The 535,975-nt window shown below is 43.3% G+C and overlaps 1 protein-coding gene and 1 long non-coding RNA gene across 5 annotated transcripts; both read left to right on the top strand.

The window, feature by feature from the left end:
• Nucleotides 1–111,179: 111,179 nt before the first annotated feature.
• On the top strand, nucleotides 111,180–141,483 carry LOC125173080 (uncharacterized). Its single transcript, XR_007154916.1, has 3 exons — nucleotides 111,180–111,400; nucleotides 113,629–113,797; nucleotides 140,740–141,483. It is a non-coding gene; the product is annotated as an uncharacterized LOC125173080 (long non-coding RNA).
• Nucleotides 141,484–153,249: 11,766 nt separating this feature from the next.
• On the top strand, nucleotides 153,250–423,429 carry ABCC4 (ATP binding cassette subfamily C member 4). 4 transcript variants are annotated; one of them, XM_047871800.1, is made up of 33 exons: nucleotides 153,253–153,409; nucleotides 159,383–159,411; nucleotides 159,960–160,645; nucleotides 206,383–206,493; nucleotides 207,062–207,182; nucleotides 217,813–218,037; nucleotides 242,217–242,306; nucleotides 243,595–243,758; nucleotides 245,122–245,247; nucleotides 246,457–246,706; nucleotides 257,690–257,791; nucleotides 261,442–261,531; nucleotides 262,876–263,067; nucleotides 273,986–274,080; nucleotides 274,335–274,421; nucleotides 279,692–279,788; nucleotides 282,986–283,195; nucleotides 285,039–285,179; nucleotides 285,804–285,841; nucleotides 286,231–286,325; nucleotides 288,120–288,266; nucleotides 331,535–331,614; nucleotides 362,743–362,893; nucleotides 369,234–369,353; nucleotides 370,635–370,745; nucleotides 371,958–372,058; nucleotides 373,601–373,792; nucleotides 382,176–382,331; nucleotides 391,971–392,060; nucleotides 399,995–400,167; nucleotides 400,599–400,704; nucleotides 409,547–409,681; nucleotides 421,628–423,429. In XM_047871800.1, exons 3-33 carry the CDS (start codon nucleotides 160,068–160,070, stop codon nucleotides 421,733–421,735), a joined length of 4,482 nt encoding a protein of 1,493 aa, XP_047727756.1. In that variant the 5' UTR covers nucleotides 153,253–153,409; nucleotides 159,383–159,411; nucleotides 159,960–160,067; the 3' UTR covers nucleotides 421,736–423,429. The 4 variants fall into 4 exon arrangements, with proteins under 4 accessions (XP_047727766.1, XP_047727783.1, XP_047727756.1 ...); XM_047871810.1 differs by having other exon boundaries at nucleotides 153,250–153,409; nucleotides 159,383–160,645; XM_047871820.1 differs by lacking the exon at nucleotides 370,635–370,745 and having other exon boundaries at nucleotides 159,383–160,645.
• Nucleotides 423,430–535,975: the final 112,546 nt, after the last annotated feature.

Below are 535,975 nucleotides of genomic sequence, written 5' to 3'. Positions count from 1 at the left end.
GAGAAGACATTAATGCCGATACTAAGATAGTAAAATAGCATGTCTGTGTTCTATTTCCTTCCGTTTTCCCTAAGACTCTCTGTTTATCTTAATGCTCTACACTAATTCTATGATACTTGTAATCTCCTTAGCATGAAAGCTACAGAGTGATAGGAATACTATGGGGATGAACACTCATGCTTATCACTGCATCACTAATTGTGTGTGTGTGTGTGTGTGTGTGTGTGTGTGTGATTTTTCTGCAAATTATAAGGGTGTTTTGTTTTGGCATTTGGTATCCTCTGAGGCTGCACTGTATCAGAATGTTTCAGTGGGCCTATTACAAGTGGGTGGCATGTATCTTATGAATTTGTTTTTCCTGCATTCATTTAAAATGCATTCATTCCCAATTCTTTTTATTTTTTTAATGTTTCTTTATTTTTGAGGTGGGGGGGACAGAGAGGGAGACACAGAATCTGAAGCAGGCTCCAGGCTCTGAGCTGTCAGCACAGAGCCCCACATGGGGCTTGAACCCACAAACCGTGATATCATGACCTGAGCTGAAGTTGGACGCTTAACCAACTGAGCCACCCAAATGCCCCGATGCGTTCCCAATTCTAAGGTATCTTAGGGCCATCTAGATTCCACTTGAGACCCCAGAGGGGTAAGGTTTGGCCCCCGGCAGCTCATGGCTGTCTTGGTGAATACTTCAGCCCGGAACTACTCTCACTCTGGGATGCTGGAACCTTCCAGTGCTTGCAGATGGATTGGTTGTATTTTGCTAGTCAATAACCATCTTATGAGTACTATTAAAACCTACCCACTGAGACTAGGCAGCAAGTAAATCAGTATGTTTTGGTTAAGTTGGGGTTTTTTGTCTGAGGTGGAGCTTCCTCATTTGTAACATGAAGTAGTTATTCTGGATGGCATCTAAAACCACTTTCAACTCAAAGTCTCTGAGTCAGATTCCTCATGAACTTGACCAGTGACACACCAAATCGGCAAGGAGAGAAGAGAGGCAAGAGTTTTCCTTTGCTGTCCTCCTTGCTTTCTTTTATTTTTAAGTTTTTGTTTGTTTGTTTGTTTGTTTTTTGAAAGACAGACAGAGGGAACACAAGTGAGGGAGGGGCAGAGAGAAGGACAGAATCCCAAGCATGCTTTGCACCATCAGCACAGAGCCCTATGTGTGGCCCGAACCCAGGAATTCTGAGATCATGACCTGAAGCCAAGATCAAGAGTTGAACACTTAACCCACTGAGCCACTCAGGTATACCCCCTCTGCTTTCTTTTCTACCCCCATTTTCTGCCATTGCTCTCCCTCCTTCGCTATATTGAAAGGGCTGTTATATGTATGGGCATGGGGATGCATGAAGATAATGTTTCTAAAATCTCTGTGTAATTTTATTTTCAACTCTTATTTTTGTTTATTAGAAACATGTGATAAAGCAGAGTAGTTCAATTTGCTTATGAAGCAGGGTGATGTAGGAGACAGAGGGCAGACGAGGAAATAGGCAAGAGAAACAAAGTGCTCAGTAGAGTGCCCACAAAGAAGAGAGAAACCAGGAAGCAAGAGCAGGATTAGTCCGAGGGAAAGAACTGGGATGGGGGAATGTCCAAAGAGAAGTGAGGCAAAAGTGAGAAATATAACTAGAGAGCAGTTGAAGGTAAGAGGGGGTGGACAGCTACATGACAGAGTAAGGGAAACAGACTTGGGGGGGGGGGCTGAGCGACCATTAAACATCGGCCAAGAAGAGCAAGATAGAGGTGAAAAAGGAGATGGCAGGGTATGAGGGAGAGTGGAGAATTGTGTCCACAGCCCTCACCTTCCCGCACGAGTGTAAGGGCAGGAAGCAGAACATTCCAGTGACTGCTACACACAAAGAGACTTTCCCCTCTCCCTGGTTCTCAGAATAGAGCTGGGTGAGAATTTATTCCAAAGTACTCAGGAGCACCATGTCTGCCATTTGGCTCACATCATTGGAAACATTACTGGAAGCTTACAATGAATTCGTTAAGAGTCCAAGATGCAAATTCTGACAGAAACACACCCATAAGCAAATGATTACTGATGATTTCTTTCAAAAGGTAGACTTTCTCCTGTTTTTATCTACTAAAACTTACATGAGTACCTTTCAGGGACCAGTTAGCAGTCAAAGTACTTCACCCATTTAAGAACAACCCGAAGGAATGGGTACTGTCTTCGTTCTATTGTAGAGATCGAGGAAACCAAACCATAGAGAGGTGAAGTAACTTGCCCTAGGACATGGTAGAAGTCGGGTTTCAACTTAGCCCGCAGAGTCCCAGAGTCACGCTCCTTTGTACTTTGTTGCCTTCTACCAACACAGTCTGCGTAGTTACGTAGTCAGTCAATAACCACTGGGTATACAACCAAACGTAGACACAAAATGAATTAAAACAATTCTAGATCATTTGTATTTATCTTCATTTTTCAGGGTAATGGCTTTAATAATCAGAAGTATTTAAACAGGATACCTAATTTCCTTATTTGATTTCATTGTGTGATTAAGTCTTGTAACGGATGAACTGAAGTTCATGAATATGCTGTTTAACAATGTCCCAGGCAATGATTCATTGTTATCACAGTTGGTGTCTGGAATACTTCTCTTAAAGGTGTGTGTGTGTGTGTGTGTGTGTGTGTGTGTGTGTGTAGATGTATAAATATATGTGCATATGTATGTGTATACACACATTATAAAAAGTTCATTAGAGTGCTGTTAATTCTGTCTTCTCCATGCTTTGGGTCCTGTGCTATCCTCAGCCAGTTAGCATTTGATGAGTACCCACCCTCCTCCCTTACTATCCTGAACTGGTGTTTGCTGGTGTGTGGTATTACCTCGCTATGGACTGTCTTTTCTTTATTTTGTTTTCTGATGAAGTCTTGACCCATATTAGCTAACAAAGGGTGTGCTACGATAAAACAAAGGAGAAGTGTCCCATTCAGATGTAAAATGCAAGCTTTTTCTTTTTCTTTTTCATTAGGTACTGTTGGGTTGTTTTTGGAAGAGCTGTATCGCATGACATGACCATAGCAGGGTGGAATGGTTCTTGTTCTTTCAAGTCCTAACAATACTTGTTTTATCTGACTATATAATTATTATATTACTTTAAAACCCAAGGTTATCCATCTCCAGAGTTCATGTTCTTATTTTATTTAATATTCCAGTCATTCAAATTCTGAGGGCATTCAAAGATGCGTTTTGTTTTGTTTTGTTTTTTTAAACTTTTTTTTAATGTTTACTTATTTTTGAGAGGGAGAGAGAGAGAGAGAGAGACAGAGTATGAGTGGGGAGGGGCAAAGAGAGAGGGAGACACAGAATCTGAAACAGGCTCCAGGCTCTGAGCTGTCAGCACAGAGCCCGACGCGGGGCTCAAACCCACAGACCACGAGATCATGACCTGAGCCGAAGCCAGACACTTAACTGACTGAGCCACCCAGGCGCCCCAAAGATACGTTTTTAAAGATGAAAAATACAAATACTAAAAAGTTCCAGGGGTGCCTGGCGGGCTCAGTCAGAAAAGCATGCAACTCTTGATCTTAGGGTCCTAAGTTCAAGCCCCACGTTGAGTTTAGAGATTACTTAAATAAATAAAACTTAAAAAAAAAAAGTTCTAGACATTACTACATCCACAGTTAAAAGACAGGTCATTATTTGAATATTTTGAGGTCCATTACTATTTATGTTCTCCACTGACCTCCTCTTATCTGGTTATGAGAGAAAAATAGGGGTGTAGGAAGAGAGATCTTAGAGAGGCAAGTGTGTGTGTGTGTCAAAGAAATAAAGAGACAGAAGCTAAAGGGAAACAAGAGTGACATATAATAACAAAGGAAGATGTTTTCTCTTTAAAATTTTTTTAACGTTTATTAATTTTTGAGAGAGGGAGAGAGAGCAAGAGCGGGGGAGGGGCAGAGAGAGAGGGAGACACAGAATCTGAAGCAGGCTGCAGGCTGTGAGCTGTCAGCACAGAGCCCGATGCTGGGCTCAAACCCACAGACTGTGAGATCATGACCTGAGCCGAAGTTGGACACTTAACCGACTGAGTCACCAGGGTGCCCCAAGATGTTTTCTCTTTAAAACATTGATTGGGAATGAAAGTGATAAAGGTAGGAGATAGTGAAGAGAATGTTCAGTATGAGCTTATATATATGTGGGGCTTGAGGAGAGAGGCAGGACCACTGACCAACTTCTGCTTCACTGTGTTGCTTTAGCCCTCTTTTACTCTCAAATATAGATATAGATATAGATATAGATATAGATATAGATATAGATATATAGCATTGGAAATTTAATGTATCTGAAGAGCGATAGTTCATGTTTGGGAGATGAGGAAAAGGTAGAACACAATGACTGAATTAAGCATTAGTGTCATGTTAGCACAACCCATTTCTTCTTTATTTTTTTCCTTCAGAACTGATGGTCCAAGTGTTAGAAAACAAACTTGTAATCAGAATCTCCTCTACACCGAATATTATGTTTTATTTGCTAGGTGTGCCCAAAATGCACGTTTTCTTGGCCATTAATCTTTGTGTTCCATTTCCTCTACTCCACCCTTGAAGGCATCCCCACTGGCCACAGAGCTTGTTGGAGGCGCCTTGAGGAAGTGATTGAGAAAACAGAGGTGGTCAGAAACCGCTGAACATCACTGAAACCTGGGAGGAATGACCAATTATTTTGGGAATAGTGGCCTGAAAAAGCTACAGTGAGATGGTCATTTTGACATATGGGGAGTCAAAGGATTGGAGAAGCCAGTGTAAGTTAGGACTCATTGCCATGAGATGTTCACACAGCCCATATGGTTCACTCACTTTTTGCTTTCATTTTGAGAACAGCATTATTCATTCACTGAAGCAATTCAAAATAGACTCATTGGGTGCCTATTATGCTCCAGGCATCCTCCCCCACATTGTAGATATGGTGAACAAAATGAACTAAATCTCCACCCAAACAGAGCTTAAATTCTACTGGAAGAGGCAAGAATGAGGAAAGAGAAATGTTTAGTATATCGGATGTCATATGCTGGGGAGAAAAAATTTAAACCACTGGGGAGTTGGGGGTGTTATACCAAGTGTGAGGGTAGGTAAGGGGGAGGTTGGTTTTAAAATTTTAGTTAGGTGGCCAGAGGAGCCCTCCCTGAGAAGATGACTTCTGGGTAGAGACCTGAAGGAAATGAGGGAGTTAGCCATGTGGCCAGTTTTCTGCAGGGCATTCCCAGAGCAGGGAGCACATCTGCCTTGTCTGGGCAACATTGGAGAGGCCAGTGTGGCTGCAGCAGAGAGAGTGAAGGGGAACGTAGTGGGAGATGGGGACGGAGAGAGGGAATGGGGTCTGTGTGTGTGATCCTGTATGTCCATGTGTGCACCCGAGTGTCTGTGTGTTTCTGAGTGTCTCTATGTGTAGTTAATCTGTTTGTGTGTTCTTGCGTCTCTGTGGGTCTCTGTGTGTGCCCATGCATCTTTGTGTGTGTCTTTGTGAGTGTGTACATGTGGGGGGCTGTATATAAGTCTCAGCAGCTTGTGGAGGGCTCCGTAAGTCCCAACAACAACTTTGGCTTTTATTCTGGCTGCAATGGGGAGACACTGGCAGGTTCCGTGAGAAGAAGAGGTATCCAGGTTAGGTTGGATCACTCAGAGTAGGAAGGTCAGTGTAAGAAACAGGATGCCAGTTGGGAGGCAAGTGCAACAATCCAGCTGAATGATGGCAGTGGCTTTAATGAGTCTGGTACAAGAGCAGTGGTGAGAGATGGTCAGATTTTGCATTTTTGGTTCTCTTTTGAAGGTAGAGCTGACAAGAGTCACAAATGACTGGCTGTGAAGTATGAGTAAAAGAGAAGAGCAGAGGAAGACATCAGGGTTTTGGCCTCAGCCAAAGGGGGGAGTTGTTTCCTAAATTGAGGAAAGCTCTAGAAAACAGGTTCAGGGGTGAAAAGGAGAATTCAGTTTCTTTTTGTTGTTTGTTTGTTTGTTTGTTTGTTTTGAGAGATAGAACAAGAACAAGTGGGAGAGAGGCAGGCAGGCTCTGCACCATCAGCACAGAGCCCTATTCCGGGCTTAAACTCATGAACTGTGAGATCATGACCACAGCAGAAAGCAAGAGTCAGACACTTAACCAACTGAGCCACGCAGTCGCCCCAAGAGTCCGGTTTCACACATCTTGAGTTAGGTTTCCCAGTAGACATCCAGAAGGAGGACCCAGGCAGGCAATTGTATCTACAAGTCCAGAGTTGAGGGCAGAGCCTCAGGCTTAAAAAGTACACTTTGGAGTCATCTGTGGTTAGGTGGCATTTAAGCCGTGAGACTAGCCAGTCTCTCAGACTGAAAGTAGATGGGAAAGAGATATTCTAGGAGTTGAGGATGAAACAACAAAAGAGATTGGGAAGGCACAGCCATCTATGTCAGAGAAAAACAAGTCTGGAAGCCATGTGAAGAAAATTTTTTTAAGGAGGAGGAGGTAGAGTGATTGATGGTGTCACATGTGGCTGAGGGGACAAGCTGAAGGAAGACTGAAGAATGAAGTCCATGGTGGTCCTTGACGGGAGCGGGTCTATGGAGAGGGTGGGGCACACACCAGATGGGAGTGGGGTCAGTGGAGAATGGGAGGTAAAACTGGGGGCAGGAAGTGTGAACAGCTCCTTAAAGAGAGGAGAGAAATGGTGTGGAGACTGGAAGGAAAGTGAATCATGAAAGGTGTTTTGTTTTTTTATTTAACTTTTTATTTTTTAAGATGAGAGAAATAATCACCTCCTGCTGTGTTCCTTTGTGTAAGTTCAGGAAAGGTGCCCTTTCCTCTGTACGGCAGCTTGGAGAGCAGACTATGGGCACAGGGTCCCAGGCCATATGCAGCCCCGCCTCACAACTGCTGTTGTCACCACCCCCTTCCCCAGTGTATTGTCACCTGGTTAAATTCTTTAAGAAAATAGTTCAGATGCAGATTTTACATCTATATTTATATCTATCTGACTTTGTACTAAAACACATTAGTTTGATATCATTTAAAAACAATGGCACACACATTTTATAGTTCTAGAATATGAGAGTTAGAAAGTACTTTAAAAATATTTAATTCAACATTTTATAGATAAGGAAATCAGAATCCCTAAGTGACTTCTTAATATATGTTAAGTTGTAAAGTGAATATTGCAGTACTGTACCAATTGCAATGACATTTTGTGTATGTTACTCTTCAAAAATGGTAAATTTGAAGAACTACCCGATTTCAGTGCAGAAGAAAAATCTGAATTACAAGCAAGTTTTGACTATTTAGAAGTTGAAAACTGTTCTCCTCAAGGATATATCTGTGCTGACAAACTATTTATGAGTATATCACCAGGAGGTTTATGTTTCAGGTTAATGCAAAGTCATCTTTATAAATGACTTTTGAATAGTAACATCAAAAGGAAGGAAGTAACAATGAAGTTGTATACCGATAATATGGTAGACAGATAATAGACACACCTTTTCTTCGTGGTTCAAAGCAATAGCTGTTTCTATGTTTGATTTAGGGTTTGTAAAGAATTAATAAAAAGATCTAAAGAACAAGGCTGATGTCATGTTTTGCCTGTGATTATTACAAACTGCCACACCTCTAGGACCTGGGACATAAATCTTCCTGACAAACAAATATGCCCTAAGTCAACGACTTCCCCACTGTGCAATTCATGCACATATGTGATTCTATAGAGTTAAGCAATGTTTTGTCTTGCAATCAAAACATTATGTGAAAGATTATATTGTAGTTTTTTGACATGGTGAATAAAGCAGCCAATGAAATTTGGTTAAGCAACCTGATCATTTATTTGTTAGTTTCTAGATTTTATATACCATAGAGGAGAAAAGCGAATAATAAAATTCCATTATCTCATGTTAATTTCCAGATGAGATAGATAGGATCAAATAAGTCAAAGCACAGATGTTATTAAGCTGTATATACAGTATAATGGGCATTTGATAGTCATTGAATTTAATTTATCAGTCAAAAAGGACAGCTTATAATGTTGGACGGAATGTTAAGCATACTCTCAAAAACTATCTGTAATTGTCTAATTTTAATCCTTTCAAGTAAATAATCTTTAAATGAAGGGAAAGTCATATTCTTTCAAATTATAATCTTGCAACAAATATAGGGCCTTAGTTTATACTTCAAATGATCAAATTAATCCTCAAATAATTGTTCTTTTTGTCTCTTAAAACACATTTGTATATACATTTATAAATAATATATTTGTCACTAAATGATTTTTCTACAGATGGTTTGGCATCACACAATAGGAATTCAGGAACACACAGTATGTTTTTTCATTAGTTTGTTCTGCTGTCTTTGGTTTTGTTTTAGTAGTCTCTGTACAATCTCTGTACTCAACATGGTGCTTGCATGCACAACCCCAAGATCAAGAGTCACATGCTTGGGGCGCCTGGCTGGGTCAGTCCCCAGTGTAACTGGGGGACTCTTCATTTCAAGGTTCTAAGTTCAAGCCCCACGTTGAGCGTAGAGATTACTTAAAAATTAAAAAATCTTAAAGAAAAAAAGAATGGTGTGCTCTACTGACTGAGCCCCCCAGACACCCCTGTTTTGCTCTGTTTGTAAGCAGAGTTGACTATAATCCATCCAGAATTGCTACTTGGCAACTTGATGCATAGATTAGGATCACCAGTTTCTTACATCCTTTTTCCTAACAGCCAATTAATTTTGACTTTCAAGACACTGTGTTTCACTGGGTTAGGCAAAACCAAGCTCAACTCTAAGTAGCACACATCTCCACAAGCCTACCTGTTTAAAATGGTGCTGCTCTTGTCTCTTCACCGCCTGGAAAGCTTTGGCTGACTCTCAGAGCAGGAGAGTTCTCAAAAGGGTAGATATTAGACCCCCATATATATATACTAATGTTTGCCTTACCTACTCACTGAACAAATGTGAATGGGGGACTTTAGTGATTATGACTTTTTTTTTAACTATGGTTATGACTATGAGCCTTACTTTTTTTGTTCAGTTTATTTATTTTGGGGTGCCTGGGTGGCTTAGTTAAGCATCCGACTTCGGCTCCGGTCATGATCTTGCAGTTCACAAGTTTAAGCCCCGTGTTGGCTCTGTGTGCTGACAGCTCAGAGCCTGCTTCAGATTCTGTATCTCCCTCTCTCTCTGCCCCTCCCCTGCACACACTCTGTCTCTCTGTCTCTCTCTCTCTCTCTCTCTCTCTCTCTCTCAAAAATAAATAAACATAAAAATTTTTTTAATTGCATAGGAGAATACTATTTCCTCCTACCCTTCAAAAAACGTCAACAAAGGGAAAACGAGAAGGCATGGGAGAGTCAAAGGAGAAGAGAAATGGAGAAAGAACGGTTCAAAAGAGCAAAAGTAGCTAGAGTGTGGTGCAGCTGTGGTCCATATCGGGAACCAGCAGGAGAGTTACAGTCGCTGAGAAATCTTCCTTACCACTCCAGACATTTACACTTCAATCTCAAATTTTGCTTACTTTTTGTTCATTCTTACCCCAGCTCCCTCCTACTTATGGTCACGTGCTTATATTTGCCTCTTAATTGGGAGCAAAGAACAGTAGCCTACAGCCTGGTCATTCCAAATTCCTCCTTGTCTCAAGTGTTAGGAAGGAAAGGCAGATCTATTCCAGGGCACTGGTAACAATATTTACTCTCATGTCTAGAATTAAGCAATCTGTAGAAGGTCCCACAGCAGGTTAATGCTGGAACCAGGTTTATCATGCACAGCTGCTGAGTTCTCATTGTGTGCATGGGTCATGGGGCCGTGGGGCCACCAGGCTGTTCCACACGGTGTTCCAAATCTCATACTTGTCAACTTCAAGGAACTTCCTACGCCCGTGGTTGGAAACAAGCTTGATTAAACATAACACATTCAAAAAAGCCTCACTACCATAACTTTCAAACTTTAAAAGGACTGAATACCTATTTCAGTTCATATATATATATATATATATATAAACATTTTTATTTATTTTTGAGAGACAGAAACAGAGCACTAGCAGAGGAGGGGCAGAGAGAGAAGGAGACACAGAATCCGAAGCAGACTCCAGGCTCTGAGCTGTCAGCACGGAGTCCAACGCGGGGCTCCAACCCACCAACCATGAGATCATGACCTGAGCTAAAATTGGATGCGTAACTGACTGAGCCACCCAGGCACCCCTCTTTCAGTTCTAAGCAAAAAGTGTCATAGGTAGTAAACTGATATTATCAGTGTCATGGAAAGAAGGAATATTCCAACAAACACGAAATTTTACTCAATTACTCAAGCTCTTAAGTTAGAGGTGTGGCCATATATTTACAGGTAACAAAGGGAGCTGACTTTAAGAATTAATATCATTTCGCATTCTGAAGCACTAGCCAGAACCTGATTTTTGTTTAGCTTTTTCTGATATTTTCAAGTATGCCATGTGTTTCTTATCTAATCCAGACTAACACCTGAGAAGTAGTCTTTTGTAACTTAATATATATCCTGCTAGATTTCAGTGGTAGACCATTCTTTAAGGTAAATGTTTGTTAAAGGATCAAGATTATCCTTTGAAAGATGAATAAGAACCAAAAGAATCATAAGCATTTGAGCTCAAAATAATGCACATCTTCTTATGTTCACAATATTCCTTAAAAAAAAAAAAGGGAATGTGCAAGTGTTGTCATGACAATATTCTGGAAAGGTAGAAAATATAACTTCAATAAGAAATTAAGCCATCTCATAGTTGGCTTTTATTACCCATTTACCTTTATATATTATTAAAGCTCTTTTATAATGCAACAGTCTTCTCACTGCATATTTCTGACTGAAAAATTTTTTAATTTTTATTATAAATCAGATTCATTTTCTAAACAAATCGATTTTGGTATGTGAGTTTTACACCAGTGAAGGTGGCAAGCCTTTTAAAGTCATGTACCAACTGGAAAAAGGTCATTTCAGAGAAGATATACTGAAACAATGCCATATCCCCAAATGCCTCTATGTAAATACTGGACGCAAAAACAGATTCAAAATCCAATCCTATCACCAGTCTCCTCAGTCTCTCTTCTCTGTTGTTGTTGCAGCGTTTGTGTCTTTGACACCTTCACACCCTCCACCTTCACATAGCTGTCCTTAAACGATTTTTGGTGGTTGGTTGATCCGGTTTCTATTACTGAAGAGCAAGAGAAAGTTTCAGGAATGTAACAAAATTTGGCATCATCCAACAAGTAGAGTATTTAAAAAGCACCTCCTTGATGGAGTCTACAGGAATGAAATCTAAGGGGGTGAGGGGTGTTACCATATGGGGTACAACAGAACGAGGGTGTAGGCTGTGGCATGGGCAAAGGAAAGGAGTCATGGGCCCTCCCAAACACAGAAAAGAAAATGTGGTCTGAGCCAGGCCTTAGAGAAGATGAAATTAGATCTTATAGTCATGAAAGGAAGAATCTGGACAAGATGCAGAATGGGAATCTCTGGGTGAACACACACATTGGCCTTCCCATTGGATGGTGTACATAATGAAGGAAGTTTTGGCTAGACACAAGCAGAAGTCAATGTGATATATCAAATTGTAACACTTCATGATCCTATAAGAAGGGTAGGTATGAGCACTTGTTGGTAATTCTTAGAAATTGTTTGGCAATGGGTCTTAGGTATGTAATTAAATGAAAACTGGAAATTATGTTTGGTTCTTATTGTCATGTGGGTTCCTTATCCACATGAAGTTCTTCTTGGCAATGTCATTGTAGAGTGGTCCATAAATAAGGACCATGAATTTCATTTTGCTCTCATTTAGTGCTACTTGTGTGTTGCCACTGGAGGATGTGGTTGTTTGGGATCCTAGTTAATAGTCCTCAGTGTCTAATCAATTCACAAATAACGTTTCAGTGATTCTCTACTCATAGTTTGTTTCATTTTGAGGGCTAGAAGCCAATCAAAATGGTGTTGTTTCCCCCACATAAGTGTTCATTGTTACAAGCACCAGCAAATTACCAGTTAGATACTATATCTAGGGAAGCCAGTTATAGAAGCAAAAGTAAGCTAATACATGCATAGAATTTTCGGATTTGGAAGTGCCATCTGTGGAGTGAGGTTCTGTCTTAATATGTATATCTGAAGTACAGAATTTGGTCAAGTGGATTTCTGTTAAGTAAAAGGTACCAATAGTATATTACTACTATTGAAAAAATGACTTCCTTGGAGCACTTGGCTGGCTCAGTCTGTAGAGCATGAGACTCTTCATCTCAGGATCATGAGTTTGAGCCCCACATTGGGAGTAGAGATTATTTAATAATAATAATACTAACAATAATAATAATAATAATAATAATAAAATGCAAGAAAGAAAAAATGACTTCCCCTTTGCATTTTTTTTGATTTCCATAACTTGTATTTAGGAAGCCCACCAGAACTTTAGCACACCTTTGTCATATCATTTCCCTGAGAAAACATATGCAAATCATGGTGAGATTCAACCTAAAGGAAGACCAGAATTCACATTATCCCCCTCTATTCACCAGTCATAAGGCTTCTTGTATCTGAGAACAGCTGTACATACTGGGTGTTTAAAAAATGAACAATTCCTGGAGCACCTGGATGGCTCAGTCGGTTAAGCGTCTGACTCTTGATTTCAGCTCAGGTCATGATCTCATGGTTCATGGGTTCAAGCCCTGCATGCAGCTCTGTGCTGACAGTGTGGAGCCTGCTTGAGATTCTCTCTCTCTCCTCTCTGTCTCTCTCTCTCTCTCTGTCTCTCTCTCTCTCTCTCTGTCTCTCTCTGCCCCTCCCCGGCTCATGCACCCCCCCCCCAAATAAAATAAATAAACTCAAAAAAATGAACAATTCCAACTGTGATCAAAGCAAAACAAGACAAAAAAATACCCCCAATTAGCTATTAACCACCCACACACAGGTCTGAACTATACTACTTCTCTAGTGATTCTTTCAGCCATAGTAGAATGGAAATACACCCTAAAATTAGAAGATTGTAAACAAACTGGGTTTTTGAAATCCCATTTAATGTTTAATTTTAAAATGTCTATCTTAATTTGATTTGGCTACCCAAAATAGAAAAATGTTGGCTTCAACTTAGTCTGGCTCTTCTCTGAAACTACCCTAAAGACGCAAAGAGCTCTTAATTAGCACTCACACAATGGGACTTAATTCATAGGCATATGCCACAGAAATAATGTTTCTGCATTAAATTACAGCAGCTGTGAAATCTGTTACCAGGAGTCAGCGAATTTTGTAAAATACTGTACTATATTTCCTGAGAAATTTGCGCCCTCTTTTGGATAAAAATTGTCAAGACATTTAAATGTGAACTTTTAAAAAATGTAGTCAATGGCTTAAAAATAAACACAGTTTTGTTTTAAAGACCGTGGGAAAGGAGGAGAAAGAACAGATGTTAAAGACATTGTGGAGACAATATTAACAGAGCTTCAAGGTCAAGATTTTGCCACTGCAAGGCAAAAACGGCTATGTGAAGGACCCAGCATTAGGAATCTATCGTTTTCTTTTAAATCAAAATGTGTTAGGAATTTTTGCCCTGTGTTAAATTACAAAGCAATGTTTCTTAGGGCTAGTCTTCTCTAGAAAACAGTGGTAAGCATCCACCTTCCTCTTAAGACTATAATTTTTGTATGGATAGGGACAAATTGTCCCTTGGGTGGTCTTTCTGCCTGGATGAAGCAGATCTCAAGGAGATGTTTCTTGCAGATGTAGGGAAATACACAAATATATTTAAAGATACCTTGGGGAACATTTTGAAAATTTTCTTCATTTTTCTTTTTCATCCAAGCATCTCGGTAGAGTTGTCTATCATCATGATCTCTTTCTCCACCATCCCATTGACCTCTCAAGCCAATGCTACCTTTCTCACTCGAGTGAAACATCACAAGCAAGGTGACAAGTGGCTCCATGTGATGGGATTTAGTAGACATCTCCCTTTCCTTATCTTGCATCTTGTTTGACCTTTCTGTACCTTTTGACACAGAGGCCCAGTGGTTCCTCCTTTGTGAAATACTTTCTTCTTTGGTTTCTACAAGTCTGTTCTCACTTCTGTTTCTCTGTCTGTCCATGGTTCTTTGTCTATCTCCTGCTTACTGGGTGCCATCCCCAGCATTCTGTGCTTGGCACTTACCCCTTTTCACATCACACCCTTTCTCTGGGCAAACTAATGGCTCCAAAACAGAATTCCCTGACCCAGTCCCAATTTCCGGTCCCTGCTGGACACCTTCTCCTTTTGTTGGGGAGCTTATAGATACTGCAAACTCAGTCTGTCCAAAATCAAACCTCTCATCTCTAACTCAGCTTTCCTTTGCTTCCTCCTCCCCCTTCTTCCTTCTGTATTCTCTGTCCTTACGAAACACCAACTCTCTCCAGCAAGTCTTGATTCGTTATGAATCATGTTGGGGCCCTCACGTCCTCTGTACTCCGCATCACCCCATCTGGCTGACTCTATCCCTGAACCATCCCTTGAATCATTCTCCCCTCTCCACGCCCACATTACTCTTCCTGATTCAGGCCTTCATCACTTCATTGACTATCACGATGGCCTCCTGACTGGTCTCCCTGCCTGTAGCCTCACCCCTCTAAGCCATATGACTCCCAGGTGACTTTTCTAAAAGATAGATCTGATTGTGTCTTGTCCCATTTTAAAGCCCTTTACTGGTTCTCCAGAACCCACAGTGTGAAATCTGTGTACTTTTATCATAACATAAAACATATCCCAGAATCTGCTGCCCATCTTCTGACACACCTGACCTTGGAACACTTGGCCGGGATCGTACCAAAACCACTTCACAGTGTTCCTCTGCCAAGATTGTCTTTTTTTTCTTCATCAGTCTGGAGAATTGCTTTTCATTAACTTTTTAAACAAACTCTTTCCTCCTCAACAGGCCAGGTGTGAGGGCTACTCTCCCATTCTTCCTGGCAGCATGCTTCCATTGTTGCATCAACCACACAGAAGTGGAGTTTTTACCTATTTTTCCACTGTCCTAAGAGATATTTGGGAGTCAACACAGAATCTGATTCATCCTTATTGTAGTTTTTGTTATAACCATATTGGCTACCATTTATTGAATGCCAGGAGGAAAAAAATGAGGTTTGGAGATATTAAGTGAACTGTTCAAAGCCATATGTATCCAGTTGGTTGCAGAGTTGTGACTTAATCTTGGGGTTTTTAGGTCTAAAATCTGTGCTCCTTTTGAAATAATGCACTATAAATTGGAGGTTTCTTGGTAATATTGCTAATACCAATAATAAGTATTGTAACTACTACTGTGAATCAAGAATTCTACTAAATGCTTTATACAATGATCAGTTTCTGGAGAATTGAGAATTTATTTTGTTTCACTTCAACAGTTTGATATAAATAGTTCTTAAAAAAATTTTACTAAAGACATTCATAAATTTGACAGGAGTATAGTTAAACAGGTGGACCAAATGACCTCAAATCTCCTTTCCAGCCCAAGATTCCTTGATTCTACAAACATTTTTCTTCTTTTGACTTAAAAAAAAAGTCTTTTCATAAATTTATTTTCTTAACAAGCTGTCCTAGCCATAGTTCATATGGTTATAATAATGTGGAGATTTTTTTCTTTCCTATTGCGAGAAAACACACACACACACACACACACACACACACACACACCCCAAACCCAACAACAGTTCCTATGTGTTTTCCTGTGTAACCTCCTATATAATTGATGCTGTGAATTGCTAGGGATATGATTGGAATTAAACAGGAAATACAGCTTATTTGTCACAGAGTTTAAAACCTAGCAGAGATTGCACATTACTCAAATGATCCCTTCAATGACCCTATAATTAGGAACAGAGTCAAATGCTCACGAATAAAGGACTACTGTACTCTGAAGCTATATAACAAAGAACCTGACCTGTCCTCTATGTCAGGAAGAATGCCCCTGAGGAAGTAAGCTAGGTCTGAGGCTTGGTGAACGAAGCAGGATACTCAGGAGGGGTATAGGAGGAAAGCCTTGCAGATACAGCCAGCAGGCTGTGTAGGGATCTGAGGTAAGAGGCAGTCAGAGGGGGGTGAGTGTGGAAGGAGGTGTCATGCTGAGGCTAGCCATCAGCACTGCTGGGCCCCGGGTACTTAGCCTTCATTTGGATTGTCTATAGACCTGAACTTTGACCCATTCTTCGGGGTTGCCCAAAGACAGCGTGGCGCCCCTACAAGTAAGATCTAGATCTCCCATATCTTTGTATCTCACAGGGTATACAGATCGGGAATGCTCAATGAATGCTTCTTAATTTACTTGACCTAAGTAAGGTTCTTCCCTTCTACCTCCTTCTACCTCTATTACTAGAAGATACTCAAAAATACCAACCTGATTTATTTTTTAATGGCTTGAACAAATTAGTCATTCATTTTCCATAAAATAGTCTGAGCAGAAAGCAATTCTGCAAATCAGTCTTAGGGACATGGTGTATGTAAAGATCACTAGAAAACTAATTCTTTCTCTTAAAAATCTACTTTCTTTTTATCCACATTTTCTTAAGAGAAGGTATAAATATATAGTAACATTGAAAGAATTGTATAGTGAACACCCATTGCTATGGATTGAATTGTATCCCCACCAAATGTGCTGAAGCCCTAACCTTCAGTGTGACTATATTTGGAGAAAGGGCTTTTAGGCGGTAATTAAGGTTCAAAGAGGTCATAAGGGTGGGCCCTAATCTGATAGAATTAGTGACCTTATAAGAAGAGGAAAAGCAATCTCTCTCTCTGCCATGTGAGCACACAGTGAGATGGTAGCTGTCTGCAACCCAAGGAGAGAGCCCTCAGACACTGACCTAGCTGGTCTGATCTTGGACTTCTAGTCTCCAGAACAGTAAGAAAATACATTTTGGTTGCTTAAGTCACCTAGTCTATAGTATTTCATTACAGCAGCCCAGGCTGACTAATATACCTGTACATTGGACCCACCATCTAGATGCTACATTGACATTTTACTTGCTTCTCTCCCTATGGTTATTGCTTTTTATGACCTGTTTGAAATAACTGCCTACCCCCAAGTCATGAAAATGTGCCCCTATAATTTCCTCTCAAACTTTATGGTTTTAGCTTTTATATTTAAGCCTATGATCTGCCCCTAATTAATGTTATGTTTGGTGTGAGTTAGGGGTCACGGCTCATTTTTCCATAGACTCTCCAGTTATTTTAGCACCATTTGTGTAAATTCCCCTTATGTTGCTTTGGTGCCTCCGCTGAAAATCAAATGCTTGTGTAAGTGCAGGTCTATTTATCTATCTTTAAACATATGTCAGTACAGGGGGCACCTGGGTAGCTCAGTAGGCTGGGCATCTGACTTCAGCCCAGGTCATGATCTCACAGTTTGTGGGTTCGAGGCCCATGTCAGGCTCTGTGCTGACAGCTCAGAGCGTGGAGCCTGCTTCAGATTCTGTGTCTCCCTCTATCTCTGACCCTCCCCTGCTCATGTGCTCGCTTGCTCTCTCTCTCTCTCTCAAAAATGAATAAACATTAAAAAAAAATTTTTAATGTCAGTACAGAGCAATCAACATCCAGAAGTTTCTTTCTTAAAGATCATCTCCTTATTTAACCTTTACACACCATAATATGGGTAAGAATTTCATAAGGAGGATATAATAATAATAAATGCTAATAACATATTGGAAAAAATGAGAACTTGTAACTTTAAAGTAGGAATCAACTTCTCTCTCTTTCAAGGACTTTACATTCATATTGATCATTGAATACATTAAAATCCTTATTTGAAAAGGAAGGGGGCCTTTATTTTTTTTTTCAATATATGAAATTTATTGTCAAATTGGTTTCCATACAACACCCAGTGCTCATCCCAAAAGGGGCCCTACTCAATACCCATCACCCACCCTCCCCTCCCTCCCACCCCCCATCAACCCTCAGTTTGTTCTCAGTTTTTAGGAGTCTCTTATGCTTTGGCTCTCTCCCACTCTAACCTCTTTTTTTTTTCCTTCCTCTCCCCCATGGGTTTCTGTTAAGTTTCTCAGGATCCACATAAGAATGAAAACATATGGTATCTGTCTTTCTCTGTATGGCTTATTTCACTTAGCGTAACACTCTCCAGTTCCATCCACGTTGCTACAAAGGGCCATATTTCATTCTTTCTCATTGCCATGTAGTACTCCATTGTGTATATAAACCACAATTTCTTTATCCATTCATCAGTTGATGGACATTTAGGCTCTTTTCATAATTTGGCTATTGTTGAGAGTGCTGCTATAAACATTGGGGTACAAGTGCCCCTATGCATCAGTATTCCTGTATCCCTTGGGTAAATTCCTAGCAGTGCTATTGCTGGTCATAGGGTAGGTCTATTTTTAATTTTCTGAGGAACATCCACACTGTTTTCCAGAGTGGCTGCACCAATTTGCATTCCCACCAACAGTGCAAGAGGGTTCCCATTTCTCCACATCCTCTCCAGCATCTATAGTCTCCTGATTTGTTCATTTTGGCCACTCTGACTGGCGTGAGGTGATATCTGAGTGTGGTTTTGATTTGTATTTGGAAGGGGGCCTTTAAAGTGCAAAATAAAGAATGATGTTACTACCATTAAATCCTAATTTGAGGTTCACCATATTTTAATAAAGATGACCCAAGAGGAGTCTAAAGTAGTTGAATAGCAAGGGGTATTTCTAAGACTTCGGTATACGAACTTAGACAAGTGATTTTCCTTTCTTTCTTTCTTTCTTTCTTTCTTTCTTTCTTTCTTTCTGTAAGCAGAAAGAAAGAAAGAAAAGTATGAAAGAAAAAAAAGAAAACTATGGGAACAGATGTTAACTAGATTTGTTGTGATGATTTCGCCCTTGAACAGTGCAGGAATTTGAGGTGCCAACTCCTGTGCAGTCAAATTGACTTATAACTTTTCTTTAAATTTATTTATTTATTTTGAGAGAACATGTGCACATGAGGGGGACGGGCAGAGAGAGAGGGAGAGAGAGAATCCCAAGCAGGCTCCTCACTGTCAGCACAGAGCCCCAGGCAGGGCTCAAACTCATGAACCGTGAGATCAGGACCTGAGCCAAAATCAAGAGTCAGACACTTAACCAAATGAGCCACCCAGGTGTCCCAAAAATCTGCTTATAACTTTTGATTCCTGAAAATCAGGATAGCCTACTGTTGACAGGAAGCCTTATTGATAACATAACAGTCAATTAACATATATTTTGTATGTTATATCTATTATATACTATATTCTTACAAAGTAAGCTTAAGAAAGAAAATGTTATTAAGAGAATCATAAGGGAGAGAAAATACATTTACATTACTATACTGTATTCATCGAAAAAATCTGCATATATGTGAACGTACATGGTTTAAATCCGTGTTGTTCAAGGATCAACTGTATATACAAATACTGAATCATTACGTTGTATACCTGAAACTAGTATAATGTTATGTGTCGGTTATAACTCCATGGGAAAAGAAGAAAGGAAGAAAAAAATAAAGAAGAAAATAAAGGGGCACTTGAGTGGCTTAATCAGTTAAGCATCTGACTTCAGCTCAGGTCATGATCTTGTGCTTCGTAGGTTCAATTCCCGTGCCGGGCTCTGTGCTGACAGCTTAGAGCCTGGAGCCTGTTTCAGATTCTGTGTCTCCCTCTCTCTCTCTCTCTGCCCCTCCCCTGTATGCACTCTGTCTCTGTCACTAAAAATAAATAAATGTTAAAAAAAAATTTTAATAAAAAAAGAAGAAAATAAAGTAGTTTTTAGACTGTTCCTATTACAACAGGGTGTTGTAAAGGTTAGTGAGATTCAGGGAAACACTTTAGTAAAACATACAGATAAAACAGTCCAAAAATATATGGTATGAGATAATTGATAAACACAAGGTGTTTTCCTTGAACATATGTGTAGTGGGTATTCCTCTTTGTGTAAAAACATACCAGCATATTAACATTCTGCTTTATGCAATTTGGGGTTTGGTCTCTGCACTAATGAAGGTAGAGAGAAACAAACTGCTCCTTTAGATTGAATACACTCAGGCAGGTGAGAGGAACAATGGATGTCAGTCTTTCTTCGCAGCCTCCCCTAAGCTTGCCAACCCAGGTGAATTTGCCTGCCCTGGACTCCGGTAATTCAATAGCCTCTTTCCTTCCGGTAGGGATTGCCTGGCCACTTACAGCCTACCATGAGTCTTTGTCTCATGCCACTCACAAATGTTGTGGTTTAAACACAAAGAATTTTAACATCCTTCACATCCCAAAATAAACAGCAGCTCTGGAAATGTCATAGGGCTTTCACTGCACAGGAAATGGATTTAAATAATTCGTGGGGCATTGTGCAAACTTTCTGATGCTCTCTCTTCCCTCCAGTTTCAAGAATAAAGAAGTATGAGTGTTTGGAGATGTGAACCAAGAAATGAACTTTCTAGTTGTGTTGGTGTGCATTAAAAATCGTTCTATGAATGATCGGGGCGCCTAGGTGGCACAGTCGGTTAAGCGTCTGACTTCAACCAGGTCACGATCTCGCGGTCCGTGAGTTCGAGCCCCGCGTCGGGCTCTAGGCTGATGGCTCAGAGCCTGGAGCCTGTTTCCGATTCTGTGTCTCCCTCTCTCTCTGCCCCTCCCCCGTTCATGCTCTCTCTCTGTCCCAAAAATAAATAAATGTTGAAAAAAAAATTTTTTTTAATCATTCTATGAATGATTAATTTAAGTATAATAAATGCAGTGTTTTAAATAATAAAAGTGACCCTCCATAACAATCTTATTGGTTTGACTATAGGATAATTTACAATATTTTCCTCACTATAATTATTAAAAGCAGCATCAGATGATCAGATCTAATAAGCTAGTTTTGAGGGAGAGAAATCTTCTGCTAAACCAAGAAATATAAACAAATAATAAATAGAACAATATTGAAACAAATAATAGAAAGACAGAATCCAAGTTGTATCTCTTATTTGTATATCAACCCTGGGTGTCTGACTAGGGATTTTTGTACATTTCATGCAGAGAAGTAGGCAAAGAAAAAAGGTTAGCAGTGTCCTACAAAAGACTTTTGGGGAGTGGAAAAGGACCACTCGAGCATGAATGCTGCCTCATGAAGCCAAAAGTAATAAGAGTTACAGGAAAGTCAGGTGACTAAATTATTCCAGCCTGGAGGCAGGCTCACCTAAAAGCTAAGAACTCCACGAGAAGGACTAGTTCCCTATGCCCTTGACAATATCAAAAAAATAACATGTTAATAAGGCTAATGGCTCTTAACAATTCCTTTCAAGCCCTGTTTTCTATGTAACATGGCACATTCTTTGGAAAGAAGCGTGTTTATTCACTTCAATTAGTTGGAAATCTCACTTGCCAGGGAAGAAATATTTCAGGAGCTCTGGGGAAAACATTCCTAATCATTGGAAAAGAAAGTAGTACTGACTTACTGGGTGAAAAAGTACATCGGTACATAAAGCAAGAAGAGATTTTAAGAGCTTCTGTTGAATTTTCCTCTCCTGATTATTTTGACTTTGTTTTTCAGTTTAGAAATGTACATATAATAGCATGGGTCTCTACGATCATAGTCACACAAAAATATATGTTAGAAAAAAAAACTAGGTGTGGGCAGTAATATTTCACTGACCCAACCAGTTCCACATTAAAAAAAATAAAATCTTTGTTTCCAGCTTTGTTTCAAAAAGAAACAAAGCATCCCATTGGCCATCAATCAGTCATGTATGTTGGCACCTTTTCTAATTCTCTGTAAAGAAACATTTCCTGCTATGTTCAAGCTCTAGAGATCAGTTTGTGTGGTGTCTTAATGACCTAGCTAATTCCTCTCTTTAACTCAGTGTTACCAACTTGTTGAATGAAACTGTATTTTTCTTGCCAACTACCCAGTTAATAAAATGGCCCATTAACGCAGTCCAATCTCACTGACTGATTTTGCTGTGGTGTCTGTTCTTGTTCCTGCTCCCACAAACACCACACTTGACTGGTGGGGACACGCTCCCTTTCCTTAGAGCTAGCTTCTTCATGCAATTTGCCTGTCAGTCCTTTGGGGGCAAGAAAATCATCATATTTATTTCTATTTGATCTTATTCATTACCAATATCTTATTTCATCTAGGCCTTGGCTTCCTTTAGCTGATATCCTTTCTCTTTCTTTCTTTCTTTCTTTCTTTCTTTCTTTCTTTCTTTTTCTTATACTGTATTTGAAAACCAAGAAATATTTGACACCAGAATGTTTGACTCACTTGAATATAATGGCATTATAGAGATATAGTCACACAGGAGAAGAAAAAGGATTTTGAACAAAGCTTGCCAGTAAGTACTTCATATGGCCCCCAAACACACGTTTAGATCATGGTACTTGATCATAGAATCAGAAAATCTCCATGTTGCCACCAAACTTGGAGGTCGGTAGCTCAGCATACATCCAGCTCAACTGTAGTTGATGAGCAAAAAGCTTTCCCTTACAAATGCCACATTCCTCCTAGAGTGAATAGCTGTAACTGTTTATGGATGAGGATGTGCTTTCCCTTTGGATACATAGAATTGCACATGGCCATAGGGTGATAATACACTGGCCACAGATTGGCTGTGTTCGATTAGCACTTGAAATGAGAAGTTAGACTTCTGGGTAAAAATGGTAGACATACATATTTACATTTGCTTCCTCCTGAAACTCCACTAAAAAAAAAACAGTAAACAGACCTAAAAACAAAAAACAAAAAACAAAACACTATTGCATAGGGACGCCTGGCTGGCTCAGTCGGTTAAGCATCCAACTCTTGATTTCGGCTCAGGTCATGATCTCACAGTTTGTGTGTTCGAACCATGCATCGGGGGCTGTGCTGACAATACAGAGCCTGCTTGGGATTTTCTCTCTCCCTCTCTCTCTGCCCCTCCCCTGCTCATACTCTTGTTCTCTCTCAAAATAAATAAACATAAAAAACACTATTGCATAAAACCATCAAGAGCAAAAAGTGGGGGTAGAGGAAACAAGAACATAAAACTTTGGAATCTGGAAGTAAGATTCACAAATGACAAGTTGCCTAACAGAAATAAGAAGATTGAATCCTAAACTGGCAGTGAGGAAAGCCAAAAACAACCCAAATTATATTGTAGAACTGCCACAATTAGAAGGTCCCAGGCATATTTGAAAAGAGACAGAAGTGGGACTAAAAACAGCAGGAGTGACTGAAAGTCTACTTAGAAGAAATGTGACACACATAGTTGCTACTCAACCCTGCCCAATGGGGCAAATGCAAATGGGGTATGAGATAGTACAGGTACACAAAGCTAGACACAAGTTGTCTAGCCAATTTTCATTAAGTTATTCTACAGTCAGCAACAACCCAAGAATCTCAGTTGCTTTCAACAATATAGGTTTATTTCTTGCTCACATTACATATCACTTTAGATTAAGAAAACAACTCACAGTATCAAAGAAAATATTTGCAAATCTGGTAAGAGTCCAGTATCTAGAATATATTCAGAGCTCTTACAACTCAATAATAAAAGGACAAATAACCCAATTTGGAAATGTATAAAGGATTTAAATGGATATTTCTCCAAAGAAGATACATGGCCAATGAACCCATGAAATGATGCCCAATACCATTAATCATTAGGAAAATACAAACCAAAACCAGAATGAGATACCATTTCATACCCACTGAAATGATTTTAATAAAAAAAAAAACAGAAACAAAAAAACAAAAGCAAGTGTTGGTGAGATGTGGAGAAGTTATAACTCTCATACCTTGCTGTTCAGAAAGTAAAATGATGCAGCCACTGTATAAAATAATATGGCAGTTCCCTGAAAAGTTAACCATAGAATTACTGTATGACCCCAAAGTTCTTCTGTTAGGTATATCTACCCAAGAGCACAGAAAACATATATTCATACAAAAACTTGTATACAAATGCTCTTAGCAACATTATTCATAATGGCCAAATGGTGACTACAACCCAAATCTCCACCCGCTGATGAATGCATAAACACCATGTGGTACTGGGAAATTGGGAAGAAATGAAATTGTTGTTATTCACAGATGACATATAGCTGTCTGTATAGAAAATCCAAGAGAATCTACAGATAAATTATTAATATTAATAGGAGAGCGGGACACCTGGCTGTCTCAGTCGGTGGAGCATGCAACTCTTGATCTTGGGGTTGTGAGTTCAAGCCCCATGTTGGGTATAGAGATTACTTAATAAATAAATAAATAAATAAATAAATAAATAAATAAATAGTCTTTTTTAAAAAATAGGAGAGTTTAACAAGTTTGTTGAATCCAAACATACAAAAATTAAATTTCTATGTAAATGTAGCCAACAGCTAAAAAATTGTTTCCATTAAAAAAAAAAAGAATTAAAAATATCAAAGAACCAGAAATAAATTTTAAGAGAGATGTTCAAGATCTTTAGGTGGAGAGCCTTAAAATATTATTGAATGAAATTAAGGAAGATTAAAATAAAACAATGCATTATCAGCCCTGCTCTCACTTTATGTGGGACCCGGGGCAAGAACACAAATAGAGGCCTGCGTGTCCTACACCTAAATATTTAAAAGTGCCGGAACACAGCCCTTAGCTCACAGCCCCCACTTACCCCACTTCTCCTTCCACGCCTGGCTCCATCTTAACTTTACCAGGAGGAGACTCTCATGTGCATATGTGGATGCACCAGTCCACACATTCAAGCTCCACCTGTACACCTGTGTCCCTTGACAACCACTTGACTACCCCTTAGCCAATCCTCAGGAATAAGGATCTGCGCTCATGGATTTCTGCCTTGACGAGAGCACACTAGGGAAGAGGCTGTGCAGGTTCTGGAAGTGGGTTAAAGCCACTGGGCAGGAAATTCCAGGATCTTGACACCCAGATTACAGTCTAGGAGGGAGTGACAGCTCTGAGTGACATATCCCATCGACCCAGTAGACTGTATCTCATGGGAAAGGGGTACAATCCACAGAAGGCCTGAGATTGGTGTCCATGGCAGAGGCCCCACTCACTTGAGTCTGAGGATTATGTTTATTCATATGTCGTGTTCATTAATTGGAAGACTCAATATTATAATGATGGCAGTTCTTCCTAATTGTTTGATAATTCAGTGCTGTCCCCAATAAAAATTCCAACAGGTTGTTGTGGAACCCGACAAGTTGATTCTAAAATTTATATGGTAATGCGAAAGTCCCAAATAGCTGATATACTCTTAAAGAAGCCCTAAGTTGCGACTCCTTACTCTACTATATAAAATACTCATTACAGACACAAATACAAATATAAATGCAGGAATTCAGACACAGTTGTTTTAGACAAATAGTCCAAAAGGAAAGAATGCAGAGCACTAAAATAGTCCTGCACTGATAGATGGATAGATAGATAGATAGATAGATAGATAGATAGATGATAGACAGATTTTTGATTCTAAAAAGCAAATCTTTCAATAAATCTGTAAATGCTGCTGGGGGCAACAAGACATCCATATGGAAAAAAATGAACTAACTCTCCATATCACATGACACACATAAACCAGTTCCAAGTGGATTGTGTACTTTATGTGAATGGCAAAATAATCCAGACTATGAGATGTTCTATAAGAGAAACGGCTTGATGTCTTCAACAAGTAAATGCCATTAAAAAAAAAAAAAAAAAAAAAAAAAAAAGCAGAGGAAACTACTACAAGCTCAAAAAAAACTTTTAGAGAAATATCAAGCAGTTTGTGGACCCTGCTGTGTATGAAAATGGCATTATGGTAATGCAAAAAATAAAGTCTTAAAAGGCTAAAATAAGTAGCATGAGTCTGTGTACTTGTATTGAATTGTAAGCCCAAACTGGGTCAAAATGATTCCAAAAGACCTTCCCTCCCGGCTTTTCCAATTCTTCAGAAGCCTGAGGCTAACCTGCAGCACCCAGCCCCCTCCTTTGGAGAGGAAGGTGTCTTACAAAATAAGAGGAACTTTGTGGCTGATAGTTCTTGAGGAATCAGTCTTTCATGTTTGAGCTTAAATGCTTGCGTAGTTTGGGAAGCTTGAAATTCTAATGTTTACTACTGAGATTAAAGGAAATCTTTGGAGATGTGGATGCCAGTGGAACAGAATTCTCTACATTGCATAAAGTAATAGCAGTTGGCTGAAGCCTTTATATCCACTCAGTTTGAAAAGTTTCTTATGGACCCCTAGCACTGAGAGGTCAAGATGGCCGCACACTGGCTTTAAGCCCAAGTAAGTACTGTGGTGTAACCAATCAAGGCAGGGATAGTGTGTTCAGATTCCATAATGCGAATGATTCTAGGTTTCTTATTTTTGGTTTATTTATTTTGAAAGAGAGAGTGGGAGTGCACGCACACGAGTGGGGGAGGGGCAGAGAGAGAGGGAGAGAGAGAATCCCCGGCTGGCTCCATGCTCAGTGCTGAGCCCCATGCAGGGCCCAATCCCACGACCCCAAGATCACAACCTGAGCCAACATCAAGAGTCAGACGCTTAACTGACTGAGCCACCAAGTACCCCTAGGTTTCTTACTTTTTAATGATGGACAATGGAGTTTAAATCCCAAGGCCATTTCTGAGGCACTAAAATAAGTTTATTTTGAAATTTAGAAAAATAATGTTGCACTTTAATATATAAACTATGACCACAAAATTATTTCTACGCCTAGCGTTCTTTAAGTAGCTGTATGATTAAGTAAGGAGGTACACCCTTTGGAATTTTAACCTTAATAAAAACTTTAAAGCTTTAAAATAAAAATTCTAATGCCAGTGTTAGAAATGTTTTTGCCAATTCTATAAGATAAGAGAAACTAAAAGCCAATTACTGAAATAAGAAAATGTACTAATACTGGATGTTCTCTATATGTCAGGCACTGTGTTAGGTACTTTATGTACATTATCGAATTTGATTCTCAAAACAATCCTGTGAGGTAAATGTCATCCCCACTTTACAGATGAAGAAACCGAGAGGAAACATTGCAACCACGACTTCGATCCAGGCAGCTCTCTTTGGCTACAACACCCACAATTCCTTCTATCGTGCTAATGTTTTCATCATTGCAGAAATACTTTAATGAAACTCTGATTTCAGGTAAGATTAATTTTTATGATGATTTCTAATGGTGATGGTCATCTTCTTCCTCCCTATTTTAAAATGCACAAAAATGAATTTTGTTATTGTGGGGTCATTTGCTATGAAATATGTATTTAAATATTAAAAGTTGCTTAAATTATATCAAATGTAGCATATATGTAATGTATGGGAAATCTATTTTAATATAGAACTTTTGCATAAAGTTGATGTACGTGGGCTGAAAGCTTTTACTATTAATCTAAAAAGATTAACCTTGTATCATTTCTGATTTTGTTAACATGGTGGTGTCTATCAGGCACCATTTGGATGCACTCATTTGAGCACGTGAAGGTATGTTCATCTACATGCATGTACTTACACTATATCCCTCAAGCCACATCGAAGGAAAACGCAAAGTCATAATTATAAGAGCAACTCTTTCTTTGCACTTTAGATTTTCATATGCTTTTCATATCTGATTTGCATTTACTCTCTCTTTACTTCCCATCTTAATGTTGAACTTCTCTCCTCCCTTTCCTCTTCACCTCGACCCTGAGATGCTCAGAACATTTTGCAGCACCTTATCTCAATTTATATTTAATGACACTGCCTCCCATTAACCTCTTCATTTGATGACTTAAAACTCATTCATGTACCTCCAACAAAGAATTGCCCCTTATGACAGGCTGGTATGCTGGCAAGAGATACGAACTAAAAGCAAGAAACGTGGTAGCCTGAGTTAGCAGCTTATTTCTGCCCCTCACTACTATACAGCCCCAGGCAAATTTCCGCGCCTCTCCAGCCTCCATTTTCACATTAATGAAATAGAGATAATACCGCCCTTGTTTCTCTCTGGGGCTATTATGAAGTTTGGTGTGATAAATTCCAACATGCTTGGGGCGCCTGGGTGGCGCAGTCGGTTGAGCGTCCGACTTCAGCCAGGTCACGATCTCACGGTCCCTGAGTTCGAGCCCCGCGTCAGGCTCTGGGCTGATGGCTCAGAGCCTGGAGCCTGTTTCCGATTCTGTGTCTGCCTCTCTCTCTGCCCCTCCCCCGTTCATGCTCTGTCTCTCTCTGTCCCAAAAATAAATAAAAACGTAAAACTTTAAAAAAAAAAAAAATTCCAACATGCTTAACAGCTAACTACAGTGAAGATTGTCACACCAATCCTCCCTCTTCTTAAAAAACTAACAGACCCCAGAGACACCTGGGTGGCTCAGTTGGTTGAGCCTCCAACTTCAGCTCAGGTCATGAGCTCGCAGTTAGGGAGTTTGAGTCGCCATCAGGCTTGCTGCTATCAGCCTGTCAGCGCAGAGCCCACTTTGGATTTTCCGTCCTCCTCTCTCTGCCTCTCCCTGCTTGCACTCTCTTAAAAATAAATAAACATTTAAAAAAACAAGCAAACAAACCCCAACAGACCCCAGACTTTGATGTTCTTGCCTAAAGCATGAAGCCTGGATGCATGGCTGCAACAATCATCTTGTGACCAGACACGAGAGAAAGGCCCAGAGTCACAGAGACCTTGCTTCGGTCTTCTCAAGCCCCTGGACCAGCCCTGGGCTACCAACCTTCAGATTTCTTGTTCGGTGAGAGAAAAATAACTCTCCTGACATCCTAGCCTCTAATGAGCTTTTGCTATGTGCCAAGCCCCTGACATGCATTATACTCTCTAACCCCCAGGACAGCCCTTCTACAGGAAACTGAGGTGCAGAGAGATTAACCAGTTTACCCAATGTCACATGGCCCTACTGATGGCTGTCACGTACTCAGGAAGGCCTCAACAATTGATTCAGTTATTTTATTATTGTCAGAAATATGATACAAGATCACACCCTAAACAAAAATATTTTTCTCATGACCAACATCTACCGACAGTTTCACAGCTCTGGTCACATTAGTATTGTTGAGTTTCCTAGGGTCCATTCAGGAGCTACTGTCTTAGAGCAGTCATCCGGAAGTTGTCCTTTCTAAAATCAGATGTCCCCTGGATGGAATTCTTTTTTCCTTAATGGCTGCAATTGGTAAGTGCAGGTTTTGTTAATGTTCTCAAGTAAATAACCCTGATGTGATCTAAGACGGAACTTTGGGACACAGCTCACCAACGTTTCCGGGTGTTAGAGTATATCAGAACTGTTTGAGTAAAATCTCAAAAGCCCTGCCCCCAAGGATTCTCTGTGAGGATGTGATAGTGATAAAGACAAGGATTTCTAAACATTTACTGAGCAAAATATGTGCTAGGTGCGTAGCAGTACATAAAGCCTTGAACATGTTATTTTTAATATTGGATCTATTAGTACTGTCTAAATATCCAAGCTAATGATTCCAATAGCCAATATCTTCCCAGAAATGATTAGTACAGCTAACCACTTGAATGCATACATGCATTTTATCCTCACAACAACTCTGTGATGGGTAATATAATCATCTCCACTTTTCAGATGAGGAAACCAAGGCCAAGGAAATGTTAAGTTCCTTGTCCCACAATTCTTAGATGCTAATAAGTGACAGAAAAGGAATTTGAACCCTAGGAATATGTCCTAACAAGAGAATATTCATTGATTATCAAGCATACACTCGATTTCTTAGTTGGTAACACAGAATAGCTACCCTTTAGAGTCGCATCAGAAAACCCTCATTGCATGCTGTAAAGTGTGGTGTCAACATGTTCTTTGAGAGTCTACTGGAGAGTATGAAGTGCATCCGTATTCTTGGCTCAAGCCGACGGTGTCATTTGAGACTACCTTGCTTTGGTTCCCTTTCGAATTGACTTGACTGTGCTTTGTCATTTTGCAATTGACCTGCTTTGAGGGATGGTACAAAAAAGTTTTCTAAAATTTTGTGTTTACTGCAATGATCTTAGTGGAAGTGTTTTCTGTTCCATCACACAATGTCATTACATGAATGAAGGGCAAATAATCCAACACAAACAGGCTAAAGCAAAATTGGAAATTATTGGCTTATGGAATTTAGAAGTCTGGATGTAGTTCAAGGACTGCTTGATCCATGGTCAAGTGATGTCAGCAGGATTTACTTTTCTCATTCTGTGTCTTTATCTTGACCCCATCCTCTCAGATAAGCTCTGCTCTTGAGGTCTCTAAATAGCAGGAGCAGCTCCAGCATTCACGCCTTTTCGTGTACAAGTTCAGAATCTTTCCCAGAAGTCCAGGTGATCTGATTAGCCGTGCCTGGGTCATGTGCTTATCTCTGAACCAATCCTGGGGGCCAGGCGGATGCAATGCATTCACCAGGCTTGTGTGAGTCACGTATTCCATCCCTGCTTGAGACGGAAGGATGGAGTCAAATCCACAAGATACACACAGATCAGGATGAGTAGCAGATGACCCCCAGAAGAAAATTGTTGTTTAGTTATCAGGCAAGAATAGCTGGACACCACACAGCAAAATTAGCCTACTCCACCACAGTCCACTTTCTACATCTGTGAGAGAAATTCTGCTTGATTTTATTTTATGGGCACTGTGACCAATGTACCTGATTGTGTTTCCCACACGGTAGGGAGGCCGGCTGCCATATCTGCTGACCCACCCACATTAACTGTAAAAGACCTGTGATAGGCAGTAGCTTTATTTCATTTTCCTAATATGATCTTCTCCTTATATTTCTTGCCTCATTTACTCATGTTTTCTTTTATATTGGGTACATTATTATAAGCTGCTTGAAAATTCTTTTGGAAAAAAGAAGGACATAAAGCCTTAAAGATGTTGTTTTTAATACTGGATCTATTAATACTGTCTAAATATCCAAGCTAAAGACTACAGTAGCCAATATCTTCCCAGAAGCTATTAATATGGTTCCTATTTATAATTCTACCAGAAAAAATAGAACATATTTTAGTATTATTTTTTTATTTTAGAGAGAGAGATTGAGAGAGCACACGAGTGGGGTAGAGGAAGAAGAAGAGGTAGAGAAAGAGCAGGGGAGCAGAGGGAGAGAGAATCTCAAGCAGGCTCCATGCTCAGTGAGGAGCTCAATCCCATGACCCTGGGATCATGACCTGAGCCAAAATCACAGATGCTTGACCGACTGAGTCACCCAGGCACCCCTAGGACATATTTTTAGTTTCTACCTAGACCACTTATTCTTTCTTGTCTCACTGGCAATTTTCCATCCAGCTTTTAAGATTCAGTTTATCAACTTTTCTTCCTTGATTGCACCCTTCTCCCCTCTCCAGATGCCTAAGGCCAGTAGGTTTTCATCCCATCTCATTGTTTCTTCTCAGAAGAGCTCCCGGAGGACAAGTGCTGTATCTCCAGCCCCTGGCACAGTGCAGGAGTAAGTGCTCAGTAAAATCCATGCAAGAAAGGAAAAAATGTGGGAAGGAAGGAAGGAAGAAAGGAAGGAAGGAAGTAGGCAGGCAGGAAGGAAGAATGGCTTCCTCACAAGTGACTCTGGGTAAATATTGCCTATGGTTAGTGCATATGGTTAGTCATGTATCTGGCAGGAAGGAACCTCTCCTCTCACCGTAAGTCCTGATTAACTTCTTAATTTATACAGTACAGTATTCATAAGTATGAAGACTGTAAGAAGATAGGATCCTCTCATCGCCCTTCTGTGAACACAAAGACCAGAAGTCTTCTGTAAGCTGCTGAGCAAGTTTTGTGACCACCCCAGACAAGTCCTTGGGAATGGCAGAGGGACCCAGAATCTTTGCAAAGTATTTGTTTGCCTAATAACAGGGGCTTTAAGGGTTTTTGGAAATTGGTTTTCTTTGGGAAATCACTTAAAGTTTCCCATTTCCTTGTAAATATTTTTAGTAAAAACATTATCCTCTTGGATTTCAGAGGAAGTTTTTTAAAAAAAAGAAAGCTTGAAGGCATCACAAAGTAATGTGCTCTTAAAACATGGCCACGTATTTGAAGGTATGTCCTCTTTAGTCTGAATGCAAACCTCTGGTCAGCACAAGCCTTCTCTGCGGATCCTCTCTGCCTCAAGCTATAATCTTCAAAGTTCTCTAGAGGATTGCACTTGCACATTGTTTCCTATAGTATAAAATACCGTTTAGTCGGCCCGAAGATTTAGAATGTAACGATACTGTACAATTTTCATGGCTCCGCACCACCTGATACACACGACAAATGTTTTATTACGGTGAAGCTCTAGTACTTTCCCGCTGTTTAGTCAGTATACATTTATCGCAGTTATTTATTTGGATAGTTTAACACCTATTATTTTGAAATTACAAAACGTCTTCATTTTTTAAAAACTTTTAAAAAACAAGCCAGCTTGGGACACCTGCCAATTTCCCCCATTGGACAGTTCGGGTTTTTTTAGATTTATTTTGATTGAAGTATACGTGACATACCATACAGTATTATACTAATTTCAGGTGTACAACATAGTGATTCGATAATACATTACAAAACGTTCACCGTGTTGTGCAGTTACCATCTGTCACGACAAAAACTTCTTCTAGTAGTTAGTAAGAATGCACCGATCTGTCAGAAAAGTCCCTAGTATTTCTGAAAGGAAAAGCCTTATAAAAACACCACTACAAAATCTTTCCCCAGATAGCCTGCCAAACCCTTCTTACCCAATACAAAAAAGAACAAAAACAAACTCCAGGCTCTCCTTCACCTGTTTTTCTTCTAGGGAGTTGAATATTTAAAAATGGGTCAAATAGGGGCGCCTGGGTGGCGCAGTCGGTTAAGCGTCCGACTTCAGCCAGGTCACGATCTCGCGGTCCGTGAGTTCGAGCCCCGCGTCGGGCTCTGGGCTGATGGCTCAGAGCCTGGAGCCTGTTTCCGATTCTGTGTCTCCCTCTCTCTCGGCCCCTCCCCTGTTCATGCTCTGTCTCTCTCTGTCCCAAAAATAAATAAACGTTGAAAAAAAAAAATTTTTTTTTAAATAAAAATAAAAATGGGTCAAATAGCAATATGGGACCCACTGTCTGCGTTATGGCTGCTAAGGAAACAAGAATTAAGTCGCCAAATAAATCCCTTTGGTTATTGGGGCAAGGAGCTCAACATCATTTTCACAAGTAAGTCTTGTCACCGTGGGGATTTTATAGCACCTCGTTAGTGCTTATATTTCAAAGAAAAAGAAAGAACTGAGTTTCTCTCAGAAAAGAGAAAGGAACGTGTGCTTTTAAATTAATCCGGAGCCAAATAGGCCCAAGTTCAGTGGAGGACTAGAAAGGGACTCTGTCCTCAAGCCAGCGGAGGTCCAAGGTTTCAGCAGGTGGCGCTGTTTCCCCTGGGTGGGTGGTCCGGAAGGGGGCGCGGAGGAGCCGGGACCACCTCTTCCGGGATGCATCCAGTCCAAAGGAGGAGGCTTGTTGACATAATAGAGAAGGCAAACTCTGAGGTGAACCCAAGGCTTCTCAAATACTACAGCTCCTCTTCCTTAGGGACGCTGACTCATAGCCTCACCTCACGCAATGGAGAGACTTTCATGCCACAAAACGTAGTCATCCCTTTCTTGTGTGTAACCTTTTTCTTTCTTGAAAAATACTATGATGGGTGCAAGCTAGAGCTCCTCCTTCACAGTGTGTCTCCAGCCAGTCTACTCCTTCTGCCTCCGGGCCACCCCTGCGTGAGTCCACATGACATCACTTCACATCTCAGACACCTCGATGGCCTCCACACTTGCCCTATGGCCTTACAGTTCACCCTCCGCACAGTAGCCGGGGGGGGGGGCTTCCTAACATTAAAATCATCATGTCACACACATCCCTTGCCCCCTCAAACCCTTCAGTGTCCTTCCAAAGGACACCAGAATGCTGTGCCTTGACTTACAAAGCCCGGTATCCTGTGACCCATGGCTCATGTTGGCCTCTGTTCCCCTCACTTGTTCTTCTCTAGCCACCCTCATCTGCTGACAATTTGTAGAAGACCCTTCAGGTCACCTGCCTTATGGCCTTTGTGCTTCTTGAAACTTTGAAGCATTTAACTTGACTCTTCTACAACTTTTGAGTTTCCATTTAAATGTTATCTCCATAGACCGGGCACCTTCTACCACTCTACATAAAAAGAACCCAGTCCGGCGTCTGGGTGGCTCAGTCAGTTGAGCCTCTGACTCTTGATTTTGGCTCAGGTCATGATCCCAGGGTTGTGGAATCGAGCACTGCATTGGGCTCCACGCTGAGCATGGAGCCTCTATCTTTCTCACTCTCGCCCTCTCCCCGACTAATGCTCTTTCTCTGTCTTTCTAAAATAAAAAAACCAAACCAAAAAACCCCACCCAGTTCCTCTACCCCATTATCTGTGGGGGGCTGGTAGATGTTTAACCACTGCCTTTGAGGGCAGGGAGAGAATACCTGATTGCTAGTGTTTGACGATTTTTGTGGTGTAAATATACTACACAGCTGAGTTGAAGCTACCAACGTGAAGTTCAACGTGAAGCAGGCAAAATTTCTGAAACGTAGCAATCTGCTCTTGAGAGGTGACGTGCGCTGGCTCCAGCGTCCCAGTGCATTATTGTGTATCACACGTGACTGCTTGTTTCCTTTATGGCACCCGTGAAAAGCACGAATAGTGTGTTTGTTTATACATTTACTGTTTTGTTTGTCTCAAAAGCTCATAGACAGAGATTGGAATGTAAGGTCTATGAGGGAGGGTCTCTCTCAACCCTAGCCCCATTCTTATTCGGTCTAGTAAGTTTTCAAAACATATTTATGAGTTGAGGCACCTGGCTGGCTCAGTTGGAAAAACTGACTTTTGATCTTTGGTCGTGAGTTCGAGACCCACATTGGGTATAGAGATTACTCAAATAAATTTTAAAAAACTGAAAAAATATATTTATGAGTTAATGGTAAGAGCTCGTTCCACATACAAGGGTTTTATTTTTCAAAGACTTTTTCTTTTCTTAGGTTTCCTATATTAACAAAAAAAATTTATTTCCTGATTTCAGGGGGAAAACCTCTTATTTGCTGTTTTTAAAATCCATAAGGCCAATAAAAAGATAGGATGTTGCCTAAGGAGAGGGCACAGAAGGAGAAAGAGCTGGAAGGGATGTCGGATGGTATGAAGTAGAACGAATTTATAGTTGAACTCCTTCAGTGAAATGATTTTTAGCCTTAATGTTATCAGAAAATAAGCCTACAGGGGCGCCTGGGTGGCGCAGTCGGTTAAGCGTCCGACTTCAGCCAGGTCACGATCTCGCGGTCCGGGAGTTCGAGCCCCGCGTCAGGCTCTGGGCTGATGGCTCAGAGCCTGGAGCCTGTTTCCGATTCTGTGTCTCCCTCTCTCTCTGACCCTCCCCCGTTCATGCTCTGTCTCTCTCTGTCCCAAAAATAAATAAACGTTGAAAAAAAAATTAAAAAAAAAAAAAAAAGAAAAGAAGCCTACCTTCGGTATAGAGTAAGCCCTGCTTTTTGTTATGTAAAATATAAATTTCTCATTCACCACTGTGTACCCACTGCCTAGCACAGTGCCCGGCAGAGAGTGGGAGTGGGTACCCAAATATATATATATCTTTTTTTTTAATGGTTATCTATTTTGAGAGAAAGAGAGAGAGAGAGAGTCAGAGTGTGAGCTGGGGAGGGGCAGAGAGAGAGAGAGGGAGACACAGAATCTAATTCCTAACTGTCAGCACAGAGCCCGACGTGGGGCTAGAACTCACAAACTGTGAGATCACGACCTGAGCCGAAGCCAGACACTTAACGGACTGAGCCACCCAGGCGCCCCTCAAATATTTATTGAGTAATGAATAATGTAGAACCTCCTGACTTTGGATTATAAGGACCATTCTACAATGGTGGGAAAATTCAAAATTCAAGTTAATAAAACATTTATTGAGTATCAGGTATTGGTAAAAACAAACAAACAAACAAACAAAGCCAACAACTTTATGTGCAGGAAGTTAGAGTTTCTGTATTCTGGTTCAGTCCGGTCTCCCAGGTCAGCCGTAGGGACATGAAGCCCAGGGCACAGGGCACCACCTCCCAGCTCACCCGAAAGCACAGGCAGTGGAGGTGGCAGGGAGGAGATGGCACCAGGTATCTGGGAGTAGATGGCACCAGGCGGTAGCTGCCCTGCACCTCTGGGAAATTTCCAGGACAGCATCCTGTGTGGGAGAAATGAAGTGATTGTCCTTGGGTGCAGTCGCCTACCTCAAAGGGAGTGAAAACATTCCCTAGGTCTTCATTCGCCCATCTCTCTCCCTCCGAGCCTTGTGATGGGTTGACCCAACATATTTTTCCCACGTACATGAAAGCAAGTAGGAGGAAAGAGAGGGAGACAGGGAGGAAGGAAGAAAATCTTTACATGAAATGCCTTTTCCTAGTTATGCTACTGGCCTGGGTTTGAACAGCCCTGAGAGGAGGGTCCTCAGCTCTTTCTCTCACCCATGCCTCCTGCAGAAAACCCCTGCACAAAGAAATGCTTTTCTGTGAAGCCAGTTCCTTTTGCATCACCCAAGTTTCTCAACACTTGTTTCTGTTAATAAACAGACGTAGGTTTGAAAGATCACCTTGTTTGGGGCGTCTTTTTTCTTTCCTTTTAGTTCTCTGCCATTCTATTGTAGGCTTTGCTTTTTTCACCCAAAGAAAATCCCACAATAGCTTGGACAAATGATACTAATCTGTATTTATAGTATCTTATTTTACTTAATGCTGTTTTGGGTTCTTCCGGCTGACTGACTTTCAGATATATGAAAAGATTGGACGAGGTTCTGGCAAAACTGGTTGTCAAATGCTAAATCTTGTAGATGTTCCAAGAATCTCTGAGTTTTAAAAAGTGAACCCTGCAGTGCAAAATGCTTTATTTTCTATAAAATTCTTATGCTTGACAAATACATCATATTCATAGGGTACTTTTACTTTAGAGTTTGACTACGGTTTTTTGGCTGACACAGCCTTTCCAATGTCCTGAAAGATTTCTTATTTTTCTTGTTTTATATTTGAAGGCCAGAAGTTTGAATAACTTGCCTCAGATTGCAAAGCAGTCAGTCATAGAGGTACATCTCCAACGAACTGGCATATCTTATCACGTAAATTTCCTAGCAACATAATTTATGAGTTTATCAATATTGAAAGATTTCTTGACTGTGCAGACTTTTTGCTTGATTATAAACATAGTTAAATTTTCATAGTATATAACAGATAATATACACCCATTTTATTATCAAGCCGTAAAAATTTTTTAAATGCAGGGCGTAGTAAAGATTACGACAGAGCACATCAGGGAAGGGCTTAACAAATAAGCAGGCAGTCAAATGTTCCAGAATCAATTGTGTGTAGAGATAAGATCCTTACCCTTAAGAAGTCTACCACCAACCCGGGAAGACAGAAAACAAACATTCTCTAATCAATGCTAACACAAAGAATTAGACTTCTAGAGGGGCGCCTGGGTGGCTCAGGTGGTTAAGCATCTGACTCTTGATTTTGGCTCAGGTCAGGATCTCAAGATTTGTGAGATCGAGCCTGAGCTCTGCACTGATAGAGCAGAGCCTTGCTTGTGAGTCTCTCTCTCTCCCCCAATCTCTCTCTCTCCCCCTTCTCTGCCTGTCTCTTTCCCCCTTCTCTCTCTGTCCCTTTCCCACTGGACGCATGTGCACTCTTTCTCTCTCAAAATAAATAAATAAGAACATTAAAAAAAAAAAAAAAGAAGAAGAATGAGACTCCTGGAGCAAAATACAAAGTTCTGCAAACTGGCAAAGTGAGGAAGGAATTCACACGCGTTAATGTTTGTTCAGAGAGGGCAGGACAACCACAGAAGGCTTCTAAAGAGGTCTAGTGTTCTGTTAGGTTGGTAGACAGGGAATATGGAAGATTGGCCGAAGCCAAACTCAAAGGTAGAAATTTCCAAACTTCATCCCTTGAGAGACATCTTCAGTTGTAAGCCAGACTATCCATTTTCATTCCAGCCTTCCTCCCAAGGGCAGTGGAAGGACCATCACCACATTCAACGTGACCCTCCATTTCAGCAGTGGTGTGCCAGAGCCCTCTGCAAAGGCTTTCCCACTGCTCAAATTTTAGAGATTTTGAGAGGCCATTGACAACGTGTCTACGTAGTTTGCAATGTTCCCAGGTGGGACTATTTACACCACAGAAATGGCAGACTCTATAAATCAGCCCCCTGATTTATAAGCCATGCATGGCTTATGGTCAAAGAACCATCATGGTGGTTGTGTGTGAGGAAGAGAAAGGAGATCAACATGAGTGGGTAGAAAAAAGGAATAAGGAGGAAGAGGCAGAGCAACAAAGACAAGGTGGCAGGAAACCACCAATGACTTTCTAGAAGGTTGAGTGCATGACCTAGGAACCAACAGGAGAGAGGTGTGCCTCCAGAGGAGTGGGACCACTTACTTTACATCTTTAGGTGAGGGCAGAGTTGCTTGAGCTTTGTATTATAGGAGAGCTCAATTAGGGTTTCTTTTGGGGCAACTGGGTGGCTCAGTCAGTTAAGCCCTGACTTTGGCTCAGGTCATGATCTCGTGGTTCATGAGTTCTAGCCCCACATCGAGCTTTGTACTGACAGCACGGAGCCTGGAGCCTGCTTCAGATTCTGTGTCTCCCTCTCTCTCTGCTCCTCCCCAGCTCGCACTTTGTGTGTCTCTCTCAAAAATAAGTGAACATTTAAAAAAAAATTTTTTTAAGATTTCTTTCAAAAATCTGGCAATATTCTGCCTAACTCCTAACATGTTTATGAAGCTAAAATTATTGTGGCTTTGCCATGTGGCCTGACCACCTGTTTCTCTGTCATTGGAGCAGAGTCTGAACAATTCTTTTTTTTTTTTTTTAATTTTTTTTTTCAACGTTTATTTATTTTTGGGACAGAGAGAGAGCATGAACGGGGGAGGGGCAGAGAGAGAGGGAGACACAGAATCGGAAACAGGCTCCAGGCTCTGAGCCATCAGCCCAGAGCCTGACGCGGGGCTCGAACTCCCGGACCGCAAGATCGTGACCTGGCTGAAGTTGGACGCTTAACCGACTGCGCCACCCAGGCGCCCCGAGTCTGAACAATTCTTACAGAATTTTGGCCCTGCCCATAGACACTCCTGCTGCTTACCTCTGAAGTAAGGTGGCCATGATTTCATTACACTCAATTTTCATGCAAGGATGTCACCTGTGTCCCTGTGGCCTGATTCCTGTGGAGTATATACATCCAGACTTGACTGGCCACACGGTTTGGCGGACCTTCATACACTTGCTGCCGCTGGGCAGACCTAGCCCACCCAATACCACATTCATGATCTCTCCCCCAAAGCTTCTACCCTCTCCTACATTCCAAACTTGCTTATTATCCTCTAAGTCGTTATCCAAAATAAAACCTTGGGTGTCATCTCTGGCTTCTCTGTCTCCCTCACTGCCCACATCTAAGCAGCCAACGTATTATCATTAACACCTGTTCTCCACTGCGACTACCACCGTCTTATGCCAAGTTCTCATCTGTTTTTCCCTGGAATCCCACAAAAACGTCCTAATTATCTGGGGTCTGTGCCTTTAGCCTCCATGTCCTCCAACCTATGCTCCACAGTAGAGTCGCATGTAGAAAGCCCAAGTCTGATCGTGTCCCATTTCCCCATTCCTTCAAAAGTTTTCTAGAATTTTCACAATAAAGTTCAAGCTCCTCACATCAGCTCACAAAGCCTCATGAAACCAGGCTTGTTTACTCCTCCAGTCTCAACATTCCTCTCAACTCCCTCACAGCCACCCTTCCATCCGGCTCTCCAGATAGTCAGCTACACCGTGCTGTGCCACACCCCAGTGCATTTGCACGGTCCGTGCCTTCAGCCTGGAATTGCCACCGGACTCCCCTAGTCTCTGCACCTACTTCATGATTTCACTAACTCCTACTCATCCTTCAAATACAGCTCAAAATCACCACTAAAAAGAAACTGTCCATGACACCCAGATTGATCCAGGGGTCTCCCTCTCTGGGCTCTTGCCTCCTATGGCACCTGAGTACATACACAGTCGGGTACCTGTCTGCTTTTCTTATTACTTGGCAAGAACCATGTCCTCTTTGGCCTTGTGTCCCCTTTGCCTAACATTTAGTTGATGTTTGAGACATGTTTGCATAACTGTTTGTCCTGGACTTGATTTTCCTTGTAGCTGGGGCAGGTGGCTTGAGTACAGGCGTTGCATATGAGGCAGGAGGAATACAGTATGGGGAGTGATATGTACTTGACTTTATTGTGTGGTACCACAATGTAAGGGGTGGGAAGACAAAGATGATATGTTTCATGGTGATCGTCTTTCAATAATACTGATGCAGAGAAGAGATTGAGAGTGATGGTAAGGCTGGACGTAGCCACAAGGACATTAATGGTGGCCTCGGGCCAGGTAGCTTCAGAGGGGTAATATGAAAGGCAGCGGGGAATAGGAAGTGGGGACAAGGCTGAACCTTTGTTAGTTTGGGGGATGCCGGACACTTGACATACATAACCTCAAGTCATTCTCACAACCACTCTTGAAATAGGTTTATCTTTTATTTTTTAATTTTTTTTAACGTTTATTCATTTTTTGATAGAGACAGAAAATGAGTGGGGGAGGGGCAGAGAGAAAGACACAGAATCCAAAGCAGGCTCCAGGCTCTGAACTGACAGCACAGAGCCCTATGCGGGGCTCGTACTCACGGACCGTGAGATCATGACCTGAGCTGAAGTCAGATGCTTAACCGACTGAGCCACCCAGGCACCCCTAAATAGGTTTATCTTTAAGAAACTAAAAATATCGCCAACAAGGAAGCTGAAACTCAGAGGTCCAAATGCCAGATGCTGAGCCCTACCTTCTCAATGGTTGATGTGGATTCAAACCCAGTTCATTCCCTTGAAAGACCACATACCTCCCCTGTACCACACTGTTCTTACTGACATAGAAAAGGATGTAGGAATAAAGGAGGTGGAAAGTAACGAGACTCGACCCCACCCTTCCCTCAAGTAATAAATGTTTATCCATGGAAGGTGGCTGGAAATTAGGATAAGAGCTAAAATTCATATCTGGATTGATGGAGCATTTTTTTCCCAATGGAGAAACTTGGGTGTTTTCAAAGGCAAACACACCTTCCTATGCCTCTTTTTAATGCTCATGGAAAGTGGCGTTCACGGGTCGAACTAACGCTGTGTTGAGGCTTTGCGAGCACATGTGACGGGATAGCACCAGGTTCCCAGGGCCCATGGGGAGAAAATAAAGAGCAGAGTACCTGTCTCTGTCCACACCTGCCCCCATCCCCCATGGCCTGCTGAAAAACTCCATTTCAGCTCTATTGCCCCCAGACTCTACTCCACACATCAGTGTAAGAGGAGGGCTGGGAGATAAAAGGGAGGTCACCTTTGGGGGGCTGCTGAGTATGTGGTATAGCAACCCTCCTTTTCCTTCACCTCCCTTTTGGGGAGAGAGGGGATTTGACCTGGTTTCTCCAGCAATCTTTCTTTTTTTTTACACTTTATTTTTGAGAGACAGGAAGAGACAGAGTGCAGCTGGGGAGGGGCAGAGAGACAGGGAGACACAGAATTGGAAGCAGGCTCCAGGCTCTGAGCTGTCAGCACAGAGCCAGACGCAGGGCTAGAACCCATGAACTATGAGATCATGACCTGAGCCAAAGTCAGAGGCTTAACCAACTGAGCTACCCAGGCGCCCCTCTCCAGCGATCTTCTTACAAGATTAGTGGAACCTAGCCTGTGCCTCTTATCAAGATCAGACAGATGACCATCTCTTCCCAGAATGATGCTGGGCACCAGCGCTGCTGGGTGTGGAGGGACGGTGGCCCTGGGAGAGTGTCACCGCAGCTGCCTACTGTGCCAAAGAAGTGTGAGTTTCCCCGGCCAGCTGGCCAGCTCGTAAGAAAACAGTGTTTCCTGCCTCGGAAGAGATAAAACGTTCACTTTAGCAAGATGTTCTTGTTCCTAGATAGGATAGCAAAGAAATCAGCTACTGGGGATAATGCACTGGCCTTGGCCCACTGACCCTTGTCCCTTCCAACAGGACCAGGTCCACCTTCCCCTTTATGGAGCAAGAGGGGCTGAAACTGGAGAGGCGGGGGTTTACAGGCACCAGGTGGGTTGAGAAGGCAGAACTTCCCGGGAGGCATCGTGATCTCATGGTTTGTAAGTTTGAGCCCTGCACGATGCAGAGCCTGCTTGGGATTCTCTCCTCTCTTCTTCTCTCTCTGGTCCTCCCCCCATTGTTCTCTCTTTCTCTCTCTCTCTCTCAAAATAAATAAAGTTTAAAAAAAAAAGTACTTCCCCAGGGGGCAGAGGGAGTGGAATCTCCAGAAGAGAGGGGCAGCAGACGTGATGTCAAACCTGAGATGTCAGAAATAAGGAGTGCCTCGGTGGCTCAGTCAGTTAAGCATCCGACTCTTGATCTCAGCTCAGGTCTTGATCTCAGGGTCATGAGTTCAAGCCCTGCATTAGGTGGGGCTTGAAGCCTACTTAAAAGAAAGGCAAACAGAGTAACACAAGAAAGACTGGGTGAGAGAGAGAAGCATCCATGGTGGGGAACACCTCCCTTCTGGAGGCCTGAGGCTTCAAGGGTGAAAGTCTACCTTTTATTCTTCCTGCCCTGACTGGGCTTGCTTGCCCTTTTGAGATCTGCCTGGCTCTTCTGAAGAAAACTCTATCCTAGTTCTTGTATGTCTGGAAAGGTAAGGTTAATGTGGCAGAAGGGACTTGGCAAGGACAGAGATGATCCTATCATTTTGCCGGGCTCAACACGCACACGCGCGCACACACACACACATACACACACACCAGCAGCAGCTACAGGGACCCCTTAGGCTGGCTAACAGCAGAGGACACCCTTTGAAATACCAGGCAGTGAGGCTGAATTCCCCAGGCACACCCTACCAAGGATTAACTCATCCCCTTTTTAACACCTAGCCTTGCCACAAGCAAAGTTACTGATGCCTCCATTGTATTTCATTCAAGCATTCACACAGGTCAACCTCCCTTTGCAAACATGTGCTTTGCCCACTGCCTCATTAGTGCATGAAATGTGTTGTGGCAGTAATCTGACAGACAGCTGAGAGCTTTTGAATGGTATTTGAATGGCTGCTGCCAACAGCCATCTTGGCTTCTCTCAAGGAGCCAAAAATATCCTTCAGATAAGCCGCAAAGAGACTGTGGCCTGGGCGGGAACCAAAATCAACCAAAGACCGTGGCCCTTGCATATATTTCTATGCATCTAAGGAATAAATGAACCATGTGGCCGTAACAATGCCTACATTTTCAAACTCATGGGTTATGCTAAATTTCCAGAGAAACGGATCCAGGAAATCCAATTTTACGTTTTTAATACCTTGAAATTGACGAGAATTTCCAATGTAATAATATTCAACAGTGATTTACATAGAGAAACAAATGGACGTTTTTAAAGAATGGGTAAAGGTCACATCATATTCTGGTAATCATGATTAGTGTTCCTTGTAGAGGATTAGTGGGAAAATTAAAAATAGATGTAGACAGAATGTTCTTTCTCTCCTGCCTTTAAGTGTGCCCGTATATAGTTTTCCATATCTTAACAAAATACACACTTCACTCTATTTCCCTTTCTGATAATGCCCCTAATGCCCCGACAGATTAGGCTCTGTTTAACTAGTCTCCCCTGAGGGCAGGCTCCGTCAAGAGGAACTAAGTGTTCTGGTGTATTTCAAAATGGTTTCTTTCCCCTTCCCCCTCCTAGAAGCAAGAGGGGATTTCTTTCTCTCCAACATGTACCGTGGGAATGTGGTTGAGCTCCTGGAGATGAATCTCACAAAATTCAGAGGTTATGACTGGGCCCTACTGGAGTTTTTAATTTTCAGATTTGTCTGCACTGAGACTCCAGCAATTTCTCAGTGATAGTTCTGGTTTTCGTCCCTGAGTACCAGCTCCCAAAGCAGTTTCTGCTCATTGAGTAGTGTGCTCTGGTAAGCTAGCACTCCCTGCATTGGCCTGCCTGTCTCTCCAGTCTTGGAGGGCACAGGATTTGCCCTGTGTAATCTTGTCTCTTATGGATCCAAGAAAAGTTGTTGAGTTTTCAATCTGTTCACCTTTTTACTTGTTATTAGAGTGGAGTGGTGACTTCCGAGCTCCTTACCTGTGAACTGGAAAGGAGAAGTCCTCTACTCCCCTCTGTCACTATGTCTCTCTCCTTTGGTTGACATGCTTCTTCAGGAATCCTCTTTCATTACTTTGCTGGTTTTCTTGACAACCTTTCTCCACTTCAAATGGTTTCCTAATTTCCAAATCCAGAGTGTATTTGAACATGTACTTTTTCCTGTAATTCCATGAAGCATCCATAACCACTCCTTTTTACAGCATCCTTTCCTTTGGCCTTATATGGAAATACATTCTTCAGAATTTGGTGTCTGGATGTTTATTAAAGCCTCTTAACTCCCAACATAGGCCACTTCCTGTGGTTTAGTCTTTGGCCTTCTATTTTTCTTCCTTTATATTCTCCCTTTTGGTGAACAGATCCACCCCCTATGGCTTCTATTATCACGTTTATGCAAATCTACATATTCAGCTCTGACTTCTGTCCTGAGATTAACATCTTTAGCTGCATACTGGAGATCTCCAGTGAAGAAATATCCAAGATACAGACCCAATACAAGTTTCATCTGTGAGCCCATTTCTTCTGACCTGGACAGGAAGTATTTCAACAAGTTCAACCACACCACAGGGTGGGCCTCACAAGAAACCAGTATGTTTGAATGAGCATTGGAAATCCATGAGACTGTGAGTTTTACCTCCCACCCTTTCAATCATGTATATGACTATGTCCGTTGGAAAGAGTGGAGGCTCCAGAAACATCATCTTTGTTGAGAGACCCCTTTTACTGAGTAGAATGCATTGGGAGAGTATGCATCTCCCTGACCTAAAACGTCCCACACTATGAGCATTGAGGCAAATTTCTAGAGAAAGAAACCACCCCCTGGGGCTTCTCAGACATGAGTGGAGGGAGCTCCCAGAATATGAGACTGTCTGTAATCCAGCAGGTGAGAGGACAGAACATCAAGATTTGAAATATTACTGTATTTATACTCTCAGAGTGATGATTTTTTTAAGCTCCTTTTTCTCAATGAATTGCAGGCAACTGCCCAAGCTGGGAACCTAGGAGTTGAGTTAAACTTGTCCCTTTTCTTCATCTCTGAAATCTAGTGAGTACCATGTAAACCCATCCTTTATAACTTGTGTGGAAGAAAAATACTATAGCACAAAGGATGCAGGAGAGGGGACTACTCTTATAAAATTCTTACATTAGGTGATATAAATTCAAAGTAGACTGTAATAAGTTATGTATGTGTAATGTACTGTAATCCCTAGAACAACTATTAAAAAAAAAACACCAAGAAGTATAGCTAAAAAGTCAATAGAGCTGATAGAATAGAATACTTAAATCTGGGGCACCTGGGTTGCTCAGTCAGTTAAGCATCTGACTCTTGATTTTGGCTCAGGTCATGATCTGAAGGTTGTGAGATTGAGCCCAGTGTTGGGCTCCACACTGAACATGGAGCCTGCTTGGGATTCTCTCTCTCCTCTCTTTCTGCCCCTCCCCCACTCTTTCTTTCTCTCAAAAAAATAATAGAATACTAAAATCTATTCAAGTAACTAAAAAGGAGACAGGAAAGGAAGAACAAAAAATAGAACAAAGAGAGAAAACTCCAGCAAGATGCAGACTTACACCCAACTATATCAGTGATTACATTAAATGTAAATGGAACAACCATTTCAATTAAAGGCAGAGGTTATTAGACTGGACTTAAAAAAAAAACAAAAACAAAAAAACAAAAAACAAACAAGACCCTGGGGCACCTGGATGGCTCAATTGGTTAAGAATCTGACTTCAGGGGCGCCTGGGTGGCGCAGTCGGTTAAGCGTCCGACTTCAGCCAGGTCACGATCTCGCGGTCCTTGAGTTCGAGCCCCGCGTCAGGCTCTGGGCTGATGGCTCAGAGCCTGGAGCCTGTTTCCAATTCTGTGTCTCCTTCTCTCTCTGCCCCTCCCCCGTTCATGCTCTGTCTCTCTCTGTCCCAAAAATAAATAAACGTTGAAAAAAAAAATTAAAAAAAAAAAAAAGAATCTGACTTCAGCTCAGTTCATGATCTCATGGTTCCTGAGTTTGAGCCCCACATCAGGCTCTGTGCTGACAGCTCAGAGCCTAGAGCCTGCTTTGGATTCTGTGTCTCCCTCTGTCTATGCCTCTCCCCCTCTCATGCTCTCTCTCTCTCTCTCAAAAATAAATATTAAAAAATATTTTTAAAAAAACAATACCCAATTATATGTTGCTTATGAGAGATGCACTTTACATATAAATACACAGACAAGTTGAAAGTACAAATATGGAAAAAGATACCCATGCAAACTCTAATCATAAGAAAACTAGGGTAACTATATTGATTTCAGACAAAGAAGGCTTCAAGACAAAGGGAATTACTAGAGATGATTAGAGTCATCTCATAATGATGAAAGGTCAATTCCTCAAGAAGACCAAGTAAATCTGCCCTTGATAGTATCTGCCTTACATGCTACCTCCTCTCTACTTCATCTTATCTCTTGGCTCAGTTTGGTTCTCCTGGTTCCTTAGCAGGATGATGTCTCTCTCCTACTCTAACCCATCCTGGCTGCAAGTGCATTTTTTAAAATAAAAATAAGATCAGTCCTTTAATCAAAAACCTCTAATGGTCACTAGCTGGGTAAAGTCCAAATTCCTTCCTTAGCCTGTTATAGTTGTCCCAACCCAACTATCCAGCTTTGTCTCCCATTGATCATCATTCAACCTTCGCCCCATTCACAGCAAAAACTCCTGTTCCAGAACACACGATGCTTCCCTCAGTGCATCTGTCAAAGATCCTCCACTTGCCAAGATCCCCTCCTTTCATTTCCTCCACACATCAATTAGGCATCCTTTTGTACTTGGCTATAAACTGTACCTGAACTAGCTCCTGTCATTCTCCCTGTCCTCCCTCTCTCACTGTATCCCAGCCACCCTGGCCTCAAATGCTCCATACTTAGTCCATTTTAAGGTCTTTGTATTTGCTGTTCCCTCTTCAAGGCATGCTCTTCTCTTTGCTCACTGCATGGTAACCCCTTTGATCCATGCAGGTTGCTCCTCACAGAGTCTTTAGGGAAAGACAAGAACATCTTTGGAACATTTTCTACTCTGACTCTACTAAAGGACTATGTAAGTAATGAGGATCTGGGGATTGGCACCGTGCATCCAGTGAGATTTCAATAAAACATTAATGGGCTGGGGGTGGGGGGAGGCACCAACAATGCCAGGCAATGAGAGCTGAATTGTGAGCTCCAAAGACATACTTGCTTCAGACCATGATTCTGACCTTTTAAGTCCTTGCTTGGGAAGACATCCCGATCTCAGGATCCCCAACAAAGAATCCCTGATTTAGATTGTAAAATTTTCTCTTAGTTGGCTTTAAAAAATCAGCTTGCATTCTGTTTTTTCTCTTTGTGTGTGTTTTAAAACATATTCAAGTCCAATATCTTCTCAATTTAAACTCAGCATCTTTTTAATTCTCTTAAGACATCCCTTCCCTCTCTTCTTTGATTTTTCTCTTGGACTCTCCCCCACTAGTATTCATTCAGTGGCCTGTTTTCTTTTGAGAGAAAAATGTTTGGCAGCTTGCTCTTTGGCTGCAAAAATGTTGAACAGGTTTTGAGCACTTGGGTTTCCTGGCTGGCACAAATCCCTTGCCTTATTACATAAAGGAATCCCTGCACCCTTGAAACTCCAGGGGAACACAGTGTTGGAGCCTCCCGGTTTGAGGGTTATTGGATAAGGTGCTTGTGGACGTGTAATTGCTGTGCTCAAAGACAACACGAATGGCAGTGTTACTCACCACGAGCACCACTGTGGCAAGCAGGCCTGCTGTCCTCATTGTGTGTCCTTTGCAGACTCACAGCTCCACTTCCTGCCAGGGCTGTGGCGGTTGGCGTGGAGCCTTGGCACCGAGGTCGGCAGCCCCTTCTCCCTTACACGCAGCCACACCACTTCCACATTCCTGGCACACATTTGCAACGTCCCCTCTCGCAATTTCTTCAGCCCTGCATTGCCCTCTAGGAGCCTGCGACCTAAAAGAGAGGCTTGCCCCTGACCCAGCTGTAAAATCCAATATTCACCCTAAACTGAAATTAAATATTGCCTTATAATAAGTGTTATTCATTATTAATCATGCTTACTAATAGTCAGTACAATAAATGGTTTAATGATACAATTCATTGTCAGTAATAACATTTCACAATTGTACCTAACCTTTTGGAATGCTTACTCTGTGCTGCACTCTCTTGCTATGTTTCAACTCCTTGAACCCTCACAACAACCCTGGGGGCTATGCACCATTATTATCCCCATTTTATCACATCAGACGATGAAACTGTGGCAAGCAGAGATGGAGAAACTCATCCAAAGTCCCACAGCTAGGGCACAGAGCTGAGCTTGAAACCGGGTTGTCTGATTCCCCGACTCAGGCAGTCTGACTCCAGAGCCTGCACTGGAGTAAGTGTCCCAGGGTTTGTTCCATACAACACACTACAGACAACACAATGAGACAGATGGAGGATGTTACGGACAGAATGTTGAAGCCCTAACCCCAGTGTGACGGTACTTGGAGACAGAGCCAAGGGGAGCAGTTGGGTTTAGATGAGGCTTGCTTCCTCCCTCTGCCAGGTGAGGACACAGTGAGAAGACAAGGTCTGCAGGCCACAACGTGGGCTTCACCAGGAGCCCAAACTGCTGGCACCTTGACTTTGGACTTCCCAGCTTCCAGAACCGCGGGAAGTAAATGTTACAGCTGTTTAAACCAGTCTGTGGTATTTTGTTGTAGCAACCTGAGCTGACTAATATAGGGGAGGGTGTTCCTTAATCAAATCAATTTGGAAAATGCTCAATATTTACTCACTATCTGAGAGGACTCACAATGTCTATTAGAAAATCAAAGGCTCTGGAAAGTCCTGCATTAAAGAAAGCTCTTTAAATTTGTTAAAGCAGAGGTGCCTGAGTGGCTCAGTCAGTTAAGCATCTGACTTCAGCTCCAGTCATGATCTCACAGTTAGTGGGTTCGAGCCCCACCTTAGGCTCTGTGTTGACAGCTTGGAGACTGGAGCCTGATCCAGATTCTGTGTGTCCCTCTTTCTCTGCCCCTCCCCTGTTCATGCTTTGTCTCTCTCTGTCTCTCAAAAATAAATAAATCTTAAAAAGATAATAAAAATAAGTAAGTTTGTTAAACCCATTGCTTCCCAAACTTTTTGAAGTGTGGAAATTCCCCATGTATGAATTATTTACAGAACATACTTGGAAGGTGTTCCTGGGCTGAATGCCTCGGGTAGGATTGTGTGCTTGTTTCCAGGTGGAATGTAACTGCCCGGTGAAGTCAGAAGCTTATGTAGGGAAAGGTTTGGTAGCTGAGACCAAGAGGGGAGATGCGATACAGGCAGAGCCTGAGAAACGCAGGGCAGAGGACTGCAGCCAAGAGGCAGTGAGTGGCCCTGCAGGGGGGAGAAGAGCCCAGATATTCCAGAACATCCGGGAGGGTAAGTGGGAAGATCTACTACAAGGAACTTGTTCTCAGGGTAAATCTGGCGAGAACTAACTTCCAAGAGCGAAGTTAGGGCCTATCCTGGACAGAGGATTTGACTTTAAGAGCAGAAAGGCCATTATGGTATTGTGTAAATTTGAATATAGGAGAATAGGATATACAAATAAATCGCAGAGTTATTGTATCATCTGCCAGAAACGGCCATATGTGATACCCACTAGAAATTTAACACAGGCTGATGTCCTAACATGTCTTAATTTCTATCTAGGGAATTACAAGATGAGACCTCAAATAAAAGACCCAGCTGGGCAAGAAAATAAGAAGGTCTTGCTTGGCCACAAAAGTGGCCATTTATAGTATCCAATAGATGTTCTTGCTGAAGATATTGAAAGGACAGAAAGGGGGAGGATTAATAGCATCATATGGGGGGTGCCTGGGTGGCTCAGTCAGTTAATCGTCTGACCCTTGGTTTCGGTTCAGATCATGATCTCGTGGTTGTTGAGTTTGAGCCCCGCATTGGCTTTGTGTTGACGATGCAGAGCTTGCATCGTCTACTCTCTCTCTCTCTCTCTCTCTCTCTCTTTCTCTCTCAAAATTTAAAAAAAAAGGCACAATTCAGGGTTTGTGTCCTTAAAATGAAATATTAATCATAATTGAGCAGTTAGATCTTTTTAACAGTTTAAGCTTCTCACAGGGTGGTGGGGGGAGGAAGAAGGGAGATCACCGGCAGAATGATGGCAAATGTCAACAGAAAACAATCAAATTGCTATATGATCGCATAGGAAGATTTCATGTCTGCTGTTAGCTGAGGGGGCCTTATGCATTCCATCCAAATCTCACATCCTGATTCCTTGTTGTTCAGAACATGCTAGAGGAAGTTTGGAAAAGAAACTGTTTTGTTCAGAGGTTGGCACACTTAGTACAATTCAGGCAGTTCATTTGTAATGAGTATTCAACACACAGATCAATTGTGCAAACAGATTCAATTTGCTATTTTCTTAAACAGAAGAACATACAAACATAAGTGGCCTCGATGATTTAACGCTGAAAATGTTGACATAGTAGAGATAAACCTCAACGTTGAGCAAAGGGCTTCCCATACTCTCTTCGTTGAAAACAAATTGAAAATTTGTTTGACATCAATAATTTTTCCTCGGAATTGGGATGTATTGAGGTTGAACACGTTACACGGAGCAAACAGCCTATTTTCAATTTTTTGTGTTCATATATATATTCACCTGTAATTGCAAATTGCATACAAATGATGTTTTCTCTTGTGCAAATGCCAAGGGAAGTCAGCAAATGTCGTGATTATTAGTGCCATCTACTGGTGAAATGTAGTATGACCACATGTACCGGGTCTGAGACGCAGAGTTACTATGGGGGATGAGGAGTCAAGTAAAAGGACAGATGGGACAGGGATTCTGTATTTGAGAATGATGGTGGCTATGGAGTGCCTGAGTGGCTCAGTCAGTAGAGCATCTGACTTCTGCTCAGATCGTAATCTCGCAGTTCACGAGTTCAAGCCCCACGTCAGGCTCTCTGCTGTCAGAGCAGAGCCTGCTTTGGGTCCTCTGTTCCCTTCTCTCTCTGCCCCTCCCCTGCAAACTTTTGCTGTCTCTTTCTCTCTCTCTCTCAAATAAGTAAATAAATATTTTTAAAAAGAGTGGTGGTGGTTATTATGCTAAGTGAAATAAGTCAGAGAAAAACAAATACCATATGATTTCATTCATATGTGGAATTTAAGAAACAAAACAGATGAACATATGGGAAGTGGGTGGAGAGAAGAGAAAGAAACCACAGGAGACAGTTTGTTCTCTGTACAAACTGAGGGCTGCTGGAGGGAGCTGGATGAGGGATAGACTAGTTGGGGGATGGCTACTAAGGAGGGCACTTGTTGTGATGAGCACTGGGTGTTGTACTAAGTGATGGATCACTGAATTCTACTCCTGAAACCAACATTGCACTGTTAACTGAGTAAAACAACATTTTTAAATGGCGGTGAACCTATCTTTATGAGACAATTAGAAATTCCAATATTTAAAAGGTATCTGACTGTTAAATAATTATTGCTGATTATTTTTAGGTGTGATGTTGGTGTTGGGGTTACGTTACAACATCCTTATCTTTTAGAGATTTGGGGCCAAGTCTGACCCACTATCTGTTTCTGTTTGGCCTATGAGCTAAGAATAGTTTTTATATTTTGGGCTGAAAGAATCAAAAGAAGAATGCTTTGTGTCGTAGGCAAATTACATGAAATTCAAATTTCAGTGCCCATAAGTATGGTTTTATTGGAACATGACCCTGCTCATTCATTTACGTTTTGTCTGGGCCTGGCTGCTTTGTGCTTTGCCAGAAGAGCTGAGGATTTGCACAGAGTCCGTGTAGCTCACAAATCTGAAAGATTGACCCCCTAGCCCTGTACAGAGAAACCTTGCCCACACTGCCCTAGAGCTGCCCTGTTCTAAGTGTGGCCTGTAAACCAAGCATCACTGGCTTTGCCCGGAGGCTGTTAGAAACACAGAATTTTGGTCTGTGCCCCAGACCTACTGATTCCAAATCTTCAGATCCCAGGTGATTCCTCCTCACATTAAAATTTGAGGAGCACAGGGGCACCCGGGGGGCTCAGCCGGTTAAGCATCTGGCTCTTGATTTCGGCTCAGGTCACGTTCTCACAGATCGTAGAATCCAGCCCCACGCCAGGCTCTGTGCTGACGGCTCAGAGCCTGCTAGGGATTCTCTCTCTCCCTCTCTCTCTGATTCTCAATCTCTCAAAATAAATAAACAAACTTAAAAAAAAAGGTGAGGAGCATTGGTTTAGATGGCTCTGCTTACCTCATCCTCTGGTCGCACCGTCCCAAGGGTGCAGCAGCCGGTGGGGACATGCGGCTGTCTACCTGGAGCTCCCCGCCCCCATCTAGGTCATGCCCTGAGGACCTAGAACCCTAGAATTCCTGCCTCCAGAGCTAAAGCAGACCGTCTCCGCAGGGTCCATCTCCTAGCCGGTCAGGGGGTCAAGATAAGCTGTTTATGGGGTGGGAAGAAGGTGGCTTGGGCTTGGATGTGAAGCAGGGTGTCCTGTGGCTTGAGTAGCAGATTCTACAGGGCACAGAAAGGGTCAGTCAGAACCAGAGGTGGGAAGAGAAAGGGGGGGGGGTGCTAGGGGCTAGGGTCAGCTCCCCCTGTGCTGTCAACCTTCCGGCTGGGAACTCCAGACTGCAGGAATCCCAGCCTGCCAGGTACTTGTGAAGGTATATTTCACCATTTGGGAGCTTGATTCCTAACTTCTAAATACTTAAACATATAGTATGGGCCTTCATTTCTGCTCTTGATGTGGGGCCCACCAATCTTACTGGCATGTGTGTTGCATGCTCTCAGAGTAAGCTCTGAGAACCACCCGCATCAGAATCCACAGGGTTCGGAATTTTCAAAAATGCAGACTCCCAGGCCCCACTTGTGAGTCCCCTGAATCAGAGTCTTTGGGGCTGGAGCCTAGGAGTCTGCATTCCAACCAGCTCCCCCTGGTGATTCTGACCCACACCAGAGCTGCAGAAGCACTCGCAGTGAGGACCAAGTGGAGAAGCAGGAAGCTTCAGGGGAGAAAAGAAGGGGGAAGCCAGGTCAAAGGGAGACGCTCTTCCTAATACGGCCTGATCCTCCCCACCCCAGAGTCGGCTGCAGGGAGAGGCTTTCTGCCAGAACAGGGCAAGGGTGTCCCCCCGCCAAATGGGGGGCTCCCAGGGGCTGCCCTGCAGAGGGAAGTACAGGAGTTCACGCATCATAGGGAGAAAAAGGAGCTGCAGGTGCCTGGAGGGACCCTCTGAACTCAAATGGGGTTCAGGCTGAAGCCACAGTGCAAATCTTTGGGCAAGCGAGACGTCCGGGGTCCCCCCTCCAGGCAGGGGACATGGGAGCAGCTGGGACCGATGGTGTAGTCCTACCGGCATGGGTTCAGAGTCTGCATCTGCCACATGCAAGGTGTATGGCCTAGAGCAGTTTACTGACACTCCATGGGCTTGCTTCCTTGTCCATAAGATGGGGATCCTAACACCTGCCAGGCTTGGGTTTGTATTAAATGTGATAATTCAGCAAAGACATGTCCTTGCCACACAGAGATGGATAAGGGCTGGCTGTGCTTTAGTAGAAGAATGTTACCTTATACCTCCGGGCTTCCTGATGCTTGATGTCATAGGCACTTGCCACTGGCTGATAAGGTGAATTTCCCTAAACCCCAAGCACAGGAAGCCACTTAGGCTCCAGTCACAGCCCTGTGTCAGACCAGTGCTTGGCCAGAGACACAGAACTCCCATGGGGCACCTGAGTGTCTCAGTCGGTTGGGTGTCTGATTTCAGCTGGCTCAGATCATGATCCCATGGTTCATGAGTTCGAGCCCCGCGTTGGGTCCTCTGCTGTCAGCGTGGGTCCTCTGTGCCCCCTCTCCCTGCCCTTCCCCCTGCTCACACTCTCTCTCGCTCAAAAATAAAAAACAAACGAAACAAAACAGAAAAAGAACTCCCTGGGGCGCCTGGGTGGCTCAGTCGGTTTAGCATCTGACTTCAGCTCAGGTCATGATCTCATGGTTCATGAGTTCAAGCCCGGAATCGGGCTTACTGCTGTCAGCACAGAGCTCGCTTCGGATCCTCCACCCACCCACCCCCCCCCCCGCCCCTCCCCTCCTCACGCTCTCTCTCCCAAAAATAAATAAACACTAAAAACAACAACAACAACAACAACAACAAGGAATGAAGCCTCATTTAAAAAAAAAGAACTCCCTGAGCTTTCCTGTGAAGAAGCAACTCTTGAAGTCACTGTCCAGCTGCTCCCTGGGCACAATTCCTAGGATTTCCCACCCATCGACAGCACACCCATCGACAGCTTTCGGGTTTGTCAGGAACGCAGGATTTGTAGGAAACCGGAGACAGCGGTGTCATACTAGAAAACCGCCACTAGGGGGAAGCAGAATCCACACATCCGTGTGAGGAGCGTGAAAAGGTGTGGCGCGCGGACCCGGAAGGGCACAGGAAGGGCAGGAGGGGTCCAGGTCCTAACCTCCTCTCCCCTTGCCACGCATCCCACCCTCCAAACACCTAAACAGGAGCTGCTGGTCCTGCACTGGAAGCACCTGACCACTGTGTACCGTTGCCTCATCCAGGTATAGTCCATTGTATCTTAAATAGGGCGAAGGGCGCAGTTGTTCACAAGCTTAGCTGCAAATTTGAATCACCTGGGGAGCTCTGTAAAATCCCCGCGCTGAGTTTTGGTCTCCATGAAGTCAGAATCTCTGGGGTGCGGAGGCAGGAATCAACACTTTTTATTTATTTCTTTATGTTAAATCTTAGGGTCTTCATCTTTATTTACTTTTATTCTTTTTAATGTTTTATTTATTTTTGAGAGAGTGCAAGTGGGGGAGGGGCAGCGAGAGAGAGTGACAGAGGAACCAAAGCTCTGTGCTGACAGCAACAAGTCCAATGTGGGGCTCAAACACACGAACCGTGAGATCATGACCTGAGCCAAAGTCAGATGCTCAACCAACTGAGACACCCAGGCACCCCCTTTTTTTTGGTTTGTTTTCTAAGTAGACTCCACGCCCAATTTGGGACTTGAACTCCCAACCCTGAGAGCAAGAGTCACATGCTCTACCAACTGAGCCAGCCAGGGGCCCCAGGAATCAATACTTTTCAAAATACCACAGGCGATTCCATACTGCAGCCAAGTTTGAGAACCATGGTTGTAGACAAAAGATCTCATTTCTTCCCAAATGGCAACTGGCTTTCATTGCCAGGTGCCACCTCCAAGAAGCCTCCATAAGTAACCACACATTCTTCTCCTCCCTCCATCTGTCCACGGGTCTATAATTGGTGCCAGCGCTGTTCCTATTTGGATGTGCATACAGATCACCCCGGGATATTGTTAATATGCAGATTCCGATTCAACAGGTCCAGATGGGGCTGAGATTCTACACGTCTAACTACGCTCCCAGGTGCTGCCCCGCTGCTAGTCCATGGACTACAAGTAGCAGGGTTTATGGGATAGCAGCCTCTTCCGCAAAGGCAAATCCGATCAGGTCTCACCCCTGCTCAGTTAACCAACTGAGCCCCACCCAGGTCCCCCTCTTCTTACATTCTTAATTTTCAAACATTCTGTCAACCCCCCACCAAAAAGCCAAAAAACAAAACCAAGCTTGTAAATACAGAGAACAGTTTGGTGTTTGACAAAGGTGAGGGGTGGGTGAAATGGGTGAAGTGGGTCGAAAGGTACAAATTTCCAGTCAAAAGATACAGAAATTCTAGGGATGTAATGTTTAATATGGTGACTGTAATTAACAATACCATATTGTATATTTGAAAGTTACTAAGAGAGTAGATCTTAGAAATTCTTACCACAAAAAAAAATTGTAACTGTGATGGTATATGTTAATTACACTAATTGTGGTGATCATTTCATAATATATACAAATATCAAATTATGTTTTATACCAGAAACACATATACGTCAATTATATCTCAAGTTTTAAAAATAAGCATTCTATCAAAGGAATTAGAACCCTATTGCCTTAGATTTACCATATTACCTGTAGTAATAAGTATCCTATTCTTTTAAAATTTAGTCTGGGGGCACCTGGGAGGTTCAGTTCGTGAAGAATCCAACTCTTGATTTCAGCTCAGGTCATGGTCTCATAGTTTGTGAGTTTGAGCCCCTCATCAGGCTCTGTGCTGCCAGTGTGGAGCCTGCTTGGAATTCTCTCTCTCTCTCTCTCTCTCTCTCTCTCTGCCCCTCCCCTTCTTGCAGGCATGCTCACTCTCTCTCAAAATTAAAAAAAAAAAAAATTTTAATTTGGTCTAAAGGAATTGATGTAGGGTTTTTTTTTAGCCTTTAATTTTTTGTCTGTTCATTCCTTTTTTTTTTTTTTTTTTTTTTTTGAGAGAAAGCATGAGAGTGGAGGAGAGGGGCAAAAGGAAAGGAAGACACAGAGAGAATCACACAGGGCTTGATCCCACAATCCTGGGATCATGACCCGAGCCAAACTCAAGAGTCAAACACTCTACTGACTAAACCACGCGGGTACCCTTTATCTCTTGATGCTTGGATATATTTGTTGTGGTTAACATTTGGTGTTTTAAAAAGAATATTATTTTTTTAGCTCCTTACTAAGAGAGCCACTGGTTATCAATGTTTTTCTTCCATGACCTAGTACCATGCCTGGCACCCTAGTAGGCGCTCAACAAATGTTGAGTTTTGACTACTCAGTGAAAAATTCTGATATGCAATTTAAGAAGCTGGGAAAGAGCTCTTTTAGTACTGAAGAATATATCCACAGGTCAAGTTGGAAATATTGTGGACACTTTGAGAGAGTTCTGTGAAAAGCCCCTCCTCATCTGGTGTCTGTTTTCCTCCCTTGCTTCATTTCAAGACATTATCTCTCTCTAGCCTACACTCCAACAGTTCTTAACCTCTTTCAGATCCTCAAATTCACCAAAGTCTCTTTTGTTCTGGACTTTTGGACCAGCCTTTCCCCTGCCTGGCAGCTCCTTTCCCCTTTTTATTGACTCTTCCTCCTCCTTCAGGGGGAAAGTGAAATACCCTTTGACCAGCAAATCTCCTCCTCCTCCATGAGATTAGGACCTTCCCCTTCCCTGATCTCCCCCTCATCGACTTTCCTGTATCTGTTCCTTTCTCCTCTTCCTTTCTCTGTTAGCCTGGAAGAGCACCAATGGAGTCTCCTTCTTGGGCCCCCAGCACCTGTCTCAGAGCACAAAGCAGGGGCTCAAGTATTTGTTGGATGACTTTGAAAACACACAGGCTGTAGGCGGATAACTTTCCAAGTCCACTGGCTTCTCTTTTATCCTTGGGCTAAGAACTTAGATGCTAATCGACCTCAGATGAGAGGAGGGTTTCAGAAGAAGAGACAAGTATATGATTTAAACAGAAGACATCTGGAGAAAGAAGGAAGAAAAGAACTTGGCATTTCAGGAAGTGTACAGACAATGGAAAGTTGCTGTGATTCCCATAGAGCCTCTCCTTTCATTGTGAAGAGGGGTCCCTTGTATGAAAGTGGCACTGAGACTTTCCCCAAAGGGCTCATTCTGGCTTGTTCTCTGAAATGTTGTGTCTGTGGGCAAGGCTGTATATAGAACTGAAGTTGGAGGGAAACATAGATTGTGTGTCTTTGTAGAAATGGTTGGCTTCTCTCTGCCACAAGCAAGCCACTGTCATTGGGACATCACACAAATTACAGAATAAAATCTCTCACCCAATCTCAGGGTTGGAAAGGACACTGGATATCACTGTATCCCCTCCTCTGACCTCTGCAGGAATTCCCTAATTCCCTCTGTAGATCTCTGATAACAATTCACAGCCTTCTGTCCATGGCAGCTAGCTCCATGTTGGATTCTAATTGTTGGAAAATCCTCTTGAGCTCAGTGCTTTGTATGTAGTCATGGTATTGAGTTAGATAAACAAACACAAAGGAAAATTTATAATCAGGACAATAGAAATTATGTTAAAGTAATGTTTCTTGGTAAAAGATTGTGGGAAAATTGTCTTAAATGTTTGAAATAGTCTCCAGTCATCACATTGTACCAGATACAGGTTCTCTTTGATTTATTACCTGGACAAGTCAAAAAGCAAAAACAAAACAAAAAGTAGGGGCATGTGGGTGGCTCAGTTGGTTAAGCATTGGCCTTCAGCTCAGGTCATGATCTCACAGTTTGTGAGTTCGAACCCCACATCGGGCTCTGTGCTGACAGCTTAGAGCCTTGAGCCTGCTTTGGATTCTGTCTCTCTCTCTCTCTCTCTGCCTCTTCTCTGCTGGTGTTCTGTCTCTTTCTCTCTCAAAATAAACATTAAAAAATAAAAAATAAGCAAAAACAAAAGTAGACAATAAAGGCTGTCTTACTACGTACTCAGAACCAACTCCTAAATATTTACCAAATGACTGAGCAAATTCTCATAAACACTTATTATCTTGAGTCTTGAGATTAAACTTTCAGAATGGACCTCCTTTGCTTGTGGCAAGAATGACCATATCCTTCAGCACTGACCTGGGAGAACAAGGGAGCAGGGCGCAGTGACGTGGAATGGAGATGGCAGATGGTTTCTGTCCCTGCCCTGCCACTAACCAGCTGTGCCATGTAGGCAAATTACATGTTAGACTCTGATGGATCTTAGTTTCCTCCTCTGCAAACAGAGGTAATTCAATCAGATGACCTGTAAGGTTCAGTAGCCAACCCTCCTTGGTTCTAGGACTTTGCCCTTTCCGCCTAAAGACCAAAGCCTCATGAGTGAAATGAACTCTCAGGGTAATTGATCATTAGCAAGAGTCTAACTCCTAATAAATGGAGATGGTTAAGTTAAAGCAATTATGGTAAATGTAACTATGTACATACCCTTCCCTGAATTAGCAGAAACTTGAGTTAATAGTTGGCTACATCATTAAGCTCATAACCTCTCATTTCTACCTTCAATGTTGGCCAACATTCCCCAGCTGTCAGTTGAATCTAGACTTTTTAAATGTTTCTATTTTTAAACCACAGTAATTAGACCATACAGTCCTGGTAGGATATATACCAAGAGGAAAAAAAAGAAACACCCCGAACTGCAAAGAAATCTCAAATGATTGTCAGTAATTACTTTTTAACATGATTTCCCCCTTGATATTATGATATTTCCTGATAGTCAGGTACAGTTATTATGAAACAATAATATATTTAGTAGCTAAGGAAATTAAGTATTTTTTTAAATTAGGAACCAAGATTTTCAGTGCAAGAAAAAAATATATAAATATAGGATCAAAATCCTGTATCCTAAATTTAAATTAGAAATATTAGTGAGGAAAAAAAGAAATATTATTAAGAATAAGTATGTTTTTTGGTTAAAAAAATTCTTTTTAGGGGTGCCTGGGTGGCTTCGTAGGTTGAGCATCTGACTTGATTTCGGCTCAGGTCATGATCTCATAGTTTGTGAATTCGACCCGGGAATTGGGCTAGCGCTGACAGTGCAGAGCCTGCTTTGGATCCTCTCTCCACTTCTCTCTCTGCCCCCTCCCCGATGTGTGTGCACACACTCTCTGTCTCTGTCTCAAAATAAATAAATAAAATTCTTTTTAGCTCTGCCTGTTGAAAAGGCCTTGACACCTTGACTAACTGATAGCAATGAGCACCCTTAGCCCCCAGAGTGTGCTTTCTAAACACCATTTCCCGCTAAAAGGAACAGAGCTCCTTGGAGAAATGGCTGATTAATTTGGGTTCAGGGATGAACTTGGAACATCTTGTCAAAGCAGCAAGCAAGGAAGTTACCAAAGACTACAGAATCATGCCCAAAAGGCTTAGGAACCAAGTTGAAGAGCTCATAGGCTAGAGATTATACAATTTCAGCACCAGAAACAATAACAACTGCGAAGGATTGAAACGCATTGAATATGTTAAAAATCTGTGAATTCATACAATTACAGCGCACACACACACACACACACACACACACACACATACACCTTTGAAGGAAACTAGGAATCCAACTCATTATTTTAAAAACTAGGGGGGTCACCTGGCCGGTACAATCAGTGGAACGTGTGATTCCTTCATTAAAAAAAAATTTTTTTAATGTTTATTTATTTTTGAGAGAGAGAGAGAGAGCACGAGCAGGGGAGGGGCAGAAAGAGAGGGAAACATAGACTCTGAAGCAGGCTCTAGGCTCTGAGCTGTCAGCACAGAGCCCAATGTGGGGCTCGAACCCACAAACGCAAGATCATGACCTGAGCCAAAGTCCAGTGCTTAATTGACTGAGCCACCCTGGCACCCCTGGAGCATGTGATTCTTGATCTCAGGGTCATGAGCTCAAGGCCCATATTGGGTATAGAGATTACTTAATAAAAACAAACAAAAATTTTAAGGGTATACTTAAATAAATAGATAGATAAATAAATAAATAAATAGATAGATAGATAGATAAAAAAATAAATAGAAGTGTAAAAAACTGGGGGGGGGGTAGGCAAAATAATTGCTTGATTCTTTCTTCTACAGAACTATACTAAAGTTGTTATACAAGGTAACCAAACAGTTTATGAAGTAAATTTCTTCTTTTAGAAGAATTTAAGTTAATACATGCAGAGGGATACTACAATTGGAATATCACTATTTTGCAACCTCTAGTGAAATAATGGATTAAGGCAAATGGTTATAGGAATTACATCCCCACAGAGAGATAATCAACAACAAAAAAAGAGTATAGGACATTCTACAGGCTTGTAGAAATTATTGCTCTTCAATAAATAACTTGCATAAAAAAGAAAGAGGGATGGGGAACCTATGATTAAAAGAGATTTAAGAGACATCAACTCAGTGCAATATACGGGCCTTATTTGGATCCTGATTTGGACAAACTAACTGTAAAAAAAAAACCTAATTTATGAGAGAATCAGAGATATTCAGAATATTGCCTGGATATTTGATGGAGTTATGGAAATACCATAAATGTGAAGGGTACAATGGTGTTTACGAGCCTATACTTTTAAAAGTCCTTATTTTTTCAGATAAAGACTAAAATATTTATGGATAAAATAATTTCGATATTATTTCGATATTGACACTTAAAACTAATTCAGCTGGGGTTGGAGTAAGACTGAGGGGCACACGGAATATTAAGGCACCAGTCAAAACCTATTCCTTTTTGTCTATTATGAATATATTTCTATTTGCTCCTAAACCATATGATTTTAGCTCTCTTCCTCTATCTCATGGGGAGGGTTCCCATTTAAGCCATATTTATTTAGTGGTAGTGATTTTTTTTATTTTTTTTTTAATGTTTTTATTTATTTTTGAAGGAGAGAGACAGGACATGAGTGGAGGAGGAGCAGACAGAGAGGGAGACAGAATCTGAAGCAGGCTCCAGGCTCTGTGCTGTCAGCTCAGAGCCTGGAGCCTGCTTCGGATTCTGTGTCTCATTCTCTCTCTGCCCCTCCCCCACTTGTGTTCTGCCTGTCTCTGTCTCTCAAAAATAAATAAATAAATGTAAAAAAATAAAAAAAAAAACTAAAACCAAAAACAAAAAAGAAAAATAAGTAAAATCATGACTCTCATGCAAATATTAAAAGGCCATCATTCTTTATTATTTTTATAATTTTTTTTTAGTTTATTTATTTATTTTGAGAGCAAGAGAAAGAAAGAGAGTATGAGTGGAGGGGCAGAGAGAGGGAAAGAGAATCCCAAGAAGGCTCCTCACAGTTGGCACAGAGCTGGACCTGGGGCTCCGACTCACAATTGTGAGATTATGACGAGTTGAAATCAAGAGTGGGTCACTTAACCAACTGAGCCACCCAGGTGCCCCATGAGTTTTTTATTATTAATTATTATTAATTTATGAAGGAATCAGTAAAACATTACACCCGGTTTTTATAGTCTCTACCTGACAAGATTCTTTTGTATTGCCTTGAGCAGGGATTGTTTGCATTGCCATGAACAGGAATCCCTTGTATGACTATTTCTACAAGTTAACTTCTACCTTTCTGGAGTTGTAAAATAGCCTAGGAAAGACAAGGGCTTTCACCTCCGTAGGGTACCACAGTCCTGCAAAGGATCATAATCCAACATTCCCCCGAAAAGATATTTGGTAACCCTCCTGCCCTTTCTACACCCTTCACAGTTGTTCCCTCAGTTGTGATCATTTACGAAGGCCTCCCACCGCATCCCTGTCCCTTTATCCTTCCCCCCCAACCCACAAGACATCCTAGGCATGGGTAAATGCTTTCTGTGTATATTTTGGACACCATGAAAATGTGGAGAGCTTGTGACCATTTTACAGGGATGTGGAGGAAAAAAAGACCCAACCTGGTAAGCGAGTTTAAATCCCACATGTATAGTGTTTTATAAAGAGTGGATTCTTCTGTTCTGTATCGCACAGAAGGACACAGTGCTCAAGCATTTGCGCTGTGACAGGAATGGTTCACTTTGATTTAAAAAGCAAGTTACCGGGGCGCCTGGGTGGCTCAGTCGGTTAAGTGTCCGACTTCGGCTCAGGTCGTGATCTCACGTTTCATGAGTTCAAGCCCTGCATCGGGCTCTGTGCTGACAGCTCAGAGCCTGGAGCCTGCTTTGGATTCTGGGTCTCCCCCTCTCTCTGCCCCTCCCCTGCTTGTGCTCTCTCTGACTCTCAAAAAATGAATAAATGTTTAAAAAAAATCTTTTTTAAAGCAAGTTTCCTTCAGGAATTTGGCTTAGGAAGTTGACATTGTTTCATTTCAGAGTTTTTTTTTTTTCCTGGAATAGTTCAGACCTCCCAGGGAAAGCTGGGCTTCATAAACCATTAGTAGGTCAGGAAAACAGTCGTGCAAACAACACGGAGACATAGGGTCCGAGCATGGAAAGAACGCGAAGGTAGAATTCTGGAGATTTGACCATAAAACAAGAAAAGCCAAAAAAATTTGGAGAGTAAATGGGGATCAATGATAAGGAAAAAAAGTAAAGTGATCTTTGGCATAAATAAGGGCCTTCAGTAGAGTCCTTCCCTTTACTTGTGGAATGGTAAAGAAAAGAGGTACTGGATTATCGTAGCTGATTTTTTTTTTCACTCAAGGTCATGCTATTATTACTTGAAAAGAGCAAAGAATACAAAACATCAAGAAAGGAAAGGAGATGAATGGAGGTCACTGCTAAATGTTCTTCCAACTGTGACATATTGCACTGATGGCTCCAACTCATCGCTTCTTATAACCAAGCCCTTGGACACCCTTATTTTGCAGTGTCTTCCGTCACAATGAGGATTGTATTTCTCCATCCCGTCACTCTAAGTTCAGCCATATGACTTGCTTTGGCCAAGAGGATGTCAGAAGATATGACATAAGAAGAGGCTTACAAAACCACTTGCCAGCTTGTTCCTTTCCGCTTTCGCTATGAAAAAGGTACGCCCAGATGAGCCGCCCAGTTGTAGGGGATGGAGAGGTAGAGCAAAACCAAATTACTCTAACCAGTCCCACCTAAGATCAGCCAACCCCCATCAGACCCCCAGAGGAGTAAATGAGATCCCCAGCTGAGATCAGCAGAGCCACCCAACTGAGCCCAGCTCAGACTGACTAAACATCACAGGCGCAGGAAATGAATATTTATGGCTATTCGCCAAGAGGACCTATGGGTGTTTGTTACCTAGTGATTTTCTGCCCATGCTAATTCATATGCCAACCCATTTTTATCAGACCCTTATGAGATGAGAGAGATCTCTGTGCATACTCGTACATTAATGGCTGGTTCGTTTCAGGGAGTCTGGCTTCCCACGAGGCCACCAGGAGGGAAAAGGGTCAGATACTATAACTACAAATCCAGGCTATGTTTCCTATTTGGGAGGGATTTTTATTTGGAAACCATTCAAATTCGAGGCTAGTAGTGGCATTTCCAGGAAAACTGAGGGCCAAAAAATGATATCTGTTAGCTGGGAGGAATCAAGGTAATTTCTACCTGCAGAGTATTTGAAGCTTGAATAGAATAGAACAAACAGTGGTAGCAACAGGAAATGCCCCTATGTGCTTGGCCAAGTAGAAGGTCAAACAGACAACCAAGGCTCTCCTATCAGTTATCAAGAATGTGCAGAGGGGAACCTGGCTGGCTCAGTCAGCAGAGCATGTGACTCTTGATCTCGGGCTCATGAGTTCGAGCCCCACACTGGGGGTACAGATTACATAAAATATTAAAAAATAAAATCTTTGGAAAAAAGAACATGCAAAGCACAGAACCCCAGACAACTTTGCTTTGGTCTTCCCTGAGCCGCACACCTGGCCTTTTAAAGAAAGAGGATCCATTTGCATCCAAAACTAACTCCACATTGTAGAAGATGGTTGTTTCATCAGAAGCAGATTTTGTTAAATTTATGAAACTCTAAGGATTTAATTTAGCTCAACAACTGGTTTTTGAGCCCCTATTTATGGGGGAAGCCAGAGTCATCTCCAGAGATGTGGAGGTGACCAGGCATCAGACCTGCCATCCTCTTCCAGGTTTAAGATACTGTCCTCAAGTAGATAAATGCATGGATAACAACAATAGAGCCAGATACAAGATGGGCACAATAAAATGCTACTGGGAGACAGAGGAGAGGTTGGAGGGCATGGCAACACAAGGGAGGCTAGAAAGGAAGTGTTTTTGTGGGGGAACGTGAGGAGTTTGGTTGGGGACCTGCTGTTCACAGCCTGGTAGCATCTAGGGTCTCTGCGTGTCTTACCTGCGTGTACATCAGCTCCATCGTTATTCTCCCTTCCGTTTCAACCTTGCCTTCAAATTTAAGACTTTTAGACAGATGTAAAAGATAGGAAAGGAGAGCTGGCGGAACCTAAAAATAAATTGGGTTTCAAAAAGTAAGGCGAATGTGTAGAGATGGCTAGCGGATCTACTAGCTGTGCAGATAGCAAGATGTGTGGCTTATATTTAAAGGATGTGAGGGGTGCCTGGGTGGCGCAGTCGGTTAAGCGTCCGACTTCAGCCAGGTCACGATCTCGCGGTCCGTGAGTTCGAGCCCCGCGTCGGGCTCTGGGCCGATGGCTCGGAGCCTGGAGCCTGTTTCCGATTCTGTGTCTCCCTCTCTCTCTGCCCCTCCCCCGTTCATGCTCTGTCTCTCTCTGTCCCAAAAATAAAAAACGTTGAAAAAAAAAAAACTTTAAAGGATGTGAAATTAAAGTTTAACCCCAGGTGACACAAACTTTTATTGCTTCTAACATCATGTTAAATAAAAGTCACCTCTGGCTTGTTCGCACCTGTCTCCGACCGTTTGGCCTGACACCGTCCTTCTTGCTGCGTCAGATGGCATCTGTTTTCAGTATCAAACTGGAGACTTTCTGCTAAGTCATCTCCAAGCCCAACTTCACTGGCACAATATGTTGCTTCATAAATTAAATTAAAGTCGCAGGATGTTTTGGATTAGAGGGATCTTCCTTCAACCAGACCCGAGGTTAGTAAGAGAGTGTGACCTGTCTGGGCTAGAATTCCCTCATCCAAAACATCCAGAATATTTCACTGGATTAATTTGCAACTCACTGGGAGATTTTTGGTCCAATTTGCTAGAGATTTTCTGTCTGTTTCCATTTCTCTTTTCAATTCAGGTCAATATGCATTTATTCAGCTCTCTTATTGAAAATGATATGAAAAGTATTACTGAGTCAAAAGAATAAAGAAAACAGCAGATAAAATGCAAGGGAAGGAAGAAAAGTAATGAGTGAATAAATAAGTTCATTCATGAATAAAGAATTTATTCATGAATAAATAAATTCATTCATCCAACAAATGAACTTACAGAGCCCTTATTTTTGCCACGCTCTGAGCTAGGGAAGTACTGTGCAATATAGGGAGAAATATAAGTTACTGTTTCTTTTCTTCAGGAGCTTAGAATTTGGTTTTTTATTAAAAAATTTACCATTAGTTTAAATTCAACTTATATTGGTGTTTAATCTAATCAAAAACTTCACAAAGAAATAAATATGAACAATTTCCTTGCACCTTTGAGAAGATGTTGAACATTCTTTGTGGGGGAAGTCTAACACTGCACCCCAGGATAGGACATGTGTGTTTTGGTTGGATTGGATTCCATGGCCGCTAGCCAGTAGGCTATAGGAAGAGAATTTTTAAGACATATTTTTCCATTAGGGGCTATAGGAAATAATCCTTAGTACAGTATATCAGGTGTACGTTTTCCTTTGAGCAATGCTGTCAGCCCATGTGGCTTTAGGAGGAATTACCTTTAGCAAAAACTAATAGACAAGTAGAACCAAATGTTCCTATAGTTCTGAAACATATTGAGAAAAATCTGCATTTCACCCATCTATGGCCCAACCTTGCTTCTTGTTTCTCAAACAATAGTTCTTCAAGATTCAATGAAACAAAGTATGGAAAGCAACAGAAATGCCATGGTGCAGTGTTCCTGAAAAGGTTAAGGTAGCTAAGGCCACTAAACATTCACACAGAAAGGATGATTATGACACTGATGGCATTTTGGGGGCTGTTCCACTGTCCCCATGTCTTAGTTCCAAGTGCTGTAATGAAGTACCACGGACAGGGTGGATTATCAATGGAAATTTATTTCTGACTGTTCCAAAAGCTGGAAGTCTGAGATCAGGGTACCACACGGGCAGGTCTGCTGAGAGATCGCTTCCTGGTTGCTGACCTCTCACTGTACCCTCACATGGAGGAGAACAAAGAGCTCCTGGCTCATAAGGGTACTAATCCCTTCAAATCCTTTCACTAATCACCTTCCAAAGGTCCCGTCTCCTAATACTATCACGTTGGGGGTCAGAAGTCAACATAAGAATTTCAGGGTGAGGGGACACAAACATTCAGACCATTGCACCCTCCTCATGTCCTCTTGCTCACACTGGAACCTGAGCTCCATGAGGACAAAGACCTTTGTCTTGTTTTCTGCTGTGTCTCCAGTGCCCAGAACAATAGGTAGCACATAGTAGGGGCTCAATAAATATTGTACAATGAATGAGTGAGCAGATTAATGTTTCTCCTGCCCTGGCTAAGACAAATGTTGGATCCGAAGCTAAAGACCAAGAAAAGAGAACTTCCTTGCTTCATCCGTGCCCCTTGTGCTGTCTGACTTCCCTCTGCTGTACTTCATCCATCCACCCAGCGCTTTGCGCTGAACCTGCCTCATTTTCCTGGTGCTCTGCTACCTGTTGGAGTTATAAAAACGAAAAGAATAAGGCACAAGCCCTCAAGGAGAACGCAACCTCCGTTCTAAGAGAGGACCCTGAGGAAAGGTGAGAAGAGAAGGGAACTGATACATCCCAAATGTGAAACATAGGACTAGCAGGGTTTCTGGGTAAGAAGGAATCCAAGAGAACAATGGAAAGTGAGGTGAATTGTGATTGGACAAAGGTAAACTGTCCATCATTGAAAAGATCAAGGAATGAGGAGGTCTAATATGTCCTGGATCCCAGGAGTCCAGGACCATGATCAAGACTGAGTTCCAAGCTGCAAGAAGCTAACATGTAGCAGGAGAAACGAAGCAGAGGTACTGGTGATAGTGAGACAAAGTAGTGTGAAACCGGAGCCATAGGAAAAGTGCTGTCACCTGTGAGACAGATCCAAAGGAGGAAGCATATTTTCTCTGGCTGGCTTCCATGTTGTCATATTGTACCTGCTATGTGTAAGATGGTAAAGGGAAAACAAAGGCAATGAGGCTGGAGCCTGTCCTGCGGGTTCTAAGTCTAGGGGAGATACAGTACGTTCCTCCGTAACCTGCCATATACTGAGGCTGGCTTCCCCGGCTCATACCAGCTCTTGAGAGCCAATTGTTAAATTTTCAGGAACTTTGCATGCCCATTTTTAAACGCAGCCTTTAAAAAAGATTGGCGCACCTGGGTGGTTCAGTTGGCTGAGCATCCAACTCTTGATTTTGACTCAGATCATGATCCCAGGGTCGTGGTATCGAGTCCTGAGTTGGGCTCCATGCTGAGCACGGAACCTGCTCTAGATTCTCTCTCTGTCTCTCTGTCTCTGTCTCTGTCTCTGTCTCTCTCCTTCTGGCCCTTTCCCCCACCCACATGCTCTCTCTCTCTCTCTAATAAAATAAAATAAAATAGTATGTAAAGTTACAATGAAATAAGTTATCTTGAAGACAAAGGTAATAAATACTCAAAACACATCACTTCCTAAATCATTCTCTATGCTCTGGAGGCTTTCAGGTCTATTACATCCACACGACTTTGTGCCAGTGCATGTATCTTCCCAACTCTGTGTTCAAGAACATCACGTGGGTAGCTTGACATTGCCATTTTAGGAGTATTTACACCATTTACACCACAGAGATTGGCAAGTGCTGCAAACCTAGACTTAGTTCGATGTTTTCATTTTCTTGTCTTAAGAAAATGATAGAGAAAGTGTTTCAAATGCAGATCAGACTTCAAAATGTAACATGTCTACAGTCACTGCATTGTGGATAGCACAAAAAATGGTGGAAATATTCCTCCAATATTCAAATTCATTATCAAATACAGCAAAGAAGGGAAAGCCTGGGGGAGGGGCGCCAGTTCCCTAGGAGATCACAGGCTTCATGGAGGGGAGGCCCAAGGCAGAGAAAATCAAGGGACCCGTGTCCTTGGAGGCCCTTGGCTTTACTTGCCCATTTGGTCCCTAGGGAGAGAAGGGAGGCAGCTTTCTAATAGTAATGAGGCCACTGCCTGAGCCCGTTCCTGTGGCCTGTTTCCTGGGAACCAGGTGGAACACAGGCTCAGAAAACCACAAAAAGATGTATGAAGACAGGGTAAGCCCAGGAATCATCGAAGCCTCCAGAAATGGGAATATTCAACTTCTTTTGTGGCTCCAGAGTCCAGGCAGTACAGAACAAACTGTAGAGAAGGCAGGAAAGTCCCACTAGCAGAAAAAAATCAACAAGCCAGGGATTTCTGTAAAATGACTTTTTTTTTTAACTGGACTTGCAGGCTTGAAATTCAAACTTGATTATGAAGGGGGGATGGAATTAGGTACCACACTGCCCCCAAAATATCCCTTTGCATTTAAAAATCACATACTGTAGGCACACAGAGCTGGATAGCACTCTTTGCTATCAGTGTCTATTCAGATCCACAAGTTTTCACTGGACCAAGTTTTCTGAAAGGAACTGGGACCCTGACAGCCTCTCTACATCTTCCTTTCATACACACACAAACACACACACACACACACACACACACACACACACACACTGCCCTCTACTACCATCACTGAGCCCCCAAGATGGGGCCAGACTGCAAAAAGGGCAACAGTTTCCTTCCCAGCCTGCAGTCAACCCCCAAAAAGGGTGGGGAGAGGGAGAAGAGCCTAAGGCCATGACCTGGTCCCAGCATCAGGCTTCTTTAAATTGTTAGAGAGGATTGCAGGGTCCTGACCCAACGTGGCCCCAACATGAGCCATCTCCTGACTTCGCCATCCTGGCTGTGGGTGTATTTTGTGAGAAACATGTACCCAGAGGTGAATTGAAATTGCTACCAGTCTTGGGATCCTTGGGACAGTCTACCTGAAATTAACACAGGGAGGGAGGAGAGAAGGAGACAGAGTAGATACAGGGACATGCGAGGCCAGCAGTGGTGGGAATATGACCTTGAGGGAGAAAAGATGGCAGGAGAATTCTAAGTGTGAGGAGCTTATGCACAGCTGTGTCGTGGGGAGAGGGAAGCAGGGGTCTCTCTAGAAGCCACAACTGCATAGAAAACATAGGAAAACAGCAGGTAGGAGATGAGGAGATGATTACAAGCATCACCAGGGAAGCTCCAAAATATTGAGAGCAGGACCCCTGAAAAAGTCTGATTTCTGCCTGGAGTGCACTTGAATTGGGGCACAAATGTACGACGATAGCCTTGGTCCCCACACACTGGTACAGTGGAGAGCATCACTTTTACATACAGGAAAAACAAAATAAAAGTCATGAGATATAAGAGAGGTTAAAAGGTAATAAATAAATACATGCTGATTAAAGGGCGAGTCAAGATTTATAAATAGGAAGAGAAGACCTGTGAATTAAGTTCGTAATAAAAGAGAATCACAAATACTTTACGAAACTAAGGAAATACAGCAGAGTGGCAGGATGTGTGTGGGGTTGGGGAACCGGGTAACTAAGAGAAAATCCTGACAGAAAAAAAAATTCCAGGAAGGAAATAGCTTATTGTTAGAAAATGATTTTCCACTCCTCATCTCCACCGTGTGAGTTAAAATAAAGTAAGACACGTAAAAGCGGGACTATTTCCAAAGCAATCATCCTCAGACCTGTTTTGTAATACAGATAACCCAGCCGGTACCCAGCTATCTCGAGAAGGTTAGGGCTTGTAATTTAGGCTCTGCTGTCAGTGAATGGCACTTTCTGTTTACCCTGCACTTTCTACCAATTGCTCATAACGTGCAGAAACTTGAACCCTCACAGAAATGGCCATGCGATCCCGCCAGTCTTCAGAATCCAGCAGATGAGGAGCTGGAGAGGTCTTTTTTCTGCTGACCGTGGCCACGCGTGGCTGCGTGATTCATGGACAAGACCCACAGCCACATCCATATCTCCCAGCCATTAACTACCAAGAGGCGGACTCAGCCCAGAACCACTCACAGTATAGAAAATCCTCAGAGAGTGAGTCTGTTCAAATAATTAGAATAATCAGAGTCATTTTGATCTCATTCTGATTTCTCAGTTCACCTTTCAAATGCAGGCTGTTTTCGATGGCCCAAAGAGAACATTGTGAATGGTGCCTGAGATTTCTCCTAATGTTAACATCTGAATGAGAGGACCATATGTGATCTTACAGCGAAGGAAAACAAAATCAGGGAGAAGGGTAGGGATCACGGAAATGTCCCAAATGCCAGAAATGCCATTGGTAAGCTTGGTAGCAAACCCCAGGTAAATTCTAGAATAGATAATTAAAGAGATGGTTTGCTCTTAGTAAAGAAAGAAGGTCCTGTCAGGAACCAGCATGATTCCTAAGAGCAAGAAGCACCCAATTGGACACTCCCTTTTGATGAGGGTGGTTACTGGGTTCCTAAGACGCCTCACAACTTCTAGCACACCATGCTTTGGGACAGGAAGCAGAGACACGGGCCTGGTAGACCCCCAGATAGGCTCAGTGATGGCACTGAGGATGGCGGCCAGCCCCTGTGGTCCTATCCTTGCAACCATTCATTCAACCCAACCAAAAATTCACTAACTCAGCATGCACCTTCAGAGCATGGATTTTATGCAGGGCACTCTTCCAGGCAAGGGATAGAAAGACTTTGTTCAACCTCTGTTTTCACAGGGTTTATAATCGAGTGGTGGCAAAAAACAAGTACACAAGTAACCACAATACAAGCCAGAGAAACAAAATCACAATAAGGAAAGTACCCAATGCCATGGGGGGGCGGGGGCGGGGGGGGGGAGCAGATGGAGACAAAGGTCCCTTCTGGTTAGAAGATTAAAAAGCCTTTGCATGAGAGGTGGAATCTGAGGTAGAGGTTGAAGGGAGAGAGACGTGAGGGATGACGAAGAAAGGCATTTGCCCCAAATAGCGTGAGCAGAGGCACAGACTAGGAAAAAGATTAAGCACAAGGCCAGTCTGGTTGCAGCAGGGAGACTAGAAAGTCAGCACCGGGGGTGCCTGGGTGGCTCAGTCGGTTGAGCATCCGACTTCAGCTCAGGTCACGATCTCGCGGTTCGTGGGTTCGAGCCCCGCATCAGGCTCTGGGCTGATGGCTCAGAGCCTGGAGCCTGCTTCTGATTCTGTGTCTCCCTCTCTCTCTGCCCCTCCCCCACTCATGCTCTGTCTCTCTCTGTCTCAAAAATAAATAAACATTAAAAAAAGTTTTTTTAATTAAAATAAATAAATAAATAAATAAATAAATAAATAAATAAATAAATAAATAAATAAAGTCAGCACCGTCGTGGTGTGTTCCTTTTGCTGGGAATTATCCAGGGCGCATCCTCGGTGGATGGACAATGGACTGGGTTCAGGAGTCACAGTCTGACATTTGAATCCTGCCCGGGACACCACCTTAGCCATGAAACTGAGCCACTTATGTGACTTCCCTAAACTCTAGTTACCTCACCTATAGAACAGATGTGACTGTAGTGCCCACCTCAGATGGTCACTCTGGGAATTAAATGAGACGCTATGTAAAGTGGGGTCTGGCACGGAGTAAGTGCTCCCTAAATGCAATGAATAAAGGCCAAAATTAAATGGGAAAGTCTCCCTTTGCAAGTTTGACCTGGCGAATTTTAGAGCAAGTAGAAGAGCAGAAAAACCTTTTTTTTTTTTTGATGTTTATTTATTTTTGAGAGAGAGAGAGAGACAGCAAGCAGGGGAGGAGCAGAGAGAGAGGGAGACACAGAATCTGAAGCAGGCTCCAGGTTCTGAGCTGTCAGCAAGAGCCTGATGCGGGGCTCAAACCCCCAGTGGTGAGATCATGACCTGAGCAGAAGTCAGACACTTAACCGACTGAGCCACCCAGGTGCCTTGAAAAATCTGTCTTTCTAATATCTGGTCCCAATCTAGTTCAGCAGGGAGCACCCGGAGACTGAGCCCAGGTAGGCAATTGGCTGAACCAGAGACAAGGCAAACCTCCCAACCGGGAGAAGAGGAGGGTGTGGTGGGCAGATCCTGCAGGATTAGGCAAGTGACTGGATATGGGGTCTGAAGAAGCCCAGGCAGGCATTACGTGACTCCAGGTTTCTAGCCTAGGTGACCAGCTGAGTGGTGGTTTCATCCAAACAAGCAGGAAAGTCAGGAGGGGGTTGTGGGGAGGAGACAAAGAAAATAGCATGGAATTCCGAAGAGGGAAGGCTTGGTGAAAGCCTGGAGTCAGCAGTTTGAAAGAAGCAAGGGCGGGGCGCCTGGGTGGCTCCAAGGGTTGAGCCTCCAACTTCCATTCAGGTCATGATCTTCTGGTTCGTGAGTTTGAGCCCTGCGTCGGGCTCTGTGCTGACAGTTCAGGGCCTGGAGCCCGCTTCGGATTCTGTGTCTCCCTCTCTCTGCCCCTCCCCCACTCATGCTCCGTCTCTCTGAAAAATAAATGAAAGAAAGAGAAGAAATATGTGCAGCCATCTGGAATTCTGGGGCAGGAGTGGGGAAGGGTAGGAGTAAACCCACAGAGACCACAGGGAATATGCTGCAGGTTTTTAGATGATGCTAAGCTGGGAAAGTAGCTAACGAAAAGACCAAATTTCATGATTTAAGGCAGTCTTAAAAGACTAGAATTGTGGTTTGGAGCAAACAACAATAATGGCTAACTCATATATATATCAACTCATTTAACCTTTCTCCTAGGGAAAATATTATTAACCTCATTTTAAAGATAAGGAAACTGAAAGAGGTTAAGTAACTAGACCAAGGTCACGCAGCTAGTAATGACAGGCCTGGGATTTGAACAGGAAGTCAGGTTTCAAGGTCCCTACTCTGAAAGGAAGGAGAGGAGGGAGGGAGATAGAAAGGAGGAAGGTGGGAAGAAAGGAAGGAAGGAAGATAAGAAAAGGAAAAGAAAGGAGGGAGGGAGGAAACTGATCATTATGGAGGATTCACAACGTGCCAGGCCCCAAATTTCACCTGTACTTAGCAAGCTAGGAGACCCAGAAGGAGGTAAGGTGATTAAAAGTACATCTAGTAGACAAAGAGGACAGTGTGGTGGAGACTGTACTCCAGGGCTGTGAGAGGCATCGAGGATGAGGCCAGAAGCCAAGTTTCCTCTGCTGACCCCTGCTTCAGTGTGAATTTCTTCCTATTCTGGTGCTGACGAGCAGCGATCTTCAACTTCCGGTCCAGTGGTTCCACATTTCTAACTGTTCGCGAAAACCTCGGTCTCGGAGTCTGTCTTTTGGCTCCTCTGGGTATTGCGTGCGATACGTGCGAGGTTCTGCACTGGTGGGTGGTTGTGTGTGGTTCGACGTGGAACCTGAATGGTTGGTGTCTGTGTGTGTGTGTGTGGTACCCACACGGTGAATGTGAGCCTGTGTGCATGTGTGTGGAATGTGTAAGTGTGTCTGCATGGTGAGAGTGGTACGGCTGTATAGTTGGCTGAAGAACCAGCTGGGTCCACATGTGCATGTCCACATGGCACGAACATGCTAGCATGAATCTGCTGTATAATTCTAGTGGGATTGGACCACAAACTGGATGGCTCACCACCCTGGGCAAAGGCAGACCCCCACCTCCACCCTGCCCCCACCACTCCCAGGAAGGATTAACGAAGGCACCAGAAGCAGAAGCAGAAAGAGGGGGACAGAGCAGAGGCCATTATACTGAGCCCACAAGGACCTCGGCGCCCCCTACAGGATAGAGTTGGAGCTACAGCTGGAATAGGAAGTTTCAAGGCAAAAGCGCTACCTTCTCTCAGGCTCAAACTTGTTCCCAGTCCTAACTAGGACTGTTGTTCCCAGTCCTAACTTGAATCTGGGATAGAGGTTGTCAGTAGGATAACACAGGTATTTTCCCATGTTATAATACAATATAATATAATACAATATATAATATTGTATGTATAATATATATTATATATTATATATTACATATACATATATAATATTGTATATATAATAATAATACAATATAATATAATATTAATAATATAATATAATAATATAATACAAATGGATTCCAGATAATTCTATAATAGTGTCCACTGGTCCCTCTTTGTGGCTCCACCTCCTATCAAAGCCACAACCGACTGTTGGCACTTCCATTTGTCACCTAGGCTTTGTATTTCTGCTTCACCCTTTCCCACCTGCTTCTCCTTTTCCCCCAAATGCTCACAGCTTGGAGATATCCCCCGGTAGTTCTTCCCGAGGCACAGGGTGGCAGGAGAGCGTGTTCTGGTGAGGGAGCAGAAGCAGGAGGCAGATCAGTTGAGTTCAGAGAAGGCAATGGGTCAGGGCTGAGTGGGCAAGCAGGCTGGAATTATCGTGCAGGACAGTAATAAGACAGGTCTGGCCTGGAACCCAAACATTAGCCGGCAGAACGAAACGAGGGGTCTGAAGTCCAGGTTCAAACAGGAGGGAGAGTGGGCATCAGCTGATCTCCGGGAACTGGGAGGCTGAGCAAAGCAGTAAGCACATGGAGCCAGGGCACAGGGCCAAGGAAGGATCTCGATATAGCAGAGAATCAGTTTGGTAGGGACATTTATAGGAATCCTATTGAGCGGGCTGAAACCCTCAGATAAAACTGGCTCAGTGTTTGCTGGTGGGTTAAATGAAAACATCTGGCTGTAGTTAGATAGAAAATAGCCTTCATTCCCTCTGCCCCACTTGCCAAAAGTCCACATTTTGTGTTCTGGAGAGAATCAGTCTCCCAAGAGGATGGCTGGTCTGGTTTTTATACATGGGCTATATTTGGTACATATGAACCAAAAATATTGAGCCAAAGAAATTTAAAGGTAAGACTTGTCCTGGATGGCCCAGTTGGTTAAGCGTGGGACTTCACTTCAGGTTGTGATCTCACGGTTTGTGAGTTCGAGCCCCAGGGCCCCACATCGGGCTTTCTGCTGTCAGTGTGGAGCCTGCCTCAGATCTGTCTCCCTCCCTCTGCCTCTCCCCCTCTTGCACGCACTCTCTCTCCCTCTCTCTCACAAAAGTAAATAAACATTAAAAAAAAAAAGGCAAGACTTGTCCTGTCAAATCTCCAGTCCCCATCATTTAGCTTTATGCTTAAATTTAGGAGTCATTCCTTCCCTGGCAAGGGTTAGGTGGCATCCCTTGGATTTGCTTAGGACCTTTTAAAATATCAATATAGGGGTGCCTGGGTGGCTCAGTCAGTTGGGCATCCGACTTCGGCTCAGGTCATGATCTCATGGTTTGTGAGTTCCAGCCCTGCATTGGGCTCTGTGCTGACAGCTCAGAGCCTGAAGCCTGCCGGATTCTGTGTCTCCCTCTCTCTGTGCCCCCCCCCCCAACTCATGCTCGCTTGCTCTCTTTCTCTCTCTCTCTCTCAAAAATAAATGAATATTAAAAAAAAATTTTAAGAGTCTGTAAAATATCAATATAGATGGGGAATTACATATTCATTATTTTAATTCTAACATATAAATACATTGGTTCAAATATAATAACATTAATATAACATATATATTAGAACATTTACTACTTTAACTGGTGTTCCCTTCTAGGGCAAAGACAAAGCCTTTTTATTGCTATGTTCTCAAGTGCCCAGCACAAACCCCAACAGTTGTCCAAAAATATTTAAGTCAACATCAAATCAGGAAAATTGATGTTTAAATATCTCTTTCTCTTTTGACATGTTCACGGAATCTCAGATCTCAAACTGGAAATGACTATTCTACCTTCCCAGCCAGTGCAGGAATTATTTCTACCAACATTTTAGCAGAGAATCGTCAGCCTCCCCTGGATCCTTCTAGCCAGTTCTTTGTGGGACAACCTATTCTATTGTTGGGCAGCTCCAGTAGAAGTTTCTTCTTTGTAGAGCCCCTACATCTGATTCCAAAGCAAAGTTTACCCAGTAGTAATACTTGTCTCTTTCCCACTCCCCCTCCTCGACCATATTCTCCCCCCCCCTTTTTTTCCAGGTTAGACCATTGCCATTGTGAATTTATTTCATGAACCCTCATCCTCCAACTCATTGTCCTCTAGAGTCAATGAATGTGATTTATGTCCAGATCCTTTAAAATATGGTGCCCAAGACCAGCACAAGACAACGGAACTACAAAATATGGGGTAATACTATTACCCTCCTAACTCTGATATTCTTATGTGACTCCCTGAGGTTGCATTAAGCTTTCGACCTGCTCTGCAGCAGCTTTCTCTGTCACCGCTCATCATATCTCCAGACAGGAGTGCTCAGGGGCGTCCTTAATGCGACTCACCCCTCATGAGCCACCACATTGCTAAGTTTTATCACTTCTACCCCTAAGTATCTTGCTTGTCTGTTCCCACTGCTGCCCCCTTGGTTCAGGTTCTAATACGAAATACGGCACGATCTTTCTAGAATGCAGGCCCTATCCGGTATTCTCTGTTTGAAATGTCTCAATAGCTCTCCAGCCTCTCCGAGACAAAGTCTACATTTCTTCAGGGAGCTTAAAGGTTCCTTGGCAAGCTCCCCTTCTGCGATACCTGCAGGCTGACTTTTCACGTCCCTCCCCCTCCCCACCCCCCTTCCTGCTCACAGTTCCCTGAGGCACTTGGTTCCTTCCGGCTCTGAGGCCTTTGCTTTCTGTGTCTGACGCTGTTCTAAACGCTCTCCACAAGTTAACTCACTTAATCCTCATCACCAGCCTCTGAAGGAAGGGATATGGTTCCCATTTTACAGATGGCGAGCTCAGGGGTCCAGCGTTTTGCCTGGAGTCGTGCAGTTAATAAATTGTAGAGCTGGAGGAGTCCCATAGCCTGAAATGCACGCCCTGTCTCTCTCCTTGGCAAACTTCTACCCATCTTTCAAGCCGGATCAAGCACTCGTTCTTCTGGGAAGTCTGCCTCCCCCCTGAACTTTACCATCAGATCTCACTTCTCATTCTGAGCTAATTGTCAGCTACACGGTTGTCAGCACCTCCACTGAGGATGTCCTTTTCCTCACTGAGTCCCCAGACCTATATTGTGTGCCAAGGACTCTAATGAACGAACGCTTTGGTGAAGGCACTTATTAGTGAATAAATAAATTAACTATTTACCGGGTTCCTTTGTAGTTGTAATATGGCATCATGGCAATTTGCCAAATTGTCAACCTTTGGTAATCAATTTTCCTGTAATACATACAAAAATCTGGCCAAAGCCCAGTTGTAAACCAGCTGGTTCCTGGCAGCTTCATTATCCCAGGTTCATTTAAGAGCAACAGAGTTACGAAGCACCCTGGGATCACCTAAAAGTGCGCAGCAGCAGGACGTTTTGAAATTACTAACGCCACCATACCGTTTGCCCCGAAAGCGTCCTTTGTGTCTTTTAGGAAGAGAACGAACGAGTAACGGAATCCGTGCGGAGGAGACACGGTAGAGCTGACTTGTCGCATGTGTGGTCAGAGGGGTCGTGGGCAGAGAGAAGAGCAGTGAACCCTGTGAAAAACCTGAACCCTTTCCACAAGAAATACCAGGAGAAAACCAGCGCCGAAAACCAGGCAAGCACGCAAAGCCCGAAGGAGAAGCGAAATGGGAAAGCACTGGCCTCGCTGATCTACCTCTGCAAACACCCCGGGAGCTGCTATCATACGATATTGATTGCGTGTTCTTAGTTACTGCATTCTCAGTGCTCTGGTGGCTAGAGCCTCACGTGACCGCTGGGGGAGACACTGCCCTTCGGGGCTTACCTAGGCTCACGATCTAGAGCACCTTTCGTATGCAAATCAACAAAGCCAAGGCCCACTCCCCCAACGACCTCAATTCTCAAGCTTTCACGCTGCAAGCCTCTGTCTCTACCCTAATCAACCCAGGGGCCAGGTACAGACAATTTAGGACGGCCCCTACGCCCCAGAGCCCGCGGAGATCTTTCAGGCCAGCCAATCCGGAACTCGTTTAACCCGATTCCTCTGCTCCGCTCGCTCCCTCCCGGCAAAACCGTAGCGCCGGCGTCTGCCAGGCTTCTCTCTCACTCCGGCCTCCCGACAGGCTCTGGAGCGTCCCTACTGGTCCAGTGTGGGGAGCCATGCCTCCTGCCTCTAGGGGTCTGTGAGTATAAAAACTTCTTCCTTCACGACAGCATTTTGTGTCCGCGTGTCTTACCATCCCTGATTAAAGCAAATTTCAGGGATGCCTGGGTGGCTCGGTAGGTTAAGCGTCCAACTTCATTCAGTTCAGGTCGTGGTTTGTGAGATCCAGCCCCACATGGGGCTCTGTGCTGACAGCGTGGAGCCTGCCTGGGTTTCTTTCTCCCTTTCTCTCTGTCCCTCCCCTACCTGTGCTCACTCTGTCTCTCTCGCTCAATAAATAAATAAACTTTAAAAAAAAGAAAAAAAAGGAGGGGGGAAACAAAGTGAATTTAAATGACTTACACAAGGTCACACAAAAAATTAGTGGCAGAACTGGGACTTAAACACAAGTTTGGGGGCTAGTACCAAATGCTGAACGTTTCCCCTCAAAATCTGTGGATGACCATGCAAAGTTATAAATATGCTCCCCTGTGAGCCTCAGTTACCTTGCCCATAAAATGGGGGCCGTGGAATACTATCTTTTGGATAAAAGTAATCATGTCTGTGAAAGAGCTTTGTGAAATGTGAATATGACTCAAATCAATGTATTATACCGTCACAAAGTTTTTCCCAGCTAGCAACGCCTGAGTAAAGCTTTGTCCTTTCTTGGCTGCCCAACGTGTGAACACAGCACTGCTTCCCTAAATGGAGCACGAAGTGGATCTTTTCTTCCCATTTCAGACAGATGTGGCACATGACTGCCGTGACACACAGGCTCACATCTGCAGTCAGAACCTGACTTCCCAATACAGCGTGGAATCACCTTATGAGGCCTAGCGAATCCCAAGCATAAACGGTGTGACTCTGATGAGCGCTGTAACCTTTGCATGATTATAAATGTGACACAGGGATGAGAGGCATCCTTCTGTTAGGCTTTGGATTCCAGGAAGCAGCTACTGTGGTCTGGCCAGAAGCAAGTTGATGGAACAGAAGGAACGGTCACCTCCCAACAGTTGAGATGTGAGCTTCACGGCACTGAAAGACCTGGTCACAGTAACGAGCGCTCCCCTCCATGGTGAGTGTCTCCGTCTGGCATCGTATAAGGCACTTTGCCTATGTTATCTTGTTTACACACCATCTAACAGGTAAGAAAACTGAAGCACAGAGAGATTCAGACCCTTAGTAAGTGGCGAGTCCATTAGACTCCAGGACCAAGCTCTAAACAGGATTTCTCAAACTTTTAATGTGCATCGGAGACACCCGGAGATGTTGTTAAAATGCAGATTTTGATTCAGTAGGTCTGTGGTAGAGCCCGAGATTCTGAATTTCTAGCAAGCTCCCAAGCGATACAGATGCTGCCGGTCTGAGGACCATACGTTACGAAGCGAGGCTCTAAATCATTATGTGTCTCGAAAAATGCGTCTTGCGTCTCGTCATAAAAAACGCTCATGGCTCTTCTTTTAAGCACTTCCCTGGGGCCTTCTCCCTTGGCCAGAGCTTGGTGACAGGAGATGCCCTCTCCATCTATTAAATGTTACAATTTAGCTCCGTGAACAATTTCTTCTTCCATTTGTTTGGTCCACGAAACTTTAGTGAGTGCCTGCTAGGAGCCAGCCACTGTGGTGGGTACCGAGGATACCAGGATAAATAACGTAAGGTCCTGGCCTCCAAGAGACTGGTAATGGAGACAAGCCATCCTGACAATCTCTGGGGCTTCCGGGAAGGAGCACGCAGCACCCAGATGCAGAATTCCAAGTCCAACCGTGGCTGCTTTAGCTCCAGTGCCACCTTCACCATGACGCGGGCACGTGTCAGCCCCATGCATGGCATTCTCTCGACATAGAGACAATTTTATGGTGGCTCATCCTGTCCAGATTCTGCGGTGAGAATATAATTCACCTACCTTGGGGCAGCACACATAAAAAATTATGCCATTTTTTGTCGGGACAAAAGCATGTTGAATGTTTCTTTGGCAGTTTTCACCCCCAAAATAAGCCTAAGACAAAACTTGGAGTTTTTCTTCTTCTTCTTTGTTTTTTTTTAAGTTTATTTATTTGGGGCACCCAGGTGGCTGAGTTGGTTAAGCGTCTGACTTCAGCTCATATCATGATCTCTCAGTTTGTGAGTTCAAGCCCTGCATCCAGCTCTCTGCTGTCAGTGTGGAGCCTGCCTTGGATCCTCTGACTCCCTCTCTATCTCTCTGCCCCCTCCCCTACTTATGGGCAGGAGCACACTCACGTGTATGCTCTCTCTCAAAACAAATAAATATTTTAAAAATTACATTAATTTACGTATTTTGAGAGGGAGATGGGAGGGAGGGGCAGAGAGAGAGAGAGAGAGAGAGAGAGAGAGAGAGAGAATCCCAAGCAGGCTTTCTGCTGTCAGCACAGTGCCCAACTTGAGGCTCGAACTCACAAACCGTGAGATCACGACCTGAGCTAAAGTTAGAGGCTTAACTGACTGAGCCACCCAGGTGCCTCTAGATTTACTTACTGTTATTTAACGTTTATTTATTTTTGGGACAGAGAGAGACAGAGCATGAACGGGTGAGGGGCAGAGAGAGAGGGAGACACAGAATTGGAAACAGGCTCCAGGCTCTGAGCCATCAGCCCAGAGCCCCACGCGGGGCTCAAACTCACGGACCGCGAGATCGTGACCTGGCTGAAGTCGGACGCCCAACCGACTGCGCCACCCAGGTGCCCCACTTACTGTTATTTAATCATAGACTAAGACACACATTTCAGCGAGCAAGAAATCTCTTATGACATCAGATGGCTCCCAGCTGTTCCCCATATAGTGAATAAACACCCACAGAAAACTCCTTTTCTCTAGCAAATGCCATTCCTTTGCCCCCATTCTTATGGCATGGCTGGTAAGGGGAGAGAGAGAGAGACGGAGGCGGCAGAAAGTGAGGAGAGAAAGAAGCTTCGTACTCCTGTAGGCAGCCAGCATCACTTGACGGCCAGCGTCCAGAATAGTGTTTGGTTTCGTTCCAGTGAAATCCTGGCACCTTTACTTTGCTTGTTACTCATAAGGTCATTTAAGGTCATTAAACCTATCTCCACCCAGATGCAGATAAGATTCTAAACAGTCAGGAACACAGGAAGCCAGCTAAGATAATAGATAAGGGGAGAAAAAGAAGGGCTAATCTCTGGAGCAGTTATGTTCCAGGAGCCTTTTATAGCTGTAATTCTTCGGTGAACTGCAACGTGGTGAAGCATCACAAAGCCCTGGAATTGAACTTCAGGTTGAAGGATACTTCAAGGGACTGTTGGAGTCCAGCTCTCTCAATTTACAGAAAGGAAATTTATGAATGAGACAGATTCATTTGCAAAGTCAAGGTCTGGCGACTGGTTAATAAAAAAGAATTTGAAGTTTGGTCTGCTGAATTGCAATTCAGTGATCTTCCTTATTGTTGCCTGAGTACATGTCCTCAATCACTCAATTCACGACACTCTGGCCTTCCTCCAGGAGTACAATTTTGCCCTCATCAGGAACCATCTATCTCATTCATAATTTTGTTCATTCAGCCATGTTGCAAATATCTGTCCAGAGCCCAGTGTGTGCCAGGAACATAAGGAGAGCCTAACAGTCTAGTCTTTGAGGTAACCCCCACCAGGCAGCTTCAGTCCCTCCCCTTAGCAGTGCTCTCTGGACCCAGCCTTCCCCGTCAGAAAGGACTGCTTCCCTCTCTATGAGCAATGCCCTGTTTTCACAGTTAAAATATCCTTATTAACGGTGACAGGAGAGAAAATCAAAACATGACAGAACAAGAGACATAGCCTGTGGTGGATATTGCCCCCAGAGAAAGTGACGTGCTTTGGGGATTGAGTCAAGGAGCTCCCAGGCTGTGATGAGGACTGAATTACAAGGATCCGTAGGGTGTGTTTCTGAAATCCACCCCACAGAACTGCAGTTGAAGAGGGCCTCTGTTTTTCTCAATACTGTAAATGCTCCCTGTCCAGAGAGGGTGCTGGCTCACATCAAGTCTCTAAAGGCTGTAGTCACTAGTCCTCTGAATGGGTCCCTGAAAACCTGCAGCTCTTGAGACAGCGGAGAGTGTTAGCAACAACAAGGTACGACTCTGGCAATGAAGTTATGTAACCAGCAAGGCAAAAAGTAAACAAACAGAAACCCTGGCAGCTCAGAAAGTTTTTTTCTTTTTCTTTCTCAAGGGAGGCTTAATCTGACCTAAGTCTAAGCAGATTTGTCTCAAATTGACACAGCAGGGCTTCAATAGTTTGTTATTTTAAAATGTGATATACTCATTTTCATTTCTCATTGGCTTCTGAGTTCTTGTCTCAATTTGGAATTACTGGGATGTCCGAGAGCCTACTGGCAGAGAGGCTTTCCCGACACCCCTGTTGTTGTGTTTTCAAAGAGGAGCAAAGGAAAAGCAACCAGTATCGTCAGCAATGATTCCATGTGAATAAGGAAATCCAAATGTGAGTCCCCATTTCCTTTGGAAACATGAATCAGTGTTCCTGACTTTGAAAATAGATTTCTGTAGCAACTTGTTTATTTTATAAAGATTTTTATTCAGGAGGAAGAAAGGGGAGAGAGAATGTTAAATTAATTTTACATGTTCTAATCAAAGCACTGTCAGTGGGCCAGATTTTTCAAAATACCTCTCATGTGCAGGGTACACAGCAGATCTAGAATACATTATCTTTAACATAAAAAGCCAAATCAGGGGGACAAAATTTAAAAATTGTTTTATGTTTATTTTTGAGAGAGAGACAGAGTGCAAGCAGGGGAGGAGCAGAAAGTGGGGGAGACACAGAATCCGAAGCAGGATCCAGGCTCTGAGCTGTCAGCACAGAGCCTGATGCAGGGTTCGAACCCATGAACCGCAAGATCATGACCTGAACTGAAGTCAGATGCTTAACCCACTAAGCCGCCCAGGTGCCCCAGGGTGATAAAATTTTAAGGGGGGGGGGGGGGAGGGAGATTATTTAGACCACCATGAACTACATAGTAACTATAACTTCTCACTCCATGTTTTCTAAGATGCATTTGGAGAAGTAGCTATTGAAGTCACACAGAAATCTACCATGATTCTTTAGCCCACTTTGGAACTAAGGTTAAATGTTAATTTTTCAAAATAACTGGGTTTTGTTAAGGAATATAGAATGAGGGATAATAAGACAAAATATTTTTTTAAAAAGATGAACCCACTAGGGGTGCCTGGCTGGCTCAATCAATAGAGCATATGACTCTTGATCTCAGGGTTGTGGGTTCGAGCCCCATGTTGGGTGTAGAGATTACATAAAAATTAAATCTTTAAAAAAAATCCTGAGGTGTCTGGGAGGCTCAGTCAGTTAAGTACCTGACTCTTGATTTTGGCTCAGGTCATGATCTCATCTGTACTGGGCATGGAGCCTACTTTGAAATTCTTTCTCTCTCTTCCTCTGCCCCTCTCCACCACTTGCTCTCTCTCTCTCTAAGAAAGTTTTTTTCCTTCAAAAACAATGAACCCCCCCAAAAATAAATAAAATACAAAAATAATAAATTTTAAAAAAGAACCCAAGAAAGATCAAAGAAATACACTTACCCACACAATATCTTGTCTGCTTGCTGCCCAAGATGGCAGTGGGCCAAAGGGGGCCATAGAGAAGGAAGAACCACAGAGATGTGCAGAATGACGCTAATGGTCTCCACCACACTCTTCCTCTCTCTTACAGTTTCCCCCTTGTTCCTAACAAAGCCTTCCATAGGAGAGGGAACGATTCTGAAGTATCTCAAAGTAAGTTTGTAAGTTGGGACTGAAAAGAAATATACCATTGATTCTTCAAATGGGTGCTTGAGAAAGTTCATTATTTGAGGGCCTACGTGGGCTATCCGAGCTTGAACATTTCCCTTGTCATTAGAAGTCTCCTGGATTTAACTAAGTATTCTCTCTTTATCCTTTGGCACACACTGTGCACTAATGACGGGGGTACTTGACACAAAATCCCATAAAATATTATGCTTTAGTAACTTCCTAGTTAAAATTTTATTTTCTTTACTGAGGCCAAGGTACAGTTTTGCCATTTAGTTGTGGAAAGACTACATTTTAAAAAATACCAGGGGTGGGGTGCCTGGTTGGCTCAGTTCGTTGAGCGTCCAACTCCGGCTCAGGTCATGATCTCACACTCCATGAGTTCGAGCCCCACGTCAGGCTCTGTGCTAATAGCTCAGAGCCTGGAGCCTGCTTCAGATTCTGTGTCTCCCTCTCTCTCTGCCCCTCCCCTGCTCATGCTCTGTCTCTCTGTGTCTCAAAAAAATAAATAAAAACATTAAAAAAATTTTTTTAAATACCAGGGGCAATTTTTTAACATAATAAACCCACAACTTATGGCAGATTTGCAAAGGCATCAAATCACGAGGCAGATAGTGATTCTTGTGATGACATAAGAGCAGGTAGTTATCTCCCCGGAGGTATCCCGAGGTATGGAAATGCCTTCCAAGAAAAAAATGTCCCTAAGATACAGATACTTGTAATAGAGTTTCTAACATGCATAACGATGAAAGCTTGCTTGCATGTTTTAAAAAAAGTAAAACCAAGCAACAAAAAGGCAGTTTATGGGCATTTTCTTTCACGTAACTACTTTTTAAATTCTTCTTGCTCTGCTATTTTATCATTAAATATGATTTAAAAAAAAAATAGAACCCCTCTGTAAACAAAATTCTTTTTTCACTCAGCACTGTCCTCCTTGTCATATGCTTTTACCCCCTTGAATATGTACAGGTGTATACATATATATGTGTGTGCATGTACTTCATACTCAGATGGCCTGGGGAAGTATAGGAATTGGGAATAATCTATGAATTACTGACAGCATGTGTGGATGTATATATGTGTGTCTGTAGATGTATAATGTATGTATACACACCTGTCTGGAAAAGATTCCTCCATGATGTGAGGCAAATTGAAACTACCTTTTAAATCACTTTTGGGGGCACCTGGATGGCTCATTGGGTTAAGTGTCCGACTCTTGTTTCGGCCGAGGTCATGGTCTCACGATTTCGAGAGTTCGAGCCCCAAGTCAGGCTCTGCGCTGGCAGGGTGGAGCCTGCTTGAGATTCTCTGCCTCCCTGTCTCCCTGCCCCTCCCCTGACCTGTGCTGTCTCTGTCTCTCTCAAAACAAAATAAAAATTAAAATAAATAAAATAGTCATTTCTGCCCTGTCCCTTGGAGTCTATCATTTGCACTGGGTATTTGTAAAAGATTCATGACATTATTAACCTCCCTTTGTCATATAAAATACATGATTTAATTCTTTCAGCCCACGTTCATATACCTCATCCATCCTAGGCAATTTTTTTTAGGATTTTATTTTTAAGTAATCGCGGCACCCAACATGGGGCTGGACCCCACAACCCCAAGGTCAAGAATCACATGCTCCACCCACTGAGCCAGCCGGGCGCCCCATCCTAGGTAATCCTTGACACTTTCACGAGCACTCAGTCTTTACAGAGTTAACAGCCAACTGTATGCAGCTGCTTCGGCACAGTGAGGGGAAAAGCGACATTTTACTTCCACCCCGAGCAAAGCCATTATATTTACCTTCTACTTTGAAGATAGTAAAGTGTGGTCGGCAATGGAAAGAACCCAACGCGTTACCTGCGCAGTTCATCCACAGACCCTGGTAAACCCAAGTGGCGGTTATCACCGATGATGCTCGGGTGGTCACTTTCCATTCATTGGACGCGGTGGCCGCGACAAGAGCTCCAAACCCTCCGACGCCAAACACCAGAGCTGAGATCTGCGCCCTGGACATGTCGCTCTGTCTTCTCCAGTGACACAGTCCAGACAGAACGCTTTGGTGGGCTAGGCATGCAGCGGGTGACTAGCGCTCGGACAGGTGTTATGGCAGGTTAACGCGGGTAGGGAACAGCATTTCATGCTCGGATGGCCTGCGGAAGGACCGGAATTCAGGATAGAGTCTGGTTCACCGATGGCATTTTAAAGATAGCTTGAGATGATCTTTCTAATTTCCTACACGGAGATTTACTAAAAAATTTTAGATGGATTTTAAAGGTTTTGATTTCGCAGATATTTTTTTCCTGGCACCATAGTTAATGCTTAATTTTCTGTTAGCCTGAAGCTTAACGAACCGTGCACCGAGCAGATATTACAAAGTACAAATTATACAGTAACAGTTAAGGCTTATTTGACCAATTGCTTTAGTCTCGCATGCTTCTGAATCTTTATAGAAATGGAATCATATGGCAGGTATTCTTCGGTAACTTACTTTTTCACAGAACGTTATGTTCGTGAGATTCATCTATGTTCAAGAATGTAGTTGGCGGAAATATAGTACTTCATTAAGTGAATATACTACAATTTATTTATCCATGTTCCTGGAGATGAACATTTGTGTTGTTTCTTCCTCACCCCCACCGCCTCCCCCTCAATAACAGTGGGAACAGCTGTAAATATTCTCATGCATTTCTTTTTGTGCACCTGCTGCAAGAGCTTCTCCAGGGTAATCTTAGAAACAGAACTGCTAGGAAGCAGGAAATAAGTAGGAACTAATCTTCAACCTTATTGACAATACTAAGTTGCTGTACTGAGTAGTTCTAGTTGTTTACCATCCTACAACCAGTGGGTGAATCCTCATTGGCTCACTTCATGACATGTGGCATTGGGGTGTTTCAGAATTGCTGGGTTTTGTTTGCTTTTTTGGGGGGGGGGAGTGGGGGGGTTGGCCACTCTGATGAGTGTAAAGCTCTCCCGTTATGATAACTAACTTGTATTTCCTGATTACTAATGAAGCTGAGCATATTTTCACATATTTATTGGTTCATTGTGTTTTTGTCTACAGATATTTGTAGCTTTTGCTCATTTTATCCGTTGAGTTGCTTGACTTGTTATAATTTATTTTTAGTTCTATATACATCCTGGATAGCAATCATTTGTTGGTTATTTACGTTGTAAATATCTTCTCCCAGTTTGTGGTTTGTCTTTATTCGGATATTTGATAAAGACTCTTGATTTTAGCATGCTTAAATTTACCAAGCATTTACACAAATCATTTTACTAAATGATTTGTGCTTTGAGATCTTGATTAAGAAGTCTCCCTCAGGGGCATCTGGGTGTCTCAGTTGGTTAAGCTTCCGACTCTCCATGAGCTCAAGCCCCCCATCAGGCTCTGTGCCGACAGCTCCGAGCCTGCTTGGGAGTCTCCCTCTGTCCCTCTCTCTGCCCCTGTCCAGTTCACAACTCTCTCTGTCTCTCTCAAAATAAATTTTAAAAAAACTTTTAAAAAATATTAAAAAAAAAAAAGAAATCTCCCTCAGAAATAGTAAATACGTTACCTTTTAATCCTATTTCAAAGTTTTAGCTTTTACATTTAAGTTCTTAAATCATCTAGAACTGATTTTTCAGGGCAGCTGGGTGGCTCAGTTGATTAAGTATCTGACTCTTGACCTCAGCTCAGGTCTTGATCTCAGGGTTGTGAATTCGAGCCCCTTGTTGGGCTCTGTGCTGGACATGAAACCTACTTAAAAAAAAATGGGGCACCTGGGTAGCTCAGTCAGTTGAGTTCCTGCTACTGATTTCAGCTCAGGTAATGATCTCACAGTTTTGTGAGTTCAAGCCCCATGTGGGGCTCTGTGCTGCCTGCTTGGAATTCAGTCTCTCCCTCTCTCTCTCTCTCTCTCTCTCTCTCTCTCTCTCTCTCTGCTCCTCCCCCACTTGAGCTGTCTCTGTCTCTCTCAAAAAAAGTAATTAAGCTTAAACTGGAATTTATTTTTCTGTTTTATGATTTGGGATCTATTTCATTTTTCAACATGGAAACCAAATTTTTCTGTCCCTACTAAATGGCCTCTGGTTTCCCTATTGATTTGCAATGTCACTTCTGTCATATCAGATGTAAATATTTACATGGTCTGTTTATGGACTCTCATAATCTGTTACATTTATCTGCTTGTCTGTTCCTGCACCCATATAATACTGGCTTAATTACTCTAATTTATAAATATTTCTTGAGATCTTGTTGATGTCTCATTTTTTGCTCTTGTTATCAAGAGTATCTGAGACTTTTTTTTTTTTAGCTCTTTGCTGTTCCTTACATATTTTAGAATAGACTTATGAAGTTATACACATATACATACCTACTGGGATGTTTATTGGGAAGAAAGTAAATAACTTTATAAAGTTGAGCCTTCCAATGAGTATTGTATATCTCTTCATTTAACCCTTCTTTAATGTCTTTCATAAAGTTGAATATTTTAAGTAAATCTTGTTACATTTTTTGCCTGATTTATTTTTTTTAAGATTTTCTTTCTTTCTTTTTTAAATGTTTATTTTTGAGAGAGAGAGAGAGAGCACAAGCACGGGAGGGGCAGAGAGAGAGGGAGACACAGAATCTGAAGCAGGCTCCAGGCTCCAAGCTGTCAGCACAGAGCCTGATGCAGGGCACGAACCCATGAAGTAAGAGATCATGACCTGAGCCGAAGTCGGACGCTTAACCAACTGAGCCATCCAGGCGCCCCAAGATTTTATTTTTACGTAATCTCTACACCTAACATGGAGCTCAAACCTACAACCCTGAGATCAAGAGCCACATGCTCCATTGATTGAACCAGCCAGGTACCCCATGCTAGATTTATTCTTAAACTTAAGACTCATTCTAGCATCTTTTTGTCTAACATATTTTATCCGATTTCCTTCTTGTATATACAGTGTTAGGGGTACCAACCCCCACGCAGTCAAAAATCCACATATAACTTTTGATCCCCCAAAACATACCTACTGTTGACCAGAAGCCTTACTCATAAACAGTTGATTAATACATATTTTATATACTATATGTATCATGTTCTGTATTCTTATAATAAAGTAAGCTAGAGAAAAGAAAATGTTATTAGTAAAATCATGAGGAAGAGAAAATACATTTACAATACTGTACTCTATTTATCAAAAAAATCCACATGTAAGCAGATGTGCTTGGTTCAAACCCTTATTCAAAGGTTTTTGAACATTTCGTTTTTCTTCTTTTTTGCATTTTTTAAAGTTTTTTCCCACATTTCAATTTTTCCACTTATTAAATTAGAAGTTGCACATTATTTGGGTTGTTTAATAGTTACTCTAGAAATTTTAATGCATATTTAACTTAATAAATAAAATCGATCATTGTCTTTATTCTCCTTATGAATAATATAAGGACCTTAAGATGTTTTAACATTAATATAACTCCTCTTCTGGCCTATGTTATTACTTTATTTCTATGTCATTTGATTTTTTTAGTCCCATGAATTAGAGTTTTATCTCCCCAGATGTTAGCCCGCACTTGCCATTATTACTACATACTGTCATTTTTCTTTTTTTGCTCACTATTCCATTTTGCCTCTCAAACCTTCCTTGTAAGTTTATTATTTTTCTTCTTCCTAAGGTCTATCCTTGTGAAGTTTCTCTAGTGAAGGACTGTTGGTAGTTACCTGTCTTAGTTTTTGTTTGCCAGATAATAATATATTTCTTCTGTGCTTGCTTTTGGTAGATAGTTTTTTGGGGGGTATACGGTTATAAGTTGACAATTGTTTCCACTCGTCACTTTGAAGATATAATTCTACTTCCATCTGACTTCCAGTGTTGTAGAGAAATCAAGAACTAGATTTATCATTTCTTTATAGATTAGTCCGTGCTTTGTGTTTGACTGATTTTAAGATTCTCTTTGGTTTTGGCAGTTTCGATTTGACTTTCTAAGTATGGATTATTTTTGGTAATCTCCTTTGGGATTTACTGAACTTCTTGAATCTAATCATTCATATCTGTCATCAATTCTGGAAAACTCTTAGTCCCTTCCCTCTAGAGATGTTACCTCTTCCCTATTCTTTCTTTATCTCCTTCTAGAACTCTGATAAGATCTATTTTTTTGTTCTGTTTGTCCTATTTCTTAACTTCTTTTTAATATTTTTAACCACTTTATCTCTCCATGCTGTATACTAGGTTTTTAAAAGATATATGTACTAACTTATTAATTTTCTCTTCAGCTGTGTGTAATCTGCTAGTATCCATCCAGAGGTTCTAATTTCTAATACTATACTTTAAAAAAAAATGTCTAGAGTTTCTGTGTTATCCTTTTCTGTATCTTCCTATTTCTTGTTTTCTAATCTCTTATTCTTTAGTCATAATTCAAGTGCCCTATTTTGTTTTTTAAGTATTAAAGATACTTAATTTATATTCTATATCTCATTACTCTCATATCTGTAGTTTTTGCCAATTGGATTGATTTTTTTTTTTTTTTTACTGACCCTCTCATAGTTTTTTGCTAAAACATGTGCTTTGTCATATATCTGGGTATAAAAAAAATTCTGTGCATTGTTTACTATGAAATTAGTATTATATTTTAAGGTAAACAAAAGAATTTATACTGCTTGGTAAACTATTTGCTCATAAATTTAAAAGTTTTCTTTATGTCATTTAACGTAAAGTAATGGACCAATAAACCTATGAAAGATGCTTTCTTTAAACAAAACAAACAAAAAACACATGTGCTTTGTGATTTGGGATTATAAGCTCGTGTTCCTGGCAACTTTCTCATGAAAATGTTTTGAGGCCTGAGTTGGACATTTGTTCTCCCAGATAGAATTTATATTTGCTTCTTCCTGTTTTTTAGGTGAGCTATCAACCCAGGACTATTTTTTTTAATGTTTATTTATTTTTGAGAGAGAGAGAGAGGCAGAGAGAGAATCCCAGGCAGGCTCCATGCTGTCAGCGCAGAGCCCAACGCAAGGCTCAAACCCACAAACCAGGAGATCATGACCTGAGCTAAAATAAAGAGTCAAAAGCTTAACTGACTGAGCCACCCAGGTGTCCTGTGAGTACAGATATTGAATTAATTAAAAAAAAATTTTTTTAATGTTTATTTTAGAGAGAAAGAAAGAGACAGAGCAGGAACAGGGGACAGGCAGAGAGAAAGGGAGACAAAATCCGAAGCCGGCTCCAGGCTCTGAGCTGTCAACACAGAGCCCAGCATGGTGCTAGAACCCACGGACCTCGAGATCATGACCTGAGTCTAAGTTGGCCGCCCAAGGACTGAGCCACCCAGGCGCCCCAGACTGCTTTACACTAAATTATCATCTTTTACTAGCCATTCAAAGCGTGAATTCTAGTGCCACACCCAAGTGAGTGTCAACTTGTGGTTAGGAATTCTCAGGTAACTTCCTTTTGTCCCCATCCTCAAATGCAAGGTTGAGACAGGACATTCCTTTACCATCACCCAGGGGACAGTGATGGCGATGGTGGCAGAGGTGGTGAAGCACTGCCTTTTAATTTTGCCCACTGCAGTCATTACTTTGGGGCGGGAACAACTTCAGAGTCCTCTGATCCAGTCTCCAGTGTTGCCTGGCACTAGGACCCCCTGTTATGGCCAATTTGGAACTAAAATCTCGGTGACCAGGGATCCCTCAGGGTAGCCACTGGCTTCAAAGCTGGCTTACCTTTCTATATTTGTGTTTTCTCTTCATTTCTTCGCCTCTAAAGATTTCCTTTGCTTTTTCACTAGCTCAGGTGTGCATTTAAAAATATTTTTCAAGGGGCGCCTGCATGGCTCAGTCAGTTAAGCATCCATCTCTGGATTTCGGCTCAGGTCATGATCTCAGGTGCGTGGGTTTGAGCCCTTCGTTGGTCTCTGCACTAACAGTGTGAAGCTTGCTTGGGATTCTTCTCTCTCTCGCTCTCTGTCTTTCCCCCACTCGTGCTCTCTGTCTCTGTCTCTCTCTCTCTCTTTCAAAATAAAAATAAATAAACTTCAATTAAAAAATATTTTTGGATTAAAAAAAATTTTTAAGTTTATTTATTTTGAGAGAGAGAGAGAGAGTATGGGGGAAGGGGGAGGTGCAGAGAGAGAGAGGAAGAGAGAGAATTCCAAGCAGGCTCCGCACTTGTCAGCACAGAGCCCGACACTGGACCCAAACTCACAAACCATGAATTCATGACTTGAGCCAAAACCAAGAGTCAGACGCTTAACCAACCAAGTCACCCAGGTACCCCTTGAATGTTTTCTTTTTCTGTTTTTTCTTTTTCTTTTTTTTTTTTTAGAGAGAGCATGAGTAAGGGAGAAGCAGAGAGAAAGGGAGACACAGAATCTGAAGAAGGCTCCAGGCTGTCAGCACAGAGCCTGATGTGGGGTTTGAACCCACAAACCACAAGATCATGACCTGAGCCGAAGTCGGATGCTAAACTCTATCACCTGAGCCAGCCAGGTGCCCCTCCATTTTTTTGTACTGACTGTAGGTGTTTTGTTTCAGGAAGGTTATATAGGATACCTAATCCACTCTATGCCAGAAATAAAAGTGGCCAAATGTAATAAAGTAAACACTTATGTTTAAAAATATCCCTAAAAATCAAATAACCTGGGACACCTGTCTGGCTCAGGTGATAGAACATGAGACTTTTGATTTCAGAGTCGTGAATTTGAGCTCCACGTTGGGCATAGAAATTACCTCTAACACCATCAACTGATGATTGGATAAAGAAATTGTGGTTTATATACACAATGGAGTACTACGTGGCAATGAGAAAGAATGAAATATGGCCCTTTGTAGCAACGTGGATGGAACTGGAGAGTGTGATGCTAAGTGAAATAAGCCATACAGAGAAAGACAGATACCATATGTTTTCACTCTTATGTGGATCCTGAGAAACTTAACAAAAATCCATGGGGGAGGGGAAGGAAAAAAAAAGAGGTTAGAGTGGAAGAGAGCCAAAGCATAAGAGAGTCTTAAAAACTGAGAACAAACTGAGGGTTGATGGGGGGTGGGAGGGAGGGGAGGGTGGGTGATGGGTATTGAGGAGGGCCCCTTTTGGGATGAGCACTGGGTGTTGTATGGAAACCAATTTGACAGTAAATTTCATATATTGAAAGAAAAAAAAAAAGAAGTTACCTCTAACAAATCAAATAACCTATCAGGAAGTAACAATAAGTGAATCTCTCCCAAATGAGGAGAATCCTGGAAGTTCAGATTTGTGCAGATTTTGCTGTGCTACCTAGTCTCAATTCCTATTTAGATTCTTTTGGAAATTAGTTGCATGTTTTTAGTGGAAAGAGCTCTCTCTCTCAAAAAAAAAATAGTCCAATAAACTTCTTTTTCAGTACATTATATTTTTCTTCATCACACTGTGAGTTAAATTCCCAGAAAAGGTATGCCTGATTCTACATTTAAGATGAAAATCCTGCAATTTAAAATGAAAAACCACCCAAAAACACTCCACCTATTTTCTTGTATCATTAAAATAAGATTTTATGGGTGCCTGGGTGGCTTAGTCAGTTAAACACTTGACTTTGGCTCAGGTCATGATCTTGCAGTTTGTGAGTTCGAGCCCCAAGTCGGGCTCTCTGCTGTCCACACAAAGCCTGCTTCAGATCCTCTGCCCCCCACTCTCTGCCCTTCCCCTGTTTGTGCTCTCTCTCTCTGTCTCTCTCAAAATAAATAAACTTAAATAAAATAAATATAATAAGATTTCAACTGATTTCTTAAAACTCTTTTGCCAATATCTTGACTCCAGGGCTTAATTAGGACACTATAAAACATTCTTCCAATAACTAGCAATAAAAATTAAATAATTCTGTCTATAAATAGTTATTTGTCTCTTACTTTGCCAGAATTTTGTGCACTTTGATTTCTTTTCAGATGTAAATACATTTTAAAGTCTCCTTTTTGGCATAAAGATTTACAGGATTAGAATCTGAGAAACAAACAAACAAAAAAGAGACATACCACTTGGGTTAGTCTGCAAGTGTTTTGAGTTTACCTTCCTCTGGGGAGAAAAGAAGAAATTATTTCTCTGGAAGAATTCAACCAAATTTTGTTCACTATCCCATTGTCAAAGTTACTAAGAGACACCAAACTTTAAATGTTTTTTTGATCATGTGTAAAGCTTCCTGGAATTGGAAGCATAATTGCAGGTAGAGGTAGGGGGAAGAGTCCACTGTAATTAACCATAGAAAAATAAAAAGAACTAAGCCTGCAAAGACAGACATATGAGAAAAATCCTGTTTAAATCACAAAACACCTAGAGGACTGTCAAGGTGTTGTGAACACAGCTGTGATTGAAGGGGGGGGTGGTGGAATCTGTGAGCTCTTACAGACTAATAAATTTATATCACAAATACCTCCTTTCTAAGTTGGTTTGAGGATTATGACATTATACATGTAGAGCACAGAGAAAGTGCTAAATATACATCATTTATTGCTGTTATGATTCTTCCTAGAAAAATGAAGATCCTGAGATTAGAGACACCAACCAATCCTTCTGGTTTGCCCAGTCCTTCTACGTTTTAGCCCTGAATGCCCCGGGTCCCTCGGACACTCTCAGCGTTGGAGAAACAAATCGTTCCAGGTTTTCAGCTTTTATTGGGGTGGAGGAGGGTGGAGGAAACTTAATGAATTTTCATTTTTCAAAATCAAACAGTATCTCCTGTCACGGGCTCAGCATATTTCCTGTTCCTACCCTCCTTCCTCTCACACTGCCACCTGCCTGCAAAAGGAAGTAAATTCTTGCCGGAAGAGACTGGTCTGCGCACCTGGACCTGAAGAGGGCGGGACCGCGTGTTCTCCGCGCCTTGCGACAGTCACCAGCAGAAGGCAGGCTTCCGAACACCCTGCTCGCGGTCCCTCCCGCTGAATCACACGCGGTTTCTGCCTCCCATCAGCTTTTAGTACCTTGCTCTAACAAGCTAAGATGTGCAGATTCTTTTTCTCCTTCCTTCCTTCTTCCCTCCCTTCCTTCCTCCTCTTTTCTGTCTCTCCTAACTTCATCTTGTGTGTGTGTGTGTGTGTGTGTGTGTGTGTGTGTGCGTGTGTGTGCGTGCGCGCGCGCACTCCCTTTCATTTCTGATTTTAGGTGCAGAAGGTTGGGTTAGTTCTACACCTCATTCCTGATCTAACATCTTCTCTGCCCTGTATGAAGCTGCTCTCTTAATTTGTTCTTTTGAAATCCCCATTCCCCCTTCATATAACACGGGAGTCTCTGTGTGTCCCTGCGTCCCCGCCAACACTTAGCATTATGCAACCTCTACATTTTTGGCAGATTAGTGGGTATAAAGTGATACCACTGCTTCAATTTGCATTTGTCTGGAAACTTGAATTTGAGCATCACTTCACATGCTTTTAACCTTTTAGTTTTTCCTCTTCTGACTTTGCCCATTTTTCCTTTAGGATTCCTATATGATTTGCAGGCATTTCTTTTATACTCTGAAGAGTAGCCCCTTACCAGTATTACACATTTCCTGTCTCTTCCCCCAACCTGGCATCCTTTCATTTGTCCGTGGTGTCCTTCCTGAGACCATCAGCCTCACAACTTTAATGGGATCACGTTCCTCTGTATTCCGTGCTTTTCAAGTTCTGCTTAGAGTCCTTCATTGCCCTAGAATAGCAAGATGTCCCCCTGTGTATTCTTTTGCAGTTCATAATCTCTGGTGCACAATTCTGAAATCTAGTTTTCCAGACTTTCACAAACCTGGCGCCGTGTCCATCAGCTAGAAACGGATGGCACACTCACACGGGATAATTTGAGAGGACTTTAATAAGGGACTTTAGGGGTGCCTGGGTGGCTCAGTCGGTTAAGCGTCCGACTTCGGCTCAGGTCATGATCTCACGGTCCGTGAGTTCGAGCCCCGCGTCGGGCTCTGTGCTGACAGCTCAGAGCCTGGAGCCTGTTTCAGATTCTGTGTCTCCCTCTCTCTCTGCCCCTCCCCTGTTCATGCTCTGTCTCTCTCTGTCTCAAAAATAAACATTAAAAATAATTTTAAAAAAATAAGGGACTTTATTTAAAGTGTAGAACGGGGTTCTCAACCTCAGCACTATTGACGTTTTGGGCCAAACAATAATTCTACTTTGTGAGGAGCTGTCCTGTGCCTTGTAGGATGTTCAGCAGCAGCCCTGCTCTCTGCAACGCCTGTAGTATGCCCACACCAACAGTCCCGACAACCCAGAGTGTGCCCAGACATTGGCGTGTTGCTCCCAGACAGGGACAATGGTGTAGACGGCCCAGGTGAGACAGTACGGTGCCATGGTCACAAGAGGCAAGGGGAAGGGCATGATTCCTGGAATCAGGTGAGAGGTGTTGTGGAGAAGGCCACCTTACCAAAACTAGGTCCTTCGGTGGGAAGACGAGCCAGAGCTGGCCTGAGAAACCCCACCCTTCCCTTCTCTTCTTTCTGCCAGAGGGTAGGGGAACCTGTGGTGAGGTCCAGAGAGACTACCTCCCAGGCAGAGAGCAAGGTGGAGAAGGCAAAAAGGTAGATTTGGATACTCAGCCCAGCAAAGTGCTGCTGGAACCAAGCTGAGTCTACTTTAGTCTTTACATGATTTACTACAGAAATACTGAAGTGTCTGACTGTGGGATGCTACCCGAGATCCCGTTGGAGGTATTATGTAATATGTATGGTATATATACCATCTTGCCCTTTTAAATCTGAAAAGGTTTGAATTCCAAAGCACATCTGGCTACATGCATTTCAAATATGTAACTATGGAAATGCACCTTTCACCCACAGGTGAAGTGTATCTGGAGTCTGTCATTTCGTGATTCAAGGTAAGGATCTGGTTTTATTTGTTTCCATGTAACGAGCCCATCCCCTCCTCCACCTGCTAAACAATCCAAGCTTTTCTCATTATCATTGTGACTTTCATCCCGTATTAAGTTCTCGTGTAAGCACATGGTCCTATGTCTCTATTCCAATTTACTGGTCCGTTTGTGTATTCTTCTACTAGTAATAGAAACTATCCCATATTTATTACTTCCATGTCTACATATATCCTAATATCTGGTAGGAAAGTCCTCTCTTTCTGCTTTTTTTAATAGTAAATAATTTTTATTGTTAGTTTTATCAGAAAGATTTTGTATATGAATATCATTTTTAGAAGACAGTAAGGACGTGGTTTTTTATGATTTTTTTTTTTTTTGAGAGAGAGTGTAAGCAGGGGAGAAGGGCAGAGGGAGAAAGAGAAAATCTTAAACAGGCTCCACACTCATCCTGGAGCCCAATGTGGGGCTTGATCCCCCAAACGGCATCATGACCTGAGCTGAAATTAAGAGTCGGACACTCAACCAACTGAGCCACTTAGGTGCCCCAGGACATGGTGGTTTTGATAGAAATTTTATTAAAGCCAGACATCATATTTTTTTCCCAGAAGGAACATTTTTAAAAAGCTACCTTTGGGGCGCCTGGGTGGCGCAGTCGGTTAAGCGTCCGACTTCAGCCAGGTCACGATCTCGCGGTCCGTGAGTTCGAGCCCCGTGTCAGGCTCTGGGCTGATGGCTCGGAGCCTGGAGCCTGTTTCCGATTCTGTGTCTCCCTCTCTCTCTGCCCCTCCCTCGTTCATGCTCTGTCTCTCTCTGTCCCAAAAATAAATAAAAAACGTTGAAAAAAAATTAAAAAAAAAAAAAGCTACCTTCAACAAAGCGTCTTTGAGCACATCAGTTCTGTTAAAGAATGGTAAATCATATATTATAAAAAGTCTTTGATACGAGAGGCCCATGGGTGTCTCAGTCAGTTAAGCGTCTGACTTCAGCTCAGGTAATGGTCTCACAGTTCGTGGGTTCGGGCCCCACAATGGGCTTTGCTCTGACAAGGTGGAGCCTGCTTGGGATTCTCTCTCTCCCTCCCTCTCTCTCTCCCCTCCCCTACTTGCATGTGCTCTCTGTCTCTTCCACAAAAGAAATACATAGATATTTTTTAAAAGTCTTTGATACGAAACACACAAGCTAATACCTTACATTTTTCAATCTTCAGATGAAACCTATTGCTTCAGTTTCTAGAGACATAAAATTGCTTTAAATTAGAGCAGATCAAACATCACATACCTCTGTGTGAGGCCCACAAGTTCTGCTTAAGTGAAAGCAGGCTTAAGAGACCTGAAAACTAAAGCAGTGTAAATCCTTGACTAGATCCTGAACTGGACTGACTTTTTTTTAAGGCTGCACATGACACGTCATTGGAATAATCCAGAAAATCTATAGATTGGCTATATAGACACCATTAGTGTAGCAATGATATGTTCCTCAGGTGTGAGAGTGCCACTGTGATAATGTAAGAAAATGTCCTTGTTCTTAGGTGGACAGACATACTTAGGGGGCACCTGTGTGGCTCGGTCGACTCTTGGTTTCAGCTCAGGTCATGTTCTCACTAGTTCATGGGATAGAGTCCCACATTGGGCTCTGTGCTGACGGCGAGGAGCCTGCTTGGGATTCTCTCTCTCCCTCTCTGCCCCCCCCCCCCACCCACTCACACACGCACTCTCTCTCTCTCTCAAAATAAATAAATAAACATTTAAAAAAAAAGAAGTATTTAGGAATAAGGTTGAGGCATCAGCAGCTTACTTTCCAATGGTTCTGAAAAATAAGCACATAAAGCAAATCAAGTATATAAAGCAAGATGTCAGTGTTTGGTGAATACGGATGAAGGTGTCCGGCCTGAAGGTTGTTTGTGTCATAATTTCAACTTCTCTGGCTTGAAAATTTCCAAACTAAAATGCTGGGGGAGAAGAAATAGGAAATCATAGAAACATTAACAGTGCATATGGAGGGGCGCCTGGCTGGCTCAGTCATGCGATTCTTGATCTCAGGATTATAAATCCGAGCCCCACATTGGATGTAGCGATTACTTAAAATATTTAAAAACAAAACAAAACAAAACAACAACGCAAATTGAGAACTGCGTGTGTGAAGGCATCCATCGCCTCAGTGACAAAGTAGTCAGTTTTCCTAGACGTGAGCAAAGACTACATTCTGTGACTATGGGTGGGTGTCCTTCTGCCCCGAGAGGAACAGAGTGCTGTGCAGATTGATTCTCTTTACTTCCTTCAGGTCTATCCCACCCCCATCCCCTCCTCAGTGTTACTCTCTGGAGCCCGGGCGGAACAGGCCTGTATCAGCCAGGACTCCCCCCAGCTCTCAGGTCTTCACAGGGAAGAAACCCAAGTTCCACAACCACCGCCCCCCCCCCCCAAGGCTGCCTCAGTGGCCTAAACATCCCTGCCTTCCCCTTTGAAGATTGATTTCACGGGGCGCCTGGGTGGCTCGGTTGGTTAAGTGTCTGACTTTAGTTCAGGTCATCATCTCCTGGTTTGTGAGTTTGAGCCCCAAATCAGGGTCTGCACTGTCAGCTTGGGGTTCTCTCTCCACTTCTCTCTCTTCCCCTCCCCCACTTGCACATGCTTGCTTGCTCTCTCTCTCTCTTTCTCAAAATAGATAAACTTAAAAAAAAAAACAACTCACTTTCACACCTAATTTCTTCAAGAAAGCTCTCAAAACTATCTAAACTTTGATTCGGGTGGACTTTTGTTTTCCTACATCCATTTTAGAGTAAGCTTATCAATTCTTCACAACATCATAGTGCAATGAAATTTTACTGTTTTTAGGCAGCAGTAAGATAAAGGGAACTATGCAAATGAAAGAAAGTGGATCTCTAGACATATACTTTCATTCTTAGGTCTTGAAATACCTGGAAAAAATTATTCTCTACTGGGACTTAGGGAAAAATCAATCTCTTAAACCCTTTGCTTAAGATTTCACTGCTATCAGGGGCGTCTGGGTGGCTCAGTCGGTTAAGCGTCCAACTTCGGTTCAGGTCATGATCTCACGGTTTGTGAGTTCAAGCCCCGCATCAGGCTCTGTGCTGACAGCTTGGAGTCTGCTTCAGATTTTGTGTCTCCCTCTCTCTCTGCCCCTCCCCAACTTGTGCTCTGTCTCTCTCTGTCTCTCAAAAAATAAATAAATCTTTTTAAAAATTTTTAAAGAAAAAAAAAAGATCTCACTGCTATCAGATATTCTTAAGAAGCCTGATTGAGAAATAGTGATATGTTGACAATGGGCAGATACGAGGAGATAAAGAGATGTGTCCATGTTCCTATGTATCCCTTAGTGAAACTCATCATGAACAAAAACTGTCTTTCTTGCTCTGTGTCACTGAAAATTATCTAAAATCAGGAAGTAGATGTCCCATATCTAGCTCTCTGATATTACACTAATGTAATCACAAGTGATGATTCTAGTTTTATTGCAGGAAATTATAAAATGTATCGACTTGCCAAATGTGTTTTCACTTGGCCACCCTTGTTCTTAAGTGGCTTTCAAGCAAGTATAATGGACTCTTGCTAGGTGGTAAGGTGAACGGTGGTCTGCTAAAGCAAGCAGTGCTGGGAGAAATTAACAACGCAACCCGCTCTGGGATTGTGGTGGTTACATCAGAAAAGTGTTACTGAATTATTTGTCCCTTTATTCGATAAGTCTGATGCACAGTATTACACTCAGAAAGAGCCAGATTTATAAATCGGAGCTGAGTTTTCCAAACAGCCAAGTCCTTCCCACTTTCACATTGGTCAGATGCTACCATATATAGTGGAATCAAACTGCTTGATTTGGCTTTTACCCAGGGTAGAAAGACTCAGGCCTTTCTCGTGTAAATAAACAAACAAAATTAGGAGTTGTCATAAAGTCGGGGAAGAGCCTTTGTTAGGCCCAGACAAGCATGAGCTGTGCTGGTTCTCTTGATGTTCGATGTCGCTCAAATCTGTCCTTGAATGCACAGTATGGAGACCCTGTGGGGACATTCCCCCTGCACATCCCTGGGTTGGGGGGGAAGGGCCAGAGCGGCACTGAGTCAGGCTTCCCACCCCAGACCACAGCGTTAACACAAACACCCTGAAACTTCAAAGGAGGCAGAACATGAAACCGGGAACAGCCTCCCCTTCAGCTCCTAACTGAACTGCAACGACGAAGATGGGCCACAGCAGGGATGGTGCCTAAAACAGCCCGAAGCACAGCGAACCCCAGTCCTTGTGCACATACAGCGCACCTTTCCTTCTCTTCATTGTGAAATAGAACACACGTTCAGGACAGGACCTAAAACACAGCTCAGGATCGCGAGTGGCTAACGGGTTGCGTAGGGTTGTCCCAGCGGCCCCGTTCAGAGAACCGATCTGCTCTAACGCTCACTAACTTCAGCACTTCCTTCTACAAGTCTAGCTCCAAACTGTTCCTTGCGGACATCAGTTACCTGGCCCAGGTGTCTCACTCTTTGTCTATATGGGCCTGGTAGTAACTTTTTTTTTTTTTTAGCAGCACCTTCTGGACCTCTGTCCTTCTTCATTGTCATTGGTTAACACATCACTGGACCTTCTTGACTTCGGGCTGACACCCCCCAAGTCACCCCAGTAGTATCCAAGCCTGGTGAGACCACTCCAGAATCCTATACAGCGTCTACACCTCCCCGCACCGGTGGAGAAATGGTGTGAGTTACGGCATGCATTGTGTCAGCCTGCTGGCTCACAGAAAACCTCCCGAACTTCCCCCGAGAAACTTTCTGGCTTCTTTAGGAAGATTAAAGATCTTTCAAAGAAAATGCCTATGCCACTTCAATATTTCCTACCACTTGACAGCTCCTTCCAGAAATGAATCCTCATCTCTGGACTCCTTGTCAAAAACCTCATCCTCTCCCCACACATATTTCTGAACTAATATGGATTTGAGTAAATTCTAGACAGGATTCTGGATGATGATTTCATAACCATATGATCATCTGGTGTTGGAACTGCCTTCTCTTGGTTATTCTGTAGTGAATCAACTCTCAACCTGGAATTTAAAAATAGAATTCTATGTCACACGGAGACGGTCCCATTGTCAAGCCAGGTACAGCAATGCACTGTGAGAAAGAGGCTTGGGGTCACTGGGGCAAAGAGGGGAAAATGACACGTGCAACCAGGTCAACGTCTGCTTCTATAATGGCACCCATGCCAGGCGGTAACAGAAAGGAGCAGGACACTGTGGTGGCAAGGAAGGCGCAGGGGCTGTGGAAATGGCAGAGCTGGGCTGGACTCCCACTAGCCAGTGCGATCTTGGGCAAGTTCATATATTTTTAACTTTTAAAGAAAATTGTAGGGGTGCCTGGATGGCTCAGTCGGTTAAGCGTCCGACTTCAGCTCAGATCATGGTCTTATGGTCGTGGGATCAAGCCCCGCATCAGGCTTTGTGCTGACAGTGTGGAGACTGCTTGGGATTCTCTCTCTCTCTCTCTCTCTCTCTCTCTCTCTCTCTCTCTCTCTCCCTCTCTCTCTCTGTCTCTCTGCCTCTCATTCGCACTCTCTGTCTCTCAAAATAAATAAATAGGGGCGCCTGGGTGGCTTAGTCAGTTAAGCGTCTGACTCCGCCTCAGGTCATGATTTTGTGGTTCATGAGCTTGAGCCCCGAGTTGGGTTCTGTGCTGACAGCTGGGAGCCTGGAGCCTGCTTCAGATTCTGTGTCTCCCTCTCTCTCTGTCCCTCCCCCACTCACACTCTGTCTCTGTCTCTCTCTCTCTCAAAAATAAATAAACATTAAAAAAAAATTTTAATTGTAATAAAATATAGGTTACGTAAAATTTCCCATCTAGCCATTTTTGAGTGTACTGTTCTGCGGCATTAAGTACTTTCCCATCGGCAAAATCACTAACTAATCTTCCCGAACGGAAACTCGGCACCCATGAAACAATAACTGCCCTGCCTTCCAGCTCCTGGCAACCGGCATTCTACCTTCTGGTTTGAATTTGACTTCTCTTGTCACCTCCTACAAGGGAAAATATGCTACAGTCGTCCTGGCGTGACTGGCTTGTTTCGCCGAGCATAATGTCCTCAAGGTTCATCCATGCTGTAGCGCGAGTCCGAGTCTCCTTCCTGTTTAAGGCTGAGTAATATTCCATTGTGTGGACATAACTCATTTTGCTTACCCATTCACCCGTCGATGCGCGCTTGGGCTGCTTCTGTGTTTTAGCCACTGTGGATAATATTGCTACAAACGTGAACGTACGTCTGCTGGATCCCTGCTTTCGATTCTCCTGGCTATGTACCTCGTGGTGGGATTTCTGGAGCATAGAGTAGTGCCACGCTTCATTGTTGGAGGATATTTTTAGCTTACTATTAAAGTGGGATGTACAGGGGCGCTTGGATGGCTCGGTCGGTTAAGCGTCCGACTTTGGCTCGGGTCATGATCTCGCGGTCCCTGAGTTTGAGCCCCGCGTCGGGCTCTGTGCTGACAGCTCAGAGCCTGGAGCCTGTTTCAGATTCTGTGTCTCTCTCTCTCTGACCCTCCCCCGTTCATGCTCTGTCTCTCTCTGTCTAAAAAATAAATAAACGTTTAAAAAAAAATTTAAAGTGGGATGTACAATTAGGAAATGAGCAGACAGGTCTGTGTTGACCTGTCGCCACTGAGCACCAGGGGGCCCACAGGCACCACCTGTCCTGCTCTTGCGGCTTCTGCCCCACATCACTAATCCCCACTCGCCCAACTTTGGGCAACACGAACTAATTTTGTTATCAGAATTATTTAGGGTGCCTGGGTGGCTCAGTCGGTTAAGTGTCCAACTTCAGCTCAGGTCATGATCTCACGGTCAGTGAGTTCAAGCCCCGAGTCGGGCTCTGTGCTGACAGCTCAGAGCCTGGAGCCTGCTTCGGATTCTGTGTCTCCCTGTCTTCCTGCCCCTTCCCTGCTCACACTCTTTTTCGTATCAAAAACAAACAAAAATATTTAAAAATTTTTTTAAAAACCTATTTAAGCTTTGTAGAATGGGGACGAAACTACGATCTTCTCAGGGCAGTTGAGGTGATTCCTCGGAGTGCCTACTTTGTACAGGGCACGATGCACAAGACAGATAAAATCCCTCCCGGGGTGTAATTCATGTGTGCTTGAAAAGCAAGCATGGCACCTGGCACGTAACTGATACCCAATAATCGCCTGCCGTCTCCCCTCCCCACCGTGCCCCAGGTCAGTCCTGTCATCCCAGCAGCCTCATCTTTATCCTCCGTCTTCAAATTGCACCCTATCCGGCCGGTAGATCAGAGACCCCACTAGGGTCCAATGAGCACAGAGAGGCCTGGGCAAACCTCTCATCTGATAAGCATGCAAGTCCCACACCAGCCGCCACCTGTGCGCAGGTACCTGGTTTGTGCGTGGCCCTGCCCCAGGGATGTGCAAGAGCTTTGTACTTCTTCCTGGGAGGGTCTTCTCTTTCAAACCCTGCCGAGCAGCTTTCTGGTGCCCCTGGGGGCTGACAACAGGGCCGAGAAAGCACTGGGTCAACTCTCATTTGCAGGAAAATTTGTTTGACCTCTGCAGACAGAACCTGCTGGCCCCTGGCACGTGGCAGAGTTCGGGGTGAGCCGGCAGACACAGCCCCAGGAACTCGGGGACTGCGATACGAGGCAGGGGCACCACAGGTGACAGCCATGTCTCTTTGGCGTGAAAAATACATTTTTTAGTAACTTGGGAGAAAATGTAGATTTCTAAACTGCTAGCTGGGAGGCCCAGAACGATTTTCTTTTCTAAAACTTGCCAGATGTGTAGCAGGACCCACTTGAGTCCAAGTTGTGATTTAGGTTGTGATTTTTGCCTTTGCCAAGTTCCCAGCCCGATGATGGCCATTTTCTCTTTACCCTTCCCTTTCTCCTTAGCGGTTTTCCCCTCCTCCTTCTGCCTAACCCAAGCCACTCTCTGCTCTCCGGAGGGGACCTGTTATCATCTGGAGGTTAGTGTGGATTTAAGTCTGTGTGTGCCCTTCCCAGGATAATTGTTTTTAAGTTTATTGATTTATTTTTGAGAGAGAGAAAGAGAGCAGGGGAGGGGCAGAGGGAGAGGAAGGGAGAGGGAGAGAGAGGATCTCAAGCAGGCTCCACGCTGTCGGTGGAGAGCCCGACGAGGGGCTCAAATTCACCAACTGTGAGATCATGAACTGTGCCAAAACCAAGAGTCAGAGGCTTAACCTACTGAACCGTCCCGGGATAAATATCTTTAAGCTCACTGACTGATGTTTTAAAGCTGCCCCCCCGCCCCCCTTAACTCCATCACTCTGAATAAAAAGTGCAGCTACCAAGTAAACACAGCTTCAGGACAGTCCTGGCCTCTTTTCCCAACACATTGTTATCCTTTAGCCCCTCCTATATAGAAATTCTGGCGCCCCAACTATTCAGCCCTTACCTGTACTTGTCGTGTAATTACCTGAGTGTGATGTTAGCCTCCAAGAGCACCTCTGAGGCGAGCTACCCCAGGACCCATAAAACAGAAAGACTCAGAGGCCGAAGGTGCACAGGCCTTAGGACAGGGTATAAAGGGGATATATGGACCACACTGCCTGAATCCTGGATCACACAAAGTTCTCCACAGAGGGTGTCTCTCCCTCGATGTCTCTCTCTCTCTGTCTCTTTCTCTTGCATCAGCCTCCTGGCAGCATAGACGTGAGGACAAGTGTTTCAGCTGGAGCAAGGGGCCCATGGCAGACAGCAGGTGCAAGGGACCCCCTACACCACCTGCTAGATCAGAGACACGGGCATGCACACCTGACCACAGCTGGAGCTCGCCAGCCGGCCTGCTGAACCGCTCGGCACTCTGTCTCCCTTTCTTGGGCAGCACACGTATGGGGCCAGAATGAAGCTCTACTGGGCATCACCAGTGTGTGATTGATGTAAACATGACAGCTTACAGCAAGCCTGGAAACTTGATCTTTCTGTATTTCTGTCTGTGATGAATATTAATTGTTCTGCTCTATATTCTTTTTATTCTACCTACCTTCAGCATGGCTTTCAGACTGCCAATTGACTTACTAGCTATATTTACTATGTCTTCTTAGTTCTGTTTATCTTGTCATGAGTGGCTTTCTTACAAACTATCTATACTTAACACAGGAGTTTTCTCCTGTCTGTTTCCTTGTCTTCTACAGCAGAAGTGCCAATTGCCAAATAATTCGGCAAACGCACGTTACAATGCTTGACAGACAGGCTTTGGTCTCTATCAGAGAAATTCCCAGCGTTCACAGTCATGTACCAGGAGCTTGGGGAGAACAGAGCACCTTCAGATTTTCCTGAAATCACATCCCCAGGCAGGGAATTCAGTCAGACTTCCACAGAAGAGTCATGGACCACTCTTTGGTGTGCAAGTAAGGGTGAGCAGATATGTAACTGGGTTTTGAAATTGCTGTCTTATGTTTGAAATTTATTGAAATTGGGAATATACGTACATAGGGAGGTCTGTTCTCACAATGCTATATATTCTTGGGAAAAACACTATCGCACTACCTTGTACATGATTGTACTTGTGTGTCCTTGAACATGTCAGGAAAAGACGCATCAGTATTATGTTAATAATAAAATGTTCCCGGGGTGCCTGGGTGGCTCAGTCGGTTCTGAGTGTCCGACTTCAGCTCAGGTCATGGTCTTGGGGTTCATGAGTTTGAGCCCCACATCAGGCTCTGACAGCTTGGAGCCTGGAGCCTGCTTCAGATTCTGTGTCTCCCTCTCTCTCTTCCCTTCCCCTGCTCATGCTCTGTCTCTGTCTCTCAAAGATAAATAAACATTAAAATAATAATAATAATAATTTTAAAATGCCCCTAGCCACATTTTTGCTCCTTGTATCCCAACTTTTCTATTTCTATTGGCTTGTGTACTTCTTATTCCTGCCTATAAGTCCAGTTAACACAGGAACATAAATTATCTGATCAGATTCATATCGATGTTACTCTGTTTAAAGAAAAGGGGGGGAGGGGAACAGCTAGAGAGCTCTGCTGTCACCCAGACATAAAGGACTAAGTGTCCTTAATAGATGGAACATTGATCCCCACAGTTGTCCCATCTGGCCACGAGATGGCGCCATGCACCAGTAAGACACCACAGCTGCTGCTGGGCCCGGCGGTTCTGCAGGCTCGGGTGGGCTGCAGAAAGGTATGACGGGGTGGGGACCCTGAGAAGGGACACCGACAGGACAATGACCCTGAGGAAGTGAATGAAGGCTGAGAACGTGGAGGTAGTGTAGAACAGATGTTAAGAATGCAGACTTTGGGATCAAATAGCTGACTTTTCAACCCCAGTTCTGCCACCTCCCTAGCCTGGTAGCCTTGGGCATTTTAGTCTTCTCATCGAGAAGATAAGATCTGCTGGCAGGGTGCCTGGCTGGCTCAGTCGGTAGAGGATGCCAGGCTTGATCTCAGGGTCGTGAATTTGAGCCCTATGTTGGGGGTAGAAATTACTAGAAAAAAAAAAAAAAACACCAATGAGACTTTGCATCCGTAAAAATGTGTCTTTTTAATGGTCATTTTAAAATTCTTTTAAAACTGCGTGTAGTTGGCACACAGTGTTACAGCAGTTTCCTGTGTATACAACATAGTGATTCAACCTCTCTGTGTTGTGCTGAGCTCACAAGCACAGCTACCATCGGTCATCCCACATCTCTACCAGTCTCACCGATGATAATTCCTGTGCGGTGCCTTTCATCCCCGTGACTTACCCATTCCATACTCCGAGGCCTGTAGCTCCCCCTCCCCAACAGCCATCAGTTTGTCCTCCGTATTTATAGGTCTGATGCAGCTCCACAAAGGGCTTTTCACTCCATTTTCTCTAATACTTCTCATTTTGTAGAAAGGGGAAATTGAAAGCCTGATCCATTGAACTGACTCATCCACAGCTAGTTCATAAAGCCCCTGAAATGTACCCCCTCTTCTCCGTTCTCTGTCAGCAACGCCGCTGGAGCCAAGTATTGCCAAGGTGAAGTGCTCGTTCTCCAGAAAGTGCCCGCTGTTGCTGAGACCAGGTTCTGCTCTCCTCTCCCCAACCAAAAGACCACTGACTAACGCTTATTAAAGAGAATCAGGCGGTGTTGAAGGGGGGGTGTTTCAGGTTATCAGTTTAATGGTTTATTTATTTTGAAGAAGAGGAAGGAAGAGGAGAGAGAAAAGGAAGTTCATGAGTCAGACCCAGTTTGTACACTGCTTTTTCTTTCTTCTCTTTCTTTCTTTATAAATGCACATAAAAACAAAAAAGCAATTGGCTTCACAGCATGGATCATTTATAGGTCCCTTTCATATTTTAAAATTAACTTTTAAATGTTTTAGTTTCATTAACAACTGAACAGTATCACAGGCTGTAATAATGATCAGAAATAGGGACTCATAAGAAAAACTAATAAGAGCTATGATTTGGTTGGCGTTCAGATATGTGATTCGTTTTGAATGAAAGCTATGGTTTCATTTGTGTGGTTTACTTTCCTTCAAAAATAAAAAGGTAACAATTTTTTAGTAGTTTTTTTAAATTTTTTAATCTTTATTTTTGAGAGAGAGAGACAGAGTGCGACCAGGGGAGGGACAGAGAGGGAGGGAGATGCAGAATCTGAAGCAGGCTCCAGGCTCCCAGATGTCAGCACAGAGCCTGACATAGGGCTTGAACTCATGGACCTCGAGATCATGACCTGAGCTGACGTCAGACACTTAACTGACTGAGCCACCCAGGTGCCCCAAAAGGTAACAATTTTTATATTTCAAGATGCTTATTGACTCAATTGTAAATGCCACAGTGCCAGACTGCTTGACACTTTTCTTTTTTTAAATTTTTTTCTTAACATTTATTTATTTTTGAGACAGAGAGAGATAGAACATGAACGGGGGAGGGCCAGAGAGAGGGAGACACAGAATCTGAAACAGGCTCCAGGCTCTGAGCTGTCAGCACAGAGCCGACATGGGGCTCGGGCTCACAGACCGCGAGATCATGACCTGAGCCGAAGTCGGCCACTTAACCAACTGAGCCACCCAGGCGCCCCTGCTTGACACTTTTCTTATCTGCCTGGTGGAGGCATCATCCCCCAGGGTACTCTGGGTTTCATTTGAAAATTACCTGGCAGATGGTGGATGATGAGAACTCCATTCTGTAGTTTGCCTTAGGTCCTGGGGGATACCAGAGACAGAACCCCAAGATCCCTGCTGGGGTGGGAGTGGGTCCCCCCCCAGATCACCTGGAAAAACCTGGAACTGCTTCCTCTCCCTTCCAATCCAGCACACCCAGAATGCCCCTCTTCAAGAGTTGGTCCGATGAAAACTATACCTGTAATGCACAGCTGTGTTGATATGTCTTGTGTGTGTTCGTGTGTTCAAAATGTTTTACAGGAACTTGCCTAGGGATTATTGAATAAAGCACAACAGTGTTTAATCCTTCCTTCCTTCCTTCCTTCAAATCACAAATTCCAAATAGTGACGTTGTAAACCCTTCAAATTCTGGCCAAAACAAATCTCTCAGGGTTTTCAAAATCCTCTTTCACTAATAGTGAAACAAGGCTTTCTTGAGAAGGTTCTTGTAATTCTGTGGGCACAAAATGATGACAGCCTAGACTGTGTGGTGGTGAAAGAGAGAGACAGAGTCAAGAGGTAGTTTTTAGGTAGAAACTTTGGGGCTTGGAAATGGGCTAGAGGTGACAGAGGAGAGAAGAAAGTGTCGAGAATAATTACAGCACTTTTGGAGTGTGTATCTCGACCTGTGAAAGTGACATGACATGAGGGAGAAGGGCAGAGAACAAGTTTTGGAAGGGAGGTCAAGGACTCAGATTTGGACCTAAGAAGCTTGAAAAGCCTGGGCTGCGTCCCAGGGGGCAGGTCAAGTGATCAGTGGGATATAAATGTGTGGAGCTCAGAAAAGAAGTCAGTCAGTCACCTTCTGAAGAGGGTGTCTAGAAAGATAAGGGAAAACCAGGAGGTGTCTTGTCACAGGAGCGTGGAGAAGAGAGTGTTTCAGTGAACCCTGTGGGCAAAGGCATCGAGTGCCCTGAAGACACCAACATATGAGGACTGAAAAACATCCACTGGGTTTCGAACATGGAGATCCCTGGTGATCTCCGCACATGTGAGCTGTGTGGCATTATGGAGGTGAAGGCACATGGAGGTGGGTTAGTGAATGACTAAGTGTTAGAAGAGTAAAAAGAGTTAAGGATAGACAATTTTTTGAAAATGCTTTTCTGGAAAAAGAAGTAGACATAAGGCAGTGACCACAGGAGCTGAGGGCTTAAAAGAGTTTGTTTTTATTTGTTAATTGAAATATAATGGCCATAGAGCACCGTATTAGTTTAAGGTAGGCAACAAAATGAGTCGATACATGTATGTATTGCAAAATGGCCACCACAATAGGTCTAGTCAACCTGCATCACCACTCATAGGTACAAATCATTTCTCTCGCCATGAGAACTTTTAAGATCTACTCTCTTCACAACCTTCACATATACAACACAGTATTGTTAACCGCGGTATTAAGCATAATACTTTACGTCCCGGGATTTATCTATCTCACAACTGGAAGTTTCTACCTTTTGATCCCCTTCATCCATTTTGCCCACCCCACCCTCTGCCTTGGGCAAGAATTCTCTGTATCTATGAATTCAGTTTAGATTCCACATATACGTGAGATCCTACAGTATTTGTCTTTCTCTGTCTGGCTTATTTCACTTAGCATAATGTCCTCAAGGGCCATGTTTTTGTTTCTAAGATGAGAAAGTTCTGCATGTTCGTGTCCTGATGGGAATGATTCAGGAACAAGGAAGAATTTGATGATGCAGAAGAGAGATTCGGGGAAAAGAACAGAAGCCAAATTTTGAGAAGGCGGGAAGGGATGAGGTTCACACTGGGCACATTCGTGGAGCCACTGGCCTTTGTCGGGGAACCTAGACAAGGGGTCTGACCTGAGCTGGTTTGGGTGTGCACAACTGAGTTCCCTCTTACCACAAAAGGATGGCCATAAAGAAATGACACAGGGTCAAGGTTAGCCAGACCCTCCCACCCGCCACCATCCACCGCACCCACCTGCTACACAGCCTCACAAGGTTAGGATGAAAGACATAGGTATTTACTGGGCAAAGAGTGAATAACCTAGTTCACGCAGCAGGTTCTGTGAGCTCAGTCCCCTCCCCGTTCTCTGACACTGTACGATTGGTAGGCTGTATTTTTGTCTCTCTTCCTAGCTACTGGTGCAGCAAGCTCAGGCTTGGCCAAATGGTTTGTTTTGGCGAATGAAAAGCGAGTGGAAGTGATAGGTGCTGCTTCGTTTAAGATCTTTCCCTTGGTTCCACCGTCATTCTTTGCCTCCTGTCCTGAGACCAGTATATCCCAGAGAGGACTGCTTGACGGCCTTGTGGAATGAAGACCAGAACCTCAGCCGGCCTGCAGCCCATCTTCCATAAGCCTTGATCATGGTAAGCCACTGAAAGTCAGGAAATTGTAACCACAGCATCAACTAGCTAAGGCTTACCAATACATAGGAATTCCAACCTACATATTGCAATTCTACGAAGAATTCACTTGGGCCACTTTGCCAAGGCAACATTCTGTGCCTTTCCTTCGGTATGGTTGGACATAGGAAGCCACATACAGGCCCCATCTGTAAGAGCTTCAGGCTGGAGGCTTCGGTAGATACTTTTCCTGTGTTCATATAAGGCAGGAAGATGTGCACGGGGTGGGGGAGGGGCAAGGCTCCAGCTATTTTAGCTGATCCACACAGATCAGATACCTTCAACGTCTCCGAGAAGTAACAACTTTCTAAAGCCATCACTATAATTAAGAGCCCAATAAAAACCTGTTTCTTGACATCCAACGTATTAATAAATGAAGAGTGAGTTCTAGACTAAGACAGGGAAAATTTCAAGATTTGTTGTGGCCATCCCTGGAGTTTGGCCCTTTCTAATATAATGCTGGACACCACAGACTGGGCCTCCCTTCCTTCCCCGCTTCCTTCCTCTCTCTTTCTTTTCTTTTCTTTTCTTTCTTTTCTTTCTTTCTTTCTTTCTTTCTTTCTTTCTTTCTTTCTTTCTTTCTCTCTTAGTCTGTAACCCTTTATCAGCAACAGAAATAGGAGGTTTTTGTTATACAACACAGGTAGTAATTGATAATACTACAAATTTATTATAGGTTGACACAGATCAATTTAAAAATGTAATTTCTTGGGACACCTGGGTGGCTCAGTCGGTTAAGTGTCAGAATCTTGACTTCAGCTCAGGTCATGATCTCACAGTTTGTGAGTTTGAGCCCCACATAGGAGTCTGGGCTGACAGCATGGAACCTGCTTGAGATTCTCTCCCTCTCTCTGTGTCCCTCCCATGCTTGTGCTCTCTCTCAAAATAAACTTTAAATAAATAAATAAATGAAATAAAAAGACGATGTAATTTCTTGGGGTACCTGGCTGGCTCAGTCAGTAGAGTATGAGACTCTTGATTTCAGGATTCTGGGTTCAAGCCTCACATTAGGTTTAGAGATTATTTAAAAATAAAATATTTAAAAAATAAGAATAAAATGCCATTTCTTTTTTTTTAATGCTTGTTTATTTTTGAGAGAGAGAGAGAGCACGAGTGGGGGGAGGGACAGGGAGAGAGGAAGACACAGAATCTGAAGCAGGCTCCAGGTTCTGAGCTGTCAGCACAGAGCCCGTCGCAGGGCTCGAACTCACGAGCCATGAGATCATGACCTGAGCCGAAGTCGGATGCTTAACTGACTGAGCCACCCAGGCGCCCCTAATCAGAGTGTTAGTGTGTTTTACATTTAGTGTAAATATTGATGTGACTGGGTTTCAGCATTTCACTTTGCTATTTATTTATTTATTTAATTTTATCTGTGTTTTGTTTTTTCCATTACTGCCTTTTTTTTTTTTTTTTTTGGTGGGGGGCGGTTATCAGATATTTTTCAATTTTTTTTTTATTAAAATTTTTTTAACGTTTATTTATTTTTAAGACAGAGAGAGAGAGCATGAACGGGGGAGAGGCAGAGAGAGAGGGAGACACAGAACTGGAAGCAGGCTCCAGGCTCCGAGCCATCGGCCCAGAGCCCGACGCGGGGCTCAAACTCACGGACCGCGAGATCGTGACCTGAGCTGAAGTTGGACGCTCAACCGACTGAGCCACCCAGGCGCCCCTTCAATTTTTTTTTTAATGTTTATTTATTTTTGAGAGAGAGAGAGAGAGAGAGAGTGCGCGCACAAGTGGGGGAGGGGCAGAGAGAGGGGGAGACACAGAATCCAAATCATGCTGCAAGCTCTGAGCTGTCAGCACAGAGCCCGACGCGGGGCTCGAACTCACGGACTGTGAGATCTTGACCTGAGCTGAAGTCGGACGCTTAACAGACTGAGCCACACAGGTACCCCAAAATGCCATTTCTTTACCTGGAGGCAGGACATGTGATAAGGAAGATTTCCTCCCTCAGAATTTCTCTGGAGGCATGGTGACCAGGGTCCCTTTCTGTCACCCCCAGTTCTGATGCTTTGCGGCTCCCTCTCCACCCGGTTTCTACTGTTGCAGCGATGCTTCCAGACCCTCCCTACCCACCTTCTTTTCCTTGCCCTTCTCTCAGTTATGCCTTTTTATCTTCAACTCTCTTGTTTCTCTCCGTCTTGAAAAGAATAAACCTCTAAATTGACAGATTTATCTGTTGTTAGCACAACTGGATGAAAGTGGAGGAAAGGAGAAAGCCCAGAAAAAGTCAAATGGATGGTGGAAGAATCTGTGTGCGTTCACGCTCCAGCATGGGTGGACCTTGAGGACATGTGCCGAGTGAAATAAGCCAGACACAAAAGGACAAATACTGTAGGATTCCACCTACATGAGGTACGCCGAGTGGTCAAATTCATAGAGCCAGAAAGGAGAAGGGTGGTCCCCAGGGGCTGGGGGACAGGGGATGAGTGGTTGGATGTATAGTTCAGTTTGCAACCTGAAAGGCATTCTGGAGATTGGTTGTACATCAGTGTGAATGAACTTAACACTACTGAGCTGCACAGGAAATGGGTAAGATGGTAAATTTTATGTTATGTGTATTTTACCACAAGGGACAGGAAGGAAAGAAGGAAGGAAGGAAGGAAGAAAGAAAGGAAAGAAGGAAGGAAGGAAGGAAGGAAGGAAGAAAGAGAGGAAAGAAGGAAGGAAGAAAAGAAGGAAGGGAAGGAGGGAGGAAGGAAGGAAGAAAGAAAAGGAAGGAAGAGGGAGAGAGAAAGGAAAGAAGGAAAAAATGAAGGATGGAAGAAAGGAAGGAAGGAAAGAAGGGAGGGAGGGAAGGAGGAAGGAAGAGAAAGAAAGGAAGGAAGGAAGGAAGGAATAAATCTGTGGAGGCTTTCCAGAAAGCCCAGATAGAATAATTCACAGATGGTGGAGAAAACACCAAACAGTGGGAAGACAAAAGCTATAGGCCCGTTCTGTCACACAGATGACTTTTTCATCCTGGTAAACTCCTGATCCTGAGTTTACCCAGTTCAACACTAGGAGACCCACAAAGCCAATTCTATGCACCTGAAGACCAGCATTAAAACCCAAATGTATGTTAAAGAAACTGTTGAGAGCACTAGCACTTTTCTTGTGCGTGTGTGCGTGTGTGCGTGTGCGTGTGCATGCGCCCGTGCAAAAACATCCTTTTTTCTTTTCTTTCAAATCAGGAAAACCTTCCAAGCCATAAAACAAAGAACAGGTAATTAAGAACTGATGTTGTTAACAAGCTGCTTCTGTTTTCATTCATAATAAGAGAGCTTTCAATTTCCCCATGGAAGAAAGGTCTTGATTTCAATGATAAACCCAGAACATGAAAAGGATGGAATTAATTGAAGCCCCTTTGGCTTTTGCCCAAGTTGGCTCGGGGAAAATCTGGCAAGGTATAGGGACATCTCTCAGAGAACTCAGATTAGACAGAGCCATGGGGGAGCGCCCTGGGGAAGTGGATCAAATAAATTAAGAACTTGCCCTGGAGGTCACAGGAGAACCTGTCAGAAACACCGTGGGTAGCTGAAGCACAATGCCTCCCAGACCTGGGGGAAAGAGACTCCCCACACCTCGCTGAGGGCCATGCCCAACTTCTGGGATCATCACTGTGCACGCATTTGTAACCACGGTTTCCCAGCACAGACGTAGAGAATACTTCACTCCCCTTCCCAGAAGAGCAGAACTGAGGGCAAGAGAAGGCTCACCGTGGGGCACCTGGGTGGCTCACTTGGTTAAGCATCAGACTTTGGCTCAGGTCATGATTTCATGGTTCGTGAGTTCAGTCCCTGCGTTGGGCTCTGTACTGACAGCTCAGAGCCTGGAGCCTGCTTCGGATTCTGTGTCCCTTCTTTCTCTGCCCCTGTCCCACTCACACTCTGTCTCTGTCTCTCAAAAAATAAATAAATGTTAAAAAAAAAAAAAAAAAAAAAAAAAGAAGGCTCACTGTGTCTACGTAACCAGCCTCTTGAGTTTTGAGTGAGCCCATGACAGATAGGGAAGATCATGAAGTGTCTGAGTGTCCTCTGGACCCCAAGCCAGCCTTCCCCCTGCCCTCCCCTCCCCCATCTCAACCACTTCTATTCCTGTCCACCCTTGTATCTGCCCTTGGCCTTTCCCCCTTAACTCCACTCAGGTCTCCTAGAGTTCTGTCTCCGAGCTGAAATCTTTCTTTTCTTTTCTTTTTTTTAAAGATTTTATTTTCAAGTAATCTCTATGCCCAATGTGGGGCTCAGACTCAATCCGGAGATCAAGAGTTGTGTGTTCCCCCAACAGAGCCAGCCAGGTGCCCCAGAGCTGAAATCTTTCATTTTTTAAAAAAAAAAATTTTAGGGGCGCCTGGGTGGCGCAGTCGGTTGAGCGTCCGACTTCAGCCAGGTCACGATCTCGCGGTCTGTGAGTTCGAGCCCCGCGTCGGGCTCTGGGCTGATGGCTCGGAGCCTGGAGCCTGTTTCCGATTCTGTGTCTCCCTCTCTCTCTGCCCCTCCCCCATTCATGCTCTGTCTCTCTCTGTCCCAAAAATAAATAAACGTTGGAAAAAAAAAATTTATAAAAAAAAAATTTTAATCTTTTTAATGTTTGTTTATTTTTGAGAGAAAGAGACTGAGGGAGAGAGAGTGAATGAGCAGGGGAGAGGCAGAGAGAGAGAGGGAGACACAGAATCCGAAGCAGACTCCAGGCTCTGAGCTGTCAGCACAGAGCCCGAGGTGGGGCTCGAACTCATAGACCGCGAGATCGTGACCTGAGCCGAAGTTGGACGCTTGACTGATTGAGAGACCCAGGCGCCCCAGAAATCTTTCTTAAGCCAACTTATATGTTGCTTAAAGCATATCCCTTGATATTCAGGCGGCTTGAAGTCAGGACAGGGAGGTGATGTGAGCATGGAAATATGACAAGAGTCTGAGGTACTGATCTGTCACTTCTCCCAGCTTTTTTTTTTGTTTTTTTTTTTGTTTTTTTTGTTTTTTTTTCCAACGTTTATTTATTTTTGGGACAGAGAGAGACAGAGCATGAACGGGGGAGGGGCAGAGAGAGAGGGAGACACAGAATCGGAAACAGGCTCCAGGCTCTGAGCCATCAGCCCAGAGCCCGACGCGGGGCTCGAACTCACGGACCACGAGATCGTGACCTGGCTGAAGTCGGACGCTCAACCGACTGCGCCACCCAGGCGCCCCTTCTCCCAGCTTTTAAACCAGGGTGTATAGGGCAAAGGTAGACATCGTGGCATTTTCACCAGAACCGGCCTCCCGACAACTGTGACAAGTAGAGCGAGTTGCCTACAGGGGGGGCCCGTGGCCTCCGTCCCACCGCTGCAGGCCTCCGCACGTCCGTACCTCTCTTCAAACTTATTTTTAATTTTTAACTTCAGATGTTGGGTGGAAAGCTATCTGATTAGGTTACTGCATCATGATGACAAAAGGAGTGGTATCAAGATAAGACCACAGCTATTTATCCCGTGTTTCAAAGGGAACAAATGAATCATTCCACAAACTCCCATCGTGTAAAATTCCAAAGTGCATTATTGAACCGACGGCTTCTAAAGATTTAGAAAAGGAAGCAATGATCATTGGCGCAACCTCTTAGGTTCAATAAATAAAGAAATGTAATGCCAAATTAAATACATTTGCTCATAAAGGCTCATGGGTTAGAAGAAAACTGTAGTGAGATTCTTTTAAGACTTTAGCAAGCATCTGACAAAGTTTCTCAAGATATTCTTGAGAATATAGTGCAAAATATCTATATTCAGCTTCAGGATGACTAGGTATTAGATGGTAAGGTGATTATGAAGTGTGATAATGGTATGGTGATTATCTTTTTTTTTTATTTCTTTTTTTTTGTTTATTTCTGAGAGCGAGAGAGACAAATTGTGAGGGAGGGGCAGAGAGAGAGAGGGAGACACAGAATCCGAAGGAGGCTCCAGGCTCAGAGCTGTCAGCACAGAGCCCCACGAGGGGTTCTAACTCACGAACCATGAAATCATGACCTGAGCCAAAGTCCCATGCTTAACCGACAGTGACCCAGGTGCTCTGATGATTATCTTTTTAAAAAGTCGTTATCTCTTAGAGATATGTACTGGAATGTCTGAAATTCCAGTGGGTGAAATTATATTTTGTCTGGGGGTTGTGTTAAATGCCAGAGGCACCTCCAATAAAAGTACAGAGTGTAATAAAACAAGGTGGACAAAACATTAGTTCACTGTACTCTTCTCTCTACTTTTGGGTATGTTTGAAATTTCCCGAAATGAAAACTTTAAACACTTACCACGATAGAATATGAAAAATGTTTGTTGGATAGAAAAGAAAGAGTTGAATAAATTTCCTAAGCTTTCAAATTGTAATATAATTATGTCCCTACCCATAATTCTAAAACGTTGGACAATCTTATCGATCTGTGTTGCTTCTTGGATCCCACATCTTCATTTTGGATCTGTTTTATTTTTCTTATCAAAGTATATTTGTAATATATTCAGGGAATAGGAAGCCCTCTCTGAATCAAAGTGTTTTAAAGTGCTATTCAGGAAGAAAATAGACATATTTGATGGAAGTGGTGGTAATGAGATTTCTTATCTAGTTCCTGATCTTGAAGAGATATTTTCTAATATCTAACAGTATATAAATTTAATACAGGTTTTTCGTGGGTTCCCTTTAATAGGTTAAGAGATTTCCCTTTCTAATTGTAGTTTACCTTTTTGGGTAGAGTAGGGAGACTTAATTGTGCATTGGTATTGAATGATTTTATAATCTATCGATATAGTTATGTAGATTTTCTCCTCATATCTGTTATTATTTGCTGGTATTAAACCATCTTTGGATTGTTAACGTAAACTTATCATATACTACTAAAATATATTGTTGACTTTCATTTGCATTAAATTGTTTTATCGTATTCTGATTTTACACATCCTTTTTCAATCTCAAACTTAAAGTTTTTTGCCTTCTTTCTTTTTCTGTTTTTTTGTTGTTGTTGTTGTTTGTTTATTGATCTTTCCAGGCCTTTATCTATGCTGTTATCCTTTTCAAAGAGCCTGCTTGGGTCTCTTGGTGTATGTCTTCGGGGTGATTGCTTTGAAATGTATTTTAATTTTACTGCATCATGGTCAACAAAAGTTTTCTATATGTTATTAATTCTTTTAATCATTTTTCAGCTTAATAAATTCATAAAAGTGACAACTATATACTTAATAAAAAAATAAGGTTTTCTTGGAACATCCAAAAACCTAAACAAAATCCCACTCAAAAATAAATTCATAAAAATGTTTCATATGCACTTAATAATTCTCTGTTTGCTGGGCACAGAGTTCTACATATCTGTTAGATCAAGCTTGATCAAAATTTCTAAGGAGGATGTGTTAAGGTCTCTAATTACAAGTGTGGATTTATCAGATGATTTTTTGATTCTACATAATTTTGACTTATTTTATTTTATTTTATTTTATTTTTATTTTATTTTATGAGAGAGAGAAGGAGAGAAAGCATGTGACAGTAGCAGAGAGGGGCAGTGGGAGAGAGAGAGATTCCTAAGCAGGCTCCGTGCTCAGCTCAATCCCACAACCCTGGGATCACGACCTGAACCGAAATCAAGAGTCAGATGCTCAACCAAGTGAGCCGCTCAGGTGCCCCAAGATTTTATTTTTAAGTAATCTCCACACCCAATGTGGGGCTCTCACTCACAACCCTGAGATCAAGAGTTGCAGGCTCTACCGACTGAGCTAGCCAGGTGCCCTCCCCATACTTCTGATTTATATATTTGATGCTAAATCATTAGATGTGTACAAATTCAGGATTGTTTTAGCATTCTGTGATTTAAAAAAAAAATCCTGTTAATATGACCCTCTTTATCCTTTTATCTTCTGCTAGTATATTAGCTTGGGCTGCCATAACAAAATACTATTGACTGGGGGCTTCAACAACAGAAGTATATTTTCTCTCACTTCTAGAGGCCAGAAGTCTGAGATCAGAGGGCCAGCATGGTTGGGTTCTGGTAAATATTCTTCTTTTCTTGCAAACAGCTGCCTTCTTGTTATGTGTTCACATGGCCTTTACTCACATGTGCTCACAGAGATAGGGGGAGAGCTCTGTTCCCTTTCTCTCTTCTTTTTTTTTTGTTTTTTAATTTTTTTAATGTTTATATTTATTTTTGAGAGAGAGAGAGAGCTAACAGGGGAGGGGCAGGGAGAGAGGGAGATGGAAGAGAGAGAGTCCCAAGCAGGTGCCACACTGTCAGCACAGAGCCCAATGTGGGGCTTGAACCTGTGAAGTGTGAGATCATGACCTGAGCTGAAATCGAGTCGGACACTTAAAGAACTGAGCCACCAATTCAGCCCCCTCTCCCTCTTCGTATAAGAACACTAATCCTATGGGATTCAGACCCTCCCTTACAATCTGATTTACAAATACAGTCATGTGGGAGGCAGGGCTTAAACATAGGAATTTGGTGAGGATGCAAACGTTTAGTCCATAATGTTTAATATTGTTACCCCAACTTTATTTGGGGGAATGATTTCTTGGGATATCATTTTCCTTTTAAAAAATTTTTTAAATGTTTATTTATTTTTAATTTTTATTTAATTTATTTTTTTAATTTACATATAAGTTAGCATATAGTGCAACAATGATTTCAGGAGTAGATTCCTTAATGCCCCTTACCCATTTAGCCCATCCCCCCTCCCACAACCCCTCCAGTAACCCTCAGTTTGTTCTCCATATTTAAGAGTCTCATGTTTTTGTCTCCCTCCCTGTTTTTATATTATTTTTGCTTCCCTTCCCTTATGTTCATCTGTTTTGTATCCTAAAGTCCTCATATGAATGAAGTCACATGATATTTGTCTTTCTCTGGCTAATTTTGCTTAGCATAATACCTTCTAGTTCCATCCACGTAGTTGCAAATGGCAAGATTTCATTCTTTTTGATTGCTGAGTAATACTCCATTGTGTGTGTGTGTGTGTGTGTGTGTGTGTGTGTGTGTGTGTGCGTGTATACCACATCTCCTTTATCCATTCATCCATTAATGGACATTTGGGCCCTTTCCATACTTTGGCTATTGTTGATAGTGCTGCTGTAAACATTGGGGTGCATGTGCCCTTTCGAAACGGCATACCTGTATCCCTTGGATAAATACCTAGTAGTGCAATTGCTGGATCATAGGGTAGTTCTATTTTTAACTTTTTGAGGACCCTCCATACTGTTTTCCAGAGCGGCTGCACCAGTTTGCATTCCCACCCACAGTGCAAAAGAGATTGTCTTTTTCTGCATCCTTGCCAACATCTGTTGCCTGAGTTGTCAGTGTTAGCCATTCTGACAGGTGTGAGGTGGGATCTCATTGTGGTTTTGATTTGTGTTTCCCTGATGATGAGTGATGTTGAGCATCTTTTCATGTGTCGGTTGGCCATCTGGATGTCTTCTTTGGAGAAGTGTCTATTCATGTCTTTTGCCCATTTCTTCACGGGATGATTTGTTTTTTGGGTGTTGAGTTTGATAAGTTCTTTATAGATTCATTTTCCTTTACTTTAAACCTTTGATTTCATTATGTTTGGGGTGGATTTCTCATCAATAGCATATATTTAGCTGGTGTTTCTTGCCCAATCTGAAAATCCCTTTTATGATTGATAAATGTAACAATATAATACATATATTATGCACACAATCAGTAAAAAACATTACACTTACACATTCTATTGTCATTTTTTATCCTGCTTGAGACAGAGGTTCCTACTTTTCTTCAGTTCTGGGCAATTCTCAGTCAATTTCTATAGAAAATTCCCAGTTTACCTAGATTCTCCCTTACTTCCCCTCTCGTTTCACACATTTTACCCTCCACTTTTCTCTCTTTTATTTATGTAGACCATACCTCCAGCGTGGGGCTCGAACTCAGGACCCTGATGTCAAGAGTTGCATGTTCTACTGATAGAGTCGTCCGCCCCCATCCTCCATTTCTCTTAATCATGCTTCATGTGTCCCATCTCTTCATTTCTTTGTGCTATCATCTGGATGGTTTCCAATTTCTCTTTCAAGTTACTGATCCACTTTTCAGCTATGTCTACACTGCTGTTAAATCTGATAATTATGATTTTACAAATCGTAATGGCCTCCAGTGGAGGTGCTTTCTCTGTGGGAGTTCCATGTGTCACGGTTTGTAAAAGTTGTCCTATCTAGCAGTTTTAAGTTTGCTTCTGCCAGGTCCAGTGTAGAGTGGAGGGGGTGTGTCAGTGCCTCCAGTCAGGGTCTCCCTTTCCTACCCTCCCTGCCTGGCTCTCTCTCTTTTCTTTCTCCCCTAATGCCTGAGTTCTGGATTTGTAGAAGTCAGAACCCAGTTGGGAAAACAGAAAATCAAAACAGTTTAAAACTCATATATTAGGGGGTACCTGGGTGGCTCCGTCGGTTAAGCATCTGACTTAGGCTCAGGTCATGATCTCACAGTTGGTGAGTTCGAGCCCCACGTTGGGCTCTGTGCTGACAGTGCAGAGCCTGCTTGGGATTCTTTGTCTCCCTCTCTCTCTGCCCCTCCCCCACTCATGCTCTCTCTCACTCTCTCCCTCAAAAATAAATAAGCATTTTTTAAAAACATCATATTTTAAACAGAGGGGACTTAATACAGAGAACGGATGACTGAGACATAGGAAGTCTGAAAACAAAATGGAGATGCTGAGGTCACCCCAAGATTAATTACTGCAGGAAACAGTTTAAATCTTGGGCTGAGGGAACAAAATGGAAGAGGTAGGGTCACCAGAGCTCAAAGCCTAAAAGAGGGGCATTACAGGCTGCTGTTCAGACTCCTCAGGAGACATTTCATAGATTGGAGGGAGAAGGGGAGTTGCCAGGGGGTAAGAGGAGGGGAGAATGGGAGTAGGGTTTTGATGGACACAGAGTTCCAGTTTGGGAAGATAAAAAAGTTCTGGAGATGGATGGTGGTGATGGGTGCACAACAACATACTTAATACCACAGAATTGTATGCCTAAAAGTGGCTGAAATCAATAAATCCTAATCACTGTTACTAGAGGAAAAAAAAAGTCCTGTTTACCAAAATGTTTTTGCTAAATCATCCTTAGCTTTGGATTTTCTTTTTTCTTTCTTTCTTTCTTTCTTTCTTTCTTTCTTTCTTTCTTTCTTTTAAATTCATTTTGAGAGAGAAAGCGAGAGAGACAGCACGAGCAGGGGAGAGGCAGAGAGAGAGGAAGAGAATCCTAAGCAGGCTCCACATTGTCAGTGCAGAGCCTGATGCAGGGCTTGAACCCACAAACCATGAGATCATGACCTGAGCTGAAATCAAGAGTTGGACACTTCGCCGACTGAGCCACCGAGGGGGCCCTTACCTTTGGATTTTCAAAGAGAAACACGAAGTAGATTTTGGTGGAGTGGCCTCTTTTTTGGAACTGCTCACTCCATTTGATTCTGCAGCTGCCAAATGTTAAGAAATAGGAGGTTAACTACTCCCCCCTACAACGTCGCTACTAAATTTTAATGAGTGCTGACTTCCAGTGGAACTCTGCCACATGCAGGGTCACTTGTTAGACAAACATTTGTGAGCAAGCAAGCATAGAAACAGTTCACCTAAGCTGTCCTGTCAGCTCCATGGAGCCCCAGCTCTCTGTCTTTGCAGGTTCTCTGACTGCCCCTTGACTAAAAGGTTGACCCAAGACAGATACAACAGCTTAGAGGCAAGAGTTAGTTAACCCACCGACAGTCAAAATTCCTGAAATCGTGGCTGGACACACAGAACCATCTCAGGAGAATGGCAGGAAAAGATGAGATGAGATGAGATGAAATGTCCTCCTCAAGAGGTGAGGCAAGGAAAAAGGGGCAAATTCCTCCCTGCTGTCTTTTGTTTTATTCGGTCTCTTAGAGGATTGAGTTCACCCACACTGGGGAACACAGTATACTTTCCTGAGCCCACCCATTGAGACATTAATTTCATCCAGTGTGTAATCTGGGTACCTCCAGGCCAGTCAAGTTGAAATCATATGGGGAGATAGGATGATCTACATATGTTTCAATACTGATGACATCAACTTGATCACAGCTTCCTCCACTATAAATTTACTATTTTCCCATTGAACTTCGTACGGGTCTTGTGGGGATATACTTGGAGGCCGTGTAAATATCCTATTTCTGATCATATTTGTGCTACTAAGTTTAGCACTTATTTTTGCCTGCAACTATTATTACTGTGATTTGCCACGTGGTGATTTTCTAATGTCTGCCATCCTTTCCACGCTTATTAATTAGAATCTACCGTAATAAAGGGTCTTCTGCTCACTTCTCAATGGGAGGGGGTAGGACTGTGTTCCAGGGGCTGGTTGGGTTGCTGGTGGTGATGATTCATGCTCACCTTTGTCTAGGAGAGAAATCAGAGGTTGATGAAAAGGCACTGGCCTTCTGACCCTGCAGAGAAGAATTGGTTTTCAGGTTTTCATATTGTCCTCTACATTTTTATATGATTGCACCACCATGGATTTAATGATGACACTTCCATAGCAGAATAGACCATGCACCACTGACGACTGAATGAGGGTAGGGTACAAATGAAACGAACATTGCACATTCAATTTTCCCTGCGTGTTAGAAGCAAAGAAAGGACACACTTCTCAAGCTCAGCATGAATGAAACGATGACCTTTATGAACTCTGATAGCTTTAGATAATCTAACAAAGCCTTTTCATTGGACTTGGCTAGAAGCGCAGGAGGTGCCTTTGACTCAAGAACAAAACTGCGATTTGAAAGGGATTTTGGCTTCTATTTTTTCCTTCATGGGAGTAGAAAACACAACCTTTCCTCTCTTACAGAAAACTGCACTATGGGTAGAAAAATAATGGTAGGATCTTTTATTGGATGAATTCAAGTGTTTTAGGGTTGGGGACTCACCATCCCTCACAATACTTCCTTGCAGGCAGACAAAGGATAGAGAATCATTAGTCTTTGTGTAAAAACCAAGGGGAAGGAGGACACTGGTAATAAAAAATTAAAAAAAATAAAAAAAATAAAAAAACCAAGCTGGTCTCTGCAGAAAGGCGGGCTGATGACTAGACATCAGACAATCGCAGCCCTCACCGGTGAGGCGTGCAGGTGACTTCTACAACTCCGCTCCAGAGCATCATTTCTCAGTCTGCTATCCAAATCTCTGGACTTCCCTCATTCAAAAGCAAGCCCAGAAATACCCTGCTTGGCTGATCCCCAATTAATTCCTCGAAGAGACGTTGGCCCTTTGTGGACATTGCATCAGCAAACTACAAAGGAGTGAACGGTAGCTAGCTCTATAGTCCACGTGTTATCTTTCTGCCATCTGACTATGAGTATTTCCCAACACAAACAAGATCGGATTCTTTGTCTAGAGCAAGTGGAATGTCGAAGGAAGGAAGCAGGGAGAGGAGCTGAGGACTGGACCATCGTGATGGGTTTGTCCACCCAAACATCCTTGTCTTTCAAATCCCATCTGCCTATCCCAGCCCCGTGTCTCCCACCCAAGTCCCAGCAATGAACATTTCTCTCCTGCACGGCAGCAATAGTGGCCACAGGAGCCCTGCATTCATTCCTTGTGTTTCTCAAATGGCGGTGATTTGGCCCTCCGGGGACATCTGGCAAAGTCTGGACACATTTTTGGTTGTCACAACTTGAGGGAAGGGTGCTACTGGCACCCAGTGAGTAGAGTAGAGGTCAGAGATGCTGCTAAACATTCTGCAACATACAGGACAGGACCCCCACCAAAAAGAATTACCTAGTCCAAAATATAAATAGTGCTGAGGTTGAGAAACCCTATTTCTAGCCCCTTGCAATACCTCACATATATACCCACGCTCGCTCTTTCTTTCTTTCTTTCTTTCTTTCTTTCTTTCTTTTTCAGATAAACTCTACCCCAGTGTAGGGCTCCACCTCATGACTCTGAGATCAAGAGTCACATGCTGTACTGACTAAGCCAGCCAGATACCTGACCATGCTTTTTCTTGAAAAAGCAAATCAGGTCATGCTTAAAAATTCTCAGTGCCTTCCCATTATTCTTAATATGAAGATTAAAAAAGAAAATTCTTAGCTCCTTGAATTGCTGATCTGGCACCCACTTGCCCTCTTTTCTTGTATCCTGTTCAGTAGCCAAACTGATTTTATCCCCACCCACCGCTGTTTTTTTTTTCTAGAAAGCACCATTGGCTCAGTGGTGATCAGGTGACATTCGGCATCACGTACTACGTGGATTGCAAGACGTCACTCGTTTATCAAGTTAAAATTTGTTAGAAAGGTTTACTCGTCTTGCAGAACACTTGCAGAGCAAGTTACTTGCAGTCCAAGGTTTCACTGTACTTCCTCCTACCTCAAGGGGTCTCGTACATGTTCTTCCCTCCCTCCTATGAACCAATCCCCTACTTTTACCTACTTAGTACATTCTTGTAATCCTTTAGAAGACCTCAACTCAAAGGTTACTGCATCAGAGAACCCGTCTCTGAGCACCATGCTGTGAAGTAGCCCGAGATGAAAGTCCACAGGGTGAGAGAAACCTGGCCATCCGTCTCTTCCAGCCATCCTGGCTCAGGCTACAATGTAAGGGGTGCCATCTTGGCCTCTGGCCATCTGCAGGTGTATGGGTGAGCCCAAGTGAAGCCAGCAACAAAACTGCCTAATCAACCCTGACAATTGTACTAAACAAAACAAACAAACAAACAAACCAACGAGTAACCATTATTTTAAAACACAGATGTCTTGGGGTGATTTGTTATGTAGTAATAGATAACTGAGTCATTCCTACCAAAATTCTTGAGTTGTACACTAAAGAGAGCTCCCTGATATTGTGTGGAATTTTCCCTTCACCTCTGTGCTCTGTCACCCTTCATGGAACTGTTGGTCCACACTGGAGTTTCTGAGTCATGGTCCACTTGAAAGATTGATGTTCTGTTCCCAGCAGGTCAGTGAGTAGAGGGGGGAGATTGTTTCTCCCTTCCCATTTCACCATCTTGTCCTCTTAGCCTCCCTAAAACTGCAACACTACACTGGGAGGGGACCTTCTAATTCTGTTAACTCAAAAGTTAGAATAAGTTCAAGAGTATTTCAGTGCAGGAGAGGAACGGCTAAAGTTTTTCACCACTTGTCTTTCCCCAAAGTATAAAATGGAAATTATTTAATCCAGCCATTCACCAAAGGTCCCTTGGTGGTAACTTCCAGTGCCAACACTGTTCTCCTTACTCTTGAGTTTTTGTTGAGGGCCCTTCTTCAGTTCTCTTCATGTGACTCTCTACCCATCTCCTTCGGGAAACCATCCTCATAGAGACACCTCATCGTCACCTAAATAGATTTACACTCCCCTAGCTAGTAGTGCAAGTATTAAGTCTAAACCACTCAGTCTAGGGTGGTGGGACATTTTTCAGGCCACAGGTCAGTGGCATAGGGGTGTCTGAGAGAGAAAATGCTCTGATGTCATTGGCTTTTGGGTTTAGTGTGAGTATCGGTATCCATCCAGGACGATGGATTTCCTTCAAGAATCCCACCTCTGAGAGGTTTGTGAGTGTCTGTTTCTTTAACTCTTTGATTTGAAAGAACGAGTTGGTCTATAAAACTCACCTAGCTTTTATCAGGAGGTGAGGCACAAATTTCTGAGGGTAGACATCACTCCTCAATGAAACAATGCAGACTACACTCATATTTAAGAAACAAATAATTTCCTTAACTAACCCAGTATTTCTCCCTTATAGCTAGGTCTCTAGGAAATAGCACACCTTATTGCTGGGCGAAGAGGGTTCAATTTCTTCCTGTTCCACCACAGCATGGCCTGCTAGGCTATTAAAGGGACACTTTACCTTTAATGATTATTACCTTTGTTACCCCTGAAGGCAATCCTAATGAAGAGAAACAGACTAATTCCTTTTCTTATCCCAGAAGGTCTCATATAGGGAAGGTGTTGATATAATATTTTTGGTTTTTAGTTAGTTAGTTAGTTTCCTGAAATGAGTGATAATCCATGTGTCCTTCTTTTGAGGAAGAAGATTGGATATTAGTTAAATGGAGGGGACAGAGCCTAGACATTAGGGTGCATAGAGAACCAGGTGGGCTTCTAGGTGATGGGCTAAGATGGCATCATCAACAAGGCAACAGCGTCTCTGTGTTTATAATGTGGAGGATGAAGAACAGAGGTGATAGATCTAACCTAACTGTAAATCAGATTATCTGGATTTAAGAAGAGCTCATTTATCTTCTAAAGAGCATTTATTATCTAAAGAGCTATCTTTATCTGTTGCTGTTCCTTAAATGTTACCAAAGTCTTATTTCAGCTTTCCAGGGCAGATGCTTTTTGGGGAGCCTGGGTGGCTCAGTCAGTTAAACGTCTGACTCTTGGCTCTCAGCTCAGGTCACAATCTCATGTTTCGTGAGTCCGAGCCCCGCATTGGGCTCTGTACTGACAGTATGGATCCTGCTTGGGATTCTCTCTCTCTCTCTCTGTCCTGTCCCTGCTCTCTCTCTCTCTCTCTCTCTCTCTCAAAATAAATAGGTATAAATAAATAAATAAATAAATAAATAAATAAATAAAATTTACATTGTTTTTTAAATCGACTCTGTTATGGATTTCAAAGGAAGGATGTAACTGGGTCTTCATCCACTCCCCAGGTGGACAATTTATGCTTCATCTTCTTCTATCTCACTCTCTTCTCCTGGCTAACAGACCCCTGTAAGCCTGCTGCCTCGCCCTTGCTGATTTTTCTAGACCCAAGCTGGAAATGACTTACTCATAACACACGCTGATGGCACGGGATTCTCCTTGGCCAAGCTGGCAGCTCACTGGCTCATATCAGGAGGCGAGGCACGAGCCACACTCAGATGGGTTCTACCCCCTCACTCTCCCCTCTCCCTGGAGGTGTGGAGGTGGTGACAGTTGGTGACAGGGATCTCCAACTCTCTGCCTCTAGTTCCCAAGCGTTTGCTCTGGGTTTTAGTCTCTCCCATGGAGAAACACTTGATTGGCTGTTCTTGCAAACTACACTGTTCATGCCAGCACCAGTGCCCTTCAAACTCAAAACTCAAGAATTCCATTCTCTTGTTCCTTTTTGCACTTGGTGTGGCCTTCTATTTCTTCCATGCCAAGCGGTGAAGGAGGAAGAGCAACGCGATACCAAGGGCATTATGGGGACACAGAGATGACATCGTGCTATTGTGTGAAGGCGCCTTTCCTTCCAGTAATACGGGGAAGTTCCTAACACTGGCCGTTCCCATCGGTGCTCAAGAAGACAAGAGAGATTAGACAGATGAGCGTGTGACCCACAAGATCAGACAACAGGCCCTGAGAACCTCAGAAGCTGTTCAAGGAAGCAGAAGATCCCATCAGAAACTGTTGAAGGGGAAGAGGAATCCTCTGATAAAACAACACGCACATAATAGGGAAGTGGTAAGAAGCTGTCTCACAGTGTTTAGCCCACAAAGGGCTTTAACATCCACCTTGGCCCTGTGTGAGCTGGTAGGCACAATATGGACGTCAGCCGTTGTGTCCCGGCAGGCTGCAAGCCGAGGAAACAAACAAAAACAGAAGCTATTCTGGAGTTTTCCTCTCCCACCTAGCAGCAAAAGTGACAAAGCTCTGAATTGCCATGGAAACCTAAATCAGCTTTACACAAATGCTGGCCCCTGGCCTGATTTCTGGAGATCAAGTAAACAAAGGTTTTCTTTATCAGATAAAGTTCCCAGATTCCTGTGCTAATAAGTACTATTCATCTTAAGAAAGAGACTGATAACTACAGAGACCAAAGTTTTTATTTAATATATTCTAAACAAAATAAGACATCCTCGTAGCAAGAGGAAAACTTAATAGCCACTGTTTTAATTTTGGAGAGTTTTTAAAATCTCAATTGAAATAATGATTAAAGATAGATAAAATGCCACCTACCCTATATGGCCCATGAACCGGCAACTTTAACATCACTTGGGAGAGGACGAGAAATGCTGATTCTTAGGCCCCAACCCAGACCTACTAAATCAGAATTAACATTTTAACAAGAGTCCCAGGTGATTTGTGTAAACATGAAAAGTTTGTAAGGCACGGATCTGTGCCACTTTAAAATTATTATAGATAATAAAGGCGCATATTTGTTCGCGACGACAGATTGGAGTCTTTAGAACAATGTGATTAATATGTCAAGATAATATTTATTTCATAGAAGATGCAGGTTGCTTGTAACTATGACAAAATGATTCCCCTAAAATCTTGCCTAACTCAGATGTTCAAGATAAACATTTGCTTTGAGTTCAGAATCATTGATGTGCTGGAAAAATTAGCAAAACCAAGTTGAAGACGATGTTAGCCTTACTCTGTGTGAGGGCTAGACGCACTCAAACAAAGCAAACGTCTCATGGCCACTGTCTGCGCCACTCACTTTCATGTGTCGTTGCCCACGGGAGGACTTAGCTGTTACCACAAGTTCAAAACAAAGACCAAGGACAGTCCATAAACACCAGGTCAGCACACTCTGCATGCTAGTGGGCATTGCTCTCTTTTTATGCAGCTGTCTTGAGTCCAAACCCACCCAGCATGGCCCACTTAAACTAAGTCTTCGAACACCTTCCACGGAAGCAATAGTCAGTGGTTGATACAGAGAACATGGAGGTAGTCGTGTTTAGACATTATGCGGACGTTTGTTTTGAGCGGAAATCTGGTTTGGAAATTACTCATCCTGGTGAATGAATTAGATTTTGGACCCAATTCCGTTGTCACAGTGGAAAGAGGAGGAATCTGCAGACCCATGACCTTGCTCCTACGACATATGCTGGCATCCTTGTCCTTTAAGCCACAGTCCATCCCATAATCATCTCTAGGCACCTGCGTGCTTTAAGATGCCCTAAGCCTGCTACGGGTTCATGTGGCTTTTCCACGTGGGTATTTCTTGGGGCGCCTGGATGGCTCAGTCAGTTAAGCGTCCGACTTCAGTTCAGGTCATGATCTCACAGTTCGTGAGTTCGAGCCTTGCATCAGGCTCTGTGCTGATAGCACAGAGCCTGGAGCCTCCTTTGAGTTCTGTATTTCCCTCTGTCTCTGGCCCTCTCCTGCTCTCTCTCTCTCTCTCTCTCTCTCTCTCTCAAAAACAAATAAACATTAAAAAAAATTCCATACAGGTATTTCTTCACGCCTGTCTGGTTGCCTCCTACTCTTATGAAGCTCAGTGAAGATTACCTAAGAATGGCTGGTCAAGACTGCAGGCCATAATACTTAGGTATGAGCGGCCGTAAGAATGGCTGGTCAAGACTGCAGGCCATAATACTTAGGTATGAGCGGCCGTGGTCAGTAGAGACCTCTATCCTGTTCTGTTAGTATGTTATCTTTAGTCTACGTACACTGTAACATGTTCCTCCATAGCATCCGAACACTGACAAATACACAGATTCATCACATCCCCGAATGACCTGTACGTAGGCCGGTGCGACCACATCCTTGCTGAGGACTCATTGTGGCACCCGCAGCCTGGCTTTATTATGAAATAGGAAAAGCTGGTCTCTGGCCACTGTGGGACCCTCTCTTTCAGTATGGAATCTCCCCATCTTGCCTTCGAAGAGAGATCCCCTGAGGCCACCACAAAGAGAGAGAGAGAGAGAGTGAGAGTGAGAGAGGCATTACAAACCACAGAGAAGAAGTTGTCTTGCTCAGTGTACATAGGTTACTCTTTCCTTTGCAGGATTTAAAACAAAACTGCCTTGAAAGCAGAATGGAAGCTTCTGAGTTCAGCTCTGTGTTATCCAAGCAAGAAAGTTAAAGTTCGGGGCGCCTGGGTGGCTCAGTCGGTTGAGCGTCCGACTTCAGCTTGGGTCATGATCTCACAGTCTGTGAGTTCGAGCCCCGCATCGGGCTCTGTGCTGACAGCTCAGAGCCCGGGGCCTGTTTCAGATTCTGTGTCTCCCTCTCTGTGCCCCTCCCCCACTCTGTCTCTCTATCTCCCCAAAATAAATAAACTTAAAAAAAAAAAATCATTACAGGACTCAAAGACCTATTTGCTATACAATTTCATAATTAAGAGACACTAGTGACCTGACTTTTCCATGAAAAGGAGATAATTTCAAGGTAAACAGTCTTACTCCCAGAACAATGGCGCCTACTCATATATCTAAGTAGTAGCTTTGCCCTGTGGGGCCAAGCCTCCATCCGAAACCACTGACAGAGAGTGCCAGTAATCTGGAAGGACATTTAGAAGGAATACAAATCCTTTAAATCAAATAGGGTCTGTCTGGAAGAAAAGTTCTGCAAAGAAATCCGAAGGACTTGAAGAAAAAATGTGCTTAAAGATAAGACAAAACAGAAAAAGCACTCAAAGTGAGTTGGCATCTCAGAGAAGAAAAGGCAAAAAACTATGCTAAGATAATTAAAATAGTTCGGTGACAGCAAAGTCATGAAACAGTGGACTCTAATTATGGACAACAATGCATGAAGGAATTTAGTAAATGACAAAGACAGCAATTCAGACTCTTGAAGAAACATTCTTCAATAAATGGTGTGGCAGTAACAAGCTAACTGAGAATTCAATACATTTGATACAAATTCACACTGAAAAGGTATATGTGGATCAAAGATTTACACATTTTTAAAATGAATCTATAAAAATCTTAGAAATAAACATAGATTATTTCTTTCTAATAATCTTGGCTTAGAGAAGACTTTCTTAAAAAGGCATTAACCCGGACACCACAGAGAATAAGACTGTTGAAATGGATTCAGTAGAAGTAAAAGTTTGCTGCAGGGGGAAAGGAAGGGAACCATTTCCTTGGCCTTCAAGGTCTTCCAGCTGGACTAAATTAAATTTACATGAGACAGATTATCAGGAGAAAGAAACCCAAAGTTTTATGTGCACACAGAGGCCCGATAATCAAACTGAGGCCTAAAGAAATGGCCAGGCAGGCAGTTTTTATACTTTTTATACAAAAAGACAATAGATCTGTGGGGAATTGACAGGATGAGAAAACTTAGCTTCAATTAGAAGGAATTCTAAACAGAGTTTTGCTGGGGTAGTAAATTAGGAAAAAGTAATAAGGATTGTCTTCACAGCCTGCTTGGCTCTAAATTTCCCATCTCTGGTGATAAGGATGTCTCTTGACCTCCTGATAACAGGGAGGGCATCTTTCACACGGGAGGTTTATTTCCTGCTTTGGGGGGGGGGGGACCCGGGAGGGTCTGAATGTCCCTCCTGCACAGTCTCTTCAGCAACTTTTATTTAAAATAGGTGCACCTGAGGCACCTGGGTTATTCAATCCATTAAGCGACAGACTCCTAATCTCGGCTCAGGTCGTGGTGATCTCCTGTTTCATGAGATCGAGCCTCGCATTGGACTCTGTGCTGACAGTGTGGACCTGGCTTGGGTTTCTCTCCCTCTCTTCTGCCCCTTACCAGCTGGCTCTTTCTCTCTCTCTCTCTCTCTCTCTCTCTCTCTCTCAAAAATAAAAAAATTCAAACATTAAAAAAAAAGAGGTACGATACTAGCAACCCTACTGAAAATTTAACAAAAGATCCAGAAGATCCTTCATAGGGGGAAAATGCAACTTGCTTATGACCCAGAGAAAAGATGCTCACCCTTGCTCATAATTAGGGAAATGCAAATCAAAACAACAGTGAGGTACAATTTTTCATCTCACAGAGTATAAAAGATCAAAAAATGTATAGTGTTGGCTAGAGTGTGGACATAAGGACCTTTGTAAATCTTGGCGAAGGTTTCTGAAAACAGAAATCTATCAAAATTTTAATGGATGTGTGTTTCAGCACAACTTTGTACTGCAGGGACACATCCTAAAGATAGAGTCATGCATGGGTGTCGGTATCTGAAGAGAGATGTTATCACAAAACTGGTTGTGGTTAAATTCATGTGGGGCATTAACACAGTGGAGATCTGCCTCTAGGTGCTGATATAGAAGGCTGTCCATGAAATGAGAAAAGCATCAGGGAGAATAGTGTTTTCATATGGGCTATTCGTGAAAGACCAGAACCGCGAGCATATGTCACTCAGGTGTGTTTGTGAACAAAGCGAGTCACAGCACTGAACAGCTGCTGCCTCTGCAGAGGGTGACTGGGGGCTAGGGTGGGGGGAAAACTTACCCTTCCTTCCTTAATAGTTTTGTTTTTGGTTTTGGTTGCCCTCAGAATATCTAAAGTGAGCAGTCTCTTTAATTTAGAAAGGATTGGGAACGTGTTATTCTGTGACCCTCTTATAGCGACTATCCAGATAAAATATATTTTGATCATGACTTCATAAAAGGTGTGAGTGGAGGGGACTGGGGTGGGTGAGGTGGGGTGGAGTAGGACACACGCCGAGAATACAAAGGAATTTGGAACAACTATTTTGTTGTAAAATAGAGATACCTGTTGTAACACCTGTTGTAAAACCAGGTACCTGTTACAGACACCAGATTGCTCAGGATAAGTACAGTGTATCTGTAGCCCACAAGATTTGATATGTAATATTTCCATTTTTATTCAAATCTTATTTTAGGGATGAAATATATTTTGTATAATGTGACTATGCTTTCTTTTTTTTAATTAATTAATTTATTTTGAGAGAGAGAGAGAGAGAGAGAGTATGCACGGGAGGGGCAGAGAGAGAGGGAGAGAGAGAGAGAATCCCAAGCAGGCTCACGGTGTCAGCACAGAGCCAGGTGCAGGACTCGAACTCAGGAACCATGAAATCATGACCTGAGCCGAGATCCAGAGTCAGATGCTTAACAGACTGAGCCATCCAGGAGCCCTGGTAAATCCATTTTAACTTATTATGATAACTGATGTATTTGGACTTATTTCAACCATCGTATTTTTTTTTTACTATATTTTCCGAACTTTCCATGATGGGTAGATATTAGGTTTAGGGTGAAAAGATTGGCTAGTAAATTAAAATCATTTTTATTTAAATAATAGAACTGATGACGATGGTGACGAACAAGACCATTCCCGTTGGCCGCCCTTCCTTCCATCCTGTCCAAAGAGCACTGAAGTCGGCTAGCGTGTGTGTGCCCCCTCGCCAGTCCCTCGAGTGAGCTTTCCTTTCATGTCCACAAATGGCAATGTCCTCACCTGGCCCTTGACTCCTCAGGGTGTGGGAGGAAAGGGGAGGGTTAAGTGTTGGTGTGTGCCTCCCTGAACACTTAGGGCCTTATCCTGCCATTGAGGCTCCTAGGATATCAGCAGGATGTGGCCCCAAGGTTTTTCCTCTCTGGGCTTCCCCAAACAGAAAATACCGTCCTTTGTCTAGACAGTACTTTGATGGATCGTAGATACAATCATTTTAAAACTTTATCTGAACTAGATGAAAATGTCCTGCAGCCACTTAAAATTTAATTTGTGGAGGTAATGTTTGTTCACTCTTGGTTCCTAGCCTAGATGGAATTTGGCCTCCAATACCTTTTGAAGTGCTTAGTCTGAATTTAATTTTGAAGTGCCCTTTATTTTTTGTAAATTCTTGGTACTGTTTGCAGTGCGTTTCCATGTTGGTCTGTGTCTCTGTTTAATGGAGTTAAAAAAATTTGTTTTAATTTATTACTTTTTAAATGTTTATTACTTTGTTTTTGAGAGATGGAGACAGAGTGTGAGTGGGGGAGGGACATAGAGAGAGAGGGAGACACAGAATCCGAAGCAGGCTCCAGGCTCCTGGCTGTCAGCACAGAGCCTAACGTGGGGCTTGAACCCACAAACCGTGAGATCATGACCCGAGCTGAAGCTGGATGCTTAACTGACTGAGGCACCCAGGTGCCCCCATTTTTTCAAAGAAATTAAGCCCAGGACCTAAAAGTAAACTGAAGCAAAGGGCAGCAACCGCTTTATATTGTTTTAGAATAATACACAGCTCTGTCCAGGGCTGTTTTTTTTTTTTAATTATTATTATTTTTTAATAAGAGAGGAGACTTCTTTTTTTTTAATTTTTTAAATGTTTACTTATTTTGAGAGAGAGAGAGAGACATAGTGTGAGTGGGGGAAGGGCAGAGACAGAGGTGGAGAGAGAGAGAATCCCAGGCAGGCTCCATGCTGTCAGCACAGAGCTCCATGTGGGGCTTGAACTCAAAAAAGCGTGAGATCATGACCTGAGCCAAGATCAAGAGTTGGATGCTTAACCGACTGAGCCACCCAGGTGCCCCTATCCAGGGCTGTTTTAAAATCTTATTAAATTCTGGACAAGACCAGCTATATAATTTGTAGAACCCAGTGCAAAATGAAAATGTGGGGTTCACTGCTCAAAAATTAAGACTCTCAAAATGACAACAACAGAGCATTATACAATTTCGGGGCCCTCCAAACATGGGACCCTGTACACAGGTTGCACGCCCACAGAGTCAGTGTTGGCCCTGGATATTTTGCTGGATCCCACCTGAGATTAGATCACATATCAAAATGCACTCACATCCTACATAAAGTATGTTTTTTGTTGGAATCATTTTTGAAAGGATTTTGCTTTGTAGTTATGGGGCTACAAATAACTCATTTATTTTCTGATCAGCTCTGAGACCTCTCGCCATAGATATATCTACAAATAGTGTATATGTTTAGGAATTCCTATGCAGTAAGAAAATGAGGCCATTCAAATCAGTTTCAATAACAAAACATTTATAAATACTAAAACTGGCAGGTGCCTGGCTAACTCAGTCAGTGGAGCACACTACTCTTGATCTTGGGGTTGTGAGTTCGAGTCCCACGTTAGGGGTAGAGATTACTTTCAACAAATCTTAATTGACAATGAATGGTGTTGTCACAGATTATGTTGTATACATATTTAATTAAATAATTATAAATCTCAATATTATAGCTTTCTTTTGAAATTTTGAAGCTGATAATTATTTTGTGCACCCAAATATTGGCATAGGCCCTTGAAACACTCAAAATTCCATGTGCTATGACCAGAGCATGTAATGGGGGAAAATAGTGCCAAGCACCCCTGTTCCTATTCTGATATGTCCCTTCATGAGAGCAGGCCAGTCCCCCTCCCTAGTACATCTCTGTCTCTATCTCTGTCTCTGTCTCTGTCTCTGTCTCTCTCTCTCTCTCTCTCTCTCACACACACACACACACACACACACACACACACACACGCATGCACACTGAAGCTCGGTGATCAAACACTTGAGACTTCAAGGCTCTGTTTGGTGCAGAGGACATTTAGGGCCTGTTGTCTTCTGCTTCCCTAAACTTAGAACTGAGTATCTTGGAAAGGTCTAGGAAGGCTCTGAGTGAAGAAAATTTTGCTTTTATTCTATGTTAGAAAGTTATGGGACTGAAATCTTTTTGCCATTTAACAGACTTAAATGAATGTGAAAAAGCACCATATGGATACATGTGGACAGCCCGCCTTTGCTCAGGGGGTACCCTTGTCATCAGTCGGTGCCACTATAATCTCATCCAGACCCGACTTGGGGAGTAAGGACAACACCAATGCTATTGTCCCCTGGCTTCTAGACAGATATGGGCAGCATCAATGGAAACCATATGGTAGACTAGAAAAAGTATGGCTGTGAAGCCAAAGGGATATGTTTTTAAGTTCAAACTTGGCTTCTTTATTTGGTTTCCATGATTAGGTTGCCCTCGTAGAGAATGTTTCCTTACTTTCCTTACTCGTAAAATGGAGATACTAAAATGTGCTTCACAAGACTGTTGCAAAGATTAAAAATTATATACATGTAAATACATGTATATGTGTGTATCTATATATGAACACACACTCAGGAGGTTTGGCCCCAAGGCACTAAATCAATAGTTTCTACTATCGCTGTTAAAATTTTATTATCATTAATCACATAGAGCATGAAATTATGGCCACCTCCCTTAAAAGGAAAAAAGAGCTCTGTAGAGAATTTTAAACTTCTTATATTATCCCTGTAAAATTAGATTATTAATGTGTCAGTACAATCCAAACTCAGTCATGTGTCTTGACTGACACTTTTCTGGTCTATATTCAACATTTGTTGTATGCCCTGATGCAGTCTTCAAGTCTCATCCATGTTGTTGCATGCGTTGGAATTTTCTTCCTTTTTAAGGCTGATTAGTATTCCATTGTCTGTTTCCACACTTTGTTATTCATTCCAAAAATAACACTTTCAAGTGCACTTACTTTCTTCCTATAAATATTGACTTATATTCAGATGGGTTTCGTAGATGGGGAAAAAAACCCAAAGTTACTTGTTTCCTTCTTGTGTTGATACCCATGTATTAGTTTTTTTTTTTTTTTTGAAGGGCTGAAAATTGAACCAACAGGATTCTTTTTCCCTTATCTCCTGAAGATTAGTTTACTTTTTACATGTGAGTAGAGTAGTGAGTGTATGTATTCAGCAAATACTGCTGATAGGTAAATAAAAGCTGTTGCTCTGTGAGTGTGACAGAAGTAGCTTATTCCTTATTCGACTCTAGGTAATTATGCAACGTGTGGCATTTTTAGCCCTGGAGGTTCAAATAGACTTTCACGTTGTGTGTTCTTGGCCTGGGCAATTTTTGAAAAACCATGTCTTGCTGGACAAGTTGCTTTTTCTGCCGTTCTCATCGTTACGTCTGTGCTCTGAGCTTTGGAGAGCACAGCATTCCAATCGTTCAACCCAGCACGTTTCTGCTGACCCCATTTCAACCTGCCCGAGGCAACTGTCGCTTCTACAGCCCGTCTTCAGATGCGTCCAGCTTTGTGGTTCTGAATTTCAGCAAGCACATCAGAGACGATGACACAGCGACCATTCCGACCATTCCTTAACTTTCTGTTTCTGACTCTAAAATAATCGGTGGGGGGGGCGCCTGGGTGGCTTGGTCGGTTAAGCGTCCAACTTTGGCTCAGGTCATGATCTCGAGGTCTGTGAGTTCCAGCACCGCGTGGGGCTCTGTGCTGATGGCTCAGAGCCTGAGCCTGTTTCAGATTCTGTGTCTCCCTCTCTCTCTGCTCCTCCCCTGTTCATGCTCTGTCTCTCTCTGTCTCAAAAATAAATAAACGTTAAAAAATTAAAAAAAAATAAAATTAAATTAAAATTAAAAAAAATAAAATAATCGGTGAGGATGGAGAGGGAGGCAGCTGATGGGCTATGGGGGGTTGATATTTGGGTTCAAATCTTATTTTTTTTTTTTTCTCCATTGTGGAGACTTGACTTCACCGTTCTTTCAACTTGTCTGAACTTTATTATCTGTAAAGAAAGAATAATCAGACCTCACAGTAGTCTTGCGAGGACTTAGATGATAAAAGGGTAGTACAGTTACACATTCAATGAACGGTAGCTGTTGTTTCATTCGTGAATGAAAAATATCATGCTTTGCCAAGCAATTGTCTTATATGATGTAACATTTGGTCTGAAGCATAATTCTAGATGATTCTAAATTTCTTGGAAGCTTGGATTTTTAGTGTGTTTTTCATGTGGATATTGGTATATCTGCTACTAGTTGCTCAGAAAGCTGACGTGGTGACGGTTTTATTTACTAACCAGGTTTTGCTCTTTCAAGGCTGACTTCCAAAATTCGCGAAACCTCTGCTAATCTGTAGATGATACTAACAGCACTTTTTTTTTTTAATTTTTTTTAACGTTTATTTCTTTTTGAGACAGAGAGAGACAGAGCATGAACGGGGGAGGGGCAGAGAGAGAGGGAGACACAGAATCCGAAACAGGCTCCAGGCTCTGAGCCATCAGCCCAGAGCCCGACGCGGGGCTCGAACTCACAGACCATGAGATCATGACCTGAGCTGAAGTCAGACGCCTAACGGACTGACCCACCTGGACGTCCCTAACAGCACTTCTTAAATAAATTTTTTTTCTTGGCGGGGGCACCCGGATGGCCCATTTGGTTAAGTTTCTGACTCTCGGTTTCGCTCAGGTCTCACGATCTCAAGGTTTCGTGAGTTCAAGTCCCACATCGGGCTCTGCGCTGCCAGTGAGCAGGGAAAGGGGTAACGTTAGGCAGGGAAATATAAGGGGCCTTCAGGGAGGCAGCTGCAGCTGCAAGTAGGGGGCTGAGGAATCCTCAGCGGCAGCAGAGTTTGGGGAAGAAGAGGAGACGATAAATGTGTTCCGGACCTGCCTGAGCTAGGTGTCATGTGTGAAGTCTCACGAACTTTCTGATGAGGTCCCAATAAAAAGTCAGGGACAGAAATCCTCAGCAGCTACCCAGTGGGGACCCCTCTCACTCTTGAAAGCTTTATCCTTTCCCTCAATAAACTCGATCGCTTTGCTCACTTTCTGTCGTCAGCGAGATTCATTCTTCGACTCCGTGAGACCAGGACCAGCCTCTCTCCCACCCTTCTGTTAACACCAGCGCAGAGCCTGCTGGGGATCCCCCCCCCCTCCCCACTCACACTGTTTCTGTCTCTCTCAAAAGAAACTTTTTTAAAAATTAAAAAAAAATTTTTTTCCCTTGGGGCACCTGGGTGGCTCAGTTGGTTAAGTATCAGACTTTGGCTCAGGTCATGATCTCAGAGTTTGTGAGTTCAAGCCCCACATCCGGCTCACTGCTGTCAGCCTGTCAGCGCAGAGCCTGCTTTGATCCTCTGTCCGCCTCTCTCTCTGCCCCTCCCCCGCTCTCCCTTTTCTCTCTCTCTCTCTCTCTCTCAAAAAATAAATAAAACATTTAAAAAATGTTTTTTTCTTGCGGGTAAAAAGATTTGTTTTAGTTTTTAATCACCCATAATTCCACAATATAGAAATAATTACTGTTATCATTATGTAATATTTTCTTCTGATGCATTCATCTCATTATATGATTATTTTCTGTTGTCTTAGTTTGGGTCCCTAAAACAAACTCTAAGACAGGAATTTGAATGTAAAGAAGTTTTTTGGGAGGTGAGCCCAGGAAGCAATGGTAATTGAGTGCCAAGTGACACAGGAAAGGGAATGAAGACGCGCTATCAAGCACGTTTCCGGTATGGGCTACTGGCGCATAATCCTGCTGGGGAACTTTAGGAGACAGTGTGGGACACAAACCTGGGCATTGCGGGTATTTGTTGTGAAAATTAATGCAAGGGAACTTCATTTAGGGTGGAGTTGGAAGGCCGAGGGAGCGCGCGTGCCCTACCATTCCTTGCCAATGGCAGACCCAACAGAAGAGACCCACCTTGCACTGGTACTATTTTATTGCCCCAACAGGAGGGGGAAAGACTTTCCTCCTCCCCCAGCAACAGCCCAGCCAATGAGAAACTGTCACAACTCAGCCAATGAGAAGCTTCTATACTTCTCCCAGTTCACTCCAGTAGACTTTTGGTTTGCAACAACTCCTCCCAACTCTCCCCCACCCCCTTTCCTCTGTAGGAGAGCTTTCCTCTCCTTTGCTCTGGGGACTTGCTTTCTAGTATGCTTGAACCTGGCGTTAATTCTCTGCTCTTCCTACAGGAACCCATTTTTTTGCTGGTAAAATAATTGGCAGTTTTCTTTTTAAGGTTAACATTACTTGGTGATGAGAGGTGGGATCCAGAGAAGACCCCCAGCAACTTCGGAGGTGAGCCAAATAGGTGGCGCCCCCCACAGATCTAGTTGGGTTCACGCTCTTTCGCCAACCCCGGAGTCGGAGGGTATGTCCTCGCCTGAATTTCGAGCTCCGTTCTTTGTATTAGAGCCGTCCAAACTTTATGTGAGATCTGTTTTAAGGCTTGTTCTCTCGAAGAGGACTGATTTGGCCTTCAGTCGGACTCCTTTTTGCCATTGGATTGTTCCTGTTGGAATTGTGCCAGTTTGAACTGCGTTGGCCTTTGGTCCAATTCTTGTTTTAGGATCAACCTCTGCCTGTTGGAACTGTCCTACTCTTGTTTGGAACTGGACGGTTCCTCCTGGATCGATGCAGGACTTTGGTCTGATTCCTTCTGGAACCAGGCTGTTCCTGTCGAAATCGTGCTGTTTAGGAATTTTTCTCTTTGATCTAGAGAAAAACCTCCAAGAAATGGGATCCCAGTCATCAAAATATTTTGAGCCCACGTCCCTCCACACCCTCACTCCGGCGTCTGGTTTGATGTTTAAAAACTATGTGGCTTCACATACACATTTATAACTAAATAGACTGACTTAACCAAAAATAATTTAGAACTTCAGTGGCCATTATGGGGAACTTTTGCTCTCCCAAACTTGTTTTACTCAAAATTAAATTGGAAAGATGCAGCTTCTAGGGGGGAAAAACTGAGATGCCTACCTAAAAAAAAATTTTTAATGTTTGTTTATTTATGAGAGAGACAGAGCATGAGTGGGGGAGGGGCAGAGAGAAAGGGAGACACAGAATTTGAAGCAGGGTCCGGGCTCTGAGCTGTCCACACAGAGCCCAACGGCTGGAACTCATGAACCCTGAGATCTGGACCTGAGTTGAAGTCCCATGTTTGACCAGCTGAGCCACCCAGGCACCCCTGGGATGCCTATTTTAAATGGTTCCTTGAGGCTTCCAAATATTTTCAAATATTCTAAGTTTGTCTCCCTGCAAAATACTCTTGCTAAGTTAACTTAGACAAACAATTGAAAGGAGTCAAAGTGGTTTCTAGACCTCTTTCCCCTGCTCCCCTATCTTCTTTGTCTGCAATCACTTTGTGGTCATGCCTGCCTCTGTGTCATTTTCCTCTGTTGTCTCTGCCGAACTTCCCCTTTTCCTTTGTACCTCTCCCACCCCCCTCTCCTTTACCTACTTAAAACTGCCTCTTTGAAGTTAAGTCTCCTGAGGATCTAAAGAAACCCCAAATTTGTTATGTTCCCTGGACTAAGACCAAGTTAAGATCCATAGTTAGAGAGTTGTTGTTTTTTTTAATATGTGAAATTTATTGTCAAATTGGTTTCCATACAACACCCAGTGCTCATCCCAAAAGATGCCCTCTTCAATGCCCATCACCCACCCTCCCCTCCCTCCCACCCCCCATCAGCCCTCAGTTTGTTCTCGGTTTTTGAGTTAGAGAGTTTTCTAAAGTAACTGAGGAATCCCATAAATTTGCTGAAGACTTTAGCATAGTTGTTTAAATTTAGCAACTGGCTTCTCAAGATTCATGTTAATTAGTCCACATGCTTGTTGGTGAGGGCCAGACCAAATATTGGATGAAACTAGCCCAGTGGGAACAACCTGAAAGGGATTTAGAGAAACAGACTCCTAACTTTTGGCAGGATGCTAGAATGCTTGCTGGAAATCTCCACTAAGCAATTACAGTAGCTTTTCCTAAGCCTGTTGATTAGAACAAAATTCAGGCTGACACACAAAACCCTGATGAACACATTCATGACTGATAATCGACTCCAAGTTGTCTCCTAAGAAAGTTCAGGTCTTCCTTTAGAGGTTGAATCCACCAGGCAGCATTTAACTCTGTTTATTAATGGACTCAACCCAGATCTTTCTCCTTTAGTTAAAAGGACCAGGTTGGAATGGGAAACTGTTCACTAAACATTTAGTTAATTTGGCAAACCAGCTCCCTCACATCCAAATGAAACAACAACAACAACAACAAAAACCCATCTAGTGCCTGCTGTCGCTGGAAAGAGGCAGGGCATTGGTAAAAAGATTATTACAAATGTAAGTACTCTAGGCACCTTCAGTTTTCCACTGAGTCCAGTGTGTTTCTAATGCCCAGTATCTGGGCTCTGAGGAGCTTCAAGGCCTCTTCCCAATCCTCCCCTCTAACTGGCCCCAAGAAACTACTCCGGATTGGGAATGACTCTCGAGCCACACTCCATGCCCAACCCTACCGCTATAAAGCAGCCCCTGCCTTGGAGTTACTGAAACAGTTCACATAGCAGGGGTCTCAAACCTCAATGGATTTCTGTCTGAACCTGTTCCCTTTTGTCTGGCTCTTTGAGAGTTACACACCCTTATCCTTGTAGTTCCTCTGCCTCTATTCATTTATCGGGCTAAGATTTCTTAGAAAAGAATCATGCTGGAATTTTCTTTTCCCCAAAGGGGGAATAATGCTAAAATTCGATCATAATCATCAAAATAACCAACTAGGTAAATTAAATGGTCCTTTGACATCTTTTATTTCCATTTTTAAAAGATATTTTGTTTATTTTAAAGTTTATTTATTTATTTTGAGAGAGAGAGAGAGAGAAAGTGTGTGTTTGTGTGTGTGTGTGTGTGTGTGTGCGCGCGCGCACACGCGCACGCACAAGTGAGGGAGGGGTGGAGAGCCAGAATCCCAAGCAGGCTCCACACTGTCAGTACAGAGCCCAATGCGGGTTTGATCTCACAAGGTGTGAGATCATGACCTAAGCCAAAATCAATAGTTGGGCCCAACCGACTGAGCCACCCAGGCACCCCTAAAGATTTTATTTTTAAGTCATCTCTATACCCAATGTGGGGCTCAAACACAACTCTTAAATCAAGAGTCACATGCTCTACTGACTGAGCCAGCCAGGTGCCCCTATTTGTTCCATTTTTGACGGCTCTATAGCCGAGCCCAGAGACACTGATTATTTGTTCCTATTGGAACAGGTGCCATCCTCATTGTGGCAAAATCTTCCACCGATATTTCCCCACCAATATTGACTATCATTTTGTCAGTAGACCAATAGTTTATCCTGAAGATAAAGATTTACCAGAATTGAAGCCGGTGACATCTGACAAGACCACTTCCCCAAGACGTCCAGACCAGGCCTGTATACTTTTTTTCTCACTGTTGCTTCTTTCTCTCTCTCTCTTGTGGGAAGACAGTGCCTCTGTCGGCATTTCCCAAGCCCTTGTGAAAGGGGGAAACCTTCTGATTATGGCCTTTAAGAAATAGCCTCCTCGTGATCCTGGGACAAATTAATTTTTCACTTGCTTTTTCTGAAGGGTTAGAAGGTCCAGAATTCACAAAAGTCTTCTTTCATTCGAACTGTTAACTCACTTTGGATTCTTATCCAAATTCATGGTCTCTGAATTTGCAACCCTACAGGCTGTATTATCAATAACATTTTTAGTTCCAAACAGTTATTTTGAGATAACAATACTGCTTTAAGATGTCTTTGACATTTTAAGATGTTCTGCTCTTTTGCAAAAAGTTCATCAGCTGTTGCTTCCCATTTATACCTGGACTGCTTCTCCCCAGATGGACTTATGTTCTTCCTTCAGTGTTGTCTTGCAGTATTCACTATTATGCTTTCATGGCTGCTTTAAGCAGAGACTTCCAGGAGGCATGCATGACTATGGTTTGCCTTCAGAGGGAGAATTTTTCTGCCCTGTCAGAATAAATACTTCAGTTGGCTACTTTCAGCCCTAGAGTCTTGTTTTAGAACCATCCGTCATACAATTTGGAATTATGCTACTTCTTCTGTTTTTACATATAATTACTTAAGTTTTGTATTTTGTCATCAAACTTGTAAAAAAATGTACCCTATAAGGGGATGCTGGCTCAACACTTAGAGATGATCTCAAACTCTTATGACCTTGAGAAGATCTAGACGTTAGATGGGAAGTGCCTGAGAGTTCCTCCCTCCAACCCTTCCTTGTTATTCAAATGTGGCCTTAAGTGGTTTCCAACAGCTATGGACTTTGACATAGGACAGGAAAACCAGGAAAGGTCCTTCCTGGCACTGAGGGACAAAACCACTAAATATAAAGAACTTGACTACGATTAGACAGGCGTTCAAAGAAAGATCTTGATTAAAAGAGGGAAATGTGAACATTAATAAAAGGAAATTTTGTTTAGAAATGGAGTTGGGAGGACAGGCAAGGGGAGTGCGCATGCCCTATCACTCCTTGTTCATAGCCGACCCCACGGGATGAGACCCACCTTGCACTGGATACTATTTTACTACCCCTTCAGGAGGAAAAAAGGTTTTCCTCTTCCCTTGGCAACAGTCCAGCCAATGAGAAACTGTCACAGATCAGCCAATGAGAAGCCACTGTACTTCTAATTCCCAGTTTACCCTAATGGACTTTTCCCGTCTAACAGCCCCTCCCCACTTCCCGTTTTTTTCTCTAAACTTTTTCTCCTTTGTTTGGGGGACTTGCCTGCGGTTTTGCTGTAGCTTGCTTGTCCCGGGTTGCAACTCTCTGCTATTCCCAAATAAACTCTTCCCCCCCCCCCCCCCCCCCCGGGGAAATAACTGGCAGTTTTATTTTTAAGGTTAACATCGCATACCAGCTCCTATCGGCCTATTGATTGAAGGCTTCTGGGGAAGAGAGCAGAGGGAGACATGAATCCCCTGGCATTCCTGGCCTGCCTTGTACTTGGGCAGAGCAGACGGTGGTGTTGGAGAAAGCCCTCCGACAGAGCTGCAGGAAGTCAGGCCCAAGGCTGAAGGGCAGGTGCTGGCAGCATCCACCACACCATGGTATTAAAGACCGGCTGTAGAATAGTCTAGATGCTGGATGAATGCCTTCTCAGGGATTACACTCCTGTGATTATTTCTTTTCTGTTCCTCCTAAAGGTAAAATTTCTCAAAGGAGTTCTGGATAATCATTGTCTCCATACCTTCTCATGCCTTTCCTTCTTCAGTACGTTTTTATAGGGTTTCTATCGCCCTCTCTTTGAAATACTGCTTTAATTTACCCAAAACCCCAAATCTCATCATTACTCTTCTGTCTTCAATTTACTAGCCTTTCAGAAGCATGGGATGCAGACTTTCCTTCTAGAAACACTCCCTTTGTGTCTGTGACTACATTTTTGCCCCCATCTGTCTCCTTGGGTGGGTTCTCTATCTGGAAATGTTGGAGAGCCTCAGGGCTCGGTCTTTGGCTTCTCTCGCTTTGTTAATTTTTGGGGTTGTTCTCATCTTATTTCGTTAACAAACATTCTTAAGTAAATCTAGCAAATGTCAACATTAAAAAAGTTTTCTTTTTATGTTTTTATTTTATTTTTGAGAGAGAGACAGAGACAGAGACAGAGTGTGAGTGGGGGAGGGGCAGAGAGAGAGGGAGACAACAGAATCCAAAGCAGGCTCCAGGCTCTGAGCTGTCAGCACAGAGCCTGGCGTGGGGCTCGAACCCACAAACCCGTGAGATCATGACCTGAGCTGAAGTCAGATGCTTAACCGACTGAGCCACCCAGGAGCCCCCAGATGTCAACATTTCATATAATCTTGGGATATGTGTACATTTTTAAAGTAACATTTTGGGGATTATTTTTAGTATTCTTGAAATATTTTATATTTAAAGAGGAAACAGGGGTGCCTGGGTGACTCAGTTGGTTAAGCGTCCAACTCTTGATTTGGGCTCAGGTCATGATCTCACAGTGTGTGGGATCAAGCCCCATGTCAGGCTCTGTGCATGTTGTCAGCATGGAGCCTGCTTGAGATTTTCTCTCTCCCTCTCTCTCTCTCTCCCTCCCCTGCTTGCATGTGTGCTCTCACTGCTCTAGCTCTCTCAAAATACATAAACAAACAAACAAACATTTAAAAAAATCAGAGGAAACTTATACAAATTGTTTAGGAACACGTAAACCATTTGTAAACCAAAGCACATGATGACATTCACTTCTCCAGCTGTCATTCCTTTTTTTTTTTTATGTTTATTTTTGAATACAGACAGAGCATGAGTGGGGGAGGGGCAGAGAGGGAGGGAGACACAGAATCCAAAGCAGGCTCCAGGCTCTGAGTTGTCAGCACGGAGCCCCATGCGGGGCTCGAACTCACAAATCGCGAGATCATGACTTGAGCCAAAGTCAGACACTCAACCGACTGAGCCACCCAGGCTCCCCTTCCAGCTGTCATTCTTCAGGCAATTTCATCTCACAGAGGACAACTGAAGACAAGAGGCACCTAAATTGCCAAAGTTATATGCCCGAACTAATAATTATTCCCAGGAGAGATCCTCAGATCCTTACTTCAAGCCTATTAAACTGTACCTTAAAAATAGTGAAAAGTGAAATATTATTAGAAACAGGAGAAGGAATAAAAATATAAGAAAAACAGACATGAAACTTTAAAGAGTTAAATGGCCATTATTAAGTATATGTAAGGAAATCCATAAACCCCTATCCCTGTGTTTCATTACGCCTTAAGAGTACTGTATCAAATGGCATAATAATATATGCTGGTAATGAGACCAAATAATAACAGTTGTCATTCCGTTTTGCATACCTTAGGGGTAGAAGAGCATTAGCAATACAGTTTAGAAAAGTGCCCTTCAAAATTAACATTTTTTTGTTTTAATATTGAAACCTGATGGACTTCATTTCTGTCATCCACCTTATAATAAAAGCCTTAACCCAAAGATGTGACTCCAAGAATGGGAATCACAGACACAGATTGGAAACCCTGTGAAGGCATGAAACATGCATTTCAGTTAGATGCAGTTTGCTGCTTTCATACAAACAGCTTCCCCCAGAGTGCAATTGAAAAACTTAATGTTTATTTATTTTTGAGAGAGAGAGACAGAGTGTGAGTGGGGGAGATCAGAGAACTAGGAAGACACAGAATCCAAAGCAGGCTCCAGGCTCTGAGCTGTCTGCACAGAGCCCAACACGGGGCTGAACTCAGGAACCATGAGATCATGACCTGAGCTGAAGTGGGTCGCGCCACCACAGCGCAATTGAAAGTAGAATAACCAGAGGGGATGAGAGGAAGTCTCTTGTTAGAAAACAAAAAAGAATTCCAAAATTTCTTTATGTATTGAAAGTACTCCAGCTTTTTTTAAAAAAATATATGAAACTTATTGTCAAATTGGTTTCCATACAACTCCAGCTTTTTTAAAATCCCTGAATGTCCTACAATGTATCTGAATATCCAAAATAATGACTGAACATTAAAAATACGCAGTGCAAATTAATTTCACAAATGTGTTTCTTCAAATTCTATTTCTCTTAGTTTAACTGAAGCCATATTTAACAAACAGAAAAAAAATTAATGAAGAGAAAACAGACCCACTGATTTAAATCGCCAAGGGTTGGGAAGGAGATTATAATGATAACTTCGGTAGTATTTCATAAATTATTATTTTTTAAATTTTTTTTAACATTTATTTATTTTTGAGACAGAGAGAGACAGAGCATGAATGGGGGAGGGGCAGAGAGAGAGGGAGACACAGAATCGGAAACAGGCTCCAGGCTCTGAGCCATCAGCCCAGAGCCCGACGCGGAGCTCGAACTCACGGACCGCGAGATCGTGACCTGGCTGAAGTCGGACGCTTAACCGACTGCGCCACCCAGGCGCCCCTTTTTTTTTTCTTTTTTTTTTTTTTTTAACGTTTTTATTTATTTTTGGGACACAGAGAGACAGAGCATGAACGGGGGAGGGGCAGAGAGAGAGGGAGACACAGAATCGGAAACAGGCTCCAGGCTCTGAGCCATCAGCCCAGAGCCCAACGCAGGGCTCGAACTCACACACAGCGAGATCGTGACCTGAGCTGAAGTCAGACGCTTAACTGACTGAGCCACCCAGGCGCCCTCATAAATTATTTTTAAAAAATTGACAGGAGAAAGGCTATGTCTGGCTTTCTAATTTTCTTTTTTTTTTTAAGTTTATTTACTTATTTTGAGAGAGAGAGAGCGAGCATGGGGGAGGGGCAGAGAGAGAGAGAGAGATTGAGAGAGAGAATCCCAAGCAGATTCGGTACTGGTAGCACAGAGCCCAATGCAGGGCTCAGTCTCGTGAACTGTGAGATCATGACCTGAGCTGAAATCAATCATCAGACACTTAACCAACTGAGCCACCCAATTTTCTCGATTGAGTCAAGGAAAGCTGTATCTCAATCAGATGATGTATAAGTCTGTGAATTTCTCTAAGGGATCATTGGGATACTTTATTAATGTGGAATATTAATCTATAAATTATAAAAAAAAACCTCTCCATTTCCTCTATTTACCCTTCACCTTTTAGATATATAATCTTCACCAGTATTTTATCAGTATTTCATAGACTTTTTCTTTTCTTTTTTTGAGCAGAAGGTACAGAGATTTCCTGTATGCCCCCTGCTGCCTGCACATCCATAGATTCCCCCCCCCCCCAAACATCCCGAAGTAGAGTGGGTCCATTTGTTACAATTGATTAAACTACACTGAGGCAGTATGATCAGGCAACGTCTACAGTTTATAAGAGGGTTGATTCTTGGTGTTGTGAATTCTATGGGTTTGGACAATTCTGTAATGATGTCTCTATCGTTATGGTGTCATACAGAGCATTTTCACTGTGCTCCACCTATTCACCCCTCCCCCACCCATCCCCCCACCCTCTGCTCACCACCGATTTTTTTTACTATTTCCATAGTTAACCTTTTTGAGAATGTCATGTAGGTAGACTCATATAGTATGTAGCCTTTGCAAATTGGCTTCTTTAACTTAGTAACGTGCATTTAAGTTTCTTCCATGTCGTTTCATAGCTTGGTAGCTCATTCCTTTTTAGTGCTAAATAATATTCCATTGTCTGGATGTACCACAGTTGATTTATCCATTCGCTTATTGAAGGACATCTTGGTTGCTTCCAAGTTTGGGCAGTTATGAATAAAGCTGCTGTAAGTATTACACAAATTAAAAAAAAAAAGTCTTGTCCTTCAGAATTGCTCAACCAGTTTCTTTCCAATATGTATCCAGACCAAACTGAAGAAGCACCTCCCCTGGTCCACTTCATGCTCTCTCCATCTTTGCCTTAATTGCATTATTGCGAGTTGATGTTTGCATATTAATTTTCTTATTTATTTATTTAAAACAATTCAGGAAAATATAATAAAACACTCAAATGGATCTGTAAACAAGTGCTTTATTTATAGTGCATAACCGGTTGTTTTACAGAAATGAAACAAGTTGGTAGGCAGAGATGGATGGTGACCTTGATATTCAGTTGCTGGATGAAAGTCTGAATTTGAAATAAGAAAAGTGATGGTGTTAGGGTAGCAGAGTAAAGGTTGAGTTTCCATAGGACACACAGATGTGTGCTAGAAAGAGCCTGCCTGTCTGTTTTGATTGACAAGTAAAGACTTAAGTAGTCTGGCTGTTGAAAAATGAAAAATTACACACAGACACCCCAGTTGGTGAAACTTCTGGTCCAGAATTTGGTCTCAGTTTAGAGACAGTGGTATCACTTACTGGGTACTAGCAAGCTGAAACACATCGTGTGACTCTGAACTTTGCATAGATACATGACATGGGGTTAAATGTGTCCTTACAGACCAGCTCATTTGAAGAGGTGACATATCAGCTTTCTTAGCAGAGCTTTGGGCTGAAGGCCAGCTGCCCTTTTTCACTTGTTTCTTATCCAAAACTACTGTCTTATCTTGTTTCCTCCTTCTTGTAGACTGTGGGTAGTGGTAAAATACACATTACCAGGAAGAATCTGGTGAAACCCACTGCAGGAAGTAAACAAAAAACCAAAAAACCAAAAATCCACCTTAGTCACCAGGGCTCAGGCACAGTCAAATGGTCAAATGTTAGGAATCCAGAAAGAATCTACAATTGAGTCAATAAAAGGTATTAGCCATTAGTGAAATGAAAATGAATCAATATACAAGTCAAATAGCTGGCTGGTCCTGAGTCCATAGATGAGGTGATAGCATGTGGTTACCACAAAAGAGAAGTAAAGGATGAGAAACAGGTAGAGTATAACCCTCTCTGCTATAGTCCCTCACCACTTCTCTGCTGCTTTTATCCCTACTCCTAAGATACACCTTTTGTGGGTGCCTGGCTGGCTCAGTTAGAAAAGTATCGACTCTTTTTTTTTTTTTTTTTAATGTTTATTCATTTTTGAGAGAGAGAGAGAGAGAGCAGGGAAGGGGCAGAGACAGGGGAGACACAGAATCCAAAGCAGACTCCAGGCTCTGAGGTGTCAGTACAGAGCCTCATGTGGGGCTCTAACTAACTGGCTGTGAGATCATGACCTGAGCCAAAGTGGGATGCCCAACCAACTGAGCCACCCAGGCGCCCTAAAAAGTGTGTGACTCTTGTTCTTAGGGTTGTGAGTTTAAACCCAACGTTAGGTGTAGAGATTACTTAAACATAAAAATTGCTTAAAAATAAAATCTTAAAAAAAAAAAAAGGCCTTTTGAAAGTTCTGCTTCCATTCTGGTCATGATTCCAAGCTCTCAATACCATTTTATTGGTTCCCCTTGCATGATTGTCCCTTCCCTTACTCCTTCCATGCTGTTTCTTTACATAGATCTGAATCTCTGACCTACATTATTTTCCTTCTCTCTAAAGAACTTCTTTTAATATTTTTTTGCAAGGCAGGTCTACTGGCAAAATAATCCCCCGATTTTTGTTTTTCTGGGAAAGTCTGTATTTTTTCTTCACTCCCAAAAGATCATTGCGCAGGGTATAGAACTCTAGGTTGTTGTTGTTGTTGTTTCCCTCTGCACTTAAAATTTTCACTCCACTCTCTTGTGTGGTTTCTGAGGAGAAGTTGGACGTAACTCTGATCTTTGTTTCTTTTATAGGCAAGGCCTTGTTAAGGTTTGAGTGTTCTGGCATATTTCAAAATGGTTCCTTTCCCCTCCCCCCTGCAGGAAGCCTCTCTGATACCAACTGTGCGAACTTGATAAAGCTCTGGGAAGTAAATGTCACGATATTGTGGGCATCCCTCCGTGACTGGGTTCCCCCAGACTTTTTAACTTTCAGACTTGTTCACACTGAGCCTCCAGCAATTCATCAGCTACAGTTCAGCTGGTCCCTCCAGGCCAGGAGTCCTGGGGTTCCAGGATTCACCTGTCTGCCTCCTCACTCTTGGGAAAAGTGGTTGACTGTGAGTCCTTCTCTCTCTTACAGACCCGGGAGGAGTTCTCTTTGTAATTTTTTTTTTTTTAAAGCTACACTCTCACCCTAAGTTACACTATATAATGCCATGGATTTTTAATTTTGGAATTTTTGGTGTTTTGCTCCCAGATTTACACAGGCTGGCTCCTTGTTTCAGTTCAAGCCTATCTTCTGAGTAGCATTCCTCACTAGGTAACTTAAATCAGCTGGCCAGCACCTTTAAGCACTCCCTTTCACATCCTGTTTTCCTACATCGTCCTCACCAAACCTGAAATTATCTTGTTCGCTCATTTACTTACTTACTGTCTTTTATAGTTTACTGTCTATTTCCCACTATTGACCCTCAGCGTTTTGAAGGGAATCTGATGTATGGTAGGTGTTCAAAAAGTACTTGTTTAAAAGTGAGTCATGATTTACTTAAACATTCTGCCTTTGCTGGGCTTTTAGCTGTTTCTAAATCCTATTAGAAGAAGCACTGCTCTGATAAACATATTTATACATAAAGAAATCTGTACATAAATTATCATCTGTACTTTCCATTTATTTGTTTGTTTGTTTATTTATTTATATTTGAGAGAGAAAGAGAGAGAGAGAGAGAGAAAGAATCTTAAGCTTTTCACATTCAGTGAAAAGCCCAAAGTGGGACTCAATCCCACAACCCTGGAATGATGACCTGAGCCAAAATCAAGAGTCACTGCTTAACCAACTGAGTTACTCAGGCGCCCCAGTACTTTTTCCCTTAATAAGCCTATAAATGGAATTCCTATAAGTAGAATTACTGAATCAAGAGGATTAATATCTTTAAGGATCTCAAATGTATCTCAAATGTAAGTATTGGCAAATGTTTTCTAAAAAGGCCATTTTAGGGGTGCCTGGGTGGCTTAGCTGGTTAAGCATCAGATTTCAGCTCAGGTCGTGATCTCACAGTTCATGAATTCAAACCCTGCATTGTCAGTACAGAGCCTGCTTCTGATCCTCTGTCTCCCTCTCTCTCTGCCCTCCTCAGCTTTGCATGTTCTCTCTCTCTCTCTCAAAAATAAACATTAAAATTTTTTTTTAATTTTTTAAAAATAAAAAAAAAGAAAAGAAAAAGGCTATTCTAATTTACCTTTTGCCAGTAGTATACTACATACAGTGCCTCTTATGTTTTGCCTTCGTTAACATGGGGTACATTGTTTTTTTTAAAAAATCTTTGCTAATTTGAAAAATAAAAAACCTTTGCTAGTTTGATAGGTGAGAACAGATGTATTTACATATTTATATTTATTATTTGTATAATTTTGGCATAAGTTACTTTTTACCCATTCTTTTTCTAGATTGCAAGGCTGGAAGTAGGGATTTCATCTTTTTAGGTGTATCTTTTTCTGAAGACATCTTGATCAACTTTTAGCAGTTTCTGGACAACGAATCTCGATAATGGATTGGTTTTCCAAACGACTGAAAGCAAAATAACTTGAACTTTCAATATTATTATCACATCTTAAAGGAAGACCAGGTAAAATATATTGAACCAGGCTTTGTGAATGTTTTAACTGTTTAACTCTTTACGATAGCATCATAACGTAGAAATGACTAAGATCCAATGGGAAGTGACACAAGTACTTCACTACTATTAAGGAAGTTCTGAAACCTAAGGATGACCTCTTTTTATGAACTAGAGCATGTTCAAGGTCACTTGTATAGTAACACAAATCTTATTTGCTTGCTTTCTTGAGTGGGAAAGAAATTAGTGGTGTTCGAGCCTATCCATTGATTACAGCAATGCTGTTCACAGAAATATACGCTGAGGGGGCACCTGGGTGGCTCAGTCTGTTAAGTGTCTGACTTCGGCTCAGGTCATGATCTCACAGTTTGCGGTTTTGAGCCCTGCTTTGAGCTCTGTGCTGACAGTGGACAGATGATAGCTTGGAGCCTGGAGCCTGCTTCAGATCCTGTGTCTCCTCTCTCTGCCTCTCCTCTACTCGCGCTCTCTCATTCTCTCTCAAAACTAAATAGACATTCAAGGGAAAAAAAAAGAATATATTTAAAGAAATATACAGTGAAGCCACAGCTGTAATTTTATGTTTTTTAGTAGTCACTTTAAAAAGGAACATGTGAAGTTGAAATCAATATTAGCAAGATATTTTTAAGCCAGTGTGTCCAAAATACTACCATTACAATATGTAATCAATGTAAAAAGTCACTGAGACATTAACATATATTTTTGTATTGTGTTTGAAATCCAGTGTGTGTTTTTCACCCTTATAGCATATCTCAATTTGGACCACATGCATTTTAAGTCTTCAAAATCCTCATGTGAATAGTGTTGCTCCTTTGAACAACCCAGAGTTTATAGTACTTGTTAGGATTTTGGGGGTGCAAGACGATGAATAGAATTTTCAGTAATAGGAAGGATATTTCCTTCCCATTTGTCTTCATTTGGGTTCTCATAGTAGTACACCGAGATGAGGATTTGAGTGGATGTAGTTTATTTTGGAAGTGATCCCAGGACAACATTTGCAGGGAGTGGAGAAGTGAGACAGAGAAAGGAAGGAAGAAACAAAGGGTGTATTAGCTTGCAAGTTACTGCTTAGGCAGCTGGGCTCCATCCTGCTGGGGAGCACTGGGAGACAATTATTGTAGCCGTAGACAAGGAGATTGGGCATTCATCTACAGCTCCCCATCACTGGTTGAGGGTTGATTACAGGCTTTTGGCTTGCCTTGCGTATGGGCCCAATGTCCTTCCATAGCCAGAAAAAGACCCTTAAGCAGGGAGTTGCAAGTATGCAGTTAGCTGCTATAGACCTGGAGATGGGCACAGAGGATATGAACTGGAGAGTCCTAGGTCCTGCTATGGAACGTCACACAATCTAAGTAGGGATCCTCTCAGCTTCAGGATCCGCAGAGATCTGTTACCACCAAGACTCTCTCTTGTATTACTCATCTTGTTCTTATGTATCCTTCCTTCCTGGAACCATTCTTGGTACAGTAGGTGTTTACTAAATAGTTGTTGATTACATGACTTTCCATTGGGTACCTGCTTTATTCTTTCAGGCTGCTCCGCATACATGGGAGACATGGCCACCAGCAGTTATGGGTCATATCTTTACAACTCCCTGATCAGAAAGGAAAGGGAGGTTTTCTCTTTGTAGCTCCAGCAAAAATAAATTCTCAAGAAAGAAAGCCAGTTGGCTGGCTTGGGCCATGAGCCTGTTTCTGGGCCTGCCCCTCTGGCCATGGCCGTGGCCCCTCTGGCCATTGGCTGCTACATTTGAGTCGGTGCCCATCCCTAAGGATATGGAGGTGAAGACTTACTAGAAGGTGTACTGATGGAGCATTTGTGCTCAACCCATTGGAGTACGTTTAAATTGTGAATGCCATTTGTTCCATATGTCTTGGGAGAAAAATGTTTGAAGAATAGCACTGTCTTAGCTGAACCAGCTTAGTACTGCATTATTAGCTCTTATACCTACTGCAAATTTAACACGTGATGCTTTGAATATTTGAGAGGGATCCTGAAGACCATCTAGTAATTTATAGCTTGTAAAGGCACAATATTCATCATGTCTCTGAGGTTTGGGAATAAATCAGGTATAAAAAGATTGAATGTCTCCCTAGATGTTTGCTCTTTGCTCCTCACTAGTCAATGACTGACTTCATTCACGCAGCATATTTTCAGTGTTCATGACTGTTATAGCAAATGTCAATGTCATTCCTTTTAATAAAATGCCAGATAATATTTCATTGGATGTAAGACCACATTCTATTTATCCATTCACCAGTGGGTGAGTTGATGGACACTTGGTTCTCACTCCTCCCAACCCCAACACACACCTTTTGGCTTTTATGAGTAGTGCTGCTATGACACTTTTTTTTTTAAGTTTATTTATTTATTTTTGAGAGAGAGAATGAGCAGGGGAGGGGCAGAGAGAGAAGGGGAAGAGGACCCGAAGTGGGCCCTGTGCTGATAGCAGAGAGCCCAATGTGGGGCTCCAACTACAAACTGCAAGATCATGACCTGGGCTGAAGTTGGACGCTTAACCGACTGAGTCACTCAGGTGCCCCTGACATTTGTGTCTAAGTTTTTATTTATTTTTACTTTTAAGATTTTTAGTTTTATGTAATCTCTATACCCAGTGTTGGACTTGAACTTACAACTTCTTGAGATCAAGAATTGTTGGGGCGCCTGGGTGGCGCAGTCGGTTAAGCGTCCGACTTCAGCCAGGTCACGATCTCGCGGTCCGTGAGTTCGAGCCCCGCGTCAGGCTCTGGGCTGATGGCTCGGAGCCTGGAGCCTGCTTCCGATTCTGTGTCTCCCTCTCTCTCTGCCCCTCCCGCGTTCATGCTCTGTCTCTCTCTGTCCCAAAAATAAATAAATGTTGAAAAAAAAAAAAAAAAAAAAAGAATTGTATGCTTTACCGACTGAGCCAGCAGGTGCCCCTGTGTCTAAGTTTTTATTGTGCAGACATGTTTTCATTTATCTTACGTAGACAGTGCTGGGGTATGTCGTTGAAAAGACATGACCATCAGTTGACCCATGAGCTGCACCCCAGCCATTGGAGTCTCCTCACCCCCTTCCTTGTCCTTGGAATGTGGGCTCCCACTCCCAGAGGCTGTCCCAAGGACACAGCCTTGAGATAGTGATGTGGTATTGAGAGAATCTGCATGTTATATGTGTCTGAACCTAGTTAAGGCCTCTTCACAGATTTAAGATTTGACTGGTGGGTGTGGGGATCCATTTTTCTTGCTGCCACTCAAGACAAGCTGTATAAAAGTTCACTTTGTTTATGAACACTGCCACCTACCAACTGGAATGGGCTGCCTCTGTCTTCAGTCTCTCCCTGCCCTCCAAGTACAGGGGACAGTTTCAGGTTACACCAGGGGAGCTCTTGGGATGGCTCCAAACCAACAGATACCAGGGGTGGACTTTCTGGGTAAGGTGGTAATTTTGTGGCTGTACCATGTTACGTCCCTGCCAGCAATTTGATTGCTCCACGGCCTGTCCGACACTTACTGCCTATGTAGTTACAGTACTGAACTATTTATTTAAGATCAGTGAACATGTGGGATGCCTGGGTGGCTCAGTCATGATCTGGTGGTTCGTGGGTTCGAGCCCCACATTGGGCTCTGTGCTGACAGCTCAGAGCCTGGAGCCTACTTCAGATTCTGTGTCTCCCGCTCTCTCTGCCCCTCCCCTGCTTACACTTCTGTCTCTCTCTCAAAAATAAATAAACATTAAAAAATATTAAAAAAAATCAGTAAACATGTGCAGGTAGAGCTTTGCATGCTCTGTGCCTGGCCTCGTGGTCATATACTTAAAAGGCATTCACTAAGCATTTGTTAAATGAATGAAAAAAAAAAACCTTTTATTTATATGTTGCCTTAGGTTTTACAAAGTACAGTTATGAGTTGTGAGGCTCACAATAACTCTGTAGGAAGCAGGAAGAGGGGGGCATATTGATTCCCATTTTAGACCTGGGGAAAAGAAGGGTCAGGAAGTTTAGGTAATAAGTGAAAAGTCTGTACGCCTGGTCCCCTGGTTCCAAATCTAGTCTTCTCCGTATAATTTAACACTGGTTCTCATAATCCTTCTAAATACCATATTAGTTCATGTACAGGAAATAACGGTAAGAGGTTTCAAAAGATCTTAGTTTAAAAAAAAAAAGGACTCAGCAGAAGCTGAAGGGACAGAGTGTTTTCGGCAGTTTGTAACCAGCTAACTATGATTCTGGGAGTTGTAGGGCTGGAGAGTGGCCTGGGGCAGAGTGACAAGGGAAGTCACTTGACTTCTAACTTTAGAGAGCATGGCCTTCATCTTGACTCAGACCTGCTGGCTGAGCATTTAGGCTGGAAAATGTAGGGAGTTTCAAGAACTATAATCAGGGGAGGGCTAATTATTTAGGTTTATAGATTGCATTATCTGAGAAAGAGCTAACACAGAAAGGGAATAATTGAATAATTATAGTTTTCTTATAATATTCAGACCTAAATGTCTTCCTTTTTATAATGGAAATTATCAAACATACATGAAATATCAAGGAGATAGTATAATAAACTCCCATCACCCATCAATTAAACATGGTCAACATTTTGCTATTCTTACACATTTGACTTATAAAAAAATGAAAATAGTAAGGTTTTCTTTTTGTTTTGAAGTACTTATTTATTTTGAGACAGAGAGAGAGCACAGAGAGGAGAGGGGCAGAGAGAGAAGGAGAGAGAAGGAGAGAGAGGAGAGAGGAGAGAGGAGAGAGAATCCCAAGCAAGCTCTGCACTGACAGGGGCTTGAACTCATGAATGGAGATCATGACCTGAGCGGAAATCAAGAGTCGGACACTTAACTGAGCCACCCAGCTACCCCAAGGCTTTCTTTAAAAGTCATTTCTCTCCTGCTTTACTGAGGTATGAGTGACAATCAAAAAATTGTATAGAAGGTGTACAACTGAGACTTGGTATACATCTACATTATGAAATATTTACAACCAAGCCAATCAACATGTCCATCACCTCACATCTTTTTAAGTCGAGAGAGACAGAGACAGTGTGAGCAGGGGAGGGGCTGAGAGAGAAGAGAGAGAGAGAATCCCAAGCAGGCTCTGAGATGCTAGCTGCTGAGCCTGACAAGGGGCTCGAACCCATGAACTGTGAGATCATGACGAGCTGAAACCAAGAGTCGGATGCTTAACTGATGGAGCCACCCAGGTAACCCCTCCCATCACCTCACATCTTAACCATTTTTCTTTTTTTCCTAAGTTAAGAGCACCCAAGATTTGCTCTCTCAGCAAATTTCAAGAACACAGTATACTTGACAGAATAGTATTGTCAATTATAGTCACATTGGTCTACACCAGTTTTCCAACATTTTTCATATTGCATAACTGACATTAAAAGTCATTTTTTATTCAAGTATAATTAACACTGGTATTGTATTAGTTTCAGGTGTATATAACGATTCAACAATTCCATACATTACTCAGCGCTCATCATGGTTAAGTATATATATTTTTTTAATATTTTATTTTTGAGAGAGACAGAGCACGAGCGGGGGAGGGGCAGAGAGAGAGGGAGATCCAGAATCTGAAGCGAGCTCCAGGCTCCGAGCTGTCAGCACAGAGTCCGACACCGGGCTCGAACTCACTGACTGTGAGATCATGACCTGAGCCGAAGTTGGAGGCTTAACCGGCTGAGTCACCCAGGTGCCTGGCAAGTGTACTCTTAATCCCCTTCACTTATTTCACCCACTTGCCTCCCCTCTGGCAACCAAAGCCATTATCGATAACACCATTTTAGCCAAGGTAAATGGGAAATTATTAAAAAGTAAAGTGATCTTGGGGCACTTGGCTGGCTCAGTCAGTAGAGCTTGCAACTCTTGATCTCCTGTGGTGTATTTGAGTCCCACCTTGGGGGTAGAGTTTACTTAATTAAAAAAAAAAAAAGTGATCTTGCTGTAAGTATTTTGAACTGAAACCTTTGCTTTTTCTTCAATTAGGGTTGAAGGGAAGAGAAGCTGCTGAGCTGGTAAGATGGCCACACAACAACCAAAGACTTAGGAGTGGGAGTCCCAGGTTTTGTTCATCAGGTCCTGCAATCATTTATTCATCCCACCAGCCTATTTGGGCACTTTTCACGCACACTGACCATCACTAGTGGGGCAGCCCATGCTGGACTCTGACTTGAGTCCAAATTGGGTTTCATCATTTATGGACGATGTATAAGTTCTGTCCTTTAGTCTTATCTTTCTCATCTGGAAAACAGGGATAATAAATAACAACACCTTCTTGAATCTGGCCTTGTTAAAGTTAGAAGGGAGTCAAGGCCCCCCTGCAGTGCAACTAACCAGTGTTCTGTAACATGTTCCCTTGGCTACTTTTACTCTGCTGGGCTCCCAGGGCATGATGAATGAAATCATAAAGCCGGCTCTCTCCTCCCTACCGGCCTTTCTCAATCTCAGAGGGCAGCAAAAAGCTGCCAAGAGCTCCTTCGTGCAATGCAACAGGTGAGATGGGAAAAGCTTGCCCCCAATGACAGCATGCATTCATCTTCAATCCTCTATTACCTTTCTTTAGGTCTTGCAGCTCTACAAAGATAATCTGTGCTAAATCCTGCTGTTGTCTGAGGTCAAACGTTTGGCTCGCAGGCTGGACCACCTGCCCTAGCACCCTTGTTTGGTCCTGATGAGGGCAGCCAGCCCAGAAGGCAGGCGAAAGCGGTCCCGCAGCTCTCAAAGCAGCAGCCCAGGGGGCGTTTCCGAGCCGCGGGGGCGGGCAGAGCCGGCGCCTCCCCTCGCCACCCTCAGCAGGGTGCCGGGGCTGGGAGCCCGAACTTATGCAAAGTTTGCATCCAGGTTTGAGCACGTGGGCGCCTCCGCGCAGGGCCCTACGGGCCGCGAGCTCGGCCTACCCGCCTTCATCCAACGGCATCGCCTCGCACCTGCTCGGGGTACGGGCAGCGTGGTCTCCGCCGCCCCCGTCCCGCCGCCTCGCACGCGGCGCACGGCTCCGGTCTCCCGGCGGCAGCAGCTGCGCGGCCCGAGGGTGGGGGCGGGAACGGGGCGGGCCGCCGGCGCTCTGCTCCCGGAAGCGGGTGGTTCTTGGGCTCCCGCCGTGAGGACCCGCGCGGCACAGGAGCTCAGGCATCCTCGCCCGCGTCTCCGGGAGAAGCACGACTCCGCCAGCAAGATGCTGCCCGTGTACCCGGACGTGAAGCCCAACCCGCTGCAGGAGGCGAACCTCTGCTCGCGCGTATTCTTCTGGTGAGCGCCCCGCCCGAGCTGCGACATCGCGCCGCCGCCGCGCGCCTGCCTGTCGCTGCCGGCGCCTTCTGGGGCTGGAGGGCAGAGGGTCGCGGCGTGGGAGCTCTTGCAGCCGGCGACGGGAGCACGCGGCTTCCAGCCGCCCGTGGGGCCGCCCCACGCCGGCCGCGTGGTCCCCTTCTGCGCCCCGGCGCCCAGGGCGGGCGGGAACAGGGCCGGAGAGGGGTTCTGGGGACCAGGGGATCCCTGCCTTGGTGCTCGCGGCTCTGCCAGCCTCCAGTGCCTGGGAGCAGCAGCAGCAGCAGCAGCAGCAGCAGCAGCAGCAGCAGTGACCGCGGCCGCAGGAGTCGGAGCAGGAGCTGGGGAGGGGGAGAGCCGAAGCTGCCCGGGGAGAATTACTGCCCAGTGGGAGAACCGACTAGACCCTTCCCCCCTTAGCCCACTTCCCCTGTGCCGCTCAGGGATTCGCACTTCTCATGAACTAAAGCTGCACCTTTTTCTTCCTAAGCAAGCAGCTTGTGAACAGCTTCCTTTATCTAAACTTAACCGCAGTTTAATTAGTGCCCTGGACCATTGCCATCTCCCCCACGGCGTCCCCACCTCTTCCGATATTCCTTCTGTGACACTGAGCTGCAACTCCACCGGGCTCCCTTGTGTGTTTGTGACCATGTCTCTCTCTTCCCCTTCCTCTGTTCCTGTGTGTCTCACACCGTGTCCTGGTATCTAGTTGTGGCATATTTCATGTGGGTAAAATAACAGCTTTTTTATTTAATAAATGGGAACACTGCTCTTTAACACGTTTTTATCCTGGCCACACAGAGCCACAACTGGAGCATGTCTTTGAACAGCCGCTTTCCTTATTGCAATTTTTTCCATTTCCACCTTTGAGGACCGCTCTGGAGATGGGGTCCTTGAAGCCTGTGGTCTCTGGATCTCTAGCCTTTGTAGAAGTGATCCGTGGTCTTAATGCAGGTAGTCTTGTCCAGGCGCCCTATGGACCTAAAATTATTGGAGGGTCCCTGAGCTGGGAGAAAACACAGGGGTGAAAAACGGCTTAGAGAGGTGAAGCTCTTGGCTAGTTTTCCATGTCGTAGCTGGGACTACTAACTAGGTGGGCCTGAACCTTTGGACTTAAATTGCATTTGCATTAGACTTTTGTTTCTTGACCCCAAACTAACCTGAAGGCTCTAATCTTACCCACATTCTGATAATTTACTCTTTTAAATGGGGTAAGCCTAGGAGATCCCAAGGGGGTGAGTACACCTACGTTTGTTTTGATTGGTGTATTCACTTTGTGTGGGAACATCTCTTGGCCCTTTGGCCCCTCTGAAGGAAAGAGGACTATGGGTAGAAGAAGGAATTTGGATGTGGGTATCGTCAACAGTGGTGAAGCAGGCAAATGTCTCCTTAACTTCAGGCAGGGCAAGGAATTCTGAAGCACTTTCTATTTGTGGATTTTTCACATGAAAATGGGAAGATGAGGATTTTGGATGAAGCTATTTCCAGCTTCCTTACTGCAGGGGAAGGAGTGCTTCTCTCTGTTTTACACCTGACAGTCCTGAAGCAGAGGTGAAGTTGCTTGGGATCACACAGCTATTTAGATGTAGAGCAGGATCCCAAAGCAGGCAGTCTGGCTCCTGAACCTGTGTTTGTAACCGCTGTACTGAGCTGCTTCTGTTTGGACACTTGTTCTTTTTTTTTTTTTTTAACGTTTATTTATTTTTGAGACAGAGAGAGAGCATGAACGGGGGAGGGTCAGAGAGGGAGACACAGAATCTGGAACAGGCTCCAGGCTCTGAGCCATCAGCACAGAGCCTGACGCAGGGCTTGAACTCACGGACTGCGAGATCATGACCTCAGCCCAAGTCGGCCACTTAACCGACTGAGCCACCCAGGCGCCCTGGGACACTTGCTCTTAAATACGTGGAGAAGGCTAGTCCATACACACTTTTGGTCTTGCAGGCCGGAGTTTCTTAAAGTTACTGCTGTTGGAGATGAGATGGTGCTTGTGAAAGCTATCACCATGCTTTAGGGCACCTGTCCTCAAAGCCAGGCTCTTAACGCCTTTAGCATCTGCATCACCTGGGAGCTTGTTAGGGATGCAAATTCTCCAGCCCCCATTTCAGACCAGTTCTGTAAATTATGTAGAAACTCTGGGGGGGGGGGGGTTTGAAACAGGTGCTGTAGGTGATGCTGATGGAAGGTTGAGCCTGGCTCGATGCTTGATGCCACCGCCCCCAGTGGCATTGTTATTCCAGTTTTAAAAAAGGGTTGTGCAAATCTTTTGAGGTCAGATTGACCATGATTGCTATCCTACGTTGGTTTATTTACCTTCTGCAATTCTAGGGCTTAAAAAAAATTTTTTTAAGTGTTTATTTAACTTTGTGAAAGAGAGAGATCATGAGCGAGAAGGAGCAGGGAGAGAGGGGGATACAATCCGAAGCAGTCTCCAGGCAGGCTTCAGGCTCTGAGCTGTCAGCACAGAGACTGACGCGGGGCTCAAACTCACGTGAGATCATGACCTGAGCCAAAGTCTGATGGTCAACCAATTGAGCCACCCAGGTGCCCCTGCAGTTTTAGAGGTTTTAAAGTCGGAGGCCACCTTAGTGATTTCCATGTGCACCCTTCTGGCTGCAGGTGGGAAAGCTGAAATGAGCCCAGTTAGGGAGTACTGCCTGGAAATAAGGCCCAACTTGTAGAGAAAAGCCCTAGTTTTCAGCTTCTCATTGGATATTTGCTTTTCTTAAATTTCATCTGCTTTCTAAACTTGTGAACTGGTAGCTGTCTATCCAAATGATGCTGATAACTAGCTTTACTGACTTCTATACAAATGGCCTTACTGGGGTTTTGGTGTTTTCACAGTACACTTTGGGGTTAGAGTCTAGGGGTCGTACGTTTGTGGCTATTGGCAGTTGTTGTGGATTTTTGTTTTATTTAAACAATTTTTAAAAAATATTTATTTTTAAATGAGAGAGAGTGTGCATGCAAGTAGGGGAGGGGCAGAGACAAAGGGAGACCCAGAATCTGAAACAGGCTCCAGGCTCTGAGCTGTTAGCACAGAGCCTGACGTGGGGCTCCAACCCACAAGCCGTGAGATCATGACGTGAGCCGAAGTTGGACCCTTAACTGACTGAGCCACCCAGGTGCCCCTGTTCTATTTTTTAAGTAGGCTCTGTGCCCACCCAGTGTGAGGCTTGAACTCACAACCCTGAGATCAAGAGTTGCATGCCCTACAGACTGAACCAGCTAGGCATCCCTGTTATGAATTTTTCAAAAGAATATATATATATTTTTCTGTTCTTGTAAGAAATTTAAAACTACAGAAAAAGAAAGGAATATGGATGGTTTATTTTACAGAGAGTGTAAGTGGGGGGGGGGAGGGGGAGAGAGAATCTTAAGCAGGCTCCTCCATAGTCAACATGGAGCCCAACTTGAGGCCCCATCCCATGAGCCTTTTGACCATGACCTGAACTGAAATTAAGGGTCCAATACCCAACTGACCGAGCCTCCCAGGTGCCCCTGGATGATTTGTTTTTATTAGCCAAGTATATCTGCTGATGTTTTGGTTGTGTTTTCGTCTTCCTCCTAAAACTCTTGTGCATGTGTCTTTTCTACAAAACCAAGTAGTCCCGTTCCCCTCCCCCCCGCCCAATAGTTTTGGATCCTGATTCTTTAATTTCCAATGGTTAACATTTATATATGGGCTTAAATCGTCAAAACAGTGTATTTAATAATTGTGGTTTATTCAGTCTTTCACTTGTGTCGAGTACAGTTTATTTCTGATTATGATGCAATGCACGTCCATGTATCTTTGTGCGTCTTTCCTTTTTCTCTACTCCCCGAAGTAGAGTAAGTGGTGAAAGGCAAAATGATTTCCCGGTTTTTTGGACCAGTTGACCCTCAATATCGGCTTGTGTGCATGTTTCATTGTCAACTTTAAGTACCTGAATTAAGGTGCTTAAAAGGTTAAAAATACCAAAGTTTTAATTTGAATTTGATTCATATAGATGGAGCTTTTTTAAAATATCTTTGAATTTGTGTTACATTTTTTCCCGTGAGGCATTTATACTTTTTGAAATAACTTATAATAGTGCTTATCATATTTTTTCAGATTTTCATTTGTCTCAATTTAGATCAGAGTTTTTTTTTTTTTTCCAAATAATCTCTACACCCATTGTGGGGCTCAAACTCACAACCCGGAGATGAAGAGTTACCTGCTGAACTGCCTGAGCCAGCCAGGCACCCCTCCCCTACATAAATTTATGTGTCATTAATCGGGCTTTTCTTTCTGGTTTTTCTTTTTTTTTTTTTCTTTCTTTCTGGTTTTTCCTGTTGCTTCTGTAATAGATCTTTTTTAGATTCCGGCATCGTCTAAATCTCCATAAGCATTTTCTTTCTAATGCTAAAGGCAGCTAGAATTTCCTTTTGTATTTGGTGTAAGAGAGGCCCCATTTTTCCCCAGACAGCCCATTTTCTCATCATGGTTTATTGAATAATTCTTCCTCTTTTCCCATTATTGGAAGTAAATGGTGTGGTGTATCCAGCTGGGCACTAGATCGTCCTGTCCCTCAAGACTCCCTGGACATGTCCCCGGCTCCCCCGCTGCACAGCATCCCTGGGGGTGTGCTCTGCATTTATCCATCCACCCTCCTGCCTGTGGTTAGCAGCTCAGACCTGTCCCCAGAGAATGGGGTTGAGGAGGGTTTGGGCCACCGGAGAATGGCTTACATTCTCACTCCCCTGACACTGGCACAGTCGGTGAACTGTCATCTTGCAAAGTGAATACTGTTTTGGAGATTGCCACTGGTGCCAGGGTAGACTCTCTGGAGACTTCTCAGAGAAGGCTGAGGATGCGAGGGAAGTGCAGATAATGCTGAGTGCTGTAATGGTTTCTAGAGGTTGGCTGCATTGGGCCCTCAGTGATTGGGAATGCAGACGTGTCATGTATTCATTTAGTTTAGTTTCTTTCCAAACAGTGGCTGTGGTGTACATTATTAGGTAGCTGATAGTATTTTATTTTTTTTTAAGAGAGAGCATGAGTGGGGTAGGGAGGCAGAGAGAGAGAGAGGATCTGATTTTTTAAAAAAATATAATTTATTGTTAAATTGGCTTACATACAACACCCAGTGCTCATCCCAACAAGTGCCCTCCTCAATGCTCATCACCCATTTCCCCTCTCTCCCCCCCCATCCACCCTCAGATTGTTCTCTGTACTTAAGAGATTTGCCACCTTGTGATTTGCCACCCTCCCTCTCTGTTTGTAACTACTTTTTTTCCCTTCCCTTCCTCCATGGTCTTCTGTTAAGTTTCTCAAGATGTACATATGAGTGAAAACAGAAGGATACTGTCTTTGATTTATTTCACTTTGCATAATACCCTCCAGTTTCATCTACGCAGTTGCAAATGGCAGGACTTCATTCTTTCTCATTGCCAGGTAGTATTCCATTGTATGTATAAACCACATCTTCTTTATCCACTCATCAGTTGATGGACATTTAGGCTCTTTCCATAGTTTGGCTATTGTTGAAAGCGCTGCTATGAACATTGGGGTGCATGTGCCCCTGTGAATCAGAACTCCTGTATCCTTTGGATAAATTCCTAGTAGTGCTGTTGCTGGGTTGTAGGGTAGTTCTATTTTAAATTTTTGAGGAACCTCCACACTGTTTTCCAGAGAGCTGCACCAGTTTGCATTCCCACCAACAGTGCAAGAGGGTTCCCGTTTCTACGCATTCTCGCCAACATCTGTTGTTGCCTGAGTTGTTAATGTTAGCCATTCTGACACGTGTGAGGTGTTATCTCAGCGTGGTTTTGATTTGTATTTCCCTGATGAGGAGTGACGTTTAGCATCTTTTCATGTGTCTGTTGGCCATCTGGATGTCTTCTTTGGAGAAGTGTCTATTCATGTCTTCTGCCCATTTCTTCACTGGATTATTTGTTTTTCGGGTGTTGAGTTTGGTAAGTGCTCTATTGATTTTGGATACTAACCCTTTATCTGATATGTCATTTGCAAATATCTTTTCCCATTCTGTCTGCCTTTTAGTTTTGTTAATTATTTCCTTTGCAGGGCAGAAGCTTTTTATCTTGATGAGGTCCCAATAGTTCATTTTTGCTTTTAATTCCCTTGCCTTTGTCGAGTAAGAAATTGCCTTACGCGAGTAAGAAATTGTCTTACGCGAGTAAGAAATTGCTGAGGTCAAAGAGGTGGTTGCCTGCTTTCTCCTCTAGGGTTTTGATGGTTTCCTGTCTCACATTCAGGTCCATTATCCATTTTGAGTTTATTTTTGTGAATGGTATAAGAAAGTGGTCCAGTTTCATTCTTCTGCATGTTTTGCTGACCAGTTCTCCCATCACCAACTGTCTTTTTTCCATTGGATACTCTTTCCTGCTTTGTCAAAGATTAGTTGGCCATACATTTGTGGGTCCAATTCTGGGTTCTCTATTCTATTCCATTGGTCTATGTGTCTGTTTTTGAGCCAATACCATGCCGTCTTGATGATTACAGCTTTGTAGTAGAGGCTAAAGTGTGGGATTGCGATGCCTCGGGCTTTGGTTTTCTTCTTCAATTATTTTGGCTATTTGTGTCTTTTGTGGTTCCATACAAATTTTAGGATTGTTTGTTCTAGCTTTGAGAAGAATGTTGGTGCAATTTTGATTGGGATTACATTGAACGTGTAGATTGCTTTGGGTATTATTGACATTGTAACGATATTCTTCCGAGCATGGGAAGTTTTTCCATTTCTTTGTGTCTACTTCAGTTTCCTTCATAAGCTTTCTATAGTTTTCAGCATACAGATTTTTTACATTATTTGGTTAGGTTTATTCCTAGGTATTTTATAGTTCTTGGTGCAATTGTAAATGGGATCAGTTTCTTTATTTCTCTTTTGCTTCATTACTGCTGTATAGAAATGCAACTGATTTATGTACATTCATTTTTGTACCCTGTGACTTTGCTGAATTTATGTATCAGTTCTAGGAGTCTTTTGGTGGAGTCTATGGGTTTTTCCATGTAGAGTATCCTGTCTGCGAAAAGTGAAAGTTTGACTTCTTTGCCAGTTTTGATGCCTTTTATTTCATTTTGTTGTCTGATTGCTGATGCTAGGCAGGACTTCCAACACTGTTAAACAACAGTGGTGAGAGCGGACATCCCTGTCATGGTGTCCCTGATCTCACGGGGAAAGCTCTCACTTTTTCCTCACTGAGGATGATATTAGCTGTGGGCTTTTCATAAATTGCTTTTATGATGTTTAAGTATGTTCCTTCTATCCCGACTTTCTTGAGGGTTTTTATTAAGAAAGGATGTTGTATTTTGTAAAATGCTTTTTCTGCATCGATTGACAGGATCATATGGTTCTTTTTTTTTTTTTTTTTTTTTTAACTTTTACTTATTTTTGAGACAGAGAGACAGAGCATGAACCGGGGAGGGTCAGAGAGAGGCAGACACAGAATCTGAAACAGGCTCCAGGCTCTGAGCTGTCAGCATAGAGCCTGACGCGGGGCTTGAACTCACGGACTGCGAGATCATGACCTGAGCTGAAGTCGGCCGCTTAACCAACTGAGCCACCCAGGCACCCCTCTTTTCTTTTATTAATATGATGTATCACATTGATTTGTGAATGTTGAACCAGCCCTGCAGCCCAGGAATGAATCCCACTTGATCATGGTGAATAATTCTTTTTCTATGCTGGTGAACTCGATTTGTTAGTATCTTATTGAGAATTTTTGCATCCATATTCATCAGGGATATTGGCCTGTAGTTCTCTTTTTTTGTTGGGTCTCTGTCTGGTTTAGGAATCAAAGTAATGCTGGCTTCATAGAATGAGTCTGGAAGTTTTCCTTCCCTTTCTGTTTTTTTGGAATAGCTTGAGAAGGATAGGTATTATCTCTGCTTTAAATGTCTGGTAGAAGGGGCGCCTGGGTGGCTCAGTCGGTTGGGTGTCCGACTTCGGCTCAGGTCACAATCTCGCGGTCCGTGGGTTCGAGCCCCGCGTCGGGCTCTGGGCTGGTGGCTCGGAGCCTGGAGTCTGCTTCCGATTCTGTGTCTCCCTCTCTCTCTGCCCCTCCCCCGTTCATGCTCTGTCTCTGTCTCAAAAATAAAAATAAAGGTTAAAAAAAAATTTTTTTTTTAATGTCTGGTAGAATTCACCAGGGAAGCCATCTGGTCCAGGACTCTTTATTTGTTGGGAGATTTTTGATAACTGATTCAATTTCTTCACTGGTTGTGGTCTGTTCAAATTTTCTATTTCTTTCTGTTTGAGATTTGGTAGTGTGTGGCTGTCTAGGAATTTATCCATTTCTTCCAAGTTGTCCAGTTTGTTGGCATCTAATTTTTCATAGTATTCTCTGATAATTGCTTGTATTTCTGAGGGATTGGTTGTGATAAATCCATTTTCATTCGTGATTTTGGGTCCTCAGGAGAGAGAGAATTTCAAGCAGTCTCCATGCTTAGCACGGAGCCCACTGCATACCTCAATCCCAAGACCCTGGGATCATGACCTGAGCCAAAATCAAGAGTCAGACACTTAACCTACTGAGCCACCCAGGCACCCCCCAGAGATGTTTCATTTTAAACTAGGGCTTTGCACCAGTTTCAAGATGCCCCCCACTTTTTTTTAAAGATTAAAAAAAATGTTTACTTTTGAGAGAGCAGGCACAAGCAGGGGAAGGGGCAGAGAAAGGGAGGTCAGAGGATCCAAAACCAGTTCCCTGCAGAGAGTCCGATGAGGGGGCTTGAACTCAAAAACTATGAGATCATGACTTGAGCTGACATCAGATGCTTAACCAACTATGCTACCCAGGCACCCCTGAAGGTTTTTTTTTTTTTTTTTTTTTTTTTAAAGTACACTCTACACCTAACATGGGGCTCAAACCCACAACTTGGAGATCATGAGGTGCACGCTCTTCTGACTGAGCCTGTTTGGCATGCTCCCAAAATGCCTCTTAATGTTAATCTTCCGTTGTTTGTTACCAGAAATCCAGATGTTACTGATGGAGGCTGGGTTAGCTTTCCAGGGCCCTTTTTCTGGCCTCAGCCTGTTTGTGTCTTCAGCATTTAGTTTGAGGAGTTTTGGCAAATTTGTACAATAACTACAGCCTGAAGCAAAACACCCTTATTGAAATTTACTAAGCCCCTGCAGTGAAATAAACAGTGTAACAAAATTTACTAAGTTTATCTCCTATAGCTTAAACTTAATTTTTTTGGGGTCTTTATCCCTATAGTTTCTGCATCTGCTCAACATGAAAGGGGTTAACTAGTGTTCATTCAGCTAATTTGCCTTTCTGAGTCCTCCAGGGGATCCCCTCCCTCCTTGCACATCTCCCAGGCTGCACCTGCTCTGTGGGGTGTGGAACCCAGGGTCCTTGTGTGCAACATGAGCCTTTATCCTAAATCTTAACCTGTAACTTTTCAGTGGAGCCAGGACACCCTGTCTGATACCAGGAGAATGTCTCTGGGCAGAGGGGGGGTGTTCTTTGTGTGAGCTCTGAGCCTGTGCAAGTATTTTCAATGTTTCTATGCTGATGAATTGTGCAGAAGTGGTTGGCAGTGATGCAGTGGGAAGGTCTAGGCTTTGGAATGGACCCAGCACTTATCTCTGGCCCTGCAAGTTCTTTGTGACTGCATGTAAATGAATATCTGAGCCTTAAGATTGGAAGACAGGGATGATTGTTAATGCAGGTCACCTAGAAGTCACCTAGTCCAGAGTTAAAGCCTCAGGTTGTTATGGCCAGGGGGCTCCTAAAGACTGGAATATAAGTTTTAGATCCACTTAAAGATTGACCCAATTATTTTTATTTTAAAAATATTCTTGGGGCGCCTGGGTGGCGCAGTCGGTTAAGCGTCCGACTTCAGCCAGGTCACGATCTCGCGGTCCGTGAGTTCGAGCCCCGCGTCGGGCTCTGGGCTGACGGCTCAGAGCCTGGAGCCTGTTTCCGATTCTGTGTCTCCCTCTCTCTCTGCCCCTCCCCCGTTCATGCTCTGTCTCTCTCTGTCCCAAAAATAAATAAACGTTGAAAAAAAAAAAAAAAAAGTATAAAAAAAAAATATTCTTGATTTCTATATGCATCGTGGGGCTTGAATTTGTAATCTCAGGATCAAGAGTTGCATGCTCTACCGACTGAGCCAGCCAGGTGCCCCAAAGATTGATACACCCAAAGAGATTAATCCTTTTAAGATCTCTTTATATATATTATGTACATACAGTGACACAACCAAAAGTGTAAGTTAGAGAGTAAGATGAATGTTTTTTAGAAGTTAAAACTCACGTTATCTATTTCAGCAGTATTTTATGAGATGCCCGTAAAAATACAAATGAGGAACCTTCCCTCTCTCTAGGTATTCTGGTTCTGGTTGGTGTGGGTGGGACTTGGGGATCTACATTTTAAGTTCCTGCTGGGCACTTGGGGGGGGGGTAGGGGATGCTTAGTCCTCCTGAGATGGGTCCATTTAGATAACAATACAGATCGTAACTAACACTTATTGAATGCTTCCTGTGGGCTCAGAATTTTTTGCTCACTCGTTTACATTTAATGTCCCTGTTAACCCTCAATTGTATAAGACCGTGAATATGTCATACTGGAGGAAATCCAGGCCCAGAGGGGTTATGTAACTTGTCTGGTACCTGTATCGAGGAGGAGGGGGAAGTCACTGCCCCAACTGGTACCCTGCCCACAGTCCACAGCACACACAGTGGCCGCCCGTTCTCAGGCTCCTGTCTCTGTCTGCCTGCCTTTAGCTCCGACAGGTTAACACTGGTTGACCAAAGAAATAAATGAGTATGCTGACTATCCAGCAGATATTTAAAAGTCATGTTAGTGAGTGAGTTTGCTCTTCACAGATGTTTGTATGTGAAACACATTTTCCTACCCTGTCTCCATCATGCCGTCTCCTGAATTGCCATGTGTTTTCTTGTCCATCCAGTTATTAAGACATGAATCTGTCCTTTTTTTTTTTTTTTAATTTTTTAAATGTTTATTTTTGAGAGAGAGTGTGTGAGTAGGGGAGGGGCAGAGAGAGAGAGAGGAAGACACAGAATCTGAAGCAGGCTCCAGGATCTGAACTGTCAGCACAGAGCCCAAAGCAGGGCTCGAACTCATGAGCAGCGAGATCATGACCTGAGCCGAAGTTGGACGCTTAGCTGACTGAGCTGACTGAGCCACCCAGGGGCCCAGAACCTGTCTGTTCTCAAGGACTTTGTCTTCTGACATCAAATCCCATTGATTCAACTTTAGACATGCCCTTTGAGTCCTTCATTCAGCAAGTGCTTCCTGAATGTGAGTGTGTGAGAGCCCAAGGGAAGGCGGACACCTCTGAGCCTGTATCCCTCTCCTGTTCCAGCCTCAGCTCATGCTCTTGGCTTTTCTTCCTCCCAGCGGATCTTCCTACTTCCAGTCTTTATCCTAAAACAAATCCCTGCCATCCTCCTGCTTAAAAACCTCTGCTACTCCTTACTGCTTTCAAGAACAGTTCTTAAGAGTGGCATTTAGAATTCTTCAGAACCTGCTTTTTGAGTCTCCTCTTCAACAATTTCTCACTATGAGACTTTTCGGATGAGGTGAGGCAGATTTTGTAACTATTCTGCCTGTGCAGGTCCCCCAGAGCCAGGATTGGGGTCCTGACTGAAGAGAGGCAGCTGGCTCTCAGTGAACCCCTGGGTTCACAACCAGGGTTGTGGGAGCGGATGGGGGAGAGCAAGGCTGAAGCCTGTGTGGCTTTCTCAGCACCATTGCCCAAGGCACATTTATACAGCACTGAGCCCTGATCCTGGTTACAGTGGAACAGCGCCCCATCTGAAGCTAAAAGTGCCTGGGGATAAATCTGACTCTACAACTCCCCTGACCATGGGCAAATAAAGTGGGAATAATCGTTGTCCGCATCCCATAGGGTTGTTGAGAGTATGAAATGAACCAGACACTGGTAAACAGAATGGTGTCTGGCTGATAGTGAGCAGTGAATACATATGAAAAGGTAGCTATGTTACCTTAGCATTTGTAACCTAACATTTTTGTTTGTGTATTGCCGTACTTTATTTCCTAGATAGAGAATCAATGTAAATTTCAGAATCTCATTCCTTACCCAAGGAACATAATCTTGGGCTTGGGGGGAGAGCTGTTGGCATCCTGAGATCGGAATTTTTTAACAGTATTCTGGGTGACTCAGATGCTTAAGGTTTGGGAACCACTTTTCTGAACTCTTTCTCAGCCCTTAAAATCCATCTCTGTTTGAGAGCACAGTGGGAGGCCAGGGGTACTGATTCAGCCCCTTTGTGGTTTAGGTAATTCGTTCAGCCAACATTTGAGTGCCTTTCTCGTTGCTGCATTCAAATCCATAAAAATAACATTCCTGTTCTCAAAGCGCTCACACAGTCTTGTCTGTTTAATTCTGTAAATAGTGCTAGTTGCTGAACAAAACAAGCCCCAAATCTTAGTAATTTAGTTAAAAAACAAAACAAGCCACACTTAATCTCATGTTTATAGTCTGTTTGGGGTTGGTGGCAGTGGGGAACCACACTGTACATTTGTTCAGTCGCTGGACTTTTCATGTCTTGTGGCTTGGTCCTTGGGTGCTCTCCATTGAGTCCTCTTTATTCAGCTGGAAAGAAGTTGTATGTGGCTGGTTTCTGTGTTCGTGGCGTGGAAGTGACCTACGTCATTTATGCTCACATTTTGTGGGCCAGGTGTCAGTCACCTGGTCACCTCTGACCATAAGGTGGACTGGGAAGTGTGATCCATGTGTCTAATCACAACACGTCAGGCGTGCGCTGTTGTAGGGCAGAGTTGTGCTCCCATGGTAGCGGTTGCGTTAGGAAGGTGGGCGTGTGTGGGACACAGATTTGTGGAAAAGGGGTAGTGTGTCCTGAGAACATCGAGAAGTGTTGTTGGATGCCCCTCAGTCATCTTGCCCCTCCCTGCTACCTCGTAGTGTTTGATACAGTCATTCAAGACCACGTTCCTCCCCTTTTACATCTTAGCCAACCAACTTTCATACTTACCTCTTCTCCCCAGTCTTGTACTGCATGGACTTAGCTTCTCATTCCATTTCCTGGTTCCGTGGCCACTTCTCTCCTGGCCTCTTCATGGGGCTAGTTTCTGTCTGCTCTTTTTCCCCAAGCTAGCTCTTGTCTGCCCTACTTCCAATGTCAGGGAATTACACGGTTGGACAGTAGAGTTCTTCACTCATACTCAGTACAGGAATCCCTTCCAGACATTGCGCAGTGGGTAGTGTCTCTTATGCCTTCATATTGAAATACCAGAAATGTTGTATTAAGCCAGTTTTCTTTTGGGCAGTTTCTAGCCATCTGTATCTTTGTGTGTGTGTGTGTGTGTGTGTGTGTGTGTGTGTGTGAGAGAGAGAGAGAGAGAGAGAGAGAGAGAGAGAGAGAGAACACAGCACATTGACTCCCCCCCTCACATGATGGCCTTGTGGTATTCAAAGACCACTGTCATGGACCCATTAAATATTTCAGAGAATTGTCTCTAGTTCCTAGGATGCCTTTAAATGGCAGGGTTTTCAGACCCTCTTCCATCTGGTCGAACTGAATGTGCCTTGGTTTATCAATGTCTTTATATTAATGTGGCTTCTAGAACTAGACCTACTATTCTAGGTTTGCTCTGGCCAGAGGTAGTATTTTAACACTTTGACAATTTAACAAATATTTTTGAGTGCTTACTACACTCTAGGTAATGTTCCAGACTAGGGGTTGGCAAACTGTGACCTGTAGGTCACATCCAGCCTAGTGTCTGTTTTTGTAAATAAAGTTTTATTGAAATGAGGCTATGCTCATTCATTTGTATATTGTCTGTGGACTACAACAGTGGAGTCAAGTAGTTGCAACAGAGACTGTATGACCTGCAAAGCCTAAAATATCTATTTCTTTATTCCTGTTCTATCTGTTTCTAGCCATAATTATGATCTAGTTCTTTATAGAAAATGTTTGCCTGTCCATGGTCCAAATTTTCAGGATCTAACAGTGAACAAGATAGGTAACAGTCCCTGCCTTCACTTGACTTAAATTCTAGTGAGAGAACAAATAATAAACAAGATAAATAGGTAAAACATAGTAGGTTGTAGGTGCTAAGAAGAAAAAATGAGGCAGGGAAAAGGGTCAGGAGTATGTATATGGGAAAGAGAGGTGGCAGTTTTAGCCAGGGTGGCAAGGGACAGCTTCACAGAGAAGTCCTGCACATTCTGGGGGAGTAGCCAGTGCAAGAGAGGAGGTCTGGAGGGCTCTGTTGGCCATTGGAGGTCTTTGGCTTTCCTTGGAGTGAAGTGGGGACTGCTGGAGAGTTTTGAGAAGAGACACGACATGGTCTGCTCAGGATTTAGTAAGATTATTCTGGCTGCTGTATTGAGAATAGACTGAAGAGCGCCATGGGCAGAAGCAGGGAGACCGGCAGGAGATTCCATGGTGGTTCAGGCAAGAGGTGAAAGTGGCTTTGACCAGGAGGATGGTGGGAGTGGCGGTGGTGTGGAGTTGGATTCAGGGAAGAGCTTATTTGAAGGTAGAGCTGGGCATCTTGGATATTAGGCTGTGGAACTTGAGAGGAAGAGACAGGCAGCGTTGCCTCTGGGTTCAGCCTGAGCACCTGGAAGGATGGAGTCGTCATGAAATGAGCTGCTGAAGGCTGCAGGAGGACCTGTTGGAGAAGAGCAGGAGTTTGGTTTTGATTATGTTAAGTTTGAGATGCCTGCTGCACACTTAAGTAGAGAGGTTGAGTAGGCAATTGGTCATGAGTCGGGGCTCAAAGGAAGAAGTCTGGGCTGGAGGTGAAATTTCGGTATTGTGAGCAGTGTGTGCAGCTGGGATATATTGGACACATGGTCAACTGACGTCAGAGTCCCTGGGACTTATCCACATGCAAACCTCTGTTGTATCTCTGTTTAAGTTTATTTTGTTGACGTCAGAGTTCAGCATCTCATTGTTGTCAGTTGGAAGTTCTTTGAAAACTTTTGTAGTCTGAATGGCAGAAAGGGCAAGTCTTGGAACAGTCCTATGGGTTGTGGCTGATCCACTGATGAACACTGGGGAGTAGATTAAGTTGGCCACAGTTGTTGGGGGAGGTCATGTTATCTGTCTTATGGGAGTCCAGAGGTATTGTATCTACTGGGTAGTCATTATGAAATCCTACAAAAAAGGAATTGAGGTTAGGTTGGCATGATTTCCCATTTTGTTAAAAAAAAATTATTTTAATAAAGTTTTTAGAAAGCGTGTGAGCAAGGAGAGGGACAGAGACAATCTTAAACAGGCTCCATACTCAGCACGGAGCCCAATGAGGGGCTCAATCCCACAACCCTGGGATGATGACCTGAGCCAAAATCAGAGTCGGATGCTCAACCCACTGGGCTACCCAGGTGTCCCATGCATGATTTCCTCTTAGGCTGGCTCTTGTGAGGTCTTGCTTAAATGTACTTACAGATGCCTCCTTCAAGATTGTTGATGTGTATTATTTCTATTAAGCTTGCTAGTTCTCTTGTGTCGTAAGTTCTTACTAGTTAATACATAGCAGTATCTCAACCCTCACAAAAAATGAATTGCCTGGGCCCTCTGTAGGTAAACTTGAATTATCTCTGGAGGTGGAACCCAGGCATCAGTATTTCAAAAATATTCCCTGTGAGTTTCTGATGGACACTGACTGATTAACAGTTTCCCAACGTCCCAGTTTCAAGGACCACTGACTGATTAACAGTTTCCCAAAGATCAGTCACCTTTCTGTGCATATTTCCATTTTTCTGGTCAAGGGTCCTGAACTGCTCTCATCCTCAAAGCATGAGATCCTTTGCTGCAGGTTCCTCTCAGAGCACGAGAACTGGTACCATAGGGTGTATTTTCAACCCCACGTGGACTCAGCAAGTGATTGGGGAGGAAGGGGGCTTGGTATATGGAAGTCTTAGAGATACTCAGTTCTTAGATCTTTATCTAACTCCTTGTTGAAGCTGGCCGTGTCCTCCTTTTGCCCAGACAGGACATCCGGGAGCTTGGAATTGAGTCAGGTCTGACTGTTTCCAGAGCACGAGCTTCCGCCTCCACGTTGCTGTGTTTATTTTTTCCTCCTGGTCAGACAAGGATGCCTGGATTGATTGAGTTTAGGAGGGTAATTGAGTGGCTATCCCACATTTGTCAATTAAAAGCCTGTGAATATAAAACTGCCCACTTAGGCGCCTGGGTGGCTCAGTTGAGTGTCCAACTTCAGGTCAGGTCATGATCTGACGGCTCCTGAGTTCCAGCCCTGTGTTGGGCTCTGTGCTGAGAGCTTAGAGCCTGGAGCCTGCTTCAGATTCTGTGTCTCCTCTCTCTCTCTCTCTCTCTCTCTCTCCCTCCCTCCCTCCCTCCCTCCCTCCCTCCCTCCCTCCCTCTCCACCACTTGCTCTTTTTAAAAAAATTTTTTTTTTTTAAAACTACCCACCTAATGAATTTTATTTGCAGATGTTTATTGGTACATTCTATTGGTCAGAAGGTGACTGAGATTGTATGATAAGCCCAATTGACCACCTCTTTTAAAGTCTTCTATTGAAGCCATTCTTCACCAAGTGGCCCGTGTGTGTTTCTGTCTGTCCTGAATGTAAGAATTTGTAGAAGGGAGATTTATTGATGGCCTAAAATTTTAGGCTGGGCCTTCTCAGTGTCACAGAACCAAATGTGGTATTTATGAGAACTCTGAGTGTTCATTATATGCTATTTGTTCACCTGTAAAACAGATAAATGTATTTTTATTTTTAATTAGTTAATTTTAAAGTTTATTTTGAGAGAGAGGGAAAGAGCAGGAGTAGGGGGAGGCAGTTGTGGCGGGGGGGCAGAGAGAGGGAGAGAGGGAATGAATGAATCTGAAGCAGGTTCTGTACTATCAGCGCAAAGCCCAATGCTGGGCTTGAGCTTCTAAAACGTGAGATCATGACCTGAGCTGAAATCAAGAGTCAGATGCTTAACAGACTGAGCTGAGCCACCCAGGTTCCCCTCCCACCCCCCACCCCCCCAGCCCTGACTCCCATTTTAAGTGAATTTTCCGTTATTCGGTTTCCCAGGAGAGAGCATCAGACTAGAGCCGGAGGACCTGGGTGCTAGTCCGTGATCGTGTACTTATTAGTTGTGTGACCTTTGGCAAGACACATAATCATTTCAGGCTTCAGTATTCTCTTCTACAAATTGGGAAAATTAAACTTAATCTCGGTATGTTCTCGAAGTTATGTTTTAAGTATAATAAACGAATAGAATTCTCTACACTTATTTTTCATCCCCACTTGTAGTCTGGCAGGGCAAGTCAGCAGGGAGGTGTTGTGGAAGTGGTGTCGTGTGTAATGTCCATCTCCGCTGCATGGAGAAGTGACCTGTTCCCAACTGCTCCGCAGAGATTAAGATCTATTAAAAAAAAAGCCACAAAGGAGAATATAATTTATACCCAGAACTGGGCAACTAGCTGTGGAAGCACTTTGAAAATTATCAGGTGAGGGGCACCTGGGTGGCTCAGTCTGTTCAGTGTCTGACTTTGGCTCAGGTCGTGATCTCACTGTTCTTGAGTTCGAGCCCCACATCAGACTCTGTGCTGACAGTTCAGAGCCTGGAGACTGCTTTGGATTCTGTGTCTCCCTCTCTCTGCCTCTCTCCTGCTCATGCATTCTCTCTCTCTCTCTCTCTCAAAAAAATAAAAACATTAAAAAAAGAAAGAAAATTATAAGGTGGTGGTAACTACATCCACCAGAAGTCTTCTAGAAAGCAGTTTCACAGCAGAGCAAAGTGGTTGAAACTGCTCAAGTCCTAGCTTCTGGCACCTGCCTTTCCGTTAATGGTGCCAACACCCTGATCTTGGACTCCAACACTGCAGAGCTGTGAGAGACTACATTTTTGTTGTTTAAGTCACCCTGGCTGTGGTATTTTGTTGGGGAGCCCAAGCCGACCGAGGCACCCCACATGCCCCACGGAGATCTTGGTTGGAGTTAGTGCCCCTGGTTGTCATTGATCAGAGCTGTTTTGTTTTGTGGTCATTTGTGCGTTATTACACTGAGTCATTAAGGATTCTGACCCCGCAGCCTTAACCTTCTACTTGACCTGCTTATTATAGACCTGACTCCCAAATTTTGATTCGAATTCAGGTAAAAATCCCCGAAACTTTTCAGACTTGGTGGCCATCCCCTTCAGCCCTTCAGAGTACCTTACTCAGGAGGAGAAGGAGTTCTGTCCCTGGACAGGCAGGCGGGCGTTCCAAGGACCATTCCTTCTCTTGACGTTAGATCACTCACTACTGTTGCTGTTAGTGCCCCAGAACCAGGTTTGTGCATCCGGTGAAGGGCCGTCTAGTGTAAGTTAGGTTCTTTAAGGCGGTGAGATAACTCAGCCTTGTGCTCTGAACTTTCTCTCTTACGTCTACATGCAAATTTAACCAAATGGTTTTGCTTCTGGGAAAGCCCCATGCAAGTCCTTCATGTATCCAGTATTAATGTTGGGTAACAGATGGCCCGGTTCGCTGGCAAACCCGGAAGCCTCTTGCCTCTCCCCCTTTTGAATATGATGCATTGGTCATCTCTGCTAGGAGCCGCTCAGAAAGTGAATTGAAGTCTTGCAGGGAAATTCTTTGCGGCTGCCTCATCTGCACGGTTCCTCGCGAGGGCGGGATTCCTTTCCTGTAAGGGGGAGGCACCGGCTCTGAGAAGCTTCCAGGAAGGATGAGGTGCAGCAGGAAGGAATCCCACAGAGCAGCCGACTCACACGCGCTTTTGAAGAGGGAATGAATCGCCTTTGGCTTCTCGGAAGCCGCATCCCCCCCAGGGCAGGGCAGAGCCGAGCGAGCAGCAGCAGCGCAGCGTGGCTACTAAACGTCAGGCCGCGGGGAAGGTGGTGCGTGAGGGGGCGGGGCTCGCCTCGGTCAGATGAAACTCGGACTGGAAAATTTGAGGTGAACTGGAGGCAGGCCAACATGAGCTAGCCCTGGGTCACGCAGACAGAAGGTCTGGTTCAAAGCCATTACGCGGTTTCCTCTCTCACAGCAAATTCCTGGCAAGAATTTCAGGCGAGAGGTGGACGTGAGCGCGGCGTCCTGTGTGCTGAGGGGCCGCCCGCACCAAGCCGGGTGGACACTGTAAAGACGAGGGAGGCCGGCGCGTTCTTCCAGGACCCTCGCCCCCGGGCGGGCGGCCGCGTGGCCGCAGCTCCTCCCCGTGGCTCCTGGGGAGCTGGTGGCGGCTGGGGGTCCCATGCCACGCTTCCTGCCCGTTCTGTGCTCCCTTCCTCCTCCCGCCCCGTGTTCCCGCCCGTCTCATGCTCTCTGGAACCATCTCTGCTCCCTCTGCCCCCTCGCATGCTCAGCCCCGTTTACTGGTTTCCACGGAAATCCATCGGCAGTGGGGTTTGGGGATTTTTGGAGATGGAGGTGGAGGAGTATTGGGTGGGCTTTGCCCCGTTCCCCTCCATGTTCTCCCAGTTCCCTTCCCTCTCTGATGTCCCCCCCATCGTGGGCACAGCCCTTCTGATCACTCCAGGACTTTGAGCAGTTTTCCATCTTACTGTGTCAGTTCCTGCAGAGCTACCTCAACCGTGATAACGTTTGCCTCCAGCCGAGGAAACAGGCGCAGAGGTTGAATTTTTCGCCCAGGGTAACGTGACTTAGTGAATGGAGCGGTCGGGGCTGTGTGGCCAGTTTCAGCGGCAGAAGTCACATGCAGAGGTCCTTGGAAGGCAGAAGAGGGAGAGTTGCATTCAGGCGTGGGTTAGCATCAGGAGCTGGTGTGGTGCAGGAACGCCTTCTGGGGACAGGTGGTGCTTGTAAAACTGCATCGTGTTTTAGTTTGTGCAGAAATTCTCCTTCCTGTCCTTAAATCCCTAAAAGAAGCGCACCTCCAGAAGCATATTGCATTACAGACAATGACTTCTTTCCCTGGGCTTAGCGATCCCGTGTGGATATTCAGGCCCTGCCTTGACTTCAGACGTGGCCCCTGGCTCCTAATGGATTTTATCAGCCTTGGGTCCGATTGTAGAGAAAAGGGTTTGTGTTCTTTGTTATCCGGGTCTCCTAATAGGCCACCATCCTATGTGTTATTCTGGCATCTTTGTTCTTTAAGGATGTACATGGTTTGGTGTGCCAGCCTTTCTCCAACCCCCGCCCTGGCCACAAAAGGAAAAGAAACCCTACTTTGATTGGGTAGGAAATCAGATTAATAATAACATTTTTTGATTGCCTGATGTCCTAGAGCTGTCGCCAGTCTCTGTTGTTAATTTTTCTTTTCACCTGTACCATGTGGTTCTAACTCTTGGTTTGCCCAGGACAGCCCTGGTTTACATCCTTTATCACACTGTCATTGTTAACAGCACTTCCTTTTACTCTTCAGAGGGTCTTAGATCGGGTGATAAATAATATCGCTTTAACTGAGCTGAAGTTCATATTCCATAAAATATGCCCCTCGCCCCGCCATGGAACTTGGGCAGCACATGTGGTCAAGGGTGATGCCAATATTTGCTAAACTTTTACGAGGAGTAATCGCTAATCAAAACCTATGATCACCCCCACCTAAGCGGGTACCCTTGGACCTGTGACCTGTGCTTTATGCGGAAGAATGACGGCTGTGAAAGTTAACAGGGAGAGCGTGTGGTCCTGGAGGCGACCCTTCACAGACCAGGCTGCAGGAGCGTTGACAGGAACGTCTCATGGGTGGTCCAGTTCGTGCGGGCTGGAGGGACAATACCCAAAGGGGTCTCCCAGGGTGTATGTGAGTCCAGCCGTTGTAGTCAAGCACTTAGCTTCGCAGTGTGAGACAGAGCAAGCTGGACAGGAGGCGGTGACCAGGGGTCTGTGCTGAGCTGTCTGGGAACCAGGAAAGTCCCCCAAGGTGACACAGACCTTCACTGTCATGGCTGGCTTGGCTGATCACCTGGTTCCAGAACTTTTGGGTGGGCTGATGCCTGAGGGGCCCTACACTTGGGGTCTGCGGAGCTGATGGAGGCTGAGAAGTGGTGCGTTTGTACTTCACCATGGCCAATTAACTGTGTGTGCTCTTGGCCAGATCCAGTCCGAGCCAGTTTCTGTATTCATCGATGGAACATACTGCTTACTAGTAACTCTGTAGGTGGACAGGAGGGGTCCTGAAGCCCAGCCACCGCTCCCAGATTCCCTCATTCACTCCCTTCTCCAGGACACTATAGGACAATCTTTTCTGACCTCTGCTCAATTAGAGGCAAATGCTTAGTGTTTCGCCCTTTTTCTGTAAGTGCCTTAGACCTTAGGGCTTCCTACTTGCTGTTCTTTTTGCTTGGAACACGCTGACCCTGCTCTCATCCTTGGGGTCTTGGTCCACGCCTGGCCTCTGAGAGCCCGGCCTCCTCTCCCTAGCCAGCCTAGCCATCCCGTCCTCAGCCACATACATCTCTTTGCTTTATTTTCTGTCTGATCATGGTCATTGTTCTGAACCTCCCTTAGTTTGGTTGTCCCCTGCTTCCCTTCCTGAGTGTGAGCTCTGTAGAAGATGCTATCTGTGGTCTAGAATCTAGAAAAGTGCTTGTCCCATGGTGGACCGACATGGGGCTTGAACCCACTAACCATGAGATTGTGACCTGAGCTGAAGTCAGACGCTTAACCTGTTGAGCCACCCAGGCGCTCCCCCCGCCCCGCCTTTTTAATTAATAAAGTTGTCGCACACGTGCTGTGCTTTGAGAGTGTTGGAGGGCTGCTTCTGCAGGGATGAGGGAGGAAGATGTCATTTGGCTCTGGCCTCTCTGGAGGGAGAAAGGTGCCTCTTCTCTGCTCCTGGGTTACACAGTTGGGTGCTCACTGTTGTTCTCCACTCTTGCAGGGCGTATGTGGGAGGAGTGGTCTGTCTTCCCTCTGAGTCCCCTTCCTCCTGATGAAGTGCCGGTGACCTTCATGGAGGGATGAGGAGCAGAGGGGCTTGCTAGAGGGACTCGGATTTGCCTGGGAACGGCATTCAGATGGCTGGGGTTGATTTAGGACGGGGGACAGAGGACGGATGGGAACCAGGGGTGACAGGCCGTGTGTAAAGTATCTCCGTGTGGTATTCCCTTCACTTACTGACTAAACCCGCTTGTGTTGTTTTCAGTTGCCTTTTTTTTTTCCCACCACTGAATTTTTGTGGTTATAGGAAACGTTTTTCAAAGCGAATGGGAGGAGATCCTAAGATTATTAAGAAAGCTGTTTTAGCATGTCCTGAGATTCCCTATGGAGTTTTCCCTCTTCTGCTTCCTATGGAGTAAGCCCTTTAACAGACCGTGTACAGAGGCTTTTCAAAGGATATTTTTGTTCTTTCTGAATACGCAGCTATTCAAGCTGAGGGTTGGTATGTTTGTAGTTGACCTAATGTTTCAAAGAATGAACTAGTTTAGCTGGAATTTTCCTAAAAGCTGTCCCATTGACATAGTATTGCCTAAATAGAAAAGTGTATGATTTATAATTAGCTTTTCCCCCCTTAACTCTGAATAACAGGCGGAGAGGTTCTTACATTTTAACTTGGTGTTATCGTTTTTGGACAGCTGTTCTCCATGTTGTGTATAAAATACGGTACACACCGGTCTTCTTTTTTCTGGTCCAATTGTTTTTGCTTGTCAGAAGTGGCCAACGCATTCCGTATTCCAGGTCTGGGATCACTGCCGAGAGCATAAACCGATGCCTAGAAGAGAGATGGAAGGGGATAGTCCTGGAGGACTGATTTGGTGTGGAAGAGCGGTTTCAAGTTCAGGGCCAGCCCGAGCAAGCAAGCACCCGGAGACTTTTTGATCACACCTTCACTTCTGCCTCGGGGCTGCGAGAGCCTTGTATGTTTTGTTTGTGGACTTTAAGCAATCTGTTATTACCTTGTGGATAATTACCAGAAATATGAAATTATATGTGTTTATTAACCTTTGCCTTTTCTCCTAAATCTAGGGTGGGGACATTATAAAAATTAAAGGAAAAACTAGGTTCTACTATGTTAATTTGTTATTGTGTTTACTTGAAGTAAAATCTTAGCTGTGTAACCACCTGCCCACACTTCGTACCGTTTGCCAAAAAATAATTTTGGATTGTACGGCAACCCAGGCAAGGGGCTGACGTCTCCATCAGTGTTCCACTGGGGCCTTAAATAACAAAACTCGTTTTGCTGTGTGATGATCTAGAGAGAAATTTGATGGCCAGGCCAGAGGAGAAGGGAGCTTGGGCAGAAATAATAGCCCAAGCAGACACGTTAATAAAATCCTGGCATCAGCTGGAAAAAGCCTGGAGAGAACAAGAGGGTCTGTGGTGCTAAACCAAGTTCTAGGCCCCCGTTCACTCAGTAGAACAGAAGGACACGCACCAAATACTACCTCTGGATGTGTTGCCTTTAATTTTAACTTTTTGTATTTTTACTGATCTACTTCTTCAGGGAATTGAAGGCATGACTTTGCCTGATAGGTGGGCCTGAAGAGTCATGACCCCAAGGGAGGGGACAGGCACAAAAGGAAGCAATAACGAGGGATGCCATTCAGGACTTCACACCCGAGCCAAGCTGACAGAGCTTCTGCGAGGCTGGGCAAGCTGGAGCTGCCCCTGAAATTAGGCCCGGGATCCTTGAAGGCTGAAAGAGTCACCAGGAAAAGAAAATGTTTAAGGACCATAACACCACATGCTGTTTGGAGACTTCAGGAGAAAAAAAAATGTTGGGAAGTTTTTGGGGAGATTTCCAAATCTAAATGACTTTTGAATTAGAGAAAACTGATGGCAGTAGATACTTCTTCCTGCAGTTTTTGGGCTAAATATCTGCCTTTCTTTTTTTGAAAGCAGAAAATCAATGAGTTCACACATTGGGTGTATGTGTGTTATTTCTGGGTTAAGTGGAAGGTGTGTAGATTTGTCTAGCATGTGCTGTTCGCTATACCAGGCACTTGGGAGGAAGTGAAAAAAGTAGAAACAACCTGTGGCCTGGTGGGGCTTCTTGTCAACTCCGAGTAGAGGGGATTGCTCTTGGAGCTCATGTTTGCTTATGGAATTTGTGGAATTTCAAGAGAGGCTGGGCCGGGCGCTGCCTGTGAAACGTTTGTCTGAGGCACACGAACGTGGAAAACCTTGTGAGTGTATTTCACCACAAACACCTGATGTGCCCCCTGCTAACGTTCTTCTCAGCTGAACCCTAAGAGCATCTCCCCCAAGGAAGCTCCCTCAGGTGTGTCCTTGACGTTAACCAGCCTGTGCTCTTTGAGTGCGGTCAGTAATTTAGATTTCTCAGCAGTTCAGATTCGAATGGCTTTTTCTTAGTGGGCAGAGCTTGCTTGGAACTCTTGGGTGGATGGGAGCTTCTTGGCTGTGGGGCATGTTTTCCAGGATTTTGGCTAATGGCGATGGAGGGCAGACAGAGTCCTGTTCCCCTCCTGCAGGTTCGTGCGAAGCCACACCATGCGTAGGCCCGCTGTCTGTCCTGTAAAAAGAAAAGGATGGATAATAAACAAATGAACGAACAAACATTTAAAAAAAAATAGAAAAACAACCTAAAGTTTTTGTTAAATATTTTGAGAGAGGGAGAAAGAGCATGCGTGAGGAGGGGAGGGGCAGAGAGGGAGAGAGAGAATCCCAAGCTGACAGCACAGAGCCTGTTGCGGGGCTCGATCTCACGACCGAGATCATGAGCTGAGCCAAAATCAAGAGTTGGATGCTGAACCGACGGGGCCACTCAGGTGGCCCAAAGTTAAGTAAGCTTGAACTTCAACGCAAGACAGTCCCACTGCATTCCAGAGCGTCTCAAAGTATCGTTGGGGGTTACTACCAAGTTCTCATCTGCTTCCTGCAAATCCAGGACAAATAGTGGTATTCCAAGGGCTAAGGTGATACAAATATTTGCCGAGGTTTTATAGGCAAACCATTTGTTGATCATCGCTGTGGCCTCGGGGAGTAAACAGTCTCCGTGGGGATTTCTTTCTCAAGAACAGCGTGGCTGGTGGAGGGACTGTGAACCCAGGGCCCCCATGTGACCTTTGTGCTCTCTCCTCCTAGGCCAGCTGCCACGGTTTCCGTGCGGCGGCAGTGACCGTCTTTGCCAATCTCACTGTTGACAGCCCCGTCCTCTGACTCAGGGTGGCAGGTACTGTTGTTGATAGAAGCCGGCCAGCCCGTATCACATTGCACACACTAATGTAATCTGTCTGCAGTTGTCTTGGCATTCATTTGTGAGCTGTGCTTTAAGACTGGAGTTAATCATAGGTCTGAGTTGAACTTTGTCACAGGTCAGGAGAGGCAGGCCAGCTGGCTGTTTTCTCGGTTGGGGCTTTTATGCTGTGTCTGCCACTGCTCATGATTTGATCACCGTCTCTGAGGCATCGGAAAGGAGAGCCTCTCCTGCGGGGGGCTCTGCCTAGGACCCTCACTCCTGCAAATGTGGTCCGCAAGCCAGGCCCATTGCCAGCACCTGGTGCTTGGAAATGCAGAGTCTCAGGCCGGGCCCCAGATTTAGCGAATCAGAATTCGCATCTTAACAGATCCCACGCGATGCACCTGCGTGGACATAGGCCGGGCTCCTGTCGGTTGAAGCTGGGTTGCTACGTCCTCCAGGTTTGGGTGGGTGGGAAGAGGGGGAGCGTGGAGAGGTGTGTACAGTTTTAAGGCCTGAGCCCTGCACGTGAGTGGCACGCATTCCCTCCTCTCCGGTGCCACATGGTTGCACCTAACTGTAAGAGGAGGCTAGGAAATAGAGTCAGACCCTGAGCAGGGAATAAGGGGAGAGGGGGAGAGACTCCCAAATGGGCCAGGGAGTGGATTAGGTGGGCTGTGCTGTGGGTGTGGTTCATTGCTCAGCAGATGCCCATCTGTGCTTCCACTGCTCCTTTTCTAGGGCTTTTTCTTTCTTTCCCTTTGTTTTATAAAAGTTTATAGGTAAACTTTTTAAAAGCTTATTTACTTTGAGAGAGAGCGCACGAGTGGGTAGGTAGGGGCAGAGGGAGCAGGAGAGAGAATTCCAAGCAGGCGCCGTGCTGTCAGTGCAGAGCCCGATGTGGGGCTCAAACTCCCTGACCGTGAGATCACGACACGAGCCAAGGTCAAGAGTCGGGCACTTAACCGACTGAGCCACCCAGGCGCCCCTCTAGTGCTTTTTCTTTCCTTTCTTTTCCATGCCTTAAATTTGTTTGAGAGCATGGAGGAGAGGGGCAGAAGAAGAGAGAGAGAAAATCTTAAGCAGGCTCCGTGGTCAGCAGGGAGCCCGACTCGGGGCTCAATCCCATGACCCTGGGATCATGAGCCAAAATCAAGAGTCGGACCCTCAACCCACTAAGCCACTCAGGTGCCTCTCTAGTACTTTTTCTTTTAATATTTTTATTTTACTTATTTTCTGAGTGAGAAAGTGCGCCAGCATGCGCTAGCTGGGGAGGGGTGGGGGGAGAGAATCCCAAGCACTGACAGTGCAGAGCCTTATGTGGGGCTCAAACTCATGAACCGTGAGATGATGGCCTGAGCTGAAATCAGGAGTTGGATGCCTAACCCATTACGTCACCCAGTGCTCTTCTAGTGCTTTTTCTTAGATCACTAGATTAATTAAACTATTTAAAAAGTATATTTACTGATGATTAGAGAAAAACAATACTAATTTGGTTCCTAACTAAAATTACATTGATTTAATAGTTGGATGACTCACTTTTATAGAGAAAATACCCAACATCTAGGACCCACACAGATGGGATTTTCCTCTCGTTTCCCTCTCTCCCTCTTTTTTATGATGGAGAATGGCCAGCATATTTTACAGTAGAGGGAACAGTGTAATGAACCCCTGAGTACCATCTATGAGTGTCTGCAGTTTTCAGCTCATGGCCAGTCTTGCCCCTGTTCTGTTCTTGACCTGGATGTTTGTGTCTTTTTTTTTTTTTTTTTTTTTTTTTTTGGTAAGGCTGATGTGTGAACAATTGTGTTATGAGCTGAATTGTGTGCCCCCAGAACTCATGTTGGAACCCCAGTGCCTAGTACCTCAGAAAGTGATGGTATTTAGAGAAGGGGCTTTTAAAGAGGTGATTAAAATGAAGACAGTAGGGTGGGTCCTAATCCAATCTGACTGGTGTCCTTAGAAGAAGAGAAAATTTGGACACACGTAGATGGTGCCTGTACACAGAGGAAAGGCCGTGTGAGGATACAAAGGAGGCCACCTGCAAGCCAATGAGAGAGGCTTCGGAGGAAATTAACTCTTCCAGCACCTTGATCTTGGACGTGTAGCCTCCAGAGCTGTGTGAGAAAGTAAATTTCTGTTGTGTAAGCCATCTTGTCCGTGGTGTTTTGTTATGCAGCCACAGCAGCCTTATATGAATAGTGTTGCTGTTTCTTTTTTCTTTCTTTTTTTTTTTTAAAGGGAAGGTAGCAAAACCTGCTTTTCTTAATAGGTCACTGTAAGCATTCCTTATGTGATTTTCACAAGTATTTCTAGGAAATGGTCAATATATGATTATATGTAACATACACTGTTAAGTTATCCATTGTACCTCTCATTTAACGTCAGTTTTTTAAGCTTATGTCATAAAAGAGGCACGGAATATTACACAAAATAAAGGCATTGCTTAGGGAATTATAAGGTTAGCCTCCTTGCAACTACCACCTAAGTTCCAGAATAAGATTTTGCCAGCTTTTCTTTCCCACCTGTCCCCATATCCTGTCCCAGTCACAAGCCCTTTCTGTCCCTCAAAAAGAACTAAAAGTTGCCTTCAAACTCTCCATGGTATTTTAAAAATCTTAATAGGCATATATTTTTTTGTCATAATTTTTTTATATTTATATATATTTTTTAATTTAATTTTTAATTTTTAAAAATTTACATCTAAATTAGTTAGCATATAGTGCAATAATGATTTCAGGAGTAGATTCCTTAGTGCCCCTTACCCACTTAGCCCATCCCCCATCCCACAACCCCTCCAGTAACCCTCAGTTCTCCATATTTATGAGTCTCTTCTGTTTTGTCCCCCTTCCTGTTTTTATAGTATTTTTGTTTCCCTTCCCTTATGTTCATCTGTTTTGTGTGAAGTCATATGATTTTTGTCTTTCTCTGACTAATTTCACTTAGCATAATACCCTCCAGTTCCATCCATGTAGTTGCAAATGGCAAGATTTCATTCTTTTTGATTGCCGAGTAATACTCCATTGTGTGTGTGTGCGTGCGCGCGCATACACACACACACACCCCACATCATCTTTATCCATTCATCCACCGATGGACATTTGGGCCCTTTCCCTACTTTGGCTGTTGTCAATAGTGCTACTATAAACATGGGGGTGCATGTGTCCCTTTGAAACAGCACACCTGTATCCCGTGGGTAGGTGCCTAGTAGTGCAGTTGCTGGGTCTAGGGTAGTTCTATTTGTAGTTTTTTTTGAGGGCCCTCCATACTGTTTTCCAGAGTGGCTGCACCAGCTTGCATTCCCATCTTTTGTCGTAATTTTTAAAAAGATTTTCTTTTTGAGTAATCTCTACATGCAGCGTGGGGATCGAACTCACAACAATCCCCGACCCGAGAAAAAGAGTCGCATACTCTACCAACTAAGCCAGCCGGGTGTCCCTGCTTTGTCTTACAAAAACAAACAAACAAAATTATTGTTTTGAGGAGGTAGGGGGAGAGGGGGAGAGAGAGACAATCCAAGCAGGCTCAGTGCTGTCAGCGCAGAGCCCCACATGGGGCTCGGTCTCATGAACCATGAGATCATGACCTGAGCGGAAAGCAAGAGCCAGACGCTGAGCTGACTGAGCCACCCAGGTGCCCAAATTCTTTGGATTCTTTAATTCTGAACCATATAATCATTCTTCATGAAAATACATATTCAACACCTTCTCTGCCCCAGGCACTAGCCTGGGCACTGGGGAGAGAAAGTAATGGGCTTCTTTCACAGGATTTAAAGCTCAGTTTTGTGGAGTAAATTTCTAAAAGTTTAAAAAAAAAAAAAAAAAAGGATGGTTGGAGGCAAAGGATACTCTGGCTTTGTAGGTTTAGTCACATATTCCTGAATTGTTTTAAAGAAAAATTGGATCAGTTTGAGATATTACAGTCTTGTAAGTGTGTCTGTTAACTCATAGCCCAGCCAATATTGGAATGAACCCCCCCCCCCATATATATATTAGAACATACATATAAAAATTGGGTCTGGCCTGGTACCTTCAATTTATTCTAATTGTGACTCTCGGCAAGGCTGATGGTTTCCCAGCATGATTTACTGCTGGGTTTTCTGAGCATGTTGGCTGCTTATCTGCAGCAGTGAGGTCGGGTCAGGTTTTCTCCTCAAAGGTGCCCCTGACTTGAATCCTACCTTCTTCGTGGTGGCGTGGCAAAGCCCAGGTGCTCACCTTCCCTCCACCAAGAGTTCTTTCTCCTCATGCATGTTGCTGCTGTCACTTTGCATAGCTGTCTGGAGCCTTAGCCTAGTTCTACCTTGAGCCAGTGGGCAGTAGTGACATGAACTGACAGGAACACCAGGGCCTGGTGTCCTCATTCAGTAGCTGGTCTGCTGGGCGGTGTCCACAATCCCTGCTCTCTGCTCTTCCCTCAGACATCTATCTAGTGTTCCTTTCTGGGTTTCCTTGGGCCAGGTTCCCCAGAAGCCTGGGATTTTGGTCCTAGTTCAGTCATTTAACTGACCTTGATGTTTGATGTCTTAGGCCGGGTTTTCTCTCTGGGGCTCACGGGCTGCACCAGATTTTCTAAGGTGTGTTCTCTAACACCCTGTGATTAAAGAATCATTTACCACCCACCTTCATATGACTCTCTTGTCTGGAAGCATAATTAAATCTCCATGCAACTCAGACCAAACCAGTGAGGAGAGCTTGTTTAAAATGCAGATTGTCTGGGCACCTGGGTGGCTCAGTTGGTTAAGCGTGCGACTCTTGGTTTCGGCTCGGGTTATGATCTCATGGTCTGTGAGATCGAGTCCTGCATCGGGCTCCACACTGATAGCACGGATCCTGCTTGGGATTCTGCCCCCACCTCTTCTCTCTCTGCCCCTCCCCCTGCTCACGCGTGCAAGCTTGCTCTCAAACTTAATAAAATGCAGATTCTCCGTTTCTGCCTCAGATCTTGGGAAACAGAACCCCAGTGAGTGGGGTCTGAGTTTATTTTTAATAGCTTCTCAGGTGATTTCATTGTAGGTTAAATGTGGCAACTGCGTCCTAGAATTAGAGCATGTGGTCACAAGGCAAAGGGAGGGAGCTTTTACCATATTTTCCTGGTCTTTGCTTCCGGCAGAAGTGTTCACAGTGACAGTGATGGGCTGGTGGGCACCAGGTCTGGCACTATAGTTTTGTATTAACTGAGGTGAGGACGAGGAGACCATGGGGGAAAGAGGCAGAGTGGAGGGGCCAGTGGGGAGCTGACCTTGAGGCCAGAAGGAGCTAAGGAGGTGGTGTCCTGAGACGGGAGCATCTGGTCTTGAGCTCTGGGGAGAGTGTCCCCTGCACAGAAGCTGGCCCCAACGACCTGGAATTCAGGCAGACCTCACAAGTGAAGGGTGCAACCCTCCATAAGACTGCCCAATTTTCAGACACCTCTCTTCAGTTGCAGGTTCGCGGGATCCCCAGGCCGCCTTCATTTCTGACCCAACTGGCTACAAAGTCTGTTCCCCAAACCCACTTAGGCTCAGTAATTTGCTACAACATGCAACTCAGGAAAGGGCTGTACTTACAGTGCCAGATTTATTATAGCAAACGGATACAAATTGGAACCAAAGGGAGGGTGAGGTTTGGGACGGTCCCAGACTTGAAGCGTTCTTATCTTATCCCTGTGGAGTCGGGACGTGTCACTCTTCATTTCATCAGTGTGTGACAGTATTCAGAATACTGCCAACCAGGGAAGTTCCCCCAAGCTTTGGTGTCAGAATTCCTGTTGTGGTTCGATCATGTGGGCATCATCAGTAGACTCACTGATGATGCTATTGATTTCCATCTCCAGCCTCCTCTCACAGGGATTGGGCTGGTGTCCTGTCACTTATAGGCTCAACCCTCTGGTCACGTGGTTGGTCCTTGGAGCTTTGCTAGTTCCTATCCTGAGTCATCTGTTAGCATAAATTCTTTTGGGGCCACCATGAGTCACCCTTGTTAGCATAAACCATCAGGGCCCATACTCTTGTTGCTTATAAAATTCCGGGGATTTAGAGGAGCCAGGACAAAGTCCAGGAACTGGGGACAAGTGCCAGCCAAAGTCTTTTTTCCACCCAGCTTTGAGGCATAATTGACAAAACTGTAAGGTATTTAAAGAGTACAGTGTGTTGATTTAATATATGCATACGTTGTGAGAGGAATCTCCCACCCTTTAGTTAATTAACACATCCATCGCCTCATAATTACACCTCCTCCCCCCCCCCACCCTTGTTTTAGGGAGAGCATTTGAGTCCTCTCCTGGCAAATTTCCGTGATACGGTACGGTGTTATCAACCATAGTCGCCACGTTACACATTAGAGCCCCAGCCCTTACTTATTTCATAGCTGCAAGTATGTACCCTTTTTCTAGTCTCTTTATTCCCCCTCCACCCCCTCACCCACACTTCTGTTTCAGTGACTTCAACTTTGTTTTAGATTCTATATACAAGTCTCTGTGACTTATTTCATGTAGCGTAATGCCCTCCACGCTCATCCATGTTGTCACAAATAACAGGATTTCCTTTTTTAAAAAGGTTGAATAACATTTCATTGTGTGTGTGTATACATAACACGTTTATATATGTACACACAACACCACATCTGACGTGAATACTGTGGTGAACGTGGGAGTCCAGATTTCTCTTTGAGGTAATGATGTCATTTCCTTTAGGTACAGAGGTGGGATTGCTAGACCAAGGGGTGCCTGCATCCTTAGTTTCTTGAGGATACTCTTTTTCTAGAGTGGCGATACCAGTTTATGGCCCTACCAGTGGTGTATGAGGGTTCCTTTTCCTCCACATTCTCTCCAACACCTGTTACCTCTTTTTTTTTTTTTTTGTCTCTTTGATAGTGGCCATGCTAATAGGTGTGAGGCAATACCTCGTGGTTTTGATTTGCATTTCCCTGATGATGAATGATGTTGGCCATCTTTTCATGTACGAATGAATCTATTGGCCATCTGTATGTCTTCAGTAGAAAAAATGTCTGTTCAGATCCTTGGCTCATCTTTTATTTACTTAATGTTTTTATTTATTTTTGAGCAGGCATGAGTGGGGGAGGGGCAGAGAGAGAGGGAGACACAGTATCTGAAGCAGGCTCCAGGTGCCGAGCCATTAGCACAGAGCCCAGTGCAGGGCTCGAACCCATGAGCTGTGAGATCATGACCTGAGCTGAAGTCGGACTCTTAACCGACTGAGCCATTCAGGCACCCCTCCTCTGCTCATTTAAAAAAAAAATATTTTGGGGGCGCCTGGGTGGCACGGTCGGTTAAGCGTCCGACTTCGGCTCAGGTCACAATCTCACTGTTTGTGAGTTGGAGCCCCGCATGGGGCTCTGTGCTGACACTCAGAGCCTGGAGCCTGCTTCAGATTCTGTGTCTCCCTCTCTCTCTCTCTCTCTCTCTCTCTTTCTCCCCCTTCCCCGCTCATGCTCTCTCAAAAATAAATGTTAAAAATTAAAAAAGAATTTTTAAGTAATCTCTATATCCAACACGGACTCGAGCCCATAACCCCCAGATCAAAAGTTGCATGTTCCACCGACTAAGCCAGCCAGGCACCCCCTTCTGCTAATTTTTCAATCAAATTATTTCTTTGCTGTTGAGTTGTAGGAGTTCTTTATATATATTGTATGTTAAACCCTTGTCAGATATGTGATTTGTAAATATTTCCTCCCATTCAGTAGGTTGCCTTTTCATTTTGTTGATGATTTCCTTTGCTGTGTGGAAACTTTTTTTTTTTCTTTATTGAAGTGTAGTTGACATACAGTATTCTTAGTTTCAGGTGTACAACATAGTGATTCAGTATTTATATACATTAGGAAGTGATCCAAGTGACCAAGATAAATTTATTCAAGTGACTAAGATTTATCCAAATGACTAAGATAAATTTATCTACCATCTGTCACCATACAAAGTTGTCATATGTTATTAGCTATATCTCCTATAGTATACATTGTGTCCCTGTGTCTTACTTTATGACTGGAAGTTTATACCCTTTTATCCCCTTCCCCTACTTTGCCCATACTCTCATCCCCTCCACTCTGGCAGCAACCATCTGGTTCTCTGTAGCTGTGAGTCTGTTTTGTCTTGTTTTATTTTAGAGAGCACGGTAGAAGGGGAGAGGGGCAGAGGGAGAGAGAGAATCTCAAGCAGGCTTAGTGCAGAGCCTGAAGTGGGGCTGATCCCAAGACCCTGGGATCATGACCTGAGCTGAAATCAAGAATTGCTGCTCAACTGGCTGAGCCACCCAGGCTGTTTGTGTTTGAGATTCCATGTATATGTGAAATCCTACAGTATTTATCTTTCTCTGACTTATTTCACTTAGCGTAATACCTTCTAAGTCCATCCATCCATGTTATTGCAAAAGAAGCTAAACTAAGACGTTTTGATATAGTCCCACTTGTGTGTTTTTGCTTTGTAAAATTTTCTTTTTTAACATTTATTTTTGAGAGAGGGAGACTGAGCATGAGTGGGGGAGGGGCAGAGAGAGAGAGGGATACACAGAATCTGAAGCAGGCTCCAGGCTCTGAGCTGTCAGCACAGAGCCCGATGCGGGGCTCGAACTCACAAACCGTGAGATCATGACCTGAGCCAAAAGTTGGATGCTTAACCCACTGAGTCACCCAGGCACCCCGTTGTGTTTTTGCTTTGTTGCCTTTGCTTTTGGTATCAAATCCAAAGTATTGCTAACACCAGCATCAGGGATTACTGTCTATGTTTTCTTCAGGGAGTTTTCTGATTTCAGGTCTTAAAAGTTCATCTTCAATCCATTTGAGTTAATTTTTGTGTATAGTGTAAGGTAGTGGTCTAGTTTCATTCTTTTGCATGTGGCTGTCCGGTTTCCCAACACCCCTTATTGAGGAGACCATCCTCTCCCCATTGTATATTCTTGCCTCCTTTGTCATAAATTAATTGACCATATATGTGTGGGTTTATTTTGGGGCTCTCTCTTCTGTTTATGTGTGTATGTGTTTTTATGCCCATACCATACTGTTTTGATTACTGTAGCTTTGTAATAATGTATTTTGAAGTTAGAGAGAGTGATGTCTCCTGTTTTGTTTTTCTTAAGATTGCTTTAGCAACCAGGGGGTCTTTTGTAGTTCCATACAAATCTTAGAATTATTTGTTCTGGGGTACCTGGGTGGCTCAGTTGGTTGAGCGTCTGATTCTGGCTCAGGTCATGATCTCATGGCTCTGTGCTGGCAGCTCAGAACCTGGAGCCTGCTTCGGATTCTGTGTCTCCCTCTCTCTCTGCCCCTCCCCTGCTCACACTCTGTGTCTTTCTCTCTCTCTCAAAAAGAAATAAACATTAAAAAAATTTAAAGTTAATTACTAATCTCTAAAAACTTTCTGACCACTGAGTCTTTGAAGTGATTATCTTCAATAACTTATCAGCAGAAGTCACTCCCATCCACAGTATCATTAGAATACAGCATTGCAGTTGATTTTTGTTTATGTATTACACATCTTACAACTTGCCCTTAGTACCTTTGTGTTGGACTTTCTAATTTTGTAAAACTATATAAAAATCTTATTTTTCTCTGTCTGCTTCCCCACCGCTCCACCTTTGATAGCTGTTAGCCAGTATGGGATGAGCCATCCCTTTCTAGTATCTTCCTTTAAAGGGAATAAATTTAGTGTGTTTTGCTAGAAAGCAGAGTTGCTCACAGATGTAGTTTTTTACATATTTAATAAATATATTATAGAATTGTAAAATATATTTTAGAATATGTTACTGCTATAGTAATTTTAAGGAATTCAGAATAATTGGACACAGAGATGCTTCAGTTTATATTAAATAGGGTATTAAAAAGTTTTTTTAAAGAGTGGTGTGAGTTGCAATGTTTTTCTCTTGTTTTGATAAATTAGTAATAGGATATTGAATTTTATCTATTAAAAATTTTAATGTTTATTTATTTTTTGAGAGGCAAAGAAAGACAGTATGAGCGGGGAAAGGACAGAGAGAGAGGGAGACACAGAATCGGAAGCAGGCTCCAGGCTCCGAGCTGTCAGCACAGAGCCCGATGTGGGGCTTGAACCCACAAACTGTGAGATCATGACCTGAGCTGAAGTCGGATGCTTAACTGACTGAGCCACCCAGGTGCCCCATAGGATATTGAATTTTAAACTCTGATTTCTGATCATGTGGTTTATCTTTATGGGGGAGTGGCAGTCCCAGAGTTAGGACCAAGCCATGGGAAGTGACATCTGTTAGCTACAGGGGAATAAGGCTGGGAGGGGGACCAGGATCTAGTTTACTTGCATGAAGGAATGTGGCTCATTGCACTGTCTTGATGTTTCTCGCAAATCCAATTCCTGATTGCTTTCCTTGCCTTCCAAAGTCTGTCATCTACAAAGTGGCTTGAAAACTGTATTGGGCGCCTGGAGGGTGAGCTCAGTTGAATAAGTGTCTGACACTTCGTTTCAGCTCGGGTCATGATCTCACGTTTGTTGAGTATGAGCCCCAAGTCAGGCTCTGGGCTGAGTGGCAGAGCCTGCTTGGGATTCTCTCTCCCTCTCTCTGGCTTCCCCACTTGCTCACATTCTCTCTCTCTCTCTCTCTCTCTCTCTCTCTCTCTCTCTCTCTTTCCCCCTCTCTCAAATACACTTTAAACAAAACAAAAACCTTGTACTCTTTCTGTTTTACAGGATAAAAGATAATGTTCAAATTCTTACATTTGGAGGATAAGACCTTTGGATAGTTACCCATTACCACACCAAATCCCATGTGGTTTTGAACCTGCTGTCCCTAGGCAATATGTCTTTGCATGTCTGGTTTTGTTTTTCTGGAAAATCCCTCTTTCTCCCTGCTCTCCTCAGTGGGCTCCAAATGATTCTTCTGAACTTGACCCCAGCTTTGTCTCTTCTTCGTAGCCCTCCCTAACCTCCTTTGAGGCCCCCCGGGTGCATACGCTTTCCACTCTCCATTGTGCAGATGGCTCCTTGGACTGACCAGTGACCAGAATTGGCAGGGTTTGGGCGGCCTTTTGAAAAGCTGCTAGTGGCTTCTAACTTGGCTTACTCTGATTCAGTCATTGGATGGAGCTTCGATATCTTTTGGTCTTGGGTTTAAAATGCTCCAGGCCAAGACTGGGATTTTACTCTTTAGCCAGGGTTGGGACGGTTGGGACTGGTGATATAAGGACCACACAAGAGCTTCCCAGTGGTTATGCCAAACACACTGTACAGCACAGTCTTTTTATTATTACTATTTTTTAATAAAAATATTATTTTTATTTCTTATGTATTTTGAGAGACCATGTGCGTGTGCACGTGCAATAGGGGAGGGGCAGAGAGAGGGGGGGAGAGAGAATATCTGAAGCAAGCTCCACACGGTCAGTACTCAGGGTTCAAACCCTCTTCCCGTGAGATCATGACCTGAGCTGAAATCAAGAGTCAGACACTTAGCTGACTCAGTACCCAGATGCCCCTGTATGAAACATTCTTAAACTTGGACATCCTGGAAGAGTTGGTAAGGCACAGAGTTGTGACACTCACTGTAGAGTTTGTGATGCATAGTTCTGGGGTCTGGATTTCCAACAAGTTAGGGGATGCTGATGCCGCTGGTCTGGGGATCTCACTTTGAGAATCTTTGCTGTACAAAAGATCGGTCCTTGGCGCGTGGGGTGTTGATCTCTTATCCCTATGGAGACCCTGCAGAAAGCCAAGAAGCTGATCTTCTTATAGCTCATGACCACCCCTGCCATGTCCTGCTGTCATTCTTCAATATAAATCCCTCATCGGAGTGTGAGTTCCTGGAGGAAATTTGGACCAATGAGTATGAAATGGGTTTATACTGTTACCCTTGTTTCGGTGGCTAAGGGACGACTACGAGTGGCCTGTGGGTACTCTCTGGGGCCAACATTTGAAGGAACGTTATATGGCTTTTCTAGAAACACAAAAAGCTTGGGACAGTGGTTCTGGCCCAGGGGATTTTGCCATCCAGGCAACGTCTGGAGATGTTTTTGGTTGTCACAACCTGGGGTGGGGAGATGCTACTGGCATCTTGAGGGTAGAGTCCCAGGGATGCTGCTCATCAGCCCCCTGTGACTAAAGCATCCAGCCCAAGATGTCAGGAGTGCTGAGCATACGAACCCTTGCTTTTAGTGGAAGGGTGTTCAAATAATGTAGGGTGGGTCTTTTTTTTAAAACATTTTTAAAGTTAGTTTATTTTGAGAGAGAGATAGCACAAGTGGGGGAGGGGCAGAGAGCGAGGGGGAGAGAGAGAATCCCAACCAGGCTCCATGCTGTCAGCGCAGAGCCTGATACAGGATTTGAACCCATGAAACTGAAATCATGACCTGAACCAAAACCAAGAGTGGGACGCTGAACCGACTGAGCCACCCAGGTGCCCAAGGTAGGGTGGGTCTTACTGTGAGATATGTGTGCCTCTCATTTGTCCCTCCTCCCAGTCCCTGCTCTGGGGTGTCCTTGACCCTGACCACTCCACTTCCTTCCACCCCCTGTTCCCCCCCCCCCCCCCCCCCCCCCCAGCTCTGTCCAGGTTGGGCCACAGGAGTTTCCAGTGACAGGTTGGCAGAATCTCCAGGGCAAATTAGCCAATGATTAATAATTAGCCACAGGTAGAAGTACTTTAAAATACATTCTTTCAACAATAAATGACTTATTTGAGTGGGGTTAGGGCATTCGTTGATGATTTACTGACCTCAAATGACCTGCACATTCCCCCTTCTCCTACAAGAGCTTAGCCAGGGTCCTAAGAATGTTCTTTGCCCCCACTTTTCAACCAGGGGAGAGTTTTGAGTGACTGACTCCCTATGTGCCAGGCACAGGGAACACCACAGAAGGACTGTCTTGCCCTCATGGAGCTCTTGCTCTAGAGGGGGGAGAGAGAGATCCACAAAATAAGTGGATTTTTTTTTCTCTCTCAACAAATAGATTGTAGTAAGTAGGTAAAGAAGGTTAGAAGAGGGAAATAAAGGAGGAAATCGTATGTGTTTGATTTTTTAAGAGAAGGTAGCCTAGGTTTTGCGGTGGAGGTGGCTGTTAGTTTAGGACCTTCTCTCTCTGGAGGAGAGAAGGCACAGCCATGGGAGAAAATGGGGAACAACATTTGTTCTTAGCAAAGGGAACAGCAAACAAGACCTGGGAACCACTGAGGCCGGTGCTGGAACACCGAACAGGGATGGGGGTGGGGGACTAGGCTGGAGATGGGGCTGGTGATCCAGGAGGGACCCGGTCATGCATGCCACCTCGTTAGGAAGGAGGTTAGGTGTAATTCTGCTGCGGCAGAACAGCATAGCCTTGTGTTTTTAAGAAATCATTCTGGCGTTTCTGTAGAAAGACAGGGAAACCAAGAGTGCAAGCAGGCAGGTGAGTTAGCAGGCTGCTGCAGCCCCGAGACCCAGTGGGGGGAGCAGAGGTGCCAAAAGTGGATGGGGTCAGGAGGTAGCAGCTACGGGAGTAGTTGATGGGTTGGCTGAGGGGCAGGGAGGCATCCAGTGACTACCGGGCTTCAGGTTTGAATGGTGGGCTCTTGTTTTGGAGGTTGATATTTACAGAGATGGGGAAGAATGGTTTTGGCGGCGAAATCAGGAGTTCCACTGTGGACGTTAAAGGGAGCTGCCTCTTTGGCATCTGAGAGGAGATGACAAGTGGGCACTTAGCCCTGGGAGTCTGGGGTTTGGTGGGAGAGGTCTGACTGCCGGCAGGTGGATGGTATTGGAAGGCAGGGGGTGGGTTGCTGTCCCCTAGGGAAAGCACAAGGCTGCACTCCAGGGAGTGGCTTGCAGAGTAAGAGGATGGCAGGTGCACAGTCACAGGCACCGATGAGCATGGTGGGGGTCTGGAAGCCCATCTTTGTATTCATCAGAAGATTGAGAGGAAGGTTCCAGAAGAGATGAGAACCAGAATGTGAATGGCTGGGGTTTGGGGTGCTGTTTGTATTGGGTTTGGAAGCCACTTCCGGTGATGCAGGGAGTTGGGGTGAAGGGAAGCCCTGGAAGAATGACAGTGACAGAGAATGTTGTAGGTGCAGCAGTGATAGCAGGTGCCAGGGGTGTTTACGGCTAGGAGGCATGGACCGGGTATGAGGCTAGAAAACAGAACTGGGATCCTGAAGGGCCACCCTGAGGCTGCGGGAAAGTTGTGTCCGAGGGGCCAGCCAGGGGTGTGCTAAGAGCAAGGAGCTGAGGGCCCAGGAGAGTTTGCTGGAGAGTTTACAGGAGAGTTTCCTATGGAGGGCTGGGAGGGAGGGTTGGGGACGGCGGTCAGACTGCTGGTGGCAACTTGGAAGGAAGAACTTCCTTTATGGGGATAAAGTGTCCTCCTTTATGAGGGATGAGGCTTAACAGTTTGGAAGAGAGCATTTGATAAAACGGGCACTCATGGCCAGATCTTCACAGAAGAGTCCGCATCAGGCGCTCTTGGGCTCAGAGGGGATCTTGGGTGATGACTCACTCCTCCGTCTAGTGGTAGCCGTGCTGGCTATACTAACTAGATAGGGTATCACCTGCTGGTTGTCTCCTTGCTGGTTCCAAACAATGGTGATTTAATCCCTTTAAGACCTTGTGAGTTGACCAGCAGGAATAGGATCTTACTCATGATTCTTCTCACTTCCTGAATTGAACGCAATATTTTTTTTAAAGAAGGGGATTAGGACAGTAATCCATGCATGATGGTTATATAGTCTCTGTGTTGGTGATGGTGCGGGGACAAGGGACACAATAAAGAGATATGGATTAGCTGGTGGGAGTGGAGGAAAATAGGAAGGACAGCTGTGAGCCCTGGAAGCCCCAAAGTCGAGGTCAGGGCCCACAATATGGGCCCTGGGGTGGAGGGAACTGGGGTAGTGACCCATTTTGAGATAGCTCACCTGCAGGGTAGGTGTTCCTGTATTGCACTGGCTGGATTCTTGCACTGGATGGATTCCTGGGACATCTTTGCCCAGGCACCATGACATACCAGGCTCTGTGCTTGGGAGTGAGTCCAAGTGGTGTGTGAGTCGTCATTGCCCTGAAGGGCTGATGGTCTGGTGGACTGGAGGAAAACCCACCGCTGTGTTCAGTGCTGTGCAGGAGGTAGGAAGAAGAGAGTAAGCTGTGGAGGGAAGGATTGTTGGGGTGGAGCTGGGTTGCTGGACGGCTCAATCCCCAGTGGTCTGGAATTGTTGGCTAAATGTCCCCGGGGAGAAAAGATAAGTCGACATTCAGAGGTCTGTTGTCTCAGGTCTCTGTGTCCAGTCCTTACTTAAGTACACTTGCCATCAGATGGAAAAGCAAGCTTTTGGCCTTTTCTGGTGTCCACGGGGCCCAGCCTGGCTTTTTGGGATTTGGGCATTGGGAGGGCTGTAGTGAAAGAAAAAAGTTTGCTTAATTAACTTCATCTAAGTTATTAGAGCCTTTTTAAGGGGGCTCAAATGTGATTAAGAGCTGTGTCATCATAACTGCTGGTATTTGGTGTGTTTTTTTTAAGAGGGTAGATTTCGTGTTATTTTTATTTACTTATTTAATTTAAATTCAAATTAGTTGACATAGTATAGTGTTGGTTTCAGGAGTAGAATTTAGTGATTCATCACCAGTGCTCATCCCCACAAGTGCCTTCTTTAATGCCCATCTCCCATCTAGCCCCTCCCCGCCGCTAACCTCCCCTCCAGCAACCCTCAGTTTGTTCTCTGTAATTAAGAGTCTCTTATGGTTTGTTTCCCTCTGCTTTTTTTAAAAAAATATTTTAATATTAATTATATATAATATATATAATTATACATTATATATATTATATAAATATTTAAATCAATTTTTAAATTTATTTTTGAGAGAGAGACCAAGTGTGAGTGGGGGAACAGACAGAGAGAGGGAGGCACGGAATCTGAAGCAGCGTCCAGGCTCTGAGCTGTCAGCACAGAAACTGAGCCAGAACCGGGAAATCGTGACCTGAGCCAAAGTCAGACACTTAACTGACTGAGCCACGCAGGTGCCCCTCCCTCTCTGTTTTTATCTGATTTTTCCTTTCCTTCCCCTATGTTCATCTGTTTTGTTTCTTAAATTCCACATAGAAGTGAAATCATCCAGTATCTGTCTTTATCTGACTGACTTATTTCACTTAGCCTAATACGCTCGTTCCATCCATGTCGTTGCAAATGGCGAGACTTCACTCTTTGATGGCAGAGCAGTATTCCAATGTATGTATACACCACATCTTCTTTATCCATTCGTCTGTCAATGGACATTTGGGCTCTCTCCATAGTTTGGCTGTTGTTGACAGCACTGATAAAAACATCAGAGTGCATGTGCCCCTTCGAATCCCTACTTTTGTATCCTTTGGATAAATATCTAGTAGTGCAGTTGCTAGCTGGTTAGTTAGTAGGTAGTTCTATTTTAACTTTTTGAGGCACCTCTATAGGGTTTTCCAGAGTGGCTGCATGTTGGGTGGGTGTTTGTGGTATTGAAAGAAACCCCGGCTGACGCCCTCAGCAGCCTTGGGAGGTGTTCTCCCTGTTTCCCAGAGGCCAGTACTGAGAGATTGTGTGGCTAATTCAAGGTCATACCACCAGAAAGTTAGCAAAGTCTGGAGTTCCTCCAGTGGTACACCTAGCAGAATTTTTTTCTCATTAAATTAAAAAAAAATTGTGGTAGAATACATGTAACGTAAAGTTTGCCATCTTTTTATCTTTTTAAATATTTATTTATTTGAGAGAGAGCGATAGAACCTGAGTCGGGAGAGGGGCAGAGGGAGAGGGAGAGAGAATCCCAAGCAGGCTCTGTGCTGTCAGCATGGAGCCCAATGTGGGGCTTGAACCATGAACTGTGAGATCACGAGCTGAGCCGAAGTCGGAAGCTTAACCGACTGAGCCACCCGGACACCGCCCCACCCCCCTCACCATTTTAAGTGTACAGTTCAGTCGTGTTAAATGCATTCACACTGTTACGTAACAGTTTTCATCTTGCATTGGTGTTTCGTCAAGTGCAAGCTTCCAGTTTCCCCTTCCTCCCCCAGCCCCCCGGCAACCACAGTTCTTTCTGTCTCTCCATATCTGACGACTCTAAGTACCTCCTATAAGTGGAATCGTAATATTTGTCCCTTATGACCCCACCATTTTACATTTCCACCGCTCTGCGCCAGGGTTCCAGTTTCTCCATGTTCTCACCCAACTTGATATTTATTTTCTGACAGTAGCCCTGCTGATATGTGTGAGCTGACGTCTCATGTGGTTTTGATGTCCATTTTCCTAATGAAAAGCATCTTTTTCTCTTCAAAACCAGAATTTTAAAGAGGGCCTTTCAGGGCAGGGTGTCCTCATTTGGGTAAGTTCCACTGCTAATTGCATGAGCGTTTTCTACAGGGAATAAATGACCCAGTATGTTTTAAGCTGTTTGGTGGTTAAAGCTCACAGATCTGTACTTTTCTCTTGGAAGGAAATTGAGACACTGAGATACTAGGTGACTGGCAAAGGGTCGTGGAGGTGCTGTATTTGTAGAATTGGAGCAGGGGGCAGTCTGGGACCGGAATCCAGCCTTCCAGCTCCTGAACTGGGCTTCTTTGGAGGTACCAGGCTACCAGGGTTAGCAAAATCTGAAGGTCGGTTTCTCTTTTTTGCTTCACGATTCATAGACATTCATTTATTCAACAACAAATTCTGGAGCACCTCTGTGGTATCCAGTATCGTGCTAGGGATAAAGGAATGAGTAAGAGAAGTAGAATCTCTACTTTCACAGGCTATTATTGTCTGGCCTCAGAAATTTCCTTACCCTGGTGAATCGGTGAAATGGTGTTCATTGTTAGGCCGTCTCTGCATATTAATTATTGTCATCTAAATAATACATAATGGATTTGCAGAGGTTTTTTTTCTTTTAATCTTTAAAAAAATTTTTTTAAGTTTATTTTGGGAGAGACAGAGCGAGCAGGGGAGGGGCAGAGAGAGGGGTTGAGAGAGATTCCAAGCAAGCTCCTCACTGTCCAGCGCAGAGCCCAATGTGGGGCTCGAACTCACGAACTGTGAGATCATGACCTGAGTCAAAGTCGGACACTTAACTGATTGAGCCACCCAGGAGCCTATGTATAGGTTTTTTTTTTTTGATCCTCTGTACAGTTATTATTTTTTTGTTTCATAATTAGTAATTTGTAGAGATCATTTGGAATTATACAAGTACCGTGTTCCACATCAGACTTTCACCCATGAGTTTTAACTTCATTGGTAATTTCTTAACTCCATGGTTCCTTCTATATTTGCATTCTAGAATGCAAGAGCTTTCTCTTCTCTTGTGTTTCTGTGGCAGTAAGGATTCACGGATTCTTCTGTTACTTAATGATTTGACTCCTCGCCATTTATTACGTGATGCCGGGAGCATCCCAGATTTGTCTGGTGAGAGCCCTTTGTGCAGTCTCCTCTGTGTTTTGGACGCATCTTCGTGATTCCTTGAGTGTAAGGTGTTGTGGGCTCATCTCAAGCTTTCTCTGCCTGTTCTGTGCTCGTGTCAGCCTGTGAAGGGAGGTGCCCTTGTCAGGAAAGCCTGGGACACCGCTCACCTGGGCTCTGCTACTTTTGCGACAGCCCCGCGGGCATTGTCCCTTTTGCAGCCGGTGTTGTGGTCCGACCAGCCCGTGTGATTCTCGTGGTTGCAAGACGAGTCTCAGCGATAACCATCAGGGAACTTTAGAAATGACAAAGTTTATTACCCATAGGTTCTAGAGAGTGCACGGCATGCCTGGGCGTGCACACACTTGGATTTGGGGTTCTGCCTCTACAGAGGTTGGGTAGGGTGCCTGGGGTTTTGCAAGTTCACTCTTTCTTGGTGAACTGAGAACATAAGTGGGAATGAAGGCATGGGAAAAGCCAGCGGTCAGAGATGGTCAGTTATCTCTGTCATCCTGAGTTTTCTTTACAAAAGAAATTTTTTTTAATGTTCATTTTTGAGAGAGAGAGAGAGAGAGAGAGAGGCACAGCACGAGCAGGGGAGGGGCAGAGAGAGGGAGACACAGAACTGGAGCAGGCTCCAAGCTCTGAGCTGCCAGCACAGAGCCTGATGTGGGGCTCGAACTCATGAACTGTGAGATCTTCTTGACCTGAGCCGAAGTTGGACGCTTGACCGACTGAGCCACCCAGGCACCCCTAATCCTGAGTTTTCTTACAAGAAGAGGGAACTTTATGGGTGGTGTAATGTGGCTCTTCATCCAGTGTGGCTGTCTTTATTTGAGATGGAATGACTTGCAGTGAATGCCTCAGCAATTGGAAGCTTAATGCCAGGCACTTAACATGACAATTAGAAAAGCTAATCGACAGGTGCTTCCGCATATTGCCCCAACCTGGAAATGAGACATTTCTTCTAGGAGACCTGGTTTCTTTAGGGAAGAAAGATACTGAAAAACCAGGATCTGGGTGCAGGAGGCCAAAAGGCATAAACTTCTAGTTATGAAGTAAGTCAGTCCTGGGGATGTAATGTATGGCATGGTGACTATAGTTAATAATTCTGTATTACGTATTTGGAAGTTGCTAAGAGAGTAGATCTTAAAAGTTCTCATCATAAGAAAAACTATTTTTGTTTTTCTTTATGTAAAAGAAAAAAATAAAATCCAGAATTTGGGCTCTGGGATGCTTTTTGCTGCTGGTGTGTCAGTGTTCCCAGGGCCTCTCAGTGGATGTGTGTGTGTGCGTGTGTGTGTGTGTGCGTGCATTTATTTTCCCCTCCACGTCTCTATATTTAAAATGTACGCTTTCAGGGGCGCCTGGGTGGCTCAGTCAGTTAAGCGTCCAACTCTTAATTTTTTGGCTCAGATCATGATCTCACAGTTGCTGAGTTTGAGCCCTGCACTGGGCTGTCTGCTGTCAGCCCAGAGCCTGCTTCATATCCTCTCTTGTCCCCTGCCCTCCCCACTTTGCCCCTACTCATGTTCATGTCCTCTCTCTCTCTCTCAAAATTAAATAGACATTTTTTAAATGTTTATTTATTTTTGAGACAGAGAGAGACACAGCATGAGCAGGGAAGGGGCAGAGAGAGGGGGGACACAGAATCCGAAGCAGGCTCTGGGCTCTGAGCTGTCAGCACAGAGACCGACGCGGGGCTCGAACTCACGTACTATGAGATCATGACCTGAGCCGAAGTCGGACGCTTAACTGACTGAGCCACCCAGGCGCCTCTAAATAGACATTAAAAAAAATGTTTAATAAAATGCAAACTTTCAAAAAATTTGAAGTATAGTTGTCACAGGATATTACTTTAGTTTCAGGTGTACAGGTTATGCTGTGCTCACCACAAGCTTGGCTACCATCTGTCACCATACATCACTATGACAACACCACTGACTGGGAGCGCCTGGCTGGCGGAGTGGGTAGAGCATGCAATTCTTGACATCGGGGTTGTGAGTTTGAGCCCCACGATGGGTGTAGAGATTACTTAAAAATAAAATCCTAGTAAAAAACTCAACAACACCATTAACTACATTCCCGATGGCTGTGCCTTTCATCTGTGTGACTTCCTCATTCTGTAACTGGAAGCCTGAACCTCCAACCCCACCTTTTGCACAGCCCCCTCCCTTCCGGCAACATCAGTTTGTTTTCTGTATTTATGGGTCTGTTCCTGCTCTGCTTTTTGTTTGTTCATTTTGTTTCTAGATTTCACATGTAAGTGAAATCGTACGGTATTTGTCTTTTGGAGCCCCCCCCCCTTTTTTTTTAACAAACCCCATGAATGTAAGTTCTAATGAGACAGATGTGTAATTTGGATCTGTGTCAATCTTCTTTTCTCTTAATTTTTAACAGGTGGCTGAACCCCTTGTTTAAAATTGGTCACAAACGGAGGTTGGAAGAAGATGATATGTATCCGGTGCTTCCAGAAGATCGCTCAAAGCATCTTGGAGAGGAGTTGCAAGGGTAAGCCATGGGCAGGAATGAGCCGGGTGAGGAGGAATGAGAATTTCTAAGTGTGTGTCTCCTGGTTTGGGATGGGTCTGGCTTGAGCTTCCTTTCCTAATGCGGTACACTCACCTCCCCTCAGGCTGTGCCTGGGCTTAGCCTACTTTGGTGGCTGGGGAAAGCATATGTTTCCTGTGCATTTGTGGGGTGGCAGTTGCCAGCAGCAGAGGCCCTGGATGCCAGGATCTGTCCCGGAGACGGTATCACTGGAGGAGGCTGTCTGGACTCAGGTCTGCCTTACTGGCTTGCTCATGGTGCTGTAAATCCAGCAGCTCTTGGCCGTGAGTTGTTTCCTGAGACTGGAACTTTCTCCCTCAAGGCATGTTTTTCTGGTGCTTCAGGTTCCGCACCACACATCTTTTAGGAGCCCTGCACACGTTTAGCAGTGCCAGTGAAGCAGCCACAGAGTGCCCTATGATAAACAGAATGTCCTGTAAACACGTAGCTTTTGATTTGTCCGCCCCACCCCTGTTCGGCCCTGTAGCCGGGTGTGTGGTTTCTCACTGTTCTTTTGTTTCTCTTGCAGGTACTGGGATAAAGAAGTTTTGAGAGCCGAGAAAGATGCACGGAAGCCTTCCTTAACGAAAGCGATCATAAAGTGTTACTGGAAATCCTACTTAGTTTTGGGAATTTTTACGCTAATGGAGGTAAAACTTCTACACACAGTGTGTTGTTTTCCAGTGTGTGCGGATGGGTACACAGATGGCAGCATTGCTGGGGACAGGGGCAGGTGGATTACGGTCTGACGATAAAACATGTCTGGGAAACATGATGTAGCTCAGCGGTCGTGTTCATCTTCAGAATGGGCAGATACTTAAATGGGCCTCCGGCGGGGGCGGGGTGATACTGTTTTTCTTCTAACCAATCGAAATGCAGTGTTGCGGAAGGCTGGTGCTCTGAAGTTTCATGGCATGTTGGGATATTGCTGGTGCGTGGGAAGGGTTAGAAATGCTAACAGTGATCCTTGACCCAAAGAAGACTCTACAACCTCAAGGAATATGCGTGCTCTCGTTTGGAGGAATTCACTTTGGATAGAGCCCGGAGTAACACAAAGCGTTTTACAGGTGCTCAGCGAATAGCAGCTAATTTGACCCGGCCAAATCTGATGAATGCTTTCCCAAGAAGCAAGTTTCCCAAGAAGGTATTACTGCCTCCCCCTTCCAGGGGAGCAGAGCCCCGGGGCTCTGTGTGGAGGGTGGAGCCGGCCAGAGCTCCCGAGAATACATGTCTCTCCGGGCTGTTTGCAGAAGGACATGTACTATGAGCCAAAACCCCGTCTGTGGAGGAATTCTGGAGGATTCACACACGACCCATTCTGGTTTCCTGTCCCCGGCTACTGGGGAGGATTGGTGGTTGGAAGGAGGAGCTTTGGTAGCCCGGCACTGCAGTGCGCGTAGGAGTGATGTGCGGAGGCAAAGCAAAGGCAGAAAGTCATCAGGTCCTTGACCTCCGTTACCCTGAAGCGCCTCCGTCCAGATCCTCCAGTAAGACCGTGTTCTCCTGGACACAGTGTCGGTGAGCCTGTGCCTGTTCTGGGCTGCAGCCTGCTGGAAGCATGCTGCAAACCCACCTGGGTGGCTCATGCTCTTTGGTACCTCAGTACTGCCTTAGGGACGTTGGTGGCCCTGTGAGTGTATGTGGGTCGAAGGGATAGAAGTTGTGGTTGCTGGGAAAAGGTTGTTTTATTTTATTAAAAAAATTTTTTTTAATGTTTATTTATTTATGAGAGAGAGAGAGACAGAGCATGAGCAGGGGAGGGGTAGAGAGAGAATATGAAGCAGGCTCCAGGCTCTGAGCTGTCAGCATAGAGCCTAACATGGGACTCGAACTCACAAACTGTGAGATCATGACCTGAGCTGAAGTCGGATGATTGACCGACTCAGCCACCCAGGCACCCCGGGAAAAGGTTGTTTTAGATGGAGAAGGGCGCTGACTTGTCCTGAGTGCTGGGCGTGAGATGGGTGGGCTGGTTGGTGTGTATGGGGGAGGGGCAGCTCCCATGTAAAAGGCTCTGTCGTATTGAAGGGTAGTGGGTGTAGGTAGGTGATCTCTGTCCTGTGTAACTGGAGGAAACCACAGGGTCTGTCAGCTGACAGGGGACTGGATGGCCCTGGGAGATTGATGACAAAGGCGGGTTGGCTGGAGGGTGGGGACAAGTATATTGGGCACCCATCACCACCTAGATACTGCTGTGGCTTGTCAAGGGCAGGGCGGAGATGCAAAGCAGTGGGACTGACAGGGTGGGGGGGGCGGTTGATGGGAGAGGGTACAGGAGCTCCTCGGGCAGCCCCAGCTTGTCACTGACCTGTGGACAGGGGTCCCAGTGATGGTGTTTCCATGTGGTCACAGCAAGTCTCAGTTTGAAATACACAGGGTGACAGGTTGGTGTTGCCGTGGCCGGTGTGTATGCAGGATTTCCTCATCAGATATGGGTGCTGACCTCGCAGAGCATCGAGCTCATGGATTCTGCTTGGTGGGGAGTCCCGCAGCCTCGACGTGGGCCCCGTGTCTGGGTGGGGGTGGGCAGGCACGTGTGTCCTTGGACCTTGGGGCCGGACGGCGTCCCGGAGCAGCCTTCCTCTGCTGCCCCCGGTTCTGTACTTTCCCTTGGTGACAAGTCCTGAAGACGAGGGATCAGAAGGGTGGCCCTTGTGGCTGGGTTTGGACCGTGCTCTGGCTTTCCTCACTGTAGCACACTGCGGCCGTCTTGGGGTGGGTCGCTAAGCCCCACACAGTGACTGGAACCCATCTCAACATGAGCTGCATCTTTGCTGTGTTTGGGAGAAGAGGTATGAGGTGCAGAGGCCGGGCTTCCCCCTGAGAGGATAGGCCCCACTCTGGTGCAGGGAGCACTGATTACTGAGTCGTTGAGCCTGGGAATACCTACTGCTGGGAGAGCTGGGGGTGCTGGGATGGGGGGCTAGATGAGGGTGCAGCTGGTGAGAGTGCCGGCCTCTTTTAGGACATTGGTTATCGGGGAGTGGAGTCTGGCAAACATGGGGCTCATACCCGGTAGTAGTCGTGGCAGTGGTGGTGGAGGGGGTGGGAGGGCTCTTACCCGGTAGTAGTAGTCACGTTGGTGGAGGTGGTGGTAGGGCTCATAGCCGGTAGTAGTCGTGGTGGTGGTGGGAGGGGCTCATACCCAGTAGTAGTCATGGCGGCGGTGGCGGCACTGGTGGTTGCTCAGCCTCAGTAGCGGGATTGCTAGTGTCAGCAGCAACAGCAGGACTCACACTCAGTAGTAGCAGCAGCAGTACTGTTACTGGTAGTATTACTGGTGTTACAGCAGGAGTGGTGAGACTCCCACCCAGGCGCGTTAGCAGCAGCCGCAGAAGCTCATACTCTGTAGCAGAAGTTTTCTCACTGGTGGTATTGCTCCTCTTGGTGGCAGCCGAGCCGTAGAGCCTCCCACTCAGCAGTAGTAGTAGTAGTAGCGGTGGAGGCTCATACTTGGTGGAAACGGCAGCAACAGTAGTTCATACTCAGAGGGAGTCGTACCACCAGGAGCAGTTTCCGCAGGGACCCACACTCGGTGGTAAGCTGGCTCTGGTAGCAGCATGGGAATGACAAGGACTTGAAACTGTCAGCAACTGCTACAAGCACTTTACACGGAACGTTACTTTCATTCTTGTAGCCAGCTCCGACACGGTGGCGAGTATTACTGTTTTCCCCACTGTAGGGCAGAGGACGCACAGCGCCAGGTAGTTCTGTGGTGTGCCCGGTGTCCCACAAAGCATAAAGGACGGAGCCGAGACTCAGTCGTGGGTGCTGTAACTTACGAAACCTGACCGTCTGGACGACTGAAAGCTCATCCGGTGTCGGGAAGGCTTGTTCAGAGGACTTCGACTTCAGGGTCTCAGATGCACGCATCTTGAACCTGCCTTAGGCTGTAAAAGGCTAAAAACTCCCTGGATAGAAAACGAGATTAGGGGTTGGGTAGAGCTCAGGTGACAGTGTCCCCTGGGAGCCGGAAGTGGCTAGGGTGCCGACACTGGCAGTAGCAGCATGGTGTCTTCAGATCAACCAGGAGCCCTTTAGAAAGCCACCTCTACTCTTTACTGTCCCTAAGTGGATGAGGGTGTGGTTGCCCTGTGCCTAAGTCGTAAACATCCATCTACACTCTTGTTTTGCTTTGCTTTGCTCCCCTCGCCTCCCCTCGCCTTCCCCTCCCTTTCCCCCTCCTCCCCTCTCCTTTTTTCTTCTCTTTTCAAGTTTATTTACTTATTTTGAGAGTGTGTGACCAGGAGAAAGGCAGAGAGAGAGAGAGAGAGAGAGAGAAAATCCAAAGTAGACTCCACACTATCAACTCAGAGCCCAATGCGGGGCTCAAACCCACAAACCGTGAGATCATGACCTGAGCCGAAATTGAGAGTCAGACGCTTAACCAACTGAGCCTCCCAGGCGCCCCACATCCATCTACGTTCTTGAGACACCATTCTAGATGAGCTCCTGGAGACCGGCCAGCGGGAAGACTGGAGCCTCAGAGGGCACTTGGATGATCTGAGCAGAGGCCGAGTTCTCTGTTGTTACCAGCAGGTACACCTGGCTCCCTGCTGAGAGATGGTGTCTCTGGGAGCCTCCGAGTGGGTGTGCATTGGTGAGAATGAGAACCCCGGTCAGTCCCTGGTGTGCGAGCGTGTTCCCACGCGTAGGGTGTGCAGCCGGCCCAAGGTAGCGCAGTGACCGTCTGGGGTGGACTCCGTGCCGGCAGCAGACACGTCAGGTGTGGAGTGGACCTGGGCTGCCGCCTGGAGGGTGCTTGCTCCTTCGTGCTGTGATGAGGCCTGTATCTTGGCGGTTTCCCGTATACAATGAGACGGTGGGCTCCGAGCCCGGTGACTAGCTCGCTTCTCACTTCATGTCTTTAAGAGAACATGCGCCAGAGCCCTTACTCCTGTGGCGGGAAGCTCAGGCAGCTCCCGGTGTTAGAGCTCAACCGGAAGTAAACCTTGAGTTCTTTTCTGACAGCGAAAGGAGCCTGAAATCCAACACACATGACCCTTGTTTTCCTAGACTTGCCTGTTGACACACTGCTGTTCTGGAGAAGTTCGAAATGAGTTTTGATGGTGGAGCTACTAAGGATCTGTTACATTTCAAAATCACTTTCAGGTGCTATTTTGGGTTTTCCGTGACTAAAGGTAGTTACTCAGTTAGTTTGATAGGATGAATGTTAGTTTATTATTTTTATTTTTTTACTGTTTATTTTTGAGAGACAGAGACAGACAAAGCGCAAGCGAGGGAGGTGCAGAGAGAGAGGAGGGACACGGTATCCGAAGCAGGCCCCAGGCTCTGAACTGTCAGCACAGCGCATCCCGAACCCACAGCCCGCGAGATCATGACCTGAGCCGAAGTCATACACTTCACTGAGCCACCCAGGTGCCCCGGCATGTTAGTTTGATAATAAACTCTATGAAGCAGCTTCTTGTTTTGTGATCTTCTGTGCTGCTTGTTGCTCTTTGTATTTTAGGTCGTGGAAGATCTGAACTCAACCATAGGATTTTTGGAAGAGCTTGAGGCTTGCTGATTATCCATGGTTTCTAAGCGGTGCAGGGTTCCCAGCCAAAGCGTGGGCAGGGCCTTCCCCGGGCACTACCGGCAGCACCAGCGGGGAGAGGCAGGGCGTTCGATGCAGGCTAGGGTGAGGCTTTTGAGGTTGGATTTCACAGGAGCGAGAATCTCCGTCCCATGATGATTTAGGAATGATTGTAATGCTTGCAGAAACCGGCTCCGTGCTGATGTTGAACACAGCATTCTTGTAGGCCAACGCAAACTCGAATGGAACAGCCAGCGAGTTCCCGGCCCGCCTGGTGCCTGTGTGCACCTCCATGGGGACGTGGTGGGGACCGACCAAGTCTCCTTCTGCCCAGAGGAGGAGCCTGAAGCCTCCTCGGGAGCAGGCCTCAGACAGTAGCAGGGACTGCCTCCCCATGCCACCCGGGGCCTTTGCTGTGAGAGGCGCGGTCACTGCCTGTTGTGTTGGTTGGGAGGCCGCACATTGCCGGTGTGCTCCCAGTGCCCCTGCCCTGACAGGGGAAGGGTGCCCGGGGGTTAGGTCTGCTACGTGGGATGCTTGGAAATAGCCCCAGGCGGCTGCCGGCGTTGGCCAAGGCCACTTGTGCTGATTGTGTGTGGTCCAGGTGGAGGCTGTAGGGAGGTGAACATTTGCCTAAATCTTCAGGCTGGAACTCAGCTGATGGGCAAGAAGTAAACAAAATCCTTGGAATTCCCCAGTGTGGTTTATACCCCAACTTAGGGCTGATTCCAGGAGAGCTGCTCCTGGGTTTTTGCATTTATTTTTTTTAACATTTTTTTAAGTTTTTTTATTTTGAGAGAGAGAGAGAGCATAAGCAAGGGAGGGGCAGAGAGAGAGAGGGAGGGAGAGAGAGAATCCCAAGCAGGCTTCACACTGTCAGCGTGGAGCCCGACTCAGGGCTCGAACTCATGCACTGTGAGATCATGACCTGAGCTGAAATCAAGAGTCAGAGGCTTAACCGACTGAGCCACCCAGGCACCCCAGGGCCTTTGCATTTATGTCCTAACTGATTCTTCCAAGAGCCCCTCGCCTCTGCTCAACCCAGGGGGCTGAGGAGTGGCTGTTGGTAGCTGACACGGTGGGTCATGAATGACCATTAAGGACTGCTTGGCGAAGGCGAGGTGAGGAAGCGGACAGGAGACCTGCTGGGTGCACCTGCTGTGTACCCGCTGCCGGGTCTTGGGTGTGTAGTGTTGTTAGTATCCACAGTGATGACCGACCCCGAGTCATAAATAAAGGTGATGCTTCTCATGCGTTTTCTTTAAGATGTCAGGCAAGTAGGTGACTGGTTACCAAAAAAATTTTTTAATGTTTATTTAGTTTTGAGAGAGAAAGAGAGGCAGAGACAGTGTGAGCAGGGGAGGGGCAGAGAGGGAGACACAGAATCTGAAGGAGGCTCCAGGCTCCGAGCTGTCAGCACAGAGCCTGACTCGGAGCTTGAACTCACGAGTGGAGAGATCATGACCTGAGCTGAAGTTGGACGCTTAACTGACTGAGCCACCAGGTGCCCCTAAGTGACTTGTGAGTTCCAGCCTGGCGTCGGGCTCTGTGCTGACAGCTCAGAGCCTGGAACCTGCTTCGGATTCTGTGTCTCCCTCTCTCTCTGCCCCTCCCCTACTCATGCTCTGTCTCTGTTTTTCAAAAGTGAATAAATGTTAAAAAAAAAAAAATTAAAAAAAAAGTTTCACTCACTTGGACTCCTTGTTCTCCATTGTCGTTTGTAAGCAGCAATGGATTTTCCAAGCCTGTGTGAAACTAGCCTTTGCCACTAAGAATAGAATAAGTCTCAGGGCACCTGGGTGGCTTAGTCATTTGAGTGTCTGACTTCGGCATAGGTCATTATCTCAGTTTGTCAGTTCAAGCCCGGCATCAGGCTTTGCACTGACAGCATGGAGCCTGCCTGGGATTCTCATATTCTCTCTCTCTCTCTCTCTCTCTCTCTCTCTCTCTCTCTCTCTCTCTCTGCCTCTCTCCTGCTTGTGTATATGCTCTTTCTCTCTCAAAAAGTAAACAACAAGAATAGAATAGGACTCTATTCTACAGGACTTCTCTGTAATAAGGGTGATCTTAGTTTATACTTAGTTTATGCTGGTTTTTGGGCACTTTGAGCAGTTGTATCTCATTTAGTTGTGCCTGGATTCCTCTGAAGTAGACAAGGCAGGTGTTTCTATGCATCAGGGTACAGGGACCCAGGAGGGCATGGATGGAGTTAGGGTCATGTGATGTGCAAAATGGCTGACCTGGTTTCTGAAGCAAAGCGTTCTGATCGCCAGGCTGGTGGTCTTTGCATTCTGTCCTGACGCCTTCTCCTGCCAGAGCCCCCACCGACAGTGGTCGGAGAGTCAAGAGTAGGTAGGTATGTGGGTTTTGTTTTCTTTGTCTTTTTTTCCCATGACAACAGTTATGTGCTCCTCTGTCAACTGCTCCATATACTTTTTGTTCCCCCTTTCTTTAAGAACACTTCAAGAATACAAACATAGAATATGATTGAAGGGTAACAGAATATGCCACCCCAGAATATGCCTCTTTGGCATACAGATTATTTTTGAGAAGCATCAGACAGGAGAGGAGAAGCCCTGAAGACAGAGTAGAAGTTACCCTTGTGTAACAGACAGTTACATTTATGAAGGAAATCTACGTCTGTAAGGGTGTCTCCCTCTTTGTGCCAGAAGACAAGACTGGCTCTAAATCACAAGACAGTCTTGTCAATGGAGAAGTCTTTTTTTTTTTTTTTAATTAATTAATTCATTCATTCATTCATTCATTCGGAGAGAGAATGGGAGCACAGGTAGAGAAGGGGCAGAGAGAGGGAGGGAGAGAGAGAGAATCCCAAGCAGGCTCTGCACTGCCAGTCCAGAGCCCGATGGGGGGCTCAAACCCACAAACCATGAAATCCTGACCTGAGCTGAAGCTGGATCCTTAACTGACTGAGCCACCCAGGTGCCTTTGCTTAAACAATTTTTTTTTTTAAATTTTTTTTTTTTCAACTTTTATTTATTTTTGGGACAGAGAGACACAGAGCATGAGCAGGGGAGGGGCAGAGAGAGAGGGAGACACAGAATCGGAAACAGGCTCCAGGCTCTGAGCCATCAGCCCAGAGCCTGATGCGGGGCTCGAACTCAACAGACCGTGAGATCGTGACCTGGCTGAAGTCGGACGCTTAACCGACTGCGCCACCCAGGCGCCCCTGCTTAAACAATTTTTGATGTTGCTCCTGCTACCTAGAAAGTTTTTATTTGGTTAGTTCAAGTTTGAGAATATATATTTTACCAGTTTTATTTCTTTTAAAATTTTTTTTTTTCAACGTTTATTTATTTTTTGGGACAGAGAGACAGAGCATGAACGGGGGAGGGGCAGAGAGAGAGGGAGACACAGAATCGGAAACAGGCTCCAGGCTCTGAGCCATCAGCCCAGAGCCCGACGTGGGGCTCGAACTCATGGACTGCAAGATCGTGACCTGGCTGAAGTCGGACGCTTAACCGACTGCACCACCCAGGTGCCCCACCAGTTTTATTTCTTAAGTTGTTGAGGGAGAGGATGTGTGGGAAGGCGTGGGCCATGAGCGGGCCTTACTCATTAGTGAGCCCATTGGTTGGCTGGATTATTAAGTACTATCAGAAAAATCCAGGTGCTTAGGTGGCAGTGACCTGCCTTTATACTCTTTTTGCTGGATCTGTTGCATCTGTCAGTTTTGTCTCTGATGGGTGACTCCGATTATATTTTCCTTTATCCACACCCATGTTAGGCTCAAATGGAGAGCTGGGGAACAGACAACAGTGACTCCCAGACACGATCCTCCATTTTAGGAACGTTTGGGATGGCGGGTGTTTACCCCTTGGCTGCCGGTGGTCGGCTCCAGGGTGTGTGCTGCCCGCCAGGGCTGGGACTATCCATATGTACAGTTTGGAGTTTTTGCTTTACTGTGTAAGCCTCCAGATTTTCATCTCTGTAATCACCTAAATGGTCTGTTTTATGGCCCGTTGTGTTTGGGCTGCTTTCTTAAACTCTTGATGCTTCTTGGGATGAATGATTGAGCATGCTGGAAACGTATCAGTGAGCCTTTGTGTTCTTGAGATCTGATTGTCGTCTTTAATAAACAGCATTTCCTTGTAGAAGAGAACTGTCATGATGTCATGAAAGGCAAGGCTGTCGGTGAAGCCTGAGAACATGCGTGTGCATGTGTGTGCGGTGTTGGGGTTTAATGGCACGCCCATGTGATGGATGGGAACATCTTTCTATAAATATCCTGAAGGGGTGCTAGTTGGTAGGGAAGAAAATGCATTTTAGTTTTGTTTTGGGATTTGTTTTTTTTGGGTTCCCTTGCCCTTTTGTGCCATGGGTTCCTCGCTTGGGACAGATGGGAAGAAAACCTGTTGGTTATTTGCCATGTCTGGGTTAATAAGGAGAGATTGCTTGAGGGGAAATGCTTGTTTCAAAGTCTAGTGCTTGAAGTATTTCCAAGCGTTTGGCATTAGAGGAAATGATGTTGAGGGCCTGTGTGTTTACTTTTGGTGATGTGATGTGGGCTTGCATTGAGTGTTTGATGTTCTTTGATGCCAGGGGAAGGTACCTCATAAGAATGGAAGTAAGGGCACCTGGGTGGCTCAGTTAAGCATCCGACTTCAGCTCAGGTCATCTCACGGTTTGTGAGTTTGAGCCCCATATTGGTCTCACTGCTGTCAACGCAGAGCCTGCTTCGGATCCTCTGTCTCCCCCTTTCTCTGCCCCTCTCCCACTCTCTCAAAAGTAAAAGAAACATTAAAAAAAAAGAGTGGAAGTAGGTTGTGGGGTGAAGCGGCCATCTGGCAGGGAGGGGCAACTTCTGCTGTTTCTTTGCCTTTTAGTTTTAGGGAGAAGAATTGCTTTCCCAAAGTCTTAGGAAGGAAGCCCCAGTGCCTCCTCCCTCATTGGTGTAGAATTTTAATTTTTTGCCTCGGGGAGTAAAATAGATGATCGTAAAAATTCTTCAAAACTGGCACCTGCCACGTGTGGCTGATAGAGAACCACTGATGGCATTCTTTTGAGTTTGGCTTGTGCTGTGTTAAACTCCTGACTCCAGGAGGCAGTGCTCAGCATCACCCCTGCTATGGAGAGCCTGGGAACCTCTCAAGCCTGGTCCTTTTTCTTCCTCCAACAGAAGTTGGAGAATGGACTCCGTTCTCCGGACCTACCGACATGTGGAGTTTGGGTTGGGAAAGATCGGAGGGTTCCCTCTTTGGGGTGTGTTTGGTTGCAAGGGTGTGCCTCCCACAAGTGAGCCATTCTTGGCTTTGCTTTGGGCTGGGACGTTGAGAGTGCAGGTGAAATCGGTGGGCACGCTGTGAGCTGGGGCTGCCACATGTATGCACATCCCTTACTCTTTTTTTTTTTTTTTTTTTTTTTTTTTTGCTACTCTTTTCCTTATTCATTATAGGCCAAGACTTATTTGATAGTTTGCCAAATGCATTCTAAAACAGTGGTTGTAACATTTATGGAGCATCCACAGTGTACCCAAGCACAATGTACTAAAGCTTTATTGCCTTTGCACTTCAAATTTTGGCTTAAGTTTAAACTATTACTGGCCTGTCTTAAAGAAGAAAATAGTTCTGTTTTGCTTTGAGGTTAGTGACGAATGTAGTACTTTGTTAAAGTGCTTTTTTTTTTTTTTTTTTTTTTTTTACATGTTAGCAATAAAAGCAAAGCTCGTGTTACGAAAAACTGGTATGACCTGTATTTCCAATGAAGGCTTTTTTCTTTCCTTTCAGGAAGGCACCAAAGTAATCCAGCCCATATTTTTGGGGAAAATTATTAATTATTTCGAAGACCATGATCCTGCTGATTCTGTGGCTTTGCCCGAAGCCTACGTCTATGCCACGGTACTGACCGCCTGCACGCTCGTTCTGGCCATACTGCACCACTTATACTTCTATCATGTCCAGTGCGCTGGCATGAGGCTAAGAGTTGCCATGTGCCATATGATTTATCGGAAGGTAAGTGTCATTTGGTATCATGTGTACCTCACCTGAAGCATCTTGTTGTGGGGGGGCGCCTGGGTGCCTCGGTCGGTCAGGTGTCTGACTCTTGATTTCAGCTCAGGTCATGATCTCATGGTTGTGAGGTCAAGTCCCACGTCGGGCTTCAGTGTGAAGTCCGCTTATGATTCTCTCCCTCTTCCTCTGCCCCTCCCCCACTGGCTCTCTTTCTCTCGGGGGGGGGGGGGGAGAAACATAAAATATTTTGGGAAAGTTTGTACATTAAAATTTTTGTATATAGCATCATTTCAATATCAGAGAAGCTTGGTACTTATATCAGGCTAGTGTGTGTGTGTGTGTGTGTGTGTGTGTGTGTGTGTGTGTGTGTGTGTGTGTTTTCCTTTAAGTGAACTTTACTGATATATAATGAAAGTTTTCTATTGGGATCATATCAGGGCTGCCTTTGATAACAGGGCTGCAGGCTGTTGCAAAATACTCTATTTGTAACGGAGTCTAATTCAAAAGTATCTTAATTAATTAAAAAGAATCTAATTAAAAAGTATCAAAAATAAGTATCAGATTGATTTAGGCATGAACAATGTCCAGTGTTTTCACACCCTAAATCTCCTAGTTGTATGTATGGAAATGCTGTTCATTAAAACTTTTATTTACATCAGAATTGTATTTTACGAGTGACCTTCTGTGAAACTGGATCTGTAAAATTGAAGCTGAGAGAAAAGATTCTATTTGAGACCGGGAATAATTAAAAAAAAAATTTTTTTTTTTAACGTTTATTTATTTTTGAGACAGAGAGAGACAGAGCATGAATGGGGGAGGGTCAGAGAGAGGGAGACACAGAATCTGAAACAGGCTCCAGGCTCTGAGCTGTCAGCACAGAACCCGACGCGGGGCTCGAACTCACGAACTGTGAGATCATGACCTGAGCTGAAGTCAGACGCTTAACCAACTGAGCCACCCAGGCGCCCCGAGACAGGGAATAATTTTTTAAATGAACCATTTAATCATGTTCCATCTAATTTTGTTAATTAAAGAAAAACATAAATAGAATCTATGCCAAGCACATTCACTATGTTCCATAGTTGTGGTTGTTTTTAATAGTATTAAAGAAAGTAGTTGGATGTTTGGGATGAAACTTTAAATTTTACACTGTTTTTAGTAATTTTGGAGAGAACTTACAGTTTCGTGTGCTTTATGTTGCTTTCCATTCAAATTATTTATGCAGTATTTTCTTCTCCTTTAGTGTAGCAGTTTTAATGACAGGACCTGATTTGATGTGTTCAGTGTTTTTGTATGCAGAAAATGCCATAATCTTCACTATTATGAAGGGAGTGAGGATGTCAGGTGTTTTTACAAAGGAGCTGCCACAGACATACCAGTGACAAGAGCTCAAGGGCTTTGCACAAATTTGATCCTGGATATATCTTTGCCTTGGGCTTTAAAAACAAAACCACAGGGGCACCTGGGGTGGCTCAGTGGGTGGAGCATCAGCATCTCTGACCTCTGCTTAGGTTAAGTCAAGCCATGATCTTGCGGTTGGTGAGTTCGAGCCCCACATTGGGCTCGCTGCTGTCAGCCTGTCCACACAGCCCACTACAGATCCTCTGTCCTCTTCTCTCTGCCCCTCCCCTGCTTGCGTTCTCTCAAAAATAAGTACGAAAAAATAAAAACACAAACACCTCATTTTAACTGTATTGTATACGTGAAATTTGCTAAGAGAGTAGATCTTAAGTGTTCCCACCACACACACACGCGCACGTGCGCACACACACGCACACACACAATGATAACCGAAGTGATGGATATGTTACAAAATATGTTACAAAATATGTACAAAATATGACATTGTACACCCTAAATATATACAATTTTGTTTGAAGTTTTTGAGGTTGAAGTAATCTCTACACCCAACATGGGACTCGAACTTATGACCCCAAAATCAAGACCCTCATGTTCTTCCAACTGAGCCAGCCAGGCACCCCAATATATATAATTTATATTAAGTCCTTATTGAAAGATAAAACCAAACCGTTTAAAATATTGCTTCTTGGGGGCACTTGGGTGGCTCAGCCGGTTAAGTGTCCAACTCTTGATTTTTGGCTCAGGTCATGATCTCATCACGTTGGGTTGCGTGATCGCGCCCCATGTAGGCCCCTGTGCTGAGCATGGAGCCTGCTTGGGATTCTCTCTCTCCCTCTTCCTCTGTCCCTCCCCCGCTTGCTCTCTCCATCTCTCAAAGTAAATAAATAAACATTTAAAAAATATTGCTTCTTGAGGCACCTGGGTGGCTCAGTCGGTTGAGTGTCCCAACTTCGGCTCAGGTCATGATCTCACAGTTCATGAGTTCAAGCCCCGCATCGGGCTCTGTGCTGACAGCTCAGAGCCTGGAGCCTGCTTCGGATTCTGTGTCTCCCTCTCTCTCTGCCCCTAACCCACTCACATTCTGTTTCTGTCTCTCTCAAAAATAAATAAACATTTAAAAAAAACTAAAAAAAAAATATTGCTTCTTTTACCTAGTTGTTGCTTATTTAGAGCTTCTGTTTCTTGTGAATACTTTCCTTGGCAAAACGCAAGATGTCTCCTCCACGTTCTTCCTTTGAGCAGAGTCTTATTAATCTTGGAATTGTGTGAATCTCAGAGGCTTCTTACTGCCCGTGTTATGACATGTAAACTCCGGATCCTCTTCTGTGACCTGGAAATGGTAGTAGTGCTTGTATGCTCTAGTCAAGGGGTCTTTGCTCTAGTCAAGCGGTCTTCGTTGCTGTCCCCCCGCCCCCTCCCCCCCCCCCATTACTCCATTGTAGTCCATTGTACCATTTAGGAGAAGAATAGTCCGATTTCTCTGTAAATCAGCTAGATTTTTGTTTTTCCAGGTCATGCTTATTAGCTTCCATAAATAAATAGGAAATTCCACTAGGGCTCTACCGTGAAAACCTTAAACATGGAAGTCAGGTTTGAGGTGATATTTCAGTCCAACAGAGCTCTGCTGCACAGGTTAGTTGTCGTTCACCTGTTTTTCTTCCTCTTCTCACTAACTTTGGAAGGTTACCTTTGGGAAATCTGATCTGACCTGGCACATTTGCTTACCTGGATGTAAACATCTCTCAAAGGTGTTAATTTGCTGGCTTGATTATCCTAAAAGGATTGTCCCCTTACAAAGAGGGTTAAACCAGTAGGCGTAACCTGAAATTCCAGAAAGGTGGGAAACACCAATTTCTAGAATCCTGCTAGGGGAAGACATAGACATTTCAGCAGCTCTGAAAGCCCTCTGTGAACATTTGTGCCTTAGGCTCAGGCCCCACCTCCTGATCCCCGTCCTGGGAGAACACCAGGTTGGGTGTTGTCACTAGAGTGGCTATAGTTTATAATAGTGAAGGGTGTCGAGGGATGTATCGTATATATAAATGACTTGTCATTTGTCTACCTTTGCACAGCTTTGGTACAATTACTCTTTAGGAGCTTTGAGATTTTTTTTTTTTTTTTTTAAGATTTTATTTTTAAGCAATCTCTACATCCAGTGTGGGGCTCAAATTCACAACCCCCGAGATCAAGAGTTGTATGAGCTCAGGAGCAGGCATTGATTGATTGTGGTAAAATATGCATGACATAAAAACTTCCCATTTTAGCTCTTTATGTGACATTAAGTACATTCACATTGTTGTGTGGCCGTCCCCACTATTCATCTCCAGAACTTATCTTCCCAGACTGAAATTCTGTACACACTAAACACTGAACTCCCCAGGCCCCTCCCCCACAGCCATCACCTTTTTACTTCCTGTCCCTAACCCTAACCCCTGGTCTAGGTACCTAGGTAAGTGGATTCATGCAGTATTTGTCATCTTGTGTCTGGCTTATGTCAGATAGAGTAATGTCTTCAAGGTTTATCCGTATTGTCAGAATTTTACTCCTTTTTAAGGCTGGATACTATTCCATTGTATGGATGTACCACATTTTGTTTCCCCATTCATCTGTCAGCATTTGGGAGATTTGTCTCCATCTCTTGGTGATTGTGGATACTGCTGCTGTGAACGTGGGTCTACAAATACCTCTTCAAGTCTGTACTGGCAGTTCCTTCGGGTACATTCCCAAAAGTGGAATTGCTGGGCTATAGGCTTAATCTTTTTGAGGAACTGCCATGCTCTCTTCTGCGGTGGCCGCATCATTTTACGTTCCCACTTGATCATTGATTTTTCTCTTAAATTTGATTAAATTAAGAGGAGTTTTTATGAACTATGACATGTTGCTTGGATTAGTGTTTCCAGTTGGTGGTCTGTAGAAACAGCCCATGGTGGTCTGTTGAGGTTCCTCAAATTTCTAGGGCATTTTTTTCAGAACTTTGTAGCAAGTCATGGGATTGTGCAACACAGGCTGTGTTTTTGTAAAGTCACCAGATTGGCGTGAAGAACACAGGTTCCTCACCTTAGTGGTGTTTTGAACATTATACTTCATCATTTTAGAAAGTCCCTGCCAGTCACGAGTCATTTTCCCAGCATGGATTGCTATTACCTCTATGGTGGGACTAGTGGTTTACTTACCGTCTTTGTTCTTGGCCAAGACACAGAAAAGCAGGACATGTCCAGCTTCAAATATCAAGGGGCTGCTTCCTCAGCTGAGAACACAGGAGGGTAGGTGCCAGGCTGGGGAGAGGATGGTACCTTCAGACGAGGTGTGCACGGATCAGAGGACAGTCTCCAGCCCCGCCACTAGTGGGGATGGATCTCTCATTTGCCAGCCTGACCTTGGCTTCAGGCCCAGGTTGAAGTGAGCCTGAATGTTATAGGTCTGTAGTCCTGGGGTGGGCAGGATGGGAGTCTCAGTAATCAAGACGGTCTTGGCCTGTGGTACAGAGAGTTTCTTGTATTGCAAAATGCATATGGCACAGAGGTTTTTACTGAAGATCTTTAGTCCGATTGGCTCTGGGTTTCTTGACTTTGTGTCCCTGTTGGTGGTTGGTTTGCTCTGAATGCCGGGTAAAGCCAGAGCTGGCACTTTTTGAGTTCATGGATGTTGTTTTTTGCTACTTGCTTCCTGGTGCAGACTTCTTACAGAATTGGATCGGTTTGACCATATTTCTTCTTTTTTTTTTTTTTTTTTTTTTTTTTTTTTTTTTTTCAACGTTTATTTATTTTTTGGGACAGAGAGAGACAGAGCATGAACGGGGGAGGGGCGGAGAGAGAGGGAGACACAGAATCGGAAACAGGCTCCAGGCTCTGAGCCATCAGCCCAGAGCCTGACGCGGGGCTCGAACTCACGGACCGCGAGATCGTGACCTGGCTGAAGTCGGACGCTTAACCGACTGCGCCACCCAGGCGCCCCTGACCATATTTCTTCTTGTGGCTAAAGTCTTGTCTTCACTTTTTTAGTTACCCCAAAGGATGATTTGTGAGAGAGTATTTTTCTTCGTTTGAACTTCTAGAATGAGCTGATTCCCTGCAAATATCCTAGTTTCCTTTTATCCTCTATTGTGGATCTGTCTTGCCAGAATTTATATACAGTCAATCCTCATTATTCACAGACCCCGTAGTTTGCAAATTTGCCTACTTGCTAAAATTTATATGTAATCCCCAAATCAGTACTCAAAGCTCTTTCATGGTCATTTGTGGGTATGCACACAGTTGGTAAAATTTTGAGTCACTAGCTGTCATACTGTAAATAAGTACCTTTTCACAGTCTATTTATATTTAGTGCCTGTTTTCTGCACTTTTGTCCTTTTTGTTGGTGATTTTGCTGTTTAACATCGCCTCACATAGAGTGTGGAAGTGCTGTCTAGTGTTCCTGAGCACATGAAGGCTGTGATGTGCCTTGTGGAGAAAATGTGGCACATACTACAGGAAAATGCCTGTCTTAGATAAGCTTGGTTCAGGTATGAGTTGTGCTTTTGGCGTGAGTCCAATGTTAATGAGTCCACAACGGACAGTAAATACGGTGTCATTAAACAGAAACACACAACATATGGTTTTGTGTGTATTGATGATAAAAATGTTATCAAAAGCTGGCAGGAACCCAAGTCTGTGTTTTCCCAGGAGCAATTAGTATTCACCAACTCATGGTCACAGTGACTTTATAGCACACACCTACCACGGATAAGGAGAGTGAACTACTGACATTTATGCAGTGCATCTCACGGGAGGGACATCTGTAGAGCAATCTTCTATGTAGAGAAATAATTTTACTTACCCCAAGTGTATTTTTAGTCATTTAAGTGGTATAGCTGTGTTTTTAGAATTCTGTAATTTGGAGAAAAAGACATGCTTCTTGTATCTATACTACTTAGATCACATAGTCTTTCTCAGTGGACTCTTCCCCTTTCTTCTGATCTTTTCCCTTAAGACCCTCTTCTCTTGACCATTTTACTTCTTCTTTCTAGACCCTTCTCCAGCTCAGCTGTATTGTAAGATCAGCAGTCAGGACATCAGGCATACTTTATTATAGACTCTGAGAAGGAAGTAGAAGGGGACCGGCCAGGAGGCAGAGTCAGCTTGCTGACTTCTCCTGAACAGAGTCTGCAAGAAATGGAGCTGGAGTTAAAAAACAAAAACCCTGTGCAGCAGAGTGTACTGGTTGTGAGAAGGGAAGGGTCCACCCCACCTGTTCACCTCCCCCTGAATTCACTCTCTACACTGTGCAAAGTTAGTCGGCATGTCAGCCACATGGTGTCATGTCCATAGTTCTCAGACAGAACTTTGTTTTGTTTTTACTTAAAGCTAATTTTGCTTCAGTATAGACACCCTGCGTTTTGCTTTATATTTAGGCTGGATAATACGAGATTGCAGATATTCAACTGTTGAGGGCTTAATAAACAGCAATTTCATGTGGCTCAATCCAGTAGTTTGCCTATTAGTCTGTGGTTACATTTTCTTTCTGAAAATGTCTAGGGGCTAGCGTCCTGAGAATACGGTCATAGTGAAACTGCAGTATTAATGGAAATAGAGCATTCCTAAGAAGTATATTTGGTTGGAATTTCTGTTTCTCTTTGTAACCTTCTGACAAAATTAGAATGAGGTAGTAATGCATCTTACATTGTTTAACACTTTAAAATCTTTTAAACATATTTCCCTCTCCATTTTCCCCCTTGGATATAAACTTGAGTTGGACCTGTGCATTTTGTGAAAGAAAAGTTCATCTCTAGGGGCGATTTGTCAGTGTTGTAGTTGGCTAGGGAAGAGCAGTGTATCCTCACCAAGACTTGGTATTGTCAGTATTTTTAATTTTAGTTATTCATGGGTATGTGTAATAGTATCTCATTATGGTTTTGGTCTTCACTTCATTGTTGAGTAATGATGCTCAGTATCTTTTTATGTGCTTCTTTGCTGTTCGTGAATCTTCTCTGTGAAGTATCTATGCAAGCGTTTGCCCCTTCTCTTTTATAGTGGGGTTTTCGTCTTGATGAATTGTGTGAGTTCTGTATATGCAGGAGGCTAGTCGTTTGCCAGATGTATAAATTGCCAACATTTTCTTTCAACCTGTGGCTTGCTTTTTTATTTACCTAATAATATCTTTTAAGGAATGGAAAGTTTTTGATGAAATCCTGTTTATCAGTTTTTGTGTTTTGTTTTTTTTTTATGGTTATCATTGCTTATATTCTGTCTGAGAAACCTTTGTGTTTTATTCTGGGTGTTTTATGGTTTTAGATTTAGATTTTGGTTTGCATTCATAGTGTATTAATTTTTATATATAATGTAAGGCAGGGGTTGAAGTTTATTTAATTTTGATATAAATATTTAGTTTCTGCCCAATTTATTGAAAAAATTACCCTTTGGCCTTTTGAATTTAATTGGAAACTTTGTCAAAGATTAAATGACTATATGTGAATCTGTTTCTGGATTCTTATTCTATTCTGTTGATTTATAGGTCTGTCCTTTCTCCAAAATGAAATTCTCTTGATTACTGTAGCTTTATAATACATCTTGAAATCAAGTAGTGTAAGCCCCCATCTTGTTCTACTTTGGTTACTTTGGTTATTCTAAGTCTTGTGTTTTCATAGAGGTTTTAGAGTCAAAAGATGCTATTTGGATATACATTGGAATTGCACCAAATTTTGTAGATCATTTAGAGAGAATGGGTGTCTAAATATTAGTTTTCCAAAACATGAGTGTGGTATATCTCTTTAAAATTTTTTTAAAAAATGTGTATTATTTATTTTTGAGAGAGAGAGAGAGAGAAGGACAGAGTATGAGCAGGGGAGGGGCAGAGAAAGAGGGAGACACAGAATCTCAAGCAGGGGCTCCAACTCACAAACTCTGAGATCATGACCTGAGCCAAAGTCGAATGCTTAACCAACTGGGCCACCCAGACGCCTTGGTATATCTCTTTATTTAGATGTTCTTTAACTTCTTTTGACCATATCTTATAGTTGTCAGTATTGAGGTCTTTAGATCCTTCATTTAATTTATTCCTTAGTATTTTATGGTTTTTTTTTGGGTATTATAAATGGTATTTTTAATTTTCATTTTCCACTTCTTATATAGAAGTACAACTGACTACACACACACACACACACAAACACACACACACACATTTTTTGCTTTGTTTCCTGAGACCTTGCTAAGCCCCATTTAATTGTAAATTTTTGGGTAGATTGATTAGGATGTCTATATAGATAATTATGTTGTCTTTGAATAGAGACAATGAGAGCAAGAGATTAAACATTCTCAACTGTGGGAGGTTGTCCATTTTCCTCTTTAGTCATGAAGTTTCTGCATCCTGACTTTTGAAGTCTCTCTTTAGCTTTGTTGGCATTTCAAATTGAGTTGTAATTAATTAACCTTCACCACCATACACTGTTGTTACTTATGCTTTAAATATTCATTTCTTCAGAATTTAAAAGAAAAGGAACTATCATTTTTATTTATCTGTCTAATTACCATTCTACTGCTTTTTGTTCCTTCACTGCCAAGTTTCTATTTGGTAGGATTTCTTTTCCACCTGAAAAAAAAACATCCTTTAAGCATTTCTTAAGAATAGGTCTACAAGTGATGAATTCTCAGTTTTTGTTTATCTAAAAATCTGTTTTTCTCCCTTGTTTCTGAAGGATATGCTGGCTGGATATTGTATTCTGGATTGATAGTTCTTTTATCCCTTTTAAGTATGTTAAGGGTATTGTTCATTGTCATCCGGCCTCCAGGCCTCCATTGTTTCTGATAGGAGTCATTCCTCTTTTGTGTCTTTGTTTTCCTCCTTGTTTCTGTTTTCTCTGGCAGGCTTTAACATTTTATTTTATTTTTTAATTGATTTTTCAGGAGAGTGCTACCTAGGTGTAATTTTCTTTGTATTTATGCCTCTTGGGGTTTGCTGAGCATTTTGATCTTTAATGTGGTTCTTTTTTTTAAAAAGTTGAGAAATATTTGGTGATTATATCTTTTTTTTTTTTAAGTTTATTTATTTTGAGAGAGAAAGTGTGAGTGGGGGAGGAGCAGAGAGAGGAGATAGAGAATCCCACGCAGGCTCTATACTGTCAGTGCAGAGCCCGATTTGGGGCTTGAACTCACAAACCATGAGATCATGACGTGAGCCAAAGTTGGATGCTTAACCAACTGAGCTACCCAGGTGCCCCAAGGCCATTATATCTTTTAAAATACTCTCCTCCTCCTCTTTTTTTTTTAAATATTTTATTGTTTTTGAAAGAGAGAGAGAGTGTGAGGACAAGCAGGGGAGGAGCAGAGAGAGAGAGAGAGAGAGAGAGACACACACACAGAACCTGAAGCAGGCTTCAGGCTCCGAGCTGTCAGCGCAGAGCCTGATGTGGGGCTTGAACTCACAAACCATGAGATCATGACCCGACCTGAAGTTGGACACTTAACTGACTTAAGTCAGGCACCCCTAAAATATTCTCTTCTGATCTGTTCTCATTTTTTTCTCTTTCTTTTTAATTTTTCTCTCTGTTCTTCAGATTGGGTAGTTTTCTATTGATCAACCTGACTACTTTTTCTTTTATCTTCAAACTGTTACTAAGCCCAGTTTTTTTTTTTCCCTTCCAGTTTTGTACTTTTCAGTTACAGAACGTCCACTTAGCTCTTTTTTAGAGTTTGTGTTTTTCTGTGGAGAATCTGTTTATTCCTATTTCTTTTCAATTCTTTGAACATACTTCCCTTCAACTCTTTTTTTTTTTAATTTTTTTTTTTTCAACGTTTATTTATTTTTGGGACAGAGAGAGACTGAGCATGAACGGGGGAGGGGCAGAGAGAGAGGGAGACACAGAATCGGAAACAGGCTCCAGGCTCTGAGCCATCAGCCCAGAGCCCGACGCGGGGCTCGAACTCACGGACCGCGAGATCGTGACCTGGCTGAAGTCGGATGCTTAACCGACTGCGCCACCCAGGCACCCCCCCTTTTTTTTTTTTTAAATTTTTTTTTCTTTTTTTTTTTTTTTCCCTTCAACTCTTTAAACATAAAATTTTAAAAAATCCAATGCCTGGGTCAACTTGGGTTTGTTTTTATTCTTATTTATATATTTTGCTTTTTATTATGAAGACTGCTTTGCTTCTTCCTGTGGGTTACATTTTCCTGTTTTGTTTGTTTGTTTGTTTATTTTATTTTTTGCATGTCTAAGACTTAAGATTTATTGGACATCATGAATGCTACGGTATAAGTCTACATTCTGATAGTCTTTGAGAATGTTGAATTTTGCATTAATAGGTCACTTAGTGGCTGATCTCTTTGAACTTGGGTAGGCTTGATTTATGCTTTGTTAAGCTTACATTTTTGGAAATTCTATGGTGTTTTCTCTTAAGCGTCTCCAAGTTGGTGGGTCTCAACCTTCAAGCTCTGTGTCCTTTGTGGGTCCTTGTTAGGCCTCTGTATCTTTTCTTTCTTTCTTTCTTTCTTCCTTCCTTCCTTCCTTCCTTCCTTCCTTTCTTTTTTTTTTTTTTTTTTGCCTCTGTATCTTTTCTAGGATGAGTCTAGAGCAAGTCTGTTTTGTGGAAGAGATTCTCAACTTCACTACTGCATTTAGGGCTGTGTAATTTTTTATTGGGTGGGGAATGAAGGGAAGCTCATGTGTGTAGGATGTTGAACAGGAACTGTGGCCTCTACCCACTTGATGTCAGCAGCATCTTTCTAGTTGTAACAGCTAGTAAGGTCTTCAGACGTTGCCAGATGCCCCCTGGGGGCAGGGGATTAGGACCAAAATTGCCCCAGTTGAGAATCACTGCTCCAGAGTGGTCTTTAATTCTGAGACCTGTTCTTTCTGGTGTGTCAGCTGCGTACCAGCCTTGTTCATGATACGAAGGTTTCTCCACTCTGGCTGGGCAAGAACTCCAGTGCCCTAACTTGACCTTTGAGTATCCGTGTTCTGCTTGCTATTCTTTGCATCAGCTCTCTGGCGACCTGGGCCTTTGTAGCCCATCCCTCAGCTAAGGCCTTCCAGCAGCACCCCTTCCTCGCCCTGCCCCAGGACTTTGGGGACCCTTTCATTGATCCTCGAAGAATCTGACCTCTGACTCCTCAGCTCAGTGGGGCTGCTGCACTGTTGGACTTGAGCTCACTGCCACGGTTGAAAAATGGTCTCCCGGCTGAGAGCCAAGACAACGGTAGTGTTTACCTCTTGAGTGTTTCTTCTCTCAGGGATCAGTCTTGCACCGCCTGTTATCTGGAGCCTGGAAACATAATTTTGCCCAGTCATGTAGCTGCGTATGGCAGAGGTGGGGGCTGGTCCCCTATCAGTTACTCAGCCATTTGTCAGAGCAGCTGTCTGCTCACGGCTTTTAATAGCTGGATGTTTATGGGCCTTGCAGCTGGGAGCTGTGTGAACACTGCAGGGCACGGTTAGGATCCCCTGGACGACATACCTGTTCAGCTTCCTTGCCGAGCAGATCAAGGGTGAGGCAGACATATGCTAGGCTGCGGGTCACTAAATTCTGTTATGAGTCATCTTTGTGCTTAACAAAAAACTCTCCAACTTGGGCTTAACCCCAGACCTACTCCCTCAGGATTAAGAGAAGCCCTGGAAATCTGTATATTTAATCTGCGCCCCAGGGATTCTTACCATTAGGAAAATTGAGGAATCATTGTACTCCAGAAGGTGAAGGAAACGAGGGGCAGGGCAGCAGGGGCAGGGCAGGGCAGCGCAGAGGTAGATGGCCCGGGGGTGGGGTGGGCGAGGCAGGGGGAGCCTCTTGGCACGTGAACAGGCAGCATGAATGTCTCCATTCCTTTCCCCGGGATTTATGCTAAAAACAGGACTTGATACTTAAGTTTTAAAAATCCAGTTTAATTTTTAAATTTTGATGTTGGTTGGGGCGTCTGGGTGGCTCAGTTCATGAAGTGTCCAGCTGTAGCTCAGGTCATGATCTCACAGCTCTTAAGTTCATGCCCTGCGTCGGGCTCTGTTCTGACAGCTTGGAGCCTGGAACCTGCTTCAGATTCTGTGTCTGCCCCTCCCTCCCTCACTCACGTGCTCTCTCTTTCTCTCTCAAAAATAAATAAATGTTAAAAAAAGTTACCAAAAGATTTTTTTGTGTTGTTCTGAAAATGTTTTTATTTCTTTGTTATTTTAAGGTATTTCTGTAGGTTTAGAGTTTTGGTTTTAGACCACGTTTTTCCCAGGTATTCAAAGGTAATCACTTTTGATTGATTGATTTTTTTATTTTTAAGTAATCTCTGTACCCAAGGTGGGCTTGAACTCACAACCCTGAGATCAAGAGTCACATGCTCTGCGGGGCACCTGGGTGGCTCAGTTAAGCTTTCGACTCTTGGTTTCAGCTCAGGTCATGATCTCACAGTTCGTGGGTTTGAGCCCCACGTCTGGCTCTGTGCTGACAGTTCAGAGCCTGCTTAGGATTGTCTCTCTACCCCTCCTCCCCCCCCCCCCCCAAATAAATAAATAAAGTTAAAAGAGTCACATGCTCTAATGACTGAGCCAGCTAGTGCCCCTCATTTTGTTTTTTATTTCTTATTTTTTATCTTTATGCTTTACTTATTTTTGGGGGGGTGGAGAGAGGCAGAGAGAGAGAGGGAGACACAGAATCTGAGACAGCCTCCAGGCTCTGGCTGTCAGGGCAGAGCCCAACGCAGGGCTTGAACTCACGATCCGTGAGATCATGACCTGAGCCAAAGTGCGATGCTTAACCAACTGAGCCACCCAGGCACCCCTCATTTTGGTTTTTAAATGTTTAGTTGTGGTCAAATACACATGACTTAAAATCGACCACATTTACCATTTTTGAGTGTATAAGTCAGTGGCCTTAAGTACATTCACATCCTTGTGCAGACATCACCACTGTCCACCTCCGGAACTCTTTTCTTCTTGTAAAACTGAAACTCCGTACCCATTAGATCAGTTTCTCATTTCCCTCCCCCCAGCCCCTGGCAACCACCATTCTACTTCCTGTCTCCAGGAAACAGACTGCTTAGGTACCTCATGTGAGTGGAATCGTGCAGGATGGGTCCATGAGTGACTGGCTTATTTCACTTAACACAATGTCTTCAAGGTTAACATCATTTTTTTTTTTTGAACAGGTGCAAGTCCTATATTTACTCAGTGTTCATTGAAACAATGACAGTTCACCCTGATCCTCAGCAGTGGTGATAAACTTTCAGTTGCCTGTGGAGGAAAAGGAAGGCATTTCAAAGAAGACTGTACCCCTCTCTGGTTCCCTGTGCAGAGCAAGCAGCTCTGTCTTGGTTATGTGTTGAAGACCTTGTCTCCTCCCTTCTCCTCCCTCTGGGACTCATTAGTTGAAGTGACCGGGTTATTGTCTTTGGTATCTCTGAGACTTAGCAGCCGTTGGTACCTGGCTGCTATTGGTTACACCCCTTGCCAGTGAGTAGGAGAGTGTGGAATTGGGTTGAGAGTGTGATGGGTTGCTTTGTGAGGGAGCATTTTCTTGCTCTGTGCACTTTTCCATTAGTCGCTTTGCGTGTACTGGTGATAGATAACAAGGCATTGCTGCTTTTAGTAAGTTTGGTTTTCAAAATGTATGCTGTGAAAGTCATGATTTAGACCGTATCTCCTCTCATCTTTCTCCTGCACGGATTGACTCCCTTCCTGAAAGCTTCGAGCATGGTGTTTACAAGTGAATGAGTAATACAACTAGTTTTGTGACCTTACAGAAGTGTGCAGTGTTGCTTAGGTGTGCTGTATATCCAACTTCCTTAAGCTCTGTACTTTGATAAATATAAAACATTAGAGAAAAGGAAAATCCCGTTTGTAAAACACTCTCATTTTGACGGTAAAATTATGCACCATGGATGAGTTCGTAGAGGGCATATCACTTCCCTCCTGTACTTTTGGTCTGAAGGAAGGCACATGATGAGCAAAATTTAGAAGCTTCTTTATAGACAAAAGAGTTCTAATTCTAAGTATAGTTGCCATAAAAGACTTAGCATATGGGGGCGCCCGGGTGGCTCAGTCAGTTAAGCGTCTGACTTGGGCTCGGGCCATGATCTTGTGGTTCGTGGGTTCGAGCCCCACCTCGGGCTCTGTGCTGACAGCTCAGAGCCTGGAGCCTGCTTCGGATTCTGTGCCTCCCTCTCTCTCTGCTTCTCCCCTGCTCATGCTCTCTCTCTCTCTCTCTCAGAAATAAATGAACATTAAAAACGAATTAAAAAAAAAAGAGACCTAGTGTGTCGCCTCACGTATAAATTTTTAAGACTAAGCATGCCACTTTTCAGAAGATAGTCTATGCTCACATTTTTTGTTATAATTTTTAGAAACAGAAAAGTGTATTAAAAGATATTTTTAAAAGTTGATAGAATTTTTTTTCTTCTCTTGGGAATGTACTTCATTTTTATTTTCTCATTAAGATAGTCTCTCCTCTAACCCTAAAGTGCCTGTTTGTAACTGTGTGTGTGTGTGTGTGTGCGTGCGTGTGTGTGTGTGTGTGTTTGCTTTCCTTTCTCTCCTAGTTACTGGGTTTTTCATGCTCACCGTATTGTTACTTCTTCCTGCTGCCCCACCAGCTCACCTTTGGCACAACTCTTTGTGCTGCTTGTCTCTCTCTTCTCCTCTCTTGTTTAGGAAACCAGTCACATGGGGCTTCTCTTTCAAAGCAAGAAATTGGTGATGGAAGGGTGTGAGCTGGGGGGAGTCTTTCATTATCTGGGGACGTGACCTCACTTTGAACACACTACCATAATTAATATAGCCTTACACATTCGGGGACTCATGACCATTAGGGGTGATGAAGTCAGGGAATGTGGAGTCGGTCTGACCTCAGAGCAAATATCCCAGGCCCCCAAGTGGTTCTTGGGTTCCACAGTGGGGCCCTTGTGCTCAGGTCTTGTGAAGTCTGTACGTGTCTTTCTGGCCTCTGGACTCCAGTAGGTCACCATGGTCGAATGAAAAAGAAAAGGCCAGTGGAGCTAAAAGAAAGCTAAATGCCAAGGCTTGCCGAGAGCTTTCTGTGTAGGTGAGCTGGTATGTGTGCCAGCCATGGAAAACCAGGCAGGAAGAGAAATAAAAGGCAGTGGAGCTCTCAGATTATAGACAGCAGCAGCTTGTTGATTTTGTGTACACTTTGGTTTCCATTTCCTTGAATCTGTTTTCTTCTACAGAACCCCATGGGTTCATGGGGACGGAGAATATTAGGCTATCCCTGGGTCCTCCTCTCAGAAATGGAGTTTAATCTCTAGATTATGTCATCATGAAAGTCGGTGGGGCAGTATACTAAGCAACTCCAGGAAACAATATTGGAAAAACACAGGCAACTTTCTGCTCCAGATGAGCTCAGCATACTCCTCGCACTAGCTTGTTGTGATACCCAGTGTACCTGGAAACCGCATCACCTGGTAGGTTCAGCTCTGCCCAAGGGCCACGAACCAGGAAGTAAACCCCAAATACGACAGAGGTGATACAAGTACTTGATTTTTTGTTCTGCAGTTCCTTTAGGTTCCTCCTCAGAGCCAATTTACTGTGATTTTTCCTTAAAACATTACAAAGCTGTATCCTAGTTTGGAAAGAGTGGTAGGTACTGGTGAGATGGTCCACTGAAGGGAAGCCTGGCAGCGGGGAACAGAACGGATTTGTGACGTATGCAAAACTCCAAAGGCTTGGCCATTTGGGGCGGTCGGTTGGAAGAGTGTCCTCTACACGTACTGAGGATTATTGACGTTGGGTAGGAGTCAAGTTGGTGATGAGGAATCTGCATCATGAGGAGGTGAACTACAGTTTCTGCTTTGAAGGACAATTAGAGAAGCGATAGTTAGATGTCCATACTTGGGTTTTGTGTTTCTTTTGTACTGATGAATATAATTGAGAAGGAAGAAACTGTATTTTTCACATGAATGACGAATATTACTTGATTTACTATGTTTTTTTTTTATTTTTTATTTTTAGTTTTTAAATTTGCTTGAGAGAGAGGGAGAGAGAGGGAGAGAATCCCAAGCAGGCTCCATGCTGTCAGTGCAGAGCCTGATACAGGGTTGGAACCCATGAAGTGTGAGATTGTGATTTGAGCTGAAATTAAGAGTCACATGCTCAACCGACTGAGCTACCCAGGCACACGCTTGCTCCATCCTTCCTCCCTTCCCTTCCCTCCCTTGCTTCCCTTGTTTCCCTTGCTTCCCTTCCTTCCTTCCTTCCTTTCAAGTATTTATTTATTTATTTTGGGGGGAGAGAGAGAGAGAGAGAGAGAGAGAGACAGCATAAGCAGGGGGTGAGGGGCAGAGAGAGAGGGGAACAAAGGATCTGAAGCAGGCTCTGCACACACAGCACAGAGCCCAATTTGAGTCTCGAACTCAGGAACAGTGAGATCATGACCTGAGCTGAAGGCAGATGCTTAACTGACTGAGCCACCCAGGCACCCCACCCCTTGACTTATTTTTAAAAAATTGATGAAAATTAATGTTCTCGCCCAGATTATACGGTTGTCTTACACTCCAGATGTATTTTCACGCCCACCCAGGGAAGGAACCAGCTGTAAACGGATGCGTGCTCACATGTAGTTTGTATTCCGCAGTTGGCAGTGTTGTTTCTAATGGCCACACATATTCTAGCATAACCTGTAGTTAGATGGTTTTCCAGTTGTTTATATTAACAGATGTAGTGACCAAACCAATTAGATGGTTTTCCAGTTGTTTATATTAACAGATGTCAGTGAATGTGACCAAAGTGAAACCTTTGGAGACATCCTTAATTTTTCAGGGTATATACATCTCAAGGCTTTTGAATGCCAGATTTCCTTGCAGAGTTGGTAACTCTTTACAGTCTCTCTGGTGAAATGAGATGGCCCCACACCCTTGACAAAGATTGGATGTTCTGGTTATTATTATTTTTTTTGTCTTTGCCACACTTCCAGTTTCTAGATGAAAAATTATACTGCTCTGTTCTTTTAATTTACATGTCTGAGTCAGAATGAATTTGAGTATTTGCAAATTTTCATTAGCCATTTGTTTCCCATAGTGAATTTCCTGCACATATTCCTTGTCTCCCTTTTTTAAATTGGTAGACTTTTATAATTCTTAATGATAGTAGGTGTTCTTGATTTATTATGATACTATTCTTGGGTCCAGAAGATAGACTGAAACTGCATATACTGATTGTGGTTTCTTTTGTTTGCCTTCTATTGCTCTTATGGTGGAACTATTTTGTTTTCACAAGGGAAACAAATTTAACCAAATAGTATCCTCTTATAACCTGTCAACTTAAGGAAATGTGGAACCAAAACATTAGCAGAATGGTGACGCATTAGTACGCATTAATTTGTACATTGTTTTTCTCTACACCGGATATGAACTGTTTTTAAACTATAATGCATACAATTTATCAGAAACAAACTTCAGTTTTCTACATTACGAAGAAGAGTGGTAATTTTGCTTCATTAGAAGAAAAAATACAGTGTTCTCTGTGAGGCATGAATATGCTCAGCTTATTTTCTCATCTGCAAAATAAGGGATAATTTTTCCTTTGTAAGGTTGTTTCCTTTTTTTTTTTTTTTTTTTTTTTTTTTTTTTTTTTTTTTTTGAGAGAGGGTGCAAGTGAGCGAGGGACAGAGAGAGAGAGAATCCCAGGAGGGGCAGACAGAGAGAGAGAAGTGGGGCTTACTCAGGTGCCCAAGATCATTTTCTATTCAATTGTCTGGGTTATAGTAGGTGCTCATTAAAAGGTGGCTGTTTTTATGATGCTGCTGATTGTAAATGAATATGACAGGGTCTGTGCACTCAGTGAGTCGATAGTTCCAGGGCGGGGGGTGGGGGGGCAACACACAGATCTTTGATTACACTAGATGCTCTTCTGGAGGTATGAACAGAGGGGTGTGTGTGTGTGTGTGTGTGTGTGTGTGTGTCTGTGTGTGTGTGTGTGTTCCTGTTTCTTTGGTCTCAGTCAGAATCTTTGATCATCAATTTTATACCTTTCTTTCTTTTAGTGTAAAACATTTAAAGCTAGAAGTTTCCTCTAAGGCTTGCTTACCTGTATCTTTACAGGTTATAATGTGGTATATTTTCACTTTCATTTATTTAAAAATAATTCTGATTTCTCTTATGGGGTCTCCTTTGCCACATAGCTATTTAGAAATATGTTGTTAATTCTCAAATATTTGGGGTTTTTAGAGCTATCTTAGTGATTTCTAATTTAATTTTTTTGATATTGGAGAACATTCTGCGGAACATTTTTGTGTTTAGACATTTATTGAGATTTATATACCAGCCCCGGCATATAGGGTCTATGTTGAGAAATATCCAACGTGTACTTGAGAAAACTGTCCTGCAATTGTTGGGTGTGGTGTTCCACAAACGTCAGTTAGGTTAAGGTGGTTACTAGTGTTGTTCACATCTTCTGTAGCCTTACTCTTTTTTTTTTTTTGGTCTACTTTTATCAGTTACTGAGAAAGGAATGTTGAGATCTATGATTGTGTGTTTTCTGATTTTTCCCTGTAGTTCTGTTTTTGTCTCATATATGTTGAAACTATAATTTGATCCATACACATTTAGGTGTGGTGAATTGACTTTATCATTATGATATGTTCCTTTTAAACACTTTTTTTTTTTTTAATTTTTTTTTCAACGTTTATTTATTTTTGGGACAGAGAGAGACAGAGCATGAACGGGGGAGGGGCAGAGAGAGAGGGAGACACAGACTCGGAAACAGGCTCCAGGCTCCGAGCCATCAGCCCAGAGCCCGACGCGGGGCTCGAACTCACAGACCGCGAGATCGTGACCTGGCTGAAGTCGGACGCTTAACCGACTGCGCCACCCAGGCGCCCCTGATATGTTCCTTTTAATCTCTGGTCATATTCCTTGTCTCAAAGTCTGTGTTGTCTTATATTAATAGAGCCACACCGCATTCATTGTACCCGTTGTTTGCATGGCATATCTTTTTTATCCTTTTCACTTTCAACCTGTTCGTATATTTAAAGTATATCTCCCTTATATAGCAACTTAGGTCGGTCCTTTATTAATCTGTTGTGACAATTTCTGGCTTTTAATTTTTTTGTTTTTAACGTTTATTCCTTTTTTTTTTTTTTTTTTTTTTTTTGAGAGACAGAGAGCATGAGTCGGGGGGAGGAGCAGAGAGAGAGGGAGTCACAGAATTGTAAGCAGGCTCCAGGCTCTGAGTGGTCAGCACAGAGCCCGACGCGGGGCCTGAACTCACAAACCGTGAGATCACGACCTGAGCTGAAGTCCGACGCTTAACTGACTGAGCCACCCAGGTGCCCCTCATCAGATATATTTTAGTATTCCATTTTGATTCCTTTATTGGCTTTTTAGCAGTATCTCTTGTGTTTTTAGTGTTGACTTAGGGATTCAAATAGGCTTCTTAGCTTGTCACTGTCTGTATAGTCCTACTGTTGGACTACTTTACTTAAAATGTAAGAAACATGCAAGCATAAAACTCTGCTACTCTTCCGCATTCACTGTGCTATTGGTGTGAATGTATTTCACCTCTACGTATACCATGGAGTGTTACCATTTTTTGCTTTAAGCAGCCAGTTGTCTTTCAAATAAATTGAAAGGAGATTTTTAATCTTTTATGTCTACCTGCCTTTTTGCCAGTTTGGTTTCTCTTTATTCCTTACGGTACATCTGAGTTTTTGTCTGTTTGGCACCAGTTCCCTTTAGCTTGAAGACTTTCTTTTATAATGTCTTAAAGTTTCGTTTGGCTGGTGATAAATTCTCAGACTTTATTTGAAGATGTCTTAATTTCACTGTCATCGTTTGAAGTACATCTGTGTTGCCTATAGAATTCAGTTATTGTTTCCAGTCTGTTAGCTCTCGATAGATGTTCCACTGTTTGTGTCCATTGTTGCGGATGTCGGCATCACTTGATTGTTTCTGTGTGTGTAATGTGTTATTTTTCTTGGCTCCTTTCATGACTTTGTCTTACTTTCTGGTTTTTAGCAGTTTGTGATGTGCCTAGGGAAAAGTCCTTTTTTTTTTTTTTTTTTTTTTTTTTTAATGCTTCTTGGGGTTTGCTAAGATTCTTACGTATGAAAATGAATATTTTCTACCAGACTTGGAAAAATTTCAGCCATTATTCCTTCAAATATTGTTTTCTTCCCAGGGTGCCTGGGTGGCTCAATTGGTTAAGTGTCTGACTATTGATTTTGGCTCAGGTCACGATCTCACAGTTTGGGAGTTTGAGCCCTGCATCTGGCTCTACACTGTCAGTGTGGAGCCTGCTTGGGATTCTCTCTGTCTCCCTCTCTCTCTGCCCCTCCCCTGCTCTCTCTCTTTGAAAACAAAAAAATTAATAAACTTAAAAAATTTTTTTTTCTTCCCTATTTTGTCATCCTCTTCCAGAACTGCCAATTACATGTGTTTCATTCCTTATTATTGCCCCACTGAACCTTCAAGCTTTTTTTTTTTCTTCAATTTCTTTCTGTCTTTTCTTCTATTTTTCAGATTGTAATCTAAAAGGGTTGATGAATCTGGGAAGAGATCAGTGGAAATTTTCTGGTACTAAAATTGTCTAGTGAATGTTTCATATTGCTCCTTTTTATTTATTTATTTATTTATTTATTTATTTATTTAACATTTATTTATTTTTGAGACAGAGAGAGACAGAGCATGAACAGGGGAGGGGCAGAGAGAGAGAGGGAGACACAGAATCTGAAACAGGCTCCAGGCTCTGAGCTGTCAGCACAGAGCCTGATGCGGGGCTCGAACTCATGGACTGTGAGATCGTGACCTGAGCTGAAGTCGGACGCTTAACCGACTGAGCCACCCAGGCGCCCCTGAAGTCGGATTCTTAACCGACCAAGCCACCCAGGCGCCCCCATATTGCTCCTTTTGATAGTGCTCATTTCTCTCCTAAAATTACCCATTCTAATTCCCTTGTTATAACCAGGTTTTCCTTTAAGTTCTTGGATATAATTTATAAAGTTGTTTTCTAGTTCTCATCTCTAATTCCTAAATCTGGATCATGTCAGGCTCTATTTCCATTGCCTGTGTTCTTTCTCCTTGATAATGGGTCACTTTTTCTTCTTTGCCTGTATAATAACTATTTACTGTGTTGGATACTGTGGGGGATAACATGATAGGAAGTTTTGACTAAAGAGTATTGATTGAGCTTTTTTCTTCTAAGCGATTCCTGACAGGTCAGTCCTGTCAGGAGTGGATCTCTCTATCTACCTGTGTAACTATCCACCTTCCTACTCTAGGTACCTGTGTATCCGTCTAAAATGGTGTTTCCATTTTAGATGAAGTCCAGGTACGTGGCTCTTACTCTAGAGTATGATCTTTAAAGGCATGGCCCTCCTGGTGTCTAAATGGAGTATTTGAGGTGCTTATGAAGATCGTTTTATTCTGGTTGGGCAGAAACTCTGTGACCCCCGGCATGACCTCTGGAGTCTCTGTTGAGCCCACAGCTACCCCCCGCTCCTCTGCTAAATCCCTACAGAAACTTCTGGGGCCTACCCTTCTGCCACCTGGCTTGCAAATTCCAGACGTTTCTGCAACCTGAAACAGCTGCCTCTTCCTCCTTGGCACAGGGAAACTACAGTTCTGCTGGCAAATGCCCCCAGGCAGGAAGCCGGCTGTCCCGGGGCTCTGCTCTGGTGTTTCCCTTCTCTCGGCGCACAGGGTCCTGTGGCGCCCGTGGTTCCTGCCTGAAACAGTGGCCTCCTATGTTCCGTCCAGTTTCTTAGATTTATGGGCGGGGGCGAGGGTGGGGGGGGTGGGGGCGGGAGTCCGGGACCAACCATTCTTTCAGGGGTGGAGGCAGCCTCCACCCAAGCAGTTTGCTTGGAAGGTGTGTCTTCCTCATTACCAACATTAATGACACTCCACTGTTTTTTTTGTCCTAGTCAGAGTGTGACTGCTTTTCTTTGGACAGATGATTAATTTCTGTGTTGGCTGCAGCGTTGTCCTTAACTTATGTGTGCTTTTGTTCCGGAGCCAGCCTTTGGTCTGTTACTGTACCTGGTCACAGACATAACTGAATGACAAGTTGTCCTGATGGCCCGCTGAGAAGAGCTTGGTCTTTTGCACAAATTGTCATCTGTACCCTCTTACCTGTGGTCCTCATTGTCAGTGACAGTCTGTCCGTGATGATTCTAATTGGGCACAGTAGTCTTGAGAAGTTTTGAAAACGATCAGTCAAAAAAAGTTTTTTTTAACGTTTACTTATTTTTGAGAGACAGAGCGTGAGTAGAGGAGGGGCAGAGAGAGAGAGGGAGACACAGAATCCAAAGCAGGCTCTAGGCTCCAGGCTCCGAGCTGTCAGCATAGAGCCCAACCTGGGGCTCGAACTCACGAGCTGTGAGATCATGACCTGAGCTGAAGTTGGATGTGTAACCGGCTGAGCCACCCAGGCTCCCCAAAAATGATCAGTTTTAGAATCAGTTTTATGTGCTATTGACTTACACCTGGGGCTCGAACTCACGAGCTGTGAGATCATGACCTGAGCTGAAGTTGGATGTGTAACCGGCTGAGCCACCCAGGCTCCCCAAAAATGATCAGTTTTAGAATCAGTTTTATGTGCTATTGACTTACTTTAATTGTTAAAATTAGTTATCCTGTATCTACTTCCATAGTGTATCTTCTACATGAGGGATTCACATGTATTTGTATGTAAAATTGGCTTTAAAAATACTTTCAAATGAGCCTTCGATAATTAAGGCACCGAGGTTTATTTCTTCCTGTAGGGGCGTTTCTTTCTTTTTTCTTTATAGTTGGGGGGGGGGGGCTGTATTTTTTGTGACTGATGTACTTATATTTATGTAACACTTTTTATTTTCCAAAGTGTCTTCCCTTATATCTGGCCCTTCCTTTCCATTCACATTCACACAGCCCTAGCACACCGTCTTTTTACCCTTGCCTGGACCATCAGTGGTTCCTAATCCTCCCTTCTTATAAGAGTCTCCTGGCCAGTGACTTCTACAGCTGAATCTTCCTGGAGTTGCGTTTCTTGCTCTAATGTAAAAAGACATTTCCTGCTCCATTCTGTTTTCCAGACATTAGCTGCTTTCCATTCTACTTTTCTAGCCGGATTTCAGGTACTCTTTACTCAGCTGCTTCTACATTTCTCTTCCCTGACTGCATGCTGTTCCTTCCAGTCACAGTGTTCTTCCCTTCTCTCCATAGTTTCTCCTCCCCATTGTCCAGGGTCTGTCCTGCCCACAGTGTCACTCAGTGGAAACTGTCGCCAGTTCCCTGTGCTGCTGTCGTTACTGTCCATTTCACGCTTGAATTACTGGTGCTTGTCCATATCACGTCCTATCTCTAAACAGGGAACACGCCTCCTCAGTCACCCTATCTACTGGAGCACTTGGTGTCCTCCACGTAGTGGATAAAGAGTATCTGGCATCCCACTCATAGGGACCCTGGGGTCTGTCCAGGCAGCATCTGGGCTTATTTACATTTCCAGAACCAGGAGACTTAAGACCCAGACGTTGCATGCAGAATTAAGGACTGGTTCCAGATTTCTAGCTAGTCCGTCTCCTAATTTCTGTCCTTAGATAGCCTCTTCACTCTCATAGAATGTGGCTCAAAATTACTTTAGTTGACTCCTGAGGACATATCCTTGTATAGAAGGATACAAGTTTGGGGCTTGTCCAAACTCATCAAAACTGGTCTGGGGGAGTTGGCTTCTGCCTCCGTTGCTCTCGTTGATCCTCCAAGGACGTGGCTGCCACATTAGTCGAAGGCTGACCCCAGGTCCCTAGAGCCCTGCTGTCACAGGTCATCCTGCTCTCCCGACGTCACGCAAGACCCCATACAAATACACTCCATGTTCCTAGTTCTCTGAGTATGGCTTAGTATCACTGTAGGAGTGTAATTCTCCATTCCTGTCTCTGTGCCAGGCACTTCGCCTTAGTAACAAGGCCATGGGAAAGACTACTACCGGCCAGATCGTCAATCTGCTGTCCAATGACGTGAACAAGTTTGACCAGGTAAGCTGCCCCTGAAGGGGCCTCTTTCCTTCCCACCCCTTACTCGGTTTAACTTACTGGAGTTTCTGGTGCCGGTTTTGGGTGTAGGCCAGACTTCTGTTGGGGACAAAGACGAGGATACTTTTTATCCGCGTCTCATTTCTTCTGTGTGCAACTTAGCTATGATAATATGTGTGGTCCGGCAGGTAAGAGTTCTGTTTGCTTAATGTGTTTACAGCATACTTACTTGAAGACTTCATAAGCAGACAGCAGTGTTCTCGTCCTGCTTGGTTAAAGGGTTCTAATAGTCCTTCAGGAGTGGGGCTTCTGAGCACACTGTGTTGGTATTGCTGAATTGTCTTCCTCCATCTCTGGATGTTGACCTTCTGCTGGACAGGGATTGTTCTGGGCCTTCTAGAGTGCTTGCTACATAGGAAGTCTTTGATTAAAAAATGCCACATGGGTGATCCCTAGCCAGAAACAAACTGTTCTTCTGTATCCCACCGTGTTGCATTTACATTTACCTTATGAATGTATCACACTTTCTGGGGCATCGTAGCTGCTGGTTGAATCTATATGGCACTAGACCACTTCTCTTTCAATTATGCATTCATCAAACATGAACTAAGGTTCCTATTCAGTTTCAGGGATGAATAAGGCTTAGTTTCTGCCCTGGGAAAGCACAGCCTATCAGAGAGAGAAATGAGCAAGTAATTACTAGACAGCATGGTAGGTACCATAATACAGGTTTTTGTGAGGTCCTGGGGAGCCCAAGGGAGGTGGGGCTGAATTTTGTAGTAGAGGAAATTTGGGGGAACCCTGGGCCCATGCGTGGGGTAGACAGAATTGAAATCTTCCTTCTTTTTTTGGTTTAATTTTTAATGTTTATTTATTTTGAGAGAGAGAGTGTGCACGTGCGTGTATACAAGTGGGGGAGGGGCAGAGAGGAGGAGAGAGAATCCCAAGCAGGCTCTGCACCATCAGAGCAGAGCCTGACACGGGGCTCAAACTCGCGAACTGCGAGATGATGATCTGAGCTGAGATTAAGAGTTGGACGCTTAATGGACTGAGCCACCGGGGCGCCCCTTGAGATCTTCCTTCTAGTACTGGTGGTCGTGTTCTCCCTGGATGTCCCTGAAGCCTTCCCTGTGTCCTGGAACAGCTTCATCTGGGGCGGATACTTGGGATCTTGGGATACTGTGATCATTTCTGTGTAGGTTCCTGACTGTTCTTTGAGAGCAGATTGTTTCTGTCCTCACTGGTTTTGTGTTTCTGTAGTCCTAAGAAAGCTTTGTCTTTTTCTTTTAAGGTGACCATATTCTTACACTTTCTGTGGGTAGGGCCACTGCAGGCCATAGCAGTGACTGCCTTGCTCTGGATGGAAATAGGAATATCCTGTCTGGCCGGGATGGCAGTTCTAATTATTCTTCTGCCCTTGCAAAGCTGCATCGGGAAGTTGTTTTCATCACTCCGGTAAGAGAAACACTGGTTCAAAAAATAGGTAATATGTATTTGTTAATATCCATGGTCTGCTCCATGCTTTTTTTTTTTTTTTTTTTTTTTAAGTTTATTTTGAGAGTGAGAGAGTATGAGAGAGCAGTGGAAGGGGCAGAGAGAGAGGCAGAGAGAATCTCAAGCAGGCTCTGTGCTGTCAGCACAGAGCCCGACTCGGGGCTCGATCTCAGGAACTGTGAGATCATGACCTGAGCCAAGATCAGGAGTTGGATGCTTAATCAGCTGAGCTACCCAGGCACCCCTGGCCCCTGCTTTTGTTCAAAAGCCAAACAAATGTCTTCTGTGATCTCTCCTTTGTGTTGGCTGTTCAGGCTTGGCCAGTGGAGGCTCCAGCTTTAGGCTGGAAAGGTGAAGACATCCACTGGCTCCTCCTGGCCAGCTTTTTGGGCACCGTGCCTTGTAAGTAGTGTCTTCAAGCAAAATTTACATATGATGATGTTATCTAAACATGTATTAAATAATGCGACAATTTAAATGTCTATTTAGAGGCCCAGTTCTGGCTGCGTATATTTTTGTTACGCTTGTGTTAGAGCTGTTTCCAGGTGTGTATATGTGTGCCTTGTTTATAATTCAGCGTGTCCACTAAATTTTATAAGCTCCCCAAGGGCAACGCCAACCTCAGTTATATCTTTATACGTCCCACAGTCCCAGCAGCATACATGATAGAAAAGTGGCTGGTGATGCAGAGCTTACTGGGGGTGAAGCAGGTGCCAGAGGACTGGGAGAGGGTCATGGTCAAGGTTGTCAGGTGGATGATGATGAGCTATTTGAAGCGCATTGAGTTCTTCTGTGTCTTTACTGGTGGTGTTTTCTCTATTTGAAATTTTCTTTCCCCTCTTAGCCATGGAGATATATTCTTTATCCTTTGGGTCCTGTTCCAAAACTGCTGGGACTCTGAAGCTTTTCTTGCTCTCCCCCTCGCCCAGTAGAATCAACAGCTCTTTCTTTTCTGCTCTGAAGCACTTTGTTACCATGTTATTATACTGCAGCCAACTGTATTATTGTTGTTAGATTCAGGCGCCTTTCTGCCTTCCCTACCCACTCATGACTTCCCAGAACAGATGGTTTGTATCTGACTCTCTCTGATGTCTTCCTTAGCCAATGTTGTAAGTTCTCCAAAAGACTTCTTGAATTGGGATGAATTGTTGACTTCCTAACTGAAGTTTTTTTCCATTTGTATTTTGAGTAGGAACTGCCTCTGCTGTCTGGGCAGAGTTGCTGTAGGGAAGCATTTGATCCCTGGTCTCTGACTGTGCCAGCTGCTGATAAGCAAAGTGGGGCTGTGATGGCTGTTATTCATCTCTCACGTCTGTCCCCTTAGGAATAAGACTGCGACTTTCACAGACGTCAGGATCAGGACCATGAATGAAGTTATCACTGGCATAAGAATAATAAAAATGTATGCTTGGGAAAAGTCATTTGCAGACCTTGTCACCAGTTTGAGAAGGTAAAGTTTCTGTGTATTTCACATCACGTTTCTATACTTTTCGATCTCCTGCTTTCACCGAATTGTTTGACAAGTCTCAATGAAGTTTTCACATTAAAATGTGAATTTAGGGGCACCTGGGTGGCTCAGTCGGTTAAGTGTCCGACTTCTGCTCAGGTCACAATCTCACGGCTTGTGAGTTCGAGCCCCACGTTGGGCTCTGTGCTGACAGCTCAGAGCCTGGAGCCTGCTTTGGATTTTGTGTCTCCCTTTCTTTCTGCCCCTCCCCCTCTCGCACTCTGTGTCTCTCTCAAAAATAAACATTAAAAAATATATTTTTTTTAAATGTGAACTTAAATACTATACACCCCACCCTGTGCTTCTGCTACTCCAAAAACAAAATTTCAAATGTCTCTTAATACCCCAGATCCCAAACCAGCCATGATGGTAGTATTTGCAAATATGACATTTACACTGACGCTATAATTTGTGCGAATGTAGCACAAATAGGAAAATTATAGAGATTGGGCCAAACTGTCAGAATCAATATGATTCATTCCAGACAGAGACACAGATCCATGGAAACACTGGTCCTTTTTGTGTGGCTTTACGTTTGTAGAATGTTTTTCAGTCTGTGAGTTAAATATTGGATCAGTTGTGTGCCCCCCGCCCACGGCCCCTCTCTGACAGCCCTGTGCTTCTGTTCCCTCTTGCACTTACTTCGTAGGCACGTCTTCCTCTGCTTCGAGTGCACGCAGCTTCGTTCTTCCCTGGCCCCCACCAAGCCCGACCAACCTGGCTCGTCCCCCCAGGTTCCACTCGCACGCGTCCGGCCCCGACTCCACTGTTCTGAGGGAGGCACCTCTTCTCTGTGCACTCACGGGGCCTGCACTCACTGTTTCTGTCCAGTGCACACATTTTGGGTTGCTTAGTCTCTTCTCCTTATGAGTTCATGAGTTCCCGGAGAGGACAGGCTGTGTCTGTCATCAGCAAGGTGCCCAGCACAGGACTTGTAGTCACGCGTGCTTGTTGAGTGAATGTTCAACCTGGTCTGATCGACCCAGAATGTTAACGTGCGACATTACGCCTCCGTTTAGTTAAGGTGGGCGGAGTGGTTCTGAGCGTGTGGTCCTTATGGTGGAGCCTGGAAAGGGGCCACGGGCAACAGGCGTTTGAACAGACGACGTGGACGTTGATGCTTCCTTCAAACCTATATCCTCTCTTTTCCAGGAAGGAAATTTCCAAGATTCTGAGAAGTTCCTACCTCAGAGGAATGAATTTGGCGTCATTTTTCGTTGCAAGCAAAAACATCGTTTTTGTGACTTTCACCACCTACGTGCTTCTTGGACACGTGATCACAGCCAGCCATGTGTTCGTGGCAGTGACACTATATGGGGCCGTGCGGTTGACGGTCACCCTTTTTTTCCCTGCGGCCATTGAGAAGGTGTCAGAGGCGGTTGTCAGCATCCGAAGGATCAAGGTTTGGCAACAAATAACCTTGTTTTTTAAAAAAAAAATTTTTTTTAACGTTTATTTATCTTGGAGGGAGGGAGGGAGAGAGAGAGCGCGTGACAGAGAGAGCGTGAGAAGGGTAGGGGCAGAGACTGAGGGAGACCCAGAATCCAAAGCAGGCTCCAGGCTCCCAGCTGTCAGCACAGAGCCCGACCTCACAAACTGCGAGATCATGACCTGAGCCCAAGTAGGTCGCTCAACCGACTGAGCCACCAGGCGCCCCAATGACAAATAACCTTTTTAAGTTGTAGGTGGATTTTAAGCATAACACCTGATTTCATTTTTTTTTTTTTTAATTTTTATTATTTAAGTTTTGTTTTGAGAGAGAGTGCAAGTCGGGGGGAGGGGCAGAGAGAGAGAGAGAGAGAGAGAGAGAGAGGGAGAGAGAGAGAGAGAAAATCCCAAGCAGGCTTCACCTTGCTGTCCATGCAGAGCCCGACAGGGGGTTGGAACTCATGAACATTGAGATCATGACCTGAGTCGAAATCAGGAGTTGGATGCTAACCCGACCGAGCTACCCAGGTGCCCCGAAACACCTGCTTTTAATTTGGTGTCCTCATGCTGTGGTTTAATTCTCAGCAGCCAAGCCCGTAGTCATTCCAGAATGTTGTACGTGTTCCCCTCCCTGTCTTCTTGGGGGTGTGCCCTACAGAGAACTAAGTGGCTGATCATTCATGGGGGCAGTGATAGCAGTGGCACAGGGCCTTTGATCACCTGCAGGGTGATGAAGATGTCTGAGGCAGGAGGAAAACGAACAGATCTCCTCTCTTGTGCCAACTCAAATGATTCAGTAGCGACAGTATGCAGTTTTGGGGGAAGAAGATTCCTCTCTAGGTCAGGAAGGAAGGAGCTTGCAGAAGGGCCCTGGCTCCTTGGGTGGGGAGATGGCCTCAGCCTCACCGTTACTTCTCCCTGATTGAAGATGGGTTCTATCCCCCATGGATGCCTGCCTTGTGGTCTCTGAGTAAGTCTTTGGACCTCCACCTTTTGTCCCCTGTCCCCCTGTTTACTTGTTTTCCTGCCTCAGCCCATCTCTGGGAAGGTCTTTCAAATATGTCCCCTGCTTCCTACACCCCTTCCCCCCCCCCCCCCCCCCAATACCGCTGCCTCCTTTTCCTAATTAGCTGTCCCTACGTTGCCCGGGCAAATAATATCGCCAAGATGCAGGCCGACGCAGTGGGTGCTCAGGTGTTTGTGTGTTTATAAATAGGTCTAAAATGAAGATAAATACGCTCTGCTGACGGGACCTAGGCACGAACTTGAGTGCCTGGGCTTTACGAAAAACCTAGTTTGTTTTGTTCCTGTTCCTCCACAGTGATGGACGTGTAGTAGTATGTTCCTACTGAAGTTCTATGGCTCTGCGTGTGCCTTTTTTTTCTTTTTTTTAGTTTTATCATAAAAGCTGAGATTTTTTTTTTATGATGAATTAAAAAAAATTTTTTTTAATGTTTATTTTTGAGAGAGGGAGACAGCGTGGGCAGGGGAGGGGCAGAGAGAGAGGAAGACACAGAATCCAAAGCAGGCTCCAGGCTCTGAGCTGTCAGCACAGAGCCCAATGCAGGGCTTGAACCCACAAACTGTGAGATCATGACCTGAGCTGAAGTTGGACGCTTAACCAACTGAGCCACCCAGAAGCCCCAAAGCTGAGATTTTTTATCATGAAATTTCTGTCCTGTAAAAAAATATTACTCATGAGAGAGATCAGTCTTAGAGGGCCAGTTCTGGTCCCCAAGGTTGTCATGCTTCCTCCCAGGGGCTTCCAACAACTTTGTTAAAGTTGTGGCCCATGCATTTCAATAAAATTTCTGTTTTGTAGCGTTTGCATCTTGAAAGAGCACATCTAGGAAGATACTTTGGCCACAGTGATGTTCTAAGCATACCTAGAACCTTTCCAGATGCCAGCTTCCCATGCACATTTTGCTGTCATTTTGTGACTGTCGCTGCTGCAGCCAGCGCTTAGTGAGGTCCAGGCACATTGTCTCGGGTCATCCTGACAGCAGTTCGTGAGCACTAGTGTCCCCACTTGACCGGTAAGGACACCGTTCCTGCAGCAAGTGAACCAGTGTGCCCATCCTCACACAGCTTGCACACGATGCACTAGGATTCTTCCCAGACCCTGGTTTCTTACCCCTTGTTACGTCACCTCCACTGCCTTCCTAGGACCTTCCGGCACGAGTATTTCCTCACGTGTAGTTTTCATCATCCAGTCTCATTCTGAAGAGACCTGCAGGGGTTCCTGCAGAATCAAAATTTTAAGCTCTGGGTTTAAGCTCAACTGGCCCGTGTTTCCCAGCGCAGGACCCTCCATTCTGGCCCCGGATGTGGGGGAGGGGAAGGGCTTATCTCTGTGATGCACCACATTCATATGCGCTTTGGGGTTTTTGCCCATGCTGTTCATCTCAGGGGGTTGCCTTTTTTTCTGTTCTTGATTTAGGTAAATGCTGCTGAGTCCCCCAGCCCCCGCAATCTTCCTCCAGCACTTTTTCTCATGCTGACCTCAGGGTTCCATATTAAAAAAATTTTTTTTAAGTTTATTCATTTTGAGAGAGAGAGAGAGAGACAGATTGAGAGAGAGACAGAGAGAGAGAGAGAAAGAGAGCAAGAGAGCAAGAGAGTGAGCAGAGAAGGGGCAGAGGGAGAGAGAGAGAATCCCAAGCCCCAGCGTGGGGCTCTATCCCATGAGCCCGGGATTATGACCTGAGCCGAAATCAAGAGTCAGGTGCTCAACTGACTGAGTCACCCAGGCTCCCCAAGCTTCCATATATATGTGCAAGGCCAGTACCACACCGTTCAGCATCATGGCATGTGGCTGGTTCTGACTCGACAGGACTATACTAAGTCCCCTGACAGCAGATGATATCTGATAGTTCTTTTGCATAGTGGCTGGCCCATGTTGGGCATCTACTGGGCCTCAGATAAATACTGAATTAGTGGAAGCAACACTAATTCAGAGTCAGTGTAGACTCTGCTGGCCTGGCTTCTGGCCTGGGCTATTAGGTCTTATAGATAGTTAGAAGCATCCGTCTTCTTTGGTTAAAAACATTAGTTTTACTGGCCATTGTGTAATAAAGGAAGATGAAAACCATGTGGCTTTATGCGAAAGTGCATCTTGAATCCAAAGGCAATCTAGAGACAGAATGCTCTCTTTGAAGGTCAGTCTTTTCTTTCCTCTTAAGGTCTTCAACTGATTGGGTGAGGCCTACCTACCATCATGGAGGGATAATCTGCTTTAAAGCCCACTGATTTAAGTGTCAGTCTCATCTGAAAGGTACTTTCACTGTAACATCCAGACGTGTTTGAGCAAATGACTGTGGCTTAGCCATGTTGACCCATAAAATTAACCATCACACCCACTGGAATCTCCCATCTCCTCCTTCGAACTCCCCGGATGTGACTTTGTCCTCACTTCCCACATGTGTGGGATGGATGTATTCTCCTCCCTGATCTCCAGGCTTCTGAAGACAGGCGCGGTGCCTTGTCCATCTTTGCATTCCTCACTGCACATGCTCAGGAGATGTGTCACTGTATTCTCCACGTCTGTGAGATGCTGCAGGCATCCAGCAGTTGAGCGTTGTTTTGTGATACATAAAATCACATAGCATGAAAGGGATCTTGCAGAAGGTTTTGAGGGAGTTGTATCCAAATATTTGGGTGGGACTTTTGATTGCTTTTCTGCTAAAATGCAGCTGAACTGTGTCTGAGGCTGGAAATTCTTCCCATGGAGATGTGTCCAGTAGCATCAAAGGTATGACTTGCTGAGAACTTTGAATTTTCCTGGGTCTGACTTTGTCAAGCCCCTTTGTGTCCTGATGAAGCATCTTTGATTTGGGCTGAAAGCCCAAGTCTTCTCTCCTCTGTATAAAGTTTCTGGCAGAAAGGTGGGCCTAGGGATTTAGAGTTTGTTGAGCAGAAGTTGTTTTCAGTAGAGGTGGGACCAGTGGCCGAGTAGGTTGGTGAGAAAGGGGTGGTTAGCATGGCAAACTGCTTCATGGTGGCTTTGAAGTAATTATTGAAGTATCTTTTTTTCTTTTAGATCTTAGACTTTTTTCCAACCCATATGGTTTCTATAACCCCTTAAGAAATTTAGATCTCAAGTACATCAGAATCACCTGGAGGGCTTATGAAAAGTAACTCATGATAGTTTGGGGACTCTGAGTCTCTGGGTCATGCAGGGCCCGAGGTATCTGTGTCCTAGGCAAGTGTGCCTGTGTTACCTGAAAACATGCCACACGTGGGAAACGTTGCCCCAGCTGCTGGAAAAAGCACACAAAGCCAGAATGTGCTTAGCAAAATGTAAAAGATGTCAGGGTCATGTTAAGACTAAAATCAGTGGACGGGAGAAACTAACACCTGTCTTGGTTTGTGCTAGACTTTTGGGGGGCCCATTTAGAATTCCTTCAGTCACCCCACAAAGTAACTGAGCGCCTACCTCAAGCCTGGAGCTGTGCTAGATGTGTATATACAATGATAAGCAAATGCACAGAAGGCTTGCCTGCTTAGAATTTCTGAAGCATCGAGAGGGAGTTAATAAATGCTCACACAATGACATTCACTGTTAATGTGTGTTTCGTGTCATCAGTCAGTCTTTGGAAGAAAAAGTCTGATGGGATGCCTGGGTGACTCAGTCGGTTAAGTGTCCAACTTCAGCTCAGGTCATGATCTCATGGTCCATGGGTTTGAGCCCCATGTCGGACTCTGTGCTGACAGTTCAGAGCCTGGACGGAGCCTGCTTCTGATTCTGTGTGTCTGTCTCCCCCTCCCCTGCTCATGCTCTATCTCTCAAGAATAAATAAACATTAAATTTTTTTTTCTTTTTTTAAGAAAAAGGCTGAGGTCCTATGAGGTGCTTTGTAGACACCGCTGTAATTTTGGAGGTGGGACTTCCTGGGAAGGCTGAAGGAGTTCCGTGGAGAGTTACATGTGTGTGTGTGTGGGGGGGGGGGTGGGGGAGATAGGAGGCTGATACTCTGCATTTTTGGGGGGATAGTTATGTGGCAGAAGGTCTTATTAGAAAGCGCTTGGTGCAGCAGAAGGAGATCCATGTATTTGACGATGAGGGCGCAGAGAGAGGCCTGAGCAGGGGGCAGAGCACCTTATAGACCACAGGAAGGTTTTTTGCTTTTTCAGAGCTCACTCTGGCTGCAGCCCAGGGACCGGATCTGAGGAGGTCGAGGTGGGGATCTAGTGTAGAGCAGGAAGTGTTCAGAGGCTAATGCAGTCCAGGAACTGGGTGATGTGGTTTGGATTAGGCTGAACTAGACGCAGTGAGATTTGAGAGCCACTCAGGAGCACGTACCCGACACAGGTAATAGGCAGTGAATATAATGGACTGATCCAATGTTCACTCCTCTTTCCTTCCCTGCCTCTCACGTGTTTTGTGCAGTGAGAGGTAAAAATGGCAGCAGGCGAGGAAGAAAAGATGCGCTGAGGACACTCACCAGGTAGTTAGGACTAGGCGAGGTTTGGCTCGTAGAGGGTCAGAAGCTTGGGAGGCGCCCAGAAGTTTGCTGTGACACTGTCTCCTGCAGCCTGGGACTCAGATGATGTTTGGGAGTCCCAGAGGTAAATGCAGCACACCTCTCCACCTTGAAGGTGGCGCTGGGATCCCCAGACCTGGCGTAAAGCCAAACGTGGGCTGTAGAGTGTATGTCTTCTCTTCCACACACACTTGTCAATTTCCTTTTTTTCCACGTACTGAAAATGAAGGATTTACTACGAAGTTATAGGCCCAAGAAGTTCCTTCTATTTTTCTTTTAGTGACATTGAACGAGTCCAATAGGATTATAAAAGATCTTGTCTTAACTTCAAAGCAGTGAAAGTCTTAACGATGTCTACACCCAGTAAAGTGAGGTTATAGTGTTCACAAAGCTGCTTACGTTTTTGCCTAGCAGCCACTGTGAAGTCAATCTTGTTGGCTTGAGTTCTGACGGCTGATGCTTTCCCGCATGACCTGTTCTGGGTATGCACTTCATGGCTTTAATGGCAATTTAATGTCAGCTTTTTCATCAGCCTGAGCACTTGAGAAAAATCCAGCCAGCACATCTGGCACCTTTATAAGCCGTTCATGTGTTGAATGGAGCCTCATTTAACCACCGGGAGACTGTGACTCCTTTCTCCACTCAGACCTATTATTTACAGACAAATGCTCAATAGATTTACTTCCTCACTGTGTGCATAGTTTCTCTTTTCTTTCTTTCCTTGAAGGTGCAGAATTTCTATTCTAATATGCACATACTGAATTTTGAATTTTATGTCTTGGTAATATGCTTAAGCTAAAATTTGAGTTTTATTCTGTCTAGACAAGATTTATGACACCTACAGCCTTCTGCTTGTTGCCATCTTAACTCATACTGTGTAAGACTGTAGTGATCTAGTCAGTGATTAGATTCACTCGAACCAGCCGTAGAGTCGGGTTCTTTAGGGGTTATCATGACATGCTGACCCTTTGCTAGCCTCAGTGTGGGGTTTGAGTTGGGCTGTTCGTTAAGTGCGTGAACGGCATAGTCTTCTCCCTCGCCATGACTTAATATCCCTTTGGGGATTCAGAAGTAGGGTGGGCAGTGCCAGCTAGGGCCCTTGTGAGCTGGTTCCCAGGAGGATTAGCATTTGAGATGGGTTGGGAAGGAAGGGTTGGTTCAGTACTCAGAGTATCAAGGCGGAGGGCACTTGGGGAGTGTGAACTTAGGTGCTCATGGGTCACTGAAGGGTTTTAAGCATGGTGGATGTTCTCAGAGGTGTTTCAGTGAGATCATGAGGGAGTGTGGGGAGCCTAGGTGGCTCAGCTGGTTAAGCAACTGACTTCGGCTCAGGCCATGATCTCCTGGTTCATGAGTTAAAGCCCCACGTCAGGGACTCTGCTGTCAGTGTGGAGCCTGCTTCGGATCCTCTGTCCCCTTCTCTCTGCCTTTGGCCCACTTACGCTCTCTCACTCTCTTAAAAATGAATAAACGTTAAAAAAAAATAGGAAGTGGTGTTAGGTTTGACAGTGTTGGGGATGCTGGGGAAGGAATCGGGAGGGTATAGGGAGACAGCAAAAAATTGTGTCGGTGTTGTAAACGATTGGTGGTGAGATTCCGAAATTACGTTGTTTCAAGAGGAATGAAGAATTGGAGGGATCGGAATTGTTGCAGAATAGACAAGAGTTGCTGTCTGGATGACTGTGGGGGAGCTGGTGTGGAAGAGAAATCATGGCCATGCTGGGTTTAAAGCCTGCAAAGGAAGGAGTCCTCAGACCATCGTCTGTCCATTCTGCTTCCCTGTTAGACACGGGCATGGGGCAGAGAGGAAGGTTCTCAGCGAGCCTGGACGAGTGGAAGCATCTGTGAGCAGACCTTGCCTCCCGCAGGCTGGGTCTTTGAGAGAAATGCACAGGAACACGTTTTCCTTTTCCTGCACAGAAGAAACTTTGCATATTCAGCTTTAACCACATTTGTAGCTTTGCAGCAAGATAGACAAGATTTTAATGACTTAAAGAGTGTTTATGGTTTTTAGAGTAGCAGTTGACTTCTGTGTTCTCCTGAAACATTTTCACATGCTTATTTCAGTTGCTTCCTATGTTGGTTAGGATGAGGTTTGCCCGTGGGTCCTAGAATACCCATGTTAAAGCTGCTTGTACAGGTAGTTCATTTTTCTTTCCTGAGCAAACCTTCGTGAGGTTGTGTGTCGGTTTGCTAGCGCTGGGGCCGCAAAGTTGCCACAAACTAGGTGGCTCAGAGCGACAGGAATGTGTTGTTTCACGGTTCTGGAGCCAGAAGTCTGAAATCAGGGTGTCCTCAGGGTCGTGATCCCTCTGAAACCTATAAGGGAGAATCCTTCCTTGCCTTCTCTAGTTTCTCGTGTGGCTGGCACACCTTGCGTTTCTTGGCTTGTGGTTGCCATCACTGTAATCTCTGTCTTGGCTGTTTCCTACCTGTATGTATCTCTCTTCCTCCTCCTCTTTCCCTCTCCCTCCTCTCCGCGTCCTTCTCCTCCTCTTCCCCACTCCTCCCCACTCCTCCCCACTCCTCCTCCCCTCCTCTTTGCCTCTTTCCCTCTCCCTCCTCCCCTCCTCTCCACCTCTTCCTCCTCCTTCTCCTCCTTTTCCTTCTCCTCTTTTCCTCTTCCCCCTCCCTCCTCCCCTCCTCTCCTCCCTATTCCTCCTCCTCCTCCTCCCCACTCCTCCTCCTCCTCCTCCTCCTCTTTGCCTCTTTCCCTCTCCCTCCTCCCCTCCTCTCCACCTCCTTATCCTCCTCTTTTGCTCTTCCCCCTCCTTCCTCCCCTCTTCTCCTCCTCCTTCTCCTCCTCCTCCCCACTCCTCCTCCTCCTCCCCACTCCTCCTCCTCTTTTCCTCTTCCCTTCCCCCTCCTTCCTCCCCTCTCCTCCCCACTCCTCCTCCTCTCCTCCTCCTCTTTGCCTCTTTCCCTCTCCCTCCTCCCCTCCTCTCCACCTCCTTCTCCTCCTCCTCTTTTGCTCTTCCCCCTCCTTCCTCCCCTCTTCTCCTCCTCCTTCTCCTCCTCCTCCCCACTCCTCCTCCTCCCCACTCCTCCTCTTCTTTTCCTCTTCCCTTCCCCCTCCTTCCTCCCCTCTTCTCCGCCTCCTCCTCCCCATTCCTCCTCCTCCTCCTCCCCACTCCTCCTCCCCCTCCCCACTCCTCCTCCCCACTCCTCCTCCTCCTCCCTACTCCTCCTCCTCTTTTCCTCTTCCCTTCTCCCTCCTTCCCTCCCCACTCCTCCTCCTCCCCACTCCTCCTCCTCCTCCTTCTCCTTTTTTCCTCTTCCCCTCTCCCTCCTCCCCTCATCTCTGCCTCCTTCTCCTCCTCCTCCCCACTCCTCCTCCTTCTCCTCTTTGCCTCTTCCCCTCTCCCTCCTCCCCTCATCTCTGCCTCCTTCTCCTCCTCCTCCCCACTCCTCCTCCTCCTCCCCTCTTTCTCCTCTTGTTTTCCTTTAAAGATTTTATTTCTGAGTAATCTCTGTGCCCAATGTGGGACTCAAACTCACAGCCCCAAGACTGAGAGCTGCACGCTCCACTGACTGAGCCAGCCAGGCGCCCCATTGTGTCTTCTTATAAGGACACCAGTCATATTGGATTTAGGGGTCACCCTACTCCAGTATGACCTCACCTGAATCAGCCACATCTTCAATGACCCTATTTGCAAATAAAGTCACATAATTGAGGTAACTGGGGTTATGACTTCATCCTGTCTTTCTGGGAGGGCACGATTCACCCCATAAGAAGTTCCATGGCTAGTATGCTGTTCTGTGGCTTTAGAGGCCCAGACGCTTTCCTTCTTGCTTGTGGCCTTGCCCAGAGAGTCATGGGCCAGAGAGGCTTTTTTTTCCAGGAAGCAACCTTATTCCTGCCGGCACTGCTCAGTTGGGTTCGTACCCGAAGAACTGAGCCCCGAACGCCGTGTGGCATAGTTTTTCATACATTTTTTACTTCTTTGTCTCTCATATGTAGTAACATACAAACATGTAGTCTGATTAAGTGGTCTCATGTTACAAGGTCGTGAGGGATGTGGTCACATATGCATATAACCAGGTTGCCTTGAGGGTTTGTTTTTTTTTTTCTTTTCTCTTTTTTCTTCTTTTCCAAGGGAGGGGACCCTACCACAGCTTTGGCTAAGCTGCCGACTTCCAAGGCCCAAGCCATTGGGTGGAGGAAGGTTCCTGGGCATGATCACTTTCCACTGGCCTAAACTTAATCACCTGACTCTGCATAGCTCTGTGGGAGGCTGGGAAGAGGGGTCCCTTTCCCAGGCTGCCATGCCCTAAAAGCCAGGAGTTTGTTTCCACAGAAGAACGAGAGCAAGTTTTGAGGGCCGTTAACAGTTGCTGCCACACATTCAAAGTTTTGGGGGTAGAGGGGTATTGGTTGTTCATTCTGTTTGTACCAGTGTAGCTTTTCCCGTTGAATTATGTCTAGCATTTGCAGAGCAAAACCGAGTTTTCCTGTATATGTGATTGTGTTAGGTTTGTAATGGTTAGCATGACTTGGTTCGATTCAAATTGCACCACCTTGCTGCTATCTGGTGTGGACAAGAGCAGGAAGCGTGGAAAAATACCTTCTCCTGCTGTCGAGAGGGTATTTGCTAAGGAGAAAAGACAAGTGATTATGAAGAGATGCTTGTAAAAAATATATATATATATATATATATATATATATATATATATATATATATATATATTTATTTATTTAAGTAGGCTTCATGCCCAGCGTGGAGCCCAACATGGGGCTTGAACTCATGACCCTGAGATCAGGACCTGAGCTGAGATCAAGAGTCAGATGCTTAACCAACCCGGCGCCCCTAAAATTTTTTTTTTTTTTTTTAGAATGATGACAAGTGATAGCTCATGACAGGAAGGATGCATTGCTGTGATGCTTATGGGGGGAAAAGCAAAGTGTACCCAAGTGCCCAGGGAAAGGGCAAAACAAAGAAATGGACAGAACCACGTTTTTCATTCAGAGTCTCTCTGCCACTGGTTCTGTGTTCCCAGCCTGTCCTTTTGCATCAACTCGATTTCTGAAGGTCTGGGGGTGGCCTTCGTCTGGGTGCCCAGCGTCTCACGTGGTGCTTGGCACATGGTGGGATTAGATAAATATTTATGTAATCATTTCCTACCAACTCCCATGTTTATTGTTAGTAACACAGGAGTAAAACCGTGACAATGTCCAGGTTCTAAATGTGTTCGCTGCTCGTAACTATATTTTCTCTTGAGGGAAGAATCCGTATACTTGTTGAGAAGGTTACAGAGTTAGCTTTGTGAACTCAGAGTGTGTGTGTGTGTGTGTGTACTATATTATATAATTACATAGTACATACTGTGTTCTGATATGAGTCCCCCTTGTAAATACAGTTGGTAAAATGATACAGAGGCTGCGTAAAATGCTACGTTGCAAATTCCAGGAAAGCAATTATTCTTGCTTATGCTTTGTTCCTACAGTTCAACCAGCCTTTTTCCTTCTTCTGCAGAACTTTCTGTTACTTGACGAGGTACCACAGCGTACTCCTCAGCCGCCATCAGACGGTAAAATGATCGTGCATGTGCAAGACTTCACTGCCTTTTGGGATAAGGTGACAAATCCTCCCTTGCAAGATCACAACTGGTAAAAGACAACCGGGGATGTAGATTTAATAGAGAATTTTGATTTTTTTTTTTTTTACACACCATATAAAATGTGACTTCCATTGTTTCCTTGAAAGTATATTATAAACATTCTCAAAATCAGGAATAAGGTTTGTAGTTAATGGGGATTAAGTATAAAATCAGCTCAAGGCATATGACATGTTCTTTGTCCCATTGTTAGGAGAACTTTCCAAGTATGATCACATTGTTTTCGGTGATAAGTTTGCAATGTCCCCATTTACAGGAGACAAGTGATACGGTCCGGAACGGGTTAGCTAACACGTACATCACAAGCTGTTACAGAAGAGAGACTGGGAAATCAGTGTACGTTTTTTACCCTGACGCTATCAGACCATCTCCTTACATATGGAGTGAGGCCCATGACGTGGCTATTTCCTGTAGGGTAGTGTGACGGCTCCTGTTCTAAGCTTCTGGAAGGTGCTGGCTACTTTGGGGGCTGGCAGGGGCAGGGAGGAGGCAGCTGGTGAGCACAGTAAGTGCCAGTGATTTCCCAGCTTCAGGGTTCTGTGTGGGAAGCTGACAGGTAGGACAGGTGAGGTCACGAAGGTTTTCTGACACTTGGTTGATTTAGGACATTTAGGCAAATGGGAAAAACCCTTCCTACCTTACTGCAGCGGATTCCCTCCTGCTTGGTAATTCTCCACTGGTGCACTTGAAGCACTTCTAGAAAGCTCTGTTCCAGTTCCCTTCTGTGAGTGCTGGGGAGTTAGGTAGTGCACTGAGGTAGTTACCACACACCCTGTATGATGACCCATCACCACCTTTCTTTTGTACGAACCGTGCAACACTAAAATGAGCACTTTTGTTCTTCTTCCCAGAACTTAATCACTTGTTCCCAGACTTTTCCTGCAGCTTTTGCGTTGTAGCACAGAACACCCCCATCCTGTTGTCCTGCCCTTGTCTGGGGAAGGACTGTGCCTCTCACTGGGGGTGATTAGGGGCCCTAGGGTGAGGGAGGGGCACAGACTTTGGGGATTTGGGAAGGAAGCTAAGGCCACCGGGCTGGGAGGCAGAAGGATGTGGGTTTTCGAACCACCTACTAGACAGCTGGGTGGGTAGGTGGGCAAAGGTCTTCACCCCCACCTGGTTTCATTCATGAAAGGAATGCACTCGGTTTCAGTGTCTGAGCTTGGAAGTGTATGGTCCGGTGGGAGCCTCTAAATCGCCGCGGGGCAGGGGTTTTCATCCTGTGGTTCACTGCTATGTCCCCAGGGCCTACCCCACGGCTGGGCTGGCTGGGCTGGCGCATTGCATCAGCCTCTACTGAGCCCCAGGGCAAGGGGGCCTGAGCACCCCTGAACTGTCACATGCTGCCCCCTTCTGGTCACGCTCGAGCAATGCCTGACCCTGGAGCCCGGGCCAGGAAGCAGCAACTTGTCTGGCGCTAACAGGAAGCTCTGAGGTGCAGGGAACGGGAAGCCAGTGTCGTTCTGTGGCTTCTTACTTTGTAGATGTAACTGAGTTAAAAAAAAAAAAAAATGTAGTCAAGTAGGAGCTAGTTCGTTGTTAGACATGAAGAGAGGAGTGGAAAAGCTTAAAAAAATGTTTCTATGTATTGAAATCCACCTTAATGACAGTTTTTATAATTCTATAGAATCTGGGGCTGGTTTTTTTGGTGTGCATGCGTGCTTAAATGTAATTATCCTGGTTTTAGTATGTACCCATTTTATGGCCAATTATTCCAGAGAAGGTTTTCATTTTGAAGATCACACAGACCTTTTATTTCTCCTGCTGTGCCTTTAGCCTTTCTGCCTTGTGTTAACTGTGTGTACACATTCCCAGCGTAGAGAGAGGTCACACAGCAACCCAGCTCTGCACCTGTGCATGGGAAAGTTCGCTCAGCTGCTTTTGGCTATCCGTGGCTTGGATTCTTCCTCCCATCATCCCTTGTAGTTGAACTTGCAGGGAATGTTCTGAACAGAAGCTCTGTACGTTTCTCTGCCCTTCACGTATCTATCTGGAGGTTTGTCTTTGAGGAACCCTTTTTTAGAAATGTAGAAGGTAGCAGTGCCTTAGATCAACTCACAGTCAGTTTCCTGTGATCGTGGGAGGACATTCCCCCAACTGTGTTTGCAGAACACTAACCCCTTACAAGCCTTCTTCAGAAAGGGTTTGGGACTCACACACATTCACGAGATCCTCAGTCCTGGGGCCATGCATGGTCAGGACTCCCAGAAGCATCCCACGGGGAAATGAGGCGGAGATTGTAACAGTGGGAACGAAGCCCACAGTGTCAGCACAGGAGCTCAACACAGGGCTCGAACCATGAGATCATGACCTGAGCCAAAACCAAGAGTCAGACGTTTAACTGACTGAACCACCCAGGCGCCCCATTTATTGAGAGTTTTCTTAACACTAAATCTCCTTATTGTAGAATTTATAGAATGTTTAGGAATACAACTTCTGATTAGCATGATTTTTGCTTTATCCTTTTCCGTTGTGTTGGATTCTGTGCTGTAGTGCACGCCTCCATGTTTTGTTTTTTTTTGTTTTGTTTTTTTTTTTTTTTTTACAGTAAAAGTACTTTGTTGTACCTGTTTACTAGGACAGGTAATGCATGGTACAGGTAGAAGACAGACTATTTCTCTGGTCCGTGATACCATATACTAACTTACTTGTTATTTTTGTTGGTGTTAAATTTGAGCTCTGATTACAGCCTTGACCACCACGCACAGGAGCCTTTTTGCCAAGAGTGATCTTACAATGCCAAGTGCCTTCTTGCTTTGTGAGCATTACTCAGATTCCTTCCTTATTAAATGAGAATGGAGAGGTTACGGGAGATTTCCAGTTACTTAGCAGCAAAGGGCCTGGCATGCCGTGTACTTATACTGCCACCTTGTGGGGGTTAATGGAATAGACGATTAAAACGAAGGGTCATAATGTAAAACTTGAAAACTTCCCATACTGAATATTCTGTTAACTGTATTCTTTTAATATTAGTGTGCACCAAGAAGTTTTCATTTCAGAAGGGTGCCTTATCATTTCTACAACTTAAATTCCGTGGGTGTCTAGAACTGGGTTCACATGCAAATCTGCTAAGAGAACAGGCCTTCAGAAAAGCAGCTAAGCCCCAAAGAACTATAGTTGAGGGGTGCCTGGGTGGCTCAGTCGGTTGAGCATCCAACTTTTGATTTTGGTTCAGGTGATGATCTCACAGTGTGTGAGATCAAGCCCTGGGTTGGGCTCTGCGCTGACAGTGTGGAGCCTGCTTGGGATTCTCTGTCCCTTTCTCTCTCTGCCCCTCCCCCCTTTGCACTCTCTCTCAAAGTAAATAAACATTAAAACATATATGTATATATATATTTATATTTTTATATTTGTATTGTATTTATTTTTATATTTATATATGTGTATGTATGAATGTATGTGTGTGTATATATATGTATATACATATACACACATGTATATGTAGAGAGAGAGAGTGTGAAACGGACTCCAGCACATGGTATCTTCAGATAGGAAGGGGGAGAGATGTGGGTTATGTTCACATATCAGTGACTATTACAGTATTTTCTTTTGGAGGTAATTTGTGTTACTTTATTGAAATGTGCCTATTTTTGTGAACTTGAATTTGTAGGCATCAGAAACCCCAACCCTACAAGGCCTTTCCTTTACGGTCAGACCCGGGGAATTGTTAGCTGTGGTCGGACCTGTGGGAGCAGGAAAGGTAAGTCATAGTGCCTTTTGACAGCTCGCTGCCATGCCACGTCCCATATTAAATTCTTGGGGTTGGGCTGTGTGTAACACAAGTTTGACTGGGTATATCCAGAATGGCATTTCTCAAAATGTGTTCCATGGAGCATTGGTTCTGCAAGAAGGTCGCACGGCCGCATCAATCTGGATCGTGTGCTTGTGTTTTTCTTGGTGCTTCAAGTGGCACAGTTTGGAAATGCTTATCTGGAAGATGGATGTCTCCGTGAAGGAAATTCCTTACGTGACTGCTATTCGGGATGGAATGACTAAGAAAACGGATTCTTCTTTTTGTCAGAGCAAATTCTACAGGAGGTCTTGGGGTTGTAAAAGGCTCTTCTGGGAAGCTTTAAACATTTCCTTATGTGGCTTACCCAAGTCACGTCCGTGCACAGTGGTGAACGTATGGCCACGTGCATGGCACTGTGCTAAGAGCAAAAGACACGGATGTAAGAAGGCTCGGGCTGATTGCCCTCTAGAAACACCCAGGTCCTGGGGCAAGACAGGTACGCGAAAGGATGATTTCGGCTCAGTTCTGAGCATTCTGTTAGTGGTAGGCACAGAGCCACCACGTCCGTATGTCGTGAAAGACTTGAAGGAGGTGTGTGTGTGCACTTAGCCCTGTGCATCTGAAACAATAGAATAGGGAATGCTACGTGTAGGATGAATAAATGATCGAGCCGTCATTTGATGGGTTTTTGCTTTTTGGTAACCTGACCCCCTTCAGAGTCCCTTTAATCTTTCCTGACGCATCGGATAGATTATTTACACACAGCTTTTCAGAAACGAGGATAGCCGGATGCAGGACCACCTGCAAACCTCAGACAGAGGAAGTGTGTATTATGCCAGCCTCCCCTGTTGGGAATGGCCAGCAGTCTGTCTTTGAGCACAGCATTTCATTTGGGGGGAAACGCGCTCGGGCAGAGCAGGCTGGTATCCTCTGTTTTGTTAGCATTCAAATTTGATTTTAAATTTGTAAAAAATACGTATTTATTTTTGGGAGAGGGGAAGAGAGGATACCCTGCGGGTTCTGCGCTGACAGGCTGACAGCAGTGAGCCTGACGCGGGACTCGAACTCACGGACTGTGAGATCATGACCTGAGCCGGAGTCAGCCGCTTAACTGACTGGGCCACCCAGGTGCCCTCCGAGCATTCACATTTATTATTGCACCTTCCAGGGCTGTACTTGAGTCTGTTTTAAGTGGAAGCGCTCTGATGTGTATCAGACCCCGGGGCTGGGGGAGGCGGGATTGGGAATAGCAGCGGCTTGTCTGTGCCCAGTGCTGCTGGCACACACTTGCTTGTTTCCAATCTGTTTCAGTCGTCGCTGTTAAGTGCCCTGCTGGGGGAGCTGCCCCGGAGCCAGGGGCTGGTCAGCGTGCACGGAAGAATCGCCTATGTTTCTCAGCAGCCCTGGGTGTTTGCAGGAACTGTGAGGAGTAATATTTTATTTGGGAAGAAGTATGAAAAGGAACGATACGAGAAAGTCATAAAGGCTTGCGCTTTGAGAAAGGTAAGGACTTTTGAATTACACACGTTTGAATTTCAAGTAATAATAGTGTTGATTGAAATGACAAGGTTGAGTTCCTTTTTTTGAAAGCTCTTTGGACATTATTTAATACTTCAAGCTGGTCTTGTGGGCAGACGCACCACATGTAACTGCACAGAGGCACTGCTGTTTTAATCCTGATGTCATGAGGATCACAGGATGCTTCTCTTGTTTTGTGAAGTTTTATTCACTTTGCACTTTTTAAATGGACAGTTATAAAAAAAAAACGAGTAGCGTAAAGAGCCCTCATGTACCCATCCCCCAGCTTTAACCATGCTCTGCTGGGGGAGGAGGAGTAAGGCTGACCATTCCCCCTGCCCTCTGCCAGCCTCACCCACACCCCGAATTATTCTGATGCAGAACGTAGCCCTCCTGTAGTTCGTCTGCACGTGTTTCCTTCATTATCTCTAAAAGATAAGAAGTCCTCTGAAAAGAAACCATGTTATCACCCTTGAAAAGTGACCACAGGTCCTTAATATCATCACTGCCCTAGTCCACGTGTACATTTCGTTAATTATCTCAGCAGGAAACCTGGTCAGCCATTGGTTTGAGTCAGACCCCACATCAGGTCTGTACTTTGCTCTTGGCTGATTTATATCTGGGGTCCCTTTCAGTCTCTAGGTTTCCTCTCCACTTGATTTTTAACTTGCGATTTATTATTTTAAGAAAAGGAAATGTTTTCAAATTTATTTTGAATACTACATCATTGTTTTTGCAGAAAATGGCGAGATGAAATGTTGAACTGTACTTGGGATTTAAATAAAATTGATGAATGAATGATAAAAACTGAACTTACTTGATAGGACAGTATAATTTAGCAAAAAGGAAAACAAAACGGTCCATAGTGATAAATATTACGTGACTCCCTTTGGGTTATAAAAATCAGTGGATAATGGCGATAAAGGGCTCTCCCTGGGGTCTGCTCGATGCAGGCTGGACATCCGACTGTTCTTTTATACTGTGTGGAAAAGGCCAGGACAGACTTTTAAAGGTATGGAATTGAAGGCTCCCAGCCAGTGTAGTGAGGAAATAGTAATTTTGCTTGAACAATGGCTTGACCATGATAGATTTTATCAGGCGAGTAGCATTTTATGATGTGGACAAAACATAATTGCTTGTTTAATGGGCTTCTATTTCTTTCCCCTGGGTCATTGTTAATGAGAGATTATGTGTTTTCAGAAATGACATCAGGTTAGCAGTGGTGAGCGAGATTTTTGTTCAATGGTGTATACTGTGTAAGGAGAGGGAGAAAGCAGTGGTGATAACTGCCATTTATTTGGAGTCCACGCGCTAATCACTCTTTTGCCTGTCGTGCGTGCGCACACACACCCATCTGCCCACCCACCCACCCACGCACACACACATACCAGTTTTTAATCTTTTACCAGTGCTTTTGATGGCATGCACCACCCTCATTTTATAGTTGCTAGAACTGAGGCTTATAGAGATGAAACAATTCATGTAAACATCTGTAGCTCAAGTTCAGATTTTTCATGACCCCAGATTCCATGCTTCAAGTTCAGATTTTTCATGACCCCAGATTCCATGCTTCAAGTTCAGATTTTTCATGACCCCAGATTCCCTGCTTCAAGTTCAGATTTTTCATGACCCCAGATTCCATGCTTCACGGGGCCATGACGCCTCCCAGCAGAGGGAGTTTATAAGGAAGAGCGATTTTTAAAGTTGGGTAATTGACTGTACTGACAGTACTGACACCGGTGAGAAGCCAGATGCCGAGAGGCAGTGGCCCCAGTAGCCCACCTGCAAGCCTGGTGGGCGAGGGTAGGACGTTAGCTCCGCTCCAGGAATGGTGTTGTGGAGCATTTAGAAAAATGGGGATGATGTAGCAATTAACATCCAGAGCTGGATTCGAGGACGTCAACTTTGAGCATACAACAGGCATGTACACAGAGTAGCAACAGTTAATTCAGATATAACTGGAGAAGTTCCTTAGGCAGACGGTCATCAAGTACTTGTGGACGTGGCATGTGATACCACGAGGGTGAGTCTCCTCAACGCGATGACTGCTGGGAACGAGGGGCCGAAGAGGCCACCATGTGGTCCACGTACCTTGACGTTGTGCACGTGTGAAGATTACAACCCTAACTGGGTACCAGGAGCTGAAGTTTTCCTTCTCATGTTTACACCACTGCCTTTTCAGCTCATAAACTACTAGACAACCTTGTTCGACATAACTACTATTTAATTTAATTTATATTTTATATATTTTATTTATTTATTTATTTATTTATTTATTTATTTATTTATTTATTTATTTTGAGAGAGAGACAGAGAGAGAGAGAGAGAAAGAGAGAATGCACGTGCAAGTTATCAAAGGGCAGAGAGAGGGAGAGGGAAAGAGGAGCGGGGCTCACCTGGGCTCTGGCTCACCCAAAGCAGAGTTCATGCTCACCCAGTGTGGGTCTCGAACTCAGGAACCATGAGATCATGACCTGAGCTGAACGAAGTCAGATATTTAACCGATTGAGCCACCTAGGTGCCCAATGTAACTACCCTTTAAATGATTTAAATAGAGGTGCTGTGAGTGTCCAGGAAGAAGAATTTTTAAGAGTAATAGGAAAGTACTGAAATTCTGTGTGGCCAAGAACATTCAGACAGATACGTATGTGCTCCAATCAGGAACAGCGTTTTCACATAAGATAGAAAAGGAAAAGTTTTTGCCTTAACTTGCCTCCTTCAACACTGAGCCAGTTGTAAATGCTATGTTTAACTCTTGGCCCCTAACACGATAAATTATATTCCGTTGCCACAGAGGCTGGGAGAGCATTCCTGAAAACAGGGGCATTAAACTTATTTTAGCCCAAATAGATGTCACTTATTATAATGAGTAAGTTATGTGATATATTTTTTTAAATGGGACAATTGAAGAAGGTGGGGTGTGGAGTATGCAATGAACAGAACACAGGCATTTTCTTTTCACCTTCCTCAAGCCTAACTCCTGATGCTCCAAGCAGATTCCGAAGAGCCAGGCCAGTGTTTGCCTGTTTCTTTGCACAGCCTTGCTTTTCTGGTCTGGTGATAGCTCAGCCCTGCCTTTCTACTCCCCACATTTGACCATCCCTGGAGAAAAGCACGTGTTGGGACAGTGGCTGCCATTCAGCGTTTTCCCCAGGGACTGATGCCTTTGCCACCGCCACATGGGACGACTGGACCAGTGTGTGGGCCATCTCTGGGGCACGTGGACTCTGGCGGGAAGGGCCCCTGCAAGGCGGGCTGTGCTGCGATTCTTGTATTCATGGTTCCATGTTGATAAACACGGACGGTTACCTATTCTGAGTGACACAGCATGTGGGGTCAGGGCCCCTTGTGCTCCTTCCCTCCTGGACAGAAAAGGAGGCCCGGCGTGGAGATGTAGTGAAGGGTGGAGTCCTGGCCCCAGCCTTGTCACTTCAGACACATCCTGTTACCTGTCTGGGCTTCTCCCGTCTGCTCCAAGTGACGACAGTGGGTCTGAAGATTTCCAAGAAGTTTGGCTGCAGTTCTGAAATGCCATCTATGACTCTGTTTAGTGATTGGTAAGGGCTTTAGGAAACCACAGAACCACCTGATGAGTTACGAGATCTTTTGCTTTTCTCCTCTTGGAACCCAGGTGTCAACGGATGGGCATAAGATGGCTACAGAGAGTTGTGGCGTCCTGGAATTATGTTGCCCGTAGATACAAAGACTGCATGTGTAGTAGAAAGGCCTTGGCCTTTGGAGAGAGACAGTCTCGAGAATTAACTTGGGATGTTAGTCCATTTCCTTATTAAATGGTGGGCATATGGGACTTCTGTTGAGACTAAGCAGACATGCCGGGTTTTTGAAAAATGGTAGCTATTGTTACAATTATAGTCCTTTTCTCTAAATTCGTATATACATATAAATATAATAGAGATTTCTCCTTACAGCCTCCCCTAAATCTGGAGGGAAAACAAAACAAAAAAGGGCAACATTTCTTATGTTATGTGTATATTACAACTAGATGTGTTACACTAGATCTAATTGAAGTTTACTTAAGTCGTTGAGCAGATAATATTTCTGAAATAAAATAGGAGGATATGAAGTAATCACATTTAGCAACATCCATTTAGACTGATGACATACTCAGAGCGACACGGTAGCAAGTTACAGAGTATAGTTTAGGGAACAGCTGGTTAAGTCCAAGGCCCTGGAGGCAGACAGTTGTGGATTGAGTCTCAGTCTATTTACCAGCTCTGTGATTCGGGTTACAAAGCTTGAGTTTCTTCGTCTATGAAATGGAGATGATCAACCTCATGTGGTATTTTTTTTAGGACGAAATGCAGTAACTTTCTTTTTTTTTTTTTAATTTTTTTTTTTTTTAATTTTTTTTTTTTTTTTTCAACGTTTATTTATTTTGGGGACAGAGAGAGACAGAGCATGAACGGGGAAGGGGCAGAGAGAGAGAGGGAGACACAGAATCGGAAACAGGCTCCAGGCTCCGAGCCATCAGCCCAGAGCCCGACGCGGGGCTCGAACTCACGGACCGCGAGATCGTGACCTGGCTGAAGTCGGACGCTTAACCGACTGCGCCACCCAGGCGCCCCTGCAGTAACTTTCTTAAAGCACCTGATTGCTAGGGACGTAACAAGCATTCTATAAATGTTAGAATAGTGTTGAAGAGATACTGCCTCTTAATTAATAAAAGAGCAGCCAGTTTTGTGTAGAATCACCTCTATAAAATGACATGTTACAAAAGAAGGTATTTGAGTATATAACTTCCATTATTTGAGGTGATATTTGTTATAGGTGCTCTAACGTAGTATGTTACATAAACCACCAACAAAGATAGTGTCTAACAGAAGATAAGCAATGTATCACATGACATTTGTCTGGCTATTTTACATTGGAAGACTTTTTAGCATTTTTGGGTAATACATACTTGAAGGTGTAATATTGATAAATTCAAGTTTAGTATTTTCTCACATAGGTTACTCGAATTTATAAGCCTCTCTGGGGTGCTCACAGGCTTACAGTTTCTTCTATTTACTACATTTCTGCCAGCTTGGACATTTTCTTTTCTGATAACATTGACGGTTGTAAAATGATTATTGTTTTATCTTTAGTTTTTCATCTCTCACTTGAGATAGATTTTACCTATGACATAGGAAATAAATAAGTACAAAAGGGATCTATAAGGCTAATCAAAATACAGAGACTAAGTTTATCGATACTTGTGTGTGTATAGAGAAGTCTTCAAGTCTTAATTTTGATATTATAAGTATACTTTTTATTTTAAATATACTTTAAAAAATGTCTGTTTATTTTTGAGAGATAAAGAGCACAAGGAGGGAAGAGGCAGGGAGAGAGACAGAGAGACAGAGAGTCCAAAGGAGGCTTGGAGCTGTCAGCACAGAGCCCGACGAGGGGCTCGAACTCATGAACTGTGAGATCATGACCTGAGCCGAAGTCAGACGCTTAACCAACTGAGCCACCCAGGTGCCCTTAAATATACTTTTAAATATATTTTTCAGTAAGCACTTGGGGCAGCTTGATGAGGAAGGAAGAGTAAAAGGCTATGAATAGAGACAAACTTCATTCAGATTCCATCCATTCCATTTAACAGCTGGCAGTCCTCAGACTGTTATGTAACCTCATCTCAGTTTCCCCATCTGTGAAGTGGGGCTAATTCTTTGCAGCTTGTGAGGATTAGAGATAATCACTGTCAGACAACTGGGCACCAGGCTTGGTGCATAAATCTTACCCTCTAGGAGCTGGGGAGATAAACCGTGCATGCGTGTACAAATTATGAAGCAGAATATGGTGGGCCCTTCCTGAGAAATCAAGGTCTTGGGAGTATAGTAGAAAAAGGGTGAGTTCTGATTCAGGAAGCTCGAGGATGGTGGGGGAGCCGACAGGCCACGATAGGAAGGCCAATCATGGGAGAAATGTTAGGAACAAAGCCTCGGAACTCAGGCTGTTTGACTCCTCCTTTGCCCCCCCAGGCCTCGAGTCTGGCTCTTCTAGACTGTCAACAGTCTGCTCAGTGGTATTTCTACTGAAGTCTCCACCATTGCCAGAGGGCACTCAACACAGGTTTTGGGCCTGGTGGCATCAACCCAGCATCGCTGTTTCTTGGCTTTCCTCTGGTCTTGTATGTGTGCTTTTTAGTGAAAACCATTACAGAGGAAAGAGTTGGTTAAATGTCACTGTGATGTAACTAACATTAGAATATCTTCTTCTCACTGGGAGATTGGGAGAATTTGAAATATTATGCTCAACTCAGGCTTTTCTCCTTTAACTGAAACAGAAAAATTATGGTTCGAAAATTAGCCTGACTCAGATTTCACTTCATATTCTTTGAAATGTTGTCCCCACTCCCCTCCCCCATCTCCCCTCCCCCATCTCCCCATCTGATGCTTGTCCATAGTTTGCAGAGTCAACAACACACTCAAAAATCCTACTACCGGGCTCAGAGAGCATCCGTTCCGTATTCCCTAACTGTGCTAAGTGAAAGGGTGGATTTTAAGTGCCTTCTCTAGAAAATGGCTAAGATTGCTCTGCCACAGTCTGGTGCTATTTTAGAAGGAAAACAAAGCAATATAAAATCAAGGCATAAAAACCTAAGAACACTTTGCAAGGACTGTCAACAGTGACTTGGAGGCCAAGTAAACTGTGTGGGTGGGTGGAGGCTGGGAGCCTATCTCAAAATGGCCCATTGTTTTTAATGGAAAGCCAAAAGCAAGCGATGGTGTTGACTTCTGAGCCCAGCAAAAAAAACCCCATGTGAAATAGTGGATTTTCATGATTGAGTAGTTGCTGCCTTTCATTTACTGTAATCCACTTAGGCTCTGAGCATGCAGGGAATTCCGGGAGTCTTTGTATGCTGTCAGGGAACGGGTTAGGATGGTGTGCTCTCTCTCCCTTCTCCTTTTGGTGGTGTGCTTGGCATGTTGTGATTCACCCTGAGGGGGCCCACTGTTGGTTTGATCAGAAAATCTGTATCAGCCACGAATAGCAGGTCATGATGATTTGTGTCCTTTTCCTATGTATAGAAGGTGTTTGTCCACGGTTTTGATTGTCACGGCATCCTTGAGCTTAGCCATTCTTGTCTCTCCAGCACATCTTGTAGAAGAGGAAAAAGAGGCTTAGGGAGATCAGTGGACATGCTTGTCATGGACATTCCAGCATGCCGCTTGCTTTCTCCCAGGTTTGCCAAAGTTAGAGACGAAGAGATGAGGGTTTATCCGTAGAAAGTGTTGCTGTGTATCCTAAGTCTATGCTTGAGAGGTGTGGTAGGTAACCAGCAAACTCCCCCACACTCTGCTTGTCGATGCTAGGACCTGTTTAGTGACAATTATAAGCCATCTAAATAAAGGTTTCTAATACAAGGTAATTAAACCTGTTACCCTGTCCTTTAGGGGATGTTCTTATTACTCCCTTTTTTTTCTCCAGGTACTATGATTGGTTCATTTCTTTCTTTCTTTTTTTTTTTTTAAATATAATTTATTGACAAATTGGTTTCCATACAACATCCAGTGCTCATCCCAACAGTGCCCTCCTCAGTGCCCATCACCCACCTTCCCCTCTTTCCCAACCCCCATCAACCCTCAGTTTGTTCTCAGTATCCAAGAGTCTCCTATGGTTTGCCTCCCTCCCTCTTTGTAACTTTTTTTTCCCCCTTTCCCCTCCCTCATGGTCTTCTGTTAAGTTTCTCAAGATCCACCTATGAGTGAAAACATGTGTCTTTCTCTGACTTATTTCACTTAGCATAATACCTTCCAGTTCCATCCATGTTGCTGCAAATGGCTGGATTTCATTCTTTCTCATTGCCAAGTAGTATTCCATTGTGTATATAAACCACAACCTCTTTATCCATTCATCAGTTGATGGACATTTAGGCTCTTTCCATAATTTGGCTATTGTTGAAAGTGCTGCTATAAACATTGGGGTACATATGCCCCTATGCTTCAGCACTGCTGTATCCCTTGGGCAAATTCCCAATGGTGCTATTGCTGGGTTGTAGGGTAGATCTATTTTTAATTTGTTGAGGAACCTCCACACTGTTTTCCAGAGAGGCTGCACCAGTTGGCATTCCCACCAACAGTGCGAGAGGGTTCCCGTTTCTCCACCAGCATCTGTAGTCTCCTGACTTGTTCATTTTAGCCACTCTGACTGGTGTGAGGTGATATCTGAGTGTGGTTTTGATTTGTATTTCCTTGATGAGGAGTGACGTTGAGCATCTTTTCATGTGCCTGTTGGCCATCTGTATGTCTTCTTTAGAGAAGTGTCTATTCATGTTTTCTGCCCATTTCTTCACTGGATTATTTGTTTTTTGGGTGTAGAGTTTGGTGATCTCTTTATAGATTTTGGATACTAGCCCTTTGTCCGATATGTCATTTGCAAACATCTTTTCCCATTCTGTCTGCCTTTTAGTTTTGTTAATTATTTCCTTTGCAGGGCAGAAGCTTTTTATCTTGATGAGGTCCCAATAGTTCATTTTTGCTTTTAACTCCCTTGGGAGATGTGTTGAGTAAGAAATTGCTGCGGCTGAAGTCAAAGAGGTTTTCCCTTGCTTTCTCCTCTAGGGTTTTGATGGTTTCCTGTCTCACATTCAGGTCCTTTATCCATTTTGAGTTTATTTCTTAAATAATATTCATATATAACTTGATAGATTCCCAGATCTTCACATGAAAGCATGAAGCTTCTTCTTAGCTTTGAGTTCCACCTGGCTTGTGTGGAACAAGCATCTACTTAATTCAGCTGATCACCTCGGTGTCTCTTGAACACTTCCCTTTTGTTTTTCCTTTCCAGACCACTCTTCTCGTTTCTTGTACAGATCTCGTGAGTCACTCTATCACCATGCCTTAAATGTGAGGACAAGGGGGCCGCCTGGGTGGCTCATTCGGTTAAGTGTCCGACTCTTGGTTTCGGCTCAGGTCATGATCTCACAGTTTGTGAGACTGAGCCCCGCGTCAGGCTCTGTGCTGTCAGCATTTTTAAAGCGAATAAACCTAAAAAAAAATGTGACGGGGTGCCTGGGTGGTTCAGTTGTTTAAGTGTCCCAACTTCAGCTCAGGTCATGATCTCATGGTTCACGGGTTCAAGCCCTCCACTGGGCTCTGTGCTGACAGCGGGAAGCCTGCTTGGGATTCTCTCTCCTATCTCTGTCCTTCCCCTGCTTATGGTCTCTCTCTCTCTAAATAAACAAACAAACAAACAAACTTAAGTAGAAGACAAGGGTCAGGTGTTAACCTTCTCTGAGGGTGGGAGGCTGAGGTCGAGATCAGCAAACTGGCTGGTTAAGACACACTTGTTCTTTTAGGGGTGCCTGGGTGGCTCAGTCAACTAAGTGTCCGACTTTGGCTCAGGTCATGATCTTATGGTTCATGAGTCTGAGCCCTGTGTCAGGTTCTGTGCTGACAGCTCAGAGCCTGGAGCTTTCTTCAGATTCTGTGTCTCCCTCTTTCTCTGCCCCTCCCCTGTTCATACTCTCTCTCAAAAATAAGTAAACATTAGGGGCGCCTGGGTGGCGCAGTCGGTTAAGCGTCCGACTTCAGCCAGGTCACGATCTCGCAGTCCGTGAGTTCGAGCCCCGCGTCAGGCTCTGGGCTGATGGCTCAGAGCCTGGAGCCTGTTTCCGATTCTGTGTCTCCCTCTCTCTCTGCCCCTTCCCCGTTCGTGCTCTGTCTCTCTCTGTCCCAAAAATAAATAAATGTTGAAAAAAAAATTTTTTTTAAAAATAAAAAAAAGTAAACATTAAACAAATTAAAAAAAAACCCACACTTGTTCTTTGATAAAGGAAGTCCCATGGCTTTCCAAGTCATGTGTGTGCCACCAGCTTGCACAAGTAGCCCTTGGCACAGACCTCCAGACTTGCACGTCCAGCTGCAACCTGATGTCCTCCGTAGGCATCTTGGCTTGCCCATAACCACGATCTCAAGTTGCATCTGCTGTCTTGCCCAGCTCAGTAGCCGGTGAGGCAGTTCTTCCCCTTTCTCACGTGGAGGACGATACATCGCTCCTCTTCTGCCACCACGACCCCACCCCTTCATCAACAGGTGTTACAGGCTCGACCTTTGAAATTTGCCTGGAACCTGACCACTGCTCTCCATTTCTGCTGTTCTCACTCTGGTTCCAGCCACAGCCTGCTCTCACCTACGTTCTTGCAGAACCCTCCTGATGTGTACCCTGCCTTCACCGGATGCCCATACCATCTCTTTTCCACAGAGAGGCAAGAGGGATTTCTCAAAAACCTAAGCCAGGTCATGTCCTCCTCCCCATTTCACTGGGAGTGAAACATGCCCCCCGCCCCCTTACCTCTGCCCTTGCTCTCCCCATTCTTTTCTCACTCTGTCTAGCTCTGCTGGCCTGCCTGCTAGTCCCTCCAACACCTTGGGCACCCATCTGCCCCATGGCCTTTGCGCTTGCTTGTTCCTGCACATGGACTGCTTTTCAGTTTCTGCAGGTGCACTTATCTGTGAAAGCCCCTCTGATCAGAGACCTTCCTGACCCCCATGTAGGATGCACTTCCCCTGCCCCTCTCCCCCTGAGCCGCCTTCCTTTTTCTTCTTAGGACTTACACTCATGCTAATTTTTCATATTGTCAGTCTCCCTCCACGGAAACTCAAGGGACTGTCTTCCTACAACCAAATTCATTGTGCCCAGAACAATGCCAGACATACAGTCGATGTTCAATAAAACATCTGTTAAAATGGTGAAATGCATAATACTGTGGGGAAAAGCTGCCGAATGAAAACAAAAAGCTCTGAGTTTGTTGGAAAGGTTCAGGGTTACAATTCTGTCTCTTTGAAATATCATCTATTGTAGTTGATCCCATACGCGTATGAAGAACCGGTGCTGAAAGTCTAGGACGACAGGAGGATATATTTTACATCGTTTTCTTCTTTGTGTCTCCGTGCAGGATTTGCAGCTTTTGGAGGACGGAGATCTGACCGTGATAGGCGATCGGGGAGCCACACTGAGCGGGGGGCAGAAGGCCCGGGTCAACCTCGCGAGGTAATCGCGGTTCGGTTGCCCTCCCGCGCCAGCGCTGTGTGCGGCTCCCAGGGCGCCTCACCCGAAACCACCTGCGGCTGCGCAGAGTGGGGGGGGGGGGGGCGCAGTGGGAAGCACGAATCTCGCGTTATTACGGCGGCTCTCCGCGTGAACGCGACCCGAGTTGTTGCTGAACGCCGTGGGGCCTTGGAGAGGAGGGGGTGGGGTTAGGGGTGTGGGGCGTTCTCCCTGCTGATGGCGCTTTATGTTTCTAGAGCGGTGTACCAGGACGCAGACGTCTACCTCCTGGACGATCCTCTCAGCGCCGTGGATGCAGAAGTGGGCAGGCACTTGTTTGAACTGTGAGTTTGCCTGCTCCGGTCACTTCTGCTAAGAACCGCGTGGGGTTTGGGGAAGAGGGCTCGGGAAAGCCTGGACGCCTCGGTAGACTCCGCTGCTGCTGCTCTGGCGGCCGTCTTTCTCCTCCCTTCCCTCCACAGACGATCCGTTTTAGAGACATTTTCGGGGCACAAGGGGGAAGATGCAGACGGTGCTTACTGCGTCGGGGGCGGGGTGGTGAGTGGAGAACAGGCTTTAGGGGGTTAAGAAATAGATGGCAGATTTCCCCTTGCTACTTGTAGGTGATAAACAAGACATTGTTGGTGGAATAAGGAGGATGCTGGACGGTTTTCTGAATTGAAGAATGGGACTCGGTAACGTGGTGCTTGGCTGCCAGGTTCTTTTCCTTCATCATTTTTGTTGATGGCACATTTAGAAGTGCAGTTTGCTGGTTTGTGCTAGTTATCCCGTAGGTTAGGAAGTACTTGGTAAAGTCTAGAATAGTTTAAGAATGACTTATCCCGTATCACAGGATGGTTTCAATAATTGAGTGTTGCTTCATGGATTCTTAAAATTAATAGGTAAGGGCCCCCACATGTAGGGGTAACTTGAGTTTGAAACTAGATACCCAGAATCTAGCTTATCTCCTGGCTCTCACTTTGTGTTTCGGGAATTGGTTTTCATCGGCTCTTGCTCAGTCGTGAAACCACTGATGTAAGTACTGGAAGCTAACATACGTGACTGATGCTTCCTGTGGACTGAGTGTAGACTGGTGTATGCAGAAGCATCGTGAGCTCACTCTTGCTAAAACGGCATCCAGATCTACCCCACAGTTAGCTTACTGTTATTAAAGCCGGTGAGCACTTTCAAGTGCATTTCCTGAAGCCCTAATGTGTGCACGGAAGTAGAGGTTCTTGCAAATGATGTTGAAAGTCCAGACCAGGGTGTCGGCCCCTTCGTTTCTCCTGAGACCTCTCTCCGTGGCTGGCTGATGGCCGCCCCCTTGCTGTGTCCTCACACGGCCCCTCCTCTGTGCACGTGCACCCACGGTGTCTTTCTCCTTATGTCCTAATCTCTTCTAAGGACACCAGTCAGATTGGATAAGGACCTGTCATCAAGGCCTCATTTTCACTTAATTACCCCTTGAAGGCCCTGTCACCAAATTCTAAAGTATTGCGGGCTTAAGGCATCAACATGTGAATTTTGGGGAGGACACAGTTCATTTACAAAAAGTCCCAAGTAGCAAAGTAAAGAGATTCTAGCAGAGAGAGCAGTGTGAGGCAGTTCTGGGTTCTGGATACGAGGAGCTGGGACTCCGTGTCCCCTGAGTGTGGGTTCCTGTCATTTCTCCCCTAGAGCGTGTATGTACCAAGTGTTTCGTTTTGGGATGATGACAAGTTCTGGAGATGGGTGGTGGTGATGGTTGCACAACGGTGTGAGTGTCCGTAATGCTGCTGAGCTCTATGCTTAAAGATGGTTAAAATCGTAGATCTTCTATTTATTTTACTGTAATTAAAGAAAAAAAGAAGCATGGCAGCATTGAATTTTTCAGAATGCAGAGAGCCGAGCAGCTGATACCTGACATGGCCTCCAGCTCTTTGATCTGACCTCCTTGCCCATCCCTTCCTGATCGCCACTGGATGAATTTTCCCTTAGGGAAGTGCCTTGTGGCTTGTTAGTGAGTTCGGTGACAGAGATTCCAACCCCCTCCCTCAGTGGCATCAGGAGTAGCCCAGCCTCCCTGTCCCCAGTGCCCCCCCACCCCCGGGCTCACAAATGTGTCTCCCCAACCTGGGCGGGGGGCGGGTATTGCGCACAAGCTCTCTATCGCTGTAAGAACAGTTTCCGCTGGCCATTGAGTTTGTGTCACTTGGGAGGGGAGAAGATGACCTTCTAATTGCCAAGTATCAGTGTGCTTATCACAGAAACTCTCCCAGGTTCTTCTTTGAACCCAGGAGGTATTTATAAAGTCCTCTCGCACCTTTCGGGTTTAACGGCTTTGGATATACACTTGATAGAAGCAAGCTGGTTAAAATTGTTGTTTGCTAATCAGAACCACGTTCTTTGGGGAAACTTAGGGCAGGGAGCACGAATGCAATTTAGGAAATCACTCAGCAGCAGCTAGAGAATGTTCTCAACGAGCTAGAAAATTGGACTGAACAATATACTATGAAAGATGGCGGTTGTGTTGAAGCTCAGAGATGTGAAGTGTTTTGTATTAAAAGTGAATGAGTTACACTTCTACTTGCCATTAGCAGTTTACTTCGGTCGTGAATATATATCCAAGGTTATTAAGGTTTGCGAGTCTTACAACTATATGCTGTAAACATCGACGTGGATTCTATCACATGTGGAAGGTTGGAGGCCCTCGGGTGAACAGAAGCGTGTGTAACCTGTTGGAGCGGTGGATCCTGTCTTATTTTAGAGAGCCCCATATCCCTAGACCCTCACTTCTGCGTAATCAGTTCGAGTCTGTCCTAACTGGATCTGCCCCACTACTGCCTACTCTGTTCACCTTTGCCGCCTCAGGCCTCCACAGACCCCCTTCATGCTCAGGGCGCAGCTCAGCATCCTCAAGTGTCGAAAAATATTCTTTGCAGTCTGACCCATTTGCATTTCCAGCACTTCCTCACGCAAACTCCCTACTCCAGCCACGTTGGCTCTCGTGCAGTGTCCTGAATGAGCTGTGTCCCTTCCTCCTATCTGCCTGTCTGTACAGATCCTGTTCCTTCTGTCCGGGAGCCTAGGGGCCAGTGTGCCAGGACAAAGAAGATGCCGCTGCCACCTTTCCCTCCCGTTTCTCCAGGGGGTGGCCTGTGCCCTTTCATCTTCCCACAGCCCTCAGTGGGCTGTACTTGAGCACTGATGAGTCCCCCCTACCCCTGACTCACTGTGAATGCACGAAGGCACCTTTGTGCAGCAGGTTTCTCTCCCAGAGCCGCTGCACCTGCTGTACCTTCTTCCAGGAATGTTTCCCCCAGATATGCTCATGGTCCGTGTGTCCCCTACATCCAAGATTGCAGCCCTCACCTTGCTTTTTCCTCATAGCATACATCACGACCCAAGAGTGCACTTTCTGTATTTATTTAATGTGCCTCCCTCTTCACAGTGTTGTCTGTTTTCTTGACCTGTAGATGTCCTTGGCACTTAGAGTGCCTGGTACCTCAACAGAAGTCTGTCGATTGAATGAATGAGGGTAGTGACTGTCTTATTTGTATCCCCTCTACCACAGTACATGTGCCCTCTTAACACAGCCCTTATACAGGATAAAGGTTAAATAACTTGTTACTGATCCTTCATTTTTTTTTTTTTTTAATGGCATGGCTTGGAAATTTTTACTGTTAAAAATTTGGCGAGTATTTTCCTAGAGATTTTGATTAAAAAACATAATTTAGAAAAATTTAGAGCCATCACCTGATAACATCATTGTAATTCTCTTTATTTTTCTTTATTTTATTAAAAAAAAATTTTTTTTTAACGTTTATTTATTTTTGGGACAGAGAGAGACAGAGCATGAATGGGGGAGGGGCAGAGAGAGAGGGAGACACACAGAATCGGAAGCAGGCTCCAGGCTCTGAGCCATCAGCCCAGAGCCTGACGCGGGGCTCGAACTCACGGATCGCAAGATCGTTACCTGAGGTGAAGTTGGACGCTTAACCGACTGAGCCACCCAGGCGCCCCTGTAATTCTCTTTATATTTCCTCGTGTTTGGTGGAATGTTAGGAAGAAAACATTTTAAAAGTTTTGCATTGGCCCATCTTGGACGCAGCAACCCATCAGATGTTGTGGTTAACATCTGTCTTCAGGGATTGCCAGCAGGGAATTTTGAATTAAGAAGTAACAGTTCCCTTAAACACGCTAAGCCTGAAGAGGGGTTTACTCGCTCAGGAAACTTAGGAATAAAAGCCACACCAAGACCTTTCAAAAGGGAAACATTAATCCTCCTGGATGTAAAGAATGGAATAATAGTATATATACCTACATCCTGGGGTCTTGCTTCTGATCTCAGGTCCAGTCTCAGAAGTGTCCCCTGAGGACTTTTCTGTCCTGAGTCCAAACCAAAGGGCCACTTGTGGGTTAGGGTAGGTGGAGAATGGACCTAACATTGACTGAGTGGATTAGTGTTCTTAGAACATACCTATGGGTTGTCATCGGCCTTATTTTGAGATGAAGGAACTGAGGTTCAGAGAGAGGTCTGTTAGCTCATCTGACATCGCCAGGCTAGTAAGAGGGATTTGAACTGCAGTCTGGGTGCCTGCAGAACTCTTGATCTGACCTACATCAGCAGGTTGAGTTGGGGCCCACGTTCCTGAGATTTGCTGTGCAAGGGGCTCTGTCACCCAGAGCATATGCCTAGGGCCCTGCCTCTGGTCAGATGGCCCCGTCTCAGGCTATGTGCTGACCTGGACAGGTTGTGGACCATGGTGGGGTGCAGGCTGGAGTGCAGTTCCTAGGGGTGTGCATTTAAAACGAGGAGCACTTTGAGGAGTTACTGTAAAAAACCTACTTGAGTGCTGATGGGGCTCTTGGCTAAGAGGACTGGTGTGTCCTTTGAGCTGTTGAATGATTTCCACTATGATTTCGGCCCCTTGGATTCTCTTCTTTGGTATTCATATTCAGAAGGTTTTCAGTCCAACTGAAAGATGGTTTAGTGTTCTGGATGGGACTGTGGGGATATTGTAAACACTAATTGAGGACATGCCAGTCTTTGTTTTCTAATAGTATTTAGGAAGTGTGTCTAGAAAGTGTCTAGAAAATGCACTTTGGGAAGAAGGTTACTGAGAATTTAAGATTTTTTTTTTTTTTTGGTTAATATTACATCATAAATCAATTACCTAGCAAACTAAGAAAAATGTACATTTTTGTTTAACTTAGATCCCTCCTTCACCCAGTCATACACAGGGATGAAACACTAGTATTTTCATTCAGTCTGGTTTTGGAATCTCACTATTGCTCAATTGTGTTTTCACCATGAAATATATAAATAATTGTTAAGCTGAGTTTTAGGGGGGAAAAATGTTAGTTAGCTCTTGGCGTCTCCTTCACTGGACTGCTTTTTGGAATTTCTTAGCAGAACTAGACTCAAGTTGGTGGATAAATTCGAGGACCTCGTTAGGTTCCCAGTGATTTACATTTGTATTTGATTTGTATCTGTATTTATATTGGTTTTTAAACTACAAATCTTTGACTAGTGTGTTGTCTTTGTCTCTATGTGTTTTGAAAATGTGTGTTTTTCAATTTGGAGCACCCCCATTAACGTGGTTTTTGCTTACTGTACCTTTTATATTTATAGGTGTATTTGTCAAACCTTGCACGAGAAGATCACAGTCTTAGTGACTCATCAGTTGCAGTACCTAAAAGCTGCAAGTCAGATTCTGATATTGAAAGATGTAAGTAATTTCTAGACATCTGTGGGACTTGCTAGCACTCAGGTGTGTTGAAGGTGAGACTTCCCAGCAGGTCTCTTCTCAGGTTTGTGCCAAACTCCCTCTCCTTCCTTCGTTTTGTACCCTGTCCTGCCCAGAGCTGGTATTCCTGCTTTTAGGCATGAATCCAGACATGTAGAAATGGAACTGTTCTGCTCTAGGCCATATTACTCTAAATATATAAAATTGGTGCCTCAGAGTTCTAAATTATAACTGTTCTAGTAAAATTGCTTGGGATAGTGATGCTGTTTTACTTAGAACTTTTGTTTTCCTCTTCTTCCGCGTAAATCAAAGCGTATTATTTGAAAATTAGGGAGACTGAGACATACTCGTTTCTATTTGTCTTCTGCAGTTTACCCAAAGAGCGTCTTCCATTAGTGACAGAAGCGTGGTTGGAAAGCTGAGCGCCCCTGGTCGAGACATGCATTCCTGCGTGTAGCCAGTTGCTAGTCTCCTGGCATAGGGTCCTATGTGTGCCCCATATGTGTGAGAGCTGGGGCGGTGATAAGTAAAAGTCCCTGCCATCGTGGGGCTTCCATTCTTGTGGGGACAGGGGTAATGTGTGGGGCAGGGGGTGGCGCATACCATGACTGCCTCCCCAGGGAGCTGGTGCCTCAGGGGACCTAAGTGACATGAAGGTGCTGGCCGTGCAGTCACCTGGAGGAGGGGGGTTGAGGCAGGGGGTCCAGCGGCGGGGTCCTAAGGAAGGAACTGACCTCGCATGTTGTAAGAATGTCTGGAAGACCCGTGTGTCTGAGGCACTGTGGGCGAGAGAGTGTGAGGGAGGTGGGCTCAGAGCAGTGGGCGGCTGGCCCGGAAGTGGGTTGGGAGCCATTGGATAGATCAGAGCAGAGGGGTGATGTGGTCTGATGCATGGTTTTAAAAGATCCCTCTTGGGGCACCTGGGTGGCTCATTTGGCTAAGTGACTTTGGCTCGGGTCATGATCTCACAGTTCGTGAGTTCAAGCTTTGCATCAGGTTCTGTGCTGACTGCTCAGAGCCTGGAGCCTGCTTCAGATTCTGTGTCTCCCTCTCTCTCTGCCCCACACCTGCTTGCACTCTTTCTCTCTGTCTCTCAAAAATGAATAAAGGTTAAAATAATTTTTAAAAGACCTCTCTTGATGTTTGCTGGAGGGGCAACAGCAGAAGCAATTAGAAGTCTCAGTAAAGTTCAGAAGATGGAATCATGGGCTCAGATTAGTGTATCAGTTTCTGGAGCTGCCATAACAAATTACCACACACTTCATGGATTAAGTAACAGAAGTCTATCATCATCACCCTTCTGGAGCCTACCAGTCCAAAATCAAGGTGCTGGCAGGGCCATGCTCTTGTGAAGGCTCTTGTGGGGAATCCTTCATCACCTCTTCCAGCCACTGGTGTTAGCCAGCTGTCCTTGGTGTTCTCAGCTTGCCACTGCAACACCGTGGTCTCTGCCTCTCTTGTCACATGGTGTTCACCACGTCTGAGTCTTTCCTCTTAATAGGACGTCGGTCATACTGGATTTGGGGTCCACCCTACTCCAGCATGACTTCAGCTTGATCACATCTACAAAGATCCTATTCAAAATTAGGTCACATTCGTAGGTATCGTGTTTGGGCCTTGAATGTGTCTTTCTGGTGGAGCCATCATTCAACCCCCAAGAGCTAGCATGGGTCCCAGGGTGGGGGTTACTGAGAATTTTCCAGGCTTAGTAGTTGTTTGATGTTTCACTCCTTGGCTTGTTTACCTCTGAGCCTCGGCACCTCGGTCATGAACCCTGGTCTGCTCCAGCTGGCCCTTGCTCAGATCCTCACGACATCAGATGAAATTCTGCCCTAAGAAAGATGACGAGAGTGCAGAGTGTCTGCCTCTTGGGAGCAGTTACCTGTGTCAACTCCTGCAGTCCTCTGGGAATAGGACGCTCTGATTCCCCGAACTGGAAAACATTTAGTTTCATGTGCAGAGGGGATGATGGAGTCAGGTAAAATCCCAGCGTTGGCGGGGTTATGAATATAGAACCAACAGCCTATTTAGCCAGAATCTGGATGTTTCGGGGTCCCCTTACTGTTTTTTTCTGAAGACATTACTTCCAACTTTACTACTGTCAGAGCAAACCATTTGTCCACCAGTGAGCTCCGCTGGGTGAGTTGTTTATTTTTATTTATTTATTTAAAAAAAAAATTTTTTTTTTTTTACCGTTTATTTATTTTTGAGACAGAGAGAGAGCATGAACGGGGGAGGGTCAGAGAGAGAGGGAGACACAGAATCCGAAACAGGCTCCAGGCTCTGAGCAGTCAGCACAGAGCCCGACGCGGGCTCGAACTCACAGTGAGATCGTGACCTGAGCTGAAGTCGGACGCTTAACTGACTGAGCCACCCAGGCGCCCCTGAGTTGTTTATTTTTGAGAGACCAAGCGTGAGTGGTGGAGGGGCAGAGAGAGGGAGACACAGAATCCGAAGCAAGCTCCAGGTTCCCAGCTGTCAGCACAGAGCCTGATGTGGAGCTCGAACCTGTGAACTGTGAGATCGTGACCTGAGCCAAAGTCGGATGCTTAACCAACTGAGCCACCTAGGCACCGCTGTCCTATATAAATTTTAGGATTGTTTGTTATAGCTCTGTGAAGAATGCTGGTGTTATTTTGATCTTTTTGCTGCTTTAAATGCCTGTGGTAGTTACACTTTTTTTTCCTGTTGTTGTTAAAGTTTATTTACTTAATTTTGAGAGGGAGAGGGAGAGAGAGACAGAGACAGAGAGTGTGTGTGTGTGTGTGTGTGAGTGTGTGTGTGAGTGGGGGAGTGGCAGAGAGAGAAGGAGAGAGAGAATCCCAAGCAGGCTCTGTGCTCATAGAGTGGAGCCAGATGCGGGCTTGATTGTGCACAGACTGTGAGATCATGACCTGGGCCGAAATCAAGAGTCTGATGCTTAACCGACTGAGCCACCCAGGCACCCCGAGTTACACATTTCTTATATGACCCCCAGCACCTACCATAGGATTTGACTGAGAACGGAATGCTCCATTCTGTGTCCAGTTGAATTGAATGAGATGTGTTAACCAGAATTCACCTAAAGATAATTTTCTTAGGAAAATTGTAATGTGAGACCAGTTAAGTATTTTTGATTAGCATTAGTTTAATGTTATCAAATGTAAATGAACCATCAAATTCTTTTATTTTTATTTTAGGGCAAAATGGTGCAGAAGGGGACTTACACTGAGTTTCTGAAATCTGGGGTGGATTTCGGTTCTCTTTTAAAGAAGGAAAATGAGGAGGCTGACCAGAGTCCAGCTCCAGGATCTCCCGCTCTGAAGAATCGGAGCTTCTCGGAGTCTTCTCTTTGGTCTCAGCAGTCTTCCAGGCCCTCACTGAAAGATGGCCGTCCAGAGGGCCAGAATGTGAGTTTTCCTCTTGCAGCACGGCCTGGTTGTGTCTGCTCTTGTGTCCTCATGCATCTTGAGTCTGCTCCGTCCCTGACACCTTCATTTGTCCCAGAGTAGATTCTGAGGTTCCAAGGCCTTGTTGCATGTAATGGGTAGAATTAATGTAGAATGAAGGGAGCAAGCCTGATTAGGGTTCTCCTTTGGGTGTTGGATGGAGGAGGAGCTTGCGGGGCTCAGTAGTGGGTGGACTGCTATAAATTCCTGGGGGTCGGTGGCTCATGCTGCTGGTAGGGCTCTTGAATTTACCATAGGTAAATCTTCCTTGCTCTGGAGGCCCCAGGCTACCCTTTTGCATCCAGACATTTAATTTGAAGTCTCCTCCAACTGAGTCCTGCTGTGGTCCATGTTAAGTCAGCTACTTTTCCTATGTGGTGGAATGTTCTGCTGCTGCATGTGACCTTTGGTATTATTTTGCCCCATTGTCCGATGGTTGGTGAGAGGCCAGAAGTAGCATGTGTGAAGGGTCTGGCACATAGCAGACACTTTAGAGTTAGCTCCCATCTTCCTTTCTTACACAAGTTCAAGAACCACATCTTATCCATCTTTGAAACCATAGAGGCCAGCATACAGCCAAGGACATCTTTTTTTTTTTTTTTTTTTTACATTTTATTTATTTTAATTTTTAATTTTATTTATTTTTTTAACTTTACATCCAAATTAGTTAGCATATAGTGCAACAATGATTTCAGGAGTAGATTCTTTAGTGCCCCTGACCCATTTAGCCCATCCCCCTTCCCACAACCCCTCCAGTAACCCTCAGTTTGTTCTCCATATTTATGAATCTCTTCTGTTTTGTCCCCCTCCCTGTTTTTGTATTAGTTTTGTTTCCCTTCCCTTATGTTCATCTGTTTTGTCTCTTAACGTCATCATATGAGTAAAATCATGATTTTTGTCTTTCCCTGACTCACTAATTTCACTTAGTATAATATCCTCTAGTTTGATCCACGTAGTTGCAAGTGGCAAGATTTCATTCTTTTTGATTGCCGAGTAATATTCCATTGTATATGTATACCACATCTTCTTTATCCATTCATCCATCGATGGACATTTGCAGCCAAGGACATCTTTGGCTTATGTGAGTCTACAATGCATTCTCAGTTCTCCGGATAGAAGTGCAGAAATATACTAGATCTCCCTTAAAAATATGCACAGGTAGTCCTCAATGTCCAAACTCTCACAGTCCAAATCTAGGGACCTGGATGATTCTGGTAAGGGTTTGGATTAGTCCCTCACATTCCAGACTGAAGAATAATCTTTGAAATTCAGGAACCAAAAAAATTCAGACCACGTGTTATCCATTGCTGTCCAAACTCTCCCTCTTGTTGTTTGAACTCCGTTTACTGTATTTGGATAATATTTTGAGCTCCTACTATGTTTTATGTTCCCATCATTTAGTGGCACAAATAATCTACAGAGATATCCGTATCATTTTGTATATTACCGTGGAATAAGCTTCTGCATTTATACTTGAATTGGGTATGTTGTACACGTGCTGGAAATGGTTATGTTCTGCTTCAAACAAAATCACGCAGTAGTGAGTAACCTCGTACAAACAGTATTTCCTTTTTGCGGATACATTCCTAGAAGTGGGATGGCTGGGCCGAAGGGTGAACGCATATGTGGTTCATCTAGATACTTCTATACCCTTCTCTGCAGGACTTGTACTATTTTGCACTCTCGGTGTGTAAGATGTGTCTGTTTTCTCATGGCTTTGCCAGCGGAGCACACCATTGACCTTTCAAAGTTTTGGGAGTATGGTGTTAAGGTTCATCTCTCGCTGCTTTTTTCCCCTTGCCAGACTGAGAATCTACAGGTTACAGTGTCAGAGGAGAGGCGCTCAGAAGGAAAAGTTGGTCTTAAGGCCTACAAGAGTTACCTCACAGCCGGTGCTCACTGGTTCATCATCATTTTCCTTATTCTACTAAACATCGCTGCTCAGGTAAGTAAGGACATTCATTTTGTCTTGTGGCCTCAGCTTGATGTTTACAGTGTGACTTCTACTGTATATATTTACGCCACTGTTACCGTATCACTCAGTCCACTTGGATTTGCATTGAAACATGCTATCTTGGGGAACAAAATAACTTGATGTTTACTGTGTTGTGTGTGCTCTTAGAGAGCTTCTAGAAGAAGAAGGATGTGTTTCAAATATTTATTTATTTATTTTTTTTTAATGTTTATTTTTGAGAGGGAGAGAGACCGAGCATGAGTGGGTGAGGGGCAGAGAGAGAGAGGGAGACACAGAATCCGAAGCAGGCCCCAGGCTCAGAGCTGTCAGCACAGAGCCTGATGCAGGGCTTGAACCCATGAGCCATGAGATCATGACCTGAGCCAAAGTCGGACGCTTAACCTACTGACCCACCCAGGCGCCCCTCTTTCAAAGATTTTAAAATGTAACATGCACTTACTTGAGGTGTTGTTACCTGGGATGTGGGGTTTGGCTCAGACCTGAGCTGAAAGAATCGTGTCTGATTTCCAGAGCCTTTCAACGTTCCTTTTGGGGGAGTGAGAGAGTTGAGGTGCTAGGCGATGCTTGATATTTATGTTTATTTCTTCGTGCTAGGTTGCCTACGTTCTCCAGGACTGGTGGCTCTCCTATTGGTGAGTTGTTTCCGGTCTGATATGAGGTGCCCCCAAATTGGCAGGCAGCCTCTCTTTCCCACAGAGTCGGGTTTGTTGGGCCTCCTGTCCTAATCCTCCCTTAGTTTCCCTAGAGCAAAAGAGACATTGAAGTTCTTGCTGGTGGAGTGTGACCCTCCCCCGGTCTCTTCCCACATCTGACCCTCAGTGTCTATACACAGACAGTTCTGAGAACTGAAAGTGTCACGATGCAAGTTGAATTTGTATAAAGAGGATGTACATGGGGCCCTGCATGCTTGGGATCCTTTCCAGCATAAAACATGTCTCCCAAATTGAGGTTAATTTTTTTCTTTTTGTAGTCATCTAAATTCTGTCAATAGCTTAATATTTTTTTCCCCCCTTTTTCACAGGACAAATGAACAAAGTGCCCTGAATGTCACGGTAAATGGAAAAGAAAATGTCACTGAGAAGCTCGATCTTCACTGGTACTTAGGAATTTATTCAGGTAAAGTTTAATCATTCAGTTTATTATCCGGAGTCTGAGGTGCTTACAATGAGCCTGTGTGAGTAACTAGGGCTTCCAGGAGTAATTCAGTAATGTCTTAACAGATTAAGAGTCTGAGTCGCATTTACTCTGTGAATTAATTAGAATAATTATTTTTAAAATCTACCAGAAGAAAGAGGTTGAATGAAGACTCTTAATTTGCTCTGTACTGGATTTTGGAAGTTAAACCAGGATTGAGCATTCAGAAAATCAGCCACTGGAAATATGTGGCTATTGTCTATTCTAATAGGTTGCTTTAGCTAAATCTTATATCATTATTTGGATGGGCAAGGGGATTAGAAACGGATCCCCACCCTGTGCTTCGGATTGTTCCAATTCTGTCTGAATAAACCCTGGCTTTTATTGAACTTGGATGAAATCCTCTGGCAGCGAGGTTCCCCCACATAAAAGCATTATTCCCTCACAGGTATGCAAAGCTCCCTTCCCTGTCCTGCTCATCTCCTGGGCCTCACTAATGACTTAAGAGAGAAGCTGAGCAGGGAAAAATCCAGTGTCTGGGAATTAGGATTCCTTCTCTCTCGTACCTTGAGATCACAATGTTATCGCGTCCCCAACTGTGTGATTAATTTAACATTTGGCTTGCCAGACTAATATTAACACAGCGCTCTGCTTTCACAAGAGTGCTTAGAATATATGTGGCATTACATACTTTTTAAAGGAAATCCTCATCTGAAATTTTAAATATTCTTGCCGGAAACGCTCATACAAGCTTTCCGCAAAGATAGAGCGAGCGATCTTTGTGAAAACCTACTCACTGAAGTGTGGTTATTTATTTCGTTGATCACTTGCTAAAGAACCCTGAATACATGAGCTGTTTCCCTTCCACACGGGTGGGCTGTGAGAGGCCCGGTGGCGGGGAGGGGGAGGGAGGAGCTGTTCTGCTGCACAGCCAGGCAGGATGGGGGCCTCAGGAAAACGCCTCTGGATGGCAGTTAGGACTCTGAGCAGCTTTCAGAGTGGAGACAACAGTGATGTGTCATGTGAGGGGTAAAAATGGACTTGATGGAGTATTACTCACAGAAGTTATCTCCCAACTCTCTTTAGCATGGGGAGTTCAGGAGATGATAGGAAAATGATGTTGATTTTTATGCCCATCATAGGTACTCATTTATGCCATTGACAAAAATCTATAATTTAAATCAGTTGTGTTCATTTAAAAAGGCTTTGTGTTTGTATAAAATGCTTGGTGTTGGAGATTAGTTGCTCACCGAGGTTATTTCATGCTAATGTATAATTTGTATTTTCTTGCACTTCCGTTGAGAGATTTTCTACTTGCAACTTAATATGGTATTTTCATATTCTTTAAAGCCACTTGGGCATTTTCTACAAGGAAATGGCACATCATTTCCCTTGTTCCCTGTTAATTCACATGCTGGTGTGAGAGCATACCGAAGTTTTAGATTATGAGATGTGTAAATACAGTAGCAAAACTTGAAATGTGGAGAAGGGAAGATCAACGAGTTTTTGTAATTATCTTTTTCTTCTTTGGTTTTAATAGAACTTGTAATTGAATCAGGAAAGCCTAGTATGAAATTATCATTTACACCTGATTTTCTTTTACATTTCCTATTTAATGAGAGAAAAGTAAATGATATACTTCTTTATAAAAGTATCTTGCAAATGCATTGCACTCTTACAGAAGCCACATGTCTTTTGACACAGAACTGCCATGCTATGGCTTGGCCAAAGAAAAGGTGGGGATGTTGTGCTCTGAGTGATGTTTCTTTATTTCAGGTTTAACTGTGGCTACTGTGCTTTTTGGCATAGCGAGATCTCTGTTGGTATTCTACGTCCTTGTTAATTCCTCACAAGCTTTGCACAACAAAATGTTTGAGTCCATTTTGAGAGCTCCAGTGTTGTTCTTTGACAGAAACCCAATAGGTAAGTCAGACACCAGGTTTCTTTGTAAATCTGCCTCGTTGACACCATTTGTGTCTGATCACGTTTCAGCATTGAGAATGGAGGAGACGCTTGGAAGAAATCACTGTGTGTGTTGATTCATTGTCCACAAAAAGCTTCACTGACAGTTTTCTACTACCTGACAAAATCTGAATGTGGGGTGCATACGAGCTTCTTTCTTTCTTTTTTAGTTTTTTTTAAATGTTTATTTGTTTTTGGGAGAGAGAGAGAGAGAGAGAGAGAGGCTGAGTGCTAGTGGGGGAGGGGCAGAGAGCGAGGGAGACACAGAATCTGAAGCAGGCTCCAGGCTCTGAGCTGTCAGCACAGAGCCCGATGTGGGGCTCGAACTCTTGAATCTGGAGATCATGATCTGAGCTGAAGTCAGACGCTTAACTGACTGAGCCACCTAGGCACCCCAGGTGCATGCAAGCTTCTATTCCGATTTACGTGCGTGTGGAAAATAAACAGGTTTAGGAATCTGTTTGTTGTGGGGCATATGAAACACCCTTCGTTGGATGCAGGAGCGTTTAAATGTTGTTGACCAGTTGCCAGAACATTGACTGCATCGTGTGGCATTAAACTAGGTCATCCTGGACTTGAAGGTATACCTAAAATTGTAATGAAAAATTAATTAAAACCCAAGATTGAAGTGTACACATCCTCTTCGATAGAAGCTCCTCACTCTAGCTTTAAAGTGGACTTTTGTTTCCATAATTGGAGGCTTTGTGGCACGTCGCACATAAGTTCCTCAACGTGAGCACACCTGGAGGGTGTCTGAGTGGTTGATGCCCCACCCTGAGGTCTTTGACATGTCTTGCTGCTGGGGGTGGCCTCCTGACCTGGGTCCCCAGGAAGAGTTTGTTCATCAACACGTGCTCCCACCGTTCAGGCCTAGGGCGGCTTGGTTGATGCAGGAGAGGATTGAGGGGACCCATCCAGGCAGGGAGGGAGGCTGGAGAGAGCACAGGAGTAGGCTTGGCCTGGCTGTTAGCTAGCCGTGTGACCCAGGCCACAGGTGTACATATCGCTGGGCAGGTGACTCTCAAAGCGGGATGTTGTCGTGGTTAGAAGTGTGGACTGTGGATCTGGCTGCCTGGGCTCACACCTGTGCTAGCTGATCATAGTAGCTGGTTATGGTTCTGTGAGTACTCAGGTGCTAGTTACTTAATTTCTCTGTGCCTCAGCATTCTTAGCTGTAGAATGGGGATACTCTTTGTACCTCCCTTATCCAGGCAGTGTGGGAATAAAGCAGATCGGTACATTCACACAGGCTAGAGCAGTGCTTGGCCCGTGGTCAGCACCTAATGACTCTTGGCCACAGTGACGCATGGCGTCTCGGAACTTCCTCACCTGTGAAATGGAAATGCCAGCTGCCCTTCCTGCTTCACAAGGCTGTCGTGAGGATTAAATAAGACTGTTCAGGAAAGCATTTGGGGCTGTTTATTCAGCACGTTTGTTTAGCGCAGGCCGGGTGCAGAGCACAGGAACGGTGATCTGAAGAGGCCCCAACTCATCTGTAGTCTTGTTACAGCCGCGGTCAGGAGACTGGAGGGCGCACGCATCTGACAGCCGGGAAGTTGCCGCACTTTGCCAGTTAATTTGAAAACTGTGGTCATAAAGTTGAGAGCATTAAGTGGGACTGCGTTTCTGTTATCACAGCCTCTGAATGCTCATGGCCACAGTTAACCAGGTTCTTCCTGTTCAAGACCTGTAGGCTTCTCCATATGCTGATTTATTTATTATTCAAGGATTTGGGACCGAGTCTAAATCTTCAAGGTCGCTAATCTTAGAGCCACACACTAGTGTTTATCTTGCTCTCCCCCTCCTGGATCTGTTAACAGGGCTTCTTTTCCTTCAAGAAAATAGAAACCCAAATAAGCACTCCAAAGACAGGCCCAGTTTGTCCAGAATGTTCAGAGGGCATGAATTATTTACTGTTTTTAGTGATAGATTAAAAAAAAATTTTTTTTAATTAGAAAAGTATTTTAAGTGGTAGATTTTAAATTTCCATTTGGATATCATTTTTATAGTTTTTAAACCAATGGGAAGAACACACCAAAGCTGTGCTTCATAGGGAACATCATGGATCGTATCTATATTTTAATGGTTCTATGATATTAAAAAAGCAATTCCCCTCTATAGTAGAAGGGTAGGCATACTTCATTTTTTTTAAAGTTTATTGAGAGAGAGAGAGAGGGAGGGAGGGAGGGAGGGAGGTGAGGGGCAGAGAGAGAGGGAGAGAGAGAATCCCAAGCAGGCTCTCACTGTCAGCTCAGAGCCCAACACAAGGCTCAAACTCCTGAACCGTGAGATCATGACCTGAGCCAAGACCAAGAGTCAGACATTCAACCAACTGAGTGAGCCAGGCACCCCTAGGCAGGCTTGATTTTTAAGTTAAACATCTGTGCCCAGTGATCCCACTCCGAGTTACAGAGTGCCCTCCGAGCAGCATGGAGAATCCAGGAAGCATATCATTCTCTTCTCAGTACTTAGTTATCCAGAGCACCTTCTCAGGGAGATGTCAGTAAGTTTCCTAAGAGTTCGTGGTCCTGACAGCATCTCGGAGTTTGGAAAAGAGGGGATGGGTGTAGTCTCCCGCAAGTGAGGCCCGGGGTGGCAACGGCATCTGCACACACTACAGCCTGGCTTGGATTTGCAGATGTCTGCCAGGGTTCTCTTCTGTAGCCACCTTCAGTTCCCGCTTGTGCTGGAATATTCCCAGTGAACCCAATCCAGATTGTGGAAGTCTCTTTTTACATTTGTTCGTGGGTGTTTCCACCCCAGATGGGCCGATTCCCTTTTCCTGCTTCTCCCATTTTGTTAATCAGTGGGAGATCCTTTGACCTTGTGCAGAGAACCAGGCCTTTGGTGAAGGGTCCTGAAACACTGGCTGCCCCTTGCCCTGGCCCAAAAGTCCCAGGTTCTCTGACTTGGATTTAGGGAGAAGGACAAGGTGAACCCGGACAGTGCATGTTCCTTCTTGCTGGCTAAGTCTCTCTGGCTGCTCTTTAAGCACTCCAGAGCTCTGGTTTTTAAGAAGGCGCCGTCTTTCCAGGCTTCACGACTAAGTTTCTCTTCATTTTGAACCCATGTATGGTTGCACGGAGTTAACTTATTTGCTTATATAATGCAGTACTGTTTTACCCACTGATTTTTTTCATAACCCAATCAGTCTTAAACTGGGTAAAATTTCAGTCAGCTAAGCGTGTTGTCTTAGAAGGGCAAAAAGCTACTTTTCTTTTCCTCTTTTTTCCTTCCTTTATTTTTATCCTTCCCTTCTCAGTGTATTTTGGTGACCGTATTGTGCGTCTGTTAAAGGGCTGCACGTTTTCAGCTGTCCCGGCATTTTCCGCACATTCTGATTGCAACAACTTGAGTTGAGGAGCACCTGTTTAGATGTGGTCTGTGTGTGTTCCTGTACTGAGGGCCACACCTGCCTCTTCCATGATCAACATTTGTCTTCTGTCCTTTCTGTTCTATCAGATCTTAACGCGCAGGGAATACAGGGAAGCAATTCAGAAATTAGAAGATTATGTCTATATTCAGCATAAACCATGTTTTCCTGAATTTGTTTTATTTTTTACGTCTGGCACAAGAGGGCAGCATGATCTATATTATTTCAGGGATATACTGTAAGGGCACCTTATTGCAAAAACCTATTTTTTTTTTTTAATTTAAAGCTTAGAAATTCCATTTTTTTATAGCTGGAGTCTTGTGTTTTATAGTATTAGTGCAGAATTTTAAATCATTGCTGTAGTTTATTATGTTTGAGACATTAGATTCTTTATTAAAGAATTATTCACAGTGTTGTCCCAGAATATCTGGCGTTTCACACAAGGTTATGTGGATTTCTAAACTGGAATAGTACTTGGAATGGGTAGCCGCTGACATCTTGACTGGGTATATTTTAATCCCTGTGGGCAGAATATGGCTGCCTGTATGACCGGAGTCAAACATGAGTTTAGGGGAAAATATGACCAGGCAGTTTCTTCAGTTCCCTTCCACGCGAGCAGAATGGGTAGAGGTTATCTAGAATTTCACCCTTCACTTTGGAAACAAGATGAGTGGATAGTTGTTCTGTTTCTTCATGCCTAATAATAGTGACCTAACAATTGGCTGAATGAACTGACTGTAATGGATTCCAGATAAATAATTTGTTTATTTGCTTTCAGTGTGTTAATTCGGCTTTAAGAAAGTGGGCCACCGATGTCAGGAGATACTGGTGTTTGTTTATTCTCTCAGGAAAGTGCAAAGTTAATACTGGGTTGTGGCCTTTGTGTTCACCTCACGTGACTGGTTATCCTGCAGTGGTGTGTGTGTGTTCACTTATTTAGGCATCCGGTATAAGATAAGTACAAATGCATATCGTTATTTTTTCCTTACAGATTAAGTTAGGGCCAGAGTACTATAAAAGGAGAAAAGCAAATGGACTAACCTCTTTTGTCAATTTTATTTTTTTCCGATGGAAGTTTCTTGTGCTCATTAACGTATGGAACTGAGAGACATATTTGTGTACCCCCCAATCAAAAATCTGGAATTGCTCAAAGGGATAGGATTTCTTTTCTTTTTTTTCCCTTAATGTTTATTATTTGAGAAAGAGACAGAGGGCAAGCAGGAGAGAGGCAGAGAGAGAGGGACACACAGAATCGGAAGCAGACTTCAGGTTCCGAGCTGGTCAGCGCAGAGCCCCACGTAGGGCTCAAACCCACAGACCGTGAGATAATGACCTGAGCTGAAGTCGGCTGCCTAACCGACTGAGCCACCCAGGCACCCCAAAGGGTTAGGATTTCTAATTTGCCCACATGTAGATGACTTCGCACATCTAAACTCCTGAATTGGGATATGCGTGAGTAAGGAGCTGAGGGTTGTGGAGCAGGAGGCTGGGAGAGGTTTGAACTATTGTTTTGTTTCTTCAACCTTGAAAGGGACTCCTCAGCATCCCTTACACGTTGTTCATAAATAACTTGTGGAGAAGTAAAAAGTGAACTGAAAGCACCACGGTGAGCTTTTTGGACTGTCAGAAAAACTTGCTGTACTGTTTATAAAATCAGTTGTCACAGTACTGCTGCCTTGCTAGAAAAAAGAGTCATCAGTAGAGAAGAAAGATAATTGTAGGGATATCTCTCTGTTTATCCAGTTCAAATGACCACTGGAGTTAGTGCTAAATGCATATTTTTAACAAGTATAATATCTCAGCACCGTCAAAATTACCTCGACGATAATAGGCCTGTGAAATTATAGCTATGTAAGTTAGGAGGGGAGGTGGCTCTGCTTAGCACAGACTCATCTGTGCCTGTCCACACAAGTGATTCTGCTGAGCAGGTAGCATGTTAGAACAGGAAACACTGGTCCTAAAACTTCTGATTTATGGTAGGTGTTGTTTTGACACAGCATCGAGACGATTTACAAGGCAAGACTTCGTGTTAAAATATTTTACCGGTGTCCTCATTCGTCACCGACATAAATATTCAGGAGTGATGCTGGAAAATTGGGAATGTGCCCATTCATGCCAAATCACTGGCTGTGTTTCCTTTCAAGTGAGATCTGTTGTGTGGATATGGTTAAAAGAAACTATGGTTTTTCTTTCTTGAGAGCAGATGAGCTGTAAGAAATTGGGAGTAAGAATAACATCCATCCTGACAGCTTTCATGTATTCATCTTGCTTAGGTTGCTTTTAATTCTGGCTTAAGTCCTACAGGCTTGTGTTTTTTGTTGTTTTTTTTTTCCCTTTCCTTGCTTGGTGCACATTGTAGAGAACATATTTATATGTACATTAGTTAAAGAGGCTTTTTGTGTTCAAAGGAAGAAGTTAGTCATCATCAGAAAAAGCTTTGTTGCAAAACAGAAACACACATTTCCCCTTTCTTTTTTCCTTGTTAATAATAACAAATGCAAGTGACTATAAAGGGAATAACACAAAAGATTGCATCAATCATAGTGATTCTCAATAGCTACATATAAATATTGTTTTTTCAGGTTTGAATGAAGCAGCTAATAGTTTGAAGTAGGTGTGGTAATTAAATCCTGTCAGGTTGTCACACATTAAAAATAATGTTTTTTCACATAACAATGGTTATATGTACTTAAGCTCTTATCATGGTGATATTAAGTCATATTTTATGGGAGTTGCTCATTTACTGCTAATAGTATCATAAAAGCCTTTGTTACGAGTTTAAATAGTTACATAGTTACATATATTTGATTACTATTGTTATTTTGTCAGTAATCTCTATAAGGGTGATTATTATAGCTCTTGTCCAGAGCTGGTAAATATTGCACCATTTTGGTATACATTTTTAATCTACTAGAATGTTCTGATTACTCTTATTCCTGGTTTTTCTCTGTAATAATCCTACATGGAAATACTGACAACTTAGTAACCGAGAAAGCACTGTTTGTGGTTGTCCAATAAAATGTTAATAAGATAAGATTCGGGAAGCTTGTGCCTTGTTCAAAGTGGTAGTCATGTAATATCTCAGGAATTTCTAAGTACGACATTTAACTTGTGTTCTTTCATTTCCTAATAGAGTACATATTAAGTGATATATGTATCTTAATATGTAAGTTCTCCACTTCACTCTTAATATTTGTGGCTATGATAATACCCCTCAACTCTCGGTTTTTATTGATTTCATATTTGTCGTCTCAACCTTAGCCAACTTGGAGCTAGGCAGTCTTTGGTAATGAGGACTTCACTAGTGTGTCCCACTGTCTGGTGTGAGTGTGCCCAGTAATTTGGCATTACCTTATGGGGTGTGTGATTTACAGTAATTCAGATTACTGTTATTTAAAGCCCCCCCCCCATCACACACAGATAATTACTTCAACTTTGTAGCTCTTTGTGACAGTTAGAAAATGCATCAAAGTATCTTTATGACACAGTTTATTGCTTTTGTACAACCATTTCAAACTGGAATAGTATTTCTGGGTCAGATTTCACACAACTAAATATTGATCAGCATATAGAAAGCATAGTCTTCTGACATGGGGTGGGAGTAGATAGAAATTTGCTGGGTTGAAATCCCCTATGGTTTTGCAAACGGTTAGTTGTTTCCCCTCAACCATTTGATTTTGGAGCTCTCTTAACGATGCTGTGGTGTGAACTTTGATTTTCATCTTCATCTTCTGTTATCATTTCTTCCCTAACCCCCTTATTTTAAACATTATTATTTATTTTGACATGAAGAAAATGGAAAAAAAAAAACCAAACCCTGATGTTTACACTATTGAGCCTGTGACATTTTCGTTCATATAAGTTTAAAATTTGGTTATGTTTTAAACCACATTTCTATAGTACTTGTCCCAATTGTGGTTAAATTATAATTTAGGTAATTATGTGTTGACTGCCTGTCTCTTCTCTTAGCCTTGGGCTCTCAGACCTCATGGAGCATATCTGTTATGTTATTGCAAAAGCCTCTGAAGCCAGGATGGGACACTTTGTAGCTGATTAGTATTTGTTGGCTCCACAGAAGAGGGGATGGTTTCAGGAGTGTATTTGCATCTCTCTGTGCCACGCCCTTTAAGAACAATGCAACTTGAGAGTGTTGACATAGAATTAGAGCCTTTTTGTCTTTGCGCTCAGTGTTCACGTTAAATTGAACCCTTCCCTATTTATTTTCCAAAGTAGAGTTTGCAATAGATTATTTATGGTAGTCTTTGTTTCTGGTATGTGATGGCATGAAGAGGAAACCATATACATTGGTTCTTTGGAAGCTGTGGTTCATGGAGCTACACTCTACAAAGTTCCAATTTCTGTTACTTACCAGTCAGGGAAAGGAAACCGTCAAATACCCAGTGCATTTCCTTGGGGTTTAGTTGTGCATTGAAGAAAAATGTTAGAACTTACATGGGTTAAATATTTGGTACTTGATACTTTTACCTTATAAACTACATGTTCTTTTTTATTTTTTTATTTTTTTAAATTTTTTTTTTTCAACGTTTATTTATTTTTGGGACAGAGAGAGACAGAGCATGAACGGGGGAGGGGCAGAGAGAGAGGGAGACGCAGAATCGGAAACAGGCTCCAGGCTCTGAGCCATCAGCCCAGAGCCCGACGCGGGGCTCGAACTCACGGACCGCGAGATCGTGACCTGGCTGAAGTCGGACGCTTAACCGACTGCGCCACCCAGGCGCCCCAATAAACTACATGTTCTTAAGAGGTAAAGAAAAATAATTCATTTTATTTACTTATTATTTTTTTTTATTTAGAGAGAGCTCAAGTGGGGAGGGTAGGTAGGGGGAGTGGAGAGAGAGAGAATCCCAAGCAGGCCCTGCACGCACTGTCAGTGCACAGAGCCCAGTGTAGGGCTCAAACTGATGAACTGTGAGATCATGACCTGACCTGAAGTCGGATGCTTAACCGACTGAGCCACCCAGGCACCCGCGAATTCATTTATTTTAAAACATCAGTGGACGTTTTAAACTGTTACTGAGTGGGGAGTTGAGATGTAGGTTGAGATGTGGCAAAGACCTTGTTCTGCTGCCATGTAGCTTTGGAGTAGCTATGACGGTCCCTTCACTCCTGGCCTCAGGTTTCACAGGTGAAAAGAGGGAGGCCTTTTCACTCCTCAGGCATTTTTACTGGTCCTCTCCTGGTTGTAAGTTGTGGTCCCCAAGCACTGGGACAAAAAGCCCCTGTTTTCAAGGCATTTGCAAACTGAAATATCTGCAGACAGTGGATTGTTTGTAAAACAAAACAAAAAAACCCATCCAGTATCAGTATTCGATGATTCCATGTAGAAAAGATAGAGACTCAGAGATTTAATGTAGCTGTAGGGCAGGTATCTCAATTCACATGTACACACAACATGCATACACGTAGCCCAGGGGTATATTTCTTTTTCATAAACTGTTTTGTTGGAATTTCAGGACAGATTGTTTCAAAATGAAATCATACCAGTTGGAGGGTGAGAGCAATTTAGGAAACAAAAGAAAGCGATGTATTTGAGGTAATGACCTCTAAGCTTATAGCAAACCCTGCCCGGCATCTAAGCAGGCTCTTGATGATACTCACCTATCCTGACCCGTCAGGAACCATCCGGGTGTCAGAGCTCATCTCCACAAAGTGCGTCAGGGAAAGAAGGAAGTCGTCCTTTAATGAGTATCTACACATAACTTCTCTTTGGACTTTTAGAAGTGTGTTACAAAGCTTGGACTGTGGGTAGGACATAAGCAACGGCAGCTTTCTCCCTGAGAACGTTGTCATGACATGAGCCATGATCTGTTGGGTATTCTCATTCTTGGTAACCAGGATCATCCTTTTAGAAATTTCCCTCTCATTTAGGTGGACACTCTTTAACATCTAGAAAAAAGACAGCAAGGTCCAAAGGTTCAAGGACACTTTGAATGGAAGTTCATCTAAACACCATGGTTAAATGGAAAGCTGTCAGAAAATCAAGGTCTTTGCTGGAAATATTTTCCTTTTATTTCTTTTCTACATTTGCATTTTAATAGATTGTATCATGTGGGGAAATACTTCAACCTCTTGAAAACCTGGAAAGTCTATTTTGGACTTGTTAGGTGTTTAAAAATCTTCATCCAGACGTTATTCCAAATATAGTCGTGCTCTCTGTGATGGGAAAATCCTGCCTCCAGGTTCGCTGTTGGTTGAAGAATGCTGTAGAGCACTGTGTTGGTAAAAACATCAGCAGAAACCAGTGTGTCAGCTTAAGTCCCTGATTTTAGGATGTTTAAGTCAATACTTAGTTAATGATCTTGATTTGTCTGTAAACTTTATGTGGAGGTTTCGGGAAGTGTTCTTTTGGTTCAGTGACTGTGGTCTCATTCTTTACTCTGTTTGAGGCATAGAATCAAAAGGTATAGAAATTTTGAGAGTGTCTAAGAAAAACAGTGTACCTGCTTCTTTTTTATAATTTTAATTCCTGTACAGTTGACATACAGTGGTGTTATATTAGTTTCAGGTGTACAATATAGTGAGCACCTACTTCTTTTTGTTGTGCATTAACATTTGAACAGGTACCACAGTGTATGTGGTTTTGTTCTTAAATATATTTTCTCACATACATAATTCCATATGTCTAGATCACAGCGGTGCTTTGCAACTAAGAATCAGGGATTAATTTTTTTCATTACCTTTAAATATCTAAAAGTAGATTAAGAAGGAAATGGTTGTTTTCTTGTATGTAGTCATTTCTTTTAGAATTTTTTTTTTTTCTTCCTTTAGTGTCAGAATGGCCTGGGCTCATTAAATTAATTTCCTCTGGGAGAACTATAAATTTGTTAATTTTAACTTTTTGGAGAATAAGATGGTAGTAACATCTTAAAATTATATCTCATGCTAACGTAAATCTCTATACTCTCCCTCTTAGGATAAAAATGAAAAGGGAGTCAAATGTAGTTGAATGAGTTCTATCAGTAAACTGTATTGTAGACAGAAGTGTTTGTTTTTGGTGCTGGCTTTGAAATGTTGGTCTTGACTTATACTCCTGTATATAAAAGGAAAATAAACCCCTGTTTCAAGGTGATGAGTAATCAGTGTTACTAGAAAATTGTTCTTCAAGATTAAACAGTTGTTGACATAAATAGCCAGAGTAATAAAAGGCAACACCTGTGTAACCCAGACAGTGGTTATCGTACAATCAGGTAAGCTGTTTATTAACGAATTGTCAAGTCTTTAGAGCAGGTGAATAGATTTGTTATACGTTAGGGAATTCTAAAAATTGAATGAAGAGGCTTGAATCCTTGATGCCAAGTGTTCTGACCACTCACATCTTCTTTCACAAAGGAGACATGACAGGAAGGTAATGCTTAAATGATCCGGCCTTCAGGTATGTGTTCTTGTCTTGGTTCTTGCTCTGTCAGACTAGCTAAATTTTCTAGATGAGGTTAGGGTTTGAAATTTTAGGTGACAAAGTGAGTATCTTGTAGGTTTTGGATAAACATGGAGTACTTCTTTAAACATAGCCCATCTTTTCTTTCCCCGGAATTCTTAGGTCCCTTTTTAATTTGATGTCAGATGTGAGAGAACTTTGGTTGTCATCAGTAGGTATTTTACAGTGTTAATGGTCAGAGAGTGGAATGGAGGTCAAGGTGCTGGGATGTCCCAGTTCTGTTGGGAGCAGAGCTTTGGAGTAGCTGAGCCAGTCGTCATCTCACTGCTACATCAAGGTCCTCTTGACTGAAACACGATTGCCTTAAGCAGCACTGATGACGGGTGGGGTGGGTGTGCATGTTGAGAGAGAGACCTCTCTTCAGCTAGATTGTCACATCAGAATAAGGTTCATATTATTGGATTCCCTTAAAGAGATGAAAAATTTTTAATTTGAAAAATGACCAGCAAATAAAGTGACCTTGAATTTGACCAATGTGAATGGATTTCTTGTATTTCCCAGTAGTGGTTTTGAATCAAAGTGTGATTCTGGCTCCATGGTAAAGAGAACAGACTTTGGAATCATCCTTCCTGAATGTGAATCCAAGCTCTGCCACCGACAGACCTTGACTGAGTTACTTAATCTCTGTCGGCTTCAACTCTGTACACTGGGGATGGTAGTATAGTGGGAGAAAGAAGCTTTTTTATGTGTGTGAGAACTAAGAGGTTCCATATATGTGAAGCATTTAAAACAGTGCCTACCATATGGTGGACATTGATTTTTGACTCTTTAAGTGACATGTTGAAATTTTAGGGGTTTTCGCCTCTTTTTTTTAATGTATTTTTTAAACGTTTGTTTATTTTTGAGAGGGAGGGAGACAGAGCAGAGGTGGGGGGAGGAGCAGAGAGAGAGGGAGACCCAGAATCTGAAGCAGGCTTTGGGCTCTGAGCTGTCAGCACAGAACCCAATGCAGGACTTGAACTCATGAACGCAAGATCATGACCTGAGCTGAAGTCGGGGGCTCAACCAACTGAGCCACCCAGGTACCCCATTGCCTCTTTTTTTTTTTTTAAACAAAATCCAAATACATATGCTAATTTGGATAAAACAGTGGGGTGTGGGAAAGGGAGGGTATGTTTTCCCAGATGTAAGGAAAAATAGGTAAGTGACCAAGACCAACAAGCCACAAAACAACATCATGTTTTTTTGTTGGCTTGTGTTTGTTGTTGTTTTCATCGGGGCCTAGCTCCACTCCGGAGTTCATTTTAATTTAATTTGGTTTCACAAGGAGAGCTCAATTTTGCATGTAAGTACCAAACATCTGGTTTACTTTTTGTTTAAAAATGATATGGTTGAAGTTTATTACAGAAGTCTATTGTGTAATTAAGGAAAGACAGTTTGAAATTTATAAAATAAGTCCTACTTAAATGCAGCATTGGAATCATTCCAGGGAAGTGGGTATACTTCTTGGGAGTAGCAGGAACTTACTATTTTTAAAAATGCTATAACTGGTCAAAATGTAGAGCTTCTATGTATTCACCTTTTTTCCAAAAAGCATGCAAAATGACAAATTTCACAAGCGAAAGTTAAAGTTGACCCAAGGCAGTTTTAGATTGTCAAGCCTTCACATTTTATTCATGGGATGTTTTTAGAGACATTTTGTGGTTTGTTCACTGCAGTTAATTCTGGGAAGTCCTTCTGCATTTCTATCAGATGGACATTCTACTTCAGAACTTGCACAAAATACAGTTAAAGCAGCTTGGGAAGAAAAGGAGATTCCTGGGTGGTTCTTACAAACTATCGATTATATTTTTAAAGCAGTTAAGGGAATAATAAGTCCACAGAACAAATACAGCTCTTCTATATATACTGCCCAGGTAGCGTTAGTCAACTGATCATTTAAATGCCAGAAATTTCTGGCTGGCTATAACAGCACTGAGGTATATGAAGGAATAGTTTGGGGTGGAGAGACCCAAGTGAAGATAGAGTGCTTATTCGTTTAACACCTGTTTGCCAGGTAGCTGTGTTAGTAGTCAGGCAGGGATCACCTAACTAGTTCTGAGTCTTAGTGTTCAGCCTCAGTGATGTCTGAGAGGCCCTCAGTGCCGAAATGCAATGGTTCTGTCTTCCTGCAGAACTCACTTACAAATATCTTGATAAAAAAGAGAATTAGAAGTAGGTTGTAAAGACTGATAGGATTTTTATGACTCTAGTTTTCGTACACCCTCGAATGTTTTAGGGATCTGTTCCATGGTAGAGGTTTCATCTGTTGGCAGTTATAATCTAGTTCCTTCGGGATCAGCCCGAATTATGGTAAATTTGGAATATTTCCCTATGTCTTCTCATTTTCTTTTTTTTTTTTTTAAATTTTTTTTCAACTTTTTTTATTTATTTTTGGGACAGAGAGAGACAGAGCATGAATGGGGGAGGGGCAGAGAGAGAGGGAGACACAGAATCGGAAACAGGCTCCAGGCTCCGAGCCATCAGCCCAGAGCCTGACGCGGGGCTCGAACTCACGGACCGCGAGATCGTGACCTGGCTGAAGTCGGACGCTTAACCGACTGCGCCACCCAGGCGCCCCTCATTTTCTAGCAACATTGTAAATTTGTTTGATAACTTAAACTACCAAAAGACTGTCCCTTCCGTCATCTCATGTCACCTTCAGTAGCCACAAAACAACGAGAAACCTCCACTCTCTGGCTCCTCTGAAGCTTGTACCCTGTATTCCCTTGCCTTCTTGTTCACTCCCGTTGTTATCGTCCTCATTGGTTATCATGTGGAAACCGTAGAGTTACGATGCCTGTAAATGAAAATTAAGAACCAGATTGTTCTAATCGTTAACCAGCACGCAGATTTTAATCAGCATAGAGATTATAACTAAACATGTATTGAGCACCTCTGTATGCCAGTGTGCTGGGAATTTTACATAAGGGAACCAGACACTGTATCCTGAACTCCCCACGGGTATTTTCTAAAGATATGTCGTCCATTCCTACGCATTGTATTTTACACAGTAATGGTGGCTCTTCAGGTCAAGGTGAAATTGTTTAGCATAGTATTTCCTATGAAATGGATGTGGACATCATACTAATCAGAAACCTTTTTAAAATTGCAGAAAATTTGCATGACCTGGACAGTGCATCACATAATACGGGTGGTATAAGGTATAGGCAATCAGTGGATATATGTGTTTGTATTGATACAAAATTCGAATTTAAGTTACAAATATGAGAATACGAAATACTTCAAAATTTGTGGTCTTTGGCCTCCTCCTTCTGTGTTTATTCAGCTTTTATGTGCACTTCCTTGCTTTTATCAGTTTGCAGAAAATGAATTAGTTCCAAAATGGGATGGGATTGGGTGGGTGGATGGATCTTTGATCTGTAGGGAAAGTTACTGTTTCTGAAAACCAGATAATCACTTTAACCTTTTCTTGTGGCCCTAAAGTTTTAAGAGACTTTCACCGGTGCCTTCTCATGACGTACTGTTTATGTTTTTTGGAGACCTGTTTGGCATATAGCATTGCAACACATACAGCATATTGAGGTGATACATTTATAGTGCAGTATGATTGCTGTTGTGGCATTAGCCAACAGCTCTGTCGTCACATGATGATGATTTCTTCTTGTGTCGGGAATAATTAAGGTGTAGTCTCTTAGTAGATTTACTGTTTATAGTATACTTTTGTTGTCTGTAATCACTGTGTATTCCGTCTCACCCTGAAACAACATCTCTTTCACGCCCCTAGCCCCTGGTAGCCACCATTTTACTCACTGCTTTTATGAGTTCAGCATTTTTAGACTCCACATATCAGAGATGTCATAGAGTATTTGTCTTTCTCTGTCTGGCTTATCTCACTTGGCAGGATGTCCTCAAGGTCCATTCGTGTCGTTGCAAATGGCAGGATTTCCTTTTTTCTCATGGCTGAATAGTATTCATGTGTGTGTGTGTGTGTGTGTGTGTGTGAGAGAGAGAGAGAGAGAGAGAGAGAGAGAGAGATCTTCATCGTTGAGAGACAGGTTATTTCCAAACTTTGACTGTTGTGAATAAGGCTGGCATGAGATAGGAGTGCAGATATCCCTACAACAACCTGCTTCATCTCTGTCATGACTGTAAAGTTTTTGTAATTTTATAGCTGATCCCATGTTATGGAAAGGTTAGCTCTGAAGTTTATAGTATTTATGTTTACTGATATTTATAGTTATAGTATTGATATTGTAAGAGACAGTGTGGGATCATGGGATTGTAGTGAGCTCTTCTTTGGCATTGGGGTTCTTAGGGGGAGTGAAAACAACATAGCACTTGATAAGAGCTCTTTTTAATAAAACGAGTCAGAGATAAAGAGTGTTAGTTCTCAAATCCTGTGAGATTGGATGTACTGCTAACCATTCCAAGATGTCTGCAATCATTTGCATGAAGACATTAACTACCTTGATGTAGGCTATATTGGAAATGAAGTTCAGTGTATAGTAGGGCTCGTATTGACTATGAGTGGGAAAATAGTATGGTTGGAGGTGTTAGTCATTTAGTCATTTAGTGGACGGAGCGGAGATCTGGGAAGTTTCCTGAGGAGAACCACAGCAAAATGACTTCGGTATTGTAGGAATCCCATCCAGCTATCCTATAGATATAAAGAAGCCCGGGGGTGTGGGGTGAAATAGAAGAATGGATAAATTCCTCTGTTGGTCTCTTTCATACAAACCATGCTGCCAGTGTCTGTGGTTCAGTAGCAGACTTGTCTTGGGTTTAGAGCTTAGTTAATAGCAGCCTGGAGCCACAGATGTATCAATCCCAATGAATTGCACTTAAAAACATTTTATTTGGGGTGCCTGGGTGGCCCAGTTGGTTAAGCATCCAACTTCAGCTCAGGTGTTTGATCTTGCCGTTTGTGAGTTCGAGCCCCGCATTGGGCTCTGTGCTGACAACTCAGAGCCTGGAGCCTGCTCCAGATTCTGTCTCCTCTCTTTGCCCCTCCTCTGCTCATGCTGTGTCTGTCTGTCTCCCTATCAAAAATAAATAAACATTAAAAAAAATAAGATCCACATTTTAATTACTCATTCAGGCTTTGGTACACAGTTCATTTTTCAGATTCCCCTCCATTCACAAGTCACGGTAGTGGGAAAGGGAGAGATTCTTCCATCATCTCTTATGGCCTGTATCTTTTTTTTTTTAATGTTTATTTTTGAGAGAGAGAGGAAACAGTGTGAGCTGCCAAGGGGTAGAGAGAGAGGGAGACACGGAATCCGAAGCAGGTTCCAGCCTCTGAGCTGTCAGCACAGAGCCTGATTCGGGACTCGAATTCATGAACCATGAGATCATGACCTGAGCCGAAGTTGGATGCCTAACTGACTGAGCCACCCAGGTGCCCGGTATCTTTTTTTTTTTTAAATGTTTATTTTGAGAGAGGGAGAGACAGCGTGAGTGGGGGAGGGGCAGAGAGAGAGAGGGAGACCCAGAATCAAAAACAGGCTCCAGGCTCTGAGCTGTCAGCACAGAGCCTGATGCGGGGCTCGAACTCACGGGAGATCGTGACCTGAGCCGAAGTCTGACACTTAACAGACTGAGCCACCCAGGTGCTGCCACTGGCACCCCCCGTATCTTAATTTTTTTGCAGTAACGTAGAATTTTTGCTTTCTTACTTGCTTGTTCTCCACAGAAGTTAAATGACATTTAGAAATTTGCAGGAAAATAGTGTCCAGGAAATCTTACTACTTAGTCTTTAAATGGCTTAATGTTTATAGAGAAGTAGTTTTTTGTGCTCATTCACTTTATCACAAATCGTGTAAGGACAGGATCTAATCCTAATTTTAGCCATCTTTTGGGCTTTTGTTGTTGTTGTAAATTTAGGTGTATGATGTTAACTCGTCACTGTTTCCTTTGCTTCTGGGTGAACCTGTTTCCATTGTCTTTTATGTTTTGATAGTCTTTTTAAAAAGTCAGAAATGTGGGAATCGTTTTCCTGAATAAAGTCTGCCATTTGCCTTTGGGGGTGTGGCTGGCTCTCTGGACGATTGGACCAGCTTCTCCTTTGTTGAGTTTCAGTAACACAAGGTTGTGGCCTCTTTACTCCCGTCTTTGCCTGTAAGGTTCTTTTCATATATTGGCTAAAACATATTAAGGTTTGTTTATCGAAATGTCAGTCTCCCCCCATCACCACCCTGTATAGAGCGCACTTTGGTCAGAAGCGGTGGTATATGGAGCTCTGTATTCATGGTACGTCCTGTGTTCTCTCTCTTTGTACTTCACTTGAGAGGAGTCTTACATTCTTTGACTTCTGAACTTTTTTGTTTTCCTTGCTGGGTTTGAGGACAAATGCGAGGCAAAAGTGCCTGGCTGATAAAGAATGTATCTGGACAGAATGTGAGGCAAAGTGAAACCTAGGTGAAAGTGAACTGACCTAGAAAGTCCAAGCGTCAGGAGTAATGTGTTTTGATGTGAGAAAAGAAAAATGCTACATTGGACTCTCTCCCCCATTCATGTTTCGATGACATCTCACGCATGTGATAGCTCGACCTGTTCAGCCTTGAGCTGCTTGCTGCCTCCAGGTCATAGTGTCTTGGTAAATTAAAGCTCTCTTACCCCTTTCTGATGAAAATATTAGCAATTTCAGGTTTGTGACTAGTGGATCTATTCAGCTCGAAGGAAACCTTTCAGTGATGAGCAACATGACTTTTCATCTGAGGCCCGTGGAGTCTGTGGCTGCCAGAGAGATTGGGATCCTGGAGTGATTTTGCTTCATTACAAGCCTGTACAGATACTATTTAATGCAAGCAAGTTTCGAATGCTGGTAAGGAACACAGTTAAGGTCATGGTCTGAAAGGACTTTGATGTCCTGCAGAAGCCTGATTTTCTCCTAATATGCATGAAAAACTTGTGCAGTATAGCTCTTAGGAGATGAATATTTGTTCGTGTAGGTTACAATAGCACACGTACCTGGAGAGTGAGGAGAATGGCGGGCGGAATATGCATTTGCAGGGAAAAGGGGGGACGAACTAGTATGCAAAAATTAGCCGTGGAAATCCATAAATAGCAGGCCAAGAATATTCTGCAAATGTGTCAGCTGGGTTTTACCAGGAACAATGGACAGATACCAGATCCTGCCCAGAAAGAATTTCTGATTTTCTTAAAAGTTAAATGATTTCCTTACAGATTTCAGACCCTCTTCAAGCCTTTTCCTCTTCTATAGAAATTCCTGTTGTCTCCTTAGTTCCTAGATGTTTAAAGTACATATGAAAGGCTATTATTCTGAGTGTGTCTTAACTGTCCACAAACTACCCTGTGCAGTCTGTGGTAGCCTGGATTACTAAGATGGTTTGCAGTTCATTTTATTTACACGTGCAGGAGAGAAGTTTTAATTCTGTATGAGGTTTTTATACATGTGGCAAATTCCTCGGGCAGCCTATAGCTGGCCATTAGACTATCTGTGTCGCTTCTCGTTTGGAGGCTATAGAAGATGCATGGACTGCCCTGGCCTCTGAGGGAGACTGAACAGAGATAATCCCTCCCGGATGTTGGGGCAACGGTGGAGCATAGTGGGCATATCCATTATGTGTGCTGGTGGGATGTGCCGGGCTGGTGATGATGTGTTACAGTTTTAGGGGTTGACATCCTGCAAGGGAGACACTTGGGAAGGAGAACCCCGAGGCAAGGCTGAGGACGTGGGACCGTTCCGAGTGGAGTCAGGAGAGATGGGGCCTGGAGACAGCGAGACAACACTCAGAATCCAGTTTTGGTGGTGGATCATAGAACAGATGAGAATGGGCGTTTCTAGTGCCTCTAGGCCAGGAGGTCAGCCTGGAGGCCATGAAAAGTTTCCATCTGTGTTGCTGCCAGCTTCTTGCCAAGGATGCCATGGCACTTAGGGAAGCACGTGTTGGTGTAGATGTGATTAACCTCCCAGATACTCAGCACCAGGATCTCTTCCTGTGGAGCAGCTGCCGTGATGGGGAGCTGTATGGGTACGAACTGAGTGGGGAGATGAATTCAGTGTGGCCCTGCCTGCTCGAGGGTCCTGAAGGTGCAAAGAAGAGAGTTAGAATGCAGAGCAGGATGAATTCTTCTGTTACTTGGTGAGTTGAGACAATATCCAAAGACCCGGCCTGTCTCACGGTAGAGGCAGACTAGAATCATACAGATGTGCGTGTTGTTTCGAAGCGCTCACTGCCCCGTCAGCTTGGGGGGGCTATGGGAGCTGGAAGGATTCTTGATCACCTCCCACACTGGTAGCCCTCATACTTTTGTCACAGGGCCATGCTTCTGGGTTGTAGCTGCCACAGGAGTTTAAACACGCTTGTTATTTTGGACTTGACCAGTGGTTATTTTTTCCCCCTACCTTTTATTGGCATTTGCCTTTGGTGGCCTCTTTTATCATTGCTTTGAGTGGTTGGTGCCAGCTTGTCTCACCATTGGCTTCTGTTCTTGGAATGAGGGTCTCTTGTTTCCAAACAGGGCAAATACTGAAAATGCTGCTTTCTGAACACATTCACTTAACCTTCTACCTGTCTGTTGAGGAACACTTACTGAGCCCTTATCGCAAGTCAGGCATGGTGTCACCAAAAGTTATGTGTCCCCTGCTAGACTCCTGTGCCAGTAGCCACATTAGTGTGGCTGTGATTGGCCCTGTGGAAGAGGAGGCCCCAGGTGGACTTGGCGAGTGTCCAGGGTGACCTGAACACGGAGGCGGGACCGGGGGCGGAGTGTGTCTGCAGGCACTGGCTGGAGAATGAGGCAGACTTATCCAGAAGCGGGAATCGGGAATAGTTGGGGGCGGGGGTGGGCGGCTGGAAACCAGCAAGGAAGCCTGACTGGCGGGTGTGGAGTGAGCGTGGGCTAGAGTGACGGTTCGGCTCAGCAGTACCAGGCCAGGGTTGAGTCGTGCCAGGCGCGCGGAGTGTTTTTAACCCCATCTCGAGAGCAATAGGCAGTTTTTCTGTTGGGTACAATGCCTGATGGCGTGCATCTCCATGCTTGGCAAAGCTCTGTCTCGCGGGGGACCTTGTGATGGGGTAGGGCAGGATATTCTCGGGATTTTTCTTGTAACTTTGAAGGTATTTTAACATGTCCCAATTTTTGTTCCTGAGTCCTGGTTCACATTTCAACCGCATGGTTTGTGCTGTTTGATTTATTTGGTTATAACTTAATTGTGTCGGGTATAACCACTGTAAATCCTGTCTTCTCACTACTAGAGTTCATAGTGCCTCGTGAAGATGTGCAAACTAACATTTGCTGCTCTGCCTTTGACCCAGGAAACTATCGCGTGATGACTTCGGATCTGAACTTGGGTACACTAACGACAGATTAGCATATTGCCTACATTTATTTTTATGGTTAGAAAGAATGACTAATCTATCATAGATACTTACCTACCAGGGGTTATTTAAAAAGTGAATTGCAGTAGAGTTTTGGTTCTGGAATGGCACTTTGTTGAGGAGGAAGCTACACAACATTAGCAGCTCCACTTTCCATGTGACCTGTAGACTTAAGCTTTTCTTAAAGTTGTATTCTTGTCAGAGAGGGTTTATTCTGAGGAAAGGATAGGACATTTTTCTGTAAAAGTAAAAATGGGGGCGCCTGGGTGGCGCAGTCGGTTAAGCGTCCGACTTCAGCCAGGTCACGATCTCGCGGTCCGTGAGTTCGAGCCCCGCGTCAGGCTCTGGGCTGATGATGGCTCGGAGCCTGGAGCCTGTTTCCGATTCTGTGTCTCCCTCTCTCTCTGCCCCTCCCCCGTTCATGCTCTGTCTCTCTCTGTCCCAAAAATAAATAAACGTTGAAAAAAAAAAAAAAAAAGTAAAAATGCTGTTCAGTGGTGTTCCCCCCCATCCTTCCCTGAAAAAAATAAAACTTTATAGTGCTTAATCAGGTTTCCAGATGTTTGTATGTATTTATTTATTTGGATATTTATAGTGTTTTCTGTCAAGCAGTTTGCCTCCCTGGGTGCATTCCAGAAATTTTAAAAACATACATGGCAAAGCCACAAAGATCAAAGACCTGTGTCTTATGAACTCTTTACAGCACTTCAGGCCAGTCCCTAGAATGATTTATATTAAAAGAATTGAGTAAGAGCTGTTACCAGCCACATCTTGTTGTGAGGAATGTTTCAGATGGGGACCCAAGAACCTGGTGAGGAACCCGTCCAAATTGGGGTTCTTCATTCTCTCCTGAGTCCAGGGGGCATCTGTCTGAGACCCTCCAACAGTACAGGGACTTCGGTTAGCTCACTGGGGCATCTCTGTCTGGTCTCTTGTATTTCCACATCTTAAACATGGGGATGTTTTGAATATTATTGTATATTAATGGATGTTAATGAATATTATTCTATGTAGAATTTTTAAAGCTGCCGTTAAAAGTATGGGTTTCATTTTCTATATTTTTAAAGTACGTACTATCTACCATCTAAATGGAAAACAGCAAGACTTCTTGTCGTAACCCACTAATGCCGCTGTGACTGATATCTCTGAAAGGAAGGGCCTTCAGCAGCTGAGGCCTGACAGAGAAGCACCCGGAGGCATGACCATGCAGAGGCATTCTTGTCTTCTGAGGAAGAAAGTCTCAAACAGCGGTGGCCTTCTTTGATGGAGTTCTTACCTGGAAGTCGGAAGGATCATGGATTTGGTTTATCCAATCATTGATTAACGTTATAAAAGTAATTGGTAGCTGATCTCGTGCCTCACCTTCTCACTGCACATCTCCCCTTCTGGCGGGGAGTCACGGTGGTGGGGGGTAGGGGGAGGGGGATAGGTGTGTCAAGTGGCAGCTTTGAAGAGAAAGTCTTTCTTACCTTCGGGCCTATCCTGAGTGCTGCATGCAGCCTTCTCCCCAGAGCAGACCATGCAAAGGATAGTCGAGAGCCTCTTACCCTCCGCTGCTGGCCCAGCTCTGGGTTTCACCCGCCCAGAAGGATGCAGTCCTTTCCGCACTAGGCCGGGAACCTTTCTGCAATAGCAGCGCGCAGTTCTGGTGACGGATGGTGCTGACCCTGTGAGGTGATGTCGGGTTGGGCATTGGGCAGGCTTGCTCCTGGGCACCCCCTGTGACTCCGTCTCCGGGTGTGTGCTTCTCCACCCCTCTTCTCCCCCGGGCATGTCGACCACCCTGAGGTTTGAGAGTCGAAAGGACTTTCACTCGGGGTAGGTGAATTGAGCCCGAAGGCCTGCAGGATTCTCTGTCGTCTCCAAGTTAGCGTATTTGGTGAAGAACCTTTTGCTTTTAGTTTGAGGCTGGATCCCCTCTGAGGAATCCTGCCTTGTAATCAGTGACTTTAACAGTATGACTTGGCTTAGGTCCCCGATGCTACCAGTTCATGCTGGGAAAACTTCAGAAATGCTACCGTCTGCCCAAACCATAGTTACCGAGGCATTTTTGTTTTCTAATTTGAGATCTCCTTTCTCAATAATAAAAGCCTTACTGTGCCTGAAGTATTTACAACAATTACTGAGCCGTTTTTCCACTTAATGGATGTTGTGTTAAATTACATCTTGAAAAGTCACAATATACCGGCATTTATTTTTATTTTTTAAAATTTAAAAATGTTATTTTTAAGTAATCTCTACACCCAGCGTGGGGCTCGAACTCACAACCCCAAGATCAAGAGTCACACACTCGGGGCGCCTGGGTGGCTCAGTCGGTTAAGCCTCCGACTTCGGCTCAGGTCATGATCTCGCGGTCCGTGAGTTCAAGCCCCGCGTCGGGCTCTGTGCTGACAGCTCAGAGCCTGGAGCCTGTTTCAGATTCTGTGTCTCCCTCTCTCTGACCCTCCCCCGTTCATGCTCTGTCTCTCTCTGTCTCAAAAATAAACGTTAAAAAAAAAAATTTAAAAAAAAAAAGAGTCACACACTCTAGCAACTGAGCCAGCCAGACACCCCTTGATGAGCCGACATTGAAGTACATTTTGCTAAATGTATTTTAAAACACAGGTTGATTATTTAACTAGAGATGGAAGCTGCTTTCATGACCTAGTGTTCAAAAATCTTTGAATTCTGAAAAATAGTGGGATATTTTTTAAACCTAGCCTTTGTCTTTTTTTAAATTTTTTTTTTAAGAGAGAGCAAGCATGCAAGTGGAGGGGCAGAAGGGAGAGAGAGAATGAATGAATGAATGAATGAATGAATGAATGAATGAATAAATGACTGTCTATCTGAAGCAGGCTCCGTGTCTAGCATGGAGCCTAATGCGGGGCTCGATCTCCCCAACTGTGAGATCATGACCTGAGCTGAAATTAAGAGTCGGATGTTTAACCGGCTGAGCCACCCAAGCACCCCAAACATAGCTTTTGTCTTTTTTATCTATGAGGTAAGTAGTGCCTTCAGGCTTCCATTTACCCTCCCATCTCTGCCATTATACATGGTGGGTATGGATAGTTGTTATGCCTAATAAATGAAAAAAACTGAATTGTATATAATTGTCAAAATATTTTTTCTTTCTAACACATGTTTAGAGTGCTAGTAACATCTTGATTTTCTGTATGAGAATTACAGCTGTTACTAGGATTTTACATGATACTGAAATGTAGGGTTCAGGAAAAGAAACCTGGTTGGGTTTGTGAAATTATAATTTCTGTGCTCCCCATTTACTATTTCTGATTCTGACATTATTGTTCTCTTTTACTTTGGATCATATGCGCAACATGGAAGCCATGTAAAATGGTGTAATGTTCAGAGTCACGTTGGTGGTGATTGCTAAGTGGTGAGAGAAGAATGTGAACAAATCCCGAGTTCCTTGATCTGATCTCCAGTAACTTCTAAGCCTTATTCAGAGGCTTTTAAACAGTTGCTGCATGAGGGAGAAGATATTTAGCTAATTTTTTTATTGTGATAAAAAACAAATTAGCTAATGATGTTACTTACTGCCTTTTAAAAATACGCATTACAACTGATGCCCTGGGGACACCTGGGTGGCTAAATTGGCTGAGCGTTTGACTCTTGATTTTGGCTCCCGTCATGATCCCAGCATTGTGGGATCGAACTCTGCATTGATTGGATCAAACCCTCTGCTCTGCGAGGAGCCAGCTTAAGATCCTCCCTTCTTCTGCCCTTCACCAGCACACCTGTGCGCACGCTGTCTCTTTAAAATAAAAAAACAAAACAAGCTGAGGCCATGTGATGTCTTCCATGCAGTGAACCTCTGGGGACAAGAGTCTCTATCCTGGATTAGTCATTTAGGTCCTGTATCCCATCCTGTCCATCAGTTTCGACATAACCGGACCGATGACACATATGTAAAACCTTGGATTGGGAGTCACTTATTGTAACTTGTTCTGCAAGTGTTCCACAAGACGAGCAAACACTTCCAATAAATTTTAACTTGATAAACGAGTGATGTCTTGCACTATGAGTAGTATGTGATGACAGATGTCACATGATCACAACTGAGCCACTGCTTGAAATTTGCTTTGATATACGAGTGCTTTGGATTACAGGCATGTTTCAGGAACGAATTATGCTTGCAAACAGGTTTTAGGGTATTCTGAAAGAGAGGCCCAAGCATCCCGGGAGCAATCCTTGTGTGGCGGTCCCTTTGGCATTTGGTGCTGCTTCCTCCCCTCTCCAGCCCCTGCCTTTGCTTGGAGAGGGTCCTTTCCCCTCTTCTGGCCCACTAAGCTTCGAGGCTCTTTTCCATCATTTAAATGATTCTCAGGATCACACTTCCCTCAATATGTGTTTGTGGTTACTCTTCCCTGGAATGTTTTGTGGTATTTTTCTTCTTTAAACTCAGGACTAGCCCATCACCACCTTTCTGGATCCAGTGATGTATTCGTCTTTGCTTTTCATTCCAAAAGACACGTGCCCCGGAAGTGCAGAGAATACACACAGTTCACCCTTGTCTTTCATTCAGATCCACTTTTGTTTTATTTTGGTGTTTCCCCTTAGCTTCCTGTTCTTAGGTTATATAAGCTCACAAAAGGCAAAGGCTATTAGCGCTTCTCAGAGGCTCTTAATACTGCCTTTGGGTGTTGTTGACCAATCTGGGTCCTGTTTAGGGTTCTGAGGGGGCTGTCCTTGACTGGAAATTGTAGAGAATGGCAGGTTTTGAGGGACTCCTACTTGTGCTGATTTAGCCACGTCATCCAGTGGGGCTGAACTTTATTTATATTTGACTTTTTGCATCTTGGATGTTTTCTCATGGTGTTGGGAATGGACAAGATGGGGGCACCAAGAATATTTATTTGTGTAACATACTTTTTGAGAAAGGTAAATGCTGTAGTGTTTTCTAAAGGTCACCTGGTGCTTTGTGGACTAAAACATTAACACACTCTACGCGCTCTCCTCTCCTTCATCCTGAGGTGGGTGGCATTCGTGACTGTTGGGCACCACTCTGCCACCAGCAGGCAGCCTCTCCCTTTGCTCATGTCCACCCTGTGCAACTTCACCCTGCTCTCCTCCCCCTGCGGAGAGCAGGTTCTCCCGTGTTGGGGTCTGGGTGGGACCAGGAGGCTTCTGCATATGTCTCTCGTTTCCTCACCAGGGTCTTGACCGAAGTGGCTGCCACCACAGGTGTCTCCTCTTTGGCCCTGGTGCACTGGTGCTAAGTGTGCATAACCATTCTACCAAGGTCACCAGGAGTAGATGAGTGTGACAGAGAGAATGGATTCTGTGGGAAGGATAGCCCTCCAGTTGAATCCTTTTTTTTTTTTTAATTAAAAAAAAATTGTAAAATATACATAAAATCGACCATCTTAACCATTTTTTAAAAAATTGGCCAGCCAGTTTTTAGTCTGTATATTTTTTAATACGTATATTTTTTTTACTTTTGAGAGAAAACGCACATGCGAGTGGGGGAGGGGCAGAGACAGAGGGGGACAGAGGATCTGAAGTGGGCTCCACGCTGACAGCAGCCAGCCCGGTGTGGGGCTTGAGCTGATGAACTGTGAGATCATGACCGGAGCTGAAGCCAGAGGCTCAACCGACTGAGCTACCCAGGCGCCCCTACCATCTTAACGATTTTAAAGTGCACATTCAGTGACATTAAGTGCATTCATATTGTTGTACTGTGTCACCACCATCCATCTCCAAAATTTTTTCATCTTTCCTAACTGAAACTCTGTCCCCATTAAAGAGTAACTCCCCACGCGCACGCCCTTGCCTGTGACAACCACCGTTCTGTCTGTTAATGTGATTATTCTAGATACCACATATGAGTAGAATCATATAGCATACCTTCTTTTGTGACTGGTTTATTTCATGTAGCATAATATCCTCAAGGTTCATCTATGTTGCAGCATGTGTCAGAATGTCCTTTCTGTAGGCTGAATAACATTCCTGTGTATATACGTGTATGTGTGTGTGCCGCATTGTGTGCTTATTCATCCATTGATGACCACTAGGAACTGCTTCTGTCTCTGGCGATCGTGAATAATGCTGCTATGAACATGAGAGTACAAGTATTTCTTTAAGACCTTGTTTTCGGTCCTTTTGGGTGTATCTCCAGAAGTGGAATTACTGGATCATATGGTAGTTCTGTTCAGTTTCTTTAGGAGCTACCATAGTGTTTTCCACAGCGGCTGCATCATTTCACATTCCCACCCAGCAGTGCAAGGGCTCCAGTTTTTCCACATCCTCACCAGCATTTGTTGTTTTATCTTTTTGGTGTGTGTGTGTGTGCGCGCACGCGCGTGTGTGTGTGTTTGCTTGTTTGTTTGTTTTGTTGTTCAGTAGCCATCCCAATGGGTGTGAGGTGGTCAGACCCTTTATCTTCTTGAGTAAATCATAGGAGGTGGCTTTGGGCACCAGTGTAGCAAGTGCCAGGTCCCCTGGAACAGTTGGGTAGCACATTCCCAAAAGCAGGCTGGCCATGCGGGTCCCTCGTGCGGCTTCTGTGCTCAGAGTGCAGGCTTCTTTGTTACTAGTCTCCTCCTGTTGCCTTTTCTTGGCACTCTTCCTCCTTTTTAATCCTACACTTGAAAATTAGATCAAACGCGAACCGTGTTTAGATTTATTTACAGTTTCTTAACTCCTTTCCTGTTTTCCTTTTGACAGGCCTGGCATAAGAAGTCTTTTTCAAGTAGTAAATTAATTTAGGTGGCAAGCACCCTACCTGAATTTTGTTACATGCTGGCAGTTTAGATAAATGGATATTATAATCTCAGCACATTTCTGCCCAACGCTACTGTGCCGATTTGCAAGAGTCTACAAAAGTGATAATATTCTGTCAGTTTGGGGCCTAGAAGAAGAAGGAGGAAAAAAACAGGTCATATTTTCTTATTTGTATTTATAGGATGCCTGTGGGGAAGCTGGAAATGCCATGTCGCAGTTTACATGCCTAAATACACACGAAGAAAGATAAGGAACTCAAAGACGTTTCTTTGTAGGTAGACGAGAAGAGAGAGGGTCCAGATCAGTGACTGTCAGCCGTGTTGCAGATACATCCTCTGTTGCGACCAAAGGTTCCCCCCCCCCCCTTAAACTTACCATTTCCTTGAAGAATAGTCTATTTTTAATGACTTCATTGATTTGACGATTGGGTTACAATGTACTTTATTTACTGCTGAAATGTTTCATTCCCGTCAGCACTTAATGTGAATAAATCTACTTTTTGGCACCACTTTGATAGACTGTAAAACTGCTTATATTTGCAGGAAAATTTGTTTTGCCATGGTACGTTTACGTACAGATGCAGTTTGCCTTCCCCCTCACCCCGCAAATCATTCTGTGTCACAGCTGAGCTGAGAAGTAGACACACGCGGGACTCTTTATCATTGTGTGCTATATCTGAGCAGCATAGAACAAATTTTGCGTTTCACGTCAGAGGGATCACAAAAATAGGTTTAATTTTCATAATTAAAGTCAGTTTTTTAATACTTTATTTTTTTGCTACTGTGTTAAGACTGCATATTTTGATTTATAGTTTATGTATTTACTGAAGCACTATATAGCGTATCCTGCATTCACTGTTATAGTCTGCATATGAATTTAATATTTTATATCCAACAAGACCCTGTAAAAGTGGATCTTTATTTCCTATTGCCCAGTTTATGAGCAAAGTTGAAATACATTTTGCTAATAAGTTTTCCATGATGTTGCTTAACTTTTTCATGAAAACCATGTCATGTATATTTAGCTTTGATTCATTATAATAAATGCAACAGCGGGGGTGGGGAGAAGAGGATGTAGATCTTCAAAAAAATTTTATTTTGTGAAACATTACTTTGGAAAGTAAGATGTAGTATATATTCTGTTCTTAAAGAGAAATGTAGTTAATGTTCTAATTTCTTAAATCTTTCAAATGCTTGGTAAAACGAGTGATGACCCAGCATTTAACAAAGCCAGTCTAGGAAACTCCTCTCTGAAGACAGACAAATAGAATCATCGACAGTATCTGCAATATAACACCATAAAGCCCATTTTCAGCCAACTCGGCGATCTCTAATTCAGATCTGAATCAACAATGAAGGGCAAAAATCATGCATTTTAAAAACAGCAGCATTAGTGAGACTACGGAAGCACTTGTAATGCTAGTGTAGGCAAAAACCAGCCTACAGAGCTATGTCGTTTTTCTTGATAGTCTCCTTAGGAAGAAATGAACTTGCAGGAAGGTAATAGAGTCCCTCTGAGAAAACGTGATGAGAAGTCTTTGGGAATTATCAACCAAACTTAAAACGGACCTCGGTTTCCACGGGCAGTTGTGTTATAAAGGGATGTTTAATTTAAAGGAACCGAGTTGATAAGGTAGGTGGTGCAGGAAACCAAAAATGTTGACCGCGTTTTTGCTGGCCAGACAAATTGTGTGGATCGAGGGTTTTTATTGCGGGCAGTCGTCTGCCGCTAGCGAAATGGCCAATGCTGGCCTTTCCTTGGGGCTGGAAGGTAGGTTCTGAGTCTGCTGTTCTTTTCCCTGCTTCTCTGCTTCCCAGAGGGGTGGTCAAATGTCCAGCTCTCTCCTTTTTCCCTCGGGAAAAAAAGAGTTGCCTAGCTAGCGTGCTGGGACCCCAGGGCTCACGTGCCCATGTGCCTGGGAGCGGCCGCGCACAGTCTGAATCATGCACTTGAGCAGCGTGCTAAGTGAGGAAGGAAAGAATATCACGCACAGAGGGTTGATGTCTTTTTATGGGAGAACAAAAGAGTTTCGATTCTTTCACTTCTGATTCAGCCTGGCCATTGTGTGGCAGAGGGGGTTTAATGAATCATTGTTTAACTAAGCTCCTGCCAAGTATTTGACCATTAAATAGCCTCTAGTGTGTATAGAGTTCTTCTCTGACAGACTCTTATTTGACTGTGATTAATTGGCATTGAATTGTTATTTAATTACACCTCTGCAGAAATCTAAGAACAGTTTGTGTTCTGATTAAGTTATTTGATGTAAAAACACACACGGTGCTGTGGAAGTCAGCTCCGTCCTTTCTGCCCCTTGTTGCTGACAGGCCAACTCCTGGGGCTGCTCTCAAAGCCCATGGAATGTCCCTCAGTATCAAAAATCCAAGTAGAGTCTGGGTTTTAATTTTTCTCTTAATATATCAAAGTGTTTTGGGAAGCCCAGACTTTATAGTGTAAGTCTGGAAAGCTTTTCTTTTATGTTAACATTCTTTATGAGTTTCTTACTGACCTATGTTAGACATGTTAAGCAGGTGTATTGACTTCCTCAGTTCACAGTTACAGTGTTCGTCCCATGGACACGCATGAGATGTCCAGGGGAGAAGACCTCCAGCTGGATGATTGCCAGTGAAGAGGGGAGGGAGAGAAAAGACAGCAGTGGCAGGTTCTGGTTTGGGCGTGTCTGTCCTTGGGGAGGAGCTGACAGCAAGAGAGGGGATAAAGTGACCATTGTGGGGAAATAGAGTTTGGAGAGGTGAGAACCTCAAAATACAAGGGTGGTGGTTGTATTTGGGGAATGAGCGGGAATGTAAAGAGATGGATATTACAGGGAAAAATAATTCCACCCCAGCGTACATGCATATTTCAAAGAGAGGGTTATTAGAATGTGAGATGCTACAGAAAAGTCCAGAAGAATGAGGATTGGGGGTAACTGGTTATTGGTTTTAGGGACCGGATGGATGACTGGTTTATACCAGTGTCCTTCTGAACAGGACAGAAGCTGGATAGGAAGGGGGAAGGTACTTGGATAGGTCTCAGTTCCACGTGCAAAAAAGACAGTTGTGCGGCTGAGAGGTAGCATGTACCCTAAGCTTTTTGTAACTGGCCAGACAGTAGAATTATAACACTTAGAGCCTTACTTCCAGCTCTGACAACTTTTTCTGAATTGTTAAAAGATGTAATAAAGTAGCTGAAAATGATTCCTTTCCCTTTTTTTTAATGGTTTCCCTCCTTCCTTTTTTCCTTCCCTCCCCTCCCTCTCCTCCCTTTCCTCTTAATTTTTTTCTTTTTCTTTTCTTTTTTTTTTTTTTTAAGACAAAGGTCCATTTACCTTCAACACAGCCCAGCCAGTTTTGTGTAACACCTGTTGGTGGTTCCCGGATATTAAAATGATGTGCCGCAGAGGAGACTTGGGTGTTGGTTGATCTGTCTCCAGCACACCTTCAGTTACTTTACATAGGGTGGGGAGTGGGAGGGCCCATTGTCTTCAAGTTTAGTCACGTTCTCACACCAGACGTTTTGCTGTCCTATTTTTGAGCATTACGTATAACTGGTATGTGTGCTGGAGATGGGAAGAGTTGATTTTGCATGTTGAAGGGTAATTTCCAGTCAGGGTTTTCTCAGCTCTTGGATCTCACACTTGCCTTTGTGGAAGAGGGGCTTCTTTGCCAAGGTGAATGCTTCATGAACAGGTATTGCTATCACCACCTCTGTGGAAACACATCCCAGGGGTGAGACTGCTCCACGTTTTTACCACACACACCCCCCCCCCCCCCGCCCCCCCAGTGCTCATGCCTCTGGAAACAGTAAGTAGACACTATGCACCCAGCCTTGAACGACAGGGTACCCTGGGCCAGGAAAAAAATCCTTCCTGGAGACAGAGTCGTGCGTTCCTATGGCAGGAGAAGTCAAGTGATTGGTGGTTTCCTGTTTTCTTAGAATCAGAGGTTCCTGACTGAGCCACTTAACTCCATGGCCCTTTCACTTCCTATAGTTCATGCTTTAGCAATCTTCTGAAATCACGCAGATCTTTTGAGTGGGCACTTTCCAGTGGAAAGGGCTTCATAGCTTTCATCAGACCCATGGTGTTTCAGGTTCCCTGTCTGAGAGATTTTTCTACCTGTTGCTGTCCAATGGTCTGTACATCGCTGACCATATGTGGGCTGTGAGGCCACACTTCTGCGTGATGTATGTGTGAGGTCTGGGGTGAAGGAGTTAGCCTGATCTATTTTCCAACGTTTTGCTTCTCAATACTTAAGATGTGTAAAATAATGATTACTTACCGTGCAAAGCATTTCTGGATACTGCAACAAAATTGTTTCCCGGGGCAGTTTGTGAGGTATATCACGCCTTCAAGGTTAATTTCCTAACCATATTTCTCCACATAAATCTCAGTAGGCGGTTTGACTTGCCCCAGGGCCACACAACCGGTTAAGGTTTGGGATGGGGTGGATCTCAAACCCCTGGACTTTCCTGATCAGTCCTGTGTTTTATTAGACTCGGTGTCCTCATTCCATTTTCTCGTTCATTTGCTCCCTTGTTAGTCTTTTCATTCAGCTTACAGTAACTTATGTAATTTAATTTTGAGGTGGAGTTATTTTAAATGATTTACTTTAATTATGGTTAGCCAAGAGAGAATTCCTGGAACTCTTTTAATCGGGACTGATATTCAAAGTGTTTCGCATGTAGTAGAGCAGGCGTTAGCCAGTCAGGATGAGCCTGGTTTGGTCATCACACTTTATACTGGCCCTGCCTGTAACTTTATGGGTTCATCCTTATCAGTAGATGCTTAGTAGAGCTTTCGAACGTGTCCAGTAAAGTAACTCCATGTCATTGATATGTTGCCTTGAACTGTCTGGATCTCTGTCACCCTGGGCACGAGTCCTGGCTTGCCTACCTTAGAGCTGAGTGTCCTTGAGTTAATTTCTTTCTGTCTCATCTGTAAAATAGGGACTGTATCTTGCATATGGTTTTGAGATGATGTGTATGGCGTGCTTCACAGTTTCCAGCACTTACTTGGTGCCCAGGTGGTGGTAGTGGGTGGTGGCATTCTAGAAACTAAGCATAGATGAACCAAAACAACCACAGGAGGAAATCCTGACTACATCTCTGATGTGTAGCACAAGGCTCTGGGATGAGTCAGTGTGGGGGGTTGTCTGTGCATAAAGAGCCTGGAACAGAATTGGTCCCGGGACATCTTCTGTAGCACTCATCAGACATTTTCCCAGCCTGGGCTGGATATGTAAGGCGTCCCTCCATCCTGACTCCACTTCTTCCCTGTGTCAGCACTTCTTCCTTACAGTCGTGGCTTTGAAGAGGCCCTGATGAAAGAGAGCATTTAGATCTTTCTGACCACAGGGAATTTTCACTGCAGCTTCCCCAACATCTGGATTTTCCCACTCCTGGCACCCAGGCGCTCTCCTATCTCCGCACACCTTAGGTCATGCTCTTCCTATCAACTAGGCAAATATTTGTCTTCCTTTTGCCTGTCCCACCTCTTAGTCCTCACACATGTCATTCCCCCTACCTGGACGAACTCCATTCTCCATCAACCCCTTCTCTGCCCTCCTTCCATGTTGTCGGGCGGTGACTCCACCATGAAAACTTGTCAGGCTGACCCTGTAACTCACATCATCTGGTGACACCCTGTGCTGCTGCCTTCTGCATGCTCCCTGCTCTCTGGGTGTGTGCTCACGGCGTTCTTGGTCACTGCAGACACCACACTCATGTCTGTGTGTCCTGTTAACCTGCTTCCAAGTTAGATTTTAAAATGCCCCGAGAGACACCAAACAGGTTTTAAACCTAAGTGGCAAGCAGTGAGTAGGGGTTAAAGATATTTTCCTTGGTTGGCTACCAGCGGGTAGGGTACAGAGCAAGAATGTGGTGACCTGGAGGCAGACTTGAAGGTGTGTATAGAAAACAGATGGTAATACTGCCCTTGGTCTCGAAGACAGTGGGATTTTATAAGTCATCTTGTTTGGACAGTCCACCTGCTGTCTTCCAGGGAAAAGAGATGAGAACAATCCCATTAGGCAAAGAAAGAACACACCCATCCTTTTGAAACTCATTCCCCCCCGTCTGTCAAGTGATGTAATGGAACCTTGAAATTTTTAATTTCAACTAATTTTAACTATTTTTAATGTCTTAATTATATGACAAGGCAGGTGACCACTGGACTTTGGCAATGCAGCGTGGTTATTCTAGAAAGGCACATTTTTATACTTAAAAAAAAATAGGTTTGTTTTTGAGAGAGAGAGCATGCATGAATCGGGGAACTGAAGCAGGCTCTGTGCTGACAGCGGGGCAACAGAAGCAGGGCTAAAACTCAAGAACCGTGAGGTTATGACCTAAGTAGAAAGGCATGTTTTTATATCACTAGAGGAGAACTTGAGATCCCTAGTTGATTTACTGCAGTCCTGATTCTGTCTCAACTCCCAGGAGATTTAAAAATCCCAGAACATTAGGTGACAGGCAACCACCAGGCAGACTGGTATATCCCTTAGGTTTATATACCTTTGGCTTTTCCCTAGTCTTTTTTTTTTTTTTAATATTTATTTATTTTGAGAGAGAGACAGAGAGCTGAGGAGGGGCAGAGAGAGGGAGAGAGAGAATCCCAAGCAGGTTCCATGCTGTCAGCACAGAGCCCAGTACTGGACTTGATCTCACAAACCATGAGATCTTGACCTGAGCTGAAACCAAGAGTCAGATGTTTGACTGAGTCACCCAGTGCCCCTTTCCCTGACTCTTTCAACTGCTGCCACTAGAGCGAGCAGGAGACACGCCTTGGACCTGCTCCCAGGACCTCAGTTCATCTTTTCCTGGCATGTAAGCAAGTACTCAGGGAGGGCAGAGGAAAGCCAGCAACTAGAGGTGCATTTATCCGGTATTTGCTGTGACGAGGACGAAGGGCCCTCTGAGGGGCTATCCATAGGGAACAGTAGGCTTCTCCCTCGGTGTGGGGTTAAAGTCACCCTCTCAGGCACCTCTTGGGTGCCTCATTCAGTGCCTTAAGAAGATGCTGTGAGTTAAGGATGCACCTTTTGAAGGCTGCCATTCACATTAAATGCCGCCTCTTGTGTGATTTTACCTTTGAGCTCTTAGGGGAAATTCCTGGCTTTATAGAAATTCCATAAGCTGAGGCCACGGACAGGCCAGCACTTTTTCCTTGGGGCCTTCCCGTACCTGTGCCTTGTGTCCCCTCTGCTGTGTGCATGTTCCTTCCGCCCTTCCTACCTGCTCTCCTCCACCTGCTTCCTCGGCCTCACGTGACGTTCGTCTGCTCCACAGCCATCCCTCTTTCTTCTCTGTCAGCTGCCCCCCACCCACCTCTGTGGACTGCGTCCCCTTCCCCTCTTCCACCTCTGAGACACTGGGTTCCTTCACTTTCTAGTGCTTTCCTGGTGTCAGCGTTGGCTCCTGTAAATTGCTGTACCCAAAACTCGTTCTGCAAGTGGAAATTTCAGACACCCTTTGAAGGAGCACAGACAAATTGGTTCAACAGCGGCACAAGGAAAGTGACAAGTATGACAAAGCAGACACTTCGTGTTGCAACATAAATTTCCCCAGATGGGAAAACACTGCCAAAAAAGACTGTGTGAAATATCGAGCACTTGAAATAAAGAGACGGAAATTTGAAAACAAACCGTTTGTTACTTATAGCAGAAGGACTTGTTTTATGTATCCATTCAGAATATGTTCAAGCACTTTGTATGTGCTAGGCATCAGTCAGGCCCCGGGGAAACAGCAGTGAATAAAACAGAACCCCCTGTCATAAGGATGCCTGTGTTCTAATTTAATTTGTGTGAATAGAAAAAGAGACAAATGGTTTTTAGCTCTTGAAGGTAAAGAAGGGAATTTAGGGGCGCCTGGGGGGGGGAGCTCTGTCAGTTAAGTGTCTGGCTCTTGATTTCAGCTCAGGTCGTGATCTCTCAGTTTGTGGGATCAGGCCCCAGGTTGGGTTCTGCGCTGACAGCATGGAGCTTGCTTGGGATTCTCTCCTTTTCTGCCCTCTCTCTGCCCCTCCTCTGATCACAGGCGCACACACACTCCCTTTCTCTCTCAAAATAAAAAATGAACATCTAAAAAAGGAATTTAAAAGGGCAGTAATTACGCTTGTAAAGGTGACAAGGTTATCATGCAGGTTCTTGAGACAGAAGGAACTTTCCAGATTCTTCCTTGTTATTCAGAGAGTGATCCGTGGGCCAGCAGCACCAGCATCACCCGGGAGCTATTAGAAACACAGGATGTCAGGCAGCACCCGTAGCTCTTGAGAATCTACATTTTGACCGGGTCTGTGGGAGATGCGTGTACAGATTAAAGTTTGGGGAGCATTGTTCTGATGAGTGTTGGGCTGTTTCTGATCTGATGCCACTCAGAGACTCATCCGCTCTCAACGTCCTGGTGAGTTTGCTGACGTGTTCATAGCTCAAAGAAGACAAGAGCATCAGTATGATCCCTCATGACCAAAGCACACCTCTGATTGTGTCCCTTGATTGACATGCAGGAAGAGGCCACTGAGTGGGTTCCAGGTCTCACCATCTGTCTTTAGTGTGAGCTGCTTTCCTGACCTTTATTTTATACATTTGTTTATGTTTTTGTGTAAGAGTCCGTCTTTAAAAAAGAAAAAAGGTTGGAAAGTCACTGGGTTTATGGCATTTTATTAGCAAATCCCGTTTGGGCACCCGCCGGGCACTTGACATTTTGTTATATAGGTCGTGTGTGAAATGTGGTTTCTGTTTACAGAGGGTGTATAGCCTAGCTGTGAATGTAGGACTAATATACTTGAAAAACAGTTAGACCGCTGAATGGATTTATGAGATATTCCGAGAATATCCCCAGACTCTAGAGGGAATCTGGAAGCAAGCTGGAATAGTCTCTCATCAAATAAAGTGTCAGAAAAACTGTGCCTTAGACCGTGAAAATTGCTTATGTCTTTGCTGAGGGCGTATTGAGTGCTATTTCAGGCCCTGCTCGGTTGCGGGGTCGCCGCAGTCCTCGTCGCTAAAAGTAAGAGTGGAGGTCAGAGGCAGGCTCTGTACAGCAGCAAAATGTATCGGCTGAAAGCTCTGTAATCTAGAACCATGGTGTGCGGGGGGTGCAGGAGTGTGTCTCAGGTAACCTCAAGCAGCCCCAGAAGACAGCGCCGTGTTTAGAAACCGTCAAACGACCGACGTTCAGAATGTTTATTCTGGGTTGTCAAGAAAAGAGTATTTTATGCTCTGTATCTTTTGTTTGCAAAGACAGAAAATCTGTAGTTCACGTGAAAGAGGTCCTGCTAAAATGATTACAATAAATAAAGCGTTTGTTACCTAAAAGGGTAAGTAGGAATTTGAACATTAAACTTTACAAAATCTATCATTTCCCTAATTTTAGTAAGCAAATCTCTCATTGGACCTATGGTGACAGTTCTAGTCAGGGCGCTTGGGATGACAGGGACGGGGTCCACCCAAGTTCAAAAGTGTGATTGCAAGGAAGCAGGCATCCCACGGAGCCGAAGCAGGGCCCACTTTCCCAGGAGCTGGGCCCTTTGTCTTGGGGCTCCTGCATGTACCCAGGCCCCTCGGCTTGGGTGAGGAGTCTGTCCCACTTTCCTGCTTCTCTCTCTGGCCTCGAGGTTCTCAGCTAGTCAGTGGCTCAGTCACCCCATGCCCCTTGGGTCTGTTAACTGTGGCCAGGCCGGTGGCGGGTTCCTGAGAGGGTGGCCCAGGTCTCCTGAGCCTGTCCGATAAAGATGGAGGAGGTCGAGTGACCGGCACATGTCTAGGAGCTGCGTTTGTCAGCAAGGGTTTCATGGAGGAGAAAGGGCTGAGAAATTTGGATGGATGGGACTGAGCAAGGAGGGAGGGCCTTCTTGGCGGGTGAGTGGGAGAGAGGGAAGGCCGCCATGAGAGCAAGAATGCAGCTGGGTGTGAGGGATGGGAGGCCAGGAGGGTTCCTCTCTTCTGTCCCTTCTTGCATCACTGTTCCTCAAAGCTTTGACAGATTGGATTTGCCAGATAAGAAAATTGAGGATCTCCATCGGACTATTTTAAATGCAAAGTTAGGTCCTGCTAGTAATTTAGGTGAGGTAGAGATAAGTCAAAATGACTTAAAAGTTTTCACGCTGGTGTTTGGGCAGAAGTCTAAGGCAAATTTGGAAAAGTTGGACGTGGGGATTTGTGGGTCAACCTCAAAGGCTTCTGTTCAGTTTAGATGTGTCAAATTTAAGATGTTTTGTAGGACACCCAAGTGCCCCAAGGAAGCCCTGGAAGATCAGGAGTGGAGATAAGATTTGATATGCACAAGCAAACAGGAAGTCATTAGAAGGAAAGTGAGTAGAGTTTAGGAAGAGAACCAGGAAAAGAGAAAGGTGGTCCATGGCTGTGTCCTTAGAAAAAAGTAGACTTTGTCATGTCTCCTTTTTCTGATGTGTGGAAATCCCAGGATGGCTTGGCAGGAACACCTGCCCCTTATGAAATATCACTGTGTCACCCTGAGCAAGGCTGGACCGCGGGTCCTCCTCTCTGTCACAAGGAGCTTCATCTGTAGGGATTTGAACGTCTCTGTTAGCTTCAAAACCCTTTCTTCAAAGGCCGCCCCTGTCTGTGTGTCCAGATGATGGAAGGGAGCCTGTTTAGGGGCAGCTTGGGGAAGGGTGGGGTGTCTGGAGCTGAGTGAGGTTGGCTTCTGCCTCCTCTGCCACCTCCTTCTTCCAGGCACCTCTGTGCAATCTCAGACTCTTGACAAGACGTGGTTTGGAAATTACTAGCCCTGGTGACCTTTCGTGCCTCCTAAAAGCTGTAAAATCCCCTGTTGATAACGCGGACAACACCCTGCCACATCACAATTGAGAGGGCACCTTCACAAGCGCAGTCTTGTTTATCCTGTGGTGCGGTGGAGGCAAGTATTCTCATCTCCTGTTCACAGATGAGGGGTCGTGTGTAAGCGGGCACCGCAGGACTTGCTTAAAGACCGGTGGCTACCGGGTGTCAGAGGACAAGCAAGCACTTTGCGTGTTTCCCGAGGACGGTTTCTTGATTCCTGCTGCGCTTCAGGCCATTCCTGCAGCAGCCGCCATGTTGACGACCTGTTCTGACACCAGAGGTGATGGAAACACTGAGTTCCCAAACTTCCTTAGTTCCCACTCCTGTTCTTGTGCTTGTCTCGGCTGCACTGGTTTGTGCAGAATGATGCAGAAAGTCCATGCTCGTCCTGCTCCCTCATGCCGCACACAAGTTTTCAGCCCGGGGACCGTCTCTGGGCTCCACCGAACGCTCGTCTCCACCCCATCGCGATGCGTTGTACCTGCCAGGTACGGGTCCGTTCTCTCTGCCCTTTTGGAGAGACCGTGGCCTCTCTTGGCCACAGGCTGCTTGCAGGCGCTAGCTCCCCCTTCTCACCGGCCAGCGGTTCTGCTTGTCCTCCCCACCCTGCCCTCTGCGCTCCACCACACTCATAAGCCGGCCCAGACCCAGCGCTCCTCGTTTCTGACTCCGCAGGGCTATTCAACCAGTGGCCGCTTTTTATCCAAATAATTAGGTTCTAGAGTTTTCCATGAAGCTACACATGAGCACTGGAAAGAAGTTCCAAATACCCAAGAGCTCCTCATGAAACACATCTACTTTCACCCTTTAGGTCAGGTGTGGCATGGCCTGATGGGGCCGTCTGTGCCAATGTTCATGACCACTTCGGTGCCAAAGAATACAGATCAGAAGAAAGGAACTACTGAGGCACCTGGGTGGCTCAGTTGGTTAACCATCCTGACTCCTGGTTTTGGCTCAGGTCACGATCTCGCAGTTTGTGGGTTTGAGCCCCACATCGAGCTCTTTGCTGTTAGTTCAGAGCCTGCTTCAGATCTTCTGTCTCCCTCTCTCTCAGCCTCTCCTTCACACAATCTCTCTGTCTCTCTCAAAAATAAACAAACATTAAAAAAAAAAAAAAGAGGGAACTACTGACATACTGTGTAGCATGGATGGACCCAGAAATGTTGGGCTCAGTAAAAGAATTCAGACACAAGAGACAACATACTGTATGATTCCATTTGTATGAAATGTCCCAAAAAGGCAAATTTATAGAGAAAGAAAGAAGATTAGCTGTTGCTTGAGGCTAGGAGTGGGAACAGGAAGTCATTGTAAATGGCATGAGGGATCTTACTAGGGGAACAGAAATGTTTTCAAGCTAATCTTTGGCGATGGTTGTATTTCTCAGTAACATTACTTAAATTCATTGAATTGTATTCCTGAAACGGGTGAATATTATATGATGTAAAATATACACCTCAATAAATCTCAATATTTTATGATACCTAAACATGCCTTCTTTTTTTGTTTAAAAAAATAAAAAGAAGTGCCTGTGTGGTTCAGTCATTTAAGCATCCGACTTCAGCTCGGGTCATGATCTCACAGTTCGCTCGGAGCCTGGAGCCTGCTTCAGATTCTGTGTCTCCCTCCCTCTTGCCCTGCCCTCCTTCCGCTCATGCTGTCTGTCTCTCAAAAATAAATATTAAAAAGAATGAAAAAGAACACATGAAAAGAATAGGGCCCACATTAGACCTGGGAGCTTCAAAGTTTCACATTATAGTTTGGTTATAAGGAGGCTGAGGTATCCTGGGTATGACAGAGATGTCAGAACTCCACTGACTAATAGGTGGTTGACTCCACTTCAGACTGTAGAGTCCATTCTTAAAATAAGATCGCTAAAAATTTGTATTTGGACAAGTTTGATGACCTCTTTCCTGAGCTCCTGTCTTATGGACAGAACAGTTAGGAGGACCCTGGTTGGTTCTCTGGTGGTGTGGACTTCAAGGGAGGTCTCTGCCCACCCTGCCCTTTGTTCCCAGCCTTTCTCTCCACTCCCCAACTTACTTCCTTACACAAGTCATACATAGTTACTGTAGAAAAAGAGCACTGATAAAAAAAATTTAAATTGCACATAATACATTAAACACTTGTTTCAGACTTACTGTTCAGATTCCTACGTCTCACTGGCTGAATAACCCACATTGAACATATTTGATGCATTTTTTATTCACTCCCTGGAAATGGAATTTCTAGGTCATAAGGGATCCATTCTTTAAAGAAAAAATTTTTTTTAATGTTTATTTTATTTTTGAGAGAGAGAGAGAGAGTACAAGCAGGGGAGGGGCAGAGACAGAGGGAGACACAGATTCTGAAGTAGGCTCCATCCAGGCTCTGAGCTGTCAGCACAGAGCCTCACGTTGGGCTTGAACCCACAAACCGCGAGATCATGACCTGAGCCAAAGTCAAATGTCTCACCGACAGAGCCACCCAGGCAAGGGATGCACTCTTAAAGTTGTTCATACATACTGCCCGGTTGTTCCCCCGAATTTACCTGTGCAATGTGGATTTTCATTATATGTGAGTCTAAAATGCGATCTGGCCACCAGAATGGACTGTGCTTGTTGGCCTCAAGATAGGTTATTTATCCTGTGCAGAGTAGGGAAAATGGTGTTATGAGTCTGCCCCAAGGTAATCAAATGATGCCTGAGCTATTGATTTTAATCACGGGCACAAGGCATTCACTGAGACCGGCCATCTGAGTCTGGGCAGGACACGATGGCCAAGATGGGACACTGTGCTGTATAAGGGCTGATTGAGGCACCGGGGACTCACTCTGGAAAGGATATGAGTAACTTTCTTCGAGCATTTGAAGGGCTGTCATGTCAAGAGAAATTAGATTCATTCCATGTGGTTCTAAGAGCAGAATAAGCAGAGGGTTGCATGTTCTAGGAAGGCAAGAGTTGGTTTAATGTAAGAAAGCCCTGCCTAACAGAACAGAATCTGAAAATGGATTGGGCTCCCCTTCCTTATCATGAATCCCCCTTCCCTCTACATCCCTGGACATGTTCCAGCAGGCCAGATGCCATTTGGATGCAGAGGCATGGCATGTGTGTGAAGGGAATTCATCATACGGATTTGATTTGGGGACCTTTGAGAAAAGTTTAGAACTATGAGGCCATGAACTTGAAATCACAGCTCTGACTGTAACAGTCTATGGCAGGGCCAGATGAAATAGTCTGCAAACACCATTCATCCCATTAATTGTTTCTTGGAGCAAGGAAGTAATTTATTGACTCTTCTAATCTCACATTTTCTGGACTCTGCCTCCTGGTGAATGAGAGTTTAGGGTTTTGACAGTCTTTGACATCTAGTTCAGTTCACTTACTGTAGTAGCTGTGTTGGGAGAGTTGGTTTTTCTCAGTTGTTTGTGTTCTCCTTGTATTTTATGCTGTGCGCCAATCTGGTTCTCTCAGACCCTAAGACTCCTGCTTCTGGTAGAAGGTAAAGAGGATGATTTTCACATATCATTCATCTCTGTTGCTTTTTCATCTTAAAAACAACAACAACTTGAGTATTGGTTTCAGTATTTAAAAAAAAAAATTTTTTTTTTTAACGTTTATTTTTGAGACAGAGACAGAGCATGAACAGGGGAGGGGCAGAGAGAGAGGGAGACAAAGAATCTGAAACAGGCTCCAGGCTCTGAGCCATCAGCACAGAGCCCGACGCGGGGCTCGAACTCACGGACCTTGAGATCGTGACCTGAGCCGAAGCCGGACGCTCAACCGACTGAGCCACCCAGGCGCCCCATTGGTTTCAGTATTTTTTAAGCTGAACCATACTTTTGCAGTGTTCTGAGTCCTGACTATGTTGAAAAGCGGTACTTTTCCTTTGAAGAAATGACCAGTGTTTTAAACTGTGTCTTTTAGCGTTTTTAGATGCATGTTTTTCTTATCTTGGTATTGATACTTTGGGAAGTTAAAAAGTAACTAGGTAGTTCACAAAATCTGTAAGAATATGTGGGAAATTGCCTGTCTAATTTTAATGTTTCTAAAGCACAACTGGTCAAACAACCACTTAACCTTTGGCCCCTCAAAGTGTAGTCTGGAGAGCAGCAGCAAGGGCGTTCCCCTGACCCCGCCAAGTGAGCTAGAAACACAGAATCTTCAGCTCCAGCCTGAAGCTACTGAATGTGCATTTTAACATTCAGTACTGACAGTACCTGGTTGTCAGACTTTCTCAGGAGACTAGCTGCAGATCCTGTGGGTAACAGCAATTCTCTTACCTTGGTGTTTGGTTTTGAGCACCTGATAATGTACCTGGCATTGCGACTAGGTTCTTTCACGTGCATGAGCCCATTTAATCCTCAGAATCACCCTCTCAAGGAGGTATTATTAGAGGCTCAGAAAAGCTGTCACCCAGCCTACCAAAAGTGTCACTATAAGAAGCTGTTTTCTGGAGTCTGTATTTCTCCTACACCTGAGTCAGGAAAATGGAGGCCTGGGAGTGTCACGGTGGCCTAGTGAAGCCTTCAGTTGTTCCAGCTCTTTGCTTGAGTGACCCTGGGCTTCCCTGCTTCCTGGCAGTGGAGGCTCGGCTGCCAGCCTCTGGCCCTTCAGCGTCCAGTTGTAGCTTAGTATGAAGGGCCCGGAGGAAGTCACTTCTGACACATCTCCCCTGCTGGCTGGCTTCCTGAAGCCTCCAGTACAAAAGAAGTTCAGGGACCTAGACAAACGCATTTCTCAGGAATTGCTTACACCAAAATAGGCTGTGTGTGTGTGTGTGTGTGTGTGTATGTGTGTGTGTGTGTGTGTGTGTAGCTTCCATTTCTTTAAAATCTTATTTAAAAGACTAGATATTTATTGAAAGTTTGTTGTCACATTCCAGTTCTCAAGCCTTTAGGATGTCCTGTTCTCATGGATTCTGAGAAGGGATATACAATGAGTAATAAGAAACCACCTTTAATCATTAAGTAATATTTCTTCTTTCCTGCCTATGTTCCTCTGGTTGTGTTGGAAATCTAAGAATGAGTCTGTGTCACACTTGGTGTACCGCAGAAAAAAGCGACTTATAATCCTAGTAGAAAACTCACAACTGGGGAATGGCAGGATTCCAACATTTGCCAAAATGTGAGATGCTGTGAACCATCCTGAGGGGGGGAAAAAGAGAGGTTATAATTACATCTGTTTAAAAAATACCACTTAGCAAAATTCTGATTACTAAAGCAAAATTAGTATAACAATTGGGGGTCAGTTTATGTATTTTGCAATTGTTTATTTACCAACTCAGCCCCCGAATGGGCATCCTAGATGGCATCTAAAAGGAGGGAATGTTCTAAAATCCACCAACCCTTCCCTGTACCGCTGTAACGTTTTTTTCACCTCCATTTTATCAAAAGTCGGCCAAATTTCAACTCCCTGCCCACTGCCGTTGGTGGTATTTTTGTTTCTCTTTGGGTATCATCCTGTTTTCTTTTTCTTCACCACTGACATCGGCTTATTTCGTATGAACGCGTGATACATTAAATACATATACGTTTTAAATGTTTTGACTTGTCTGTGAATCGTTTCTCTTAAAGGGCCGGCCTGGGGAAGTGAGTAATGTCTCGCGTCCTGTTGTTGTAGGAGGGATTTTGAACCGCTTCTCCAAAGACATCGGGCACATGGACGACTTGCTGCCCCTGACGTTTCTGGACTTCATTCAGGTAATGCTGGCAGTGACACCAAGTTCTCGCATGGGAACTGCAGTTCCTGTTCTTTGCAGTCCTTTCCTTGGGGGCCGTGGGTGGGCCCTTCGGCCTGACGAAGTCGCGTTATCTTCGTAAAGGCCGTGGCGGTAAGAGGAAGGTGTGGTCTGATTCGGAGGCCAAGTTCACATGAGTAATACCCCGGGTGTAGGAGCGGCTACAGAGTCATGTCAAGGTGGGTTCGAAGCAGCTACAAGCTTGGTAAGCGGCTCTCCGTCTGCCTTCCAGGCATCTGGCATGGATCTCACTCGACCGTGAACACATTTCATAATATAGAAACAGTCACCTCGCACGGAAAGATAGCCTAGATTAACTAAATTATGCATTGTGTTACCACAAAGGACAAATATTTACTGCACCGTTTTTGGGGGATAAAACCAGGTGTGGTTACTGACAAAGAAAAGATTAGTAATAATAAGGTGAAAATGATACTTCGTTAGCAAGGACAATAGAGAGCAGTTATTGTAGATACAAAGCCTTTAAAGGCAAGTACATTTAAGCCAATAATTTGAGTACAGGATCAGAGTCATCTCAGAAAATGTCTTTCTTGTTTTTCTAGGCAGCTTTTCTTTCACATGCTGATTGTGCTAAGTCTTAAGGTGTGTATGTATATGTGTGTGTTTTAAACCCAGCAATCCTGCAAATACCTTCTCTACAGCATTTGTTTTGTCTGTGAACTTGAGGTTCTGAAGAAGTATGTTGGGTCATCTCATGCCTCATCTGCTTGCTCAGTATTGCTGCACACATGGGATGCTTTTCCTGCTGTTTAATTCTGTCTACTTTTCAGTGATTCAGGCCAGGGGACTTTCTTCTTCATTTCCAAGGGTTTTGTTTTTTGTTTTTTGTTTTTTGTTTTTTTTAAATGAAGTGCATTTATCAACAACTGCATGCACATTTTCTAAAATCGCTGCTGCTGTTGCTAATATTTCATGACCTTGTGTTTCACTCTCCTCAGTGGTCTAATCATGAACTCATTGTCTAAGGCCAGGAAGTAGAAATGCTACCACTGAGGTCTGCAATTATCGCTTCATCCTGATGGTTCCTCCTCCCCCCAACTGTCCCCCCTTCCCCACACTTTTTTTTCAATGCCCAGATACGCTTCCAATCAAAACTTAGGGATTTTTCTGGAGCCATTGTTATAAAAGGAGCCAGAATTACTTAATTTGGAAAATTAGCTATGTCATAAAAATCAGTAATAGGCCCGAAATGACCACAGGCATTTCTGTGAGTCACAGGGGAAATGGAGCAATGAATATCTGCCTGCAAACAGTGTAGCCAACGAGGAAAGACGTGCGCTGTTACTGGCGTGAAGAAAGGAGACTCCGAGGCAGAGTACTTTTACTGCGAAGATCTCTGATTTTTCCTTCCCTCTTCTGCAAGCTTATTGTATAGATGTGCCCTGCTGGGTTTTGCTGTGTAATTTATCCCCAAGAAGCAATCTTTCACTAAAACAGAGTCACATTTTGACAGAGATTGTTTATTGCTTTGAGAAGATCTGGGGAAAGATTCTGTTTCTTTGCAAGTGCAAGTTAGGCAGAGGCCGAGTTTGTAAAAGTGGGCTGTCCCACTGCGTGCTCAGCACATAGTTGGTCCTCATAATTAGAGTCACCCACCTCTTTCTGAATGATGTATGGAGACACAGGGATCGATGCCATCTGAGTTCATTATAAAACATTCTGAGCAGCCTCAGAAAATTCTAATCTCGTTGTACTTCTCTTTAACCAGAGAGACAAGGGCCTTTTTATTATCTGCTCACTTAATCTTGGTGAGACTTATCCTGGTGGAATACCAGTAGTCCCGATTAGCTGATTTCTTGACTCTAATAGCAGAGGTAAATCTCGATGTTATTGTCTCCAAGAAAGGAGTTTTGTCTAAAGGATAACTCAGTTATCAATTATGATAAAGATCTATTGTCACTTGTTTTGTTTGCAGGTGTCTTTAATAAGGCTTCCCATAATCCCTTCAGGAAGAAATATTTTCTCCTTTTAAAAATAGTATTAGCTAAATATAAAAGCTCTGATCCCTGCCATTGTTGTTGATTCTTTGAGGGACATTTCCCAACATTCATTGTTTAAATGGTTGTCAGGAGGAATCAAGGGAAACTTCATAAACAATGCAGTAACTGGTTCATCTTACTTTGTGTGCAGAGGCCTTTCTCCAAAGGATTTGCATGCGATGAGCAGACTTTTGACTGAGGTATCACTAGGATCATTTTGAAGTATTTGGGCCCTTTGCTATATTAGCAAGCGAAGATTTTTTTTTTTTTATTAAAGCCACAAAAATGAATTTAACCTGCCCTCAAATAAAGGCCAACAAAAATCAAAATGTAAATTGATTACTTTTTTTTTTTTTAAGTTGGTTAGGACTCCGTAAGGATGAAAACAACCCAGTGGTGTTCTGAGACTCTTAATGGAATCATGTAAAGTTAAAATAAACACTATTAGGGTAAGCACATAGAATGAAAACTAATTTTCCAAATCAAATACATTATATTCAATTCATTTTCCCCAATCAACCAAATGTTTAAAACCTGTTAGTTATAACAGCAATCTTCTGGAAATTAATTAGAAGCCTATTAGCTCTGCTAGCTGAGCCGAATGAAGAGGGTTGCTTGTTACATTTCTAAATAGGCTCCTGAATTAAAGCAAAGCAAGGTCAAAATGACAATCAGTTTGACTCACCTCGTGGCGTTGCTTAAGTAGTTTATCTGGTTTTTGTTTGGCCTTTCTCAGGTGGGTGAGAGTTTTTTAAAGGAAATTTTACCTATGTTGACTCAGTCCTCTGAGAAATTTAAAAGTTTTAAGTATTAGGGAAAACATACAGGTTATCACGAATATTACCTGTGTGAACAAGCGGCACCTTCCCAATTGCATGGGAATCTAAAAGGGAAACAACTTTCAGACCTCTTTAGAAACTCTTCTAAAGAGTGTCGTTAGCCTCTTTCGGAACTGAGATACTAGAAGGTTGCCTTGTTGCCTTTGTTTCTGATGTCAGTAGCAGAATCAGCTCCTGGCATCAGGAAGCCCGCCCCGTTTTCATGTCTCACATCTGGTTCTTTGGGTAAAAATGTTCTGACTCTGGCAGCCCCGGGGAAGCTCACCGAAGCTCACAGATCCTGAGTCTTTCCGAATGTAACAGGTGAGTTTAATTGAAACGGTTGAGTTTTAAAAGGACTGGGAATTTCCTTGTCAAGAAGTTCCCCTTGGTATTATCTTGCAGGAGATGTGGGCCTTCCCAGTCTGCATATCCTCTACATCAGGTATTCCCGAGCCAGAAAGAACTTGGCAGGATTTACATAGTAACGAATAGAACGCAAACTGAAATCTAAAACTGAGATACCTTCCTGAATAGGGAGTTAAGCTTTCCACTTATCAGAATATTCAGATTAAGACTGTCTTGTGCAGTGTGTGTGTGTGTTTCTCCCTTACTAAAGATACATATATGATCATGCATTTTTTGGAGAGTTAAAATCAAATCGATATAGACATAATGTGATTACAGTTATCCATGTGAGCTTTTTAATCCCTATTACGCATGTTTGATTGCTTTTTCTGTAAGACAATGATAGTTTTGTTGGTTTTGTAAGCAAGAGTTCAGAAATGTGAACCATTGGGTTAGAACTTCATTGTTTTTCCAGTGGAGTCTGATGCTGAGAAACTGGGGAGAGACGGGAGAACAGAACCTTCCATTTGAGCTGTGGTGGCTGGAGTCAGTAATACTCTGTAGAAGCAGGTCAGAAATCAGGGGCAGATTTTATTACCCCTGAGATAAGACAATTCTGTTTAAAACCTGAGTACATTTGCTGACCAGGTAGAGCTTATTTTCCTAACTTTGTACCTTGGACTTCAACAAAAGATTTATATTTGTGTAAATATTTGTAGGGTTTTGTTTGTTTTTTTATTTTTTGTTTTATTTTGTTTGGATAGTTAGCTGTTCCTAACCCAGCTCGTGGGAGACTGTGACACCTTGGGTTTTGAAATTGTATGTCATTTCCTCTTGTCCTGTGTTAGAGTGGGGCTCCTGTGCGGGATTTGGGAGCCCGAACTGACCTGGGCACGGAACGGTAGTGAATGAAGAAAGTTCGATTGTCAACCTTCTATTTTGGAAGGCTGGGCCAGAAGTGAGAGAAATTTCTGAGTACATTGTAGGAAATAAATGATTCCTACAATCCAAAATAACAGCAGTCTGCAGGTTACCTCAGGGTTGCCCTGGGCTTATCAGATAAGTTAGCCAATGGCTGGCAGGGCACATCTGGCTTACCAGTGTTGTTCAGACACGTTTTGTTTATTCGCTTTCATGAAAATTGTAACAGCTTTGAGTATTAACGATATTTTTAAAACCAAGTAATCTATCAAGCCAGATATAGTTCTTCACATGTTAAAACTAAATGTCTTTACAAAAATAGGGATCAAAATACAAATAGCGTCAAGATCTTCATCTAGACCTCAAACATGACAAATCAATGATGAATAAGACTTTGGCCTTCAAAACGTGATGTATTTGGGTAAACAAAAGCATAGAGGTAGTGATTAAAATGTCCATTTTTGAGTGTTTGGCTGACTTCCTAATGCCATAGCACAAATACCAGCAGCATAAATCTAGTCTTTAATTTTCTTTCTTCTTTCTTTCCTTTTTTTTATTAGAGAATGCAAACTGGAGGCAGGGCAGAGGGATGGAATGAGAGAGAGAGAGAGAGAGAGGGAGAGAATCTTAGGCAGGCTCCACACTCAGCACAGAGCCTGATGTAGGGCTCAGTCCCATGACCTTGGGATCATGACTTGAGCTGAAATCAAGAGTTGGATGCTCAACTGACTGAGCCACCCAGGTGCCCCTAGTCTTTAATTTTCTTAAAACAATGATTAATTAATAAAGGTACCAAGAAAATATGTAATATTTTTAATATTCTAATAACATTTAAGTTTTAATTAATGACAAATTAATTTTTAATGATTTTGAATACACAGGTGTAATATTTGTGCACATTTGTTTTGTGAACATATGTGCAACTAGATACATAATGGAGAATCTTGACTGTCCCAAAAGGGAAACATTGTTTCTTACTATGTGTCTGTGGTGTGCAGATTTGTAATTCTACCATATTTTCTCTTTCCTGTAACATGGCTTCTTTTTTGTTCTCTCCACCCCATCTTTTATTGAGCTCCTACCATGTGCTGACAGAGATGGAATCTGTGTCTGCCTTCATTTGGCCAGCACTTCCCATGTTCAACATGCCATGCACCTGCTGGGCTTGGTTGTGGAGCTGAATGACATTTAATTCCTGTCCTCCAGGGTCACCTGGTGGCTTAGTTAAACGTCCAATTTCGGCTCAGGTCATGACCTCACGGTTCGTGAGTTCAAACCCCACATCATGCTCTCTGCTGTGAACATGGAGCCCACTTCAGATCCTCTGTCCCCCTCTCCCTTTGCCCCCCTCCCCCTCCCCCACACCCCCCCCCCCCCCCCCCGCTTGCTCACTCTTGCTCTCTCTCAAAAATAAAACTTCAAAAAAAAAAAAAAACCGTTTAATTCCTGTCTTCCATGAGGCACATTCTCTTGGGAGAGACTGAAGGTCAGCAGTTACAATGCTGTGTGACCTTATAAAAGGAGGGAGACTGTGTAGGAGAGAGCATAAAGCTCTAGTGTGAGACCAGTCTGATTTCCAGTCCTTGTCTGCAATTTTCAGTTCACTTATCTTAGGAAGAGTTCTGGGACATCCAGGTGGGGGCATCCTGCAGGTAGTTGGGGGTGTGAGCCTGGTGTTTAAGACCTGGCATGAGCATAGAGCCTGTGTATTCTTTGAGCAGGTCATTGATGGGTGGGTGGGGGGGTGGTGGTGGTGGATAAGATTGCCCAGAGAGAGTGAAGCATTTTTAGGGGCCAAGACCAGAACCTTACGGAAACCTTAATACTTAAAGAGAAAGGCAGAGAAGAGAAGGCAGACAGACAAGACACAGAATGAACAGTGAGGGAGAAAGGAAAATTGGTGCTGGAAAGCCAAAAGAAGACAGGTGTGTTCAGTGCAAAGGAGGAGGTGAGGAAGCAGAAAGCAGTCAGTTGGATTTGACGATTAGGAGTCCAAGGAGCAGCTGGAGAAGGTTCAGGATAGAAGGAGGCCAGATTGCAAAGGCTGTAAGTCAGAGGAGAGGAAGTTGACATTAAGAGCAAGCTGTTTTTGAAGGAGTTTGCTCAGTGTTGCTAGGTTGTTTGGGTTTTATGGCTTATGTAGGTGCTTTGGCGGGTAGTGTATCTCTTCATCCCAACATTCCCCCCCCCCCCCATCCCACTGATAACCAGGGGTTAGAGTCGAGGTCTTGAGATACAGAGGCGAGTAGGCGTGAGGCCCTGCCCTCATGGCTCTCCTCCAGCCCTCCCCAACCCCCACCCCCAGGAGAGGGAGCTGTCCAAAAATTCATCTTTGGCTGAGTTTGGAATGCTAATTTTGCCGAGTGCCTCAGAGGAAGTCCTGGGAAGCAAGCTGTTAGGTCCAGGAGCTCACCTGAGCTTTCAGGAAGTGACCCTCCATCAGAGAGGAAGAGGCTCCTGTGGGTGGTGGAGCAGGAAATGCTTCTGGAAGTGAGTGCCCATGTGGGACCTGAGCCTGAGCTCAGGAAGAGATAGGAGCTGGAAGGCAGTTGCTTAGCTTTGTTTGAAAGGATAAAAAGTTAGTGCCAAGGGTGTTTGACTCCTTTCTGACAGTTCTGTTCATCCTTGGTATATTTGATAAGCCTTGAGAGATACTTAATCATTTTAATAACTTCTATTACTTTAAAGTGTTTATTCTGTATCCTTTTCCTCAGCTAGTTCCTTCTCACTCCCTTAAATAAGATCTTAATTTAACATTTCGTAGTTATAAAAAAGACCCATCTTTGATTATTTGTTTTCTTCTGTCTTTGCCTCATGAATATGCCTCATGAATACTGTGATACATAGATTAACCTGCCCGTGGTCTTCTGAGATAAGCAGATACCTTTGTTCTTTGCTTTCAGATGCCAGTGTATTTGCTTATTTCAGAACTTCACGTATTTTCTTCTCTGAACCAGAGACTCAAATATGTCATAGAAGGGTAAGACTCTTCAAGGGATAACTGGATTTCATTTTCCTCTAAGAGGGGCCATGCCCAACGTGGGAACAGGGGTTTACACCCTTTCCTTACACCGCAGTGCTGTCTCGGAATATATATCTGAATAGGTTTGTTTTGCTTTGTTTGCTGGTGATTTGTATGACAGTGGAGCTCAGGCCTAGAGAGTACGATTCCCATCTCCTAGGTATTAAGTTTAATCTCTCTACAACTCCTGGAAGGGAATTCTACATGCCTGCCAGGAGGACTATTGATGCTCTTCTATGTGTTACATATACACCTTGGATGCAACCTCAAATAGACCCGTCTTCATGCTTCACGGACCATCAAAAGTCTATTCTTCCTATTAGCGAAGTTTTCCTTGGGCACTTTGTTCTGCAATAAAACTATCCCTATCCCCTCTGAAGACGCTGGGATCCTCGAACCGTGGCCGAGTGCAGTGCTGAGCAAATTGCATTACGACCTCACTTCCACTCGGTCAGTTAGTACTTCCTGTGTACCAGGCACTTTTCTAGGCACTGGTGTGTAGAGGAGTGAATTGGGCATTGGATTCCAGGAGTTTACATTCCAGTGCAAAAGACAGATGGTAAACAGTTAAGTTTATAAGGCAATTATAATAATCTCCTAGTGCATTAAGGAATGGGAGGTCTTTGCAGGTGACTTCCGGGAGTGTTGGGACATGGTGAGCAAGGAAGTGGTGATGTTTGAGTTTGGAAAATATGAAGGAAACAGCCATGCAGAAAAGACCTGGAAGCAGATGGGCAGAGTGTGTGCTCAGGAAAAGAAACATGTGCAGATGCTCAAGATGGGAGCAAAGTGGCATGTTCCCAGGTAAAGAGAAAGCCAGGCCGTGAACAGAGTGGAGACGTAGGCAAGAGGGCGCTTGAGACCTAGGCAGAACTGGACTCCATAGGTTAAGAGGTTCGGGTTCTCTTCTGGATGCAACGGGAAACCACTGGAGTATTACAAACAGAGGAGGGACATCATGCTCATACTTCAAAATTGAAAAAAATGTATATTTGATACTAATCATGAGGCTCAAATATTTTTCTAATGTTTTAAGTCATCAAAATCTGCATAATCCCTTAAAGGCAAGGCTCTAAGGCTGTATTTCATGGTATTCTCTCACGCTCAGCACAGCTTCAGGAACTGAGGCAGATCAGCACTTCGTATTTCATTCAAGTCATGAAAACTGTATTGAGTCATTCCCCAAATAGGAAAGTGGTTCTCTGCAGTCAGCGTGGACCTCTTATCCTTCCAGCAGCCTACCCTTTTTAGGGCAGTGGCTCTCAAGCACCAGGTTGCCCCTAGCTGAGGTAACATGGAAAAAAGAAAAAGGATGGTGTAGCTTTCCTCCCCACCCTGCAAAGCTGAATTTTCTGTTTTTCTCTTTCGGACATCTTGTTTTTTAAATATAGTCGAGTGGCTCTTAGCCAGAAGGTGTAAAGTCAGTACAAAAGGTGATAGGTAGTCCAAATGACCTGGAAATAACATTAATCCTAGCTAATGTTTAGAGACTCCTTCCTGGGTGCCCAAACTTGTTTCAGATCTTTTATTTGTATAATCTCTCATCTTTCTGGCAACTCCATGAGTTATGTACAGTTATTGTGCTGTTCTCACAGATGAGGGAAATGAGGCCCAGAGAAGTTACATAATTCGCCCAGGATCACACATCTAGTAAGCGATCACTTTGAGGCTTTTATTTTTATATTATTGAGTTATACTCGTTTATGTTCATGAAGGAGAAGCAGAGTTCCCCTTTCTATGTTTTGATCACATCAGACTCTTCTCAATGAGGGAGATTCCAGGTAGAATCTCTAATAATAATTAAATTATTTGTCATCTGGTGCCTATGCTGCCTCTTCAACAAAAGTCGTAAAAGTGCTCATGTAATGTGATCTCATGGTATTTGAGATATAAATCTTTTGAAATTGTGGTGCTGGCCTTCTCTCTCTCTCTCTCTCTCTCTCTCTCTTCTGTCTTTAGCACGTGTGAACAAGAGCCAGAGAGAATCTTAAGCAGGCTCCACTCTCTGTGTGGAGTCTGACACGGAGCTCGATCCCATGACCCTGGGATCATGACCTGAGCTGAAATCAAGAGTTAGATGCTCAACCAACTGAGCCGCTCAGGCGCCCCTCTTTTTTCTTTAGAATTAAAGATGGACAAATCACTTTCCTCCTTCATGAATGCTTTTTCAAATTTTTGCTGGTCGTAAAATCCAGACTGAGAGCTGCTATTTTCAAGAACTTTATTCCTTAGCTAACGATAAACCTGATTTCAAATACAAGTATAGGAGAAGTTGTGACTGTGTTTTAGGTGTGAGCATCATGAAGTAGAAGATACAATATTTACACATATTTTAATGCACATTTGTTTGGGTTGTGATATACGTAGCTCTGGAGTACTGTTATGTAAACCAGGAAAAGTAATCGGCTGTGATGAAAACAAAGGAGCATTTCTTAAGATTTTGTTGAAAAATAGAAGCTTAACTTTACATTAAAACAGTGAACAACAGGTGATTTTATACTGCGCTAGTACTAGGGGTTAGAAATACATTCCTTATAGACAATGACACAAATCTAAAGTTAAAAGTTTAGTTGTTAAATTTAAACACTAGAAGTGTATACACTGAACGTAATAAGTTTATCATTTATATGTAAAAAATAAATACTTTATAGTTAATTTAACCAAATGTCCAAGTAGCAAATTTACATTTTGAATACTTAAGGATCTAAACTCTCAATTTTAAGATTTGATAATGGAGGCAATAGCATTCTCTTCTGTGAAGATACGAGTTCTGGTCTACTTGATTTTAGGCAACAGAGCTTGTCTATGCTTTATCCGGTGTGTGTACGTGTGTAAATATAAACGCACATATACCCTCAAGGAGCAGTCACGTTATTGATTTGCAACCCTTTCAAATCAAGTAGCTGGATGTACATCTTAAACTGTAAGGCAAGGAAAATAATGTTTGTGGTTGTAACAGAGGGTTTTATGTAGGGCTCTCTGTGAATCATGGTCTGCAGTTTAAGGGAACCTGGAAAACTTGTCTGAGGAATTCATATTTGAACCTGTGAACCCTTGGCCCCATCCAAGGTCTTTGAGCAGGAAAGTGGCCGCTCACCATGTAATTCTAAGGGCGACAAGGACATCTTTCTCCTTTGAACATGTTATTCCCATTTGGTGGATTTTACTGAAAATCAACAAGGGTGATAATGTGGTTCGTGTTGTTGCATGTGCTGGGAGGTTGCCTGTGAATTGTGCCCTTGGCTACTTCCTGGAAAGGATCTTAATGTTTCAGATTTCGGTCTCCTTTTTGTGGTCTTTTGCAAAAGGCTTTGTGGCAGAAGGCTTCCTCCTCCTCCCGCCTTGCTGGTTCCAGCCAGCATCTGTACTGGCGTCTCAGGACGGGGCAGCGGGCGACCTTGTTCCATGCCGGCCTTCCGTGAGGCTTCCCTGGGCTTCTGGCTCTGCTTCTCCCATTTCAGTTCAGTGCACTGGGATGCCAGGGCCCCAGGTTTCCTGGAAGCCTGACGGTGTTACATGATCTGATTTATTCTATGAGGCTTTCTCCTTTCGGGAGAATTACGGATGAAGTTAGCAAAACACGCATTGAGTGAAGCTGGAAAGTTAAGACGTTAACTCTAAACCTGTCCTTGAACCTCCGGAAGTAAATACTAGTCTTTAGTCATTTTTTAATTTCTTCGCTAAGGAATGCTGTAGAAAGGATGGCAGAGTCAGCCACCGTTCTTGGTGTTCAATCCATTCCTCTTTTTCTCCGATTCCTGCATTTCATGCTCCTCTCCATCCCGCTGTAGGATGAGCTTCTAGTGGCTGTCTCTGGGGTACGCACTCTCTCCGCTCCATTCTTTGGCCTTCTCTTTTGCCAGAGTCTGTTGTGATTCTTCCTAGACTTGTTCCTGTTCCTTACCCATGTTGTCATCTCATAATGACAGTACTTATTGTGTGAACTGATAAGTAGGAATGCCAAGTGGAGTGCTTTGGGAAGGCTTAATAAAAGGCTCTGCTTAAAAAAAAATGGCTTTAAGTAATTAGGTATGGATGAGACAAGTGACTGCGGGGGAGGGCGTTGGAGAAATACAGGCGGAATCTGTGCTGAGAGCCTCACAAAGTGTCTTCGAAGTCCTAGGTGATGCATTATGGGCGTGAGTTTTGTAAGAAAGACCTTGAGACACTCCAACACCAGATCTGTACATGCTCTTATTTTTTTTTTAATTTTTTTTAATTTTTTTAATATTTATTTTTGAGAGAGACAGCACGAGCAGGGGAGGGGCAGAGAGAGAAGGAGACACAGAATCCGAAGCAGGCTCCAGGCTCTGAGCTGTCAGCACAGAGCCCCATGCGGGGCTTGAACCCACGAACCGTGAGATCATGACCTGAGCTGAAGTCGGACGCTTAACCGACTGAGCCACCCAGGCGCCCCTGTACATGCTTTTAAATTAAACCAAAACTTTAAGATTTTGTATTATTTATTTCTGAATTGGCCAACTATTAGTTCAGATTGTAGTAGTTAGGACCTCTCTGTAACCCTGCCTGGGAAAGTTGGGGATGGCTTCCCGGTGATCCTGAGCCTCATGTAGGGGAGAAGCCAGTGATCCCTGAGCCTCATGTAGGGAAGAAGCAGGCACCAACGACAGGAAGTCCAAGAGAGCCTAGGAAGTTTGCAAGGACACCATAATGTGAAGTTTGAGATCGGGCATCAGAAGGGATAAAGATGGATAGGTATAGAGGAGGCAGATCACAGGGAGACTCATGTCTCCAGTGCAGGGATTTGGATTTGGAATGTTGGTAGAAAGCCATGGAGAGGGAAGAAGACACCACAAGAATAGTGGGTTTGGCCAAGTTTCTATTTGGGATCCAGGTAGTGATGCCAAGTGTGGCTGGTGAAAACCCTTTGATTTTTTTTTTTTTTTTAACATTTATTCATTTTTTGAGCGATAGAGCATAAGCGGGGGGGGGGGGGGGGGGAGAGACAAAGTGCAAGTAGGGGAGGAGCAGAAAGAGAGGGAGACACAGAATCCAAAGCAGGCTCCAGGCTCTGAGCTGTCAGCACAGAGCCCGATGTAGAGCTCGAACTCACGAACTGGGTGATTATGACCTGAGCTGAAGTTGGACACTTACCGACTGAGCCACCCAGGCACCCTAAAACCCTTTGATTCTGATTAGTGGGTCCACACTGTGGAAGAGTCCCGGCCTCAGAGATGTCATTCATAAGCCCATATCCCAGCAGAGAGCAGTCATGGGTTTGTGTGTCATTATGTATGCCAGCTCTTATAGCTACCAGGTATGTTGCCTGTCCGGTCAGATTATGGTGGATGGCCAAGTCGGAGCCACTCGCAGTTCCAAAGGAAGAAGGAAGGCAGCATAAAAAAACAGACCTCTGTATCTGTTTAGTGTGATCCTACCTGAGATTGTAAGAACCCTGCAAATGTTTTTTTTGCCAGTGCTCTTGGTTCTGTAGGAAACGCTTTGGGGCACCTGGGTGGCTCAGTATTAAGCACCCACCTTTGACTCACGTTGTGATCTCATGGTTCATGGGTTCGAGCCCTGTGTCGGGCTCTGTGCTGACAGCTCAGAGCCTGGAGCTTGCTTCAGATTCTGTCTCTTCTTCTCTCTGCCCCCCCCCTCCCCCCCACCCTGCCCCGCCCCGGCCCACAAATAAACATTAAAAAAAAAAGAAAAAGAAAATATTCATGTTTTAATGGTGTGAGGGTTGAGCGTGCTTCTGTAAATTTTTTTTATAGATTCAAAAATTTTTTCTCAATGTTTATTTAATTTTTTTTAATTTTTTTTTTAAACGTTTATTTATTTTTGAGACAGAGAGAGATAGAGCATGAACGGGGGAGGGTCAGAGAGAGAGGGAGGCACAGAATCTGAAACAGGCTCCAGGCTCTGAGCAGTCAGCACAGAGCCCGACGCGGGGCTCGAACTCACATACCACGAGATCGTGACCTGAGCCGAAGTCGGACACTTAACCGACTGAGCCACCCAGGCGCCCCTCAATGTTTATTTTTGAGAAAGCGAGTGTGAGTGGGGCTCAAATTCATGAACAGTGAGATCACTACCTGAACTTAAGTTGGACACTTAACCACCTGAGCCACCCAGGCTTTTTGAGAGAGCACGAGCGGGGGAGGGGCGGAAGAGGAGGAGACACAATCTGAAGTAGGCTCCAGGCTCTGTCATCAGAACCTGGCACTGGGCTCGAACTCTCGAACCGTGAGATCATGACCCAGCCGAAGTCGAACATTTAACCGATTCAGCCACCCATGTGCCCCGAGTGTGCTCCTGTAAATGTGATTATGTGTTCATGGGCATCACTTACAATGTAACTAACTAGCTTTAAAATGTCGTGGAGGGGGTTACGGTGGGAGCCCTCCCAATCCCCGCAGTCTGCCTTTCTGAGTTTGATCCCTGCTCTGCCTCTTCCCGTTCTGCCTCACAGAGCCACACATTCTTTATCTGTAGGAGAGAGAAAAATGGCACACTTCATAAGGGTTGTTGTGAAGACAAAATTAAATCATTTTAATAAAATTCTTAGCATAACATCTGCATGTTAAGTATTGCATAATAGGTAGTTATTTTTAAAGCACTACAGACCTTTTTAAGTGGGAGGAAGAGTTTGGTAATAGCATTATATTGCATCAAAGGAACTGTCACCGAGTTGTCAGGCCCATAAATAACCACCACATGAGTTTTTTCACAGATATTCTAAGTTTGATATCCCTGAAAGTTTTTAATAGATATTTTTACATGTAGACTCACAGGATCAAATTCTGTTACTTTCAGAATAGACTGTGAAGCACTGAATATTTCATAGTAACGAACTTAATGCAGTTTTTGAAACTCTCAGATAATATTTGAGTAAGGAGTCTCATTTATTTAGAGTTCTTGACATTAACAATTATCACCTCCCAGAAGTCTTCCTACTAGCGAAGCAAGTGAAAACAAAGGTAGGACGTGGAAGTTTTAGGCATTTTTGTCTTTTTTTTTTTTTTTTTAAACGTGGGACTCGTTGAGCATGTGAACTTGCACACAGCTGCCCTCAGCAAAATGCCGTAATTTATTGAGGAAAACTGAATTGCAAAGCCTTTCTTCCCCACACACCCCTCATCCAAAAAAAAGAAAAAAAAATCAACAGCTTGACTGAGCTTAAGTAACTGACTTTTCATATCCTTTCATGGAGCACAAAGGGCTAATCCTGAGGCTACTTGAGCCACCAATGCAGACAGTGGTGGGGACCACCATGGAACGTGTCATTCCCTCCTCACCACACACAAAACACATTGACTGCGGCTTTATGAAGTGAAAATGCCCGAGAAAAAAGAAAATGTGAAGGAGGTGTCCACAGTCATTTCTTTCCAGAGGGGGAGCAGGAATGAAAAAGCTGCCGCATCTGGGTATTGAGAACAAAGCGAGCCGAAGACTTGGGGACAATAGGTTGGGTCGCTGGCTTTTATAGAAGCAAAAGAGTGGAACTGCCTTTACTTGTCTCAGTACCACTGACCCTTGCATTGCATTGTGCGGAGATGTCAGGGAAAGTGTGTAGAAAGCATTCCAGCCTCTTTCAGCAAACAATGACTTTGTCATTTTGAGATTTCTATGGTGTGTTGACCCCTTCTCCCCACTCCCGCCCTCAAATCCCATTGGACAAAGGAGATTGTTAGTTAGGCCACCTTGCCCTCATTTAGAAGATCTCTGTTTTACCGACTCTTTAAAAGTAAACCCATCCATTTTAACTGATGCACACAGTTGCTTTCACGCTTTTAAAATCAACGAAAAGCGTTTTAGCCAGAGCCGTTGGAAGGTTGGAATATCCCGTGAAAATACCAGGCCCAGAGATAATGATTCATGCAAACGGCCAAGTTAAAGTGGGTTTCCTTGCTAATAGGAGGGAGAATTGGTGATATGAGTTACTGGAAATATTTACAAACACTTGACCCTTGGGGTTGTGAGATCAGGGTGGTAGGATTCACACAAGCCCACTCATATGATTCCTTTACCTGTCTTTTTTTAATGAAAGACAAGACGGTTGGTTTCCCCCCCACCGCCCAACACGATGGTTAGCACAATTAGAAAAGCAGCACCGTCAACATCAGAGTAGTGACAGTTAATCACCGGGGACCCTCCCAGGCTGGCAACCAGTGTTCCAATTTGTCTGTCCCAGCATGTGTGCTCCAATGATAATGTTTGTAGTTTAACAAGAAGCTAATTAAGACCTAAAAAAAAAAATAATAAACATCTCATTTTTATCAAGCATGGTGGTACTGTGCAGAGCATAGACCTTTACATTATGGCGTTATTGGATGACGTCCATTGCAAAACAGTGGCCACTCACGGGGCTTTCTCGCCTTGCCACCTTGCACTGTTAGGGATGATTAAATGGACAGTCGTTGCTAGGGAGAGGAAAATGGCTAAATATTTACTTAGTTGGAGGACCTTTAGAGTCCCCATAGGCTGTTCTTAGTTACATTCACTCAGTTCTAGCTACTTCAGGAGTTTTCTTTATAAGATGAGCAAGAAAGGGACAGGCTGGAGAACTTCAGTTTTAGTAAAATTTCACACTTGCCATTTTATGTATGGATTTCTTTCTCAAATCTGATGTGGAACCTGATAATTATAATTTATACTGTCTTCTGCTTGTGAGTTTCATGACTCACTTGTCTCTTGGAGCTCTTTCTTTTGGGTTCTTTGATTTAGTGTTCTTTGATCGTCATTGGCATTGAGTCACGAAGCAGATAAGAACATCTCTGGCATCGGTGCTAAGGGGCAGCCCTCTATGGCAGATATGCCAGACGTGGTTCAGGAGCCATGCTTTGTCTGAGGCCTGCAGGCTGGTTACCATTACCCCTCACAGGTGCCCCCCTCCCCTCCCGCCACAGCGCACCCAAGGAGATCACCATGTGCCATTGTGGCTGTGTATTTACATGTTGCCAACACCTGCCTGAGCATGACCAAAGGAATGGGAGAGGAATTGTGGTGTCATGATCTTCTATTTAGCCTGTTGATATTTTTATTGAGGTACAGTTTACATACAATAAACTAGGGTTTGGTTTGTGGTGGTTTTTTTTTTTTTTTGGTAGTTTGGTGAATTTTGATAATTGTATATCTCTGTGACGATTAACCAAAACAAGATGTTGTGGAGCGTTCTCATCACCTCAGAAAGTCTCTCTTGTCCTTTGTCATTCATTTCCACACCCCACACCTTTCCCAGATTTCCAGTGACATAGAATCAGTATTTTTATTTTGGGGGCTACTTATGTATAAATGGAATCAATGTAGTATATGTTTTTCTGTGGCTGTTGCCTTTTTTTTTTCAGCATCTTTTTGGGGATTCATCCAGTTGCATGTTGAATGATTCATTTTTTCCCCTGCGTGATATTCCATTGAGTGAAGATTTCACAATTTCTGTGGCCCCTACTTGATGAACACTTGGGTTGTTGAGTTTTTAGCAGTGAAACTTCTTGCACACGTGTTGATGTAGACATGTGTTTTCATTTATTTTAGATCAAATACCTAGAAATGAAATTGCTAGGTCATAAGGTAGGTGTATATTAACTTTAAAAAATTTTAAAGGTTTTCAAGATACTTGCAACATGTACCCACCAGCAGTATGGAGGTTCTAGCTGGTCCATCTTTACAACAGTTACTATTATCAGTCTTTTTGGTTTTAGCCCTTCTAGCAGAGATTGGTCTCATTGGGGTTTGAATTTGTATTTCCCTGATGCTTAATGACACCGAGCTCCTTTTCATGCATGCTAATTGGCCATTCAGATATCTTCTTTTTGTGAAATATTGGTTCAGATCACTTGCTGATTTTTAAACTTAAACAAAAATTTTATTGTTGATTTAAAGGAGTTTAATATTTAATTTTTTTAGTGTTTATTTGTTTTTGAGAGACAGAGACAGAGCGTGAGCAGGGGAGGGGCAGAGAGAGAGAGAGAGAGAGAGAGAGAGAGACAGACAGAATCTGAAACAGGCTCCAGACTTCAGGCTGTACAAAGCCTGATGCAGGGCTCGAACCCATGAACTGTGAGATCATGACCTGAGCCAAAGTCGGATGCCTAGCCAACTGAGGCACCCAGATGCCCGTATATGTATATATTTCTTAATACTAGTTTTTAAAAATAATCCTAGTTTAATTCTCGGCCTTTGTGAATCTTTTCTTACAGTCTGTGGCTTGCCTCTTTTTTAATGAAGAGCAAGTTTTAATTTTGTTGAAGTGAAATGTTTGCTTCCCCCCTCATCTCTTGTAGTCCATGTTTTTTGTGTCCTAAGAAGTCTTTGTGGGATGTGAAGATACTCACTTGTTCTACCTCTTAAAAAATTGAGCCATTTCTATTAACTTTTTGTATGGAATGCAGTTGATTGTTGTTGTTGTTATTTTCCCCAGTTATTCCATTCACATTTGTTAAAGACTTTTTGTGCATTTGACTGCCTTGGCACCTTGGTTAAAAATCTTTTTGACTATATGTGAGCAAGTCTGTGTCTATTTTGTTCCACTGATCTGTTTATCTGTCTTCACACCCACATGGTGGTTGTGGTTATTGTGCATTTCGGTAAGACTTGAAACTTAGTAACTTTGTACTGCTTTGTCAAGATTGTGTTGATCATACCAGATCCTTTACTTGACTATGTACGTTTTAGAAGCCTTTCAATTTGTTTTTTATAAAAGCCTGCTGGGATTTTGATATTACCTTTTAGCTGTAGATCGATTTGAGAAGTCGGTGATTCTTAACTGTATTGCATCTTTCAGTTATGAATGTGATCTACCTCTCCACTTATTCAGGTCTTCTTTAACTTTAGAAGTATTTTGTAGTTTTTTGTATAAACATTTTGCACTCCTTTGGTTAAATACATTCCCTGAGTATTTAATGTTTTTTTACATCTACTTATGAGATTGTTTTTAATATCATTTTCCACTTGCTTGTTTCTAGTATACAGAAATAAAGTTGATTTATGTATATTGACCTTGTGTCATTGAACTTGTGAACTCATTTTGCAGTTGCTGGAGTTGGTGGGTTTTTTTTGTTGTTGTTGTTGTTCTGTAGAATTTTCTACATACACAATCTTGTCAGCTGTTCGTAATGATAGTTTTATCTCTTTATTTACAATATAAGACTTGTATTATCTTTTCTTAACTTAGAGGGTTAGAGCTTCCAGTACAGTGTTGAATAGAAGTGATGAGAGGGGTACCTGGGTGGCTCAGTCAGTTAAGCATTCGACTTTGGCTCAGGTCATGATCTCATGGTCCTTGAGTTTGAGCCCCACGTCAGGTTCTATGCTGACAAGCTCAGAGCCTGGGGCCTGCTTCGGATTCTGTCTCCCTCTCTCTCTGCCCCCTTCCCTGATTACATTCTGTCTCTTTCAAAAATAAACAAACATTTGAAAAAATTTAAAAACAAGAAATGATGAGACAAGATATACTCTTGGGGCACGCTCAGTGGGTTGAACCTCCAGCTCGTGATTTCAGCTCAGGTCATGATCTCACGGTTCTGGGATTGAGCCCACGTTGGGCTGAGCGCTGTCACCATGGAGCCGGCTTAGAATTCTCCCTCTCTCTCTGTCCCTCCCCCCGCTCGTGCTCTCTGTCTCTCTGTCTCTCTCTCAAAATAAATAAACATTTAAAAAAGGTATTCTCATACTCTTAAAGCAAAATCCTTCAATATTTTTCCATTAAAAATAATGTTAATTGCAATTTGGGGGTTAGATATCTGGATCAAATTTAATTTTTTTTAAATTCTGGATTTGGTGAGAATTTTTACTTTTTTATCAAGAACAGGTGTTGAATATTGACAAATATTTTTTCTACATCTCTTCAGATATATGATTATTCACCTTTTACTCTTTTAACAGGATATATTATACTGATTGATATTTGCAGGTCAAATTAACCTTGTATTCCTGGAATAAATTCCACTTGGTCATGTGGTCACATTTTTTTTTTTTTTAATGTATCACTACTGTGGATTTGTTGATACTTTGTCAAGAATTTTTTATCTGTTCATGAAGGATACTGGCCAATAATTTGCTTTTTCCCAAAATATTTTGTCAGCCTTTGGTATCAGAGTTACGCTGGCCATGTAAAAAGAAATGGGAAGTATTTAATAGTCAGTTTTGGGTATCTGCTTGTCTAGGCTACTGTCCCCAGTTATTCAGTCAAAAAGTAATCTGAGTGTTGCTGTGTATGTATTTTGTGGATGTGATTGGAATCCGTAATCAGTTGACTTTAAGGAAGATTATTGTAGTTAATCTGTGTGGGCCTGATTTAGTTGAAAGGTTGCAGGAGCCAAGGCTTCCCCAAAGAAAAAGAAATTCTACCTGTGGATAACACCATCTTCTACCCAAGAGTTCCAACCTGCCTTTCTAACCACCTGTCCCGTGGATTTTGGGCTTGCCTACACCAGTTTGATTGTGACATTATTATCCTTTTTATATTGTTAGATTGAGTTTATTGGTATGTTGTTTAGTGTTCTCCTTCTTTTAATGTCTTTTTGTAGTTTTTATATCATAATGATACTGGAATCATTCTGTGGAAGAATTTGGCATAACTTCTTTGCACAATCTTCTTGTGAAGCCATCTGGGCTTAAAACTTCTGTGTACAGTTTTAAAATTATGGATTCAAATTTTTAAATTGATACAGAATTCTTCGGATTTTCTATTTCTTCTTACGTCAGTCTTTGTATATCAGTTTTCAACCAATTTGTTCTCTGCATTAAAATTTTTAGATGTTTGGGGCGCCTGGGTGGCCCAGTCAGTTAAACGTCTGACTTTGGCTCTCAAGAAGAAACGTCTGTCTGTCTGTCTGTCTGTCTCTCTCTCTCTCTCTCTCTCTCAAAAATAAATAAGCATTAAAAAACATTAGAAAATTTTTAAATGTTTGTCATATGCTCTTTTTAGTGCCCGGGCTGTGTTATCCCCTTTTAATTCATGGTAATGGTAGTTTTTCCTCTCTTTTGATCAGTCTTGGTAGGAGTTTATTAATTTCATTTGTGCTTTGAAAGAATCAAGCTTTGGGTTTGTTGATTTTTCTCCTTGGAAGTTGGTTTTCTGTCTCATTAATGTTTACTATTCTTTTCATTCTTTCTATATACTTCAGTTTAATATGGTTTTTTTAAGATGTGTTTTTAAACCCTTGACTTTTAACCTTTCTTCCTTTTTTTCTTTTTTTTTTAAATTTTTTTTTCCAACGTTTTTATTTTATTTTTGGGACAGAGAGAGACAGAACATGAATGGGGGAGGGGCAGAGAGAGAGGGAGACAGAATCGGAAACAGGCTCCAGGCTCCGAGCCATCAGCCCAGAGCCTGACGCGGGGCTCAAACTCACGGACCGCGAGATTGTGACCTGGCTGAAGTCGGACGCTTAACCGACTGCGCCACCCAGGCGCCCCATCTTTAATGAGGCTTTATGTTTTTAGAGCAGTTTCAGGTTCACAGCAAATTATAAGAGGGAGGTAGAGATTTCCCATGTATCCCCTGTAGTCCTTCTTTAAAAAAAAAAATTTTAAAGTAAAAATGTATTTCTAAACACAGCTTTAGTTGCAGACCTCAAATTTTAATACTTTCTAATTTTATTGTAATTTCTTTGAACTAGATATTAGAGAAGTATATTACTAAATTTCCAAATGTTTAGTGATTTTCTGGTTACCTTTTGGGTATGAGTTTTTGTTTTGTTTTTTTGTTAAATCCACTTAGGTCAAAATGTATTCTGTATAATTTCTGGCCCTTGAAGTTTGTTGATATTTGCTTTATAGCATAGAACATATATTCAGTTGAAAAGGATGTATTGTGCAGCTATTGGCTGCAGTATTTTACATTTCTTAATTAGATCAAGTTTGTTCACGTTTTCATAGCTTCTGTATTTTTATTTTTATCTTCTGATCTATCAGTTATTGAGATAAGTGGGTTAAAATTCCCCCACTGTGATTATGGATTTGTCTGTTTCTCCTGGGTTCTTTCAGATTTTGCTTTCTACATTTTGGAGCTGTGTTATTAAGTTTATATACATTTAGATTTTTTTAATGTCTTATAGATAAATTGGTCAATTCTTCTTTTGAAATGTTTTCCTTTATTTTTAGGAACGCTTCCTAACTTAAAAATTCCTGTTTAGTGTGGTATAGATAGTCCAACTTTCTTTGGGTTAGTGTTTTTCATAGGGTACCCTTTTCCAACCTTGTCTTTCTTCCTTTATTTTTAAGGTATGCCTTCTTTTAAATTTTATTTTTTATCTTTTAAAATTTACATCCAAATTAGCTAGTATATAGTGAAGCAATGATTTCAGTAGATTCCTTAATGCCCCTTACCCATTTAGCCCATCCCCCCTCCCACAACCCCTCCAGCAACCCTCTGTTTGTTCTTCATATTTATGAGTCTCTTCTGTTTTGTCCCCCTCCCTGTTTTTATATTAATTTTGTTTCCCTTCCCTTATGTTCATCTGTTTTGTTTCTTAAAGTCCTCATATGATGAAGTCATATGATTTTTGTCTTTCTCTGATTAATTTCACTTAGCATAGTATCCTCCAGTTCCATCCACGTAGTTGCAGATGGCAAGATTTCATTCTTTTTGATTGCCGTGTAATACTCCATTGTGTGTGTGTGTGTGTGTGTGTGTGTGTGTGTGTGTGTGTGTGTGTGTACACACCCCCCACATCCTCTTTATCCATTCATCCATCGATGGACATTTGGGCCCTTTCCCTACTTTGGCTATTGTTGATAGTGCTGCTGTAAACATGGGGGTGCATGTGTCCCTTCAAAACAGCACACCTGTATTCCATGGATAAATGCCTAGTAGTGCAGTTGCTGGGTCGTAGGGTAGTTCTATTTTTAGTTTTTTGAGGAACCTCCATACTGTTTTCCAGAATGGCTGCACCAGCTTGCATTCCCATAAGGTGTGCCTTTTAAAAGTAGCATATGGGTGGACTCCAGCCTTGAATTTCAAAATAAGCTCTAACACTGAGAAAAGGTGAAAGGGAAGCTATTGATCCGTGAGATATGCTGAACATAAAAAAAAAAAAAGGGAATAAGAGTCGTGTCTCCCTAATGATTTCTGTTGTATTGGCTAACAAATTGTAAGCCTAATACCACCATGCACTCTTCAAGTGGAGTTAGCAACGACTCAGGAGTAAGGGCTAACTGAAGGATACACACTTCCCAGAGCTAGATTGGATATAAAAAGATCCGAGGACAACAAATGGAGGGTGGAAAGAGTGATTAGTAGATCTCAAGGAAAGGACAAGTTTCGAAAAGTTTAATCTTTTAAAAAAAATTTTTTTTAATGTTTGTTTACTTTTGAGAGAGAAAGAGACAGAGCATGAGCAGGGGAGGGGCAGAGAGAGAGGGAGACACAGAATCCGAAGCAGGCTCCAGGCTCTGAGCTGTCGACACACAGCCCGACGCAGGGCGTGAACTCACAAATTGTGAGATCATGACCTGAGCCGAAGTCGGACGCTTAACCGACTGAGCCACCCAGGCTCCCCTGAAAAGTTTAATCTTAAAGAGAGTTTGTTTAGATATTTTCGTATAAATAAGACACACCAACATCCCATAAAGTTCTGATATAACAGAGCCAAATGAGTTGGGTGAAGTCAAGAGACAGGTGACAAAGGAGGGATCTGGGAGCCAGAGCTGATGTCTGAACTCCCTGAAGCATGCAAGTTGCCATATCAGCATGTCACTTATACCTGCAGACTTAATACTAACCGTAGGTCAGTATTGAGGTTTAGGAGCTTACCTTTAAGAGCTTTCCATATTTTTCCCTTTGCTTTTATTTATCCTGTAATTGAAGAGTAACGAGTATGTGATGGGAATTACATTTTAGTTCTTAATACTTTGAGTTTTGTATAGCCTGTTCAAAATTTTACTGCCTCCACAAGAATCTTGTATTAGCCAGCAGCACAATCTATGTGATAGTCATTTCATTGAAAGGTTTTTTTTTTTTTATCTCATACGTTTCCAGAATAAATAGGTAGAAGAATCTCTCCTACACCCACATCAGTAAACAGCTTACTGATTAAAAACTAGGCATCATTTTTTTTCCTCTCTCTAAATCAGAAGAAAATCTTGCCGTGTTTTCTTGCCAAGAAGTGAATCTTGCTTTGTTTATTGCACGTAAGCCCTATCTTCTGCAAAATCAGTAATCGTTTAAGGCAATCTGGACGATTTGTACTTATCAGAACTTGGAACAGAATTTTTAAGAGTCTGACTGACAGCAGAATTCAAAGCTTTGAAATTCCTTTGAGGTGTGAGTAGTTTTAATGATCCTGATTTTATTTTTTAATACTGTAAACAAGTAATAAAAGTACTGTCTACTGACTAAGTGGCCTTATGATTAAATACACATTTCACTTTGTGCCTAAGAGAAGTCTGAGCACAAGCAAGAGTTCAAATAAGAATGGGGTGAGCCAGAAGTATGGATGACATATTTATTTGCATAAAATAAGAAGAATACATTTTTACTGTTGTTTATAGAAAACATGTTCCTTGGCACAAGCTTCACAAAGACGAGCAGGAACAGAATCCCATTGAATTAAGTTTAAAGGAAATTGTGGGTAGATACCTAGGAGTTCCTACAGGGCTGTAAGCATTTGGGTAGTTAAATGTCAAACAGACAAACCAGTCCTCTATTTAATACTGCTTGTGAAAGAAATATGCTAAAATCTGTAAGATTAGGGATACAGTATTAATTCTAGAGGAAAACATGACCTGGGGAAATGCTTTGTTTTCACCACCTTCCCAATATACATATGTGGCATGTAGAATAATCTCATTTAGGGTCTTTGGGTTTTGTGTATTTATTAAAGTTAAATTTGGCTTTTTCCTTCCTTCCCCCAAATCAGTTTGCTTTCTGGGCTTAGACTTCATCTTACGAATCTTTTTTATTTAAACAGTATTTCTTAAATCAACATGTGTTTTGTGTGTTCTATTAGCAAACATTTTTAGGACCTTTTTACTGATCAGCTCTGCTCTGTGCACCGAGCAGGTTTTTATTTCCATAGGAGCTGGGAATCTAGGACTGAGCACCTCCTGGGGGAGACCAGCTACAACCACAAGAAACCCAACCAAACTAGAAAATGCAAATGAAAGAGAAAACATAAAATAGGAATACATTTAGGTATAAATTTTTTGAAGGATGAATCTTTATATGAGATGCTGTATCATTCAGAGATTGTAGGCTTGGGGACACAGTGACTCTGAATTACCTAACTTAGGGCAAATCACTAAACTTCTCTGAGCATCAGTGAGCATCAGCTTCATTCTTTAAATTTTTTAATATTTATTTATTTTTGAGAAAGAGAGAGAGAGAGGAAGAGACTGAGCATGCCCCTGGGAGGGGCAGAGAGATAGGGGGATAAGAATCCAAAGCAGGCTCCAGGCTCTGAACTGTCAGCACAGAGCCCGATGTGGGGCTCGAACTCACGAACCACAAGGTCATGACCTGAGCCGAAGTCAAACGCTCAACTGACTGAGCCACCCAGGCGCCCCACATGAGCTTCATTCTTTGTGTGTGGAGGTGATAATCCCTCCCACTCAGATTGAAAGTGAGGATGGAATTACTGAAGAGGTGGGACACAAGGCAGCCCTCACGAGATGTTATCCACTATTGGTATGGGGGAGGGGGGCAGTTGTACCTGTCTTTGGTTGTGAACAAGATACAGAGATTTTCTTCAGTGTAATGAGGGAATTTGCCATAGGCACTAGCAACCAAGCAATGACATTTTTCTCAAGATTTGTAACTGGGCAGTTTTTCAAACAAAGCAGTTAACATTTTCCGTAAGAATTATTTTATTTTATGGCTTCCATAAACCATGTTAACAATTCATTTAGATACCCCTGTGGTTTAATCAGAAAGAATGGCTCACAGGACAGCTTCCTTTGTAAGGGAGAGAGGTGCTCATCCTTTCTGTAAGTGATGGTTACAGGGCCCTCCTGGCATCTGAGCTAGCATGCGTGCTTGCCAGGAAGGCCAACCTGGAGTGGATACAGCTGAATTTCCTGGGATTCACTAGTGCACAAAATGTAGCTTTTGTATTTCCCTTGATATCGACACCAGTTCATGATGCATGAAATAGAAAATGTCACGATGGACTTCTTTGTCCGTATTGAATAATCTGGCGTTTGCTTTGGTGGTGTTGATTCAGAGGCCCAGCACAGTTTTCCTTACTCTCCCAGAAGTGCCAAGCAATTTCAGGGCAGGAAGTCTTCACTAAGAAGTGAGGCTTGGGGTGCCTGGGTGGCTCAGTTGGTCGAGCGTCCGACTTTGGCTCAGGTCATGATCTCGCAGTCCCTGAGTTTGAGCCCGGTGTCGGGCTCTGTGTTGACAGCTTGGAGCCTGGAACCTGCTTCGGATTCTGTGTCTCCCTCTCTTTCTGCCCCTCCCCCCACTCATGCTCTGTCTCTGTGTCATAAATAAACATTAAAAAAAAAAAAAAAGAAGTGAGTCTTGAAACACCAAAAGAATCCAGAATAAGAAAAGAAACATCTCAAAAAATGTTGAGTTGCTTCCATTATCCTGAGGTTATCAGTCTTTGGGAGACCCTCAGGTGGGGTGAAAAAGGAGAGGACAGAAAATGTAGTAGGCATGAGATTTATCAGTCATCTTATATTCAAACAAAATAGGCCTCAGATATGATGGCTAAAGAAGAGCCACAGCCACTTTGGTATATGTGACATCATTACCACATCCAGGAAACAATAACACTTACTCTGGTGTCCCTGGATAGTCCTAAGCTGTGCCAGTGGTTAGAGTGAGACACGTCTCAGGCTCCAGCTTCATGATATTTTTAAGACACTTTAGGCCCATAAATCTGTCAACGCACTGTTCCTTCTCTTCTGGCTGCTGGCATCTAGAGCATACTGAAAGGTAATAATAATGGTACTTAGGGTTTCTTTTTGTTAAGCATGGACTGCTAAGCACTTTATATAATTATCTCACTTAATTCCTCCTACCTTCCGTCATCTTTTTGTGGTAGTGGGTAGCCCAGTTTTCACTAAGACAAAATGGTGGGCTGTGTTCCCTTTCCTGTTAATATTAGAGAGGGTTGGTCTTGGACCCTGTTGGATAGCACGGTGCTAGGCTAATGCTATTGTCCTCCAGGTCTGGATCGACGTTCTCTGTAAGCTGCAGAATTACTCCCAATTAAGCAAAATCAACATGTTCTCTCAAGTGAAGGACTTTTATTCAAGGATTGTTTGCATTTGTTCACGTGGGTTGATAGATTTTGGATTGACTTCCTAACAAGTATGTTCCAGGTGGGATGCAAGCATATCAAAAAAACGATTACCCTTAGATCTTGGGTGTCAAGGCTTGGGTCAGGTGCTTCTGGGTCAACATGTTTCTTGCTGTATATTTATATCATTGTCTCTTTGTGCCTTAGTGCAACAGAGGTACAGAAGCGCTGGCCGTGGGGGTGGGTCATCCAATATAGGTTTGGAATCCAATCATTTGGACAGAATTGTGTACATACTTTGGAATTCCTGAGAATGTGGAAGGAAGAAATGAGACTGGCTTTAAGGAGGGGATGGGTGTTTGTTTTGCACCAGCATCTTCTGTGTCCCCTTTTGGAATGTTAGCTTTTTTGCTTACTGTTTTGTCCTTGCCAACTTCCATAAAGAGTTTGCTGGCATGGGCACCTGGCTGGCTCAGTTGGTAGAGCATGTGACTCTTGATCTTGGGCATTTGAGTTTGAGCGCCATGTTGGGCAGAGAGATTACTTTAAAAAAAAAAAGAGAGAGAGTTTTCTGGCAGTAAAAGATTCACATGTGTATATACATGAATACATATAAATGTAAAATCAAACATTGTGTATGTTTTTACAGTACAGTATAACATCTAATTCACTGTGGGGCAGGCCATAACATGACCTGCAAGTAGAAATAAAACTCTTATAGAAAGCCTTTTTGAATTACTTCAGAATTTGGGGACATCAAATGTGAAAGCCCTAACCTAACCTGGGAGTTTCTGAGAGCATCAGTTACAGGTCTTTAATGAGCGCCAAGAAGATGGCTCCAGCAGAGCCCCGTGTTTGGAGCTTACCTCTGCTGCCCAGGTAATCTGCCGGGCCGGCTTAGCCACAGAAGGCCCCCACCTTAGGGAGAGCCGGGTAGTTAAAACTGGTGAATATTGTTCAATCAAGTGATGTTAGTCTGCTCAAAAATTGTGAATTTGAATATTTTCATAACCTTTCAGATTTTTTTTTTCTTGACAACTAACAGTGGTAAGCCTAGTGATCACTTAAGGCCAGACATAGAAGGGTCTAAAAGGACCCTTCCTCTTGGCTTCCTAATTAGTATAGAAGAGTGGGATGCATCAGTTAACCCAGTAGCTGTGAGAAATTGGCCAGCTGTAGATGTAAAAGGAGAGAGGTGCACAGCCTGCTTTCTCTACTTACTATTGGACTTTGTTCCTTCAGAATTCCATGCCTCTTCACCCTGGGTCTTGTATGGACACCGCAGTAGAGACTGGGGGAAACAGAACGCTTGGGTCTACATCAAAATAATGCAGTTTTGATTCACTGGGGCTCCTGCCCACAGATTCACAGTTCTAGAAGTTTCCTCCTTCCTCCACTCTTCTCCTGCCTGCACGAAGCACCTTTCACAGGCACCATTCCTGGCTTTCTCCATCACACAGTAACTTCCCGGGAGAACTTGGGACCACCACTTAACCTGCCAGCTTTCACAATCCTTATCTGTAAATGGAAATGACAGTTCCTTCTTTGCTCATTCACAAGCTGGTTGTGATGAAGCTCTGAGAAAACTGACTTGGAATAACTGTGAGATGATAACATGTGTCTCCCTCAGGCATTGCCCTGCTAATCCTTCCCTTGGAGATGCGCCCGGGGCCCGCTGCCCTGGCTGGCACAGTGGGGAAGGCACTGGGCAGGCGCCTTCTGAGAGGACACGGAACAACCTATGTTAATGTGGGCAGGCACTTTGACCTTTGCAGCCCGACTTCCTCTTGGGCAGTATTTCCATCAGCTGTGATTACTACTGCAAGTTATTCATTGCCGCTCTTTCTGTTTGTTAAACCAGCCTGTGAAATTTGGTTGTAAGTTGAAGAACCTTCCGGAAACTATTCATGTATTCTTCCCTGTATTTCCACAGCCCCCTGTGCCTCGTGCATATAGTCCTGGGTTTGTATCCACCTGAATTCACAAACTTTGGAGTTCACATGCCATGTGAATGTACCCATTCCCACCATTCAATGAGCCCACTGTCCTAGCAGGCAGATGCAAAAGTATGTTGATTGCACTCATGTCACCTGAAGTTGTACACCATGATACCATTTTTTTCCTGATAAAGGTGGATACGTAAATCAGCATCATCCAGGTGACTTGGGTTTCTATTCTGCCTGCTCTTTTTAGCCCAGTATCATTTCCCAACATAAAATCACCTCACAAGATGAGGTCATGATTGAACATTCATAGAACTCGGTATACGCTACCTGTGTACAGCCCATACCTGACACAGGGCACTTGTGTTGTTATCATCATTAGCCTTTGAGATAGATATTTTAAATATCCTAATGATAGAAAATTTCCTATCCAGATGATAAAATTGATTGTTGTTCTGGCAGTAAAACAATTTTTGTCATATTTTTTATTTGAAATATTTATTTTAGAAACAGGATAGCCTGGCCTGTAAAAATGGGAGCATCAAGACAGCCTGATCCTTTTTTAAATCGAAGTATGGTTGACACACAATGTACGCAATGACACTCTTGTATGCAACATAGTGATTCTACCACTCTTCGTAACACTGTGCTCACGGCGTGTGTGGCTGCCATCTGTCCGCATGCAACACAATTTAGTAACAATACCATTCCCTATGCTCTACCTTTCATCTGACTTATTCGTCCCATAACTGGAAGCCTGTATCTCCCACTCCCCTTCACCCAATTTGCTCATCCCTCACCCCCCTTCCCTTTGGCAACCATCAGTTCTGCAGTTATGGGTCTGTTTCTGCTTTTTGTTTGTTTTGTTTTTAGATTCCATATGTAAGTGAAATCATATGGTATTTGTTTCTCTCTGACTTTATTTCCCTTAGCGTAATGCCCTCTGGGTTCATCCATGTTGTCGCAAATGGCACGATCTTGGTCTTTTTTATTCAGTTATCTGTTGATGGATGTGTGGGTTGCTTCCATATTGTGGCTGTCGTAAATAATGCTGCAGTAAACATAGGGCTGCGCATATCTTCTCGAATTAGTGTTTTTCTTTTCTGTGGGTAAATACCCAGTAGTGATAGATATTTATTTATTTATTTATTTATTTATTTATTTATTTATTTATTAAAAAAATTTTTTTTAATGTTTATTTTTGAGACAGAGAGAGCGCATGAACGGGGGAGGGTCAGAGAGAGAGGGAGACACAGAATCTGAAACAGGCTCTAGGCTCTGAGCTGTCAGCACAGAGCCTGACGTGGGACTCGAACTCACCGACCGCGAAATCATGACCTGAGCTGAAGTCGGATGTTTTAACCGACTAAGCCACCCAGGCGCCCCAATACCCAGTAGTGATATTTCTGAATCACGTGGTATTTCTATTGTTAATTTTTCCAGAACGTGCATACTGTTTTCCACAGTGGCTGTACCAATTTACATTCCCACCAATGGTGCATGAGAGTTCCCTTTTCTCCACATGCTCACCAACACTTGTTATTTCTTGTCTTATTGATACTAGCCATTCTGTGGCAGAAGATGATCTCTCATTGTGGATTTTGATTTGCATTTCCCTGATGATGAGTGATGTCAGGCATCTTTTCATGTGTCTGTTGGCCCAGATAATAAAACTTAAAAAAAGATTTTGGACTTTGTGTTTCCTTATTTTTAAAACTCTTCATAAGATTTCTAAGAAATCTCAGAGGGGCGCCTGGGTGGCGCAGTCGGTTAAACGTCCGACTTCAGCCAGGTCACGATCTCGCGGTCCGTGAGTTCGAGCCCCGCGTCAGGCTCTGGGCTGATGGCTCAGAGCCTGGAGCCCGTTTCAGATTCTGTGTCTCCCTCTCTCTCTGCCCCTCCCCCGTTCATGCTCTGTCTCTCTCTGTCCCAAAAATAAATAAATGTTGGAAAAAAAAAAAAAAAAAGAAATCTCAGAAATTTGTTTCCCTTCTTTTGTCCTTTTTTAGGCACACTGATAAACTCTGAAATTCCTTAAGTAAGGTCTTTAGAGGAAAAAATTAAAGACAAATTAGGGGGCTCAAATAAGTCAAGAATTTTTTTCCGGAAGGATAAAAAGTTGGCATTACATTGAGGGCAAGCTTAAATATATCATGATGGCTAATGATGTAGGCTTCTATGACTAATGCTTTGCAGTCTTGATCAAGTTGCTTTTCCTCTGCCTGTGCTTCAGGGTCTCCATGTGGAAAGGGAGATAATACTAGTATTGGATAGGGCCATTCTGAGGATTAAATGAGTTACTACACGCAAAGTACTTAATGGGTAGCACTGTACACAGTGAGCACTCGGTAAATGTTAACTGGATAGAAAGCCAAGAAAGAGGAATCCTCACTTTCAAAGGCAAATACTTAAATTTCTCCCTCCCTTTCTGACCACTGAATTTGTAATTAGCCACTTCTTTATCCCTACATGTATAGTTGAATCTTCCGAATTTCTCATCTATGATTTCTGCTTGTTGATTTCCCTGGTAATATCCACTGACTCATGATAGTTTGGGATTCAAGTCTTCTTCTCTCTGAGTCTCAAACTTTCTCATCTGTTAAATAGGGAAGATTATAATGTCTATCTCTTAGGGCTACTGAGTGTATCAAAAGAACTAATATCTGGAAAATTCTTATTGTCTTTGGTACATCACAATTAGGTGTATAAATATCATCAGGACCACTTGTAAAATTCTATTATATCTTTGGAAACCATGCCCTGCCATTCCAACAAGTCTTTGGAAGAAAGGAGTTGAATCCTAACAAAACAACCCTTTAAAGTCTATGTTGGAAGAGAATTCTTGGTAAGAAGGCCTTTTTATCACTTTTCCCTATTTCAGACATTTCTGCAAGTCTGTGGTGTGGTGGCTGTTGCAGTGGTGGTGATTCCTTGGATCGCGATACTTCTGATTCCCTTTGGCATCATTTTCTTTGTTCTTCGGCGATATTTCTTAGAAACATCGAGGGATGTCAAACGCCTGGAATCTACAAGTGAGTACAGAGGTTCTCAGGTTGCACTGGCGATGTGGGCTCACTTCCATTTATGCTGTAATTAAGGAGACCCCTGAAATTGTGCAGACTCTCTCTTCCAGAATTTTTTCCAAGCTCATGTTACATAATCGAATATTATGGCCACCATGAGTCAGAGAAGCCCTTAGGGCACATGGAGCTAGTGGCCTGCCAGGCCCAGCTTTGCAGGGTAGCACAAGGAAGAAACAGAGGATATACGTGTAGTGACGCTCCACTGGAACGTGAGCACTGTGAGGACAGGGGCCATTTCTGTCTTACTCATGACATGCTTCCTAACATAGAGCAGGCACTCAGGTAATTTTTTTTAAGAAATATTTCATGTTGGAAATATTTTGGAAATACAGAAGGAAAATAACGGAATTTGTCTTTCCTTGAAGGTTCTGGAAATGACAAAGAAAGGGAAAGATTAGGGAAAGGAGCAGATGTGTCGGGAAATATACTCCTATGTCAGAAGTGATACATTTGAAAAACAGATTACTGTCACATACTCAAAAAATGGCAAATAAGGTACAGCTGGTAAATATTTTGTAAAGATAAACAATTGTGTTCAGTGTTACTCTTTATTATCACCAGTGTTTGCTGTCATGCCACACTGTTTGAAGCTACCCCCCCCCCCCTCCCCCCCCCCCCGCTCAGGCTGTTCCTATAAATGGATCCTGGATGTAATTCCCTTAGGAGGACCCAGGCGAGGGTTCTGTTCAGTATGCATTTAGTTTGTTCTCCATTCAGCTTCCTGGTTTTGGAATAATGGGAAAACATGGGTAGTCACAGAAGATGAAATAGTTCAGAGCTTATCTCATTAATGCACAAAAGTATGTCGTTATTAGTAAGACAAATCATAAGGAGAGTAGATTGTTATATTTAAAAAAAGAAAGAAGGAATAAAGGTGGTAGCCAAAACATAAAGAAGTAAGATATTTGTATCAGAAACTGCAACCCTGTGGATAGTTACTGCAAATTAATACCAGCTTAGCTTCCTGCAAGCCAGACTAAGAAGAGAAACCTATTGGGTCTCATGGTTGTCTGGAAAAATACAAGTTCATTGGGACAGAGAGATTTTTTTTGTTATGGCATGTGTGTGTGTATTTCTTGTTTTTTTTTTTTTAAATTTAATTTTTTTTTTTTTAATTAGGGAGAGAGAGAGACACACACACACACACAGAGTGCAAGTAGGGGAGGGGCAGAGAGAGAGGGAGACACAGAATCTGAAGCAAGCTCCAGGCTCCTAGCTGTCTGCACAGAGCCTGACATAGGGCTTGAACCCACGAGTGGTGAGATCATGAGATCATGACCTGAGCCAAAGTTGGGCGCTTAACTGACTGAGCCACCCAGGTGCCCCATGTGTTTCTTTTTTTTTTTTTTAATTTTTTTAAGAGTTTATTTTTGAGAGAGACACACACACACACAGCATGAGTGGGGGAGGGGCGGAGTGAGAGAGGGAGACACAGAATCCGTAACAGGTTCCAGGTTCTGAGCTGCAGCACGGAGCCCAATGCAGGGTTCAAACTTGGGAATGGCAAGATCATGACCTAGGCTGAAGTTGGATGCTCAACCAACTGAGCCACCCAGGTGCCCCCCATTTGTTTCTTTTTTAATTATATATTTTTGAGAGACATTTGTCATTAGCATTTGCATAAAGGATAATGGGCATCGATTTTATAAGACCTATAGGAAAACTTCTCAGTCGTCAGAGAACCAGCTGACCTCCTGTGAGGTGTGGTTTTGTGAGGCATTGCCTTGGGGCGGCAGGCATTGTAGTCCCAACATGTGGGCCGTCCTGTCTCTCAACAGGTTACTGTGGCGGAGCTTGGAGAAGGCGGAGGAATAAAGGATGAACTCCAGCCCGTCTTTTATGGAGACAACAAGGCTCCAGACATTTTATAAGTGGAGGCCGCTCATGAAATGGAGTCTGTCGACTTCAGTCAGTCTTGTTGCAAAGGAGGTCTCTGGTTTATTTAAACGAGGTCTCTGGAAGAAGGTGGAGATTTTTGTCTGGACAAGGGCCATTCCCCATCCATGCGGAAATGGAGAGGAGGAAGGGGACCTCGTGAGGCTTTTTTCAAGAAACAGTATAGGATTTTCCCAGTGCTTAATCTGGAGATTTTGAGAACTTTCGCATGACCCCTAGGGTATTTGGGAATATTGTGAACATTCCTGCACCCCAGTAGGCTGTGACAATACTTTAAATACAGATATTCCTTCTTCCTCACTCCCAGATAACCAAATGTGGTGGTCAGTTGATTAGAACTGTTTGTTGTCACCTGTCTGGTTTGTGGGTCTGTGCCATAAATAGCAGTTCTATTGTTTTCTCTAAGCAGTGATAGTATTTCTTGAGGCCATTGCTGGAGCCACCAGGAAAAAGGAGGACAAAAAGAGGATACCTGATTGCTCTGGCTATATAAATCTGCTTCATCCTTGTGCTTTGAAAGGACTCTGAAGGTCCTGAGGATTATTTTCAGATCCTATTGCCTAGCTGCCTCTGAAACCTCAGGCTGGCATTTAAACTACCTTACTGACAAATACGCAGTTGATTGTAATGAGTTTCCATTTTTGCAAAAGTGAGCATGGTAGCATCGTTCAGGCAAATCAGGATCTGCTTGATCGGTTAGCAATGTCTGAGTTATGCAGCCACGTCCAAATTCCATGTGTAAGGGTACTGTGATCAATTAGCAGTGTCTGCCATGGGCATCGCTGGGGAGAGTTAAATGTGTGCCACGTGTTTCAGACCATTGACTGACTCTCGATTCTGCTGTTGTAAGTTCTCATGATGGATTTCCAGGGACTGTTCAACTGAAGGTGCTTAATCTGTATGATAATGGATAAGGCTATTGGATAATCACTAAGTTTGATTTTGGGGTTTTCTTTCTTTCTTTCTTTCTTTCTTTCTTTCTTTCTTTCTTCCTTCCTTCCTTCCTTCCTTCCTTCCTTCCTTCTTTCTTCCTTTCCTCTTTCCTTTCCTCTTTCCTTTCCTTTTTTCTTTCCTTTCCTTTTTCCTTTCCTTTTTCCTTTCCTTTCCTTTCCTCTTTCCTTTCCTCTTTCTTTCCTTTCCTCTTTCCTTTCCTTTCCTCTTTCCTTTCCTTTTTCCTTTCCTTTCCTTTCCTTCTTCTTCTTCTTCTTCTTCTTCTTCTTCTTCTTCTTCTTCTTCTAATGTTTGTTTTTGAGAGAGAGGGAGAGAGAGAATCCCAAGTAGGCTCTACGCTTCTCAGCACAGAGCCTGATGCGGGGCTTGAACTCACAAACTGTGAGATCATGACCTGAGCCAAAATCAAACACCAGACACTTAACCATCTGAGCCACCCAGGTGCCCTGATTTTGGGGTTTTCTAATCGTAAACTACAAAGTCTGGAGAAAACTGCATTTAGTCACACATTGGCATCTTTAACCTGATTATTTTCTGTCTGAGACACTGTGGCAGTGATTAAAAGCACAGCCTCGGGAATAAGAGTTTGGTCTGACCCCCCAGTTCTACCACTTGGGTTAATTTACTTCATCTTGGCCAGTGCTCTTAATCCTTCTGCCTGTTTTTCCCTCTAAGATATAGCAACACCTGCCCTGTGGGACTCTTGCAAGGGTCTTGTGAGTTGATGCCTGTAAAGTGTTTCCTGGCCACTCGGAAAGGTGCTAGAACCTTGAACGTGAGGGAATTAAGGACATAACAACCAGCAGGCCTCACATAATGTAAATGATAAGCCATAGCATGGCTGTCAGGTCCTTGAAGCAGCTACTGCCTTCTCCCTCTTGGGGAGGGGTCTGTCCCAAAGAGTCCTCAGGGTCATGGGACACACAGTCGTCAGTCTTGTGTCCACTTTGTGAAATGTAGGGTTGCATTTGCCTGTGACTGCTGGCTAACACCATGGGTGCTATAGGGATCTACTTCAGGATAGCTAGCTCGATCCTTGTGGGGGAAAAGGCATTACATTGGGCAAGAGAACATACCAGAGCCTTGGCACTCTGTTTCCCTCTGTGCCAGTTAATTTTCTTTGCAGATCCTCCAACTCACTCATCCTAGCATCCCACTCAGTCCTAAGTAGGGTGTGAGAGAGACAGGATAGCTTTTCTCAGGGGCAGATTCCTGCTGTACCCCTGGAACTCTTGGATATGAAGTAAAGTTAGTGGTGGGGTCTCTGGGTTCACTGATTTTCAAAGCTGGACGACCCCTGATTTCTAAAGTCAACCCCACTCTGAAACCCTGCCAGAGAAAATCAACTGCAACCTTGATCTCCTGACAAGGGACGCGGGTGGGGGTGGCCATGCTGAAGCATTTCATTCAAGGACTCTCCCTGAGTCAGCAGCCACATCTCCTTCCTTCTTAGAAACGTTCTCTGTGATGAAACTGTTTATATCACACTGTTTGCTCAAGAAATAAGAACATGGTTCTAGTGAGTTCTTGGTGTTTCCTGGAGCTGGACTGTAAGTACTTTCTTGATAGGAACTCTGGAACTTTGCTGAGTCATCCCGGGAAGCACCCTGTTTCCACATTGACCACGTCTTGGGGGACAGACTGGGACATGTGCTGAGAAGTGCAAAAAAGGCCTATTCGGAGCTTGCAGCCTTTCTTCTTTGGGGCGTGAACTCAGTCCCCTTATGTTCATATTACTGCCTTAAAAGTACAAACTTAAAGGAAGGTAAAATGAATAAAGGCTAAAGATGACTCAGTATAAATGAAGGGAGAGAGTGGTGTGGGTGCTAGATCACAAACATAACAACTGGACGGTCAAAACCACCACCGAATCACTTAAGGCTCTTTGCCGGAAGTAGATACAGGGGGAAATGTTAGGTCATGCCTCGGTTCAGAGAAGGTCTTTTTCCTTAAAGGAGCATCGCAGGCACGGGCCCCTAACAGTTAATGTCCTCAGTCAGTATCTCAGGAAAGAGGTCCGCAGTGGAGGAGGTGGACAGCAGGCCCACAGCCCAGGGCGTCCCATCTTTGCTGAGCCCCACTGTCTTTTGTGGGGAAGCCTTCCTCCTCCTTGCTTGAGGAGCTGTGGACACTAAGCTCCAAGAGGAGGTTCTGTGTCTGCACATTTGTGCCCAGCATCCCTGTCCCCCATACATGCGGTGCCCATGTGACTGAACTGTCACACACACACAGGCGTTCAGATGCCAGGCTAAGGATCAGTCTCTGAAATAAGTTTGAGTTTTTCTCTGAATTGTTTCTGTCCGTCATTTTATAAAACTTCTGTAGCGTCTCAGGAGATAAGTGATCTGCCCTTCCCCTGAACACCCAGGTGTTTTCCCAACAAGTCTTCTCTAGGAGATGCGCAGGTAATAAAGTGATAAGTCAAGTATTACCTGCTGATACAGCACAAATTGTTACTCATCCCAGACAGAGGCCACAGACTCACAGTCCTGCCCTTGACAACAGCTGGTCATGGCCTTATTTATGGTGGGGGATGCAAGCCGGACGTGACCATCCCTGCCCAACACCTCCCTGGTGGGCAGGAGCCAGCCCCTGGTGCTGACACACAGGGTGCTCTTAGAGGAGATGGCAGGGAAACAGATGGCTGGTCATGTGACCTCAGGCCCCAAACCAGCATGAAGTTACTCAAAAGAGAATGGCCACTAAGTCCATGGTCAGGTTCTGAAAGAGTTATGTCACTGTCACGCAGTGACCTCCACAGGCCAGGTGTCCAGCAGGGGAGTTGCCTCCAGCCAAAGTCAAAGCTATTCAAAGACCCCGTGGCTGCACAGGCCCCGTGGGTGCAAGGGCACTGCAATACCTGCGTTCTCCGTCACCCAGAAAGAGATTCTTGACGCAGGAGCAGGACTGGCTGTTCACCGAACTTCTCACCAACCTGTTACCATTTCAGGGACATACTGACTAGATCCCAGTCCTTAATAGTCACAGGTGGAGCAAACCATGATTCTGTGTGGTGAGAACTGTAGCAGAATTCAGTGTAAGAACGTTAGCGACTCAAAAATTCCTGAACAGAATTTCCTCTCAGAAGGCTGTCAGGGAAGAGTTCTGGAGGAAGGCCACATTGGAGGAGGACCTTGGACAAATGAGTTAGCAAAGAAAGAATTTAGTTATTTAAATCTAGCCATGATTTGAATTTTGTCAAAGATAGGTTTGAAGAGAAACTTGTGTTTTCGGGTCGTTAAAGGGAAGCGCAGTGTGACCAGGAGTTTGAGGGCTGACGTGTTTGTTCCCTCTCCAGGAAGGGCATCGTCCCTTCTCCCCCGGGCAGCCCGTCCAGAAGCTCTGGGTGTGCCATTAACTGGGATGTGTGGCCACACAGCATGAGAGGCAGGTGCTCTCCTCAGTCCGGCCTCACCGACTTTCTGTCTGTCTGCCTCCCCAGCACGGAGCCCGGTGTTTTCCCACTTATCGTCGTCTCTCCAGGGACTTTGGACCATCCGGGCATATGAAGCTGAAGAGAGGTTCCAGGAACTGTTTGACGCACACCAGGATTTGCATTCAGGTCTGTGAGTTTCTGGAAATGGTTTCAAAGAACGGGATATGCCCCCTCTCTTGGCCTTGCTGGGCAGCACCTCTCTGTCTGTCTCACCACTGGCCCAGCCCCACATCCTTCCTCAGCATGTCTTTGTCCTCTCCCCTGGGCCATGACTCTTCTCAGAATCCCCTGTGTGTTCCCCCTTCCCTGTGTCACACCACTGCTTCCCCCATCCCCGCTACCCCCAGTGACTTGCATTGTCCTTCCATCACTTTCTGTCCTTTTAGGGCAGGGGTCAATGGACTTTTTTTTGTTAAGGGTCCAGATAGGAAACGTTTTAGGCTTTGTGTACCATGTTATCTATTGTAGCAATTCAGTGTTGCTATTGTAACAGGAACACACAGCCGAACATAGTATATCAGCAAATGACCATAGCTGTGTTCAAATAAAACTTTATTTACAAAAACAGGTGGTGGGCCATGTTTGGCCTACAGGCTGTAGTTTGCCAACTCTTATTTTGAGAGCATTCAGGGTGACAGAAGTTGCTGAGGAAATCAGTTTCCTGATTGTCAGATTTGCTACCTACTTGATGTGGGAACTTTTAGCAAGATGATCCTTGAGATACTGGCTCCTAAGTAATAAACACTGTGTGCAGGACCCCATAGTAAGTATGGAAAGTACTGGAAACAAAGTGGAGGTTTTGCTGTCTGTTATCAGCTGGGAACAGTAAACCACATGAGAGGATAAGCTTCATGTTGAGCCTGGCACTCTAAGAAACGTACTGATGAGCCCGTTTTTCCGAAGTTTTTATTATCCTATTTCTACTTATAACCTCTGAGTTGAATTTTCCTTTTCTTTTTTTTAAAGTTTATTTTAATTTATAGAGTGAGCAAGTGTGAGTGGGGGTGGGGCAGAGAGAGAGGGAGAGAGAATCCCAAGCAGGCTCCACACTGTCAGTACAGACCATACTGTGGGCTCAGTTCCACGAACCAGGAGATCGTGACCTGAGCTGAGATCAAGAGTTGGATGCCTTAACTAATGACTGAGCCACCCAAGTGCCCCTCGGTTGAATTTTTCAATGCATGCCTCCCATAAAGCCACTGTACCAATTCCTGCCTGTACTGTACATTGCTTTGTGTCAGAAGTTGGCTTTCTGGAACCTTCTGGTTCCTTAGGTGTGCAGCTTTGATCTCCATGTTGTGTAAAATTCTCGTGTAGCTCAACCAGGCAAAGTGTTCTCCCGCATTCAAGGTAATTAACATGGTTTTTTGACTTACTCATTTTGCTTATTATGCTTCGCAAACCCAGAGGCATGGTTCTTGTTTCTGACTACGTCCCGATGGTTCGCCGTGCGTCTGGATGCCATCTGCGCCATCTTTGTCATTGTCGTTGCCTTTGGGTCCCTGATTCTGGCAAAAAGTAAGTACAGATGTGAATAACTATTTGTGGTATGATTACAATTTATAGCTGCGTTTACAGTTATTAAATTAAACCTTACCACCTTGTCCAATACCATATACTGTCTTGTTCTAACGGATCGCATTAAAGCATTCGCGGTGTGTCGGGCTGGGTGTGATTCTGCTGTGTGGTCTGTGTAGAGTGTTTATTTGGACCCTGATGAGTTTCTTTTATCTTTGCATAGGTTGGGGACCATGTGAGTGTAGCAGCTAACTTTTTGTACTTTCCTGGGGAAGTGTCTGGAGAATATGGAGAGAACCAAGTTTTCTGTTAAGTGTTTTGTCCAGCTTAGGGCTTTAGGTTTTAACTTGAGAGCTGGGATCTCTTGGGCATACAAGCCTGGTACAGTGGGTTGAGAAAGCCATTCAGCAGGAGAGAATGCTATGCTCCCCACCAGGTGGGCACCACATGAGCAAGTGTTGGTGTGCAGGGGGTGAATTCGCTACCCCTGACTATTCCATTGTGACAGCACTGAATCACAGTATTAATAATGGAACAGTGAGAGTAGTATTTTAGATTTCAAGGCTGGCTCTCAGAACCCATTGCCTTGTTTTTAGTGGTTTCTAACTGTGGTCGCATTGGATGTAGAAAGTGAAATTACGTAATGATTCTTGAAACAGTAATGCCAAAAGTCTGAATAATGACATTGTTTGTCACCTATGCAATACTGTCAGGTGTTTGTCAGTCCTGTTGGAGTTCATAAACTCACTTAACAGTCTTTCTGAATTTATAGTGTTGTTTTTTTTTTTTTTAATTGTCTTATGGTCTTAGTCATCAGATAGTAAAAGTATAACTATTACTATCATCATGTGTCAAGTATTTACGTATTACAAAGGAGTCGTTTTGGTAGAGTGAGAGGAGGACCTGTACTTGGGATTAAGAATGGGACTGATTTGGGGCGCCTGGGTGGCGCAGTCGGTTACGCGTCCGACTTCAGCTCAGGTCACGATCTTGCGGTCTGTGAGTTCGAGCCCCGCGTCAGGCTCTGGGCTGATGGCTCAGAGCCTGGAGCCTGCTTCCGATTCTGTGTCTCCTTCTCTCTCTGCCCCTCCCCCCTTCATGCTCTGTCTCTCTCTGTCTCAAAAATAAATAAAAACGTTAAAAAAAATTTTAATAAAAAGAAAAAAAAAAAGAATGGGACTGATTTGATTCCCCTTCTCCTTCCTATTTTAGCTCTAGATGCCGGGCAGGTTGGCCTGGCGTTGTCCTACGCCCTGACACTCATGGGGATGTTCCAGTGGTGCGTCAGGCAGAGCGCCGAAGTGGAGAATATGGTAATGTTTATCTTTACGTTCTTAGCCTTTTCAAGTCTCCCTGCCATTAAAGGGCATGAAAGCACTTCTTATGTAAAATATTAAAACTGTTATTTTTACATCGGAGCTAACCAAGTTTTTCAGATCCTTCTTCCATCTGTTTAAAGTTAGTGTAAAATAAAATATACACATCTTTTCCTCAGTCTTCTGTGTGCTATGTCAGCGGGTTTTAGATTCACCGCAAGCTGTCTTCAAATGTAATAAATGTTCTCTCTGTAGGAGGGAGGTTCTGAAGTCCTGGAGAGGATATAAGCTAATTTCTTAGAGGCCTATTTATTTTTGCTTCTTAATGGGTAATTCCTCATTCCTGATAAAAGAATTCAGTATTTTGAGGTGGTTCGTTTAATGAATAGGTATCTCCCCTTGTGTGCCTACCCTCCCTCTGCCTCATTTTAGCATTTATTCTTGTATGTTGTTGAGCACCTGAATTTGCTGATGTCCCTTCTTTCTGGTAGGGTAAGCTCCTTCTCAGAGTATGCTAGGCAAAGGTGTCGAGATGGTTGTTCAGGAGGCCTTAGTAAGTAAATTCTTTCCTCTTTGGAATAGTTGCACCTTCTCCTGAAGGGAAATGAGAAGAGAAATGAAAGAGAAATCTTTCCAGAGTGCTCTTCTAACAGAGTAGAAAGTGACTGATCATGAAAATGAGATTTAAAAAAAAAAATTTATTTATTTATTGTGAGAGAGAGAGAGAGAGAGAGAGAGCATGAGTAGGGGAAGCGCAGAGAGAGAGGGAGAGAGAGAATCCCAAGCAGGCTCCGTGGTGGCAGCCTAGAGCCTGACACGGGGCTCGAACTCATGAACTGTGAGACCGTGACCTGAGCCAAAATCAAGAGTCGGACGCTCAACTGACTGAACCACCCAGGCATCCCTAAAATGAGTTTGATGGGGGCGCCTGGGTGGCTCAGTTGGTTGAACGCCCAACTTTTGATTTCGGCTCAGGTGTCAATGATCCCAGGGTCAAGGGATCGAGACCCATGTTGGGCTCTGAACTCAGTGTGGAGCCTGCTTAATATTGTATCCCTCTCTCAGCTTGTTCGTTCTCCCTCTCCCTCCCTCCCTCTCTCTCTCTCTCTCTCTCTCTCTCTTTCTCAAAAAAAAAAAGTTTTTTTTTTTTTTTGATGACTTAGGCAGTTCAACTCCCCTAAAACAGATGGCTCTTCTGTAGCAAGATTGCAGATGGTTGGCCACAAGTGTTCCTTTCTTTGACAAAATCCTTGGTTTTTTTGTTCAGGTGTGAAAAGTGGAAAAATAAAATCTCAGGATTTACTTCTCTAATTCTTGTAGTTTTAATGTAATGCTGAAGGAAGTAGCCATAAGTGAAAGTGTTACAAGACTATGAACAGGTGTGTAAATTGCATCAGTCCTCATCAGATGCCTTCTTTGGGGGTATTGACACCTGAGATATACTTAACTAGCTAGTATCAAAGAGCATTTCATTTTACAGTCTCTTAACATGGATGAGAACCTCCCTTCCTAACCCATGTGATGTTCTGTGTCTTTCAGATGATTTCAGTAGAAAGGGTGATTGAATATACAGACCTTGAGAAAGAAGCCCCTTGGGAATATCAGAACCACCCTCCACCGACCTGGCCCCAAGAAGGCATGATTGTCTTTGATAATGTTAACTTCACATACAGTTTAGACGGGCCTCTGGTGTTGAAGCACGTGACAGCGCTCATTAAACCAAGGGAGAAGGTTTGTTGAAACCATCTTGCCTCTTGACAATTTCAGTTACAGATTTAACCCTTCATCCACCTGCAGGCTTTCTGGTCACGCGTCAGGGGGACTCCTTGTGTCTCTGTGGATATAAATTAGACCGGATGATATTACTGGTAAATCTTGCCTGGAAACTGACCACGGAACGGGGATGCCAGCATTACTTTGCCTCGTGTTGTGAGCTGCCTCATGGTGCTTGGTGGGCTGAGCCAGGACACTCTCTGAAATCTGATTCTTCGTGCCTGAGACTTGGGAGCTCCTTGTCACTCACACTTCAGTTTCTGGTTCCCACCTATTCTTACTGCTTTGTATTTCTCACATCCTCCTCTTCCTTCCCGTGGTGGTCTCTGTTTACAGCCCTCCATCCCTGTCCCTTTCCAGACTTGCCCTCCTATAACCAACCCCCCCATCCTTCTGCCCATAGAGTGCTTCTTTCCCACACACGGATCTGATCCCTACGGGGCCCCCAGTAGCTCCCAGCCTGGACAAGCTGCTGCTGGAGCCGTATCGAGGCCCAGGTCCACTGGAGCTGGGGCTGCATGCCAGCTCTCAGCCACCAGAGAAGAGCCCAGAATCTGTGACCCGGTCAGGGCTCAAGAGCCAGAGCCCCTAGCGGGAGGCAGTAAAGGGCTCAGAGACTTGCTCGAAGTTGATGAAAGGCAACCCAAAGGGACAAGGGATGATACACGGAGGACAGACTTGCCAGCGTCTAAGTCTGCCAGCAGCGAGACTTGGGTCCCTCGTCCCAGACCAGATTGGGCTCTTGAAGAAGCAGTGAAACCAGAATAGACAAGGCCATAGGAAGCTCTTTCCCCACCTACCTCTACAGCCTCAACTCCTCACACGAGCAGTGCCCCCAAATGAGTACTGTGTAGGTTTTTCCATTGCACCCTGTCCCCAGCATGTGCACACTGCCCCTCTGTCTCAAGAGACCCTTCCCTTCTGTCACTTGGCTGGTGAAAGTCTCATTTTCAGTCACTTCTAATGCATCTGCCTCTGTGAGACCCTCAGTTCTTCCACAACATCTTACATATGGTTTTTAAAATGTTTATTATTTTGAGAGCGCATGCGGACAGGGGAGGGGCAGAGAGAGAGGGAGACAGAGAATCCCAAGCAGGCTCTGCGCCGTCAGCACGAAGCCTGACTCGGGGCTTGAACTCAGAAACCGTGAGATCATGACCTGAGCTGAAATAAAGAGTCGATGCTCAACCGGCTGAGCCACCTAGGCGCCCCTGAAGATCACGGGCATAGCACACCTGACTTTCTAGCAGCATTATGGATGCCTGGAGTGGAAGCACTGCACGTTCTTCATCAGTGGATGGGTGGATAAGCAAATGTGGTCCGTCCACACAGTGGGGTATTCCAGCCTTAACAAGGAAGCAAATTCTGACACGGCAAGAACGTCGAGGACATTATGCTAAATGAAATCAGCTCGAGGGCAAAATAGGACAGAGCCTGTGATGCGAGATTCCTAGCCTGCTCCGATCCACAGACACAAACAGTAGAGAGATGGGTGCCAGGGGCTTCGGGGGCAGTCAGTGGGCAGTTAGTGTCTCATGGTGACAGAGTTTGAGTTTTGCAAGGCAAGAAGGATTCTGGAGATTGCACGACCGTGTGAATGTATGTAACACCCCTGAAGTGTACACCTAAGAAATGGGCTGGTAAATTTTGTGTTCTGTGCATTTTACCACAAAAACATAAAATTAAAGCATAAAAGGTAGCACTTGCAGCCTGCTGTGCCACTTGGGGTCTGTATCTCACAGTACCCTGAGGCTGCTTCAGGCCAGGGAGCATCCTATTTTCATCTTTGTTCCCCCAGAAAACGGCATCCTGCAGGGCACACAGTGGGTGCTGAGGGTCTGCTGGCTGGGACGGGAGGGAGTAACGTGCAGGTGTGAAGCAACCAGTATCAAAAACATACTTCCCAGCCAGCTCCTGCAAGCGACCCCGCACCTAGATGTGTTAGATATCTGAAGAACTATTCTTTCAAGCTCCTTCTACCACAGACCCGTTGAGTGGACTGTAGCCATAATGTGATGATTATACCCTTGCGACACGGAAGAAGAAATGTTGAACTTAATGCCCAAATGATACCCAGGGAGCAGCTGTAGTAAATCACATGGCAAAAGCTGGCTCCTGATTATTTCCAGCCTGAATGCAGGTGAGGAGAGGGCTGCTGTGCCGAGAAACAGTAACTGTAGCTCTTGATGAAGTTCTGTCCCTGTGAGCACCGTCAGGGATGTTTGCTGGCTCACAGCGTGTCCATCAGATGGCATGTTCTAAACATAATTCTGTTAATCTGCATGCATCTTAAATTTCTCTTGAAGCCATAAATTATGAATCACCTAAGAAACTGTAGTACAACTTAGAAACATAACAGATTTGTATTTTTTGGTCTTTACCCCCAAATCATAGGATTCTCTGAGATTCTCAATGTTGGGGGTAGGGATCGAATTTGGAGATAGTTGCAATAATGCCAATAACTTTTGTGTCTTGGTCCACTGGTGGTGTCGCCTTCAGCTCCGTTTATGTCATTGGTGATCATATCCAGGCTGCAGAGTCACGAAGTGACTTCACTGCCTGTGTAGGTCCCAGGTCTCATTTCCTCCCCACCCACCCCAGCATTTAGGGACACCACTGCCCCCGTCCTTTGGGGTTGCGTTTGATCGGGAGAGGCTGTTGTGGGGTCGACGATGTGGGAATGTGCCAACACAGCAGAAGCAGTGCTTTATTCTGCCAGCTTTTTCCTCTACTGTCCAGATTCCCCGGAGTTCTAATAAACAGGAAAATGTAATAGGTAGTAAACAGGTTTCTAATTAATGGAAGAAATAACAAGTAAAAATAAAGAGCCCAAATGAGGTAAATAGCACCCGAGGCTTCCTGGTTAGATTCTAAACACTGGCTGCATTTTTCATTTAGATGATTTTGTGGTTGATTTGATCATTTTAAAGAGTACTGGGCCATTTTAAAGCATTTTCCAGCTCTAGAAGTAGATTGATTTTGGTTTGTTTTTTTTTTTTTCTTGCTCAGACCTATTACTTGGATAATACATTTTTACAGATGTGTACTAGACCTTGCTATAACGTGCAAAAATATTAGTTTCCTACATTTTCTTCTTTTTTACATAATATTTTTTCAAGAACCCCTCCCCTCACTCCAGCTTGCCTCCCTTCCCCTGCTGACTTCTTAATTCCTTGCTATCCAGGCTGTGGTACCTGTGTCACCTGGGAGCTTCTTGGAAATGCTGACTTTCAGGCCCACCCAGACCTCTTGTCTCTGAATTGCCTTGGAACAAGGCACCACCCTGGTAAAGTCCTCTCTCCCACAGGCAGTTGTGGATGACTCTAACTCATGATTTCTAGGAAATATCCTTTGACAGTTTGAAATTGGGCTCATGAATTATCCCACCCCCTGTGACTGAGCATGACACTCTAGAAAGTTCTATGCTACCACCCTGCTGATTTATTTACTTTTCTATTCTGCAAGTCATGAATTTACATTAGAATTTAATTCTCTATGACTCCAGGTTTAAGCATGCATTTGCCTTTTCAGTGTAGTCTGGCTGCCTCATAGACAACATTCCTTTTTCTCTGTGGCTTCCCCATATCCTCCTACAGGGATTTGGGTCTAGAGTCGGAGACAGCCCAGTGTAGCAATATATCTAAGGCCCTTTCACCACCCAGTGGGATGAAAAATTAGCCTCACTGCCCCAAGCAGGACACTAGGTCTGTCTGGCCTGTTGGCCAGGTGCTCTGTGTTCTTCTCCTAGCTTCAGCCGTAGGTGCCTGTTCTTCCTGTTGACAAGTAGCCCACCTGACCACAGGTACCACCTCTTTGCTCAGAGCTGTGGGCTCTTTTGTCCACTCACCACAGTATATTCCCCTGTATCCACTTCATGCTCTAAATATCAGGTGATGGGATCTGTGGGGTAGGCCAGTTCCTTGCTGGCAGCCACACCTCTCCCCACTTTCTTCGGGCCAGGCAGAGGGACATAACGAGGTGCCAGGCCATCCACGTGATGAAGAGGCCATCAGCAGAATGGACAAGGAACAGGCAGAAATGGGTTTGAGTCTGTCCTGCCCTGTTTGGACTCTGTTACTTCAGGCAGGCTAATTAACCTTACTAAGCCTCTGTCTTCTCTTTTGCAAAATGAAAGTCATAGGTCCTCTAGGGTTGTGCGCCTCCAACAAGATGAGACGCCCAGCACCAAAACCAGCACAAAACAAATGCTCGGACGACGATCGTGTAGAATGGCCATAACCAGTTTTGATGTGTAAGTTGTTGTCTGCAACAACTGAAAATGAGGGCATGGCCATTTGAGTTAGTATTTATGGTTATAGGATCTGTTTGCCACGTCTGTCTTCTCTGTCCGGCTTATCCTGTACCTCAACACTATGGCGATAGATTTTCCATAAGTTTCTCCATCCTGACTTAAACACCTCAATTCTGTACAAAATGCCCATTTGGCACAGGACACCACATGCAATACAAAGAATACAAAGCTGAATCCGTTTCAGATCCCAGTAGAAGAAAGTCCAGTAGAAGAAAGGAGGTTGTATAAAAATGGCTACTAAATAAGCTAGAAGGCGGTCAGAGTTTTTATTGAAGTTTAGAAAAAGATGACCTACCTCTTCTGGGTGGGAGGACCCCACATGAAGGAACAGGAGGAGCATTTCTGAGGTATTAGGCACTTGAGGTAGACTTGGTGACATGTGGGTAGGATCTCAGCAGGTGGAAAGCATGGGAAGGGCGTCCGGGCTGGTGGGACCAGCGTAAGCAGAGGCGTGATGCCTTGATCCAGCGAGTGAAGAGCATTTGAGGGAATGAATTACCAGGTGTGTAGCACACACTCTCACGTTTCATCTTCACGACCTTCCGGGTCACCCCAAGGGAGCCAACTCGTGGAGGTTAAGGACAGAGAGTCAGTTGGAACACTCCCGTAGAAGGGACTTCCTGGGACCGCATGACAGGCAGGGAGCTGCCCTGTAGAAGCTCATTCTGAGAGGAGGGCACCCGTGATCCACGGTGGGAAGAGGCAGGGGAGAGGGAGCCAGTAGCCACCCTGTTCCCTTAGCAGGTCGTAATGGCGAAAGTGAGTCTGCTGTTTGGAATCAGACTGATGTGGATTAAAACAAAGCTGTCATGCCCAGGTGCGTGAATGCACAGAGAAAACAGGTGGGGGCCAAAACTGGTGTCCTGTTTCTGGAGGGTAGTTTGGCAGTACTTGACAGCCTCCTTTGAAAGTGCTTATACCTGTTTCTCAGCAATTCCACATCTGAGAGTTTATCTCCAGGAAGTAATTAGGGCTGTTTTCAGAGATTTGGCTTCAAGGATATTTAACACAGAGTTACTACTTACAATCGCAAAATATTGGACACAGCCTGAATGTCCCCAAATGGAGGGTTTGTTAAATAAATGATCTCATATACGGTAATATTATATGGCCATTAAAATATTTTCTTAAAATACTAAGTGAAAACAGATTACTACAATATGTTCACATTAATCTCATTTTGTGTAAATATACGAGCTTGTATCTTAACATATGCATACACTTAATTCCAGACAGAAAATACATCCTCTAAAGAATGGTTTTAAATCAAAGTGTTAGGGTTATGACTAGTATTTATTAAGTTTCTGCATTCATTTGCACTGATTATGGTCAAGAAAAGAGTTTTGTTTTCTAAAAGGTAATGCAGAGGTCCCTGGGTAGCTCAGTCAGTTGAATGTCCGACCCTCGATTTTGGCTCAGGTCATGATCCCAAGGTCCTGGGATCGAGCCCCACATCTGGCGCCTGGAGCCTCCTTAAGATTCTCCCTCTCTCTCTCCTTCTGCCCCTCTCCCCTGCTCGCGTGCACGCTCTCTCTCAAAAAAACTAAATCAAGGTAACACAGCCTTGCACTCAGGTCAGGGACTGAATCATAAAACATTGTGGAGGTAGCATCTTTAGGGCTTGATACCATGCAGGACTAGGAGAAAGCTGGAAAAGGAAGGTGAATGTGTTGAGCCCATGAGCCCAGGAAAGAAGTCATGAGATTAAAATGGAGAAGTTGGAAAAAGCAGCTATTTTGAGTGGGAAATTGTGTGTTAATCATGTTGCATTTGATCTAGAAGAGATCTCCGTTGAGAACACGGAGAAATACACAGAAGCCATGTTATGTCTAGACTAGTATACTAGGACCTACCCATGTGTAGAAAATGACTCCTCTGTGAAATACAGATTAGGACCTACCGTAAGGTACAAAATGGCTATAAAGATTATAAAATTTGGTGAAGCCACTTTCCTTGTGTTTATCTCTTATTTGATCTAGAAAGAGAACTTGATCTAGATTTGATCTAGAAATGTCTAACGTGCTGATGTGGTTGTCAGGAACCAGCCTCAGCCTAGTTGGGAAAACATATGGGGATAGTTGCAAATCAGCTAAAATAAGAGTATCTTCAAGTATTTCTTTGGTTTTGAGAATGTAAACTAACTGATATTGGTGATATTCTCCGTGGGAAATTTCCTTTTATGTAATACACCTCTTATGTAATACAACCTCTTGGTGAACTGTGAAAGACACAGGCTATGGTTTTGATGACTGGAGAGTAGAGGGAAATAGCCAGAACCAGGTTTTCTTTGAATTTCCTGTTTGTTTTTACCCTCACTTGAGTTTGGAGACCACAGACCTGTGGTTGTGGGCAGGCCTCTGCCCCCCTCTCATATCCCAGCCCTTTACCAAAAGTCTACAAATGTTCCAGTTTGCACAGATGGATCAGTTTTAGTTGTGATGATAGCACGGGAACATCCACACGTTCTCAGAGACACAATTCTTGCCTGTATCTTGATACCTGTTGATTTACATTTGAGAACACGGAGAAATACACAGAAGCACACAGAAGCCATGTATGTCTAGACTAGTATACTAGGACCTACCCATGTTCAGAAAATGACCCATCTGTGAAATATAAACTAGGACCTACTGTAAGGTATAAAGTGGCTATGAAGATTATAAAATTTGGTGAAGCCACTTTTCCTAACGTTTATCTCTATAAAAGTAGACTCGCTCTTGAAATGCCATCAGTGATCGTTGTGTAAGTTAAGCTTTAAAACTTGGGAAGTACTCAAATGAGATAATATGTAAAGTTCCCAGCATAGAATCAGTGCTCAGAAAGTTATTCTCTGTTGAAAGTTGTGAGTTTTAAAAATTTACAAATGTTTGAAAGCCTGTCCTGTGCCCTTCATTGATTCCAGGTACCTGGATGAGATGATATCATCTCTTGGGAAGCTCCCACCAGGGAATTTGTAGTTGGGCAAGCTCTTTGGTTTAAAAAAAAAAAAAAAAAAAAAAAAGAAGCAAAAAAAAACAAAAAAAACAAAAAAACACAACAGTTTCGGCATATAGGTTTAAATGCACACAGCTGAAAACAAATTTTGTGCAATACAGTTTCGTTCCTGACTGGCATTTTGCCTGCTTTATATTGATTCTTTGATCTTATTGTCAGTGTATTTAATTTCCTTGTGCTTTGGTTCTAATAACCAGACTGATACTGGACACGTATTTTTCCCAAGGGGGTAATTGTGAGTATTAATTACTTTGTAAAATGCCTTTTGAACTGGTCAGATGAAAGGCCCCATATAAATAGCAAATGTTATTTGTGTTGTTGTTGTTGATGATGATCTCATTATGGGTATTTCAGCTACTGGCTACTGTTTTTTAAGACACTGAGACTTGCATTTTAAAATGTTAAGATGTTTCCTTTTGAGACAGAATGTAATCAGGTGTTTAATAGCCAGAAATGATTTGGTTGTTCTACCAAAGAATAATTATATCACCTCTTATGTAATAGAATTCTGGGAAAATGATTACCTGTTTATGTATTGCTTCTGACTTGTTGACAAACTAAAATTATCCAAGAAATTCTCAAGGTTCAAAATAACCAGACACTAGGAATAAAGCTAATTTTGAAACTTACTTATCAACCACTTAGTAGATTGCTGGGTTTTCACTGCTGGCAGGCTGATTGTGCTATTTTTAACTTTTCTTTAGACCAATGGATCTCAACCAGGGGCAGTTCCCCCACCCACCGAAGGGACACAAGGGACATTTGTTAATGTCTGACATTTTCGGTTGCCACAATCGGGAGGTGCTTTTGGTATCTAGTAGATAGAGCGCAGGGATAGCGACAGACATTTTACAATGTACAGGACAGCTCTCTACAACAAAGAATAATCCAGCCCAAAATGTCAACAGTGCCAAAGTTGAGAAACTCTTGGACTACATTCAATATAGAACTTCCTTAATCTGTCTTCAACAACCAGAGTTTCTCCTGATACATTGTGTTTTGTGACTTCTTAATCCCTCCTGGATCTCTTTACAGGTTGGCATTGTGGGAAGAACAGGAGCTGGAAAAAGTTCCCTCATCTCGGCCCTTTTTAGATTGTCAGAACCAGAAGGTAAAATTTGGATTGATAAGATCTTGACAACTGAAATTGGGCTCCATGACTTAAGGAAGAAAATGTCCATCATACCTCAGGTATACAAGTCAGAGCATCCTCACATGTCCTTTTTATAAGAGAACCTAAGTTTAATTGCTTTTACTTTTATTCCTTTTTTTTTTTTTAAGTTGAAGGATTGATCCTTTTGCCCCAATAGAACATATTTTTAACAGCAAGTATTTTCATCGGATACCAGGTTTTGTTTTTGGGCGCGTGCACGTGCATGTGTGTGTGATTTAATAACTTACCCGGTGAAATGTCTGGACTCTAACTTCCCCAAGTACCCCAGAGTTATCCACTGATAACCACATGATTCTGAAAAGAAAATGATGAATGATAGGTTTAGCTCCTGAGAGGCTTCTGTAGGGAAATGTGGATTTTAAATGTTTTAGTGGTAGACTTTTGCTGTAGGAAATGTAACTTCTCAAAGGTAATTCTCTCCATGGAGGGCTTTCTGTGAAACTGGTGGGCTTTGAGAATTACTGTGTATATGGATGCTTTGGGGAGACTTAGAATCTAGCCATTAGTAAATGATTGTAACCAGGAAGCAGTAGAGAATAGTGAGAAAAATACAGGACAAGGAATCCCATGTCTCTGGACCTCAGGTTTCTCTCCCACAAAAGGCATCTCCTGGAGCCGTTGTGAGGACTGGGTCAGTAGCTGTGGAGTGCTGCTCGCAGACCCAGGACCTGGCTGCTGTGATGATGGAGGGTGCAATTGACCATCTCTTTCTGGGCTTTGATTCTGTTCCCTTATTCTGCTTCTTAATAGAAGTATGACTTTCAGGAAATGTTTTAGTGATTGGATAATGCACAGTAGAAGCACCTTTCATTCCTTGTGGTCCATCATTTCAGTTTCAGTAAAAACTCAGAAGGTATTGGGAGCCTGGGTGGCTCAGTCAGTTGAGCATCTGACTTTGGCTCAGGTCACTATCTTGCCATCAGCGTGTTTGAGCCCTGCATCAGGCTCTGTGCTGACAGCTTGGAGCCTGCTTCAGATTCTGTGTCTCCCTCTCTCTCTCTCTCTCTGCCCCTCCCCTACTCATGCATGTGCACGCACACTCTCTTTCTCTCAAACATTAAAAAATTTTTTTTTTAAATCAGGATACTCCTTTCAGAACCACAATGAGATGCCATCTCATCCCCAATAGTCACTACTATCAATAAAACGGAAAACACTGGGGCACCTGGCTGGCTCAGTAGAGCATGTGACTCTTAATCTTGGGGTCATATGTTCAAGCTCCACCTTGGGTATAGAGACTACTTAAAAAAAAAAAAAAAAGAAAGGGAGGGAGGGAGAGAGGGAGGGAAGGGAAAGAAAACACCAAGTGCTTGGAAGTTAGTGGGAGAGTTTGAACCCTTGTTCATTGCCTGTGTGGGTATAAAATGAGGCCACTGTGGGAAACAACAGAGTTTCCTTAAAAATACAAAAATAGGATCACATAGGAATGATCATATAGAATGATCTCATCCTATTACCAACTCCACCTCTGATTTTGTAGCCAAAATCATCGAAAACAAATTCTAAGAGGTACTTGTACACCCATATTCATAGTAGTGGTATTCATAAGAGCGAAACTGTGTAAGTGGTCCAGATGTCCTTAGGTAGGTGAGTGGAGAAAGTGTGGTGTGTTCACACAGTGGACTATTATCCGGCCTGCAAAAGGAAGGAAATTCTGACATGAGCTAAGGCATAGATGAACTTTGACATTGTGCCAAGTGAAAGAAACCAGTCACAAAAGGACAAATACCCTAGGATTCCACTCCCATGAAGTACTTAAGCAGTCAGTTTCCTGGAGACAGGAAGTAGAATGGTGGTCGCCAGGGGCTAGAGGGAGGGATGGAGAGTTAGTGTTTAATGGGTACAGAGTTTGGAATTATAAAGAAGAATTGTGGACCTACACAGTGATGTGAATGCATTTTAATACCACCGAATTGGTCACTTAAAAATGATTAAAGTGGTAAATTTTGTGTTATGTGTACTTTAGCACAATTAAAAAATTTTTAATAACTCTCCTATCCCTGATGCTTCTATGCTTTTTCTTTTTTTTTAATTGAAGAATAATTGGCATACAGTATTAGATTCAGGTGTATAACACTGTGACTCGGTACTTACATACATTATGAAATGGTCCTCACGGTACATCTGGTGACCTTTTTTCCACCTGTCACCTTGTCATCATCTTCATCTATTTTATCCATTCGGAAAAAAGAAATTTGTTTTTTAAAATATCCCTTTCAGGAAAAATGGAAAGAAATTTGCAGCACTTTCAACCCCTATATTTAAAGATTTCCTCTGGCTGTTAGATTCATGACTTCGTGACTACAGTAGAAAGTAAATGAGTTGAAATTCCCAAGTTTTGTATTTCGGTTGTACCTATCTCTGAAATGGGCCAGACGAGATTAGTGAGCAGAAACAATGGGCGTGCCTGTAAAGTACTTTCATGTCCTTGGATGAAAGGACCTAGGAACACGTCCCGTGTTATTTTTAATGCTTCTTAATAAGAAATGGTTGTATGCTTGTGTACATAAAAGAACTGTATAAATAAAGAAATAACGTTGGATGTTTCTTGGCTCTGCCAGTAATGTTTTGGAAGCACATCTGAGCAAAGACTAAATACACCTTGACATCACCACAGGTTTTGGTCCTCTTCCATAACTTCCCACCCTACTTTGGAGCATGCTGTAGGTGCATACTCTGGAGAGCATGCTTACAAAACAGTACTAAGCTTTGTACCCATGGAGATAATGATCACCAACCATTGTAAACACACAACCTTTCATTTTTCACTTTGTGTGCCTTTGTCTCTAAGGGGCAATGTTTGTTAATTAAAGAGAGTCTAGAGAGACCATGTAATGTGTAAAGGGTCCCAGGGTATCTTCTAGGAGGCAGCCAGGATAGAATCTTTAAGATCACATGACCCACATTTTTATTCCGGCCCAGTCTCAGGACTGTGTGAGTGACCCTGATGACATCACTTGGCCTCCGAGCTCCAGTGTCCTCGTCCTTAAGCCAGGTCTAGTAATTGATGCTTCACAGATTTGTCATGAAGATTTAACCGGATGAGAAAACGTCTGTGGCCCAATGCCTTGCTCTTAGAAATGCTTAGGAAATAGTAACTATTTTTACTAAGGATCAGGGCACTAGTCTTTTGGGTGTTCTGGTTACTTACGTAAGAGTAAGTAACAGGTTCTGGAAGGACTTTGCTCTTTAATTTCTATTTATGTTTTTGTGATCCTTGGTGATTTCCTTTACATCTGTTGCTTATCACACAAACCAGATTATTTCTGTAAACTTAAAAGAGTGAAACAAAAGTGTGCACAATAAGAATTCGAGGGTAAAGTCTAACAGAAACCTATCAGCGTTCTTCTCGCAAGGAGCAAGAGAGAACATCACTTTGTTTTCTGGCCTCCCTCCCACCTGCTCTTTCCCGACCACCGCTCTCTACCCCACTGATACGCTGCAGTGCCCCCTGAAGACCCTGGCATCCTTTCTCCACTCCCCCCACATGCTCGCTTTTTTCTAGCTCTTCCGGAGGCTGTGTCTCCAATTTCTGTTGCTCCTGTGCTTGTTTTAATCCCAGATGAGTTACACAAGTGTGAATAACTCCTAATATTTGTGGAATCCTTCACATATTTGAGCCTCTTTCCCTACTGTCTCCGCCTTCATCCTCACAATTACATGGTTATCTTCATCTGACCCATTTAAAAATTGAGGCACAATGAGTTTAACCCACTTTACGAGCATGTGGCAGAGCCAGGGTTCCTGTTTATGTCAGGGATGTTCTCGGGCAGGTAACCGCTCCTCCAGGGACCAGAGCACATTGGTGACTGCAGTCCCCCCTACAACTGCTGTGTATCACAATTCCGCGGGCACACCCATGCAGACACAAATATTCCACAAAACACGATTACTCTTAGTGCTCTGCACTCTACTTGCTATTATATCCATTCTGTTCTAGTTCATAGAAAAGACAAAATGGTCATGAGGCACAGAATTGATTTCATGATCCGTTGGCTGCACCTGCAGTTTGAAAACCACATTCCCTCACTGTTCCCTGCTTGGCTGGGCTCCTGATACATGTTAGCCCCATACCTCGAGCCCTGGTGGTGGTCCTGATTCTCACAGCAGCCCTACAGGGTTAGCCCTGTTTTCCAGTGAGGAAACAAAGGCTGCTGGATACAGTTAACTCAAGGCACACTCAGCACTAAAAGAAAATCAATTTAGGAAAAGGGGTTAATTCCCTTACGTGTCATGGGCTAGCGTCAGGAGAAGATACTCGAAATCTTACCTTGCTAGAGCTGAGAGCCCTCTCTCTTGACAGTGTGACTGGCTGCAGAGGTGGGAACAGCTGTTGGCCTGGTCCCTTAAAGGACGACTTCCACCACTCTTTCCACCAAAATGAATAGGAAACCGTTTCCTTGTGTCTCAACACCCTGATTTAGGGAACTAGGGAGTTTGGAGCTGTCTCTGCAGAGCAGAATGAAGGCATGTTGCTTGGAGTTCCCGGTTTAGGTGAGCCAGGTCGGCGCCCTGTTCCCTGGCTCTGTCTCGCTGTGATTCTGGCTGCAGCGGTAAGCTTCCGTGGCGGCCCCGCGCTGCCAGGCTCGTCTCAGTCACTGCTGACCACGCCATCAGAGATCAGAACTGGGAGAGGTGTGATAGCAGCCAGGGCCGTCGTGGGAACGGGAGGCAAGGGAGCGGTGGGGATAGTTGGGGGCCAGTCCCGCAGGGAACTTGGGAAAACACTGTATTCTTTGAATGTACTCCTTGATTTGTACAATTTATGGAGGAAGTAAAACATGAAAGTGCTTTCTAAATAATTTTACAAACAGAATGGGTAGCCAAAATGGACACTTCGTGTGCGCTCCTTTGCGTCTTTAAATAGTTAAACGCATTCCCCAAAGAGAATAGCAAGATGAGATTATATTTAGGGAATAACTTACTTATCTGAAAGGATCTGGAAAAACGGATTTCAAAACTTTTTTGGATGGATTCTCTACATCTAAGGCCCCTTTCCTTTTGGCACCAAGAAAATGTTTTCAGTTGAAAAGTGATTCCATGCAAATTCATTATTTACGATTGCACCCCAAGGGTTGGCACAGATCAACAGCTATCATCTTCATCGTGATTAAACAGATTTGCTTTCTATATTTAATAGACTTTTTAAAATCAAAGCAAAACCTAGATATTTTTTAAGCAGTCCACTGTGCTCCTTTGGTATTTCTATTCCCTGGGTTATCCTCAGTGGGTTGGAAAAGGCTAAGCGAAGCTGTCTCTTTAAGACTTCTTCGTTATTACCTGGTTTTCTTTTCTCTCTTTTTTTTTTTTTCTTCCCTTGTTGAGAACAAAACTCAGAGAGAGAGAAGAGGTGGGTATGCTGTTACTAGTAAAGAAATACAACTGGATTCTAGCCTAATGGAGTCGGCCTTTTGTTTCTGACACTGAAGTCTTCATTAAAGCCCTTGGAACTGCTCCCCAGAGCTCCTGACCTTTCTGTATCGAAAGAGGACTTTACACGACTTAAATTCTTTTTCCTTTGTTGGCAAACAATGTTCTTTTCTTCTGAATATGGATGATGATCGGTTCATTCAGGGGCTACAGGATTTAAAAAAAAAAAAAAGAAAAAAAAAAGGAAATCAAGATTTAAAGCTACTTCAGGTGATTGTCTCATTCTTGCAACTGGGAGACGAGCTGCCCTTAATAAAGGTCCTCGGCTCAGAAATGAAAATGTAGCTGTCAGGACGCATGGAACCAGCAGCCGCTCTGGGGGATATATTTTAGTAGAGGGCGGTTTCCTGGTTGGGGGCTGGAGTGATTAGGGTACAGTAAAGTGTTGTGCTTTCTCTGCCTGGTTTGTAACCACTTGTATGGTTTTTGTCTTGGACCAGGGTCGTTTTAAGCTTCTGAAGGTTAGTGGGTAGGGTTTCTTTTTGGGATAATGAGAGGTTTGTCTTCCAGTAGCATACACAAAAGGGCTAACAAGACCGTGGTTCTCAGTCTCCCCGTTGTGTTGAGGGATTATCAATTTACTACGCCAAATGCTTTGATTCAGAGGTGGCCATTTTGGGTCACATGGCTGATACGAACTTGTGGTATGTTTGTAACAAAGGAAAAAATTGCTGAACATGGCACAAAAGATAAAAAGAAAAAAAAAGTCAACTTGAAACTGATAAAAAAAAAAAAACAACAACAACCAGGTTTGATACTAATGTTTCAGTTAAAATATTACCCCAAACAAAAACATTGGTTTACCTAACCATAGCATGCCAGCTAACTCTTATTAAATGAGGTTTAATTGTGTACCTTCAGAAAAATATATACTTAGGCTAATATATTTAGTGTATATGTTTACATGAAGGTTGTATGTCCTGCCATAAATCTCTGCACTGAAATGTTCTGCCTGCAAACATTTTTTACAACACTTATTCATTATAAGATTAGTTTATTAACTTAAGTTGCTTGGAGGTGGGTACTTTAAATAATAGTATCTATCAGAAATGATAATTAATTTGACCCTTATCTGCTCTTGCAGTGTGTGTCTCCTGTGAATACTTTTATCACCTTTTGAAGATAATATAGTGGTTTCTTACTTGGCAAGTGGATAAAAGCGGAATAGATAGAAACCAAAACGAGCACCATGCATAAAGCACACAGGCATGGTAAAACAGACACTGTTAACAAATTGCCTGCTGCTTTTAAAGAAAAAGGCAGCTTCATTCAGCTAATCTTTTAATAAATCATTCTCTTCATTCAAGTTTTGATTGAAATTGTGCTCATTTTGAAATACATCTTTGGCATGTCATAGCAAAAAAATATTCTAGTTTACTGAACTACTTTGTTCTAATAGCTGCTAACTAAACATGAGCAGTCGCCTACTGTATCCCTTTAGGTTGACTGTATGGATTTAAGTGGGGACCCTTCTTGCATTGGGAAATGCTGAAAATGTAACTTTTTCTATTTATGATAGCAGTGACTTGCTGATAATTAGCAGGGCCTCCTTAAGGCGTACAGATAGCTGAGGTCTCTGTCTAAAACTCAGCATAAAGTTGCTGCAGGCTCAGCATCAGAGTGAGCAACTTAGATCTCGGCAACAAATCCCACATTAGTGCCCCAGTCTTTGGAGAGATGGATCCATTTCAGGAACTTTCCCAAAGAGAAAAAGGTGAAGGGGGTGACGAGAGGGACCCTTCCTGTTAATGAAGTAGGCGATCGAACTTTAAACGTGTGCTCCTGTGCCTGTCCTGTTGAACCACCCAAACCGTGGCTCCCAAATGGGCAGATACAGGGCCTTTTCATCGTTTCACAAAGGAAGAAAGGTCTGTCTTTTAACAACAAGGCAGTTTTTTGGTAGGTGAGCTTAGGTGACACTTCCATAGAGTGTACTTTGAAAGCCTGGTGGACACTTTTTCCTCGACTTCTTACCGGATGTGCATTTGCGCTGTGACAGGCACATGAAGGCCAACAGGTCATGTAAACCTGGATAGGCTCGTGGTTGCTATGAGCAGAGACCACCTCCCACTTCTTTCACTGGCTTGAAGCCCATCCCTTAGCCTGTTCTCTTTCAGCCCCTTCATCTCCTTAACCACCAGTCCTCAGAGTCTCTCAGCTTGGGCCCCAGAGTGGATACTGCCCATGGTTCAGAGCCTTGGCGGGACGGGGCAGAGCATCAGGAAGTGAGGAGGGTTGGGTAGCAGCCCTCCCCCATTTGGCCCTGTCGTTTTTATAAACCTCAGAGAATCAGCTGGAGGAGGAGACGCATTGGCCTTGATGGACTCTTTGAGTTGATAATTACAAAGTAAGATCAAGTAGAATCTGAAGAATTTCTGAAGTAGGATGAATGAAGAATTTAAAATCCCAAATAGAATGATGATTATTCCCCTGACAAGGAACTCTTACTGTTGCTTAAATTGTTGTTCAGTCTTTGGTCCTAAGTTCGGTAGTTTTAGGGTAGACTATTTATTTATTTATGACGGTGAAAATTTTCTTTTATGAAGCTTTGCATATAAAATCGTGCCCCAAAATTAAAATAGTAGAAAGATAAAATAAGTATTGCAGTGGATAATAGGAAAAAGGGTGCTGTATTGGGTTGAATTGTGGTTCCTCCAAAGATATGTCCAAGTCCTAACCCCTGGTACCGTGGTCTTTGGAGGTGTAATTAAGTGAAGGATCTCAAGATTGACTGGGTGATGCGTATATCCCGTGATAAGTGTCCTTGTAAGAAGAGGAGAAAAACACAGATGCAGCAGGGAGAAGGTTTATGAGAAAGTTAAGGGTGACTTTTAACTGGGGTCTTGGGATCGTGCAGTTCAGTAATTTATTTTTGAAACATTGAATGACCAGTGATTTTTCAGTGCTTTTGGGGCATTTTGGCCACTTACTTTATAAAAATGATGTGTCCTTTTTAAATGTCTTTCAATATTTGGAATTTGCCTTCAGGCATGCACATTTTTTGGTGGCACACGTCTCTGTCTTCTGCATCCATTTGTCCCTCCTCAGTCTTAAAATTGAGACCATAGGAAAAGATGGTCCAGGAGGCTCTCTGAGTGTCATTCTTCTTCGCGGCTTGAGAAAAGTTTACCTTCTTAGTCCTCTCAGGCTTTTGAGAAGAGAGGAGGAATAGTCCAGCCCCAAGGTCAGGCAAGATTTGAGGCTGGCGATTCCCTCGAGCCGTGCTTGGATGCCAGTGGAAGAGTCCAATCATCTCTGATTCCCCCATCTGTGTGCATCTCGGTGCTGTACCACCTCTAGTGTCTGCTGTCCGTGTTCTTACGGCCTGGGTTATCAGAGCCTTCCAGAAGAAAACGTTAATGGCCTACCTAAGGTTATGCACCAGATTCTCTCCTGAAACCCAGAAGGAGGCATATATTGCAAGAGTAATTTAATTGTGGCTCCTCCTGAAGCACATGAATAGGAAGAGCTATTTAAATTAAAATCATTTTATTATGACGCACGTCACAATGGGTTTCAGGTTATCCTCCCCTTGCAGTTAATAACGAGGTTCTGTGAGGCATGTAATCCTGATGCACAGACAAGATAATGTGGGGATTAGCTGATGCAAAACCATAGGCATCTCCTCGAGAATAAAGGCGCCACTGGGCCCATTAGTTTACATTCTCTTTGGACAAAAAACAGGATGTCCCCTTTGCACATGGGGACAGATTCCCAATCCAAGAAAACTCTTCTACCGAAGGAGGAAATATCCTGGCTTCTTCATCAGTGCAAATGGGAACATACTTGAGAGTTTGCTTTGAGTCACAAAGGTCAACTAAACGTCCTGTTGGTGTTTTCCAGTGTCACACCAGGATTGATAATAAACTCACCTCTCTTGATGTAAAGCCCCTCAAATCCTTGTTTTTCCTGTTTAAGCAGATATTACTAGGAAAGCATTTTCAAAAACCAAACCTTCATTTCTCTTCTTCACTTTCTTCTTATAATACGACACACTTCAGCAGTTTCTTCTGTTAGTGTTCAGTGGTCCGAAAGACACTGGGGGTCAAACTTTGTAGGATGGAAAATTAATAGATACACTATTTTGTAAACAGGCATCTGCAACCTTCGTGTTAACGATTATAGTGAATTCTGGGTTTTATATTTTAATTCTGTTTTGGAATTTAGCATCGAAATAAAATGAAAAGAGGCTACAGTAATAACATTCACTATTCTGGAATATTTAGGAACCTGTTTTATTCACTGGAACAATGAGGAAAAATCTGGATCCCTTTAATGAACATACGGACGAGGAACTGTGGAATGCCTTAACAGAGGTAACTTATAAAATGCAATTATTTTAAACTCGTTACCATCAGTATATATGTACGTACTTCTGGAACATTGCAGGTAGTTACTGGGAACTTAACTGGTTTAACTGACTGTCGACCACCCAGGAGAACATTGATGATGTGGATATACTTAAAATGTATGTATTGATGATGATGCGAACCAAAAATGAAGTGTCTCATGTTTTCACGGTTAACTTTCTTCCTAGAATGCAAAGCAACTAGATACGTATCTTACTTGTCTTCAGCAAAGCTTGAGGTTATATTTATGGATTCAAGTTTTGGTGGCCAGTTAGCCTGCAACGTATATTTCACTTCTCTGTTCTTAGGGGGCACCCACTAAATAGAGACAATCCTAGTTTTTCATTATTAACTGAAAGATAAATGAGCTCATCCTAATGAAATGCTTTGAAGTTTTATAAGAAAGTGTTTGTAAAGGTAAATAATACAGCTAGAATGTGTAATAATTATTTTTGACAAATGTGTCATTTTAATGCTACTGAGTAAATGTAGGTAACAGGACCCCGGAACTTTTGCTAAGTTTTTATACTGATATATTCATCTCTAGAAGATTTTCTATTACTTGTGCAGTGTTTCCATTTGGACCATCTCTTTGAAATTCCCTGCCCTTGCATGGAAGGGCATAGAAGGATATCAGCTGTTAAGATGCTGTTGGTTTGTATATTTTAACACTAATCGTTCTGTGTATTTGCCCTCATTCTGCAATTGATTCCAAGCTCCCAGAAGTCAGAAACCACATCATACTTCCAAATCTTGGACTTCTAATCCCTCATGGGACCTAGCTTAGTCTTTTGCTTTTAAAAAGTCAGCCCTTAAGGGGCACCTGGGTGGTTCCGTCAGTTCAGTGTCCAACTCTTGATTTTGGCTCAGGTCACGATCTCACAACTATGTGCCGACACCGTGGAGCCTGCTTGAGATTCTCTCTCCCTTTCACTCTGCTCCTTTCCTGTTCTGTCCCTCTCTCTCAAAAATAAATAAACAAACATTTAAAAAGTACCTAATAAATAGGTACTAAATATTTGATCTTTTCTTTTTGGGAACGTGTGGCTTGTTTCTTTTTAAAAAAAATCTCTCACAGATCCCAGTGACTGATCACTCACATTGTGGTTGTTTTGCCTCAGTGTGTTTGTCATTTAGTGTCACCCTTCCAGGGAACACTCTGAAATCTTTCAGTTTATAGGTGCGCTGTGACTGTGAGCGGGGAGAGTTGGAAGCTCGACGGTTTCCTGCCAGTAATTCTGGTTTCTGAAGGCATGTCAGTGCTGAGTCTTTACACACCCACCCTGCTTTCCAGTAACTGAAGGGATTTTATTTCCCTAAATTGGGCCGAATACTTCACCTTGTCCTTCCTACTTGAAAGCACTTGATCTCTGATTTCAGTTAAGTTTGTGAGTCTTTCTCCAGTGAAATTCTAGAAGAGGAGGTGTGTAGAGCAACAGTCAGCCATCAAACCTAGGGAAAAATAGGACGATCCACTGCTCTTGAACTCCTGTGATAAACTCAATGGTGTAATTGTGGCACACCTCAATAAAACAGGAATTACTGGCAAATCATTTTTCTCTTTGTTTCAGAGCTTGAGATCTCTCCTCATAGATTCCCAGATAGTAAAATTACTCTAGAAACACATTGTCCCAGGACCATGAAGAAATGTTAATTAGGAGACAAACCATATAAAATCTTAGAACTTTGATCATCACTTGTATTTCATCTTCTTTCTTCTGCCAAAATTAAAATAAAATTTAGTAGCCTGCTAGAATTCTAAAAGTGATGTGTTGCAAGTGGTAATGGTAAGATTTACCTTTATTTTCAACTGCATTTGGAACTTCCTATAAATAGGAATAAACATGATGGTTTAACAAAGTGAAGTGAGTGGTTTTCGTGTGTTGCTTATGCAGCTGACCTCATTGCTTCGGCGCTACCTCTCAGAGTGAGAAGTCATGGAACATGTACCTGATGAAGGCACCAAAACATAAACCTTGCTTATTTGGGGAGTAATGATAAGTGATTTTTTTTTCTTTTCCTCTTTGACTTTTCTGAATTCTCCAGATTTTCTCTCATGCACCTTATTGCTTTTATCATCTGGATCATACTCCTGGCAGATGAAATGCAATAGACCTTTCACAGTCATTGTAAGGGTTTCATGAGCCTGCTCAGGGAGGTTGGGATCATTCTGTAGTAGGTCAGGGACTCTTCACCTGGATTCCTTAGAATCTCCAGGCCTTTACACTATGGAATAAGAATCTTCCCTAAAAATTGTACCCATGGTGTAGTGTATGTGCATTTACCTGGAGAGACGCCATACAGAGGATTCAGCATACAAGTCTAGTGCCATTCAGATTCTTCTGGATTTATCCTATTCAGTCTACCCATCGTCTCCGTGGCTTGCTGCGTCCCTTTACATCTGAACCTGAGCATCATAACCAGTCCTGCTCTTTAACAGATGGCAGGAGACCTGGTATCTTTGGCAGCTCCCTATAAGGTGGACTGAACACCCTGGTCAGCTGGTCTACAAGTGATGCCAAACTGGAAACTGGAACCCAAGTTCACAGGGTCGGCTTGAGAGCCAGTAAGAGAGCACTACTATTTTCTCTTCTTTAAGAACTTGAATTAAAAGGAAAAGATGCTTTTTTTTTTTTTTAAAGTCTTCTTAGCTGTGTTTTCTCCTCCTCTCTGGATGAGTTGGGTGTTCAGAAGGGAGACAGTTGGCCATCTCATCCAGGCTCTTTTTTCATATATTGACAAATAGCCATAAACCAAAGAAAGTTCATTAGAAATTAGTAGCGGTAAGGGCACTTGCAAAGCACCAGCAGTTCCTAAATATAAGTAATGACTAGAAATGAAGCAGTTTATTAGTCAAGGGGCAAAAGATCATACCAGATAAAACTCAGAAATTCAGCGGTATGTTACTTCTTTAAAAAAAAACAAAACAGCTTTAATACTGGGATATGTGACCAAGAATATGGTACGTTGGGGCACCTGGATGGCTCATTTGGTTAAGCATCCATCTCTTGATTTCGACTCGGGTCATGATCTCACGGTTCATGGGTTCAAGCCCTGCATCAGGTTCTTCGTTGATGGTGTGGAGCCTGCTTGGCATTCTGTCTCCCTCTCTCTCTGCCCCTCCCCTGCTCACGCTGTCTCTCTCTCTCTCTCTCTGTCTTTCTCTTTCAAAATAAATGAACAAACATTAAAAAAATTTTGTTTTAAAGAATATGGTACATCATGTCAGAACTGTGGAGAAACCATCTAGTTACATTCAACACTGATGGTATCTCTATTAGAATACAGGTACATCTCATTACACAGGAAGCCAAGACCAAGAACTCTGAGCATCAGCAGTGTATACATGGGGAAATGTAATTCAGCTCTTGCTTTCCTGACATGTTGCATTTGCAGTTTCCCCTGGGCCATGTATTTTGGTCAATGGGCTCCCCCTTTACTTCATTTACTCTTGGCTTTGTTCTAGCAAAAGCCCTTGTCCACCTGTTGATTGCATTTCAGTGTCTCTCTTCTCTTTCTAGCCCGCATCAGCCTTTCTTCTTTGAAAAGTCAGAAAGTTCCACGGAACGTGGAGATCATTGGACATCTGTGTTAACCTCCTGTGAGGGTGCTGGCACCTGGTGGATTCAGTACACGTAGTATATGATGATGGAAATGGGTGTCTTATAAATTCAGTTTATTATTTTCAATTTTGCTGTAATTAATTATTTTCCTAAGCTTAAAAATCTGAAGTACTCTCTACTAAGTCATTTTGAATACCATTATTTGACCTGTTTTCCTTAAACTATAATTTTTTTAATTAAATGCTTTGTACATTTTAAAATATTTCTTAATATTTATTTTTGAGAGAGAGAGAGAGAGAGAGAGAGACAGAGCATGAGTAAAGGAGAGGCAGAGAGAGAGGGAGACACAGAATCCGAAGCAGGCTCCAGGCTCTGAGTTGTCAATACAGAGCCTGACGTGAGGCTTGAACTCATAAAAACTGTGAGATCATGACCTGAGCCGAAGTTGGATGCTTAACCAACTGAGCCACCCAAGCGCCCCATATGCTTTGTACGTTTTAAAGTACAACATTATGATATCTTGAAGGTACATAGCTGTAAAGAATACATTTCTTTTACAGTGACATTTAGTAAGAAAATAGTATTGTATAGATAATCTATATGGATGTATTTTCCAATTTTTATTAAGAACACATGTCACAAAATGGGATACACTTGTGGCTTCTTTCACACATCCAACAAGTACCCTTCAAGACTTTTTAGAGAGGCATCCTTATAGATTCTAGAACCCCTCCAGTCATTAAAAGAGACAGTAACTCTCTTGGAGTAAATCTCAGGGAGAAGATGGAAAATAAAGCCAATGCATATGTAATCAAGCTTCTGTGCTGATATAGGTGAAGAAGAAAAATAAAGCAGAACATGAAGGGATGGATGGTAACTGACCACATTATGGATAGATGATACCTATTGATCTCTTAGTTTGTATCAAACACTGTTGGAAACCCTACACATACTGACTCATTTTATATTCCAACGTTAGAAGGTAGACACCTTTGGAATTATTACAGTTTTATTTAAAGGTCAAGAAGTTAAGATAGAGAAAGTTCAGGAACTTGCCCAGTTGGCAGTACTCATGCCTAGGCAGTCTGGCTTCAAGGTCCCAATTTTTTATTTAAAAAATTTCAGGGGCACCTGGGTGGCTCAGGTCATGACGTCACAGTTCATGAGATCGAGCCCCATGTCACTGACAGCACAGAGCCTGCTTGAGATTCTCTTTCTCAAAAATAAACAAACTTCCCCACTCGTGTGCGCACTCTCTCTCAATAACCTTTAAAATAAAATAAAAAATGTTAAATCGCAAGAAAGTAGAAGTAATAGTATCATGAACACACATGTACCCTTCACCTAGATTCACTGGTTAATATATTGCCACATTTGCTTCCTCTTTTCTGCAGTCTCTGTGGTGCTCAACTGCTGGAAAACAAATTGCAGAAATTTTCATTATAAGTTGCAATTCACCCTTAGATACATAAATATATACCTTATAAGATTAAGGACATCCTCCTACATAATCCTTATCTCACTCAAATGGAACGGTAATATTCTATCAGATAGGTTTTCAGATTCTCCAGTTGTAACTCCCACTTCCTGTGTTCTGCCTCTCTCACCTTTTTCTCGGTTCTAGTACTTAATTATAACTTGACTGTGTGAAAACACTACAGAGGGCCTTCATGTTTGTATCATTCTTATAATCAACCCTGATTCATAAATGAAGAAATGTGTGTCTCAGAAAAGCCTGTTTTCTGGGAAACCTGTTTATTCTTCTTCAGGCAGATATGGGCAACCCAAAAGAGGATCAAAAACCAGACTAGTGGTGAGCTGTCATCTGAGTCAGGAGCAAGCATGAGGTTCTTTCTTCAAAGTCAGGCTTATACAAGTATTACAAAAGTCAGCTCAGAAGGCAGAGCTGATAAAAGCCTTGGTCAGTTCCATCACCTGGGCTATAGATTGATGAATGGGTGTCATAAAAAGAATCACCCATGAGCCCTCCTACTTGTAGTGGAAGAGGTTGACTAAAGGGACATCTTCCACTTCGTAATTCTCAGTGCAAGGACTGGCCCCCACCACCCAGATCTTCCTCTTTAGATTTTATGTACCTTTCATGCTAATGCTGGGTACCAATACTGTATTTAATCCTAACTCACATTGCCCATTTCTGGGGATTGGACTTTGATCGAAAGCACAATAATCCCATTCACAGAAGTACTTTCAGCATTTAGGATGTTGTAAAAACACTGCTCACTCACCCTTGTGTTTTGTCATTTGACATTATAGTTCTGTGTCCCTGCTTATTGGCCATCACCCTTTCATCCGTTGGTCTCTTAATTTGAAACGTATTTACTCTCTGTTCTTTAACTCCCTAGTGGAGCCTGAGTTTGGTCTTGTTAAAATTTTCCCAAATGAGTATTCATTGAGCTGAGCTCTACCACTGTGTGGTTTCAGTTTATCTTTGGTGTTTAAAAATAAAAGTTTGTTTTTTGGAACTTACAGTTTTATGAAGATAGATTAATATAAGCACTATCTAAACTCATAGTCTGGGGGAAATAAGATGTGATGTTGTGCCCTATTTTTCATGAGTTTTCATTCACTGCAAAACATTTACGAGATTGAAGTAAATAAACTTGACTGGTCTAGCAGAATGGATTAAATTTGGGAAAGAGCCATCCCCCAAATAGGTTCCAGATTTGCTAATATATGAGCTGTGGTTTGCCATTGTTTGAATTTTTTTTTTAACTTTAAAACCTTCCAAAATGGTAAAGTACTGACAAGATTATACCTTTAGAGAACCTTGCTTCTTGCAATAATTAAAATTTTTTTTCTTCTCTTTAGTGTACTAACTCCTATACAAAATGTATTTTGGGAAGCTTGACTCAACCGTAACAATCCTTTTAACTTTTTTAAATGATTTTTTTTAACGTTTATTTATTTTTGAGACAGAGAGAGACAGAGCATGAATGGGGGAGGGTCAGAGAGAGGGAGACACAGAATCCAAAACAGGCTCCAGGCTCTGAGCTGTCAGCACAGAGCCTGACGCGGGGCTCGAACTCACGGACCATGAGATCATGACCTGAGCCGAAGTCGGCCACTTAACCAACTGAGCCACCCAGGCGCCCCCTTTTAACTTTTTTAAATGTTTAGACTACATTGAGAAAAATGGCTTCATTTTTTGAGCGATTTCCTTAATTAATCCCAAGGGGGAGGTTCCTCGTGGGCATCATGTGGCAGGGATGGGGGACACTGAGATGATTTCTTTTCACGAACTTTATTGAGAAATAATTTTATATGCCAGAAAATCCCCTCATTATAAGTATGATTCAGTGATTTTGGTAAATTTGTAGTTAATCATCATAGCAATCCAGTGTTAGGCCATTTCTGTCACCATCCCAAAATTCCCTCTTCTCTGTTTACAGTTAACCCTCTGCCCCAAGCAACCACTGTTTTTTGCTTTTTGTCTTTGTAAATTCTTTGTTACCTTTTATCTAAAAATTATGAAGGAACATTATTAATTATTCCATATTTTACTTTTCTTTGAGAATAGCATTATTTAACATAGTACATATTTCTCAATGCATGAACAGATGATGCCTGCTGATGGCAACAGAGAAGAGTCTTGATTCCCATTAAGCTTGTGCTCCTGGGGCACCTGAGTGGCTCAGTCGGTTGGGCTTCTGACTCTTGGTTTCAGCACAGGTCATGATCTCACAGTTTGTGAGTTTGAACCCCACTCCAGGCTCTGTGTTGACAGTAGGAAGCCTGCTTGGGATTCTCTCTGTCTCTGCTCCTCTCTCTGTCTCTACCCTGCTTGCGGGTTCTCTCTCTCTCTCTCAAAATAAATAAACCTAAATTTTTTAAAAAATAAAACAAAATAATTAAAAATAAACAGGGGCACCTGGGTGGCTCAGACAGTTAGCATCCAACTTCAGCTCAGGTCATGATCTCACAGTCTGCGAGTTCGAGCCCCGTGTCGGGCTCTGTGCTGACAGCACAGAGCCTGGAGCCTGCTTTAGATTCTGTGTCTCCCTCTCTTTCTGCTCCTCCCCTGCTCATGCTCTGTCTCTCTCTGTCTCAAAAATAAATAAAAACATTAAAAAAAAATTTTTTTAAATAAAATAAAAGAAATAAAAAAATCCATGTGCTCCTAAGTCAGAGAATAGTTCTGGCCTGAGTTGACACAACCATCTTTAAGTAGACAGTAATTAGAAGTAACTCTCCCATTCACGTGACTGGACATACAAGATGTGTCAGAAGAACTAGAACTTCAGAGCTCTTGTGTCTAGTGGGCTTGTCTATGTCAGTACTACTTTGTTTAGAAAGAAGTCCTTCTTTCTGCATCCACAGGTGCAGCTTAAAGAATGCATCGAAGATCTTCCTGGCAAATTGGACACCCAATTAGCAGAATCAGGATCGAACTTCAGTGTCGGACAGAGGCAGTTGGTGTGCCTCGCGAGAGCCATCCTCAGGAAAAATCGAATATTGATCATTGATGAAGCAACGGCGAATGTGGATGTGAGGTACAGAACTGGGGCCCATGAACCTTGGAATCCAAACTTTAAATGTGGTAAATGGGAAACATTTAATGATGCTGAGAAATGTTTCCAGGTACTCTCTTTGTCCCAAAGGTATCATTGGTAATGTTAATTTTGGAAAGCAGGAAGAAACCAAAAAGAAGTTATACGGTGATAACGATATTATTAGGCATCCTAAGACAGCTAGATTTCCTCAGTGCTACTCTTGATAGTTTCAAGCAAGTGGAGGGAAGCATATTTAACATCGTCATATGCAAAACAGGAAACTTCTGAATAGGTTTTCTTATACTCAGTTTTTTAAGAACTATCTCATGTTTTTGATTTTTAAAAACATTATGAATATGTCATGATTGTTTTAGGGCTTAAGTCTGCTTCTCCTATCTTTACTGAACTAAATCCAACTTTTTTGGTTCCAGAACTGACGAGTTAATACAAAAAAAAATCCGTGAGAAATTTGCCCAGTGCACTGTGCTGACCATTGCACACAGGTTGAACACCATTATTGACAGCGACAAGATAATGGTAAGACCCTCACCTGTGACTTTCCAGTTTTTTCCATTTATGTTCAGTTTTTCAGCTTAACCTTCCTTATACAACCTGATAGAAACCTCTGATAAGTTCCTTTTTTGTTAATTTTTCCTCTCATTCCTGATAGTGACTCAGGTACTTAACTATACCTTCAGAATGTGCTATTAAATAAACTAATGATTTCATATTTGCGTATTAAAAGTTTATTTGAATTGTCCTTTTCCTTTAAGATGGCCAACCATGAAAATCTTTCAAATTCAAGATCTGGCCTCTTCTTACAGAGGGGTAAAATAGTACTTCTGACCATGTCACAGTTGTTTCAGTATTTTGGATTCTCTTAATCAAAAAGTTACTGTTTCATTTAGGCTGCCAGGATGTTATTGGGTAACTTGCAGAATTTCTTGTCTGTCAGGATATTTACAAGATGCACTGACGAAGGGGAGTCTATGAAGGGAGAAGCCGTAGTCAGAAACACAAAGTATTTCAACAGAAAGGATTTAATGTAGGAATTGGAAGGCTGGAAAAGTGGAAGAGAAAAACTGGGATAATGATTTTAGGAAGCAGGTACTGAGCCCCAAGACAGATCTCTAGACCTGAGAACTCAGAGGAAAGACCCTGAAGACTCATGCTCAGACCTCCAAGGAGAGTCACTGCCCAGCCGCTGGTTACATTTGTGAGGGACTACAGTGAGACTAGTTCTCAATGTGTGTTCTAATGGAAGAAGGGGGGTGGTGCCAGGTCCCGGGCCCCAGGTGATGTTGCAGGAGCAACATAGGCCATGGCGACCATTTGCTCTGTGTCTCACCTTCAACACCCCCTTCCCCAAGTGCCCCCTGCTGGTGGAACCCAACAGAGCACCAGCCGGCCAAAGCTCTCTGGAATGTGGTTTGCAGAAAGCAAATGAGCTGAGAGTGTAGAAAAAATGGTGGGTCTGGGGCTGAGACTAGGTGACCAAGCAGCAGGTCTCTTACACAGCACAGCCAGGGACTACACACAAGGCAGGCTTCAAGCTTTGGTCTCTGGAAATCTGTCCAGTATCTGCCAGGTTTGATTGGCTTTTTCTTTCTTAGTAATTCAGTCCTTCCTTCCTTTTCTTTTTTCCTCCCTCCCTTTTCTCTCACCCTATCCTCCTATATTTTTTCTTCTCTTTTCCCTCTTTTGCTTGCTCAGTTTCAGTTATCTTAGGATGTGGTTTTATGAAATGATAAGGAGGCCATGCCTCAAAGGAAAACCCTTTGGCTACAAATAAGCCCAAGGAATGCACGTATTATTTTCAGGGTAATTCCCAGTCCATGGCAACAGGCTGATTTTCACCTGTGTCATGGATGCTGACTGTTGTTACCAGACACGACAGTATCCGGTGGTGCTTTGATTAGTGGTGAGAAAGTAAATAAAGAAGGCCTACACAGCGTGTGAGAGGCAACAGATAGGGTAAACCAGGTTTTTGATGATCTGCACTAAACAGGTTAGTAATCAGTAATAAGCAGTAATATCCAAGCTTCCTTATGTCCAGTGAAAACAGAGCTGTCCCTTTTGACTCTTTGGGCAGTTTCTGGAATATTCCCTCCCACCCCGTTTCACATGCATTGTCAGACGGGATCATCAGTGGGGGCAGTGAGAAGATAACCGGACTCTCCACAGTGAAGCGGTGCCTTCAACCTTGGCGCTCCCCAGGCCTAAACATGTGCAGGAATGAGCTCCGACGAGGTTGACGACAGGAGCTGGGTGTTCCCAACCAAAGGGATGCTGTAGGCTTCAGGCAGCATGGCTGGTGTGGACTAGGACACCTAGAACTAGGAAGCAAGCCACTCCAGCAGACTTTTGTGAGTGACCATGTGACATTCCATGATGGCAGGACAGTGACTCTTAGATTCCAGAAACGTTGTGTGGCATTGGTAGCATCCTTATTCCTTCCTTTTGAATGGAAACTGGAAAAATAACCTTTGATTTCTACTTGCTACCTGTCACTTTGTTCTTGTCTCTCGGCTTTGTATTTCACAGATTGTCCCCAGAAGCCTCCTTTTTCCGCAGTAAGTGAATGATGCTAGAATTTTCCCTGTTTGCAGTGCTTTGCCAGGCTTTGGTTGCAGTGGCAGAAAGCTGGCTTGATCTCCAGCTTAGTGAAGAGCACCTTCACATCAAACCTTTGCTCCTAAATGTACCATATAGATTTATTCCGAGGTTTTGGTATTACAACATTTTGGTGGTAGTAGTTTCTTTTTACCATCTCATTCTTAGAAGTACTGCCACCTTGGAATGCGGGATCGTTTAGGGAAACAGCAGAGAAGGACAGAATTTGACAGACTCGTCAGCTGATCATTCCTAAATCTTGTTTTTGGTCATTCCTAAGCCTTACCCATTTGCATTACCCATCAGCATTTGACCCACACATGTGAGCTTGAGTATCCCCTTAACCAGTGCGCCTTATTGCCGTTAGCAAAGTATGTCTGTGTGTTTAATGCTTCCCGTATGAGTATCTCCTGATAAATTTCAAGAAGCTCAGATTTTTCTCTCTGGGCCAGGGGTCTTTGTCCAAATCCTTAATGTTGTTTTGCAAAGCAGTTTACAGCCCCTCCCGTCCTTTCGAACCTGGCCCTGCTGTGTTCTCTTTCTTTCCTTAAAGAGAGAGTTAAAATCGCTTATTAAAACTGTCGGTTGTCTTTTGGTTCAGCTGGATGTTGGTGGCTTAGACTAAGGCGCCAGCAGTGGAAATGGTGAGATGGTTGGATTAAGGGCAGATAAACGACGGTGTGATGGGCGGAGCCTGGGGTGTGAGGGAAGGGGCCTGAGATTTGGAGGAGCTGGGGAGACTGAGGGAGAAGTCAGTTTGGAGACAGGAAGCACAGGGTTCCTTTTAGAGTCCGTGACCATTGCTGGGAAGGACCTTACTTTCCATGGTGGGCTCTGCGTGTTCCTGTGGGGCTGCTGCTCCCACTCCCAGCTCCAGTGATGAGGGACCTTCAGTCCAGGCACCCCAACCCCCCCCCCCCCCCCCCCTGCCGCTGAGAGCTCGTCAGGGACATCACAGGCAGGTGAACTTGGCCACCTGCTTACATCTTGGTCAGAGCTGGTTTTGGTTTGCTGACTCCTTTGACAGGGAATGGCAGGATCAGACCTCAGGGGATCCAAGTGGCACGCATTCCCTAGTTCATCGTCGGGGAATCGTCCTCTGTGTTCCATCCACTCCAGGGAGAAGCTTTCTGTTTTATTCTAGAACTTTTGATTACTAGTTGGCCTTTTAGTCTAGCAAAACACCATAAATAATGTTCCTTCTTGAACCTTTGATTTTTGGAGCAATCTTTTTTTTTTCTTGCTGGCTTTAGAAATACCCATTTCCTTTCCAAAAGCAAGTGATCATCTGTTCTGTTATTCTGAAAGCTTTAGGGACATAAAGAAGAGTCACTCAGCGGCAAGGCCTCCTGCTCCAGAGGGTGGCGGTCGCTCACGGAGGGGCTGGGGAAGTGACGGATGCTAATGAAGGGCATAACCACAGCCTTGTCATCGTAAAGTCGTGTAATTGCACGCGCTCACGGTGTAATAATTACATTTTGTTGCACTGGTGAATACTTCTGCACAAAGACGTATGGATATGGTTTTGTTTACTGTAAGTAAATCAAACAAAAGGCTTGTTGGGAAACAACTGTGACCTAATTAATAGCTTTGTTTATGTGTTGGCTCTCCAAAGGGATTTACCCAGTTTTGGTTCATTAAGCGCCATTAATGTGTTAGGCTTAGAATTCTATTTTACAAAGATGTTCTCTCAATTTTAACTTTATTAAACATGATGTAGTCATAATGACAGCTAATTTAATCTTCCTCATTTGCTCAGTTGCCACAAAACAGTGGAGCAAGACAGACAAATTAGAAATCCTCTTTCTCCTAATACTCACCACTGTCTCTGCGTTAAAGACAGCTCTTCCCTGTAGTTTTAGGATTAGCTGGTTACTTGTGACCTGCTGTCTCTTCAGCCAGTGGCACAGCGTTTTGCTCTCGTCTCTGTGTCCCCTCAGTCCTCACTGCACCCCCGGATTCTCCCTGGCAGCAGCAGCGAAGGAAACACCGGCAGACATACAGCTGGTGTAACAACACTGCGTCTCTGCTCAGCATTTTCACTCCCAGGACTTAGGGGGTCTGGAGAAGGAGAGCCGGGGCTGAGACACCCAGATTCTACCTCTCTGCTTATGAGCCACCTTACAGTTTTCTAATCTTTACCTCTCATCCTAAACTCAAGCCTCTTTTCAGTAGAGTTTTCCCCAGAGAAATCAAACCCACACACTGCTGTCCCATACCCACCTGGGAGAGCACAAACACACCTCAGAGCTACCTGGAGTTTTATTTAAATTCAATTTTTCACCTTCATGGAACTTTTGATAAGCCTGTATCTCAGAACGTCACAGAAGAGAAAAGCTCCTTAAAAAAAATACACCAGGATATTTCCACTCATGTTTTCAGAGGGAAAAATAACTAACATGAAGGTTGAAAGCACAATCCGGAAGAAGAAATACTTTGGGAAAGGAGGTCTGTGCTTCCATACAATAGCAGGAATTTGGGGAGCCGCTGTGGCAGTCGCTGTGACCTGGTCTTCATCTTCCCCAAGTCACAATGACTGACCATTTCAAGACCTAAGAAAGGGTTTTGAGTAACACTTGCCACCGTATCTTATCACAGAACCTCACAGCCATCCACCTTACCGGTGAGGGACCCAACCCAACTCCCAAGCTTGGAGAACTGTCCCTATGCCCCTTTGTCTCCAGGCCACCTAAAGCAGATGTCTGAAACTCAGATCTTCCCACTCTGCTTGCTGTTAAGTGGGATCTGCCTCTGTTGCTTATTGCCGATCGAAAACTTCCAGGCATCTCTTTCCTGTTGTCAGGTTTCTTCCAACCTGTCCTGCACACCCCCTCCACACCCGCCTCTCCCTGCAGCCACCCCACCATCACTGATACAACATCCTGGTGTTTAAAATGGATTAGATTATTTTGCAATGGGTCCATTTAATTTTTATATCTAGGACAGCTCCCTGCCATATCTGCAGATACACAGGCCTGATAAGCACATCTTCATGGAGTTTATGTAACTGACTGACTCATCCAATATAATGGATTTTTCCTTAACCAGCGAGAGTGCGCAAGTGATTTGAGGTTGGCGTTCCTGGAGAGATCCTGGCACCATAGGATTGCTCTCACACCAGTTTGAATGTGTGGTTTCATTTGTAGTTTAACTTGGGTTATAGGGGGCGCAGCGGGAGATCACAGGAGCCTTTTCTTACAGTTATGGAAGATGTTAAAGATAAAAACTCAAAATTATACCTGTTTTTCTGTACATAAAGAAAATTTGGAGGGGCACCTGTGTGGCTCAGTCGGTTAAGCGTCCGACTCTTGATTTTGGCTCAGGTCATGATCTCAAGGTTCATGAGATCTCCTGAGGTCTAGCCCCGTGTTGGGCTCTGCGCTGACAGTGTGGAGCCAGCTTGGAATTCTCTGTCTCCTTCTCTCCCTGTCCCTCCCCTGCTTGTGTGTGAGCATGTGTGTGCTTGCTCGCTGTCTCAAACTAAATAAACATTTTTTAAAAATTGGAGTTGCTTTGTGTGCAGTTATCATAAAAGACCTGGAATCTTTGCTCAAACCAGTAAATGTAAAGGCAAAATGTGTACAGTTCTGTTCCAGGACTTTCCTCAGTCTGCGCCCCGAGGGGCTCTGTAGCGCCTGGCCTGAGTCCTGGCGGCTCCACACTCTTGTTTCTGCCAGTGCTTTTTTTTTTTGTTCTTGCAGTATAGACACTTGCAGTCTTTCTTCTCTCTCTTAGTACAGGCTCCCGAATGTCAGGGGCTGTGGCTTAACTCTCTTGTGCCTCTTCCCCAGCATCTGTCATGATGACACGAATGCACTTAAGTATGCAATAAATGTTTGCTGAACAAATTCAGGAATTAATGAAAGTTTACTTATTTTCCTCAAATGTGTTTTTGCCATATATTACTTGTTCTTTATTAATCCTGAAAGTTTAATAAAATTGGTTTTCTTTTTCTGTGAGTGTCTACCAGGCACACAGTAAATAATGTGAGCCCCAAGTATAATAAAAATGCAGTGGGGAATGTTTACATTTATAGGCATATTTTCTTAAGTTATACAAAGTTAATGTAAGGTATTATACATATAGAAAGGTATCTTAGAAAATTGAATTTAGGGGCGCCTGGGTGGCTCAGTCGGTTAAGCATCCAATTTCAGCTCTGGTCATGATCTCACAGCTCGTGAGTTCAAGCCCCACACTGGGGGTCTGTGCCGACAGCTCAGAGCCTGGAGCCTGCTTCAGATTCTGTGTCTGTCTATCCACCCCTCCCACATTTGTGCATGCGCACTCTCTCTCTCTCTCTCTCTGTCTCAAACATTAGGGGAAAAAAAAATTGAAGTTAAAATTTTCATCTCCCTTATATTGTATCTGATAATAAATAATCTAAATGTCTTTCTCTGGGAATGCACATGGAAAGAATAGGGGTTCGGACCTATGTTTGAACCCCACTTTTGCCATCTACTGATTCCGTAGCCTCAGCTAAGTTACTTAACACTTCTGCACCCTCAGTCTTCATCTCTGGTTGTGAATTTCTGGACAGAATGTATCTTGCTCATCTTTGAATCTCCTATTCTTAAAACAGTGCTTTGATATTAGGTGTCAGTATTTCCTGGATGGATGGATGGGAGAATGGAGGTTAAGAAGGAAAAAATGATAAATAGGTGGTGGGTGGAAGGGAGGGAGGGAGGGAGGAAGGGAGGAAGGACATTATGTACCCTGTGTACCTTGAGAATTAACAGCAATGTCTACAAAGCATGTAGTACAATGAGTGTTCAATCCACAGCTATTTTCTTCTTTTCCAAATTCAAAAGACCACTATTTTAGTTACGAGGTGACTTTCTAAAATATTATCTTAAGGTAGTCATTCTTTGTTAAATTGCATTTATATTTAATACTCATAAGGCTCAAAGTATTTTGACCAAAATAAATCTTTTGGTCATTTATATTGTTAACTCTATTGCTTTTTAAGAGCATTAATTTTTTTCTGGCTCTGCCTTTTCAGACACTGGTCAGTTCTGAGAACTGCTCATCTAGTGGCATTTGTGTGTTTTCAGACGGTAGGAGAGAAAATGGAAAAATGTGCTGTTCATTCAAATTTGAGTAAAGTAGGAAGTTGGGCAAGGACGAAATATCAGTAAATAGTTCCATTCCATTAAAAATTACATACAGTCTTGATAGTTGGAGAACTCCTTTTCCACCAGCTCTGGTGATTTTTAAAAGTTGTTGCTTTTGCAGAATATCAGGTTCTTCATTGTATGAAGTAATTTGATTCGCTTATTTACTTAGTCTTCAGCATGAGAGAAACCTGTATTTTAAAATTGGTTTTTTTCTTCTTCTTCAACATCAGGAGGAGTGGCTATGCTCTGTAATGCTATGCTTAAGTAAAATTACACATTTGGGGCATCTAAATTGGATGCCAAATTATAGGACGTTTTAATTATTATGTGGATGTGACAGATTCAATTATTCTTGAACTCTTTTGAGAAAGCTGCCCTTAGCAGTGATTCACAGTAGTAAACAAAAGATTAACAGGAAAATGCCCGTTATGAGACTTAATAAATGTTTCCGATTAAATACCACGGGACAGAATTAACTGCAATACCTAGATGTGGACAAACAGCCTGTGTCCGGCTTAAGAGTTTCAGCATATTCCCTTAAGATAAATTTACTCTAAATACAGCCTAAATGAAGAACTAAGTACCACTTAACATCAGAACTGTTTTCCTAGGTACATCATCTGGGCCAATGGTTTCAGACTCTTTTCTTCCCTCCCAAACCATTAACCAGAGCTACTAATAAGTAGAAATGCAAAGTTAAGAGCCCCTTCCTCTCCCTTTCAATTTCCAATTAGTGGACATATTAATGAGCAATAAAATGGCTTGAAAGGCAGGCAGCCGAAGAAAGAGAGAAAAGGAAGCAGGAAAGATACTTGTGCAAACAGATACTCAGATCCTCTACAATTGAGATTGGGCTGCCCCCGTGTGCTGTGCAGGCCATGATCGCTGGAATTTGGAGCTCAATTTCTTAATTACTTCTTTAGTCTTATCCAGAGAGAAAATTGGATTTCTAGAGATTTCTTCTGTGCAGAGCAATTATGCTAAAGCTGCTTAGGGAGCAGCTCTTTTAGCCAGCCTTTCACTCCCAGAATAATAAGCTCCCACCAAAGCCAACTTCAGGATGCACCTTAATCTCACTGACGGGTATTTTGTCCCCTCTTACCAGCTGACATATTCCAGGACCCTAAAGAAATTCCAGAAGCATTTACTCCTTTTCCAGATATTGCTCAGATTCTGTCAGACCAGCTTAGCAGCTAATTTGCTCTCAGATCACTGCCATCTGGCCTGGATGACATCACCCTACTTTTTCATAAATTGAGTTTGATTTTCCTAAATCAAGAAATTTCCCAACTCTGAATGTATGTATAAATAACCCTCAAAGCTCAGAGTCTGAGAGCTAAAAGCACTAATAACAACCCCAAAAGCCTTTGGCAGAATATAAAACGCCACAGGACTGCTGAGTGCCCATAATCATAGTCTAAAACTTTCATTTTCTTCCTTTCCTATAACATTATAATAATAAAAGGTCGGGCTAGGCCTTTGTCTGCCTAGTAAAACAGGGTAATCAAACCGTTTAAACACCAGGCAGGCCTACCACCCAAATGGATTCTCTCTATTCTCCTTCTCCGGCCCCTTTCCGAAATATTGTCTGGCTTATAATATGTTACTGCAAAACATTGTGTGCTAATGGGTTTCTTTCTGCTGATTAACAGGTTTTGGATTCAGGAAGACTGAAAGAATATGATGAACCGTATGTTTTGCTGCAGAATGAAGAGAGCCTGTTTTACAAGATGGTGCAGCAGCTGGGCCAGGCAGAAGCCGCTGCCCTCATCGAAACAGCAAAACAGGTAAGCGGGCCGAGAGGAGCGGTAATTAAAGCTCATCTCAGCCCTTCACTCCTCGCAATCTGGCACGAGGGGTGCTCTAACAAGCACCCTGTGCCCTTCTCAATTATAAGCCTTCGGAGACAACGCTTCACGACTGGGTCTTAACAACACGTCCCAGGTTGAAGTCAGGTCTGCTGAGAATGGGCAGAATCGGTGGGGGAGTGGGGGTGCCGCAGGTGCGCATGCTCGCGTGCACAGGCACGTGGGGGCGCTGCGGGGCGCAAGCACCTGTGCCCAAGAGGAGCGAGAGATCTGATTCTAGAGAGATGTCACATGTTGAACTCCATGCTTTCAGATTCTCATGTGGCACAGAACTTCCACATTTTGCAGGCCCGTTACATTTCATTCTAATCGGCGCTCACATTTGAGTTGCAAATACGGTCAAGGCACATCCAGGAAATTTTGAGAGTTTGAGAAAAAAAGAATGTGGGATGTTGTCCATTGGGTCTAGAAATATCTAGCAGGGAAATGTGTAGGTTGCTTTTCTGTTTTATAATTTGCAAAGAAAACCACATGATACGCTTCTTGCCCAGGTTTCTCCCTAATTCGTGGTGGTTTAGAAGAAGGCCTAGTTACCCCCTTGTGCTTCCTCTGCCTTCTAGATGATGAAACAGTCATTGGGATGATCAAGAATCTATGTTACCTTGGGGCGCCAGGCTCATGCTCACTCTCCCAAAAATAAACATTAAAATTAAAAAAAAAAAAAAGAATCTCTGCCACCTTAATGCTATAGTCTGAGTGGTGCTTGGAGATGTACAAAGCATTTTCACAGAGATGATGTGTGTGCAAGTACTAAGCACTGTACATGGTGCTGATGTTCAGTGAATAACATTCAGAGTCGGGGGTGGGAGGGAGGGGAGGGTGGGTGAAGGGTATTGAAGAGGGCATCTTTTGGGATGAGCACTGGGTGTTGTATGGAAACCAATTTGACAATAAATTTCATATATTAAAAAATAAATTAAAAAAAAACATTCAGATTATCTGGTATCTTTCCAATAAGTAATGTATTTTCTCATTCTACACGTGTGATGTGAAAACTGCGGCCTGGCTTAAGGAACTTAGCCAATGTCCTGCAGCCACCTGTAACTCTTTCTGATACAAGGTGGGAGTTGGCTTGATGGAAGGAAGAAAGGGAAGTCAGGTGTTCTTGCCCCTTGAGGTGTGTGGTTGGGATGGCATGGGATCAGTAGTCTTGAAGCTCCCCATCAGAACTGTTTCTCCCTGGGCATTATAATAATAGGTGCATTTTTCTGTTCATCCTTTTCTGCATTTCCCAGATTTTCACTGCAAGAGAAAATTACTTGTGTAATGTCTTAAGTATCTATTAAAGACAACAGGAGAAAATCTGTCCCAGTATCTAACAGCCCTTGTGTGTGAGAAATTTATCCAAAACACAGCTTAAGTTCTCTTCTGTCACTGTTTCGTCTCATCCCTCCAACTCAGAAATAAAGAGCTATCACTGCCACTGTTCGTAGAACATTTCTTCAAATGCTGCTTCATCCTCAAAAACCATTTGGTAAATGTGTATGTGTGCCCGCAGTATCGTGCTGGGGACTAACAAACGTGTCAGATGTATTTCTTAGATATCCCCAGTATAATAAACCCAAGAGCTGAGAAGAGCAGAGATGCTCCGTTTATGTGCCGAGCAATTTGGAGGTGCGGGATGAGGCTCTGACACTCACCGTGCACCGTGTGTGATGTAGGTTCTCTTGTCTTGGTGCCGGTGTAAGAGGCTGGGAATCTGAAGGGCGCCTGCGTGGCTCAGTCGGTTAAGCATCCGACTTCAGCTCAGGTCATGATCCCACAGTTCGTGGGTTCGAGCCTCACATTGGGCTCTGTGCTGACAGCCTGGAGCCTGCTTTGGATCCTGTGTCTCCTTGTCTCTCTGCCCCTCCCCACTTGCACTGTCTCTCAAAAATAAACATTAAAAAAAAAAGGCTGAGACTTTGAGAGGGGAAGGAAATTGCTCAGAGTGACACAGCTGGCTGGATAATTGGCAGAATCAGAGTTTACACCCAGGGTCAGGGATGAGGAAATCTGAATTCTGAACTTTTCGTAAGTACTTCCATCGTACATGAATGTAGAGAAGCCAGTGTACTGCTTTCAGGGCTGAAATGCAGAGACTTTCACCACCTGGATGTCTCCCAGTCGGTGCTTCTTCCCTCGGAAGACCCAGGCAGTCAGTCATTGGGGATCCCCTGTATAATCTGCTCGTAAAACAGCCAGGAATCTTACAAACCCCTTTGTTCTCTGACCTCAGGCATTTCACATCAAACAGATGTGTCCCCACCTACGTGTCAAAGCCTCCGTTTTAAAAATCTGTTATCATTGTGTATCATCAAGGCGTTGAGTAATGACAAATAAATCACAGATGGGTCCAGATAACAGAAGATGGTATAGTTCAACACCCTCTTTTTACAAATAGGAAGCTAAGGCCCCTTAGAAGTAAGGTGGTCCTGTATATAGATAACTTACGTTAGCTCTCATTTGCAGCAGACACAGAATTAGACATCTGCTCTTTTAAGAAATGTTTTAACCAAGTGTGACATACGTACAGAAATGCTCAGAGGTTGCAATTAGAAACCTTGGGATTCCTGGTCCTATAATCTTGCACCTAACATAACAATATTAATGGTGCTACATTCGTATAGGTCTGTATCATTTATCTTACGTGGTTCTCACATGTGTGAGTTCACTTAATCCTCCTGGTGGTTCTTTCTTACCCCACTTCATGGACAAGGAGACTGGATTGAGGACTCACCTAAGGTCACAGAGCTGGTCAGTGGAGAGCAGAGGGCTAATTGCTGGGTGAAGCTGAGAGTTGCTGTGGTCCACATGTCCAATTTCAAAACCCTGCTCCTTTTCTCATGTGGAATCCAACGTGGGGCCAGGTTTACATAATGGCAGCACATCCCTCTGGGATCTCAGAGGCTCAGGTCACCTCTCTGGAAAGACGTAAGGAAATACGTATCCCAGTTGAGTATCTTCTTGACATCACTTCTGCCCATGCTTGGACGTCTTACAGCAGGCTGTCAGATTGTCAACTTTTTAAATGTGCAGCCATCAAATATCAAAGCATCACTGAGAATGATGACAGTAGGAAGATGGGTGTAAGTTAACAAGCTTTCGGCTCCTGACAGGTTGGAATCCGTTTCTTTGAAAAGAAAATGCAACATCTAGAAAAAGGTACTTCCACGTCAACGTTGTCTTGACCACATAGTTGTTTCTCTTCAAATGTTGGTATAGGCAAGCGTAATTACTCTCGTTGACCCTCAGAGATGATCTGTGGAATAGTAGAGAAAGTACTTTTTAGGTACATAAAGCGGGGAGGTGCGTTAGTCTTCTAGGGGCTACCCCATCAAAGTATACAGAATAGGTGTCTTAAAACCACAGCAATTTGTTCCTCACGGTTCTGGAAGCTGGAGTTTTGAAATCAAGGTATCGACAGGGTTGGTTTCCTCTGAAATATCGCTCCTTGGCTTGTCGATGACCATCTTCTTTGTCTTAGTGTGGTCTGCCCTCTGTGTGTGCCTGAGTGCTAAACTCCTCATACAAGGGCACCAGTCAGATTAGATTAGGACCCACCTCTGTGACCTCATTTTAACTTAACTGACCCTATCTCCACATACAATCACATTCTGAGACACTGAAGGCTTAAGACTTCAACATACAAATCTCGAGGGGACACAGTTCAGCCCATAACCGAGGTGAATCTTGTCATTCATTCTCCTACATGATGAAGCAGACCTAATTGAGGTTTTTTGGAGTTCCTTTGTTCCCAGTATATAACAGGTGCCATTTTATCTATTGGTGAAATCACCAGCTGTAACCCCAAAGTTAGGAAATCCTGATAATCCTATGTTCTAGGAGCCTGGACCAGTTTGAATTGGTAGAAACGCTTAGCAGCTCCATGGCCCCGTATGTCTCCTGAGGTCTCTGAGCTGTCCCGTCCTCACTTGTGCTGGGGTTACAGCAAGGCCTGGCTACAAGGATCAGATGAGACTACATGCTTTGAAGAATGCAGAGCCTTTTACAAATACAAGAGTTTTCCCTCTCAACAACGCAAGGGGATTGGTTTTTTAAAGGCTGTGGATTGAACCATTACCTCCCTAAAATAAACCCAAAGTTCTTCTGGGTAAGCTTTAGAGACTCTAAATTTGTTTTTAGTAATAATTTTTTTTAACAGATGATATAAACTAATGCTATAAAACTCAAAAACTTCACAGTTTTTAAAAATGATTGTTTTAGCTTATAAATAAAAGTAAGTCATCCACCCACTCTTCAGGACAGAGCCCCGACACCTGTGTTGACCCTTCTGCTGATACAGCCCATTTGTCAACACAGACTTGTGCATATATACTTTCTGTTTTGTGAGAACAAGTGACAGCTGTTTCTTACTTCTTTCAGCTAATGTATCTCATATTATATCAATGCGTATAATTATCTTTTTTTAAAAGTTGATTTGTTTTGAGCAAGAGAGAGCACAAGTGGGGGAAGAACAGAGAGAAAGAGAGAGAGAATCCCACGGAGGCCCCGATGTGGGGCTTGAACTCACAAACCGTGAGATCATGACCTGAGCCAAAATCAAGAGTCAGACGCTTAATCGACTGAGCCACCCAGGCGCCCCTGGTTATGTCATTCTTTTTAATGGCTACATAGTATTTATGCTTTCTCCACTCTCTTCTCCCCATTTTTTCCTTCTAATTAAGTTGTTACAGTTTAGTTTTCTTTTCCCAAAGAATGAGCTGGTAGATTTACTTACTGATTCTTGTACTCTGTGTTCCAGCTTATCACTTTCTGCTTTTATATGTGTTAATACAGTCTTTGGTTTATTTTATGGTGGTTTCTTGAATGCATTTGTTTTCATTCGTTCTTGTTCATTAATATAAATATTTTAAGGCAGTCAACTTTTCTCGGAAGACTGTTCTAGCTATATGCTATGCTATACGCTACTGGGTTCTGGTATGCAGTGCTTTTGTCATAGTTAAGTTTTCAAATACAAATCTAAAGTTTTTTCTTTTTTTTTTTCTTTTTATTTTTTAGAGAGAGACAGAGCATGAGTGGGGGAGGAGCAGAGAGAGAGAGAGAGAGAGAGGGAGACACAGAATCCAAAGCAGGCTTCAGGCTCTGAGCTGTCAGCACAGAGCCCGATGTGGGGCTTGAACCCATGAACCGTGAGATCATGACCTGAGTCGAAGTTGGACACTTAACTGACTGACCACCCAGGCACCCCTAAAATTTTATTTTCAATTTTCTCTTTGGCTCAAAAATTGAGAAAGGGGCCTTTAAAACTTCCTGGTGGTGGGGGTTTGTTTGTTTTTTTTTTTATGTTTTCTAGTTTACTCATCAGTGTTGATTTGCATTGCCTTGTGATCATAGAGTTGTCTATGCTGTTTCCACCCAGAAACAGTATTTGATAATACTTTTCTTGTGTTCTAGTGCATAGTCAACTTTTGTGAATGTTCTTCGCATGTTTAAAAAGATGGACTAGTGTTTGTTTACAGTATAGCATTTAATGACTTTTAATTAGATTTACTTTAGTAATTATTTAGATCTTCTTATTTTGGTCCACTTGATGTGACACATTATGTTAGTTTTATATTATTACAACCTTTCACTTTATAGTTCTTGTCATTTTTGCTTTGCTTGTCATTTTGGTTTTTAATTTTTATGTTCTCATTTTTCAGTCCACAGATATTCTTGACTTGGGTCTTCACTGTGAATTATGTTTTCTTCTATTTTAAAGTGCTTTTCTTTCTTGGCTTCATTTAATGCACTTGGCCCTGAATGCAGGCAAGCTGGTTCAAAATTTCAGTTGAGTCTCCTGCTTTTCCCTTTGTTTTCACTCACCTGGTATATCTTAGTCTTTTAGTATCAGATTACAGAAATATTTCCTGTAAATGGCATATAGTTCAGTTAGCTCTGAGATTTAATCTTAGTCCTCCTTTTTTTAACAGATGAGTTTAGTCCATTTACATTTATTGAGAATCACCACACTTCTATTATGTTTTCAGCTTTTAGTGTTCCTTTTTTTTAACCTTTTAATTAGTATGTATTTTTTTTAAGATTAAAAAAAATTAATTGATCTCTACCCAACATGAGGCTGGAACACAACCCCAAGATCAAGAGTCTCAATCTCTACTGACTAAGCCAGCCAGGTGCCTCTATTTATTTTTCTTTGCTCATTGTTTTATGTGTGTACCTTCCATTTCTCCTGGGAACACTTTATTATTATTGATTCCCCATTATGAACAATGACAACATCTCTTCCCTCTCTCCCTGTGCTCCCACCAGACTTTTGTTGTTTAGTTTTCCTTATAGTGTTTACTGTCAAATCTTTAAAAATACTTAAACCTTTATTATTTTACTTGCTTACTTGTTTTATTTTTTTTTAATTTTTTTTAACGTTTATTTATTTTTGAGACAGAGACAGAGCATGAATGGGGGAGGGTCAGAGAGAGAAGGAGACACAGAATCTGAAACAGGCTCCAGGCTCTAAGCTGTCAGCACAGAGCCCAATGTGGGGCCGTGAGATTGAGGCCAGCATTGGGTTCCATGTTGAACTGAGTGTGGAGCCTGCTTAAGATCCCTCTGTCTCTCTCTGTCCCTCTCCCCCTCTCCCCCTTTCATACCCTCTAAAATAAAAAAATAAAACTAAAAAAATGAGATAGAAAAGAATGGAATGGAAAGAAAAGAACTGTGTAACTGTCATAGTAATAGTAAATATTTCTTGGGTCTGTACTGAGTCTCAATGTAATATGAAATGTACTTACTCCTGATCTCATGGTTTGTGAGATCAGGCCCTGTGTTGGGCTCTACTTGGGATTCTTTCTGTCTCCTCTCTGTCCTTCTCCTGTTCATGTGCACACACGTGCTCACTTGTGCACGTGCTCGCTCTCAAACGTTAAAAAAAAATGTACTTACTACTGTGGGTGACAGTCAAAACAAAAAGTTGGAAAACAGTGCTCTGTACCATCTTAAAGGAGGGTTGTTGGAGTTAGAATCCCCCTGACTTAACTGTGTGTGTGTGTGTGTGTGTGTGTGTGTGTGTGTGTGTGTGTATAAAATTTGCTGCGCCTCTAATTTAAATGCTTTGGCTATAAAATTCTTGGGTCCCACTTTCTTTCACTTAGTATGCTATAAACTTTGCTCTAAGGGTTCTCTCATTGTTTATTCATATGGAGCGGTCAAGTTAGACTTAACTTGATCTTCTTTCCTGAAGCCCAAAGGACTCTTTCTCAGTTTTGAAGGCCGTTAGTTTTTCCTAGGGTATGATGTACCCTTTTGTTCCCTAGCTTCACGTCTGTTTTATTTCCGGAAGTTACTGGAATTATAGCTTTGAAGTTCTCTTTCTTTGCTTGGAGTCTCCTCTTTACACATATCTATCATGTATATGTTGTTTGTTCTTTATGTTATAAAGCTATTTTCTCCTTGATCCTTTTTAATTATTTTATTCTTTTAATGATTTTATTTATTTTTGAGAGAGAGAGAGACAGAGAGCACGAGCTGGGGAGGGGCAGAGAGAGAGGGAGACACAGAATCCGAAGCAGGCTCCAGGCTCCGAGCTGCCAGAGCCCGACGTGGGGCTCAAACTCCTGAACTGTGAGATCATGATCTGAGCTGAAGTCTAGACGCTTAACCGACGGAGCTACCCAGGCACCCCTTTAATTCTTTATTAACTTCTAATTATGCTTGCTTTCTCAATTCTGTCCCCCGCGTCTCATCCTGTTTCTCCAGTGGTTGCTGAACTACTTTGTGCTGTGTTCACACAGCTGCCCTTTCTGTGATGCTTCCCTGTTCTCCTCCATTCCACTCGTGGCCCCAGTCAGCTCCTGCTTCATCGTCTCATGTTGCTGTGCCACATTTCCAAACATTCAAATTTCTGTTGTCCACAGGTTGATTGTTCTGTATTTTCTTTGAGTGTATTACATTATATTTTTTTCACAGTTTCCGTGTATTTATTTGACATGTGCTTATCTTGTTCCTTTTCCTCACTGTGTATTTTACAGATCCTGTACTACTACTGTAATGTTGGTTGTTGTTATTCCTACCACTCATCTTTGAATTAAGTGAGTTTTTCCTAGACTATATTTTTATAGGATGATGGTGGCTAGGGCATTATTTCAGGCTAAAGGGAATTCTGTCTGCTTAACGTAGAAGTTCCTTATGACAGAGGGAGAGAGAGAGAGAGAGAGAGAGAGAGAGAGAGAGAGAGAGAGAGAGTGTGTGTGTGTGTGTGTGTGTGTGTGTGTATAAGCAAGAGAGAGAAATTGAAGATGCATGTTCATTTAGCCTGTCCTCCTCCCTAGCCTGCAGAGATGGGCAGTTACTTGCATGTCAGTATCTCCCTTCTCCTAGGGCCTCATCAGTGTATATGCTTCAGGCAAAGATGGGGATTCTGTACATTCCTCATTGACTCACCTTGGAATTTGCCAGGTAGTTGGACAACTGTGCTCTCCCATGATTGCTGAGATCTCCGCTAGCTACTTCCTCTCTGTCTTACCACAGCCCCACTAGATCCAGTTGCATATGGCAGCCCATCCGGATATCTTGCCGTTTGGGATTTCAGATGAGTCCTGATTTCATTAAAGATGGGCTTCTTTTTTATCTCGTGGTATCCTTGCTGTTTAGGGTGATTTCTGAGACGATTAAGGGGAGGGAAAAATCCATTTCTGTTATCTTAAAAGCAGAGGTCTTCTCTAACTCTCTTTAACCTCAACAACAGACCTGCCAGCGTATACCTAACCAGAGTTAGGCCTGCTGTAAAGATGAGTTTGAGAGTTACCAGAATTGAGCTAGGGCCGTACAGTTTAGTGAAAGTGAACTGGCAAGAGTCTGGAGCCAGAAATCACCATATTGAACCCATGTAAATGAAAGGTCACTTGCTGGCCTTCACTCATGCATGGGCAGCTTTTATTACTCTGTTGCTTTTAGTAAGATCTAATTCCGTGATGGTTGCTTTATTGACAAGCCAGCGTCCATTACTACACCTAGTTTGAGCCTCCGTTAGAGCACCTGTAATGAACCAGACCCAAGAGAAAGAGGGGAAGAGGGACAAGAAGCCCAGTACTCACTGGGCATACGGTCTGCTTGCCCTGATCTTTAACTTATATGGTATTGTTCCTTTTAACCTTCACAACTGTATTAAGCTGGCATTATTGCCCCTTTTAACAAATGGAGGAATTGACACCCAAGAGCCCAAGTGCCTACTCAAAGTCAACAGTTAGTGAATATCAACTTTCATAGGGTTTTTTTTTTTAAGTTTATTTCTTTTGAGTGGGAGGGAGGCAGAGAGAGAGAGAGAGAGAGAGAGAGAGAGAGAATCCCAATCAGGCTCCACACTGTCAGCGTGTGTCAGTGTGTCACTGTCAGCCCAGCGTGGGGCTCGAACCCACAGACCATGAGATCACCACCTGAGCCGAAATCAAGAGCCGCTTAACCGACTGAGCCACCCAAGTGCCCCCTCTCGTAGTCTGTTAACTGTCTTTCTGCCTCCCCGGTGACCATATTCACCGAATTAAAGGTGTCTCGGCTCCAACTCAGGGGTTCTGTAAAGATAAAACCAAAACAGCCACAAAGGGCCTCCCAGCTGTTTTGTTTTCATCATTTAAGCGGGTGATGCTGCTACCTTCTGTGGACCGAGGGGCCACTTCTCGGAGCGGCTTCGTAATCACACCCAGCACTTCACTTCAGTCTGCAGTTTGTAGCCAGTAATTAGTTCCTATGAGGTAAGTCACTGTCTCACCTGACAGGTGAGGCCGCCGGTATGGAGAGGGCTTGAGTGATTTCTCCAGGGTCAACAGTGAGTCCCAGGAAGAGCGGATGGAGATGGACCTCCCCATCCTAGGCTGAGCCTACGGCACGGGGACCCGTCACCCAACTGCCTTCATAACCCACACCCTTCATAACCCGGGAAGAGGAGGGCTCCTCTCTTGCGTGTGCTGTTAGCTGCAGTGTATTCCCGGCCGTGTCAACACATGAGGAGAAGAAGGGTCAAATCAAGGATTTTATACACAGGAAGCTCGCTTTCAGGGTTTAGTTTCAGGTGTCTCAGACCACGAAGCTAAGACCATTTCAGTGAAGCGTTGCCAATAATGACTTTCCTGTATAAAAAATTACATTCAGAGGGTGATAGGGAAAGGAATTGGCTTTTTTGGAGAGGACTACCAAGCAGTAGAAAAGGAAAAGGTACTTTTATTCTTCTGGTTGTTTTTAGTTTCAACAAGATACCTCTTTTTTGGGAGTGCATAAATCTATAACTGTACAAAATATGGATAGCTTTAAATTAAAAAAAATTTTTTTAATTAACACCCCCCAAAGGTATTTTTTTAAATACTTGTGTTATAATGGAAATAACTTCAGATTTCACCCAGTGAAGTCCGAACGTTCTTGGAGAAGGCCTCATTTTACTCACAATATTTCATATGTAATGTTAGTTTTGGAGTAGCAACTCTGTAAGCAATAAGAGAAAAAGAAAGTACACTTAATCTGAAGGTAGATGTCCCAGCAATTTTCCTTTTTGTATGTGAAGCCCCTTCTCTCCCATGATAACTTTGTTGATAGCATCCACACATATATTTGGAGCCAGGTGTTGTAAAATAGATCCGGAATCGTGTGACTTAAGAGACCCAGCTCATGACACGTGTCAGCCTCAGATAGATGGTACATTTTCTGTTTTAAAGACTCAAACAAAACTTTTCACATTCTTCTTTGGGAAAAAAAAAATTACATCTGAAGTCCTTTTTCACCCAAACACATTTTGAGATAAGAGCTCACAAGTCTTGACATTATTTCATTTTGTTACGCGCATCTGTCAAGGAACCGAGATATGATACAGCTACTAAAAACCGATGATTGTGGAACAGAGAAACTTGACAGCATTTCATTCCCTTTATGTTCTGATTATACATTTATCAGAAAACCTGTATCTCTTCTAGTTCAGCTAGAAATTGGTAGAATTCAAGAACTCAAAGGCCTGGCAAAGAACTGTCCTATTATTTGGTATCATCTTACATTTTAGAGAAGATGCTTGGTTGAGTCATTGTTAAAGCTTTTGCTTCTCTTTTCATTATTGTGGCCCACTATCCACAGATCACATTTGTATAGGCCCTATAACTGCTCTGCCGCACAAATTAAACGCGGGGATATTTCATACATATACGCCAGCATTTCAATGCTTGTCAATCAGAGTTTATAAAATATAGGGATTACAACCTGATATTAACATCCAAATCTATTGTGCTCATTTTATGTGTGAAAATGAGAAACCCTCGTGCAGACGCTATATTCCCCAGCCTCTTTGTCACCCTGTTTTTAATTTATCTCCAGGTTTTGAGTCAGTAAAATGATTTTGCTTTATCAATTTAATGTAGTGATAAAACATATCTACGAATCAGAACGATCAGAACCAAAGTGGATCTACAGGTTGTTTGACATTAAGCCCCCGCCCTGCCGAGGGCATTAATAGGGCTGCTTTCTTCACAGAAGGAATATATCATTGTTGTGGGTTTGTTTGTTTTTTTATGGTATTGTTTTTATTTTCATTATTTTTTTAAGTCTATTTATTTTGAGAGAGAGAGCATGCACGCAAGCAGGGAGGGGCAGAGAGAGAAGGAGAGAGAGAATCCCAAGCAGGCTCCATACTGTCAGCCTGACAGAGCCTGACACGGGGCTCGAACGCAGGAACCGTGAGATCGTGACCCGAGCCGAAACCAAGAGAAGGACGCTCAATCGACTGAGTCACCCAGGCAACCCGTCCCCTATTTTTTTAAACTTTACTCCAGTCGTGATGTGATTCACTTCACGTGAAGAAATAGACATGGAAATGCATCGACCTGGGGAGGAGGGCTTGAAAACCTCTAAAGGTGTTCTTTTTATACCTTTTTTGTGGTTCTTCTTTTTTTACAGGTGTACTTCAGAAGGAACTATCCAGATCTTACTCACAATGGCCATGTGGCTCTGAACGCTTCCAACGGACAGCCCTCAGCCTTTACAATTTTTGAAACAGCACTGTGATTGCACCACGGCATCAAGTCTATTCCAGAGGCATTTTTCTAATGGTTTTTGTACTGGGTCAGTTCTCTTGTACTTTTTTTACACTAGCAAAAAATATTTACATGTGCAAGGTGTTTATTTGGAGTGCCCCTCCAACTTCACCCAACGATTTCAAACTCTAGCAGGATGATTTACTATTTTTTTATTTATATGCTATAGTATTTTTTTTTTTTTTCTTATCCAAATCACAGGTGCAGGACACCAGTAAAAGCTGTCTACCAGGTTTGGTGCCTTAAGAGACTTCAGAGCCAGAGCTCATTTTGTAAGGCATAAGACAAAGTTGTCACAGACTTTTTTCTTTCTTTCTTTTTTTTTTTTTACTGGCCCAAATTCTATATAACTTTCCAGTTATATCAGGGATTCTATTCACTTGAAGACTGTGTGAAGTTGCCATTTTGTCTCGCCACTTTTTTTTTTTTTTAATGTAACTAGGATCCATTACTTCTCCCTAAAGGCCTCTGGTTGAAATAGTACAGCTAAATCTAATAGGAAAAACCAAAAATAAACTTTATCTTAAGTGACATTATAGTAGAGTCTACCCCCTTCTAAAAAAGATACATGCTTAAAATACAGGAGGGCAGTATTTAATTATATGTTCTGAAAGGCAAGGAAGAGAAAATAATGCTTCCTCAGAATTGGAGCCATGGCCATGTAGGTGATTTGATAATGAAGGACACAAATGTGATCATTGATCATCTTCTAGATTTGCAGGACTCTGACATGGTAACTGCCGTCATTATGGAGATAGTTTCAAAAAAGACCAAACCACAAGCTATAATTCTGGACTACAGCATAGGAGTCTCATTTGGATTTCTGGTTTACTAATAACGGACGGACTATTGACTATAAGCCTTTTGGCTTAATGTTTATTGAAATCCCGTCTCCACTGTGTGTACGAGCTCTCCTGACTTGGTGAGAAAAACCGAAAATCATCACAAACAGTGGCTGTAATTGTGCAGTGTATTCTCAGGCTGTATCCAGCAGGCTCCCTTTTATGAACCTGCCCAGGTTCTTTTCCCTCTGACCACTAATAGCACTTTGTTTAAGTCTTTCTGATGAGTGAGTCAGCAAACCACTGTACTTCCTAAGGCCTGCTGCACTTTATTTGAACCATGGGTCTTTAGTTTTTCTTGACGGTGGCTGTGGTATGTGAGTTCGGATTGCTAGAGGTTTTACTGTTGTGGTTTTAAGTTGGACTCTCGTGACCTCGAGAATAAGGTGTAACCACCCTCAAGTTGCATACATTCATATTTATGCTCTCATATCGTAGATTTTCAGACTCTTTAAAGAAAGAAACAAATGGTTTGTAGCGTCAAGCCTTAAAAAGCACTCAAGGCAAACTACACAACATTTGAGTGCAGTAGCTATTTGACTCCTTGTATTTAGAAATAATATGGTTAATGTTTAGTTCAGTAAGCCACTAAGTTAATAGTCATGGATAGTATTTCATGACACTGAAATGGCAACAGTGATAGTTATGAGGCTTGTTGAAACAGTGGGAGACACTGCAAATGTGTATGTGATTATTTGGTCTTTAGAGGTTAAGGACAGTTTAAAAAAAAACATGTTTCTATTTTATTTCTATTTCAGTGTCATCATAGAATTTTTTTAATGAAACAAAATTCAGTTGAAATAAATGACCGTTTTCATCTCCATTCAGAGATCTGTGTTTTGTTCTTGGAGGGATTACTGACTCGTGTTCTTGCTGTTGAAAACCCACAAGTTTTCCAGAGATCAAAAAATAGTTTCATTATCAACTGGTTCTCTCAGCTAACTGGACGTAGCACATATTCTAAGTAGACAGGTGGGTTTCAGGCGGCCCTTGAGGCAAGCCTAGGTGTACTCTCACCCAGGAAGGGAGACCGTATTAGCTTATGCCCTAGGCTGGGACAAGTATTAAATTGTTGAGGTTTTTGTTGTTTGAAGGTGACTTTGCACTGAACTCACAGGAAACATTTATTGCTGCTACATTAAAACACTGTAGAACATGGGTTCTCAAAGTGTGGTCCCTGGACCAGGAGCATCAGCATCACCTGGGAACTTGTCAGAAATGCACATTCTTGTGTCTCATCCCAGATCTACTGAATCAGAAACTGTGGTGCTGTGGACCAGTAATCTGTGTCTTAACAAGGCCTACGGATGATTCTGATTGAGAAACCAGTGCTGAAGAACATCAAGTACTCCTAAAGCTCATTAAGAAGAACACAGAAAGCCCAATTAGAGAAATGGACAAGAGACTTAAATAGGCACTTTGCAAAAGAGAATATCCAAGTGACCAATAATTGGAAAAGTGCTTACCCTTATTGGTTACCAGGGAAATGCAAATTAAAACCACAGTGACATAGCACAAAACACCCATGAGCACGGCTAAAATTTAAAAGACTACCGATGGGGTGCCACTGGAGCAATGGGAACTCTTATATAAAAGTGTGTATAAAAAAGTGTATGTTGAAAAAACTTGGGAAAACACTTTGATGGCATTTACTCAAGCTGCATACCCTGTGATCCACACACATGTGCTCCAAGAGATGTGTTCGAGGACGTTCCTGGAAGTATAATTCCTAGTAGCCCCAAAGTGGAAATAATCCAAATGCCCATCAACAGCAAAAAGAGAATAAACTGATGCGATAAAATACTCCACACCAACTAAAGCAATTAAATTACATCAGTGACACAGGTGGACCTCAAAAATTTAAGCCTGCCCCAAAACAATATAACTCCATTTACACAAAGTTCCAACATAGTTTATACTGTTTAAAGCCTAACAGTTGCTTTGGGAAGGTAGAAGATGTTGGTAATTGGGGGAAGTAAAAAGGTAGCTTCTAGGGTATTTAAGGTGTCTTTCTTTCTTTTTTCTTTTTTTTTTTTTTGGCCACGTGGTGGTTAGATCAGTATTGGGTTCTTCATTTATTTTCTGCACTTTTCTGTTGCATGTGCCATTTTGCAATTCAAAAAGGAAAATTCTCAGCCTTGTTTTTCTTTTAGAATATCATTCAAATCCAGTAGCTAACCTGCATCTGGGAAAATTACTTATGCTGAGTGCTTAGGATAAGAGGCTGTTGACACCTTGTCCTGTGGCCCATAGCTAATGACCTCATTTGAAGCTCTTGGTACATGAGAGGTCAGGGTCTATATTTTCTGTGGCTAATTAATAAGCTAAACCTCACTTCATCTCCAATTTCAGGGGAAATTAAAAAAAGGAACTGTAAGATTTTTCTGGGGTTTTTTTTTTTTTTAATTTTTTTTTTTCGACATTTATTTATTTTTGGGACAGAGAGAGACAGAGCATGAACGGGGGAGGGGCAGAGAGAGAGGGAGACACAGAATCGGAAACAGGCTCCAGGCTCTGAGCCATCATCAGCCCAGAGCCTGACGCGGGGCTCGAACTCACAGACCGCGAGATCGTGACCTGGCTGAAGTCGGACGCTTAACCGACTGCGCCACCCAGGCGCCCCTTTCTGGGTTTTTTAAAAACCACTTTATTGAGGTATGATTGACATAAAAACTGTACATATTGAATGTGTACAACTTGATGAGTTTGGAGATAAGTCTACACTCTTAAAGACATCACCACAGTCTATGCCATAAGTGGCTTACCCATCGCCTCCAAAAGTTTCCTAACACCATAAGTGGTTGCTGCCTGAACTTATGAAGGAACTATTTCAATCAATTCAATGCAGTGAATTAGACTTGTTAAGAATTGTGATAATTTGGTTAGGTAATGATTAACTTAGCTGGTTACCCTGTCCCTGTGTGAGCTGATGAAAATCTGTTGTTTGTTGTTTTTTGTTTTTACGGAGGGTTTGACTAAAGATACTACCTGAGTATTTTGTTTCCTATCTAATTCTGAAGTTTAATCATGTTCCGAATCTTATGCCTTGAAGTGTGTGAAATTTAGCACCTGAATGTGTAAAGTCACTTTCCACAATTCTGTTTTGGAGGGTTTTCGAGATACATCTTTACCCTAGAAAACTTAGGGCATTCAAGACACCACTTCTCAAGAATAAATTGTAAAATCCCTCTAATGTAGTTCAGGGAATGGTTTAACTTACAGTTGACTGAAAGGAAAGACATCTTTCACTTGGAATGAGGAAAACTAAGAAAGTTCAAATTAACACAACAAAAATCCTAAAAGCCATGTTAATGGTTAACCCATGTTTAATGACAGAGTGAATTCTCAAAAGATCTTTCATTGAAAATTGATTGTCCATAAAAGGAAATTATATTCTCCATCAGAAAGTTATAAGACCACATCATTCCACAAGTACAGGCTGAAAAATAGTCATAGGTTTTCTCAAAAATTGCAATAAATTCGTGGATTCGCTTTCACAAAATATGTGTTTTATTGGGCGTTTTGATCCTTATCAAATTGAGTATTTTAAAGGATAACCACATTCACACACAAAGTCTTTCTTTACATTTTGTATTTTATTTGGGAATTTAGAAATAAATGTTAAAGTATATATATATAACCAATAATTTTCACTCCTTTCTTGTTGAACAAGAAACATTAACTCTCATGGGGCGCCTGGGTGGCTCAGTCAGTTAAGTGTCTGACTCTTGATCTCAGCTTAGGTCTTGATCTTGGGGGTCATGAGTTCAAGCCCCGAGTTGGGCTCCACACTAGGTGTGAAATCTATGTAAATAAATAAATTAATTAAATAAATAAATCTCAAAAATCTAATCAAGTACTGGAGTCTTTTTTGATACATGTTGCACTTTGGTTCTCCGATACAGAAGGTGCTAGGGCAGTAAATTAGCACCATCCTTGACAAAGATGGGATATGGTCACCCTGTAGCCAGGTGGCCTTACTTACATGCTTGGGTTTCTCAGCCTCTCTGAACCTCAGCTGCTTCATCTGTAAAGTGGATGTTTCCTGCCCTTGTATAGTTGCTTGGTTGGGGTGATTGTTGGGCCAAGAGCATCCAAAGAAACAGGGTGGACTCATTGACCTTGTATAAGAAGAGGGTCCCCTCTTCCACCGAGAGAGGAGAGCAAGGTAGGTGTGGATGAAGGTAGATTTGTAGACTGTATGTAGAAGGTATATTTGAGGAGGTCCTCATCTGATGGCCTAAAACGAACTTCTTACTTCACATGTAATTGAAAGGAAACCAGCACAAGCTCTGGAGACAGTCTTCCAGGTTCAAATACTGTCTTGTCTGCACGTTGGCGGTCTGGGTTTGGATAGGAGTTCTGCCTGCTCGTTGTGGGATCTTATGGTCAGGAAACAACATGCTATGCTTCAATTCCTTCGTAAAGTTGGGGATGGTACATTTCTCAGAGGGCTCTTGCAAAGGCTTAACTATGACTGTGACACAGTGTGTGGTCCGTGGACTAGTGCCAGTCACGAACTGTTTGCAACCAAGAATTTCAAGAAAACTAGAAGCACTTTAGCCATTTGACTTCGCCATGACATCCGAACTCAGGATCTGTGGAATCTTGTCCAACAGGCTAGAGAACAATTTGGTGAACTTCCATGGTGAGGAGTGTGTGACCCGAGCTATACACTAGCTGTGAGCAGTAGAATCTTGTATTCGTTTGCAATGGACTGGAAATTTAAATTAGTAAAACTGATTTCTTTTTTTTTTTTTTTTTAGTAAAACTGATTCTTAATCCCAGACAGCTGAGAAGCATTGCTTTAGAACAATGCTGAATATGTAGTTAGCTCTCAATAAATATTGGCCTCTTTATTAATTGTTACCATATCATGCAAAAATCATTCCATGATATGTATGTTTAAAATTTGACCTCCTAGGCTTTCAAAAGGTTCTATTCTACATTTGGAATATTTAATAACATTAAAAAGTTAAAAAAAATTCTTGCTCAAAGCTAAGAGTTTTTTCCTTAGTCTAAAAAGATACTTTAAAAAATAATACAGTGCTTGTGTTTATACCCACTATATCCTTGAATCTACAGCATGGTCTTGGAGAAGGTACCCGGGGACACATCAGGCCACTTGAAAAATCCTTTGAAGAACTTAAGGTTTTATGTGTAAGCTGTTGATTTCTCTTCAAAAACAGAATATGGATTAACTGAGCTTTTGCTTTTTAAATCTAATGTTGCTAAGGAAAATAACCTCATTTCCCCCCCAAAAACTAAAACAGCAGTCTGTGTTGAAAAACAGTTACAAACATACGATTTATTTGATTTTAGAACTTAAAAATAACATTAATAAAAGGAATAACATGTCCCAGCCCTATAAGACCTCCATGTATACTCCCGGCCCATCTAACTTGCCTTGGGGGTCAACATTGGGATTGTAAGATTTTTTTTAAGAAGAACCAAGATCAAGACGTAGATACACTACGAATGTTTTACAGAAAGCTTACGTTGGATGGTTCTAAGTTCAGTCTTTCATTCAGCAAGCATACTCCTAAAACTCGCCAACTCAATTATCCATCCCAATAGATGGAAGTTTTGGGTATTCCAAAACAGTGTTTGATCCAAAAGCTAATCATATTTAATTTTGGAGGGCATTACGTGAAAAACATTTTTTAAATTAAATTTTGCAAGCTACCTAGACAAAAATTAAAATGAGTCTCTGTGAGACAGAGTTTATATCATGTTAAGAGTGCTATAAGAAAGGAACAGTCCACAGAGGATTGAGGATTTTTAAAGTTAAGTTTTATAACACCATGGCTTTTTAAAAGTCCATGAGTCAAAACTGATTCTAATAAGATAGGTGATAGGTAGATAAAAGGGAAAGCTCTTTTCCGCAGTGAAATACCAACTAATAGATGTAGGAGGATGGACAGAAAAAGTGCCATGTTGCAGCCATCACTGTCAGAAATCAGACAAAGCCCAACATTGGCTGATAAGTGAATATAGGGTGAATGGGTTTTTTTGCGGAAAGGGGTAGGGCATTTTCATGAAATGAAAATATCTTCCCGGACGAATTGGTTCACAAGGGAGGAATTGTATCTTTTTAAAGTGGAAAAATCTGGCAGGCACCACCCTAACCAAGTGATCAGAGTTAACATTACTAGTAATGGACCAAGTGACACCCTTGTCTCTGGGTGGGTGAGGCAGTGATGACAAGGCATCATTTCTGTGGTATTTCTGCCTCTCCACAAAAGAAAACACAAGTATAACGTAAATCAAGTCAACAGACAGACAAACCCAAATTGAGGACATTCGACAAAACAACTGGCCTGTGCTCTTTATTTTTTTAAATTTTTTTGAAGTGATCTGTACACCCAACGTGGGGCTTGAACTCACAACCCTGAGATCGAGAGTTGCACGCTCCACTGACGGAGCCAGCCAGGTGCCCCTGGCCTGTATGCTAAAAATGTCAAGGACAATTAAAGGTTGAGGAAGTATTTCATAATAAGCGGAAACTGCAAAGATATGACAATTGAATGCATTGTGTGATCCTGGATTTAAAAAAGTTTCAATAAGGACAGTACTGCGATAAATGGTAAAACTGGAATGAGAACTGCATAGTAGATAATAGCGTATCAATATTAAATATCCTGAATTGATTCATACCATGGTTACTTAAGAGAATGTCCTTATTCTCAAGAAATACACACTGATGTATTTAGCAGTAAAGGGTTATGGGGTCTGTAACTTACTTTCAAACGGTTCAGTAAAAAGGATTATATATATGTTATACTGTATTATATATTTATGTTATATCATCCTGGATCAAAGTGATATGTCTATGTATCTATCTTTCTTGAAAGGGAGAAAGCAAATTAGTTAAAAATGTGAAGTGAGTTAACCTAGTTGGAAATTCCACAGGATTCATTGTACTATTACTGCAACTTTTATGTAGATACAATTTTTTTTTTCAAAATAAAAAGTTAAAAAAAACAACAACAAAACAAAAACAAAAAACCTTCCCCCAGCTCAACCACAAAGTGAAATCTCCACATTCGGATAAGCAAGAGTTGGCTCTAAGCGGTCCATAAAAATCACCAGATAATTTAAGTTTTGTGAGCATGGTTGGCACAGCTCCGTCCAAGCTGCGGGGATCCAATCCAGCTTGAAGCAAAAGCCCACCTTCCCCGCAGTCAAGGTGCCCCCCCCCGCTAACCAAATTATTTTTCACGTAGGCAGGATACAGCATTCTGTGACGTTTTAAGGATACGGTAATGTCAAAGGCAGACTCACTGATGGGCCAAATTTCCAGGACTGTCATGCCCTCCACTGTTGGAGGGGGCGGCCGCCTCTGGTTGCCCCCTGAGTTCCGAGTGGCCGTTCTGTCAATAACAGAAGAGCAATTAGGAGTGGGTGCCCGGGACCTGCACAGACAGTTGTGACACAAAGTGCTCTTCATTGCCATTCAACAGAAGCACTGTGGATGATTCCAAACCATGTGTCCTGGCGTAAATTCATTTTTTTCCAGAAGGCTCTCTGTCTCCTGTGATATGTAGATATTTCTATCTGGAGTTCTATCTGGAGTTATTCTGGTCTGCATTTTCTTGATCTGAAAATAAACTAACTCCTTTTCGTTAGTTTCCTTGAAGATCTGGTTTAACTGATCTGATTCTGCCACCAGTGAACTCGATAAGAAAATGTCATTGCTATGCTGACGCTACTTGTAAATGTAGTAACCAAAGCCAACACACGTGCACACAAGAGAAGGATATTCACTCTAGAATTCCTTTCCTTCAAATAGAAAACCATTTTCAAGAAAGTTCACTTTGGCAATTTGAAATCATGCTGAGAAATAAGGATGTCTGATTGCACCAAACAGATGAACATCTCTGGTCACTTTACAGTCCAATGGAAATTTGATTTCTCTTACTAAATATTTATAGTTTTTCTTCAATAAAATAGTCTTTCCAAAGATAATTTAATGGTATCAGTAAATACTCGTTATTTAATATGAAATGAAAAACATTATCTAATTGATAACACTTTTGTAAAGCACATTTGTATCTTTAAAACTCTGAAATTAAAAATAAAACTGAAATCAAATAATCAAAATGTTAACAATAGATATTTCTGACTGGTTTATTATCGCTGATTTTTATTTTCATTTTTTATTTTTATCCTCCAAATTACCCTCAATATGGGTTAATTCTAAGGTACAGAAATTCTGTAAAGAGAAGCCTTAGTGCCTCTTACAGTTAGGATAGCGAGTTTATATTTTATTTATGAATAATGTCTTACTGTCCACACAGATGCTCCCAGCTTCAATATCTTTACATCGGATACTCCGTTAGCTCATGAGTTGTACGGGTTCCTTAGAAACATTTTGTACCATGGTCTACGTATCTTTCCGGTGTTCTCCTTCTCTAGCAACATCTGGCCAGTTTGAAAATTCCAATGTATTCCCATAAAAGTACAGGTCACGTGAGTACTAGACTTCCTTTGCATTGGAAAACAATTTTTGAGCGACACTTTTAGGACAAATAGCCATCCATTTCTAAAACCATGAAGTCTTTTTTATAAAGACATAAATGTCACCATGAAAGGGGTAAAGAGAAAACCAAGTTAACGGTGATGAACTCAACTTATTTTGTCAATGCAACATCCAAACGGCAAAAATAATGGTCTGCCATGTTTCACATCTAGGTTTTACTGACATTTTGGCTTCTAAATTACACAATGGGTCTAAATTTGCTACCACATGTCTTTTGGGGAGGCACCTAAAATCAAATTATCAGGCAAAGAGAAATGTTTAGGCAAACTTCCCCAAGAAACTTGGCATTTCCCCATATTGCAATAATGTTTGAGCTTTTGATTTGTATGTTTCAGGGCAAAAATGCAGACGATGACTAGGAACCTAAGACAATGACTTGTTTTGGTGGAATTTGGACTTTCAAGTCTTTCTCAAGCAGGGGGGCTCCAGGGGAGAGGATGGGTAAGTAGACTGTATCAACAAGCCAGCTCAGCCATAAGGTCCGTGGCTGGACATCAACAAGTGCCGTCATTGAAGAAGGACAGGTTACCTGTCTGTAGGTAGCTTTGGGTTCTCTTCATTGCTTTCTCAGCTTTGTTCCCTCTCCCACTAAGTAGAACATGATTCCAGCTTAAAGAGTTTCCTGACGATTGATCTTTGGATAGAGATAGTACAGCCTTTTTGAGAACTAGTTCTGTATTGAAGTCAGCAGTAGCCACTCCTTACCTAACAGAGATATCACCATATTGATTTCATCGGTGCCTTGAGCCTGCCTTCAAAGCTAGGTTTTTGAGAAGGTAGACCAGGTGCCAACCCATGTACTGGGATTGAAGGAGCCCTGGGAAAATCCTCCACCCAAAAGATGTTTTCCACTGATGCTTGAAGGGCCATCATCAGTGACTCATTTGTATGGATACCTTGTGCTCTTTCTTTGAGATCCTTTTAAAAAATGAGATCCTGTATTCTAGTGAAGGTGTTAAATGTGAAGTCACGGATACTTTAAGGTGAGTTGACCATATTGCTTTCTCCCTAACAGAAGAAGCAATGGATATAGCACACATGATTTTGAGGAAGTGGTGTTTGTGACTCACCTGGAAGGGAAGGGCTCATCCTTAGGAAACATGACAGAAACTTCACCAATAAAGATATTTCAACAATCATGTTGCATAATGTCGAACACAATGAGGGAACTGCCAACATCCTATATAACACATAAGCAATTGAATTCGGCTTCACTGTGTGTAGCCGGATTGGACCACCACCTACCTGCCCATCTTGGCCATTAAGCTGACTTATCCCTCAAATCCACTCTGGGTCAAAGTTGGTTCAAGGATCTTGTAGGATTTGAGTTCGAGTTCATCATTTTGGGGAGAAGGAACATGAGAAACCAGGCTTGCTTAGTAAAGGGAGGTCTTTGCGTCCCTAAGGTGCCAAGGGAGTTTTTGAGGGCAGCAATCCTCTTTTATCAGAGCCTGGCTACACATGGCTTCTGGACCATACTAGAATAATCAGTGTCAGGTGAAAGAATGAATGGCTTTCATACTGAGTACTAGTTGAACACGTTGAACCTTGTTTCGGGCAAACAACTGTCACCTGCATCTCAACATCAAAAAAATTCAGATGTAGTTCAAACTTTTAGATCACTGATTGGAGATGTGTATTTATATACTAAGTGTGCTATTTATATCAATCATTTCTCTGTGTGTGGTTTTTTTTTTTCTGCCTTAATGTAGAAAGTGTCTACTCCTGGCAGGACCCATTCCTACTATTTTCCAGCCCAGAGCAAGAGAACAAATGGAGGCCCACATATCTCATGTCTAGATAGGTAAGGCTACAATCGCACTAACAAAACGTTCAATAAAATATGTTTTGTCCTTCCACCTTGATAATCCTTCAGAACCACCTGGAAGGCCTCATTCACATTTAGAATTCTTGGGTTCTCAGAGTTCTGGGCTGAAATGTGGAAGTGGGGAGAGCTGTCCCATGCCCACAGCCCACACCTGGGAAAGCCTCATCTGCACAAGTGAGGACACCCCAGATGGCACAGGCAATTCTGCCCACCCATCCCTCCCCTGGCAAATAGGCCTCCCAGGCCCAGGGCTACGCTCACACCAGTGCTGTCTGATGATGTAACCCTTTCAAGGATGGACGCCGGCAACAGGGCCTTGCAGGGCCTCCTTCAAGTGGGCCAGAGCCATTGGGGGTGGGGCCATTCCAGCATCCTGGCTGCCCTGAGTGGTCTAGACCGGTGCTTCTGGATCTTTAATGTGTGTAAAATCCACTTGGGAATCTTGCTAACATGCTATAGATCAGACAGCAGAGCCTGCATTGCACATGCTTCCGGGTGATGCTGAGGCTGCTGGCTTGTGGACCACACCCGGGTAGCGAGCCCCGGAGGGAACAGGCCCTGGGTGGCTGTGTCCCCTTGGCTCTCAAGACGCTTCATCCCATGGGGACTGGCCATGTCAGCACCAGACGCCTTTTGCCCGGTCTAAGGGTGGTTCTGGCCCCTTGTTTGCCCGTGTTCCCATTGCATCAATGGGCTCTGTTCCCACAGTGCGGGGCCCTGGTCCTCCCCCAGCTCTGCCACCACCACCTTTGATCTCCCACCCACTCTCCCCAAATGGAGTTTCTCTTGGCTCCTTTCCCTGCAGTGTTCCACTCCTTCCCCCGCTTTTCTCTTACGCCACACAACAAACGTAAAAATAACATTTCAAAAATGTTGAAAATTAATGCTGATGAAATCGTGTTTTTGTTTTCTTGGGAGGTAAGCAGGCAGTAACAACCCTACATGCAGTCTCTCCAGGGCCTAGCTATGATTTGGTAACAATATCATATCTGCTCACTCATTGCCTGAAATCACGAGTTCCACACCTAAACGCTTGCTGAATTAGAGCAGACTGGATTTTCCTCCCCTATTTTTATTTTGACAAGGCTGCGAAAGCTATCTCCCCATCTAATGGGATCAAATAGGCTGCTAAAAATAACTCCTGCAAGTTTGTGTTACAAATGGGAAACTCCTCTCCCCATTCCTGCCTGTTACTCCGAGGAAGCTTAATCCTTAGACTTGTGTTCAAGTATTTGCACTGGTTTGTGTTCTTTTCTTCTTCCGAGGCTGTTTTTCTCTATTTGCCTGAGTTATTTGAACAGGTGGCTTTGCACAACCTATGCTAATGTGAGGCTTTTTGTCTGCTTTGGGATTGCACAGGGAGTCGTTTATGGGAGAAATGTTTCTTTCTTGCTATACGATTCACACCTGTTCTGAGAATCACCCTGCGCTAACTAGAATACCACGCCAGAGAGGTCTTCCTCCAACTGGTGCCCGGCCCGGGAAAGCAGAGGCACTGCTGACCGCAAGGAGGCACGAAGCCACCTTTTTCTCTTTTCTCGCGCACGTGACAAGCAGCCAAGGGCCGTGTTGTGTGGCGTTGTGTGGCTTGGGGTTAGGTGTCCCTCTCCCCCCTCGCTCTGTCCGGACGTTGAGCGGACAGTAGGGATCCCTGCTGCGAAGGTTGGGGAGGGGAGGGGGGCCCTCGCCGGACGTGGCCAATGTCGTGGCGCAGGTGGGCACACGAGGCCTCCGGGGAGCCGCGGCACACCGTGGCCGGCGGCCTGAGCGCGGCGCCGGGGTCCCTTTGTCCGGGGCCACCTCGGGCGGGAGCATCGGGCGCGGGCCCGGAGCCGCGTCTGGCGGCCGATCACAGGCGGGCGCCCGGGGACGCTCGGCGCGCGCGCTCCCTGGCCGCAGATCACAGGCGCCTGCCCGGCCCGGGAGCCCGCCTGCTGCCTGGAACGCGATCACAGGCCGCGCCTCCGGGCCCCGGGGGCGGGGAGGGGCGCGGCACGGCCCCGGGGGAGGGCGGCCGCGGGCGCGGGCGCGTTCCCACGGGGAGGTCCGGGGCTGCGCGAGGGCTTCTCCGGGATCCCCCGCAGGGGGTCCTCCGCCGGTGGGAAGGCGGCGTGGCGCGGCGTGGCGCGGGGCGGGGTGGGGGGGCAGCCCTCCCGCGGCTGGGGCCAAAGGGAGGCCGCTAAGGGGTCCCAAGAAAGGCTGTGTAGACGCACCGCCATCACTGCCTTGCGATAGCCACCTAGTCAGGGGCGCGCTGGGGATGGGCTTTTCTAGAACGTTTTTTGAGGAAACTGCATTCTTAGTTCCCTGGCCATAAGAAAAGAAAGAATGAAGTGAGGGGGCGGGCAGGCTGGGAAATAGTTTAAACAAAAGTGGGTGTGATGATGCCCAGTTGGTTCACCTAGCTTTCCACTCCTCACCTTTGCGCTGTAGGTGGGCTCCCGAGCTGCCTTTCCTACTTCACCGTGTGTGTGTGTGTGTGTGTGTGTGTGTGTGTGTGTGTGTGTGTGTTGCGGGGAGGGCAGGGGAAGTGCCTAGTCCTCTTCATCTCTATTGATGACCTATATACCTACCTTGACCGTCAGGTCCCTTATCCCTACAGGAGGCCTATGAAAGCTGGCATCTGGTGCATGAAGGTAGGGGTTCCCATCCAATGGACAAAGGCCACAGGAACTGTTGACAGGTAATGCCCGGATGCATATGCTTACCAAACATTACCTGTAAATGAAACCAAATGAATGTCCAGAAAATAGTGCTGTTTTCAAATTTATGGAGGGGTTCAGACTAATAAATTATTTTAGGGGCACCTGGCTGGCTCCGTGGGTTAAGTGTTGGACTGTGGCTCAGGTCGTGATCTCGCGGTTTCGTGGGTTTGAGCCCCGCATCGGGCTCCGTGCTGACAGCTAAGAGCCTGGAGCCTGCTTCAGATTCCCTGTTTCCGTCTTTCTCCGCCCCTCCCCTGCTCAAGCCCTGTCTCTGTCTCTCAAAAATGAATAAACGTTAAAAAAATTATTTTAAAGTGTAACCGAATTCAGGGTAGCACTCCTCAGGAGGCATTTGTCACATCAACAGAGCACAGCTGTGCAACTCAGTGTGCTGCTGGTAGGTGGCATCGCGGCTACCTTCTGGGTATCCAGCCACACCTGCCCCGTTGAGTGGCAGCCTCTTATAACTGTTTTGGGTTGGCCCAAACCAGTGGTTCACAAGCCTGGCTATACATTAGAATCTCCTGGGAAGGATCTCTGACGCCCAGAAACTCCAATAGCAACTGGATGGCAATCCCTGGAGTGTGGGGTGACGCTCACGTGCAGTGGCATTGACAGTCGCTGGTACAAACCATCAGAGGACCCTCATCCCTTTGCCACAATGATTGGTTCAGAGATGGGTAGTGGCCTGAGGCCCAAGCCAGTCAGCGTCTGATCAGGTGAGCAGCCGGGATGAAATACGGGGAACCAGAAAGAATATAAGCAAAAATACGGAAATATGAAATGCAGTGTATACAAGAGTAAGAGGTTCAGACGCCAGAAGCACAGAGGGTACGTTATGGAAGGTGGCGGATGATGAGGTTGGAAGATGAGTCTAAGAGGTTATTATTAAGAGTTCTAACTGGCATAGCATATGGATTTACTTTACAGGGGGAAAGAGAGCAAAAATTATTCTTAAGCCTAAAAATTACATGATCAGATTTGGTTCTTGGGAAGGTAATTTTGGTGTCACTGTGGAGTAGGGATCTAGATGGAGAGAGAGGAGGGCCCATAAATTAACCAGATGGACGTGGTGTCTGGGGAAGAAATGCCCAGGACTGGGGGAGTTACAAGACATTCCAGAAACAGAGGGTTTCCGTGTCACTTGAGAGATGTGATCTTGGTATAGAATTCTTCTTACTTACCTTCGTCACAGTGGCCAATAATGTTTTCTAAGGAGGAGACACCGGAGGAGGGAAGGAAATTTTCCAGACTTGAAAAACAAAACAAAACTGCAGAACAACGTGAAAAATTATAACACACTGTCAGAACATTATCGGGAGCTCAAAAAAAAATCACAGATTAAACGCCAGAAATTATCAAAATTTCACGGATAGGCCTTTTAAAAGTGGGTTTATTGAGGTCAACTTTATATAACATAAAATTCACCCATTTTAAATGCACAGTTTCATGAGTTTTGAAATGTGTGTAGTCACATAACCAGCACCATAAGCAATATATGTAACGTGTCCATCACCCCTAAAAGTTCTCTGTGTCCCTTGGAAGTCAAGCCCCTTCATACGCCTCCAGCTCTTGGCAACCACTGATCAGGTTTCAATCCCTACAGCGTTGCCTTTTCCAGAATATCAGATAAATGGAAGCGTACCGTTTATAGCCTTTTGAATCTGGCTTCGTTCACTTAGCGGAGTGCTTTTGAAATGCATCCAGGTGATGGCATTTATCAAGAGTTAGTTCTTTCTTATGGCTGAGTAATATTCCATGGCACGTATATATCACCATCTGTTTCTCCATTCGTCAGTTGATGGACATTTGGGTTGTGTAGTGGGCTCAAGAACCTGCGAAAATTACTTCATGTGGCAAAAGATGTGATTGGGTTAAGGATCACGAGGAGGGCTTTGTCCTGGGTTATGTGGATGGGCCCTGAGGGCCAACTCCTATGTCTTCATAAGGGAGGGGCGGGGGGCGTTTAGAGGTAGACCCATGGAGGAGAGCAACAAGAGAGAGGCAGCCACAAGCCAGGGAACACCAGAAGCTGGAAGCCACCAGAAGCTGGAAGATGAAGGATTCTCTGCCAGAGCCTCCCGAGGGAGAGCCGTCCTGCCTGCACCTTGACATTGGACTTCTGGCCTGCAGATCTGTAAGAGAATAAAGTTCCGCCCTGTTAAGCAGTGAATGAGAATTCCAGCTTCCCCACATCCTCACCGACACCTAGTAACGTCAGGCGTTTTTTAATACAAGTCCAGACTTGAGGTCTAGCATATAATAAAGTCAATTTAAAAAACTTTTTTTTCGCCATTCTAATGGGTACATAGTAGTATCTCATTTGGTCTTAGTTCACATGTCTTTCCTGGCTAGCGATGTTGAACACATTTGCCTCTCTTTATTTCTTTGGCGAGAGGTCTGTTCAAATCTTTTGCTCAAGTTCTGCTGGATCTTCTTTTTATTATTGAAAATTTATGTGCCTTTATTATACGCCATTACTGACAATAACTTATACAAATGCAACTTTATACTATTGAACCACAATATGACAAACCACGTAAAGAATAAAATAAACGTCTTTCAGTTTATACTTTGTATTATACTATACTGAATAGACTTTTAATGAACTCTATTTTATGTCTCTTTATCAGGTATTAACATTTGGAACAATGGGACTGAGTCAGAACTTCGTATCAGGTGCAACATCAAGTCTATTCATTTATTTTATTTTTGTTGGAGCACAGAGGGTGTTGTAGCAAAGGGAAGAAGAACACAGATGGCATATTTTGCAATATTTGGGTATCTTTGCAATGGGCTCCTCCAAAAATCATTAATTATTTCATCTTGGAGAGCTCACCTTCCAGTTTTTCAGGATCCAGAGGCTGAAATTATTCATCTTCACTCTGAACTGCTCAACTGTTTGTTCAAGTCCGTAAGATCGGCTTTTTGTTAAAACTGCCTTCTCTCGGATACATTGATGAGAAAAGGTGAGTGGGATAAATGTTCTAACACATAATGAGCATTGAATACTGTCACAATTGTGTGCTGCGATTATAGGATTCCTAACAGGCTGCTAATTATTGACTAGACAGCATGCCGCCGTGAGTTAGCAAATATACTCGCTGCAGATCCACAGGAACCCTACATGAATGTGCATCAGGTGACCTTACTTTCTGGTCTCCCCAGGTGTGTTGTGCCATTTTTAAAGGTAGGTTATCTGAGTTTGATATTGATCATATATATGGAATTTTTTGCGTAGCATTTTTTAAAAGAATTGCCCATTAAGGAGCAAACCGGTACCAAGCAGATCCACATCCATTATTTCACAGAATTTTATCTAAACTCTCAATCAGTTGAGGTCAAACTTTAGCATGTGTAAATGTCCCCTGGGGAAGGAGTTTGTGACCGTGCAATCCTCAGCAGGAATCCTGATTCACTTGGTCTAGATAGGGCCTCCCCATTCTGTCCAACAACTTCTAAAGGTTTATCAAGCTTTGAGAAAACACATGCAGCCCTCAATTGTCTCAAAACGAGCATTGTTAAATTTTCTGATGGGATTTCTTCAGGGGTACAGGGATACAGGGGTGGGAATTCAAAAAATTATAGTCTAGTAACAAGCAGGGGGGAAAATACATAAATCAAGAACCATGTAACAACAAAAAATCTCTTCCTTCCTCCCTTCCTTCTTTCCTTTTTCTCTCTTTTTCTTTCTTTTTCTCTTTCTTTCTTTCTTTCTTTCTTTCTCTTTTCTTTCTTCCTTTTTCTTTCTTTTCTTTTCTTTTCTTTTCTTTTCTTTTCTTTTCTTTTTTCTTTCAAGTGCAGCAATACTGTGTACATATCAGCACTGGGTACAAATTACAAACCCTAGGGTTAGTTGGAGCCATGCTGTCCTGGAGGGAGAAGAGCCCAGTTCCTTGTCCTTAATGCCCACAAATGGCCTGTGCATGACCTTCTCAGATCCAATGGAAAGGAGCACTTGGGGGCCCCCATCCAGTCGACGTGGGTCTCTTCGAGGCTGTGTTGGTTGTCTGGTACAGTGGGTCCTATCCTGGGGTTTGTGGGGACTCCTCGAAGGGAGGGCAGGGCCGCACGTAGCTGCCTCTCCCTTCCCGTCCTCCATCTTGAGAAACAGGGAAATCCCCACTGATCTCAAAAGGGTTGGAAAACCCCTGGGCTGGATACATTCAAAGGCATTTCAATTTTACAATTCAGTATTATCTATAATGTAAAACTCAATGCAGATAACATTTTGGTTAGAGGAGACTGAGAGAAAAGGGAAAGAAATATAGAAGTATTATTAATAAAGGCAGCAGACAGAGAGATGAAAACAAAATGATTTTGCTTCGTGATTCTGTCACCCCCTTCTGTTTGCTGTCGTAGGGAATTTAAAAAGCTTAAAATCCACATCATTATTTTACAACTTCATTCATGATTAAGGGTCTCAAATTTGCCTTGCTCTTAGGATGACCTTAAGCCAAATTCCTCTCTCCATTCTCTCTCTCTCTCTCTTTTTATGTTTATTTATTCATTTTTGAGAGAGAGAGACAGAGCACATGAGAGAGGGGAAGTGAATACCAAGCAGGACCTTGCTGATAGCACGGAGCCCGATGCAGGGCTCAAACCCGCGAACAGTGAAATCATGATTTGAGCTGAAACTCAGACACTTAACCAACTGAGCTGCCCAGTGCTCCTCCTTTCTGTCTTATTTTAGCTTTCCTTCTTTCCACTAAATAGCCTTTAATAGCAAATTTATCAAAGTCTGGGGTAATTTTATTTGGCTACTCAATTGTACACAATGCATTATTTCAGCTACTGTGGAAAAGGATAAATGGCCGTGAAATGTGGAAAGTGAACTGTTGCCAATGGCTAGCAAACTACGGAGAGGAAGTGCCGCTTGCCTTTACAAGCCACGTTGTAGAAACACGTTTAAGTGGCAAGCAACATAACAGAGAATTGTACACAAGCTGCGACTTTGATTAAAACCGGGTCAAAATGGACGCACCAGTTCTGTGGCCTTGAGCAAATTACTCAACCTTTGTTGACACTGGATTATAACTTCAATTTCTAGCGTTGTGGTGATGACATAAGATCATATATGCAGCCTATAGTAGTTGCTCGATAAATGACAGGTTATTAAAGGTTAAACATTTTATTTATTTTATTTTTTTAAATTTTTTTTGAAGTAGGTTGAATTTTTATTTTTTAATTAAAAAATTTCATTTTAATTCTAGTTAATATACAATATTATAATAGTTTCAGGTGTACAGCATAGTGATTCTACAATACCATACATCGTCTGGTGCTCATTATGGCCGGTGTACTCCTTACTCCCCCTCACCTATTTCACCCATCCCCCCACCTACCTCTTCTCTGGTAACCATCAGTTTGTTCCCTGTAATTAAGAGTGTTTCTTGATTTGTTTCTCTCTCTCTCTTTTTTTTCTCCTTGTTCACTGTTTTGTTTCTTAAGATCCACATATGCGTGAAATCATATTGTATTTGTCTTTCTTTAGCTGACTTATTTCACTTAGTATTATACTCTCTGGATCCATCCATGTTGTTGCAAATGCCGAGCTTTCGTTCTTTTTTTATGGCTGAATAATATCTCATTACATCTATCTATCTATCTATCTATCTATCTATCTATCTACCTTCCTTATCCATTCTTCAGTTGATGGGGCTGAGCTGCTTCCATAATTTGGCTATTGTAAATAATGCTCCTATAAACATTGAGGTGCATGTATCCCTTTGAAATAGTAGTTTTGTATTCTTTGGGCAAATACCCAATAGTGCAATTGCTGGATTGTAGGGTGGTCTTATTTTTACTTTTTGAGGAATCTCCACACTGTTTTCCACAGCAGCTGCACCAGTTTGCATTTCTACCAAGAGTACACAAGAATTCCTTTTTCTCCATGTCCTTCCCAGCATCCGTTGTTTCTTGTGTTATTGATTTCAGCCATTCTGACAGGTGTGAGGTGATATCTCATTGTAGTTTTGATATGCATTTCCCTGAGGATGAGTAATGTTAAGCATCTTCATGTGTCATCTGGATGTCTTCTTTGGAAAAATGTCTGTTCCTGTCTTCTGACCATTTTTAAATTGGATTATTTGTTTTTTGGGTGTTGAGTTTTATTATTTTTTTTCAATATATGAAATTTATTGTCAGATTGGTTTCCATACAACACCCAGAGCACATCTCAAAAGGTGCCTTCCTCAATACCCATCACCCACCTTCCCCTCCCTCCCACCCCCCATCAGCCCTCAGTTTGTTCTCAGTTTTTAAGAGTCTCTTATGCTTTGGCTGTCTCCCACCTCCCACTCTAACCTCTTTTTTTTCCCTTCCGCTCCCCCATGGGTTTCTGTTAAGTTTCTCAGGATCCACATAAGAGTGAAAACATATGGTATCTGTCTTTCTCTGTATGGCTTATTTCACGTAGCATCACACTCTCCAGTTCCATCCACGTTGCTACAAAGGGCCGTATTTCATTCTTTCTCATTGCCACGTAGTATTCCATTGTGTATATAAACCACAATTTCTTTATCCATTCATCAGTAGGTTAAACATTTTAAAGCTGCCAGTTTATGTTGTCTGCAAGCCAGTTTGCTTGTCGTCGTCACCTATGGAACTTAAAGGGTCTGCTCATTATCTCAGACCTCCTCAGTCCGAGTCCCCAGGTGCATGCATGGCCCAGGCATCTTGAATTTTTTAAAGCTGGTCAAAACAGTTTTGTCAGTGGTGCTGTCCATGGGCTAGCCCACCAGCAGCACATTTTGTGACAGGACGGAGCTCTGCTGTCAAAAGGAACTGGAAATGATGTGCTTCTGCTCATAGGAGTTTAGCTTTCTTTTTGCATTGGGGTTGTTTGAAAGCTAGTCATAATAAAGAAACCAGGCTGTGTGGAAATATGGCTGATTCTAGGGCTGGGGCAGGGAAGGTGCAACACGGGCCTGGAGCATCTTGAATTAGCAGAAGGTAAGGAAGTGCTCCAAAACAAAACATTGGGGCCACCTAAAAGGGACACGAGCCAACCTAAAAGAGCTCTGAGTGGCCAAACCTGGGACAATTTGAGTAAGAAATACTGGATTATAATCCAAGGCATAAAATAAATATCCATGAGTCCATATTGATATGAAAGAATAATCGAATAACTAAGTAAGTAGGGAGAAGAGGTAAATATACTGTACAGAAGAATTCCAAATAGTTTGTGTAGATATCTCCCCTTAAGCAGAGGGAGCTCCTTTCCCTGGGTGTGGGCTGTGCTTAGTGACTACATGTAATGGGGTATCCTGGATGGGCCCAGAACAGCAAAGGGACATTAGGAAAAATGTTGCCTCCTTGTTTGTGACAGGTATACCATAGGAAGGTAAGATATTAAAATAGGGAAACTGAGTCAGTGCAACTTTTCTGTAAGTCTAAAAGTATTCTCAAATAAAAGTTTAAAAAAGAAAACAAAAACACCTGGTTATGGGGCACATGGGTGGCTCAGTTGGTTGAGTGTCCGACTCTTGATTTCGGCTCAGGTCATGATCTCACGGTTTATGAGATCGAGCCCTGCATCAGGGTCTGTGCTGACAGTGTGGAGCCTGCTCCAGATTCTCTCTTTCCCTCTCTCTCTCTCTCTCTCTCTCTCTGTCCCTCTTCTGGGCCCAAGTTCTTTCTGTCTCTCTCAAAGTAAATCAATAAATTTACCAAAAACAAAAAACAAAAAACCTGGTCATAAAAATGGATGTGTTCATTATATAAAGCCTGAGGCTATAGGACATTATAGCTGCCATGAAAAAAGTCAGGCCATGGTCAACTAAATTTAGCATCTATTAGGTGTAAAATACAGACACTTTTATTATTGTTTTATTAGAAGTTCTATCTTTAAAAAAAAAAAATTATTTATTTATTTTCAGAGGGAGTGAGAGCATAAGCCGGGGAGGGGCTGAGAGAGAGGGAGAGAGAGAATCCCAAACAGGTTCCGTGTAGCCTCCCTGCATGAGATTGAGATGGGGCTCAATCTTACCCACTATAAGATCATGACCTGAGCTGAAATCAAGAATTGGATGCTTCACCGACTGAGCCACCCAGGTGCCCCCATAAGTTCTACCTTTTTAAAAAACACAATGCAATTCAATGTTTATTTTTGTTTTACAGAAATTGGTTAGCTTTTATCGACAAATATTTATTGACTTTTACCAATGTGCATTACATAGTTTCTGGGCTTATCAGTTTCTGGCCTCACTCCTTCCTCTTGGATTTCTTTTTCTTCCTGTGAGGTATTTTATTTACTTTCATTCATTGAAGATGCAGGGGGAGTGTTATGGACTAAGGGTTTGTGTACACCCAGAATTCATATGTTGAAGCCCTAACTCCCAATGTCATACTCATAGGAGGAGGGGCCTTTGAGAGATGATTACAATTATCTGAGGTTTTGAGGATAGAGTCATGATGGGATTAGTGCCCTTATAAGAAGACACCAGGGTGGCTCAGTCAGTTAAGCTTCCAATTCTTGATTTTGGCTCAAGTCATGATCTCACCATTGGTGAAATTGAGCTCCATGTCGATCTCACAAGGGAAAGCTGCATGGAGTCTGCTTGGGATACTCTCTCTCTCTCTCTCTCTCTCTCTCTCTCCCTGTCTCTCTCTCCCTCTCTCTCTTCCCCTCCCCTACTTGCACTTATGCATGCATATATGCACACGCATTCTTTCTCTCTCAAAATAAATAAACTTCAGAAAAAAAAAAAAAAACAGAAGAGACCAGGGAATGTCCTTTCTCTTTCTGCCATCATGTGAGACTATGGCAGGAAGAGAGCCATCTGCAAGTCAAAAAGAGGGTATTCATCAGGACCTGAATCAGCTGGCATATTAGTTTTTTTTTTTTAACATTTATTTATTATTGAGAGACAGAGAGAGAGAGACCATTAGCAGGGGAGGGGCAGAGAGAGAGAGGGAGACACAGAATTTGAAGCAGGTTCCAGGCTCTGAGCTGTCAGCACAGAGCCCAACGCGAGGCTCAAACCCACAAACCAAGAGATCATGACCTGAGCCGAAGTCGGATGCTTAACCGACTGAGCCACCCAGGCACCCCCCCTTTTTTTGATTAAAAAAAATGTTTAAGTAATTTCTATACCCAATGTAGGGCTCAAAATTATGACCCCAAGATCAAAAGTCACATACCCTTCTGATTGAGCCATCCAGGCACCCCTCAGCTGGCATGTTGATCTTGTGAAAACTGAGAAATGAATGTTCTGTTTAAAACACTCAGTCTAAAGTATTTTGTTATAGTAGACAAAAGAGATTTAGAGTAGTAAACTTTCTGAGTTATTGTACATCTGGGAGAAAAGATTTTTGCCCATCCCCTCCCCATGCCCATATCAGCACTTGCACCACTGTTGATGATAGTTTATCTGGGTATAGAATTATATATGACAATTATTTCCCTTTATCATTTAAGAAGTATTACCTCATCATTGTCTCCTGGCATCCAGTCTTCTTGGTGAAAAGTCCACTTTAATTTTAATTGTTTTTACTTTGTAAGTAATCTGTCTTTTCTTAATGATAGCTTTTATTATTCTTTTTTTTAAGTTTATTCATTTATTTTGAGAGAGAGAGCAAATATAAGTGGGGGAGGGGCAGAGATAAAGAGAGAGCGAGAGAATCCCAAGCAGGCTCCATGCTGTCAGCTCAGAGCCTGACAAGGGACTCCATCTCACAAACTGTGAGATCATGACCTGAGCTGAAATCGAGTTGGACACTTAACTGACTGAGCCACCCAGGTCCCCTTATGATTCTTATCTTTGATGATATATCATTGTGTTATATTTTAAATTTATTTAATTTATTATTTTTTTTATTATAAGTGTACTTTTTAATCCCCATCCCCTATTTCACCCAACCCCCCCCCCCCCCACCTACCTCCCCTCTGGTAACCATCAGTTTGTTCTCTATAGTTAAGAGTCTGTTTCTTGATTTCTCTCTCTCTCTCCCTCTTTTTTTCCTTTGCTCATTTGTTTTGTTTCTTAAATTCCATATATGAGTGAAATCATATGGCATTTGTCTTTCTCTGACTGAATCATTTTGCATAACATAATACTCTCTAGCTCCATCCACGTCATTGCAAATGGCAAGATTTCATTCTTTTTTATGGCTAAATAATATTCTATTGTGTATGTATATCACATCTGCTTTATCCACTCATCTATTGATAGACACTTAGATGATTCCATAGTTTGACTTTTATAAATAATGCTGCATGTATCCCTTTGAATTAGTGTTTTTGTATTTTTGGGGTAAATATCCAATAGTACGATTACTGGATTGTGGGGTAGTTCTGTTTTTTAACTTTTTGAGGAATCTCATACTGTTTTCCACAGTGGCTGCACTAGTTTGCATTCCCAACAGTAGTACAAGAGGGTTCCTTTCTCTCCACATCTTCTCCAATGCTTGTTTCTTGTGTGTGTGTGTGTTTTTTTAATTTTAACCATTCTGACAACTGTGATGTAATATCTCATTGTAGTTTTGATTTACATTTCCCTGATGAGTGATGTTGAACATCTTTTCATGTGTCTGTTGGCCATCTGGATGTTTTCTTCAGAGAAATGTCTATTTATGTCTTCTGCCCATTTTAATTCAATTATTTGGTTTTTGGGTATTAAGTTGTACCAGTTCTTTATATATTTTGGGTACTAACCCTTCGTTGGATATGTCATTTGCAGGTATCTTCTCCCATTCACTAGGTTGCCTTTTAGTTCTGTTGATTATTTCCTTTGCTGAGCAGAAGCTTTTTATTTTGATGTAGTCCCAATAGTTTATTTTTGCTTTTATTTTCCTTAGCCTCAGGAGACATAACTAGAAAAATGTTGCTGTGGCCGATGTCAGAGAAATTACTGCCTATGCTCTCTTCATGGATTTTTATGGTTTTGGGTTTCACAGTTAGGTCTTAAATCCATTTTGAGTTTATTTTTGTGTATGGTGAAAGAAAGTGGCCCAGTTTCACGTTACAATATTTTAAAATGTGGATTCACGTCGCTTGGAGTTAAGTCACAGTAAGCAGGCTTCACAATAGACCAACCACATCTTTTTTTTTTTTTTTTAATTTTTTTTTTCCAACGTTTATTTATTTTTGGGACAGAGAGAGACAGAGCATGAACGGGGGTGGGGCAGAGAGAGAGGGAGACACAGAATCGGAAACAGGCTCCAGGCTCTGAGCCATCAGCCCAGAGCCTGACGCGGGGCTCGAACTCACAGACCGCGAGATCGTGACCTGGCTGAAGTCGGACGCTTAACCGACTGCGCCACCCAGGCGCCCCGACCAACCACATCTTAAGATCTGTTAATGATCTTGGTATCTGTGGTGATTATTCTCCATTTGACACTTTTCATCCATTCTCTTCTTCTCTGTCCTGCTTGGAAAAAAAAAAAAAACACTCTTGGGCTGCTTTGAGGGCTGACCTCCAGTTGGTTTGGCCAGTGGGAGGCTTCATCAGAAGACTGATGGGCCAGAAAAGTGGGAAATGGAGGTTAGAGCTTCCTTTTCCCTTCCTGCTTCAGGGAAGCATGTCTGGTAGTATCTGTGTCCCCACCCACGACTATAGCTCTTCCTCCCAAATCCACCCCCCACTGGGCACAGACACTACCTCTCCCCCTGCACCAGCAGTGTGGTTCTAACAACTTCCCATCGTTGCCCTTCTCTAGGCCTCATTGTCACGAGATCACCCACCCCAGCATCTTTGTAGAATTTGCCTTTTTTTATGATGGGAATGTGGAGGGGCTGGCATCAAAGATTTTCTCCACCACCACTCCCTCACAGCTTTAGAAATATAAGATATAGTTTCATTCATTCATTCATTCATTCGCTCACTCATCCACACGTAAGCGTTGTGCTGGGCACTGCTACAGACCCAATGACAGACATAAAACATGTCTCACAGGCCCCATACATATGTCATCATCTGTCTCTCCACCTCATCTCTCCCTTCCTCCTAGCCAGCATCCTGCTAACATCATGGTGTCTGTTGTCTTCTTATAGTGACGCTCCTTACGTTACTTAACTGGTGCTTCCTTACCTGGCACTTCTTACCTTAGTGCTCCTCCTCCTCCTTCATCTCTTCAATTCTTATTTAGCCTCCAAAATTCATCCACGCAACAGTTCTTCCAAGAAGCCTTCATCAAGTCTCTGGTCTTCTTCACATTTCTCTGTTTCATGATTATTCTCAGAGTACTTGGTATAAAATATACCAGATACTGTGCTAAACCTTTACATGCATTGTTTCCTGGATCCTCAAAACAGCCGTATGAGGGTGATACTATTATACCCCCATGTCACAGATTAGGAAACTAAACCTCGGCTTGTTTAAATGCCAAGTCCAAGTTCACACAGCCAGTAAGTAGTGGAGCTGGGGTCCTAACCCACGCCGTATGACTTCAAAGACCATCATGTAAAACCCCTTCACATTTAGCAAACACTAATAATCTGTTATAATTCTTGGGGTTTTTTTCTACTTGTTTCCACCACTCAATGACAATCTAAGGACATTATTTTACTCACCCATGCTCTTCTGGTGACTACCACAATGTTAGGGAAAGAATGAAATCATTCCCAATCTCAAAACCTACAGAAAGACCAACTCTATATTCCCTAATGCTTATACTTGCTTTGGAGAAATTTGCAATGTGGTGAGGGCTGGGAGTGGCTTACATTCCAGAATCGACTTTAAAAAAAATGATTCTTAATCACTGCTAAAATATGCTCAAAGAACTTTTGGCTTTTCTGTCAAGAGATTTTCTTTCCTGCCGATTTTTGCAGCAAAGTTAAGATTGTACATGAAATGATGTAAGAAATGACCGGTGCTTGTGCCGCTAATTTTATGTTTTTTTATCCCCAGAACCAGACCTTGAACATTTAAATAACCCAGTAGCATTTAATGGAATAGTAACCATGGTAATGGAGTGGGAGATGGGAAGGTGGAGCTTTGGGCTTCTGGGCATCTTCATGAGTTCTGTCTCACCCATAAAAGCCACTCTGGTACATTGGGTCCACATGGGTCTTTCAGGGTAGCCTCCCGTTTCTCACTCAAGAGCAAGACGTACTTATATAGAGACACTTACTATAATATATGGAGGCTCTCTGGATTACTCTAATTCTTTGCAGGGCATGAGTTTTAGTGTCATATAGATCTGCATTGAATTTTGGTCCTACAATTTACTAAAGTGACTTTGAACAAGTTATTTAACCTCTGTGATAGAGTTTCCTCATTTGTAACCTAGAGATACTCCCTACATCTATGACTATCAACTTTCTTATATGCATTAATATGACCACACCAGCCATTAGAAAAGAATGAAATACTTCTGGAACATTTACTAGGGCTCTCCTGCCTGCCTCAAGCCCTCTGTGCTTTCCCATCACCCAGCTGTCTTGGTTTCTCCCATAAGACTTCCCTTCTTCAGATGTCCTCATGATCCAGTAAATAAGGGGTTAATGCCCAGTGCAGTATGGGCTTCCAGATCCTGTTCCAGGTGTGTAGGGGCCTTCCCACATTTGTTCTGATTCACAGGTGACTGTGTAAATATTTTGACTATCATCCTACCTTCAAGGGATTGTTGAGTAGATAAAATGTTGTATCATTTATAAAGCTCTTTGCACAGTTCTTAACACTTAGAAAATACACAGCATATGATATTTATAGTGGAGATTTATTTGCTCTTCTGGCCTCACGTCCATTACCTCTTCTTCTGGACACAGACCGTATTTTCATATTTGCCATGCATAACCCCCCTGGATGTGGGATGGCAGTAGCATACGAACATGCCTGGCCAATCAAAACATTTCATCTCTCCTACCCACGATGGTTGGTATAAGAATGGGGACATGACCCAAAGTGGATTCAATGGGCCGTGCTTAGCTTAGAGCAACACATGAGGAAGAATTTGGAGTGGTTGCCAAGTATCCCCTAAAGCCCCTTCCAACTCTAAGAATTTATGTTATAAAACACCCAGTTGATTCTGATAAGAGTCATAGTCGACATTAAGAAGTGAAAGACTGCAATCTGAGTATTTTGAGTACCTGCATCCAGCAATGCCTGTGTGCAATTCTGAGTTTTTCAGGAACATTAATAAGTTTCCTATCCCCCCTTTTTTGTTTAAATAAATTTAAGTGGGTATTTTGATGCTCACTGAAAGAGTCCTATAGCAGTGGCTTAATACTATGATTGTTTGGCAAACATATAGTAAGTACCTGCCCTGTGCCATTATTCTGGCTTCTGTTTTCATCCTCTGTGAGACTGGGTTCCCTTCAGCCACCCATCACATCTAGCATCTGGCCTCCTGGAGGATGAAGACATAGGTGCCTGTTTGCCACTGACACTTTGCTTCCTTTTAAGACTCCCAAAGAAAGATCTTTCTGCTTTACATGTTGTTACTTATCCAAGCTCTATCAATGAACTAATGATGTGTTCTTCATTGAGGCTGTGAAATCCCCTAAAGCAAAGGCCACATTTTATAAATATTTATTGCTCCCTGTAAGCAATGTGTTTCCCCAACGTGAGTGAGTGATAGATGATGGCCAACCCTCTTTAAAGTCAAATAAAATGGAGAAATATCCATTGTTTGTGATCAAGTAAGACTGTCACTACACTGATTTGCCCAGTTGACTACTGACTTCTGGGCACTTAAAGTCTGATGCCCTAAGAGTCATTGGAACCCTTGTATCGACCTCTGATTCAGTAATAAATCTGGCCAAACTCACTGGTCTCTGAAATGTCTCTTTCCCTTGCTTTTGGCCTTGTTAGTAACTAAATCAGGTCAAGTTTGTGGCTTTCCAATCAGTTCTGCCATGGCCCGAACAACCCAAACCGACTGACTGTGGGAACTGTACTTATTATGTGACTAAATGGAAAATTATTATGTGCTTACTTTTTTTTCAGGTCACACCCTCTACCCATTGGGCATTTGAGCACAGAGTTACAATGCAGATTCTCTTGGCAAGCCTCCAATTGCACTTTCTGGAACTTCTCTTTCCAACCATTCATACAGGTGAGGCCTGCCCTCTCAGCACATCCAGAGGGGAAATTTTAAGAAATGTCCCTGCTGAATCCTTTCTGGAAAAAATGAAGTTGCACAATTCTTTCAGAAAGTAGTTCCCTGGGGAGCTATTGTTTTCAAGAGCCTACTCAGATTCCCTGGAGTTGCACTAGGGAATAAGGTTGTATGATTACCGTGCAGGACCCTTGGTCCATTTTTCTGTGCATCTAGGCAGAGAACAGATCTATGACACATTCTTTTCTTTCTTTCTTTTTTTTTTTAGAAGACAAGTGTTTTTTTTAAGTTTATTTATTTATTTTTGAGAGAGAGAGAAAGCATGAGGGAGGGAGGGGCAGGGAGAGAGGGAAAGAGAGAGAATCTCAAGCAGGCTCCACATTGTCAGCACAGAGCCCCATGTGGCGCTCGAACCCACAAGCCACGAGATCATGACCTGAGCTGAAGTCTGACACTTAACTGACTGAGCCACCCAGGCACCCCCGTGACACATTCTTCATGCAGAAACTTTTCTTATTCCACAGAAGGGCCCTGCCAGGGACGCTTTCATTCAGCAGGACCCAACTTCAGGCATTTGATTTGATTTGATTTGATTTGATTACAACTTACTACTATCAGTCGAGTATTCTGCAAAAGAGACTTCGGTTTGGAAAGAACTCAGAGATTACTTGGTAACCACACCAAACTTCTCCTCCTAGGTCTTCCCAAAGTGGGTAGATCACACAGACAAAAGTGAATCTGACGAGCAGCCCTGAGTGGCCCTTCGTTCTCTATGGAAAATATGCAAAGAGGCTCTTTTATAATACAAGGGAGCAAGCCCAAAAAGATTACACATAGTAGTAAGTTTTTCACAGACCAACCTGAAAACTGGGGACTTCTTGGCTGAAGTGTGTCAGGGGAGGGAAATTGGAATAAAATACCGAGTACAAGAAAGGCCAACAGAGTCATATTCAAAACCACATGGGAACTGCACTGACAAATACAGAACACATAATAAGATATTCCAGATGAACATTTGAAGTATATCAACATAGGTATCTAAATTCCCTAATTACTGTGTTCAAAGGAGCAAATATTAAGGTACCACAGCTATCTACCAAATATTTACTTTGGAGATAAATTTTTCCATGCTTGCTTTTAATCCTTAGGCAGTTTTTTTTTTTTGAGAAAAAAATATCAGATGAAATCCACCCAGCCACTTCTAATTATGCAAAAGAAGAAAACGAGATGCCTTTCTTAATATAAAGAAGAAACATTACAATGGACTCCATGTTACTTTGATGGGTCTTTCTGTGTGAAGTTTTTGGTGATGCAATTTTGATACGTAACTTCCTACAGATAAAGGTCTATAAGATCTCTCTCTCTTCAGGAAGCACTTTGGTGACGATTGACCAAAAGAGCCAGAGAAAGTGGGCAGATGTATGTAGTAAGCTCATTCATTCATTATTCATTCATTCCTATATAGAGGACTTAAACTGATAAGCCAATGAGCTAATAATCTAAGTCACTCATCTTTCAGTTTCCAGGGACTTGGTGAGTAAGTATAAAACAGGAATTGGGCTTTGAAACGGAGGGTCATTTCTGATCATTAAATAGAATTAACCTATCTCAGAGGACTTCCAAACAAAACAGTATACAGCGTGGAAACCACAGGTTTAGTAAAGCATCCCAGGGTTCCTCAATCCCAGCTATACAAAAGGATTACCTGAGGGGCTTCCAAGAAACTAGACAATTCCACACCCCCCAAAGAATCTGGCTTAGTGGTTCAGGGGTCAACTGGGCATCAATTGCTTCTAAAAAGCTCTCCGAGTGAATCTGCTGTGTAGCCAGGATTAAGAACCACTGAGCCAAAGACCATTTAGAACATTCAATAAGGGAGCAAAATTGGTAGGTCTAACTCCAAGAATCCACTTAATTAAATACATTTTATTTTTATTTAACATTTATATATTTTTTGGGAGACAGAGACAGAGCATGAGCAGGGGAGGTGCAGAGAGAGGGAGACAACAGAATCTGAAGCAGGCTCCAGGCTCTGAGCTGTCAGCACAGAGCTCGACACGGGGCTCGAGCTCACAAACTGTGAGATCATGACCTGAGCCGAAGTTGGTCGCTTAATCGACTGAGCCACCCAGGCGCCCCAATTAAATGCATTTTAGATGGGGCTTTCAGGATTCTGGAGGTTTTAAAATCTCTGTGGTAGAGAGGCAAAGAACAATATAGGAAGCAGGAAAAACTGGGTTTGATGACTGGTTCTACCTCTAATTGGCACTGTGCTTGAACAAGATACTTCTTTAAGACTGTATTGCCTGAAAAATAGGAGTAATACTTCATGAGTTTTTTCTTTTTTGAGGACATCAAATTGTCATCATAATGTCTAGCATGGTACCTAGTTCTTGGCAAGTGTGGGAGGTTGAAAAATGATCCCCCAAAAGCTATCCATGTCAAATTCCTAGAACTGGCAGATCTTACCTTATCTGAAAACAGGGTCTTTTCTGATGTGATTCAGGATCTTGAGATGAGATCATCATGGGTTTTCCAGGTAGGCCCTAAATCCTATGCCAAGTGTCCTCATGAGAGAGGCAGAGGAAGGTTTGAGACAGACACACGGAGGAGACACCCAAGAGGAGAAGGGTCACATGAAGACAGAGGCAGGATTGGAGTAATGTGGTCACAAGCCAAGGAGCACCAAGGACTGTGGAAGCCACCAGAAAAGAGAGAGGGAAGGCGTGGACTGGATTCTCCCTCACAGTTCCCAGAAGGAACCAGCCCTGCCCACGCCTTGGCTTTGGACGTCTGGCCTCCAGAACTGTCAGAGAATGAATTTCCATCATTTGAAACCACCACATTTGTGCTGTTTTTCTCCGGCAGCCCTAACAAATGAATAGAGTAAAAAGTCAATGAGTGCTGACTTGCTTCATGATTAGGACAGAAGAGGAAGCTCTAGAAAAGAAGTATTTGGCATCATTTTCAGGCAGAAGCCAAGCCCTTCTATGGAGAGTCTAAAGATGTTTCTAGAGCAGAACACACACTGAAATACGAAGAACAAACCATCCACTCGAAAAGCTGGAGTAGCAGGGGTGCTAGCAGTCTTCCTCTGGGCTTTCTTTCACAGGGAGCCCAGGATGGGACGCATGACCCACCACGAAATGCCCGTATGTCCCCGCCAGCGTGGCTGAAGACTATACCAAGTGATGGCAAGGATGTGGACCCACCGGAACTCTCATACACTGCTCTGGGTACCTAAAAGGGAAAATGGTGTTTTCTTCAAAAGGTATAAACCTATGCCTAACATGTAACCTCGCCACCCCGCCCTGAGGCATTTACCCAAGAGAAATGGAAACATATGTCCACACAAAGACTCATTCGTACTGAGTTTTCATTGCAGCTTTACTGGAATACCCCCCAAATGGAAACAACCCCAATGTCCATCAACTGATGAACAGATAAACAATGAAATACTAATTTCCAATAAAAAGGAACCATCTACTGATGCCTTTAACAACTTGAATGAATATCAAAACCATTATTGGGAGTTAAATAAAACAGATACGAAAGAGTATATACTGTATTATTCCACTGATAACAAATGTTTGGAAAATGAAAGGTAATCTATAATAACAGAAAGCAGATGAACACTGGGCAACCAGTGAAGTGCGGAGAGGTGTTGGGGGAGGGGGGAGGCCAGAAGGGATGGAAAGCAAAGAAACACGAAGGATCTTTTGTAGTGATGGAAAGTTAGGGTCTTGTTAAGCAGTTGTGATTTCATGGGTCTATACATTTGTGTTTTTTTTTTTCTTTTTTTTTTCTTTTTTTTCTTTTTTCTTTTCTTTTTTTCTTCTTTTCTATACATTTGTGAAAACTCTTCAAAATGCAGATTTTAAGAATGTGCAGTTCATTTCCAGTGAACTATGCCTCAATAATGTTGTTAGAAAAGAAATGTTAGCATCCACCTCGGGGAGAGCACGGAGGCCAAGTGAAAGGCCATTGGGAATCCAACACTGGAGAGAACTTGGAAGGGCTGAACGGCATGACGGAAGAGACGGTGTTCTGGATCCAGTGTCAGCAGAGGGATAGTGAAAGCCGACTGCTTCAGAAGGTTTCATAATAACTTTAAATGAGTAACCAAGCGATGTGAGGAGCACAGGAGTTCCCCTTTCAGTCAGGCCCTCATTTCTCAGGATCCGGAGCCTGTCTGCACAACGCTCAAGTCTGCTCCCAGGTGCTTGGGCAGAATTCTAGTTATGGGTTTGTCTTCTCTGGGAGAAATGCCCTCTCTGGCTCCTGTTCAATACACTTGTCTTCCAGGGCACACGCTGAGTGTGGGGTCCCGGGTCATTCTCTAGACTCCTGGGCCAGCCCCTGCTCCCTGAAAAAAGCCCACTAGCGCCCTCATCTCAACTTCCCGAGTCGATGGCTTGTACTTGCTGCTTGAGTGTTTATTCTGCTCCAGAAAACATCTTTAGACCCACGGTAAAAGGACTTTGCCTTAGTCGTCTTTGAACAAAGCAGAACAGTTTTTACTTTTCCACTTTAAACCAGGATATGTGGGCGCCTGGGTGGCTTAGTCGGTTAGGCATCCGACTGTGGCTCAGGTCATGATCTCACGGTTGGTGGGTTCGAGCCCTGCGTCAGGTTCAGCAGTGACAGTGAGGAGCCTGCTTGGGATTCTCTCTCTCTCCCCCTCACTCTCTGCCCTTCCAGCCCATTTTCACGAGCACCCTCTCCCTCTCCATCTCTCTCAAAATAAATAAATAAACTTAAGAAAATTGTCATTATACTACATGACAGCTTTATTTCCTGCTCCTTTTTTTTTTTAAAGTCCTTACCTTCTGGCCACTTTTCTGTGTTATTACTTGGCCTTCATAAATATTATCTTTAATGGCTGCATAATATTTCATTGAGTGGCTATGCCATTGTTAACCATGGCCCTATTAGCAGAGAGTTTGGAAAACGATTAGATGGGGATTTCACACAGACAGATTTCACTCAAGATATTAAAGGAGGAGGCCTGATGGGTGAAAGATCCCTTGACCCGAAGTAGGTCTCAGACTTTGCTTCAAGCTGACTTCTTAGCCAGTAAACTTAGCTAATGTCATTACTTCACCACGGCCTCTTGCTTGCTCAGCCATAAGTCCTACATCCATGTAGCTGTTTATGGTTCCTTCTAGCTTTACAACTCTGGGATTCTGTGGGGCACCTGTCTGGCTCAGTCACTGGAACATGAGACTCTTATTCTCAGGATTGTGAGTTCAAGCCCCATGTTGGGTATAGAGATTACTTAAAACCTTGAAAAAAAATATTCTGGGACTCTGTGATCTACTCCACTAAACTCTGTGGACTCTGTGATCTACTCCACTAAAATGCCTGATTTGGCCACCCAGGTTTCTTACCCATCTGTTCATTCTTCATATTTTCTATGGATTTGAACTGAAGTCATTTGAGTGCAGTAGGCCCTCAAGAAACCTTCACTTTAACAGACCTCAGTGGGAGGAAAACCAATTTATTTTAATTCCTTCATTTATAAAAATAAGTATTTTGAAAGAGCCGACCTGTTTTCTACACATTCACTCAGGATAGTTCTAATTTATTTCATGTCACATCATTGAGAATGCCCAAAATTAACATGAGTTTCAATGTCAACAGTGGTCTAGAAATCAGGAAACACACAAGACCAGGTGGGCAAGGACATGGTGAAAATACACATCTTACTAATATCTACAATTGAAATGAATCTTCAGGCTTGGAAGGGCTCCTCTGAATTACACGGAGCTCACTGGATTTGTCCCATACGTAACAACTAACAACTTTAAATTTGCAAGATTGTACGCCTCCAAAAATAATAGGAGAGACTCCTGCCTGGCTGGCTGGAGCCCGATAAACAACTCCATTAATTAAAAGGTGCAAGTCATTAGCATATGTTACTACTGTTACTATGTACTTCTCTCTAATGTAACTTACATTTGTGCTTCTTTTGACCCTTAAAACAAACCCCAGCAGTTTCTATTTTATATTTCCTGAATAGCATTATTATAGAGTAAGGTAATCTCTTTATGTCTATTGGAGGACAAATCCAGCCTTAATAATTTAATCACCACTTGTAGAAATTTAAGATGCAGAGTCACGTTTCAAAAGCAAAAACATTAGTGCTTAGAAATATGAAATCAGTGTATACAAATGACTATTTAACCAATATTCCCAAGTGATATTGTTATATGCTGGTTAAAAACTTCACCTAGGATATCACATAGTGGTTAGCGCATTAACAACAGAAAAGCATACCGGAAAATATAAGAGATACAAAATGATGGCACATCCTTGGTGGTCCTCCACAGAAAACAGTGAAGGATGGTGGGAAACAAAGTAAAAATATAATTTCCCCAACTGTCTTACAATTTTTAATAAAACATTTTAGCCAACTGTTTTCCTAAAATGGAACTAAATTTTAGTATAAAAATACCTTCTTTCAGTCCTCATTTTGGTGTTTTTTCCTTTGTTTTCTTTTTTAATTGTTTATTTGTTTATTATTTTGAGAAAGAGAGAATGCATGATCAGGGAGGGGCAGAGAGAGAGAGAGAGAGAGAGAGAGAGAGAGAGAGAGAGGATCCCCAGCAGGCTCCGCCCTGTCAGTGCAGAGCCCCATGCGGGGTTCAGTCTCATGAAACATGAGATCATGACCTGAGCCAAAATCAAGAGTCGGACGCTTACCTGATTGAACCATCCAGGCACCCCATTTTGTTTTTTTATGAAAGGTAGAAGCTTTGGAAAATTGAGCTCATTAGATTACTATGAAAGTCGGTGTACTTTCTTTCAATCCTGCAAATTATTTTAGATTAGCAGAATCCTAAGAAGATCACCAATTCATATCTTATAGAAGTTCACCACACTTTAAACAAGAGCCTTCTTAACTTTGCCAACTGAGTTTTACTTTATAAAGAAAATTACATTTGACTTGGTTTAAATGACCAGAAACAGTGAAAGTCTATTGATTTTTCAAGATAAAAAAATGTTCCAGCTGCTCTGTGGGTTTGGAAATGTCTTCATTTACCATAAAAATGCATGGTATGTCTCCTTCATTTACTGAAGATACCTTAGGGTAGGAATTCATTCAATCAGGAGAGCCATTGATCAATACGGAAGTGGATAACCCATTCATTCAGTTCATTCATTTAATATATGTATGAAGTGTTTCCTACGTGCCTGTACATTGGAGGAAAATACTAATTATCAATTCTTAGATCACAATCAGATGCTCCTGAAGAGTCACCATAAAGTCTTCATGGACACACCCCCTCTGAATTTTAATTCTCAAAAATAATTCTAGCAATTGCTTGCACACACCTAACATATCCCTCCATCTATGTCCTCAGTCATTGTTTACAGAGAGTCTCCCACGTGCAAAAGGCTGTGGCAGACTCACACATAAGTAAAATCAATCCCCTACCATCCAAGTGCTTACCACCTGGCAGGCAAGGGAGACAACGTTACCAATAACAACAGTCCTGGAGGGTAGAAAGGGCTAAGTGTGTCTGAGGATCTGCGGAAGCTCAGAGGAGGAAGAAATTACTTCTGTTCGGGGGAATGGAGTATAATTACTTGTTAGATTTTCTTTCTTCCCTGATGTAGTCTAAGCTCTGTGAAATCAGGGCATGGGTGTGCCTGTCTTAGTTGAATCCTCAAGAAGGAATGCATACCTGATACATACTAGGTGTGCAAAAATATTTGTCTAATGAATGAAATGACTTGGCATTTGACTTAGGTTGTAAAAGATTAGGATTCGGTTACATGGACAAAGGAGGTGGTAGGGGGCATTCCTGATGAGGGGAGTGTGAATTGGAGGGGAAGTGCAGGTGCATAGCACAGCTTTACATTTCCAGGTTGAATTAGTCAGGGTAATTAACATGAGGTGCTGCAGTAGAAAAATCCCAATTCTCAAAGGCTTAATACAATAATGTTTTATTTCTCTCTCAGGTCAGCACTTAACGCGGGTTGGGCAGCCCTCCCTCCTTATTTTGCAGCTTCACCATGTGGAATACATGGCCTCCAAGGTTGCCATAGAGGGGAAACAAAGGGATGGAGGGGACGTGCAGGTGCCTCGAGCAGGTGCCTTGGCCTTTGCTCACGGTCAATTAGAACTAATCCTGGGGCCAATCTAACTGCAAGGGAGGCTGGGAATGTGGGGCAAGAAAGAGAATATTTGGCGAGCACTATCTCTCTGCCACTGAAGTGTGTTTATTTGTATATCACCTGTGTGTGTTTTCATTTGTATAATTTTCATTTGCCCCCATTTCCTCTAGGCTTTTCCAGATCACAGATGAAAACCTCTTACTTCCTTTGTCACTCCCATAGACTAAAGGTAAGTGCTGTATCCTATGTAGCTGCTTAATAAATGCTGCTGATAATAATGATTACATTCAAGTCTCACACTGTGCACATGAATAATCGAATTTTATTCATAAATACAGGAGATGGAGTGTAATCATTTATTTGATTATAATGTATTTGAATTGGAAATTTGACGTTAAGAGGTTTTCATTTCGAGCTAACCAAAAAGGAGACTTCTGCCTAATGTTTCTATCTAGTCAAGCTTTCTGTGCCTCAGTTTCCTCATCTGAGAAATGGGATTATGAGACTCATTGATAAGATTCTTTGTTTCCTCCAATAACCCTAATGCTCTGATCAAGGATGAACCACATAAGGATTAAATACTTGACTTTCATACATTACACATAATTACACATGTATGTTACATGTGTGAAAGCAATTGCTAGAATTATTTTTGAGAATTAAAATTCAGAAGGGGTGTGTCCAGGAAAGCTTTACAGCAGTAAGGTGTAATGGGCACCTTGTATGTGGTATTTGATGTATTCCTAACATTTATTTCTTTAATTTTGTTTTTTTGTTTCCTGTGAGAATGGAAAATGAGTTGGGATTAGTCAGAAGAGTAGTGGGTGAATGTTTGATTGTCTGAGAAGGAAATAAAACAGGGGGGAGTTGGGTAAAGATTGCTATGAATTTTAAACTAAAAAAAAAAAGGGGAATAGGTCAAGCTGAATTCATTCTGGATTTGAATTAGGCATAATTTAGCCGAGCATCAGAAAAAACATGTACAAATAAACAAAACCTCGTGTGAATTCTTTGAAAACGCTAGGGTCTTGGACTCGGCAAATTTGTAGTTAAAAAGAAATCTTGGTGGCAAATACCCTCTGGCCGTCAGGCATGGGACTATTTCTCTCCATCAGTCTTTCTCCACCCTCAGGGCGAAGATACAGTGGGCTCCCAACCCCAGGGATTCTGATTCTGTAGGTCTGGGGTGGGACCTGAGAATCTGCATTTATAACATATGCTATTGATGCTGCTGGCCTGAGGGCTAAACTTTGCGAACCACTGTTTTAGCTCCTTCTTTGTGAAAATGACTCAAGGAGGGAGAGGAGGAGAGGCCACAGCCCATCAATGTCTCTGGGCATCACACCCTACTTGGCTGGGTAAGATCACACTCCGCGGGCTGGGGTAGCATCCACTCAGCACATCTTGCTAATTTAATTTCTGGAATGGAAATGGGATCAGGGGGAGGACGGATATTTGCATCGCTTGCAGACAGAGTCAATTGAGGCGATCATTTTAGGTTCCAGTTCTTCACAGAATTTGAGGTCTGAGAGGGAGGTTACAAATGCTTTGAGAGGAAATACACTGTGAGAGAGGCAACCTAAACTCAGTTTATTCCATTTGGTTTGTCAGTGGAGTGAGGGATATTATAGCTACATACGGGTCTCATGGTCAACACAGCACTTGCATTGACCAGGTCAACATTCTGTAGGACAGTGATTTTTTTTAAAATTTTTTTAAAGTTTATTTATTTATTTATTTTGAGAGAGACAGAGAGAGCAAGCCGGGTAGGGGCAGAGAGAGAGAGGGAGAGAGAAAACCCCAAGCAGGGTCCACATTGTCAGCGCAGAGCCCGATGTGGGGCTTGAACTCATGAACAATGAGATCACGACCTGAGCCGAAACCAAGAGTCGGACACTGAACCGACTGAGCCACCCAGGTGCCCCTGTAGGGCAGTGATTTAAACGTAGCTTGATGTAAGTTTTGTAAAACTCATATAGAGACTCTTTCATGTGTCCAAATCAAAAATACCTGGATTGGAAGGGACAAGTTAGTAGCTGAGAGAAGTTTGTCCAAGGGAGCTTGTCGAAGTCAGTCTCTCAGATAGCTAAACCAGAAAAAAGAATCTCCAAATTGCTAATTCAGTCACTGTGCACAGAGGAATCTTTCGTCTTGTGTATTAGTGAGTCTCCTTTTACTATAAACAAATAGCAACTACTTAGTAATTTTTATTAATAGAGTTTCTGTACATACAATACCACTTTCAAGTCTGATATCATATTACACAAGTGCCTTGTAAAGTAGGTAATAAATGCTCAAATTATAAGGAATGTAGAAATGCTAAGGCAGCCTTGCAAATTGGCATGAAAATAAATCAGGCTGTAGAAAGTTTTAATCACCTTTCCACACACTAGGAGGTTCACATGGAATAAAATAATAAAAACTATCATTTTTTACCTGCCTGGCACAAGTTGCTACTCTCTAAGGGTTTAGTGGGCACATGTTCAGAAACTAGGTAAGAGCACATTGCCACAGATTAGTTTCTTAGGGAGAAAGTAGAGGTTGAACACATGTCACTCCCCCACCCCCCTCCCACCGGAGCTATTGTGGATATTAACTGGTCTAACACCATGCCTATAACTTCCTTCTCTAGGCTGTACGAGAAACTTACTGACAAAGAGGATATTTCAATAGAATCCTGAGAAATATTCAGGGCAAGATTCCAAACTCCACGCACAGTTGGGCTTTTAAAAACACTGCTTATTGGTGATGATTCTTAAGCACAGAGCCTCTGACTTTCCATCTTTGTTCTGATCTTCCAGGAAATTAGAGGACACACACACACACACACACACACACACACACACACTCCTTCATTCTTCAGTATAGGCATATATCTGGATTGGGCAAAGACTTCTTACCCTTACTTTAAGGGAATCACAGTACATAATTAATGCAAGTGATTCTTTCACAGAAATTCTATGAGGTTCTTGGCACCTAGCCCTTGAACAATACTTCCTGTCCACTAATTTCCTTCTTCACACCTGCCTCTAGACCTGACTTTACCAGTCTTGTGTATTTGTCTTGAACTGCTGGGTCCCGCCATACCTTGCTTTAAGCCCAGTAACCCTGTAATTCCTATAAAAAGTTTGGCAGTCATGCCCCACTTCTCAGCAAGACTTAATAACAGTGATCTTCAGGAAGGTCTCATAATACTAGGTCATCATTATTTGTATAATATATGCTATTAAGAATTATCACAAATAATGGAAACTAAACTGCACTTGTAAAAATAAAGAAACAAAGTACACGCTGTGGTGTGGCTGTCCAGAATGATTCTCCCAGGCACAGGGGTGAATTAGTTAAGGGTGAAATGAGTGTAATGAGAAACCTATAGTCAAGTTTCACTTGTGTGTTGCAAGCAGTAGTTTGGGTTTGTTGAACTTTGCTTTGGTTTTTACCCACTGATACTTAAATATTATATTATGACATTTTAAATAGATATCTTAATAAACTGCACCCATATGCATAACACTGGCTAGTCGACATTATCTAATTTCCCGAGAATAAGAGAGTAGTGGATGGCAGGGGTGCAAAAAGGCAATCTGAGTAATCATGAGGAAAAAACCCCAGATTTCTGAACTACAAGATGAGAAGCATCAGAATACAGCCACGGGACAAGTTTCACCAATAATATTAATCATGGCCGCCACTCACTGAGTGCTACCCAAGGACCATTTTGTGGTTGAGGAAACAGAGGTATAGAATAGATGGCTTGTCTGAGGTCACATAGTCATTGGTGGAGCCGAGGTGTGAACATAGGTCTGAATCTGAAGCTTTGCTGTTAATCCACAGCACTGTGCTCTCTCTCCGTAGAAAAATGAAAATCCAGTCTATGGAAGCCAGGGGGTTGGTGCAATGGTGACTGGGCTGCCCCTCTCTTCTGCTACAGGTTTCAGGCCAATGTCCTGACCCTCCTGGCCACACAAAAGCCCAACCAGGGACTCAATGCTCTGTGTCTCAGCAAAGGAATTTGAGAGGTTTTCCACAGTTTTTCTCGGAGTATCTCCTTACCGCTGCCCTACCAATTTGAAAGATGGGATTTCCACTCGCTAGGGCTAGCCCTCAATTAAGGGTTAGAGAAAAGAGAGACATGCCAGTCTCGGCCACCGCTGCCTGTCAGACAGGCTTAGTCACCCTATAAAGGCTGGTGGTGAGAACGCGCTAATGCTCTGATGGCGTTACAAGGCTCGGGACGAGGTTCACAGAAGTGATCTTTGTTCTCATCAACCAAAGAAAGAACAGAAAGGAGTTCTAGTTTGTTCAAATTCCTGCTGTCCCCAAAGCTGTATCTCAAGCATATTTACATGGAGGGCTAGGACCAGCCTTGTCAAGATACTTGGAGGGTTACTCAAGCCCTGAGGTGATGCTCGAACCAGATTTCTTTGGGGAGAGGCTGGCAGAGAATATGGAATAAGGCTAACCTCAGGTGCTCCCTCCAACTCCACACATCTCCTGCTCACTGCCGAGGAGAACTGCAAACATGGAGCAGATTTCCACATGCTAGGCCCATGGGGTGGGGGCGGGGGGTTGCAGTAGACCCTGGATGCTTCCTTTCTTCTTTTGCAATAATGCAGAAAGCTATGTAATAGCTAAATACTCTTAGGAGCACTCTGGCCCTGCCCAACGTTACCTGGCCAAGATAGCATGATTCACCCTGGCTGAGGTAGCATCAGGTGTAAAGGGTCAGTGGCCCCCCCAGACTCCCACTTTTGGGAATGCCCTGCCCTCCAACACTGGCTGCTTACACTCCTTCATTTCTCAGACTCCAGGACGTCTTATGGATGCTTTACGGTGAAGCTAATGCTAACTGAAGGAATGCCCCTTGTATTTTCCTACAAAATCCCCAGCACTAATTACCTCTCCAATCACCATCGGAAGTGCTTACCATTCTTTTTGCACTGATTCGTCATCAAGGTTGACAGAAGCACCTTTTTCACCTTTTATGAATGAACTCATCCTCCTCCTGTCCTACCTTAGACGTCCTTAGATGCCTTGTAACTCATTGCCAGGCTTCCACCATCAATTGTACCGAAGATGTCCCTCTTTGACTAGCCCTTTGATTGTGCTCCTGCCTCCTCAGAACCTGTCAGAAGACTTTTATTTTCTACTCTCAGCAAATGACACTTAGGATCACAGGCCCTTCACTCAAGCTGGTTATCATTACGCACCCATTGCTTGCTTTTTTTCTCCCATCTGTTAGTACCAAACACCCTGCCTTCATGAAATCCTATTCTTTATTTTAAAAACAGTTAAATCAATAAATAGGATAAGAAATAGCTCTTCTCTATAGCAGAATGCTGATTAATAAATGAGGGAGGAATGATTGAAGTAGAAAATTACCACTTGGCAAACACCACAGTAATAACTGTTGTAGGCAAGAATCAAGGGTGGATAATAAAATTAATGGGCATAAGTATAATTAGAAACAGAATATTTGCACAATCTCAGTGTTTTCCCATAAGAAGCTCATTCATTACAAAGGGAAAATGGTAGCCTTTCTGTGGAGAAACTCAGGTGCCACCAGAACCAAATGATGAAAATGAACGCCACCCAGAATGAGACACGCTGACATTATGTGCTTGATAGGGGCACAACACGCTTCAGTGGAATTCTTGCCAAAAGAGGACACAGTGCAAATCTAATCAAGAGGATACATCAGAAAGATTCCAACTGAGGAATATTCTAGAAAACAATGGGGCAGTGCTCTTCAGAAGTGCCAAGGTCATGAAAGGCAAAGAAAGACTGATGAACAGATTCAGATTACAAGTAAGGAAACACGACAACTAAATACAATGTATGGTCCTGTATTGTATCCTAGATCGGACAATGGCTGTTAATGGAACAGTTGGTGAAATCTGAATGTCTGTAGACCAGTTAATAGTATGGTAACCATGTTAACTTTCTGGTTTTGATCATTGTTCTGTGGTTATGTAGGATGTTAACCTATGAAGATGAGTGAATATATACAATGGAATATTACTCAACCATCAAAATTATGAAATCTTGCCACTTGCAATGACACGGATGGAGCTAGAATGTATTATGCTAAGCAAAACAACTCAGTCAGAGAAAGACAAATACCATATGATTTCACTCACTTGGAATTTAAGAAACAAAACAGATGAACATAGGAGAAAGAAAAAAAGAGGGAGACAAGCCATAAGAAAGACTCTTAACTATAGAGAACAAACCAAGGGTCAATGGAAGAAGGTAGGTGGGAGGATGGTCTAAATGGGTGATGGGTATGAAGGGGGCCACTTGTTGTAATGAGCACTGGGTGTTCTATGTAACTGAGGAATCACTAAATCCTACTCCTCAAACCAACATTACACTATATGTTAACGAACTAGAATTTAAGTAAAAACCTGAAACAGGAACAAAACAATTTTTTAATGAAGAAAGATTTAGTGAAAGACATAGGAATTGTTTTGCTGTATTTGCAACTTTTTTTGGAAGTCAGAAATTATTGACAATTAAAGCTTAAACATGTTTTTAAACTTTCTCTAACAACCAATTTAAGTGTGATTTCCCTAAAACCTGCTATGTAAACTTTAGGCAGTCAGATCACATGCACAACCACTGTGGCAGAGTGTACATTCAGGCTTGCTAGTGAGTGAAGAGCTATTAGTTCAACAAACATTTATTGAGCACCTACTATGCCCCAGTACTTACATTAGGTACTGGGACTTCATGGTTGAGTGCATTCAGTTATGCTTATATGCCCTGTTTCCCTGCTTATATGGAAAACTCCTAAAAGATTAAATTAGTATTTCTTTGTACATTTCCACAAGATGCCTGGAACAGTGCCATTTACATAGGAGCCCTTTGGTAACAACATCTTCAATAACTGGATGGCTATTTCTGTTACTCCTTTCTGCCCATAAACATGGAGGGTTGGTTACCAACCGATCTCATTGCCCACTTAAAGGCAGGCTCTACCGGGCCATCTCCCTGTATCAAGCTGTCCTGGCTGTTTCTCTGTACCGTAAGCCTCAGGTTTTAGCCATGTTTCCACCAATGTCTTCCTTTTGCTCTCTCTTTCTGCTGATAGCTCCGTGGGAGCACGTCTTTGTCCCTGTGATACCAGGGGCTGTGGAAACACCGATGAAAAGATTTGCCGCAACCGTTGGCAAATCGCTTGACCTTGTGCCTCCTTTGCTCAGCCTCTAAAATGGGAATCCTGATAAAGATTTGTCAAGGGCTGTGACATCCTTCTTTCCCAAGTCGAAGTGCAAATTATCGCTAATTAAGAGCTACTTGAGCGAGTCTGCTCCTGGGGAAAGGCAGGCCTGTTTTGACCGTTCAGTCAGAGAAAGCTTCTTGTGCTTGAGATGCTTTTAGTCACGCTTTCTCCTGGGTAAATCATAGCTGGCAAAAGGCTTGTTTGTTCCCAAGAAAATGTATCCGGAAAGGAAACAAAATCATATCCCAGAACCCCACCTTGGCAACTGCTCTCTTTCAAAGGATCAAAATCCTCAGGATACATCGAGTATATTATACCTATGGCTCTAGCAATTTTATGGTAGTCTGGAAAACATAAATAGGAATAAAGATCAGCTATTTTCGAACAATACAGGAATACATTTGTCATCTTCAAGATTCAATTGCAAAGAAAAGATGTGCCATTCTAAGGGCATTTGGGGCGAAGAGACCAGTACCCCCTCCCGCCTTTCTTTCCTAATGCTGAATTTGCCCTTGCGATGAAGTCCGCTGTTTGTAGGAAAGCCAGTCTGTTTATTGCACACCTGCACCCCTCAAGCCATAATTCTCAATGGCATTTTAGCGCCTCTGTTATTGTCTATACTAGAGGGCTCAGTGTGCAAATACGAATCTGCTACTTCATATGGGATGGTTTCTAGAAGGGTCCCGGTATTGGCAGCTTAGGAATAGTTGACTAGTGCCTTAACCAAGAGATCGGTATGGAATCGCACATCCTAAGCAAACAGGCGAGGGTTTGGAATGAAGAAGGGCACACATTTTAGAACAGCTTGTCAACTACTGTGCTTATGGCAGCTGCAGCAAGACCTGCACGGAGACTAAAACAGCCAGAAGACACAGGCAAGCATGCATAAGGTGATGGCATTGCTGCCGTGTGCCAGAATTCAAAGCAGGCCGGGGCACGTTACTGCGGTGGAAAAGCTATCTGTTACCATTCTGAATACACATTCAAAGACGAGTATTTCAGGAGATGTAACAGAAAAGGGAAAATCCAAAGATTTTGTGACTCAGGAAGGGCACAGAGAGAGGACTCCCTAAGGACTGGAAACTAAATAGAAATATGCATGCTGTGGCTGCCGATAATAGAGACTCAGGCTGTGAGAGGGGGCTAGCTAGTTTAGATGGACGGCATTCAGCATATTCAGTATGGGCAAGACTGATAGAAAAATAATCTGTTTAACACCCCGGGTGGAGGCCGAGGTGCTACAGATGCAGCTGGATACAGGATCAGCAGTATCCCTCATCATATGGCAAGAATGTGGAACATCCCTCAGACGTGTTAAATTGATGGAGACAGACCAGCTAAGGATGCATATTTAAGAAAAGAAAAAAAAAAGAGAATCTCCTTAAGTAACTGTAAAAAAACATCAGGATCTAGCATCAAATACATATGCCCAGTAGAATGCTGGCTCCAAACATTTTGTTCCCGTGAATAACTCCTTGAAATTCAGCTAAGCTGGCACTATTTTAGCATAATTCACTCACCCCCACCGACCAATCGACCAATAGCTGGACAGCCAAGCAGCTTTTGAACATGGATCTGAAATATCCTAAATAGAGTGGACACAGGAGTTTAAGCTGACTGAAAATAAACATGGTTCCATTGGGGGCACAGATTGTACATTATGCCATCTGGCCCGAAATAAAAAAAATTACTTGAAGAATTAAAGGTCGCTCTAAAATGTCTCATGGGAAACGGAGAGTTGAACTTTTTCTTTCTGTTAATAAAGCTTGATAATGCTATCATTTGTATGTCGGAGCAGATCTTGGAACTTTTAAGTGGAAAATCTGAGAGCTCAACGTGGAACCCAGACTGGTTTCCTTGCAGAGGTAGGGAGGTTATTGGGAACACTGCTGCCGGCATTGGGCTCCAGCACTCCCTAGCTATCTGGCTGTGGAGTATTTGGGGCATTTCTCTGCATCTCAGGCGCCTTGTCTCCATCTGCAAATCGAAGAAAATGCCAACGGACCGTCCCACCTCCTAATGGTGTGAAAGCCAAAGTGCGAGAACATCTGTAGAAGAAGCACTTGGTAAATTGCAAAACACCGTACAAATGAAGAGCTTCCATGAAAACACCCTTAGGTTGACAGAAAACACGTAGCTTCAGATGGACTTTGAAAAAAGACTAGAGTGGTTTTGGAAGCCTCTACAGCGTGAAGCTGCACAACAGTGATTAAGAACCAACCTACAAAGTAACCTTCACGGTGCACACAACTTCATGCAGAAGGCGCACAGGAGGGGAATGTAACTGGCAAGAAAACTTTAGAGAAGAGAATAAACATTTTAAAACTTTTATTACATTTAAATAAATTAAATAAATAAATTACATTTATTACTTAAAACATTTTAAAACATTTTTATGTCTTTAACGCCTTACAAACTTAATGTGAATCATTAGTAGCCTGCCTTCCTTTCACACTGTCTATGAGATATTTGACTCCCCTTAACAGACTGTTCGTTCATTCTGCACAACAGAAGGTCGGAAAGTCACCACAGTTGATTCTTTCAGTTGAGTTGATTCCAACTTCCCCAGAAAGGGAAACAATGAAGTTTTAAGAAGCTCAGTATTTATTCACTCAGGGCCCTGACATCACTCACTGCTCCCCCAGTCAATGTGCAGTAGAGAAATTTCCCAAAGCAGTGTTTGCTCAGGTTCCAAAGATTCATTTGTATTTTTCTAGAGTCTGGTAATTAAACTGCAAAGATCCCTTCTGTCCCAAGGATGCTTCTTGACATTCAGAAAGTGATTATAAAGAAAATTTGGTTAGTAGCTGTGGGGTTGTATCAAAGGTGCAATTGGTTAGAAACTGTATAGATTCTGCTGTTTTCATTCTCACTGAGTTCCTGTTGCTGGAGTGGCTTAATTAGAAAAAACCCAATCTTTAACATAGGAGAAAAATACACAGAGAGCCTGGGTCTAGCTTGAGGACACAAATTCTTCAGAACAGACCACTTCTGGACAAGGACCTCTGTGATAGGTATCTATGGAGAAAAGGATACATTTTGGCCCTGTTTCTATACCATTAATTCAAGTGAAAAAAATCACATGAGAGGAAGGTGCTTGGGAATCAGTTCACTAACAATAATGAAAGGACAGTCATCATACTGGGACTTCATCAACTGTAAGAATTGATATTTAAACATAAACTAAGAGTTAATAGTTAATAGACGTATCTACATCTATGTAACACCTTGCAGTTTATAAAGTGATTTCACATAGCTCAATGGATTCTCATGTGGAGGAAGACAGGCCTGGGAGGACTGACGTAGATTCAAAATCCTCTCCCACTAAATAGCTGCATGGCATGAGCAAGACATTTGACATCTCTGAGCTTCAGTTTCCTCATCTGTGAGAAGGTGATAATATTAGCCTTGGATGCCATTTTGTGGGCTAATCTTTCTAATACCCCCCAGAACAGGTGTAGGTGTTAATTTTCCTCTCTGTATGTGAATGTTGATGCGTTTAGACAGCCTTTTGGAACTGAACTTGAATGAATCAATGGGCAAAACTCTACTGGGAGTTTTGGTGGTTTCATTGACCAAACAGACAGTACAGTCCTAAAGCAAAGCATAGAGTTAGCACCCCGGACAAATTATGAACGGCTTTTTCTCTCTTCGAGCAATGCACTAATGGCAGACATTAATTTTAATGAATGCAGTGCAAGCTCATTTGGGAAGGGTCTGTAACCCAAAGCTCGATCAGGGGCTGGAGCCAGTCAGTGCCCAATAAATGTTTGTTGAACACATGAATGAATAAATGCCTCCCAAATCCTGATGTTTTTTCTCCTCCCTACTCTTTTTGGCCAGTTTTGGACATTCCTATAATTTACACCCATAGCTTTAAAATATTTTTTCCCCATGGGTTTTTCTTCACTTCCTTGCAAGAAGTCGAGAGATCTCCCTCATCTAGACCCCCCATGAACTGGTTGGTTACTTAATTTTTTGTAGCTGTTCTTAGTACAGAACAACTGTTCTCTACAGATGAGCATTCCGCTTGGTCCCCTGCCCTTGGGAGCTTCAAGGGATGTGATTCCCTCTGTAGAGTTTCTGGCATGATCAGATGGACTCTCTCCTTCCTCTGGTTCATGCCACAGACACAGTCCTTCCTTGGTGGAGACCTGGACCAGGTGGTTGCTGGCCAGACCAACTTTTGATTCAGCACTGTTTCACCAGGAGAATCATTTGGGCTTGTTTTCTCAGTTAACTCTAACAGTTACCCGGGGAGTGACAGCTCCTTTAATGCCACTTCTTATTTCCCACAGTTCAATTTTAAAAATCAAGGGAAAGTGATATTTGTATGTCAAACGTACTCATGTCCCTGGTTGTTTTTGACATGTACTTCAGGGATGGAGTTGGGGGCGGGGAGGGTAGGACACTAGTAAAGGAATTAAGTCTTATAGCAACTTCTTTCACTGATTGCCACCCAATATCAAACCAGAAGAAATGACCTTTTTTTTTTTTTTAACGTTTATTTATTTTTGAGACAGCGAGAGGCAGAGCATAAACAGGGGAGGGGCAGAGAGAGAGGGAGACACAGAATCTAAAACAGGCTCCAGGCTCTGAGCTGTCAGCACAGAGCCCGACGCGGGGCTCAAACTACAGACCGCGAGATCATGACCTGAGCCGAAGTCGGACGCTTAACCGACCGAGCCACCCAGGCGCGCCAAGAAATGACCATTTAAGCAATAGAACATAATTTCAAAAAAATCAAGAACCTGTAGAGTGATAATAGGAAATCTTCATTTTTTCAGTGCTAATAGCCTGTCTTCAGTATGAGAAGATTTCAGTACAGTTCACTAGATGTCAGAAAGATGGAGGAACGTAAACCTGGGTTTTTGCCACATCATAGGACACAGGTCAGGCCGTTAGTATTTTAAATCATTTCATTTACATGTCTTGTCATAGGTCTGAGTTTACAGGTGTTGCTGCTTTGCACACATTTTCAGATTGAGAAAATGCAAAGCGACAGCCTCTTGACATTCTACCTTCCTGGCTGTGCATGAAAGAGTTCCTTGAAAAATCAACAACTAAAAAAACCAATTGGCCCAGGCATTTTTAGAGCAAAGATCAGAACAAGCGTCGCTTTTTCTTTTCTTTTCCCTTTGAGGTTTGCATAGGATTCAATAATTTAAAATTGACAAAGGTGCTGCCTCATAGACCCAATGATACCACGGCCTTTGGGGTTTTGGAAAAAAGCAAATAGAAGGAAACTTTTTCCTAAAATGTAGGCTTGCAAAAGAGGAATCAATGTGTAGTCAAAAGATGCTCTACATAAAACCCCGCCAGAAGTCTCAGCATTGTGATCAGTTAAGGATAACAATTTTAAATATATTTAAAAGGTCATAGCTCATCTTAAGGCCAGTACCTGGTAATTGATAAGTTGCAGAATTCACTGTCTTTAAACCATCCTTGCCAGTATAGTTCAGATGAGCCCTAAGGAAGTTATTATAGCCAGTTGGAGAAGAAATGCATGTATTTAAAATACATTAAGTATTGTTATGCAGCCGGTCACTGCATATTTCAACGAAATAAAATGCTTTCAGAAACTGCCTGAACCGTGCCTGGGGTTCTGCCTAGCACGGTGTCTGATACTCAGTAAATAGGTAATGAATGAAATAAGTCTTTGCTAATCTTGATTTTAAAAAAGAAAAGAAAAGAGAAGAAAAGAGAAAGAAAGAAAGAAAGAAAGAAAGAAAGAAAGAAAGAAAGAAAGAAAGAAAAAGAAAAGAAAGAAAGAAAAGAAAGAAAGAAAAGAAAGAAAGAAAGAAAGAAAGAAAGAAAGAAAGAAAGAAAGAAACTAAAGCCTACAGAGCTGTTACACCTCTGAGAGAGTGGAAATCCACAGGGCAAACGAAAGGGTCTCCATGTGGGGCCCTGACCGTGCTGTAGGCTAAAGAGGCTGGTACTTAAGGTTGAAGAGGCGAAACGCACCGAGCCAGCAGGTTACCCTGTTGCCTGCTCAGAGCTCCGGCTGACCTAAAGTAACACCCGTCAGCTCAAGTTCAGAATCTGTGAGCAAGGGCTGGGTGCGGGATAGAATTTCCACCTCAGTTTTTGGCCGGCACAACTGACTTTTGTACATTCCACTCCGGGACTCCTCCCCGAGCCCCGAGCTTTGTGCAGACTCTTCTTAAGTTACCCGGAGTTGGAGCAAAAGGGTATCTCAGACGGGGCGGAGATGATTTCCCTGCTTAGGCGCTCTCAGTTTCCTTTCTTTTCTCCCCCTCTCCCTTCCTCCCCGGGGAAGTGAAATGCTGAGAAGGAAATTCTAGGGTGACGCTGCGGGTCGGGGACTGCAGAGCCGAGGTTTGACGACGCCTGTGTGCGGGCCGCGGCGCGGGCGCTCCCGGGCGCCGGGGCGGCAGGGCGGCCAGGCCGGGGTGCAGAGCCGCCCTCGGGCACACGCGGCGGCCGCGGCGGCCGCCAACTCGGTGCAGAGGCCACTGGGCTGTGGAACGCGACGCGCGGGCGAAGCGAGCAAAGCCCCCGCCTGGCGCTAGAACCCGAGCGAGCCGCGCGCACCCCGCACCGCCCCCATCCCTTTCCGCGCGCCCGGGGGTTCCGGGACCTGGCTCGGGCGCTCCGCCGGGGTCTCCCCTTTTCGCCTGGGGAGGGGGCAACCTCTCTCCTCTTAGGACTCGACGATTTAAAGCCGCTCCCAGCTCGTTTCTGCTTTCAGACGGCGGTCCCCCTCGTTGTAGCCCCCCCCCCCCGCAAAGCGCTCGGGAATCCCCCACCCCCACCCCCGCGAGAGGCCCCGCGGTGCTGGGGGAGGACAGAAGGGGGAGCCAGGGACTGTGCCCAAACCCAGCAGAGGACCCGGGGTGGAGGTGAGGGTGGGGGATCGGGGCCTGCAAAGTCCCCCTGCCCCCGTGCAGCGTGGAGGGACCAAAGGGAGAGAAGAAAAGGATATGCCCGTCTGCTTTCGACCCCAAACTTCAGGACCGGCCCCGCGTGCAGCTACGACTGCTTGCAGGGAGGCCGAGGGCGCGAAGGGCGCCCGGGCCGCGAGCCCGCGGAGACCCTGGCAGGGGCTCGGCCCCCGGCGCCACCTTCCGCGGCCGCGCCTGGCCCATTAGGCGCCACGCCGCGTCGTCCCCGCAGCCCTACACTTTGTGGGGCCCGCCCTGGGGGAAGCGCAGTGTCATCCGCCTGCGGGGAGCCGCCGAAGGACAGAGCGCTCGGCCGCCCGGCGCCCCAGCCTCGGCCGCGCAGCCCGGGCTGGGCGCCCGCAGCGCAGGCCGAGCGGCCACCGGGCGCGGGCGTCTGCGGGGCTCCGGTTGCTGGTCCCCTGCTGCTGCTCGCGCGGGGTGCGAGAGCCAGGCCGAGCCTTCCGCGCCCCCCGCCGCCCACCCCCCGGGAGCCCTCGGGGCCTGGGACCAGCAGGGGGAGAGACCTGTTGAAAACTCTTGACGCCAACTTGAAAGACAATCAAATCGCCCGAGCAAAAACCCTCTCTCCAATTTGATATTTTTGAAATGTCATAAAAGCTGCACTGCAGCAAGATTGCTGCTCCCTTAAATGGGCCAGTAATTTCCAGCTCTCTCCTACAAATTCCGCCAACCGAGGATTTCAATGTAAAGCAATTCAAATAAGTAAAAACCACTTTATTGCTGTTCGAAAATTCGCATGCATTTATTCTGCTTAAAATTTGATATAGGGCATTTTTTTTTGTATTCTCATTTATCGCTTGCCAAGAAATAATTAAGAATAGGAGCTCGAAGATTAATTTTAAATAAAAAATCTTCTCAAATGAAAATGTCAGGTCATAAAAATTCCTTTTAAATCATAACAGCATATAAATCTTTGAAATTAACCATGTAATTACAATGTCTATCAACTTTTACCTTGAGCTTTGAGCCTCTCTTTTTAATCTTCCATTCTTTTTTAATGAATAGCTATTTTGAAATTAAAAAGTACTGTTCATTACACATGCCCCACTATAATAGGGTTTTTATCATATTTGCTCTATGTAAAAATACTTGCTACTTTGTAATTATTCACACGCCGATCCTTTCCTATATTGAGTAGAAAATAAAAAATGAAATAGAAGTCAAAGGTGCTTTAGAGCTGAATGATTTACACAATTCATTAAGGACGGTGATTTTTCAGTTAGCATCAGATTAAATGGTTACTTACTCTCAAATAGCCCTTGGGGAGTTGAATTGCTGGGTAGCAAACAGATTAAAGTTTGCATTGAAAGAAAAATTGAATTCAGAGGTAATCAATAGCATAATAGGGGCAGTGAGTGGTGCCTGCTGACTGAAATGAAATTACCATATTTTTAATCTTAATTTTCCACTCTGTTTATCTGACAGTGTGGATGTGCAATCCAAACAGATAATGAGAGAGTGGGATATTGACACTGCTGTCCTCTGGAGTGCTTGTTTTCAGTGATTAAATGCTGTGATCTGTGATTACTTTGTGCAAGGATGTCGGGGCTGCTGGCCAGAACCATGGGAGGGGCACTCACTCACAGCAGCTGAAGCTCCCGGCTCTCCCAGGTCCTAATGTCTGAAATCATTTTCCACTGGCAGTATTGAAAAATAAAGATTACCTATTTATGTATCTACTTCGGCTGCACAAATTACAATAATTAATCCCATTATTGTTGTTGTCCTGACTCAAAAATGTTTAATTAGATCAATATGTGGTGAACCTTCTCTGTAAGTTTCGTATTAATGAGCCAACAAACTTGCTTCTTATGAGAAGATGCGAGTTATAAGTGCAAAACGCTGGAAAACTTTGAAGGGAAACTGTATTATCGTTAGAGAGGCAGTACAGAGAAGGAAACCAGAGGCATTGTTGCAGGCATCCAGCCCCAGTGGCTGTAATTATATAACAAGCTGTGATAATTTTTAAAAATGCAAATAGTCTTCTCTGGGTGTTGGGAGAAAGTCCTCTTGTACATTTAATTAAATTAATACCTCTAGCCAAATAACAAAGATACCCAATCACAAAAATTTAAAGTCATATAAAACCTACATTCTCTGAATTTGTCGTCTTGTGATGTCGAAATGCATCTTGTCGTCAGTGTAGTTCTGAAAAATACCCTGCATTGAAAGTGTTATTCCATTTTTGCAATGAGGAAATTTACAATGCTTCACATTAGACAACATATTATGGATGCATCATTTGAATTTGAATTCCCTTAATCCTGCTGTGGGAATAGATTTACAATAGATGGTGGCTATCTACCATCTACACCAACGATGTGCAATGTATAGCCTACTTCTGCTTCCACTGGGTAGAGCCTGCGTGTGTTTGGAGAATTTGGTAATTATGCACAGCTAATTAATTTATCCTCCCTTTATTCATATGTGGACACAAATAAAAAGACGTGAAGAGAAAGAGTGACGGGCGGCATTGGCTATCTGATAATAGATTATTACACAGCATTTACTTCTCCGAATTAGAGAGCAGTCACAACAAAAAAGTGATAGTGTCATGCCTCATTCAATCATTCCTTAACTTCGGGTGATGTACAGTCTTTAATCCCTAATGCACATAACTTTATTTTTTTTCGCAGGCGTTTCTGATAGGCACAACCCTCTGGTAGCGGAAAGAGATCGCTAGGCTAGGCTCGTACTCAGAAGTGAAGAGTGCAAAATAACTGGAAAGAAGGTGAGTGAGTGCCACGGCTGGCTGTGAATTCCAGTTTGTTGACTCCCTGATCCTCATCCCTCAGGAACATCCCCTTCTCCCAAGGGGCAGGTGGTTAAGATTGGAAAATTTTAATAAATTAACATTTTAACCCTCGCGTGGCCACAGGCATGTCTGTCTGCTCTTGTAAGCGTGTATTTACTGGGTGAAGCATCTGGGGAGGCATCCATGCTGGTGGATACTGACCAAGGACTGTTGCCGAGTTTCAGATTTGAAGCACAGACGAAAGAAATCCCCTCCTTTATATGAATCTGCAGTGAGAATTGCACATCTCGGTTTTACCGCTTGCTTTAGATATGCCATATGCTGTGGTATTTTGTAAATCGCTCTAAAGAAAGGGGACATTAGATCCACACAATAAATGACTATCGTCGAATCCCCGTGAATCTATATAGCTGTGCTGGAATGAGCTTAGAATTTTTGCTTAGAGTCTTTTTAAAACATCACAAAAAGATGTATCAAGCAGATTAACAGTTTGGACCGATTCTTTTACACAGAGTTTTAGTACCATTTTGACAATTTATTCAGTATTCAGAAAAATCCATAAACTTGAATATAAACTACATACAGTCCTGTCTTCATTACAACAAACTCATCCAATTTTTTGATAACTTGTATTGTGTCCTTTAAAAATTTTTTATCAATACTTAACCATGCTGATTCTTATAGCCATGGAATATGGCTGATACATACCCATTGACATGGAAAGTAGTCAAAGTGCTATTTGAACTTTTTTCCCCTATCTCTTGACTACCTCTATAATCCAACTGAAACCTAGGTTTTCTAAGGATACAAAAGCTTCCCTCTACCCCTCTACCTGCAGTCACCATTGGAAGTTTATTGAGCTTTAGAGCACACAAAGAGAGTGAGAAAATCCAAACCAATCTCTTTCCTTTCACTTTCTAAATCCTGACATGGTCCATCACCTTTTCAAAATAGTGAGCTGGCCTTCCCCAAAAAGGAGAAAGGAAACACAATCTAATGGAAAACAATAGCAGAAGGATAATCTAATCTTTAAATAAGGAGACATGTTTCTGAAAGCTTAAGTAGAGTGAGTTCCACGCTGATGTCACCTTCTCCTGAAAAATGCCAGCTCTCCAGGGGGTGAAGAGGGAAATATTAATGCCATTAATCCATTGTCCCCAAATTCCCCCTAAATAGATGGGATTTGAGGGAAGGCTCTAGGTCACAAGAGGTGGAAGTATTCACAGAAAACAAATGGTTTGCCCCTGATTGGCGTTTGGTTCGTGCAACCATTAACGAGCTAGTCCTGGGAAACCTGAATGTTCCAACGAACCACACACACGAACGAGTAGCTATTCCGCTATTCCTTCCCGTAGGTGACCCAAGCCTTCCTTCTGATGTTAGCTTCTTATGACCCGGAGAAGAAAGAAAGCGTGCTTGTCACAAACGCTGGTAAGGGAAGTCCATTCTGGGGGCACTGCTGGGTTGACTGAGGTCTCCTGTGCATTTGGCGTTAAGGCAGCAAACTCCAAAATGGGTGTTTTCAATGGACGGTGTCTTTACAGGACCCGGCATGACAACGCCAAGTATTCCCATGATTTTTTTTTTCCACCCGTATAAACCAGAGATCTTTTGATTTATCTTTGAAGCCTGTACGCCCTTGGGGCATTAGGCACAATCTCGTGGCAGGAACCGAGAAAATAAAGCTACCCATGATGCAAAAGGGGGTGGTGACAATTTCTGTCGAGTGAAGGGGAGGAAGAGGCAGTGAGCTTCATAAAACCCGCTTGGGGACCCAGGTGGCCTATTCATTGCTCTGTCTCTAGTCGCTAGCACAGTGCCTGCCACGTGGTAGACATGAATTTCCTGCCCGATGGGTGAATATACGGGAAGAGCAAAAGTTCGACAACTGCCAGATTTGGTTTTAAGTACCGTTAGCGACCCAGACCTGGAATGCGTAAGTTAGCGTCAAAGGCCAGCATTCGCAGGGCTGGGCGCTCCCTAGCTGTACTCTGTCTGCCTGTTTGTTGCTCCACTAAGTCACTTGGACGATAGAAGTGGTGGCCTAGCAAGTGAAATAGCTTGTGCGAAGGCAGCTTGTACAGCCCCTACCGCTCAGATACTCAGTGAAGGACAACCCGTCACCTTCCAGACACTCTTGGTTCCAGCTGCTAGCCCACGTGTGTTCGGGCTCCACCTCCTCACCACATCGTTCTGCCGTCACACTTCAGATTTGTCCCTCCCTCTCCCCTTTCAGAAGATGAGCTCCTTGAAGACAAGAACCAAGTCGTACCTTGGTTTCCTCTCTCCTTGGCCCAGCGAGTCCTCCCTATGTGTCTACTGAAGGAATTAAAACAAGGCTGTGGGGCATGCTGGCAAAATCGTATTTTGAGATCTTCCTGGTTAAACAAAATGGTATAAAGATCATCCCGTAGAGAGTTTAAGTCTGAATTCTGCCTCCGCCTCACGGTCCTCTGGGGAAGGCGCTTAGTGACCAGGGCCCCTTTAGGTCATCTGTGTAGCAGACAACGTGGTTCTAGGTAGCTTGCAGCTTTAGAATTCTACGAGTTCAAGCTACTTCTCGTAAAAAAAATTTAGCCCCTGACTAGATTTGTTCACATACTGAACCTGTTTGGAGGCCACAGTAACTACAGGCGAAAGTGGAATTTTCTAAATCACCCCTCCCGCCTCATTCCGTATAGAGAAGACTTGGAATAAAAGAAAAGCTTTCTTTGGAAAGAAATCATGACAAATCCTGATTTGTCATGATCTCTTCCATCCCTGCAGGAAAGCCACAGGAAAAACAGGTTTTCTCTATAGACACACAACTACAACATACACCTTCAGGAATGGCCTCACGTTTAAGTGCCTGTGAATAAATCATTTCCTTTGATTTTGTTCTAACCAAGACCCTCCCACAGCCATGAGGCCTGTCTTCTTTCAGCCAGAGAAAACTCACAGCTTAAAGGCAGACAGAAGCCCATTCTACCGTTACCGGCTGTAAGTTTTGTGGTGGCCGGCCTCCAACATGGCCACAGTAATCCCTCCCCGCTGGTCTTCATGTCTTTGTGTCAGCCTCTCCCACTGTCCCACACTGTACAGAATTGTCTGTGTGATCAACAGAATACAGAGAAGCGATGATATGCCACTTCTCAAACTCAGTTATAAAAGACTATGGCTTCAGACCTGGGCTCTTATTCTCTCTCTCTCTCTCTCTCATCCCTTGCCCTAGCAGAAGCCAGTTGCCATGGGATGAAGACATTCAGGCAAACAGTGGAGAGGCCTGTGATAAGGCAGAAAACTGAAATCCCTGCTAACAGCTGGTGAGGACCTGGGGCCCACCTATTGGTGGCCCCCATGAGTGGGTTTGGAAGTAGACATTTTCCCAGTCAAGCCTTCAGATAAAACAGCAGCCCTGCTCAACAGCTTGACTATAACACTCCTTCCCAGTGAGCTGCTCCCAGATTTCTGCCCACAGAAGCTGCGAGATCATATATATTTGTTATTTTAAGCTGCTCTGTTTTGGTGTCATTTGTCACACAGTAAAACCAGTTCTCAAAATACAGATATCAAGAAGCTGACTTCAGCCTCATGCAATGTCGGTTGTACATCTTCAGGAATCCTTTTTGTTTTTAATGAACCTTTTCTGCCTGCCTTAGTAGATGTGAGGGCCGTTTCTAAGCTGTGAAATCTATATTAATGATATCCTAAGATGTGGCGGTGGCCCTGTCTTGTTTTTAAAGTTTGGGGCAAAATGTCTTCTGGATACTATTATGCCTCTAATATTTCAGTTTGCGGACTGCTTTTCTGGGACCTATATTTGCAAAATATCAGAGGTTTGATCTGGATCAATAACTATTTCTCTGGTCATGATTTTAAAACTTACGCATGTATCAAAAAATTATACATGTATCCAATACACTTACAGTTTGCACGAGAACAGAAGAAACCATAAGATATTCGTGACCACCAGTTCATTTTGTACCACATTTTGAAAATCAGGGTAATGGACGCATATGGGACCAGAGGAGATGCTAAAAGCAAGATGTGATTATAAGTGCCATCCTTGATTTTATCCAGGAGACTACTTTTCCTTTTAAATTCTCCCCCACATTACAACATGGTAAATATTTACAAGCAGAAGCACGCAACTGGTTTGGGGTTCCGATAGAACAACTATAACACATCTGTCCAGAGTAGAGAACTAGAAATAAATTCTAGTTCGAATAGAAGCTATTTCCCGTATCAGCTTAACCTGAATATTCAACAATAGCTGTGAATTTATGACAACACGAATAACGACTGTTTACTGACAACCTGTGTGATGTACACACACATTTGCACATCTAATCCAGACCTTCCTTTAGACCAAATTTGAGTAAGAGGTATTCTTCTCCCATTGTCTTGAGGCTGAGGGGATTTAAATAGTTTGCCCAGGCCGTGCAGCGCGTGCTAATGGACAGAGGACGCAAAGCCAGGCGTTTCAGGGTCCAAGGTTCATGTTCTTAGTACGATGCTGTATCGCCTTCCTATATCAGTTTATTTAATTTTAGTAACGACAATGTGGTAGCAACTGTTGAATTCTCTAGTATAGATGTATAGCAAATCCATAACCACCACTAACAACAAAAAACCCTCATGTTCCAGAAGATTTTCTTTTACATTCAAGGTGAGAAAAGGAGCACCTACTTACTGAGAAGATGCTCAGAAGAGACCAGGGAAAGGGTGATGGTTCCTAGCTTCTGAACCCTCCTCCCCGCACGACAGAGGAGAAGGATGCTTTATGGACACACTTTCCTCACGTGCCTGCATTCTGTTGCCACCTCCCAAGTTTCAGAGCTGGCCCTTTGTCTCAGAGTACCACTTCCCTTGCAGTTTTCCTATTGAGGGTAAATATGATTTTCATACATTTCTGAGTCTTCAGTGCCAACCTTTAAAAAAATCTATACACATATAATTAGATTTTTTTTTCCAGGGGAGAAGGCCATATATGTTATTCATCTTCCCCTGGAGTCTGAGCTCTAGTCTTTTGGTTTTCTAGTTAGGATTCAAATCAGGCAGCTTCGTCAGAGAATTTCCGGGCGACAGGGGCCCTGGCGCTGGGCAGTGTTTGTTGGTCAGACTTTGAGGGGAATGGGTGGAAAGGAAGACGGCAAAGCTGACTAATACTCCTGATTACGGAGGATGCATGTTAACGTCTTGGGACTCCGCTGTGTCTGTGGCCGTGCTGCCCTGCTTTGCATCACCACTGAAATGCAGAGAGAAGCGATCCAGCTCATGGCTCCTTCCGAAAACGAAGTTCCTGACCATTTATTAAAGTACATCCTAAATAGGGGCACCTATGACTCATCAGCTTTAATAACAACAGCTTGTCTTGTAAAAATCGTAGAAAAACGGACACATAGGTAGTCAGTGCTTTGGGTATTTTGTGTCACCGTGTGTGTGTGTGTGTGTGTGTGTGTGTGCACGTGCTCACCTGCTGTTGTTTAGAAAGTGCTGCAAATTCACTGCAGAAATAATGTGCTTCTCAAGTGTTTCTTTTTCCTTCATATTACAGTGAACTGCCCCATTTTGAGGATGATTTGCTACGATATTACTGCCACTGCGGTGTGTAAATATCACTGGCAGATTGAGAGCAGAAATATTTTTCAAATAACTGTGCCCGGATCCTGTCTCTGTTAGGTAACTATCTCAGACTTCTTAGGTTCACTTCCTTTATTTCCTAAATTCTTTTTTTTTTGTTGTTGCTTTCTTCTCTTAAGCTAGATGTTTCTTCATAACTTCATGCCACTATCTTCATGTTAAAGATAGAGAAAGGTATAAAACATTAACCTTCTATTCAAGATTATCCCATAGCATAGATTTGTACTGTCCTGATTGATGAGCTGTGTACCTGGACAAAACACAGTCTACTTTATCCGCCACTGCTCCAAGATAAAAGTGGTCCCAGGGTAATCATCACCAACAATCGCTAAGAAAAAACGTATATTATCTTGACTCAGGTAACTTTTACAATAGCCACAACATTAAAATAGAAAAGTTAAATCAATGATTTATAAGTAGATTAAGTGGGTATTAGAATACATCTTTGGTAATTTCTGGTTTTGTAAGGAGATTTTGTTTCCATTTGCCTTGTTTTGGAGAGCTTTAGACAAAGTGTACCTATTTGATTTAGTTATTAGAACAGCTGATGCAATTTAAAACACATTAAAATACAGTTTTGATTTATTTTTTGGTTGCCGTGATCATGGATTACGTTGTAAAATCTCTCTCCTATGTTTTAGGATACTAATATTCTACTCTCCTTATAGAAATTTATAGCTTACATTAATGAATTAATAGGTAATGAATATAGTTTCAACCACAGGTCCCCAGATACTGTTGAAAGTGCATCCCAGTAATTAAGGAAATCTGAGTGGGTACCCCCAACTATGCATGTTTATTTATAAAGTATACACATGTACTGCTTCAGGCAATCAATATCACTAGGGCTTAGTTTCATTTTTATGTTTTAGGTTAAGAAATATCAGTTATATTCTCTTCCTATCACCCCAAAGGATTATTTTCGGCATATGCCATTTTGAAGATGACTAACATGAAACATTATAGAGTTGCTACTTTCAAGTGGAGATTTTTCCCCCTTTATTTAACATTTTCTTTACCATTCATGTACTTATGTTACATATATAGTGTTTTAACTGTGATTTCTGGTGTTAATGTAGTTTTATTGCAATGTAAATGCAAACGATGACCCCGGCGTTAAGACCAAAGTGTAATCCAGTCCTATGATCTGAAGCACAGTGATGCAGCCCGTATCATCAGAATGTTTATTTCTATAAGGTTGGTGTTACGGGAGAAGGATGATAGCATCAGTCTGGTCAACTATCTGAAAGTCTATGAGAAAGAGGCTCCTGTGTGTTCTGTCTCTTTCCAGAAAGACTATTTAGAAGCTAGTGGAAGTTACTGGGAGGCAAATTTTGCTCACTGGACGTTTTAATGGGTTGATCTATTGACAATACAGGCTGCCCTATGGCAGACCGCTGACCTCTGATGAAATGAATTCCCCATCTCAGGGGCCATTTAAGTAGGGGTTGGAGCTGTTGGAAAGATGTAGAGGGATTCCTGCATAACAGGGAAGTCACATGATAGTCTATGACGTGCCTTTCAATTCTTAAGTACTGTGATTTTATAATAATCAGAGAACAATTATTCTGAAGGCTTTGGAATCCCTTTGCCACAAAGAGACACATTGACGGTGCTCCAAAGTGTGAAGGTTACACAGGACGCAGAGGATGAAGGGAGGCCCATCTCTAGAACTACAAGAAGAAATCCAACTTCAGTGGGGCACAGGGATAGTTGGGAGCATCAGTCATGAAGCATTATATGATGTGAGTTTGGGAAGTCTCTTTCCTTAGAGATCTTACAGAGGGAATAAAAAATTATCCCTCTGGGAAGATCTGAACTTAACTAAGTCAAGGGGAAGCTGATCTTACAAAGTCCCTTTGGTTTCTCTGTTTTTATGGGTTATTATGACCATCTGCTATGGCTAATCAACTAAAACCTCGAAAGGAAAAAGAGAAGAAAATTTCCATTAGAGAACAGAGGAGAAAGTGTCATTTTAATGCTTTTCCTTTGACTTGATTCCTTCGGTTATGAGAAATTTACTATGAGTGGGCAGAAGCAGACGAATCATGCATTATCTTTTTAAGAAATAATGAAATATGATGTGTCATTTCTCACAGATCCAGAACTAAAGGCTGTGTGTGGGTTTCTGGTCTCTGAAGTATCTTACGAAAAATAAACCCGCTGGAAAATAAAGATGAAAGTTCCATCACAGAGGCATGAGAACCCGGAGTCTTCTTTCCGGGTGATAAACAGGACAGCATCCCAGTGAAATAGTTACACTTATTGAGAGTTTCTGGGAGCAGAAATCAATGCTGTTGCTTACAGGGCAGGTGCAGTGCAGATAAAGCCCCTCAGTTCTGTCCCGGGCTCAGAAAGGCATGAGATCATGCAGTTCACACAGGCTGCCAGAAAGCTGCAGCTCGACCCATCTGGAGGCCACTGTCACGATAAAGTCCCCAAAGGAGCGGGTGCCTGGCTCTTCTGCCTTGCCTCCTCTGCTCACAACTTCCTTCCTCAGCACAGGCCGGGGAAGAGCAGACATCCTCTTTTTCAGGGCCACTGGCTGTTTCAAGACTCAGATAATGGGGAAAGTGCCAGTTGTACCAACTGGACGGTCAGTGTTAACTGTTGTCATGCTCTAATGATTTGTAGTCAAAGTTGGGGTAACTTGATCCACAAATGAAAACCTGTATGTCTAATGTGCGCCGATGAAGAGGGCAAGCTAAGTCAAGACTTTGCACCCAATTATGACTTAAATACTAAGGACAAGCCAAATAATGACTTAAATCGTGGGTTCTTTAACATGTTGCCCGGAATATTTTGTTAATCCTTAATTTGCTACAAACCACGAATATTGCCTTAATTCGTGCATGTATTTGGTTTCTGATTGTATTTATTTACTTTTTAATTTTTTTTAACGTTTATTCATTTTAGAGAGACAGAAAGTGAGCAGGGGAGAAGCAGAGAGAGAGAGAGAAAGAGAGACAGAGAGAGAGGGAGAGAGGGAGACACAGAATCCCAAGCTGACTCCAGGCTCTGAGCTATCAGCACAGAGCCTGATGTGGGGCTCGAACTCACCAGCCGTGAGATCATGACCTGAGGTGAAGTTGGATGTTTAAGTGACTGAGCTACGCAGGCGCCCCTGGTTTCTGATTGTATTTAAAAGAAATCCCTTATGTTATGTGAATATAATTATATTAAATTAGTCGATTTCAAAGTTTCTGAGGTAGAGCTGTTTTTGATTTAGAGTTTTAGTGGGCTCTCACATTGCAATGAGAACAAACAGAGAAAATATTAGTCAGTTCCATGATTTGTCTTATCCATAACTTTGAACATTTTAAAATTCTGGGCTTACTGGTGTGCTTTTACAGTCTAATCGAGCTGGACAAGTTTTTGCCAATTATTGAGAGATTGTAATGTCTTAAGCAAGAACTGAGCTGAACTTGACCTTTGTATAGCCTTGAAGAAATACTTAAGGCAAACCAGATGAATCGGGCCAGGGGACCCAGAGTCGGACAAGTGTAGTGAAATTTAGTCGTGCCAACCAAACTCATGACAGACTGATGTATAAACCAGAAGTAATGAGGCTAGAGGTTCAGAGGTAGGGCTGCATTCGTGCCCCTGGGTCACACTCGATTGTCTCTCAGCCTCCTTGGACAAGACCATTGTCTCCTGCCTCTTCTGTGTTCACTCTCAAAGAGTAGGCTTATGTCCAATTTCTGGGAACATCTTACCTCTTTTAGATAATGAGTGATTATTATTAACAGTGATGCATCTAGTGTGAGCATTATCCAAAGAGAAAATCATCACTAGTCATTTTTCAAAACAGATTAATTTTTCATATTATAAAATCCACCCATCGTAAGTATACAGTCAATGATTTTGGGTAAAGCAGGGTTTTGCAAACATCACTACAAACCACTTGTAGAATATTTCCATCACTCCATGAAGATAACCTTTGGTATTTGCTCCTGCTCCCATGCCTACTCCCCCAAGTCCCAGGCAACCACTGATCTATATTTTCTTGATGGATTTTCCTTTTGGGGAAATTTCATACAATGGTAACCAATACGTATGCAGTCTTTCACGTTTGGTTTCTTTTACTTAGTATAATGTTTTTGACGTTCATCAGTGTGGTAGCATGTATTTGTACTATTTCCTTTTTATTGCTGAATGATCCTTCATTGCAAGACTGTGTCACATTCACCACCAATATTTATGTGGTTTCCACTTTTTTATGTTGCTATAAGCATTCCTACACAAGTCTTTGTAGGGACACATGTTTTCACTTCTGTTGGGAAGATACCTGAAGGTGGAATTGTTAGGTCATATGACAAATTTATGTGTAACTTTCAATGAGATTGTCAAACTGCTTTCCAAAGTGGCGGTGTACTATCTTACATTTTCAGGAGCAATGTATAAGCATTCCAATTTCTCGCCATCCTTACCAAAACCCGAATGCCCTTCGGGGTACAGCCATGCTAGCTCTCGGAGTCATTTAATGTGCATTAGCTCATCTAACATGAGGGCTGACGGGGCTCAGGGGCCATAAACACCACGCCCAGGGCCACCCCGATGGCAGACAGTGCTCAGTGCTCCGCCTACTCCGTTGCATTTTGGCCAGTTTAAGAAAGAATAAGTGGACACTTCATAAGGTTTCCAAGGGAAGAGAGTAAGGGAAAAGGCTCATCCTGAGCAACCAGCCTACCTGCCTTGAGAATTTCTCCTCTCTCACTTCAACACCTCATAGTCCCCGTGATTCTAAACCTGGGCCTGGACCCCTCCCTCTTCTTTGCCCCACTAACTGGCCGAAGCGGGTTGATTCCTCTTCTGTGAAGCTTTGTGCATCTTTTTCTGTCTGTATCTACAGACAGATCCTGCTGTCTGGATGCCCTCATTAGAATCGTCTCTCTACCGCCAGTCCCCTGCCCACTCTGATCCCAGGCTGTTCCACTCTCTCCATGGGATAAAGGCGTCGTCCGCGACTGGCACGCAGGCTGGCTGCCACCTCTTCAGGCTCATGGTCCCTCTCCCTGCCCAAGCATCCTCTGCTCCCCAAAAAACGTCTCCAAACATTGACAAATATCCCTGCTGGGTGTGCGTCTCAGAATCTCCCCTGGTTCAGAACCACTGCTTAGCTAGTGGTTAACGTGTCCCACTGCAGAACTCGTGACACCGGATTAGCATAATCTCCTCAAGCCCTGGGCCTGGCTTGTAGCAAATGCTCGGAAAGTTTGGATTCGTGCTTGCAGAGAAGTGAAGACTGAGAACTTTAGACTCAGGCCGGGCTTCTGTCTCTTGTCTTGCACTGCCCTGTGTGGGAGGCTGGGAAGTTATCTGACCTCCCCGAGCCCTGCTTTCTTCATTGTAAATGGGGTGATCATGCTATTAGGCTTATGGTTCAGATTACATGACGTCGTTATTTGTAAAGACCTTATCCAGTTTGGGGTGGAGAGAAAATGTTAACAAACGGTCCTGTAAACTATATTCTCCGCCTGCTTGACAGCAGAGGCCCCATGTCATTCCTTTTCCGTTAATGGGGCCGGGCACACTGCCCCACACAGAACACTTGTTCAGTGTACCTTTTCGGATGGGGCTACAGTAATATGTAAAGATGTTTGTACACAGGGTTTTCAGGATGCAGAGAGGAGTCAGGCGAACAGAAATAGGGAAGGTGAAGAAATGGATGGGGAGAAAACTGCCAGCAGATGGCCTCTTCCTGCTTTATCTTCCTTGCTCTGGCTTTTCTCTCATTATCTGATCCCTGTGTGACTTTAAGCAACTTCTGGAGAGAAAGAAAATAGAAACCAGCAGCTGAACTAGATGCAGAACAAGCTGGGTGATACAAGGTGCCTTTTACTCAAAGTCAAGTGTGTATATGTTTTCCTTTCCCTAGGATATCACAGCCTGCCTGAGTGGGGGGGGAGGGGCTTGTTTAGGTAAATCTCCCTTTTCCAAAACCCTAGTTCTGGACAAAGATGATCAGGAGATGAATAAACGCATGTCGGATGTTGAGAAACCCACCATTGAGTAGAGCATGTATTTCACAGAGCTTTTTGGTTTGTGTTAAGTTACCGGCAATGATTTGTGGCACACTTTGGTCACACATCTATTGTACTTACGGTTGGCCACAGGACTGGCTAGAGACAGAGTCAGCATTTGGGGCTTTGAGACAGCTAACTGGGTCAGCTCCCACAGAACTAGCTTTTGCTAGTTACTTTTTACTGGTAATAAAAGAATCCTGTTCACTGACATCAGTGCTAACAGACCAACTTAATGGGCAACAGTAAAACCAGAGTACAAATAAGAAAACTAAATGGAGACCCACCGAAAGGTGGAGGTGGGGAAGAAGGAAGAAATTGATGTTTTAAGATAATTTTTCTCAAAGTGTGGTCTTTAGACAACCTGCCTGAGAATCACCTGAGGAGGACAGCGTGCTTTTTTAAAAATACAGGTTCCCGGGTGCACATGAGACCTATGGGATTAGAATTTGTTGGGAAAGACCTCTTCACTCTTTTTTTTGAAAATTACTTTTTAATGTTTATTTATTTTTGAGAGAGAGAGAGAGAGAGAGAGAGAGAGAGAGACAGAGCACGAGTTGGGCAGGGTCAGAGGGAGAGGGAGATACAGAATCTGAAGCAGGTTCCAGGCTCTGAGCTGTCAGCACAGAGCCAGACGCGGGGCTCGAACTCACAAACGGTGAGATCATGACCTGAGCCAGAGTCGAACACTTAACTGACTGAGCCACCCAGGTGCCCCTCCACTCTTTTTTTTTTTTTTTAATTCACACTAAAATTTGAGAAACATTGCTCCAAAGAAAAGACAATCTAATGTACAGAGTCGGTTTCTACCAACAGCCTTATTCTTCTTGCTTGATGACACTGGGTGGATTCACTGCTCTCAGAGTATTTCATAAGGTCTTAGGAGACAGGATAGTGGTGTTAGACAAAGAGCTGTGGTTTGCACTTAGACCTGGGAACTGGTCCTGTCAGTCTGCCTTGGGCCAATCCAGCCTCTTTGGTCTGCAGACTCCTCACCTGCCAATGGAGGCCATCCAGATGTTCCCCGATGGCCCCAGGGTTCAATGAGGCTGTGGTCTTCAAAGCCCGCTCTGTTGTTTTATAAACATTAGAATAGCAGCTGTTTATATCGCATGACTCGAGGTCAGGTACTGTGCTGAACACTTTACATACACTAACTCATTTAATCCCTCTCCACAACCCTATGAGGCAGGCTAACCCCAGTGTACGGATAGTAAAAGTGAGGTGCAGAGAGGGTAGGCAACTGTTCAAGATTAAACAGCTAAATGAAGAACCGAAAAGTTTATTTTACACGGAAAATTATTATTTCTTTTTTTAAATTTTTTGGTTTTATTTTTATTAAAAATTTTTTTTAATTTTAATTGAAAAAATATTTTTACTATTTATTTATTTTTGAGAGACAAGAGTGCTAGTGAGTGAGGGGCAGAGAGGGAGGGAGACACAGAATCTGAAGCAGGCTCCAGGCTCTGAGCTGTCAGCACAGAGCCCGACACGGGGCTCGAACTCACAAGCGGTGAGATCATGACTTGAGCTGAAGTCAGACAACCAACTGAGCCACCCAGGTGCTCCCTTTTTGTTTTTTCTTAATTTTTTTTAAATGTTTATTTATTTTTGAGAGACATAGTGCAGGAAAATTATTTCTACACTCAAAAATTTTTTTTCTCTATTCAAAATCATAGAACAGGGAATCAGGAGAACTGAAATCTAACCAGAGCTGCTGTTACTACTTATATGACTATGCTGGTCACTAAACTCCCTGGCTCTCATTTCTTGTTCAGTGAAATGACATTCCAGAACATTCTAGGGTCCCTTCTAAAATCTTTCTATATTTTCAGCACCAATCTTCCTCACTCTATTTGGTATACCTATTATGTTAAAACAAACAAACAAACTCAGTATGCACTAAAGGATGATTATCATTACAGATTTGCTTCAGAATTAAAGTACTTTAAATTCCTACTTTAAAATGTCCATATAAGTTAACTTCCTTTAAACAGAGACATAAATGTTTTAAAGGTAGGTATTCTATTTCCAAGGGTTTATTCATTTAATAAATTATTTAAATTTATTTTTCTTCATGTACCTGGTGAAAAATGAGGGTGCCCTGCCCTGGACACCTCATGTACCAAAAAGAAGCTTCCAGAAATGGCGAAGAGCTCCACTAATCCAGCTGCAGTTAGTTCTTCCTGTTTTAAAATGAGGCGAGAGCTTATACAGCTATTCATATCGCTGTGAAAATTTCATCTGTTTTTACAGATGAGTTTTCCCAATGGGTGATATAGAATCCTATAAGTAAGCACACCCCAAATGTTTCCTTTTCATAATTATCTAAAGCACAGACGAGTCTTGAAAAGACAATTGTATAGCTTCTTGTGTTGCTTCATGGGCTTTAAGTGCCCACAAAGAGGATTCCTTATGCTTTAATTTCTCTTTATTTTTCTGACTGCAAAGACCCTTGGGGTAAGTGCCAGCCCCACAATCCCGCCGTTATATGGTGACTGTCAGCCTGCTCCAATGATGCTTCCTGTTCACTAGGCCCCCTTTCATCTGACCACAATGTCCTGGCTTTGTGGCAATTCTTAGTCAACGCCCATCTCTTCACTAGCCTGTGAATGGTATTAAATGGTGTTTATGCTAGCTATTGTGGCCTTTTGTGGGGTTTGTCTAATTCACAGAGAAAAGTCTGCTTTTGTGCTCCAAGACCAGCTACGTCATGGCACGCCATGTGCCTTCTGATGGGACCCAGTCCTGCTGAGTGATAACATTGCAGGCCTGAGCTCCTTTGCAACACAATCCCGCATTCTTAGCGCAGTCAATACGCTCACAGGCAGACTGGTTTACTCTTTTTATTAAGAGGTAGGGGAAGATAAAGCACAAACAAATACCAGATCCTGAAACAAAACAGAAACGAGGGGTAAGTTCAACTGATTTGCAACTTACTCAGCCGGCCAAGAAGTGAGAAAGCAAGTGGAAAGGAAATCACAGATTTATTCTATTAGCAACCAGACGCGACAGGTGTACCCACCGTGGCAGCAAACACTTCGCGTTTCAGGAGTAAGATTGCATTATGGTTTCAAGGTATTGTTTAAAATGACACTTAATACCAGAGTCACTACTCCACCGGGCTTTTTCTAAAGTGCTCACAAAAGAGAAAGGATATAGTATTGATGATTACATTATCCTCTGGTTCAAGAGTCTTTGCAGGGCAGGTATGTTGCTATGTCTTGAAAGGGCTTTTGATGTAAGAAGATCATTACCGGGCTCGGTGGTAATTGATCCTCAGCAGCCCTGGCTTTTGGTGCCGTGGTTTATTTCATCCTGTTGCGCTGCGTAATCCGTTTTCCAGCTATCTACAATCTTTTTTATACTCCTAATGGTGGCTTACATTTTAGTTTATTATTTTTTTTCCTTTGAGAAGAGAAGTGCTTTTCCGACAAAAAGAGTCAGGTGCATAGAAAGGGAAAGACTTTACCGTTAGCTGATGGTACATATCTTTCGGTATAGAGAACGTGTTTCTGAATTGTGGGTCCGGCTTGCTTTCCTCATGTCTTTCTACTCTCTGACATAAAAATCAACCCTATGTAATGCTCTGTCTCTCTCTGTCCCAAAAATAAATAAACGTTGAAAAAAAAAATTTTTTTTTTAAATTAAAAAAAAAAAATCAACCCTATGTAAAACCGAACCCAGGCACAAAGAAGGAAAAAGAAACCAGGAGCCATAGCTTAAAAATGTCACAAGAATCCAAGTTTTCTGGCAAAGAGAGTGCAAACCATATCATTACACTGAAAAATATAACCCAAATGAGATGATTTTAATTCCTGTTTTACATTCTGAAAATGTAGTTATTTTCTCTAATGAGAAAACTAAAGGGGAAAGAGTAAAATTCCCCATCCCGTGTCCAGTCCAAGAAAATCAAGAGATCTGGAGGTTTTTTCCTAAGATGACATGGGTTTCATGTCAACCCATGAAAACCCACGCCCTCTGGCTCAGGTGACAAATACTTATTGTGCCTACTATGAATCTAGCATGGGGCTAGATGCTATGGTAGGTTTCCAAGAAGACGGATTCGAGCTCTCCTGGGAGAAAGTAACATTCTAAAGAAACCCAGGATAATGCAGTCCTAGGGAGGCAGGGTGATGGCGAGCCCAGGTCTGGGGCCAGGGCAGCCAGCGGGAGGCAGAACACCAGGAACACAACTGTATGCCATTCATCCCTGTGTCTTCAGGCCTTTGCACAGGGGATGACATATGACAGGTGCTAAGTAAGCATTGGCCTCATTTAGATAGGCCTGTGTTGGAAGGATTAAAAAAATACTTAAATAGGGAAGGGAGAGAGGGGTCCTTACAAGCGATGCCTAGAGACAGAAATGGACTTCCAGGGGTAGGACCTGAGGCTCGAGCAGGGCAGATGTGAGGAGTGCCTTTTCCTGAGAGCGGCTTTCTGGTTGGGAAAGGCAACGACAATGGGAGTAGTGGAGCACTGAGTCACAGAGCAGGGAGCACATGAACAGATGGGTGAGGTCATCCCTCACTGGTGACCAGCCAAAACTGGCGTGAGGTAGTCGTTCATCTGAGTCAGGCACCTCGCTGACCAGAATGAGCAGAGGACAGGGGATGCCTCAGAAGGAAGTGAAGTAAGTCTTGGAAGCAGGGAGGGGTAGGCATTCAGACTCAGCAAAAACAGTTCGCACTTGTGGAAGTGGGTCTTCATCCATTTATTCATACGTTTGTTTATCATTTGCACAATACCTATACATATCGTGCGGACCGTTATATTTAGGCGAAACACTGTACGAGGGTCTCTAGAAGATTTCAGGAAAATTTGGGAATCATGTATAATGGCATGCTTTGGTCTCTATCCCGGAACTATTTCAATCTCCACAGCTGGGGCTACTCAGCCGTCACATGAGGGCTCACCCCCCTTCGTGGCTGAAGGGACAGGACATCTGCGTCCACAGCATGACCTCAGCTGTGCTGCTGGTCTTTGACTCCTTCACTCCTTCGCTTATTCATTCATCATATACCTATTGAGCTACAAATATGTACCTGGCAGGATTTGAAAAATCAGTGGAACATTGTTTCTAGCTCTGAGGGGCTCATGGTCTAGTGCAGCAGTCAGACATTAAGAATAATTAATACTAATAATTACTAATATAATCCTTATGTGGAAGGAGCTTTTAGAACACAGGGAAGGAGGTGCATATCTCTGCATGGAGAGGCTTGGGAAGACTTCACACAGATGTGTGAGCCAGGTCTGGAGGAAGGACTGATAGAGCGCCATGGATAAAGAGAGGTGGGGGAGAACGTTCCAGGCAGAGGGGACAGCAGGTGTAACGAGAGGGCCATGTGTTCAGGAACTGCAGCTGTCTGGTGTGGCCAGGGTAGGATAGGGGATGACATTGGCAGAAATAGGCTGGGTCAAGAGCATGCGGGTCTTGGTTTCATTGAACTCTACTTTCAAAAGTTAGTTTCTTGCTTCTTGCCATGTGACCAAGCTCCACTTTTGATCTCTTCCTTAGTCCGTTTGTTTACTAACCCAATTCCCACCTCCCACTCTGGAGAACCTACCTGTGGCCAAACCCCTCCTCACCTCAGATGCAGCTACTGCTTTCCTAAACCTCTGCCAGCCGTCTCCAATCACTTTCTCCTGACCGAAGCTACCCCAGCTTTCCCAGGTGCACGATCTTAGGTTCTCCAGAATGGAAGGAATTTTGAAAGAGCATTGGACCAGTGGTTTTTCATCTTTTCTCCCCCTGCCTTAGCAGACATGATGGATGTTCTCGTGCAAGACATACTTCCAAGGGTGCACTCATATCCTTGGCTGCAGCTTATATAAGAGAGCTTGAAACCAACCGTGTCCCTCTCTTTCCCATTCAGCCAATGCTTAATGGGATACTGGTAATTGAAGGTGACATTATTATAGGACTAACATTGAAGCTGCAAACCTGGTTCTGTTTAACATGTAACAAATGCCCTGTGACTGATTTTATATCCGATCTCAACCAGTGCTTGACCTCTCTTAAGACACCCCTGAACCTCACTTGAATATTCTTGATGACGTAAATCTCACTCATCAGGCAATCATTCAATCTGTGGACAGCTCCAAATAGTAGAGAATTCTTTCTTAAACAGAGTAGATGTTTCCCTTTCTGTGACTGCACTGTCTCAGTCCCACTCTCTGTGATTACAAAGGATAAGTAAAATCATGCTTCCATATCCTAGTCCTCTAAATATCTAAAGGTGATTACTCACTCTCCAGTAACATATTTTTTTTTCTGGCTTAAATATCCCAATGATATGGTTTCCATTCTTGGAGGAACTGCATTTTGTCAACGTATCTCTTAAAATATGACACTCAGAACTAAAACAGTTCTCTCAGCTCAGGCATACCAGCAAAACATACATCTGGGACTCTTACTGTTTTTATTCTGGGTGAAATATTTCTATTAATGCAATTCAAGATCTCATTAGCTCTTCTGGCAATTCTGTCTATTGGCCAGTATCGCAAGTTTCATTAAATGAAACCCCCTCAACAATTTTATTTGAATTGCCAATGGCTCAGGTGTCTCTCATCTTATAATTGGTCCAACATTTTTTTTAAACCTCATTGCAGAACTTTACATTTGTCCCTATTAAATTTCATCTTATTAGTTTTGCTGATTGTTCCAAGCTGTCAAAGTCAATTTGAATATGTATCTGACATCTAGCGTATTAACATCCATCCAGCTTTGTGCCATTGCTAAATCTAGAAAGGATACCCGTTGTATTCTAATTCAAGTATTTAATAAAAAAATCGAACAGGATGGAACTAAATACGGAGACTAGTTATATGCCACTAGATACCATCTTCTTTTAGCTTGCATGGATCTCGATTAATATTAACAGAATAAAATATTTTAACCAGTTGTGAATCCACCAATCCATAATGTCCTCTGTCCCACTTGGCCATAGATACATCATGAATCATATTTTTGAAATAGTATTATTTTGAAAGTCAAAATATGTAACTCATTTGGAATAAAATTCTTTTGGAAATATAAATTGAAATTTTAGCCCATTTGAGTTCAATGCACCCTGATATAGAGAAAAGGCCTTTGAGATTCTCAGTAAGTGAATCAGTAAAAACAGAAAGTATAAAGTGAAAAAATGAGAGCTATGTTAAATGTTCACATAGAAAAAAATCTTAAAGACAAAAAATAAGTAAAAAACTGGGTCAACTACCTGGAACATAAATGACAAAGGGTTAATTTCATTAATGTACAAAGAGCTCATATGAGTTAATAAAAAAAATGAATAACCCAAAAGAAAATGGGCAAAGGACAAGAACAGGCAGTTCACTCACGCACACGGACGCACACAGTCAATTAACAAAGAAAGAAATGTTCGGTCACACTCACAATTTAAGAGCTGGAAATTAAAATACTAAACGAGATGCCATTCCTCATCTATCAGCTTGATAAAGATAAAAAAACTCTGGATGTATGCAGTGCCATTAAGGGCATGTGGAGAAAAGCCCTCTCATATTATAAATTGTAAATTGGTAAGACCTCTGTGGAAAGCAATTTGAAATGATCAATCAAGATTTAAAATACACATACTTTGGGGCATCTGGGTGGCACAGTCAGTAGAGCCTCTGACTCTTGGTTTTGGCTTAGGTCATGATCTTAAGTGTTTGTGGGTTTGATCTCCACATCTGGCTCTGTGCTGACAGCATGGGGCCTGCTTAGGACTCTCTCTCCCTCTCTGTCTGCCACACCCCTGTTCACACTCTCTCTGAAAATAATAAACTTAAAAATACACATACCTTTGGATCCCATAATTTTGCTTCTAGGATTTTATCCTACAAATATATCCAGAAGGTACGAAGGTGTAAAGTATATATGTATCCATAAGGTACAAAGAAGTAGAAAAGTCATAGAGGATGGATGGGATCTACCTCTTGTCAGACGTGTGACCTTTGGCAAGCCAGTGCCCTCCTCTGCGAACCTGGGATGGTAATATGATCTGATAAGTGGAATGTTATGAGGAATAAATGAACTCTTTAAAACAGCATCAACCACATTGTAAGTGCTATATGTATTTGCTTTTTTTACTGCTATCATTTACTTACTTCATCATGTACTGTTTTTAGTGTCTGTCTCTGCCCATAGAATACGAGCTCTACAAGGAATTTGTTCTTTGTCATTTTTGTGCACTGAAGAACCCCAAGGGCCTGGAACTTGACAGCTGGTAGACATACAACAAATACTTCCTGACTGATGCTGGCTATCATCCCATGACTGCACTGTTCATGAAGATCAACCAGCTCCTCATGCTCTACTCCTTGACCACTGAGAGTCCTCGGGTTTCTTTTTCAAGAAAATACTGAGCAGCTGGTGAAAAATTCTACTTACCGAGTGATTACATTTTCTTGAAAACTTATTCTGGCTATGACTCAGCCTCAGGAGCTTGGTTGGTGTGAATATACCCTGGGTGAGCTAATAAAATCAAAGCCCTGAAAATGCAAAGTTGAGGTCCCAACCCTGAATCCATGCTCCCCTGGGGACTGGGACGAGGAAAAGGGCAGTGCAGATGTGGAGAAGTGGACAGCTGACGATGGGAGGCACTCTAGGGTGTTTGAAGAAGGGCATGTGGGTGGCTGTGCTTTAGGATGATTGACCTGGCTGGGCTGCGTCTAAAAGGAGCAGTCAGAGCTAACTTAGTGGTCCCCTGTCACGTTCTTCTTGGGCAGCTCCAGGTTCAAAGAAGCTCCACGCAGCTCTGCAGGTGGGTTCAACCCAGACACATGGCTCTCAGTCTGCAAACATCATGTCTTCACTGCACAGCCTGCCCTCATCGAGAAGGGTGTCTCCAGTCTTTCCAAGAACATGACACATGACAAAGTTAGGACAGGACCGTAGACTCTCCAAGCTCCCTATTGTACATGACATGGTTTAAAGAATCAGAGTTTTCCTGAAAGAGGTAAGTTAACCTTGACTTGCAGAGTATTTGGACAGTCACAAAAAGCCATGGTAAGCAATAATTGTTCTGCTGGGACTTTACAATATCAAAATCAGACATTGATGTCTGTCCTCCCCATGCATTCCCCTCCCTCTGTGTGCAAGAATTGATTTCCACTAGTTGAAATTCACACAATAAAGGAAACTTTTGTTTTCAATTCTGCTGATGAGAGAGACAATTATATGCGACCTCCTCATTGATTGACTGTGCTGTTTTCTTAGATTTACTTCTTGGGAGAATCATTAAACATAAGAGAAAATGATTTGTTTCCATAGACTGGATGATGTGTCCATCTGACAGCCCTGGTTTTTATATTAAAGTTATTATGTCATTAATGTAATTTGCAGAATCAAGAAGAAATCACTCAGGTTCTGATTGTATTGCTGGTTATGTTTTTTTTCAAATAAATAAAAACTTTTTAAAGGAGATAAATCTGGTGACAACAATAATAGATGAAGAGGCCAACTGCTCACATCATAAATCACCACAAGCTTAAGGAAACTTGGTTACTTAAGTGCTGAGTGCTGCAAAGCTAGGTTTCTCAAAATGTCCATTTTCATATTGTGAAATTCTTAGGATCGCTGCTAATTGCAAGTACTTAGGAAAGATGACTTCCCATTGTTAAATTCCTTTCTCATTCTCATGGCTGTCTCACTGCTTAAGGTTAGTAAGTTACACGGAGCGTGGTAAAGCCGGGTTTGATTCAGGTTTCCCCAAGTCTCCTCTGAACTTCGTGTGTTCGTGTCAGTTGGGGAGATTGTGTGACTGTCATTCTCAGTAACTTTTCTCTCCCCCGGCAACAGCTGCCAAGAAATTAATTATGACAAGCAAGGAAGCACTGATGCCTTGTGGTCTGGCCCTGGCTGACTGCAAACTCCAACCTCTGGGTGTTGAAATTAAGTGATCCTTGGAATTTTCTAGAAAAAAAAATTGATATCGACAGGTGCAATTTGTGGGCCCTCTTTCCCCATTGGTTTTGAAGGGTCTTATCTACCACTTCTAGTGCTACTTTTGGAGCACAGGGCTAGTGGTGCATATTTTTCTGACGTATGACAGGTGCCCCAAAAAGATCCTCTTTTCTCTTTACCACGGAGGCCGGCCTGGTTTCATGGGCATGACTACCCTCCAGTTAGAAGGTCCTGGCACTTGGTTTAATGTGCTGCAGTTGCTGTCTTGAAACTCTTAATAAATTTTGAACAACAGGTTATGCATTTTCATCTTGCACTAGGCCTGCAAATTATGTAGCCTGTCCTGAGTGGAGGGCCAATACGTGGCGTTTGTATGTGTCAAAGTGATCCTGTTGATTGAATAAGCACAGCCCATTAGCACAAACCAACGTCTGAGTATGGAATGACCTCCTCTCCCATACTGTGAATTTCTTTTGTTTCCCCTCCTTTCCTTTTTGCAGTAATGGAAAGATGCTTGTGACAACTATTCATACCTTTAAGGAGGGATCAGAGCTTACATTCTGAAGACTGAGTCTTCCGACAGTGGGTACAAAAACCCTTAAGTAAAGGCAGATTATTCTAGGAGAATGAATGGGGAGTTTTTGAGTTTTTCTGCTAAGCAGTACATGCAGTTTTGTTGTGTTAAGTATTTTATCATTATTAATATGTGAAACAAGTATTATAGAGTGAAATAGCTTTTTGTGTTTGAATCTCCCAAGAACATATTGGAATATATGGAAAATTTTACATTTTCAATAATGTAAAATAAACATGGCATCTATCTATTATGTGGATAAGTCTACAAAATGATGCTCAGTGTCACTAATATCAGGGAAATGCAAATTAAAACCACAATAAGATACCACCTCATACCTTTTAGGATGGCCATTATAAAAAACCCAGAAAATAAGTGTTGTAAGAAATATGGAGAGAGTAAAGCCCTTGTGCTTTGTTGGTGGGAATGTAAATTGGTGTAGCCTCTATGAAAACAATATGGAGGTTCCTCAACAAATGAAAAACAGAACCACCCTACTATGAAGCAATCCCACTTCTGGGTATTTATCCCATAGAATTGAATCAGGGTCTCACACAGGAATTCGCAGTCCTATGTTCCCTGTAGCATGATTTATAATTACTAAGGGGTAGAAACAACCCAAATATCCATGATGGATGACTGAAGGGATAAAGAAATGTGCTACATATGCTACACTATGAATGAACTTGGAGGACACTATGCTAAGTGAACTAAGCCTGTCACAGAAGGACAGAATTTGTCCCCATAGAAGGACAAATTCTACAAGATTCTACTTTTAAGAGGTGTCTGGAACAGTCGGCCTCATCGGAACAGAAACGAGAGTGGCTGGTAGAGGGGGAGCTGTGGAGCTGCAGTTCAGTGGGTATAAAGTCTCAATCATGTGGGGCGCCTGGGTGGCTCAGTCGGTTGAGCGTCCGACTTCGGCCCGGGTCATGATCTCACGTCCGTGAGTTCGAGCCCCGCGTCGGGCTCTGTGCTGACAGCTCAGAGCCTGGAGCCTGTTTCAGATTCTGTGTCTCCCTCTCTCTCTGACCCTCCCGCATTCATGCTCTGTCTCTCTCTGTCTCAAAAATAAATAAACGTTAAAAAAAAAATTGAAGTCTCAGTCATGCAAGATGGAACAGTTCTAGAGATCGGCTGTACAGCATCATGTGTAGAGTTAACACTATACTGCATATTTAAGATTCTGTCAAGAGGGTAGATCTCATGCCATATGCTTTCTTAAATCACAATTAAAAAAAGGAAACAGTTCCTGTCACCAAGGTCCATGTAAGCTGTGCCCATGTTTCCACTCGTCAGTTTTTTTTTTTGTGATATATACCCTGATGCCTCTGTCTCCTCAACACTATCAACATTCACACGCTTAGTGAGTTAGTCTAGACAACTTTAGTTTCAATTGGCTTAAGTTTACTTTATTCAGAGGACAGGGGTTATATGCAATTATGTCTCAAAACGGATGGGGCTATTAGGTATCCTTACTGGGCATGCTCCTGTTCCTGAGGAAGTTCTGTATTTTTCTGCAGGTGGGAATGTGAGCTTTCCTTTAACTTAATTGGCTGTTAGAGGTATTTGTATTTGCCTTTGACCTGCTTCCAACAACCAAGAGAGAAGTGATGATTTCTTGCTGTTCTCAACGTCACATCTGGTAGTAACCATCATCCTGGGACCCACGCTGATTTCAGGCTGCCCCTGTGTCCCAGTATCTCCTGAGCTGTGGGAGGTATCATGAAAGGACTAGCCTGGACCAGGTTCAGCAGACGGAGTCTAACACTTTGCTGAGATCCTTTAAAATATAGAGTGACATTCATAATTGCCTCATGACATGATTCCTGTTCGTTGATTTACATAGACTTCCGCTTACATATTTCATAATAAAAATAATCTACATTTGGAGTTCTTAGTTTTGCTCACATGCGTGGTGGATTGCAAAGGATGCCCCCACTGCCCACCATGTCACTTTGTGTGACTCTTCCAATCCAAAGCTGGGCTCGGCCAAGTGACTAATTTGGCCCGTGGGATGGCAGCTGACGTGATACAGGCAGAAACTTGAAAGGCACCTTGAACTATTTGGCCTGGTCACTCTTGCCCTCTCTGTCATCTCCATGAGAAGGACCTGCCTGGGCTAGCCTGCAGGTTGATGAACTGGGCCACCTTGGATCGGCCAACAGCCGGCTGACCTCCACACATGCAAACAAGCCCGGCCCAACCCGGCAAATGTACTCACCACCCTGCAGCCAGGCCTCTGCCGAGTGTGGCCAGACCAGCTCCACCTCAGAGTCTCATGAGCTGAATGGATGCATACTCTTATATCTATTGAAGTGTTATGATTGTTGTGTAGCATTATTGTTATAACAGATTAGTTGCGTAGCGTGACTGTGGCAACGGACAACCGATTGACGTGCTGTTATGTTGGCAGGCTGCACACTTCTATTCCTGGAGACCAGGAAGGATGTGGAAAATGATCGCCTAAAACGTCTCCTGTGAATGTAAGACTGTCAGCGGGAGAGACTGACATCACCAGGTGGGACAGAATAATCAGAAAGGTGGAGAAAAACCCCTCCGGAAGTAGAAGTGTAGGAAAGGTGTCAAAATGATAGTTGAGAACCCACGTAAGGGTGGCAAATGTGTCCCTGTCCTCTTCGTGGCTCCAGAATCTAGCAGAGAGTGAGGCACTAAGAGGGAAGGAATCAGTAAATGTCGGTGGAGTGGAGTGGAACATTTACTCTTCTCCTTTATTTGCTATTTAGCACATCTCAGTTCAGGTCTGCAAAAATCCAGAGCTGCCTGGATCTGCATAGATGTTTCCTGAAGCATGTCATTTCCTTTGGGGGGTGGCTGAACAATCGGTCGTTGAAACATTTAAAAATCACGAATTCAGATTTGGTGTAAGTCAGCTTTTGATTTCTCTCTACTGAACAAATCCATTTGATAGAGGTTATGTGAAATAATAGTACAACTGTTATTCCGGAGCAAATATTTAAAATATTTTAGAGAACAAATGGTTTTATTCACTCTTACTTCCAAGACAGGCACATGTATCTATTTTTAGCATTTGGTGACTTTGAGCCAGTGTTTAGTTAATTCTAAATATTAAAATAGAGTTTACACCTGAGAAACAATTAACTTCATTCAAAAAGCTGTTTTTTTGTGTTTTTTTTAATAAGTTTATTTATTTATTTTGAGAGACACAGGCACAGTGTGAGTCAGGGAGGGGCAGAGAGGGAGGGAGACAGAGAATCCCAAACAGGCTCTGTGCTGCCTGTGCAGAGCCCCCACCACAGGGCTCGATCCCATGACCCTGGATCATGATCTGAGCTGAAATCAAGAGTTGGATGCCTAACCAGCTAAACCACCCGAGCGCCCCTCAAAAGGCTGTTTAATTAAAAAAATAAACTAGTCTGATTTTATTTTCAGCAAATACAATTTACTGACATTTTATTATTGCTAAAAAAACAAAACAAAACATTTAATCATGGAACTCTCTTGCTCAGTTTGAAAGAGTTTTGCTTTGTTTTTCAAAGAGTTTAATTTAGAAATCTTAAACTTTCCAGAAAATGCTATCCTGCCTTGAACCATCACCAGGTGGGAATGTTATTGCAATGATCTTGGTGGGTTATTTCCCCCATCTGAAAGTACAAAAATGGATTTTGTAAAATGTTTAAAAACATTACATGAAATCACCTTTTCGCCATTTTGTCCCAACTGCAACTTGTCATTTCTTGTCTTTCTTTTAAGACAGAACTTGCTGTGGAGGACTCAGAAATTCCAGAATGTCCTGGAACATTCCAATAGACCAGCATTCAACAAAGCTTTAACTGGTAACTTCTATACCTGTACTTGAGACAGATGGATGAACTTGACCCATTCAGCCAGCCTCCATGTTATTTTTGGTGAATCTGGCTTCTTCCCTTCCCTTAGTGGCTCAATTGATGACCTCAGGCAAACTTTGTCTTCAAAGAGTCAAATAGTAAATATTTTTGGTCTTTTGGGCCATACAGTTTCTACTCAGCTCTACCATTTCAGTGCAAAAGCAGCCTTAGATGATGTGTAAACGAATGAACGATGCTTGTGTTCCAATAAAACTTTATGGGCGCTGAAACGTACATGTTATGTAATGTTTACAGGTCACAAAATCTAATACTCCTTTAGATTAAAAAAAAGTCATTTAAAACCACAAAAACTGTTCTTAGCTCACAGGCCATACAAAAACAAGTGGTGGGCTGGATTTGGCCCATGGCCAAGACGTGTCAGCCCCTGACCTTAGGTTAACTAGGCTGATGGACCGGACACAACGGGGTGCCTCAATTAAGAGTGCACATACTGAACCCAAGCTTGAATCTCAGCTCTGCCTTTTCCCATCCATATGATCTTGGGCTAGTTTCTTTATGTAAAAAAAAAAAAAAAAAAGGAAATCTTAATAACAATGTTCTGAGGATTGAACGCATTCATGGAGCTAACACACTTGGTACCTAGCAAAGTACCATATGCCTGCGAGCTGTTTTGCTTCTCATTGTTACTTACCACAGTGGGCAATGGTTTATTTCAGAACATACAGAAGAACTAGGCTGACCCCGTGGAATCGGAAGCGTTGATTCTCATTGGACCCACTTGCTCTAGATTTGAGATTCTTTTTGCTCTGACAGCTGGCACATGGTTCATGTTCATGCTTCTGCAGGTGCAGCCAGATGTTGAAATTCCCAAATAAAGCCATAGCATTTTCCCTGACCTATTATTTTTAAAGCATTTGTCATAGTTAACCGATGTTAACGTCTCAAAAAAAAAATCCTGTCTCTTTATGAGGAAGAAATACTTAAATACATACACTAACCCAAATTTTGAAATGTTGATCCTTAAAAGGAAACTTGATTTTTTTTCTCTCTTAGATCTTCCCTCTCCAGGTAATATTAATAAGGCATGTGGCAAATACTATTGGAAAATAAGCACTTACAATTTATATTTAATTGCGAAAATGACACCCAGAGTATCTTGTTCTCATGTGTTTTTATTAATACTCAGAATGGTTAAAAACTTAATTTAGATTATTACGTTGACTTTGGTACCAAGAGGAATGTCCATGGCCTCTTTCTTGATCATAACACAGTGAGGATACCCTATTTGTATCTTGTCGTCTGTCTCGGGCTTCTTCCTTATTAAAATTTTATCCATCAGTAAAATGAAAAAGAACATGGAAGTAACTTTGAAATCAGGCCACGCAGCCAACACCGCCAAACACAGGGGCCCTGACCACAGACTGCACTCCCCCAGGCCTGGCTCAACGGCCTGTGACAAGGTGACCTGGGCTGCAAGTTATATGTGATTCCTGGCACCCTTCGCAAGTCCCTGGGCACTTAGCAGGGATGCCACTCGAGGCAGCTTTTCAGACTCGAGAGAGACAGTGAAGCTCTTAGGGACTGGTCCAGCCTCTGCTTTGATTACCAGCACCCTCCTCCTATTCCCCCAGAAAAAAACCCAGAAAAAAATGATTTCACAGTTATTATTGTCATTACTGTTATTATTTAACAACACTGACCTTGACTCCGTGGTGCATCATGACTCTGCCTGACAACCCCTACCCTAAACAAGCAAAGTCTAAGATGCTCCTGTCCTGAGTTTGAACAGTGACAAATGAGGTTGTTTCAAAGACAGCGCCTTTAGCCTTGTGGCTTCTCTCTCTATGGCTGGCTTAGCATCATAACGGCGGTCGTGTTGCATTCAAAGCTCATGATAGAAGAGAACCTATTGAAAATTTTTATTATTTACAGGAAAAGAAATACGCTCAGTTTATGTAAACTATGCTAAATTAGCGTACCGTAGGCTAATAATTATGTTTTCAATAATAGAACCTTCAATCTTTAATAAGTCTTAAACTAAGCTATTTATGTTACATAACGTCAAGTGGCAGAACTCTTTTGATAATAAATGGACAATAGGTTGAGGAACTAATGTCACAGTTTGCTATATACTCAGCAGTACATTCATCCACGGATAAATTTATTCCCAAATATGCTTTCTTGGTTCATAAAAATTCTAGTCAAAAACAACTAACCAACAAAACTCAGCCCCCGTCCCCCGATCCAAAATAATGAGGCTTTAAAAATGTATGCTCAGAATTTAAGCATTAATTTTGTGTACTAATTTGTACTCACTTTGTTTCAGTATTTTAATAGAGAAAAACACGTCTGGAAAGTCTGTAGCTTCAATATAAATTCAGCACGAGAGAAATGAGGGGCAGGAATGAGTCTTTAGAGCCTGGTGTAAAACTGCAGAGTCTTGAGTTTCCTGGCGTTGGAAAGATCCTTTAACTTCCTGAACGGCTAGGAAAATTGTTGCTTCTGTTAAATATGCTCTTTGAATGTCAAAATACCGGATTATGAGATGAGATTTTATTAGCATGGGCACTAATTCGAAATGGTATTAAACTTCTACTCTTACCTATAAGGCTTGTTCAACATGGGAAAAAATTAAAAAAGAGAATTATAACAATCACATAGCTACTTGAAAAGGAAAGGCTAACTGTAATATGCACATAATTGAGGAAAAATTATTTTGTCTGTTCTAAATTGTCTGGGTAACTACCTTAATTATCTACCTCAGGGTGCCAGCATGGCGTCTGTCCTGAGGTGGCTATAAATCCCAGATTTTAGGAAAGGTAACTCCAGAATGCATTAGCACTAGGGAGGGTAATTCTGGGGCCAGGATTTATGGGAGCAGTGATTGACTTCATCGCTGACTTCCTGGCCCAAGGGGAAATAACCCTACACCTTTTTGGAGTAGGGAGGTATTGAGATTGCTTTGAGGGCAATTAACCTAATTTCTTTTCAAATATAAAGTATTGTCTCACCTCTGAATGTGCAATTGTGCCTCCAAGTGCAAGATGCACATTTAACACAGGCCCCATTGTGCTGCCCCAAACCATTTGTCCGATCTACACAATGCAAAATATCCTTGCCCGTGGGATGGGGCACTGAGCACATTTCAGGCGTCTAGATACCGCTAAGGTGCTGGCTTGATGGACCCAAACTGACCTTATTTTGGGTTAGTTTGGCTGGTGACGTGTGGCCACAGCGCTCTTCTGACAGTTACTGGGGGTGGGGGGAGGGGAGGGAAGAGGAGGTTCCGGGCAGAGACAAGGATGAGCTGGTCTCCAGTTCTTCAAAGATCTTTGGCTGTTTGCTTTGCAATTTCAGAAATCTCTCCCGGCATAAAAACTGAAGAGTACACACAAAAGAAAAAAAAAAAAAAAAGGAACAGAAACAAACCGGCTCCTGTCATCTCTGTTGATTTTTCACTTAGTAGACTTCTTTATGGATTAAAAAACTTTTTTTTTTCCGGCTTCTTGTAAAGCAATGTTCATTGGAGCTTAGCCAATAGATGGTATCATTCCTTCCAGAGTCTATGCTATGGGCGGCCTATGGAAAGCATATCTGCTCAAGGCATTCATGCAAATTATTACTTACTGCCCTATATGCTCATAAATTAATAGCTTCTCTGTGGATGAAAAACAGAAATTAGACAACCATTAAGGTTGAACAATGTTTAAAGAATATTAAATATTAATATATGAAATGAAAAAATACTGTGAGTGATATCAGTAGATATGCCAGAAGCATAACAAGCCAAACCTAAGAATGCAAATAATAAAAACATGTTTTCAGCTAGATATTCTGGATGGTTTAGTATTCAAATTAAAGTTGATTTTTTTTTTTCCTTTTCAGTTAAAAACAAAACAGAGTATTTACAGCTGGTGTACTATATGAGTATTCATTTTCATACTCAGAACAAAAATGAATTTAAGGCAAATAAATGAATAAGGAGGTCTGGCCTCTTTCGGTCATTGTGCTTATGAGAATTTTCTTTGCACTATTGAAAATGCATCCCATGAATATTTAGAAAGGCAGTTTTTATCAGTCTACAGTGTATTTTTTTATTCCCAGTATTAATAAATAATTGTCAAGTTGGCATGTCGTATCCTGAGGATTTTGTCTGTCAAACGCTTTAAAATTGGGATGGAAATTGGCAGAAGTATCTTTTGGGTGATAGGGATGGAAAGAAGGGTTACTCTCTAGGGGAACAGGCGTGGCCACTGGTCTTTGTAACAAGAAATTTAGGATAAAAGTTTTCATGACTCGGAGTACCTGGCTGACTCAGTCTGGTAGAGCATGTGACCCTTTTTTTTTTTTAATTTTTAAAATATTCTTATTTATTTTTGGGAGACAGAGCACGAGCAGTGGAGGGGCAGAGAGAGAGGGAGACACAGAATCCGAAGCAGGCTCCAGGCTCTGAGCTGTCAGCACAGAGCCCGACGTGGGGCTGGAACTCACAGACCACAAGATCATGACCTGAGCTGAAGTCGGACGCTCAGCCGACTGAGCCACCCAGGCGCCCCCAGACCTTGCTGAGTCTTAAGGGATGAGCAGTGGGGCAGGAAGGGTTTTTCGGCTGAGATCACAAGAGCAAAGGCCCAAAGGCCGGAATCCACATGGAATGTGTGGGTTCACAAAGCTGCAGCCAGACAGATGAGGCTGGAGGGCGGCTGGGGTCCGGGTCTCAGGCAACCCTGCGTGCCAGGCTCAGGAGGCATCAGGGGACTCCACGAGGATAACGATGGAGACCAGCGGTAACATCCGGCTGCAGAAACAAGGCAGGACAGAAGTGGAGACAGCAGTGCAGGTGATGGCAGGACATCCTGCGGCAGGAGCGATTGGTAAGGAGGATCCTATATTCCAGGGCTTTTCAAACTCTGATGTGCGAAAGATTCAATGGGGGCACTTGTGAAAGATGCACGCTCTGACGGAGGAGGCCGAGTGGCCCCTGAGATGGCAGCTTTTCCACAAGCTCCCAGCTGACGCCCAGCTGCCCGTTCGGACCTCTCTCCGAGAAGCAAGGCCACTGGGAGTGTATGGAGCTTGGAAAGGTAATTCTGTGTTCTCTAAGAAACCCCTCAGAGATACCCCAGAGCACAGGTGGAAGCTGGTGCATCCCAGGGCAGCGGCAGAAGATGCTATGAAATGTAATCTCAGCCAGAGATTGGGCTAGTTTGATTAAGGCTGCTGACCTCCTTTTTCCTGAGAAAAACACATGTGGTCCTCTGCTAGGCATTTGGGTTCCCCCAACCCCCAAGACCTGCTTCCAGCCTCTTCCTTTATTTTCTAGAAAAGTGGGATTAAGGGATTAAGGAGGGTGGTGCAGTGGACAGAGAGCCTATGGCATGGAGTCCAGGCCCTTTTAAAATTTCTTATTTGTTTGCTCTATTAGGCCAGACCTTCCCCAAACTGCTTTGTTGAATGTATGTATTTATAAAAAGGCAAGGCAATAAAAATCACCTTGGCGTTGAAACATACGTAGCATCTTTTTAGGTAAGTCAAGGTATACCCGGAGAGGTCACAAAAGGAGAACTGGAAAACCCTAAGTTCGAGCTTCTGTGAGCTTGCATTTGTGGGAGGTGTCCTCTCAAAGATATTCGGCGGGGAGACACAATTTTGGGGTTCTCGTGATGCTTTGAGAACATCACATTGTCATGGGTTTTGGGGGAGTCACAACTCTTTTTTTTTTTTTTTTAGTTTATTTTGAGAGAGAGAGAGAGACAGGGAGAAAGATAATGAGTGGGGGAGAGGGGCAGAGAGAGAGGGAAAGAGAGGATCCCAAGCAAGCTCTGCACGATCAGTGCAGAGCCCAATGTGGGGCTCGAACTCACCCACCCGTGAGAGCATGGCCTGAGCGGATGCTTAACTGACTGAGCCACCCAGGAGCCCCTGGGGGCCACAACTCTTGATGCCTGCCACTGAAACTCAATCTCCTTGAACAGCAGGGTGCCCAGAGAGCAGGAACCCAAGGCCTCGCAGATGTCGGGATCACCCTGAATTCTGCCCCTCGTTTTCCCTTCTTCCATTCCCAAGAGAAGTGAGGGTGTGGCCGAAATTAGTTCCAATAATCTCCGAACAAAGAGCTCTCCTCAAAGCAAGGAAGAAAAGAAGGGACACACCAACTCGGGGTTCATACTAAATTAACCTTCATTTGGGGTGAAATGAAGTGCAGTAGCAGAGAAGTGACAGTCAACGTCCGAAGGACACCATGGAAATTGTTACTTTGGATTTAGTTCCTTGGACAAATGAACTTTCACAGGTGCCCTGCGCATTCCTGCACCTCACAAGCGAGCAGTTCCGGGTCGCTCCAGGCACCGGCAGACCCCAGAGGGCTGAGCTCCAATCACTCTTTAATGACTTACTTTCTTAGCATCGCTCCCTCAATTTAAGATGAAAAGCTTATATTTTACATACATTTTCCATTGTGCAAGGACCAAATATGCATTTTGAAAACTCTAGGGAAAATATCCAAGGGGAGAGACAGCATCAATTTTCAATTTTATTTTCATATCGAGGACTTTTTCTAGTCTCAAGTTGTGGACATTTGGGCATGTGTGAAATTGCAGGAAAAAAATAGCCGAATCTGTTGCCTAAAGGCAGTAGGGCTGATTCAGGGCAATTCACTCTCTGGTCTCTTTGCTCGGAATTTATATGGCACCCATCACCTCTTAGATGCTTCCTAAACAATTGTGACAGGAGGCTAAAAAGGGAAGAGTTACAGAGGAGATTCAGGACATTCGGGTCATTTCAGGACACAGAGGCTGTGACTATTCAAGGAGGGTGAGTGGTGGGATTCAACTCCACCTCCCAATGGGGGGAGTAACAAAGAATTTGCCACCATGTTTAATTCTACCATTGGGCGAGGTCTTGGGTGAAGTGATTCCCGGTGACATTGGGGAATACCCAATGAGGGATGCAGCTGTTGGTCCTCAGCAGCTGACCTTCCCAGGACCAGGGGTTGTGTGTGCCAGTTCTAGAGAGGGTATCTGCTGATGAACCACAGGGTCCACTGCAGGAGCAATGATGCACATTCCCCAGAATTAGCCCCAAAGGGTAATCAACATTAGATTGTATTTTGGGGAGGAAAAAAGTTGGACAAGAGTTTCATCTAAGCGACTTCCCTACTATCGTTCCACAAGGGGGCTTGAAAGCCTAGGATGCAAAGCAGGTGTGGCCAGAAGTCAGCAGAGTCAACAATAACACAGGATCACCCTTCAAGTCTATGGCTTCAGGGATGGGAAGATGTCTGTTGAATGGACTCTAACAAAACTTGTGCTAAAGCCCTTGATATGGAAGATCCACAGGCAAAAAAAAAAAAAAAAGCAAAAAATGAATTCTGGGTCTCTATGTCCTTGGAAAAGCTTATGGTGCCCTTTAAAATCATGGATTATTAGAGCTGAGAGATATTGGTGACCATTGAGCCCCGTTTCCATTTTGCAGAAGAGAAAATACGATCCAGGGTGGGAAACAACGTATCTAAGCTCCAACAGCCGGGTGATGCTGAGCAGGTCCAGAACCTGATTGCCTGACTTCCAGCCTGGTTCTCTTTCTTACTCCAAGTCACTTTCACGGAGGAATTCCTCTGGCAGGCATGTGGCAGTCTCCGATGTGCTTCAAGGAACCTGGGCTAGGGCTGGTCCAGGATCTAGAATTTCTGACATACGACTTTTTTTTTTTTAATGTTTATTCATTTTTGAGAGAGAGAGACAGAGTGTGAGTGGAGGAGGGGCAGAGAGAGAGGGAGACACCGAATCTGAAGCAGGCTCCAGGTCTGCCTGAGCTGTCAGCACATAACCCGACACGGGGCTCGAACTCACCATGACCTGAGCCGAAGTCGAATGTTTAACCGACTGAGCCACCCAGGTGCCCCATGACATACCACTTTGACAGCAGGCATCAAAAATGTACAAGGATTCTGTTATTAAAAAAAAATTGAAAATGGGGTGCCTGGGTGGTTCAGTTGGTTGACTCTTGATTTCAGCTCAGGTCATGATCCCAGGGTCATAGGATCGAGCCCCCAGTGGGGCTCTGTGCTGAGTGTGGAGCCTGCTTAAGATTCTCTCTCTCTCTCTCTCTCTCTCTTTCCGTTCCTCTACCTTGATTGCTCACATGTTCAAAAAGGTAGAAAAAATTAAAAATGATTCCTCTAGGAAAAAGTACAAACTTTTGTGTGTTTATCTTTTTTTTTTTTTAAGTCTGCACACCCATGTAACAGCACCTAATGAAAAGATTGGAATTTCTGTTTTTTGTTGTTTGCTTTAGAGTCAGGCCAGTCCAACAGAGAATCCAACTTCTGAATCTCTTAAGTGCAAGGCTCTTTGCCACGGGCTCTTAGGACTAAAAAACTGAGCAATATAGAGTCCCTGGTCTCAGAGAACTTACCATCTAATCACAGTTATGTGAAGTGAGCTCCACAAAGGTCCTTGAAAGTCATTTTTAGCTGCTCACAGATAGTGGAGGACCACTAAAGATTTCAGACCATGGGAGTATTATGATTAGATCACTACCTCTTTAGGAAGATGTTAGGGGCTGTTTCAATGGTCTGGATGATCACAAAGAGCCTGAAGCTCTGGGGTTAGGCAGAAGGGGGCACCTTTATTAGGATGTCAGAGGATTAATGGGAAGAGTCCCAGATGTAGTTTTTCTTTAATCACATAGCAGGGCGCGCAGAACCGACTCGTTTATAAACAAGATTGCCGAGGCAATGCTGCAGAAGGCAGAGTTGTCATGTGACTCGCAGATCGGTGATCCCACCTTAGGTTAACTAAATGGGTCTCTCTTGTCTAGCAGATGCCTAATAAGCAGGCTCACCTTTCAGGGACAAATGAAAACACAGATACAAATTAACGCGCAAAAAAGGGCCTCAATCGTCTGTCTGTGTTGCTTTACAAACAGCTCAGCAAAAGCATCCCGGTGAGCTCCAATCACTCCATTTTCCCTTTTTCTTTTCTCTCATTACAGTCATTATTGGTCACAAAAGGCTGCTCTCACAAAACAAGGAGTGATTATAATTTAATGCATCCTTTCTGAAACCTGCCAGGAAACGAAAGCAGGGAGCTACCAGGGGAGGATGGACCGGGAAATGGGTTGAGCGCAAGGGAGGCAATAGCTTTAGGTGCTAATTGTCCAGCACGTCCCAGCCTTCTGACCAGGGCTGACCTTGGGGTGGGACAGCCGAACTCACTTCCTTTGCAAACTGAGTCCCAGTGCGGTGGTTTTGGAGGTAGGGGATCTCAGATGGAGTCCCCTCGGCCTCTCAGGAGTCTGGTGTTGTTCCTAGACCCTAACGACAGCCCAGAAATGCCCGTCCGTGTCACCCGGCATCCAAAGTCAGCTCCGGGCCAGGCAGGTATGCTGTCTGTTGGCGTCCACTCATGGAGGGCACGACAGCAGTCTAAAACATTTTCTGCTGGCATTAGCACGTGGCCTCGCAAAGCACCAAGCGTTCCATTTGGAGTGAATTCTGTTTCTGTCACTACCACTCCATCACCACCCTCCCAAGGAACCTGCCGTCAGAACCGAAGGATAATAAAAACCCAAATCATTGAAATGAAAGAGAAAGATACCCCTTCGACAACTGAAATAAATGCTCTTCTAACGGTCATCAATGAGATATATAGCTTTTTGCAAAGACCCCAGATCTGCAGGGCCATTATGGTAGCCACCAGCCACTTGTGGCTATTTAAATGTAAATTAATTTAAATTAAATGAAATGTTCAATTCTCTTTTTTGCTCACACTTCTCAGTTTCAAGTACTCACTGGGCCTGCATGGCTAGCGGCTACCCTATCCGACAGCCCCAAACCTCAGTGCATACAGAATAGTAAAAGAATTTAGACGTAATGAGTTTGGGGTATTTACTACCTTTATTTCTACTATAACACTTGACATGTTTATGGAATTTAATTTTTAAATGATGATGATGCTTGACAACCAGCTCATAAGATTCCTGAAAATAAAACAATCAACCCCACCAAGCCAGTAAAAACCGGCTGCCGCACACCACTGCCACTTTTCCACCAGAGCAGAAGGTTCTGTTGGACAATAATGCCTCAGACAAGGCCCCCGACTTGCTAACGTGAAGATAGCAAGAGCCGGGATGAGAAGGAGACACCCACCCCCACACTGGTAGCAAAGATAAAAGACTTTGCGGGTCGAAACCGCCCCATGGGTCCTTCCCTCTCTCAGACCTAAACCGAATTCCTTGCCACTTCTTTGCAGAAGGTAACATGCACTTAATTGCTTTAGAGTGTATCATCCTCTCCGATGCTTTGCGACACTCTCTCGTCCGTCCTCTGGCACGCTCCATAAACCTCTTCCTTCCTTTCCTCTCTTCCTCCGACCGGACCGTAAACCTATTTTTTTTCTAACGTCATCATCACAGTCAGGCCCGAGGCCCGTGATTATCCAAGTCGCCGTCCAATTCACCAGCATCCCTGGTGTTTTGCATAGAATTCAGGACAATGCTGCAGGCTGAAACCTCACCAGAAATTTATCCAACGCCATAATGTTCTTCTGATTCCCCAGGCATTCTTCCCTTGATTGGAGCCTGGGATCCGTTTGCTTTCTCCAGATACCAGCGCTTGTTTCTCTGGGTCAGAGAATTCAGAGTGAGGTTTGTTTCAGAATAGAATGAGCACACAGAAGAGTCTTTCTTGTCGGCAAACCCAAGACAGAAGCTTCTTTTCTTTTCTCCAAGAAGAATATGCTCGAGAGAATATTCACAGGAGGTGATGCCAGTGAGTTTCGTTTTTATTTTGGCTGAAACCAGCAAGCGACATTTGGGTCTCAAAGTTGAGTGTTTCCAAGGAGTACGGCTGGGGTGGGGGCCCGTGGTTCTAGAGCGAAACTTCTCAATGCTCACTGTGCAGCAGAAAACTCCGAAGAGCTTTTACAAAAGGCCAGAGCCCTGATCTCACGCTCAGAGAGCCTCATTCCCGTGGTCTGGGCCTGGCACCAGTATTTTTAAAAAATTATTTTTGAATTGTGAGAAAACACACATAAAATAAAATTGATCATATTAGCCAATTTTAAATGTTTATTTATTTTGAGAGAGAGAGAGACTGTGTGTGTGTGTATGTGTGTGTGTGTGTGTGTGTGCATGTGCAGGATGGGTAGAGAGAGAGAGAGGGAGAGATAGAATTCCAATGTGGGGCTTGAATCATGACCTGAGCTGAAACCAAGAGTCAGACACTTAACTGACTGAGCCGCCCAGGCACCCCTGTGTTAGCCATTTTTAAAATTTTTTCAATGTTTTTATTTATTTTTGAGACAGAGAGAGACAGAGCATGAGCAGGGGAGGGGCAGAGAGAGAGAGGGAGACACAGAACCCAAAGCAGGCTCCAGGCTCCAAGCTGTCAGCATAGAGCCTCACAGACCTCGAGATCATGACCTGAGCCGATGTTGGACGCGTAACTGGTTGGGCCACCCAGGTGCCATTTTTAAGTGTTCAGTTCAGTGACATTAAGTACAGTGGCCTGGTCCTGCAGCCACAACCACCATCCTTTTCCAGAACTCATCTTGCAGAACTGAGGCTCGATTCCCATTAAACAGTAACTTCTCTTTCACCTCTCCTCCCAGTCCCGTGGCTGTCTCTATGCATTTGACTACTTTGATACCTCACATAAGTGGAATCATACGGTATTTGTCCTTTTGAATCTAGCTTGTTTCATTTAGCCTAATGTTCTCAAAGTTCACCCATGTTGCAACGTGCGTCAGAATTTCCTTTGCTTTTCAAGCTGAGTAATATTCAGTTGTATGGATGCGCCACATTTTGTGTATCCGCTCATCTATTGATGGACACTTAGGTCACTTCCCCCTTTTGGCTGTTGTGGATGATGCTGCAGTGGACAGGGGTGTACAATTACCTCTCTGAGATCCTGTTTCCAAATCTTCTGTATACGTACCTGAGTGGACTGGCTGGAACACGTAGTTTGATTTTTTGAGGAAGAGCCTCCATGTGCTGTCAATAGAGGCTGTACCATTTTACATTCCCGCCGAAAGGGTGCTAGGGACTCAATTTCCCCACGTCGTCACCGACGCTTGTTCTTTTCTGTTTGCTCGTTTGTTTTTTGGTACGCATCTTAATGGGTACCTCGCTGTGGTTTTGCATTTTTTAAAAAGTGCGGTGATTCTAATGCGTGTGAATAAGAATCATGGCTCGAGAGAGGCTTTGGACACACGGTAGGTGGGGACATCTGGGCTGACATGGTGGGCTCATTGCATCCTCTAGAGAGACCGGAAGAAGGAGACTTGGCTTTGGCACCTGACGGTTCCATGTGAACTTCGGGCCAATCACTTGGCTCCCTCTATCTGCTTCTTTGTTCGTAAACAGGCGAGAACCCCCTCTTTGACCACTGTTGTAATTATTACCTGGCAAATAACTGCGATGAAATGTTGGAATTTTTACAAATTTGGAACGTCACACCTGCTCTCTCGCTGAAACTGAGAGAGAAAACTGAGCCCTAACAAGAATAAGGAGTTTTTCTGAAGGTTTTATTTAATGTGTCAAGCCATCTAAATTAAAATCTGGCTTCTGATGGCACTTGGCTTCGTGCCATCCTCTCCTCTTCTCCGTGATTCCCCAGAGGGAAAGGAAGGAGGAATGGGTGAGTCCCTTCACTTTTCATCCTTGCAGGGATATAAACAACTCCGAATGGTCTGAGCACCTGCTCAAGGTCATGTTTTTTTGTTTTGTTTTGTTTTTCAAGATCATGTTTAAATTAAAGCTAGGGATACCCGGGTGGCTCAGTCGGTTGAGCGTAGGACTTGGGATCTCATGGTTTGTGGGTTTGAGCCCTGCATCCAGCTCAATGCTATCAGCACAGAGCCCACTTCCGGTCCACTGTGCCCCTCTCTCTCTGCCCCTCCTCTGCCCTCTCTCTCTCTCTCTCTCTTTCAAAAATAAAATAAAACTTAAAAATAAATAAATTAGGGGCGCCTGGGTGGTGCAGTCGGTTAAGCGTCCGACTTCAGCCAGGTCACGATCTCGCGGTCCGGGAGTTTGAGCCCCGCGTCGGGCTCTGGGCTGATGGCTCAGAGCCTGGAGCCTGTTTCCGATTCTGTGTCTCCCTCTCTCTCTGCCCCTCCCCCGTACATGCTCTGCCTCTCTCTGTCCCCAAAATAAATAAACGTTGAAAAAAAAATTTTTTTTAATAAAAAAATAAAATAAAAATAAATAAATAAATAAATTAATTAATTAAAGCTAACATCCCTAAAGAAATCACACTCCAGAAACAGATGGCCAGGCTTCCGCCAACCGGTAGAAGGTGGGCTAAGTGTTCACCTTAATACAAAAGGAAACATCATCTTTACCATCGTTCTTTATATCAGCAATAATGCCATGTTAATTTTCTCTCCTATTTTCTTTTTTTTTCAAAGCATTCCCACGGGCATGATCACACTGGATCCTCATGACATCCCTGCGGAGTAGGCGTGTTAGAGGGAATCCACCCATTCCGCAGATGCGACCTTAGAGGTGAAGAAAGACGCCGTCACGCATGCAGGTGAAAATATGTTATTGCAACTCTCCGAGGTGAGCAATTTCTTATTAAGAAAGGCCTTAAGCTGGAGCAGAGTCCTTTCGTTTGAAACGATTTTTTGAACCTGCCAAGTTGCATGTTTCAAAATCGAACTTTCTGTAGCACTGCCCGGGCAGAGCCTCGCTGTTTCCTTCCTGGTCAAGGGTTGGAGCACTGAGGCTTGCCGTAATCCTCTGAGAGATTAACCACATGAATTTCCCCCTGGGTTATATTAGATGCTAAACATTTAACATGTGGTCATAAATAGGAAGTTATACACCGAAACGAACATTTAATAATGATCAGAACCACCTAAGGATGTGAGGACACTGAGGGGTTCGAAATTAAATCTAAGCGGCACCAAAAGGCAAAGCCAGGGACTCCCAAGCACCTCTTGCGTAGACAAAAGTACTTGGAATGAATTCACTGAGATTCTCTCTCCTTGCCCTTGCAAGACCTATGGCTAACTCGTCCCGGGCGCTCACAAGAAGGGCCTGTGATAGTTCTCAGCTACGGGAAGAAACCGGTAAGAGCCAATGGACCAGCTTTCTAGTCGAAGGACTTTGAGATTATGGTTTGGAGATTGTTTTAATGTCTCATCATGCAAAATCATAATCTTAACAATAATGCTGATTATAATACCCACATGCAGGGTTGTTCTGAGGCTTAAGTGAGAAACGCTTAGGAAGTGTGTGTAGCGCTGGGCCCAGCGTGGGATAAGGACTGGTAAATGCTATTGACATTGAACTGCATGCCACATCTCCTCAATGAGGCTACATTTTCTCTTCTTTTTTAAAAAAAATTTTAATGTTTATTTTTGAGAGACAGAGAGTGAGAGGGGGAGGGGCAGGGAGAGAGAGGGAGACACAGAATCCGAAGCAGGCTCCAGGCTCCAAGCTGTCAGCACAGAGTTCATTGCGGGGCTCGAACCCACGGACCGCGAGATCGTGACCTGAGCTGAAATCGGATGCTTAACCCACCGAGCCACCCGGGCACCCCTTTTCTTTTCTTTTTTAATGTTTATGTATTTATTTTGAGAGAGAATGAGCAGGGGAGGGGCAGAGAGCAAGGGAGAGAGAGAATCTCCATCAGGCTCCGTGCTGCCAGCGCAGACCCCGATGTGGGGCTTGATCCCATGAACTGTGAGATCGTGACCTATGAGAAATCAAGATGCTTAACCGGCTGAGCCACCCAGATGCCCCGAGGCTGCATTTTCTTAAGACCAGAACAAGAGCTTACACCTCTGCATCCCACGGAACCCAGAAACAGTGGCTCCTCAAAAGGTACTCTCAAGGAACAGACATTGCCTCCGTCATTAGAAGGAGAAGCCAGGGATCCGGACAAAAATGGTCGGTGGCACACCTACAGTGACCTAGCTGTAATGTTCAGCCCTGTCTGGACCTACCTGGCGGAGCAGCGGGAAACTAGACAAAGCGAAGACCCCTCAAAGTGCTTGGACGGTAAAAGGGCTATTTAAGTATTGTGAAGAAGAAAATAACAGTAAGAACAACAACACTCTCTACCCACTGCCCTCACCTGCTGAAGATACCCGCCGAGCCCCTGTGGGGCGCTGACTCAGTTCTGCGCCCAATCCAGTGAGGTGGGATCCATCAACGTCCCCATTTGGCTGCTGCTGATAATAATAGTAATAGCTAACATTTACTGAGGGCTTTACTACATGTCAGTATTAATTCATTTAATCTTATCAACAGCACTTGGCGGTAATGACTCTTCCTTTTTTTAAATGGATCTTTGGCGGTATAATTAGCACACAATAAACTGCATAAAATAAAGTGATTGTAACTCGATAAGTTTTGACATTTGTACCTGTGAAACCATGGTCACCATCAAGATAGTGACCGTATTCATCACTCCACCAAAAGTTTTCTTGTGCCATTTAAAAACTCCCCCTCTGGGGGCGCCTGGGTGGCGCAGTCGGTTAAGCGTCCGACTTCAGCCAGGTCACGATCTCGCGGTCCGGGAGTTCGAGCCCCGCGTCAGGCTCTGGGCTGATGGCTCAGAGCCTGGAGCCTGTTTCCGATTCTGTGTCTCCCTCTCTCTCTGCCCCACCCCCGTTCATGCTCTGTCTCTCTCTGTCCCAAAAAATAAATAAACGTTGAAAAAAAAAATTTTTTTTTAATAAATAAAAAAAAAAAACTCCCCCTCTGTAGGGTGCCTGGGTGGCTCAGTCTGTTGAGGATCCGACTTTGGCTCAGGTCATGATCTCGTGGTTCGTGAGTCAAGCCCCACATCGGTTCTGTGCTGACAGTTCAGAGCCTGGAGCCTGCTTTTGGATTCTGTGCTTTCTTCTGTCTCTGCCTCTCCTCTGCTCATGCTCTGTCTCTGTCTCTCTCTCTCTCTGTCTCTCTCAAGAATAAATAAAAAACATTAAAAAATGTAAAAAAATAAAAAAGAAATTCCCCCTGTGCATCAAAGAATCATAAAGGAATGTCACGAACAACTCTACGCCTTCCTATTTGATAACATAAATAAATAAAGATCCCCCCCTCTGGTCCCTCTGACCCCCAACTGATGAGGTGCTTTGTGTCGTGCATATATTAGTTTGCATGTTCTAGAATTTTACATAAATCAAGTTATACCCTGTGCACTCTTACTCGGCATAATTAAGTTATAACTATCCATGTCGTAGTATGTGTCAAAAGTCATTGTTTTGGTTGCTGAGGATTATCCCATCGCTTAGGTATTCCACAGTTTGTTTGTTCATCTGCCTGCTGATGGACATTTGGATTATTTCCAGTTCTCGATGACTACAAATAAACTTGCTCAGAATATGTGGGTACGAGTTTTTCTAAGGACATACGTCTCTATTTCTCTTGGACAAATTCCTAGAAGCATGGCTGGGTCAGGGGATACCCTGAATGTTTAACCTTTTATGAAACTTTCTAAACATTTTCCTAAGTGGTTGCACTATTTTACCTTCTCACCAGCTGTGTGTGAGAGTTCTACCTTGCGCATTATTGTGAACGTTGGTATGATCAATTGAAATTTTTAGTCCTTGTATTAGGGTGCAGTGGTATCTCGAGGTAGTTTTGGTTTGCTTATGTCTTCTTTGGTGAGGTGTTTCTTTAAATAACAGGCCATTTTTTCAAAAAGGGTGGTAATATCAGTGGTCTAACATAGGTATTTACATGTGTTGGCATGTCTCCAAAAAACAAAAACACAAGGCGAGAGTAAAAGAGTGTGGAAAGAACTTAATCTTCTTTTGATCAAGTGAAAATGTAATAGATCCTGAGCCAAAAATTATTCTTGGGATAGACTTGTTTGATGCTCTAAATTCATCAAAGTAAAAAACAGATTTTTTTTTTTAAAACATCTACCTCAGTCTTTTGAAATAGAGGGATTGATTTCTAATGGACATCAAAACTGGAACATGTTGTCTTAAGCTGACAGAATATTCTGGCTGGAATGGGTCTCAGTGGTGATTAAATCCAGTAGTTATGAATCATTTTGTGCTCACCACACAGTTTCTGGTTATTCTACTTAAGGGAACTGAATGAGTTAAAGACACAAAGAAGACAGTAGTAATTGTAACTATAATCCCAGCTACAGAATATCAGTGTCTTACCAGGTGCGTAAAGAGATCCACACGTGTGGTCAGCCTTCATTCCTGGATTAGTGACTGAAAAGAGCCCCAGATAGTCCACATACTCATGAGACAGAGTTCTCACAGACTGAAGAAACATGTGATTTTCTTTGATGGTGGCTTGTTACCTAACGTGTTTACCAGTTACTTGCAGAGAGCAGCCCTCCAGGATCTGTTTTATCACGTGACCCATTTGGCACAACACAGCCCAAGAGAGACGCTGTGAAGTGTGAATTGTTACCAAAGTTCAGTTGTCACAGTAATTGAAATTTGGTGGCTTACCAAGGTGCCTCTGCCAATTCCTGGGAACCAGTCAGTCTAAACTTCCCTTCTCTGGATATGGCCTTGACTGGGGTCTCACTCTCAGATAAACCAGAATGGGATTGCCTTGCCTATCTCTGCATGTCCAGGGCGGTGTCCTTTCTGTTGCATCTGCTTTTTTCTGCCTTAGTTAAATGCAGTAGTTATTTACAGAAAAGGACGAGTTATAGTTATTTTTTATATATATATATATATATATATAAAACTAAATTCATAGATGAAACAACTTTATTTCACAGTAACAGCGACTGATATACTTAGGCTCCCAGAATCTCAAGAAAATACGATTAGAATTCTTAGATTTCTTCCTACTCATTTCCTTCATATTCTACATCATGTCCACGGCCATCATCCCTGTACGGAAATGAGTGACTTTAAAATCACAAATGACCTACTTCTTGGCAAGTTTCGTGGCCTTTTCTCAGTTCTAAGGTTCTTCTCATGCTCTGTAGCCCTTCGTGCTTTGTTTCCTTCACACTAAATCCGTGTGCACATTAGGCTTCTTTGATTTGAACTTTCTGGGTACTCTTGACTCTAACTTTCCTCCACTCCATTGTCTTCTTACCCTCCCCATCAATCATTGACGTTTCCTATTTCTCTGGTTTATATTCTCTCTCTATTCTTTTGTGTCTGTATATCTTTAATGAATCGTTTGTATAAAACCAGTGTTTGTTTATCTTTGAGACAGAGTGTGTGAGTGGGTTAGGGACAGAGAGAGAAGGACAGAGGATTTGATGCAGCCTCTTCACTGACAGCACAGAGCCCAATGCCGGGCTCGATTGAACCCACGAACCATGAGATCATGACCTGAGCTGAAGTCGGGTGCTTCACTGACTGAGCCACCTGGGTGCCCCAGAATCGTTTGTCTTTTAACTCTTTCAACCCTCACGTTATTGAGATTACCTCGGAATCCATGGGAAGCTCTTTCAATGAAAAGACTCTTATCTTTCTTCAATTCTAGAAGTTCTCTCCTCCTGGAACTTTTGTTAGACCTGAAATTGGAAGCTCTTCAGTCTACCTTCCTCATCCTTTGGCTTCTCTTATATTTTTCATCTCCTTGTCCCTGCGTATTTTATTTTTGGTGGCTTCTTCAGTTGAAATGACAATGCTGACAAACTTCTGGAGGCTGCATGTGGATTGGTATGAGAGCCAGCAACCCCTGGAGGCTGTATCTTGGGATGGGGGGTGGCAAACACGTTTCATCCCTTCCGGGAACTCCATCGGGGTCTCACAGTGGAGATCTAGAAAGCTCTCATGGCTCTGGCAGGGGAGGGGAAGAGTACTCCTGGTGAAATACAATGGTTCTCCCATATTCGTGGTTTTGCTTTCCATGGTCGCATTACCCACAGTCAGCCTCAGTCGGGAAGACAAAAAGTCAGAAGGAAAAGAGCAGCCCCATGCTACTTTGCGACGCCTGTGTCCTTCACCTCACTTCGTCTCGTCCAGTAGGCATTTTATCATCTCCCATCATCACCAGAAGGGTGAGTGTCGCACAATAAGATGTTTTGAGAGAGAGGCCACATTTACTTACCTCTTATTACAGTACATTGTTGTCCTTGTTCTCGTTTATTATTAGCTCTTATTGTTACTCTCTTACTGTGCCTAATTTATAAATTAAACTTTGTCATAGGTATGTTTGTATGGGCAAAACACAGTACATCTGGGGTTCAGTGTTATCTATGGTTTCAGGCATGCCCTGGGGGTCTTGGAACATACCGCCCGTGGATGAGGGGGCCTACTATACACGTAGGACATTCTCTGTGGAGTAAAAGACTTTCCCAGAGCCTCATCCCAGCTGTGCTGACAGCTCAGAGCCTGGAGCCTGCTTCGGATTCTGTCTCTCTGTCTCTCTCTCTCTCTGCGCCCTCCCCCCCCCCCCCCCCACTGTGCTCTGTCTCTCTCTCTCCCTCTCAAAGATAAATATTAAAAAAGAATTTAAAAAGGGGGGGGGAAGCTGAGAAACACTTGTAAAAGTCATAATCCAGAGGCACAGTCTCCCTAAAAGACCGAGATTAATCATTAAATTTATAGAACACTTGGGCACCTGGGTGGCTCAGTTGGTTAAGACACTGACTCTTGGTTCCAGCTCAGGTCATGATCTCATGGTTTGTGAGTTCGAGCCCTGCGTTGGGCTTGGCAGCTGGTGGGGTGGGGGTGTGGAGGCCTGCTTGGGATTCTGTCTCTCCTCTTTTTCTGCCCCTCCCCCTCTGTCTATCTCTCAAAAAAAAGTTTATAGTATGCTTTTCTTCCCCCACATCTGACTGCTATACCAAGACAATTCTGATGCAGGACAAGACTTATGTCACCAGTTGGTAAGCCTTATTATGAAGTTATAGGAATTAAGAGGGGGAAATATTAGTGTAAGGATGGATAGATGAATCAGTGGCAAGGATGGAGAATCTGGAAACAGAGAGGTAAATGTAGGACTTTACACCTGGGTGTTGAGACAGTTGGTTTTCCACATGAAAAAACGGGCACTCTGGTTCCTATTTCACCCCATACGTTACAAACCTCAGATATATTAACAACCTGAATCTGGAAAAAAGTTACATATTAAATTGTAGAAAAATAATTTTATGACCTCAAGACAGAACAGGATTTATCCACTAAGATATAAAAACAAAAATCGTGAGAAAAACATGACAAAGCTGATTACGTAAAAGTTAAAAGCTCTACATGACAAAAAAAAGTCACAAGAAAAGTCTGAAATAAACGATTTTCAACATACATACAAGGCAAAAAATTAGTATGCTGAATACATAAAGAACTTGCATGAATTGATGTTAAAAAGAGAAACTACTGAAATATTAGAAATTGGGCTAAGGATATGATCAGGACATTCACCTGAATGTCCAACTGAAGTGTACTTATTTTTATGTTTTTGAAAACATGTATTATTTGAGTTGACACATGATGCCTTAGTCTCAGCTATAAAACCTGGTGACTCAGCATCGCTACGCATTTTGCTGTGCTCCCCACCAGCAGCTACCATCCAACACTATTACAACATCACCGACTGTATTCCCTCTGCTGTGTCTTTTATGAGGTGTCTTTCTTTCTTTCTTTTTTTGTTTTTTAACATTTATTCATTTTTCAAGAGACAGAGAGAAACAGAGTGTGAGCGGAGGAGGGGCACAGAGAGAGGGAGACACAGACTGAATCAGAAGTAGGCTCCAGGCGCTGAGATGTCAGCACAGAGATCGACCTGGGGCTTGAACCCACGAACTGTGAGATCATGACCTGAACTGAAGGAGGACGCTTAGCCGACTAAGCCACCCAGGCTCCCTTGAGGTGTATTTCTTAATTTCCAGATGTTTCAGGATTTTGTAGTTAACTTCTTGTGAGTTTTAGCTCTTCACGACTGTTGTCGGAGAACATAGTCTCTGTGTGTTCTACATATATCAATACACCAATTATCTGACATTTTCCAAGACTTGATTTGTGGCTCAGCATAAATGACTTATTTAAATGCAGCACTCAGATTAGGATATTCTATATTAATGCAAGCTCACAAAATAGTTTATGCTCTTCTCTTTGTACTTTTCTTCCTATTTGCCGTTTTGCTCAGAGCGCCAGGATCCCCTGAGATGACTGTGAGCATTCTATCACGTGCGGTGGGAACACTAGGAACCTGGCTGGAGTTGGAATTTTGGCTCAGCGACTTATGAAAAGTTCTCAGTCAAACACATTTGTCTCTCTGTGCTTGCTTCTTCTTAAAAATGTTTACAAAAATCTTTCATGAGGGATTTAGGGTGGAATTGGAATTAAAATATGCAAAAATGCTAAGCCATTTTAAGGACAATTGTGGGACTATAATTTCCCCCAGATATCTTAAATGTATATAAACAGGTTGTTCACTCCCATGCTCATAATGCCTTCTAGATTATTAATACGATGACTCAATTTGTTAGAATAAAATACCAATTTGAGCATGTACTTAAATAACACTGTCCAACGAAAACAAACAAACAAACAAACATGTATCTTCTATGGCTACAATTGTGGATCCTCGAAAGGTATTTCTTCTTTGTGGAATTAATTCCAGAAAAATACCAGGAAAGCTCCAAGAGGGGGAAAACTCTCCAAAGAAAATGAAAGAAAAAAAGGAGGCAATTCTTTGATATTGACATCTTAAGTTAGAAATTGTTACTGAAGGGGCGCCTGGGTGGCTCAGTCCGACTGGTTGAGCATCTGACTTCGGCTCAGGTCAGGATCTCACAGTTGGTGGGTTCGAGCCCTGCGTCAGGGTCTGTGCTGAAAGCTCAGAGCCTGGAGCCTGCTTCGGATTCTGTGTCTCCCTCTCTCTCTGCCTCTCTCATGCTCATGCTCTGTCTCCATCTCTCAATAATAAATTTTAAAAAACGTTAAAAAAAAAAGAAATTGTTACTGGAAGCATCAATAAAAATTTCCCAAGTGAAAGACAAATGAAATGAATAGCTGTCAAAAGTCAAAACCCACTTACGTGAATATCGGGAATACAGGTAGCAGCGTTTGGCTGGCAAATCTCTGGGATGTAAAACAGTGAATGTAGAAATCCTTGGGATAACGTAGATCTCATTCAAGCTGAATCACCCTGGAATTTGTACGTAAGCTGGGCGCGGATCCTGCCAATTGTGGAACACGGTGTGAGGCCCTTTGAATAAAGGACAGATGCTTTGCAACAAGCTTTCCACAACTTAGGAAGGAAGTAGTTCGTGGGTATAAAAGGAGGCCACTAAGATATTCTCTTATGATATCTTAGTTTCAAATTAAAAAAAAAGCAAAATATCTGAGCAAGTGACTGGTAAATATGAGAAGTTATTATTTAGAAAAGTGTTTCATCAAATTATTACAAATTCCTAAGTCCTACCCAGAAAAAGATGTCTTCAGTCATCTTTATTTTAAAGGTTGATTTGCTCTGACTGACTTTTAGGTATTGTTGGCTGAATTCTGTCACTGTATCTCTAACCGTGCATTTTTTTAAAAAAGGATGTTGCTATGTTGGACGCCATCCTGCCTAAACCATTTGTTCAGGATGCTGCCTATGTTTCTTTCCTTATTGTTGGGCATTCTGCGTAACAGTTTTATAGTTTGATCTTCTTTTCTTTTCTTTTCTTTTCTTTCTTTTCTTTTCTTTTCCAGAGAGAGAGTGTGACCAGGGGTAGAGGGGCAGAGGGAGAGAGAGAGAGAGAGAGAGAGAGAGAGAATCTTAAGCAGGCTTCATGCTCAGCAAGGAGCCCAACAAGGGGCTCAATCCCATGATGCTGGGATCATGACCTGAGCCCAAATTAAGAGTCAGACGTTCAACTAACTGAGCCACCCAGGTGCCCCAGATGTTTCTTTTCAATGATAATCAAATATACTGTAAAATTAAAATAGCTCAGAAAGAGAAAAATGGTAGAAGAATTATATTGTCACCTAGCACACGGCAGGCATTATATGCCAAATTTTATTTATTTATTTTTATTTATTTTATTTTTTTATTTTTTTATTTTTTTTTCAACGTTTTTATTTATTTTTGGGACAGAGAGAGACAGAGCATGAACGGGGGAGGGGTAGAGAGAAAGGGAGACACAGAATCGGAAACAGGCTCCAGGCTCTGAGCCATCAGCCCAGAGCCGGACGCGGGGCTCGAACTCACGGAGCGCGAGATCGTGACCTGGCTGAAGTCGGACACTTAACCGACTGCGCCACCCAGGCGCCCCTATATGCCAAATTTTAAAAAAGAGTCTATGTTGTGGCAATCAGCATGTCTTACATATTACAAGGTTGCAATAATCTTTTCAGCAAAATAGCATCTTGCTTTGATGTTGCTAATTGGAATTTAAAATTTTTTATTATATTTGACTTATAATGAGACCATTAGCATTAGGAAGTTATGTTTTTTTTTTAAATTTTCTGTTTATTTAGTGAGAGAGAGAGAGAGAGAGAGAACGCAAGTGCATGCACGACCAGGGGAGGGGCAGAGAGAGAGAGAGAATCCCAAGCAGGGTCTGTGCTGAAAGACTGGGGCTCTATCCCATGAACCCCGAGATCATGACCTGAGCCCCAATTAAGAGTCAGATGCTTAACTGACTAAGCCATCCAGGGGCCCCTAGTTATATGCTTGCATATTTTTAAGTAATATTATTAGTCAAACTTTAAGTCAACCATTGATGATATAGTTTTCCCCTTAAAAGAAGTGTCTTCATATTTAAGCCTGAAAAGTACTAATCTAAATTCCTCTTCAACAAGCTGATGTATTTTTGTTGACCTGTACAACGGCAGTCAAGAAAATATGGCTGCCTAGGTTCTAGCTAGAAGAAGGCGTTATTTATTGGATGATTTGGTCACCTGACTCTTTGGCTCTACTGGGGGTGCCTGTGATGTGACCTTCACTCCATGGAGGCCCCAGGAGTCAAACGTCAAAGTAAGTTTTTGTCAGCTGGTTATAGTTGTCTTCTGACTCTAGTCCCTGCTTCCTGCAGGTGGTTCCTCTGTCTATATGGGTCCAGGTAACCCACTGTCTTCGTTGGTTGCCTGGTTTCGGAGATTCTTTTGGTATGAGGTTGTTTTTTCCTTTTTTTTTTTTAAGATTTTAAAAATATTTATTTATTTCTAAGAGAGAGGGAGACAGCATGAGCAGGGAAGGAGCAGAGAGAGAAGGAGACACAGAATCCGAAGCAGGCTCCAGGCTCTGAGCTGTCAGGACAGAGCCCGATTTGGGGCTCAAACCCACAAAGTGTGAGATCACGCCCTGAGCCGAAGTCAGACTCCTAACCGACTGAGCCACCCAGGCGCCCCGAGGTTGTTTTTTTCAAGGGAAAAAATATCAGATCTCTTTTTTGAAAGATAATTGTACTTTTAATGGTGAAAATATATAATCACATAGATACCATAAATTCAGTAATACTGTCAAATGGATCTTAGAATTTTAATCATTACAATAGCATTTACATGGTTTTTACAAACAGCCCTTATGTGCATGAATGCTGCCGATTCAGTCTCCTGAGAAGGGTTGATGTGCGTAGGGATGCAAAGACCACCTGAAGTAATTCGTGGTCCACCAAGGGCACAAGGCCACGCGTTGGAACCACTGCTGTGGTTGTTACCACTTATAGTTTCAGCAAAGAAAATAAGCTCTCACCAGAGCGGACAATCACGGGACTTCTTGGCATTGTTAACAGCTACCAGAAGGGTAGCTCCAACAGGTAGGGGAATAACTGACAGTTGAAATGACTTCTTGTAGGTCACGTGAGTTGTGTTTATGTGTGTGTGTGTGTGTACGTACATACATATATATATATAGCAGATATATACATATGTTAAATTAATATATGTAAGTATATAAATATAATAAATAAATATATATGTTTTACATTCTACCATCATTCAGCTGCAGACCTGGGACAGAAAGATTTTTTTTTTCGGCAAGGCTTCGACAGATTTCCTTATTTCTGAAGCAGACACTATGAGAGAGGACTTCAGGAAGCAGAAAACAAATCATTCATTAAAAAGAAACCCTCTTCCCCTCCCCAGTGTTACCGCCCTACAACGTACAACAAACAAAACTCAGGGTGGTGACATGATCTTTAAAAACTTTCTTGGGCTAGAAGAGGCAGCCAACTTTAGTAAAGTGGCTGAATTCCAGAGCGTTGATTGTTGTCAACCGAAAGAGTGAAAATGTTATCACCTGGGTAAGCCCCGATGACTGAGGCACTGATGAAACGTTCAGAAGCAAATCCAAACAGTCACACCCACGTTTCAAGCAGCAGGGAAACCAGGTGAGACCAGTGCCTGAGAGAGGGCCCACTTTCTCCCCTTCTTTGGCAGCCCAGTAGAAAGAAGGAAGAATTGCATTAAAATGTAATGTTTGTCAATGGCTGTGATTAAAAAAAAAAAAAAAAAAAAGGGAGAAGCAGCAGGAAGGAAGGGGGACCTTCCCAGCCCGTGGCTGGCAAAGGTATGCAGCTATCTGAATGCATTGGCGCTGCGAGGGGCTGATTAGTTTGGAAGGCTGCCTACAGGTTAGCAGGCCTCATTTCAAATCTCTGACAGCAATATGTGTCGTTTCACGTTCCATCCTCACTCCTCATGTTCAACACAAACCGGGGTCACTCTATATATGGAAATCACTGTCTTCAGGGCAAAAAAATTAAAAAAGGTGAGATTGCCGCTTTAACCTCACTGGCCTCAGAAAATATGTTTTAGTCTGATACATTATACTAGTAGGAATTATTTATCAAGAAGATACAAGCTTGATATTTCAGAAATAATGAGATGTTCTGGTTTTGCAGCTGAAATTTTATGGTCCACAGAGCATCAGCTATGAATCCAGGGGAATGAAGTAAACTTGCAATGAATGATATACACCATGCAGCCAAAGAAAAATGGCCGTGGACAGGGTAATATGAAAGTTATAACACAGCACAAAGCTTTCTATAGCCAAAGTTCCTTTGTTGCTAAGCAGGGAAATATATTTTTAGGAGAGATACAAAAAGGTCCACACATAAAAATCTTTCAGACTTTCCTCCCTGATATTTTATGTGGCAGATGTCCTACAGGACGAAGAAACGGTCATAAACATTACAGTCTATGGTTTACCTGAAATATTAAAAAGCTCACACAGCAAAATAATCTGAAAAGCCTCACGACCTGTAATCGTGTAACGCGAAAGCTGTAGCAAGAATAACTTGTAGACACGGCAATTAGAAAATGAATAAAATATATGACAGTGCTTTTTAGAAATGTGGATTCTGCATATATGTTTCTCGGTCAGATGGCCGTAGTGACAATAGGCCGTTTGTCATATTATATTTCCAGGACTTAAAAGGACCCCACCCCTCCTAGGAAATACCAGGAAAACACTAATGCAAAAAGGATGGTAACAAGCAGACGTCCACCAGACGATCTGGCACGGACAGTTCTTAGGCATCCTTCCCTACTCTGCTTCCAAATTCAGGTCTTTCCTGGTTCTAGAGCCATGGCCCAAGGTCGCTGAGACCACTCACAGTTCAACAGCACACAAAGTCAGGACTTGCTGCCCCTTCCCACTCCCGCCCCTCCCACCGCCTCCAAGGCCCGGCAATTTAAAGCATCAACTGGAGACTCCAGCCCCTTTGGGATCTTTAGCCAACAAGTCTAATCATGAGGACTCTTGGTCCCAGCACACAGCTTCACAATGCATGCTTCTCGGCACAGAATCTTAGAAAATAAACATCAATAATTTAGAACCCTTTGCAAACATAATTACCCAAAGTACCAGGTTTTAAATCAGCTTCTTAGAGACCTGTGCATTTTCCCTGTCAGTCAAGGTCACCAAAAAGCATTAATTAAATGCTTCAGGGTACGAGTTGCTGCGTTAGGCTGTGTGGAGGGTATCAAACAAAAGAATCTCTGTGCATCTCATTTTCTCAGCTGTAAAAACTTGTACTTCTCACAGATGTTATGAGAAACGAGTGAATATATGCTGAGCACTCCAGACAGGGCCTGGCATATTGTGTGCAATAGAGTAGAAAGCCTTGTTAGGTATGGTCACTTCCCTATTCTGACAAAAATGGTTAGTTGTCCCCAATATCTGTTCTTTCTTGGTAACAAAGTACCTGTTTTTTTTTTTTTTTTTAATTTTTTTTCCAACGTTTTTATTTTTATTTTTGGGACAGAGAGAGACAGAGCATGGATGGGGGAGGGGCAGAGAGAGAGGGAGACACAGAATCGGAAACAGGCTCCAGGCTCTGAGCCATCAGCCCAGAGCCTGACGCGGGGCTCAAACTCGCGGACCGCGAGATCGTGACCTGGCTGAAGTCGGACGCTTAACCGACTACGCCACCCAGGCGCCCCCAAAGTACCTGGTTTTTAACTGGCCACATGGAATCAGGACCATTTTTCCCAACCTCCTTTGCGTCTAAGTGTGGCCACGTGTTGAGCCAATGGCTTATAGAAGTATCACTTACAATAGGTGCTTTTAAAGGGTTCCTTCTTTCTGCTGTCTAGAATGTGGCTGTGATGGCTGGAGCTCAAGCAGCCATTTTGCACCATCAGGGGAAAGCAACAGGTTTGAGTAAAGGAGTACACACAAGGAGTCTGGGACCATGCCAACTTTACAAAATTGCTTTACTAGCCCTGAACTTCCTACCTCTGGGGTTCTTCATATTGGAGAAATAAAGTTCTATTTTGTTTAAGCCACTGTTACTTTGGGTTTAGGTCACATGCAGAAAAACCCTTTTGAAATTAAATGTTCTCTAAACTTTTTTAAGTGGAAAAGCAGCTTGCTGGAGAGGGCATCAGAGTGCTATGCATACCTGTTGTGGCAGATACTGCAAAACGATAAGGCCTTGGCTGAGACAGACATTTGTGTGTTCGTACATAAAACAATATTTAACACGCCAGGCATTTGTAAGTTGAGAATTCCTGGATTTCATTTTAACCTTTCCTTCCTTAAAAAAAAAAATTGATGGTCATGAACCCTGTATTCACCTGGTGGGAGTCCTAACCCTGTACAATGAGTGCCGGGCTATACGGGGATAGCAAGCTTTAAGAAACATTGAAACCATTTCTCTTGCAGAAAACGTTCTTTTTTGACTGCATAAAGAGGTAGAAGTGTGTGGTTCATCAATGACCATTGCACAGTTCGAGGATCACCCGGATATATTTTAATCACAAATTTTCACACTGTACTTTGGATTGCCAGATGTTTTCCACACTGCAAGAAACTTGACTTAAAGATGCTTAAAGTTGTGTCATATATTATTTGCATGTATACTCTTGGAATTTTAATGGTGATCCCTTACATCTTAGATTTTGCATTTGATCGTGCAGGGTTTTTTTTTCAACATGTTATTTAAAAAATAAGTCATATTTTGCTTCCTGCTACAGGTATGAGGGGCAGCTTATCTAATACCTACTGGACGTCCATTAACTGCAATTTTATTTGGGAAACAAATTATTTTTTTGTCCCCCAATTGTTGACGTGTCCCCCAATTAAGGGACATGTTTCCATTTCCCAGATCCTGAGAAGATACGAGTGGCCACATGACACAGTCTTGTCCAACTAGGAGTGAGTGCATATCTGATGGGGAAAGGGCAAGAAGTCTAGCTTTTTCTTGCCTCAATTGTTAATGCGGTGTCTGGAGCTGTAGGAGCCATTGCCTCAGGTGACAAGGCACCTGAAGCAGAAAAGCCCGCATCCTACAGAGGGTAAAACAGAAAGGCACAGAGTCTGGTTTCCTCAGAACATCAGTTAGAAGATGAACAAGCATCTTCAATTGTCTACCTCCAAACTACTGTTCATGGACAAAAAATAGCCCTCCACTGTTAACTGGATTTTTGTTACTTATGGCCAAAGACATTTTTAACTGATATACTCTGAAGCAAATGAAACAAATATGAAAAGAACCCCAAGTTCCATTTTTAAATCACTCCACACTCAAGATGTGTACCAGTGAACATTTTTAATGATTTTAGTAGAAGATTTTGAACTTAACACATGTATTTCTGCTCCCACTCCCAGATCCCAATAAATTAAAGAAATGTTTAAGAATTTAAATGTTTATTTATTTTTGAGAGAGAGAGAGAGAGAGAAAGTGGGGGAGGGGCAGAGAGCGAGAGGGAGACAGAGAATCCCAGGCAGGGTCTGAGCTGTCAGCACAGAGCCCGATGCAGGATTTGAACTCATGAGTTGTGAGTTCCGAACCAAAACCAAGAGTCAGACACTTAACTGACTGAGCTACCCAGGTGCTCAAGAAATTTAAGAGTGTAATCCCAAGCAATGAAGAGAAACTGAAGGGGCTCCTAAGTGGATGAAAGATTGAAAATATTTCTGGACGAAAGGGTGGAAAATACTGACCAAGACTTAACGCAGAGGAGGCTGCTGTCCGTAACATACATGGAAGACATAACAGCAAGGAGAGAGGAACCAACGTGGTAGAATCTTGGGGCGACGTCATACCTGAGTGAAGCATTTACAAAAGAGGGCCGTTGTGAGAGGGGTGATTTGCAGGGAATTAATTATTGGTATGTATTCACTTTCCTCGAGAAGTTCCCCAGCTGACAAACACTGCCCATCCACATCGAATCCCCACAAACCTTCCCATGGCCTCATTTTTAAAAATGAAGTCAATCAAGAATCGCTAGACATTTGAAAGAGGTTTAACAAGCCGAAGATAAACAGAAAAACTGATCAGAAGAAAACAGAAGAGAAATGCACTCAGAAAACAAGGCAACGTGTCATAAAAAGAAACAGAGAGGTCTTGAGAATTAAACTCTTGAGTGTTGAAATGAAAATACTGACTGGGCATTTGAAGGACACTTGGAGAACAAAAAATCGAAGAAGAAAAAAGGTAAAACCAAATTCTGAAACAAGAAATGTGAGAGAAAGAATAAGGATATGGGGCACTAATTCTGAGGAGCCGACATACAGCTAATAAGAGTTCCAAAAAAAGGAAGTACAGATAAATTGGAGGTGAGGAAATTAGCAAAACAATAATAACGACAAATCAGAGAAATTTCCTGGAGCTAAGAGAGACACAAATCTTCAAATTGAAAGGGACTACTGAGTACTAAATAGGCTGCTTAAAAAATTCCCACACTTAAACAATCATTATAAAATTGCAGGACGGGAAGAATAATAGCATATATTTAAAAGTTCTAGTGAGAACGAAATAGACTCCTTACAAAAAACCAACAATTAAACTATCATCAGACTTATCAGCAGTCTGGAGGCTCAGAGGCCATGGGCAGTGCCTTCAAAGAAAAAATGCATTTTAATGGATTTATGTATCCAGCCAGAGGAGAGCAGACCCATAAAAACTTGTGATTTATTTTTCATACACTCTTCTTTGGGAAATTATTTGAGGATATAGTCCAGTAAAATGAGAGAGTAAACCCAAAAAAAGGAGACATGGGGTGCAGGCAACTGTAGACTAATCCAGAAAAGCAAAGAAAGGAAGTTCCAGGAAGACAGTCATTCAAGAGGCTTAGAAAGTAATCAATCCAGACTCATGCAGGTGGATGAAGGCTTCCCTGAAGAAGGTCTAGGGGATGAAGGGATTCCATTGGATGGCAGATAAATTGAGACTTTGGAAGAGCTTGAGGATTTACTGAAGGTACAGAATGCAAGAGATAAAATGACACTGAAAATTTCAGGGGAGAAAAAAAAACATATAAGCAAGCAACAGTCCCAATTTGAAGGAATCGGTCCTGACTAGCAAAGAAAATCAGTTGACTTGTAAAAAGAAAAAAAAAAAACAGAAACAAAAAACAACCCAACCAATCAAACAAAAAAACAAAAACAAAAACAAAACAAAGAGAATAAAATTGAATTCAAGTAATGGATAGAATGAGTAAAAAGCTTGAAAAATATTAAGAATATTTTATGAATGGATGTGATTCTTCTCTCAACTAGAAACAAGAGTCAGTCAGAATCTCATGGAAAATCAAAAAGCTGTGCAAAGCCTGATGGGACGCCAAAGCAAATAGGACTATAGCAAACTTTTCAATAAATAATGGAGTTTAATAAAGATGATTCTATTCTGGGGGCACTTGGGTGGCTCAGTCAGTTAAGCGTCTGACTTCGGCTCAGGTCATTATGTCACGGTTTGTGGGTTCGAGCCCTGCGTCTGGCTCTGTGCTGACAGCTCAGAGCCTGAAACCTGCTTCGGATTCTGTGTCCACCTCTCTTTCTGTTCCTCCCCCCCTCATGCTCTGTCTCTGTCTCTGTGTCTCTCAAAAATAAATAAACATTGAAAAAAAATTAAAAACAGAAAATGATGATTTCATTTTGACAGTGGAATGGGGGTCATCACTTCAGAACTATAGAGAAGGAAATACAGTTATATCGCAACCCTTGAATCTGCAGTGAATACTATTCACGTACTGACCTTGTTTTTTTTTTTTTTTGGCCATTTTGATTTTGAAAAACATAGTGTGACTAACGGAAATTGGGAAGTAAACGTTGGGGAGGAGAGCTGGGGAGAAGCATAGGGGATCTGATAGTCTCACCTTACACGCCTGGGAGTTCAGACATACTGTCTCCGGTTGACAGAATGAGAATGTGAGTTGAAGCATATTTGGTATTTTACAAAGGCAAACAGAAAAAATAAAACATGGTGCTAGTAAAACAAGGAGAGTAGGGGTTTAAGTGAAGCCAAATCTGCTTGAATGGTAAAGAATTGAAAGTAGGGACTGTTTGGCCCCCCTCCCCCTCACCATGCTGGGAGGTAGCTGGGTGGGGAGAGTTGGTCAAGTAACTATTTTTCCACTATAAGCTATTTCTACTATTCACTTTTTTTTTTAGTCATATGCATGTATTACTTTTATTTTAATTAAAATTCTTTCCACATAGAAATTTGCCACAGGAATTGAAACAGATTATCATATCAATTTAAATGAACTTAAAGCAATAGATTATTTGCTATAAAAATATTTTCATTGGTTGAGGGTGTTTCCCCAAGGGGAATGAATATTATTTCAAAGAAATCAACTTCTTCATAAAGAATATTTTTCAATAGTAACGCTATCCAACTTTTAATGACTTAATTTTAAAAAGGAGATTTCTCATTGTTGGCTGGATTCAAAGCACTGGGAGTACAACCTGGAGATTTCCCAAAAGGAAACCATCTCTTTAGATGTTTGGGTCTTTCTTACATGGTTTCAGAAGGAATCTGTTGGCCAAAAGATTTGGTCTCCCCCAAATCTAAGTGTACTATTAGGTAACACAAAACTAAATTAAATGTAAATAATTCTTGCTTTAAGGCAATCAGCCTTGCGCGTGAGTTTAAAACTTGCAAATGTTCTTTGCTTTAGAAGAGTGTGGAAAGAAACCTAACTTTCTCTAGAATTCTCTCTCGCGCCGTCCTCTAGCCTTCATTACCTGGCAAGCACCTAGTCACATTTCAGGATTCGGCTCACCTAATCTTGATGTCACAATCCCTTTGTAGTCTCACTCTACCCTATACATACGTCTGTCACCATGTTGTTTGCACATTTGTCCTACCAAGAAGTAGACAGAAAGCACTTGTGAGGTTCTTCATTTCCAGATCTCCTAGCCATGTTTCTGTATCCCCGTTATATGTCACTCTTGTACCACTTAGTGACAGTAGCCCAGTTAATAGTCTGTGGATGGGGGCGCCTGGGTGGCTCAGTCGGTTAAGCATCCGACTTCGGCTCAGGTCACGATCTCGCGGTCCGTGAGTTTGAGCCCCGTGTCGGGCTCTGTGCTGACAGCTCAGAGCCTGGAGCCTGTTTCAGATTCTGTGTCTCCCTCTCTCTGCCCCTCCCCCATTCGTGCTCTGTCTCTCTCTGTCTCAAAAATAAATAAACGTTAAAAAATTAAAAAAAAAAAAAGTCTGTGGATGGATAGAGAAATCCCCTGTTCTGTCTGGAACTATTTTTGACTTGTTTTGCATATCCTAAATACTCAATGCATTTGTTATTTTTTTAAAAAAATTCATTAGTAGAGGGGCGCCTGGGTGGCTCAGTCGGTTGAGCGTCCGACTTTAGCTCGGGTCATGATCTCACAGTCTGTGAGTTCGAGCCCCGCGTCAGGCTCTGTGCTGACAGCTCAGAGCCTGGAGCCTGTTTCGGATTCTGTGTCTCCCTCTCTCTCTGCTCCTCCCCTGTTCATGCTCTGTCTCTCTCTGTCTCAAAAATAAATAAACGTTAAAAAAAATTAAAAAAAATGCATTAGTAGAAAAAGGTGTAGCTACCAAAGGGGCAGAGGGAGAAAAGAGAAGTGTTAAGTTGTCAACTAGGGGCACCGCCTAGACAGCATCTTCACATTACCTTCTATTCCCTACTTTCCCCTCTTCCATTATTTTCTCATTTCCCTTCTTCCTTATTTCCCATCTAATTCCAAAAAATGGATTGGAAGTGATGCACAATAAGACGTATATAATGTAAAACAGAAATGGCAAGAGTACGACAATTTTACCACAACCAGGAAATGTATATCCCTTTATTCTACAAATATTTACTGATCACCTCACGTTCCAGACAACGGGTTTGGCATCAGGGACAAAAAGATGTATGACCCGGATCACATGGAGATTACATTCTAGTGGAACAAAATTCTTTCACTAATTAAATGGCAAATTTGGTTCTAAAATTTCAAAGCACAAAGAAAAAGGACAACACTTTAGAATAAGCTCTTTCCGTTTTGTATGATAAAATGTTTGGGAAAGACTAGTTCCCTCAGCCATGTACATCAAGAAGATTAAGTGAGAAAGTGCCTATGACATGAAAGCATAGACAAATGTTAGTTATTACATAAAATATGTTAAATAGGGGCGCCTGGGTGGCTCAGTCGGTTGAGCGTCTGACTTCAGCTCAGGTCATCATCTCACAGCTCGTGAGTTTGAGCCCCGCATTGGGCTCTGTGCTGACAGCTCAGAGCCTGGAGCCTGCTTCGGATTCTGTGTCTCCCTCTCTCTCTGCCCCTAACCCACTCGCATTCTGTCTCTGTCTCTCTCAAAAGTAAATAAACATTAAAAAAAATTTTAAAAAACATGTTAAATAATGTTTCAGCAATAGCTTTGCTGAGTATATTGAAGTATACTTCATAAAGACCCAATGGCTGGGTATAATGTAAACCTCTGAGAGCTTAGCTGTAGCTCTTGGGAAAGGGGAGGGAGACCCCAACTGACTGACGTTAGGTCTCTACCACTCTCACGAAATGAGGACTTAAAATAAAAATTAAGCTTATAGAGAAAATAAATTCAATGCATTCCTAAGTTTGTGGACTGAATTGTCCTGATACATGTCGGGGCTGGTTTGGGATTGCTGAGGATCCTTGTACAGTACATCACTATCCGCACCGAGGACTGATTACAAACCCTAGAATTAGAGCCAGGTCACTTGAACAATGGCCCTG

Source organism: Prionailurus viverrinus, chromosome A1 (assembly GCF_022837055.1).
Source record: "Prionailurus viverrinus isolate Anna chromosome A1, UM_Priviv_1.0, whole genome shotgun sequence".
Classification (NCBI taxonomy): domain Eukaryota; kingdom Metazoa; phylum Chordata; class Mammalia; order Carnivora; family Felidae; genus Prionailurus; species Prionailurus viverrinus.
The sequence above is the reverse complement of the archived record's forward strand: the minus strand, read 5'-3'. Positions and strand labels throughout refer to the sequence as shown.

What these genes read in the sequence shown, in the direction of transcription:
- ABCC4 (XM_047871810.1), top strand. Translation starts at nt 160,068, where the DNA reads ATGAGGGCAGCCAGCCCAGAAGGCAGGCGAAAGCGGTCCCGCAGCTCT. An exon ending in GTACTTAGGAATTTATTCAG is followed by an intron (nt 286,326 to 288,119) that starts GTAAAGTTTAAT and finishes TCTTTATTTCAG; the next exon opens with GTTTAACTGTGGCTACTGTG. An exon ending in GTCCCTGATTCTGGCAAAAA is followed by an intron (nt 370,746 to 371,957) that starts GTAAGTACAGAT and finishes TTCCTATTTTAG; the next exon opens with CTCTAGATGCCGGGCAGGTT.